This window comes from Oreochromis niloticus, linkage group LG5, assembly GCF_001858045.2.
Source record: "Oreochromis niloticus isolate F11D_XX linkage group LG5, O_niloticus_UMD_NMBU, whole genome shotgun sequence".
Lineage (NCBI taxonomy): Eukaryota > Metazoa > Chordata > Actinopteri > Cichliformes > Cichlidae > Oreochromis > Oreochromis niloticus.
Window position 1 is genome coordinate 37,639,836 of NC_031970.2, and position 566,694 is coordinate 38,206,529.

A 566,694-nucleotide genomic window follows, 5' to 3' on the forward strand; every position below is an offset into this window, starting at 1 on the left:
ACAATGAACAACTGTCGGGCTAACTTGGTTTTCTGTGACATACAGTAGAGGAGGTGTAAGTGGAATACTATAAGACTAAAGGAACACAAATGATGGAGGAAGAATATATTTTCTGTTCATAAGTTTACACTTTCTTTATCTATTTTCAAGAAAGCGTTTATTTTATACACACACACACACACACACACACACACACACACACACACACATATATATATATGATAATCCCAGACATGTACTGATAATCACCTTTGCTCTTCACAGACTTCTCCTCCATCCTGATGGACAGATAATTGACCTCAGGCCGAATGGCCATCTGGGGTAAAAAGTCGTCAGGGTAAATAAGACAGTGAAAATCACCACTGCAATCATCCATCACTTTTGCTTTCAGTGTACACCCAGGACTGTAAATGCTATTGAGGTCCACAGTGTCATTTTTTCCCTTAGAATGCACAAACTGTTGGACCACATTAGTGTCCCTGCTATCACTCAGGACAGCGATCATTAAGGACAGCGTGTTTCACTTACTTGTGAAGTGTCTTTTAGCCAAATGTTGTCAGATGACAGCAGCACTTCTTACCTGCTTAATCGATGATGAATTTCAAGAGGAATTGCACACAGCTTTCTATGAAACTATTTTTGAATTAATTGTCCATTTGATAGAATCGTATCCTTGATAAAAACCTTTGTCTTTTTGTAATATTAAACCTATTAACAGTTTATGATGGAATATTTTTGGGCCTGAGGCCATACCTGTGGTACATAACTTTAGAGATGTAAAAGCTGGAGAATATTTTTCAGGTAAACAAGATGTGACAGAAAATGGCAAGTTCTGTAACTTTGATCATCAGGGAATGATAGTATCTTTAATTTGGATCTTAGAATCCCTTTCCATTATTGATGGTTATAGAAATTAACAACAACAACAACAACATAATAATAATAATAATAATAATAATAATAATAATAACAATAATAATAATAACAACAATAATAATAATAATAATAATAATAATAATAATAATAACAATAATAATAATAATAATAGAATGAACGATAATTGGGTGAATGAGAAAAGGACACCACATATCATCAGCTGCTTCAAGGCTCATGAGAGATGACATATGGAGAAACTAAAATAAATAAAATAAAATGTTGGTTAGATTGTATGTTCTCAGGTTCCTCTTATTCAGAGGAATGAGAGGTTTATAATGTAGAAGTTTATAAACCCAGTTTTCACTAGGCCTGCTCCCTGGAATACACCACAGCAGTTCACAAAAGCATTGTGGATAAGGTTCAATAAAGAAATATTGGTTCTAAACAAATGTAACACATGTTGTGTCCAAGTCATTGTGGACCTTTTTCTGTGTGAAATTGAACCATAATCTTTCCATTACAGTAAGAGAAGATCTGACGGTGTAACTTAAACCCTAAATGGGTGAAAAATGCTGTAGTCATTACAAGTAAATACTACACAGACAGATTATAAAAATCACCTGTCACTGAACTTCTTTAATTAGTATCAACACATTTGTTGTGATACAGTAATTAAAAACTGACTAATTACAGATGTAATCAGACACAGCTGTGTTTCCTTCTTCACATCATATTTGTTGTTAAAGTTTAGCTGACTAACAGTGTAAGCAGGTAATGTGGAAGAACAGACTGATTGTTGATGGTTTTTAGCTCGGAGAGTCAACAGCAGAAGGCTTCGTCTGCTTTGTGCTGTGTTGTCTGCAAGAATAGAGTTTTATGACAACAGTTAAGGGTCAGTGAAATTTTGAGCCTGAGTGATTACAAATCATTTCAAAGTTGACTTTACTAATCAACCTTTGTACACTTGCATGACAACTATTTAACCATGAATGCAAAAACAATAATCACAGCCTTCCCACAGATGTATCATCACAGTAGGTAACCACAGTGCTAACCTCAATAATTACTTCCTCCAAATCGTCAGCATGTTTATTCCTACAAGACAGTTCAAAGATGTCTTACCATTAATTAAACCCCCACTATTAAACATGATCAATTTATCTTTATTAATGGGCTAAATTCTAAAGTCTTTTAATGTTGCTATAATAAAGTATTATTTAAAAAGCCTTCATTCGAGTAGCTGTCTTTGCCAATTATACACCAATTTGCAATCTAACCATCATTTCAAGAAGCAATGTTGTAAATCAGCTGTGTGGTAAGTTGCAGAGGAATGGTAATATATATGTGTAGCTAAAGAGTTCATCATAGCACAGACAGCACTGGCCTATGGCAGTGGATTGGCTTCTGTGTTTGTCCTGCAAGACCTCAGTGTTCAATACTGTTGATTGGAACATTTTAATAGAATAGATAACTGTAAGTAAAGGAACTGAGCAGTGCTGACTTAAGTTGTACTTTGTGATAGATTGCATTTGGTTAATATGAACAATGAGTCTTCTTCATACAAAAAAGTTAGCATTGGAGTTCCACAGGGTTCTGTGTTAGGCCCAGTAGTATTTTGATTATCCATACTTCGAATTTTTAAATAAAAAATAATTAGACCCCTTTCATCAAACTTTGTTGAACTAGTTGGGGTTTTCTGAGGTCAGGTTATGTTGAGAACAGTGGTTAAGTTTTTTTTGTTTACAATACATCAGGTTTTAAATGAAAAAGCAAAAAAACAAACAAACAAAAAACTGTGGACCACCTGTGTTGAGTATAACTTTACCATGTAAGACATCCTCTCTCCCTGAAAAACATCCTTTCCTGCTTACCAATCACAGAGCAGTGTTTAACCACAAGCCCTGTCTATTTAGCGGAATATAAAATATGATCTGTGAGAGCAGCAAGGTTTAAATAAAAACTTAGATCACCATGTCTGAGACAAATAAAACCACATACATTACTCTGTCACAGGCCTAATGCAATGTATGTGCGAGCACAGCTAGAGGCAGCATTCGACAGGAGCAAAGCCTCTGTAGGAGTACCAGCTGTTCAGAAAGAGTATACTGGGATACAAGCTGAGAGATGATTGCACCTGCACAATGCAATGTTTGTAACCTTACTCTTAATCACAGTTTAGATACTTTTCTCAATGAATGAACATCTTAGTAAAATGATGAACAATATTAGAACACATTACCAATACATGTCTAGCAGGTATGTACAAGATATTCTACCAAAGTATCGTAAAATTAGAATGCAACACAAGTAGAAATTCAATCTTTTATGTGATCACAATTTAGAGGACTGCATGCTGATTTACCCATTAGCTGTTTGTACATTGTACCAAGGCTCAGTTCAACACCATTAAACAACACAACACTATTGCAAATGCAGCCTGAGACTCTGCTCTATGTTGAGGCTCTAGTAATGAATTAAATGAGCCTCTGTGTGTGGTGCATGTGTATTTATGTGTTGCTATCAGCTGGGGATGTAATGGCAAATCAGACCCATTTTCATTTCTGCTCTCCCCTGGAGGCCCTTTGTTGACTGCCTTTATTGGATTACACCGACTCTAATGGTGTCCCCTATTGTGTATCTGAGAATGCTAATTGATCCACACCAGCAGAGAATATCTTCCTTGCATTTAATATGTGTGGACACTGAGAGTAAAAACACCTTCCACCTTTCTCAGCAGCCATTAACAAATGCTTGCATTCAGTGCGCCCAATCTTCAGTTGGTATAAGAGCTGATCTTTAGTACATCGTGGGAAACACTGAATACGTTGGGCAACCCACATGAATGGTTTTACGTTACATTAACTATTTACACTGTTAACATTAACACGTTTAATAGTGACTTACAAAATCTAGAACATTTAATTGTGACAAATATAAATCAGAAAGAAGGCAAACAGTTTTCATGGCACTGCACAGACAAATACACATATGTAAAAATACATACATCCATACATAGGCACACAAAAATATGAAATGTTTGAATTATTTCCTACTTTCTAATAGTAAGCATCTATTTCATACTTAACACAATACATTATTACTATTAAGACATCATAATTATTACTATTTGTTTTGCAGCAATAACAATAACAACAGATTTGATGTAGATGTTGCTCTTCTAGGTGTGGTGGTATACCAGAATACTATACTCTGATATTCTTCCTCAACGTCATCGTCATTTTGTCGCTTTTCACGTTTTTATTATTAAAATGGATCTGATGTTGGTTATCAAGGATTACTGTGTGTTCTGAGTACATGGAACATGTAGTGTTTTTCTTGTCATTTAATTAGGTGAGATTACCCCCCTGATATTATTCATGATCATTCACTGTATCATAACTGTATCATACTATATTCATATTACAAGATTATTTCTTTCATAAGTTGTAATATACACAGTTATTTGTTTAATGCAGTACATTTACAGAGTACTGACACATTAATATATAATAAGTAATTATAAACCAACACTCCTTAAAAGGGGGCAAAATGAGGGCTGGAGAAAGAATAAAAACTAAACAACAAATTGTTTTTGCATTTTTTCAGCGCTAAATTTCATACAGGAAGGTTGCTAAGTATTTATTTACTCTGATTTTGATCATTGTTTAGTAAAATCTGGCTATTTAGCAGTTAGACACTCAGTGTAGGAGGCTTAAGCCACAGGTGACATACAGAATATCCAAGAGTGAACACATACATAAATACTAACAGTGGTTCTGAATACTAATGGTGTAGCCTACACACAGTTTGTGAGCCTTCTAGAAACTGGTTACATTGTATAATCTCTTCTGACCTCAACCACTAAAAAAGTACAGAGAAGTCTAACCCTGCATTTCATCAGAACTTCATATATATATAAATGTATAAAATATTCAACACTTTGAAACTTGAAGTTTTATTATTACTGTGAGTCACTTTATGCATTACTTAAAATAATAGTAAATTTAAACTAATCCCCCTCGGTGAATTCCTACTTGGTATCTCCCAGAAACTTAAAATAGTGTTGGGAGGTTTTGGGGAAACTTTTAGCCAGAAGACCTTGGAGAAGGAGACAGAACAGAAGAGGTGAGAAGTGAGCAAAGATAATCCACTTTTATCTTAATTACTTCAAAAACTAGTGACTCTAGTTAAATTAAACAAAGGCATTTAATTTAAGTGTTTTGGAATGGAAACAGCAATAGAAACCAGTGATCAGTGTTGCTGCAAGCATTTTGAAACAGGTGGGCGGTGAATTGAAAAGAGTTGTACAATTTAGTCTTTTAATGATTGATCCTATAAACTTGCAGTCTTTTCATATAAACTGCTTTTGTTGGTTTAATCGTGTCACCTCACTTAATGCCTGACTTAAAGACTGACAATAATGTGCTTTTAATTCAAAGGTAAACAAACAGGCCACATGAAGAAAATCAACAATAAATGTATTTTCAGTTCAACATACAAGGAAGGAATATCCAGATTCTGGCCTGCTGTCTCCTTCAACCAGCTTTGGGTGAGAGTAGAAATATCAGATGAACACTGGAAAAACTGGGCCCATAAATCAGTGGAGTGCCCTTTTAAACTGGAGTGCATAATATTTGTTTTAAAATGTCTATTTTATAGTCTAGCAACACGGATGTGATTTCACTTTTTTTATTAATGGCCAAAACTATGCAGAACTTGTCCTTTTTTTACTACTTGACATCCGTATTAGCTCAAAACATAATTCTTTTATTTGGCACTTAAGTTGAGATTTATGTGTCAAGCATCAAAGAAGCCCATGGCTCATTTCTCTCGTTGTTCTCATCATCTTAAAGCTCAGATTTGAGTTATTTTACAAGCTAAATCAGTACTTATGCTGTATCTAACAAAGAAGCATTTGGAAAGAAAAAGTGATTTTAGCCTCCACAAAATGTATTCCACAAGCTGTGGCTGCTGACAGCTCCATATGGTAATGTTTCCACGCTGCTTCAGCCCTGAGGCAGTGATTCCAACATATTAAGGTAGTCTGTTATTTTAGATCTTAAATCAGAAGGCCTATGAATTTTTTATCACATGCCTCATAGGATCAGTTGACTGCAGGAAATGGACCCTGTCAATGAACAAACCCTGTAAGAGCTTATCTTACACAAGGTTACTGCTGATAGGCACTTTCCCTGATAGTATGTAGAGATGTTGGCAAAAATGAGGGGATATATAAAAAGTATATGATATAAATGTGATCCACCTCCTTAACCCTTTTTCCTCTTAGTGTTATCTTTCACTTTGTCTGGCTATGTAATTCAATTCTATTGTGTTCTGCAGAGAACTGTGAGATTTCCTCCTATAAGCATCATCTAATCCTGTGCCTCTCCCGAGCCTGACAGGGTGTTAAAAAATTCTTTACAATGGGATTAATTAGCCCTGATTTAAGCTTTTAGTGTTTTAGTGAAAGATTTAATAGTGCTGTATGACACTCCCTGCACCCCCTCAATGCTGGATGGGAACCATCCAGTCTAGATCTCAATTAATATCTGCAACTGCATGCATGGTTCATGGTTCATGGAGCAGAACACTGTGACATTGGTATCACAGTTGATCACTGAAGAGCTTTGTTGCTTAAAACTACACATCTACACAATGTTGCTCAAATGTGGCAAGGTGAAAATGAATGTTGAAACAAGTAGTCGCCTTTACACCGGTGTTCTTGTCATCCCAAATATTATTTTCGGCTATGGTGAGTCCAGCATGTCAAGCAGCATCGTCCTGGAAAATGACATGCCAAAAACTGGGGCATACCGGGGCAAAAGGTATGGTTACCCACCAGGGACATTCCTCTAGGGTTGCCTTCTGCAAGTTGGTCCATATGAGACTGACACCGTCATCAGTCCAGTGGCAGTTGGGCTAAAGCTTCCTGCATCCTGGAGAATTCCTCCAAGGTTCCACGTTTTCCAATTTAAGCCAGATGGGGGAGGCAGTATTTGGTGGACTGGGACGGTTATGGCCCGGAGGAGCGTTCCTGGGTTCCATGGTCGTTTATTCTGGATCCCTGTCTGATCACCGATTTTCACGCTTCTCTCCGCAGGCTCCGATCTGGACGGCCACCAGGAAGCAACCCTTGAGGAGAGGGGGGGTTGCTGTCATGGTCCGTGGGAGCAGCTGAGGGTTTTTTTGCGTTTTGTTATCAGGATGGTTCCCTAGCTACTCTCCTTGATGGAGCCACCAGTGTCGCACCCGACCCCCACCCACTGTCAGTTACAGGAGGACTCATCCCTAGTTTGTTTACTCACCTACTGTGGTAACTAGGCGTTGTCTACGCTCTGCTCTTCATGTTTAACTTGTGCACAGGTCTCTGCACTATCCCGCCCTGGACTCACCACCTGTTGTTCATTTCCTCCAGCACTGGCTTCCTTGTTCCACCTCCATTGTCAGTTCTTATTAAGGAAATCATCCTCCAGTCACTTCATCTGCCTGTCCTCCTGCCAGCCCAGATGCTCTTGGCAACTCAGGGAACCATTCCTCCCCTCTCTGGATTGTCCCAAGGAAATCCTCCCCAAAGCTCTTCAGCCTGGCCCTCCATATAAGCCAATAGCACCTTTGTCAGATTCTCCTTACTCATCTGCTCCCTTACCTGCCAGTATCTTCTCCCTCTGTTACAGAGCTCCCGTGGTCCCGATCACGGCCTCTCAGGACAGCCTTCCAAATGAGCTGTGCCTGTCCCTCTGGCTCCTGCTTCACTCTTGTTATCCTTGTTTTGCTCCCGTTCCCTCTGTAAATAAAATCTTGTACATAGTTCTCAGTGAGTGTATTGAGTCTGCTTTTGGGTCCAGCTTTCATGTGATCCTCGGTTCATGGCAGTGTAACAGACAGAGGGAAAAAAATAGACATAAAATAATAGTAGTTGTATCAGCTAGAGAGAAGTTAGAGAAAATGATAAGCAAAGTGTAAGAATTAGTAAATATATATATATATATATATATATATATACGGATACCTAGAATCCCTAAAAGCCTTGGCAAAACAATGTTGATTCTATCAAAAAGAGTGGTAAATGGACTGGTTCTTATATAGCACTTTTCTACTGTACTTGAGCACTCAAAGCTCTTTATACCATTTGATACTTGCTGCGATACTTGATCGCAGCAACTTGGGGTTCAGTATCTTGCCCAAGGATACTTTGGCAAGCAGACTGGAGCACTCAAGGATTGAACCACCAAATTTCAGATTGGTAGATGACCTGCTGTGTTCCCTCAGCTACAGCCACCCTACTTTTGTCTTTTACAGCAAAATGCTAACTCTGATGCTTCAAAATGCAGGATGCAAAAACCTGTAAATAGTTCGTTGCACCCTCTGGATGCCTTTTTTAGTTAAAGGAGAAAAGCAGCACCTGCATCAGCCACATGGTTGAAACAGAAACACACTAGCAATAGTGTAATTCCTGATGCCAAGCAAGTGCAGTCTTAAATTGATGATATAGTCACCTCCTCTGCTTTATGCCATCAGATTATTGCTGCTGTCATTTATTTTCCTCTATGCCATCTTTATCTTGTCAGCGATTAATGACACAATAAACTTCAAATGCTCTGACGGGTCCTTTTCCCCTCCATTTATGCCCCTTCCTCGCTACTCATCATCACTTCTTGTCAGCTTTTTTCCCTAGCCCCGGGAAAAGGAGTGAACCTACTGTGATAACCACTTGTTTCCGTGGATATACATGATCACCAACTGCTGCTTTTTGTCAAACAGCTTGAAGCCTCATCTGGGGCAATGCAAAGCTCCAAACTCAAACTAAACTAAAATCCATATTCCAACAGTCAGTTGCACAGGTGCAATGTTCAATCAAAAGACATGACTAAAAAGACAGAATCCCCTTATAGCATCATATGTAGAGCAATTATTTTTACCCATTGCCATTCCTCCTTCAGACTTCACAGCAGCCTGTAAAGTCCAAGAAAAATAACGACTGTTGTCATTTGTTTAAATGTTAGGATGCAAATGGTCTTGAGGGTCAGCATAAAGCTGTTAAACATTAACATGTCAGACTGCTTGCAAGTTGGGAAGCTAATGTTATTCTATCCAAAGTTGTTCTAAATACTGGATCTTAGTGGTTGTTTAGTGAAGCAACACTGGTTAAAAATTGTGCCAATGAGTGTAGAATATGTAGCACAAGACCAGAGCTATTTCTACTGCAATCTGTTATGCACCTTTAATGTTGTGTTTACAGTGTATTGTGTCTATCTAGAATGTTTCATTAAAAAAAAGAGTGATGCATTTGATTCGTTAGCTACAGCTAATAGCTTTGTAACTTTTATAGAAACAGTTATGGTGCAATGGGAAACAAACTCTTACTGTTTTGTCATTTTTGTTTGGTTGTTGTTTTTATTCATAAATGTATAGTACTTGGTGAGGAGGTGATAAAAGTAGCTGATGACAAATCATCACATCAGCTTTTGTAATTACAGGCTTTCATCATATTTGCATTTCTCATCCTCCTGAAATATGATGCAATAAGTAGTACAGTAGCTTATCCTCTTGAAGTATGATGCAGTGGGGTTACATCAGTATTTCTGCCTGAGCTTTTCACTTTATGATCATAAGTTCTTCGCCTCATCTGCTTGGCATAAATGTGATCGCTCTCATGACCTCTGTGACTGAGTGTTGGCAGACTCATCAAAAGCTGAGTAAAACATTTGGAAATTCAGTTTACATTTAAGTGACAGTGATTTAATTGTGACTCTAGTTTACAAACGTCAATACAACTGAGTCTTATAAGAACCACATGGCTCAAAAAGAGATGTGGAGATCTATGGATGGATCCCTACTGAAACATTAGGAATAACTGACAAAATAACATCTAAAATAGCTGATATAACAGGGGAAAAATACACCAGTGGAGATTATTGCATAAGATTGAAAAATCATGTTTTTGTCTGAATTAGTTTGTTCAATAGAACACTTGAAAAATCATATTACTATACAGGAACACTTGAGCTTTTAAAACAACAAGTACTGATTCAGACTCTATTTTGTTCACTTAGGTTGTCATGATCCCCCGGTTCTCGCTGGCATGACCTGCCATTTTGTGGTTGTTGTTTTCCCTCTGTCCGGAGCCCCTATCTCTCCGTTTTCTGTGTTGTGTGAGTGTGTGTATTCTCACCTTTGTGCTACATCAGGACCTTGGCACTTCCCACTTCAAGCCACTCACACCTCGTTGGAGAAAACTCTCAAACCTTAGTAAATATTTCTGTGGGGACTGAGGAGATCATGTATCCAAAGACGGATTATTGCACCAGGAGCTGAGCTTCTTCACTACGGAGGAAATCACATCTTTGTTGTAACTGTTTTGTACATTGTTAATCACTTTAAATAAACACACTGTCACTGTCTAACTTCCCTCACCCCAACGGGTGGCGGCAGATGACCACCCCTCCCTAAGCCTGGTTCTGCTGGAGGTTTCTTCCTGTTAAAAGGGAGTTTTTCCTTCCCACTGTTGCCAAAGTGCTTGCTCACAGGGGGTCTGTAACAGGAATGATGGACCCGACCACATAGTTCATACATTCAATACTTTATATTTCCGGTTGCTGTTCTCACAACACTCGGCTGCAGCTTTCCAGCTACAGCCACACAACAACAACAACAACCTCAGGTCCCGGCATGCTCTTTTATCCAGGGGAGGCAGGATGAGCTAATGGAGCTCCGGCGTGTCTCAACCTCCCCTGCAGCTACGCCCAAGCCACACCCCGCCACAAGATCATATGATTGTTGAGGTTTTCTCTGTTGTATTATTGTAAGGTCTACCTTACAATATAAAGAGCCTTGAGGTGACTGCTGTGATTTGGCGCTGTATAAATAAAACTGAACTGAAATGAATTAAATGTGGTGGCTAAAAACATGTGGCGCCTAAAGCTACATCCAGATTGGGAGCAATTAGCCCATCGCACATCAGCTTGAAGCTGATGGCCAGTTTCAGGCTTCACTTGCCTAGGTAACCCTCTAATATATTTATTACTAGGTCATATGTCATATTCTTCACTCTCTTTGGTATTCACTTCAGTCTCTCGCCTGGAAATTGAGACATGTTTATCTTTGGTCCCACACACCTCCTGTTGCCAGCAGTTATACATACTGCAGCACTGGTTACCTAACAATGATGTCTTAGCAAGAAATACAACATAAAACAAAATAAAATTAGTTTATTCATCAAAAACATCAACATATGGGATGAAAATGACTAAAAAGAACATAAATAAATACAATGAAGAAAACTCACATTTTCACTAATTTCTGCCAAGCCTACTAACGTGTCATGAAAAGGAATGTTAATGAGGTGCTAGAGCCAGAGTTTATGTAATCAATTTACACAAGAAGCATAAATTTTGATTCAGACTGAAACATTTCAACAAGTTTTTGCTGTATAGCCATGGAGTTTTGTACAGACATTTATGGTCCTCAGAAGATGAATGCGAGGGATATATTTAAGAAACTGGTTGCACCATGACATTTACAATCTTTTATATTCCTATCAGCTAATGCTCTGTTTGTTTGAGTGCTAGCTGACAAATGTTGTTCAGTAACATAGTGAACAAGATCAAATTAGATCCATGGCTGACATTAGTATGATGGTGCATGTAGCTCATAATAAGTTTGCCCAGTTTAACCCAACTGCTAGCATGCTTGTTCTATGAGCAATGAAACAGCATTAACCAAGATCCCGTAATATTTGTGATAATTAAAACCTATAAATCTATTACCTGTAGTTCTCTCTAAACAGAGGTGTCAGTTGGACATGTAGATCATAAGCAATGACTCTATGTGCATGCTAAATATGTCTCCTGGTTTCATCAGTACTTATGTTAAAATAATTAAAGCCGGCTTGTTGTTGTTGCTGTACTGACGTGGTTTATCACTCGAGTGTACTTTTTGGCGTTCACTCTCAACAAACAGGCAACCATTTAAACACATCTCCACCTTGGCTTTTAAAACCAAAGTGTCAGCAGATGAAGGAGGTGCTTGAGGTTAAGGGTAGTTGCCAGGATGCCTTCTGTTCAGCCTAACTTTCAAAGCTCCTCTTCATATGGTGTCTTAACAAGTTAGGATGTCTCCCTAAAGACAATACAGGTCAAAAAAGATCATAACTAAGTTGAATCAGGTCACATTTCACTGCGTGTTATACCTGTATAACCATGCACGTGACAAATAAAGAATCTTGAATCTTGAATGGCAAACAGCACTTACCACGATGAGGAGTGAACCACCAAGCTTTATAACCTCTTTTTGCAATTGCTGCTTCCTGTCAGATTTTCCCTTAGTTAAGGCTCACTAGGCTCATATGTTAATATCATGGAATAATTGTTGAATGGTTAAATTAAAGAAGAGACTTGTACCACTACATTTTAAAGCATACCTTTTCAGTGACATGAAAGCCTGGACAAGAGTATGCCCATCTTCCTCCAACAGGGGCAAAATATAGTGATACAAATAAATTCACTGTGCTAGAGGTTCTTGTTCAGTCTTAATGTTGTTTAGAAATATTGCTGGTGGTACTTAAAAAAATCTGAATATTTTATTAAACATGCATCCCTGTATTAAGGTGAGTCGACAGGTTTGAGTTGGATAACAGGAAAAAGTACATGTAAACTGTTTCGCTGTGACTAAAATTTACATTCTGTTTGGATTTCATTGATTCCTGAAGCTTGCAGTATGGTCTTATGCACTCTGTACCTGTTGTTATTGACCCCTTCATATTCCCTTTGTGTCCTGCTGTTTTTGGTTAGTTTCAGCCCCTGTTTATCAGACATAGTCATATTAACTACATTAATAATTTTAAACTTGTGCACCCAATTCTTGTGTTTTCATGAATGATGTATGCTTTACAATCAAACAATACAATGTAAACCATCAATATGATTCTGAGAGTGTGATCCAGACAATTTACTCTATAGCCATGGTGGAGAATGTCTCCTTGTCATGATCTGGTTCAGCCCCTGTTTATCAGACATAGTCCGGTAACTATATCCTGGTAATTGCTCTGTTGACTTTATCCCTGCTCCCTTATTATTAGATCATCATTTGATTGATTCATTCATTAGCAATACTAAGGTGAAAAGACTTGTCTTAAGGACTTTGAACACAATTACATAAACATGCATTTTCTGTATGTGTATCAATGCTAATACATCACCATATATGAAGAAAGTAGCTCAGATCAATTATCCACTCATCATTTTAATTGTAATTAAAAAAGTAGTCAGTGATGCAAGCAATGCTCAAAGCCAGCGTGCACTTGCACGCACACACACACACACACACACGTGTGCACACATCCTTTTTTTGTAATAATGACTGCTCCTGCTTTATGTTCAGCTGCTCGGTATGTGTAAGCTGTGAGAAATGGACCTCAGAGAAGGAATGCTTCAATATAGGTTTAGTATGGGAAGTGGCTTTCATTGACTTCTACAAAGAAGTTTAGATTGAGGAGTTTTGACAGCTTTTTATGCCATCACATTTCTTATAGGACATGCTAGGCTACTTTTTAAGACCCCCAACATTATTTATAGTATTATAGTGTCCCTTGTCCATCTGAATACTGTTTTGTTTTTGTTTTGACTGCAGTACAAAGGATACATTTTAGTAAGAGTAAATTTTTTTTTATCATAGTGTCAAAGCAGTAAAGCTGATTTGATAATTAGATAAAACAACATGATACTTTGTCTTCTTCTGCAATGGCAGAAAAATGGCAGCTGACAGAACTGACACAATCATCATCTGTTTATTTTTACTAGTTAGTGGGAGTATTAAGTAACAGCCTGGCAGTAATAACTTTTAAACAATAATTTTTGAGAAAACAAGCTTCATTGTGGTAATTTAGGTTAACTACCCCATTAAACAGCCTGCCATGCTTTTAGAAGGAGTAGGGGAAAGTGCTTCCCTTTACTGTAAAGCTTGAACTTGGACTTGAAACATGATAAGCCTTATCTGCTTCCTTTGTCAACATCATTTAATTAGTTTGATTAGCTAAAGAAATCTTTGTTCATAAATAATTTATAGAAATATGGCTTATAACCAGAAAAATCAGAAATCCAGTATTCCAAATACTGACTTCAGCAGAGATACAGACAAAGCATAAAAACTTGACATTAGTTGGTAAAGCAGGTTCTCCTTAGTGAAGACAGATAGCAGCAATCTTTTCCTACACATTGTGCTTTTATTACACATTACACTAATTGGATCAGACTTTTACTCATAGTAAATAAAAAGCTCCTGACATTTCCATATTCAATTTCAATTCAATTCAATTTTATTTATACAGCGCCAAATCACAAAAACAGTCGCCTCAAGGCGCTTTATATTGTAAGGTAGACCCTACAATAATACATACAGAGAAAAAAAACCCAACAATCATATGACCCCCTATGAGCAAGAAGAAACCTCCAGCAGAACAGGGCTCAGGGAGGGGAGGGGCTATCTGCTGCGACCGGTTGGGGTGAGAGAAGGAAGACAGGATAGAAGACATGCTGTGGAAGAGAGACAGAGATTAATAACAAGTACGATTCAATGCAGAGAGGTCTATTAACACATGTTGAGTGTGTTCAGGTGACTGAAAAGGAAATACTCAATGCATCATGGGAATCCCCCAGCAGCCTACTCCTATTGCAGCATAACTAAGGGAGGATTCAGGGTCACCTGGTCCAGCCCTAACTATATGATTTGGCAAAAAGGAAAGTTTGAAGCCTAATCTTGAAAGTAGAGATAGTGTCTGTCTCCCGAATCCAAACTGGAAGCTGGTTCCACAGAAGAGGGGCCTGAAAACTGAAGTCTCTGCCTCCCATTCTACTTTTAAATACTCTAGGAACAACAAGTAAGTCTGCAGTGCAAGAGCGACGTACTCTAATGGGGTGATATGGTACTACAAGGTCATTAAAATAAGATTGCTCAAGGAGGACTGTCCATGACAACTCACCTGCCTTATGTTTAATAAAAGTACAGCTAAGTTGTTTAGAAAACTCCCAAGAAAATTTACACTATATATTTTGTGATGACCATCATTTTCTGTCTGGCTTTAACTGGGACTTCCCATGTGACTATTAGCATTATAATCTCCTAATTGCCCTCTATTGTATTTTCAATTTATGGTGGCAGCATGAAGACAGCAACTCAGCAGGAGTGTATACACTGTATGTGGCTGTTGTTGTGAATTTATTAAACACCTACATCTCTTAACACAGCCACAGGCATTATACCTTGAATGCAGTGAATTACAGGCTTTAGTCAATACACCTGAATAAGTCCATTACAGAGAAGTCATCCATCGAATAATGTTTATTGGAGAGTAAACAAAGCACAGAGTGCAAAGCATTAGGGGGCTCCAAAGAAGCGATTTTGTTATTTTCCCACTGAACAAACTGAGCAATAGGAAATGTTCAAAACAAATTGAATTTTGATTCAAAGTTCAGATAGAGATTGAAAGTACAATGTAGTCAGAAAAGACAACCCTAGTAAAGATAAGATTTAATTTTTAAATGATGACTTGATTTATTAAGTGATAAAACAAAACTTTCCATACCTACCTTGCCCTATGTGAAACAATATTTCTTCATCTTGTTAAATCATGAATTAACTATGATTAACCATCTCTGATGATCTCTCCTGGACTGCAAATACCACGGCGGTGGTAAAAAAGGCCCAGCAGCGTCTCCACTTTCTGAGAGTGCTCAGGAGGAACAACCTGGAGGAGAGGCTGCTGGTGACATTCTACAGAGCCACCATAGAGAGCATCCTAACGTACGGCATAACAACATGGTATGCAGGGTGCTCAGCTGCAGACAGGAAAGCACTGCAGAGGGTCATCAACACAGCCCAGAAGATCACTGGCTGCTCTCTGCCCAGCCTGGAGGTCATTGCAAACTCTCGGTACCTCAGCAGAGCTGGCAATATCATCAAGGACCATTCTCACCCCAGCAATCAAGTGTTTGAACTATTACCATCAGGACGACGGTACAGGTCACATAAAACCAGGACAAACAGATTCAGGGATAGCTTCTTTCCCAGAGCTATCACCATAGTAAATAAGCACAAAAAATTGAAACTGCTTAGCTACACCATACTGTCACTGTCAATTATTATGCTGCTATTCTTACTGTCATTATATTAATGCTGCTATCCTGTATATATTGTACTTACTATTGTTTGTTTTATTGCACCTTTTATATTTTACATTTATATTTATTATTGTATTTTTGCACCAAGGGAGTGGCACTCCAATTTCGTTGTACCCTGTACAATGACAATAAAGGCTATTCTATTCTAAAGGCTATTCTATTCTATTTCACTAGCTCCACCCATGCCTGATTAGTGCTAAACCTATTAAATCAAGAAATCACTGTTAAAATGAAATAGACTAAAAGAAAAAAAAGCAATGCATCGTGCTACGATCTAAAGAAACTCAAGAATAGATGACATACTTAGTCACTGACATCTATCAGCATGGACAGTGTTACAGAATCATTTCTATGGTTTGGGACTCCAGTGAACCACAGTGAGAGCCATTATCCACAAACAGAGAAAACTTGGATCAGTGAACCTTTCCAGGAATGGCTGGCCTACCAAAATTACTCCAAGACCACATCAATGTCTTATCCAGAGGATCACAACAAAAAAAGAACTGAAGGCCTCACTTGCATTAGTTAAGTTCAGGGTTCATCATTTAGCAATAAACAAGTGACTGAGCAAAAATGGCATCTATGGGACAGTTCCAAGGCAAAATGATGACTTGAACACAATATCTGGACGTAGTGGTGTTGTTGTGATTGTTGTTGTGCCAAGGTCAGCTGTTACTACCAATAACCTCCCAATGATAGGAGTGTCCTCTCTTTTGAGGGACATCGCTGTTGAACTGGATGAGCTGCTGTCACGTATCTGGGCTAGCAATTTTTGTTTCTATCCTGTGTGACTCCAATATTTTGGTTTGTTTGCCGAGGACCTGGCCAGGTCGCCATCTGTATTTAGCCCTGCCTCAGTGCTGCCTTTCAAACAGCGAGGATGTGTATCAGGGTCGGATAGGTGGAGTCCAGTCCAGGGACTTGGAAGCGTATGAAATGTGACTCTGATCAGGAAACTCTTTGCCTGAGGCATCTTCTAGATATCAGCCCATGTTATGACCCTGTTGGTCACAGCTTTCCAAGTAAACCATCTCCCTTGCCAGTGTTGGTTGAGAGCTAGCATCTTTTAGTTTTCCTCTTCCATCTTAATTTGTTAAAGCTTTGTTGTGTGAACCTGACAATCTCCTGTGATTTAAGTCCATTTGTTGGTCTACTGTTTGGGTCATGTTCCACATATGTCCTGTACAGACTTTACTGTCAGCATTTTGAATTGCTAGATATGGTAATCCTCTCAACTCTATTCCAGACTGATGGACTGTAGTGAAAGTTGCAAGATGTCTCTCCCAGACCATGCTGCAATAGTAAGACAGTGAGAGTGTGGTAGGGCATGGTCTGCGGTGCTGCTGCAGGGGAGGTGGACGCACCTGCACAGCATCTGCAATCACACCTTGCCAGCTTAAAGTCTGTGCTGACTGAATGTTTGTTGTTGTTGGTATGTGTCCGGCAGTGAGCTGCAGAGCTATAGCCAAGTTGTGTGTACAAGCAACCGTAGTTAATAAAAGTATGCTGAAGAGCTTGAACGAGTGGTTGGGTCTGTCACAGTGGTGCCGAAACCCAGGATGGGGGCATGGCAGACCCAGTACCGGGCGAGCCAGGGGAGGAGCTGGCCCAAATGGTGGCCGAGATGGTGGTCACGTGGAGGGAGCAGGTGGCGGCACTGACAGCAGGAAGAACTGCAGAACTGGATCGAGCGCCGCATGCAGACAATCTAGAGGCTTCGGACATACATCTCTGTTCGACCCTTGCACTAACATTCTCCACATCAAAGAATAGTTTGACACTCCAGTGCATCAGCTTCATTTTCCAGGCACTAACACATGGGAAAACCTGTTTGATGGGAAAGACAGCCTTAGTAAAGGGGTCTTCCAGTAAACACCACATGACAGCAAGCCTGCTATGTCTGTGAAAGACAAAGTCTTTCTGGAAATAATGGACAAGGAGGCTTTCATGGATGACTCACATACTTGGGTGGCACCACTACCCTTCAGGCAACCAAGGCGCAAACTCACCAGCAATTGAGCCCAAGCAGTCAACCATCTTTTGATGTTACAGTACATGCTGAAAAAGAGGGCAGACATGAAATAACATATGATTGCCTTTATGAAGAAGATCTTTGAGGCAGGTCATGCTGAACCAGTGCCACCACCCACTGGTGAACAAGAGTGCTGGTATTTGCCAATCTTTGGAGTGTATCATCCAAGTAAACCAGGTCAAGTATGGGCAGTGCTCAACTCCAGCCTTATGATGGTGTCTCCCTTAATGACATCCTGCTATGTGGCCCTAACTTAAATAATACACTTTTAGGTGTCCTCACTCACTTCCGTAAGGAAACTGTGGCGGTGGCAGCCGATGTAGAACAGTTGCTCTATTGTTTCATGGTCTTCCAGGATCACCAGGACTTCCCACGTTTCCCCTGGTTCAAGGACAATGACCCCACCAAAAAAATTGCGGAGTACAGGATGAATGTACATTTATTCCCCAATAGTCCCTCTCCCGCTGTTGCCATACACGGCTTGAGAAGGGCAGCTCTGCAAGGACAGGAAGAACATAGCACAGAGGCAAAACAATTCATTCTAAAGAACTGAATGAATTGTTCCTGAAAGAAAGCAAAGCAACGTTAGCTGACTCAAACATACGGCTACATAAGATGGTGCTGTGCCAAACATGGTGTTGTGCAGAAGAGGTCAAAGTAGAGAGTACTTTGGTCTCTTCTGTCCAAAAAACATTGTTCCAGAACATTGTTTCTTCTCATTTGTTCAGATGCAACTTTCCAAACCCAAGCCATGATATCATGTTCATGCTCTTTTCAGAGTGAACCTTTCTCTCTTTTTTTCTACAAATAAGTCATACTCAGTCTTTTTCCGATTGTACTGTCATGGATTTTAACATTTAACATGCTTAGTGAGGCCTGTGGAGTTTGAGATGTAGGTCTGACCTTAGTGTGAAATTACTCTTGCATCCACACCTGAGGATATTGCGATATTGTGTTTACACACAGCATTAAAGCAGTAAAGATGTACCTGGTTTTTATACATCCTGTTAAAACTTTTAAAAAGAGTAAAAATTCAAAAAGGACACAAACTGATGTTAAATTAATGCACTGAATTTGTACTATTTACTACAGCTTCTCCTATAGTTGTGATTTAATTTTCTTATTTTAGAGGTGCTCCTGAATGTGCTCTTAAAGACAGGAAACCACATTAAAGAATGTGTTTAATTTTGGCCAAATGACCTTTGGGCATTAAAACTATTTTAACAAGAGTAAATGTCATTTTCTGCTTCCAGACTTAACAGTAACCCTTCTGTAACAGCAAAGAAAATGCCTTATTCAGAACCTGATAGAAAGCTAAAGCACTTTGCATTGTAAGGAAATATAATAGGACGATATTATCACCAGAAGCCATCAGAAAAATGATTTAAGGGTGTGATGTATAGAGTAAATGCAGAAATGGACACATCGTTGGCATTTTCAGTTCTACTGGGTTACCTACTGCAACCACCACTCTTATTCTGATCAGCCCTGTGCTGACTGTCAGCTCAGGGGCTGATTTATTGCACCCATCAAGAAGAGCACATACTTCCTCCTCTGTGAGAGATAGCTAGCACACTAGTACTGACAATGAGGATACAGCAAGGCAGCAGTGGTTTTGGGTCTGTGCCGCTTTTCCAAGCTTTGATAGTTCTAATAATAAGAATGCATATGAACCTAATGAACAATGCTCAATCAGTACCTTTACTTAAATCAGATACCTGAGCAGGTGACTAAGCATCACACCAATATCAATCCCTGATGAGAGTGAAAGAAGCCAACATTCAGATACTGATGGACCTATTACTATTTTGAGTGGGCTGTGGTTATCTTTGGCATAACACGACAAAGTGTTTGACGCATAATCTTCCTTTTTTCTATTTGTTAGGGATGAATTGGTATACATATGACATCTGGCAGTTTCCTCCTTAAAGCTTTGTCTCCTCTTTCAGTGCTATTTTGATGAGAGACCCTTGTTTTGATTCATTTTTAATCACTGCCAGTGTTTACAAAACTCCAAAGTGGCATTTTGCTGAAATATGTTTGAATAGCTTTTAAGTCTTACATTTATTTCTCCTCTCTCATTATGTGGGTCTGCAAGCAGCAAAATATGTATTTAACTCTGCTGACAGTGAAGAAATTTTTTAAAGTGTCAATTTTATTCCCAGCAAAAGCATCAGTATTGGTATAAACAAATATTCTAGCTCAGGTAATAGCATCGGTCGGTATTTTATTAAAAGAAAAAAAATGCCAGTAATCTGCATGCATTTACCTTCGAGTTTGTATACATATGAAGATGGAATATAAAATTGCTTCCTTACACAACATGAAAAACCCCAACATGGTTGATTCCCACTACCAGATAAATACCATGACCTTTTTAACCCCTGGGTTAAAATCTGTTTATTGGACCCCTGCTGACTGCTGTAATATATGTCAGCTTCATTATTTCCCCAGGAACTGTGAAACCAAAGTGAAATGATTAGTTGATTAATCAGTGTAAAGATCAAATGTTACCTTTTTTTTTCTACTAGCAGTATTTAAAGAAAAAAGTTCTCATGTCGGCTTTTGGGCATTGTTATTTGCCTCTCTCTGAGACATTCCCACCTGATGGTGACCATTTTTTAAAATCTTTTTTTGTCTCACTTTGGACGCCAGAAAGTTAGTGACAAAATATTTGTCAAAATGATAGCTGGTGTCAGGCACACACAACACTTTTGTGGTTACATAACAGTTCCCTGAAACAGAAAAAAGGGAATCAATTTGATCAAATCTGCTTTAAAACAAATGTCAGTAAGCTCGGTGTGAATTCGAACTACCTGTCAGTATTTTACCTCCGTGGTACAGATTTCGAATATATTTTGTTTTGGCCTTTTTCAGCTTGTATTTGACAGATACAATGGCTAAAGAACAGGAAAGCAGGGCTTGAGAGAGAGAAGGGCCGCCAGTCGGACTCAAACGTGCGCCGCTCTCAGCCGTATGGCATGTGGTCGCCCTTTCAATGCACTGAGCTAAACCAGCACCCCATTCTAATACATTTCTGGCAATCTGAATGAAACTGAAAAAGCCTTCCGTAGGCTTAGAGAACGAACGAAGGAAAGAAAGTAGGAATCCATCAGAGACGCATTAATAACACTGTGAGTGTTCACATCAACAGTTTGTTGATTTCAGCATACTGTAATTCTGGGCAGTACATGTTTAGATATACGTTCATTTGTATGTCAAAGTAAGATTATATAGTTGGGTTCAGAAGATTGTGGAAATTGGCACATTTTATATATAATTTTGATCCTGTATACAACAACATTAGATCTGAAAAGAAATGAATTAAGATGCAATTAAAATACAGACTTTTAACTTAACAAAATATCATCTCACCCACAGGGGAATTACTGCTATGTGCTCTATTTTAGGAGCTCAAATGTAGCTGGACAAATCAAATATAATAGTATAGAATGGAATTTGTATTTGAAAGCTGTTGCTGTGCATCAACATGCAGTCACAAGTAAATCTGAATGCAACTGAAAAAGCCTTCTGTAGGCTTAGAGAACAAAGGAAGGAAAGAAGGTAGGAATCCATCAGAGACGCATTAATAACACTGTGAGTGTTCACATCAACAGTTTGTTGATTTCAGCATACTGTAATTCTGGGCAGTACATGTTTTTGTCTACATGTTTTTCTCAAAATGAATTGTGAGTGCTGCGAATAAATGATTTCTCAGTGTTATATCCTTCACGGATATGTCTGAACATGTTATACTGGTATAAAAGGGGTGGGATGCTTGTAAAATGAAAATAAATTAAGTGATTTCCTCCATTGAGCCATATATATATCTATATGTATAGATATATATATGCATATATATATATATATATATATATGTGTGTGTGTGTGTGTGTGACAAATAGTAGATCATAGAAAACATTTTAAATGTTTAAAGTACAATATTTTACTAATTTTATTCTTTACCTCAGGTACCAGTTTCCTTCTCAGAGCCGTGTCATTCCTAGGGTAAAAAATGGAGTCATCAGGCTAATGCCCAGGGATATTAAGTTCCATTATGATGAACACTTTCAGAACAACATGCCGTGGAGGAATCCATGGCATTGCTGGAATGCTAAAGACTATTAGAGCAATATTGTTGATCTTTTAAATTTTGCTCCTTCATGAAAAATATTAGCACATTTCCTCAACATAAAATTGCGAAGACTTTGAATGTCTCATCATCATCAAACATTCCAAGATTCTGGAGAAATCTCTGTGTGCAATGGACAAAACTGAAAATCAGTATTTGATGCCCATGATCCACCGGCCCTTAGGTAGCACTTCATTAAAAATAGGTATGATTGTGTCAGGGATTTCACCGCAGTAATCATTGTCTGTGAAAACAGTTCACCATGTCATCCACATTCAGGTTAAAGCTTCATCATGCAAGAAGTCAGATACAAACATGGTCCAGAAATAGTGATTTTTCAATATTTCCAGACCTGAATTTTTGCTCAAAGAATAAAATGACTATTAAATTCATGTATTTATACCCATGTACTCCCATTGAATTTTTATTCTAATTAAAATATTTAATCTACCTGAAGCCAATTTGTATAGGAAGTTTTTTTTTTGCATTTTTTTCTTCTTTTTTTTTCTTTTTTGTGATGTAGCCAATAATGACAGAACAACTTAAATTTCTGGTGCCACAGAATTCCACATATGTCATTAACATATGTAATAACCTGCTCTAAGTTATTACAACCTGTGCCTTCAAAAGACAGCTACTCTTCAGAGACCAATAGCTTGTCAGCTGTTTCCAACTACAAAGACAGTTTAATAAATTCCCTTATGATGACTAATTTCAGAGTAACATGCTATGGAGTATTGCAAGGCATTGCAGGAATACCAGACACCCCTGGAGCAATAGACTGAGCCCATCTACTAACTCCATTCAGTAAATGCATCATAAAAATATTCAGTGTATTAATGTTCTAGTAATATTTGATTCTGACTCCCAAATGCTCAACATTGTAGCCCATTATATATATGTATATACATATATATATATATTCATTTTTAAAACATTTTCAACTTTTTTTGTCATTTTGGGATGTTGTGTGCAGAATTCTGAAGTGAAAATGAATAGAATCCATTTTGGATTAAAGGTGTAATGTAAATGTGTAACAAGTGAAGAAGTGTGATTACTTTCTGGATGCACTGTAAAACTTTTGAAAAAAAACGCTCAAACTAAAGCTGAAATCTGCACTTCAGTCACATCTGATTGTGACTGAAGGCAAGATATAGTATAGTATAGTATAGTATAGTATAAATTGGCTAAATGTTTTATGTAATCTAGTTTTTAAACAACGGCTCCCACTCTGACTTTAAAATTCCTCACATTTTAGTTCCAGGTTTGCTTTCACGTTGTGCAACCATTGACCCATGCACACCAGTATTTCCTCCAATGGCTCCAGTCACATGTTACCACTTTATAGACTTTAAAATGAGATGATTTCATACAAATAAAACTGGCAACGTTTTACGATTAGAAACCTTACATGGACCAAAAATTCACAAATTCTCCTCAACGGTACTGACAATAAAGTTAGTTTTTAACCATCAATCAAGGGTTTATGATGTTTGTAAGTGAAACTAGCACAAAACAAATGCTGAAAGACCAATATTTATGAAATTTAAAATTTACCATCTAACCACAATATCAACATAACCTCGTGTTCCAAGTCTGTATGCTGTCAACATAGATGACAGAGAAGTTTTGGAATTCAGTTTTCTTACTGCTGCACTACATCCCAGACATTCTAGTTTCACTTGAGCTCTCTGTACACATCAGCTTTAGTATTTTTGCTTTGGGGACCAAATTGAATAGAAAAAGCGATGATACATATTATGTTTTGGTGCACAGTCTAAAGCTGCTTTCCTGTCGATCATTTTGACAAACCACCACAGATGTCAGATGCCAGATAGCATATCTGTGGTCACATTGTTGGCTCCAACTCGCTGCTCATCCTATCAGAGGCAGACGATGAAAAGTGCTGATATGGTTCTGGAAACAGAAAAATAAAACTCACTGGTTGGTGGCCACTGATGGATCTGAGTATTGAGCATCCAGGCAGGCTGTCGAAATTCCCTGCATTCAGCTGAGGATAGCTTTGTTTGCCAGACAAAGAGGCACAGAATGCATGCATTTTCAGTGGGCATTGTATTGTCCACACCATCATATATCTAAAGACATCCGATAGTTGTAGAAAAATCAATATCCCAGTCTTGTGTACTGTACTACTGTGGATCCTTTTCAACTATTACAGCATTTACATGGATATGTGTTGGGATATGCAATGCATGTGTGTCCAGCTGAAAAGAAATGCTGCATCTTCTTGGCAGCAGATGAAGAAATTCTCATTTATTCTTGCTTCAGCTGTGGGAAAGAAGCTTTTGAAATTCCTGTTCCAAGAAAAAAAAAATAGAAGACTGAAATGCCGTGCCTCTCATGTAATCAAAGGGTTACATTCAGATATTGCACAAGGACAAAACTCAGATGTTGCAAGGCCCAATCATTCCAAATAAAACACCCAAAACAGCAGGAGAGCTTGAAAGTAAGCTTTTCTCAACCTTCAGTCTACTGATCGTTCAAGCTGAATAACAAAGGAGAGGGAGATGGGAGAGAGTGTGCTGCATATTAACAGCTGCCCGTGTCTGTTTCTACATACTGTGATTTTTTTGTGTGTATTAACAAATCCCATGTGAGACACCTAACGCAGGGTCATCAACAAACAGTAACACAAAACAGCTAGGTGCATTAACAAAATGTCAAAATTCTGACAAAAAGACAGACTCTCATCATCTGTCAGCAGTTTTGTTAAAAGCTGCACCTTCTACACCCGAGTGCAAACAAGTCTGAGAGTCCACTCAAACTCTGTCATGGCATATGACCCATGAAGAAAAATGTTCATTTTGTGTTATAATAAATAAAATAAGAAATTTATTTTGACTAACTGTCCATCACATATCATTAGTTGCAGCAGTGAAAACACTCAGCTAAAGTCTGTGAAGGTTCTCAGTCATCCAGGTCATCGTAGTCTAAGGAGCTTGGAAAGAAAAGCGTCTGGACTTCTTTAAGTTGCTTGAAGACGTTTCACCTCTCATCCAAGAAGCTTCTTCAGTTCTAAGGGTCAATGGTGGAGAGTCCCAGATTTAAACCCAGTGGGAGTTTCCCCCCAAAGAGGGACAAAGGACCCCTGATGATCCTCTACCTAATCACATGAGCCAAGGTGTGAAAGTGGGTGTGGGTCCCAATCAGCCAGGGTTTCGGGTGAGCCCATTGTGAAACCTGGCCCCACCCTATCATGTGATTTCCTGAGGTCAGATGGCCCAGGATGTGAGTGGGCGTTAAGGCGTCTGGGAAGGGATCTCAAAACTGGATTATAGATGGCAGACAGTTGGTGTCGTAAACCACCGCCTCTGTTCAAAGATGGTCGCTCACAGTGGACATAGATGGCCTCTTTCACTCCTCTTTCAAACCATCTGTCCTCTCTGTCCAAAATGTGAACGTTGGCATCCTCAAAGAGTGACCTTTGTCCTTTAGATGCAGATGAACTGCTGAGTCTTGTCCCGTGGAGGTGGCTCTTCTATGTTGTGCCATGCGCTTGTGAAGTGGCTGTTTGGTCTCTCCGATGTAGAGGTCCGGGCATTCCTCACTGCACTGTACAGCATACACCACATTAGGTAGAGGATCACCAGGGGTCCTTTGTTCCTCTTTGGGGGGATACTCCCACTGGGTTTAAATCTGGGACTCTCCACCATTGACCCTTAGAACTGAAGAAGCTTCTCGGATGAGAGGTGAAACGTCTTCAAGCAACTCAAAGAAGTCCAGACGCTTTTCTTTCCAAGCTCCTTAAACCACTCAGCTAAACTGTTATAACAGGGCTTCACTATATAACAGGGAATGTCTCTATAGCTGCATCCATGTAGTATGTGCAGTTTATGTCTCCAGCTCTGTACCCTGCACTTCAACAAAGTATTTTATATTTATTTGGATTAAAAGAATTGAACAAGTCAATGAATTAAAACTAAACGGATTTTTGTCTGCATCTAAACGCCGATTGTACCAATGACTTTAATAGCTTGTTACCATAGACAACGAAATCTTGCTTTGGCCAGTGATTTGTTTTTTAATTGAATTAACACTATTAAACAATTAATCTTAAATGTCTTAACAGAAGTTTGTTGATTAGAAATGAAGATCATTTAAGGCCAGATAAACATGTGGAATCAGACTAACTCTGTTAAGATCACTGTATGACACATGCCTGCTCATTGAAGCTAAAATGCATTTAAAAGAAACACAACAGGATTTTACCTTAGGGATTTTTGTGTTCTGTATACATGCAGTTACACAATGAACAGTAATATTGTTGCAAAATATCCTAGTTCATATAAATTTATGAACAGTAGCAGGCAGATTTTTGTGTACCTTGGGATTTGGCCTTGTAGGAGCATTTATACTTTGCACAAGGTTTAAGAAGTTGCACAGGTCTTTAAAACAATCTGAGGTCCCTGAAAGTGAGTCCCAATTTAAATACAACCATAAGGATAAATTCAGATTAATTCAATTTATGTAAAATATCTGTTGGAAACAGAAGTATTTAAATTTAACCCGAACAGTCAGATCTACAGACCAGGAAGAACATTCTCTCCCTAAAAATGATTCATCCTCATAGTTTGCTACAAGGCCATGAGAACCAGAATTGAACAGAAACAGATGTAATCCACATCCATACAGTGCTGGTATTGCCCTTTTAGGGGCTACATGTAAACTCCAGTGGGCAGACTCCAATAGCTTCAGAGTTCAGAGGTAATCTGCAGATTCCAAACTAAGAGGACTTGTTGTTCTTTCAGGTGCTACTCACTCAGGTCTAAATGTCATAAATAGAAACATTCATTCCTAAACTTCAGGTGCAGATATACAAAGAATAGAGCTGGCATGGCTCCTATCTTGGAATGATCGTATATGTGTGTGTGGCTAAAGAAAAAAATATCCAAGAGGTCAAGTGAAATATAAATAACAGAGTTGATAAAATTCAGTTTTATGGCACCAAAGATTTTTTTAGTTCATTTCATTTTTATAGATTTCACCTGGGAATTTGTCAAACTTTCAATTTTATTTTTGTTATGATGCATCGGGTCATGATCTTGATGATTCCTTACAGAATTGCTTATACATAGACATTTATTTATGACTTTTTTATAACATTTGAGCAGATTTTCTCCAACATGCTGTGGTGGTCAGTTAAGGTAATTGAATCTTCACGGAGTGAAAGCTGAAAATTGACCAAATAAGCACAAAACTCTCACCAGTTGTTCATTGGTTAGGTGAACACTGTATGAATGTGTCTGTACATCAGTCCGTTTTTTCTCAGTTTTTTTTCCTGTGATTAACAAACCCACTCAGAAAATCTACAGTGATGTTTAAAGGACCGTAATGTTTGCTATAATCGAAGACATAATTAAGAGAACAAAAAAATGGTAACCAGAGTGCAATGCTGAAACCCTACGTAGCTTAGGGTTTCAGCATTGCACTCTGGTTACCATTTTTTTGTTTTCTCCAGAAAGCATAGTCAATTTATTTCCCCATACACTGAGAGTACAGCTAATGTTAATTTAAGACAAGAGCAAAAATATTACGTTTCACAGGGTTTTTTCAATGTCCATGTTTTGTGAGTTGTGAGTTTCATTTCTTGTTATGCTATTATTGATTGATTATATAGTGATTGGTTCCAGATTTTACTTTATAGTTATTCTAGTTATGAGTTTCGGTTTTGCAGTGTTTAGGTCCAAGTCATGGTACTTGTAGTTCTTCAGTGTTTCCTGTCTGTCACTGGTCCTTCAGTCAGCTGCAAAGAAAAACAAAGTTATACAAAAACAAGTGCTAAAAACTATTTTAAAAAATGTGCAAAGATATTTTCTGAGCTTTTTTAAAAATTTTCTTTTGTTTTTTTTTTGTTTGTTTTTTTTACTTTTCCCCTTTATGCTAAACTCCACTGTCAGCACTTTTCCCGTTCAGGCCTGCTTCTTAACCAATCAGCATTCAACCTACATATACCATCATCTCAATCAGGCAAATTGCACACAAGCACATTTTTGTAGGTTTCATACCCAAAATCCTTCACTCTGCACAGCTAAAGACCTACCACAAATCCTGCTTTAGTCCCCATTGCATAAATAGTCCTGTCTATCTGTGCTACCCTGTTGGTTTTTTCTGTTTGGATTTGGTCACCTTTATTAGCTTTTTAAATAAAGGTCACTTTTTTAAACTGTGTTTTTGGTCTACATTTGCATCCACCTTTAAACTGATCTCGAAATCTCCAGATCAGTTAAAACTACAAAAAGGCTTACGAGTGCCTCTTAGAATGGAGTGATTATTACAAGGTAGGCAGAAATAAAAGCTATTATAGAGCTGTTGGATAATTTCACTCGAATGCATAGAATATTTTACAGTTCCCACCAACTACACTTAATATTGTAATAAATTGCTTTAGGTGCTCATTTTGTTTATTTCCAATTAGGCTTTTTTTTGGTTTTCTGTTGTTCATTTATCTGAATTGCTGTTAATTTTCTTTTCATTAGGGAAGCACTTTGTGGACTGCCATAAACCAAAGCATTACTGATGATAGCTGGAATATCATTGCTGCTCGTTGTAAACATATGATGGATTGATGATATGGCTGTTTAAATATGCTTATATCCGATGTGTAATGGTGGTGGTGATGCTGGGGAGCATTTATTACAACTGTGCTTCTTCTTTGTTTTTTTTAATCAATGCAACTGAACACCGGTGGTTGTAATGACTTCATTAAGATGGTGGGTTAGTCAGTTACTTTCTTTTTTGCTCACTACAGATAAGCAAATGGCATTAATGTGTAAACAGTATTTATAATTTGCATCAAGCATTTATTAGTTCACTTTTTCTAAATTCTTTACACATTCAGCAAAGGAGCAGCCAGTGTGGACAAAACTGTAGATCGTTTTTTAAGAATAAATGTTCATTTTCAAAATTTCAAAGAATGGGGAAGGCCATCAGACCTGTTGCTGTTCCAGTTCTTGTTTAATGTGGCATACCTCAACCTTTCACCCACATTTTCTTTCTTGAGGAATGGCTTCTTAACAGCTAGCCTTCCACTGAGACCAGTGTTGATGAGGCTTTGGTGAACAGTAGATGGATCGACTGATCAGATACATCTCTTATGCATCCCTTGAGTCAGGTGCTACTTCTTCCTTTCCCTGCACTTGCCTTCAAATGTTTTAAAGATAAACTGCACACCGTGCTAAGACATGCTAAGTTTTCTGCTAATAGTTCTTTGGCAATTACTTTGTTGACATACTATTTCATGTCTGTCAAACTTTTTTTTATCTTTGGAATGTTTTCAGATTCTGCTAAAGAAATGAGAACAAACTGGCTATTTTATGAATTTAAATTTGGTTCATCCACTGAGTTAGGTGCCTTTTAAATGATAAGCGATTAATTTTAAAAAATCATCTATTACAATCCTGGTCAGATACAAGGACAGATACAACTGCTGAAGACAATTATTACATGTACTAGTTTATTTTAAAGAAGAGTGAGGGTGTCCCAATGCTCGTCGCCATATTTCTATCCTATCCTTACATTAAAGATCCATTCAGTGGCTTCAAATGACTCCACATGGAGTTAGACTCTTCACAAAGTGAGAGGGTGAAGGGGCCAGATCTGAATTGGGCAATGCAGGCTAAAAGGTCAGCGGCCATTTACATCTCTTCCATAAAAATTTATTTTATATTTGTATATTTCATCACAGATTTCACCATGCTCAATGCCTCAGCAATTTTTAAATGTAATTTTAAGCTAGGTGATTTAGCTAATCCATATTATTAGATAGTTCTTGAATGTGAACTTTCTTTTGCCGGAAAGCAGAAGGACATCAGCGAATGATCTACACCACGCAAGTCAACAGCAAATTCATATCTTGATGTTGGTACAACTACAACCATGACTAGTTTTTGAGAAAACTCTGCCTGCTGAGAGTTAGTCAGTGTTGAAATGTTTTCTGGGATACAGCTGGACTTGTATCTCACCCTACAATTAAATCTTTTTTTCTGGTAAATCCACAGTTTTGTATTCAGAATTTGGGAGAGAGACTTTTTTTTTCCCACAATCAATTGTTAATTTTCAACAAATACCTAATCTTTATTTATTGTTGTCTCAACAATCAGATTTAGAATATTCACTGACAAAATAGTAATTAACCTTGAAACCTCAATCCTTCACAAATTTTCCCGAGGGGTCAGTTTGTTTTTCATCAAAACTAGATGAAGCAGCTGATGGAGTGGATACAATACCCTAACTACCTGCTTGAAGTCATAAGAATTAATAAGAGGCTATAAAATCATATCTTCATCATCCATCACTGGAACAAAACCATCTCCTCTCTGTAGCAGCTACTGTGTAGCTGCAGTGAAGGAAGGAAAGGGTCCACGGAGGGTTTTGTAAAAAGGCCATCTCTCCGTCTTAAAGCAGAAAGAAGGATAGCATCTCTCCACAGCTGAACTGAATCGCAAGCTGTGAGCTTGACAAGAATAACACACACTCCCATGTGTGTTTTCCAATTTACCACCCAACACAGGTTCCTCCTTATCGGCGTCTGAGGAGGGGAATATGAGGCTCACGCTTCAGCCACTTCAGTCTGTATTTCAGTTTGTATATATCAAGAAAATATTCTCTTCGTGAACATGCACGGTGACCACAGAGCTCCGATACAAGACTGAACTTATTTCATCATCAGACAGCAAAGAATACCACGGGTGTCTAAATATAACTTGTGAAAAAGAGGAGGGAAAAAAATCTCCCTTTTTCTACAATGCACTCTGTCTCCACTCTCCTCCATGCTTTGAAGATTTCTACAAGCGAATGATCACAGGATCTTTTTTGGTGAATTATGCACATTATCATTCCACGCTTTCTCATCAGAGCTGTGGTGCAATGCATCAAAGTGGCTGGCAGGTGATGGCAGAGAGGATTTGACCTGCTGTACTGTGTTTGTGAGTCCTGCAAATCCAAGAATTTTATTTTGTTTGTATGTTTTAACTTTTTCGTGCATTACTGGCCATGCACAGAAGGAGCAAAGGTTGTCAAACGTCACTTACCCTGTCACTGGTGAATGTATGTGTCCTGACCCCAGCAAACCACTAGAGGGCAATCAGTGTGTGAAACAACCACTCAGCAGTTCCAGCATGTGAGTATCAGAGGTAATGACAAGCTTCACATCTCCAAAAGTTGAATCTGTTCATCTGGACGTAGCGTTTTGTGGGAGAAACGTTTCGTCACTCATCCAAGTGACTTCTTCAGTCTCAGCTGACTGCAGGTTTCCCCAAACCTTATAAACAGTACATTTGCATAATGACTGAAACCAGCCCACTGAAGGAACAATGGGCTGTGAGGTCAGTTCCTTAATCATAATTATGCAAATTCCCATGACCATTGATCAACAATCACTGACCAAAACCCACTGATCAAAGAACACTGATCAATGGCCATGAGTACCATTCACAGAGAGTTGGGGAATGGCTGCAATCAAGCTTCACATGTTTGTTTGTTTTGTTTTCTTCTATATTATATCCCAAAAGTGCAGAAACAAAACAATTAAGTTTGCAGTTTAAGATCTATATGATGCGCTACGGTGTGGTTTCACCACCAATGTGAGATGAAGGTTGCATCTGCTTATGTTGCTGCAATGGAGAGAAAAAAAAGATAAATGGCTATATTAACTCATAGGCTGTGATAATCTAAAAGATGTGCACACTGCAGCAGCCTGCACACATCTGAGAAAATACTGTTCTCGTATTGAGGAAAGAGGAGTTTCGCTTACCCTGGATTGTAAACCATTAATTATTGCTTTTGTTTGACATTTATTTGACAGGATTAATTTTAAAATGAATACTGGTTTAATTCATTTAGTTGGTTTGATTAGTAAGCATTATTTTTAATCAATCAGTACAAATAAAGCCACTTGAAAATTGCACCCCCCCCCCAAAAAAAAAACCAGTTAAAGTTCACTTTTAAAAGAGGTTGCTCATTTCCAGCTCCACATTTTTATTGTAGGAAGCTATAAAACAACTTTACGTGATTCACTGTTAAAAATAATAATTATCTTATACTGGGGCTCGGTGTCTGAATCATGTCTTAGTTCCCCTCCAACTGTCTTTTGATTGATTGCCCATGCAAAGTGGAGGTTTGAACAGCAGTTGGGTGGAGCATCTGCACTCACAACCAAAGCATTGTGTCTTAGACGACCATATTAGGGACATCCTCTCTCTAGTGTATTAAAAAAAATGTTTTGAGCAGCTTGAAGCTCAAGTTTTTGGTTCAGAGATATATAGTCATGTCTAATATGAGCAAACAAAGTAACGGCAGAATAACTACTTAACTCCAGGTGATGTAAAAATATAAATGTACTCTTTTGGTCATTTCTCACATACAGTGCAACAAGCAAAACTGAAAAAAACATATTTTACAATTAAAAACAAAGAAGTATGTCTACTAATAATTTTTGAATTTTTCAGATTTCCTTACTCTTTACAACTGCACTCAGCTGACCTTTTTTGCTATTACTGCTTGACCTTTTGATTGCATTTTCAATACATCCCTTAGGCCATAAAGTGCAATACTGACAAGCTGAAAAGTCACACTGTTACACAAGTTATCCATCCACTGTAACAGTGTGACCTGCTACAGTGAGCAGCAGTTGGTTCTACTAAAGCAGAGCTGGCTTGGCTGCTCTTGACATGACCGTTCTTTCACGTTCATATATGGTAATGCTTGGATGAGGAGGCCCAACCAAGTGGTGCATGGCATCCAGAATAGCAATTTACCAACCAAAGGTCAGGTGTGTGGAGTATTGAAGAAGATTAGGAAAAAATGCACCGGCAGCAGCTGCATGCGCATGTGATTGGCTGCAGAGCCTCAGGGGGGAGATGAGGGCTTTATATATAACAATGGTAATTTCATTGCTATTTGAGACACTGCAGTTACAGTACCAACAGCGTTCCCCTTTCATGCCCTTTCTCCAGAGAAGATAGTTCAGCATTTTGAAAAGATCTCTTTTCTTAACCCTTGGATGCACAACCTACCAATACCTACACTCTTCCACGAGTGGGGTCAAAAATGACCCCAAATAGAAACAATGCATTTTGCTATAAACTCGGTTGTTATTCTTCAAAATCTTTAAAACAAAGAGTTGTAATGTTTTCATGTTTGAGGTATTCCTCATAAAACATGTTTGTGACATGAGGCCCTTTGCATTTTTATTTATTTTTTATTAATTTTAAGAAATTGCAGTTTTTGTATCACTTGTATCACTTTTGTATGCTTGCTCTGCATATACTGCAGAAGCTGGGCCTTCCCTCTGAAAGGCACAAGTTGTTCATCCACTGTAACACAATCACTGAGGATGAATTTCTGCCTGCAGTTGACCAGGAACAGGCTCCATATGTAGCAGAAAGCTGCCATGTGGTTTGTTTTCAGTCGGTAGGCTCTGGTCCTCTTGTCATCAAAGTGCAAGAAACAGCAAATATCTTTAAATCTTTGAATTGACATAGTGGCCTTGTACAATGGGTTATGCAGAGGACTCCCAAAAAACACATCGACTGGTACATTCCAGTTCTTCTCACTTCCTGCAAGAATGGTCAATCAAATGAAGGCCAGGAGCTTATGTTTGATTACATTTTTCCACTCTTTCCCCCTGTCTGTGGCTACTCTTTGTGCCTCCATCTTTGTGCATGTCAGCACCTTTTCTATTATATTATCAGACATGAACATCTTCCATACATTTACTGGGGAGAAAGTACTAAACCCAGGTGCAACCCAGGCCTGGCCGACTAATTCAGAATATTGTGGCTAGAGCAGTGAGAGGGGCTCATTCTGTTAGACTCAATATCCATTTCCTCTTCAGAGGACTCATCAGAGGACTCCTCTGTATCTGACTGGCCTTGTTCAGTGGGGGGGACAATAGTCTGGGTCCTCTATATCTTAGATGTCAGATACTGAGTCAATGCCTCCGATGGACTCTTCATCCCATCCGTCCTGGATCATTTGTAGGGCAAGGTCCACATGGATCCTAGGTGGCCTCATAGCAGCCATGTTACTTTAAATATTAAAAAAAAACATCAGAAACGACTATGTTTGAAATGCACAGGAAACTATAAACAGGGCTGCACATAAATGGTCCGCAGGTGCGCATTTGCTGTCAAAATAAAAGACGCATACCAGATAAGAAGTTGGAACGCTCATTTGCGTACATTAGATGTTCTGGAGGAGGACAGACATTTGTTTAGAACTCTTAAAGATGTCAAAGAAGCAAGCTCCGTAAGCAATTACTTTGGTGTTCCTCCACCGCAAAAGAAGCGTGTATTCTCTGAATTTCTGAGAATACTTTTATTTTGACAGCGAATGCACATCTGCGGACCACTTATGTGCAGCCCTGACTATAAATCATGTATGTTATTGTGTAAAAATTAATTCTTGATCCATCAGAAGTGTAAGTGGGTCAGTCAGAGTTGCTAAGAATGAAAGTTTCATAGAAGATTCCATAGGAACTGCTTGGGGTCATTTTTGACCCCACTTGTGGAAGAGTGGGGTAGTGAAACAAAAACTGCATTTTTTTTAAATTAATGAAAAAATAAATAAAAATGCAAATGGCCTCATGTTACAAACATATTTTATGAGGAATACCTGGAATATGAATATATTACAACTTTGCATTTTAAAGATTTTGAAGGAAAACAACCCGTGGGGTCATTATGTGTGCATCTAAGGGTTAATAGATTCTGGTTTTCTTCTAATGAGCTCTCTTCCCTCTAACACCTGTTCTCGTGCTGGAAGATTCCTCTTAAAAGGAATATTCTAATGCTGAAGACAGCATAATGTCTATATTATAGCCCACCTTTAATAAAGTCTAATGTAGGATTAAAAAGCAAAGCAGCTGTGCACTAAAATGTGTAGCTCATAATACAAAGACCTGTGTTTTAACACAAGTTAACGCTGGCAACTCCCTTGCAGCTTGCCTCAGTTTAATGCTTGGCTTCTGGAGCAACGTTAGTTTTAAAGTTAGTGAATGTTACAAGATTGCTGCCATTTAAGAGTACTTTTATCATGAGTAAACACCCCCTTTACAATTATCTTGCACATATTACTTCTGTGTACATTTACTTCTGAGTGTACTCTGCATCATTAAGTAGTGAATGAGTTCATATTGGTAGCATTTTGATCACACAACCAGCGTCAAGCTCGCTAACTTCCCTCTTTTCGGGGTCTTGTAACTATCTGGCAAATAATATACCTTACTGTGTAATAAAACTAGCATATTGTCTAAGAAGGCTGTGTGACTTAAAAAAATATATAATTTTACTATAATACAATCAGCCATACAATCTATGGTGGATCTTGCTGGCAACGCTGATAAGTTAGCCAGGAAGTTATTTGATAATTTTTGGTAAAAACAAAACAAGATGATGACTATACCACACCATACATTTATTTTAATTGAATTCACTGTTTTATTGAAGCGAACAGCATATCTTGATTGTAGACTGCAATCAGACTAACCCTGGTACCCCACAGAGGTGGACTGATGTAGAAGCTGCCGCTTTTACCTGAATAAACATGCAGTTATGCAGTGACGTGAGTTTGCACCTGTGTGCAGGAGCAGCGACGCTCTACCTGTTGATTAGACCCACATGCAAAACCCAAACTTGGTGTGTGTGTGTGACTGTGTGAGAGTGAGTGTGAGCGAGACAGCTGATCGCAGGCGGAGCGCTTAGCCGCCGGCCGTGAAAGGGTTAAAGAGTTTTCCGTGTGCGGAGCGGCAGGCTGGAGGTTAGAGAGTGTTGCAGCGCAGAGCTCGTGGACGCGGCGGCAGTAGCAGCGTACAGCAGCGCACCGAACGCGGCCAACTTCGCCACAACGCCGCCACTACTGCACAACAAACACGCCATGTCGGAGCGAAGGAGACTGTGGCTCTGACTGCGCGCGGTCCTACTACTAGTGAGCGTGTGTGCGCGCGTGAGAGAGAGGGAGAGGGCTGCTCTTTTGCTTTCTGTGGATATCGCCTTCATGGACGGGCAACGGGGCTTTTACGAGATGGAGAACCCGACAGAGAACCCCAGCAAGGCGGCGGAGTATCTGAAGGAGCTGAATAAGATCATCGAGACCCAGCAGGGGCTGCTGGAGAAGCAGAGGGTCCGGATTGAGGAGCTGGAGCTCCAGGTGACGGATCTTTGCAAGGAAAACGTCTGTCTAAAAGATCAGCACCAACGGCACCTGGCCACCTGCAGGCTTCAACAGGGCAACCACTCCGCCCTGGGAGCCATCAAGGAGAATGTCATGCAGGAAAAGTAAGTTATCTGGCATTGGGTGGTGCTTGGTTTGGCTGAATAGGATGCTGTCAAAGTTTATTTTCCTCATCTTGTTATTCGCTCCGCGGCTTGAGAGATATGCTGTGTGTCTGTTTCATCTCAACAACCAAACCAAATTCCCAGTTCTCTGCCACTTTGTCACGGATCAGCTCTTTAATTGTCCGTGTAACGTGCACACTGTCAGGGATTATTTCAGGCTCACACAAGGCTGTGCGAGCTGTGCACGCGTATTGCGTAATGGATCCCGTCAGGCGCACCGCTCAATAGATATGCAACCCCATGAAAATGATATTGTGTGGAGCTCAAACTGTATCGGATCATGGTGGTCGAAGTCTGAATCAGTGGGTGTGACTTTCTTTGTATTTTCGCAGGAGAGAAAACCCGTCTGTAGTTGCGTTGTGAGGAAACAAGTTTACGCATCCTTCGCTTAGTTAAGAGTTCCACCTCAGGCGGGTGGTCAGATGCTGTGTGTCATACATTTCCTGTGCCAGGGGCTCTCAGTGAGATGAGGAATTAATGTGTGCAAACATCTTGAATTTGACTTGGACTCCTCACCACAGTGGAGGGCTTTTACAATTGGAAACGACGTAGTTGTGTTGGAGAGCAGCCGAGTGCCACTATCAGGAGAGAAATGTTCAATCAAAGCTGCCTAAACATGCCGGGTTAACTGCTTAGCAGATGGAAGTACAAAATCAGGCTGTGATGCTCTTATCGTATTGCATCTAAACAATGATTCCCCATGGATTTATTGTGCACTGTGTTATTGACAAAAGCAAGCAGCTTTACACATTCAGGTCAGTGCTTTCCGCTGATGAGATTCCTTATTTGGACTTTTTCATTATGTTTGAATATGATGGACATATAAATAAAATATATGTATTTATTAATTCTCACTCAGGAATATAAAACACTCACCAGACATTCTCTGGTTTCAGCTTCTTTAATGGACAATCCTGGTTTATTTCAACCTGCCTTATTTACTAAATGTCTCTGGTCACACTGGCTTTGCACCTACTACCTAAAGATCTGGAGAAATGAGGACTCACACAAATCAGGGTATACTGGGTGAAACCGCTTTCTTACATGACACAAATCATTTCACACACTTTGAGACACTTATCTCAAATTGGACACGGAAAGGAAATGTGTGAAAAAGCAGGTCCATCCAGGACTATTGCAGAGTGCTCAAGCTGCTCGCTTTCATAAATGTTGCACTGTTGATTAATTTTCCATGAATCTATGCAATCAATACATGAAATGCAAAGTTAACATGAGACATTGATCACCAATATAGCAATTTTACAGTCTACTTGTTCATGTACTTCATGGGCCATATACATTCTTATTTGATTTGACTGTTTGAGCAGTTACCCTACCCAGGTTCCTTATCAGTTGTCTTATCAATTCTCAATTCTTTAGTATTTAGGTATGAGCACAAAGCAACAGTACAAAATAAAAATAAAAAGCAGCATGCGCAGACTTCAAAGTGATCACCACAGAGATTGTGCTATAGACAGTTGAACAGGTGGAAACAGAGGATGCAGACTTACTGCTCATCAGTTTGTTACCTGTTGATGTTCAGGCTGCTGGGCTGGGGTCGGCACTCACTCAGCTTCATCATCAGTCTGGATTCTTGGTTAGCTTAGCCTTAGCATGCTGTCTGTGCAGACCCTTGCAAAGAGCTGAAGTTGTGTTATGAGGATAATGCGGTTGTTTCTGTTCTGTATGCAGTTTGCACTTTACCATTGCACTCTCATCCTTTTGTGCAAAAAAAATAAAAGTAATATCCATAACCACGCTGTAGACTGTGCCACTATTTTCCTCCTCCAGCAAACAAACTGAAATCGTGATTGTAGTGCAAGTGCAATTGGAACCAATAAGCGCAATTCATGGGCAAGCAGCTGTATTTGATCAACAATGAAAATATGGAGCCAAGGAGGTTCCTTCCTGTTAAAAGGGAGTTTTTCCTTCCCACCATCGCCAAACTGAAGTCACGTGGAATACAACACAGTTACACAAACATGTTTATTCAGACCTTGTGAAATAAAAGCTGGTAGCCTTCAACTGGGCAGTAACCACTTCATGGGCATTCTTTGCAAAAACCTTTAATGAAAAAGACGATTTGGATTTATTTTGTGATTCTTTCAAGTTGCTTGCACATTACTTGAAAGACTTGCTATCATCAAGTGAGTTAGCATTTTCAATATCCCTTCTGTCACAAACCCTCTTCGTTCTGTTATGAACGAAGCTTTGACTGAGACGTTTGACTTCCAGGAGATATAAGATACACAGCATACAGCCCCGCATTAAAGGATTTCTTTCCAGAGTCATCTGAAAATTTGTTTTGTGGTGAATTGCTTGGACTATAAAGTGTGAAAACATTAAACAGAGAATAGCAGAAAGTGATAAATGACTACAGCAATTATTTCATTATCAAAGCTGCTGGCAACTGACTAAATGCAGCTCTCATTTAAAAATATAATACTGTATGGAGGGTATGATCTCTGTTTAAAGCCTGTCCAATGAATGAAATACCTTGAAGGTATCTTTTGAAGTTTAAGGACTCAAAAGAGACAATGTTAAGAACAATTTGAAAGCAAAGCAGCTGAGGCTGCAATATTCTGACATTTTTTGTGATTGTCAGCCAAAATAGCTACCGGCTTTGTCAGATGCTGTCTACATCGATACATTAATCATTTTTACATTACATTTGCCTTTAATGCACAAGCCGCTGGACTGCTGACCACAAAGAGAAAATCAGACCTATGCATTAAAATGGGCTTTGTCATAGTTTCTATGGATAATTTCTTCTCCTTTCTTTCAGTGGTGGTTTGTAGATGTGGTCTGCTCCTTGCAAATTATGGAAATCTACTCACTGTTAATTTGCATTTGTGGTGTTAGTTTGAAATAACTTCTACCATCCAGCAACTGTGCAGCCTGACGTAGGAACATTTTGAAATGTTTTTAAGGGTATAAATTTAGACTAATTTTGCAAATACATTGTCCTGACTTTTTGGACTTTTATATTGCACATAGACAATATAAAAAACGAATGTTGCTACTGTGGCTTCACTCACTGGTTAGTGAAGGCTGGATTTGAAGCCTTGAGATGAGCCTTTCTGCTGCCGTGAAAGTATTGATAACGTTGCCTGAGGGGATATTAGATATGATATGATAAAATCTCTGATTACAGTGCTGTCATGGTTTCCTTCACGTCCTACATCCTCCTATGTGCCTTTAATGTAAATGTGAAACTACAGCATCTCCAGTGGTGAATGATCAGCTCTACACCCAGATAGCAAGACGACATTGAATCTATGTTGATTTTCCATCCGAACCGTCGTATATGGTCGGGGTTGAAATGCCAATGTTGTAACAACATTGAAATACTGTGGTAAACCGACGGTCTTACTATAGGGACGTTGTAACGATGTTGATTCACCGTTGTTTTTTTGTCATTGATATTTGATCTATTTATAGTCGACCAGGTGACAACAACAACGTCGAGAAAACGTCTATTTATAGTTGACGATCATTCGGCTCCGGTCACCATCAAAAACCATCGATTTGTAGTTGAGCATTAAATTGCATTGCAACTGATCGGGTATAAAGTACCAGAGAAAGTAGATTTATTGTTTATTTGTTATCAATGACTTGGTCTAGTTCACCAGCTTTAAAAAATCGTGTCTACGTGCAATTTATGTGTAGTTGACCGGGAAATTAAAGCAGCGATCACTTGGACTATTCCGCAGCACCCCTCTCACATTGGTACATCCCCCCAGGTATTCATTGTCTTCTACAGTAGAGCGGGACATTTGATTTACTCTCAGCAGAATTGACCGGAGAAGGCATCAGTTCATGCACTGCACTGGCCCGCACTACGATTAGTATAAGGTAAGAATGAATGATTTTTTCCCTACTCGTTATTTCCATGTTTGCATTTGAATAACAGTAAAAAAAACTCGTTAATGTACAACATTAACGAGTTTTTTTTACTGTTATTTACGTTGCTCCCACAAAATGTGGGAGCCCGAAATTGTGTCTACTTCTTACAATCCGGCAACAAATAAATTGCACTGCGAACAAAGTATATCAACAAAGAAAACATTTTCGTTTCATAATTTCTTCGTTATATTCCCTTACAAAGCTAGCTTTAACGCTTCGAGGTTTCCTTTGTTCTTGCCGTCGTCGCCTCAGCGCTTGACCCAGACTTTCGCTCTGTAGTTGCTTAGTACTACAAAAAATTCTAAATCTGTGATATATGATTGATAAACGTAAAGTTAACTGTATAAACGTGTTCAATGACTTTGTTACTTTTGATGATTGGAGAGCACTCGCTTCAATTCGCACACGAAAACTTTAGACTCAGTTTGAATGCTCACGCAGCATGCCCACGTGACTGTACGTTGCAAGCTGACCTAACTTTACGTTGCACGCGTACATGACTTTCCGTTTGTGCCTTGAATAATGAATAAGGCTACGTCCACACGTACCAGCGTATTTTTGAAACCGCTGATTTTTTCTATGCGTTTGCACCTTTTGTCCACACCTAATGTATGTCTGGCCGTACGTTGTGTTTGTATTTCCAGGCACATTTCACGAAGCAGAACGCAGTCGTCAGAGATATCCACGTGAACGCTGTGATACGTCTGACCTTCAGTCCGAAGAAGAAACCCAGACCAGGCTTAAAAGAAAGCACAAGTAAAACCTTTTTATTCACAAACATATCTTTGATTGTTAAGAATTTATGATCTTGTCTTTTATACATATCTGTGGTGCTTGCATACTGCAATATCACCACATAATATAGTCCAAAAACTGGAAGTTTGTAATTTACAATTACTTAAGACCGTTTTTAATTTCTTTTCTTTAGACCAAATCCCCTGTACACATATATGGACTCAGAGGATGAGCAGCCTACAAAAAAACGGTTTCCCCAGGCCCCTCGAGTGAAAATACCAGGTAATAAAATACTGTCTAGTGTCTGTGTACATATCTGTGTCTGACACGAGGAAACTTTTCTGACAAGTTGTCTGTATTCTTAAATACTTAAATTATCTTTTTCTAAACAGCCCTCATCACTCCACAGTCTGCCCCCCAGACCACTGATAGCAACCATCATAATGCCCCACCCAGCTTCCGGCACCTTTCGCCACTCCGGCACAAACCGACACAGCTTTGCGATCTCGCCAGCATGCAGAGTCTGATGTCTTCCCTATAGATGGTATGCTTTTAAAAAAGCTTTAAAGCTGCATCACAATGTCATTGTACTCTTATCTAAAAAAATCCCCAATTTATACTCCTGAATGTCGTCTTGTTGTGATTTTTTTTTTTCTGTAGATTCCAGAGACTCTGTGAGGCCACTATTACAAGGCAAGTTTGAAAATCTTGGAATTTCACAGTTTACATGGTATAACAAATATATGACAGGCAAAAACTAGTAAACACTTTTAGCAGTTACAAGAACTAACAAATGAATATCCAACAAAAGGGAATAGAAATACATTGTACTGCCAATACTTTGGTTTATTCTTTGTATGACTTGAAAATCAGGCTTTAGGGAAAACTAAATGACATGTTTCTATCATCAATTACATGAAGTAAACACACAAGCACTTGCATACACATTTAAGACATGAGACACGCTAATTCCATCTCATAAAATGTGTCTATAGGTGAGACGCTTTGCGTTGATTGGTGCTGCTGGACCACACTGGAGGTGCGAGTCCGCCGTGTAATGGTTTATGCCATTACAAAGGAGCTGGCCTCTGTACTCAACTGGGCAGGGGAAAAAAAAACCAAGGACCAGACAAAGCAAAAAAGGGCATTTAAAGAGACAGCGCTGTGCAGATGCGTATTTGGTAAGTTTTAACATTTATTGTAGTTTTATGAGCCTAAAGTGAACAATAAAGGGATCAATTGATGTGCTGGGTGCGTTTCACATTTCCTATGTCTGGTTTTTGCTATATTACTTTGTCTTTCTTAATAACAAGACTTTCATGTCCGGTTAATCTGGAGATAGTCTTTGGTCTTCGGCTTGTTTTGTCCTCGGGTTGTACACTTTGTACAGCCCGAGGACCCCATGTTTTCTTTCTTTTTTTTTTTTTAAAAGGATACACGTGTATCCTTTAAAAAAAACGGCACACCATGCTAAGACACATCACATTTTCAGCTTATAGCTCTTTGGGAATCAAATGCGGCAGTTTGCAGATTTCCGCCTGGTGACTTTCATGTTTATCAGCCTAGGAGTTTACATACTTTCTCCCTGCTGAAGACAATTAACAAGAGCTTATTCATGTGCTCTAATTCCCTTTTTTTTGTCTTTGTTTTTTTGTGTGTGTGTCTATTTTTGTCCTAGATGGCCTGGCGCAGCAGGTAGGGGCGAACTCTGTCTGAGTTGGTCTTTGCTCAAGCAGTCCAGAAATGGCTCAGATATGCTCCAGATCGTACGGGTGGCGCGCAGGACGCACATCATCCATCCCCATCCCAGAGTAAATGATAAAAAGTGACGTGAAACATAGAAATGTAAATAGGAAACTTTGTCTTTTAATAAAGTATTTTGCAAATGATACATGTCTATTGACCTTTTTTGTTTTTGTTTTTTTTTTCAGTAAAAAGCAACTGTGCGAAAGGGGTGGAAAATCAATACCATAGCTCAACAGTGTTTCAATATCAGAATCTGACATTGTTTCAATGTCAACAGTGTTAGAAAATATAACGTCGAATCAATGTCAGGTTTCAACATTGATTCAACATCAAAACCTGACGTTGTTTCAACGTTAAAAATGGGTGCAAGAGTGACGTTGGGTCAACGTCACACTTCAACGTTGCTTCAATGACGTCGCCTGATATTGACTCAACATTGTTTCAATGTTTCCTTGCTATCTGGGCAGTCTAACGGCTCGTTTAATGATCCCTGCACAAGTTCAGACACCAACAGTTACACTGCAGCTGCTGCTCAAAATGCTGCCTTCACAAAAAGTAGTTCTGCTCAGAAAAGCTGCTTCTGCTGCAATAACCTGGCTGTTTATGTGTGCAGTGTGTGATACAATAAAGCCTTTTTTCACCTATGACATCATTATCATATTTACTTGCTTATCACTTGTATGGGACTATAAATAGCTCTTGGTGCAACACAGATGATGGCAGCTCGTTTCACCTACTGGGATTTTCCGTCCTATTATGGCTTTTTAGTTTCCGAGTGGGAAAGATATGTCTCTGAATTCTCCTGAAATTGTGTAAAACTGTATTACATAAGAGTTTGGTTTGGTCAAAATCACTTCTTTTATGCACAAACACACACACACACACACACACACACACACACACACACAGCTGACAGGGAGTCCTGTCCCCTGTGTTCTGTCAACAGTTGGGCCACGTCAGCTGTTCTTTTTGTGCTGACCACAGTCAGCATATACTCCTGGCCTTGACTGGAGGACCAATGGGAGAGCTCTGTTCCTCGTGGGCCCTCTGACAGACGTCCACACACAAACACACAGACACAGAGTGCATAATGTTAGCCTGTCACCACACAGTCAGACGGGTCACCCTGTTACTCCGGGTAGTCAGTGAAGTAAGAGCTGCTTCAGAGTCTGTTTGTGTTTTGCTACAGTGGGATCTTCTTGTTCTAAACTTTACGCCCTATGAGCTAATCCTCTGTGGAAGGGCTGCTTTCCTCTGTTTACGCTTAAAGTTTACATATGACACAAGGTCACCCAGCTCTTATCAAGGTCACATGTGATGTGTTGTGGGATCTGAAACAGAAGTGTGTAAAAGATTCTTTTGACATTACAGTTTTCATGTTTTTAAGAAGGATCAGTGATATAAACAACAATATATAATGTTTCTAGGCAGGGTCATTTTTACCTTTTGAGGTGTTCAAGATACTTTTGTATGCTTTAATGGAAGGCTACACATACAGTTTTGGCTCATAGTTTTTGGATTGCAGTGAAAGTTGATAGAGGGATTTGAGGTTTTAAGGGTATTTAATAATCCACATTCATTAAGTGAATTCCAGCGTGTTTTGCATTTGCACACAGCTCATGCTCAAACATTATATACATCAGAGAAATCAGTGATTATACACAACACTAGCTGCACAATTGCATGTACTGTATGCCATTTATCTTTTACATCAACAGACAGAGCAATGCATATGCATATTTCAATAATAATAATACATTTCCTCTCTATTGCTGAAAGAGAGGATCTCAGCCTGTCCTTAGTTTACAAGGATCTGTCAAATTTGAATAGCTTTTATAAATTGGAAATATTTTGCGCACACAGATTTCTAATCCATTAAGCGACACTTCGGGCAATATCCCTTTCAATAAACCTGCATTCAAATAAATTGATTCGTAAATCTGACTAAACTGGCTAATCACTTGGAATTCTTCAAAGCAAAACACCAAAACATTTGCAGTTTTTTTGGCTTTGGCTGGTCTGGACAAAAAAAAGATATTTGAAGACATCATCTTGGGGTCTGTGAAGCTGCCTGGAACTGTCATTACTACAAGAAATCAGCAGATAAATGAATGCACACAGATCTCATGTGTGCAAATGTGAGTTTCCGTTTCATCACTTAGAAGTTCATAACAATGGCTAAATAAGGCCCACGTGAACAAGCTTGTTTCAAACAGAGAGAATTCTGTTAATATTCTGGGTGCCAGTTTCAGCTGTAAATTAATACACATTTGGATCTGCGCAGTAATGTGTTTTTAATAGTTTTTGGATGCGAGTACGTGAGCAGACTTAAAGGCCAAGAAGAATCAAGTGTATCAGACTTCGATGAACAGACGTGGTAGACAGTTCACATCACGCTCATTGTTCTTTTGCATTTGTTCACAAGAAGAATTTGAAGACGAATACTTTTTTTTGTCCTTCCTAAGTGGTGGATCGTTACCATCATTTGGTTTTTTTACAGGTCAGAACAAAGTGGTTGTAACTAATCTGGTGAGACTGTACGGGGTATTAAGTCGAACAGCTGTTGGGAATTATTTGCTTAGTTGCTTTTGCTTTAATGTCATCTCAGTTTGAGTATGGAAAAAGACATTTGATTACTTTAGCCTTGATCTGGGAAACTGGCAAAAAATATCCACACAATTAGGTAATCAGAAAATGAATTATTAACTAATTATTAATTATGAATTTCACAGTCCCTACAGCTGAAAGTTTGTCCTTCCTTACTCCCTATTTTGGTATTTCTGTGAGTTCAAATTACGACCCAAGTTTTAATATGACAATAATGAATGAATTAATTTAATATTTCCTTAAAAATATGATTTCTAGACCATTTATGAGCATGTCCTCTACAGCATATAGAGCAGTAGCTGCTGTATAACATGCTTTAAAGCCTTAATAGGGTTTATTCAGCCAGCTCTGTGTCACATTGCGTTCCCTCAAAGGGACCAGAGAATGAACAATCCCCTGGACGTCCTTCACCAAGAGCTGTTCTTTTGAAAGGGTGTTTATTTCAAAGTTGGACTCGAGGCTTTATCACTTCAGTGTGTTTACACGTGTGTGCGCAGCGCTGCAGGGGATAACATCTCGCTGGTCAGCAGCTCAGAATTCACAGCAAATCGCGAGTTAGAATTGTTCCCTGCCAGAAGACATATGAAAATTGGTCCGGAATACAACATCGTTTTGACTTTATGAGTAAGCACATATGCCACAGATGCTGTGGGAGAGCTGTGAAATATGAGCTGTTCTTTTAAACAAATATATATTTATTTATTTGATTTAAAGCCAAAGCTGAAATACATTTCACACAGAGAACAGTGTGGATTTTGAACCCCGAGGGTGGTCTTGACAGGCTGCCATTTGAATGCAGAAGATGAGAAGAATAAATAAAGTTTCAAAAGGAGAGAACACATTTTGCAGTGAAATATTCATGGAGACTGTTTTGGAGGTAGAAGAGACCTTCTGCTTTATATGATTCTGTTAATGTTTATTCTCAGTCTGTTACACCCTCTGTTGTTATGATGTGAGTAAACTTTCAAAAGAGTTAATAGAAAAACATTTAAAAAAACCCCTGCACATCAGAAGTGCAAAATGTGGTGATTTATCACACAATCAGGACAGGCATTAGAAGGCAGATGGTAATGAGAAATTGATAGATTGCCAGACCCAAAGGGGAGAAATAAACTTTTACTTGGTGAACACAAACTCCAGGACTGCATTCAATCAAAGTTGAGAGACTATTTCCTCTAATATACCAAATCTTTTCCTATGACGTTCCTCTTACCCTGTGGGGTCTGATCACTGTATGAGATGGAAAAGTTAATTAACCTTCTTTTTTATTCCTCCTTAAAAGGTCTTTATTGTCTGTGTTGGTGTCAATCAGATATAATTTCCAATTAAAACATATTTTTGTGGATACAAACAGTAACTAAACTGTGTCATGTCATGACTCCTCTTGTTGTGGAGGATCTGTGGTGTTCTGTAAGGGCAAGCACGGCAGCAGTGCTTGACAAGTGAAGTCTAAAAATAGATTAACACACGCTAAAGTGTCTGTGGCCCGTTAAGGTTGTCAAGAAGCCCAGTAGCTTATTTGGTTGCTTGCACATGCACATTGTGGATAAGCCCAAGGTCTTTTACAGGAGACTCAAGGGGGACCAACTTGCTAGATAAGCTGTGAGATCAATTGGCATCTATAAAAAAATCACTGTTTAGAATGAATGTGCAATCAGCTGTTTTTCTCTCCAAGACATGTCCAAGTCATGCACTTAGTGGGTAGGTTAATCAGTGATTCTAAATTGCCCATGAATGTGAGTGCGAATGGTTGTCTGTCTCTCTGTGTTAGCCCAGCAAAAGACTAGCAATCTGTCCAGGGTGTATGCTGCTTCTCGCACTATGGTAGGTGTGTTAGGCTGTTTACAAGTTTTACAAGTTTTACAAGTTTTGGTGTTGCAGATTCCTTTAGGGTTGGGTCGCCAAGGAAATCCTGCATCACAAATGTGCCAAATCAAACATGCAGATCCACCTGGAGTGATGACCCTCATGAATAAGGGAATAACTGAAAGTAGCCTCTTTGATTGTAACTATAGATAAAATGATATTTTACAATTTTTCTGATAGAAAGTGGTGCAGAAAGGTGAAAATGTCAGTGCAGAGTGCAAAATATCTAACATAAGATAAAATCGCCAGCATTAAATGATGAAACCTTAAACCTTAATGTGGTGCACTTCCAGTTTGTCTTGGTGTTGATGGTTAGTCAGATGGTTAGTATACCCATTTAAAATGTATTATTCTGCAGCTGTGACGTGAGCTGAAAGAGATGCTTATTAGGTATACACGCTTATGTAACCATAAGTAACAATACAATAAGGCTTGTTTTCAACTCTTGGAACAACAGAATACAGCACAAAGCTTATGTTGAGCTATATGAATAATTTGATAATAGACTGTAATGTTTTTCACCCTGGAGGCTCCTGTACTGGCACCAGACAGTATCTGTTAACATAGTAGAGGGCTCTGATAGCCAAAGGCTCTCCCTCCTAGGAACCACAAGTAAGCCTGCAGTCTGAAAACTCTATTGGCATAATAATAGGTCCGTGAGACTCAGAGCCTGTAGCTGCTCTGCCCCAAGACTGTGGAATGCACTTCTACCAGATCTCTGGTTTATAAATTCTCTTTCTACTTTTAAATCATGTCTCAAAACCCATCTGTTCAGAACTGCACAGCCATCATTATAACTTGGCCTGGATTGTTACCTTGATTAGTTTTATAGTTATGGTTTTATTTGTTTACTTTTTGTGTATATGTTTTTATTTTGCTTTTCTAATGTAAGGTGACCTTGAGGGTCTTTAAAGATTATTATTGTTATTATCATTATTATTATTATTATTATTATAACTGTGAGGATTTTGACATTAGAGGCACCAGAATTCCAAAAAAATGGCCAGACTGAGCAGTAATGACAAATAAGCTGTTTCTTGAAGAAGTTAGTACTTAGGTTTCTTCTAAAATTTGAATTTTAAATAGAATTTGATAAAAACACGTATTTAAGATTCATTTTGTGGGGCTTTTATTAGTTTTACAAAGTTCAAATTAATTTTGGATAACATTGGATTGCCCAAAAAAAAGAAAAGGTGTTAAAAAAGGAGTGTCATTGTGAAGAACTCATTGCCTGCATTTTAAAACTGATCTCACAGTTGGCTCCAACAGCATCGGAAGCACATTTTAATGAATTCATTTTTGTAAAAGTACGTTTGTGCTTCACATGCAGCCTTTCTCTTACTGCTGCGCCTCAGTCCACAGCCCTTCACCTCCTCAGCTCTTCTCCTCAAGCCCAAAACCCATCCGATTCTGCTGCTCCGCACCAGATTTTCACTTTACTATTCTTGTATTAGTTCTCCACACTCTGTGACTCTGTGTTCAGTTCAGCTACGGTTCCCTGCTGCTCTACACCGCCAGCAACCTGCCCGTTTTTTTGCACGTTCCATTACACACTGCTCTGACCTGGCTCAGCACCCTGTTTGTGTCTCTTTCAGCCCTGCAGTAATCCTTCATCTTTCATCTAACTTCATTTCCCTATATATTAATCAATTACAGCTAGCTACCTCATGTTAGAGCAGCCCCTTTGGTGGAGTTACTATACTCATGTACTTAAATTGTTCTTTGCTGGTTATTGGTTTTTGATTTGGTGGTCTGTGAGCACACACACTCTCTCCGGGGTGGACTTTTGGGGAGAAGACAGGAGGAGAAAAACTGAAGAGCGGTATATCAGACTGTAATTCTGCTTCCTGGTCCCAGCTTTGGATAGTCGTGTTTCAGGGTGTTTAATACATTTGTTCACATTTCTAGAAATGAGAGCTCCATCTAAAGTATGATGGATGCCATCTCTCCTGATAAGATCAGGTTTTGCCAGAAGGTTTTCTAATTATGTATGAAGCCAATGTCCTTTTCTGGACACCGTCAGTGGTTTCAGGAGCATGTGTGGCAAAACATATCACTACTGGTAGTATCAGAGTGCTACATTGTTTTAGCAAAAGTACACACTGACTGGTTATTCATTTTAGTCACCTCTGATGGATGTAGATTACCAAATCTGTACTTATCCACAGTTGTATGTAGTTGATTATGTTCATTTTTGTACCAGCTGATTATTTATGGTCATTTTGACACAGGAGACTGTGGGGATTGAGTCGTGTGGCTATTCAGTTTGTCTTTGTTTTTCACCCCTGCAGGTATCTGCCTGATAAAGAGGCCACCTTATGGTATGATCATTAACAAAGTTAGCTGAATTGCTGTTGCGTATATTTGGAACTGATTCAATAACACTGACCCGTGACTCATTGTTAAAAGGATAAATGATTGGACAGAAGTAAAGATGCAAATTATTTTGCATATAATATCATATCATGGCTTGGTGATGGGGATGAGGAATTTTAATGATAGAAGCCTTCGATTGTTCTGTTTGGGTTTAGTTGGGCTGATCCTGGTTGAACCAAGTTCATGTGAAAAACTTAAGGAAAATTACTGCAAACACAAAAGAAAAAAATGATGTTATTTATGCTCAGTTATGCTTTGTGCTGTCTCAAAGGTAATGATCTGACCTTAGATTCAGTTTTTAAAATGAGTTTTAGTAATATATAAGAGATAATAAGAATAAAAGAATAAAATATTTTAAAAATATTGTAATACCTCAAAAAGCTCCAGTACGACCGCCGAGGTTGAACAGTTGAATTTGCAGATTTTTCAGCTTCTTTCTGTTCTCGTTCAGGCTCCTCCAGTGTTATTACTTATTACTTGTTACTTTTTAAAACGGTAATGTCTTATTGCTTGGAGCGTGGGATTCATTATCATAGTACCGTAATGAATTACATTCTCATTTAATCCTGGATGACTACTAGTCAGCTCTTCTAGTGCCAATGTATGAAATGCATAATGCATATGATAGCAGATATGAGAGTTATGAGGTTGATCATTCATTGCATCACCTTTGCATCAACTTTTTTAGTAGCAATTAGCATAAAGATGGTGCTTTGAATGCAGTTGAACTGTCACGAAAGACTCTTTTAAGAATTCGTATTAAGATTCAAATCAGCTGTGACTGTTTCCTTGAAATAAATCGGATCCCTCTGCGAGCTCTGTGTTGAGTCATGCTTATCGATAATCTCATGGCAGTGCAGGAGCACATAATGTTTACTGGAACAGAACGGTACAAATTAGATTTTTTTTTCCTGAGTTTTTGCCAAGAAATGTTTGATGTATGAGGTACCAGTGTAAAGATGCCCAGAGTGTTAAGAGACAGTTTTATTTGCATTTGTCATTAATCATGGCAATTGGTTTAAGACCAAACAAACCTAGCAGAATAAATTCACTCATAAAACACGTGTAAAGTTGCTTTTGAAGGTTTAGAAAGCTCTGTTGTTTCAGCGGTCCTTTCTGTTAGCGCCTGTCTGCCTTTGACAGCACTTTAGCCCCAATAACTGTCATCTCAGTCAGCAGATTTCCCATGTGACTGTTGTCAGAGAACTGTTGTGAACCTGCTCTAATATTTTATGGGCTGTATTCTTTATGATGTGACTCTCTTTACTCACACTGCGCTACAATTAAAAGAACTTAATTGCAAAACAGATATGCACTTTTTTTTTTTTAAGTATTTCAGTGAAGTGCTCAAAATTTCTGCCATTTAATGGTCATTGAATATGGTAATGATCATATATTGTGCAGGTTGTGTGAACAGGAAAGGAAAAAGTCTGGAACCAAAGGCATGGAATCTGCAAGGCTTGTTGGAGGATGGGGAAAATTGTCCAAAAATGAACCTTTTATGATTGATGTCACCAGTTTCTACCTATTTACTCATTGATTGCACTCCATTAAACAACAGGCACCTACTTTCCTGCATTGTGGTGAATTTATTTACGCCAATTTTGTGGATTTTAATAGCTCACACATGTTTATGCTCATGTTCTAAACTTACTGCACATTCCAAATGTATTCCAAGCGGTGCTTAATAAATCTACAACTACACCTAATCCAAGGTTTATGGCACAGATGCCCTAAATTAACAACACTGATCGTTTTTTCTGTGATGTTTAATCCATCAATATGCACAATATGCAAGTTCTTTAATCAAAATGATATATTTCAGTGCTAAAATAGAACTGTTGTTATAAATGAATTTTCAAATTTATTGTTAAGAATAAAGAAAAAATTATAAAGTACATTATTATCATTTGATTAAGATGCCAAATTACAGTTACTTACTTGCATTCCTGAAAAAGTAGTTTCAGTTTGGTTAACAAATGTGTGCAGCACACAAAGACACATACCTGCTACTGCAAAGTAAGAAATTCATGAAATACTAGAATTACATTCAGCAAAGCAGAAGCAGAAATCAGAAGCCACAAACAACAGCATTTCTCCACTTAGTGAACGTGAGGCTTATTCACACAAACTCGCTACAGCTGTAACTGGTCATGTCCTTAACTCAAGTATCCAAAAAGATGACTTATAAAAAAATTGACCCATAGTACCGTTCAAGGAGGGAAGCTATCCATAGAGGGTTAACCCGTTTTAGTAACAGGCTGTAAACGTACCTAATGTTAAAAAGATGGCGATTTTAACAAAGGAGGCAGTCTCCAAGTGGCCATTGGAAGCACTGCCATTTTTGATTAGCAAGACATATTTCAGGAGTCTGAGACATTCCTCACTCAGTAATGTCCTCATGCTTTTCCATCTTCTTTTCTGTTTTTATTGGAAATCTATGTACAGCAGTCCTGGAATTTAGTCAAAGAGATGACATTAAATTGATCTACCCTGGCACCATCCACTTCAGAGGAGATGATAACATTTTACAGTAGGATTTTATCAGGTGTGCAAATGGAGGCCATCTATCATTGAGGTGAATCCATTTCTCTGCCAGCTGAAGGACCTATCATGTAGACTGCTCATCTATTGCATCATTGTGCACCCAAAGTGCAAAAATGACCTGGAAATGTAAATTTAAGTCACTACCCTTGTCAGTTATTAGGCAGGAAGTTGCGTGCTAGCATACATGTAGGTTATGTTAAAGTTTAGCATGGTATGAGGAATGGATTTGTCAGCTTGATTCCACTCTCCTCTACTGTTACGTATTCAGTCACTAGTTTAACAATAGCTGCAGGGGATGCTTTCTGGAGAACATATGATGAACACATGTAATATGAAACAGCGCCCCTCCTCTTCTACCCCCAGCCTTGCACCCTTTCTAAATACTTTATATCCAGGTGTGCCGGCCTCAGATGGATAGTTGTTTTACAGAATTCTTAGGACAAACTCAATATATCTAAATTGAAATTTACAAGTACATGTTTCATTTATTTAGTCTCGGGAACAAAGGAACATTTTCTACTGCCCTAAAAGACCTTTGGGTTTAATACAGAGGTCCCGTATATTTATTAACCATTTGATTTATTATTTTTATTAACTGATCTTTGTTCAGTATTTTTATGACATATTGGTTGGCTGACGTACTAAAAGAGTGATTTTGGATAACACTCCTGGGTTCCATTCATTTCAATGCTTGTTGAACATAAGGCATACGAGTTGTGTTTTCTGGATATGTTGGCGAACTTATCTACATGAAATATTTGTATGACAACTGGCTTATTGCTAGCTTCTGAGGATTTTTACAGTTCTGGCTGGTTACACCAGCTGTGGATGAACTCCTATTCCCCGTGCCAACACACCTTTCAGCAGCCACCCACACTCCATCTGTTATTACAGGTAGTTCAAAGACTTGTCCATCTGGTAACAAATCCATGTGTCTGTTTCTCCCAGACAACAATTAAAAAAATTAGAACGGGAACATGAGCTGACTGTTTTGATTTCATGGCTTATTATCAGGAACGCAGAAGGCAGAATGACTCTTCCGTGGTTTGGATTTGTTGTCCACAAGGACCAAGATGATGGAAAGATGGACATAGGAATCTCTATATCAAAGGCCAATATTAAATAAGACAAATGCATTCAAGTATAGCCCACTGTTTGATTGCATCTGTCAGTGTTAGTGTAACGCTTCCGTTCTTCATGAATCACAGATGCTCAGAAAGGTTGGCTTTTCACGGTTTATTCTGCAATTGTAGCTCCTACAATGTAAAACAACATCACAAAAAGCACAGAAAAACAGCAAGTCCAAACACATTTCCTGCTATGCGCAGCAACCACTAGGGGGCCGACAAAAGCTTACTGCCAAAGAGCATAAATACGGCAGAAACACTGTTTAACAGCAACCAGCCTTTGTTTCGGTTACACAGTAACATGCGACACCAGAAACCATAAAAAATGCCAGAGCCTTTCATTACAGAACTTACTCTCACAGTGCAAACGCGCGCTGTGAGGAGCGGAAGCTTTAGCAGCTTCTAAACGCTAGAGTGAGATCCGGTTTCTGGGTTTTCAAAATAAAATACAACAAAAATGATAAAATTCACACTTAAAATAATAATTAAGACCAGGTAAGTGCATGTTTTTCAGATATATTTTTAACTCCGTTACATTAGCAGTGGTCGGTCAATACAACTGAGAACACTGGCAACTCATTTTAAAAAATTTTAATTTTTATATCCAACTCAATTGACTATGTGCACGAGAAAATGCTAACTTCCTGGTCTGAGGCCGGATGTGGGGTTGTACATTTCCGGTAGCTTTACTTTGCGGTAAATCGCTACTGCGAAGATATACTCCAAAATCATGTCCAAAACTCGAAAACGGAAAGATTGCGTTAAGTTCCAAAGAGCAGAAGGTGGGAACACTCACCACTGTTGTGTCACAAAAAATCTAATGATAGATTTTGACGTTTAACCACTTAAGCCCCACGCCCCTGATACCGGGGGCAAAAAGGAGGAGATCACGTTTAATCGGTTATAACGCGGGTTGAGAAATATAAGTCCAGACATGTGTGGTATCCACAGAAACCTCAGAATCTCAGCTAAAATGTCATATAAACCATTTCTACAACCACCAAACACACCCAAAATAAGCCGCGATTAAACGAGCAGTTACGTAAATGCGCAGAAGTCCGAACCAGAAATTCTTCAGACTTCATGTAACCGGTTAAAGATAGGCTGGTTAGCTCCCAGAGCTATCACTGACTCCACACACAAAGTTTCACCACGATCAGACCAAAATTCACTGAATTAGCCGCAAAAGAAGACCACAAAAACACACAGCGGCGCAAATGCGCTAAGACAGAAATTGGCTTACCGTCCCGATTTCTTCCATTATTTTCGCCGGTAGCGAAACCACGTGATTGACGTTTAAAGAGTTTAGATCGATCGGTTGTTTGCATCACTCAACACAAGCAGAACTGCATCACTGCAGCATAAGACACATCGTCCACATTCAGAAGCACATCTCTGTATAGTGACTGGTCTTATTCTTTAAACAGGCAAATGTTCAGCATTCAAACTACAGGTGAACAACAGTCACAGATGTTTCCCGTTGTGTCCACACCTACACAGCATGTTAACAAACCGTGAAAAAAGCCACACAAAAAATGAACGATTGCTGGTGAGGGTTTCTATACATTAGTATGTATGAAGGGTATGTTGTGACTTACCTTCAAAATTACAGTGGTCCCTCGTTATAACGTGGTTCACCTTTCACCTCGCTGTTTTGCGGATTTTTTAGTGCAAGTTTTCATGCTTATTTTTACGTCACATTGTGTCCTGCGTCCTGATCGCTGCAGACGATCTCCTCCGTGACGTCTCTCCTGTACAGTACAGAATTGCTGCATCGATCGCTAGCAGTGTGACTCTGAAGTGCAGTACTGGATGTCCACGATGTCCACGCATCAAAAAATAAAATTGGCTACTTGATTTCACCTATCGCTGGTTATTTTTAGAACATAACACCCGCAATAAACGAGGGACAGCTGAGAAATATAACATTTGAATCCCTTTTCTCTTTTGCTCTGAGGCGTGGGGGAAAAATATCGACAAGTCCATGAACATCATTTACAGATATATTGCGTAAATGCCCAAGACATCTATAGAAATGTAAATCGACGCTTGATTCATTCATTTGCTTAACTTGTTTTGGACCGTAAACAAGGCGCGAATAGGACACCGGAAACAAAGCTCCACACAGGAGTTTTTGCACCGGAAGTAGCATATGCTAACGTGCACATAGTCAATCCATGTGAACCATGTCCTTGCTCTTGATTAGAAGACAGACAGAAAGTCACATGGTAAAACAAGTACTGTTAGATTATTTCAAGAACTGAGTGGGACTATAATGACATGTTGAAAAAAAGTTGTTTTTAGAGAAAATGTTATGCTTTTAAGATTGTATCCAGTCAGTCATTGTCAGTGTTGGGAAGTTACTTTGAAAAAGTAATTCAATTATAGTTACTAGTTACTTCTTCAAAAAAGTAACTGAGTTACAGTATTCTAAAAGTAATTAATTACTTGAAAAGTAACTATTGCGTTACTTTAAAAAAAAACAAAAAACGTTTAACCCTCTGGGGTCCAGGGTATAATTGGCCATTTTTTACTACTTTTGATTTTCCCTCCACATTTCACCTTTAAAAACGATTTACTTTGCCTTGTTTGGTATCATTCTTTTCAGCACAACCTCACGTGTCTGAATTTACAGTTATGTTTTCATGTTGACATACTGTATTAACACAATTGATCTAAAATCAGACAAAAACCATAAAATCAGAGTAGAAAAAGTTATATTTTTACTGTAACAACCATAAACATCTTTAATGAATCATATTTCATAACTTCAAATGCAAATATAAATTGTCAATTTTAAAATCCTATGTACAAGTTTTGCAAACAACAAAGTTATTTGCATCCATTTACCTTTTACCCTTTTTTAAAATAACCATTTCAAACTATTTACAGAACAATCAGCTGTTAAGATGCCACAAATTATTTGTGCCACTCCAAAACAATAATTTCTGTCCACTATAAAGGAGAACATCACAGCCTGATACCTGCAGGTCTGACAGCAGCAGGTGTATCAACACAACACTATCCACAACACTACACACTAACTACACAAGACAACACATTAACTACACACTCTAAACACGCTAAACGTCACAAATCTCTCACATCTCAAAACTCGCTCTCTCTCTTTCTGCTGTCTTTCTCTCCCTCTCTCTCTCTCTCGCCGTCACTCCTAAAACTTCCCCTGTTTTGTTTTGTTTTTTTGCTCATAAGCAGAGAGTGCTTGCTAGCGCTAACGTGGCGAAACTATTGAGGAAAAAACGCCGCGTATATATTGTTTATCATGACTCTGGTTTTACGTGGCCTATCAACACAATTTATAAACTGGTATATATCACCTTGTTGCTTTGTCTTTAAGTGATCGTGTGATTGGCTTACCACGACTACTTTATTCTTCCTCAGTCAAACAGCAGCACTCATGCGATTGTTTTGCCCCCTGAGCTCCAGCTGTTGTGCTAGACAGTGATCGTGATTACCGTCCGCGGGAGCGCGCAGCTGCTTAAAGCTGTAGCGTCCAGATTACTTACAGCTACTTCCGTGCAACTGATATAAGATGCGGTAAGCTGAACACAGCTTCAACCATCAGTTTGTTGAAAAATAGTAACGGACCGCATTTTCTTGTTAGTAACTGTAACGGCGTTGTAACGATAGGAAGAGTAATTAGTTAGATTACTCATTACTGAAAAAAGTAACGCCGTTAGTAACGCCGTTACTTGTAACACCGTTATTCCCATCACTGGTCATTGTGCTGTAAGGTACTTGCGCATTGGCTTTAGCCTGTAGGTATAGTTATTGTTTGATTTGTACTGGCAAATTAGTTCAGTGGCACTGATCACTGTCTGTTAGTAACACTAGTCTAATTAGACATCCCCAGCTGGTCTCTGTGTATGGCTGCCCCTCCCGTTAAACTGGTTCTGCTGGAGGCTTATTCCTGTTAAAAGGGAGTTTTTCTTTCCCACTGTTGCCAAGTGTTTGTTCATCGAGGGCCATCTGGTCATTGGGTTTTTTCTATATTACCCCATGCTCTAATATAAGCCCCTAGACTATTGTGACACTACTGTGACTGTTGTTGTGTATGTTGTGCATATTGCTCTTGCCTTCTCATGCATCTTTTATGTCCATGGACTATCGCTTATTAATGTTTTACAGCATCACAGAAGTAAGGAAACTTCAACTGGCACAATCTAGCAAGCTGCATGCTTTTTGGAAATATCCGGAGGTATCAGTGATACAACAAACTACACTAGTCATTGTTTCTGTAGTGGTCTAAAATTGGGATCACAACATAAAGAACGCAGAGATTTAGAGATTTTTACATAAGGCAAACTTTAACTAAAAATAAAGTATGACACGAGAGGCAGGATAACCTTGAAGTGGGGCATTGTCACATTAATTTATTGCTAATCTACATATTGTTCCTGTCCATCAAACATAAAATGTGTATTTTTCAGTCCATGATCAAATATTTGTTATCCTCCTCTGAGGGCAGAATATCTAAAGGTCAGGTGTGAGTATAAATGAGCTCTGTGAAAGATCCACTCACAGAGCTACTTTGTTAAATTCCTATGTGAGATGTCATCTTGACATTTTCAGTCAGAACAGTTTAGAGGTTCAGTCTGATGTCGGTTTGAAAGTCTTTTGTCGAATATTGTTCAGAACTTAAATAAAGGGACATGAAAACATAAAGTCGTCGAGTTTCATAAATGGTATTCTTTTATGTTCCATCTAAACAGTGATGTGTTCAGCTGTTTCTTGCCACCTTTGTTTATTCAGATAATCATATATATGTGTGCTGGAATGAGTGGTGTTGGTCATGATAATGCGTGGCTTCAGTAATCTTCATGAAATACAACAACCCAAGACAGCTGTTATCTCATGAAACCACATGGTGAGATTTTAAGTGAAAAAACTCTCCAAATATATTTGCCTTTTTCTTTTCAGCTGAAATGTTGACTCTGCAGTCTTGACCTGTATTGGTTTTTAAGCCACTCTCTACCTGTTCATGACAAAGTAAAAGCTTCACAGATGTTGACTGTAGCTAAAATGTATTTATGATATTACTGCGGTATCTACCCAGTTTGTGCTTGGGGTCAGACATGTCCTTCAGGGCCAGGCAGCCGATATGGATCTGTTGACAGCACTGAGGTGAGTTCTATTTGATTTCACATCCCCCAGAAGACTGAATACTTGAGCTGCTCTGGAAGCACAGATTTTCCACTCAGCTTATTATTGAATGCTGCAGGTTTTCTCAGCAGTTATAAGAGGTTCAGTGTAGAGTTGACTAACGGTTAGTGTTAATGACAACTTTAACTTTCAGAGCCATGCACATAGTTAAATGATAACATATCCATGCCAGTTCTCAACTGTAATGACCAAACTATCAATCCCTAAATGTTAAATTGCTCAGATTCCCAATGGTTGTTTTAAGTATTTATTAATGAAATATAGAATACAAAAATATTAGAAATACTTAGATCTGGAATTTGTTTTGCTCTCTCCTTCCTGTTTTTATGGACAGAAACCAAACTAATACCAGTGCTTCATCACGCATATCAGTATGTTTTATTAGAACAGTATCAAATGTGACATCCATAGGCTCGAGCCAAGCCCCGCTACCATAGGCAAGAGGCAGGGACCACCCTGGACAGGTCGCCTATCTGGGCTAACGCAGAAAGAGACAACCATTCACACTCACTTTCAAACCTATGGACAATTTAGAATCACCAGTTAACCTAGCATAACATGTCTTTGGACTATGGGAGGAAGCTGGATTACCCGGAGAGAACCCACGCAAAAACAGTTGTGTTTTGAAATTATTTACATTTTTATATGATTTTAAGGCAGTTAAGAGGTAATCCAAAAACACTATAAAAGTAAAGTGTAATTTTGTAGTGGTGGTGTGAAACTAATATGAGATACCAAATATATAGAAAACTCTTTAGTATCAGTGAAAGAACATGCTTGTCTGGGGTGTACATTGCCTCTTGCCCACTGTCAGCTCGGACAATCTCAAATGCCAGTGTGACCCAGAGTTAAATAAGCATTTACAAAATGCATAGAGGGATGATTGGATGACTGAGAATAGCACTGGATGGAATCAGGTGGAACTGGTTTTGGAAAAACATAAAATTAAGTGATTAGACATCCTCAAAAACAGGAGCAGAGTCTAAAGTCGTGCCAGTAACTCTCTGAAAGAGCATTCTCACCTAGCATCTAATGGTTCTGTATGAGAAAAAGTCTTGACCTGGTGATGGCAGTAGATAAAAACCCCATTTACACCTTGTTATTAATAGAAAATTTATGTTCATACAAACAGAACAGGGATCTCAATCAGGTGTTAATGCAGTTCTGCACAGCATGAATATAGTGTGAAAATAAAATCAGCTCCAGAAGTTCAAAGGCTATCTTGTTCTCGTTACCCATTCCTGTTAACTTAGAAAGCCTGATAGAAGCAACATGTAGCTGCAGTGATGATATCTCAACAGTAGCACATAATTACCACACAGCAGTGTTACCTCTTATGAGCTGCACTCTGTGATATTTTGGTATGTGCATACCAAAGTAAAATCAGATTGTATCTCGAGTTTAAATGCAAGCCCTTCTCATCCATTTGGAAACATTAAGGTTTAAAGAGGCTTGACTGCTTGGATTGACAGGTGTGCCAACACAGACAGTGGTATTGTTAGGTGTCTGCTATGGTTGTGCCGTTGGGACTTTTTGGATCATTTTTATTTGAGTTATCTGATAAATTATAGGCTTCTCTGTGATGCAGTTTTTCAGTTTTAGTGAGTGAAATTCTGCCATTTCTTTAGCTTGTTACTTCACACTGTGTCTGTCTGTATGTGTTTTAGTGATGTAGCTACCTGATCACTTTACTCTCATCAACTTCAAAATGTCGAGAAGTGAATAGGTGACTGCATCCATCTTTTATATACAGTCTATGGATTTCTCTGAGGATTTGTCTCCTGGAATTTGAGTAATTTCAGTCGACACCAATGTGGCTGGTGGCGACCCAGCAGCGTCACCTCTAGCCTTGCCACAAACGTGTTTTCATTAACCCTGTGCATCATAAAGAAAATGAAACCCTGACAGGTATTTTCAAAGTGGTAAGATGAGATATTCCAAACATGTGTGACAGTTTTTTCAGGAACTATGATGGGAACCCACACTGCCCATACTATTTATTTCACTAAACTGTAGCACAACACTGATGATGTTCCAGATTGCTGCAATCTTCACCCTGAGCCTGGCTATGCCAACCTCATCTCCAGTTCTTGTGACATAATTTTTGTTGTTGTCTTGAACAGTCCAAAGGTCACGTTCACAGGTGAGGATTGGAGCCACGGTTGAATGCTAAATAAAGAGCTCTTCTTGGTTTGTCAACCCTTACTTCACAGCTACATTCCAGTCCCTGTGGTTACATAATTACATATCCGTGATTCTGGTGCACTGGTAAAATCTGGTTGTATGGTCCAGTTACTTGTGTGATTTGAAACTGTAAGTTGTGCACCAAGGAAGAATTTCCAGAGAGTAAACAAACACTGAGTTTAAAATGCAGAAAAGTATAGTGGGTTGTCTGTATAATATACTTATGTAGTTGTTAGTTTACCTAGTATGGAGATGTTAAGTTGTTATGTATAATTTCAGAAATATGCTTCCTTAAACCTTTGTTTTATTTTGAATGTTGTAATGCTCAGACAGACGATTTCAGCAATACTGAATATCTGATAGTGTTGACGTAAGTAATTTTAGTTAATTTAAAATAAAAAATCAATCAAAGATACAAGAAATACTTTAAATATGCTTGGATTTTAATCTGACACATTAAAATGTTTTGTAGATCACTTGATAGTTTAAAAAATATAACTGACATTAGCACATGGCATCTGTCATATTTCATTTATGAGATAAAACCTAATATGTAATAAATAATAAAAAGTATGAAATGCCAATAAATGAGTCTTGGGAATTCAGATCTACCTTTTAAGTACATGAGCAGCAATGTTTCTAAAGGTGTTCTGGTTTTCTACTGAGGAATTCAAAATAAAGATGTGACAATCAGTTGGTTTAAAAAAAGAACAAAAGCATAGGAAGATAAAAATGGCCCATGCAACTTGATGGCAGCAGTAAAAAAAAAAAAAAAAAAAAATCAGTACCAATGCATGCAAACCTGCAGGGTTTGTAATGTCACATTGTGACATCTTTACTGCAAATGTCATAGAAAATAGATCAAAAACAATCTGCAAACCTTTGGACTCGTCTACAGTGAAGCCATGCTGCTGTGATAGATGCAGTTTGGAGTTTAGTCTTAGTGAAATTTGCAGGGCCTTCCCTGAAAAAGACATATTCTGGATGGAAGCACATGTTGCTTTTTAACCTGTATATACCTTGATGGGGCCTGTAACTGGGACGTATAGGCTCCCAATTACATAAGCACTAATGGACACCTAAATACCTAAAATACCTGTTTTTCACCGAATCATATAATTTAGTTTGCACAATCCAGCCAACATGTATAAAGTTGTGATAACTGCTGCTCTTATTTCACTTAAATCTGGGTAAAACTGATCAGAATATCTCTGTGCATTGTTCACAAAGCTGGTTTGAAGGGGAACGTTATTATAAATGTTGTTGGAGCTGGTGACAGTTTTGTGATTTTGCAGGATGGTGCTGCAAACTGCTCACATGCTTGTTCTGTACTGGGTCAGTAAACAAAGGCCCTGGGGGTTTCTAACTGCTGTTCTGGCAGAGGAGTCGAAGAAATGCCCACTGGCCAAAAGAGTATTGAGATCCAAACTCAGCTCTGTTCCATCTGACAAGTGTTTGTATGTCCTACCCTCCTGCCAGTTTGTCCCATTTTCTGGCATAAGGACACTGCTTGATATGGCTGAAAGGTGTATTTTTAATAGTATTAAGCAGTGAATGACTTTTGTTAGAAATAACAACCTGTGAAGATGCATACAATAAGCAAAAATAAAAAATGGCAAGATATAATCTGATAAATTGCTACATAGGAAGTTTTTACCACAATGTTAAATACTCCTCATGTGTCATTGTGGACTGAGGGATCATTGATGGTTGGTGGTTTATAAGCCACCCCACACAGATCTGTGCTGTGTAGCAACACAACTCTGAGGAAATCCTGCTACATGGCTTTAGGCTAAATCACATGGCTTTTTAAAATTGGTTGTATTAAAGTGTTGCCCCAGTTCTCTACCCATGTGCAATACACTTTGCAAGATAACAAGGTTAAAGCAATATTTTGTTCAGGTCAGGTCCAAATTACATTTGATGAAAGCATGTTTACCTGGGTAATTGCTGAATGCTTTTGGGCTTCGATATCAATCACTAATGTGTTTTTTTTTTTTGAGGATGAGGTTTTCTGTTTGGGATTATGAACTGATTTGTAAGGACAGAAATATTGTTACTTGGCTGCTGAATCAGATCAACTGGGACTGGACATTGAAGCTGTGATCCAGCCATAGCTGAATGTTCGACCATGGAATCAAGTACTGAAATCATGATTTCTTTTTCTTAACAACCACATTCATAGCATATTTAGGCTTTAATTCAAAGATCTCTTAAGTTCTCTTCAGTTCTGTTTTCAGCCAGCATAGCTGAAAGACAACTGATATTTCAATAAAACTAAACTCGAGTCAATGGCAAAAGATAAGACACTGATTATGTCAGATACTGTCATGGTTCTGGGTCATGTTAAGTTTATGGTTGGTTTTTTTGTGTGTTGGAATATTTGGGTTTTCTATTTTTTGAGTTTTGAATTCTCGTTATTGTTCAGTTATATTTCCAAATTTGCTGTTTTCTTGTCAAGATGTCTCGTCTCCCCTTCCTGTGTGTCATTCCATGTTTCCCCAGCCCGCCATGTCGCTCTCTCTCCTGTGCTCTCTCGCTCCCTCTCTCATCTGCCTTTCCTCCTGTGTCAAAGCTCATGTGTCAGTCTACGTCTCAGTATTTCCTGTTTTATTTTGATAGTCGGGTGGTCAATGCCAGTGTGTTTGTTTTTGCTTCCCCTGTGGCGTCACATTCATTTGTCTCAGCTGTGTTCCCCATGTGTTTCCACTTCCCTCATTGCCCTTCTGTGTTTTTAAATCCTCTGTCTTCCTTTGCTCATTGTCAAGTCTCTCCATGTTTGTTTTCTATAGTTTTCCCACGTTCCTTGTGTTTAGAGCTTGCTTAGTTTTTTCCCAGTTTAGGTTTTTAGTTTATCTCCGAGCTATTTTGCCTTCGTTCCTCTTAAATAAATACAGGGTCTGCCACCACAGACCTGTAACAGATACAGCATGATTTCATTGCAGTTCCATTTCTCTTGAGAGGCACCCAAACCTATTCAGGAACACTTTACTTCACCTTATGTATGAAAATATACAGTTAAGTATGCCAAGTTCATCAAACTCAGTTGGACAATGGGAGGTTTATACAGTTTATACAGCTGGTGCTATATAAGGTAGAATAAACCCATTAAAACGTGATTTAGACAAAGTAGACAAGGTTGCATTTTTATTTTGACTATAAATAGCACACATACGGAGACCTTGGACCATCAACACTAGATGTTCAGTAGACTCCTCTGCCAGACGTCACCTGGGGTTACAAAACAGCCCCTTCAGTGGACCAAAATTGGACATCCAACTTATTGAAGACATCACTCCGACGTCACCTTGTGAAGACACTTTACTGCTGTTTAGTCTAAGTGTTAAGATCTCTAATGAGTAGGTGACTGTGGAATTTGTTTTTCTAAATCTGCATCTACAGTGGTTACAATATGGATACGGAGGTGCTTTTTCAAATTTGCATCCTTTTCAGACCTTAAACATGTGATTGGAGTTCCACTGTGCTCTGTTGCTCTGCTACTTCCCTAAACTCATGATTAGGACACATGGTGCAGTATGTGGCAGTTGGGCTAATAAGAAAAGCTTCTCTGCAAACTAATTTGGTATAAATGTGACCTGGCATTACCCTGCCTAAAGGTAAGATCCAACATGCCTCCTAAACATGCAGGCAGCTGACTGACCATTTCACACACTCGTCAAGTCCAAGGACTCTGTTATTGATTAAAGATTCCAAGATTGTCTTTTTCTCTTTAAGGCTGTCCAATCTGCCTCTTAACAACCAGCTTTGCCTTAGAATGATCTGAAATAGATCAAGTAGTATCTTTTTTTCTCAACAAAGTTGTGCCGTGAGCAAAGGCACTCATAGCCTTTTCCAAAAATTCTTCACTCGAATGCTAAATAGCAACTGTCAGCAGAATGGTTGTTTTCATCCTTTAAAGAGTTATAATTGGCATATTCTAAAGCAGCCGATGATGAAGACTTTATTATAGCAAGCATCTGCATCTACACCTATTTGCTCACTTCCGTAGTCCTGTATTTGCCAGCTGCTCCCCCACCTCCCCCAGCATCAAGAGAGCACATTTCTTTTCCAGTTTCTTTGTAGGTGAAGAGGTCTTGAATGTGATCTCAGAATAATGAATGCCATGTATTGGCAGCAGTCTTCTCACAGTTTTCTGTGACAGATGAACCCCTATTGAATATTTTTTTTCACTGGATGCCAGATCGCTATGACTCATCTCCACTTTGCTGTGCGACTGCCTCACTTCCAATTAAATCTCAGTGATGAAAAGCTGCGGTTAATACCTGTACCTATAATAGGCGCACTTTACTTTCTAATGATCCAGGAAAATTATGAATATTCGAAAGAGAAGCTTTTGAGCAAGATTCAAAAAACTCCTCTGTATTTGTACATATAGCAAAATGAAGCTTATGGAGCAGTTTTTATTTGAATTTGTTGATCTTTTAATTGAGTGTGAGTACATACAAAACAGCGATTTTAAATTTTGCACTTTATCTATTCATGTTGCTGGGTAAGATTTCATTATGTGACCTACTGTAGATTTGGAAATCTGATCACAGTACATGGTCGTATATAGCAGTCATATGTTCTGAGGATGTATTACTTAGCAGGAAATGATGGTTTAGGCAGGGGAGCTGCTGGAATAGAGGATACAGGAGGCAAGACATGTGACAACCACACCAAGACTTAACTAGCAAAAACCAGTAAATGTCCAATTTGACACATTTTCTTTTTCTCATTGTCTTAGAGCTGTGTGTGAGAATTTCTAATAGAGGCTCACCAGAAGGATTAAATGACAGAGACACATCAGGAATATGATGTGACAGCCACGGGACAGAAACAGAGACATTTTTATTGCTGTAGCTATTTAATGGACAATACTATTATATTTTGATTCAGAGCCTGTTTCGTGTTGGTGTAAACAGCATGTGTGAAAATATGGATCAAGTAATAGCAGCTGAGAACTGGCTTGGTAATGTGCATTAACTGCAGATATACTAATTGCATGCTTTTATTTGTCAGGCTTAGATTTTCCACAAATGATTGCTAGCTTTTATTCATATATGCACAGGCACTACAGATGAAAATGAGTTTATACCTGTATCTGTATATCTGTGAATTGTCTCTGCTAAATAAAGTAGCTAAATAAATAAAATATAATCAAATAAAATAGAATTTAAGTATTATAATATAGCTTATGCTAACTAACTATGTAGAGCTGTTAATGGCAGACTAATAGCATGTTAGTCTGATGAAGGCTGGTCATGAATCAGATAACAGGGTTTATTTGTTTACTTCTTTTATTTCTTTATTTTTTATTCATGATCCAGTCTTAACTGAGCTATCAGTCGTTTTGGCATGTTTAGCTCCTGAGTAGCAAAAAATAATTGAAGTGTCACTTTAGCCCCAAAACTTTTTTTTTTTATTTGTAGACAGTTTCATTTTATTTACTCACCTGTCACCAGGTAATGTTTAATACAATACCTTTTTTTTCTTTTTTTCTTTTCTAGTATAGAGTTATTTCCTGCTTTTTTAAGGTTCCCAAGTTCCCGTTGTGGGATACACTTAAGTCGAGTTTAATGTGGAATCCTTAATTTGGATACCCATCTAACCTAATTAAGTAGACTGGGCATCAGTGTAACAGACCCACATGAAAAACTGTTTCTTTGTCTTTTAACCTCTAAAATCTCTTACTTCTGCAATCAGTTACACTGTGAATGTAAGTCAGCTGCACTCACAGAAAAACAGATATGTTAAATAAAAAAGGCAAATTAAATAATAAATGAACCATTTTACATCAAGTATTTACTCCCTGATTCATTTTTGAATCAGTTGCGGATGACACCATTTGCAATTGAGTTGCATCAACTAACCTTAACTTAAAAGTCAAACACAGAAAAATGATGGGCAAACGATGCAGGACTTTGGTTGTGTAGTAAGGATTGCATTCATCAACTTTTAATGCTTTCTACAATATAAACAGAGTGTAAACGAAAGGGTAGATACAGGGCTTACCCACAAGGCCAGGAACTGAATTTTCTTTAGTTTTATCTTGTCTCGGGTTCCCACCTCGGATGATTAACTTTAGCTTGCAGGGATGAACTAAACCAGTGGTATCCTCATAAAGCCAAATGTCAAGGAGCGAGGACATCAAAGTTTGTCCCAGGAGTCTTTCCAACAACGGGCCTGAGCTGAGAATAGTGGAAACCAGTTAGGCGTCAGCCTCCCAATATCCTGGCCATTTCCCACGCCGGAGGGTTTTTGCCAGTGAGTAATTAGCCTTTGATTAATGAGTATAATTTGGATAGAACAGTTTAGAATGATGAAGATCTCCATGGGCAATTTATTCACCGGTGATTGGGGGAGATGTGATGTGATGGGCTGGGATTGCATATAAGTCACATTTTGTTTGTTCATTATTTATTTGTTACAAACATGGGTACAGACTGATGATAATATGACAGCATAATCTCCGTCCAGTATTTGAAACTGAGTCAGTTCATTTAATCAATTCAATTCAATTTTATTCAATTTTATTTATTCAGCACACATCCTTTTTGTGTCCTGCAATAACAATGGCAGAAATTTCAAGCTTTAAAACAGCAGTGAAACAAGCCGTTACCCCCGTCCCACACTTTAACATTCTGTTCACATGACCTCATTTACTACCCACACCATCCTCAGGCTCTTCTTAAAGGATTCACTCTGGAATTGTTACTGTGTTACAGGAGGCAGTCAGATCCCATGCCTGGTCCCCTTTGAGTGTTGCAGTTCTGGAAACATGTTGGAGTGGAACTTTAAGTGCAGTATTTTTTATTTTATGTACATTTACCTGAATTTATGTGCATACACTATCTTCAAACTAGGCTTAAGACATATAACTTGTGTATAACCTGCTTTTAGGTAAAGGACATCATGGACACCGCCATCTGGCAAACATTATTGTCACTCATTTGCATATGAGTCGATATAGTTACATAACAATTTAGCCACTATTTAACTGTTTTCACAGTTCTTTTATTTATAGGGCAGTTCATCAGAAAAGTAGAGACTTAAAAATTACACAACAGGATGGACAGCTGTTTAAAATTCTCAGTAAAACATCTGGTCAACCATTTAAAAAAATGCACATTTCTTTGGTCTCATTAATCGCTAATGCAATTACAAATGTGTTGCAGGGAGGACTATGTGACGGCAGTGTTTTAATTCATTTTCTATGTCTGCTTGTAACACTGAGGACAAACTGCATAGCCTTGATATTACTGCTGAGCTGCAGAAGGATGTCCATGTGCTTCACCCTGCAGAGGAAATGAAAGAACACAGAGGTATTTCCTATAATCTCTTGATATGTCCTGACGTCAGGATGAAGAGGGGTATTATTCAATCTCTGGCCGCTCTGCTGATGCCTGGTCACAGATGTGCAGTCACTGTAGCTGGCGTTATTTCTGCTTTGGCTTTAATCGCGCAGGTTCTCGCACCGCACCCCAGGCCGGCTGCTTTTGCCAATCTGAACTGCAATGAACTTATAAATCCGGGCTACTGCTCTAGATTTAGGCACTTGTTGTCAGAAGGAGGAGATTATAGCAGCTCCTACAGCTACAGTTGCATAATACGGAATGGTTGTTGTTGTTATAATGCCATGACCAGCTCAAAAATGACATATTGAATTTTTGGTGGTCACTTACTAGGTTGCTGTTCTGTTTTTATTCATATAGCTAAGTCATTAAAGCAAATCAAAATAAAGTATAAAGCATTAAAGCAGCACTAATCACTGTTTTTGAAGCATAATAGTATAGTATATAGTATATATAAATAGTAATAACTGATGTGAAAGGCACTGTATATAGGGAATGACCCCACAGATATTTATCAGCCCCATCTTGATGTTTTAGGAACTTTTAAATTTACAAGCTAGCTAGTGACTTTGACAAGTGTTTGGAAGCATACAATTGCCGTGGTTCACTACATAAGATGATAGTTTTTTGTTTATAGGCTGTATGCCCAAAAAAGTGTGAAAAGGGCCTTAATCAAAGAATTAAAATTTGATACTAAGAGTCCTGCGTAGGTGAGGAGGTGATGTAACTGAAACTGATAGTTCTCTGGGATTCTGGCCTTGACTGATGGGTGTGTGACAGGAAAATGGTGCCTCGGTTGGGGAAAATCTTTAGCCAACTGTTCAAATATTGAAACAATACAGACAGTCAGGCTGTCTTATGTAAACACAAAGACAATCAGGACTTTTCTTAAGATTGGTTTGGATCGGTATAAAGCTGTTGCAAGAGAAAAAAGGAAGGAAAGAGATTTCTTTGAGTTGCCACATTTTGCACAACTACAAAAAACAATTTTTGTAGTTGTTGCTGTTTTCATTGCATTTTGACCCGACTCAGCTACGATGGGGGGCAGAAACCTGTATTTATTCATGTGACATTTACCTTTACATGCTTCTTTCTCTGCTGGCTGTACACCATATGGTTACAATTTCCAGTCTGCCAAAGCGGCTATGAACTGAATAGAACTGCTGCTCTGGAGATGATCTCCAGGCTCAGCTACTGTGCCTTTTGTCTGCTCCACTCTCTTTGCCACAGGCTCTGTGTGTGAATGTAAGTCAGTGGTAGGGAAGGATGAAGTGTATGTGTAGTGAACCAGCTGCCCCTACCTGTGATTGATAATGTGCCTCATTATTTGTGCCATTTCATCTGAGGCTTCTAGGGAAAGCATCAAGCTGGGACTGTCTGTCTGCTTGGAATATTTGCTAATGATGGTGCTGTGACCTCCAGCCCTCCCCCATCTTCCCGATGCGGGGCACCCAGAGAGCAGTCAGGTCTTGCCAGCAAGCACAACCTTGGCTTGAGAGGCAGAACATAAAGACACACACTCATCTGGACACATGATCCCTCCCAGCACAAAAGCGAGAACATCCATTGAAGCTGCTTTAAGCTGTGTCCCAAATGACCCAAGCATAAGACTGAATTCTTCCACCCTAAAAACAATGGATTACTTTTAAGTCAAAACTTAAAAGACTTCTCTGCCAGTATTTTATTGCACAAATTGTCTGTTTAAAAAAAGTGGGCTTCTTTCTATCATCGTGCATCGCTCAGGGTTTGGGGGCAAGCTGTGATCGTTAATTTATTGGTTGATCTACGTCCGTACCTTCACCTGTGGCCACAAACTGAGGGAAGTGACAGAAGGAAGAAGATAAAGGATGCAAATGGCAGGTTTCTCCAAAGGGTGCCTAAAGTCATCCTTGAAGGGAGGATGAGGAGCTCAGTCATTCAGAAGTGGCGTCTGACTCCTAGAGTAGGTTTTTCTGCAATATTGAGCCAGAAGGAGACCCTGGAGCTGACCCGGGACAGGCTGGAGAGATTATGTCTTTGTTGGCTTGAGAACTCCTCTGTGTCCTCCCAGAAGAGTTGGAGGCTGTATTTAGGGAGAAAGACGTCTGAACATCTTTGCTTAGGCCGCTATATTGTAATTGATAATTTCCCTTATAGGTAATAGTGGATTTTCGATACTTCTTATAACTATTCACTATACAAATAAAATACACTCAATCCCTCTCAGCTTTTACGGCCTGGACTGGACTCATGTCACAGCAAAGTGTTGAAAAATGTCTAATCAATACTTTTCTACTCATTCTACAAATTAAATGACAGAATACATTACTACCCTGACACATAGATGCATTTCCTGATTTAGCACTCAGAAAATCTTATACATCTATTTGATATGATGCGTCTAAGGATAAGGCTTGTAAGTTGTAAGAAAACATTTGGGTGACTACTATTAAAATTATACACTAAACTTGTTCAGATTTTCACTGTAATTATTACAGTTTTGAGAGGATTTGTCCCTTCAACAAAAATCCACGTGTTTAAAGCTTAATAAAATGGCTGATAGAGTCAAATTTCCCAGTGCAGGCTTAGGAGATCTGAAATGTAACCTGGAGCCAAGCCTTGGAGGGCTTTCAAAGCAAATAATAGAACCTTGAAATGGATTTAACTGGCAGCTGATGTAAAGATGCAAGTATTGGAGTAATACTCTCTGTTTTTGTTACCTGTCAGGAGCCTCACACCTGCAATTTGAACAAGTTGCAAGTAGGACAGGCTTGACTGACAGATGTCTAAATAGAGAGAGTTTCAGTAATCAAGACGTGATGAAATGAAAGCATGGATAACGGCTTCCAGATCCTTATATGACAAGCTAGTTCTGAGTTTAGAAATGTTACTGAGCTGGAAAAAACTGCCACGAAAACCTGAGTTTATTTGTTTGTCCAGCTTGAGAGTAGAATCAAAAATGAAACCAAGGGTTTTTAATGTGGTGATGTACATCAGCCGATAGTGGGCCCAAGTAATTTCTTATAAGACTAACATAATGTCAGTTTTGTCGTGGTTTAGTTTGAGAAAGTTCAAAGACATCCAGCCGTTTATTCGCTAAGACAATCTGAAACTTTCTGCAATGTACTATCAATGCCTGGCTTTAGACAGAGATAGAACTGTGTCATCTGCATAACAGTGATAAGAAATTTGGTATTTCTGAAAAATGGAGCCTAATGGGAGCATGTATAGGGAGAAAAAAAGAGGGCCCAGAATAGAGCCTTGAGGTATTCCACAGGTAGGCGTAGCAGAGGAAGAGTATTTGTTACACAACATCACAGAGAATGTTCTGCTCTCTAAGTGAGGCTAACCATTTTAGAGCAGAACCTTGAATGCCAACTCATCTCTTCAAACGTTTTAATATGTTTGTGTGATCAACAGTGTCAAATGCTGCACTCCGTACTTTTTCCAGAGTCAGCAGCTAAAAGCACATCATTGAGCACCTTCAGTAGAGCAGACTGTGTGCTGTGGAAAGCTTTGAAACCAGACTGATATTTATCCAGAATCCAGAAAAATGAGGGCAATTGGTGGAAGACAACTTTCTCCAGAACCTTAGACAAAAATGGCAGCTCAGAGATGGCGTAGGTAACACATCCAGATAGCAAGTAGTTGGTTTTGTGTGCATGATTATATCAGTAAGAGAAAATAACAAGACTGATTTGAAATGGGTGAGAAAAGATGGACATATTAGTGGTTCAGAAGGGTCTTGGGATGGGAGCAGAATATGTGCTCTGATATTATCGATTTTTTCAGTAAAGAACCTTTGAAAATCCTCACATGTGTGTGAGGTAGTCTCAGATATGGCTGTAGTGGTGGGATACAGGACAGAATTGACTGTGTTAAATAGGAATTTAGGATCACCAGAATTCTTTGTAATAATCTTGGAGAAATATTTTGCTCTTTCTGCCTTGATGGTGCACTGATAGTTATTCAAAGAATCTCTAAACACTTGGTAAGAGACATGGAGCTTATCTTTCTTCCATTTTCGCTCTGCTTTCTTACATTCCTGTCTGACGGCATGAGTGACTTTATTTAACCAAGGCTGTGTTTTAATTTATGGCGTCTACATTTGAGAGGAGTCCATAATGTTGGTGCAAGCTGAGCTAAAGCATGCAAGGAGCTCATCTGGGTTATTGCGATGAGGAGAACTTTCATTAAAGGTGGCTAAAGGAGATGTAGCAAAGCAGCTGAAAATTGGGGAGCAGTTTGAGCCATTATGGGGCGTATAAAAGAGGTGGTCAGGGTTTGTTTAGAAAGTGAGTGAGAAATATTGAACAAAATAAGTTAATGATCAGATGGAGAAGCAATCTCATGCTTGTCTAATTATAGTCATGCACAACATGAGCAAGACAGTCTTTCCACTGGCTCTGTTTGTCCTCTTCCAAGGTGTGCAGCATCTGGAGGAGGCCATGGTTACATTTCTTCACTGGATTATTTTGCAGATGATATTACATTGTTCGTGAATGACCAATACCAGACAGCTGCTGTAGCCTGTTGAACAAACTATTCACAGGCTATCCAAAGTGAGTGATAAAGTCATGGAATATTTTGTCAGCTGCTGTTTTCCTGAATTTATTCCTTGTTTGGGTATGCTTAGGCAAAGCGTGTTAAACATTATGCAAGGACAAGAAATAACCCATAGTCTTGACTGTGCTCAAGGTTCAGGCAATTAATACAAAGAAACTTGAAAGCACTACTGTTGGTGATGTGTTCCATAGGAGCCTTCTGTGGGAGATCAAGAGATGTGTTAGAAGAGGATTTCATACAGGCAGATCTTTTGTTAACATAGTCGTCTAATGTTGTGCTGCACATTGGGCCAATAAACCTTTGTCGGGTAAGAGGTGCTACTTTATCAGTACTAACATGTTAGTGCCCATGTCACCAGGGACATTAACTTATCAGGGAGGACGAGCTGTCTGTGCTGATCAGTCTGTCAATAGAATAGCTCCATTTCCAGCTGTTTTGTTTCTTTCATTAGGAAATTCTTCACAACTGGTGAAGCATTAGAGAGACAATATTTATAGATGGTCATCTTGCTATGCTGTATGAATATTTCAAGTTGCACTACTGGAAATATTCTCAGGTGGCAAATAGGGCTGGGCTATATCATACCATTCACGGTAATACCGGTGTAATTTTGGGCAACGATAGAAAAATGAAATATCGCGATAGAATATGGGTAAAACGCGCATGCGCAGTGCCTATGTCTACATACGCACATGGCGGCGACGCAGAATGAGAAGGGGGAAAGCGGATCGTTGAATGAAACGGATGAACCAGAATTGGTTTGTAAAAATGCTGCAACTTCAGTGGTGTGGAACTGGTTTAGCTTTCGTCCGTCAGATACACAACAAAGCACTATTTTTGGTAGAGCATGCTAGTGGCCGTCGTTATTACCGTTTTTTGGGGAAAATACGGCACACTTAAAATCAATCCTTTGATTTTTCTGAAAATCAACAGTGTCCCTTATAATCCCGTGTGCCTTATGTATGAATTCTGGTTGTGTTTACTGACCTCGAAACGATTGTGTGGTACACGGAGCTCGAAAATCTGTCAAATGTTTTTGTGCGACTTTACTAAGCTACGAAACCGCACCGCTTGATGGATTGTCGGAGCATTACGGCTATCGTAGGTTATGCTGAGGATATGTCGGCCAGTTTCCACTGGAAATACCTTTTGGTTAAACTGTCAGCGAGGAATTTGCACTGTTACATTTTTATATAACTTTAATGCACATAAAAAACAGCTGCTTGTTTAAGTGAAAATACATTGATGGGGTTTTTTGCACTAATAAAGTTGTGGAGTTGTAAAGTATTTTGTCTAGTGTCAATTATATCGTCAGTTATATCGTTATCGCAAATTTTCAAATGTATATCGTGATAAATATTTGTGGTCATATCGCCCTGCTCTAGTGGCAAATCCTCTGCATTTCCACTATTCACCTCCAAAGTTCCCACCCATTTTCTTGCACTGCTTTGCTTCCTTGCCATACTGAAGATATAACTTCTGGTGACATGGTGTCTGTATGTTCTGTCATTCTCTCCTGAAGTTTTAATAGGTGCCTTAACAGTGTTTGCATCTGTATTCATGTTTTGTGCTGTGTACTTAATATTAAATATTATTTAATATTAAAATAGAAGTCACCAACCCGCCTGTGCTCAACAACACTTAGTCTAGCAGTCCTAGGGACATATATTAAAGGCTTGAAATTAGTGTACACTGTGAATGTTGGGCCATGATACAAATAGTCTTGAAAAGTATCACAGATGCCCCACTTGAGTTCCAAGAACTTAAGATTACCAGAGAGAAGGTGGTAATTTCTCTCAGCAGGTATCAGAGTTCTTGAGCCATATTTGATGACGTGTAGCTTGTTGTCCTGATGTGTCAGTGTGTAATATGAATGGAAGGTTGAAGTTTGGGTATGCAAGGATGAGTGGATTACACAGCATATCCACAAGTGGAGCTACAACAGTCTTGTGCTCTACTATCCAAGTATTGGGTATTTATTCCTTTAGCGTTGTGCTTTGCTCTGCTTTTATTTCCATTTAAGTATTGATTGTTAACTTTTTAAGACTTCCCTTTGTGGGTCAGTCTTAACTCCATCTCCTGATACCAAATGCCGAAGATAGTGAGCGTCTCTTTTGAACAACTTACACTTTGTGGGTTTCAGTTTAATTTCATGTTCTCTTATATGGCTAAGGGTTTGTCTACGGTGGTTTACATGGTCTTCAAAGGATGTGGAATAACACCGCTGTGGGGTGCAGCACTTACGTCTAATACCTTCCAGCACTTCCTCAATACACCTCTGAAATGCCGCAGGTGCATTTGTCAAGTCAAAGGGAATCCAAGTGAATTCATAAATAGCCCACAGTGTGCTAAAGGCTGTGAGATGTCTGGATTCCTCACTGACAAACCCTTGGTGGTTCACTCTTCCTTGATATAATATGGAGCACCATTTATTGCCGCCCAAGTTGTCAAGCAAGTCTTGAATTTGTGGCAAGATGGTGATTTGTGATGTTTTTTAATGTTCTCTCTTGAATCAGTCCACAAATGTTAAGCTTCAGATCCCCTGAGGATGTTGAACGTAGTCTTTAACCTCCTTGTACAATGGCTAAGGGATGGAGTTACAGCACTTTAATCTACCCCATTAATCTTCAGCTGAAGTTCGGTATGAAATCTAAGTCTCCTTCCCCTCTTGCCGAAGAAAAACTATAGGGTTTACCTGCAGCAGTTCAGGTACTAAAGATATTGCAACTCGGTTTCATCCATTTTCATTAAACTCACCCAGCTCTCTTCCAATGTCATTTTTCAATTTGTTCTTATCCCTTAAATCTAATATTTTCTACAGCATCTGCTTGTCTCTCTTCTTCTGTTATAAATGGTGTGTCTGAGCTAGCTGTGACCCATTGACTCTTTCATGAACTAGTCTTTTCATCCAGGCCTGATGTTTATCCTGTGAATCCTCAGGACTTATGGGTATGCTAGCTATGTGCTTGAGTTCTGTCTTTAGTTTCTTTCGTTCGACTCCCACAGCTTATTGGCTATCACAGTCAAGGTGTCTTCATATTTTCCCCTCATTTTAAAGTAACTTGCTAAAAACATTCATACCAAATCTGCTTAGCATTAAACTGCAGACAATGTAAGGGTATCTGCTTTTTCTATGTGGCTACCATCTTTTCCAATTTTTGTTTTATTAATTTGCTAACACCATTTTATTACCATTTTACTAACACCTACTGTAATAACACTGAGTGGTTATAGACAGTCAATTGTTTATGGTTGTGCACAGCCTGACACATTTATTCAGCTGCACATTATATGCTGTCTTTCTCCCACATAATGTGTAAAGTTATTGAGTTTACAAAAACCAAGTCCAATTAAATTGAGCTTTCTGACCCTTTTTCATGTCTGTTTGTGATTGTGTGGCATGAATATGACATCAGATTCACAGTCTGTCCAACAGATGGACAGAGGCAGTAAACATATTTGTCAGAAGCTGAAAGAAGGCCAATTAGTATTATCTCTGGCACATTCTGGTCTCAGTGACATTTTTTACCTCAGCCCCTCACTGACTCAACTTCAAGGAGAAAATGAAATACAGTACTATAGAACATATGGGCTAAGTGAAATGAAGCTTCTGCACAATGATATTGTACAAGCGTGTCATTTGTGCTGGTGTAGAAACAGCAGGGTTCAAGCAAAAGGCAGGAAATGGTTGAGGAAGTGAGGTCAGAACTGCAGCATGGTTTTGAAAGAGGGTCTGAATGGCAGGAACACAGAGGAGGTGGAGATAAGGGAACCGGAAGACAGTGCTTTGAAAATCCTGCCTCAACTCTGACTTGTGTCATCCACACTGGGAGCCAAGGGAAAAAGACAAAGGTCTTTGAATGACATTCTCCAAAGGAGTCACACCCTTCATACATTATTAAACAGTCCTCTGGTTTCTAGTATCAAGACTATGTTTACTGAAGGACTCATACAGTGCCAATTGTATGGGATTATAATAAGGAGCTGTAGCTGTAAATGACAAGTCATGTTTGGGAAATTGTTTTGTGCATATTCGTCATGCAACATTTTACAATGCTGTCATATGTGCTTTGCCCCCCCCCCCCCCCCCCCCCCCCACACACACACACACACACACACACACACACACACAAGTGAGAGTAAAGAGGTCAGCGTAAAATTCACGTCTTGAAAATCTCATATTAAACATGTTGACTTGCTTAATTAAATCAACAGCTGGGTTCAGTTATGTTGAATGATATAGTCCATTCAAGTTCTGGAGCTACATTCCTTCCATGCAGACAAAATCCAAGATCTAGTCCACATTTGGTGCATTCTTACATTAAAAATAGAATGGAGGCCTTGAACTGTTGAGCAACTAAAAATCTACATCAAGCAAAAGTGACAAACCATTTCACTTTCAAATTGTTGGTATTGGTTTCGTAAGTTCCTGAACATTTACAGAATGTTGTTAATAGAAGACATGATGCAATATAGTGGTTAACATACCTGTGGCTCGACTTATTGCTGCCTCAAATTCACAGTGAGCATATATAACAAGTATGTAAGATTCCCTGTCAACTATGGAGATTACTGTTCATGAGCAGAACTTCAGAAGATTCAGCATAAAGTATATAAAAGCCATGGAAAGAGTCAGAAACAGAAAGCCGAGGCTGCAGTTAAAAGACCTACAAAAAGAAACTAGGGACACTGTGAAACAACTTTCTGTGGACTGATGAAACAAGAATCAACCACTCAAAACAAAATGATGGGAAGAAGAAAGTGTGGAGAAAAAAGGATTGGCTCATGACCCAAAGCACCTCATCTGTCAAACTTGGCAGTGCTTGTGTAATGGTTTGGGCATTCGTGGCTGCCTTTTCAACCCTGGGCACTGTGTGTTAAAACAACTATGCCTCCTGCACATTCTTTTCTATTGAGATTACAGTTGCCCCCCCCCCCCCCCCCCCCAAAAAAAAATGTGTGTACGTATGTATATGTATGTGTATATGTATATCTGCATATATATATATATATATATATATATATATATATATATATATATATATATATATATATATGTATATATATATATATATATATATATATATATATATATATATATATATGTATATATATATATATATATATGTGTATGTATGTATGTATGTATGTATGTATGTATGTATGTATGTATACATACATACATACATACATACATATGTATACATACATACATATGTATACATACATATGTATACATACATATGTATGTATGTATACATATGTATGTATACATATGTATGTATGTATGTATACATACGTACATATGTATGTATACATATGTATGTATGTATGTATGTATACATACGTACATATGTATGTATACATATGTATGTATGTATGTATACATACGTACATATGTATGTATACATATGTATGTATGTATACATACGTATGTATGTATACATACGTATGTTTGTATACATACATACGTATGTATGTATGTATACATATGTATATATATTTTTTTAAAACACGAGAAGCTTGAGAAATACCAAGGGCTCATAGAAGACATTGAGAAAATGTGGAGGGTGAAGTGGTCCCAGTGGTAATCAGAGCACTAGGTGCGGTGACTCCCAAAGTAGGCGAGTGGCACCAGCAGATCCCGGGAACAACATCGGAGATCTCTGTCCAGAAGAGCGCAGTCCTGGGAACAGCTAAGATACTACGCAGGACCCTCAAGCTCCCAGGCCTCTGGTAGAGGACCCGCGCTTGAAGGATAGCAGGGGCAAGCTGGGAATTTTTTTAAATTTTTTTTTAATAGCTGTATATCGATAGATAGATAGATAGAGATATCTCTCTCTCTCTCTCTCTCTCTCTCTCTCTCTCTCTCTCTCTCTCTCTCTCTCTCTCTCTCTATGTGTGTATAATTTTTTAATATATATTTCAAAGGTGCTATTGACATTATATTCTCACCAGATGTTGATATAAGCCATCCAATCCACACATGCAAAAGACATCAGTCAGGGAAAATGAAGAGAAATTCCTTCAGTTTAATAACCATAATTTTGTGAGTACAAGGTAAAAACTGCAGGTCAATAAAAAGCATCAGTGTTGCTTGTATGTTATAGCGTTTCGGGAACCACATTGAGCCCAGCAACATTTTTTATTTGAACACAGGATTACAGAGTTGGAATGGAATACAGAGCTGACAAGATGAAAGGGTGTCGGCATCACATCTCTTTGGATCAGTTTCGGATTTGGCAGTGTTACTTTCCCACTCATGGCCGTAATAACTCTCGTCTGAAAACAGGAGGACAGTAAACAGGACACTGTTTCTGTTTCATCCAGCGTTGTTAGATATTAAAGTTTTTTGTTGTTATATTATCTTTCAAATATCCAACTACTACAAATACATACATAAATTTGTATCAAAACTTTCTAACACTATAGGGTAAAAAATTACCTAACAGCATTTTATTGATGCTTTCAGGCAGCAGCATATATGCATCAATGAAGCATAAAATATATTTTACCATATATTTTAATATCCTAATATTAGGATATTAGCCATCATGGAATACCAGGGTGTACAAGGGTGTACAATAGCACTTACCTACCTGTTATAGAGTATGTGTCAAACTAACATCCACGTAGATAGCAGTACCCAAGGTTTCCTAGCAGAACATTGCCTCTGCATCGCACTGCCTCTGCTGACTTGCCTTCTTCACATAGTGCCTCCTGGTCCCGAATGTTGCTGCTGTCGCTGGTGGACAGGGGTCACTGTTAGGCAGGTTCTGATAGACCCAGTTACTGGTTCAGCACTGTTCCTTCCTTGGACTTTTGATAGATACTGACCACTGCATCCATCATTTGTGCTTTCTGTCATATTGTGTGTAACTAGTGAGTGCTCCAGCAGCGCTTGGTAGCATCATTTGTGTACATTTGGTTCTCACATCACTAGCTGTTAACATCCCCTCCTTCGCAGGACGGTTGTACTTGATGGTGTGTTTTGCATCGACTGGCAAAACAAGTGTGTAAAAGATGCATGAAAATTGTTCCGGCTAAAGGTTGAAATAACAAAGTACCACACTTTGTTGGAAGTTGTTACAATAGCTCCATTTGAAGATACTAAATTGCTTTTTTTAAGTAGTATGCAACATGAATTATTTGGTTTGTACCTAAAAGAGTAAATAATGAATGAAAAATGCATTTGCTGTTGGTGTCATATAAGGATATGCTTTCCTGGTTGGGTACTCAAGCTGTAATGATACAGTAGGCAGAACCTTGTGAACATAATTCATCAACTGTTGTCAAACAGCAGATGGAAAATTTCCCTATTTTCACAATTTGTCTCATATTTTCAGGTAGCAGGTGCAATTTCAGGACATGATAGTGCTGTCTAAGCAACCTAGACTTTAGTATCCTACTTCAACATATTATTTAACATTTAAAGGCTTTGGCCTATATTCTAAGGAGCTTGGAAAGAAAAGGGTCTCATATTCTTCAGTTCTAACACCAAATGGTGGAGAGTCCCAGATTTTAAGCTTAGTGGGAGTTGTCCTTTAAGAGGGTCGTTGACTCACTATTGATCGTGTGCCTTATCACATGAACCAAGGTGTGAAAAAGAGTGTGGATCATTATCAGAGGGTTTGGGTGAAACTATTGTGAGACCTCGCCCCACCCTATCATGTGACTTATTGAGATCCACTGATACAGAATGTGAGTGGGCGTTAAGACGTCTGGGAATGGATGTCAACTCTGGATTATAGGTGGCAGAAAGATGGTGTTGCAAGCCACCGCCTCTGTTCAAAGATGGTTGCTTACAGTGGACATAAATGGCTTCTTTCACTCCTCTTTCAAACCCAAAACTTTTTTGTCAAAAACGTGAACATTGGCATCCTCGAAAGAGTGACCTTTATCCTTTAGCTACAGATGTATGGCTGAGTCTTGTCCTGTCGAGGTGGCTCTTCTATTATTATGCCAATCTGGGACTCGCCACCAATTGGTCTTATAATTGAAGAATCTTCTCGTATGAGAGATGAAACGTCTTCAAGAAACTTAAAGAAGCCCAGTCGCTTTTTTTTTTTTTTTTCTTGCTATACTTTATTATCCATCCATCCATCCATCCGCTTCCGCTCATCCTTTTCAGGGTCGCGGGGGGCACTGGAGCCTATCCCAGCTGTCATAGGGCGAGAGGCGGGGTACACCCTGGACAGGTAGCCAGTCTGTCGGAGGGCCAACACACAGGGACAGACGACCATTCACACTCACACCTAGTGGCAATTTAGATTATCCAATTAACCTATCCCCACAAGTTGCATGTCTTTGGACGGTGGGAGGAAGCCGGAGTACCCGGAGGGAACCCACGCAAACACAGGGAGAACATGCAAACTCCACACAGAAAGACCCCGGCCTGATGGTGGAATTGAACTCAGGACCTTCTTGCTGTGCGGCAACAGTGCTAACCACCGTGCCACCGTGCTGCCCTATACTTTATTATGTTTTTATTTATTTCTGCAGAGCTTGGCTAGCTTGTTCTGATGGAACACCACTGATATTGTCTAAGACTACCAAAGTCTTGAGTGACCCTTCATTTCTTAGTGTTTTTCTAGGAAAATGGGAAATGGGTACAGCGATTTATTGAAACATTTGCAAGCATTCATGGAAATATATTATATATAGCAAAAACAGAATTTGTACAATTTGTATTGTTTGTACTGTATTACTGGAGGATGAGGGGGATGACTCACCTATCAATGTGAGGGAGGTCACAGATGATACATTACTGGTTGGTAGAAGGGCCTCTGGAATAGGCGAGGTTCACCCCAAGTTTCTTAAGGTTCTGGATGTTGTAAGGTTGTTGTAGTTGACACGTCACTGCAGTGTTGGGTGGACATCTGGGGTGGTCCCTCTGGATTGGCAAACTGAGGTGGCAGCTCCCCTGTTCAAGAAGGAACGTATACGGGAATCGCACTTCTCAGCCTCCCAAAGTGTATGCCAGGGTACTGGAGAGAAGAGTCAGTCTCGTACTTTAACTTTGGATTCAGGAGGAACAATGCAGTTTTCAACCATGTTCCTTGAAGTGTTTCAGGCATCTGTCTATGATGCCTCCTGGACATCTCCTGAATGAGACGTTGTCTCCTACTGGAGGACATATGGAGGAGCATCCAGGGCAGACTCAGGACTTCCTAGAGAGCTTATATTTTTTTGACTGTCTTCCGAATGACTCTGTGTCTCCCTGGTTAAGCTGGAAATGTTGGCCAGTTTAAAAGAAGCTTAAGGAGAGGTGAGGGAAATCTGGGCTTCTCTACTTACACTGCTGGATGGATGGATGGCACTTCGTCTTTTGTCATCTATATGTTCCGTTCCTTCACAATTTTTAATGACATGCTGCACAGCATTTCAAGATATACCAAATAGCACTTTGTTGATAACCTTGTTGGTACAAAAATATTATTTCATCTCTGTCAAACAGAGTTTTCTTTGACATTTTTCATCGAGTCAACTAAAGAAATGGGAACAAATGCTTTTGCAACAAGTCACAAAGTGCCTAAAGATACAATTTAAGATTGGTTCTTTGCCAAGTTTTCTCCTATGTATTGATACAATGCTGGTTCATCACGTGAGTTGGCTGCCGTTTTATGCTTAAATGTTTCATACATCCGTGTTAAGTGCTTCAGCAAACAAGAAAACATTCCTCTGAAACCCAGTCAGGTACAATTCCTGGACAAAAATGAATGAAAAAGCAGACAATGTCCACTTTAAAAAATTAAAAGTCTGAGTTTCTGGAAGCAAAAGATAAAGAAATGAGGGGTTACTCGTGACATTTGCACATTACTATACTTATCCCAAAGATTTTTATTAGATCAAAAATGCTTTTGTAACCACAGGTATCTTCCCCTGCCAGATATTAAAAATAATCCAGGTTTAAGTCATTCCCCAATGGATTTTCACACCCAGAATCTATATCCATCAGTGGATGTTCTATTTTTTTTTGCTCTCCAGTGTATGCAAGTTGCTCTTTAATTATGTACCTCACATAATCTACAGCTTTCTTTCCAACACTTTCTTTTTATGAACTTGATGAAACAACATTCAATTCAGTCCGTGTTGCTTCCTTGTACACAGGATGTTACTTCTAGAGTCACAGGTTTTTCTCTTTGGCTTTACAGAAAGGGATAAACATGTTGGAAGTCACTTTTCAGTTTGCCTCTCACTCCTTACCCCATCTGCCACTGGCAGAAAACTTTGACAGCTTCTTTTCCATCTGCACTGGCACAACAGCAATTCCTTGAACTCTTTTTGTGCTCTAAAGCAAACCAGCAGATTTCTAGCCAAATGGGATGTGGTGGCACACAAAAGTGAAAAGGCAGGGAGTCTGCCAGACCCTCTCGCAGCGGTGGCCTCATTTGTTTCTGCTAATTATACTAATTTATCCAAATTACTTATTGATGTGAAAATGCTCCGCATTGCCCCCTTTAAGTTTGTCTAAACTATTGTTCTTCTTAACTAGATTGAATTGATTGCGTACTGCTGTTAAACTTTTCACTGATGTATTGAATTGGCTTTTGCCATGTAGCACAAGCATATTCCATATCAAGACATTAGATAAATCCATTATCCTACTGTTGGGTGCTCCAATTACTTAATGGAATATTCCCAGATGTATAGGAATTGTGTATTGATTTCACTCTCTGTTTCTGCTGGAAAGAATGTTGTAATAAACTCTCATTTCATATAAAGTACACTGCAGTGTGTGTTATGGCTGTTTTTGACTTCAGTTAAGTGATCCTTGCAGGAATGGCATGTGTATGATGGCTACTAAATATTCCCTCAGATGTGTCTCCTCTCAGATGAACATGTCTGCTGGGAATAATTGCCACTGACTCAAGGGATGGAGAGAGGAAGCATGTGCAAAGTGATTCATAGCTAAAATTGTCCAAAAAAAGGACTGCAAACATCATTGCTCTCTGGCCTCTTTTTACAAAGCACTTTAAAATAGACCCAGAAGGTAAATGATGTGTCGTGTGCCTTCTGCTCTGTAAAGCTGCTGCCGTTGCTGGCAAGTTGACGTTGATACGTCTGACTCTATCATCTCTGGCCACGGAGATGATAGATTTAGATTAGCCGCCCTTTTTATAATCCATGTTCTTTAATGTAGAAGCTATTAGCCGCACACTTCTTTTTTTCTGTCATGTAGTTATGACTTCCCTGTGGTCATAGATGTAATAAGGAATAATATCTTTGCAGCATGTTGGCACGTATTTAATAATCTCCAGAGGACTTAAAGGCATTAGTGCTCACACCTCAAACCATAGTCACAATGTGCTGTGGAAATTTTGCCTGTGGCACTTATTATACCACAGAGAATTAAAACACAACAGCCATTAATATCAGGCACTAAGTGACTCATCACCTCTGTGTGCTCACAGTGCAGTATTATAGCTGGTACTCAATCATCCGGAGGAACGTGGAAGTGCAGCTACACTGTATACGGCATGTGCAATCAGCATTTATGTGTTTGCCCATTAACAACCTCTTTGATTTGCCTCCACTGCGTGTTCAGTGTTAGTGCATTGCTGCATTCATATTACATTTTATAACATTTTAAATCAACTCCGTAGAACCAAAAATAATCTCATCATCGTAATCATGTGGAGTTCCCTCTTCATAGGCAGACACTTAGATTATCCAACATACAATTTCACCAGATCACCCTTTTGATGAGATATCACATTTCCTGTCCCAGTCTCCCACTTTCACATCGCCCAAACACATCTTTCACAAATAAGAGGAGTCCTCAAATCCTTACTTCATTTTCTGCACAAATGACAAACTGTAAGCTAGGCTCTTTTTTATATATATATATTCCAGTGTTTTGTCCATGTAGGATGCAATCTCACATTGCTATCAGAATATTGCATTGGGTGGTCTGGTAAGACTGAAAAGAGTCAGTTATAGTGCCAAATTATTATTTAATAATTTTTCAACAGAGACTGTTGATGAGTACAATCCAGTAGTGACCGTAGCTATTATTAATCAATGATTTTTGGTCTTTGCATAAAGTGAATAGAACAGGGCCAAGTAGTGAGCCCTGTGGAACACCTTGTGTGACTTCAAGAAAATCATGTTGATGATCATCTGCAACTATTCCTTAAGTTCTACCATTGCACATTCATGTTAAGGCCAATTATTCCAAGTAGATTAAAAAAAATAATGGTTCAGAGCATCGGATGCGTTAGGCAAGTCAATGAACAGTGAAATACAGTATTCCTTGTTGTTTCTATGACCAGTGCTTATTGCACTGCTCAGAAAAAAGTGATGCTACTGAAAGGTTATGTGCTGTTCTGAAATTTTAACTGGTATGACAGTTTGGCTATATACCCATAGATATTTGGATGGCTTGTGTCACAATCTTTTATGAAGATGTGGCACATATGTTACTTTCTAAACAACAGTAATACTCCTGGTAAATACTTTCATATGTTCACCAGATAATCCCTACAATGTATTTGTAACTCCTCATATTGCGATTGTGGTGATGTTACTTCCACTACACTGTGACCTTGCTGTGTGCTGGAACAGACTATGTGTGATAAAAGTGGCACCAGGCACTGTGAAGTTTGGGTTTGCACAGACATTATCAGCATGTCGTCCTTTGATTGTGGGAGAAGAAAAGAGGTTAAAAATAAAGAAAAGCTGCGCTATGGGGTCTGAAATCGCTGATTTGCTCGGATGAGCAGCCAGACAGCTCAGTCTCACAGACTTCCTCCAATGCAGATTCTCTGTCAACATGCTGAGAGTCATCTGGCTAATGTGCCACAGAAAAAGCACAGATGGTGGTCAAAGCAGTCTGACTAGCCACCAGTCAGTTTGTGTTGTGGCCTGGTATGTCAGGAATCTGACTTTAAATGACAGTGTGTGCATACCTGGGCACAAGCCAAAGATTTTTGCATCATTGTCCGTACTTTCAGTTTGTCTGATCTCCCCAAGTTACATATTTCTGCTAGAACTGGGGTGTTATTGGAATATAGACCTTTTTCAACTCACTGGTACAGTAAATGTAATGAATAAAGTCAATTAACTCCAAACAGCTCTCTGATAAGATACAACAGAAAGTACATTCAAATCAGTGTGGCTGTGAAAGTAACAGTAGGTTTCACTTGATTACCCCAATAAATGCAAGCAATTAAGTGCTTAGTCACTTCTGCTCCACTGTTAACGTGAATGAATGTTGACAATTTCAATAATCATTCTGGCTTTTATTTAAAAAACAACAAAAAACTGACTCAAAGATTTCTGACTACACATGGCTGCCTTGTTGTCTTTTCCTCTGCCTCGCCTGCTGTTTCTGAATATATTCATATTTATGCAGCAAGATAAATTGGTGGGTCTTTTCATCAACTCAGTTCAATTCAGTTTTTTATATAGTGCCAAACAATAGTCAGCTCAAGCTGCTTAATATTGTAAAGTAATGACCGTACAATATTAGAGCGAAAACCCCAACAGTGACAGAGCAAGTCTTTAATGACTGTGGGGAGGATGGTAGTAGACTTGAAATTCAGTGAATTTGCAAATTTATGTATCTATTTTTTGGGCAATCCCTTCAACCTATTACATTGCACAGATCCTCATCTGTACTCCAACGCCACAGGCTCAACTGACCCGATTGCAAATGCTTCGTAATGCAGCTGTTCACTTCTGGAGCAAAGAAAAGACAGCAACTCCCGTTTTGTCTCAGTTTACCCGGCTACCAGGAGGTAAAGCAGGTCATATACTAATCAGAAGGTTGACCGTTTGATGGCTGGCTGCTCCAGTCTGTGAGCCAAAGTATTCTACCAGTGCATCTAAGCTGATTTTAAAAAATCAGTCCCACGGCAAGAAGATTCTGAGCTCTAACCTCACATTTGGCTGGATTCACTTTCTGTGTTCATGTGCTCTCCCTGTGCCTCATGGGTTTCCTCTGGGTCCAGTCCGTCCACATTTTAGAGACCTGGCGACTTGTCCAGGTTCTATCCCACTTCTGTTTTCTGGAATGTGGGATATTTTCCAGCATTCCTGCAACCCTGAGCTGGATAAGCAGTCAAGAAAATGGATAGATTATTTGTTTTTAAAGCCTTCTGTGATTCACCTCCACAGTATATTAGGAGCGTCTGTGGCTCAGGACGAAGAGCAGGTCATATACTAATCGGAAGGTTGATGATTGCATGCCAAAGTATGCTTGGGCAAGATACTAACCTCAGAGTTGCTCCCGTTGCATTAATTGAAGTGTGAATATGAGTGTTAGACTTAGACACAGTAAAAATGCTTGTATGAACGTGTATGCAATGAGATGTGTTGTATAAAAGAAGAACCAGTTCACTGATCCTTTATTACAGCTCTATTTTATATACAGGTCTCTTACGTTGGCCTCATGTCAGCTCTTCTCACCTGCAAATGAAAGATGGACACTTTCATCTGTTGTTTCCTACATAAGTCTTGTCCAAAATAAGTGACAATTTTTTAATCACCCACCTATTTTTCCTAATGTTTCTATTAAATTTGTTATTTATTCTCCTATTATGTTTTTTAGATGATTTATTTAATTAAAATTTGAAGGAGTGCTTTCCAGCACTCAGAGTAAATGAGGACAGCCACTGTATTGCTGAAATGGCATGTCATGTGTAGTAGTAATACTCTTATTCTCTAGACATTAGCATAACTGTGGTGACAAAACATGTGACTTTGGTTTAAAAGAGAGCTCCTCATAACTAGAAGATTACAGTTTCATTTAAATTGCAATGAAATGCAAGACTAAGGTTTCTAGGATGTTATTTATTTTGATCTCTATGTTCAGAGTGAGGAAGGGTCTTTAAGTGAAACTTACTCAAATACACAAGTTAAGTGGGAGTTTAGTGGTTGTCACCTCACAGCCAAAAGTCTCTCTGTTTGTGGACCTTACATGGTTTTGACTCTTCTGTTTCCATCAGGTGTTCTTTTTTTTTTTTTCCAAAGTTTAGATACCTGAAAGTTGGATGAACTGGTCATTGTGCACAGCTACTAGTCATTTGTTCAGGTATAATGATATTATCAGTTAAGTTAATTTCTCTGGCTACCTTGTAAAATCCTACAAATCATATTTTGTCATTATAAATTAATATTTAGTTATCACTGCAAACAAGTACATTCTCATTTCACCATTCTCTTTGCCTACTTGGTGCAAGATGCACATTTGAAACACTGAGATGCAGGAGTTATTGATCAGCTTATCTGATTAGAATGAAGTCAATGCTGTGACAAGCTGAAGTTGCATTGTGTCTTTGTGGTAGAGCCAGCATTCAAATTGGTGCAAATCATACGCTGAACTCTAGAAAAGAAAAAAGACAGAATGCTTTTCATGGCTTACAAGTCCTCCAATGATCTAGAGAAAACAAAAGACAGCTTTGCGTGATAAAGAAGCAATTTCTCTGAGAAATAAGCCATTAGCTTTTCAGGTAATGAGATAATTTAACCTGTTATCACGAGAAAATGAGCTTTGTTATCTCCAGATTACAGCTTTTAATAGCAATTGTGAGAGGAGACATTGTGGGCTTCTGTACATCCTGGTATATCCTTTTTTTGGTGACTTTGCCTCCACTTGATTCTCATCCAGCAACATACATCTACTGTAAGAAGATTAGTGTGCTAGCTATTGAGAGATTGGACCAAGAGGGCGAGCCAGGTCTGCAGAAGAGCACCTGAAGTGGTCTCCACTTTACTCAGGAGGACCAGGGTGCATAAGTCATCCACTCTAAAAACATATTTGCCTGGCCCAAGCTGACCCACGGAGTTCAGCTTGAGTACACCTCTGTGTAACTGTCTCCAGATCTCCGCTTTCCCCCATCTTCTCTTCTGACCTCTCTCTTTCTGTCTCTCTCTGGGATGCAAACACACACACACACACACACACACACACACACACACACACAGACACAATTACACACACACCTCCTCTACCTGCTGGCAGACTCCCAATATTGCTGTTTAGTACTCTACTCACAGAGGGAATGATACTATCTTCCAATAACACTGAGGGTTCATTTTTATTCCATCATGTAGATACCAAATTGAGGCCAGTGCGGGGCTAATATTGATGGCATTACCTGCCATCAAATGCTCTATTTACTTCTTCTATATCAATCTTATTCCTCCACCGCTCATTGTCTCTCACAAGTAATTTCATTTCAGGTTAATTTCATGACTCGATTTGGAAATGTACAAAAGAACTAATCAATTTTCTTGTACTTAAGAATCTGCCATGTCTCTTATCCCTCAAATAAATATTGCTGAATGTCAGTGAAGGATTCACGTTATTGTTAGAGAAGGCCTGTTGTTTCTATTAATATCCTGGGAAGAAAAAGCACTATGGTGAGAGAATATGCGCTTGTGTAGGGACTGCTCTTTTTGTCAAGTCTCTGTTTGTGGGCTCCCCTGTGCACTGACAAGCTAGAAAAGTACCATTTTCATTCCCTCACAGTATAAAATACAATGAAGGTCACATTCAGAGTGAGTCTTAAAAAATAAAAGGCAAAAACACTTGTAAGGACACAGAGTTTGTATGAATACTCATACATTTCAAGCCAAGTTCACTAAATCCACTCACAGTGCATCAACCTCATCACAATTGTGAGCCTGATACAGAGAAGTATCATACAGAGACTATACAGACTGTAGAGGTAGCATAAGTAAATTCCCCATTGGGTTTAAGCGTCTGTGCTTATAGCACCACTAAAATCCCATTTGCAGTCTCCTCCAACTTGACTAAGTGCTCCATCAAGAGCAATTACCAGCTGTTTATGAGCGGGAAGTCAGTGAGGTTTCAAAGCAGGCAGTTGGGACATTGCATGTATAAAAAGAGACACATGACAGTCTGAACTGACACCATGTCAATCTCCAATAAGAAAAAAAACATGAAATACACTCAGCAAAACTATCATTACGGTATAACACAAAGTCAGGAGGTGGCTGTAACATGAGTCGAACCGGGCAGGGCTGTAGAAATACATCAACCCAGCAGCAGGACTGGGATCTGCTCCTTTGTGTGAAGAGGAAAAGGAGGAGCACTGCCATAGCCCTACAAATCACCTCCAGCTGGCTACTCATCTATGTCAGAATCAGACTCAATAAGGGTGACATGAGGTCCTGGCATCCTTTAGTGGGACGTGTGCTCACAGGTCAGCATTTATTTGTGGTCATGCTAGTCTGCGGGAGAAACTTGGAATTACTCTTTACGTGTAAGGCAAATATCAAGCTCTTCTTGCTTTAATAATGTTAGAAATAAATACACTCAACAAGATTCATTCATTTAATAAATTACAACAGAAGATAAACAAAATAAATAAATGAAATATTTACACTAGTTTGATTTCATCTCAGTCTGAGATTCTTTCCTGCTGTCACTTATGGTCATGTTAGTTTGTGCTTTCTCTGCTCTCACTGTGAGTGCAGGGCACGTGGAGGAGAGCTGATGAGAAATAAGTAAAAAGCAATAAAATAATGGAGTTCACAGGGATACATTATGTTACTGTAATTGCAGTATAAAAAATAGTCCCAACAAGTGCTGGGAGAGAGATCAAGAGAAAGCATCATTATCATCATCATCAGAGCTCTACCACTATTTGCCAACAGTTTGGAGTTAAGTAAAAAAACTTTTTGCAAGCATCCAAAGACAATCTGTTGTTACCAATTACAATGAAAGCAAAGCCAGACACCAATATCATGTCTGGTTTTTTTGAGAAAAGTCAAGAAACACGGTAGTCTGGCATTGAATAAGCTAAAGACCATTAGCTTTGCTGTCCAGTTTTATATAGTTTTTATCCCTCATTTGCATTAGTGTAAACTGCTCTTAATGTAAAAAGCTTCTTTGCATACAGCTATGCTTTAATAGTTTATGTCATAATTACATCATTTGACTATTTGAACTTATTGCTCCATTAGTCATCAAGCTAATAGCTATCTCAGATAGCTTTCATTTCTCCGCTTCTTTTCGGTCTTTTTAAGGAAATGAATTAAGAAGTGTGGGAATAAACCATAAAAAATAGGAAAAAATAGATTTAACTAATATTACAATCATAATTTTAAAATATATAGCCCTGCAAATAACCTATACCACTAATTATTTTCTTTTATTTCACAATGATGATGGACACATTTTGTTGTACAGCTAACTCAAATGACAAACACCAGTGTTCTCTGCAGTTCCTTGAAGCCATCTTAGCTTTAGAAGAGGTTGGACAGCTTAGCCAAACTAGCATCACAGTTTCCAAACTGACATTGTAAAGTTGCTAATTAGAGGCCAGTTCTGACATCTTTGTAAGGAAGTAATATCCCACTGTCTGCAACAATTGAATAATAACCCTGCTTTATCGCTGGCACAGGGGCGTCTCAGCCTTTATTTCCTATCTCTTGAAAAGCTGGCTGCAGTTAAATTAGCTTCAAAACACCAGCTAGTGTTTGTTCCAAAACACAAGTACATGTTTGGTAGCCCAGAACTCCACGTGCCAAGAATATGAATAATTACTATTTGCTGGCACAAACATTTTATGAAACTTTTGGAGGCACAGCTAGATTTCATGCAAGATTTTAGAAGTACTTAAAGTACTTTATTTTGGAAAGCTTGTTTTTTCTTTCAATTCAATTCAATTCAATTCAAGTATTTATTGTCATTGTCAAGAACAATGAAATTGTGTTTAGAGCTTCTACAACAGATAATAATAATAAATACCAAAATTCCCCTTAGACCCAAGTGTGACTATTTAACCCAGTGTGACTTAAGTGCAATGAGACGATCCTTAGCAAAAACATGAGAATATGACAGGTAATGTTCATGGGACATTCAGACAAAGACCTGAGAAATATGACAAAGTGCAACAGTGCAACCCGTTCAATTATTGTACTGTGAGATATGATAATTGTCTATTTTTCAGACCAGTTCACTGCTATTAATAAGTTGGATATGGTTATTGTCCGTGAGAGGGGGGCAGAGAGGGGGGGGCAGAGTTCAGGAGCCTCACAGCCTGTGGATACAGGCTGTTGGCCAATCTGGACGTTCTGGCCTGTATGGACCTGTACCTTCTCCCTGAGGGCAGCAGGTGGAAAAGGTGGTGCGCAGGGTGGTGTTGGTCCCGCAGGATACTGTGCACCCTCCTCAGACAGCGAGTGGGGAAGATGTTGCTAATCTCTGGCAGAATCGTTCCAATAATTCTGCCAGCTTCTTTCACCACCCGCTGGAGTGCTTGCTGGTCGGCCTTGGTGCAGCTGGGGAACCACACTAGAAATCCATACGTCAGAACACTACTGATGGCACAGTTGTAGAAGTTCAACATCAGAGGTCTGGGAATGTGTGCGCTCCGCAGTCTCCTCAGGTAGTAGAGGCGCTGTTGGGCCTTCCGTACAGCTGAGGTGATGTGGTTGCCCCAGGACAAGTCCTCAGTCACAGTTACCCCCAAGAATTTAAAACTGCTCACCCTCTCCACCGCCTCACTGCCAATGAAGAGAGGCAGGTGGTTGTTGTGACCTTTCCTCCGGAAATCTACAATAATCTCCTTAGTCTTTTTGGTGTTTAAGACCAAGTTATTGTCACGGCACCATGACTCTAGTTGTTGCACCTCTGTCCTGTAGTTTGTCTCATCGTTGTTGGATATGAGTCCGAGCACTGTGGTGTCGTCGGCAAACTTAACAATGAGATTGGACGCGCAGGAGGAAATACAGTCATGAGTGAAGAGAGTGTATAGCAGAGGGCTCAGAACACACCCCTGAGGGGCACCGGTGTTGACCACAAGGGTGGAAGAGGTGTTCTTACCCACTCTGACGCTCTGTCTACGGTTAGTGAGGAAGTCCACAATCCAGTTGCACAGGGAGGAGTTGAGTCCCAGTTGATGGAGTTTGGGACGGAGTTTGTATGGCCGGATGGTATTAAAAGCCGAGCTGTAGTCTATAAAGAGGAGCCGTGCATAGGTGTTCTTGTGCTCCAGGTGCTCCAGTAGTGTGTGCAGCACTGTGGCGATCGCGTCCTCAGTTGACCGGTTCTCCCTGTATGCAAACTGGTGCGGGTCCAGAGATGGTGGAAGGGCAGCTCTGATGTGTTTAATGACCAGTCTCTCCAGGCATTTGGCGGGAATGGGGGTGAGTGCCACAGGTCTGAAATCGTTCAGACATGTGACATTTGACTGTTTGGGGATGGGAACGATGGTTGCTGCTTTGAAACAGGATGGTACCAGTGAACAGGACAGCGAGGTGTTATATATAGAGGTGAAGACGTCCGCCAGGTCCGCAGCACAGTCTTTTAGCACCCGGCCCAGCACTCCATCTGGTCCGGCCGCCTTCCTGGTGTTAATGCTGCGGAACACACGCCTCAGCTCATGAGTGCTCAGGACTGGAGCAGGGTCGGTTGAGGGGAGTGGGGACAGGACAGGGTCGGTGTTATCCCTATCAAAACGGGCATAGAAGAGGTTTAGGTCCTCAGCCAGAGTAGGACTGTCGGCTGAGGGTGGTGGTGTTCTCCTCTTGTAGTCCGTGATAGCCCTGATGCCCTCCCAGACCTGTCTTGGGTTTGTGATGTTCTCAAACCTGGCCTCGATGCGCCTCCTGTGCTGCTGCTTGGCAGTCTTGATGCCTCTTCTCAGGTTAGCCCTGGCAGCACTGTATGCCTCCAGGTCCCCGGAATGGAAAGCGTTGTTCCTCGTTCGGATAAGTTGTTGAACTCCGTGTGTCATCCAGGGTGGATTATTAGGGAACACACGGAGTCGTTTCCAGGTTGTTACATTGTCCACACAGAAACAGATGTAGTCCAAGACAGTGGAGGTGTAACTGTCCAATGCGACACGATTGTCAGTGTCCTGCTCCTTGAATACCTCCCAGTCTGTGCGGTGGAAACAGTCCTGGAGCATCGGAATAGCATCCTGCGGCCATGTTCTCACGGTTTTGGTTGTAATCCCAGTGCTCTTGATCTTTGGTGTGTATATTGGGTGTAGCAGAAGAGAGAGATGGTCTGACAGACCCAGGTGGGGATAGGCCTGGGCTCTGTATGCGTTCGCCATGTTGGTGTACACCTGGTCCAAAGTTCTATCTCCTCTGGTAGCACACTTCACATTTCGGTGGAAATTGTGAAGTACAGATTTCAGGTCCGCGTGGTTAAAATCCCCAGCCGCAATAAAGACACTGTCCGGGTGTGCTACCAGGCTGTTATTGATGCTGCTGCTCAGTTGTGCTAACGCTAGCTTAGCATTAGCATCTGGTGGAATGTAAACAGCGCAGATGTAAACGGCAGAAAATTCCCGAGGGAGATAGAATGGACGGCACTTTAACACCAACAGTTCTGCCTCTGTACTGCACAGTCTGTCCGTTACCGTGACGTTCGTGCACCAAAAGTTGTTGATATAGATGCACAGCCCCCCGCCGGTCTTCTTACCAGAGTCTGCAGACCTGTCGGCTCGGTAGGCGGTGCGGCCTGCTAGCTCAATAGCCGCGTCGGGAATGGCGCTGTCCAGCCAGGTTTCAGTGAAAATCATGCACGAACAGTTGTTGAAAGTCCGTCGAGTGGCGATCTGCAGTCGTATTTCATCCAGTTTGAAACGGATTGAACGAGCATTGGAGAGGAATATGGTCGGGAGTGGTGGTTTGAACGGACTAGCCTTTAGCCGTGCCCACAGGCCTCCCCGCCTGCCTCTCTTCTGCCTCCGCTCGCAGCGTCTCCTCCTGCGGCTCGCTGTTGCGGGTAGCCCCGGGGGTTGCTTGACGATCTCCGGGGGGATGAGATACTCGGATGTTAGTTGAAGATCTCCACGTCTTAGTTGTAATAGTTGTAGTAGATCATCTCTGTTGTACTGAAGTAAACCCAGACTGTGTGAAATGATACACAGTGCCACCAAAAGTGCAAAAATGTAGGAGCTCCGGGCCGCTGCGTCTGTGCGCGCCGCCATCACAGTGTTATAGCCTACCTTATAGCCTTATTTAATTTTTAGCATGATGACTATTTGGATCAAGTCATTACAAAACCTCATATTAATAAATAATAATAATAATAATCAAATTTCATCATATTTTCTTTAAAACTGTTATCAAATGCATTTCAGATTTAAATCTACTCCAAGTTGACTTCATGCTTTTAGAAATGCAGTATGCTGTGGGTCTGTAGCTTAACTTTGGGGTCATCCACCCTGGTTTCCCAGGGCTGATGCTTGTCGTGTTATTCAATTATACGCGGGTCCACTGTACGATTCATAACCACTCATTATTTTTCCATTCTTGCTCTGCTCCCCACATAACATAACATTCTATTCAAAACACACTGGTCTCGCCCTCTAGCTGCCATCAGCCTAACTACACTGACCAGCTGCATTAACATCTACTGTACAATGCAATTACACCACATCTCCCCTTTCTAGAATCAATGGGTAGACTACCATTGATTCACCAGACCTTAGAGGGTTATTCTGCCTCTGTGGCTGGAAGGTCTGGTCCTGCGCTTACCTGTAAGGAATACTATATAACGAAAATCTTGACTCTAATTAACCCGTTAAGTAACACAAATTCTTACATGCTAACTCGTCACACCCCCTGTATTTCCCAACTTCTGAACATGCATATTTGAAAATGACAACCTTTTAGCTTTTACACTTTTACCCTTACTGTGCAAAGAATACTACGAAAGAGGGGTATTCTTGTGTAAAACTGTCCTTTCCAACTGATCCGTCACAAGTCCAATCTGGTTGGTCTCACAACCACTCTTCCAGATCTGGTTCTGGGTGTAGATGGAAGCTCTGGAGAAACTGTCTCTGGCATGTCCGTGGAGCACTGCTCCCCGGCTTCTGCAGATTCTGGCTCCCCATTATCGCTCTCAGTTTGGTCTGGAGAGCATTTCATGGGAACAAGATGTCGACAATTCCGCCTAATTGTCCCACGAGGTCCCTCCACGAGATATGATCGTGGTGTGGAGTGGCTGCCAATAACGGCGCCGCTGGCTCTCTGGTCTGTTATCCACACTTCTTGGCCTGGAGTGAGCCTGTCGAGGCTGCGTGCGCGATGACAAAGGTTGTATGACTGTGCCTCTTTAGTCCTCCTCTCCTTTTCCCTCTGGGCGACAACCACACTGTCAGGAAGTGCGGGGTCAAGCAGAGATGGCAGTATTGGCACTGTGGTGCGAAGCCGTCTCCCCATCAAGAGTTGGGCTGGACTATAGCCATTCTGCAGTGGGGTGGCTCTGTAAGCGGGCAGAGCCAAGTGTGGATTCGTAGCTTTCTGCAATAGATTCTTGACAGTCTTAACTGCTCGTTCAGCTTCGCCATTGCTTTGGGGATATTTCGGGCTGCTTGTGATGTGACGGAAGCCATACACCTTTGCAAATGTCTCAAAAGCTGCCCCTGAAAACTGTGGCCCATTCTCTGTTACCAGGTGATCCCATGACGTGCAAAAATCCCTTTGAGATGATGGATCGCATCCTCTGACCTTGAAGGTGTGAGAGGGGCAATCTCAACAAATCTTGAGGCATAATCCACAACAAGAAGGTAGATTTTCCCTCTCAGCATAAACAGATCGGCTCCTAGCTTTTGCCACGGCCACCCCGGATACTGTGATGGCATCAGCGGTTCTTTGCGGTTTTCTCTCTCTTGGCAACATGTCCAACAGTTAAGGACAAGCTCATTTATCTGCTGGCTTAGCCCTGGCCACCAAACCGACTGTCATGCCCGCTCTCTGCACTTAACCACTCCCTGGTGACCTTCGTGTAGCCTGGTGAGCACATCATTTCTCATTGTTGCAGGTATAACCAACCTGTCCCCTTTGATTAGCAGACCATCATGTACGGTGAGAAACGCCCGTTCTGCCCAGGACAGTCTTAGCGCTGGTTCGCTTTTGAAATGTGTGGGCCATCCTTCCTCACACAGCTGCATCACGCGAGCACATACGCTGTCTCTCTTCAGCTCTTCCCTCACCTGCTCCAAGAAATTGTTGCTAGCTGGCAGATTGTCCATTAACATGTCCACATAAATATTTGTGCTCTCCAACAAATCCTTGTCTTGAAGTGTTTCTTTTGCTTTCACTGGAGATCGTGAGAGTGTGTCAGCTGTCCACAGGTGCTTGCCTGGTACATGCGAAATCGAGTAGGACTATCACATGAGGCGCATCCTAAAGCGTTGAATTCTGGGAGGGAGCGCATCCAGAGTTTGTGCCCCCAGCAGACTCAGCAGGGGCTTATGGTCTGTCTCCATTTGAAAGTGTTTGCCAATGAGAAAGTTGCAGAACCACTCACAAGCCCAGGTCAGACCTAAAGCCTCCTTTTCAGCCTGAGCGTATCTCTGTTCTGTTGCAGTGAGGGAGCGTGACGCGTAGGCAACGGGTCTCCACTCCTCGTCCCATCTTTGAAGCAACACACCTCCTAAGCCATATGATGATGCGTCCGCTGACACCTTGCAGTCACGGCTTGGGTCATACATGACCAACACTGGCGGCGATGTGAGCGCATCTTTCAGGTCCTGAAATGCTCTAGCCTGGTCAATGTCCCATCTCCAGCAGTTTTTCTTAGACAGTAAGTCTCTTAGAGGTTTGTCTCTCTCTGCGAGCTGTGGGATAAACTTCCCAAGCTGGTTAACCATTCCCAGAAAGCTCCTTAACTCACTCACACTTTGTGGCTCCTTCATCTCCCTCACAGCCTGGGTCTTGCTCGAGTCAGGGCTGATACCGCTGGCTGAAAGAACATGCCCTAAAAACGTCACCCGCTGTTTCGCGATGTCACACTTGTCAATGTTTAGGGTGATGCCAGCTTTTTGCATCCTGCCCAGCACAGCGTGTAGGCGAGAGTCATGCTCCTCCTGCGTTCTGCCCCAGACCAGCATGTCGTCCATGTGGCAAACCACCCCTTCCATACCATCTGTGACCTCTGTGACCATCCTGTTCTGGAAATGCTCCGGTGCTGAAGCAATCCCGAAGGGCAGTCTCTTGAAGTAATAACGCCCAAACGGTGTGATGAAAGTGGTGTATTTGGCTGAGTTTTCCGTCAGAGGTATCTGCCAAAACCCCATGTTAGCGTCCAGCTTGCTGAATATGCTGGCACCAGCCAATCTGCCCAATGTTTCCTCCACCGATGGCAGTATGTACTTCTCTCGGCACACAGACTCATTGAGGTGTGTAAGGTCGACACATATGCGTACATCTTCTGTCTTCTTCGGTACCACCACCATGCCTGAGCACCAATCAGTTGGCTCCTCAATCCTGCTGATCACCCCTAGTTCTTCCATATGGGCCAGCTCCTGCTTAACTTTGTCCATCAGAGGCAACGGAATTCTCCGTGGCGTCTTCAAGGAAAAAGGTTGAGCTCCAGGTTTCAGTTTGATGTCGTACGGCTGACGTACTTCACCGAGACCACTGCATAGCTTTGGGTAGCACTTTTTAAGCGTCTCTATAGTTATGCTCTCCAGACGGGCCACAAGCTCCAGCTTGCTAATGGCAGGTCTCCCCAGCAAAGCAGTGTGCAGATGTCTGATGACAAAGACATCCTCTAGTATTTCTTTGTCTCCCTTCCTCAGTGCAAGCTCACTGACACCAACGACATCCAAACGACTCCTCCCGGGACCCAGCAGAGCCTTGGTTGGTTTGTGGAGACTGGGGGGGTGGTTGTGTCTGTAGAGCTCCTTAAACACCTTAAGGGGTAGGACTGTCACATCGGCACCCGTATCAATTTTAAATGACACGTTTTTGTTGTTTATGCTTAAGTCGACAGTCCACGGCTCACCCTCACACTTAACACTACATAGGAACAAACCATGTTCATCCTCTTCAACCTCATGCACGGTCTTGGGTGCCCTGCATACGCGCCTGTAATGTCCTTTTTTCCCACATGCATGGCATTTCACTTCATTCGCTGGACAATCCTGCTTTGAATGGGATGGAGCGCCACCACATTTCTGACAGGTTGGCCCTTTTTTGCCGTCCTCTCGGAACCCACGTGTTTTAGCTTGACGACTATCAGTCTGGAGAGGTTTGGTTCTAACAGGCTTACGACTGATTTTGTGCACTCTATCTACGGACTTAGCATCGCTAGCCTCGGCTCTAGAGTCACCTCGCAAGGAGGATTGTTGTCGCTTTACCTCTTCACTTTGCCTCGCCATGTTGATAGCCCTCTGCAAAGTCAAATCTGGGTCAAGCTGCATGCGTTCTGACAGCCGTTTGTCCGTGAGACCGACAATGAGCCTGTCACGTATCAGCTCATCATGTGGCACTCCATAGTTGCAATGTTCTGCTAGCGCATACAGTGCTGTCACAAAACCATCCACTGTCTCATTTTCTCCCTGTCGACGCATATTGAATTTGGCACGCTCAATAGATCACATTTTTCTTCACAATGAAAAAAGCCTGGAAACCATCACGTACCCCCTCATATGTTGTCCTTTGCTCAGCTGTTAACCTCAGACCGCGAAGCACATCGTCCGCCTCGTCTCCCATGCAGTAAATCGACGTGTTGACTTGGTTGTCCTCCGAACTGACGTTCAAATTACTGGCAAGACGGAATCTCTCGAACCTCCGTATCCATTTGGACCACTCCTGTGGTTTTGAAAAGTCGAAGGACTCCGGTGACTGGATGCTGAATGTCGCGCTCGGCCCCACCGGTGCTCTCTGTGCAGTTTCATCCGCCATATTCTCCCCTCGTTTTTCCGCGAGCTCGCCAGACACAGGTTCGTTCAGTCGAGGTTATATGGATCAGTACAGGACTTCTGACACCATGTCGTGTTATTCAATTATACGCAGGTCCACTGTACGATTCATAACCACTCTTTATTTTTCCATTCTTGCTCTGCTCCCCACATAACATAACATTCTATTCAAAACACACCGGTCTCGCCCTCTAGCTGCCATCAGCCTAACTACACTGACCGGCTGCATTAACATCTACTGTACAATGCAATTACACCACAATGCTGACAGTCTGCCTGTGCTCCCCTCCCTGCGCTGCTTGTCTTTCTTGGCCGTGATGTAGTGCCCGGCATGTAGAAAGGTTAATTCCATTAGCCTGTTTGCTTATACAAGGATACAACTGACACAACAGAAAAAAAATGAAAACTTGGCATGAGGCTTTGTCAACACAAGGGGACTTCCAGCAAGAAGGCTGCAGCACTGTAAAAGAAATGAAATATGGGAGAAATCACATTTATTAGCTTTTCACACTTTTCAAAGCTAAATTGTATTATCCCAGTTCCAGCTTTGACGGCACAGGAAACTGAGATAGCAATTGAAATTTGGAAAGGCACTTCAGTTCTTACACCTTAGCCTGTACAAAATCTTTGAAAGTGCCAGTTGAAAGTTGTAATGACAAGAGTAATCTATTTTTGTGGTGTGAAGGCTTGAAGGTTTCCTAAAACTAGTGCACTGTGAGATGATGAAATTTGGTTGCAGCGGGTTTCTTGGGGTCATGAAATAAAACGCACTTATTGCCAGGCTCATATCATTTAATTGGCTTGGCTGTAGCCCCCTGCCAGTTCATTACAAGATGCCTGGATTACATTTGCCCACATTACAATATAGGATTCCTGCCATTCCCTTAGCAAATATGGGAAATCTCCACATTTGAGTGTGACTTTGCTAGCTTGGCTCAGAATCAGGTCTTGATTATTTTATTTTATTTTTTATTTTTTTAGATTTTGCTCGAAATCAGCAGTAAACTGAATATAGGTAATTTTCACCCAGATGAAATATATTTCCAGATGGAAGGTGAAGGTGCTGTGGGGAAGCTTGAACAAGTGTGACACACAATTCTCTGCAGCACCATTCGTCTGTGACTATTAAAACTTATACTTATATTTGATTAGAAAACTCTGTGGGTAGAAAATGTTAATTATCCTAATCCTTGCTGTGATTGGACTGACAGCTGCTGGAGCAAAGTTGATTGTTGGGGAGGAACAGTTCCCATAATATACTGGTGCAGCAGCTTTTTTATTTAGACAGTTATTCCTCATCAGGATGTTTTTTTTCTCACCTCATTAGGACTGGATGTATTGATTTGTGTGCGCCAGTGGAAGAGGGAAATGTATTCAACAATGACCTTAGCAATATTTTTGTTGCTCTGGGTGAATGTTTTTTAATGGACATTAGTCAAATCGAGGTGGAACATTTATTTCTTGTGGTGGCCAGTTCTTGGTCGTAACTATGTTATAATCATAATTAAAAAGAAATTGTAACTTGTCTTATTTTGCCAGGTCTTTATGAATAATGCAGTTTTTCCAACATCAGTGATTTGCTTAGTAAAAGTACTGATATTACCAAACCAGTGTTAACATTTGGTTTGCTAATGCTGGTAAACCTACCTGTTTTTAGGGCTGTTTAAATTATTTATTGACATAATCGATGATGTCGACTATAAAAATTGGTCGACGCAATGTATACTAATAACATGTATATGTGTTGTTGGAACTGCAATACACTACATCAAACTATGGGGGCAGTATTGCCTATATCGTCTGCCAAGACTGCTCTCAATACAAACGAAGAAGAACGTAGCGCAAACGGTAAAACAGGAGGAGGGAAGAAAATGTAAGCTGAGATTTTAAAAAGTGTGAAAGCATTTCACAGAAAAAGTTTAATGCACATCACTATTGCAGTGCATGGGCATTTAAAACGCCGGCACCGCGGATCTGTGACGTCAGCACTGAATCGATCGGTTTTAGTGAGTTAAGTTAGTGCGTCGCATTGATACCTGGGAACATCTAACAGATAAGGGCAAGCCTCACTCCAGATCATGTCTACTGCAATCGTGAATTCTTGAACTGAATCATCTGTAAACTTAAGAAACTTTTTATTTTGGATTGTAAAATAAATCTGTCTTGATTTCATTTGAAGCGATATTTATAGACAGAAGACAATTTTAGTTTCCTATTTGCACATTATTTCTTTGTTTAAATACTGCTAGCACTTTTTGCTGTGGTGTGGAATGAGACAACGGGGTGGGCAGACTTGAGCACGAGAGGTACTTGAGCCTAGTGCAGGAGGTTTGCCTACAGCAGGGGTGTCCAAACTTTTTTCACTGAGGGCCACATACATAAAACTATAGGAGGGGCTGGGCCACTTACTAGAAATTAGGTATATAACCTTAACTGTAGTGTATTAAAGTTAGAAAAATCATTTAAAAGTGGTCAAATGTGTTATATTGTTGAATATAATTAAAGACAAAACTGCCTTCATCACAGCTTTCCATAAATGGATCTTTATTGATTTATTCAGAAAAAGCTTTGGTAGCTCATTCTCAGAACAGCAGCCTCAGATTTCTTCTTGGACAGAAGATTTACAGCACAGAGAAAAAACAATAAAGGGGAAAATGGGACGGGGACATTTCAAGCTTGTTATTTAAGTTATTAGGCTTAGCAACACACCTATTAACGTTCGTTTGAAACGGTTATCAACATTAACAGACTGAACTGGACTTAATAACAGGAGTGCATATAATTTTAGTAAATTATTCTGGTGAGTATCAGCTGTGCTGGGTATGTAAATCGGGCCATCCAGCCGCGGTGCTCTCGTACGCCACTCGTGCCAAAAATCCGGACAAATGTCACTTGATCAAGGAGCAAATCTGCATCAGATGAGATCAGCTGACTTTGCGTGTGCGTGCGCTGTGCACAGCGGCGTGTACTCTGTGTGTTAACAAGAAAAACGCATATAAGAAAGTGGTGCGCAAAAGCAGGGTAGTGACAGAATTGATGCGCATTATTGATATTTGAAGCATGTGTACCTGCACATTAACACACCGGTACTGTGGAATATATTTTTACTCACCTAAAGTGCTCGTGCTCTCGTCCACTCCCCGCAAAAAAAAAATTAGCAGCTGTGCGGTGTCTGTGGCATCAGTGCTCGGATCGCATGCGATGGAGTAAAAATCAAAAGCACAGCTTTATCAGACAGTTGCAGTTTAATGTTGGCCGACAGTCTTCAGTGCGTGGCACAACTGGATTTCTGGACATGCTGACGTTGTTGAAGTCCTGCACTTTTTTCGGGCACATTATTTCGGTGACTTTAACGAGGCAGTGTTTTATGAGGTCTCCATCTGAAAAAGGCTTGCCATGTCTTGCGATGAGTTGGGCGACCTCATAGCTGCTATTGGAGCCTTTTCCTGGACAATTTGAGCACGAAAAAAATACTGTTGCTGACCCCGCAGGATAGCTACCCTTTGCTTTAATTTCTGCTCTCGCTCAGCACCGGTGTAGGATGCATAGGCCTGATGTTTGGTTTCATAATGACGTTGTACATTATACTCTTTCATAACTGCCACAGTTTCAGTGCAGATCAAACAGACACACTTCCCCTTTAATTCTTTGAAGAAATATTCACTCTCCCACCGTGTCTGAAATTTTCTGCACTCACTTTCTACCTTTCGCTTCTTTGGTTCTGCCATGTTTGGTAACGTGGAGTAAATTTCTTCTGTGATTGTCCTTTTTGGTGGAGCAACTGCCTTGATCAACAGTAGCTCCCCCTGGTGTTAAAACTAAGAAGTGCAATACACTCAAGCAAAAGTTGAAGTGCGGACCATTTTCTATTCTATTTATAAAATTACTTGAGGGCCAATTAAAAATGGACCGCGGGCCAACTGACTTTGGACACCCCTGGTCTACAGGAACAGACGTAAGAGTTATCGTTGACTAATCGACTAATCAAATAAAAATTGGCAGATTAGTTTTCTACCAAAATAATCTTTAGTTGCAGTCCTAACTGTTATACATTTCCATGCCTACATAATTTGAGTTTTTATGGTTACCACAAAATTATTAGGGTTTTTTTAAAGCTTTTTTTATTGTAATCACTGAAACTGAGGGATTATTATCAACATTTTGAGTGGCTTTATCATCAGATAGCTAATAGCTAAAGTCTTTGCTCATTTAATTGGAGATTATGTATCGGAATTTCAGGAGCACGACCACCCCTCCAAACACGCTCCTTCCAGTTGTCATCTATATAGGTTCCCCCAGTTCTGCAAGCTGATCATTCTAGTTTACGTGCCCCACCCTCCCTCCGTCTTCAACTTCTTCATTTTTATTTAGTACTAGAGATGGACCGATCCGATATTACGTATCGGTATCGGTCCGATACTGACCTAAATTACTGGATCGGATATCGGTGAAAAATAAAAAATGTAATCCGATCCATTAAATATAAAAAAAAAAGCATCTCACAAAACTTGCAACACGGCGTAACTCGGCTCATAACCGTAGCACGTTGCAGCAGTATGCCTCACATGATAGAGCGGCTGTGTGTATTTGTAGCCTCACTACCAAAACAGCATTTCATCTCCGAGGAAGTTATCCCAGAGAGAAGTAAAGCAAGTGTGTAAGTTCATCTCTGAATGTTTGTAAAGCATTCCCATGTTAAGCTTAACAACCGATATATGGAGCGACTGCCTCTCTCTCTCTCCCTCACCTTCCTGCCGCTACTTCAATCGTGAAACTGATCAATGATCAGCTGATCGGCTTTTCTGTCGCGAGTCCGTCTCTCTTCTTTGTTTTTGGCCCACTTCGCGCCAGAAAGAGGAAACCAGCGGCTGAACAACAGCAGCACGTTTAAGCTTGATAAGCTGTTGTTAGAATTTATTTAATATTACTTTCTACACCAGGATCCTTTTCTACGTAGCCTGGTAACTGTGCAGGGGCGGATCTAGCAAAGTGCAGCCAGGGGGGCCGATAGGGCATGAACAGGGAAAAGGGGGAACAAAGACATACTTTTCTTTCTTATTCTCATTTAAAATATGTAGCTTTTAATAAATAATTATCTGAATCTTACACCCAAAGTTTTAATCTGATGTAAAATGTATAGAAGTCCATTACTATATATAGTAACTCTTAAGTCTATATACCCTAGTAAGCTATAGTACTTTTTCCTTTGGGAAGGTACCATCTGTGAATTCTGCAATTCTGTAGAAGAAAGATTTTGAATCTATTTAATTATTCTTGAAAAATAATTTGTTTCTGTGCATTTTTTTTCACCCTGCATCAAATTAAAGTTGATTACATCGATTAAGCATCATGAGGTGGAGGGTGGGGGGTGGTTCCCTATTTTTTTTGTTTTTTTTTTGCTGGGAGTTTGCAACCCTATTAGTTAGGTTGCTTAATATTTCTGCTAAGTACTCTTTAAAATACCAGAATAGGGAGGATGGAGCAGGTTTAAGTTAGGTTTTAAGTTAGGTAAGGTTTATTAGATTGATCAGTGTTGCTGAACTATGAAATATTTTGGGTGCAGTGTATTTTTTACACACAGGTATAACAGAATAGCTTTAGTGTTGTTGTTTATTTAAACTTGAGTATGAACTTATACAAAATGCAGCAAGATATTAAAAAAAACAGTTTTATTGATTAAAAAACACAATATCGGATTCATATCGGTATCGGCAGATATCCAAATTTATGATATCGGTATCGGTATCGGACATAAAAAAGTGGTATCGTGCCATCTCTATTTAGTACGTGGGGATCTGCCAGGCCCGGGAGCCATCGCCAGTCCCCTTCGAGGCCTTCCCCAAACCGCAGCTCAATTCATGTCAAAGCATTCACTTTTACCTTCTAAAACGCTGTCAAACCTAAAATGAGGACGTGGGCACAGCTAGTGAAAACCTGTTTTTTTGCGGAGCCATTAACGTTTTGTAAAACTCATAAATATGAAACATTGTGAGCTGGCCAAAAGCTCTGATGACTCCTGATGAGTAAAAGAAAGGCTACCTGTTTATACACTCATTGGATAGTTCCTGTTTTTAATAAGCAAACAGGTAAACATTTAATACAAATTCACTGAATGAGTTGTATTTCCATGGTGGTTCAGTGCTACACTGATCTTAACTTTTTGTTTCTTGTATGCTGCTCAGCCACATCATACAATTCAAACAGCTAGACCCAAGTTAAAAAGAGATGATTAGCAGGTACCATAAACTCAGTGTGTTAATACTCCTTATCAGACTTCTTAATTTGCTTCTATTAAAAACCATCTGCTTTGGCACCATGCCTCTCTTTCCTTTCAATTAGTCAGGCGTTGTGCATGTTTTCTGTCACATCCTGTGCTTTTATGCAGTCTACCAGCTGCCCTTTTTATGCTCCTTTTATTTTGTTTGAACAAAGAGGGTCATGCAATTAGGACCCATCAATCTAGAAGGAGGATACAGCAGGAATGCTGGTGTTTGTGACACAGTGTTGATTACAGGAGAAGCAGGCTCAGTATATTTTGAGGTTATAAACATAGAAAGTGAGAAAAGCTGAGATTGATCAGTTGTGGATTTCACTGTGGTCAAAAATGGGCAAATGAACCATAAGACATGGAACTGAGCCTATTTCCACTTATCATCTGGTTGATTTTTAAATAGCTGGTGCTAGATTGGATAAAACAGAAGAACTCCTGTCACTTCTTATTTCACCTAGTGGCTATGATTGGATTTATTGCTCATATTTTACTTGTGTATGTGGCTAAATTGCATGTTTAATGTTTTTTTTTTTTTTTCAAAGTCACTTTCTGCTGATGGGGAACCGAAGCTTAACAATCTCTGAAAGTGACAATATCCTAGTGCTTGCTTTGTCAACGTGGATATCAGAGCCAACAGCCCGAAACTCTAAATTACTGTAATTACTGAAGAGGAAAGTAGCTTTTCCACATTTAAAAAGTTGTAACCATGAAGCATTGTTTTACAAGGATTTCAGCTCAGCAACACATGCTTTCAAGGCTCTTGTCCTTGTCTTCATTTTGTTACCTTTAATATAAGGCCAGGCGAGGGTTTTGTTAATATAGACATAACAATAATCAATCACAGCAAAGTGTCCCCATGGTTGATTAAATCTACCACCATATGTCATATATAAAATATGGAAGTAGTGGAAGTGTGGCACTACCTGTGGTATCTTCACCGCTGTGAAGACTGCAGCTTAGTATTTTGCTCATAGGTTAGTGACTTGTTAATTTTACAGTATAGCAAAAACTGCTTTATTTTATTTGACTCAAACGAGGCCATAAGGTGAACCATAACTTACAAAATATACATCATCTGTAAAATAAGTTAATCATACCTGACTGGACCATTAGCATTATGTTATTGACATTATCTGATATATTTTATGAGTATGCATTTTTTTTTTCCCTTGTGAGTATCAACTGTGTTTGAGGAATAAACTGATAACTTTGTCTGTCTCAACTAAACTGGCTCTCTAAGGCTGGTCTGCTGTGGATGTTTGTTAGAACTTTAAATATCAAGCACAGTTACCTCAACAATAGAGTAGTATGCTGTTTGTTCATAATAGCAGTTATTATGTTAATAAAGTAGCAAATGCTGTCAATCATTATCAGGGTGCGTGGGTCGTTGACATTGGGTTTTGAGATTTGGTCGGTTCACATCTTATTTTGGATTTGTGAAGCAGTCCTTTAGTATTTGGTCTTTTTAAATTTGGTTTTATTTCATAGTGTCTCTTCAGTTTTTGTTATTTATGTTTCTAATTCTTAGTTCTTCATGTAATGGTGTTAGTTCCCTTTTATGTCACCTCTCTCCTAGTTTCTAAGTGTAGTTCGCCTTGTCATTGTGTTTATTTACTTTTGGTCCATGCCTGGTTTATAGTGTTGTGTCAAATTCATGGGTCCTGGTTTCCTGTTTTGTTTTCTAACCTTGTGTGTGTTGTGTTCAGCAGTGCTTGTCCCTGTCTCAGCACTTAGATTTTCGTCACCTGTGTCTTGTTTTGTTCCCAGATGTTTCCTCTCTGTTCCGATCTCCCCTCTGTGTATTTATAGTGCTGTCTTCCTTTCTGCTGTTGTCAGAGCATACTGTTAACTTCACACTGTTCAGTTACTGTTTCCATCCCTGTTTGAGTTCCTGTTCTCCGTCTCCTAGTGTATCCTAGCCACAGTTTTTAGTTGCTCTTCACTTGGACTTTTTTTCCGTTTGACTTTGTATATCGGACAAAAATCAAATGAAGGGCTCGCCTTTTGATCAACTCCACCGGCCTCTCTGTTTGCATTCTGGGTCCTTACTTACTTCCAAGTCATTCACATGAACCTAACTATATGTGTTTTGAATCTGGCTAATGATGTTACATTTAACAGCTATGTGCCGTTTGTGAATGAGCCAAATCGGAGAGCTGATTCTTTGTAGTGAATGAGATGGAAGAGCAGAATCTTCAGTCACTCGTTCTCAGCATTGCCGCAAGTCCATGCAGGCAGGGCCAGGACTATTTTGATGGGCACAACATGTGGCTAATCACAAGCAAAGACAGACTACGGTCATGCAATTATGTGAAAGAAAGAAGAGGGTTGTAAGTGCAATGGTACAGGCCAGGTCCACAGAGAGGCAGAGAGTTGGGGAACTGGATTTAAATGTAATTGCATTGAGAAAAAGTGAAGAAACAAACAAAGAGAGAAAAGGCTACAATTATGAAAATGTAAAGCTATAAACTGTAAAATGAAGATTTGGCTAAAATAAAACCTATTTATAAACTCCGTGTATGTTGTTCCTAGTATTAGTAAATGCATAAAAATTAAGGCTTTTATGAGAACACTGAATACGAAATTGTTTCTCTGCACACCAACAATTCATAATTATTAAATTAGGCTAAGATAAAAGCCTCTGAACGAAGAGCAGTTTGGAAGACATGAAAGCCTGCTCTTCTGTCTGGTATTGGATGCAAATTCTAAGGAAAGCTTGGCTATCTGGCATCCTTAGATGAGATCATTAAGTGGGTTTTATCTGCCTTCTTCTATCTCATCCTTGCCAGTTACCAGTTAGTTTAAGGGGGAGTGTCACGTTCCCCCACAGCAAACAGGGGACCCACACTTGCAGTCGGAGGTGTCCCTGCTGCAGTTGCCTTGTTTACAATTCACCGTTGATTTTGCTTTTGAGAGAGGACAGGTGAATCTTTTTGTTGGTCTCACACTGACAGATCATGATTTCCTTTGGGCACATCATCAGTTCTCACTTACTTTGTTCGTTCTTTTCCCCTCCTATCGTCCCCACTCCCAGCCTCCTTCCGACACTCACCTTGCTGCACTCACTCTCCATGTCATCTGAAAACAGTAGTGACAAAGTAGAACATCTGAAGTTCAGAAGTGTCTCATCAAAGCAGCTTTGTACAGGCGGCGTACCATTATGCCATTAGTAAAGGATTTGCTACGCTTCAGTGACTTTGTCTCGGGGAAAAACATGGCATGGATGAAGGTGTCAAAGCACTACCACCTCTGCCAACATTTGTTTCACCTATCTCTATGGAGTGGAATTCACTACAGTGGAATTCAATACAGATCACACTCATTAGCTGAGTATTGAGCACCAGGAGCCAAAAAGGCTGACAGTTTTTCTACTGGAGGGAGAGTGAAGAAGACAAGAGCCCTATTAGCAGGATGTGCTGAGTTAAGAAAGACAACCTGCGTATAATGAAGGAGTCCTTCAAACTAGTGCTGGGCGATATGGAAAAAATATTTATCACGATATGAATTATTATATATCATGATAACGATATATATCATGATATACCACCTGACCTGTGGTCATCTGGAAAGTATGCAGTCTGTAAACAGCGAGTGGAGAGGGTGCAGTCTTTGTTTTGAGTTACCGTAAAGCATGTCGCAAATCCGGGTGCACGTAAAGCAGCACCATGTCGCAAAACCACAAGACAGAGTTTCTTTGCGAAAAATATGTTTTTATACTTTATTTTCTCTTGCATAAAGTTAAGAGTATGTATAGTGAGAAGACAACACTAATATATTTGCCACAGGCTATTTAACCCTTTAAGACCTACAATAGAACCAAGTCCGCCAGAGCTTATCTTTACATTTTACATGCTGTAGTGCCATTTGTGGGAGCATTTCAAGTTGCTATACATCAATACAACCGTTATAGCCCAAATTTTAATAATATGTATGCGTTAAGTCCATAGTAACTACATAAATTGCAAAAAAGTGCAATAAACTACAAAAAAATGGAAAATTGTTTTTGTTTTGTTTTTTTACATATATTTCTAGTTAGAGAAATTTAAGAGGCTTATCCCTCAAAACTGTAAATACAAAAAGGTTGCACAAAATAGTTTCCAACCACGAGAAATTTATTTTGAGTGTCTTCATAGTTTTATTTTTGAGATACACTAATTTTTATATACTACAGGAAAAATGAAAATAAATATTATAATGTAAATTTGCAAAAAAACAGCTTGTGCATCAAAATAAACTATTTCCAACAGTGTAATTTGACTTCTAAGCCTCCCAGAAACGATACAGAAAAGCATAAAGTCAAACATGACTTTTAAAAACACCAACATAAGCTTTCAAGGTAAAAAACTACATTTTCCGCGAAATGACGTCACTTCCGGTTTCGGGCAGGTAATGGCGGACATGCAATAGTTCGCCCTGACTTGACAGGCTGTGTCCCAATTCAGGGGCCGTTTATCAATGCCCAAGTACGCGAGTACGTACTCGCGTTCTCGGTGAGTACGTACTCGCCGAGAACGCACGGGAGTACGTACCCGCCGAGAACGCACGGGAGTACGTACCCGCCGAGAACGCGAGCACGGACTCGTGGGCCGTTTCTCAATTCTCAAGTACGCGAGCACGGACTCGTGATTTGTACAGTCGGAACACCAGCGTACGTGATGATGTCACAGGTCCGGAGTTTTTACTGCCGTCCCCTCCTAATTTAACTGTGAGTAACATGTTATGAAGCTTAACTTTAATCACAGCCAAACCGGTTTACTCAGGAACAAATAAAACACTGAAATGAACCAAACATTAACATTTAGAAGTGATCTACGTGACTTATATATCATTTTTAACCTCAGTAGTGAAACCTCTATTAATAAAAATAGTGTACATGTACATACGTGTACATACCTTAATAAAAACAAGCAGGTGAGATGTTAGAACACTTTTATTTCTATTCTAGTGGACACTCAATACTATAGACAGCTGCTGGGGTTTCTTTAACCTCAGTAGTGAGAAGACCGCGAGCGGGGGGGGGGCGATGTGCCGGGAGTCCGCTGTTGAGTTTTGGACGAAATGCATTCTGGGATATTTAGCTGTCCCAAGTCTACACCGATGCATGCTCGATAAAATGGGCGGATCGAGAACACATCCGGGACTTTTTCGCGTTCTCGGCGTGATGCGTACTTCGAATTGGAACAGTACTTGGTCTCCGACTGATGACGTATCACGAGTACACGAGAACGCAAGTACGCACAAGTACGCATATTGATAAACGCCCAGGGTCTGCACGCTTGAAGTACGCACACTACGCGTACTACGTACGGTGCGTACTACAAGTACGGGAAGTGCGGAAGTGAGAGGCTTGTGAAATGGGACGGTCTAGCCTGCTGTTCAGGTTGCCTAGCAACCATGATACGCGAGAAACGTTTCATACAGCATTGTTTGACAGAAATGAACGAGAAAAAATGTTTTGTTGGTCATTCATTTTTGTCATGACATCACTTTGATTAGTTGAGACCACAGGACTGTAAAACATGATTGTTGGGCTTCATTCCTGTACTGAACAGTCATTTCAAGATTAGTTAGTAAATAATAATTAGCTAATGTTATTCATGAGACTAAAGTCATCTCACTGTGGTAATGTAAATACAATATGGCCAATATTATATGTATTTGTAACGGAGCGAAGGTGATTTTTGCACAGTGTTATTAACGGAGGGAAACCTTCCTCAAAACGGACAGAGCAGTGGAGCAGCCAAGGGAATGCACACGAATTAAAAACTGTATGTCTAAAATATAATTTATTATATTTAAACAGTTAAAAATGTAAAATGAATTAAAACAACCCTGGCCAGGGAACAACACAATAGAAATCAATAAAACACAACATTAAAAATCCAGTGGCGTCCGCCACAGTATAAAAGTCACTAAAAATTAAAAATCCAGGCAAGCGGTGCAGAAGGGGGAAACCCGGCGGCGTCCTCGCCTTCCTGTCCGTGTTCTCCGCTCCGGCGCGCTAAACACACACACACACACACACACACACACACACACACACACACACAAAAGGGCAGCAACAGTAACTACTCTTTTAGCGGCTACCGTTCATTAAAGTGGGATAAGTCAGAAGACTTACCCCTGGTGGGTAGAGCTCTCAACTCTCTCTCTCTCTCTCTCTCTCTCTCTCTCTACATATATATATATATATATATATATATATATGTATATGTATATTTAACATCACTAATGTCACATAACTTTGCCGACATGTGGCCAACAGTAATGTTTTAATGTTCTTCGTTATTAAACATTCGCACATAAATAAGTGACATAATATTCAGTACTTACTTTTGACAGTTCACTCTTCGGCCGCTCCCTTCTGCCGTATTTTGCGGCAAAATTATCCACACCCACCGCCGCGCGATGAATTGTGGGATATATGGGACCACGAAGCGTACACCGGACCACGCTTGATATTTGGGGAAATCGACGGCGCATTTGGAGTACGCATTTGAAGTACACTTCGAATTGGGACAGCCGTCGTCGCGTGGCGGTGACGTAATCGCACTTAAAATGCGTACTTCAAGCGTGCAGACCCTGAATTGGGACACAGCCTTATATTCCAACATAGGAAGTGTTATGAACAGCTGATCGGATCGGCAAAGCCTGTTTCTGGAATATTATGTTTTTGTTGCTGGAAGTGCTTTTTATGCAATTTTTGCAAAGCTATATGTGGAAGGAAACCGTGACCTAGGGCAAGCTAATGGAATAAGATGTAAGTACAACTCCTACGTTTCATATGCAAAAAAAAATTATTGCGCTACCTTACCTGGTTCCAGTTCTACAGGGATTTAAAAATAGCTAGGCAAAACAGAGCGTGCCTGCTCCGACCGGTTGTAAAGGGTTAATGATATATTTTTTGTAATAATTTATAAAATTAGGGTTAGAAACGATAGAAACGATAGAAGACAAATGGCACGATAGACACTTTTCTATCGTCCACACAATATATATCGCCATATCGCCCAGCACTACTTCAAACCAATTACGGCTGGCTGGTCTTATGCTCCCTCAACTGGTCCAAAAGCGGTGAAATAGAAGAGTCCCTATCATTTTCCAGAGTGAGGTTGATGGATGTTAAAGACACCCTCATCCTTTCAGAGCCTTTTTAACGATGGAATTTTCCTCCGTCTTTGAAAGGATCTGTCCCTTTTTGTGACCACCGGCCTCTGACATGACATCCTTTGGAATCTGTGGGGAGCAAAAGTCATGCTGGCATCTGTCATTACACACATGCCTACCTGCACATCTGGCCAAGGTCAAAAAACCAAATATGTCATGTTCCTTTATAATTTAGCTTATTTTGCTTGTAATTTCCTGCGTGCTTTAAGCTTTAGTTTACGTGCCCGTTTCTGACCATCAGCTGCACTGAGACAAAAATGCAGAAAAAGGCATCTGCCAGCTCTTGTTAGTTTCACATAAAAAATCCTCTGAGCCAGACTATGATTAGAGTAAAATGTTGAACCAAGGAAAAACAAGTTCCCTGCAATGTTTGTGGTTTGATCTAGGCTAAAGCAGCTCTGAGGTATCAGAAGAATATTTTGACAGTGCTGAGGTACAGCTAAAGTAAACCTCATGCATAATTTACACTGCTTGTAAATGAGTATTAAGCAGAGCTACAAAATCAGACTGGATGTAGAAGATATGGTTGGTTTTCTTGTTTTTCTGGCCCGAGGGATTTAACTGTCCTAGACCTGCTGGTCTGGAAAAAGCAAAGAAGGCAGTTTTACTTCTTAATTGACACCATAATGTTTCACTGAACTGCCTTCAGATATGTATGATACAGAAATCCAGCCAAATATGGCTGCTTTCCCTTAATGAACTTTCATTGCACATTTTGACCTGGTCAGAAGTGCATTATCGTGGTTTTTGGCTTCAGATGAAGTTGCTATTATCAGTCTTTGCAACCTGCAAAACAAATGCAACCATTTTTCTTTTTTCTTTTTTTTTTTTTTGAGTATGTCGCTATTCCACTTTTAGTTCCTTGTTTTTCCTGATTGATGTTTTTGTCATTTGCAGATCTGAAAGTGAAAGTCCGAGACACATCAGGTATGTGGTGCCCGGCTCGCTGTACATACGCTGTCATTCTTTTCTTACACCCTTCTAGACTTCTGCTGCTGTGCACTCTCACTTATCAGCACTACTCTACCCATATAACTATACTGCTATCCTCAGGGAGGCAGTGATATCATAGTGCTTCCTGCTGTGTTTTCTCTCTGATTCTTCTTTTCCATCGATAGATTTATTCCTCCAGGACTGTTTTGTTTTGTACTTACAAAAAAACACATTTAAGTTTTATATCAAGGACTTTGCAAACTCGATGACTAGTTTAAGAGGATAATTGTATAAACTAGATAGATAAACATATTAACTCAAGTTAAGCTAGTACTAACAGATTCACTGATTTTAATGCCAGTCCACTTCACCTGATTCCCTTCATGCTCTTTAGGCTGCTTTAGCATGGCTGCAGTTACTGCATATCTGCAAAATGCTTTCTAAACCACCTCCACCCCAGCTCCTTCTTTCATGCTGTTTCTTTGGCCATTTGAGTGTTCCTTTGACTACAGCTGTCCTGGCTGGAATATATTAGGTTCGCACACACGAACAGCTATGTATGACTGACCACCTCATTCTAAAATCCTAGCTAATAATATGCTGGTAAGACTTTCATCATTGTTAGGATGTGCCAAGCTATAAAAATGTCAATGACAAGGCTCGGCTTTCAGCTGATGTTAGATGTTGATTTGGATAACGTAGTTTCCACATCAACAGTACAATGAACGTAACTTCTTAGCATCCACAAGGTAACCCTAGCCCAGGGGTCTGCAAGCTTTTACACCCAAAGAGCCACTTGGACCCGGTTTCCACGCAAAAGAAAACACTGGGAGCCGCAAATACTTTTTGACATCTAAAATGAAGATAACACTGTATATATTGTTTTTTACCTTTATGCTTTGTGTGAACAACTAAGGTGTGTTGCTTATAAAATCCATGAAGTGCTACAGAGAAAATTACATTTTATTTATGTAATTAACACATTTTGAACTCTTAAAGAAATATAACAAAGGAAAGACACCCAGCTGAACTAAAATGATACATGTAGCAAACAAAAACTGTTGTGAGCCGCCACCCTTATATCGCCTTTGGGCTGTTGGAGCCTTGACCTGACTTTTAAAAAGTAATTGGAGAAAAGCACCATGCTGCTGAAAAATGAAAAATAGATATTTGCAAAATTCTGCCTAAATATGTATTTTACCAGGTTAACGTGTGCGGCGGGGCGTGGTCTGCAGCGCCGCTGCAGGGGAGGCGGACGCACCTGAGCGACACCCGCAATCACGCCTCACCGCCTTAAAGTCTGTGCTCTCTCTGCTGTTGTGTTGTCGGGCTGTGAGCTGAAAAGCTACAGCCGGCTGTATGCGTACAGCAACCGTGTGTGAAAAGTGCTCAATAAAGAGATGCTGAAAAGCATGTTCATGGAAACATCGTCGGGTCTGCTGTGATATGTTTACAATGGGACTTCTGGTCCCGAACCAATGCGCACAGCGTCTACAAATCGGGGCTATACGAAGTCAGTTTCATCTTTACGCAGGACTGTAAGCTGTCATCTGTGAGGCGTGAGCAGTGTTTGTTTTTAACATAGTTCACGGTGGAGAACAGCTGCTGACATAATGTGGATCCGAAGATCCATAATTGGCCTACCTGGGGTTGAAAGTCTCGATAAATGCACGGCGTTTCTACGGGTACACCATCTTCCGCGAGTGTGGCGCTTATTTTGAGGGATGAAAAAACTAATATAATAATATAAAATAATAATTAAAAAAAGAACTAACATAATCAAAATACACTTCAGCTAAATACTTCTAATTTATTTTCCCAAACCAGGCGGAGCCGCAGTATAAGGATTAAAGAGCCGCATGCGGCTCCGGAGCCACAGGTTGCCGACCCCTGCCCTAGCCCATGGTTATGTTTTTTAAATAATCTGTTAAGGTTTTACATATAGGTGTTCTAGATAGGCCAAAATGGACTGGGGTGTGATGGACTGGGGTATGTCATTAGTAAGATCATCTGTCATTCTCAGCTCATCTATGTGCTTGTGCCAAATGCAAAGTCTTTACAATGAACATGGACACTGAGAACTGCATGTCCAAGTCCCTTTCAGCCTGCAAAAACACCAATGATTTTTCCCCAAGTATCAGACAACTCATTATCAACTAACATAATGCCAGTGATGGTAATGGCTCTCAGTGCTTCTGGAACTCCACAGTGTCCTGAAACAAAGTGACGTGTCTGTGTGGGGATGAATTGAAGGCCTGTCCCTAAGAGATGGAGGAATCAGACAACGTGGACAACTTGTTCTTTCCAAGTTAATCACAGGGCAACACAACACTTTCATCACAGCTATAGATGCTCTGGCTGGATGGGGCTGTGACTGTGTAATATGTGCCTGTAGTTCTGATGGCAGATAGAACTGGACTTACCTGGGATATAAATGGAAAGTTGTAGATGCACCAGTTTGTCAACACATCAGCCAGTTACTATTGTACTGTAGTACCACTGAAATCTTTAATTGCATATAGTTTGTTTTCATTCTTAACATTTTTTTTTGTAAATCCTATCCCTATTATTGTGTGTACATATATACATATACATACCATTTTTGTAATTTAATGGTGCTACTGTGACTACAATGGATGTAAGCAGCAGCGTTTACTGGCTCACTGTTACAGTATGAGCACTGCGGGGGAAAAAAAGAAAGAAAGAAGGAAAACAGTGTGAAAAAACTCAAAAATTTCCTGATAATTTTCTGGCACTGCAAACTGTTGAAACGTGAGGCCAGAGTGAAGAGAAGCATAGGGAAACAATGACCAACAAACAGGAGAAAACAGAAACTACAGCATGACATGCACTATGTAAATATGTACACGATGAGTGAAAAGTACTCTGTTACTCTGTTGCCATTGAAGTATGCTGTTTATTTTTAACAAAAAAACTCAAAAAAGAACAAATATTTATCCTATAGGGATAAACTCATCACAGATGATGACTTAGATCCCTCAAAGTTAAAAGACTTGACCATACATGCATGTATTCATATCTTTGTGGGGACCAAAAATTGATAGATTAGTACACGTGTGGGGACCAATATCATGGTCCCCACAAGTTTGAAGGCATTTTTGAGACTCAAAATGTGGTTTTAGTGACAGGGTTACAATTAGGTTATGGTTAGATTTAGGGTTAGGGTTAGGCATTCATTTTTCATGGTTAGGGTAAGGGGCTAGGGAAAGCATTATGTCAATTAGATGTCCCCACAAGATATGTGTGTGTGTGTGTGTGTGTGTGGGCGTGTGTGTGTGTGTGTGTGTGGGCGTGAGGGCCCTTCACCCTACACACTGAGCCAACCAGCCAGCAGTCACTGTAGGGGAAACACTGGTAAAACCTTTAACTGAAATATGAGAACCACTCATTTAAATTACATCAAATTGAACACTACACTTATTTGGCTGTCCTGCAATACACATGCCAAGTTTGAAGCAAAGCAGATGTAATAGTTTCTGAGACAGGAGAAGAAACCTGACATAGCAGTAGGTTTGCTCCAAACAGCACCTTGGACAAACAGTGCAGCAGGCAACACGGGACTCACTGCATCCAATTATCAATTGCATTCTAGGAACCACTGCAAAAGAATCACTTGGACAGTTTGGACATTTCCTGACCTTGAAATTGGTTTTGTGTGTTTGTGTTCTATTTTGGGTTTTGTGGTAATGTGGTGGAAAATGAGAATAGTGATCTCAGAATCACATCCTCTTCAGAAGCACCATCAGTTTGCTGCATCAGCAAGAGCAAAATATTTTAGAAAATATACGAATGATTCTTAAAGTCTATATTCAACATCAGCCCTCAGCCCTTAGCTCAAAAAGCTAAGAAAGAATTTTGTTTAATGTGGTTGTTGCAGGACCATCTGTAAATCGCTCTGCATTAACGTAGAAATTAACGAATTTATAGGTAAATGCATCAAAGGGATGACACTAGATTTGGCTTAGACAGGCTTAGAGTTTGTCTTTGCACTTAGACTGCTTAGAGAATACAAGGCTCGCAAAATTTCAAAATCTCTGGTAGCCCTTCGGGCAGGCACTCTTCAGTTTTTGGTAGCCCAAAATAAATTTAAGTAGCCCGAATAAAAAAGAGAGCAATTTTTTAATGTTTTGTTTCCTTTACAATATTATACATTAAAGTATAATATTGTAACAGAAACAAAAATTAATCAGAAGGTTGTTAAAATACAAATCACAACAACTGTATAAAAATCACAGTCATCAACTCAAATACTTGGTTCTAATTAAACAGAAATTTCTATGAACTTGTAAGAACTGTGTAGAACATGAATCAGTCTGTGTCAGATCCTGAATCTGAAATTTCCACTGAAGTCAAGGGTAAGGGGTGAGTGGAACCAAGATCGAGGCCATTTGCTTTTTGAAGTTTGCAAAGACTGCTAAATTTTGACAATGGTAGTTCAGAGTACGCTTTTGAAAGATTTTTCAGGACTTCTTCTTGTGCTTGGTTTATTTTTAGTATGTTTTTTGCAATTGCTGTTTGTTCTGGGAAAGATATTGCAGACTGAGCAATAATGCATTTCTTGCATTTCTCATGGGTTCTGATGGGGTCTTTCTTAAAATTACTGGTCCCAGTTACAAAGGCGCTTGTCGACTCAAATGAAATGAAACTTGCAACACACCTGGCAGAACATCATGTTATTTAGCTTGTCATATTCCAGCCACCAAAAGAGCTGAGCTTTCTTTTTGCCTCATAGTCTGATTTGTCATAACTTTTCCGTTTTGTGGTCGGCTTTTATTTGGCTGCCCCTTCTTCACCCTGACCTGTCTTATTTGGCTCAGCAGAACTAAAATACCGGCGTAAATCCTGCTGCTTTTACACACGTACTTGCATAACGGTCAGCGATTCTCTGCGCAATCAACCTCTCACATGTTTAAGCTTGCTGTGGGAGATTTCACTTGTCACGTTTGAATAGTAAGCTAATGAGTGATAAGATGATGTCAGAGGAATTGGTGCGCAATTAATCGTCACTCACCAATCAGTGCTGCCGCTCTCTACACACCGTTCGCGCAATTGCAAAGTGAAAGTGAAAGCAAAAAACAAGCACAAATTCAAACGTGATTTCAATATGTCACATATTGGCAGTGGCTCATCGATGCCAATGACATAATTACTCAGCTACATCTTCGAAAGAATGCAAAAGCATTGACATATATTTTCCCTTCCTATGATAGCCCGACGGGCAGGGCTGAGATAGATTTTGGTAGCCCGACTGGAAAAATCGCTAGCCCCGGGACATCGGGCTAGCGATTTTGCGAGCCCTGGTATAAAATGGGTTATGGGCGTTATTAGACTTCTAATTTAGGTCATGCTTCATGACATTTGAGGCCAACGCAAATAACACACTACTTGATGTAAGTGCCTATTTTCTGTGGTTATAGACTGACAACATCACATTGATTAAAAATTAGAGGACTTGTGATTGTCTTTCACCAGCTGCTGAGTGCTTGTTTATCCTCTTGAAGTAAAGTTTCTGTGATGAAACACAGCTATATGGACTGTACCAACTTCAGCTAATTAGGGAGGTTTTTTCCTTATGTCTATCTGATTTATTATCATTCAATTGATGACCTCTGCTGAAAAAGCCGTAAGTGTTAAAATCTGCAGTTGCACTTGAGACTGGCTCCAATAGCAATGTTAAAATTTTTAAATTAACAACATTAAAAATCATGTTTATAACCTGCTACAGAAGACTGGGTATAGTTTTTTTTTCCCCTTCTTAATAACAGCTGTGTAGGATTATTCTTAAATAACTCAATTTGGAAACTCGTGAGGCTTAAAATTATGAGCATGGCTACTTTGACAAGTGTGTTGTGTGACTCCACTGGACCTCTAGTGACATAGATGTAACTGAAGCTGGATTTAAGAAATAAGTGCTTAAATTTAAGGTTTTAAAAACATGTTTAATGTCATCTTCTGTCAGTAGGGAATGTTTTGTCACCGGGTTGGTTGGATGGTTGTCATCAATAGACTTACATTAGTTTACATCAGGAGAATCAGTCTCAGCGGGTCACCTTTGTGCTGTGCCTGGCTGATATACCATGAGTTTTATGTGAAAACCGAGGATATGCTGTGCACTTTCACTAAGTGGTTTGGCTGGCTGCACTGACATAGAAAAATCCTCATGTTAGCTGTGATGTTGGGGTTTGTAAAGCACTTTCTAAATGAGGACTGTGTGGAGGAGAGCCTGTTAGAGCCTCTAATACTGTACATGAGAGTTATGATGAAAATCTTTAAATTTATAGTATTAGATATTGTGCCGGAGCAGGGAAGCATTCTCACTTCTGTTGGAAAGGATTGCCGATTAGCAGATTAACACCTGATGAAGCATACAGTCACAGCTCATGGGTTATTTTTTTATGGTACTGCCCCCATTCTGAATACATTAAAGCAGCGGTCCCCAACCCCCGGGCCTCGGACCGGTACCGGTCCGTGTGTCGTTTGGTACCGGGCCGCGAGAGTTGAGGCTCAGATGTGAAATGTGTGTTTTTCAGGGTTTTTATCGGTTTTCAGCGTTATTTTGTTATCGTTTTTATCGTTAACTCGGTTTTCCTGGGTCTTTTCACGTGTGTTATGAATAAATCTTCTTTTTTTCGGTACCGGTACTAGTTTTATTGTGTTGTATTTATCCGCGACACCTTAAAGGCCGGTCCGTGAAAATATTGTTGGGCATAAACCGGTCCGTGGCGCAAAAAAGGTTGGGGACCGCTGCATTAAAGTTTGGAATTGACTTGATACTGTCAAGTTTTGTGTGGAGGCGAGGAAGAAGGAACCCAAACGCAGGACTCGCAGGTAGGTGAAGACTGGTGAAGGTTTATTATAAGGAGTGGATGAACAAAGGGTGAACGGATACTGACTGGCTGGATAACTGAATGGCTGACTGAACTGGGAGAACACTAACGGGAATGACAACATAACCTCACGAGAACATCAATGACACGACAAAGAACTGGTGAAACCGAGGAGCTTAAATACACAGGTTGAATGATGACAATGATTGGAAACGGGTGAGTACAGGGCTGAACATAATCTGACTAGTGACACAAGCTGACATGGGAAAAATAGGAAGTGAGAACAGGCAGGAGATAAACAGTGAACATGAACTAAAAATACTGGGTCAACGACCCAGAAACCCCGACAGATACATTATGCAGTTGGCCATCCAGACATGTTTCTGATATCACAGCTCTGTGAAACTGCAGGTATGGTGAAAGTGGAAAAGGATTTCATCAGCCTATGAAAAGGCAAAGACTTACAGGACTGAATTGTTGACAGAGCAAAGCCTCTCTCTTTATCGGGTCAAGGATAAACTCTCATGAGCTTATGCTTGGGAAGGATATTGAAGCTTTGTAACAGCCTTCAGTGCAATAACAGAACCTCATAGTGCTGGAAAAATGGAATTACCTCAGCTCTAAGCAGTAGCCCCACTTTAGCAGAAGACAGTGTGGGATATTGAGGGGAACAGGGGGTCTTTGTGTGTGGTGGCTTACAGAAATCATCACCAGCTCCTGAGAGATGACTGTCAGCTGTACTGTTCCACTTCACATCTCCACTGTGTGACTTAAAAACTGTCAACAGTGTCTTATTGCAAGATCCTGCATGTGGCTGCGTTAGCTGCAGTGGTGTTTTGATGAAACGGTAGGACACCATACTGATGACTCCAAAGTGGTGGTTCAGATTCACTCCGCTGACAGGAAAATTACTTTTTGTCCACTGACCACAGAAGTTAGCAAATTACCAATAGACCTGCCACTCCACTCTTGGAAGCTATATGAGCTAGTTTTTAACTATGCAGCAGAGTGGAACAGAGGTGAGAGTGAAGGTGTTCAGGGTGTACATTCAAATTTTTAACAGCAGATGGATGATAGTAAAGCTCCACAGTGTCTGTTGTCTCTGTTAATAAATTAGCTGTGGAGTGAAAGCAATGAATATATTTGATGATTATTTTTCAGATCTAGCAGCTGGAATGCAAATATTTACTCCCCAAACAAGGGCTTTTCAGTCTTTTCTTTTATTCTGAGCTTTGTATTTTATATTAGTCTCAAAGGAGTCGGACATGAGAAAATGTTTTGTTTTTTTTGTTTTTTACTAGATTTGGAGAGAAGGGTCTGGCTGCAGCCACTGTGGCGCTCCATAATAAGCAGAAACTCGTGACCTCCACAGTAGGTGGAAACACGTGATAGATTAAGTGGAAACTGTGCAAGTGGATCGTAAAGGCTGGGACAGAGTCATTCATATAGACGCCGCATAGATGCTCAATATGCTGCATGGCTGAGAGCGGCCAGTTCGAATCCGACCCATGGCCCTTTGCCGCATTTGTTCACTGTACCCTTTCAAATAAGGCCGTAAAAAGGCCAAAAAACCCAACATGAAACCCTAACAGTGCTGTGGAGTTGACGTGTTTTCGACTTCAGTGGCTGCAGCCAGGTCCTCTTGGATTTGGAGGGAAAGATCTTTTTTTCAGGAAGTGTCACACAAGTGTCGCACATTTCCACTGGGTCATCCTTGGTGACAACCCCAAGCCTAGCTCCAAACTCAAATCTTAAACCTATGTTATGGAGTCTGTCTTTGTTTCCAGATTGTTGAAACTTTTGAGAATAGAGTTGTTGGGGGTTTTTTTTGTTTTTTTTGCTACAGTGCTAATCACTGCGCCACCAAAAATAAATTTTTTATGTACTTATGTAGTATTTTAATAGCAAAGTGTTAGAGTCATGTACTGATTCTTACATAATGCTTTTCTACTCTATTTGAGCACTCAAAGCACTTTATACAACATGCCTCATTCACCCGCTTTCTATCTGAACTGCAACTGTGAGCAACTTCGGGTTCAGTAGCTTGCCCAAGCATACTTTGGCACAGAGACTGGAGCACCCAGTTATCACAAATCTTCCAACCTTCCAGTTAGTGGATGATTTTCAATATTGATATTTTTTTTTTATTTTTGGGAGTTATCCAATTACTAGCACTGTGTTAATCTCTTAACATCCATCATGTCACTGGCAACCCATGTGAGGTAACGACTGGAAAACTAGGGTATGTTACGGTTTCAGTGAAATTTCCTAAATGCATTTTGACAAACTATTTTATTTTTACATTTTTTGCATTTGGATATACCGAATTCTCCAAAATGACCTAAAACAAACCCTACCCACAACCCTAGACAGCGTGTCAGTGGCCTGATAGATGCCAAGTTTAATTTCATCAAAGCATTTTGCCGATGCTCATTTTTATGTATCTAATTGGCTAGTTTTGTTGGCAAATGATTTCACATTTTATTTCTCCCAGCACAGCTCTATCCACTCACCAACTGTCAGAGATTAAGAAGTTGCCATCAAACAGTCCAAAGAGAGATCAGTTTGAATTGATTAAGAAATCTGAGATGCAGATCGAGAGGTCCAGAACTAATTATAACTGATACCAGCTCATGTGGTGCCACATCAAGGGGATCAAAAATACACAGGTCAATAAACAATTAAAGACATGTTCTTCTAATTTGCCTGATGGCAGTCCAAGAAAGTTAAAGGTCATTAGCATACCCCATGTATTCCAATGTCACCTTAGAAAATTGAAGGGTCAGAATTGCTGCAGAAGGTTAACTGTTAATCGTGTCATTTATTTATTTTTTTACGAGTGTGCCATTGATGTTCCTTTTAATAGCAGGCTTCAGGATAGCTATGACAATAGCTAAACCAAGACATTGGACAGAGTGAGAGAAAATATGGTGTGTATCCAGAACTCAAGGTCGGATTTGGCAGCGGGGAGAACCCTAACTTCTGGCAGAGGAGAGCAGCTTGTGGAAAATACTCATAAAACCCACATAATGAATTCTTTGTGAGTCCCATGGACTTTCTTTCAGAAAGAAACCAAAGAAATACACCTCTGCACTTATTCGAGTAGTCATTTTTAAGCATTATCTAACAGAGAAGAAAAATCTCTTTTTTTTAGGAAGTTTGCTAAATTGCCCACAGATACAGTTGGGGGAGATAATTATTTGATCCTCTGCTGAATTACAAATTCACTTCCAAAGAAAAGAGTCTTAATTTTTGTAGTAGTGTCATTTTATTGGAGAGAGACAGAATATTAACCAAAAGTCCAGGGAAAAACAAACACATGGCATAAAAGTTATAAATCGATTTGCAAGTGACGTTAAGTATTTGCATACCTACAACCCAGTCAGAATCTTGGCTCCCACAGATTGCTTGTGTTTCCATAGGTTTCTTTACTGCTTAAACTTGAGTTTTAAGTAGTTATGGTATACTTTTACTTTACATTAACATCTCCTGGCAAAGCACAAACATCTATTCTGCTCCTGTGCTTATATTTGACTTATGCATTGTATGTAAAGCTGTGTTACTACTATTGTACTGTAATGCTGCTATAAGTACTGGCAACTGGTTTCGATGGATTCACACTTTTTTTCAATTTTTTGAAAAGAAGCAAAATGCCCTCCGTGTACTTAGCCAGCAGCATGTATAAGTCTAACCTTCCTTCTAAGTGATCTTAAGAAGAGACTGTCTTAACATGAAATTAAGGTATCGAGGAGTAATGTTAGAAAAAAGGCTGAAGATTTTGATCAAAGTAAAATCTATATGAATATTTAAAAATATGTATATATGTATGTATGTGTGACATGTATCACTGAAATGATCAAACTGTAAATTCATTGAAACTATGCAGTCATCCAGTCAGCTGTTACAGCAGAATTCCATGTCAGCCACCAGCAGCATTTTCTAACCACTTCTGATATGATTTTTTATTTTATTTAATATGTAACAAACCAGACTGCTGTGGGGCCACAGCAGTGGGTGGACAGGTGCCCAGTCTGTCGCAGGGCCAACACATGGACACAGACAACCATTCACACTCACATTTTACACCTTCGGGGAATTTAAAAGACCAATTAGCCTGTTTACTTATTTATTAGGACAGTCATTGTGCCTCAGTGGAACTTCCTGTGCATGGCTCCTGACCATGCCATTGTAGCGCTGCTATGTTGTTCTCATTGCTCTGCTATAGTACTTGGCAACTCTTTTGAATGTACTATGCTAGAATTTCCCTTTCCTTGCTCAGTTTCTGGTCTATGACTTTTTTGCCATGATAGAGAAGTGATATAAATAGTAATGGTTTCACATCACCTCATTTCTGTAATGCAGTATATGGAAATGAGACTGCTTCATATTCCTTCATTTTACTGTTGATACCAATCTTCCTTTCTTATTGCTTTCATGAAGGACTCTTCAAACCCCCTGCTGCCTCTACATGACAATTTAATGAGCGCCCCGAGTAACAAACTCAAATTTTGTTTGTTGCCTTTGTTGGGAAGGTCACTAGTGACGCTCACTAATAATGTGAGTATAACCTGAAGTGGAATCCACGAGTGTTCTAACACCCTCAGTGTTTTGACATGCTGAGGTTAAGAAATGGATTCGTAGTCAGAGTTATCCCGGAGATTATTTTGTAACAATAATATATGGCACACCAGCTTTTCAGCCTCAGCTTCCTTTCGTCTAATTGCCGTACCACACTGCCTTTTGTCTGCAACAGATGGTAATATCCATGAAATTAAAGCTACCCAGATAGTGTGATGGATTCCATTTCTTGTGCTTTTTAACTTTTTTGTCCTTTATCTGATTTCAAACTGCTAATAGGAAGGATGTGGGCCCTTCATTTAAAGCCCCGTATTTCCAGTTTTTACTAGATGTGAAAGCATGTTATTTTTTTTACCTTGTGACTCAGCGTATGTGTGTGTGTGTGTTGCCATGTAAATGGTTTTACGATCCTAGAGATGTCTGTTGTTGCATGAACTACCAAAGGGGATATTTTGGTAGGTAAGCAGTCACCAGCATTTTTTTTTAAATAAATTGTCTCCAAGGAAAAACTCTCTACCTGGATTATTCCAGATGTGGATTCCAGAGGTTTGTTTTTCATAGTTTCATGTCATTCAGCTTTAAATTACAAATAGGTTGAATTTATTTATTTATTCATGTTTAATTTACATATATCTCTCCATTATATTGCATTGCTCTATTTGCTTTTCTCTTTTGTCTTTATATAATCTTAACCTTCAATATTCACTGCTTTTCTCGCTCTCACTTGCCTGTCACCTACTCTCTCTGCCCTGTCAGCAGCTTCATGGTTTTCTCTCTCCCTCTCTCATTACTCAAGCACTCCACCACACTGAGCATAAAAGAATATCAGTAAACAAGTGGTGTTTTTCTTCATGATGTTCAGGAATGGATTACTCTCTATTTCTGACCTGAATGACAATGATTATTAAATCAGGAAACACTGACTCATCTCTTTCACTACTATATAGCCTACTTCTCTCGTCTGACAGCTTCTCGTTCCTTGGTGCTCTCAGATTCTTTTTCTTTTCTACAGCTGTCCAGGAAACTGATGAATGTCAATGCCACCCATCCTCTCACTCACTCTGAATGGCTGTGAATGACAACTGACTGAAATAACACTGCGCACAATCTATCAAAAACTACTTCTTTCAATAATAAGCAAGTATACGATCGGAACACTCGATATATTCATCTTTCTGGTGTCTACTTAAATTACAGCACAGCATAAATCACTGACATTGTACTCAGACTTCAAGTGAGCTTTCTGACAAATACGACTTAATACATATCTTGTGATTAGTTGGAAATGTTTATGAAAAACCTTGTTAGAGTTAATTACCTTTCAAGCTAACTTGGCTAAGATGGTTAATGTTACTGATGATTTTTACACACACAGGCTCCTCCACCTTCCTCAGATGGAAGGTGGAGGAGCGTAAGGTCTCTAACATCTACCAGCTCCATGATGTCATCATGGAGGAGTGGAAGAGGATTCCAGTGGCACCCTATGAAGCTCTAGTGAACTCCATGACCAACAGAGTTAAGGCAGTGTTGGAAAATAATAGTTGCCACACAAAAAATTGACACTTCGAGCACAGTTTGGACATTTTCACTTAGGGGTGTACTCACTTTTGTTGTCAGCAGTTTAGACGTTAATAGATGTATATTGAGTTATTTAGAGGGGACAGCAAATTTACACTGTTGTACAAGCTGTACACTGACTACTTTACATTGTATCAAAGTGTCATAACTGCAGTGTTGTCCCATGAAAAGATAGAACAAAATATTTACAAAAATGTGAGGGGTGTACTCACTTTTGTGAGATACTATATATCAGGAACTGTGTTGGCACAGTATTGTAGTTCTCAATAGCCTGAGTACAACAGGACCCTCTGGTGTTCCAAGGGTGTCAATTAGCAGAAGTCAGGTCTGTCAGCAGGTCTACTTTTAACCTTCTCTTCTTCCTTTGACCTCCTGCTGTCTCCTTCGTCCCTGGGGTGAGCGCAGGATGAGCCATTTTTAACTTCTTTGACACACCGGGTCACACGGGGTTGATGCATTACATATTATTCCAGCTGAAAAGTTGCTCTGCTGGGAGAAATCCACTGTTTTGTATGCTGACATTGCATTGTATAAGAAGAAGCACCCCAAGGGTGACTTGGCTGTAGAAGTGGTTATGGACTATCACGTGGCATCAACACACCTGTGTGAAGAAATTTCCCACGGCCATGACTGTGTTCAGCTCTGCTTTGTCTAACTTCTCTAAAACAGCCCTCTTACACTAAAGGCACTCACTGTTAACACCAAAGTCTTGACATCCATACTGTCATGAGAAATGTCAACTTTTGTAAAGCTACCATAACAAGTTACTTTTTAAACAGTGTTTTTAGGCTTCTTGCCTTTGTTAGATTGCTTAAAATTTGAATCGTCATCATGGAACTAAACATGCAGAGACATACAACGACTTGGTTCAGGGCAGGAATGGACTTCTGAAGCAACTCGGACTGTTTTCCTCAGAGAAACTGTGGATGCAAGTTCTAACGTCACTGCAACAGTCCACAGGAACAGCAACGTACAGCTCTGCTAATGTGTTTGACAGAGAATGATTAATTGTAAAGGGCTGACTCTTTGACACATTCCGTTTTGTTCAGCGTTCCCCTGAAAGTTGTATGTTATCCTTCATGAACTGCGCTGCCTGACGGGTCGGCATTCCTAATTGTGCTTATGTGTTACGAGGTCTCTGTTTATTTTTCCGTTCCTTGATCTCCTTCTGGGGGATAAGGAGATATAGGCAGTGAATGCACTATGAAGCGATTCTTTGAGCCTGTGGTGGTGACGAACAACACAGCTGAGTGGCCCAGTTGTAAACAAAGATTCCCCAGTAACACAGATTCCAGACGCTCATGCTCGAAAGTGCCATAAACTACAATAATTAATTGAGAGGTTTTCCTCCTTTTTTTCCCCTTCCTCCTTACATGGTAATAACTGGGTAGTAGGCTCCATGAATAATTAAATCTTTGTATTTACTACTGAAGCTTATAAATGTCTCTCCCTCTAGACTCCAGTGATGCAAAGCTGATGAGAGAAAAGAGATGGCGAGAACGATAGTGGGAGGCACACCACAGCAAAGCTGATTTCCAAAAGCCTCACGCTGAATCAGGAAAGGTTAATTGGATTCTTTCAATATTTCACTCTGTCAGATTAATCACCATTTTTACAAATTTCACTTCTAGTGAAAACAATAATCTGATCTTGTCATAATCAGCACACGTCAATATTTTAAATCTATCAGGACATGAGTTCCCTGTTGTGTAAGAGCATTTGCCTTAGAAAACACAAACCCATAGACTAAAAGAACATCAGGATATCCGACATTAGAGAGCTGTGGCCCTCTTGTTTGAGTAATACCATTAGTAAGCATGCTTACGGCTCATCTAGAGGGAAGAAAAAGATTTGGATTTTGTTATTATGTAAAGGAAAACCGCTTAAACCTGTTGTTTGAGTAGCACAGCAAACAGCAGACTCTGTGTTACATAACTAGCGGATGTTACTCATCCAACAGGAACAAGTTAAGAAGTCACAGTGGGGTTTTTTTTGTTATTGTTGTTGTTTTTTCCCCCGAAGACTGTGCCATCACACGCCCATGATAAAGTTCTTGTGTCCCGTGTGCTGCAGCAGGGCTCGGACACCACCACCACCACAGATGGTGCTGGATCTGCCACGGTGCAGCAGTGTTTCCAGAGGAGCTGACCTTGTTGTACTGTGCTGATTAAGAGAGGGAGCGTACAGTATTGACTCCTCACCGACACCATTACCAGTGGAACCTGACCCCCAACCTCCCACACCCTCCTCCTCTCCCTGCTCTCTTCTCCCTCAGGAAACCAAATGTAGATGATTGGGGGGTTTTTTTGTACAGTCAGTGTGGCTGCAGAGATGCATGACCCTGAAAGTAAATAACTCACTGACACCAGTGCTCGTTGCCTCTGCAGTGGGGGATGGGACAGGTCACTTTCAAAATATGCAACTGCTGTAACATGCTCCACCCGTGTTTGGAGACCTTAGACTGTATAAAAACACAGTGGGCTCACAAAATATCGTGGTTGTAGCTGTATAGTGATTAGTAACAATAATACATTGCATTTACAGACAAATGTAATGATGCAGTGTGCCTGTTTTATAGTACAGACACACTGCATGTGGTCAGTGGGAGAAGTCAATGAGAGAATCTAATCATCATCATCAACTTATATTTTAATAGATGTCTGCTACACTGTAACCTAAGCCTGACCATAAAAACCATGTCTGGTGTGTAGCAGTCCAACATACGGTGTGTCATTGTAAACACCACAGTACTGCAAACTAACCAGAGTGGTTTGGACTACACTGTACTATAAAGGTTTGATGCAGTTTGAATAACATTAATTTACTTTATTTATTTTTTGCAAGATGTTTTACAAAACATAATTCAGCAGAAAGTATCAGTTTTTGATTTAAAACCTTTAAAATAAATTAGGACGGTAAGATTTTAATTTCGCATTTGCTAAATTTCACCGGCTGAGCAGTGCTTATCTTTGCAATAGCCTATCCCACTTTTACAACTTTCTCCATCTCTCAGTGTTACACATTCATCTTTTTTTTCTCTCCCTGGGTAACACAGCAACTGCACGTTAGCTAGTGAAAAACTGCACAGAAACAGTTTTTGTGTTTAGTAATATTTCTTCAGCTGCTTGAAAAGCTGTGTTTGAAATTACCTGCAACTTAAGATGCTACTCCTCTTTACTAGCATTAGCTTGTTGCTGAAACACCAGCTGTAGCTTTAAATCTGTACCATGAACACATCACAGGGATAAAAAGAAAAAAAGGATCTGTTGAGAGTGTAAGTGGGTCATGAGATGCTTTTATTTATTTATTTATTTATTTTTTATCTCTGAGTAAAGTATCTCCATACCATCATGAAAAAAAGATCATTAGACAGTAATATACATTAAATGTCTATCAGTTTTATTGCTCATTGACGGAAGGTGGCAGAACACTGTTCCAGATCATTTCAGGCAACTTTAACCTCTCCATTATATATTGTTATTATTAGATTCACCAATATCATAGAGATTTTATTGACCATTTGATTCATTGGTTTTTTTCCCAGTTATGTCTTTATTTGCCTGATGTTAAACATTTTAGAGGTCCACAGAATTTAGATAACTGACTTTTAGGCAGTTTAACTTTTACAAAAAACATTATTTCATTATTTTACAGTCTATTCACTATTATATGCTACGACAGTGAGTAGCCTTTAATAAAACATCTGATTATCTCATTGTACTACTTTATGACAGATGACAGCAGCCAGCAACCAACCCTTACATAGTAGGCAGTGATGTTCAACCTGACTTTGTACTTATATAATTTATGAAACAATAAATGAATATTCTGCCACAGTAGACATCTACATGTCAGATTTAGACTGACTTCCAGTTTGAGTTAATAAATGTGTGAAAGCATCTCTGTAAGCTCTGTAAATTTGTTCTACAAATTCTTGGACTGTAAGCTCTCATTTCTGAATGATCCAGTGAATAATTGGTGTGGTTAGGGTTGATATTTTCACATTGGAGCGTGCTTACTCCGCTATATGGACCCAGCACAGCAGCGGCACTACTGCCTGTAAAGCCAACAACCCGTGTTTATAGTTTCTCCAGAGGTACTTCTTATAACTGCAGGATGCTGCAGGGAGCAGCCCAGTGCATAGCTGCAATTTAATAAGCTGAAAGAATAAGCTGAAGATTTTACATTTGCAGGGAATTCTGATGTCAAGGATCAGGCATGTGGTTGGCACAGTAGGAATATTTCTAGAAGTTCGGGGATTTTTTTCACTCTAAAACAGTGACATTCACATTAAGTTGTGGCTTAATGTGAATTTGAAATCATAGTTGAATGAAACTGACAGTCATTCTTTGCCTTTTAGACTGTTCAATATTGTCAATAAGTTTGTGGTATTTTGGGAAATTTTATTCCTACTGAGGATAAATAATAAACTAGCACTGATTGGAACAGGAGGAAGGAATCCCCCCACCATTTTCATCTAAAGTGAAGTACATGTATAATCCAGTCATCTAAATAATGGGTAGTTTTGATTATATATTTCAGTGCTTTTAACTTGGATAAGCTTGTCGTTTTGTATATTTGATGATAGCTGTATAGCAAAATAGTGTAATGAAAAACTCTCAGGAAAAAACCATTCCTGGCAGAACCATTCGTACTGTAACACAATATCTGGCTTATTTAGTGTCTGGTAAGTAGTGTGAAAAAATGACCTATCACTTTAACAGTACTTCTATATTATTTTGCAATTCTAAACTTAGACTTGTGGTATTTTGAGGAGGTGTTCATAGCAGTGGGTCTTTCCTCAAATCTGAACCAGTGTGTATGTATGTATTGATTGTGATTGTGTGGGTCTGTAAATGATTATCTAGCATATCCCCCAATTACTGCGCTCAATTAGTCCTTGAAACCACTTTGTAAGACTTTTGGTAGTTTACAGGTTTTGGGAGGAAGTGTTTAGCGATTGCAGAACCTGCATTCCTGTGATAACAGAAGGCTTATGTGGGAGGCAGTGGGAAATCTTCCTCCAGGACTTAACCTCCACGGAGGAGAGATTATTACTGGCAGCTCCAGGTCACAGAAGACCACAACCCATTTGTCCTGTAGGGCATGTTTATCCACACAGTACACTACTGTGCTGCTTTACATTTTACACAGGGTCTTCCAATCACAAGTGCAGTGCCTTCAGAGGATGTACATTTACTTTTACTTTTTTCACCAAGGTGAAGAGGACACATCAGACTGAACACTGTCAAACCAAAAATGATCTTCTTATTAGAATAATGAGAATGTTTTGAATTTGGACTATTAAAAATATTAGCTTTAGTGTTTGAATACTGTCCTTGATTCATTTCTGAGTTCTCAGAGGATTCTGATGTGCCAGCTCAAATTTAAGTCTAAAAAATTAATATAAAATTTTATTTCCAAACAAGTTTTTGACACATTTCTATGTGGTTTCTCCGTTTTTCATGGCAGAGGGTCTGATAAAGTTGTTAAGCACTGTGTATATGTACACTGAAGTAAGGAAGCACGTGATTTCTTAGTTTTTCAGATATCTGTTATACTTAAGTGTTTCAAATCATTAAACAAATAATTTTCAGCCCTGTATCTTGAAACAATCTACACCACAAACATCAGTCAAATCACAAACTTTCATTTTCAGTGCTGTGTGTGTATGGATGTTCCAGCTTTGCATTAAGCTAAAGCACTAACGTTTCAGATTGACACCTAAATAAAAAACAAACCAGATTCAGAACGTTGGAATACTGCGTAATTGACCTCAGAATTCCCAACAATGGTGACATGTGCAGCTGGGTATTTCATCTTATTCAATTGAAGCTTTGCACCAGGGTCTCTGTCTGAGACATCATGCAGAAACTCTTGCTGCGAAGCAAAGCTTTGAAGAAATTATGTGCACTGTTTGATGCCTTTGTGTGACGGTGCAGCTGCATTTAAAAAAAAAAAAAAGATCAACCTCCTGCATCATTCACAAGTTAGAACTTGCAGTTCATGATACTGTAAAACATTACAGAGTCATTTTTTAACTCTCCAACTGGAAAGTGTGCTGCTGATCTCAGTAAATGAACAAGGTCGCCTCCTTCCCTGTAGGGAGATTTGCAAAAGAATGTAAAACACATCCGCAGAAAAAGTCGGTCGTCAAAGCTGACTGTTTTCTAAGTTAGATGTGTAGGAATCTACCACAGTGGAATATCTGTTTATGATCACATTAATGATCAAGGAACTGACCTTCCAACCCATTGTTCATTCAGTAGTGTTAGTTTCAGTCATTGTGCAAATGTACTGTTTATAAGGTTGGGGAAACCTGCAGTCCGCTGAGACTGAAGAAGTCACCTGGATGATGATGAAACGCTATGTCCAGATGAACAAAATCAACTTTGGGGGATTTGCTTACCTGGATGATTGAACATGCATCAAGACAAATATTTATTTAGCTTTATTTAGGAATCCTATTGAACCTATCCTATATCCTATTAAACCATTATTGGTATTCCTCACATACAGTCTTGTGCTAATATCAAGCTGATCAAAGCAAATTTTTTATGCTTCTTTATGTATCAGCCTTATAAAAATAGCTCTTGAAGTTAATTCTGCCTAAGCTCAAAGGTTTACAAGTTCATCAAGCCCAACCTAATTTGCTGCATTCCATTTAAGCATCAGTTCTGCGTTTGCACTGCTGCTTACAGAGCTCTTTTGACACCAGAAAATGTTCTGTTTCTGCGTGATTGATGCATGTGGGAGTATCAGACAGTGTAAAGAGATAGGAAAATATCAGTCCCCAAAGAATGACTTTGCAAGGACTTAAAAAAAAAGAACATAGCACATTTTATTCTCAGAACTTGGGAAAGTCTTTAAAATCCCTCTGTGAGGTAAACCTCCCTTGAAAGTACATTTGCTACGTTTGGAGGTCGGGACTTGTGAGTGTACAGTGTGAACAGGCTCAGTACTGTCAGCAGACCAGGCATGTCCTCAGCATCCGATAGCAGCACATTATCTAGAGGACCAGTTGGCATCAGTCCTCACTGTAAGGGATTCAATGACAAGTGTCTGCTGGTTCCATTTCTCAGCTAGGTGCAGCAATTAGACACCGAGGGGAGATGTATAGCTGGTTTATTTATGGGCAGTATACTATTCGCCCCGATGGCTGGCTCCTGATCCCACCTTGCCTCCTCACTCCTCATTGTTTAGCAAAGCCTTGACTTGACTCTCTGGGATCCTGCAAGGTTATTTGCACAAAAACATTTTGTGAAAAACATGCTCTATGAACAAGTTTATGCTCTTTGAAATGAAAGACATATAAATAACACTTTTCTAGTGTTACTGGCCATTCAGAGTGCTCTATACTTCAGGCCACATTATACAATCAAACAACACTTTATCGATTTTGCATCCACACCTACGAATAATTTAGAATCCCCAGTTAATCTAACATGCACACCAGAGCTGCATGTAAAAGAAACAAGCACAGAGAGAACACTGTTGTTAAGATGATTGTGCTAATCAGCACAACACCATGCCGCCCAAAGTGTCCTTGCTCTATGATGTCATTGTTGCTTGGTGGATTTCAGAATTTTTTTTTATTTCAACCCACCAATTCCAAAATCCTATTTCAGTTATAAGAACATGATCTCAATCTGCCCAGTTCAACTGAGTTGTTACATGTACCTCAGAGAAATATCAGACTTTTGACTTATTAGACCTGTCCTTTCATAAATGCATCCCAGCTAATATATTGTAATGTAATATAAATTAGGCAAAGTATTGCCACATCAATTTCAGTCATATCAGTACCATCCTGCATTTGTCCCTTGCTAACATTTTTTGTAAACCAGGTTAAACAGTTCAGGTACTGGGTAGTTTGCTTGCTATGATGATTTAAAGACACACTTTATGCAGTCACATCAGTTAGCATTAACACCCACATGGGGAGGAAAACATAACAGACAAATGGGCCAAAGAGAAGACTGGTGTTCATGTCTTGTGTAAAACGTGAGCTTGTCATGATTTATTATATTTAGATTTTGCTGGTGAGTTGTTGTTTTTTTGTTCATTTTATTTTTCAGACACATTTTGGTTTAGTTTAGGAATCAAAACCTGCCTGGTTAGATTTAGGAAGAGATAAGTAATCTAAGCAAACACTTTCTTGATGATTTTATAGTCTCAGTTGCTAGTTTTAAGTCTCCCATCAGAGTTTCCCTGTCTGATCCAAACCTTGCTTGTCATGTTTGGTGTGAAAACTCCAAGATGGTGACGGCCAAAAAAGCCACTCAGCTCGTGGCTTAACGACAGGATTTCACTGAGCAATGTATGATGCAGTGGATACGTTCATCTTTTCTATTTACAGCGAAATTCGACCTTTTTCACAATGTTAACCACGCGTTAGAAATCCTGAAGGTGAACTTCCTCCTCTGTACTTTAGGCACAGACTCCTGGAAAGAACTGAAACAATCATCATTTATTTATAAAATGAGCAGCTCGGTGTGTGTGTGTGTGTGTGTGCATGAGATACAGCGGGTTTATACAAGATGTACAAAGATGTTCTTGGTGAAAATAGCCACAGATGATGACTTTGTAAAATGGATATGAAAGTGATTCTAATTTAAATATGACACTTCACAACTCCTCAGGTTTCCGTACGTAGAGCACCTTTAAATCATTTTCTTAAAATATGACTAAATTGGTAATAACTACAGACAGTAACTGACACTTCAGATTGGAGCTATGAAGGTCATTGATGCTAACAGTGTAGATAATACAGAGTAATTGAACCCGCTTCCTCTTGTCTTCGTCTTCCTTCCTGTCCTCTGGTATCGTCTCACGTTACTCTCAGCCTGGTACATTTCGATCACGCCTCAGCTCCTGCCTCCCTCCTCCTCCTCCTCTTCTTCCTCTCTCTGCTCTCTACCTGGCTCAGAGCTCTGTGTGCTGATTCAGCCCACTGTGCATATATGCGAGTTCTCAGCTCTGATTCGAAGGAATTAAAATGCTGCAGGCAGTGGACTGAAGTAATCTCTCTTTCTGCCAAGCACAACATTCAGCTCGGCGGGAGTGAGCGGGCTGCCCTTCTTGCTATACAGTACGCCACAGTTCATGCTGCAACATGTCATCGCCCATGCATCACTTGCTGTCTGGTTCTGAGTGAAAATGTGCTGCTATAATTTCTTGAACTTCACAAAATGTGCATTATGAACCACTTCAACATGCCTCTCTCTTTTTATGTTGCAGGCGGCACGCCTCATTGCCCGTAGAAGTCTCTGAGATCCCTCTAAACCTTTTTGCCCCTCCAAGTAGAAGGAGTTACCCCTGTCGCAAATGGAAGTCTGCATCTTTTGGGTAAATTGAAGGGTTTTGCTGTTGTTTTTTTAACTATTTATCAGCCCAAGAATTTCTAAGCCCATTTTCTGACAGTCTGTCTCCATTACAGCTGTTTCTGTCCTGGTGGTAGTCCATACAGTTTTTATCAGCCTGATAAAACATCTCATTTCTGATCTTCCCATTCCCCATTCTGCTTTTCAGTGTTTGTCAGTCATTTCCGTTTGCTGGTGAAAGCTTCCATCGCCTACTGCGAGCTAGCTTATGGGTGGCCTCCTCAAATCCGCTCAGATAAAAAATGAACAACACCCATTACGACCAGAGCTGCGAAGCTGAAGCTTAGTGGGGTAGTGCACTCCTTTGCAGGATAAAGAGGGAACGCATCTCCCCCTTCCGATGCCTCTCCCCTTCAGTATTGAACAATATGTTCGTAAATGAGTAACAAGCCCTGCTGTTCTAAAACAGATTAGTAGATTATTACAAGCAGCTTGTTTGCATAAAGCAACCTCCAGCATATACAGTGCATGACTGACTGGCTGTCCATTACAGTCCTCCCCACTGTGGATTCTTTTCATTTTTTTTTTCCTTGGAGTTCATTACAGCTGCTCAGTGAGGCCCTGAGAGCTCCTCTGCAAATGAGGAGAGATGGGGAGAGATGAAAACCCTCAGCGAGCTGAGCAGTGGGACACGGGCTTCAAAAGCTTCATGGCAATTTCAAAGGGTTTTTATTCCTGACAGCACCCTAGCTATATCTATGGAATATCCAGCACTGTGCTCGAGAGCGGTTCTAAAGGCAGGTTTGTGGGACAGTGGCAAAGATGAGGTTAAGACACCTCACCTTCTGGGCTTTGGTCTGGAAAAGGAAATAGCGAAAGCCCTGATGATTAATGTTTGCTCACCATGTTTATTGATTCTAATTAGGCATGGTGATGAAGTGAGTACAAAGAATGAGCTCTAAACACTTGTGATTACAGCGAGGTCTTGAGCTGTCCTGCTCTATTAACAAGTGTTTGCCGAGGAACATGAAGAGCAAGTGCACATCAATTACAATTGCCCAGGGAGTTGTGCTCCAAATGAAGTTTGGGTCAAGCTGGAGCTTACAATAAGACGTAGGTGTGCAGACTGGGTAATGAATGCAATTATGTTAAAATTACAGAGAGACATGGTGTCACACTCCTGCAGGTAGAAATCACACTGTGAAGCAATATGCAGCCATATAGCGGATCAGCTTTAGAGACAGATTATTGGCTTTTATATTTGTTGGAAATAAGATTAAGGGTGTCAGCGGCAGGAAAAGGTAACAGCTAGAGATAAGATTACTCCCTTCTTTTGGACTTTGGTAGTCTTGCAGAATCGCTGTGATCCTGCTCTTTCCTCCCCATTATTGCATCTTAAAGCAAATAATAATAAAACTGAAATTGTTTAATAAAAGATTATTACGATTCAAACTGTGAAATCACACAGAGAACTGCTTTCATACTGTGTAGTGCAGAACAGACGGTACTGAATTTTAACAAAGATGGCCAAAGCTGTGTTATGCTTAAAATACAAGTCTAAGACAGACCTGCTCTTCTCAGTGTACCTGATATTCTTACCTCAGCCCTCGAACCGGTCTCGCTCCGCAATTCAGATCAGCAACACATCCTGCAAAGTCTGCTCCTATTGGTCAGCTCCAAACACCTGAGCGCACACAGCCCACTACTACATTTATCTAGCCAAGGAAGAAATTTAAAGAAGGAAAATGAAAAGGAAAATGATTTCATTGAATCCAAAACTGGTACATGCCCCAAAGTACAGGATAAATCATCAAAATGTTCCCAATCTTTGTTCCTGAATTTATTTCTTTGTAGAATAGCATTTTTTTTAATCATTTCTGATATAAAAATTATTTTTGGGAAATTTGATGTACAACCTGTATGAACTGTATCATGTAGGAGAAGCTTAGCATAGGGGAGCTGAAGAGTCCATGGGTCAGCACAGCTTCAGTTTGCTCTTTTATTTGAGACCTTGCAGCTGTAAATGTGTTGGATTGTGTTCGTTAGTGTAAATGGCTGCCTAGAATTGCATTTGTTTGTGGGTGTTCTGTTCAGACTCACTAATGTGCAGGTGTCCCCCTCCTTGGTAATGTTTAACCAGGCTTTATCTCAGCATATTGCCAATTCTGAAAAAAAACCCATAGTAATTTTGCATTTGGGAAAAAGCCCAAATCCACAGAGCCACATACTGAAAGACAATGTGTTCGTCTCTCACCACGGTCTGCTTTGTCTTGCTTATTTTTCTCCAGCTCCTTTTGGATGCTTTATGCTTTTTAATGAAAGCTCAGTGAGTGTAACTCCAGGCTTGCAAAGCTGGATGTTACTTGAGTTTTAGGCAACTGTTATGTTTGTTGATACGGTCACTGCCAGTGGAGTTGGGTCCAGATTACTTCCAGTTTGAGCTCAATCAGATGGTGTGAATCTGACAGCAGGTAGTGATCTGTGTAAATGGTTTTCTGTAAACCTCAATATCCACTTCATCTTTTCCTTCTCTACTATCTGCACTCTCCAGAAAGCACAGTTGGAACCTGATGTCCCTCTGTAGGGTTTTATCAACGTAAAACCCGTTTACATTGAGAACTGGTGATGGCGTCATGTTTTTATTATGTATGGCCTTCAACCAGAGATCCAACAAAAGACTATGCCTGGTCTAGGTTAAGATTCATTTTCTCACTTTGTGCTCTGCTCTTATCATCGCAACATATGCCCGAGTCAGCAACCATTTTGATTCATTGAAGCCTGATGTTTTTTTTATTTATTTGTGTGTGTGTCAGGGTCCTGGGTCTGAGCGACCCAGGGACCCTGTGCTCTGTGTATCAGCAGTGCATTTATTTACAGTGAGTGGAACAATAACAGTAAATCCCCGTACTCTCCCGTGTCGTGTCCTCTTCCCAGTGCTCGTGTTCCTGTCTCCGGTTCTCCGTGACGAGCACCCCGTGCTCGCTGTCCTCTCGTCTCCCTGCTACTCCTGGGAACATAAGAGAAAGGCAGCTATCAGATACACTATAATGCAGTAGACTTAAACTAGGAGCTGGTTGAGACACTAACGTGAAGCCACGCAATGATCCAGTGTCGGAGAGAGCTCCACCACACTCTCAAGTAGCTCCTCCGACGAGGCCTGATCAGCTGCAGGTGTGTCACGGTCTTCAGGTGTGGCCAATCACCTGCCAGGGCCACACACACACACACACCTACATACACACATATATCTACAAGCAGGGAGAACGAGGGACAGCAATACCAAAATACATATATTATAATACTAGTCCATAACTGCTCAGGGTCCCTGGGTCGCTCAGACCCAGGGACCCTGACAGTGTGTGTGTGTGTGTGTGAGCGCTATACACTGTGAACATGGTGTGCTGATTGCATTGAAAGTGTTCCAATATTTCCATTAGCTATTAAAGAAACTAAGGTCTTTGCATCAAAAAACTGGATAATTGTGAAAAACAATGAGAATCATAGGAAGTTGTTCCTGTTCTAAAAAAGACAGACTATTTACAAGCTAATCCAAACTGTAAATTAGTGCCTCTAGAGTCTGTGATTTTCAAGTAGGGCCTTTTGCTATGTAACACCAAGCCAAATTTTGTTGGTGGTTTAGTCTCAACCCTAGTATTATGTAGTGTGGGGTGGGAATCACAGAATACTGTAACAAACAATACCAAACCATCAAAATGTGTTGTTGGTGATAGTGATGGTTGTGCACTATTTGTTAATTGCTCACCAGAGAAAGTAATTTCTTACACTACTCAGCATTACTTTCTCGTTACTCTGAACATGTCTTACCGGAAGTGCACCGTCACCTAATTACCAGTTACCAAAATAAACTACAGTTCCACACACCAACACACATCCCTGTCCCAATATGGACACACATACAAGCTTTCTTTTACTATTCATGTATGAACACACGGCCAGCGACACAAAGCTAAGCTTATAATCTACCCAAAGGAACTTCAAAGTGATCATCACTGCAGAAACATGAACAGATAGAAGTGGAGGCTACAAACCTGACCTGTCACTGATTTTGTTGCAATTCAATTTCAATTCAGTTTTATTTATACAGCACCAAATCACAACAACAGTTGCCTCAAGGTGCTTTACATTGTAAGGTAGACCCTACAATAATACATACAGAGAAAAACCCAACAATCATATTTCCCCCTATCAGCAAGCACTTTGGCGACAGTTGGAAGGAAAAACTCCCTTTAACAGGAAGAAACCTCCGGCAGAACCAGGCTCAGGGAGGGGCGGGGCCATCTGCTGTGACCGGTTGGACATATTTCTGCTGTAGATCGCTCCACTATTTTCCTCCTCCCGCACATGAACTCAAATCAGCTGATTGTAGCTCGAGTGCGCAGGAAGATAAATACACATTTGTTTGATTTTTTTTTTTCCTTTCGTTCCGCCTGACACACAGATAACTGAAGAACCTTTGTAACACAAGTAACATCATAATTGTTGTTACTTGCTGAAACATAACCGTTCTGATCAACGATGACCCCAACCCTGAACCCTGACCCTATGGTTTGAAGACAAACAAGAAATATTTTTGTTTTTTCAAAACATGTTAAGAATTTTTCATGTAAAATTGCCAAGAGAGTGAGATTGATTTCCAGAGTGTTAAGCAGGTATATCACCACCACCCCACTAACATCTCTCTCTGCACTTCAAGCAACATTCTTATCTTTGACTTTAAATGTTAATTTGTTCCCATGCCTCTTTTTGCTGTTGAGTGGAGGATTAATCAGAGCGAATGTTGACCAGGTCTGTGTTGCTCTGGGTCGTAACAATACTGAGTTTGAATGGGATGAACAGATACTGATACCAACGTTTAGAACAACATTTCCACGTTTTTTTTTTCATAAATATTTTTCATGCATTAAGCAACACAAAATTGATGTGACACTGAGGATACACATCAGTGACTGTTATTATATTAATCATCTAATTTGCTGATAAGTAGGCTCCTTGTTAGTTAGGCTGATAAATTGTTGCATTAAATGCAGTTGTCTTATAATAGTCAGTAATTGCTAGTGAAATTAGATTATATTTTAGCATCTTTACAATCTGCCCTGGTGTAAGCTTTTTCCATTTTATATTTAACTTAATGTAGTAAATTTTTAATCTCAACTGGAGGTCATTTGAATAGCAAAAAAATCAAGTTTGCAATGCATGCTATGTTTTTATGTCTTTAGCTTGGTGAGATAAGAAATAGTCTTGTCTTTTTTGTGCTTTTGTTTCTGTTATAAGACAACAATCCTCCCATCAGATGCTAAGTTGCCTAATTCATGACAGACTGCCTGATGCTACAAAATATTAATTTGCTGTGCTGAGATGTTAAGTGAGCGGCTGGTTTAGTTAAGCCACGATACCCTTGACAAATGGCCATGCTCCTCAGTGCCTCTGAAGTTGCGGTGGGAGTGGCTGCGTGTGTGTGTGATCGGCATGCAGGCAAAGTTAGCCTCACCCCACTCAGTCAGCTGTGTCTTCATTTCATCCAGGCTCACTTTGATGTCGACTTTCATACTGATGCGTCCGTCCCCTCCTAAATTGCTGCCCTAAATCGTTAAACCTGTTGCTTACTCATGTTTCCATTCTGCTTTATCTCTGTTGCGCCACACGTTGTCGCACATATACTTGAATAAATGTTTTTGTTTTTTTTATTTCCAGCTAGCTGTGTTGAAGTCACTCACAATAGCGCTTGGGGATTTAGTTGTCTCTGCAACTACGCTGCCTGATTGTTGAGCCGCCGTCTCCGCTCTGTCTTGGAAACATCTATTGTTTTGTTTGTAATTAAAAATGTGTTCAGTTTTCTGCATGGCGCTGATGCTTGGGGTGGGGAGTTGCAGATCACTCTTTGCATCTGTGTGATTGTTTGGGATTTGTGACGCAGCGTTCGGCACATTCAGCTGAATGGGATTTATAAATAACCACAATGCCTGTCACTGGAGCTGTGGGGATATTTATAGATTTCTGTGAATGTTCTGTCCCAGTTACATTCATCTGAACGCAAGCGGGCGCTGGTAGAAATACATTCTCTGGTGTTTGCTGAACACACATTTAGTGCTGTTAAATTACCTCGTGTCTGTTTTGCTGTTAGTCCCTGAGTCCCTGAGTTTTAACACTATTTTCTATTCTAAGCAATGTGAGAATAACACTTAGATAACTTTAAATGGCCAGAAGTACTATTCTGCCTGTAATACCCTTCCATTAGTGAACTGCATTTTTAAAAATAAAAAAATTGAGTTTGAAGGACTCGCCTATATAACATATTATTTTTAGAGTACTATGAGACATTAATGTTTCAGTGAACGCTTGACTTTTATTTACCTTAATAAACTGGGTTTCTCCTTTTTGCCTTACCTGGAGTTAAGTGAGCTTTGATATCACTTTTGACTGAATGCAAGTTTTTAAAGTTAGTATTTGCCAAATCAACTGTTTGAATCTCTACCTGCAGCTTGTGGCCATAGGTGAGGATGGGAACATAGACCGACCAGTAGGGCTGCACGATTAATCGTTAGAAAATCGTGATCTCAATTCATACTTATGTGCGATCTCATTTCCAAATGACAACGATTTAAAAAAAAAAAAAAAAAAAAAAAAAAAAGACGACGACGATTGTACCGCATTTTGATCCGGGACGTAATCTGCATGAAAACAAGCGCTCACTCTTCCTGCTCAACAAATGACAAGGGCGGAGCCTTATACCACGTGATACAGAAGCTGTGCCGTGTGATGCTCAAATGGCAGGGGAAAAACAACGGAGAACACGTCAGTGATGACGAGAAAGTAACAGGAGAAAATCCGTCCCGGTCAACCACCCAAACATCAATAACGGGAACCTTATACAGCGCTTCCCCATACACGTCGAACTCCCGCAGGCACAAAGAAATTACGGAGGCTATCACTTATCACCTGACCAAAGATATGGCTCCCATCAACACTGTGCAAAACGAGGGATTTAGGAAAATGATCAACACCCTAGACAAACGCTACACAGTGCCATCCCGCAACTATTTTTCTATTGTTGCACGACCTGCTCTATACACGCAGTGTCGAGCAACGGTGGAGACGGAATTACAAGCAGTACAACATTTTGCCGCAACCACAAAATGTGAGGCATTTATTGTTTTTATGTTTATTTATTGTTTTTATGTTCAGTCTCAACTGTTACGAAGTTGATGTGCAGTTAATAAGTGCAATAAATATTTATACTGGAAAAGAAAATCGTGAGAGAATCGTGATCTCAATTCTAAGCAAAAAAATCGTGATTCTCATTTTATGCAAAATCGTGCAGCCCTACCGACCAGTATACAACAGCTTTACCATCTAACTCAGCTCTCACATTACCCCAACAGTCTGTACGTCATCTGTTCAGTCCACTCTGTCAATTCCTTCTCTTCTCTTCTCTTCTCCCACTTCCAAACAACAGATATATGAACTTCTTCACTTGAAGCAATAACTGATTCCCAACCTAGAGTGGGCCATCCATCTTTCTCCAGCTGAGAAAGCAGCTTCATTGTTGGACATGTTAATCATCATAAGTTCCTCAGTTGTTTCCCTGTTGTGCTACACAATGAGTGATATGTAATAAGTGACTTATCGCACTGCTCACAATGTGAGTTATATCATGTTATGGGAATTGCAGTGTTTCTGGGCTGAAGTTATTTTGGAGATTGAGAGAATAACTCTTCATCGGCTGCTTTGATTTTAACTATTCTTTTAAACTCTGTCTCTTGCAAGTCTCTCAGCTTTGTCCCAGCGTAATACTAAATTCCTTTAGTTCCCCTCAAAGTTGTGTGTAGTGTGGTGATATTGTACAACGTGTTCATCCCCAAAGAATACTGCAGCTTAGTGCAAATCGAATGCACCTTCAGCACAAGCAGCACCCCATTCTTTAAGCATTCTTCCTTCAACAGCACGAGAGAGTTTCATGTTTTCCAGCCTATAAAGGTTTCAGTGTCCACTAAAGAAAGAATTCTTCCCACTAAGACACAGAGAGATAGCAAGCATGAGATGGTCCAGGCCTACATCAATCAATTCTTCACAAATTTCGAGTTGCTGATTTTTTTACAAATAATATCCATTAGAGTATCCATAATGTCACATCAAGTTTTTCACAAACAGCATTTGATCCGGATGTTTTTTGCTATATCTACAGATGCTTCGCTACACACAAACAGCAACAACACATAACAGATTTTGTGAAAGAGGTATACTTTGCTTATTGGGTATTAAACCGAGTGACTAACACGAGCCACAACCCAGCCTCATCCAGTTCTGTCGAAAACCTCCCAGCATGGACGAAGGGAAAAGGAAGGAACTTGGGTTTTGGTATTCCAGCAGTATGCAAAGAGCCACAGAATCACTTTGATGACTGCTTCTTCTCTTTAGTTAATATTTCTGGATCCAGGGGTGGCTATAGCTTAGGAGTTAGAGTAGGTCATCTGCTAATGGGAAAGTTAGTGGTTTGATCCCTGGCTGCTCAGTCTGCATGCCAAAGTTGCTCTCTGATGCATTTATCAGTGAACAACTTGAGATGTGTGTAAATGTTTAATAGAAACCACTTCAGTGTAGTAAAAAGTGCTGCTGTGGACCAGGCATGTTGTAGGAAGCACTTTGAGAATAATTTTTTTCTACCGGTTTTATCTACCGGTTTCCCTAACCTGCCCTCAGTAATGAGACCTATATACCACCTCTCATTTTCACTGGCTAACTTAATGAGAGAGAAGAGTCTGATGATAATACTGTTGGTCTCTAGATACATAAGATTCTAGTGATGAGGACTTTGAAGCTCCATCTTCTAGCTGCCCATCTGTCCACGAGTTATTCACTCAGCCAGAGTTAAATGACTTGGTACGAGATCTGGATCTGCCAAAGGAACCAGCTGAGTTGCTTGGGTCTAGGCTCAGTGAGGAAAAACCTCCTGGCTCCAGAAACCAATTTTTTCTTTTTATAGGCACGGTCTTACTCCATTGTATGAAATAGATGACAACTTTGTCTATTATGGGTTCAAGGTTTTTTGAGTAAATAGCTTCTTAAATAGCACTTTTCCACCCAAAGCATTTTATACAACATTCTCCCATGTTTTCTACACCTAAGATCTTGTAATGAAACATTCACACTCTAATGTCTGTGAAGGTTCTCAGTCATCCAGGTCATCGTAGTCAAAGGAGTTTGCAAAGAAAAGCGTCTGGACTTCTTTAAGTTGCTTGAAGACGTTTCACCTCTCATCCGAGAAGCTTCTTCAGTTCTAAGGTCAAATGGCCGAGAGTCCCAGATTTAAACCCAGTGGGAGTACAAAATATAACAAAAATATAACTCTTGCAGTATCCAAAGCTGGTTTGCAGGAGACTGCAGGAGACTGTTCTTGAACATTTAATCAGTGTTGGGGAGTAACGGAATACATGTACCGGCGTTATGTATTTAAAATACAAAATATGAGTAACTGTATTCCGTTACAGTTACCATTTAAAAAGGTGGTATTCAGAATACAGTTACTTTGTTGAAATAAAGGGATTACACGGCGGTCTTTTCCTGTTTCATATGGTAGGTTATGCCCTCTCTATTTATGGTAATTCCTTCAGTAAAAGTAATAAATCACACAGCAATAGTACATTCATGTAGTTCTAAAAAGCATGATAATATATTAAGTAATCCAAAGTATTCAGAATACGTTACTCTCATTGAGTTACGTAATGGAAAACGTTACAAAATACATTTTGGGGCATGTATTCTGTAATCTGTAGTGGAATACATTTTAAAAGTAACCTTCCCAACACTGCATTTAATTAGGTATTATCAAAGATCTTCTGGAAAACAACAGAAAGTTGACACCTTGACTTTCTTTGCAATTTCTCTGTAAGAAAGACCTACATTTTTAAGTATTATGATGGTCTGTGTCTCTTCTATTGTTAATTCCCTCTTTCTCGCCATTTTTGTAGCAACACACTACTTTCTGCAGTACAGTACTGTTCAACTGATGCTCAACAGGGTATGGTACCACAGTGTGTTCCAACACTGCTTTTATGCAGACAGAGGGGGCTGTAAGTAATCCAGAAACGTTGGAACACTTGTAGGAATTAATGCATCAGGTGCAGAACAGCTTCAAATTTTTAACCCATTTTGTGTTTCCTGAAAAAGGCCCTTTTATATAATTCTGAAATGTACATTATTTTTCAGTTTCGGGTAACCTCACCTTTTTTTTTAACCACTTACGTTTGTACCATTAAAGCTATTCATTGGACTTAAATGACTTCAGTTGCAATCAATAACTGGAAAAATTGGGGCGTTCTAAAACTTTTGACCGGTAGTGTAATAGTGTACAATATATTATTGTGAGGTTAGCATATTGCTATAATTGATCTCTGGCAGAATAAAACAGGAGCTATATGTGTTACAGCTATACCATCATTATCTGCTCAGAAACAATGGGAAAGCAGGGAAAAGGCTGCTTACTTCCTCTCTCAAGGTAAATGAACATAATAAACATCTTCAATTTCCATTAATGGATTTTTTAGTATAATTATTGTTTTGGCTTATTGTCTGTACCTTTCCCTTTCCTCCTCTTCTACAAGAACTGCAATCTGCCACCTCTGTCAGCTCTACCTGGTGTACAACATACTAGAGTGAACTACAGCAATCTTTCCCCTGGGCTCAAGTCACCACTTATATGGGGGGTAGGCAGGAGAGAAGGAGCAATAATTCATCACTGCTAAAGGCTGTGTAATGGGGCCGCATCAGTGGCTGGGCTATCACAGGCCTGCCGCCTCAAAAAGGCAGTTAATTAACTTTCCATCAGCTATGAGAGGATGCATGAGTGTGTGTGAGCGCTGGTGAGAGGCCTGGATGCAGCTTGTGGAGTGTGAATATGTGAGGTCCAATCCTCAGCCCTGCTCAGAGGTTGCACTCACTTGCAGGAACCACCCAAGTTTCTTTAGGACATGCTGCCGCTCTTTTAGTTTGGAGGTCGATTCTTGCTGATAAATACTTTAAATAATAGTTGTTTCATTGAGTCATATTTTGAGATCCTTCTTTATAGTACAGCATTTAAGTGCTTCTATTAAAAACCCTCAGACATGTGCTGCTCAATTTTATTTGGTACTTAGATGGAAGATTTACAGTTTATGAAGCTGATGTACGAGACCAAGCTGAAGCTGTTTATAATGCTTGCTTTGAGCTGATCTCACAACCTTTCAAAGAAAGCCAGTGGACAGTGGTTGCTGTTGGATCTATTTTTTCTCTCCCATGTGTTGAACTTACTTACAATACATTAGCTTCAAATAACACCTTTGCATTTTGCACTTTGTCATGTTTCAGACAATATTTTAAAAGGTTTAGGTTTTTCATTGTAATTTTATTAGCTGTTTTAAAGCTGCTGTTTCAGGTGTTCAAAGTGCATAGTTTAAAAACTAAAGACTTTGCACATCTGGATTTCTCCTATTTTTCCTGGGGAGCAGCTGTTGGTTCATGATGACCTCTTTGGTGACTCAGTTTACCCAAACCAAATAAAAAAAAAAACACAGGGAAGGTTCTGATGGTTCAAAACTTCTTACATTTTTCGATATTGAGGCGACTGTACTTGCAAGAACTCTCAAAACGACTCAGAAAAAAGATAGCAGTTGCATCGTTGAAACGTTAATAAGTAACAATCACACCTTTCTATAATGATTTAACATGGTGTATGTATTTAATGTATGGGATGTAATTAAAAGTTCCATTAAAAGTAAATAAAATAAAAAATCTAATAAAATCAACACCTTACACTTTATGTCAAAAATGCTGACTTCAAGTAATCTGACTACATGTAATTTTTCTATCTAATTTTGTCACATAACTGACATGTGAAACCTTAAATTTAATGGAATCTGGTCAAATTTACTTGATTCAGTTTATAACATTTTCCTTAATGAGCAACCTTTGATTTTATATATTCCTGTTACATTTTACTCAAAATTATTGCCTCATTTTTAAAGAATCATATGTTGAGTGTATACGACTCAAACTTGGCTGATCTCGCATTCAAGATTATCGTCTTAGCATGTCTAGAGACTTTCCAGGACATCTGCTATTCTTAATCACTCCCATTCTGACCACTTACTGTGCAATCTGTGATTTTACCACATACCTCATCGTGGGCTGATGACTACTGATGGATGGGGAAACCACCAGTTGTGTCCATGTGAATGAAGTCAAATAAACAATACAATCAATATTTTAGTCTTTTGCAATAACCTTCACACAGCTGAATGTCTGTTTAATAAATACTCCTATGTATCCTATGTTTCCTTTTCTTTTTTTAATTTATGTTTTTTTGCATGCACCACAGCAGTGTAGTAATGCATAATATCACTACAGACCCTCACTGAAGTGTTCCATAGTTCAGAGATTCACACACTCCAAATGAAGAGCTCATTCGATGATAGCCATCACTCCACCTTCACAAGCGCGTTCAGAGGAGATGAAAGTGTGTGGAGAGATTACGCTTTACTTTACACTGAAATGACCCTCCTGTCTGTATAGATATGTGCAGTATAGATTCAGTCCCTTTCACTTCATCACTGTGATCATCTTTTTCGGTCAGGCCCAATAACTACCTCCCGCCTCTACTTCTTTTTCCCCTCTCTCTCGCTCTCTAAAAGCAATCAATTGTGAATTGGGCTCTGCCGGATAGTTTTTCGGCTCTCCTCTCGGGAGTTCGTACCATTGAAATAGACTCTTTGGACCGAGGCTCGGCACTGCTGAGAGGGTGTTTTCAGAGTGAGCTGTGCTTCTGGCCAGCAGTAACAGCGACATTGATCCCTCTGCTTTCTCTTCGTTAGCCTCAACCAGATGACATAAAAACTTCTCCACATCAAAAGAGCTGCATGAAATCAGACACCACAATGTGGCACTTGCTGGACTTTTAACAAACAGCCAACTGGTGTCACAGACACAATATTTTCACCTCCCACGCAGTTGTTTCCCAGAGAAACGAATTGGTAGTTTTCTCCTGTTGAATTCATCAGTGTGCACATTTTAGTTCAAAAACTGTTAGCCTGGTGAGAAGGTAATGTATCAGAAAACTTTACCTTTTCCTCCTTTTTTATTATTTTGTTGTTGTTTTTTTCTTATTTAGTTAAATTTGAGCCTTTCTAAAAAAAACTCATACTGATTAATGGCGTGCAGAAGCGATGACAATATGAGATTTTACATATTTCTATATTTTCTGACTGTTTTCCTTTTTTTCTCTTTCCGTGCTCACAGCAGGAGAGGCGGTGCCTGCATGACTGCACTGATTGTTTTTCTGTTGTAATTGATCTGCTGTTAGTTATGCATTATTGTGTTTTTATTGGCAAATATTTTTCATGAAGCACCTCTACGTGTGTGTCTGTGTTTTTGTGGAGAACAATCCACAACGATACCCCACGGTCCAGGATTTTTCCATTTCTCCGGCTTTCCTGAAATTGTTTGTAATTTGAGATTAGGGGCCATCTGGGAGGGAAGAGGGTGAAATGTAATCCGAGCGTATTCACTTACTCAGTTTCAGCCCAGCTTTTGGAACAGAGCAGCATATTGGATTTTTCTGCAGGCGTGTTGGTGTGTTATTTTCTGTGGTGCTGGGGAACGGGCAGAGAGTGAGTGAGAGAGCGAGTGCGGTCAGCATCGACAACGGCCGTATCATGTAAAATTTATAATGTCCAGCAGCGCTCAATGAGCCAGTGGTCAGCTTGATGTACTTGCACAAGTCCCGTCTAATGTCTCCTTTCTTCACTCTGACTCCATTGAACCACAAAGCAATACAGTTGCACTGATTAGAAGCTTTGTTCTCCTTTATGGTGGTCATTAGCTGCATCCCTGCCAGCTCTTCCTATGAGAGGTATTGGCTGCGCTTCAAGTGATGCCAAAGTTTTGAAATTAATGAATGTGAATGAGGGTGTTACTGTAAAATCTGTCAGCTCTTCTACAAACATAAATAACAAAGTGAGGATAATTACTTCCATGGTGGCACCTACATTGTAAGTGACAACAGGTGCCAGCATCAGCTTCAATTTAAGACGTTCATTACAGTGTGACATGTCACGTTTCAGCATCAACAAATCATTACTGTGTTACTGGGACTCATTAGTTCAATTATTGTAAACAAGAAAGCTTTCGTGTCTCTGTAAAGCTAGGTTTTACTTGGTTTTTCCTACTGTCAAAGTGTCAAACCTTTTTTTTATCTCTTCATTAGCTCATCCACCCAGTTATTAGTAATGATTGAATCATAATAATTAACTTTACCAATGGCCAAAGAGGAAAATGGTTTGAGTACCCAAACACAGGGATTCCACAGTATACAACTGGACGTCAGGTTAGCACCGTAAAGGGACTGTTGATGTGATTTGACACTATAACATTAAAGTCAATTGAACTGAAATAGCTAAGACTAATCATTAAACATTTTCAATGTTTAATGATTGTAGACCCTACAGCCATGCTAGCAGCCCTGGTAAGCATTAGCATTCGCCTTGTGGCTCTTTATGTGTGTTTGCTTTGGTTTTGTTCCACATATACAGGAAGGACCTCACATAACAAAGCTTTACACTCTTGAAATTAACTTACACAGTTCATGTTTGTTTCAGTTAACTCTGATAAATATGTTAAGTTGGCAGTGTGACTCCATTCAGTCATAGCATAGTGCAGACATAATATTAACACATTTCTTGAACTGCCCTCTGACAGGCCCGGCTGGGCGATGGTGGGGCTCAAAGGCTGGGTAGCAGAGGCCATAAGCCCTAGAGTGAAGTCTAGCAGGGCTGAAGCCAGATGGCCAGAGGTGACTGAAGTTACTGGCTGACACCCCGATCGTGCCCTCAGTGGCCTTACGTCTTAACGTGGGAGGCAGACGAGGAGACTTGGGTGCTGGGCTGGCTAGACAGGAAAATTATGGTAAACTTCTCATTGGTAATTATGGAAAATACAAGATCTATCAACAACCTTTTTAGACTTTAGATAATTCACATGAAACCAGCTGCTCCCTTATTTGCAAGGGGTCACCACAGCCAATGGATTTTATACTTGAATTGGCACTGGATTTTCCGCAAGATGTCCTTCTTGGTGTATAATTCTCTGGAATTTATGCCTCCTCCTGGTCTTGGAATGGGAATGTTTTTGGTATTTTAGGTGAATGTTTTAAAACTGCACTGTGGAGCCACTACACTGGGTTCTGTAAGAACTGAAGTAAAGGGGTGACATGACCACCTCTTGGAGTGTCATGTGTGAGTGTGTGGTTTGCAGTTAGTGGACCCAGATTGCAGACTCAGAGGTAGATTCAAAACTCACACCCTCCAGTATTGCTGGAGCTCAGGAAACAAAACACAAAACAAGAAAAACAAACAGCCTAAACTGGAATCTAGACCTTACATGACTGAGTAAACAGGGTAGACACACGAGGGGGGAATGACAGCGACATGACGAGGAACAGAGACAAACTGAGGATCCAACCAACGAAACGGGAAGCAAAAACTAAACAACACACACGAGACTGTCACAATAAAACAGGAAACAGACAGAGACCAGGCACAGGAAAACATGGGAAACACACACTGAACTCAATGACTAAATACAGGGAATGAAGGAAGGAGACAGAGACAAGACTAGAAAGACACAGACTGAGGGACAGAGAGAGAGAGCGAGGGACACCGAGAGAACAGAGGAATCAGACAGACATACTAAGACATGACAAATAAACATGGAGACAAGACAGAGTTCACAGGGAGACACAGATAACTAACACAGGAAGTTAGACACTAGAGGACGGAGAACACTGAGGGAAGACTAGACACAAAAGGGAACTAAGTTAACTATACAAGGAGCGGAGAACTAAGCAAACTCAGAAACATAAGAAAATCATCCTCGGGAAAGCACAAACTGGGACAAAAACCTGGGACCATGACACGTGGAGCTCCTGTTTTGGAAAATACAGATCCCTTATCCCATCAGTTGTGAAGGCTAACATTCACTGTAACAAGGTTTAACTGCCCTATTGTAGATGCACTTGGAAAAAGTTAAATAAAATGACAAGAATTTGGAGCATGCTCAGTGGAAAAAGTGTCCAAAGCTGGGAATAAAGCTGGTGTCTTAATTTAGAAGTGAAATGTCTCTTAAGCAGCAACGTCCCTTGTGTAAGTGGTTTTAATTTGAAGAAAAACAGCACGTATCCTCTTTAGCAAATGAAAGTGTGGCCTAATTCAGGTAGTTTATATATGAGAGTCACTAATGAACACAGAAGGTGGATGTAATTTTAATAGTATCTTAAAGTACTGCATAAAAGAGTACTTTGATATACTCATCTTTGACAGAGTCCAAATGCTTGATTGTTTGTCACAAAAGAAAACTCAAGACCATAGCAATTAGCTATTGAATGCCTTAATGGTGTTTTCAAGTGATTTTTGAGTGTGTGGGTGTGTGTGTGTGTGTGTGTGTGTGTGTGCACATGCACTTCTCTGTGTGTGTCTGTGCCGTGGACAAGGCAATATGTGTTTCAAGATACTTTGATCACAAAGACCACAGGGCATTTCAGTCTGTACTGAACACACACATTATTTGATTGAGAAAGTTGCTGGGTATTTGTCTTGTGTGTAATCATGCACTCAGGCACCACAAAGGGATTGAGCTTTCGGATGTTTTCACTTGCTATTTTCACAATCACCTGTTATATTATATTTAGCTTGTGTGTTCCTTCATAATAGAATTAATATTGCCTTTCATTAAGATGTCACAAAGTGAAATCTTGCTATCTATAATAGCGTTTAGAAATACTTAAGGGTTATACTGGAATATGTCTGAGTACACTATCCTCTCATGTATTAATCATTGCTTTCAACCTGAGGCAGAGGAGAGCTGTGTTTATCAGCGGCTATGATAAACTGCACCCTTTCTCCTCAGCGATGAAAATGTTCCTCAGTCATCCAGATGTGTAATCTGACAAAATGCAAACTTGCAACTCAGTTATGAACTACTTTTTGTTTAGTTTATGGTTATCAGTGCATTTTGTTCAGTGTTTGTCAAACACAGCTGTTGTAGACACTGCTGCTATCATAGAGATACACCCAAGATGTCCTCTGGCATCACTGCACTGGCATCACTGGAGAACACCAAAGTTCAATTCAGTTTTATTTATATAGCACAAAAGTAAAAAAACAGTCACCTTGGGACACTTTATATTGTAGGGTAAGGACCCTAAAAAATAGAGAGAACCCTCCAACAATCAGACAGCCCTCTATGAGCAAGCGTTTTGGCAACAGTGGGAAGGAAAAACTCCCTTTTAACAGGAAGAAACCTCCAGCAGAACCAGGCTCAGGGAGGGGCGGGGCCATTTGTCACGACTGGTTGGGGATGAGGGGTGGAAGACAGGACAAAAGACATGCTGTGGAAGAGAGCCAGAGATTAATGATAACTACATAGAGAGTGACCAGAGCTGACTAAAGAAGAAACACTCAGTGCGTCATGGGAAGCCCCCAGCAGCCTAGGCCTATTGCAGCCTATCTATGGGAGGATTTCCGGTCACCTGATCCAGCCCTAACTATAATCTTTTTTAAAATAGCAAAGTTTTAAACATATTCTTAAAGGTAGAGAGGGTGTCTGTCTCCCAAATCCAAACTGGGAGCTGGTTCCACAGAATATGGGCCTGAAAGCTGAAGGCTCTGCCTCCCATTCTACTCTTAAATATCTTAGGAGCCACAAGTAAACCAGCAGTCTGAGACCAAAGTGTTCTGTTGGAGGGAAACGGTACTATGAGGTCTGAGTTAAGATGGAGAATGTTTTTAATTTTGATTCTGGATTTAACAGTGAGCCAATGAAGAGAAGCCGGGAGAAATATGCTCTCTCTTTCTAGTCCCTGTCAGGACTCTCGCTGCAGCATTTTGGATCAAGTGAAGGCTTTTGAGGAATTTTAAGGAGAGCCTGATGATAACAAATTACAGTTAGCCCAGTCTCAAATTTGGATGGGGTGGCTGTAGTTCAGGACTTAGTGCAAGGCATTTATTAATCGAAAGGTTGGTGGTTCAATTCCTAACTGCTCACGTTTCCAGTTTCCATGCCTTGGGAAAGATTTTGAACCACAAGTTTCTCTTGTTCCTGGAGTATGAATAAGTGTAGAAAAAAGTGATTGTATAAATCGGTGATTGAGGGGTTTTTCATAGAGTGCGTGAGAGTAGAGTGAAAAATCACTATCTAGGTTTTTCAGCATCACTCTGTGACAAGAGGTTTCTAAATTTAGAAATATTGTGTAAATGCAAGAAAACACTCCAACATGTTTGTTTAATATTCACATTGAAGGAAATATCCTGGTCAAAATTCCTCACAGTGTTACTGTAGACCAAAGTAATACCATCCAGAGTAAGTATCTGGTTGGACATCATGTTTCTGAAGTCCTGTAAAAGTGAGTGAAATGCCTGCACCTCAGTTTGGTGTCCATATAAAACACAGAACAGAGTCAATCCTGGCAGTGTCCAAAAATATGTTTGTTAGGTTAACTGTCAATTCCAAATCAATGTTGATAAGGTGTTGTGTGGTGGCCTGTTTTCTAGTGTTAGCCTTCTGACAGAAGCTGACTGACATCAGGGGTTTCTTCTTGTTTTTCTTGTCTTACTAAACTTCAATCAGTGTTTTCATGTCATAATAAATACTTATTATTAGCATTATTGGAAGTTTATTGCGTTTTACTTTATAGTAGCATATTCCGTTAATAGCATGACCTGTTGAATTCCCCTTTTTTTTTCTTAATAAATGAAGAATAAAACCACTCAAGTTACATTTGTAGCCACAACTGCCCTGTAGATACAACCTGATAACATTAAAGAACCGCTGCCCTTCAGCAGCCCTGCAAAAACCCAGAAACTTCTTACACGGTGCTTTTCTACTTGAGCAGTCAAAGCACTTTATACTACAACCTTCATTCACACACAAGCATTTTTTATGCCTAATTGCTTTCAAAACTAGCATTCATACTCTGGTCAGTATCTTGCTTTGGCATGCAGACTAGAATTGAATCACCAGTCTTCCAATTAGCAGATGACCTGCTCTATCCCCTGAGCTACAGCCACCATTTATAGCCTTTAAACTAAAAATGAACATTGGACATTAAATAAAGGCTGTCTCATGTTGAAAAAATAAATAAAATATTTTGCATTCATATAAGTTGAATTATTCTGCTTGCAGATAACCGCTTGTATCTCCAAGAGTTAGGTTTTGATAGATTTTTGTTGTACCACTGAAGTCCATCACAGCACATACTGCCTTGATTTACTGCCAGGATCTATGGCCAAAGTCCAGCTAAATAGAACTCTGGCCCTAAAGTGAATGACCACCTCAGAGCATGTACAGTGGGAGTCAGGAACTTTAAGAGTACTTAAGACAGGAAAAAAAAATTGCTGTAGTAAAAATGTTAGTTTCAATCCAACTAGGGCTAAAATGTATTTATCATTGCTGTGAAAGTCAGAAGATGAGGTACCAGATTACAGTACGGTTATTGTTTGCATTCTGGAAGAATGAAATAATCTATAAAGCTTGTTTATTTTTTTAATCAAATGGTTGGCATATCATCACCAATTAAAACTTGCACACCATCCATCCATCACAGTTCAGCCCAGCCCCCAAACCATCTTTTTTCTGCTGCTAATCCAGGCCTAGGTCACAGTATGAGCAGAGATTCCCAGATCTCCCTCTCCACATCACCTTCTGCAGCACATCTGGGCGAGCCTATTGTCCCCTTAAAGAAAAGTCATGTCTTTCATTTCCATCCAAGATCTTATTTTTTTGGTCACTACCCACTGTCATTGCCATATATAGATATATAGATTGACAAGTAAATCAATAGCTTCACCTTCACACCTTCAACAGTATCCTCAGATACTTCAATTCCTTCACTTGAGACAGCGATACGTTTCCAACCCAGAGTGGGCATTCCCTTTTCCCAATGAGAAATATAGTCTCATACTTTGAGGTACTAATTCTCATCCTGGCCACTTCACATTCTTCTGCAAACCACAACAGTGTGAGTCGGGAGTTATCCCAAAGCCAAGAAACTGAATTAATTTGACACCAGCGTTGCTACGTGATGCATTCAAGCGACACAAAGCTACATACTATGGTTTGATGCCTGAGGTGCCAGCAGGTGTTATGCAGGACTAGTACTTAGCAAAAAAAAGCTTGATTGGTTTCCTTAGAGAAGCCTGAAGGAAGCAGCTGGGATGAAGGTAAAATCAATGTGGATATGTTCATTAGATGATCTGAGGTTAATAGCATTACTGATGCTGCTCTGCTGTCTGGCCTTTGTGACAAAAGGTCAGCCTCCACCTATTAATACACTTGCAGGTCATACTTGGCTGCATGCAGGGAGTACTCTACTGAAACCACAGTAATACAAACCTCCTCTGCACAGCTCGATCACATCCCCACCATGGCTGTCGCCGGCTTTGTGTCGAAAGTAATTAGTGATGGGTTTCTAAAACAGCTCAGCGTGAATTGTGACCCCACCCACTAACACTCCCACTCACCTAAACACGCAGCCACACATCCCCTCCGCTGCCGGGTGCAGCACGAGCCTCCCCCCTAATGACAAGGGCGTGTGTTGCAGTGTGAAGGGCTGTTATTTTCTGACATGGGAGCAATTTAACACATCGCGGCACATTGTGAATTAAAGTGAAATTCTTTTTCTCACTCCGAACAAGATTCAGAATATGAAATGTGACATCAGACTCAGCCACTGACAAAAATGACCTTTTCCCCACGGCCGAACAACTCAATCCACCTCTCACTTGTCTTTTGGGCGTTCTAAGAAGTTTTCAAAAATTAAAAAGTTTTTTCTTTTTATGAAACCTGAGAAATTCTTTTCTTTCTTCAGACGGGGAGAAACGGGGGTGAATAAGAACCATGTGGCATTTGTTCAACAGTTTTTATTACCCCTTGATTTGAACCTTTGTGGCTTTCTTGTACGAGGTACAGCCTCACACCAGCTGATGAAAGAAGCAATTTCCCTGCAAATCTAAACTGGTAGTCCTGCTCTGCTTCATTAAAAGGAAAGAGATTACCATGAGCAGGGATTTACCCATGATGTTGTACAATAGCAAATCTATTTCTCTCCATGTTATGTAACTTTCTGGGCCTGGAAGAATGCCACTTGCCCTCTCTCTCTTGCTTACTCACCCTAAAACTGCAATTTCCCTCTGGGATTAATAAAGTACTCTGTCTATCTGCAGCCACTTAACTTGATGGCTGGATTTTACTCACATTCCTTCACAAGTCGAAGACTCAAAGGGCAGCCCACTGGCTCTTCATCCTCAAGAAAGCCAGTAGGTGAAGCCGCAGTGCCTCTTCCTTTAGCCATGTGCATTTGATGGATGATGGGGTATGAGGTATAAGCTGGAGAGTTGACTAGGAGGCAGGCATGCCACAGTATTGGTCACATGGAGAGTCATGCCTAGCTAGCCTTCAGGAGAGAGGATGCCATGACCCGGTGCCCACAGGAAACATTTCTACAGATTGAAAAAATATAAGCACTCAGCTGAGAGTTACCGCTCATGTGCTTCTTTCTGATGGCCTCTGATGGACTGAAACTAGTAATGGATCACAAGAATATTACAGAGCCATATGCACTATGCAGCTTTCATTTTTGTTGTTGTAGGCTATTAGATGATTTTCATTGCCAGTGTCTGAAAGCTACCCTTACTTTCTTGTTTGTCTTTAACAGCTGTGGACTGATAATAAAGGATGCTGGACGAATTTTCTGTGTGATGCTTATTCTCACTCTGCTTTGACATCAGTGTCTTCTTTTGCACTTGATAATGGTAACCCTGACATGTCCATTAATAAGTCCACTAATGCCTAGTGTCTGTGGCACATACTTCAACAAAAACTCCACACTGGGCTGAAACACTTCAGCTATTATTTTGCTAGAGACAACTCCAGCAAGCAAGCCGATTAAGGTTGGTCAGCTAGTTGTGAAATTAGGTTATTTTTGAATTCACTGGACAAGCACTGCTGGCCTTCCTTGCCACAACAACACTCACCTGCTATATACAGTGATCTCATACGGACATGCAGTATGTACAAGTCACTGTTTTAACTGATGATAGCTACATGCAAGATTGCATTCAGTTACAACACCATTCATTCAATGGTTTACAAGTCAGTTATCATTAATAAATGCAGCTATAAGGTTAAGTGGCTGCAGATAGAGTAAGCAGTGGTCGTTTAAGGCAATGCTTTGTTCAAATGAAAGCTTCATATATATATATTTTTCATGTATTTCAGAAGGTGTGTTCTACATTTCACTTTTTGTTTTGCCTTGAAGGCCAATATCATTGGTGTTAAGCAGCCATGTTGCCCTTCTTTATTGATGTGCCTATTGCAGCAGTAGTGGGCTCTCCACCCGTCTCATGTTTGCAGGAGGCATTTTAAACCAGCAGCCCTGCGTGGAGCCTCCATGTCAGATCTCCGGGAGAGGGACGTTGATCTCGTTAAAGTGTGCTTCATTGTGCCCTCTGGAAAGAGCGAAAGGGTTGTGCTGAACTGTAATTGATAGATTGATAGTTCACCCTCTAGTGACTAAGTGGAAGCAATACCCACCCTTTTCTTGCACTTTCAATAATCATACACAGCTATGCACACATGCAGCAAGATGTTGGGACTGCCGGATGGACCCTAGAGATGGGCTCTGAAACAGATTCACAATGCTTGTAGTATTCCTTGTAATCAGAGTGATTGTGTGCAGCTGCATATTGATCTGGTCCTCTGGCCACCAATCTAGAGGTTAATTCATGCCAAAGGGGGTAGTGGCCCAGCATGGCATCAGTCAGATTATCTGGTGCAGTTGTAATCAGCTAATCACTGACCGTCAACATGCAGGGTCACATGTTTGCTGCACCCATGATCCACAGGACTAACTAGTCCGATTTTTTCTACAGGAAACTGAAGCTGATTTAGTTTGTTGAATTTAGAAATGTTCTTAAAAAGTGTGCATGTGCTTACAATTATATACATACATTAGCTTTGGTTATTTAATCCTAATATTCCAGTTGGCTCATAGTTTACCAACTCTTTTGTTAAAGCATATTTGTAAACATAATGGTTTATCTGGTTCTTGGCTAAAGAACCAGATAAAGACAGCATTGTTCTGATTGGTTACTCTTGCAAAAAAAATATTCAATTAGCAGGCGACTTGGGGCTCAATGGGCATATTAATAATTATCTCTCTTTGTGACATTATGAAGAGCTAGGAGTAGAAAAAACTGTCCGAAATCAAGTGTTTAGAGAAATCTGAACTCTATTTCAAACTTTCGTGATTATGAAGGAAACGGACATTTGATTGTAAACAAGCAAACGCGTAATATGACAGCACTATTGACTCCTGATATATATGAGTGTCTTTTGTCATGCAGATCAAAATTAGATGGAAGGAAGAACTGCCAGGTTCAGTGGGACACACAATGCAGAAAAACTTTGACTAGAAAATATTTTTGCATCCTGTGCCAGGCATGCATATTTAATGCTTCACAGATGGCTAAAGTTTGCGTTTTGAGAAATTGTTCCGTGAGCTTCGTTGTATTTGTATGTAACGAGATCACAACTGGGCTAGCTAGGTCTAATAGGAAGTGAAGATAGTTTAATGCTTTAATGTTTGGTTTCAGAAATCTTGCATGGAACCAATAAATAATCCTTCTAACTGATACACATTATGTAGCACCAAATCACAACACAACTGTCACAAGTCACTTTTTATTGTAAGGTAACCCCCCTAGAATAATAGAGAGAAAACCCCAACAATCATCCAACCACCTATAAGAGAGCGGGAAGGAAGAGCTCTCGTTTAACAGGAAGAAGCCTCTGGCAGAACCAGGCCCAGGATACAGTAGCAGCCATCTGCCATGACTGGTTGTGACATGTCATGAGTCTACTACAAATATTCATCATCATTTAATGGGTGATAGGAGAACAGGGTGCATTCATCTAAGAATACTTGCCAGTGATTACGGTATCAAAGCATGCCTATCTCTAGGATTGTCCGCTGATGTTACTCAGCTTGCATTATTCCTGGTTGTAACAACTGTTTGCACTGGCCGGTGAAGCAACAACAGATGTTCGGAGACAGAACAACCAGAGTTGTAGTAGAAAAACATCATTCTGTGATTTTTAAGATGCATGGCTTGAATCACATAGGAGCAAATCTCATTTGTCGTGTGAACATTCGGCCCAACAGTAAGGTCTAGTCTCAACTGTACTGTCTCTGGAAGTTGGTGTGTAAACATTTTCAGTTTCCTTCCAGTCAAAGTCAGACTTCAGCAATTATTCTGCCACAGTAGACTTTACAGTATACAATAGACACATCTTATTTTCTTCTTTGTCAATATGTGAGGTTTACTCATGCACAGCAAGTTATGAGGCTGCAGGACGCGGCAAGGCCACAGTGAGTCATGGTAAATGGATGCTTCTTGGTTTGCTTTCCGTCTCTTAGCATTGTTTCATTTATTCATCTAGACATATTCATATATTTCCAGCCACTGTTTAACTGATCGTTCTGTTTGTGCATACAATCAACAATTTGCTTTTGATTAAAAAGAAAAATTGTGCCAATTCATATTATACTCATTTGGCTGAGCAAAGCACATAATTACATTTCGGAGATGCATGTTTTTTTTTGTGTGTGTGTTTTTTTTAAATGAATGTTATTATTTGATAATTACCTCCGTTTTGGAATGTCACAAAGCTCCGTATTTTTGCATCAGCTGGTGCAAGACTGATGTTCTTTTTCTGTTGTAAGCATAATTCGTAGAAGCCTGACTTATTTCAGTTTATTTAGAGTAGAAGCTCATCTCTTCAACTCAGTGCTCTATATTTCATATGGCAGTTAACCAATCTGTCCTTCACATCATATTATCTCATAGCAGTCTTATTAAATTAAGCAGTCTAAATTAAAATGTAATTAAAATGTAATTGTAATGTTTTAGTAAGGACTGTACATAAAAGATAGACTATCATGGTCTTAAGGTTGGATTATGTTTCTGAGTTGTAAATTCTTATTTTATTCTTGTTCTTTATTCTTGTTTTATTTTTAGTTTTCGTTTGCTTTTAGTGATTATTCACCAATGATTTGTTGTAGCGAGTTTTTGGTATATGGCTAGATTTTGGTTTCTATTTTGATTCTGTTTTTTATTCTGGCCTCCTGAATGTTTCCCTGTCTGTGTTCTACAGGCTTAGGATCATGTTTAGTGCGAGTCTTCTTGAGTCCATGTTTAACATTTGACTTTTGGGTTATTTCCTGTTTTACACTGAAAGCATTCTCCCCCTTATTGTTTTGACTTCCTGTCAGACAGCTGTAATTCAAACAAATGAGGCAAGATCTTGAAATAAAAAAGATGATGGCCTTGTGGTTTTCATCCTCATTTGTATTTTTCTGAACCGCTTTGTGGAATTCCTATTTTCCTATATTTCGGTTTAAATCTGGAACCTCTGAAGAAGAGAGATTAGGCATAAAACTTTCCTATTTGTTAAAGTTTATAGTTAGGGCTCAAATAGGCCTAGGCTACTGGGGGCCTCCCACGATGCACTTCTTCACTCACCTCTTTTCACTCTGTGTTTATATGCCATTCTGCTTCTATTCATTAATTATTAACCTGGCTCTCTTTCACAGTGTGTCCTTTGTCCTGTCTCACTCTCCTCACCATCTAATCAGTCGTGGGAGATAGCTGCTCCTTCCTGGGCTGGAGGTTTATTCCCGTTAAAAGGACAGGCCAAATCCTTGTTCTTAAGCGTGCGTCTAATTTTGCGGGGTTTCTCTGTATTGTTTTAGGGTCTTTTCCTTACAGTATAAACCGCATTTAGGTGACTGTTGTGATTTGGTGCTATATAAATAAAACTGCATTAAACAAGTAATAAAGACTAATAGAATAAACCATATTTCTGTGGTCTGACAGTGAATGACTTCTGTAATGGTAAATGGTAAATGGCCTGTATTTATATAGCGCTTTTACTAGTCCCTAAGGACCCCAAAGCGCTTTACATATCCAGTCATTCACCCATTCACACACACATTCACACACTGGTGATGGCAAGCTACGTTGTAGCCACAGACACCCTGGGGCGCACTGACAGAGGTGTTGTAATCAAGTGCAACATGGCATATCCACATGGGCTTTATTGGATGTTGCCAGAAATCTTTTGAAACATTTTCCTTGGTTACCCTCTAGTAAGTACATGTGAGAGACAGAAGATGCATTGGCGTGTAAATTCGATAACACAAACACAATCTGAAGCTTTTCCATTGCAAATGTGGAGCTACTTTAGGCTATAAAATTAAATGGGGTCTTCTCAGTCTTCCAAATTCATGCAAAGCCTCCACCGAATGCCTTGAGCACTGCTGCTGAGAGTGATTTAAACTCCATCACCGCCCGTTTGGGATATTTGATCAGTTGTAGCCATGGTTACAGAAGAGGAGTGTTTAAGGCAGTTTGAGCTCAAGGATAGAGAAGGAAAATAAAGCTGAGGAAAAACAGTGAGATAATGATAGAAGTCCTTCAGTAAAGCATCAAAAAATGAAAGAAAGAGACTATATGATTGAGCAAAAGTGAAAAATGTGAGTGAGACTGAGCTTTTCAGCTAAATAATTATTTTCACAGCTTCCATTGCTGTGGATCATTCCCACTTGGAGCCCGAGGTCAGCTCAGACCAGGCAAGCGAAGCTTGAGGAGCTGCCTCTGCTCTTTTGTTTTCAGTGTGCCATCCACACTAAAGTTATGGGTGTTCATCTCTATTTCACTTTTTTTTTCTTGAGACCAGGATAATAGGCACATTAAGTCTTGTGTCATGCCTGCAGCTGTAATTCTCTTAGACTTGTTCTTCTTTCTGTGCACATGGCTCACTTCCTTTCTTCTTTAATCATTGCTATCATCCACAAGCTCTAGATTACCTTACTTGTCTCTTCTTTCCCCTCTTATATCCTGGTTTAGGTCTGAACAGTGCCAATACAACGTTATAGATATACTGGATTGTTACTACACTTTAAAACACATGATATGACAACACTGTGGGGTAAATGATCCATATGGTCTGAGTGACTAGTGTTACTAAATAAGAGCTGAGTTAATGTAACCCAGATGAAACCAATTTAAATGTGATACTTACACGTTAAGATTTACATTTGCAGCCAGAATCTTACCTGGTCCAACATAAGGAATGCAGGGTGTGACTTTTTGCACACATGCCCCATTAACTCAAACTTAGGATTATATAAGCTTTGTTTTCTGAATCTTGTCATAGTGTTCATGTTCCAAGAGGTGAAGGCTGTTCCAGAGCAGTTTGTACAGAGTATACAGAACAGTGCTAAATGGCTCTAAAAGAAGTGCTCAACAGAGCAAAAACACAAGTACATTAGAATTTCTAGTTTTAGAAAATGATACCTCACATCCCCAACAGGCAATTTTATTGAATGGCCCCCACTAAATGCTAGCATTGAGCACTTTAAAAATACTACACTGGCTTCAGCTTCAAGCTGTGCTGGTTTCTTATTGGACAATAATAGCACCAGCAGCTGCCCAGCCAACTCAAACTTTCAGATATCTCAGGTGGTCTCTGCTGTCGTGAGACTACTGTAAGTTCATATACCATAACTGCTAACAAGTGTCAGCATTAAAGCCACAGCTCTATTTTCAAACTGCCAAACATACTGTAGTCTTTCACTGTCTCTGGGCAACAAGATCTAACATTTGGATCTTTCCCATGTCCTGTTTCACAAAGGTCTCATCTATAGGTTAAAGGTGTCTCAGCTTTGTGACAAAAAAAAAAAAATCCCACTTGTTGGCAGTTTGACAGCTTTTTTCCTTGTTCGCTTTATATTTAAAGGAAGGAGGAAAGTGATCACTTCAGCTCTGTTGCTGGGGTGCTGCTGCCACTGCTGCAAGAAGAAAAACGTGCTGCGTGCTCTCTTTATCTCCCTCCCTCTTCTTTCTTTTCCAACATCTAAGCTCTCATTTGCTCCACTTTTCTGCACTGAATGCAGAGGATGTGATGATAGATTTGTGTAGTGCACTGAGTCATCTGCACAGCAAGGGCATAAAGTGGATCCATTCATTGTGAGGACCAAAAACTGAATTGCCACGTCACTGTAATTCAATAACATGTATAATCCTGCCTTAGCTTTCCAAATGAAAGATGTTGTCAGCCACTGTGAAATTAAATAGAAATGTAGGATTTGAACATGTGAGATTTGGATCATCTCCTTTTTAAAAGAGAAACACAGTCTAAGTTCTCTTAAAGTAGTCTGACAGGATGTAAGCTTGAGTGCAGCAGACTTAGTTAAGCAGCTTTAAGTGAGATGCGTCCACCAGGCAGAGACTGAGGAGCTGTGTGTGTGCGTGTGTGTGTGTGTGTGTGTGTGTGTGTGTGTGTGAACATTACCATCATATTGTGGACACTTATATTAATCACACACAGTCAATAGGTCTCTGAGCCACAAGCTGCACTCTTGGGCACAACTGGCCTGTGCTCTGTTGCAAGACAGAGATATGCAAACGTCACCATTGTCATTCAGATCATATCCTTGCTAGACCTGAAAAACAATAAATATTTTAGTTTGCTTCCAAGACCTCTGGATCATCACACAAAACTCTGATTTGAAGAGTTCTGGTGTTGTGTTCACTAACCACTGGAAAACTCATCAGAAATCTGGAGGGTGAAGAGTACCTTAGTAAGTCATCATCGCACCTTTGTAACCTTTGTAGACTCAGAGTTTTACTAGTCATCCTGCTTATCAACTTGGAGTATGTATTACACACAATACAGACAGTAGTATAGTATACACTGTATACACTGTGATATAGTTTACCATGCTGCTGGGGAACCTGTTGGAGTTTGGCTAGGGTTAGAGTTCCAGTTTAGAAACATGCTAAACAAGCACTGTTACACAAATTGGAACATGTTACCTTTTAAATGAAGTCTCTTACATGCATTTTGGCTTCACAGTTTTACTCTGCCACTATGTGAAAATGCAAGATAAAGGAGTCGATGTGGATCAGATTTGTTTATTCACATGTGAAAATCTGAAAACTCCACAAAATCAGTGGTGCAAATTCATCCTGCAAAATTACGTGAGTCAGAAAAATATTTTTAACTACCAAAATGTTCACAGATTTTACATGTCCAGTGTGTAAAACATCCATCCATCCATCCATCTTCATCCGCTTTATCCGAGGCCGGGTCGCGGGGGCAGCAGCCTAAGCAGAGAAGCCCAGACCTCCCTCTCCCCAGCCACCTCCTCCAGCTTATCCGGGGGAACACCAAGGCGTTCCCAGGCCAGCCGAGAGATATAATCTCTCCAGCGTGTCCTGGGAACACCAAGGCGTTCCCAGGCCAGCCGAGAGATATAATCTCTCCAGCGTGTCCTGGGTCTGCCCCGGGGCCTCCTCCCGGTGGGACATGCCCGGAACACCTCACCCAGGAGGCGCCCAGGAGGCATCCTTGTCAGATGCCCGAACCACCTCAACTGGCTCCTTTCGATGTGGAGGAGCAGCGGCTCTACTCTGAGCCCCTCCCGGATGGCCAAACTTCTCACCCTATCTCTAAGGGAGAGGCCAGCCACCCTTCGGAGGAAGCTCATTTCTGCCGCTTGTATCCGCGATCTCGTTCTTTCGGTCACTACCCAAAGCTCGTGGCCATAGGTGAGGGTAGGGACGTAGATCGACCGGTAAATTGAGAGCTTCGCTTTTACACTCAGCTCCCTCTTCACCACGACGGACCGTTCCAGTGCGAGCTGGAGGCCTTCACCTGATGAAGCCAACAGAACCACATCATCCGCAAAAAGCAGAGATGAGATTCTGAGGCCACCGAAGCGAAAGCCCTCCGCCACTTGGCTGCGCCTAGAAATCCTGTCCATAAAAATTATGAACAGAACCGGTGACAAAGGGCAGCCCTGGCGGAGCCCATCACCCACCAGGAACGAGTCCGACTTATTGCCGGCAATGCGAACCAAACTCTTGCAACGGTTGTATAGGGATCGAATGGCCCGTAGCAATGGGCCAGACACCCCATACTCCCGCAACACCTCCCACAGGACACCCCGAGGGACACGGTCGAATGCCTTCTCCAAGTCCACAAAACACATGTAGACTGGTTGGGCAAACTCCCATGCACCCTCAAGTATCCTTGAGAGGATAAAGAGCTGGTCCAGTGTTCCGCGACCAGGACGAAAACCGCATTGTTCCTCCTGTATCTGAGGTTCGACTAGCGGACGAACTCTCCTTTCCAGCACCCTGGCATAGACTTTCCCAGGGAGGCTGAGGAGTGTGATCCCCCTGTAGTTGGAACACACCCTCCGGTCTCCCCTCTTAAAGATGGGGACCACCACCCCGGTCTGCCAATCCAGGGGTACTGCCCCTGATCTCCACGCAACATTGTAGAGGCGTGTCAACCAGGACAGCCCTACAATGTCCAGAGCCTTCAGGAACTCGGGGCGGACCTCATCAACACCAGGGGCTCTGCCACCAAGGAGTTGTTTAACTGCCTCAGTGACCTCGCCCCCGGAAATTGGCGGGTCATTCCCCTCATCCCCAGACTCTGCTTCCTCCTCGGAAGACGTGTCAGTGGGATTAAGGAGGTCCTCGAAGTATTCCTTCCACCGCCTGACAATTTTCTCAGTCGACGTCAGCAGCGCTCCGCCAGCACTATACACAGTGCAGGTAGAGCACCGCTTTCCCCTCCTGAGACGTCTGACGGTTTGCCAGAATCTCTTCGAGGCAGTCCGAAAGTCTTTTTCCATGGCCTCTCCGAACTCCTCCCACACCCGAGTTTTTGCTTCAGCCATTGCCCGAGCCGCATTCCACTTGGCCTGTCGATACCTGTCGGCTGCCTCCGGAGTCCCACAGGCTAACCAAGCCCGATAGGACTCCTTCTTCAGCCTGGTGGCTCCCTTCACCTCTGGTGTCCACCATTTGGTTCGGGGATTACCTCCACGGCAGGCACCAACCACCTTGCGGCCGCAGCTCAATGCAGCAGCTTCGGCGATGGAGACGCTGAACATGGTCCATTCAGACTCAATGTCCCCAGTCTCCCTCGGAATGCTGTTGAAGCTCTGCCGGAGGTGTGCGTTGAAGATCTTGCGGACTGGGGCCTCTGCTAGACGTTCCCAGCACACCCTCACTACGCGTTTAGGTGCACCGGGTCTGTCCAGCGTCCTCCCCCGCCACCTGATCCAACTCACCACCAGGTGGTGATCAGTTGACAGCTCAGCCCCTCTCTTTACCCGAGTGTCCAGAACATATGGTCGCAGGTCTGGTGATACGATTACAAAATCGATCATCGACCTGCAGCCTAGAGCGTCCTGGTGCCATGTGCACTTATGGACACTCTTATGTTCGAACAAGGTGTTCGTTATGGCCAAACTGTGATTTGCACAGAAGTCCAATAACAAAACACCGCTCGGATTCAGATCAGGGAGGCCGTTCCTCCCAATCACGCCCCTCCAGGTCTCGCTGTTGTTACCCACATGAGTATTGAAGTCTCCCAGCAGGACAACAGAGTCTCCAGATGGGGCACCTTCCAGCACCCCCCCCCAGGGACTCTAAGAAGGCTGGGTACTCTGAACTGCCACTCGGCGCATAAGCGCAGATGACAGTCAGGACCCGTTCCCCGACCCTAAGGCGCAGGGAACAAACCCTCTCATCCACCGGGAAAAACCCCAACGTACCGGCAGCAAGCCGAGGGGATATTAGAATACCCACCCCAGCCCGCCGCCTCTCACCAGGGGCAACTCCAGACTGAGACAGAGTCCAGCCCCTCTCCAGGAGACTGGTTCCAGAGCCCAAGCCATGCGTAGAGGTGAGCCCGACTATATCTAGCCGGTACCTCTCAACCTCACGCACTAACTCAGGCTCCTTCCCCACCAGAGAGGTGACATTCCATGTCCCTATTGCCAGTCTTGGCAGCCGGGGATCAGTCCGCCAGGGCCTCCGCTCCTGGCCGCCGCCCAGCACACAATGCACCCGACCCCTATGGCGCCTCCTGCGGGTGGTGGGCCTGCGGGAGGATGGGCCCATGTCTCCTCTTCGGGCTGTGCCCGGCCGGGCCCCATGGACTAAGGCCCGGCCACCAGACGCTCGCCCTCGGGCACCCTCCCCGGGCCTGGCTCCAGGGCGGGGCCCCGGTAACCCTATCCCGGGCAGGGTAAACTGTTCCCTCGATATTCTCTTCATAAGGGTCTTCTGAATCGCTCTTTGTCTGGTCCCTCACCCAAGACCAATTTGCCATGGGAGACCCTACCAGGGGGCAAAAGCCCCCAGACAACATAGCCCCTGGGATCCCTGGGACACACAAACCCCTCCACCACGATAAGGTAGCGATTCACGGAGAGTGTAAAACACTGAATACTTAATGGTTTCTTGGCAAGTACAGCTGGCATGAGGCTCTGGGGTGGACACAAAACACGCTGTTCAACTAATATGTTTGTGTTAGCTCAAGGATCATTAAGGAAATGGACATCAGGAACACATTGTTTACCTTATGCGCTGACCAGTGGATAGACGTATAGTCTGGCTAACTGTCAGAAGGAGTATTACTTTGACTAGAACCAGAAAAACACAGCCATATGAAGCTTTAACATCTTGTGGTGATGGTAATGAGGTTACTAAGCTGATTGTAATGATAAAATTCATGGTGGTCTTCACTGACTTGATCCAGCGGTGGGCGTCACTGGTTTCACTGGCACTGACTGGTTTCTCCCAGATAGCTGATATTAATACATTTATTAATCCCCTGACAAAAGACTTTTTTTAGAGCATTATGTTAGGGACGTATCACTCTCTTACATATGTTTAGACTCATGATGTGACCATTGTAGTTGATAGGTCTGTAGATTAACCCTATTCGCTGGAACGTTAAAGACAATGTAATTACACAGCAAAGCAAGACACAAGTAGGCAACGTTCTTTATGTTTCTCGTGCACGGGAGAGAACCGGACAAGCACCATTCCTTCGGTTGACCCCAGTTGCTCTCGTCCGCTCTCCCGTAACACTGCTCTTTTATTGAGGTTACATGAATATGCATAGGGTCACTAACATATGACGTATACATACACACAAAGAGTACCTTGCCTGTGCGTTGTGTAAGTATGTGTGTGTGTGTGTGTGAACCTGTGAAGACTCCCCAAAGCTGGTGCCAGGAGTCTAACGGTCCATCTAAACAAAAGGCTCTTATACTTAACCAGATATACGTGTGTTTGCTATACCATATATCAGCAAGAGAAGATACGACCTCTCCTAGGAGACGTGTGATCTATGTCAGAACACTCTGAAGAGGAGTGAACGCACTCCCCTCTTCATGCTACACAGAGTTGTTACAGACCTCCTAGGATGAGACATTCTTTCAATCTACAAATGATTATATACTTCTAAGCATATATGAGTAAATATTTCTAAGCATAAATGACAATAAACAATACAAATCTAACAATAGTTGATGTTTTTTTGCTCACTTTAAGTTTAGTAATCTTGTTTTATTTTAAGAAGTGTCTATCCTTAATTTAAACTGCTATGTGTTAGAGAGTCATGGATGGATACATTACATTTTACATCAGCTACTTTGTATGATTACTTAGACCTGGGTAAGAAGGCAAACATTAAAATTACCCAAAGATATATGACTGTTCATTGCTGTGTTTAGCAGTGCATAAAATTAATAATGATTCAGAGCAGATTAATCAATTGGTGTGTTTCTGTTTGCGCAGCAAGGAAGAAACAAAATGATTTTGTGTGTGTTTCACTCAGCACTCCTCTAACATCTATAGTAATGCTGAGAGGAACAGAGGAAACTGTTTCTAATGTTCTGCATTCACTTGTTTTGATCAGCAGTATAGCTGAGATGTTGTGTGTTGTGTGTGACCTCGTTTTGCTTGATTAAAGATTCAGCCCATGTGGAAAGAAGTTTGTGTTTTCTGTAGATTTTGTCTTTGTAAGACCTTTAAAAAAATCCACAGACATTAAACACTCACCGGCCACTTTGTTAGGTAAATCTGCTTCTCAACGTGGATATCTAACCAGCCAATCACTTGGCAGCAACTCAGTGTAGACCATCATTATCTCAGACTGGTTTCATGAAAATGACAATGACTTTACTGTACTTATATTGCTTTTACAGTCACCTGATCTCAATCCAATAGAGTAGGATGTGTGGGCTTGGAGATTTGCTTCATCGATGTGCAGATGACAAGTCTCTATTAACTGTATGATGCTGTCACTATGAACCAAAATCTCTGAGAAATGTTTCCAGCACAGTCAGCACCTTGTTAAATCTATTTGTAAATAACCCTAAATACTGTTATTTAGTTCCTTGCACCTTATTTTGGCGCTTATCGCCTTTATCTACTATCAGCTTCCTGTTTGAGTTTTGAAGCTATTATTTTGAAGGGACGACTTCCTGTAAAACTGTGGTTTAACGGAGCCCATGGAGATTTATTTTGTCATTAGCAGCCCCCTTGATAGAGGCGCAAGGTATGTTTATGACGTAGATAAGGGCATGTTTTCTGTGACAGAGGCTACATTTGTTCAATTTTATGTAGAAGGTTACTTTATGTTGTAAAGGTTTAAGATTGTAGGAGTTTGGATTTTTTACTTGCACGCTGTTTTTGTGTATACATCGCCAGCTCTTACGGTGAGATTGAGGGTTTATTGCCATTAAACCTGAAAACTTCATCAGTAAAGTGTCATCCTTCATTGGATGCCCTCAAGACTTATGGGACTTCCGAAGGCAAAAGCAGGTTCAACCAGTACTATCAAGGTGTACTTAATGAGATGACTTGTGAGAGTATATCTGTATAATTTTGTATATATCTGTATATCTGCTGTAAAACAGGATGTAGATTAGCCTAACCCAATCCTACCCATAATCCTAGATAGATTGCTCAGGACAGTGTGTCATGGGCAGTGTGGAGAAATGGAAAGCTTGACAGACCAGCGATGCCTAATTATTTATGAGCAATTATTGGAGAACTTCTGATTTCTGTGTTTTAGGGAAGCAGTTTATTGGTGCAGGCAATCATACTGATACTTTGTCGTATTTTGTATAGTCTCATTTGTTTACTTACCCCGGGGCTTGTCTCAGTGTAGAGGGATTAGGCTACATTCATGGATGGATGACAGCAGGGAAAGAGATCACTGTTTATTCTCAGAGTCTGCCCTCAATCTGTTATTGAAGGACACAAATGGGTAAGACGCAGGTCCAAGGCCAGATTGATAGTTTGACTGGGTTACTGGGGGAGTAATGACGCTTGCCTTCACTCACTAAGATTTTACAAGTGCCAAAGGGTAGAAGTCAAGGCAAATTGGATTACATCCTTTGAAGATGAAGTTGTTCTTGGTGTTGACCTTGGAAATTGTTCAATTGTGATTCAATTTGAAACCCATACAATCAGTTGACTGATCACTGTAAACACAATGACAAACGCATCCCTCGTCTGCCTCTATCACACTAGTAATGGATCTTCCCTGCAACACTGGCTTACATTGTGAATATTACCCTGCTCCTAATCTGATTGTCAGATAAAGCCGTTTTCATATTGCAAAATCTTAAACAACCAAATCTCATTACGGCTGTGAATGTCTCTGCCTCAAATTATTCCCGCACATTAAAGGATCCCAGAAATGTTGAGTCCGATTTCTGCAAACCCCCAACTGTGAGAATCACAGGGAAATATTCACATACACCTCCCGTGGAGTCGTAGTCTCTGTTGTTCTGACTCAGGTGATTGCTCTACTCTTTGTTCGCTTGGATGAAACAGCTCCCTGTCACACTTTGCGTGCACTGGAATGGGAGATAATTAACTGTAATGATAATGGTCGCCTTTTGCTGTTTCGATTAGTATCATTTTAATCATCATTACATTGTTGTCTGGCTGTGACATGATGTTAATAGGATGTGGTGATAGTGTGTGTATATAGGGAGGGTGATGGTATTGGCTCAACAGGCCGGAGACTACCAGCTTTCAGCTCTGCGTGCTTCAGAGCAGCTCTGCTCATCACTATCAAATCATTACCATTATGGATCATTGCTTTTTGCAGGTTAAAATATAATGTTTCTGGTTTCAGGCATGCTAGATTTTTGTTGTGCCTTTGAAAAGAGTTTTGTAATTGAGCGAGTGCACTGCTTGAGGGTATCTAACCCTGGCATACACAACTCAGCACCTTCTTTCACACTTCAGTGAAAGTGTTTGTCTTCAATGGCTGCACTGATTTAATAAATTAGCTGTGGAATTTCTCTACATGCATTTTAAAAAGCACTGGATGCAGTTATATACATTAAGGCCTTATCTGCCTGGTAATTAGCAGCCAACAGTTTAGATATCACCAGCATTACATGAGAAGCCACGCACATTTTTTTAGAGAAATCTTTACCGCGTTAACGAGAAACTTGTCTCTTTTCTTTTACTCTATTAAACTGTGACACCTCTGTATATAAAAGATGTTTTTGGACATGCATTGTGAAGCCTTATGTTCTGGTGCCAAAAATGACCATAGTTTGACAAGAAGGAGAAGTGCTAGCAAGCTAGGCTAGCAGGCTTAGTTAGCAAACTGCATCCACAGAATGCACAGGATAGTGCTTGCTCACAGGGATTTGCTCACAGGATGGGCTATACAGTAGCTGATAGCATGTCTTTTTTTTTTTTTAGATAATTTCTATAAAAATACCTTAAAAGACATCAATACTACAATCATGGTGTAGTTCAATGATTCCATTTACTGGAGGTAAAGCCTAGCAGATAACAAAAGGATTTATGTCCCTGTTTTGGCAGACCTGAATATCCAAAAGGCCAAGCCCCTAATTTTCAAACAGTAGTATAACGGAGTTGTAAAAAATGACCCACTGTGCAGTTGTTGGGAAGAGGGAACCTGCTTCTGTACCAGACTCGGAGCATGCTTACTGCTGCTGTAGAGTTAAGAATTTCAACATGATAGTCTATGGCAGTGGTTCCCAAACTTTTTTTTTGCTAGGTATAGTTGTTGTTGTTGTTTCTGTTTTTGTTTTTTTTACTGTGTAATAATATTCAACATTGCTATCAATACATTCTTCGAAAAATGTGCAAAATGGGTTTAAAAACATAAACAACTGTGGGATACAGTTTGTCCGTGATTGGAACCGGGGGAACAAATTGTGGCAGGATCATGAGTGTTGTGCCAAGGTAGGCATACCCGACAAAACCTGCTCCTCCCACGTCGCGAGCATTGCGGATCCATTTTACTCCACCTCCATTACAGACAATTGGGCGTGGAAGTAGTGATGTTTTAGTTTTGTGAAAAATGAGTGTTGTTACATTACCATTCAGTTTGAGGGTTACAACAAAAAATTATATATTTATTGTTCTCATGTGGTATTGGACGGGATTATTTTAACAAACGAAGGACATTTTACCTGACAATTATTTTTATCCTCATGTAACTTTCCTGTATAAAGTGGTAAAACCGCCGAAGTTTCAGAAGTAGTTAGTCGTTATAAGAAATGTTTTTGAACTAAAAATCAAGAATGTGGGATACTGTTTGTCCGTGATTTGGAGATCCCAGCGTGTGCTCCCGATGTAGGGGAAACGAATTCTGTCAGGGATCCCTACCTTGGCACGACAGCTGTCGTGGAGGTGAAGCCAGAGGCAAGATATGCTTCATCATATGTTCTAGTCTTTGGCTTGGAAGCATATTTGGCGATGCTTCAACCTCTGCTTTCCTTTGCTTTTCCATTATGCTAGCAGTGTCCAAGCATTCTTCTTTTTTTTTTCCGTTCCGCGCCCCCCCTGCAATGGCTCTGCACCCCCCCTAGGGGCCACACCCCCCACTTTGGGAACCACTGGCCTATGCGATTGACTAGCTTTTGTCACAAGCCTCCAGTGGCTATTAGCGGAACTGCTGTTTTTAGCACTTCCACATTGCCTTAACTTTTTAGTCCCACAAGTTGCTGCTTAATTATTGGCAGCTGAAGTTTCTGATATGGGTCAATGTCTACAATCACTTTTATTTTTAATGGTTACACTCCATCAACAAATATAAGGAATACATATAGTACTAATGTTTCTGGACTTATATTGGCTCACACACAGTCTTTGAGTTGCTTCCAATCAGACAACTAAACCAGTCTGCTGTAGCTAAATCAGAGTTGATGGTATCTTGAGGTAAGAGCACTGTGAAGACAGTTCCATTTCCATGGCTAGAGATAGAAAATAAATTATTCAGGTGTGCCTTTGGCCTAATGTGAGGCATGATGAAAGTAGATTTTAGATTAACAATGTGCCGACACTACCCTTTTGCTCTGAAGCAGAGGTCCAGTGGGACATGTGGGACAAGCTTCAATCAGTGAAAACACACTGCCATCTGTTGGGCCAGTCAGTTTTAGTGACTCCACACACACTCAGCAAGACACAAAGACACACACACACACACACACACACACACACACACACACACAGTGACGCCTCACAACTCTGACTTAGTCATACCATTATTAAAACCTTGTAGCCATTTTCTCAGATGATATCAGTGACAACGGAGGGTCACCATGGTGAAATTAATCATCTTTGTAACAAGAAACAGGGCACTTGTGCTCCTTGTCATTTGTTTTTGCGGACATGCTCGCTGCACTATATGTTGAAAACTGCTTTCGGTTTGGCTGTCTCATGAAGTTAATAAAACATGTGCAACTGTGTGATCTCGCACAGCCCCAAAGTGTCAGCAAAGAGGAGGGAGCAACATCATTTTAGGGACTTTACTTGCCAAAAATCTGGCAACGGGCCTGACTGGCACCATGTCTTTTGAGTCAGGGCTGTTAGAATTTAGGATTTCATTCTAAACACAAACTCTTCATCAACTTTTAATTAAGCCTTAAAAGCATCAGTAATGTTCTTGTTACAGACAAAACAGACAAAACGTTAAAGTTGCCTAACATAATTTTGGTGCTTGTTTGGATGCTCCCAAAAACACCCCTCACCAACAAAGCCCTCAGCTGTAAAGATGGCCGGTAAATATCTGGTCAAAAGGTTTTATCAGCAGATCCTTTAAGTCCTTCAAGTTGTGAGTTTCAGCCAGCACATATAAGGATATATGTGACAGGCTTTCTACTAAAAGCCTATCGGAAACTTCGGTGTCCACACTGCGCCCACACTCAGACACCAGCCCAGCAGGGTGACAGCAATATTCAGCCTTTTACGACTGAGGGGCAAAAAACTGTGGTTGACTGCTTACTAACAGGTCCAACAGATTTATTTCACGCCATCTCTTCCATCTTCTTACTTGATGTTACACAACACATACTGGACATGTTGTATTGGCAGCTTCTTTAAGGGAAATGTGTGTGAAGCTGTAGCAACAGGACTAAAGGCATTAATATATTAACTAGAAAGCGAAAATTTCAGAAGAAATTTTAAGTGTGCCTATGCCGCTGCTAATCAGTGTAGTTTGCCATTCATACGGCTACAGAGAGCAAAACTCAGCAGAGCAGCCATTCTCCACCATGAACTATGGTAAAAACAAACACCGCTCACGCCTCACAGATGACAGCTTACAGTTTTGGGTAAAGATGAGGTGACTTCGTACAGCCCCGATTTGCAGACGCTGTGCACAGAGGTTCATGAGCAGAAGTCCCATTGTACCACAGCGGACCCGACAATGTTTGCATGAACACGCTTTGTAGCATTACTTTATTGACCACTTTTCACACATGGTTGCTGTACCCACACAGCCGGCTGTAGCTTTTCAACTCACAGCCCAACACACACCAAAACAACAGCCGAGAGAGCACAGACTTTACGCCTGAGAGGCGTGATTGCAGATGCTGCTCAGGTGGGTCCACCTCCCCTGCAGCGGCACTGCAGACCACGCCCCGCCACACACATCAAACACATAAAACAAATATTTATGCACTTTCGCATTCACTTTTTGTTTTTTGTTATTTTTACACAGTGTTCTGAATGATTAATAATGGCCTACAGCCAATCTTGTGTATTATTATACAAACTTTGGTTGTAAGATTCAGATAACTATTTAATAAAAGCTAAATATTTTATATGAGAGTAAGAAAGAAAAGTATATCCTTGTGTCCACCTTTGTCTGTTAATGCCCTACCTGACCCCCTGGCAAAAGCTTTGCTAGATCCGCCCCTGCATAGTTACCAGCTGTCAGCTACACAAAAAAAAGGAGCTTGGTGTTTATTTGTCTCTCAGAAACAGTTCATAACTTCCCTTCAACTCATTCATGTCACCTAAAGGGTAAACCTGTTTCTCCATCACCAGTTCAGCTCTGATTCAGTAAGGACATCTCCTGGTTTGGACCAGCCCTTTTTTTTAGCTGTGGCTCCAGCAAACATCAGCTGATACTAGAAATTAAAATCAAATGAATTCTAACAACAGCTGATCAAGCTTAAACGTGCTGCTGTTGTTTAGCGCGATAAACAAGAGCGAAAAGCCGATCATTGATCAGTTTCATGATTGAATTTTCAACAGGCGAGAGAATGACAGGGGAGGCTTCGTAACGGCAGAATAAATCGTAATATTTTCTCTGAATGTGGGACGATTCCTTTTGTACGGCAACTCTACGAACTAACCCTTATGAATAAAATGAGGTTCAACGTCAGTAACTTAGCACGCACACAGCTGTATAGAAACTCCCGTCGTGCTAGCTAGCACGCAGTACGATTGTAAAAGGTCAGCACAACGAAAATGTCACAGTCCTGGGTCGGTTCGACCCAGCATTTTGAGTTTCTTATGTTTTGGTTTATTTTTGCATTATGGATTAGTTCTTATTCTCGGGTGATGCTGTTTTGATTGTGATTATATCCTGATTCTTTAGCCGTCCAATGATGATGATGATTATTATTTCTGGTTTAGGTTTTGTTATCTTGTCCTCATGTTTAGTTTAGGTTGCCTCTGCTTAGTCTCCTCTGTCCGTATGTCCCTCTGTCTGTCCATGATGTCATTATGCTTGCTTATAAGTCTGCGTCTGTGTCTCTGTCTGTCGTGTGCTTCCTGTTTTATTTTGTAGGTCCGTGTCCTATGTCAGTGCGTTCTGCTTTGTGCTCTCCCTGTCTCGTCAGTGTAACCAGCGTCAGCCGTGTCTCCCAGCTGTTTCCTCTTCGTTCCGTTCACCTCTTGTATTTAGTGTCTGTGTCTTCCCCTACTCGGTGTCGCGTCGTTAACGTCTGTTCACCCTCGCTTCCTCTGTGTGTTCTGTTCGCCAGCCTGTCAACCTCCCTAGTTATTCTGTTTCCCCAGTTTAGTTAGTGTTTTCCTGTTCTGCTTCTTACCAGCAATAAAGCTGTGTATTTTGAGTTACTTCTGCCTCCGTGAGTCCTGCATTTTGGGTCCTCTCTTCCTGCCTGCCTACAGCCGAGACATGACAGAAAATAAACTACACCTAAACTCGGTTTATATCTAACCCAAATAGAGTGCAGTTCATAACTTCTTACCTGAAATTCAGTTCACCTCACGCTCCTGCCTTCGGTTTCCCTGATCCACGATTGAGCTCCGCGTTAGCCACCACCGGTCGATCGGCGGTCGCCTCGCCGCCTCATATATCTCTTTCCCCGCATGTCCTTTCTGTCACACACCGGTGGATAGCTGCCCTCTGTTGTAGCTCCGCGTTAGCCACCACCAAACAACTCAGTTATTTTTTCCACATCGACCAGCATCATCAGCCCATATAAACGAAAAATAAGTCCAGCTGAGACAGAGACTCTTGGTGAGCGATCGGGTGATGAAACGAGTGTCAGCCGCCTCCCTGTAAGCCAAGCCCGGGTGCTTTTTAACGAAGAGCCGCTAGCCGCGCTAGCTAGCTACGCTAGCGGCGCTAGCTAGCTAGCCGGCTATCAGCAACACATAAGAGAACTGTTGCTAATATGGGATGTCTTGATAAAACGAGCAGATATTTGAAGTTTACACACCTACATTCTTGCCTGAAAATATCTTAAAAGTTTATTTTGTGACCTAGAAACACTAATAAAAGACATTTAAAACGAAGTGGTGTCTGAAGTGGTGTCCGCCATTGTTTGAGGTGTGCTATGAATTGTGGGATATGGAGTTTTCCACCAAGCAATACACCTTTTCGGCCGTACTACTCCCGGTATACCACTAGAGAGAGCCAACACACCACAAATGAAGTCTGTTTCTATGGCGCCAAAAGAAGAATCTTTCTAAATTTGCACTAAAATCTAAATATTTCAAAAACTATAAAAGTCATAAACACCAAAAGTCATACCATACTAGTCCAGCTCCAGCTGCACAAAATGATCTAACATATGTAACCCTTGTGTCAAAACTCTCCGGCAGATAAGCGCGGGAAAATTTTCACTAAAATATTAATATTTAAAAAACTATAAAAGTCATAAACACCAAAAGTCATAGCACACCATTCCAGATCCAGCCGCACAAAATGAGGTAACATATATGAAGCTTGTCTCAAAACTGCGGGGCGAGTTACGCTGTAAAATTTCAGGCGGAAACTGAGGAATAATAATAATAAATCCGACGAATAGTAATAAGTGTGCCTCTTGGCATAGGCACACTTAATAACAATAATAATAATAAATCCAACGAATAGTAATAAGTGTGCCTCTTGGCATAGGCACACTTAATAATAAATCCGACGAATAGCAATAAGTGTGCCTCTTGGCATAGGCACACTTAATAATAAATCTGACGAATAGTAATAAACTGAACAATAATAATAATAATAATAATAATAAATCTGACGAATAGTAATAAGTGTGCCTCTTGGCATAGGCACACTTAATAAGAATAATAAATCCGACGAATAGTAATAAGTGTGCCTCTTGGCATAGGCACACTTAAAAAATCCGACGAATAGTAATAAGTGTGCCAATAAGTGTGCCTCTTGGCATAGGCACACTTAATAAATCCGACGAACAGAGATGGGCAGTAACGCGTTACAAGTGACGCGTTACTGTAATCTGATTACTTTTTTCAAGTAACGAGTAATGTAAGGGATTACTATTGCAAAAACGGTAATTAGATTACCGTTACTTTCACGTAGGAACGCTGCGTTACTGCGTTACTAAAACCGTGATTTTTTGCGAGAACGTCTCATGACAGTGACGTAAGTGAGTGCGATGTTCGTGACAACAGCTGTGTGCAGATCATAATATATCGAGTGCGGGACAGAGTGTAGCATGCAGCGTTTAAAGCGTGGAAGTACTGACCTTATTTTGAGTTTGATTCCATAAAAAGTGACAAAAACATTAGTGTCCGTTGTGCGTGGGAAGAAAACTTCTTTTTACAGCGAAAAAACCCCTAAACTTCCAAGCAAGCACCGAGTGTACTACGACGTAATGTGAAATTCACAGAGAAACTCGCGGATTCTTCCACTGACCGCTGCGGCACACCTCCCAGATAGCAAGGAAACATTGAAACAATGTTGAGTCAATATCAGGCGACGTCATTGAAGCAACGTTGAAGTGTGACGTTGACCCAACATCACTCTTGCACCCATTTTTAACGTTGAAACAACGTCAGGTTTTGATGTTGAATCAATGTTGAAACCTGACATTGATTCTACGTTATATTTTCTAACACTGTTGACATTGAAACAATGTCAGATTCTGATATTGAAACACTGTTGAGCTATGGTATTGATTTTCCACCTCTTTCGTACAGTTGCTTTTTATTGAAAAAAAAACAAAAAACCAAAAAAGGTCAATAGACATGTATCATTTGCAAAATACTTTATTAAAAGACAAAGTTTCCTATTTACATTTTTATGTTTCACGTCACTTTTTATTATTTACTCCGGGATGGGGATGGATGATGTGCGTCCTGCGCGCCACCCGTACGATCTGGAGCATATCTGAGCCATTTCTGGACTGCTTGAGCAAAGACCAACTCAGACATAGAGTTCGCCCCTACCTGCTGCGCCAGGCCATCTAGGACAAAAATAGACACACACACAAAAAAACAAAGACAAAAAAAGGGAATTAGAGCACATGAATAAGCTCTTGTTAATTGTCTTCAGCAGGGAGAAAGTATGTAAACTCCTAGGCTGATAAACATGAAAGTCACCAGGCGGAAATCAGCAAACTGCCGCATTTGATTCCCAAAGAGCTATAAGCTGAAAATGTGATATGTTTTAGCATGGTGTGCCGTGTATCCTTTAAAAAAAAAAAAAAAAAGAAAACATGGGGTCCTCGGGCTGTACAAAGTGTACAACCCGAGGACAAAACAAGCCGAAGACCAAAGACTCCATCTCCAGATTAACCGGACATGAAAGTCTTGTTATTAAGAAAGACAAAGTAATATAGCAAAAAACAGACATAGGAAATGTGAAACGCACCCAGCACATCAATTGATCCCTTTATTGTTCACTTTAGGCTCATAAAACTACAATAAATGTTAAAACTTACCAAATATGCATCTGCACAGCGCTGTCTCTTTAAATGCCCTTTTTTGCTTTGTCTGGTCCTTGGTTTTTTCCCCTGCCCAGTTGAGTACAGAGGCCAGCTCCTTTGTAATGGCATAAACCATTACACGGCGGACTCGCACCTCCAGTGTGGTCCAGCAGCACCAATCAACGCAAAGCGTCTCACCTATAGACACATTTTATGAGATAGAATTAGCGTGTCTCATGTCTTAAATGTGTATGCAAGTGCTTGTGTGTTTACTTCATGTAATTGATGATAGAAACATGTCATTTAGTTTTCCCTAAAGCCTGATTTTCAAGTCATACAAAGAATAAACCAAAGTATTGGCAGTACAATGTATTTCTATTCCCTTTTGTTGGATATTCATTTGTTAGTTCTTGTAACTGCTAAAAGTGTTTACTAGTTTTTGCCTGTCACATATATTTGTTATACCATGTAAACTGTGAAATTCCAAGATTTTCAAACTTGCCTTGTAATAGTGGCCTCACAGAGTCTCTGGAATCTACAGGAAAAAAAAAAATCACAACAAGATGACATTCAGGAGTATAAATTGTTTTTTTTTTTTAGATATGAGTACAATGACATTGTGATGCAGCTTTAAAGCTTTTTTAAAAGCATACCATCTATAGGGAAGACATCAGACTCTGCATGCTGGCGAGATCGCAAAGCTGTGTCGGCTTGTGCCGGAGTGGCGAAAGGTGCCGGAAGCTGGGTGGGGCATTATGATGGTTGCTATCAGTGGGCTGGGGGGCAGACTGCGGAGTGGTGAGGGCTGTTTAGAAAAAGATAATTTTTTAAGTATTTAAGAATACAGACAACTTGTCAAAAAAGTTTCCTCGTGTCAGACACAGATATGTACACAGACACTAGACAGTATTTTATTACCTGGTATTTTCACTCGAGGGGCCTGGGGAAACCGTTTTTTTGTAGGCTGCTCATCCTCTGAGTCCGTATATGTGTACAGGGGATTTGGTCTAAAGAAAAGAAATTAAAAACGGTCTTAAGTAATTGTAAATATGCTTTTGGCATATTGTTTCCTAAAGTTAGTTTGGTTTCTAACAACACACACAGGAAACAGAGACGTGCAAGAAGGTACAGTATACAATGAATTTTTGAAGTGCACAAGTGTACACGGCTTTGCATTTTTAAAAAGTTTACAAACTTCCACTTTTTGGACTATATTATGTGGTGATTGCAGTATGCAAGCACCACAGATATGTATAAAAGACAAGATCATAAATTCTTAACAATCAAAGATATGTTTGTGAATAAAAAGGTTTTACTTGTGCTTTCTTTTAAGACTGGTCCGGGTTTTCTTTTTCGGACTGAAGGTCAGACGTATCACAGCGTTCACGTGGATATCTCTGACGACTGCGTTCTGCTTCGTGAAATGTGCCTGGAAATACAAACACAATGTACGGCCAGACATACATTACGTGTGGACAAAAGGTGCAAACGCATAGAAAAATCAGCGGTTTCAAAAATACGCTGGTACGTGTGGACGTAGCCTTATTCATTATTCAAGGCACAAACGGAAAGTCATGTACGCGTGCAACGTAAAGTTAGGTGACCGTACAACGTACAGTCACGTGGGCATGCCGCGTGAGCATTCAAACTGAGTCTAAAGTTTTCGTTTGCGAATGGAAGCGGGTGCTCTCCAATCATCAAAAGTAACAAAGTCATTGAACACGTTTATACAGTTAACTTTACGTTTATCAATCATATATCACAGATTTAGAATTTTTTGTAGTACTAAGCAACTACAGAGCGAAAGTCTGGGTCAAGCGCCGACGCCACGGCAAGAACAAAGGAAAACTCGAAGCGTTAAAGCTAGCTTTGTAAGGGAATATAACGAAGAAATTATGAAACGAAAATGTTTTCTTTGTTGATATACTTTGTTCGCAGTGCAGTTTATTTGTTGCCGGATTGTAAGAAGTAGACACAATTTCGGGCTCGTAAATAACAGTAAAAAACTTGTTAATGTACAACATTAACGAGTTTTTTTACTGTTATTCAAATGCAAACATGGAAATAACGAGTAGGAAAAAAAAAAAATCATTCATTCTTACCTTATACTAATCGTGGTGCAGGCCAGTGCAGTGCATGACCTGATGCCTCCTCCGGTCAATTCCACTGAGAGTAAATCAAATGTCCCGCTCTACTGTAGAAGACAATGAATACCTGGGGGATGTACCAATGTGAGAGGGGTGCTGCGGAATAGTCCAAGTGATCGCTGCTTTAATTTCGGTCAACTATACATAAATTGCACGTAGACACGATTTTTTAAAGCTGGTGAACTAGACCAAGTCATTGATAACAAATGAACAATAAATCTACTTTCTCTGGTACTTTATACCTGATCAGTTGCAATGCAATTTAATGCTCAACTACAAATCGATGGTTTTTGATGGTGACCGGGGCCGAATGATCGTCAACTATAAATAGACGTTTTCTCGACGTTGTTGTTGTCACCTGGTCGACTATAAATAGATCAAATATCAATGACAAAAAAACAATGGTGAATCAACATCGTTACAACGTCTCTATAGTAAGACCGTCGGTTTACCACAGTATTTCAATGTTGTTACAACATTGGCATTTCAACCCCGACCATATACGACGGTTTGGATGAAAAATCAACATAGATTCAATGTCGTCTTGCTATCTGGGCTGCACCAGGGTAAACCTCCGCCTACCCCAGTCCTGCTTTACAGGTGAAAATAGAGCAACAGGACCGCTGAGTCTTTGATTTTATTTATTTTCTGCTGTGTTTCACTTGCATCTATTTAAAAGAGTGAGTGTAAACACAAAAAAATATTTTATTTTATGTGCTGGAATGTGCAGAAAATAGGTTTAAATGTTAAACAAATTTCTTCCAGTCAGAGAATGTTGCATATAATTAAGTTTTTGCTTGATGCATAAAGTTAAAAGATTAAAACTAATAAAACAAGTTTTAAAAAGAGACTTTTCCATTTGATTACATTTTGTATGATGAATTATGCAGAAAAAGTAGAATTGGGCTGAAAGATCTATCGCTTTATCACCTATTCAGGTTGTAAATCGTGTTTTTAAAAAGTAACTAAGTAACTAAGTAATTAATTACTTTTGAAAATAAGTAATCAGTAAAGTAACGGGATTACTTTTTGGGGGAAGTAATCAGTAATTAGTAACTGATTACTTTTTTCAAGTAACTTGACCAACACTGCCGACGAATAGTAATAAGTGTGCCTCTTGGCATAGGCACACTTAATAAATCCGACGAATAGTAATAAGTGTGCCTCTTGGCATAGGCACACTTAATTACAGATTTTATGAAACTAATGCAAAGTTCAAACTTTTAATTTTAGGAAATGCATTTAAAAAACACTATGTCACCAGGCTTTGCCAACTATTCTATATTGTGTTTTATTTATTGTGTCATTGTGTTTTCTAAACTGTTTCTGCACGTTTTATTGTGGTGCTTTCTAGAAGGTGTTCGTTTTAGTCGTTTTTATAGTATAGGGCTTTGGAGTTGACGTCAAGCCGCGGAGCGCGGTGCCATTTTCGGGGTCTACGAAAGAGACAAAAGAGACACTGTGTTGGAACGACGTCGACAAGAATCATGCTTAAAAGCAGCTCCAAAGAAAACGGACGGTATAGAGACCGATTGCGTCCAGAGGCGAAGCAGCGGTACTTAAAAAAAATAGAGTGCATCGCAAATTTGAACCCATATGAAATACGGCAGTGGAGTAAAGACCCAGACGACTTTGGAGAATGGACTGTATAGAGACCGATTGCGTCCAGAGGCGAAGCAGCGGTACTTGCAGAAAATAGCATGCTTTGGAAATGTGGACCCGTATGAAACATGGCTGTGGAGTAGAAACCCTGAAGACCAACCGCTACTGACATAGCCTGACATATTTTCGTACCTTATCTGTGCAGTCAGCGAGTACAAGTCGTCATTCAAACAAAGGTAAGTCAGCTCGAGTACTGCGTGTGAAATGCGTTTGATTTTCCCCCAAACATTCAGATTAGTGCAGCATAAATTCATTCATGAGGGGAAATTACAGTGAGAACATGTGGAGGCTGTTAGGTGGATAACATAGTGAGTTCAGTGCATTGATGAGACATTGTCCTGAAGGATTTAGTTATTCTTTATGGTTAAAGAAATTGCAATGATTTATTCATATTTATTATAAATAATTCTAATTATACATCTTGCTTCAATATTTGTATCTTGTGTCACTAAAAATACATTTTATTTTAGTTTTATACATTGATTAATGACCTGCAGAATCTCCTTATCATATTAAGTGATTCATAATTGTCACTTTATGCTTTCTCCATCTCTAAAGTGATTACATCCTTACATTACATACTTTAGGTTCATTTTCTGCAGGCAGGTTTCTGACAGAAAACATGCAGATTTACCCTATAAAATGCAGCGTTTTATAGATGGACACATAAAGAAATGAAAAATTACATGTATGTGCTAACTTTCTAAACACTGTTACATTTATGATAAAGTAGATAAAACACATTTATGTCGGCCTTGGCTCATAGTTCTTGTCTTTAAATTAACTTTGTCTGTGTGTGTTTCAGGTGCTGCACTCTCAGAGACTGAACCAGCATTGCAGCCATGGGTCACTGTGAGCATCACAGGGAAGGTTGAAGCCGCCCACTGCACCTGTATGGCTGGAGTCTCGGAGACCTGCAGCCATGTCGCTGCTCTTCTGTTTAATGTAGAAGCAACAGTGCGGATCTGTGGCACAAGGACTGTTACAGATGAACCTGCATACTGGGTTTTGCTGGGTAATATGACCAAGATACAGCCAGAGGTTGGCCATAAGATAGACTTCTCCTCTTCAGCTGCCCAAAAACAGGCTCTTGATCAAAACATAAACAGACCATCCGTATTGAAGGTAAAAGGAGCCGTCCTCAAAAAAGAAAAATCCCACCTGCTACCGTGGAGGAGTTGTCACTGCTATAATGCCATAATGTTTTATATAGGGGTCCAGATTTATGCCTGAAGTGCACTGCCATGTAAATAATTTGCATTTACTGAATATGTACTGAGTACTACTGTTCAAAAATTTAATAAAGAAACAAACTAAGTTTTGCCTCTTTTTTTTATTATTAAAACCACTTTATAGAAAATCACATCAGTTACAATGTAGAATCCATGTCATTTATAGTTTACAAAAGACAAAATGTTTACACAAAATCATGACAGTGTTTACATGATATCACCCACTACTAACATTATTTACTGTATCTTTTGAAAAATAAATACCACTATTTATACAGCAAAAGACTTAAGAATATTTAACAGGAGCAAGTTTCATTTTCCCTGGTTTTACTACCACACTGTTCAACAAACGCAGCAAACCTTCACCATCTTATCCTGAAGGATCACCTCTTCACCCTCACATGGAAGAAGTAATCTGATTGGCATGGTGGTAAGTTTGAAGCAGGTCCCTTATGTAGCGCTGGAACCCAGTCACGATGTGTTTCATCCATTTCATAGGCTGGTTTGCTGCAATAATGCCAAATAATTAGAAACTCTATAAAGAGAAGGTAGTTCTGCAGAATCACTCAGTAGGATGTTTGTTCTACTTTGCTATGACCTCAGAGCGCATCAAAAATAAAACTAATAGGCTATAAAGAGTGATATGAACATATTTAGAACTTATCGGAATGAAAATGTCTGGAGCACCAACAGATATTTGGAGATGGAAGAGAGCTGGATATCAGCTCGTCTCACAGCTGCTATCCAGGCTACACGCCTTCGTTTGGTAACATCGATACACGAGCTGCCTCATGTTGCTTCCAGGTTGGGAAAGAATGAAAAGATAAACCCTTTTCAAGCTTATTCTCTTGCCGGTCGTGCGATCGAACATTACAGCCGACCAGACAGCAAATACGAACCATGGCTGTTGTGTGTGCCTTCGCTCCCTTTTCACTTGCGCTAGACCCCCAAAATGGCGGATGGGGCCAAAATCCTTTCCACGCCCACCCCCGTGACATCACGCTCCAAAGCCCTATTGCTTGGCAAGCTATTTTTCATGTTGTGTTACATTTACTTTTGTACGGTGTTGTATTTTGTATGCTGGGTCATGACACAAAAAATGACTTTGTCTGATGATATTAAAGTCACAGTAAAGGGTCATGTGATCCTGTGTAGAGAAGCTTTGATCGGGCTCTGATCTAGATGTGAGGCAAGACAGCCGGAGGAGGGAGACAGTGACCGCAGAGATGGGACTGGCTCTTAACTCCTAACTTTCCTTCACACCCAGAATATGCTCGTGCACACGTGCTCATACACAAACACAGAGTTCATTATTGCCATGCATTCACTCCCATCCTTCCTGCTAGTGCCTTGAAGTGATTAGCAAAACAATGACACAATCTGCAAAATGTTTTTCCCACAGAAAAGCTTGTGCTCAGTAAACTGCCATATCATCTACTGCACTAAAGAACCTCATGATTGAGCTACCTCTTCACAGCCTCTTTCCCATTCTGCTTCTTGTGTTCTCCTGACTTCCAGCAGGGTACTGCAGTAACTGGAATTATGTGTTTGTGTGATGTTGTTGCTGTTGTGAGCCCCAGGCTTTTTTCTCTGACCTGGAAGGGGCCTCATGTCTGGCCCTATGCCTGCCTAGCAATATGACTCTAATGCACCGTGTCCCTAGTACCAACCATATGTAATTTAGATAAAGTGGACTGAGAGTTCCTTCTGATAAGACTAGTGTAAAAATAAACTGTAGAAATAAGAATAGAAAAAAATAAGACATTAAGATTCTATGTCACGTTTTCTGTGCAGCTCTTGAATTGATATTGCAATCTTCTTTTGATGTTTGTTATTGTTTACTCTATCAACTGACCAGAAGAAGACCTAGCCGTATCCCAGAAGGCATATTAATCATAAATGTCTCTTCCTGCTATATAATGGTAGGTTATTTCTGCACAGAGTAACCTTATTTCTGATTAGAATCAGTTGAGGAATCTCGGCACAAGACAGAAGGCCAAACAGGCCTTCTGTCTTGTGCCTGGTTTGATTGTTCTCCTGTCATCCTGAATCACTTTGGAATGCTTCACAGCCACATATCTATGTTTGCTGCTCTCAGTATCAGAACCAAATGATTGTGTCATCCCCTGACACAATTCTGCCTTAAAGGAAATACGCTTTTCTACTCGAGCTGAGCACTCAAAGCCCTTTTTACTACAAGTATCGTTCAACTATAAGCACTTTTTCTGTTTTTCCTAGACCCAAGCAGCCTGTCTAACATTTGTGCACACACAGTGATCAGCACATCAGGGTTCAGTGTCTTGACCAAGGATATTTTGTAATGCTGGAGCAGCTAGGAAGTGAACCACTGACCTGTGCTACCACCTGAGTCACAGCCACCTCCAATGCATTTATGTATTGTTTGAATCTTTTATATTGTCATTAATTAATTTTTCATTTAGACTAGACTAAATCAAACATGCAGATTCATCTGCTGTGGTGACCCCTTGGTAAGCTGAAAGTAAGTGTAGGAAGACAGCCCTCGACTCCCTCAATGCATGATGTCCATAAACGCTTTGCTAATGAGACGTGATCTCAATTGCTAGTTTCAAACCTGAAATACAATATAGGGTTAATTTTATTAAATAATAGTCCCTAATGGAGCCAAAAAGCACAATAAAGGAGGGTATGCTTTAAGACAATCCTAACTTGTGAGTGAATAGTTGCTTTCTTTAAGCATGCAAGTTTCTCTGTTCGTCAGCCAGATCCCCTGTTTGCTCGTGGCGTAAACTCAAATCTTCACAAAGTGATTCACTAAGCATTAAGTGACATCACTGTGGCTATGTCCGTTTTTTGTACAGTCTGTGAATGCACTGAGTGGTGGACAAAGTACTCAATTTTCAAACTCAAGATCAGCGTTCATATCCAAAGACTCGTCTGTAGTTAGGTTTGCAGTTTCGCTGTATATATTCAAGACAAGATTGTATCTCCAAAGGCACCGAGTGCACACATCAGAACAAAAGCCCCGAAAATTGCTTGATTGCCTGCTTACCTTCACTACTTGGTTGAGTTTAAACACAGTGCTTACATTGTCAGGATGCAGGAGATTTTGACTTTAGTGTACCGCTTTTTCACACTGGACTTGGATAAAACTGGCTTTAAATATTTTGTTGCCTATAACTGAAGTGAGCTACAAAAAACAATGAAGCTGAATTCTTTTGATTTTTTAAAGACTTGTATTTCTCTGTCTGAAACAGTCTTGTTTTCTTAATTGGTGATCAAGTATAATGTGTCATTTATTATGTAGCTGTCTGTCTCAATTGTTGTGTATGCTTTTTTGCACACAGGTCTCAATCTCGGTGAGACTGAGATCTGTTTAAATAAAGAATTTAATAACAATAATAACCCTTCCAGTTCTGCAGTTGTTGTTTCCTGATGATAAACAAAAGCAGTGATGTGGCCCTATGAGAATGCTGTGGACTGTCCGTGCCTGTGGGTTTTAGTTGTGAATCAGATGTACACCAATGAAAACATGCTGTGACTGATCTGTCGCAATCCATCAAAGTGACAAACACACCCCCACCTATACCCACACCTTTCTGAACGAGCAGACTGAAAACACTTCCAACCTGAATGGGACACATTTGCTAAAACTACACAGTTCACCAAGCGAGGCGTGGCTGCTGGACTTGCAGCAATGTCTGCTATTTGAATGTCACTAAGTCTCCAGAGAGGGAAAGAAAAGGATCTTCGTTTTGAGCCATTGCTATTGTCATGACAACTGCTTTAAATGTCTCATCTGTGATTGATGTTTCACTGCTTCTTTCTACCTTGCCTCTTGTCATGTCAGAGAGGTTCAGTCATTCCTGCACATTGTGTATTCCTGTGAGAAATGTGCAGCCGAGCACAGCGGCATGTGATACATGCAAAGCGTATTCAGCAGTCGTGTTATCAGCTGAGTGATAGTACAGCTTTTTATTTTGTTGTTAAGCAATTTACCTGCCTCCCCCTGCCTATTTCCAGCCTTCTGTGACTGGCTTCACTCCCCCCTTTCCCACTCTGTGATTGGGGCATATATCTTCCACAATGCTACATAACTTCACTCTTGCTCTACTGTTTAATGGAAGGTGTTGCTGAGAAGCAGTCACCTCATTCCTGCTAAAACCAACATTTCCTCACCTGCTGTCTTGAAAGCTTTTAACTCGACTCGACGAGAAAAGGGGCAGCACACAAGAAAGGTGTGGAACCATTTCTCCCCAGGCTTACTCTGTTGTGTCATTCCAATTCCTTTGCCTTGATAATCTTTTGTTTAGCAGGTTACAAGATGTAACCAGGTGGTTGGATGGATTATACATAGGTAACTCTTTTTTTTCCAACCACTGCAGTCAGGGTTCAATCTCAAATTAAAGCATACCTTGCTCAGTTATGCATTTGTCAGAAATGCAACTTAAAACAGATGCATTTCAACTGGGAAGTAAAACTTTGCTGTAGTCATCGGTGCTGGTTGCCTATGGCACTTGTGAAAAGTCAGTGGAAACACACATCTTTTGCATTTTTCGGAACACTTTTCCTTGACCTAGAGTTTCAAAATGCCATGTCAAGAAAACAAGTTCATAAAACTTTGGAAAAGACAAAAACATTGCCAAGACAGTCCAAATGCATTACACAGCCAGAAGGGAAAAACTCAGTGTCTTCTGTAATGAATACTCCTGTGCATTCTATATTCAGTAAGATACCTATAAGAAAAAAAATGGGACTGCAAACATAGTGTTAATCACCTACATCACTTCAATTTTATTTATATAGCGCAATCACATGACCCAATATGAACAAGTACTTGGCAAAAGTGAGAATAAAAAACTCCCTATTAACAGGAAGAATCCTCCAGCAGAGCCAGGCTCAGGGAGAGGCAGGCGTTCTTTAGGACCTGTTGGGAGTGAGTGGAAAGAGTAGAGCAAAGAGAGAAAAGAAGGCAACCTATAGTAGCGAGAGGCATGTACTGCAATGAAAAAGTATTTTTTAGTATTTTTTTGCGTAATTATTCTAACATTTTATTTTCAAAAATGATCAGGCAAAAGAGGATTTTTATAGAATACTGTTAAATCTTTCTATATCATTAGAATCAGACTACTTTAATAATCCCTTAGGAAATTATGTTCATATGTTCGGACAAGATCGAGTGGGATCAAAACAATGAGTGGGTCATTTACATTTGAGAGAAGTAAATTGAGTCTACTAATAAATGAAATGCTATATTTAAGTTTTGTGAAATCTACAGAAGGTTTTCTAGTTTTTCCTTGATGCAGCGCTCTCTCACTGTAGCCACATTAACTGAGATTAAGGTCTGTACTTGCACAGTCATTTCACTGTAACGGGACTCATCAGCTCTGGATCAGAAGTGTGGACCAACCCTCATATTGACCAGCAGGCCAATCCTCTGTCATCAGTGACCTGATGTTGACTACATAGACAGGATCTAGTTCTTTAAACATTTCTAGTCTATTTGCATGAATATAAATCAAGTGGAGAATTTGTGGTGCGATGTGTAACAGCAGTTATATCACCAGTCAGCTGTACGTGAGCCATCATCTCAACTGCTGCTGAGCTTGAATGAGTGGCACACTAATTCTGTGTGTGTGTGTGTGTGTGTGTGTGGGTGTGTGTGTGTGTGTGTGTGTGTTTGTATGTGTGTGAGAGGAGTAGGTAGGAGATTTAACTGTGTGGTAGTCGCTGTGTACCTAAGCTTTCTGCTTTCCTGTTCCCCCCAGACCAGACACAGAGGTCCCCAGCTCCGTCATGATTCACAGACGCCACCATCACTCGTGAGTAATTGTTTAAATGTTGTACATATGGGAATTTTATGTTCATGTGCTGAAGTGTTAAAGCTGTGAAGCAAAAAACATCCAATCAAGAGAAGGGAAAATCCGTGCCTGGAATCCTAATTGAAATCAGCAATTGGTCTAGTTTCTTATTTCTTCATATGAAGGAAGAAATAAGGAGGAAACACACAGTGCACTTTTTACTGTATGTATGCTGGTCTGTGCATATGTTGTGTGTGTATGTTGTCAGCCCCAAAAACAACCAGCTCTGCTCCTGGAGGCTAAAAAGTGAGAACAGAAGTAAAGGTGGACTGTATTTACGTAGCGCTGATGATGTCACACCAGAAGAGCTATTTTTAGAAAATGGTCTGAGGAAAACTGGTTGGTTTTTTTCTTCCTCTCCTTCTTCTTTCCTTCACATTTCCTGGAACATTATTACTATTCAGAGCCCTTCACATGTGCATGCTCTTCCCTCAGCGTGTTTAATCTCATTGTTTTGGTCAATTTAGAGAATCTATGAGCCGCTGATTGCTTTCACAAAGCAAAGTTTGTGAGGCAACACACACACACACTCAACTTACTGTACGGAAGAATTTCCAGTGTGGTTTCATAATTACATGATACGTGTTGTTTATCATTTAAGTCACCGACTGCATATTAGTCTCAGTGCTAGCAGCCAGCAGGCATGATGGGAGTTGCGGTGGGGTGGTGTTGACCTCCTGTTATTCCCACTACCCATCTGGCTACAAACCTCATCTGTTAGTCCCATGATCTTCATTAGGCGTTTTGTTTTCTCTGACATCCAGGGAGTCACATAAAAGTCATCGTTTCTGCCTCACTAGTGCTGGATTGCATAAGAAAGAAGCAGCTTCCATCTGTTCCACCCAGGGCTGGCTTGCCTGCACTAAGCAGACTTTTCATCTTATTATCACACCAAAGCTGCCTCCTCCCTCCCACTAGATCAAGGCACAGCAGCAAAGCTGTTCGTCTGTGATGGATGATCATGTGACCTGACCGAGCTCAAGGTCACTGGATTTCCCGAAGTTCCCCAGCTAAACATACCTTTCACATGTCCAGCTGAGAAACATGGGCTTTCTTGTCTGCTTTAGTGTTAGAAAATAAGGAAACCTACTTCCATGACTTTACACGCACTAAGTAGATGCAGGTGTTGAAAAAGCTGATGGCTCTATTATAATGAAGTCCATCTGTGTAATACACTGCTGCCCTGAATTACCTTAAAAATGGAAGGCCACACTGAGTGCTCAGTATATTCAATTTGAAGTATAATGATGAATGGGACATTAGAGTGCCAAGTGGAAAGCACCAGGTTGCTGAAAAATGAAGCTCATGGAGAAGTGCCAGAAATTGCAGTACTACTCCTGGCCACTTGAGGTTGACTCCAGTGAGCCACTCCTTATACTCTCCCAATGACCAACAACTATCAAATTTAAATGATAAACAAAGAATAGATTAGATTACCTAACTTAATCCATTATAGTCAATAAATGGTGTGAATTTTGTGAATATTTTTGACTGGTAGATGGTCTGACATAGGCTGCTGTAGTCCTTGTTAGTCAAAGATACACAGTACTGTTGTGAAGCATTGAACTGAGTGTGATTTTACTTGGTGTTTTGAAGCTGGATGTGAAAACCGATGATTGGACTTGACTTTGAAACGGCAGACATCTCATCCTCATTGGCTATCGATTTGTGAAGGATAATTAATATAATAGAGTAAGAAAGTGGATAATTGCCGACTTTCTTACTTTATCAGTGACTATAGTTTATGCACTTTGTTTTACTCTCAGGATTAAATTTGAGATTAAAATAGGAATTTAGCCAATGAAGTCATCATCAGTCATAGAGCAAAGGAAAAAAAGAATTTTAATTAGATTTATTGTATTTTCAAGATAATCCTTCATGGTCAGGTGTGTTTCTGGGATTTTTTCAATGGGATGGTACAGGCAGTGCCATTGCAACTGCTGATGTTGCACTTACATTCAAATAATGTATTAAAAATTAGCATAAAAGACCTAGTTTAAAGAGTTACTAAGAATCCCATTTGCAATTTGCACCTGTGATTTATAAATTTCAAATCAGCTTAAGTTTTTCAAGCAGAAAGAGGCTTTAGTAGGGGATCCTAGAAAACTGATTCTGTTCATCTGGACGTAGCATTTTCAGAGTTCCTTCTGAAAATGCTACGTTGAAAAGTCACTTTTTCAATCTCAATTGACTGCAGGTTTGCCTAACCTTATAAATGGCACAGTTTCATAATGATCAAAACTAGCACGTGTCATTTAATGGTCACTTTGATGATCATTAATGTACAAGTTGTCACCAACAGTGATCCACAGCCATGAGTACCATTCACGAAGAGTTAGAGAACAAGACCATTTAAGGAGACACTTGGTGTCATTTTGAACAGAAAACCTTTTTTACAGGAAGAATCCGCGAGCAGAACCAAGGCCAGGGAGGGGCATCTGCCGCAACCAGTTGGGGCTGAGGGGAAAGAGAAGAGAACAGAAGTCATCCGGGCCTTTATGTCTTTAAGATTGGTGTGTGTCATCTGTCCTCTTGGATAGATAAACCATGATATCATCTACATAGCAATGACAATGTAAGTTAATATTGCCTTAGGAAAGCATACGCAATGTAAAAAGAACTGGTCCCAGCACAGAATCTTTTGGAATTCTGTCACTAATTTTGTGAAAAAGACTCCCCATTTACATGAACAAATTGGATGGGAATTGATAAGAATTTAGCGATTCCGATTCCATTATTGATGGCACTTATTGAGTCGATTCCTTATCAATTCTCGTTGGTTTCTCATTGGGTCCACTTTGAGAGTCACCATCATCTCTAAGCAGTGTATCAAAGACATTAAATTAGTGCAAATTAATTACAGGCTATGTGGTCAAAAGTTTGTGCATGCTGGATGCATCTCCCCTTGCCTATGATCAGCGTTGGGATCACTACGCATTAATTATTGCGCATATTACACAGAACACTTTTCTTAAAAGTAATGCATTACATTACTTAATTATTCCCAGGGGAAAATAACTTATTATAATACATTACTTTCATGTTACTCTTCAAAATGACTTAAAAGGCACTGTCTCATAATTACCATTTAACAGTATAAACCTATAGGATACAGTCCTACACACCAACACAAATCCCTACCCTAAGGAGGACGCACATATGATCTTTCTATTAGTAGTACACAGAGCAGGCAAAGATTAAAAAAATAGCACAAAGGGGCTTTAAAGGGATCGCTGCAGTGATTCTACGTAAGAAACACAAACAGCTAGAAACAGAGGCCGCAGCCTTACTGCTCATCAGTTTGTTACCTGTTGAAGTTCAGAGTCTGGCTGATGGGCTGGGTTCAGCATTCACTTAGCTTTAATATCACTCTAAGTTCTTGGCTGGGTTCTTGCTGTCTGTGCAGATGCTTGCAAAGAGCCAAAGTTGCATGATGCGCATTGCATTCTCATTGTTTTGCGCAGTAAAAAAGTAATGTCCGTTTCGACAGTGTAGACTGTTTTCCTTCTCTGACACAAAAACTGAAATTAGCAGTCCAATTCCTTGCCCTACAGCTCAGATTCCCATCCCTACTGGAGTCTATGAGATAGATATGATTCAAACTACAGTGGCAAAATTCATTTAATACCAATGGTACGTTCTAATCTCTCTAGTAAAATCTTGTGGTTAATGGTACTAAATGCGGCACTGAGGTCTAACAAGACAAGCACAGAAAGGTACACAATCATTAATAAAAATTGATCATATTTAAGTATTAAATACTATTTGAGCAGTCTGACAGAAATAGGGTCTAAAAGGTACATATATAAATGTTTTTTGTTTTTGTTTTTTTGTTACAATTTTATTGTGAAGCAATTCATGAAGTCATTACTAGCTAAAGTTAGGGGAATCCTCAAATCAACAGACCTCTGACTTTTGTTTGCCTGGCTAGAGTGCTGAAAAGAAATCTGGGATTATTCTTGCTGTCGTCTTTCAGTGACGAATTCTAAGATCTTCTTGCTTTAGGGAAGGATTGTTTTTATAGAGCAAAAACCTATTTTCTAGGCCAATCAACAGCCTTCTAAATCAGTGAATTGCCCTTTCATCTCCATTTTATGGGTTTAAAGTTTTCTTTTTAGAGAGCTGTTGGATGGGTTTCCGCAAGGTATGATCCACAACAATACAATATTATACTATTACTCTGTTTGTTCTAAGGAAAACCTATGGACATTTGATCCTTAGGTTGGACCAATTTTTGAAATGGAGTGTGCTAACCACATTTACTCAAAGCCTTTTTGAGATGATGTTGTCCTGCTTCCCTGACCATTGTGTCTGCAGGCATAGTGGTTGCTCTGTGTTGTAGAATCCTGATGACACCCAGTTTGTTCGCCACTGGATGATGAGAGTCAAATCTTAAATACTGATTGCTTTCCTGTACAATGCTACCATTGTGGTGAGGAAGACACTGACATCGCTCAGTGAGGACAACATAATCATGCTTCCAGCAGAAGAGGGTAGGTGCATGCTGTTACTAGACCAGACATACTGTCGTGAGAAAATTTTCCCTTTTTAGTGACAAAATTTCTTATGAGCCCCCGAAATGAGAACCTGGTGGCGATTACAGGAAAAAGGTAATAGATTAGATTAGTTTGTAAGAGATTGTAAGGTGACCCCACCCACGGCAATAGGACCACGCTCAACACTGACCAAGTGTGTCTGTTCTTAGAACTCTTCAATAACATATTTCATACACAAAGACCAGTACTACAGGCAGAAATGTGTGTGTCCCATGGCTTCCCCAGCTTCATCTGTTGTGGCTGACTTTGATATGGAGGACATGGCTCTGTTGTCCTCTCTTGGAATATCACTGAGTCGTACATTCAGGTATGTGATGACACCTGTATGAAAATTACATTCACCACAATTCACAGATCAAATTAACTCAGTGGACAAACATATCAAGTTCACCAAGGAGGATGTGAAAAATGACAGACTAGCGTTCTTGAAATTGCCATTAGGAATGGGGGACATTTAAAAGTCAATGTATACCGTACCAACACAGATGAGTCAAGCCAGGAGCTCAGGGTGGCTGTAGCTCAGGAAGTAGAGCAGTCAGGTCATCTGCTAATCGGACAGTTAGTGGTTCTAGCCCTGGCTGCTCCAGTCAGCATGCCAAATATCCTTGAGGAAGATACTAACCCCAAGTTGCTCCTTGATGCATCCATCAGAGTATTAAAGTGTGTGAATGTTAGATAGAAAGCACTTAGATAGAAAAACCCTAGAAAAAGGTGCTTGTGTGAATGAGGCAAGCATGTCTTACTGAAAACTGATTGCAAGTCAGTTTTTTCAGTTATGCCACATCACCATAGAAGTGGATCACCTAAACTGGCTGCTGTTTTCTTTACTGTTGTGCTTGTGTTTTTATGGCTCTGCAAAGCCAAAATATCAGTTGTGAAAAGAGTTCTTTCTTTTGGGGTTTCGTACTATGAGTGATGCTTTTTACAGGATACTTTTTAATCTATTCTTAATGTAAAAGATTAATTACTACATTATAGAAATGACACTTGTCTGCCTTACCCATCTATGTACTGTAGCATACTTAGGTCATGTATATTATTTTTCTTTACAATAATCAAATCAAGCAGGTAGAGCTGCAACACAGGGTTTTAAATTAATTTGTCTTTACTGGAATGTTCAGCATTTCTCCACAGAGCTTTCAACAGGATCTTTGGGTATCAGTATTGTTCCCCATTTCCATTTATTGCAAAGGTAAATCTATCCACAGGTCTATAATGATGGACCACTGAAATATTTAAGGAGCCAGTGGTTAAACTTTAATATGTGTCTCAGTGTTGCAGCTTTACATCTTGAAAGTTAGCTGTAGCTGTGTCGCATGGCCTTTTTGCATTACTTTAAACAGTTTAGGAATATGGCTAAATGATAAGGTAGTAAAGTAATCCTAAGCAGTACTGTCTTCCAGGTCCCTTTCTGGCTGTTGTTTTAGGCAATGAGCATTTATGAATTGGTTTTGACTCCCTCACTGAATTGTAGAGGGAAAGCTGTGTGTATCTATGGTAATGTGCAGCAGTGTTGCAGTTGCTGTTGGCCATAGTGATATAAAAATTAAAATCAATTGCTGACATCTGGAGAAACTCATAGGAGGTAAAAACAGGAGGGTATACATCAAAAGGAGCAAAACATCGACGGCAGAAAAGTTTAGGAACGGGAGCGAGAGCGGCTGGGGCGACCGTGGCTCAGGGGGTTGGGAAGCGCACCTGTAACCGGAAGGTCGCCGGTTCGATCCCCGGCCTTTCTGTCCCGGCCTTTCTGTCCTGGTCGTTGTGTCCTTGGGCAAGACACTTTACCCTACCGCCTACTGGTGTTGGCCAGAGGGGCCGATGGCGCAATATGGCAGCCTCGCCTCTGTCAGTCTGCCCCAGGGCAGCTGTGGCTACAACCGTAGCTTGCCTCCACCAGTGTATGAATGTGAGCGTGAATGAATAATGGCATTGTAAAGCGCTTTGGGTGCCTTGAAAAGCGCTATATAAATCCAATCCATTATTAATCCATTATAAGAGCTCTACACAATGAGCCATGCCTGTTTTTAGTAGGGAATATTAATTAAAAATGGAAATTGTCCAATGGTGCATCAAACCAGACACTTCAGCTAATTAAGCATAACTTCATATATGTATTGTCATCATGCATAGAGAAGCCATAAATGGATTGGGTATTTTATTGGTTCTCTTGTCACAGGTGTGTGTGCCAAACTGATGTAATTGTAAAGTCTCTTTCATGGCAGTGCGGTGGAGCACTGCTGAGAGTATTAGAGATCAAAGACTTACTCTGTCATAAATCTGCATTGAGTAAATTTAACCCACTAAATACACTGCACTGTAAGAGTTGTTTATACTTTAAAAAAAATGCAAAATTAGGTAACCTTAACTCAAGAGTGCCAAGTTGTGCTAACCTATTTTGAGTCTGTCAAAGTTACGTTGCATGAACTGACCTGTAGGAGGTTGTCATGGTTATGTGATTGCGAACCAAGCTGATAATTTCTTAAACATGGAATTCAGTGAGAAACCTGTGTATCATGGCAAAGATGGTTCTTATTTACAGTATATGCTAAATGCATTACTACAGTCAGGTTCTGCAGTCAGGCTGTAGCTGTCATTTTTATGTCATTTAAAATGACGGGTAGAGTTGTTTATCTCAGTTCACTGTCATACACAGATCAGGCTTCTATAACATAACTGTTATACAGGCAGCCTTTAAGTATTGTAACTGTGTGTGTGTGAGTATGTGTGTCTGTAATAAATTTTTTAAAAGTTATTACTATTCAGCCAGGTAACTTCTTCTTTTTTGACGGGGCACCTACACAAACGCAAAGCAGAAGATGAAGCATCGGCAGATATGTTTCCAAACCAACTTCCTTCCAAGCAAAAGGACTAGAAAATATGATGAAGCATATCTTGCCTCTGGCTTTACCTGCACAACGGGGGTGCTAAGGTCGGTCTCCCCGACAGAATGTGTTTCTCCTGCGTCAGGAGCACACACTGGGCTGTCCAAATCACGGACAAACAGTATCTAACAGTTGTTCATGTTTTTAAACCCATTTTGGACAGAGAGGCATTTTTTGAAAAATGTATTGATAGCAATGTTGAATATTCTTACAGTAAAAAAAAAAAAAAAAAAAAAAAAAAACTACATGTAAAATAATTACACAAAGAGTTTCTTGCAAAACAAATGGGGGCCTAGCCCCACTGTGTTAGACAGTTAGACTGCAAAGACAGCATTCATTGTCTACAGTGAAACACTGAAACTTTTTCTTTCAGATGAATTAAACAAACCAGTCCTCTAATATGAAAGCAACACACAGGCAGGAGATCTATGCCTTTTATGCCTTGCTGATCATTTTGTTATGATAGCTTTAGGCTCAAAAACAGCCCTTTCAGCTCGAGGGAATCATTTGTATTTAGTTTTAAATAGAGGACCTTTGTCGTTATTACAGATTACAGTAATAAATTGGTGGTGAAGGTCAATTTAATTCAGTTCAATCCCAATTTAGCTTTTAAAGCAAACCATTACATGAGTCATTTTGGGGCACTTTACATTTTGGGGTCAAGACTTTGTAGTGTTGCAGAGAGAACTCCAACAGCACTTGGCACAGTAGAGAGGATAAAGTCTCCATTAGCACTAAAAGAAGCAGAATTAGTTGTGGAGGTTGGCCATCTGCCTCAAAAGATGGGCTGAAAGAAGAAAGAAATTTTAGAAATAACAGATATTTAACATTAAGCAAGCAGAGCATCAGTAACTACAGATCCACAGAAAGAGATATTTGCAGAAAGACAACGGAAGAGAGGACAGGAGCCACAAAAAGCCACCCAATGACTAATATTTAACAGCAAAAAAATTGAAAACGTAAACTGATAGAAGAGAGGAACTGAACGCATACATCTTCCTCAGCATACATCCATTTTCTTAATAGTTTATCCAAATTAGGGGCAGGGGTGCTGGAGCGCGGGGGCACAGGGGAAATGAGATACAGTGGCTTGCAAAAGTATTCGTGAACTTTTCTACATTTTGTCACATTACAGCCATAAACATGAATCAATTTTATTGGAATTCCAGGTGAAAGACCAATACAAAGTGGTGTACACGTGAGAAGTGGAACGAAAATCATACATGATTCCAAACATTTTTTACAAATAAATAACTGCAAAGTGGGGTGTGCGTAATTATTCAGCCCCCTTTGGTCTGAGTGCAGTCAGTTGCCCATAGACATTGCCTGATGAGTGCTAATGACTAAATAGAGTGCACCTGTGTGTAATCTAATGTCAGTACAAATACAGCTGCTCTGTGACGGCCTCAGAGGTTGTCTAAGAGAATATTGGGAGCAACAACACCATGAAGTCCAAAGAACACACCAGACAGGTCAGGGATAAAGTTATTGAGAAATTTAAAGCAGGCTTAGGCTACAAAAAGATTTCCCAAGCCTTGAACATCCCACGGAGCACTGTTCAAGCCATCATTCAGAAGGGGAAGGAGTATGGCACAACTGTAAACCTACCAAGACAAGGCCGTCCACCTAAACTCACAGGCCGAACAAGGAGAGCGCTGATCAGAAATGCAGCCAAGAGGCCCATGGTGGCTCTGGACGAGCTGCAGAGATCTACAGCTCAGGTGGGGGAATCTGTCCATAGGACAACTATTAGCCGTGCACTGCACAAAGTTGGCCTTTATGGAAGAGTGGCAAGAAGAAAGCCATTGTTAACAGAAAACCATAAGAAGTCCCGTTTGCAGTTTGCCACAAGCCATGTGGGGGACACAGCAAACATGTGGAAGAAGGTGCTCTGGTCAGATGAGACCAAAATGGAACTTTTTGGCCAAAATGCAAAACACTATGTGTGGCGGAAAACTAACACTGCACATCACTCTGAACACATCATCCCCACTGTCAAATATGGTGGTGGCAGCATCATGCTCTGGGGGTGCTTCTCTTCAGCAGGGACAGGGAAGCTGGTCAGAGTTGATGGGAAGATGGATGGAGCCAAATACAGGGCAATCTTGGAAGAAAACCTCTTGGAGTCTGCAAAAGACTTGAGACTGGGGCGGAGGTTCACCTTCCAGCAGGACAACGACCCTAAACATAAAGCCAGGGCAACAATGGAATGGTTTAAAACAAAACACATCCATGTGTTAGAATGGCCCAGTCAAAGTCCAGATCCAAATCCAATCGAGAATCTGTGGCAAGATCTGAAAACTGCTGTTCAAACGCTGTCCATCTAATCTGACTGAGCTGGAGCTGTTTTGCAAAGAAGAATGGGCAAGAATCAGTCTGTAGATGTGCAAAGCTGGTAGAGACATACCCTAAAAGACTGGCAGCTGGAATTGCAGCAAAAAGTGGTTCTACAAAGTATTGACTCAGGGGGCTGAATAATTACGCACACCCCACTTTTCAGTTATTTATTTGTAAAAAATGTTTGGAATCATGTATGAGTTTCGTTCCACTTCTCACGTGTACACCACTTTGTATTGGTCTTTCACGTGGAATTCCAATAAATTGATTCATGTTTGTGGCTGTAATGTGACAAAATGTGGAAAAGTTCAAGGGGGCCGAATACTTTTGCAAGCCACTGTAGCTGCGAGTCTCACCCTGAGCAGGTTTGCAGTCCAGTGCAGAGGTCCTCCAGCAGTCTTGGCATAGAGTTATATAACTACAGGACTCTTTAAGGCCACCTAATCAAACTGCAGCCTTATACGTTTCTTGGGACAGATTCTTAACACAATTTTGTGGAGGAGAGTGTCTGCATCCTCAACTCAAACTGAGAGCTGGTTCCACAGGAGAGGGCTCTGAGAGGTAAAGACTCTAGCTGCTGTTTTTATACTGTGGAACACTTAGTATTAAGATAAATCGTTCTATTATCAATGTGACTGCTGGCATGGCCTATGTCTTCTAACCTGCAGGAACCAGTCTACTAACCGGTAGATATCCTTTCATTGACCTGTGTGATCTATGTAGACTTGCAATGAACTTTCACACATGCTGAACCAATGTGTAGAGGTCTTTGGGCAGACTTTGTGTTTATACAGCATTTTACCTCATCGCTTACTCCTGTCCAAATAGCTCTAATATACAAATATCCCAACATATTACACAAAACTGCATATAGATAAAGTTGAAATTGAGGTACCTTCTTATCAAACTGGCTTTGCTCTTTTTTCTGATGTGCCAATATTAAGGGTGTGCAACTACTGCAGTGTGTACTTGCGCTCTCGATGGAGCATTTGGAAAGAGAGATGGCCACAGGCAGGAATGATCATTCAGTGGTGCATTTGTGTAATCTCAGTCTTTCACTGTAAACGCTCCTGTGACTGCCCAGTACGTCATGGAGTGGATGGGGTATTGTCTAGCTTTGCCTTAACTAAGATAACATCTGCCTGTCCAGCACCAGCTTTAGAGTCCATCAGATCAGTTTATTGAGTCTGTTGCAAGAGCATAAAATATGGCAGTGGTCAGTAATTCGTTTTACCCTTTTTTCCTGCACCTTTGTATAATGTTACACACTGAAGGACGACAGGGTTCATTCAGGTGCACATGAAGATTTATTGTGCTGAAACACAGTAAAACAGTTCGGTGTTACTGGCGGCTTCCATTGTAATAACTGGCCTGCGTTACTTTGTAGCGTTACATGTAATGGCCATGTACTAATCAGCCCTTAACACACAGAGAAAATGACCAGTAAACAACAGACAACATAACATGTACTGGCTGATCTATTTCCTATAACTTTAACTGAAACCAGCTAACAGTTTCCCTTTCACATTACTGATGTAACAACACGGTTACAGAGATTGATACAGGAGGCTAACATCGCTTAGCTAGCGCACAAACGTTACTAGGATTACCCACAGATAACGTGAAACAACTCCCTTATTCCCTCACATTAAACACCATATAAACACGAATTACACTCCAACATGTTAAATAAGCATCAACTCTACATAAACGTATGTAGTGCTTGTATATCGCTCTCACCTGAAACACAGTAAAACAGTTCGGTGTTACTGGCGGCTTCCATTGTAATAACTGGCCTGCGTTACTTTGTGAGAGATTATTTTGCCAGTTACCTGTTTGGCTGAGCCGCCACTGCCACCTACTGGCGAAACTAAATATCGCCCTAACATCACATCAGGTGGGAGCAAATGAGCTTTTCGCTCTGTGTTATGATGCAAACTATTGTCACAACAAATAGCAAAAAAAGATGATGGGGGGGCACGAACACATAAGGAACACATCTGAGACTTGTTCTTAATGCTCAAAATACTCAGGGTGCCACAATAACACTGTTTAAAATCAATGTGAAAAGTACCCATGAACTTGACTTGCAGACATAAATGATTGCATAACATAATTGCGCCAAATAACAACCATTGCTGTGCTTTTATGGCGAACAGCTGCCATCGTTTAATCACGAAGTCTTTTACAACATCAATGCTGTGCCCATCATTTTTTCCATTATTTCCCTTTTAAAAATAAATGTACCACCACTGAAAAATGGTTAGTGTGTCAGTTTAAAGTCATCCTTATATGCATCATAACATTAAACAAAGCTATTGTATCTATTTATAGCATTGGTGATCCCAAGTTCTTAAATAATAAACACTAATAAAAGGTCTAAAAATCCTATTTTTTAAATTTATTGAGTACAGCTCTCAAGTGCAACTTCATTTCATTGTATATTTCTTTTACAATGACAATAAACATTCTTCAGTCTTGAATGACTAAAGTAACAGAAAAGATGTTAAGAGGACTTCATGCTAGTCTTCATGATGTGTAATCCTGAGCAATCAGGATGTTTGGAAGTTTGAAACCAATTCTAGTTTTTATCCATTTCCAAAATCTCAAAGAAGTACATTTATTTTGTCAGTGTATGAGAATCACACTTGTTTGTTCAAATAATTTAACACAAAACTTGGATATATTAAAGAACACAGAAAAGCTCAGGAGATAGAGCAAGTTTTCTGTGGCTCTGAAATACACTACACTGGCAAAAGTGTTCACTCATCCATCCAAATCATTGAATTCAGGTGTTCCAGTCACTTTCATGGCCACAGGTGGATAAAATCAAGCGCAGTGCAGACTGCTTCTACAAACATTAATGAAAAAATAGATCGCTCTCAGGAGCTCAGTGACTTCCAGTGTGGCACAGTGATAGGATGCCACCTGTGCAACAGGTCCAGTCGTAAAATTTCCTACTAAATATTCCACAGTCAACTGTATTATAACAAAGTGGAAGTGATTGGGAACAACAGTCACTCATTCAGGGCTGACCCTGCTCTGATGTCTCGTTGGCACTTTCCAGGAGAACGTCACTCATCTGACTGCATTGCCCCAAGTGTAAAGGTGGGGGATTATTATGGTGTGGCATTGTTTTTCAGGAGTTGGGCTTCAACCCTCAGTTCCAGTGAAATGAGCTCTTAATGCTTTAGCACACCAAGACATGGAAGAATTCATGCTCCCAACTTTTGTGGGAACAATTTTGGGATGGGCCCTTTCTGTTCCAACATCTCTGCCCACCAGTGCACAAAGTAAGGTCCATAAAGACATGGATGATGTCTTTAGTGTTGAAGAACTTGACAACTAAATAGAAAACCTTTGGAATGAATGAGAGCAGAGACAGCAAGACTTCTAAACCTCGTGGAAAGCTTTCCCAGAAGAGCTGAAGCCATTATAGCTGCAAAGTGTGGGCCAGAATCATGTTAAACCCTATGGATTAAGCATGGGAGGCCACTCAGGTTCATATTAATGTGAAGGCAGATGAGCTAATATTTTGACAATATTAGTGTACACTCAGATGGAATATCACTGAATAACATGTTGAAATAGAAATCTTAATGTTGGCCTTAGTACCTTTACCTTTCAAATAAGGAAGACAGCATACCTTTGCACTCTGGACAACCAGCTGTCTTTTATGCTTATTCTAATGCAGTGGTTCTTAACCTTGTTGGAGGTACCGAACCCCACCAGCTTCATATGCGCATTCACTGAATCCCTCTTTAGTGAAAAATAAAATATGATTTTTTTCAAATTCAAGACATATGTTTTTTACTGGTGAACAAAATGAGCTGTGCATGTCACAGCAGAGCCTCTGCTGAACCCCTGAGACCGACTCACCGAACCCCTAGGGTTCGATCGAACCCAGGTTAAGAACCACTGTTCTAATGACAAAACACTCAACGACAAAGCCGGTCATCACTCTCAAAGGCTTCATCAGATCTGACCATTTGTGCTCCTCTTGAAAATGTAGAAAAGTCCATTAGAAGTTCCACCACACAAGGCTTGATTCTCACAGATTTCTAGCAGCTGACATGTATGTTCTATCTGAACTCTATGTAACATCAATATTACATAGGGAAGGCAATGTTATCAGAGCATTTGTTGGTTTCTGAAAGAGGACTTATAAAAAACTTGAAATTTTCTGGACTAGACTGATGACATCTGATAACTGCCAAGTGGTTCTTGGCACAATATAGATTATTAAAACAATTGCTGACAATGCTGAGAAGAAATTTGTGAGAAAAGTAACCACTCAAAGGTTATTCTGAGCAGTCTTTAAAAAGCAATAATTAAATAGTACAAATTGATAAGTTTTTCCATATAAATTTAACTGGTGCTGTTAAAGGAGCAAAAAACCTCTTAGCATTAATCTTACTGTAATAAACCTGATCTAATCCATAATATGTACATTTTTTAAAAGTGTCACGCTTTTAAGACTTAACAAGTACAGTGCAGTATTAAACTAATGACAGTGTGAACACTGGCTCTGCTGACATTTTGCTTCACCTTTCATCTTGTTTGTGGCAATGCACTGACACACTTGCCACACACAAATACTTCAAAGACTACCGAGGCCTCAGTTCTACCTGCCTGAGGCAACAAAAACGCAGCGAGTCACGCCAGATGGTTAGTTTATCTCTGCTAGGAACACAATTTCATAGCTCATTTTCATCCAAATCGATAAAAATGATGTGATCTGCAGCCTGATATAGCAGCCTTAGCAGTGAATCTCAAATGACATGCTGAGACACCCGGGAATGCCTGTAGAGAATTCCAGGTCTAATTTAGCACTTTATGGCAAACATACATTAATATTGTAATATAAATCTGTAGATAATGAATTAATTGTTAATTTCCTATATCACATTTTTACACCCTCATTTTCCATTTAAAATAGAAACAAACAAACAAAATCTAAACTTTTCTTTTAAAAAGAAGCCCCAAGTCCTCAAAGCTGTCAACATGACATGACAACGACCTTAATTAACAGAAAAGAGTATTTAAAAATATCAACTCCCCTTAGCCACATTTAGTACTTAGTTCTATGTACTTTAAGCAACTGTGTGGCACGGGAAGCCGTAAAAACTCTAAAGAGAAAGGTCTCATTCAGCTCAAAACCAGAAACCTCTTGCTGTAAGGCAGCAGTGTGAACCACTGCATCACTGTGCTCGACTTGGCTGATGCTTTGTGCCAAAGGCTTAGGAGGCACTTGCAACCTTAAATTGAGATACCACAAAAGGTCTGCAAAAATGTACTAAAAAAAGAGCTAATGATCACTAGTGATCACTCACTGTAAAGAGGACAAGCTGAAGAACAACAAAGAGACTCTTTGTTCTCCAGCTTTATAGATGTGCCACATGGACAGTCCAAAAAGTTAGCATCGCTCAGTGCAGCCCTCCAGGAACAGAGTGTGGGACCCTTCCATCTGTCTTTGGCTGTCGTCCTGCTTGGCACCTACTCATCAGGCTTCCTGGGCTGAAATGGTAATGTGTGGTTGCAAGACAGATTTGAATGACTCCAAGATTCTTCACAGTGTTACTGGAAGTCAAAGTAATGTCATCCACAGTAAGTTAGACTGTTAGACACCATGTTTCAAAGATTTTTAGGGCAGAATGAAAGAATATCATTTTTGGTTCAATTTAAAAGTAGGAAATTAGAGCTCATGCTGGCCTTTATGTCTCTGAGACATGCCTGTAGTTTAACTAGTTGATTTGCATCATCTGGCTTTGTGGGTAAATAAACCTGGGTATCATCTGCGTAGCACTGAAAATGTATGAAGTATTTTTTAAAAATATTTTACTTGGTAAATTGTAAATGAAGTGGTTCTTATATAGAGCTTTTCCATTCTACTTGAGCTACTTGTCAAAGTAGTTATTACAACGTTTAACCCACCGGGGGTGGCTGTAGCTCAGGAGAAAGAGCGGTTCATCCACTAACTGGAAGGATGGTGGTTTGATCCCTGGAAGCTACAGTCTGCCTTGGATTGGATACTGAACCCCGTTACTCTCTGATGTATCAAACAGAGTGTGAATGTTAGATAGGAAGCACTTTGGGAAAAAAGTTCTTGTGAAAGAAGCATATATTGTAAATGCTAGTGGTCTTTCATGTGTGATGAAGACTCCCCATTGTCTTCATCACCAACTGTGTCTCAATCTCTGAGTTAAAATGTTGTGGTCAGCAGTATGGAATGCTGCACTAAAGTCGACCAAGACAAGCACAAAGATAATCTGCTGTCAAAGGCCATAAGAAGATCATTCGTAACCTTCACCAGTGCTGTTTCTGCACTTTTTTTTACTACCATCCTCTATAAAGCTGTATAATAACTCTTTATTTTGAGATCCCAAACATATTTTGTATTATACCTTCATGCATAGTGTACATACTATTTATTAATGCAGTTTGCACTCCTTTCTTACACAATGTCACGTATTACTTTGACTGTTTTTTAGTAACTTCATTTTTACTTTTCTTTGGTTTTTTATTACTAATGTAAATACATAAATTCCTGTATTATGGGTGTAGGGCAGGTGGGTACGTACGGGGATACGTAGAGGGTTGGTGTGACAGAGGAGGATGCTAGGGATAGGTGACATGGAGGTAGGTAATGCACCCCTGCAACCCCTAAAGAGAGCAGCTGAAATAAGGAGCTAACTTATGGTTACTTACTTACTGCCACCTTTAAAGCCTGTGGTACATAGTCTTTTATTATATTTAAAATTGAAGGATTAATTAATAGAGATCCTTCTGTGAGCAGTGTGGTAGGAACAGGTTCTAAAAACATTTCGAGGGTTTAGAGGGAGAAAATTTAGAAGTTAATTCATAAAGATTGATAGGAGAGAAACAGTTGATGTACATAGTGATACTTCTGTGGGAATGCTGTGAATGTTTTTTCTCTAATTTCTGAAGAAATTCATGCAGTCATTAGTGTTTGAAGCTAAAGCTCAACAGGGCTTTGACTCTGTCAGCCTGGCTGCAGTCCTGAAAAGAAAGCTGGGGTGGCTCCTACTTTCTTTGTTTACAGAGGGTTTCTTTTTTAATAGAGAAACAAACTGTTTTTTCCAGGCCAAATGAAAGTCTTCTAAATAAGCAAAACACCATTTCCTCTGAAGCTTACAATGTATCCATTCTAAACTGACTGTACTGAGTTGTATCAACGAATCAACTGTGTCTGATTTGTTGCTTTGTTTTTCAGAAGAACCACAGGATCCACAGTTGTTTGCAGCAGATCTAACTGGGTGTCATTACTGCCCATATAAATTACAGTCTTACCAAAACTACAATTATCGTTAGCCAGGTGTTTCAAATTTGCTACAGTGGCAGCTGCTCTAGCCACTGGACTATCCCTGATAACTGCGGTCTCTATGTTTGTTAGAACAGTCGCCGATAACCTTGGCAAGTATGTTGCAGTGGGGAAAATCGAATTGAATTGAACAGGTTGGTGGGGTACTGGGGCTTCTTGCCTTCCTCACTGCTGAAGGATAGTTAACTGGGGCTAGCTAGCTTAAGGACTATTTTATTGATTTATTTTTTTACCCAGGTCTTTAAATCAGAAATCAAGCTACATTTATTACAAGCATCATTAACACTTAAAGAGGCCCTGAAATAACTAAACATTTGATACACTGAGCAGGAAAGTACTGGTCAATCAGCTGGAGGACAGCAAACCATTTAAAAATAGCCATTTACAATAACTGAATGTTATAAATACAATTTGCAGGTGATTCAAAAGAAAGTGTGCTTTGATAAGATATATGTAGACCACAACAGGAAGTGATATGATACAGCAGTGATACCAAGTGTTGTTATAATCCAGTGTTACAGTCTGAGTTTTCGTCCTTGTGCATGAAGTGCAATAGCAAGTTCAGCCACAACATCACTTTTTTGTACAAGTTGTTCGGTCACTTCCCAGACCATGAGCACTTTCCTGAGCTACATCGTCTTTTTAAGGCATCCTGCTGTCTTCTTACCTCTGTCTCCAAATAAACACAGTCATCCATTAAACTGAAATGACCTGTGACCGGCCTCAAAATGCTCCACATGGTAATCCACCATTACCTTCAGCCATTAATTCTCCAGAAAGTCGGTCTCACATGTAAACAAACTGTCATGCATGGATGGATATGTGGGGTGATTAGGTCAGGCGGCAAATATCCCCAGATGGAGATCCCTAATGCAGTGAGCAAATGGCTCAACAAGGTGTCTAATTCCTGTGTTTACTTTTAGTTAGACTCAAAAACATTTTTTTAAACCACCGGGGCTTTGTCCTTGTTGTCCCAATATACTGTGTTGGGGTTTTTTCTATGTTTGTTTTGTGCAACTCCTAATTTTCCCAAATATCTAAGAGAGGTGAAGAGTGAAAAGTTAGCACAGGGACAAATCAACCCAAGAAATAACAGAATTCCTTTAATCCTTTAATATGTTGAAGCATGGAAATGTTTTATTTATTTTTTACTTTGCTCTGCAGCACGGTGGCATGGTGGTTAGCACTGTTGCCACACCGCACACAGGTCCTGAGTTCAATTCCACCATCAGGCCGGGGTCTTTCTGTGTGGAGTTTGCATTTTCTCCCCGTGTTTTTGCGTGGGTTCCCTCTGGGTACTCTGGCTTCCTCCCACCATCCAAAGACATGCAGTTTGTGGGGATAGGTTAATTGATTAATCCAAAATTGCCCAAACTGCCAATGTGTTAGCCCTGCGACAGACTGGCGACCTGTCCAGGGTGTACCCAGCCTCTCGCCCTATGACAGATGGGATAGGCTCCAGCACCCCCCGCAACCCTGAAAAGAATAAGCGGAAGCGAATGGATGATTGTAAAAAAAGCAGTAAAATTGTGAGTTTTCTAAGCAAAATCTACACATCTTGAGATCTTCATCATCATGTTTAGATCATCTTTTTTACTTTTTTGATATTGAATAATATGAACATTGTGCTCTGCTGGACAAGACTTTTCTTAACAGTTTATTCAGTTCAGGGTTTCAGGAGAATGAAGCATATCCCTGCTGCCACAGGGCGAGAGGCAGGGGACACACTGGACCACTGGTCGCTCACCAGTCCATCACAGGGCTACAGACAAGTATTCATGCTCTCTGTCACACCTGGCCAGTTTAGCGTTGCGCATTAACCAAACGTTCATGTGTTTGCACTGTAGGAGGAAGTCTACCAGAATTCATGCAATAAGAACCTTCTTGTTGTGAGGCGACTGTACTGACTACTTAACTACTGCACTGCTGTATACAAACAAAAGATACACACTTTTAATTAATAGAAACAGAAACAAGGGCTATAACATGTAAGGACATCTAAGCTCTGACCCAAAAAAACGCAATAACACTGTATATTTAACCACCCTGTATCCAATGATTGTACTGTTGATGTGTCACTTACTCTTAATTACAGTATAATTATGAGTTAATGCCATCATTCAAGCAAGGCGCATTCTTATGAGGAAACAGTCTGTCTGTGATTTTTAGCAGTCACATCTCAGTGAAGTGAGCTCACATGAGGTGAAACACACTAGCATGTGTGAGGACACCTCTGTTGATGTTTACCCACCAGTGTAAGTCTTTAGGGCAGGAATCCACTAGATGGAGCACAGCTCTAAGGCTTTGCTAATGTTCACCCGAGAGCATATTAATCCCCAGTCCAGAGGACTGGGAAGCTGCAGCAGTCGATGGAGATAAGGAGCGTCTGGGAGAGAGCCACAGATGCTCCCTAATGCTGACTGAGGACTGCCTCAGGCATTAACAGTGTTATCTGCTCCACTTACTGATTAAAAAGAGTCTTGAGGAGTGCAGAGTTAGATCTTTAAAGGTTGCATCTTCCCAGTATATTTATTTGTGGTGCTAAACCAAAGTCATGTAATCCCAGAGCTAGATACCCAAAGGCATAAAAGGTAGCAAACACACAGAGCTTCAGGACACAGTTGGCTAATCAACATGATCATGTTGACGTGGCCTGAACAAATCAGTGAAAGTGAGATTAGCCAGCTTCCTCCTGAAGTGTTTGGAAAAACGCTTCAGGAAAAATCTTAGTCACATTTCCAGTTTTCAAACAAGTAGCATAATTTATGTTTTTCTATATTTGTATTATTTGTGCCTGAAAGATGGGTGTGAAAACAGTCTGATCATTTAATTATGGCAAACTGGCCCTAATATAGACTAGGAGCTGTATATCTTAATTATACTTATTTGGCCAGTAAACATTCACCGTCAAACATCAGACTCTGCTCTTCAGTAAATTAATTTAGCATTTAGTTGTCGCTTGATAACCATGTTGATATTGAATACAAAAGATAATGAAGCATTGATAAGAAGCTAATTTGAAAAGGCTTTTATCAAAGCAGACATTTTGGCTTTCAGTAGTAAAAGCTGGTGTATTTCTGCTGTAATTAACACGTCCTCTGTTCTGTTCGAGTGTAACAGTAATTATTTTCATTATTTACATCCTTTTTCTACTCTTATAAAATGTCTGCTGTCACTTTTTAGGAACCGTGACCTGTTTGGGGTAAAAAAAAATATGAAGTGCCATTTCTTTTGAAACATTCAATTCAATTTTATTTATCCAGTCAAAACAACAGTCGCCTCAAGGCGCTTTATATTGTAAGGTAGACCCTACAATAATACATGCAGAGAAAAACCCAACACTCACATGACGCCCTATGAGCAATGTTCCCTCTAATTTTTCATGTGTCTGAGCGAACACACAAACTCCCTGAGCGTCCCTTGGACCACTGTGAGCGACATCAGACGTGTGCACTGTGGTCACGCCAGCATCTAATCCATCCAAGTTACATGGTTTATTAAAATAATCAAATTACAGCATTTACATTTATGTTAGACTACTTTTAATTAAGTGATTTAGCCCACTTACACTGAAAATTAAAAAAAAATCTTGTTCATGACCTGTGTAGTATGTTAACACTATTAAAGTAAAAATAACTTGAACTCCAATTTTGAAACCACAACTTTCTTTCTTTTCTTTTTTTTATAAAGCTCTGACTTGTATTATGAGGATGAGTCTGTGGTCTGGGAGAGAGTCTGTAACTCTGTCTGCCAAATACAGTATTTAATGACCAATGTTGGGCAATTAATTATATAGTTACTACTTCAAAAAAAGTAACTGAGTTTTGCAAACAACAACGTTTTTTGCAGCTATTTACCTAAAAATGCAGCCAAGGCGTTTTTAAATAAACATTTCAAACTATTTACAGAACAATCAGCTGTTCTGCATCAAATCTGATGCCACACAAATTATTTGTGCCACTCCAAAAAATATTTTCTGTCCACTATGAGATAAAGGAGAACAACAGCCTGATACCTGCAGGCCTGACAACAGGAGATGTATCACTGCTGTAACACCTGTAGCATTCAGCAGCCGCCTCATTGTTCTGACACACCAACAAAACTATTGACTACACTACACACTAACTACACACTAACTACACACTAACTACACAAGATTTGCACTAAACGTCTCAAATCTCTCACATTTCAGAACACCGCCGTCACTCCTAAAACTTCCCCCCTTCCTAAACAACTAAATGCCACGTTGCCATATCATTTTTTGATTGGTCGACACGGTACTTTTTTCGACCAATAGGAAAGGGTGGGGGTTTTTTGGTTTTGTTTTTGCTCACAGGCGGAGAGTGCTTTCGAGCGCTTTCCTTATAAAACGCCGTTTTTACTGTTTCTTCCCGCAGTAAATATAAACAACGATAGTATTCAGGAAAAAAAACAAACATTGCAGATATTTTTTATCATAACTCTGGTTTTAAGTGGCCTATCAACACAAATTAATTTGGTTCAATGGTTGTACACGTTGTCATTAACGTGGCTTCACTGCACATCAGCCACGCTGCTTTGCCAGCTAAACACCGGTGTCAGCACATAAGGACGCTGTCATAGCCTGTCAACGACGTTGATTAGCTGCGTATATACGAATATGAATCGCATCATTGGCTGGAGCAGCCAGTCACCGGTCACTTACTTACTCACACTGCAAAACAGAATGACTTGTTAACGTATTTATTTTAATTGCAATTCAGGTTTTGTTTTTGTTTGTTTTTTTGGTGCGCAACGCAGATTTTCTGTGCGCGGAGACCGTGCCAGCAGTGCGCGTGCGCAGCTTAGAGGGAACATTGCCTATAAGCAAGCACTTTGGCAACAGTGGGAAGAAAAAACTCCCTTTTAACAGGAAGAAACCTCCAGCAGAACCAGGCTCAGGGAGGGGCGGGAGCTGCGAGAGAGAAGGAAGACAGGAGATTCAAAGACATTTGTACAGTTCCATCTTCTCCACTACATCAGATGAAGAGCTGTTTTTTGGTGTTGGTCTTTCTGTTGGAGGAGCCAGGGTGAGGGTTAGGATGAGTTTTCAAGAAGGTGTCTTGGACTCTGGGACATGACAGCAAATCATTTCCATACAGTTATATGTTACATTAACTGACTGGATAATCTAAACCAGCAATTCATGAGGAACCAAGTTTTGTTTTCTTTCCCAACAAGCCCATCATGTGTAATGTAAGCATTGTTTCTGAGATTTTTCACTTGTTGAAGACATGAACTACTACTACATTGATGCCAGGTCCACATGCCCTGTGGCATTTTAGTTTCACAAACAATATTTTCCTAATTAATAGCTCTGAAATCCTGAAGCACCACTATACAAACATCCTTTGAGTGTTATGTATAACCTGGAGTGGTAACTAAGCTGCTCAGGAGGGGGGGGTCCCACACACCAGGAACACACTACTCTGACTTCACAGAGGCACTCTTAGAATTTTTGTCAGGCTTCCAGCTTTAGATATTGCTCATAGCCATTTCCCTTGCTCTTGTCTCTGTGGGATTTCTCCCTTTTTCTTCACCCAAAAAAGAAACTGCCATACAATAGCTAAAAAATACAGATAGTGCAGTCTGCCTTTGGGTAATCCTCTGCAGTATCTAAAATAAATACCTTAAAAAGTTCTGCTTTCCTCAAGTTTATTATTTAGAGCTCGTAGAAGTCAAGATTTTGTCAGTCCTGGTACTTTTAACTCTTATATGTTCACTTTCATATTTGATGTTGTAGCTACTGAGATTTTCTAAGCTTATCCTTCAGCAGCTGTTTACAGGTTCTCCATTATAAAATGTTGGAGATGGTCATATATTACCAATAGTGAATAAAATTCAAATACATAAAAAATTATATACTATGTCCATCCATCTTATTCTGCTTCTCCAGTTGAGGCTCTTGGGGTGCTGGAGTCTATCTCAGTTGGCATGGGGTGGGAGGCAGGATACACCCTGGACAGGTAGAACCATTAACGTTCATACCTACGAGCCATTTAGACTGACTAATTAACCTAACATGCAAACTTAGTAAGACCTTCATGTTGTGAGGCAACAGTGCTAACCACGGTACTACACAGTATCCAATATCAATCAATATGATTTAGAATAATAAGCTGGAAATGTAATTACCAGAAGTTGCGTTAAAGCAGAAATAAAAACATGTAACCCCATCTTTACTGCAATCAGTTGGAGTGAACACAGGGTTAACCCTGGTGTCAGGATGGAAATGGGATAAAATGAGTCAGCCTTTTCTACTGAGCTTGAAATGTCAAACAACATCAAGCGAAAGCGACAGCTACAGGGTTTACTTGCTAGCTACGACTTTTATTTGATATAACCTCTTAATATTTGGCCTAGCCATTATTGATAAAGGCAAACAAGAGGTAAAATATTCATCATACACTGCAAATTCATGCATGTATGTGAAAAAGATAGCACAAAGATTAAATGTCATAATTTTGGCTGACAGCATGGGCAGACTTTCTGTGTTAGATAGAATCTGAATGTTTTCTATTCCAGAGATGTTGTAGTGTCGCAGTTCGGACAGTAATTCTGAACTTTGCTTTCTTCGTTGCATGTAATATATAATGGATAGCTCCTTGTGTCAGGATTTCAGGCCATACTCAAGAAAGAGTGTCATCCAAAGCTTTGTTCAGTCAGTCCTAGAGGTCATAAGGAAAAGAGCTTCATCCTGTGGGCAGATCCTGAACTAAAGCTGAGGCAAATAGCCATCAATCAGTGCCTAGTGAGAGCCACGCGTGAAGGTAATCTGCCTTCACAACATAACCTTCTCATCTTTCTGCTCATCACTCCTTCTCAGACCTCAGCTGGCCTCACAATAGCTGCAATTACACAGGCAGCGGTCCCCTGGGTACCGACAGGCTCACGGGGGCTGTTATGGCCGAGCAGGGACACTGTGGGCCATCTTTGTTGGTATCACACCGTAGAGGTAATGATAATGCCAGCGTTGACTGTTTATCACTCTGTAGAGAGAGCTGCGTGCTCTTACTGAGGAATTATCACAGCATTCAGGCACAGCAGGTGAACGGAGAGGAAACCTCGTATCAGACAAGGAATCACATTATGGCAGCAAATGACTTCTTTAATGAACTCCGAGGAGAGCAGGTCAGAGTTGAGGTGCTGCCCTGAGATAATGGCACAAATGTGGCTTTTCCCCCTCATGCTTCCTCAGTCATGCCTGTAAAGATTTTTCCTCTCATGCAGGGGGAACAAGGCATCAAGGCATCATATCATGCAAATTTCAGACTCCCTCTAAACTCACCAGCAGCACTTCTCACTGGCTGTCTCAGACCTGCATTTGCTGAAAAAATGTACACCATGTGGTAAACCGTTAAATTTCCATGAGGATAAACAAGATAATAGGATCTGTTCTGCCAAATGAATGAGCAGAATAGTATGACAGCTGGGAGAGGGTTTTTGCCAGAGGTTTTTTTTGTTTGTTTTTTTTGTTTTTTTAAAGAAATAAAAACTACTGTATTTTTCCAATACCCAGCTTTTGCTGGAGTGGCAGGAAAACAGATTCGACAAACTGTGACTTTGCCTTTCTTCGTTGCCTTTCTCTGCCTTCTTCTTCTGTGTAATATTGACAGAACTTCAATAGTGATATTTCTTGGGTAAGAGCTCAAAACACTCATCAAGCAGCAGCCTAACAAGCTTTTCTTTGGCCGGGGAGGTGCTGAATAAAACGTCTTACTCCTTTTATGTTTCGTTTTTCTGTAGGCATCATATGGTTGCCACTTTGAACTAATGCTTTAGAGTTTTGTTGCCATGACGTTCTATCTAGCACGGATTGCAGTTTGAAATAAAAATACTTTTATTCATATGGAAAGAGCACCTAGAGGACAAACCCTCAATCTTTCTAATATTGTCAGATTCAATTAGAAATCAGCTTTGCAGAACAGCGAGTAGAGCTGCATTGCTATGCACGTTGGTAAAAGACAAAAAGTGATTTTTATTTTCGGTTTGGATGAATCTTCAAAACATGATTTCCAATCTTTAAGCAATTCGAGAAATACTACGTAGTATTTTTTCAATTCAATTCAATTTTATTTATATAGCGCCAAATCACAACAAAAGTCGCCTCAAGGCGCTTTATTATTTAGTCCAACAATGTTTCACTAATGCCTGTTAACAGCAGCTAACAGTGGCAAAAACAGCAGCATGTACCGACAGAAAAGTTCAAGCTATCCTCAACAACTCACCTCAGTATCACTTTACTTGGTCTGAAATGAGCTTCACTGGGTCATTGACTCATATCAAACTTCAGTTTTTCACAAATAAATGTGGGCGCTCTGCATATTGCCACCGCAGCCACATTAAACTGAACGGTAAACAGTGGACAGCCTACACTCACTACAGATGGATGGCAGCCACAGTTGTTTGTCCTATAGTGGCCACTGTAGCTAGGATTATGAACTTAAATTGAGAGGGGTATGAAAATGAGATTTTACATACTGTACAAACTGGGGGGATGCTATTTTATGGTACATCTGAGCTCAGAAGTGGGTAGATGTGTTCCAAAGAGTCACTCTTTAAGCTGGGATGAAAAGCCTTCTGTCAGTAAAAGGGGAAAACACCTCACACCTGTCTTTTCTTGGAGGTAGTTATGATATTGGATTTGGTTGTGAACACAAAATAAAAAAGAAACTGCTTTGGTGTGTAATTTCAAAGCTCTCAGACCAAATTAGTCATAGTATGCTTTTGAAATCATGAATTTGGTGGACAACTACCAGAATTTCTTTTTTAAAAATGTGACATTAGCCACTGTGTATTTTACTCTGTGGTTTCCATAAATTTTAAGTGTATTGTGGCAGTCTTTATGTATATTACACAGTGAATAGGACACCCATATTGCTTGTTGTTCATGGCCTGCTGGAGGTACTCCTGGTGTTGTAGCATTGGGTTTGTTGTTCCCGAGACAGCTAAAGCCTGTGAACTAAAGAAGCTCAGCTGAAGTGAAGGGCTTGTCCTTCCCCAGGTGCCAAATGGAATCTGCAGTTATTACCATAATGCTTTCCTCCAGTTCATTTTACTCCAGCTTACTGCTGGGTTCAGGAACCAGTTAAGCTAATGCAGCAGAATCTACTTTCTATCCTTTACTACTGAAACATATTCACTGATAGAAGATATCAGGCTGTGAGATTAGCATCGCATATCCAAAAACACGAGTTATACAGAAGTCTGTATTTTTACATGCTATGTATGAATAATTAGGAACGCTGGTGTGGGATTTCTTTTGTCTTCACCTTGTGAGAGGTGAATGGGCATTATGACATCTCACTTTGTCTGTTTACACACTTCAGGCTCTAGAGAACCACTTGATAGATGAGTTCCCATCTGACTGCATCACACCTCTCAATAATGTGCTGCTCCCATACCCCCACCCCCACGCCAACCCCCTCACTGATCCTTAATAAGCTGAGAGGAACATGTATGGCCCAGTCCATAACCTGACCTCTGGTGGCATTGAATAAAACAGTGACATTTACTGCAGTGTTGTTAGCGCCTGAATTCAAACAAGCATTTCAGATAGAACATTGCAGTTTGACTGTAGACTTACCGTTTTGTAAAGCTATTTTATATCTGTCACTATGGTGATGGAAGATAGTATCTTAATATTCCAATTCCTATACGTTTTGGCTAGTACTGAAACAAAGACGAAGCTGCAAGGGGCTTTAAAAATGAACTTTTAATGGAGTTGATCATGTGTAGGCCACTGACGATTTAACCAGATTCATGAAAGCCCATAGGGGCTCTCGTGTGGATTTTGTGTGGGCAAGTCTAATAAGGGCAAGTGTGGTGTGCCCACAGATTAGCACTGGGGATCAAAATGGCAAAACTGCTGTGGGCCCCTTATGGGGTTGCCTTCATTGGCGCCACATGTTTTTTCTATGAAATCCTACTTTGAGGTGCCAACAAAATTCCCACTTCATGACCCAAACGGGCAAAACTGCTATAGGCTCCACATGAGGTAGCCTGCATTGTCCCCACATGGGTTTTCTGTGAGGTTCTGTGAAGAACCTTGGTGTAGGGCCCACAGAATCACCTCTTTAGGCCCCAAAAGGGCAAAACTTCATTGGCTCATGAGCTTCACATGGACCCAAAATCGGTGCCACATTCTGTTGGCAAGCCAATTATGGACTTGCCCATAGGAGCTGTGCTCCACACAGCCTCACACACCTGCCCACTTTGGGCTCACACAGAAATGCTTGCTGGTTAATAATATGCTGGCCGCAGTAACACAAAACATTCAACAGTAAGGTAACAAAGTTAACAAAATGCAAAGTGAACAAGTCAGTGAATGGTAGGCAGTGGGCCAAATTACTGGTAGCCATATGAAGGGGAGTCCATTTTTTAAAAAGCTTTCAGTGCATGTTATTTTATTAATTAGCATGTAAAATTATGTTTACAGTAGTGCAATGAAAACAGTCAAAATTCAGGAGGGTGATGACACCATAGAGTTAAATTTGTCCAAAGCCTGGATGTCATGAAGTTCTTATTTAATCACTTGTAAATCTCTCAGTTTTATTAAAAAGAGGAAGAAACTCACTGGAGAGCCCCTTTAACATTTCTGTCAAGCTTAGCTGGCCGGTTTGTTCACTTGGTGGTTCGATGCTAGTATAATGCTGTATAATTACCAAAAACTGCATATAAGTCATTAATGTTATTAGTGTAGGCCTTTTAACAACTGGCTCATCCACATAACACACAGAATAGGATTGGATTTTGAGTTTGCAGCATCATACTTCTGTGTACTGTTCATTACTGTAAACTTTTCTCTGCTCTTTTCATGACTCACAGCCTTTTACAAAATGCTGTCTGTTCTCACTTCAAGGCTGAATAATTGCTGTATCGTTCCGTTTGGCTCCCCACCCAGCCCACTCTGTGGCTCTGTGAGCCGATGGAGCTGGAGCTGAAAGCTGTAGCAGTGATTGTCTTAAACCTGGCTGACAGGATGCTACTGACAGCTGAATCATCATGGCAGAGAGCAACACCGCCCATCCAACAGGGGATATCTGTATTAAACAGAGAGTGATCATGGGACTTGTTTACACTGGTTACAATAAAATCGATTCACTTATCGTCTCTTTGATTATTATGAAAATATTCTTTCTTGGTGAAGTATTGACAAGAATCAAAGACATGTTGTAACATGTTTTTCCATGATCTGTTGCAGGTTGTAGATTTGTACTTGGAAGAACACATTATAATAAGCTATTGATGATGTTCCTGTATTCGTCATTAATTCATTCATGCACGTCTGTTCTACTCCTTTTTATGGCATCATTTTAATAATTTGTACGTAAGAAGTTTTTGATGATGGAGCATGTTTTGTTTGGTTGGGGATTTTTGTTCTTGGAAGGCTTCTGAGAACTTTTGAAATTGACCCTCACCTCTCATCTTCAGTCAGTGAGAAAGAGTCACATCAAGGGTCCATTACCTTCTCTAAATCCTGTGTTTGGAGTTGTCTTGGCAACCAGCTCAGGCTTTATATGCACAAAACGTGATTGAGGTTGGCCCTCATGGGTACTTGCCTCGCCCCTCTGCGCACCATGTGCTGCTGCTGATTAGCCTGTCCCTGAGCAGGCTGGGCTCATGCAGGCTGTGCAGCATCTGATAAAGCCTAATTGATACGGCCGCCGAGGGAGGCCTTTGTGTGCTTTGTTGGCCCAGCGAGGCGCAGCAGAGTCAGACCTTGTCAGTGTGTCTGCTTAGACAATAGGAGCAGCTGTAACTCAACTCTGAGGAGCAGCAATGATGGAAACAGAGACCATCTCTGCTATCGATTAACTTGAAAAGATTGAGCATGGTGGGAAGGAGTAGGTTGAATCCACCATAAGATTGCCAAGGTAAACCTTTTGCTCAGGAACTCCAGATAGTGTCTGGTGGTTGACATCTCTATCAGACCAAAAGGAGCTTATAACTGGACATACAGGCAGCACAGGACTGTAGACGACCGCTCGGCGTTAACAAAGGCAGCAGCAGAGGGATGCGGGTTCAACCCCCTCCATGTGGCCCAGATACACACAGGCAGACGCTGAGATGGGACTGTAGCATGTGGGGTGTCAGTGTTTTTGTCATGCAGTCTAAACTGTGCATGATTTGTTTTGTTCCTCTAAATGTAAGCCATTCTTTTTAAGCAAGTTATTTTTTATTTCTGAGGATTCCATACAGAATGACATTTTTAATCTAAGCCTTTTTAACTGGCTGACAAAATGTTGAAGTTCAAAGCTTTTTGTTTGGATTACTGGCAGTTTTTGTGTCTACAGCCTCTGCATGGGTTCTATAAAAGGTAAGATGCTCGCTGTGTTCATTATGAGACTTCAGAATTTCACATTTTCCATGACTAGGGGAAAAGCCAGCTTGCTAAAAGAAAGAATGTTTTGTCACATCACGTCAGTTCCTCTTGCGGAAATGCAATCATATATGTAGTCTTTTAGTTCCCATTTTAATTCCCACATGAATATAAAGTGTCATGTTTGACCCTGTCGTGGCTGACAGACAGCGGCCACTTTTCACCCTCTCTGCTTTTTTTATGTTGAGAGAGGATGAAACGGGGACGAAGGACCCACGTGTCAGCGAGGTCAGCTGGTCTGAATGGAAGAGCTATTGTTGTGGTTTGCCTCGGACAAGCTCCAGCGCAGTATTCAGTCCATTGTGTGTGTGGTCCCACTCATAGTTATCGGCTCAGGCAGCATGAGGAGGCACGTGCTCTGTGGTCCTTTGTCCAGCCCCAGTATTGCATCCAGCTGGGGGTCTTTTGTTGTTGTTTGTTTTTGTTTATATTTTTTCTGAGTTTGTACAACAATATCCATGTTTACGTTCATGTACTCTATATTAACACATTTTAAACAGTTTGTACAAAAACACACTTATTCATTCCTGCTGGTTGAAGTAGAATTTTAGAGAATTCACACATCCGCGGCTGTACAGTCAATCTGGGAAGCTGTAGTACTCAGCTGGAAATCCCATATCACACCCTGGAGGCTACAGTGTGGAAAACATGGGCAACTTTATAGAGATGCAATATTGAATTAAAAGAATACCTTAAGATTATTTTGATCAGTATTTTTGCTTTAGTTTAATGTCTACATTATGAAGAAAAAACAATTTCTTTATGCCAATTATTTGTTTCCATGATGGCTTTAAGGCCCGTTGGACCTCTCTCTCTATTACTATAAATAAATATATAAAACATCTGCGTGTAGAGAGAGAGAGAGAGAGAGAGTTAGGTTCTTTTAATTAGCAACATCATTGTTGAAATACACGTCTTGTAACTGCTTCTGACAGTTACAACGAGTATAGACATGAAACCATTTCTTTGTTCAGTCTGTCTCTGCCGTGTGCTTGTCAGCTCCAATACAATACAAACTCAAGCTCTTCTGAAAAGTTTGTTGTCAGTGGTGTTTTGTTTCTTTGTTTTTATCCATGTTCCAGGGTCCTATGTCGCAGTTTACACACATTAGCTAAATAGCTAAACCATAACCATGTCCTATAGCTCTTTGTGTTTTTCAACTTTTGTTTGGGAACCTGAACACGTAATGTGTTTCCATTATGTTCGTATAAATCATCACAATATGAGACCTTGCAGATAACATATTAACATTAACAACTTGTTTAAATCATTGGTCCAAAGCATATTTGTTACAATGTTATCTTCTGTGAGAGGGTTGCTATTTACCCCAAAATTACTTACAGCAGGTTAAAGATGTGTATGTTTAAGCTAATACAAAATTAAATGCAGAAATAACTGAAGAATGATGACTTTTCTGTCAAAAACGTAGCTGTTGGCTTTTAGTATGGCTACTAATGGTCTGTTACACCAGCAGGATACTATTTAATGCAAGAAATGAAATGAATTTTACACTGTGTGATAATACAGCCAAAATCAATGACATGTTTGCTGCAAAGCTAATTTTGCTGTTTTTTTTTTCTCTGGCTTCTGTTTTATTTCATTTTGTCAAAGTAATGAGAAAGACTGCCATGGGGGTCAGGTCAAGTGAAAAGAAAAAAGGGGAATATGTGATGTGGAGTTGAGCATCTAAAAGGATGAACTGTCACACACCCCAAGGCCATCTGTATATATATAATTTTTTTTTTTGAGTCCACAAAAAAAATAACATGACTTGATACTCTAGTGTTTTCCATTGAAGTACAAGTCAGTGATTGGCTGGTGGAGACACACTTCATTATGCTTGAGGATGAGCCAAACTCAACAGCAGTGTTGTTTTGGAGTGTGGTGTAAATGGAAAATCTTCATTTGCTGTAGGCTTCTGAGCTCTGCTTTGGGAGCCAGACAGTAATGAGTTGCAGTTCTTTGCTTGGGTCAGTAAGAGGTTGTATACAAAGAACACTGTTCAGTCTGTTCAAATGGAACAATCAGCAATATGCTGTATCTGCTGCTCCTCAGAGTTTTCACTTATGTGTAGAAAATTCAATGCATCTCTTTAATCTGAAAAAATGCACATCAGAAAGTGAAACAGAGCCTTAAGGAGCCTTTAAATGAAAACTTAACCTCTGATTTCAGTTTTAAAGGTTGTGTGTTTTAGCCTCTGTGCTTTGCCTCTGATTCCAGTAGATCGGTGACCTTACTGATAATATTTCAACTCTTGCCCAGTGTCTGCTAATGGATTTATGTGTGTTTTAATAGCTGTGGATGGACGACAATAACGGGCGTTGTGTTGATGGAACAGGAAACCCTGTGATTGTGCCGTACTGAGAAATAGATATAAAACAGCGAGGTGAAAAACTCTTCAATCGAGCTCTACCCTGTCTGCTGCTGTGGGTCACTGGTCCACATGAAATTGTCCAAACATGGCAGTTCATCAGCGCTGAAGCCCCCTCCAACACACACACACACAAGCCTTCCCCCACCTCTTTCGTCATTCACATTGACTGACTTTATTTTACCTCCTCATCCACTTTTCCTCATGTGGATGTGACCTGAGCCCCAACATGTACAGCTGCCAAGTCCTAACAGAATAATTGCTCACATAAGTCGTTCCTTTATGCATCTCAATTCGCCCGTACAAAGACTGAGACTTTGGCTTTTTCCTAAAGGATTCATCCGATTACAGTGTTTCTATCTGAAGTTAGCAGGCAGAACAGTGGCTTTTTAATATTGCACATTCACTGTGGCCTGGATTGAGAGGGTTTCACTAAATGCATGACATCAAAAGCCATCCTAAAGGCATCAGGCAAGTCTGTGGTCCTTCTAAGACCGATCCCAGTGGAGTTTGCCCAAAGTCTTCGCAAACACAGATGAATCCTGATAAATCTAAATCTAAAGCAAACTGTTTAACACTCACTGTAATATAGGTTACATTAAAAAGATTGTTAATATAACTTAAAGTTGCATTAATGTTAGAGTTTTAAAATATATGCTCATTTCAATTTGATGTCAGCCTCACTTTTCAAAAATGTGTTTCCCACTGTGTTGCATCACCTTTTTTAATCACAATCAGCAAAAACTGACCAATTGCTGTCGTTTTAAAAGCAAAACACGTTTGTTTGATACAAGATTTCGGCTGCTTGGCAGTTCAGCGCCTCATTTGTCATGTTTCGTTTCAAAATGAGCCTGCAGACAGGCCAGTTTAGCACCCAGACGTTTTAGTGAGCCATGTTGGTAGAACAAATGCAGAATGTGGTTTGACGTTATCTTGCTGAAAAAAGCAAGACCTTTCACTGGATAGCAGTATACTGCATATTCCACCCAAATATGTAAATATCATTCAAGATTAATGAGTTAGTTGAGCCATGTGCAGTAAAGTACTGCCATGTAATTACAGGTTACATAATATTACATCCAATGACGGGTTTCTGTAAGTGTCCTCAGCCCACTCTGGAATTTTCACTACAGAATTGTTTCTGTTTATAATGCTGCACCGACCGTTATTGTTTTTAGCTCTGTGCCTTGTATACAGAGATCTGTCTAGATTCTGGATTTCGCAGATCATTTGCACTTTGGCATTAAGAACTGTTGAGGCTCTCTGTGTTTAGTCTCTCACAGAGTGGTAAACCTCTACAAACAAACTGATTGCTCAGAGGTTACACCTTGGACTTCAAGTGGTCCTAGTCCTGGTCCCCGTTTCCAAAGCCACCATTTCAAAGGTAACAGGACTGCAAGCAAATGGTCATAATAATTTTGGTCACTCTATAGTCACTAAAAACTGTTTTCCTACTGTGACAGACTGTAGCTAAGAAAATAGCTACTTTATTTGTGAGCTTCTCAAGGATACACGTCTGACAGTGTGTCTGTACTGACTGACCATGCAACTTTGTTAAAGAAATTAGAGTGTGGACATTCTGGTGTTGTCTGGCCTGCGAGTAAACATTTTTTAGCTGATACACTAGCAGCTTGTTCGCCCAGACTGCACCACCCAGTAGCAGATATGGCTCGTAGCGGTCAGTTTGATATCAGTCACTCTTTCTGTGATTTTCTTCATGGCATGAAACGGAAACATCAAAGTACGAATCCCCTGTCAAATCAATCTGCTGTGTGAATGTGTACAGAGTGTGGCAGTGCAGTCACTGTGGTTCACAGCTCTGTTGCCTGTGGCCACTGATTCTCCCTTTTGTTGATTAGCTTGCATTACATGTTAATTATATCTGCCATTTTTCATCTGTTTCTGCTCTTGTTTCTTCATTGAATTGAAATATTGTGAAAATATTGTGAGTCTTTATCAAGCAGATAATTCACATCTTCCACTGACGTTTTTATACTGTAGCATTAGTATCAGCATTCATTCTAACTCTTAATAGCCGACCCAACCATGAGAGTGGAGGTCAAAGATAGACAGAGAAATGTTCGGCAGCTGCTCATATAGGAAGACCACAGAGACCAGCAGGGAATGGAAATACTTGGTTATTCTTAAACATCTAAAATAACAAAGGCAAAGGTCTCAGATGGTCACTCTAAGGATTTCCTTTACTATGTGTCAGCATATCGTTTACATGCAGCTGAAGCTTGTTTGGAGCAGTTGATATGCCTAGCTGTTATGGTTATTTAGGTCACTACACTATAATACTGTAGTGTAGATGCTACTAGCAAAAAGTAAATTCTAATCACTTCTTTACCCTTTATGAATCAAACTCAAATACACTGTATGTACAAACATAAGAAACCAAGGTATCTTGTTTAATTTTCCAATACATTTCAAAAATTTGTACCTGTAACAAAGGATAGATTATAGATATACAAGTACTGAATGAGAACTTCTTCAGTGAGTTATTGATATTTAAAATAAAATGATTTTTAATCCATTATATTCTGATAAACAAACAGGTAGCAATGATGATTAATGTCCAAGGGTGGTTTTATGTTTTCAAGTCTAGGATAAAAACAACATGCATGTATGCCAGATTGTACATACACCTGAAAATGTCACTACGGTTCATACTGTGTGAAAAAGATCCATTCAACAGTCCTCAGTCCTCACTCAGTGCAAAAATAAGAAATAAATTCCAAGTAATCCGTAGTAGAAAGTTCAGCTAATAACCAGTGTCAACATTTAAACATGTACTGATGTAGGCTAGTTTTTTTCTAACTCTCCCCATGAGTTCAGTTGAGCTTCTTTCAAGTCTTTGTCTGCATCACGAGTTATCCTGCATTCAAAGTTCAAGTTTCCTTTGCTGGAACACAGAGCACCTCTCCTCCTTTCTGTCATTCTTTGTAGCTGTAGGATTTTCAGACTGCACAGCTGTTCGCAGCTAAAGCCCCTTCCAGACACGCAACTGCAATTGAAGGTGTCAGTGTCATGTGTGGAAAAGCTGCTGACTTTTCTACAGAAGAAAGATCTTAGACCTCAGACCTGGTGATATTTATGCATTGGTATCATTACGGTAGAAGTGTGCATGAGTGCATTAACACTTCTTATTTAATAGCACCATTACATGACATTTTTCATTCTCTCCATCTAGCCTGTCCTTATCTTGCTTCTTAAATGCTCTTGAAGCATGAACAAGATTACTGCCAGACATGGCAGTTTAAGAAGTGATGCTTAAAAAGCTGCAACCTAATCCTAGACTGCACTCAAAGCAACAGTCTTTACAAAAAATCAGCTATTAAAAATATAAAAATAGGAGAGTAAATACTTGGTCCAGTTAACTCAGTTGCTTAACTGAACCGTAAACCCTCACGCATTACACACTGGGTGCATTGTCTCTACACAGCAAAGAGTTTTTTTACTTTTTCTTTACATTCCACTTCACTGACTCAGCATGTTGACTTGGATGTTTTATTTTCCTCTTACTGCTGTTTAAAGATGGCTGACAAATGATGCATCTCACCCACTGTAGCATGACCAAAATAATCTTATGCCCTCATTCAGCAGCAGCGTGTTTCACGACCCTTAGGTCAGATACCATCTATTGAGAGTTTGTGAAAAACAGTGAGACTTGACACCACAGGAGAAAACAATACCTGAACCTTTGCACATCCCGTACTGAGCCAGTGGGATGATTTAGAGGAGGAATGGCGTGGCAGCAGTAAAAGATAAGCTACTGAGGAAAGGGGCCGCAGCCAGCTAGTGGAATGTGAACACTCGCTAGTGTTACACACTAAAGCAAGAAGGGATTTTCCTCCCTGTCTGGTCCACTTAGAAGCTGGCCTTACTTGGTAATGCTGGATAAGTCTCTGCTCTGCTCTCCTCAGACAAGAACAGCTTGTGTCTACTTTTGCAAATGTAGAATAAAGAAATGAAAAAAGGGGAACTCAGAAAGGAGCAGTGACTGAGAAAACCCAGCCTACAGGACAGAGAATTAGTCATTTTTTCTCAGGAGTGAGTAAAGACTAGTACATGTTTTGTGGTCAAGAGAAGAGAGAGAGAAGGAGTGGCATGGGTGGATGCTGCTTCTCCTGAGGCAGGCTTTTTCTAGCTCTGAGTTGCCTAAAAACATTTGGGTCTCTCATTCAAGAACTTAAACAAGCCAAATCTGTCCTGACGATGTCAGGGGCATGTGGAATCTAATGTGGAAATACTGCATTTCAGTGCGGACGATAAGGTAGGGGGATCTTCTTACTCCAGAGCTCAACAGTGTGGTGTTGGTGTGTGGCTGGGAAAGCATTCGGGCTCATGCTGGTTGCTTCCCCGGGGTAACGCTTTTTAATAAAATTGGACACCTGTAGATCAGGGGTGGTAAATTAGCCTTTTCTTTTTTAAATAGATTATTGCAACATGAGTTAGGCTGCAATATGAGACTGTATGGTTTACCACAAGTTTAAAAACAAACTTTTAAAGCTGTGGTATGCAAAAGATCATCAGATGACTTAAGATCAAAAGTTGTTTAGTTGATTTCTGGGTTTTTTTCTCTATTTTAAATCATTGAAATCCATTGTTTTCACCATTTAGTCTATCAAATGTTACAGAATAGTGAAAACATCCATCTTGAAACAACTCATTTTTATACAAGAGCCCAAACATCCAAATGTATGGTTCTTCAGATTGAAAGTACCAGTTTAATTAGCTTAGTGTTGATCCAGTAAATACTTGGCATTTTTCTTTGAAAAATGGCTGCTGAGCATCTGAGTGGTCCCTGTGACCTTTTTGTGACCTTTCTGTGACCACATGTCACTGATTGAGTACCTACCAGTTTCTTAACAGCTATGATTTTTTAATCATGTTCATCTTCCCAAATAAACAGAATTATAATATCCACGCTGTGACCCTCCAGTGCTGTCTGGGATTTAGAACTAGAGGTCTTTCAACTACGCCCAGAGTTTTGGACTTTTTAATCTGAGATGTGTCCAAAGGGGTGATCCAAGCTCAGCAAGACACAACTCTAATACAAGGATAATTAGATCTGTGTCAGGAAAATGAAACCCTACCCAACTTTATTAGACCAGAGCAGTTAATGTAGAATATGGTCCCAGTACGATGCAGGTACCATCAGGTCAGGTCTCGTTTCCTCTGAACCAGCTGGACCCATAATGACCTCTATCAGGAACCACTTACTGAAAGTATTTATTATTAAATTAGTCGTATAATTTGATGACTTAATCGGCAAAGTGTTTCAGCAGTAGTTTAGAAAAACAGTGTTGTTTCTTTGGAGATGACTGGAAGAAGACTTACTATGCTTCGTTCCATGCAGTGCCCTCCATCTGTGTTGTTGTATTAAACATACTAAAGATGCTGCAGGGGATGGGCTGAAGCATTAATGGTTCCTCACAGTGGTTTCACCACAGCAAGGCTAAAATTAGTGGCCACTGTGGCTAGAGCAGCCTGACTCAGCAGTAGACAATCACCATTCATAAACTGCTACGGCCTGTAATTCCAGTCTCCTTGGGTCTGCCGGCCACAACACAAATGTTCCTCCTGGGATTCTTAGCAAGTCCAGGCGTTATATTGAATTTCTGATCTCTGTCTGGTTCTGCGCACGCAAACAGCCTTGTGTAACTTGGCCATCAGACATTTTCCGTCCGTGCTGATTTCTCATGAATGCCACAGTTACATGCTTTTTCCTCTTGGCTTGGAGTCCCTTCTGTCTGCTCTGCTAAAATTGACCGCACATTTACTCACACATATACACATGATCTGGAGGCAAATGTGTGGTGTTTTTAAATAGCTGACTTTAATTAGCCTGGTCTATATTTACATTAGTCTCTTTTTTTTGCCACTTTTTGATAGTAACAGTGGCAGCAGAAGAAAATTCTAACACAACATTTAAGAAGATCGACATTTTCTGCTTTCCAGCATTGTCGTGGTGCTTCGTCTTCTTTTACCCACATCCACATCTCTGTACGGGGAATGAGGTGGACTTTCAGTTTAATAAATTTGTGAAAATTACAAGTAGTTGACACAGGATTTTTTGGACTTGTAACCTCAGTTCTTGGGTTGTTTTGCATAATTAAAACCTTTTGCAGTGTTATTGCTGTCTCTGACAGAGTGACCTTTTGTAGCCCTCCTCTCTCTAAGCTGATGGTAGAGCAGCATGTCTGCAGAACATTCCTGAGGACAGAAGTCATAGCTCAATAACTCACGTGCTCACATGCAGGTCCTCCTTTTCTCTCACCCTGTTTCTCTGATTCTTCTCCAGAATGTCTGTCTGCATACCAACCCCATCTGTGAGTGTGAGGTATTCACTCTCTGTAGGGAATTTTAACCTGCTTTTGTATTAAATTCCCTGTAAAGAGCCTGGCTGCACAGCAGAGGCTGTCCCAATCTTTGTTTGAACTCTTAGCAGAATGTGTTTAGTTCAAAGACTGTGTTCATGCAGCCCATTTAAAAAGGTTTGCCAGTGAAATAGTAGAAGCTAGCAAACCTGATCTGCTAGGAGTGCAGACATTATTTATTTAACTTGGGGACTCAGACTGGAGTTGCAGCCTGTTCGAGGTGACCTACAGTGGAGTACGTGTCTGTGTGTCTGCTTGTCTGCTTCCTGTGCTCCTAGTCTCCCCGACGAGAGGAAATACAGTTTCCCTCCTGAACTGGACAACAAACCCTCAGATGTCTGGACAATTACTGTAGCTCTGCGCAGCTTCCTGGCATCCGTTTAAACACGGCAGTTGAGAGTTGTCTACAAGCAGATGTTCGCCTGTGTTGTGAATCGATACCCACCTGGTCTTCCATAAAGGCTGCACTTTAATGGTAAAGTCATTTCTGCCTTAAGCGGGGAGTGGTGGTGTAGAGGGCCTTGTGTAAAGAGTACGGAGCGGAGTCAGTGAGCTGTTGGCCATTCACTGTCTGACAGAACCTCCCTCTGCCCTGTCACTGGTGAAGAGCAGCTGCAGTATCTCAGAAGCTTTCTGCCGTCGAACACCTGAGGCAGGCAGGCGGGAGGCAGACGAGCTTTTAACACAACCAAGAGACAGACAGAGCACCTAGGAGGAGGCGTATGGTGAGTGTGGGTCTAATTCACGGGTGGTCTGCTGAAAGAATTGTTTAAGGAAATGCAGATGTTAATAGATGTTTGCTGGTCTGCACTCTAGAATAATGTCACATGATGAGAAAATTGCATTTTATGTTCTTGTGCTCTGTGTGTGCTGGGATGTCAGTCGGTATAACTGACGTGTGTGTTCACTGCATTACTGTGTCACTGTACTTCTGCCATTCCTCAGCAATTTCACACTTTTTGTCCTTAACGTGGAAGGAATTCTTTTCATCCTGATTAGGCTTGTTTGACTCACTGTGGTGTCACTGACGACTGGTGTCACGAAACTATAGCTATAGCCTATATCTCTGCAACTAGACATAGTGTTGTGTTTAGCTGTTTCTGTCGTTACTTTTGGAAAAAGTCGAACGTCAGGATAATGCATAAGTGCTATAGACTTTTGTCCCTTAATAAGCTGCTTGTTGTTGGACTGCATGCCAATATTGTGTTATAAATAATTTAACACCACAGTGTCTTATTGCCGCCTGTAATTTGATCCAGGTCTTCTTTCCTGGACTCCTATTTGGACTCTGTGTTTGTTTAATGTTTTTTTCTGTCTCGTGTGTTTAAACTTTTAATCATATTTAATCCAAATGTGTTCACCTGGATCCTGATTGATAAAGTGAACTACAGGGCTCAGCCCAAGACATTATCAGAGGCAAAAAATGACAAGTCAGTACTACTTTACCTTTTAAATATTTCATAGTTTATGTAATTCATTTATTTTAAATGAACCAGCTTAAGGGTATTGGCAGTGCTAACTCAACATTAGCTCTAGTTCCCTGTACTCCTATGCCTATACCTAGTCTATATAAAACAAAAAGTGGTTAAACGCTCCAGCTGGTGAGGTATAGGCTAACCCCAAATATCATCATTTAATAAAGTTTAGAAATCAGTTTCACTGGTGAGAAATCTGAGCAAAGAACCATATTATAATACAATAAGTACTTCAAGAGCTCAAACTTTCCTTTATTCTTTTGAAAAGTATTTCCAGAGGTTTGTAGTGAAATAAAAAATTTTGAAACACTTTTTGATATAATTTACACAATATTTTGATTTATGATGATATATACACATGTAGCATTCATTTCATAGTTTACTTAAATATGTTTAAATGATTAGTAATAAAGATCAAGTGAAAAAGGTTTTTCTCAGGAACATTGTATGTGTATTCAGATTGTACAGTTACTGTAATGTACATGAAAAAGCGTTATAAAATGAGTCTACTTCATTTACATGAGTGAGTGCTGTCCCAGTTAAATGAATATAGAAGTTAAACATGGACACATTCTGTTGGTAGATGTCACATGTTCCCGCCTCTACTGAAACAGAGAGCATCTGAATGTTTAGCTTACAGTTCTACAGGAAAAAAGGGAGAAAACTGGGCAATAATGTTAATGTTGCATTTGAAACCTTCTTTTCACCATGTCTGCATATACACAGCAGGTGAGGAGATAAACCATAATATTTCAGTTAGACAAGAACTCTAATAATTCAGTTCAGTTCAGTTCAGTTCATTTTTATTTCAAACATGTGCCTTCACAATCATTTCCAAATATCATTTCATTATTTGTCTGAAAAGGAGTAGGCAGAAGTAGTTACTTATTTGTCCCTACCCCCTCAAGTTTTACCTCTCATTCTTTTAATTTTCTTTTAGTCTTAAATTAAACAAACAACATATGAAACAAAAGTACAGCAAAACAAAACAAAACATACATAAATCAAAAAAAAGAAATTAGCAAGCCCCACCACAGTATAGTTTCTTTTATATGAAAAATACAGAATGTGTATATTTGCATATTCATAAGTTATGGAAAAACAAACAAACCCAAAAAAAAAAACCAACAACCAATCAACAATAATGATCTCAGTACATGCTTGGATGAAATTATAATGGATTTAAATTGCCATAATCAAGAATAAATGTCTCAAAAATAATGGTGTGTCACTGTAGCTCAGAAAACTGCTGCGCTCTGAGTCCCTTTTTAATCACTATCAGGTGCCACTAGCGGTGACCGATGGCCCCGTCAATAATGATCGGATAGTTGCTCTTGGGGGGAGGGGGACGCCACTGCCACCTGGGGTCCTCCTCCATCTTTTATACATGCCAGTGAGGCCAAGCTCATCAAACATTAATGGCCAAAGCTTGGATCGCTCTACCTCCGTCAGCTAGGCTATGACCCTGAGCTGTCAGTGGTCCAGGAGAGGTACTCCCGACCCGGCCCTAGCTGCCCCGTGAAGCCTGAATTCACTCTGACTCTGGTAACAGCAATGTGCCAGTTGGTCACGGCCCTCTGATGGATTAGAAGCCCGGCAGTGCTCTCATAGTACCCCATAACCAATTAAAATCTAAACTAACCATATTCACCAGGACCTTTCCCTTCCAAAGTGCTTTTCCCAGTATGGTGTGAGCCAGGCCATTATCCTCAGGAAAGGCTCCGCCTCCATCTTTGTAAACTCAGAAAGGATTGCTAGGTTCCAGCTGGAAGTGGCACTCACCTGCATTTACCAGTGTGAACACCCTGCTAACATCAGGCTGGTCACATATTATGCATTTGCAATTGTTTGAGTCGAGTTATCGCCCCAAACCTCTGGGTAGTCAAGTAGAAGGTTTTGAGAAGTAAACACAAGCGGCTATTTTTCTAATTAAACACAATTTCGAATATTGCTCTCTCGTTTAAAAAGTCTGAATACATCTTCACCTGGAACGTGCGATTGAACTTTTTGTTTCAGTTTTCATCTCATAAAAACAAAGGAGCAAAGCATGAATGAATAAAAGAGAGAGGTTAAGCTCTCGGCTATTCACTTCATGAACCGCTTAGTTAATATGACTGCAGCATAGTTTATAATGTTCAGCCACGTAGCTAATCAATAGGGGGCTAATGGTTCCTGGAACACCTCCTGCTTCGTGCCCACGCCCTTCAGCTTGTATTATGGGAGCGTATCGTTCACTGGCAGCTTGGGGTTTTTGTTTTCACTGTTGTGTAGCATATGCCAGGAGCGGCAGTGTGTCGACAGAGGATGGACATTAGTGCTGTTACTGCTTGAGGAAATGCATGTTGTTAATGGTGTTGTGCATTTGCAAAGGCTGCAGGCAAGTGTTTTATTATATGTTTGGACTGCATGTTGTCACCCCATGTGTTTTGCATCACACTGATTAATTGTGCAAATCTGAGAAATGCACTTTTACAATAGAATAATAACAGTAATTAGAGACACACTTTCCTTATTGTAAGCTGCTGCATCAATTGTGTTGACTCTTTCTGACCTCTTTACGCCTGTTCTCCTCCCACTTCTACCTCCTGCTGGCCACCCACCCTTTAACTAAACCCCCCATCCCCTAACTCACCCCACCCAGCTTTCATTCTCTTTCCCTCATCTCCTCCTCTTCATCCGCTTTTATTATTTCTGGTTGAAGTCTGCAATCAATTAGTATGAGAGAAGGCCCAATCAATTCCCGCTCATTTGCAATTCCTGCCCGTTAAACACTTTCCTTTATTACCAATGTCATAATTAATGCGGAGGAGATTGAAGGGTGGGGGATGGGGGATTCTGGGGGTGGGGAGTAGAAGGGGGTGGGAGAGTCTTTGCCTTATCGCCTGCTGCTCATCCAGACATCACTAATCATGAATGTAGTGGGCCATGCTTGCTTTGTACAGTAGGCCCAACAGTAAAGAAGTGAAGCTGGACTTGGCGACAGACGCTTTACAGTTCTGTTCATATGACAGTCAGTGAATGCACTGCTATGGAGAAGCAAATATATATTGCGTATGTTCTGAACGTCGTCACAAGAGTAAACTCGGGCAGCCTGTGTTGGTAACTGTCCCCCAAGGACAAACTGTCCACAATGTCAGAATTTGCTCAAGGCCATCCTTCTTTTTTTTTAATTAATTTATTTATTTTGCATGACTGCTTTCTTCAGTGGAGTGTGATGCAGAAAACAGTTTGGGCCTTTTGTGCCAAACCTCTTGCAACAAAGATAAGCACATTTTCTGCAGTGCTGCAAACACAAATGACTGCAAATTATGCTCTTGCATTTTTGGCTCATTTAAAATCAAGCCAGAAAAAGAAAAAAGAAAATGTTGAAAGGTGATTACAGCTAAAATCATTATCACTTATAAATGCCTGAAATGTTCCTACACTTGTCTGTGGACTCAGTGGTTTTGGTTTGGATTATTATCTTATGTTTAAAGTTAATTCATGTTAAGATTTTCTTGTTCTTAGGTTTGGTTTCTGTTTTGTATTTTGAGCTCCTTTTGTTCTGTGTCTCTGTGTTCCCTCCCTGTTGCCATGACTTATGTCCAGGGTTGCACATAAGTGGTCCGCAGGTGCGCATTCACTGTCTGTTCATGTAAATAAAGCTCACACATTGCAACGTCGGTGCCTTCAACCTCACACAGCTGCCGCTGCAGCCGTGACAACACTATCTACAAAACAAGTCTACAAGCAAAATTAGATTAATGAAACCCGTGCATTGGCTACTTACTATTAACCAGCATATGTTAATGAATCAGAATCATTTTAAATCAGACTCTCAATCTGCTATCGCAAACACCCCCAATCCCCAGCTTTCATAGAGCATTGGTGTTACAGGATTCAAATGTGTGACTTGTGTGACTATAGAAACTGACATAATAGGGTCCAAGAAGGAAGTCACAAAAGACAAAGTTTCATTGGGAGTGGTGATGGTTTAATAATATTTTTAATGAGATTTCAGATAATAAAAGAAATCCTGTATTTGTGCATGCACTGTTTGAATGTAGTCATACACTCTCCAGTGTATATGACCAAGTTTATTGTACAATGAGTTTTCCAGCAATGCTACACAAAATAATAAAAGCACAGAGTAAGGGCTATAAACAAGTACAACATTTCCACAGAAACACAAAAAAAATCACAAATGAACAAAACACGAAAACAGCTGTGAAACCACCACTCAGAGATTCAAAGTGACTGCAAATGGCCCTCGCCTCCTCAATGTGACGTTTCCAGGGGTCCATTGTCTTAGAAAGGGTCTATGGCTAGTAGATGTGCACAGGTGTGTGGAAGCATGTTTTATGAGCAGCAGGATGAGATGGTAGTGTGACTGGGGAGGGGGGGTGCAGGTGGTGGACCAGTGGTAATTACTGGGAAGCCCTGCTGCTCAGTTAGTGGTCCCAACTCACCAGTCTGTCTTCTTCTCGACCCTAATGAAAAGCCTTTTAATATCTGATTAGCTTTTAATGTCACTCTGCGGGAGTGGGTGTGGTCTGGAGACCTTTATTAGAGACTAGGAAAATGGGCCTGTGTGCCCTGGCAGTTTGTCATTTTTGATTGAAGAGCTGAGGGATGCAGGTGGAGATATAATTACACCGGAGGTCAGTAATGTTTTCATAAGTGTGTGGTTGCATGTTTATATGCAGCCTTTTATGGTTTCTTCCTAGTCTCCATTTCAGCCCGCCGAGGTGTCCCTTTGATGGATTGTACAGATAAAGTATTTGATGACACAGGAGAGCTCGGGCCCATTAGAAATTCATAGCAGATTATCCACACAGCTCAAATGAAAATGGACATCAGCGACATAATGGCTGTCGTTGGCATTTTCCACCACTTTCTGTGATATTGTTTCCTTTTCATGACTTTACCACTCTCATTTTTGAAAACAACAATTCTTCAAAGAGTCGCTAACAATCGTATTGTTCTGCGTGTGCTTCGCGCCGGCAGCTTTCATCCGATCGCCTCTATCGAGTCACGGTGACAAGAGCTCTCTTGCAGAAATGAGCTCTCATGCTGCATCAATACGAGTTCTCTTTGAAGGAAGTCCATGCAAACAATTTGTGGACTTTTTGTTGTATTCTTTTCCTATTTGTTCTTTTTTCAAAGTTTTGTTTTCACTGTTTGACTAAAACCTCATCACAGATGTCGCTGAATCATCATTTTTCACCAGAGACAGCACTTTGGAAAGATGCTTTGTAGTGACAGTCCAGAAGCATGCCACACATGTATTTAATATCTGGCTGTGCAAAGCAGCCAGGACTTAAAGGTAGTGGGTTTTTGTCGGGCTGTTTGATTGCCGCTCGGCTGTAGCTGTGTGTGTGTGCTGTGTGAAATGTGTTCAGCTGTTATGGTGCATATGGTGCATACTTGTTAAATATAAATGGCCGCCGAATAGATTGTGGCAGGTGAATGCTAAAGCTCAAAGGAAATTCCTGTCCAAGTCTTTAGTCTTACAAGTTTAGCTTTAATAGATTTGCACATGATTCAGTAGCCGTTTGCTGGCCTGTTTAAACCTGAAACATGGGGTCAAAGAGGTTTTTTTAAACACCTACATACCTTGATTTGTGAGCAAATCAATTCTAACGTAAGACAGATTAAGCCAGCGATGTCAAAGTCATTTTACATTGCAGGCCACGTACAGCCCACTTTGATCTTATGCGGGTTAGGGTTAGAGATAACTTGATATGAGAAAAAGAAGTGAAGTTTCAACATTGAGTCTCAGTTTTTCTACATGATAAAAAAAAATGCTGCTGTGGTAAATGAAAGAAATCTGTCAGCACCACTCTTTGGGCTTAAATTGTAAGAAGTAAATGTGTAAAATTAAGAAATCTATAATTACACAATTTGATGTAGTATGAATGGCCATGGAGGACGTCTTTGTCATTAGGAAAAGCTATAAAACTTGTAAAAAATAGAGTGAAAAGTCCAGAATTTATGTCTTACTTCACATTTTTCAAAGCCATCCAATGAGCCAGATTGACTAGGGCTGACTCTGGCCCCTGGGCCTTATGTTTGACATCCCTGGAGTAGGCCAATGTATCAGAATCCTGTAGCCTGTGAACTTTCCAAAGTGTACCATTCAAAATAATAAAGAAACAGAAACATATTTCCTTTAAAACTATAAATTTGTCCATGTATCCTCCACGGACTTGTCTTTCAAACAGCCTGCTCTGACTTTTCACAGAGGCACAGCAACCACAGCGATCATTAATTAGTCACTTGCTTGGTTGATGCTGTTTATGATGCAATCCATGGCTGTCTCCAAGGGGCATCAATTAAGTGAAAGTCACTGGCATGTCTGTTTTGCACAAGGTATCCTTTAGCAGTAGTGCATGATGCACCAGTTTATGTTATTAGTGAGACATATCTGTCACTCTCAGCTCACCTTTTTTCTGCATGCAGGACCGCTATTGTGATGAGGCATATTTTACCCCAAACTAAGATCTTGTCCTAAATCTACTCTGTCAGAGTAGTTTTGAGTGCTTTAATCTCGCCACAGAGGTTTTTTTTGTATATGGGGAAATCTTTTAAATGTTTAAATTTATGGAATGAATGCACACATGCATGGCACATGTTTGATTGCAGACTTTATCTCAGGATTAAAATCTTTCAATAACCGACATCAAGGCACCAATGCTAAAGAATGCCTTCTTCATGATGAAAAGAAGCAGGTAGCATCTGATTAAACTGCACTTCATGAAAACCTGCCATAAGAATGTGTCGTATTAGCCCACTGGGCAATCCACTGATCCCTAAGGTTCATGTGGCTTGCGTGTCTTTAGCATACCCTAGTGTGTCAGAACACGCTTGCTCAGACACGGACCAGTTGGAATGGACACAGTGCACGTCTGTTGTGGTCGCTAATATGCAAGGAACACTCAAGCACTGCTTCTATGCAGCAGCATTAAAAATTGCCACATGAACACACTGATTAATTTATAAGTCATGCGAGAGGGATAGGCAGTGCACCCAAAAACAATCCCAGATAAGCTGCACAGTGTGAGAGTTCTTTTCTTCTACACAGACAGATTGTGATTTGCGTGTCTGTGCGTGTAAATGGGTATGAGAGAGAGAGAGAGCATAAAACTGAGATGCTCCTTTCAGTTCAGGATGAAGAGAAATAAAAAGACGCCTGAGATATTCGGAGAAGTGGGGATTGGTGGGGGTGGGGATTGGCTTCAAGTCTTCTCAAATTTTTTAGAAAGACTTGGAGACTCTTTCCAAAGAATGCTTCTGCCATTGTCCCACTCTGGCTCTGCTTTTAAATGATCAGATCATCTCATGAAAACTCCTCCCTACAATCAGTAGCAGTGCATCTGCATTTATGGTTTGTTAGCATCCAAACTGTTATATCGAAGACGTTTCTGTCACAAATCCAGCAACAGTACGCTTCTTATTGAACTCTCGTACTACATCAGATTCATCTTTAAAGTGATGCATGGCGTCGGGCCATGAGGTGGCACTCAGCTGCCTGACGGTAAACACTCATTAATTTCAGCTCTGCCAGAGCACACAAACATCTGCCGTCTGTTGCCGCGGTGACTCAATGGACCCCATCCAGCAGTCACCGTAGCATGCCTTTCTGCGCACTGTATTTCAGTGCACACAATGCCAGCCGGTCCTGGTACCAAAACAAAGTGGACGCCTCCTCCTGGCTTGAAGCAGGGCCGCTGTGTGTTAGAGGGAATCCCGGATCCTGCGCAGAGCCTGCTGCTTGCTCACATGTGCGTGGACGGATGTTTAAATGCTCTGACAGAAGCCCTCACGCAGCACAACCCAGGCCCTCGCTGCCTTTCTGCAAAGCCCGTCTGTGCTGACATCGCAGGCTTTGGGGCAAGGCCTGGTTTCATTTTTGAGGATTCTCCTCAGATTCTGTTTCCTGCACAGAGATGCTTTTCTGAGGAAGTGACTAATCATTTCTATCAGAGTGATAACATCAACCTGGTCTGTGTGAAGTGTCTGCTTAGATTTGTGCAGCCATTATCAGCTTGAGCTACTTTATTCATCGTACAACAAAAAAAAAAGCCACGATTCAATTAGTAGATCCAGGAGGCCGCTGTGAGAAAGCGGACGTGCTGTGAGCGCTGTCTTTAGTAGCGTGTTACATCTGGACACATCTGGAATGTTGTGACAGGCTGTCAGGAGATGGTGTCTTGCTTTCTTACGCCGACTCGTTTCTCTTCGTGGCGTTGAAGCCGACAGTACTGATGTGGTGTCAGAAATAGTGCCAGCACAACACCAAGCCGCTGGGCTCTGGGCGCCTCTAATGAGCTCCCCTGAGTGGTTAGCAGGCCGATGAAGATGGCCCGTCCTCTCTCCTCCCCCTCGCTCAGCGTGCTCGCCTCTAATTGGTGGGAGAAGAAAGAGAGACTTCACACTAACAGGAGACAAAGCTTTGGTCAAAGTGAGTGAGACAAAAAGTAAAAGAAAAATCTATTTCTGCCTCGTGTGAAAGCAGGTTCTCTCACCCCAATTATAATTTCTGGCAAAGGCCCGAGGTTTACATCGTCCAGTATGTCCTGAGCCCGAGGAGAAAGACATGCGTGACGCGAGCAGAGTCAGGTGTTCATTTTGGAAGATGGGAGACTCTGATGTGCCAAATGAATGCTGCTTTTTCACCTAGTTTTAATCACACTGTTGGCTCTTAGTATCAAAGTGCTCTTCCGGAAGTACTAAAGGGTGCAATGACTGGAATAATGACGCCCTCTACTGCTCAGTTAGCAACACAGCCAACAGAGGGAAACTAAATCAACAGGGGATCGTGGTACATGTTAGCTCAGCTCAACCACCAAAGGATCCAGAGGGAAACACAGGGAAATGTTTTTATTTTTTTATTAATTCTAATAAAGGCATGGCTGTAGTTTAAGAGGTGGAGCAAACCATCTACTAATCAAGTAATATTCCACTATAACTGAGCATATTGTTGCTATGAGACACGTTTGGACAGTGTTCAGTGTGTGTGTGAATGCAGCTCAAAGCAGAGGCTTGATAACTGCTCAGGGCGTAAAGCTCAGGCAATTATGACATGAAATCTTTATGTTTCGGTTCTTTTTATCAAAGCAAGCTTGTAGCAACATTATTCAAGGACATATTTTGGATTTTAAAAATGTATTTAAGCATTCTGGTGTCACAGTAGCACACCCACATGTGCCAAGAGCCAGTTTTTCCAGGAAGAACAGTGTACCAGTGTCATTTGGCTCACCTGTAACAGGATTTAATGTTGTGTGCACACATCGCATTACGTGGAGACAAAATGTGCAGAAACAAACTAAATTCTTGTGCAAAGTGTGCTAAAGTATTAGCAAGAAGAAAAATGGATGCTTAAATAAATTAAAAGGCTTGATGTGTTGATTCTGTTGATCATCCATATTTATTAGTCATTTAGTCCATCAGTTGCACAGCCAAATTAAATTGCTGCTTGGGGGCCAAAAATGAGCTGCTGGGTTCTTTTGCTCTCTGTTATCTTTAGAAACTGATTTTTAAGACACCAGTGATGCACAAGCAGTAAGTTAGCGTCCAATAGAATTCCTTTCTTAGGTTAGTGGTTCATATATGGATTTCTCCACAAAAACCTATGAATCTACAAACATTTTAAATTTACTGTGGTTGTAGTTGATTATCATACACATTCAGAGTCAGAGAATATTTATTTTTTCATATATTGATCTCTGAGTGTATCGGAGCCTCGTGAAAGACTGGTGACCTGGCCCCTGCCTTTCACCATATCGATAGATGGATGGAAGGCAGAAAATGGTAAAAGTTGTTCTACTTCAGCCTTCATCAGGATGAAATTGAAGCTCCTTTTGCTCTGGATTGTTTGCCCGGTGTGAAAATATTAATTGAAAACCACAGAAAAGTACTTACAGTGTACGGCTTCAATTCAATTCAATTTCAATTCAATTTTATTTATATAGCGCCAAATCACAACAAAAGTCGCCTCAAGGCGCTTTATATTGTACAGTAGATAGCACAATAATAAATACAGAGAAAAACCCAACAATCATATGACCCCCTATGAGCAAGCACTTTGGCGACAGTGGGAAGGAAAAACTCCCTTTTAACAGGAAGAAACCTCCGGCAGAACCAGGCTCAGGGAGGGGCGGCCATCTGCTGCGACCGGTTGGGGTGAAAGAAGGAAAACAGGATGAAAGACATGCTGTGGAAGAGAGACAGAGATTAATAACAGATATGATTCGATGCAGAGAGGTCTATTAGCACATGGTGAGTGAGAAAGGTGACTGGAAGGGAAAAACTCAATGCATCATGGGAATCCCCGGCAGCCTACGTCTATTGCAGCATAACTAAGGGAGGATTCAGGGTCACCTGGTCCAGCCCTAACTATATGCTTTAGCAAAAAGGAAAGTTTTAAGCCTAATCTTGAAAGTAGAGATAGTGTCTGTCTCCCGAATCCAAACTGGAAGTTGGTTCCACAGAAGAGGGGCCTGAAAACTGAAGGCTCTGCCTCCCATTCTACTTTTAAATACTCTAGGAACAACAAGTAGGCCTGCAGTGTGAGAGCGAAGTGCTCTAATAGGGTGATATGGTACTACAAGGTCATTAAGATAAGATGGGGCCTGATTATTTAAGACCTTGTATGTGAGGAGCAGGATTTTGAATTCAATTCTGGATTTAACAGGAAGCCAATGAAGGGAAGCCAAAACAGGAGAAATATGCTCTCTCTTTCTAGTCCCTGTCAGTACTCTTGCTGCAGCATTTTGGATTAGCTGAAGGCTTTTCAGCGAGTTTTTAGGACATCCTGATAATAGTGGACTACACTGTGCTACTATGTTCCGAAACACTGTTACCATAGTGTAAACCCGGAGCTTCAGACAAACCAGTCTTGATCATTTAAAACGCTCTATTACATCAACTATTTCTCAAGGCTGTACCTCTGTTATGTAACTCCTACATCTGCCCAGCTCTAATTACAAACCCCGTCTGAGCTGTCTCAAGGATGTCACGCCTAAAACTTTTCCTTGATCTTCTTCTGTATGGCACTGTCTTTGCTTCTATTCCATTCTCTCTCGCATTTCTGAGATCACTCTGTGTCCACACATTAGTTGTCATGCATTCAAGGACGTTTTTCAGAAGTTGGCTGGTCACAATAAATTCTCATTTTCTGTGTAAATGCCTTCCATTTAAACGCATTCACACTAAGCTTAAAAATGGTCGGCCAACACAAACTGTAACCTGCCTATTTGTGTCTGGATTAATCTTTGTGTTCAATGAATGCCTGCAATAATTCTGTTCTCAACTCTGAGATGATGCATTCACATTTCTTTTCTTTAATTCAAACCAAAGTTTAGAAATCCAAAAATATTACAAAAAATATATGAAATAAAATGTAAAAAATTAGCGCGTTGCTAATCGGCTAATTTTTTTATTCATCAGAAACCTGTGATCATGAGTCTTTCTGTGCAAAAATGATGATTGGCTAATTTCATATGAAGCGTAGTGCTGGCTGCTTCAGGCCAGTATAGCACGGTGGCTGCTGTCACTCCAAGGTGCTTTGCAACTCGCCTCAACCCTTTATTATGTGTGCCTATGTCAAGAGGCACACATATTACTATTCCTCGGATTTATTATGTGTGCCTATGCCAAGAGGCACACATATTACTATTCGTCGGATTTATTATTATTATTATGTGTGCCTATGACAAGAGGCACACATATTACTATTCGTCGGATTTATTATTATTATTATTATTATTATTATTATTATTCTCCAGTTTCCGCCTGAAATTTTGCAGCGAATATGACAAGAGGCACACATATTACTATTCGTCGGATTTATTATTATTATTATTATTATTATTATTATTATTCTCCAGTTTCCGCCTGAAATTTTGCAGCGAATCTCGCCTCGCAGTTTTGAGACAAGCTTCATATATGTTACCTCATTTTGTGCGGCCGGATCTGGAATGGTGTGCTATGACTTTTGGTGTTTATGAATTTTATAGTTTTTTAAATATTAATATTTTAGTGAAAATTTTCCCGCGCTCCTCTGCCAAACAGTTTTGACATTAGGGTTACATATGTTAGATCATTTTGTGCGGCTGGAGCTGGACTATTATGTTATGACTTTTGGTGTTTATAACTTTTATAGTTTTTTAAATATTAATATTTTAGTGCAAATTTAGGCCAATTCATCTTTTGGCGCCAAATAAACAGACTTCATTTGTGGTGTCTTGGCTCTCTCTAGTGGTATGCCGGGAGTGGTACAGCCTGTGTACCCTTATTTGGATTACCGTAATGATGACAATTTCAACGGTGCGCACAGCGTCGCTGCTTTCAGGAGCCCTTGGAATTTTTAAGGTTGCGCAAATCATTCAAAAGTTACGGTAATGCTTGGTGGAAAACTCAATATCCCACAATTCATAGCACGCCTCTACAGAGTGAACAATGGCGGCCACCACTTCGTTTTATATGTCTTTTATTCGTGTTTCTAGGTCACAAAATAAGCTTTTAAGATATTTTCAGGCGAGAATGTAGGTGTGTAAACTTCAAATATCTGCTTGTTTTATCAAGACATCCCATATTTAGCGACAGTGCTCTGACTACGTCGGTCCTGCCTGACAGCTAGCCGGCTACCTAGCTGGCTACCTAGCTAGCTGCCGCGCTTGGCTGCAAATGGATAGCGAGGGGACTCTCTCTGTCGTTTCACCTCCCTGGTCTCTCGCAAATGCTCGCATAGAATCGCAGTTACAGCTGGATGTGGAAAAAATAACTGAGTTGTTTGGTGGTGGAGCTACAACAGAGGGCAGCTACCCACCGGTGTGTGACAGAAAGGACATGCCGCCAACGAGACATATGAGGCCGGGCAGGCGATTGCTAACGCGGTGGTCAATCATGGATCAGGGAAAGCAAAGGCAGGAGCGTGAGGTGAACTGAATTTCAGGTAAGAAGTTATGAACTGCACTCTATTTGGGTCAGATATAAACCGAGTTTAGGTGTAGTTTATTTAGCAGCAGTTCTCTTATGTGTTGCTGATAGCCGGCTAGCTAGCTAGCGCCGCTAGCATAGTTAGCTCGCGCCGCTAGCAACCCTTCGTGAAAAAGCACCCAGGCTTGGCTTATATTGAGGCGGGTGAAACTCGTGTCAGCACCCGGTCGCTCTCTATTTGGGTCAGATATAAACCGAGTTTAGGTGTAGTTTATTTAGCAGCAGTTCTCTTATGTGTTGCTGATAGCCGGCTAGCTAGCTAGCGCCGCTAGCATAGTTAGCTCGCGCCGCTAGCAACCCTTCGTGAAAAAGCACCCAGGCTTGGCTTATATTGAGGCGGGTGAAACTCGTGTCAGCACCCGGTCGCTCTCTATTTGGGTCAGATATAAACCGAGTTTAGGTGTAATTTATTTTCGTTGACCTTTTACAATCGTAATGCCACGGGAGTTTATATACAGCTGTGTGCGTAATAAGTTACTGACGTTGGACTTTATTTTATTCATTAGGGTTAGTTCATAGAGTTGCCGTGCCGTACAAACGGAATCGTCCCACATTCAGAGAAAACATTATGATTTATTCTGTCGTTACGAAGCCTCCCCTGTCATTCTCTCGCGTGTTGAAACGTCAATCATGAAACTGATCAATGATCGGCTGTTCGCTCTTATTTATCGCGCTAAACAACAGCAGCACGTTTAAGCTTGATCAGCTGTTGTTAGAATTCTTTTGATTTTAATTTCTAGTATCAGCTGATGTTTGCTGGAGCATGAAGATGAAATCAGGAGATGTCCTTACTGAATCATCAGAGCTGAACTGGTGATGGAGAAACAGGTTTACACTTTAGGTGACATGAATGAGTTGAAGGGAAGTTATGAGTTGTTTCTGAGAGACAAAGACCAAGCTCCTTTTTTGTGTAGCTGACAGCTGGTAACTGTGCAGGGGCGGATCTAGCAAAGCTTTTAGGGGGGGGGGAGCTAGGGCATTAACAGAGAAAGGTGGACACAAAGATATACTTTTCTTTCTTACTCTCATATAAAATATTTAGCTTTTATTAAATAGTTATCTGAATCTCACAACCAAAGTTTGTATAATAATACACAGGATTGGCTGTAGACCATTGTTCATAATTCAGAACACTGTGTAAAAATAACAAAAAACAAAAAGTGAATGCATGTGTGAAAAGTGGTCTATAATGTAATGCTTCAAAGTGTGTTCATGCAAACATTGTCGGGTCTGCCGTGGTACAATGGGACTTCTGCTCATGAACCTGTGTGCACAGCGTCTGCAAATCGGCGCTGTACAAAGTAACTTCATCTTTACACAAAACTGTAAGCTGTCATCTGTGAAGCGTGAGCGGTGTTTGTTTTTACCATAGTTCATGGTGGAGAATGGCTGCTCTTCTGAGTTTTGCTCTCTGTAGCCGTATGAATGGCAAACTACAGTGATTAGCAGCGGCATAGGCACACATAAAATTTCTTCTGAAATTTTCGCTTTCTAGTTATTATTATTATTCTCCAGTTTCCGCCTGAAATTTTGCAGCGAATCTCGCCTCGCAGTTTTGAGACAAGCTTCATATATGTTACCTCATTTTGTGCGGCCGGATCTGGAATGGTGTGCTATGACTTTTGGTGTTTATGAATTTTATAGTTTTTTAAATATTAATATTTTAGTGAAAATTTTCCCGCGCTCCTCTGCCAAACAGTTTTGACATTAGGGTTACATATGTTAGATCATTTTGTGCGGCTGGAGCTGGACTATTATGTTATGACTTTTGGTGTTTATAACTTTTATAGTTTTTTAAATATTAATATTTTAGTGCAAATTTAGGCCAATTCATCTTTTGGCGCCAAATAAACAGACTTCATTTGTGGTGTCTTGGCTCTCTCTAGTGGTATACCGGGAGTAGTACAGCCGAAAAGATTTATCCTTGTGTTGAAAACTCCATATCCCACAATTCATAGCACGCCTCTACAGAGTGAACAATGGCGGCCACCACTTCGTTTTATATGTCTTTTATTCGTGTTTCTAGGTCACAAAATAAGCTTTTAAGATATTTTCAGGCGAGAATGTAGGTGTGTAAACTTCAAATATCTGCTTGTTTTATCAAGACATCCCATATTTAGCGACAGTGCTCTGACTACGTGGGTCCTGCCTGACAGCTAGCCGGCTACCTAGCTAGCTGCCGCACTTGGCTGCAAATGGATAGCGAGGGGACTCTCTCTCTCTCCTTTCACCTCCCCGGTCTCTCGCAAATGCTCGCATAGAATCGGAGTTACAGCTGGATGTGGAAAAAATAACTGAGTTGTTTGGTGGTGGAGCTACAACAGAGGGCAGCTACCCACCGGTGTGTGACAGAAAGGACATGCCGCCAACGAGACATATGAGGCCGGGCAGGCGATTGCTAACGCGGTGGTCAATCATGGATCAGGGAAAGCGAAGGCAGGAGCGTGAGGTGAACTGAATTTCAGGTAAGAAGTTATGAACTGCACTCTATTTGGGTCAGATATAAACAGAGTTTAGGTGTAGTTTATTTAGCAGCAGTTCTCTTATGTGTTGCTGATAGCCGGCTAGCTAGCTAGCGCCGCTAGCATAGTTAGCTCGCGCCGCTAGCAACCCTTCGTGAAAAAGCACCCAGTCTTGGCTTATATTGAAGCGGGTGAAACTCATGTCAGCACCCGGTCGCTCTCTATTTGGGTCAGATATAAACCGAGTTTAGGTGTAGTTTATTTAGCAGCAGTTCTCTTATGTGTTGCTGATAGCCGGCTAGCTAGCTAGCGCCGCTAGCATAGTTAGCTCGCGCGGCTAGCAACCCTTCGTGAAAAAGCACCCAGGCTTGGCTTATATTGAGGCGGGTGAAACTCGTGTCAGCACCCGGTCGCTCTCTATTTGGGTCAGATATAAACCGAGTTTAGGTGTAATTTATTTTCGTTGACCTTTTACAATCGTACTGCCACGGGAGTTTATATACAGCTGTGTGCGCACTAAGTTACTGACGTTGGACTTTATTTTATTCATTAGGGTTAGTTCATAGAGTTGCCGTGCCGTAAAAACGGAATCGTCCCACATTCAGAGAAAACATTATGATTTATTCTGTCGTTACGAAGCCTCCCCTGTCATTCTCTCGCGTGTTGAAACGTCAATCATGAAACTGATCAATGATCGGCTGTTCGCTCTTATTTATCGTGCTAAACAACAGCAGCACGTTTAAGCTTGATCAGCTGTTGTTAGAATTCTTTTGATTTTAATTTCTAGTATCAGCTGATGTTTGCTGGAGCATGAAGATGAAATCAGGAGATGTCCTTACTGAATCATCAGAGCTGAACTGGTGATGGAGAAACAGGTTTACACTTTAGGTGACATGAATGAGTTGAAGGGAAGTTATGAGTTGTTTCTGAGAGACAAAGATCAAGCTCCTTTTTTTGTGTAGCTGACAGCTGGTAACTGTGCAGGGGCGGATCTAGCAAAGCTTTTACGGGGGGGGGGGGCAGCTAGGGCATAAACAGAGAAAGGTGGACACAAAGATATACTTTTCTTTCTTACTCTCATATAAAATATTTAGCTTTTATTAAATAGTTATCTGAATCTTACAACCAAAGTTTGTATAATAATACACAAGATTGGCTGTAGACCATTGTTCATAATTCAGAACACTGTGTAAAAATAACAAAAAACAAAAAGTGAATGCATGTGTGAAAAGTGGTCCATAATGTAATGCTTCAAAGTGTGTTCATGCAAACATTGTCGGGTCTGCCGTGGTACAATGGGACTTCTGCTCATGAACCTGTGTGCACAGCGTCTGCAAATCGGCGCTGTACTAAGTAACTTCATCTTTACACAAAACTGTAAGCTGTCATCTGTGAAGCGTGAGCGGTGTTTGTTTTTACCATAGTTCATGGTGGAGAATGGGTGCTCTTCTGAGTTTTGCTCTCTGTAGCTGTATGAATGGCAACTACAGTGATTAGCAGCGGCATAGGCACACATAAAATTTCTTCTGAAATTTTCGCTTTCTAGTTATTATTATTCTTCAGTTTCCGCCTGAAATTTTGCAGCGAATCTCGCCCCGCAGTTTTCAGACAAGCTTCATATATGTTACCTCATTTTGTGCGGCTGGATCTGGAATGGTGTGCTATGACTTTTGGTGTTTATGACTATTATAGTTTTTGAAATATTAATATTTTAGTGAAAATTTTCCCGCGCTCCTCTGCCAAACAGTTTTGACAATAGGGTTACATATGTTAGATCATTTTGTGCGGCTGGAGCTGGACTACTATGGTACGACTTTTGGTGTTCATGACTTTTATAGTTTTTTAAATATTAATATTTTAGTGCAAATTTAGAAAGATTCTACTTTTGGCGCCATAGAAACAGACTTCATTTGTGGTGTCTTGGCTCTCTCTAGTGGTATACCCGGAGTAGTACAGGCGAAAAGATCTATCCTTGGCCCAAAACTCCATATCCCACAATTCATAGCACGCCTCTACAGAGGCCTCTACCGAGTCAAACAATGGCGGCCACCACTTCGTTTTCTATGTCTTTTATTCGTGTTTCTAGGTCACAAACTAAACTTTTAAGACATTTTCAGGCGAGAATATAGGTGTGTAAACTTCAAATATCTGCTCGTTTTATCAAGACATCCCATATTAGCAAGAGTTGTCTTATGTGTTGCTGATAGCCAGCCGGCTAGCATAGCGCCGCTAGCATAACGCCGCTAGCATAGCTAGCTAGCGCTGCTAGCGACCCTCAAAGCACCCAGGCTGGGCTTATAGTGACGCGGCTAAAATTTGTTGCAACACCCGATCGCTCGCCAAGTCTGTGTTTTAGCTGGACTCATTTTTCGCTTATATGGGCCGATGATGGTGGTCGATGTGGAAAAAATAACTGAGTTGTTTGGTGGTGGAGCTAGCCGGAGCTACAACAGAGGGCAGCTATCCACCGGTGTGTGACAGAAAGGACATGCCGCGAACCACACATAGGAGGTGGGGCAGGCCACCGCCGATCGACCGGTGGTTGCTAACCTGGAGGTCAATCGTGGATCAGGGAAAGCGAAGGTGGTTGCTAACCTGGAGGTCAATCGTGGATCAGGGAAAGCGAAGGCAGGAGCTGAGGGGTGAACTGAATTTCAGGTAAGAAGTTATGAACTGCACTCTATTTGGGTCAGATATAAACCGAGTTTAGGTGTAGTTTGTTTTCATTGTGCTGACTTTTTACAATGTACTGCATGCTAGCTAGCACGACAGCTGTGTGCGCGGTAAGTTACTGATGTTGAACTTTATTATATTCATAAGGGTTGGTTCGTCAGAGTTGCCGTACAAACGGAATCGTCCCACATTCAGAGAAAACATTACGATTTATTCTGTCGTTACGAAGCCTCCCCTGTCATTCTCTCGCCAGTTGCAACTTCACTCATGAAACTGATCAACGATCGGCTTTTCGCTCTTGTTTATCGCGCTAAAGAACAGCAGCACGTTTAAGCTTGATCAGCTGTTGTTAGAATTCATTTGATTTTAATTTCTAGCAGCTCCTTCAGTGGGAGACTGCGGCACCCACGGTGTGGGATGGAGAGATTTCGCAGGTCTTTCCTCCCCACTGCTGTCAGACTCCACAACAAAGACTTTAACTGATCAAACACACACATGTGCAATAACACTAAGTGCAATAATCTTCCTGGCATCGTTGTATTTTTTACTCAGTTGTATATAGCATTTGTATTCTATTTTTATCTTATTGTATATTTTATTCTATTTTATTCTACTGTATATAGTATTTTATTTTATTCTATTCTGTACAGTTGTGTACTGTATTTATTCTTATTTTATTTTATTCTAATTTTTGCTTCATAACTTTTGCACTGTCCACTTCCTGCTGTGACAAAACAAATTTCCCACATGTGGGACTAATAAAGGTTATCTTATCTTATCTTAGTATCAGCTGATGTTTGCTGGGGCACAGCTGTAGAAGCGGCTGGTCCAAACCAGGAGATGTCCTTACTGAATCATCAGAGCTGAACTGGTGATGGAGAAACAGGTTTACCCTTTAGGTGACATGAATGAGTTGAAGGGAAGTTATGAACTGTTTCTGACAGACAAATATACACCAAGCTCCTGTTTTTGTGTAGCTGACAGCTGGTAACTGTGCAGGGGCGGATCTAGCAAAGCTTTTGCCAGGGGGCCAGGTAGGGCATTAACAGGGAAAGGGGGACACAAAGATATACTTTTCTTTCTTACTCTCATATAAAATATTTAGCTTTTTATTAAATAGTTATCTGCATCTTACAACCACAGTTTGTATAATAATACACAAGATTGGCTGTAGACCATTGTTAATCATTCAGAACACTGTGTAAAAATAACAAAAAACAAAAAGTGAATGCACAGCCGGCTGTGTGGGTAAACCAACCATGTGTGAAAAGTGGTCCATAATGTAATGCTTCAAAGCGTGTTCATGCAAAAATTGTCGGGTCTGCCATGGTACAATGGGACTTCTGCTCATGAACCTGTGTGCACAGCGTCTGCAAATCGGCGCTGTACGAAGTAACTTCATCTTTACACAAAACTGTAAGCTGTCATCTGTGAAGCGTGAGCGGTGTTTGTTTTTACCATAGTTCATGGTGGAGAATGGCTGCTCTTCTGAGTTTTGCTCTCTGTAGCTGTATGAATGGCAAACTACAGTGATTAGCAGCGGCATAGGCACACATAAAATTTCTTCTGAAATTTTCGCTTTCTAGTATTATTCATGCTATGTCATGTCATGGTTGTTAATATCTGCTCTACTTTTTAAAGTGAGTTTTGTTGCTTCTCTCCCTGCGTTTTGGCCTTCAGTGTATGAAATTGGATAAGTGTGGAAGTCTTTGAACAGAGCTGTAAAACCAAATATGTATAACTGCCATATGGTTAATTTCCATGTAACTAGTCTTACAGCCCAGACCCAGAACTTAGCCATTGAGCACTTGCTGCTGCATATAGTGACTTGACACTCTGGGGGCACTGTTTGTTGAGATTTATAAACTGTAAGTCAAGCTGAAATGTGAGTGAGGAGGGGTCAGTGTGTTGTTGGCTCAACCTGTGAATGATCTAAGAACCAGCTAGCCAACTAGCCAGAGAGCTTCATAATTACGTCACCACCTCTACACACTTTCCTAGCAATGCTAACATCAAACACAGCAGTAACAAGCAATCTCCTCCCCCTAGGATCCTGCTGCTTCAAGTTCATGTCAACACTGAAGTTCTGTTTTGTTACAAAGTAACATAGTTTGGCGGTCATCCTGATATAATCTGTTCTTGTTTCTAAGAACTGCTGTTTTAGCAAAGTGAATATGCTGCTCTAAAATTATGCAGTATTTAATCAAGACTTGGTGAAGTGGCTTCAGATCAGGTTTCTTATTCCTCCTTTCTTCTTCTACTCTTGCTTCTACTTCTTTCACCTGCTCCCTTCACGGGTCACCACAGGGGATCATCTGGCTCCATTCACCCCAACCCCAGCATCCTCCTTCATAACATCAACTCTATGCATGTCACTACATCCAAGAACCCCCTTTGTGGTCTTCCTCTTTTCCTCTTGCCTGGCAGTTCCGTCTTCAACATCCTTTGTCCAATATATCCACTATCCCTGCTCTGCACATGTCCAGACCTTTTCAATCATTCCTCCTCCAAACTGCTCAACCTGAGCTGTCCCTGTGATGTACTCCTTTCAAATCCACTCCATCTTGGTCATTCTGATTGGAAACCTGAACATCTTAACCTCTTCAGCTCTGCCACCTCCAACTCAGCCTCATGACTTTTTGCTAGTTCCACCATCTCTGAACCACACACCATAGCAGGTCTCACTACCATCTTGTGGTCCCAGATCAGGCACTGGCTCTGAATTTTTCCTCAAACTGCCAAATAGGACAAGGCACAATAGCGACTCATCCAAGAATCTCTTCTATCTGAAGTCAAAGCTACATTATTTTTTTTTTTATACATAAAAGAGATAAATAGGAGCCTCTTTCTTGCACATAGAAACTTAAACTGGATTCAAACTGGAAAGTGTTACCATATACTAAAAAAATATACTTTTCAAAAATTGCACTTTTTTTGAATTATCAGCCTTTTCCAGCTAGATTTAAAAGGCTGAAAGATCTCTGTGACTTTCTTCGTGCTCGTCCTCTGGTTTGTTCTGCAACATTTAAAACGCTGCCGCTGATGCCTGTGATGTCACAGGCTGTCCTGCTTTCAGAGGCTTATGGAGAAACGATAACAAGCTCCTTTATCCTCATTAGCGCCATTACATTATGACGTAGCCTCCAGCTATTGTTGTCTTTCTCCGTCTCCCCTTTGTTTTCCTTCCCTCTCCTTCCCTTCCCTTCCTGAGACACAACCAGCCAGACAATGTGTATCTTAGTTAACTTTGTCTCCAGAAGAGACAGGTGAGAAAAGGTGAAGAAAGCATAACGTTGTCGAGGAAATCTCAGGGCTGCCTGCTACAACTCTGTCCCACTAGAAATGGTGGAAACACAAAAACTACATTTGCTCACAAGAAAGGTGCTAAAAACAACTCGTGAGTGTCTCTTTCAAACAGATATTCTGATATACATTAGATGCACATGTATAATCAAATCAATGTTTCTGACCCAGAGCTTATTCCATATCTTTTTATTATTCCATATCTATTTATGCAGTCTGTGCTTGTGACTGGTGGAATTCACATCAGTTAGTGTTGTTAAAGCTAATATGGGAGCACATATGTAAAACAGTTTTTCCCTAACTGAGCAGCAACTTCTAAGAAGAAATGAAGCTAGTGTGGAAGTTGAAATAGCTGCTGTGAGGCTGACTGCATCATTCCCCACAGAAAGCTCATAGGGGACATAGGGGTTATTCTTAAACTTGTTCAGGCTCGAATTTTTGCATTATTAGATATCGGGCTCCATTGAGTGTCAGATGGGATCCTGCTAGGCTGCTGGCTTTTTGTTTGCTCTCATCTCAGCTAATACCACTCTGAACTCAACGTCTCCCTTGTGTGATGCTGTTTGTGGCTTTTGGAGCATTTTAGTGGAAATAATTTGACCTGCTGTGGGGTTAAACTCATCCAAGAAGTTTATGCTTCAGGTTTTCTGACTAAAATCCTAGTATTGTATTAGCCTGTTAGCACTACATAGGTAGGTATATGTACTCCAAATCCACCCTTTTGCCCTGTCTTTCTGTTTTTGCTGTCTTAACTTGAGTTTTATCTTTTAGAAACAGCAAACTAAAAACATGACTTGATTCAGTAATCTGGCTTTCTTCGAGGTGCTGTCATGTCGGTGTCACTTGTTTGCAGAATGAATTATTTGAAGCTACTAGTAGTTATTTTTATTCTCGCTGCAGGGAACGCGCTGGTGTAAACAGCTAAGGCAGATTTTTTTTTTGGCAGCACATGGAAGAGAAATATTTAAACCTAGGTGATGTGATCTAAACTGGGACGCCACCTGTCAGGAGGAGCCATTAATGGGAAATCCCATTACCAGTAATCCTATAGGCCCAGTGATAGGAGCACAGTAAGTAGTCTCCACTCTCTCCTTCTGTCTGTTTCCCGTGGCCTCGCTGTATAAACAGTAGTGGCCACAAGCCTGTGAGTGCCAGTCTTGGAAGAGGGCATGACCCCTGGCAAACTTCCTGCAAGTGGACAGAGAAACGAGCTGAGGATATTAATGCCGTTCCATGCCAGCTGCAGTTCATTGTCGAAACAGTGAGTCGTACCCTCTTAGAAGCTCCTTCATTTTAAAAAAGGACGCTTCTCTCTGTTAGTCTGTTTAATTGACTTCCATCGTCTGTCAGATACAGGACTGCGTGCTTCATCACCACCTTTCAGCCAGCTTTGTCAGCTTCAGCAATGCTTATCACCTCACAGTTTTTAGCTAAATTTAGACCACTGGCTTAATACCATGCTGCTGTGTTATTGTTGTTGATGGTGGTGGTGTTGTAGTAATGGGTGTCAGCTAAGCATAGAAACCAAGTAGAGCTCAAAGTCAGTACTAATGGTAGTACTTAACTTTAGTACTGATTTGGAGGTATTTTCAATTCAGATACTTTGGGTTATTATCCAAAAAGTAGCATTATCTCACAGCTAGAAGGCAGCTGGTTCAAACCTTGTGGTAGGTAAGGGCCTTTCTGTGTGTTTCTCTGTGAGTTTCCACAGTTAAGTTGTTACGATATCTGGTAATTCAAAATTTAATATGAGTGTAATACAAGGTAGATAAATTGCTCAAGTGCGTGGATTCACATATGCATATGAAAAAGGTAATATGGCTTTTTAAGTACCACTTCATTCCAATCCATAAATAGTCAAAGTTCTTAAATAAAAGCATTTAAAATTGGTCAAATCACAAAAGGTTACCAATGTGCCAAAGCATCCTGACCACCTAAGTAGCTAATATGCTGTCAGTCTTTGCATGCAGCCAAATTAGCTCTAACCGATCAGAGGTCTTCTAGAGTCCAGGCCTCGAAGATTCCTCTATCTATCTGGTGCCAAGACATTAGCAGCACATCCTATAGGTCATGTAAGCTGTGACTTAGAATGGGATCAGACTTATTCCAACACTTCCTCCAAAGTCCTGCTGCTGTTGATGGTAAGTCACACCACCGTCAGAATGTGGTCTCTCTACTGTCAAGTTACCATCATGTGAACTTTGCAGTTTGGGTCCTGCCTTTTTCAATCATATCTTTATACCTGCTGATTGATCCCACATACAACATGCAGGTAATATTTTTTTGTTTTGGCTCAGTGGAGTAAATATGCACTTTTTTTTCTCCAAGCAAGCTATCAGTTATCACTGTCAGTCTAAAATCTTCACAATATCAAACTCAGAGGCTTACTCAGTGAAAACAGATAATTTCTTGTTCAGACATAGGGGTAAAATTCAACATTTTCCCAGAAGAATCATTGATGTTTACGCCTCTATTTCCCACTTTGCTGTCTGCATGTTTCCCTGCTATCAAACTCGGAGCAGTTCATCTCATTAATTACCGCACATTCGCCCAGAGAGGAGAATAAGCCGGTGCATGAAAAGGCTGCACGCACTCAGGTCTCAGTGCTGCCTCCCTCTCTCTCGCTCTTTGTCAGTGTGAAGGACTAGGTGCAGAGAAAAACCTTGACCTTGCTGTGCTGCCAGCGAGCAGCAAGGACTTGCCGGGCTGCGTCAGGCTGGACACACAACTCCACTGAGAGGGAGGGAGTGAGTGGGGGTTAGAGAGAGAGAAACAGAGAGTTAGAGAAAGGGAATAGAGGAGGGGCTATGCTGAGAGAGTGACAGAGAGTGGTGGTGGTGGTGGTGTTGAGGGGACTCAGAGTACAGCAGGGCCCGAGCTGTCTCTCTCTCTCCCTGAAGCTGGAGGTGAATGTGGAAGGATGGTCCCTCGCCTTCACGCTGCCAGTGTCGACCATATGCCGGGCTGCTCGCTGTCTCTCGCTGCCGGTAGGGCTGCTTCTCCTCGTGCTTCTGTTATTTTCATTTTCTGTCATGTCATACCTGCATATTGGCTTAGCTGGGACTACTTTTTCTTTTTTTTTTTAATCTTTGGAGTGTGTGTGAGGTGAGAGCAGAGACGGAGAAAAAGAGTGCTTGCGGGCTACGTATGATCTTGTTTACACCCGCTGCCTGAGCAGGTGTCTGGCAGAGATGACTGCAGCAGCTGCAAATGCACTGTGCCCACCCCCCACCCCACATCCCACCACTTCCACCCTCGCTCATCACTCCCTCTTCCCCATCTCTCTCCTATAGTCTGATGTCATGGCAGCTGATGTTTGCTGCCTGCTGCTCGCTGTAGCAAACTGGGGTTGAAGGGACAGTCCAACTTCTCAGACAGCGCCTGGACTGTTGTTGTCCTTTATCTCTGACCCCCCTATCCCCCCCAGCCCCCATCTCCTCTCCCTCTATGCAGAGGCAGATGTGTCCTCCGAGCAGCCTTGCAAACCAGGGGTTGTGCACTTGTTGTTGATGTTTTTTCTCTTTGGTGTTGTCTTTAACTCTGCTGCATCCTGGTTCTACTTTTGCTGAGCGCAGGCGTCCGTGTGATGAATTCCTATTGATCCTTTAAACAGACCCAGGAATAGTTCATTACATCAGGCTTCTCTCTGCTGACCTAGACAGCATTCAGCGTACAAAGTGGACAGGCTCCTGTGCCATACTAACCATTACTGTGAATGAGATGGAGGGTCCTCAGCAGTCACTCCCCTCTGCCTTGTACCAGTACTCATTGGCTTGCATATCTTAATACGGTTTAATAATATTAATTCAATATTAATTCATCCTGCTTTGGCCCGCAGCACAGGATTACGTGTAACTTGTGTGATTTTTTTTTTTTTTTTTCCTGTATGTAGCCTGACAGCCCACACCCAGGGCTTCAGGCTCTGAGGCCAGAACTGTTTTTTCGGTTCTTGGTTTCTGTCCTCAGGGGCAGGATTTTCAGGTTGGGTAGATTATGCAGCATTAAGCTGCCTGGTATCAGATAATTCTACAATGATGAAATCCTCTAGGGTTATAAATTAAAATGGGTTGAGCTCTGCCGTTGTGTTGCACTCATGAGAATGTTTGTGACTCTACGCTTTTTTAGGGTTTAGATTCAGTGCATCACAGCTGTTGCTAAACAGGAAATTTGTTGCCTTGTCCAACGTTTAGGAAGACATTTCCTGCCTGCTTTGAATCTGCAGCTCCAAATCACTCCAAGAGTGAAGTACGCAGAAGGATTTAGGCTGTTTTTTTTTTTAATGCAAGCTACATCAGCGAGTGCTCGATAAATCACAGGCTCATCAGAAGAGTTTTCAGGAGGACGAATCAAAGGAGGTGAAAAGGAGCCAGGAAGCTTTGACAAGCTCCTGATGACTCATCTTGCATATGATTTGAAAGGCATTAGGTATGGGCCCAGCCAGCCGGACAGAGGCTCACTCTGCTGGCCCATCATTCATTATCACTCCAAGGAGACTCCACTCTAGGATAATGATTCTGATTGGAGTCTGCTGAGGTTGAATGGATTCCAAAATCTGATGCACAGAGTCATCAGAGCCACAGTTGTTCTCATCTTCAAAATTTGAGTTGCCCTCTTTGTGTTTGGACAAGTGAATTATATGCAGCAAGAATGCTAGAGTGATATACTCAAAGAATCCTAATTAGAAATGTTGAGAAATTTTTTAGATTATAGTCACTCTTTACATTTTTGCATATGCACAGTCCAACCTTTCTCATTCCCAGAGTGTCATTGACCATTTGGTCAAAGCATGTGGTCTGCCAGTTTATGCACACAAGATGTCCTTCAGTGGTGGAGAGTGATGCACAGGGTGAGACAGGCCTTTCACTCCAAACTGGTGCAGGCTCACTGTGAAGGGAACATTTCAGCCCAAACTTGTTCAAGTCCAAGCCGTCATGTTTTGGAACCACCACGATTTCCCATTCTTGTTGTCTTTTTTATTGCCGTGCTTGACGACCACTCGTGACTTTTGACCCCTGCATGGTTCTAGAGAACAGGCAAACAAATGGCTTTATGGTGGCCGTGCACTTCTGATTGTTGTGTTACTAATTGATTGGCTCTACGTTATACCTGAGGATGTGGGCATTACTGTTTAGATGAGAAAGTACAAGTCTTTGTACACACACAATTCTCTGCCTCTCAAATGCCCAGTGATAAGACGTATGGTTCCAGCCAGTCTGCAATAGAGATTACAGCCTGTTTATGCCTGCCCAGCATTGGTCCACTGGGTCTCTAGGATTGGTGTCAACAGGTTGCCATAAAGCCCAATAACATGTGGCAGGGAAAGGCTGCAGGGGATTATTATGCTGGTGCTCACCTCGTCTCTTCCTATTATTACCACAATTACTGTCAGCAGATATAACAGGGGTTCTTGAGATGCTCTAAACTGTGAACGATTGTGTGTCATAGTGATTTAGTTTCACTACTACAACAAGTAGTGCCGTTAGTCACAACGCATAGTTGATGCAGAATGGCAAACCCAGTACATGAATGAGTATTCTGCATGCTGTAACAGGCTGACAGTTTCCTGTGGGATGAAATCAGGCCTTTATATAAAGGGCGGTTTAAGGGGGGGAGGGAAGTGTTTTTCAAGTGACAATCAAGTGAAAAAGAAAGTTTTTACCCTACTCTGTGTCGTCCTGTGAAAAATATAGTATATCCCATTATTCTGTATGTTGTAAAACCAGTTTTAGCAGCACTAACTTGAAGTAATCATTTTCTCTACCTCACTATGGAGCAATCATTGGCCCACTTGTTTTTGCCATGTTGCTTCAGTTCATTGACATTTGCAGGGATTTGTACATGCACAGCTCTCTTAAGGTCCTGATACAGCATTTCAGTCATGTTGAGAAATGAAAGCAGTAACAGTATGCTTAGGTTTCTGCGGACCATGCAGACTCCTGTGTAAACTTTCCTCTTCATATGACTGTATTTTTCTTGTTGGGTGTGTAACCTTGCAAAGGAGATTCCTCCATTTGATCTGTTTTTGATATGCTCACGGTCTAAGCCCCCCTTAATCCCTAACCCTAGTTCTAATCCTAACCCTACATGAAAGTGTAAATTGTCTTAGGAAAACCGTTCATCAAAGTCTAGAAAAGCAGGGGAAAAACAAAATAGCAAATATTAAAAATAAAACTTGGGTGTTTGTTTACCCAAACCTAAATGAACCTAAACTCATATATGGCAAAAAAAACAAAAAAACAAAAGACATTCATAAACTTTTTCTGTCCGTGGGTGTCAAAATGTGCACAATGTGCACAAACACAATGTAAAGACATACAAATGAAGCTTGTTTTTGTGACTGTTTATGGTTCAAATAAATCCACACTATACCTCTGTGTTGTTACAAACATAAAGTGAATGGAGCTTTCATAGCGGGCATACTTTTCCTGTACTCTTGCTAAGGAAAATGGGAATACGATTGTGTATTTGCATGTAGGATCAGTGGAAGATCTCCTCACACAAAGCTTTGTGTGCTGCTTAAGATTATCTATCCCTGTGTCAGTGTGAAACATGTGGTTCTACCCTGGTTCATTTGTCCACATAAACAAAAACCAAACATTCAATAAACAGATGCTTACGCTGAAGTAACTTACTGGCCCTCAGGGAATTAATGCACTGATCATGAATTGTAGTATCTCCTGTTCTCTGTCCCCTTGCACCCTGTCATTTCTCTGAGTTAGTTGAAATATTATTGTTGAGTTATAAAGTACAGTGTATCCTGAGTCTGTAGCATGTGGTGTCAAAAGTTGGAACTGTTTTTTTCCACTTGTACTCTAGGTCTGCATTTGTAGCCAGATTGGCCATGGTGACTGTGGCTTGGCAGCTGAGTTTTCCACATTTCTACTCAAGGAAAACACTTCCAGAGGTGCAGCTAGTCAGCTTCCAATTGCTGGAATGTGAAGAGAGAGGATGTACCGCTGGATGTAATGCTTAAAAGAAAGACTTATTAGAGCTGTTGGAATTTCATGATAAGCAAATAGCAGCTCATTTGCAGACTAATTTTTGTTATTTCTCAAATGAGTCTTGGTGTGATTCTTAAGGCAGACTGAGGTCAGATAGGCAAATAATTTCTCTGCTTTTTCCACCGAACACTTCGGAACACTAGTTGACAAATAGTTTCTAGGGACACGTGATGCTCACTTCACTAAAAAGCTTTTGACAATTCTTGAGATTGAGGCCCACAACAGTGTAGGAAATGATGAGTGGAAAAGAATACAAAAAATTGTTCCTTTCTCTTCTTTTTGATATATTGTGCTGTTCACCTTCTCATTCTTAAAAACAATTGCATCTCCTTCCTTTTCATGACATCCATATTTTTTAGCTTAGGGAAATAACTTCTGCTGACTGTCCAAATCATATTTCACTGAAATGAAAAGTTGCTGAGGTTCTGATGTTCTTCTCCATCATAAATGAAATTAATCTTTACAGCCATGCTGAGATTGTATATTAGAGGTATTTAACTGGACATAGAGGAGTCTGGTTATGGACCTCATCATCTAAAGATAGAAAGATAATAATAAGGCACATGCTGTCATACTTATTTTGTCATCAGTTTATTTGAAATTACTGTCAGATGAATGAAGTTGACTTCAAGTCTTTCACACCCTTTAGCTCATTTACGGTTATTCCACAGTGATGCATGTTTTAACACCACCCAATCTGCCTGCTCAGATTTGTCATGTTTTGAAGTGTTTCAGGTTTCCTTTTCAGACATGCTAGAGTAAGAGCGAACTGTGGAAAAGGGGCCCCTTGGCGTGTAGATTTGTAGAGGAAGTGCTGGTTCAAAAGGTTAGCAGCGTTCCCATTTGAAGAGGAAGCGTTCAAGGTGAGGAGAATGGATCTCTAGAGGAGAAGGACTGAACCAAAAATCCTTTCATCAGTCTAAGGATCTATTTGGGAAAGAGTAAGCATTTTCAGTGGCCCCTGGTTGACCTCTGCTTGGCTGAGTCTTTTCAGCATGTGCTGTCTTGAATGGCATTAAAATTAATTTGCTTTTGCCTCTGTTACCTAACTGGCAGTGTATATGTTGGTATGCATGTTGGACCTGTTTGTCCTGCTCATTAAAACTAATATTGACAGCTTGGCCAGCTGGCCAATTACTTATGCTACACAAATGTACAGGATAAAATGCGCCTGGCAACATAGATCATGAATGCAAATGAAATGTTTAAAGGCTTAACAAGAAATACATGCCGCAGAGCATGATTGAAAGTGGCCATTTCAAAGCCTGTATCTGCAAATTAATGGGAAATAAATTATACTGATTGACTTTAACATATGGTAGAGATTGCTTTTTGAACTATTAAGGATTAGGCTATAGCTGAGGCAGTGAATGGGAGTTATATGATTGAACTGCAGCAATATTTTTAAATGAGTGGGTAGAGTGGGTGATGGCGTATAAGCTCAGTTTCTGTCTGGAGAACAGAAAAAAAGAATGAGGTTCTTTAACTGCACTGTATATTTCTTGTTGCTGTTTTGTCTGAGGATTTATTACGCTTGTTTTGACTGAACATGGCTGCTGACTGTTGGTGGAACTGATGTTTATACTTTTAGCTGGCTAGCTAACATTTTAACAGGTCTGAGTACCTTGAGAATTCAGCTGGTTGGTGTGTACATGTTTTCAATGGCACTCTCAGAAAATTCAAAAAATACACATATATTTGGGACAGTGCAATAAGACAGTGCTATTTCTCCCACTTAGATGCTTCAGATCATCAAACAGATTTTAATATTAGACATACAGACGATTAATGCTATTTTCAGTGAACATAGCTGTTGATGCTAGTTGGAATTGCTACTGATGTTGTAGCTGCATCCTTAAATCTGGAGTTGTCTTATGTAAACATTGTTATGTTCTTCGCTGGCTTGCTAACCATAGCTCTGTGAACATTCAGAAGTCACTTAGCTTTATTTGAACTTGAATGGTGGTCACTCATCCAAACTGGATAACTGCCTGTCTGTTAATCTAGAATCTTGTTTTCTGTTTCTACACGTGTTAAATGCAAGATACAAGGTGTGTGTGGAGGATTTAGGGTTGGTTAGTCTACCTGACAGAGGTGGGGTCAGTTGTAAAAGTAAAGCAATAAGTAAAGGACATAGGTTTTATTACTGCCTACCAATAAAAGTAAACTCATTCTGCATTCTTTGGACCTCATTCAATGTAACAGGCTAACTAAATCACATGCTAGCTCACCAGCATTCAGCTAAAAAAAACAACAACAACACAATATCGTGAAACATCTTCTAAAGGGGTCACAGTCGGATATAGACAATGGTTGCAAAACAAAACATTGTATCTTAAAGTCACTGCATATATCCGTGTCATAAACTCCATATAAAAGATGAAAATAGCATTTGGTTTCTGGACTCAATGCTAGCAAGCTTAGTTAGTTAGCTACATCACATAGAAGTAAATAGTACTAAGTAACAGACCAATAATATTCTAGCATTTCACACTGCACCATACAGGAAATTCTCAAGCTTATCCCATTAAAAGAACAACTAAAGGTACCAACATGACAAATGCAGTCAAGAGGTCCCAGTGAGAAAGAGACCTAGTTATCAACTTATCTGTCTGATTAATCTTTAACAAAATCAAAAAGTTAAGAAATCCCTTAACATTGCATTTTTATGAATTTGTAAAGTTGGGCATTTGGGTACTCGAATGGGGTTGGCTTTTTTTAGTGCCAGCCTCAAGTGGCCAAAAAAGTAACTGCAGTTTTAGGAACTTTTAGGAACTTGTGCATTGGTTTTCTTTGTTTTCTTCAGGTTGCACTTGGCAGATTCTTCTGTCTATTCAATTCAAACTGGACATGAACGCACATATCGCTTCCAAGAATCAAAAATACAGTATAGTACAAGGACGCCTATAAAACCCATTTACCTCTACTGATAACAGCATACAGTACACAACTCAATTTTATTTTATTCTATCTACATAATGTTCACAAGACTTCTAGCTGTGCCTACTGAAGTAACAGGAAGTATGTACAATTTCATCCCATTGCAGTGCAGCTTGTAATGTCTTAATGTCTTAATCTTTGTGTTAAACCATCTTTACGTGGGACTTTCTTCATTCTAAAAGAAAAGGCCATCCCAGCTTTTTCAAGCCTAATCTTAAAAAAAAATGAAAAGTCTACTCAGGTCAGTAAAATGCTAGAAGGAACTTTTCGGTAGTTAGTGTGGCTTTAGGATTTTGTTGTCTTCTGGCAAAATATGGTAGTAATCAGACGTGTTTTTTTTCTGTCCAAGTACTTTTAGGGCATTCCAGATGGATAAACCGTGAAGCTATTTTGTGGCTCGCCCCACTGATTATCAATACTTAATTATCTGCAATTAGATTAAGAATGGAAACTCCATTATTACTCCCAAACCATGCAAGTTACCATGTGCTGTTCCAGAAATGCTGATAACTCTAACTTACTGCCACTCCTACTGAACTACTTCCCTATTTCTTGAAGTTCGCACAGGGTGTCAGCTGACAGGAGGAAAAGGGGACTCTGGGTGTCATATGTTGCACTTTAAAAAGATTGGTTATGTGATAGCATGTTTTCCTCTAAATAAAACAGGGTAATTTGATGTCAGATGAATGATGGTCAGCTAATGCAACGAGTGGAAGAGGTAATTACAGGAGAAAACGCAGCATAGTGTTTCGCTTTTATTAGGGTGCCAGTGGAAGCCAAAAATAATCCCCAATCAGCCAGTGTAATCGAGTGTGTCACACCAGGCTGCCACTCCCTTCCCCTGACAGGCAGGCACACACAGGCGGCACAATGCCGTCATATAACCTTTCTTCCATTTCAGCCTTGCAGCTCTCCTTGGCAGAGGTGAAAACTCCAGCGGGAAGGCAGGAGTGCACAGCAAAAAGAAAGGCGGTCTTTATTGCAGATGCCAACATCAGCAGCGCCCAAAGCCAGCGTGTATAGACAGAGGTGCTGCCTGTCCTTCAACAGCCTCACTGTGTATATGTGTGTGTATGTTCTACATCACAGAAAAAGGGGCGGGAAAGGAGCCGTCTACCACTCACACTAACCAGAACTAGAGCCGTGCTTCTCTGGAAGTCTGTCGGTGTAGAGTAGTAGTAGAGTCAGCCGGTGCCCTGCTGCCACAGGCTGTCTGGACTTGTCAGTGAACAGTCTAGCTGGGTCACCCTAGGTCGAGACAGGCCTCTGTCCTTACTTGAGCTTCTCTACAATGAAGGTAGGTTCATGTCCTCACCGTAATCTTGCTGTGGCTGGAGTTTGTCTTTAAACCTCTGGTGTCTTTGGTTTTCTTCGTGTCAACAGTCGTACAGCATGCGTGCTTCACAGACAATGTATTTTCTCTTCGGTTTTCATTTTCTGTCTTTAACACGGAATGACATTTCATTTTCTTTGTTAGTTTAAGGTCCTGATTATTTCCATTTCTTGTCCTGTATCATCTGTGCTGTATCATCATTTTGGGAACTATCCTGTTAGGCCTGAACCAGATGGGTTTCGTCTCTTCTCCTGGTTGATAATAGAGCACCCACACACCCCCACTCCACCGCTATCATTTGTGCCTTGCAGCAGATGATGTACAGGTGCTTCTCCTGAGCCTCTGAATCGTTTCCCTCGTCTGGATAAAATGCCCTTGAAACCAGCAGGGGCAGCAGGCGAATCCATAACCTGTCATGACCACTCAGCCAGGATCTCAGACTGCATAATTTTGGCCTGATGGTCCTGTTCAGAGCGGACAGCGGAGGGTGCTGCCCATCAGTCACTTTGGCAGCAGTGCTGCCCACTCGGTGCCAGCGATGAGCAATGGATAGTAGAGAAGGGACATAAAGAGAAAGGGGAGGTGATCCGGGGGACCCGTGAAGGGCATTCAGCCGTCATCAGTTTCTCTCGTTTCCTGTGGCCTGGCAGAAGGCAAAGAAGTTTGTCTTCAGTTTGTAAAATCTAAACCATAACCTTTTACTAAACTTGACTTTGTAGGTCTATTGCCTAAAACTAACCAAAGAATGACTGAAAATGGAAAAAGACTTGAAAGTCAGTCTTCTATGCGACGTCCTGTGTTTTAGCCATCCATCCATGTTTGTTGCCCTTTAAGCCCTTTATCCCAACAGCATTCGCACCAACCAGTCAAATTCTGCAGACACTACAATGCAGTTTTTCAGAAACACTTATCAGTGTTTATTACCTGTATGCAAACTGAGATTTAATTTGCCTGTAAAGGGTGTAAATGTGCAGTTTATAAAACCTAAGTTAAAAGTTGTAACAGAAGGACGCAGCTTCTTCGTAAGTGTGTGGAAGCTTCAGGGAAAAGGAAACTTGGCAGCACTGTGCGTCTCTGCTCCACCTAGAATTAAATCCCATTTCACTAGTTTGACGCACCTGGTGCCAGGAAGCAACCTTCACATTCAGAGGTACTGAATACCAAAGCTCAGTCTACTGAATCACTTCTAGGTTGTTTGCTTAGCCGTTGTTGCTTTAGATTTTATACAGTCTGAAGCCATTTGATAGTTATTGTTCGCTCCTTTAATGTGGGTAATACCAAACCACAGTGGGTTGAAACTTTGACTTTCCCTTTTCTCTCTTCTTCCAAGACTAGTTCATTTAAAAGCAACATTATCATAACATACAAAAAATGCAAGGGTTTAGTGGAACAAGGTAGCAGATGTTAAAGTTTCATATGCAGCAACTTTTTATAGGTTGAAACTTGTGTGAGTATGCCACCTGACATCAGAACTTTAGATAAGAATTTCAAAAAGGAGCACACTTAATAATGATGATAGGCACACCACTGATTGTTGGTAGTTACACGCTGATTTGCTGTGAACTGACCAATGGACAATAACTGGATTGGGTAAAAATTTTGGAAGAAATAAAAATTGCTTTTATGCACAAGGCAAATGAGGAAAGATCTGGAAAGTCAAAAGTGCCCCAGTAAAGTGCGGACGCAGTGTTTTCAGCGTCCTTGTTGTGAACCGTGTTCCTATCCTGTTTCAGTTTATCTGAAGTCAGCGCGCCTTGTTTTTTTATTCCCCTTGGTACTTTTGCATTTTCCCATCACGCATAGCCAGTGTCCAGCCATTCTCAGACTCAGACTGAGCACACTCAGCCAGCCGCTCTGCCTGGAATAGAAAAATGTTTATGAATACTAATGAAGCAGCAGCAGCTTTACAGAGAGCGCCTCAGGTTTACGCCACTGCAAGATGCTCATCTGTTTTTACTGCAAACTAAACGTGTCAGGATCTGCCATGTGTTCTGTGTGAGACACCGACACGTCTCGGCAGCACACGATGAGCTTCAGTAAATGTTATCTACTATTATTTGGTTGGATGAAATCTGATTGTTTTTTTCTTTTGTTTTTCTTAATGGAAAACAAATCTGTAAAATAAAGAACGACGAGACAGCATCACCATCTGTGGGGGACATCTGAAAAATGCTTCCTGTCTTGAATCACCTGATAGCATCATGGTTTGGGTGGATTGAATGCACAGACGTTACAACAACAAATACTGAAGATAGGATGCGGTTCTAAAAGCTCAGCCCTGTTTTGGAACACACATACATAAAGTAGAACTTAACATCATGTACGGACTTATACCCGAGTGTGACACTGATTGATTTTAGGATCCGAGGCAGCGATAAATCTTGTTTACTAGAGCTGGGATTAAATCTGTCTGGCTTGATTAACAGATATGTGTGGTTTATTAAAACTTTGGTTTTATTTAAGTAATACTGGAAACCTTTAGCAGATTTGAAAAGATTTTAAAATATAGTTGGATTGGTAACTTAGTCAAACCTCTACTAATGAGAAAATAAAAATAAATCACCCAGGGTCAAATCATCTTGACTTTTACTATAAACACTTTAGCTGAACAGATTAAACCTTTACAGTGCCCTTAAATGTCATATTATATTAAAAAATATTATTTGTATTTGTTAATGTAGAAAGTAACATCAGCAAGTTGTTGCAAGTGCAAGCATATCACTGTGAATTTATGTGGTCGGCAGTCTGCTGCGACTGGGCAGTCTCCCTGAGCCTGGTTCTGCGAAGGGAGAAAAGGGATATTTTCCTTCCCACTGTCGCCAAAGTGCTTGCTCATAGGAGATCATGATTGTTGGGTTTCTCTCTGTATGTATTATTGTAGAGTCTACCTTACAATATAAAGCACCTTGAGGTGACTGTTGTTGTGATTTGGCGCTGTATAAATAAAATTGAATTGAATCGAATTGAATTATGTGACCTCTGCAAGGAAGATCCCAAACTGAGTAAAACTGACATCGACTGTTTTTGAGAAATATATTAATTTGTTTTCTAGATATGAGCAAAGTAAGAGAATATTTCTTTTATTCTCTGAGACCTACATTGTATCCTGGTGATTGCTGCAGAACCACTGATCCAGTGTCCGTCACTGTGTTCATAGCTCTTAAAAGTGAAACGATACATGATAAGACTCGGGTTGTAATAACGTCATTCTGTGTGTGATGCTGCTCAATATTTACTTCTCCCCACACTGCTGTGGGTTAATGGTTTGGCATTAGAGCTCATGGGCAGCTCAGATACAGGATGGAGGAAGAGTTATGGCTTGAGGATTAGGAGAGATAAGCTGAATAACTGCGTGGTGGTCGGAGGAGCTACAACAGCAGAGCATAAACGTGAACAGATATTATTCCATATGGACACAACAAACCATCAAGTATGTTTTCATCTGCCAGCTCTTGTATCTGCAGTATGTGTGTTTCATTGCTTTTAATGGGTGATGCTTGCCATTAAAGTAATTTGTTTTAAGTAATGTGGGCTGTGCGCTGCATGTGCTCTGTTGCTGGCTAGGAGCAACATGACCAGCACAGAGCATGAGAACCAGTGGTTAGTTAAGTTAATCCTCCCTCTCTCGCTCTCTGCCTCACTCTCATGAAGAGGCTTGAGGCTGAGAGGGCAGGGCCACCACCTCCCTATGAAGGCCACACGTGGGTGGGTTCTGTGCTCAGGGATTACAGGGCTGAAGTGGAGCCAAACAGCTTTAGAACGGGCAGCCAGACGCCCTGTCTGCTTTCTGGGCTGGGCCTGAGGAGCACTCAGTTTGGGTTGTGGGTGGTGTGACCAGCTCCACCAGAGCACAAGGGCCTGGATCTTTGTTTTCACTTCTAAATGAACGTATTCCCTAGCGTCTGTAAACAGGAGATAATTAGAAATGAGCTGGTACTTGTGAAAATATGCTACAGCTTCTGCTCCAAGTCGGTGTAGGTTAATGGAAAAACAGCTTTTATAGCTCCACTGAATTTTTGAAATGGTGCCTGTTTGTGTACGTTTAGTTCTGACCCATAATTAAAGTGAAGTGGCTTGTAAAAAAGAATCAGTTCAAATATAATCTCATATTTCTAACTATAACAAAGACATTCTCAACTCTGGAAATATTTTTACTTCCTGAGTCACATCAGTGTTTCCCATAGAATTAGACTTTGTTGTGGTGGTAACAGGGGGGGAGGGAGTTCACCGCAGACCATTACTCTTTGTGAAATCTTCCAAGCACCTTGAAAAGTGACTTTTCCCTTCTTTATCTCTCACCCTGCAGCGCTGAAACACCACGATTTGATTTTAGCTTATTCTCTTCAAACATTTTTACATGTTTGAAAACAGCTTGGTAGAAAAAACTGGGGGAAAAAGGTGATTCATTGCTGTAACTGAATGAGGTCAGCTGCTGATAAAGTGAAAAGAAATTTTTTTTTTTAGAAGATCTCTTATTCAGTATGATCTTATTCAAGATCATATTCTCACGAATGACATTCAATGGAAGAGCTGTTATTTCTACCATACCTTTATGGTTCCTGCTGAATCACCTCGAGTGTGTCAAAACAATGCTTCAACTTTCAGGCACTCAAGTGTGGTAAGTGATCTGGTGATTAGCCGGGATTGTGTTGGTTTGGCTAAAAATCTCCTGAAAAGCTCTAAGCCAGCACACAAGTGCACTGTGGCACTGCTCTGTGTTCTCAGAAATTACAGTAGAGCTCAACATTGACAGTCTCACCCTAGAAGATGAATTCTTGGTGAATGTCAGGCAAAAAGAAGATGCACTCTCTGAACATTCAGCCACTATCCGGCCTGGAAACCTTGGGCCCTTCAACCCAATCGTAGCTGGAGGCCCAGCTCTCATAACCAGTGAAGCAACATTTGAGTCTGTTTGAAACAGAAGCTGATATTTGGTCTCTGTGCAAGAGCGCAACTCATCAGAATAGAACTTACAGGAAGTAAACTGAAACTAAAAATAGCAGCTCCATGGCCGTGACCAAGCTTCCTTAAGTTTTTCAGATGTGTTCGTAAAAATGTTTCCCTGTTATGGGGGTTATCTAACTGTCAGGTTATTTAACCAGCAATGATCTAACACAGAGAAAAGCATCAGGCCCCCAGATCTTTAAAGCTGATGATCTGATTATTTGATGCCACTTATTCATCACCACTCCCTGTGAAAAATGGCTCTCCTCTGAGACTCTTCCTGTGCTTCTAATCAGTGCTGCTGTTGTTTTAAACCACAGATCAGAGCATCTGGGGAAGGTGGACATGCAGACACATTTGTCTCCAGGTACCCGACTCACACAGACTGCTCAAGTTACTTACCAAGTGAAGCAGAAAATGTAGTGTCTGTCAATGACTCTATTTTTGCCCCCGCTGGATAAGTATGTGCAGTATGTGAAATGTGTCGCCGCTGTGGGTGTGGCATGTTGTCATCCTGGCTGTAGAAGGAGGTGTCGGTAGTGAGAAGAGCTAAGGTTTGCCTGCCGTGGACGGAGACTGAAGTGTGTGTAAGACGAGAGTAAGATCTGGTCGTTATAGTTGGACCAGAGCTGTCACACCCTCCGTCCTCAGCGCTGAGCAACTGGAAGTGATAGGGATTAATACAAGGACAAGGAGCACTGCTGTTCCCACTTTGGGGTCTAGACAGAGTGTGACAGGTGTGTCTGTAACTCAAGCCCTTAAAAGAGCCATCCTGTGATGAGTTGTCACTCTTTAAACTCGCTTTGAATGCACTCAATTGAAACTGTTCAGCTGTTCGAAAAAGACCAGCTGCTTTGTGAATTCCTCCGTGTGCTTTTGTGTTGGATCAATAAAGGGTAAACACACGGGGACGCACATACCAGTGCAGTGAAAAATGGGAGTTAACTGTAAGCACAGAAAAGCTGGCTTACCTTTAAAAAAATGACATGTCTGTAAATCAACACATTTGTAATAATAATGTTTCGAGTTATTCCTGTCACATACAGACATTCAGATGATGTGATTCTGCTCACGTAGCTCAAAGGTCACAGGGGGAACCTGATGTAAGGTGGTGTGGGGGAGAAGTAGATAGCATAGTTAGCACTGGATGAATAATAAGATCTGTTGTGTCATACGTATTTTAATGGCTCACACAGTGAGTACTAAATTTTGAATTTTATTTTATTTCACCAACTATTGATTGTCTCTTACTTGTGCTGAAATTTTAATATAAAAATTATATGTATGTCCTTGTTACTAAATTTAGAGAATATGTGAAAACTATATCAAGACGTAAATTGGTTAGCTTAAAGTGAACAATGGTTCAACCTTTGAAATTGCTTGAAGGTCCAGCAATGCTACAGTCACACCAGCTAAAATATTGTCTGCAACCTCTCACGGTCACTTGCCATCTTCAAACCGTTTTTGTTGCTTCGAGACGGCAATAAAACAAAAGTTATACCAATCCACCTGCGATAATACGGTGATTAGCTGTGAATATCTTTTGCCATTGATTGCAAATTTGTTGCTGTCTCCATACACAGAAATTCACATTAGTTAACTTCTTATATTAGGGGTCCAGCTGGAACCCCAATTCCATAACTGAAAAATGACGGGCAATCAGCAACTTTGCTTTTATATGGAGCAGGCAAGTGCCCAACACTTAAGATTATTTTAAAGTTTTTACCGAGCTGCAGTGTGTTTACGAGTCCTTCCATGTCAGCTTATCGCACTGTCTCAAACTCATCTGGGAGGTAAGAATACATCCCATCTCTGCTAACTACTGTACTGTAATCGCTGTCACGATGGAGATGAGAGAGACCAAAATAACCCAAGGTCTGATCAAAGGCATCTGGCTCCAACTGTCCCTCTCTGCATTCAAGCAGAGTGAGTGTTAAATGCTGCTGCTCTACCTTAAGCTGCGCAGTCATGATTAAAGCTAAAGGAGAACCAGGTTCCCCTGGTGATGTTCAGTGGGGGTGAATACTTTAATTAATAAATAATGACCCAGCCAGTGACGGGGACTTTGCGGGATTTTCAGATCTTATCCAGGTTTTTGCATCACTTGAGCTCAGTTCAGACCCGTTTTATTTCAATATTCTTCTGCTGTGAAAACATTTCTGCTACTAGCTGAGATATCCTTGTGTACCACAGCTAGCAGTAATGAATGCTAAACTCTTATCACTGCACTCTGCTGCACTATATATAAAACCTCCATACGGGAGACGTTTTGCCCTCTTTTCTAAGTTCTGTAATGGCTTATTCACCTCTTACTCTATCTTTATTTTACCTTTGATTTATTGTATTCAGGATTATTTCCCACTATTCTTTGTTTTCGTGAGGGGAAATAGGAGCAGAAGATGTATAAGCTTAACCACAGAGGCCTTACAGTCCCAGCTACCACTGTTAGCTGTCTTATCACACTGCTTTACTATGTGTGGTTGATATAATCTTTGGTCCACACCCATCTTTTTTGGGGGGGAGAGGTAATGATGTCATGAACCGGAAGTGGAGGGGCCCTCCTCAGGGCTTTGGTTTATGTGGTTGAGGTGGGAACATCATCAGCACAAAGATGCAAAGAATTGTGAGTCAAACATTCCCTCTAAACTCGGATTGTTTGTTTAAAGGATGGTTGAGCCAGTCAGCTGGCTGAGCAGCTGTTCCTTGGGTAATGTTGGCTGGAAAGCTGTGGCTGTGATACTATCTTCTAATGCACACTTTCAAGGCCTTTGATCAGCAGTCCTACAGAGCTGATTATCAGGTGCTGATTAAAGCTGAACGTTGGGCAGATCTACTGAGGTGAACTGACATTAATGCAGTCCTAACTCCAGCTAAAACGGTACATCCAGGGGGTTTTCCCGGGCCTCATTCTTACTGCAGTTCTCTTGCCATCACCACCAGAGTTTTCTCTCTCTCTCCAGTTTTAACTTCTTGCCCCTTCCTGCTTAAGACCCTCCAGATCCATGGGACACCAGTGCCCCCGCTGCCACACGACCCAGTTTTCCTCTGGAGGAATTCCCTCCCTCTTCCTGCGAACGCCCCTCCTCACAAGCCGAGAAGGGAGGCCAGAGCTATAGTGGCGAAGAGTTGAAGGAGAGGGGAGCCGTCCTCTGTCAGAACACAGCACAGTCAGCCAGCAAATGAACATTTAGCCCAGGGATGGAGTAAGTGAGGTCAGGGCGGTGATGGATCTAGAGTAGGGGCTCGCAGGGTAACATGTGGTGTCTGCAGTGTGCCTCTGACAGGACTCAGTCCTTACTGGAGCTGGAGTCATACAGCTGGTAAGTGTGTGCGTGCTTGCTCTGAGTCTTTTAATAGTTGCTGGACACGTACTTAGCTTCTGATTTGGCTCTCAACGGGTCTCGTGATGCAGCTTGTACATTTCACTAATGGCAGCTGCTGTATTTAGGGGCCACTGCCAGCTCAATTGAGAAAGCATTAATAAATGTCCAACAAAACTGCTGGTACTGCTTATTAGATGAATTGCATTTAATGAAGTAGATTTTTGTGCCAGGGTGTAGCTGCTGATGAAGAAGCCCGCTTTGCATGAAAGCCGTTGATTTTCCCACTGAGTGCCAAGCAAGTGAATGCAGCTGAGTCATATTTTACTGTTCCTAACTCAGTGCCCTCTAACTCAGGTTTAATCAAGTTAGGCTTAATCAGCTCACGATGAAACGTACAAGTCAGCGTGGATGCACAGCAAACGTCTGAGTGACAGGTCGGAGTAATTAATTCATCACTGCAGAGTGACACAGTGAGAAGAGACTCGGGTTTTTGAAGAAGTCACACAGCAGCACAGGGAGGATGTCTCCAGGGGAGGTGGTGACACCAGCACTGTCCTCGCATCACCTGCCCTCCCTCCTCCTCCCTCCCTCTCCACTGGCTCTGACACACCAGCGCCCGCTACCAACACATCATTAAAATTCTATCAGGCGGCAATTTATGCACTGTCATGGGACTCTGAGGCACTCTGTGGGTTTCTGATTCGAAACGGCAGCTGTAATGAAACAAGAGGGAAGGTGCACCCTGGAGGAAATGTGGGTGTGATTGTTTGTGTTAAGACTTCAAGTTTTAACACCACATCTGGCACCTCTGCTGGATGGCAGGACCTCTAAACGTCAGGAAGAGGTTAATATTTTGAAATGGTGAAAAGAGTTGTGTAATGTCTTCAGTGGCTCCAGTGGAGTTTTCTGAAACCTGAGATTTGCGACGTCACTGGAGTAATGTTAGCTTGAACCAGGAGACTGAAGTTTTGTCATGGAAAGCGGAAGAAGCGGCTGTTTATAAAACAGGGCGGGTCTAATGTGCAGAGCGTCTCACTGCTTCAGCCACTCTGTAAATAAATAGTTTGCTTTGGACCATTTCTCAAATGGACTTTCCAGACAGGGAAGACAACAACTCCGAGGCCCTTACATGATTTTCTGGGGTTGTCACGAAATTATTGGTTTAGATTTGTGTTATACAGACATGGGTAGCTGTTATGTTAATGCTTCCTTACAGCTTGTTACAGACATGCTGAGGATTTCAGAGAACTTTGGCATCTAATTTAGACCAGGCGGTGCAGGAAGTTGGGTATTACGTGTAAGACCTTTGCAGTCCTGTTAAACACTCGTTATCTTATCCTTGACATGAAGGGAGAGCAGTTCTCTGATCTCGGCATCAGACCAATTTTTGCATGTATTTGCAGTCAAACTGACTGTTTCCAAGTGAAAACTGGCAGTAAGGCCCAGTATTATATATCTGACTCCCTGACATAAGAGGAAGTTACACTTTCTTTACATTTCTTTCCACAGAAATGTAAATACTGTGATGTGCAATGTTATGTCTTGTCTCAGAGTGATGCTGAAAAACTGCTTCATGCATGTATTATTTCTAGGCTGGATTATTGTAAATAATTATTATCAGGCTGTCCTAAAACCTCCCTTAAAAGCCTTCAGTTGAGAGTGACAGGGAAAGAGACAGCACATTTCTCCCATAGTGGATTCTCTGTATTGGCTCCCTGTTAAATTCAAAATTAAATGGTAAATGGCCTGTATTTGTATAGCGCTTTACTAGTCCCTAAGGACCCCAAAGCGCTTTACACAACCAGTCATCCACCCATTCACACACTGGTGATGGCAAGCTACATTGTAACCACAGCCACCCTGGGGCGCACTGACAGAGGTGAGGCTGCCGGACACTGGCGCCACCGGGCCCTCTGACCACCACCAGTAGGCAGCGGGTGAAGTGTCTTACCCAAGGACACAACGACCGAGACTGAATTAAGTTTGAAATTCTTCTCATCACATACAAGGTCTTGAGTAATCAGCCCCAACTAATCTTAAAGACCTCATGATGCAATTGTTAGTTATCAATAATTAGTGTGTCTTTTGCCCTGTCTCATGTTTCTTCCTGTTAAAAGGGAGTTTTTGCTCCCCACAGTCGCCAAGTTTGATTGTTGGGGTTTTCTCTGCATTATTGTAGGCTCTTTACCTTACAATAGAAAGTGCCTTGACTGCTGCTGTGATTTGCCATTATATAAAGAAAATTGAATGGAACTGAATTATGCATGTCTGTCATAGTAACAGTGAAATATCTGCACTCAGATGCAGCTGTTTGTCGAATTAGATTTATTATGAACACATAGTAGAAAAGAGGTTGGATGGATATATAATTCAAAGTAAGTACTCTTAAACTAATTTCTGAAATAATCAATGTAAATAAACAAATGCCTGCCATACAAAGAGTCCCCCTGGGGGGAATTCTGCTAAGGATTAGGCTCTAGGATTATGTCGTTTGTCAGTTGTCAACTGCATTCGTGTTTGCTCTGCACTGAAACTCATTCAGAAATGTTACTTGGTCTAATGTAGTAATAAGATGGCTGTCAATCACTGAAGTATGACCGGGATGTTTAGATGTAAGGCTGAAATGTTCCACTGCTAACAGGATAAGTGAAATAGAAAAAGCTACTCTTATGAAAGCGGTTCAAGTATTCAACTGGCTGACATTTTGGAAGCTGTAGCAGTGTGTTAGGTTGAAGCCAGATTATAGTTAACACAAGAGGAGTCCCAACACGGTAACACTGATACACTTAACTTAAACAAATATCAGTGATCCGGGTACTTCCTGCTTCAGCCATGCTCCCCACAGTCGCTGCTGCACCTCAGTTTCTGGTCCAGCACTGATCCAAACACGTACCAAACTGAGGTAGTGGAATTACCTCCATCAGCATCTCAAACATTGGAGGTGCCAATCCCAGTTCTTCCAGCATCTTTATGATATCTCTGTAGCAACAATATGAAGTTACATTCTTTTTAGAAATTAGCTAGTTAATTGGCTACATGCATAACCTCTAATTAATATGCACCTATACAGTACTACAGTATGAAAACTGGAGCTATCTAGGAAGGAGATCCTTTAGCGTTTTCTAAAACCTGTCACACTAATTCTTCCTGCTCTGAACAAATCTCTCTCTCCCTCTCTGACTGCTGGGGTACTACTTCATATATGTTGAAATATAAGCAACATACTCTTCAGTCATTCTCATGCAACATAACCAGCTAACTGAAGACATCAGCATGCTGTAAGTGGTTTGAGTTTGGTGCCACGTTTCGAGCATGCCAAGCTCTTCTTCCGTCTAACGGAATTGATATTTCCAATTAAACTTCCTCTGCTGAAGCAGATGTATTATGGCCCACCCTTCAGTCTAATTAAAGGGCTCTCTCTGTCTGATTAGATTAGTTCCTTTTAAAATTAAAAATGTGTTGAGGGTGCACAGGGAAGGGAATGAAAATGCCGAAAGTGGTTTTAAAATGAGTATGAGTGTCCAGCTTGAGAGCGGGGACGTTTCCCTAATAGGAGATGTTATCACGTGACAGAGAAACTGTCGTTTATTACAGTGACTTGGCAAAATAAACATTATTGCAAATATATATATATTTGGCCTTCCAAATTTGTTCTAAATGCCACTACTGTGGCTAAGCTATTGTTAATTTTAGGCACATTTTTTTTTCCCCAGGACAAACTTGAGCTTAAAGATTCGAAGAAGGGAGAAATGGTTAACTTAGCTCCTCTCAGTGTTTAAATATCTATCGACTCATTCATCTCAAAGTTCACAAACTAACACAACCCTTCTTTTTTTGTTTAAATGTTTTACACAGAGCAAAACAGGAACACAGTAGTTTAAAGAACAGCTGTGGTGTAACTTCTCCTGAAACCACAGAGTTGTTTAAACTCCATACTAACCATGCAAGGATAGGAGTAGAAAGGTTTCCATGTCAGCGAAGCATAATTGGAACCAAATTGGAACTTGTCCAAAGACTGGACTGAAAGAAAAAGATAGAAATGGACTTCTCAGATTGTGTGGGTCAGAGTAGAGCGGACACCTCTGGACACCTCCCAAGTGAGGTGATGAACACAGCATTTGGTTATTTTGAGCATTTGAACAAATGAATCATTTTTCAGATTTATCTCAGAACACCACCAATATAAAATGTAGCTGTTTTTGCTTTGATATGTTATATTTCTCAGTAGAAGTCTAACTTATGTGATTGGTATAGAGTGAATGTAGGCCCATTTAAATATCACCCTCTTCAGAACGATGACAGGAATCATTAGTCTACCGCTTTGCCCCTATCCTGGATATCAAATCTCTTTCCTGTTCAAACTTTTACTTCACCCTTTATTATCTAATTTTGACACATTCTCCCATAGAGATGCGCCTTTCTACCTCACCCATCACACTGATGGCAAAAGGAACATTTTTAAGAGAAAGCTGCTGAAATCTGGAAAAAGTGATTATGCATTGTTTTTAAAGTCAGACCCCATCACGCCCTGGCTTGATGAAGTACTGACACATTTCTCTCTCTGACTGACTGTTCAGGTCAAATGGTACGCAGCCAACAATAGGCCAACATCCTGCAACATGGATGTCTTGTTTTTTCTGACAGTGCCGTTGTGTACTTCTGTGTGAAATGAATTGATAATGAAAAGCATATCTGCTAAGTGTTTCTGGATGTCTAACTCCTCATGCCAGTGCAGTAGTCGGTGTGATCTTTTACAAATCATGATTGCACATGAAGCTATCGGCAACTTTCTGATTTGTGTGATGTCTCAGCCTGGTTGGTGGTAGCTGGTGGACTTGTCAATTTGCTTCCTGAGGGCCGACAAAGAGAGTCTCTCATGCAGAAATAATTGTTTAGGAGATGCAGATGAAGAGTAACAAACATGGATGCATGTTACAAAATATCAAATGTTACATCCAGTTCTACTGCACTGATACCACATAGTTTCTTAAACAGCAGTTCTCCACATACAGAAATATGCCTACACACTATTTATAAGCAGCTGGGCTGTCCTTTAAGGACAGCCCAGCTGCTTATAAATAGCCAAAACACATCAATGGTCAGAGGCCACGCTCTAGGCTAATCTATTTTTCAGGCCTCCCCAAAGTGAGACCTCACCAAATAAACCAAAAAAAAGTCATGATACATACCACATGTGGTGGTTTTACCCATTCTTAGATGGTGGTGGTGAACAGAGGGGTTTGCAGCCAGCCTTAATGATAGGCTTGTCTTTTTTTTATTTTTTTTATTAGCAATTTAATGTAGTGTTCTGCCTAATTTAGAAGTGAGCTCGACTGCAGTTGACAGCATGCACTAATAGAAAGTGGCAATTAGAGTTGTACTATATTATGCCTGTTCTTGTAGTGTTGATTGATATCTTTCACGAAACAACGTAGACACAAAAATTCAGTTAAGCTATCTCCAGTGGTTGCTGACTAAATGATTAGTACTGAAGAGCAAATCAAACTCATATGTGAGAACTACAGCAAAAGATACAAGTGTAGTTGTGCACTATGATTATTATCCCCACCTCACTGCACATTAAGAGGCCACCAACCTGACGTGTTCACCAATTGCTTCAGTGTGATCTCCTTCTTGTTGTTTTTGCAACAAATAATTCCATGACTACATTCACGGAAAAACGGCATGTGCAGAAAGCAAACTCTTCAGTCCTGCCAACTGCGTGCATGACAAACATTCCACTGTGAACATATCAGCAATCACCTTTTGTTGGACTATATTTGCAGTTTAATCAAAACCACTGCATTTAAAAAGAGGCAGCTATTTCATCTGCTGTCATTTATATTTGGCTGCATAGCTCTGTTCTGGGACCTCCACCATAGAGTAAGAGCATCAGCAAGACCCAGTGCAGAACAGAGCAGGAATCAGTAACATGATGGCATGAAAGGAGGAGCTGGGGTGGAGGTGGATCGCAAAGGGGCGTGTAAGCTAATGAACCCTTAGTAGTTGCAATAATGCTTAAGTAGTAATGCTTGTTTAAAGGATGTAGAGGTGCTCATGTTGTAATAGAAGCACAGGTTGGTCTCTTAGGGTTTGATTCATGCCGTGGACCTAAAGTCATGTCTCCCAGCTGTAAGTCATTAGAATACCCATCTCAGCTAGCCAAACTTCTTTTTTAAACACCTGTATTAGGCTAACAGGCTTCCTTTAATTGTGGCTCTGCCATTAGTATTTCAGCTCCTTATGGTAAGTTCCCAGTAGATATGCTCTTCCTGTTTTGGTAGCCATCATCATCATACAAGGTGATAAACAGAATTGCATAGTAAATGTGTGACTGATAGGGAACACACATGTTCTCATTATTATAGCCACTACATTGTGAAATGAACATTTATTTCAAAATTAAGAAGTAAATAGAGAAGTAAAAAGAAGCCTGCCGATAGCAACTTTAAAGTGAGCCACACAGCTGTATGACCGATACGCTGCTGTCACCTGCAACCCTATACTTTGTGTTTTAAGTGTGTAGATAGCAGTGGATATTAGTATAAGCAGTAAATGAGCAAAAAATCATTTGCAACTAGTGGGAGGGAGGAAGTGCATATTCACTTTGATTTATGATAGATTCAGTTGCCATCTTTTTTTTTTTTTTCTATCGTCAGCAATCCTCATTTCAGAGCTTCCTTCCTTTTTCATGGAATTTCACACTTTTGACTAAAATGTTTATCTGCAGTCTAATAAGCATTTAATGTCCTTACATTGACATCCAGTTCTGTACAAAGAAAAACTTTCTTAAATCAAACATTCGTCAGTGGAGAGGGAGATCTCATTACGTCAAACATTCAGAAAGCAGTCAGATCAGTCCTGTAAGGAAGAATCTTTGATTGTTTACAGGAATACTTATGGAGCTGTCTTTGAGAACCAAATATATGGTAGGAAATCACAACAGTGTAAGATGTGTGGCGAACAGCCGTATGCTGGGAGAACAGATCTATAGCAGTTTACAGTCTGGAGCGAGCCGGTCGGTCATTGCCAGTTTATCCAAACTGATGTTTGAACTTCTGTGAGAGAACAAAGGTCTGTATTGATCTCAATATTCAAGGCACTACTTCACATGCTTTAATCAGTTCTGACATGGTGCTCCTTTGTTTATAGTAAGAAATTGGGTTTCTGATAATGTTGTGGTAATTTCAGCATTAGTGGAGTTAAAGTGTGTCTTTAACAGTCAGCTTTTATTCACAGTCATTTCATTTGTTTTAATTAAGACATAGTGCCTCACTCGTACGGCTGCTTGGGATAGCCTGAGGTTGTTCCTGCTCTGCAAAGAGAATGTGTAAAGACGGCAGGCTGCGCAATGACTGCTGCTATAAATTCACTCGCTTGCATTTATACCCTGCCAGCAGTATCAAAGTTCACTTTTTCCATCTGTCACGTGCTCTGTGCTGACACACACAAGGGAGTGTGTGCACTCAGGAAAATGACTAAGCAGACTAACTTGGCGTGCTCTCTGTGTGTTTGTGTGCCGCAGTGTGGAAGGTGATGCTCCAGGCACTGAAGTGGGAGCTTCTTTGGACCCTAGTGGTGGCTACAGTTGTGTCCCAGTGACCCACAGCGGCGGGCTCGGCCCCGACCACCTGGACAGCCAGCTCTACGGGCACATCTTGCTGCCAGGCCACTCACGGCCCCGACGGCCCAAGCTTCAGCACTCTCAGTCCATCCTCCGCAAGCAAGCAGAAGAGGAGGCCATCAAGCGCTCCCGCTCGCTGTCAGAGAGCTATGAGCTCTCATCTGACCTACAGGACAAGCAGGTGAGACAGGAAAGGGCCACACTAACTTCCATTTGTTAAAACTTAGAGTAATGAGTAGCTTGAACACAGAGGCATTATGAGCAGATGTGTAGTAGATCCTAGTTTTTCGTGGCACATCAAAGGAGAATTATTAGCCAAAACTTCAGTGCCTTTCAACACTGCCAAGGTTTTTCCATTTTTCACTTTCTGACTGATTTATTCTGAAAGTATAAAAACAAAACTTCTGTCAACATTAAAAAAAAAAAAATGCAACCTGTTGTATTGTATTCTTATAATGTTTTCATTAGTTTGCTGCCCACCATTATCTATTAGCTTTACACCCCATGGTAGGTGATGTGGTGCATCAAGTCCTTCTAGTTTGGAAGTCCAGTTAGTTTGTAATGTGTATTTAGGGCCATGCAGACTGTTACAGACTTTCAACACATAAAAAATTCATAATCAGAGCAAGTCATTTCTTTTTCCAGCAGTAGTAGGCATGGATGGTTTGCTTGGTCTTCAGCCAAGTACTAAGGGTCTACATGACAGTGAATTCCACCATTTTTCCAGAGAACACCAATAACTTAAGTAGCAGCAAACTTAGGCATCAACACACTCAAAGGGTCCTGTTCAGTGACTTGAATAGGAGTAAGTTGAGCGAATATTGAGATTTGCTACCATCCTCAAGTAGCCATTAAAGGGAAATGAAGTTTTTGGCATTTTAGGATTGACTTCATTGTTCAGCCTCAGAGGTTGTGGTTTGACCACAACATGGAGAGGACTATGGGTAGTGGAAACCATACAGCGTCTTATCTGTGAGCAAGTCCAAAGAAAAAACAGACAACTAGGCATTAAAGTGTGTTGCTGAGTAGAATTTGAGACTCTTGTATAAGGATATCTCAGGAAAATATGTGCCTTTATATGGCCTTTAGAAGAACTGCATAAAAGATCATCTAGTGACTTTGGTGACCCCAGTAGAGAGCATCATTCCCTCCTTAGCTCTGTTTGTGTGCCAACCAAACAGACTCACAGCATAGTTTGTTTATATAGACTATCTAGAGTCTGTTTGCATTTATTTATTACTTCTATAGTTTCACATCGCTGAAGCCCACAGGAAAGCACTAAGAACTTAGAATGAACCAGAAAGACGAGAGTTACTAAGCATACTTTCAAATGTAGCTAAATGCTCTTCTGAATTATTTATCACATGACATATCAAACTGTCATTGTTTCAAAATAATAGTGTTTCAATAATAAATAGCATCTGTATGACAACTATATTAGTAATACATTATCGATAGGAAATGATATCACCGCTTAATCCTTTTGTCACCGCTTAACCTCTTGCATTGAAACTTCTTGTCATGTTCCATTTGTGGAGAGTATAAATCCACTCGCCTCCTTGGCCATCCCATAAAGAAGTGGTATAGATTTAGTGTCATTTTTTACCCCTATGAGTCCATAGGTGGAAACCAGGTCAGTGTAAGCGGTACAGGAATGAGAGGGGGGCAATGCAATTCAGCCCCGACATTATTCTAACTATAGGTATATAGTTTGAGACTTTTCAGTATAGTAGTATACAGAATACAAGACAGGATACTGTTTCTCTCAAGCACTGCAATGATTCAGTAAGATTTGTTCTTTTCAGTTTCACAGAAAAAAGCAGTTTCTGGTTATCTTACATTTATATTAATGAACTAAAGTGGTCATACAGTTAGAAAATGTACTCTTTCTCATAAAACAAGCCACCTGTACCCATTGTGCTTACAGGCTGTGGTGAATGATTAGAATCCTTGCTAGTTTTTTCAGAGCTTTCAGCTGTTACTCCCAAGGCTTCATTCAGTGAACAAAGCTTGTTTAGTTATTGATGTCACCATGTCTTAAAAATAATGTGGTCAAGTCTCTTTAATTAGACTGTGTGATCATAGATGAACCATCTTTATCATAGCGGTGTCATTTGTGTGTCAGACAAATATCTTTTGCCAGAGAGCTCAGGAATTTAGCTTTCTGGGTTTTCTTATTTTTGTTTAGTGTTTTGTTTTTTGCTTCGGTTGTACCATTGCAGGATGCCTTTGCAAGCCTCGAGTCTCGTAAGAACACGTCTAAAGGGACTATTGAGAAAAGTGTTCCCGTGTTCCCATGTTCCCATACGTTTTCATTTCTCTCAAATTTCCCTCCTTTCCCTACAGGTGGAGATGCTAGAGCGCAAATATGGTGGGCGTTTCATAACCCGGCATGCTGCCCGCACCATACAGACAGCTTTCCGCCAATACCAGATGAACAAAAACTTTGAGCGTCTTCGAAGCTCTATGTCTGAGAACCGTATGTCCAGACGGATCGTCCTATCCAATATGAGAATGCAGTTTTCCTTTGAAGGACCTGAAAAAGTCCATAGCTCCTACTTCGAGGGAAAGCAGGTCTCTCTAACAGATGATGGCACTAAAATTGGCGCACTAAGGCAGTCAGACCATGGCGGGGAGATGGGTGTGCAGGCCAAGACCCCCACCACACAGAGCGACTTCACAGATGCCATCACAGAACTAGAAGATGCCTTTTCAAGGCAGGTGAAATCTCTAGCCGAGTCCATAGATGATGCTCTGAACTGCCGCAGCCTACATGGTGAAGACAGTCAGTCAGAGCCAGGGAGAGGCCTCCAGGATATGGACAGAGAGGTCACCTGTCAGGTGAAACCCTCCCACAGCGCCTCAGAACACCGTAAACTCGATGAGATGACGGCGTCTTACAGCGATGTCACCCTGTACATCGACGAAGAGGAGTTATCACCACCCCTCCCTCTTTCTCAGTCTGTAGACCGGCCCTCAAGCACAGAATCAGATTTGCGCCAGCGTTCGCTCAACTCCTCACAAGATTATTGGTCTCTTGCTCATAAGGATGAAAAAGGAGACACTGATACCAGCTGCCGCAGTACACCTTCCTTGGAATGCCAAGAGCAACGTCTACGGGTAGATCACCTGCCCTTATTGACCATAGAGCCTCCCAGTGATAGCTCAGTGGAGCTGAGTGATCGTTCTGACCGCAGCTCTTTAAAGAGACAGAATGCCTACGAACGAAGCATCAGCAACCAGCAGAGTAGCCCTAAACAAGTCAGCCACAGCCTGCCACCTCGAGGGCCTTCCAGAGAAGAAGACACTTCCCGACATCGATCGCGACAGCTGGAGGCCCATCTGGCAATCAATGGTACAGCAAACCGGCAGAGCAAGTCAGAGTCGGATTTCTCAGATGGCGACAATGACAGCATCAACAGCACATCAAACTCCAACGATACCATCAATTGTAGTTCTGAATCCTCGTCCAGAGACAGCCTGCGTGAACAGACGCTCAGCAAGCAGACGTACCACAAAGAAACTCGAAACAGCTGGGACTCACCTGCATTCAGCAATGACATCATTCGCAAGAGGCATTACCGCATTGGCCTAAATCTCTTCAACAAGTATGTCCACGCCACGATAGAACATCACTTAACACATGATACATTCACACACTTTGGCGTGTTCAAATTAGATGCAGTTCATTTCACATGACTTACAAAATGGGGGGGGGGTGTTGTTTTTTTTGTCTTAGAAACTCGAAATGAACCTCACATTAAAATGCAGTGATGTTGATTGGAACAAGAACTGTCTCTGCCTGTTCTGCTTAAAGTGCAAAACAAGCTTCAAACTCATTCTGCTCCACTTCATCCCGAGCAGTTCGTTTGAGCCCGGCTGATTCTGTTTAATCATTGCTGATTGTGGATTTGGTTTCTTTCTGAGCCCGCTATAAATTGCCTTTTAATCATTTGCGATAAACACTGTAGAGAGTTGTAACTCTCTCCTGGCTTCCCTACGTCCTGTCCCTCATGCCACACACATTTGGCCGTGGTTAGGAGCGCAACGAGATAATCACAGATTTGGAATGTGTCCTCACCCACTCTCATTTTGCCTCTCTCTTTTTTGGTCTCTCTTTCTGTACTCTTTCCTGTGTCTCTAGGAAACCAGAAAAAGGCATTCAGTATCTGATAGAGCGAAACTTTGTTCCAGACACTCCGGTGGGTGTGGCCCACTTCCTGCTCCAGAGGAAAGGCTTGAGTAGGCAGATGATTGGCGAGTTCCTGGGTAATCGGCAGAAACAGTTCAACCGGGATGTCCTCGAGTGAGTCTGCAGCAGATCATGCCGGTGTACTCTTTTGGAATATTTGTATTTGCAGATGAATCATTTCAGGCTTTTGATTTAAGTTGCCAACTATGCCAGTGCACAGAATGTTAGTTTATTTGCCTCCTGGGAACATAAATATAAATCATCATTTAGTTGCAAATAAGGTTGGCAGTTTGTAATTTACCCTCATTCACACTGTCTAAGGACTATATAATGACTCAAGTTACATGCAGGAAATAAGCAGAAATGGAATCCACTCAGGAAATTGCCATGATGCTCAGATAAACATACAGATCCTCTTTATAGTTCCTGGGTTTTTTGATACGAGAGAGCAGTCGTATAGATTGTCTACTCTCCACTCCTTTGTATCATTCAAATAGTGCCTCGTGCTTTAGACTGCACAGACTTATCTTAGACCCACTTGAAATACACCAGCTCTGTCAGAGCCTATTGAGATTCAGTGGAGGATAAGGCCAGAAAAGGTCCGCTGGTGTCAGTTTGACAGGCATAACTAAAGGGCTCCTTGAGAAAATGTCTATAAATCCAGACATGCAAGGTATCACTGCTCCGGAGTGCTGAGTCACAATCCTCTTCTCAGCAGAGGAAGAACTAAACATTTCCTTTACTTAAGTAAGTGTCAAGTGAGCACAAAAACTCTTGCTCCCTTTCATGTCCTGCAAATAATCTGAAAAATCAACAGCAGATCAACTTACTCACTGGCAACAACCAATTTTGTAGTCATCCTTAATCTTAAACTTCTCCAACTGTTCTTCACCTACGTGGCCAAACCCCCCCCCCAAGAGCTTCTAAAATATTCTAAGTTGAATTGGCAGGTGCTTGTTACACTCCCAAACTTCCTGCTCACTGTTAACTCGTGTGTTTTTCACCAGCTGCGTAGTGGATGAAATGGACTTTTCAGCTATGGAGCTGGATGAAGCGCTCAGGAAATTCCAGGCACACATCAGAGTCCAAGGGGAAGCACAGAAGGTAGAGCGACTGATAGAGGCCTTCAGGTAAGGCATGCTTTTAAAAGCTGGGTGCATAAACATGGCTTTAGTTCCCAAACCAATGTAGGTAGCTTAAATCTAAACCATTACATGTGCCTTTCTATAGAAAGGAGGTGTAAAATGATGTTTTTGCAAATAGGGTCATATATCAATTTAGACTAACTGATTATGTGACAGGATGGTCATTATGGGGTTCATTGCCGTGTCTAGTATTTACCACCAACATAGCGTGTATGATTAATGGATAGCACAAACCAACTTTGCTCAATTTCAACAACACCATTATCCTCTAAAACAAAGGTGACACCAAAAAGTCTAAATGTAACGGTTGCGAGCAGAAAGCAATAGAGCGGTGCAAAGCTATTTCAAATCCAGACTTTTGTTCGACCAAGGCATTGTAGAAAATGATTTAGAGAAAATTAGTTCAAAGAGTGAAGGAATACCTCCCTCAGGGCTGCTGATAGATGTTGTTTGTGCCTCATTTACTTTTCCAAAACCTCCAGCAGAAAAGGTGCTCTCATGTGCATAGAGAATTTGCTTCGATCAGCAGTGAGCAAGGACATTTCGGCCTCAGTAAACAGCATAGTTACAGGGGAGATAGTGATGACTGATCATCTGGTGCTCACCTGCAGCCATATCCAGATATGAGTACAAACTCCCTTTGTGGTGGTTCAGAAATTGCCCGTGTAATACCTGGAGGCTGTATTGGCAGATGTTACATTATTTCTTTGACTGCAGAACAGATAGCAGAGAGCTCAATATTAATATCAGGTGAAGCATTGATACCTATGCCCCGAATTAATCGCTTACAGGGAAGCTTGCACCTTTAATTTGCCTTGAAGTGAAGTTGTCTTACTGATGCCTTCTTATCAACTAGCTCCCATGTTCAACCAAAGCATTGCATTGTAACTTTCCGGAATTCATCTAACATAAGTCAAAGTGAAATTGATGTAATATTAGTTGTGTTATTTAAGTAGTATTAAAGTCATTTTTAGAAACTGGCTCAGGTCTCAAGTCTTTGGGTAGTCTAAATGAGCTAATTAGTCTAACGTGCTAAGGCTAGCATATTGTCACCTACTGTGTGTACCTACTGTATTGTCACCTACTGTATGTTAGTCAGTACTAATGCATTTAATGTAATGCTTATATTTAGATGTAGAATATGTAAGGACATCATAGTAAATTCTTATAATACATGCAATAGCTCTGTTAATATATTAGTTTATCTAGCTAAAGTTAGCATTGGCTATACTTTGATAGCACAGTTGTTCTATTAAAGTAAATAGTTCTGCTTTTGTCTGTTAGGGGTAAATATAGGTGGATTAATGACTCAAAAATATTAATTTACACACATATTGTTTCACAGAACGATTATTTTTGCATTCAGTTTGACTTGAAAGTTTCTGCTCCTTACATATTCTTCCCAGCCAGCGTTACTGCATCTGCAACCCCGGTGTGGTGCGACAATTCAGGAACCCCGACACCATCTTCATCCTTGCCTTTGCAATCATCCTCCTCAACACTGACATGTACAGCCCCAACGTCAAGCCTGAGAGGAAGATGAAGCTGGAGGACTTTGTTAAGAACCTTAGAGGTACTTTGTTCTCCCTCACTGCACCACATCCAACTTTCTGTCACAAAACCAATATTCCCCTTACACATTACTGTGTTTCTCTGAGGATAAATATTCATCTTAAAATTGAGTTTTGTGCATGCACATTGCCTTGATTAATGGCCATGTCAATAAGGTATTTATTTTTTTGGAAGTCATGGCCAAGAAAGCTTTCCTGTCGAAGCAAAATACTTTTTAGTTGTCCTCAACAGATTTTGAGGGTATTAGGAAATGGCTGAATAATTTTTCTGCCTATTGAAGTGTCTGTAATTAAAGTACAGTATTGAATGGAGGAGAAAATACTTGTCCACAGAGAGCTGTGAAGGACGTTTCTGTATGTATTTTGAGATACATAAGCAATGCAGCAAGTAAGTAAATTTAGAGGTTTGGCTTGCATAAATCTGCAATTTAATCATTAATCCCTCTTTTTTTCTCTATTTCTCTTTTCCTCTTATCCCTCGGCAGGAGTTGATGACGGGGAGGACATCCCCCGAGAGATGCTCGTAGGGATATATGAACGGATTCGCAAGCGGGAGCTCAAGACTAATGAAGACCACGTTTCCCAGGTTCAGAAAGTGGAAAAGCTAATCGTTGGAAAAAAGCCAGTAAGTTGGAGTTTGACCTTGGACAGCGACATGTGAAGTGTAACTACTTTTCTTTTACAAAACCTCCATTCAAGAGCTGAATCCAAGCAGGAGCATTAACACTAAATTACCCAGTGTACCTCTGAGCTGCTACAGTGTGCTGGTTAATTCATGGCCAACTTTCTTCACTGTGTGACTCTTCAGGGCCACTATACCATTGTGAATTACTGCAGTATGTTGTTTGCCCTGAGTACCAACCACAAAAAAGTCTCAGCTGACAAGCTCTGTAAAAATGAGATAAACATAATGATCTTGAAGGCGTTTATTTGAAAACTACTCCTTCTGTGATTCGATACCTGAGAAATGATCCTTATGATGTCATGACCATTATGGGGGACGGAATCAGAAAAGAGGAAAGTGAAGGATGCTTGCAGCGTGGTTCTGTCATCCATAAAACTATTTTGGTTTTCAATTTGGTCTTAAACATTGCTTGAAACTTCTTTTCATTGTTATTGCATACATTTCTTACATGTGTCCCTCAAGCTCTGAAATGTGTCTTGTTTGATTTCTTACTCCTTAGATTGGCTCTTTACATCATGGTCTTGGTTGTGTAAGTATTTCCTTTCAGTTATTTTCATATTAGCGCTGAGTGGGATTTTTCTATTATTCCTCAAGGCTGTATGAGGCATAAAGTTTGAAGCAGCATGTTTGAAAGCTCTCTGTGAAGCACCAAGAGACAGAATAAGAAATTATACTGTATTGTATTGTGCAGGTACTATCCCTACCCCACCGGAGACTGGTCTGTTACTGCAGACTTTTTGAAGTGCCCGACCCCAACAAACCTCAAAAGTTGGGCCTGCACCAAAGGGAGATCTTCCTTTTCAATGACTTGCTAGTGGTACGGCAGATGTTACTTTCAGTAAACAAAGAACAAACTCTGTTTTAGAGTGAAAGAGTCTTAAAACGAGTGTGTGCTTTCCTTTTTCTTACAGGTTACAAAAATCTTCCAGAAGAAAAAGAATTCTGTGACATACAGCTTTCGACAGTCCTTCTCTCTTTATGGCATGCAAGTCCTCCTCTTTGAGAATCAGTGTAAGTGGTATTTGCATGAAGCACTCACTGTGTTATAGATGTGTGTCCACTGAGAGTCCCCAGACCTCTTAGTTCTAGGAACTAATGTTAGGGAACTAGAGAACCACAAGTTTCTTCAGTCCTGTTTTTGGTCTGATCTCATAACGCAAATTGGTTAGCAGACATTTTAAGAAACTATTACTTTTAAACTGCATCTTTATTACAAATTATTATTACAAAGGTTAGCACCAACAAAAGTCATGCTTGAAAATCCAGTTTGATGTCTTTATATGCAAAAAATTCCTAAACAGTTCGGGACTTCCTCTGTAGCTCCATGACTTTTCAAAAAATTGCCACAAAAAATAACTGTTTACAGTTGCAGGTTCTTATAAATGGCTAATGGACACTAGTGGGAAGATACAAGAATACCAATCAACAAAGTCAAAGATCCCAAATGTTCCATCAACACAACCTCCTAAACAAGGACTGTTTGAAGGTTAAACTCTCGCACTTAAACTTAAGTCAGAACATGGTTCCTTTAACAGAAATCCCAATGGGAAAGTCTATTGGAAAGTTCCTTTTTGATGGATAACAGCCAACCTCAGAGCAAAAAGCTTGCCATCATGGAGACTTTGAACTTTGAATTATATATATATAATGCAAAGAATTATATATTTGAATTATATATATATAATTCAAAGTCACATACTCCACATACACATACTTTAATATCCTAAATCTGTTGTTTCTGATGGTAGTTCTGATATCCCGCAGCTGGTTTCGGATCCTATTATGTCCTACTGGTAACATCAGTCCTAACTCTCATAGACTTCAATAGTATAATAGTATAATGTCTGAAATGTCATTTTCATCATTCTTTAGACTATCCCAATGGCGTTCGCCTGACTTCAGCCATTCCTGGAGCTGATATCAAAGTCCTCATCAACTTCAATGCACCCAATCCTCAGGACCGCAAAAAGTTCACTGATGATTTGCGAGAATCTATTGCAGAAGTCCAAGAGATGGAGAAGTACCGGATAGAATGTGAGTAAATTGTTCCCATGTTTTTATAGACGATATCAACAGCTGTCTCGCATGAGTATAAAATATGTGGAAGCCAGGAGTATATGGCACATATGTATTTTCTCCTTGCACAGCTGAACTGGAAAAACAGAAGGGCGTGGTGAGGCCTAGCATGTCCCAGAGCTCCGGGTTAAAGAAGGATGCAGGAAACGGAAACCTGAGCCGAGCGAGCCTTGACGACAGCTATGCCATCGGTGAAGGTCTGAAGAGAAGCGCCCTCAGCAGCTCCCTACGCGATCTCTCAGATGCAGGTAAAGTTAGGGGTTGCCATAGTAACATGCTGTCTCATCCCTCATCTAGGCTGAGTAGATTGTGTACTTGTGCTAGATGCTGGCATGACACTGTTTACTCCTTCTGGATGTTAATCGATTTAGAAACTTGGAATACGGCATGGCGGCCATCCTGCTGGTACAGAGTGTCTGAGCCAGTGAAGCAAGGAGATAGAGATGGGTGTGTTTGCTAATGGGCCTACGTATAATTTACTGGAGGCTATCAACTAATAATCCTGCATCACAAGGGGGAGGAGGCAGTGCTATGTAGGTCACTGCGATCAATTTGAGAGTCTTAGCAGTAAGAGGAATTAATGTTACCATTCAGGCGGGGTGTAGACAGGCGGCTCTGCACAGGCACACTCAATGACCTCAAAGTGAGGAAGCAACCTCGAAGACTGAAGTGAGCTGTCGTTTTTTATCAGTGTGTCTTTTTGAATGAGGGGAGAGCCTTTAAAAGCCTGATCAGATCTGGATTTCGGAAGCCTAGATGTTCTCGGGGAACTTTCTCTATCTTTAAAGGGGAGCTCTACACATCTACAAGTACCAGTTATGAGGAGAGCCACAGTTTTGTGGGTGGCATGGTTACTTTGCGAATTTTGACCATCAGCCTGAGTCAGTAACATTCATTGACATTCCTTAGTTAATGACATTGAGTTTAAAACATTGAATATTGCTTATATTTGCATATTTTAGCCCCTGATGCTTTGATTTCACCCAATGTTTTTTACAACTGTCCCTTGGGAGTCTTTCATCTTAATGGACATGAGCATCATTTTATTGCAGTCAGATCAGTTCTTTTGCTGATGGGAAGGTTTCCTGCCAGCAGTGACTCAAGTTGACTGCACAGATTTATCTCTGACCTTGTCTCGGAGCAGTGTCTTGTTCCTTCTCCATTTCCTTTAGTTCTTATTCGCCTCCCTCTGCCACGCTATTCTGCCACTAGCTAGCCGTGTACCACTTTAGTGTGTTAGCATCCTGCCGTCGCAGACAGAAGAAATATGTGCACCTCCATATTTTAACCAGGCATGTCTTATCTGTCATGTTACATGTTCTGGGCAGGCAAGCGTGGGAGACGCAGCAGTGCAGGATCACTAGACAGCAATATGGAAGTAAGTTTGGATCAACTGATGCCGAGCTGTCCTCCGACTTTACGTTGCTCACTATGATCACAAGTTTCTGTTTCATTGTTTCTTTGTAGTGTTTTTCTCTCTTTTTTTGAGTGTCTGTGTTTTAGTCTTGAGCATATTGGCTGCTGTGCATGTTTTGAGTAGAACGGGAATGATGCTGCATCTAGCATGTTAACCCTTCACGTACACAGCATGGCACGACTAATAAAGACCTGACAGCTCCGTTGATGATAGGCTCTTACGTTTGAGTTATCTTGCCTTTTGTAGGGGGTAACAGTTTTTAGCCATTACCCGAATGTTGTCCTTTTTTGATCACTCAGGATGAACCTGACAGTTCTACTGCATGCTGACACAGTTTGAAGTTTCTTTTACAGACCTCTGACATCAACAAGGAAGTCCTGTCCGTTCCTTTTTCACTGTTGCACTTATCCAACATAGAGTATGACATGTTCTACCTTCTCAGACTGGGACTGTTCTGAACTTTCTCCAGTTTGTGCTCCAGTTACTAAGTGTTCTACATTATCTTTGTATTACAGGATAATATGGAAGCCTTTACCCTATTGTTTGTATTGATAACTTATGTTAGCAGATTCAGATGAGTAATTCAAAAATAAACAAATGATAGTGTAAATTATAAAGTAATGAGAACATAACCTGCTCTGTTTTATATATGGCTGACAGAGTTAATTTGATTTAATGATTTGAGACTAGCATACTTTTTTAGTTAACTTCAATGCTAGCTTAAATCGAACTAATCTAACTATTGTCAGACTATTTTTATTATTATACACAGGGGTGCACATAAGTGGTCCGCAGTTGCGCATTCGCTGTCAAAATAAAAGACTCGCACCAGATAAGAAGTTTCAACGCGCGTTTGCGTACATATAAAAGGCGCTGTTTTTGTCCGCTAGAGTGGGATTTTCTCGGCATATTCTGCACCACATCTCTGTGCGTTCATCATTTATTTGAAGCCAGCTCACCTCCTGCAACCACTTTTCCGAGAATACGCGCTTCTTTTGCGGTTCGGACTCCTTCTGACATTTCTTTGGAGGTGGAGGAACAGCAAAGTAATTGCTTAAAGGAGCTTGCTTCTTCGACATCTTTAAGAGTTCTAAACAAATGTCTGTCCTCCTCCAGAAAATCTTATGTACGCGAATGCGCGTTGCAACTTCTTATCTGGTGCGCCTTTTATTTTGACAGCGAATGCGCACCTGCGGACCACTTATGTGCACCCCTGATTATACACAAGTCCCATGAAGAGATAGCACAACTTACTATTTCTCCATCTCTGAAAAACTTCAGACTAGATTCAGAATCACTGGGACTGAAGCATAATCTGTTTGGTCCAAAAATGTTACCATTTTTTAAATGTATTTTATGTTGTAGAACAGAACAAGGAAATATTAAAGGCTTTAAAACACATTTACTTTTAGTTTACTCCGTCCCTTCTCCCCCAAGCTGTGTCTGCTGGAGGTTTCTTCCTGTTAAAAGGGAGTTTTTCCTTCCCATTGTCGCCAAGGGCTTCCTCATAGGGGCTCATCTGATTATTGGAGTTTTCTCTGTATTATTGCAGTCTTTACCCTACATTATATAGTACTTTGAGGTGACTGTTGTTGTGATTTGACACCATATAAATAGATTGATTTCAAATCCTTCAGCACTATAAACCAACATCACAAGTCAGTTAGTTCCAGCTCAAGGTGTTTAACTTTTAAAAACAGTTCACAACTACCTTTCCTTGTCTCTTAAATAAAATGCACTACCTTCAAAGCACGCAGACACCATCGCAAATCATTCTGAATATTATGTAACTCTGTTAATTTAGCAGTATTCATGTATAAAAACACACGTGTACATCATAATTAAATAGGCTGGATTTTTTGGATTTTGCATATCATCTATTATTAGTTCATTGTGCACTTTATGCATGGCTTTATTCATTTTGGTTAGACTGTGTTGTATTTATCTTATGTTATATTTATTGTTTATTGTGTGTTTTGTGCTATGTAAATGTAAATGTAAAGAAAATGAACAAATTACTTCTTCACCAGGCTCGGGGGAAATTTCTGGTTTAAGTTAAAGACAGTAAATCTAAAAGTATGAGCTGCATGCAAATGGCAAAATACCTTATTCAGGTCTGCAGTGTCAGATTGTTGTCCACAGATCTATAAGTGATTTTACATGAATTTAGAGAGCTCAGAAACCAGAGGTTGGAGTGATGAAAACTCACAAAAGCATCTGCTCTCAGAGCTGAAGACGTACAAGCTGTGTGTCTACTCATGACAGCGCAGACACTGCAGGTTCTGACAGGCTCGGCAAGCTGAGCCTCCAGACCATTTAGGGAGAGTGGAGCGTGAGATGTTAGCATGGATAGACAAACAAAGGCAGTGAACCGGAAAAGGAAATGGAGATGCTTTTCCACAAGGCAGCACAAGCAATCATGGGAGATTTGAGATCAGCTGTAGCTGGTCATGCGGTCGGTGCCGCTGTGAAAAGAATTGAGCGAGGCTGTGCACGCTGCAGAGCATACGAAAGTGCAGGTGTGCGTTTGTCTGCTGTGGATCTCGTGATTGTCTGTGTGATCTGACAGCCTTCTCTCTTGCAGGGGTCCATCATTAGCAGTCCTCACATGCGGCGGAGAGCCCCCTCCACCCGAGACTGCCCATCCCGTCACAGTGCCCAGTCCCTGCCCAACTCTTCCTCGTTGCTTGGATCGTTGTTCGGCACCAGGCGTGTGAAGTCGCCCAGCCCCACCCCTCAGCCCCAGCTGCACCCTACTCTCATCTCCCACACCCCGCACCCAGCCAACCTGCACCACACAGCCCGCGTGGAGACGGAAGGACCAGTGCCCATGCACCCGCATCACGCCCAGTTCTGCCACATGACCCAGAACCCACCCCCTTATCACCACCATCACCACTACCACCCGCCGGCCCACTTGCAGCACCCACCGCACCAGTACCACCCTCCCCCGTCTCACAGCCAGCAGCAGCCGTACCCGGCTCATCCTCACGGGCCCCATGGGCACGGGAGCCACCCACCGCACTCCTCCACCCACCCCACTCACGGCCCTCCCCACCACCACGGCGCGCCGCCACCATCCTCCCAGGGACCCAGCAGCACCAAGCCCAAGCACAGCGGCATCAGCACAGTGGTGTGAGGGGCAGGGCGTCCTCTCTGGACCCTGCAGCTGAACTTTTTCCTCCTGGGCTGACGCGACGGTGGCACTGTGCATCGCCGGTCTGGGGCTACGAAGCCAGACGAGATCCCGTTGTGCCTCCTTCAGATTTTTTTTTCCTTTCTTTTAGAGCCGTTTCTGTCATTTCGTTTCAGGACATAAGACATGTCTACCCGCTTCAGGAGCAACAGACAAGAGCATGCACAAAGACCACAACTACTGTTTGTTTCTCAGTAAACTACGGGAACTCGCTTACTAGTATTTTACACAAGAAGTACATGTTAATCTTCACACAGTAACTTTAAACGTTGTCAGGACGGTTTGGCTGAACAGACACGAAGACGACAGCTCAGCCTCAGCCGTGGCTGTGCGAGTATTTAATGTAGCAGTAGCTCACAGTGCACTGTGATATCTCTGTTAGCAGTGATAAATGTGCCAATTATTAAAGCATTTACTAATTTAGTCACACAGATTGCTTTATGTATATTGTGCATAGTATTTTGTAAAATAATAATATCAAATGTTATTATTATAGTTATTACTACAGAACAAACAGCATCGATGAAAACTGTCAGTATTATACTTGCACATAGGTGGCGTAGTTTCACTGTTAAGAAACCAATCAAAGCTTTTCTTAGTTAGGCAGTCGGACGCAAGAGTACTGCTGTGAACGGTTGCCTTTGAGCTAGAAGTTAGATTGTTGAGGGCTGCTGCACTCCAGCCTGCCTACAGTCTCATTCACTGCACGTGTCTCCGGGGTGGAGCTCTCTCTCTCCTGCTCTGGAAAGCAAAGGAAACCAGCGGCACTCGCTGCTTGCCTGCCCTCCTTTTATTTTTTTAACTATTTTTTTAGAATCCAATGAACAATACGAATATATAAAGGCTGTCCTGCAGCCTGGTGGGACTCTGCAAGTCTGTCCTGCAGGAGGAGGAGGAGGACGCTGGATGTTTTTCATGTGGAAACTGAGGGAGAAACTGTGCAGCAGGAAAACATGTCCCACTGTGGAAGCTCTCAGCTGGCTGAGCGTGCCCTCTCCCTCTTCGGTTTCCCCGTGTGTCTGTTGGAGCGGCGAACGTGCCGTAACTGAGTGTTTTGTTTTGAGGTTTTTTCCCTCGGATGGATGCCACGGAGCAAAAATCAATAATTATCATTCTGTGATGGTGACAGCGCCCTTATGCTTGACTCATTACGGAGAGCGGTTTTATATCAATCATCTTTCTGACATATTATGGGATGGCTGGTTCTACCTCCCGGTCATCCCGTGCACAGTATCTGTGGTGTGTGTGTGGAGCGGAGGCTGGGGGGCTGCTGTCCTGGAGCATATTTTCTGTTTTTGAAAACGACAGATGCAGCGTGCATTCTACATAGCTGATATCAATGGCAGGAGTTAGTCTGTATCTGCTTAAAGACTGTGAGATGCATTTTTTAAACTAGTGCAATATGTATTTACTGTTTTTTTTTGTTGTTGTTGTTTGTTTTTGTCTAAGAACAAGTTCAATCTGTTGGTCGTTCTGTTAGTTTCGCCCTTTACTTTCTCCCTCTGGCGTCCTCTGGCATTTCTTTCTCAGTGTTTCAGTGAAGTGCAAGTATCCACATGGATTTGGAGGGACTGGACCTTTCACACTGATACAGAGTGTCACAGAAAAGAACTGCATGTAACGTTATATCTTGAGGCTATTTTCAAACTGTGTACTCCCAAACTATATCAGTGTTACAGTTGACAGTTGTTTAAAAAAAAAAAGAATGGTAGAATAGTTTTGACTTCTTCAAATACAGCTAACCGAAGTCAGCGATGTGTTCATGTCACTCCAGACGATAAGTAACCAAATCTGTATTTTAACCCGATCCACATGCAGTACAGTAGTTAAACTGGATCGTTAGTGTTCAACTGTAGTTAAAGCAGGACCTGATCAAAGCTGTAACGGGGAAGCTCTGTGGATTCTGTCATTTGAAAATCAGAGTGATAAAAAGGAAACTTTTATCTTCACATTTTCTCTATGTCTGTCAGCGGCGCACACGTTACCATTTTCAAGTGGTGTCCAGTAGATCAGTATTCTTAAATATATATGCCCTCAAATAAAGCCACGCTTTATACTTGCTTCATAACATTTGATTGATTAATACGCTTAGAAATGCTCTTTATATTCATTATAAGACAACTTTTGGGTTGCCAAGTTCTGGAAAGTGTCTTCTGGCCTAATGTTTACCCAGTTATACAGGAAATTACACATTTTATGACATACGATAAATTAGACGTTTTTAAGGTTTCTCTCTAACAGTCTAGTAGTTTACACATTCACCTAACAAGCCAAACGTCCCCAATTCAATCCAGAGAAGAGACACAGATTCTTTTGGTGTTTATGTAAGGACGGGCATCAAACATGAGGCGCTACCTGCTTTGGCAAAGAGCAGCCAAAAGTAGTTTTTTTTCCAGGAATCCATAGTCTGCAGCTGACCGATTATTATAAATGGTATTTGTTACACTATTTTTTAGCTCTCTGCTTTTATTGGAGTAGCTTTGCATGCTTTTCACTGTTCAGAATAATCCATGTTTACATACTCAGTTCATCTGCTGTCTGAAACAAGCAGTTACAGCTCTGTTCCCCTTCTTTTTAAGCCATTTAGTTTCTGATTGGCTACACAATGTTATCAGTATATAGATTTTCAAATGTAATTTTCAAAGCTTTTCCACAGGCTAAAGGTACTCTGTTGAGTTTCCAAACATTAGTAGGTTTAATAAGCAATTTTATATGGTTCCACTCTGGTTTGAAAAGCATATATAAACAAGTAAAACCTCCCACGTGTGCAAGCAGAGTTTAGAGTTTGTGTACAAGTCCATAGGGCAGTTTCAAGTGATATTTGTGGATTTACAAAGCAGGTTCCATACTTGGCACAGTTTCCCCTCTACATGTGCTAACTCTCACATCAAACAGTACAACCTGCCTCTTATTGAGGTGATACTCTAAGCAAATAAGATGCAAAAACTATGAGAACTGCTTCAATATTTCCTGGAAAGGTTGAGTGAGGATGTAGATTTGCCAAGACCTTACAACCTGGCAACCCAGAGCTTGTGCTTCTTAAAGTTTTATTACTGATTTTGTAAAGCATTTAATAATGTTAAAAAAAAACTATCTAATTAGATTCTTTATCTTTTTTTTTTAGAAAAAGAACAATTTTATTTAAAGGTACGTATTTAAAATTGATGGTTAAAAACCTTCTGAAATGAACTGAAGCCATCAAATAATGTGGAAAAAAAATACTATGACTTCATGGACATCATCTCTGTATGGTATTAACCCTGAAAAGCCTGAACCAAGAAATAACTGCCAGGAAATTCACACTCTCAGAACACTCTTTTTGAGAGTGTTTATTCAACCTTACTTTTAATTTTTTACAAAAAAGAAGTGAAATATCAATTTGCATATATGAGTTTTAATTTATTGCTACAACCGGCATTTTTGTGCAATTTATTGCTTAAAAGTTTATTGTGCAGTTTATTCAGGTTTTTCAGGAAAAAAGAAATCACATTGATAATGTAAGGGTCTAAAAAACTCATGTATCAATTATGATATACTTGGCATTACAGGGTTAAGTTAAAATAGGACCCAACTGTACTTTCATGCAATGCACATTTGTTCCACAAGATGGTGCTGAAATAAATGTAACATTATAACTTGTAAATCAGGTAAATCATTAGGAAAACATTCCTATTTGCAATGGTGGCCTGCAAAAGGCAACACGTTAAAAAACATAAAAAATGAAAAGAACGACACCGCCGAAAACATTTCAACACACCTGCTGAGAAAACCACTGCCTCCTGGTGGTGAAAGTTTTATTAACGCATGCGTACAATTTGCAGTGTGTGTTTACAAAAAGTACCTTTAAAATAGATTTTGTTGTGTCCGTGCACTGTAGGCTCCTGTAACTTTCACACCTTATAGTTGGCTGCAGTTTCTGTGCTACAGAGTCAGGAAAGTGCCAATATTGCATTGTTGAAATCAGTTTAACGTGAAATCTACTGGGGCTATATTTAAACCCCAATGCTGTACATGACCAATCACAAAGTTTGTCTTCAGTCCAGGGTTCGAACACTAACAGGCTGTTAGAGAGTAATGGTACAGGCAGACACCAAGAAAGGAGCCCGAGTTACTTTTATTACGCTACAACCTTCCAGTTCCTTCAGAGCACTGATCTATTGTGAAACCTGTCCAGATTCCATGTGAGGTGCTTTGTTGCATGCCATTGATGCCTACTGTTTCTTTCTTCTGCTCTCCTTTTTTGGTTTTGTTTGTTTTTGTTTTTTCAACTGTTGCTCTGTCAAGCGGCGTGCTTGACTAGAACTTAACCTTCCAGCATAGCTGTGACTTCTCTGACTTGTGCTTGTTTACATCTAGACGAGTTTTGGACTGCTAGTGTGTCTTTTCATTTGTGCATCATTCTCCTCCGGCATGCATTTCACCCATATTTCCACTGTAGAGTATAAAGACCTGGCAGCGTACTGCTGAGTGTAAATATGAAATCTAATGTAACTTGAAGTAAAAGTAAAGAGGGCTGGACATGGAGGAAATATTTTAATGGCAAGTTGGTAATAAAGAATGAGTAACATATGTAAATAGTCTGTAAATTATTGTTATTAATTATTCTTATTATTACTATTCAGTGTCTACAGTTACATTGAAGGTGCATTCCTGCTCCCTTGTGATCTTTACATAATCAAACTGCTTCTCTCTGCCTCCGACAGGACTGAATTATCATAGGATCTAGAGATGAACAGCCAATTGTTACACGGTTAACACCGCTTCTGTCGTCTTTCCTGAGATGCTTCTGTTTTCTCACACTCACAGCCAGACTTCTGAAGTCAAAGGGAAGAGAGGAGTGCTCTTATTTTATTATGCATTCTGTTTCTAAGTAGAAAAATACCCATTGATGTAAAACTAGTACTGTGACAATGTTGAGAACGCAAAATAAAATGATATACAGTCAAATCGGAGCAGTTGTCTGCCTGTTTGCATCCTGCTTGGTATTTCTTGGTGTCAGATGAACGACTGGGAAGATCAAGGAGCTACACTTCTTGTAGGCTGAATTCTAAGATCCCTAAATGAGTGAATGCATGAAAGCAGATGGAGAGGAGGAAGTAAATATGGCTGTGCTGTAGGCTCCTCTGTACCCTGACCTGAAGGCCGCATTCCTACTTTGCTGTACAGCTTTATTGTCCTTTTTTTTTTTTTAATGCAAAAGTATGTGCATCCCAGAACTGAACTGGCATAGTCTTCCAGATCAGTCTCACCTGCAAACATTTCCCAGTCCGTATTGTCAGGTCAGTCTTGCAGTATTGCAGGTTGCTGTTTTGACTTCAAGTCTTTCTCTGCAGATCTGTGGTGTATACCAGAGTAAGGCAGAAATGATCTAATAGCCTCAGCTGTGCAGATAGATGTGTCTTATGAGCTCTCTGTATATTTGTTTTACCACTCCCTTTAATGTCCATGCTCATTTAATGTCCATGCTCATAATAAAATATGAATTCTCACCTGTTACTGTGTCTTAAGTTGGTTTGAACAACCAACAAAGAGCAGATGCTGGCAGGTTTAGATGTTTATTGAAGTGCAGCAAGACGGATACTGGTAAGATTGAGAGTTTTCAAGTGTCTTACTCAGAACTCAGGAGGTGTACTTGGTCAGCTAGTTGCTGAGAGGGGATGGGTGGAGAGCTGGCAAGCAGGTGGAGAGGAGGTTAGTCCTTTGAGGGTAAATGCACTGGCATGCCAGAGCTGAGAAAAGCGGCTGATGGTGCTCACAGTCTTCAGGCATGTGTGACTTGGAGGCAGCAGGTTTCTCTTGTTCACAGAGAAAGAGCGTTACACAGGCACAGGAGATTACAGACAACCACAGCAAGGACAATCACCACCCATCAACAAAAAAATAATTAATTACACCATTAGGAATAGGCGTGGGAAGAACTGTCCAGACAGGAAAACCCGAGACTTAATGCCAGTCCAGCAACTCCACCTGAGACTGAGAGCAAAAGGGTACCAAAAAAGGAGGAAAATATAAGAAACTAAAGCCCATCCGGACAAAACATGTCAAAGTGGCCATTTTGGCCTCTATCAGGTGCCAACAATTGAAAATAAATGCATTGCACCATTTGGTAAATATTGTAGAGATAATTTTGAACATAGCTCTAATGGGTTAGGTTGTTCTAGACCTGCATGCACTATAGAAGGAATATTTATACATCCTATAGAGGCTTTTCTACTTCAAAGGGTTTTGTGCCAGCACTTGAGCAGGTTTTTCCTAACCCCAAACATGGTGTGGTGGCTGAAAATCGGGGAACTATATAGGAGTCCAAAACATCTTAGGACAGCATCTCTGTGATACAGTCATCCTAGTCATATGACCAGACTATAACAGATATTTTCCAAGAACCCGGTGGCTGTATACATTTCTTCCTTGGCACCTTTGGAGACCCAACCTTGTTTTAGAGTTTTATGAATCAAACACTGTCATGGAAGCTGCGGTGACTCCAATGGGAAAGGAAATCTTAGCACAGTGGATCAGCAATTACCCATGAATTTCTTGTGATAGCCACTGATCTTTGGGGTACAAATTTAAGACCAGCATGTGGTGCTTTTTTGTAGCAGTATGGTCTTTAAAGAGTGTAAAGAGTTCTATTTTAGCCACTGGCACTGCATCAGTGGAAAAGATGTACTAGAGCTCCAGAACCTCTGCCTGCTTCTTCATTCTTCCTAAAGGTGTCAATATTACATTTCAAAAGGTCCTGCTGAGAGTAGTCATAGAATATTCTCAAGAGTGCTTTAAAGGCTTCTCTACCCAATGATGGTCCTATAGCTGAAGAAACTAGGGCCTTTAAAGAACTGGGGTTTTTTTATATGTATATGTGATATATTCAGTCTTTATACCCTATTCTTCTTAAAAGTTGCCTAGTGTCCCTTATGTAGATTTTTACTGAATTGAAATAGACTGCATAGTTGTGGAACCAGACTCTTTTTTTTTTTTTTGGCTTTTGTATACTCAGCCTACAGCCAGTCTGACAGTACACAGTCTACTCTAGCAGGATAAAGTGCTTTGAAATATCTAGCATTGCAAATGTTTACACTTTAAGGATCAACGTCTTGCTCAAGAGCAGGGTGGGCAGGGGTTAAAACTATCAACCCTGTTAGTTAACCACTGGCTCCTGAAACAGAGTGTGCAAGGACAGGACTATCTACAGTAACTGAGACTAGATTAGCTCAGAATTGGTCTTCTTAGAGTGTTTCCATTATTAGATTTAGTGCACACTATGCATGTATTCGTGCATTTATGTATTATCTTGTATTGGTCGGGAACTTTCATGCAAACTTGAAACTCCACATCCTCAGTTTGACCTGACAACATCATCTTGATTTTATTCTCAGCTTTAAATTCAGCAGCACATAAGACATTGTACAAGTACTCCAACAGGGCGAGTACTACCTTGTGATGAATAAAATGACCTTTATGTGTGAATTTAGTGGAATTCCTAAAATCCCTACATTCCATGAAACAATAGTGAGGATATGATACCCACTGTCCTCGGCTGCAGCTATACTGTCCTGCCCATGAGTGATACATATGTGCTTCTATTTTCCTCCCCTTCACGTAGCTCCAACAATACAGAGGTCACCAGGGACACTGAGATATTTCTATCAACCTAAACAAAATTCTCAGGAAGTTGAAGCCTCTGATGAAGGTCACAACTGCAGTACTCTTATTCTTTTTTCAGTCTCGCACAGCCAGCATGCCTTGGCTGCTTGCCTAACTGTGGCAGGTGGTCTGAGTGACAGTTTGCCCTGTTTGTCTGTCTGGCCCTTGAGGCTGGATCTAAAAATAGATTCCAGCAATGAGGGCCACATCCGTAGTGTCAGCAGGACAACGTCATCATGCGGCCGGGAGGGACCAAGTACAGGGCTTCATTTCCTCTGCCAGCAAAGAACAGCATGTATTAGACAAGTACACATTCAATGATACGGAAGCAAACCAGCTCCAGGTTTTTATTTCTGTCAGTAGGGTGTGTGCATATTTTTCTTTTATTTATACAGCTTTTAAATATCTTAGTTGGTGGTGAAAATTATTCTACACACATGACAGTGGATAAAGAAAAGAAAAAAGTTATTGTCCATCATTTAGGTCCAGTTTCCAGTACAAGTCAGAAGCAGAGCCCTCTCTACTCTAGGGCTGAGTGGTGTCTTTGCATAATACGTCATCTAGTGGAGTCCTGCAGATATTACTATGATATGTTCAAGTACCGTCGGAGATTTCGAAAAACCAATAGCACTAGTATTCATGACATACACGAAATTTAATTTCTTTAAAGGTCTTGTGTTTTCCAACTTTAAATTCGAGGGCTCATAGTCAGCGAGACGGAGGATCATGGAGTCACGTATGGGTTTGTTTTTTTGTTTTTTTCCTGGGATTGCTCTACCTGAAAGCTACAAATATGAATTGCATATTTTAGTAATGAAACATGAGTGAAACATATACATTATATACGGATAACTTGGTGAATAAAATAAAATATAATTCAACAAACACTTTAAAAGTCACAATCTTTATGACCACGGTCTTCTGTAAAGAACACGTGAAAAATAAAAATCAAAGTTGGTGAAAGAGTTATTTTTTACAACGATATTGATTTAGATTTTTTTGTAAAACACACAAACAAACAAAACAAAACATAATTTGTTATTCAAAGTTACATACCGAGCTTACTGGCAGTGTAATGTGTTAGAAGACCGTTCGCATTTGTCTATAGTTTACATGGGTCAGAGAACGCCTCTCGAACATATCTGTTACGTCATCAGCATGGGACAGAAACGGGTGAAAGGTACTTTGCTGCTTTGGTTCGGGAGCAGACCGATGGCTCTATGAAGTAGGGAGGTTTCTGCTAATAGAATGATGAACATGAACAGATTAATCGTCTTCTCTCGAACCTTTCGCATTGGACAGCGGTTGCTTGGCTGTCACGCGAGGCATGCTGGGAAAGAAGAGCTGAGACTACAGCAGCGGAGGAGCATTAAAACTCACTCCAGACACCTGGCGTATGCGAAGGATCTGTTCCTCGGTCAAGTGAACAAGGTAAAGGAAAAGAGCTGCCAGAACGCCTTACCAAGATAGTGATGGGCGGAGGAAGTCGTTTCAGAAAAGACTTTGTACTTTAGATGATAACTATATTCAACGCTAACAATCACCACCGTTCTAGCTTCGAATGAAGTATCGTTTGTCGTTTAGGAAACAAAGGGCTTTAGACGCAACACCAGAAAAATAAGACAAATAAAATGCAGGGAAGCTTGAAAAAACTGAGGCTGAGGCACTGTAACACCTGTTTGGAGTAAATGGTGATAGAGACTTTAAATATCTACCCAAAGTAAAACCAGTTATCGTGTAGGAAGGTCTGTTTATCTCACACAGTTATCACACAGTGATAACGTCTTCCTTTAGATTCCTCCATGTTGACATGAATCAGAATCAGAATCGTGTTTATTGGCCAAGTATATGTGCAGACAAATACAAGGAATTTGGTTCCGGTAGATGGTGGCTCTCAAGCACAGCAATGTAAATCACACACACGCACACACACACACACACACGTGTCTATATATACATTACACATGCATACACATACATACACAAAGCTGTGTAAACTAACTATAAATAACTAATCTAAACTTATATACATAAAATACAGAAATGAAATGAGGTGGAATGAATTCTTCAGAATGTACATAAGGTGCAGTTGCAGTCTGGCAGTGGGAGCAGTGTGACAGGTCAACTGTTTAGAAGGGAGATGGCGAGGGGAAAGAAACTGTTCCTGTGTCGGGTGGTCCTGGTCTGCAGGCTTCTGTACCGTCTGCCAGAGGGCAGCAGATCAAAAAGTCTGTGTCCAGGGTGTGGGGGGTATGTGATGATTTTCCCTGCCCGTTTCCTGGTTCTTGAGAGGTACAGGTCCTGGATGGAGGGCAGGGGGGCGCCGATGATCCTTTCTGCTGCCCGTACAGTCCGCTGCAGTCTGCTCCTGTCCTGTTTAGTGGCTGCACCATACCAGACTGTGATGGAGGAGCACAGGACAAACTCAATGACCGCAGTGTAGAACTGGATCAGCAGCTCCTGTGGAAGACTGTACTTCCCCAGTTGTCTCAGGAAGTACATCCTCTGCTGGGTCTTTTTGAGGATGGAGTTGATGTTGGTCTCCCACTTCAGGTCCTGGGAGATGGTGGTACCCAGGAACTTGAAGATCTTCACAGTCGACACAGGGCTGTCTGATCTGGTAAGGGGGGGCAGAGTTGAGGGATGTCTCCTGAAGTCCACTGTCATCTCTACAGTCTTAAGCATGTTCAGCTCCAGATTGTGCTGACTGCACCAGAGTACCAGCCGCTCAACTTCCTGCCGGTATGCAGACTCATCACCATCCTGAATGAGGCCAATGACAGTGGTGTCATCTGCAAACTTTAGGAGTTTAACAGCCGAGTTCTTGGAGGTGCAGTCATTAGTGTAGAGGGAGAACAGTAGTGGTGAGAGGACACATCCTTGAGGGGCACCAATACTGAGGGACCGAGTTTCAGAGGTGATCTCCCCCAGCCTCACTTGTTGCTTTCTGTCTGTCAGGAAGCTGGTGATCCACTGACAGGTAGCTGGAGACACGCTGAGCTGGGAGAGTTTGGAGGAGAGAAGTTCAGGCACGATGGTGTTAAAAGCTGAACTAAAGTCCACAAACAGGATCCTGGCATAAGTTCCCGAATCATCACACATTCAGTCTCCCTCTGTAACACATCCCAAGGCTGCTCTGCAGGATTTGTTTCTAAAGTCTGGAAGAGGCCATTAAAAGATGGTAAATCATGGCGATAAAGGGATGCACATGGTTACCAACAACCCTTACAGTGCTGTGATTGCTTCAAGGATCTCAGAGTGTGGAGAGAAAAGATTCCCTACACAGCAACAGCAATCTTTACTTTTGGCACAAGGCAGGTCAGCACAGTGGAATCATGCTCTTGATTCTCCCATCAGGACAGAACAGGGATTCACCAGCTTTTACTTTTCAGTCAAGTTTCTGCTCCCTGCAGTCTTACAGTTCTGTACCTGCCACTCACTGCGTGGTTTCTGCAACATTCTGAGTAAACTCTGGAGACTGATGGGCAGGTGAGCTGGTTCAGAATCATTTAAAACCAGCCCAGGCCACAGTCAGATTCAGGGACATGACCTTTTTCTCCTTTCTCGTATTTAATATGAACATCAGCTTTATCTGCAGGATTTAATGCTTCACACTATCACCACATGTTGGGTTAGAAGTATATAACTATATAACACAAAAATATGACTTGGACATTAACATAGATGCATAACCCTGTTACGATCTCTAAAAAGGCCTGTTTTGTTCTCCAGGCTGAGGTCTTTCCTTATCCGGAAATTGGAAATGATGAGTTGGAGGAGATAAAGCAGCTCGTTGCACCAGTAGAGAAATTCTTCAGTGATGATGGTGAGGTGGGACTTGAGTACATGCATGTGATCAATGACTTTCAGATATGATTTTTCAGAGGAATTAAATGACTGACATTGGAATTGGTGGATTTTGTTTGTTTTTGTTTCGGGGTTTCTTTGTCAGTTGACTCAGCAAAAATTGACCGAGAGGCCACAATCCCCCCGGAGACTCTGCAGGGGTTGAAGGATCTTGGGCTGTTTGGAATCATGATTCCTGAAGAATACGGTGAGATGATTTTAACAAAGCCCTTCTAAAAGCTAGTCTTGTCTCTCGGGATCCATCTTAAAAAATCAGTGAAAATTGATTTCAAAGCATTTTTGAGATGATCTTTAACTCCACCCAACTTTGCCCCAAAGTGAAGTTAGAAGTTAAGAGCAATGGTCTGTACGTTATACTAATACTTTGATCTGTGTTGTTACTTATTTTTACATTCTTTTATTTAGGGTATTTTTTTAAGGACAACTCCTCCCTCATATAATTTGTGTGACTATTTAGCTTGTATACACAACTCTTCTAAGGCTACTAGTTAGTTTCAACATTGCACTATACATAACAGAAGGATGCAGCTCCTGTTTCTGAAAAGTCAAGCCGGTGCAGCAGTGCCTGAAACTTGCATTCTTTTCATTGGCCAGCAGAGGGCAACTTCCTCCTGTGTAGGGCTGCCACAAACGATTATTTTGATAGTCGACTAGTCACCGATTATTTTTGCGATTAGTCGACTAATCAGATCATGCATCGATTGGACGTAAAACTTACAGCTTGAAAATATGTTAAACGTTTATTTTGTGACCCAGAAAGAATAATAAGAGTAATATTAAAACTAACTAGCTGCCGCCATTGTTGACAACTGCGCTGGGCCGCACTATGAATTCTGGGACACAGCTTCTTCTTCTTCGGGGTTTAACGGCAGCTGGCATCCTTTACATGCACTGCTGCCATCTTCTGTTTCAGTCCGTTATTACACTTTTAAATCCTACTACTTATTCCTGCGTCTTTTGGGATCTTACAAAGCTTCAAACGACGCGTCGACTATTAAATCAGTCGTCGACGATTTTGATAGTCGACGTAATCGTGACTAGTCGACTAATCGTGGCAGCTCTACTCCTGTGGTTGCAGAAAAGACATCTGATTGTGTGGACACCCTTAGTGGCATTTATTTCAATTCACTTTTATTTATTTATATATTTATACAGCACCAAATCACAAGAACAGTCACCTCAAGGTGTTTTATATTGTAAGGTAGACCCTACAATAATACATACAGAGAAAAACCCAACAATCATATGATCCCCTATGAGCAAGCACTTTGGCGACAGTGGGAAGGAAAAACTCCCTTTTAACAGGAAGAAACCTCCAAGAGAACCAGGCTCAGGGAGGGGCGGCCATCTGCTGTGACCGGATGGGGTGAGAGAAGGAGAACAGGATAAAAGACATGCTGTGGACGAGAGCCAGAGGTTGAAAACAAGTATGATTCAATGCAGAGAGGTGTTTAAACACATAGTGAGTGAGAAAGGTGACTGAAGAAAAAAATACTCAATGCATCACGGGAATCCCCCAGCAGGTTATGCCTATTGCAGCATAACGAAGGGAGGATTCAGGGTCACCTGGTCCAGCCCTAACTATAAAAAGGAAAGTTTTAAGCCTAATCTTAAAAGTAGAGATAGTGTCTGTCTCCCGAATCCAAACTGGAAGCTGGTTCCATAGAAGAGGAGCCTGAAAACTGAAGGCTCTGCCTCCCATTCTACTTTTAAATACTCTAGGAACAACAAGTAGGCCTGCAGTGTGAGAGCGAAGTGCTCTAATAGGGTGATATGGTACTACAAGGTCATTAAGATAAGATGGGGCCTGATTATTTAAGACCTTGTATGTGAGGAGCAGGATTTTGAATTCAATTCTGGATTTAACAGGAAGCCAATGAAGGGAAGCCAATACAGGAGAAATCTGCTCTCTCTTTCTAGTCCCTGTCAGGACTCTTGCTGCAGCATTTTGGATTAATTGAAGGCTTTTCAGGGAGTTTTTAGGACATCCTGATAATAAAGAATTACAGTAGTCCAGCCTGGAAGTAATAAATGCATGAACTAGTTTTTCAGCGTCACTCTGAGACAGGATATTTCTAATTTTAGAGATGTTGCGCAAATGGAAGAAAGCAGTCTTACATATTTGTTTAATATGTGCATTGAAGGACATGTCCTGGTCAAAAATGACTCCAAGGTTCCTCACAGTGTTACTGGAGGCCAAGGTAATGCCATCCAGAGTAAGAATCTGCTTAGATACCATATTTCTAAGATTTTCAGGGCAGAGTACAATAACCTTGGTTTTATCTGACTTAAGAAGCAGAAAATCAGAGGTTATCCAGGTCTTTATGTCTTTAAGACATCCCTGCAGTTTAACTAATTGGTGTGTGTTACCTGGCTTCATGGATAGATAGAGCTGCGTGTCATCTGCATAGCAGTGAAAATGTATACGGTCTTCTAATGATACTGCCTAATGGAAGCATGTATAATGTAAACAGAATTGGTCCTAGCACTGAACCCTGTGGAACTTCATAATTAAACTTGGTGTGTAAAGAGGACTCTCCATTTACATGAACAAATTGGAGTCTATTAGATAGATATGATGCAAACCACAACCACCAACAGTATCGAACTGCACTGAGGTCTAGCAGGACAAGCACAGAGATGAGTCCACTGTCAGAGGACACAAGAAGATCATTTGTAACCTTCACTAAAGCTGCTTCTGTGCTGTGATGAGCTCTGAAACCTGACTGAAGCTCTTCAAATAAGCCATTCCTCTGCAGATGATCTGTTAACTGTTTGACAACTACTCTTTCAAGGATTTTTGAGAAGAAAGGAAGGTCTCTGATTATGTTCATGCCCTGTTGTTATTTGATCTTAGCAAATCTCCTGATGATAGTATTTAATGTTAGTTCTAGTCTTATTGAACACAGCAAAAAAAAAAAGAAGAAACAATTATGCTCTCCTTCCAGTCAAAATGGTTGGTATAATCCATGGTAGCCAGCCTACCGGTTGATTGACAGGTCATTATGCATGAGCGTGCAGTGACCTTCGTTTTCTCAGTCAGACCCACATTTAGCTCATAACAGCTGGTTTCAGAAAACCAAGATGGCAACATTCAAAGTGCTGGGCATGACGTCACAGTGGCTGTATGCATATTTTATATATAATCTATATATATATCAAGCTAGTGATTTATACTAATGTGCTGGAGCTGTCCTTCATTTCTTTACGTTTTGCTCGGAAAATGGGAAATACACGGAGAGATTTATTGAAATGTGTAAACATAACAAGCACAGTTTGTACAATTCCAATAATGTTGAAACTCCATATTCGTATGAGCATCTTTATTCTTGAACACAGTCTAAATTATCTCAGGCAGCTTTGTTTAAGTATTCTTTAGGAATATCTCTCCAGGCTGTTCGGATGATATTCAAAGCTCTTGTTTGGATGTTGGCTGCCTTTTGTTCTGTTCTGTGTTGATGATCTCGATAATGTTGGGCTCTGGGGAGGCCAATGCATCAGCAATAGTGTGCACTGGGTGTTTGTCTATCCAGGTATGGCTTTACTGCGCTGCTAGTGTGTTTGGATTATCATGCTAAAAAATGAGGCAGTTGTCAATCAGATGCTTTCCAGGTGGTATTACATCTGGTCATAAGCCCAGCCTCAGGAAGTTGCAAGCTAGTGTACACTTAGTGCCAGCCAAGACTGCATAATAGAAGGGTTGCATCAGGAACTACATCTGGCATCATATCTGTGCCAAATCAAATATGTAGCTGCACCCACTGTGGGGATTTAACTTCCCAGAACATTTTTTTTATGTATGTCGGTTTAAAACAAAGCATTCATCTTGTGGCACTTCTGATGACAACTGTATGGTATTTGAGAGAAGCCCAGCAATCCCCTGTAATCAAGCACTTTGCAACTGTGGGGAGGAAGAACTCCATTTTAATTGGCATATTTAGGCTCAGTGATGGCAGCCATCTGCTATGGCAGGTCTGGTGTTGAGGATAAACAGAAGAAGAAGATCACAGAATCTACAAACAGCTTTGTTTTACACATGGAGACATGAATCCCAGAGCGCAGTTTAAAATGCTGAAATACTGTTTGAATGGAGTTTAAACATTTAACGCCATTACTTTATGAGTATATTAGTATGTTATCTGATGTTAATAAGCAGCGTTTCAAGTATCAGGTCAGTATATTTGGGTGTATTTTATGGCACAAGAGGTTCAATTAAGCTCTCACACTTGACATCCAAATGGTACTCTGTCTGAGCTCAGTGCATAAATGCTTTAATGAACAGGTGGCTTGCTGTTAGATTTAGATATGGTTCCTGCCTCAGTGTGGCGTCTACACGTACAGATTTTTTAACTACAAGTGACCGATAGTTAAGTGTCTGGGGTATCAGCAAACAGTCTTCATGTAGTATTTATTTGTCCCAAATAAGTTTGTAGAAAGTCAAAGCTATATATATCGACCATAGTGGGGTTTCCCTGAAACATCACTATGATCCTGACTTCATCATGGCTGCACAGCTGACACTCTGACACATCCATGCTAGATGGAAATGCAGAAACTGCCCCACTGTGTCTTGCTGCACAAGTTAAAGGCAGCGTCTGTTTTTATTGTTTATCATTTGTTTTTCAATCCCAGGGGGTCTTGGATTATCCAACACCATTTATGCACGACTGAATGAGATCATCGCCTTAGACGGCTCCATCGCCGTCACACTGGCTGCTCATCAAGCCATTGGACTGAAGGTGAAAATACTATACTCTTACAGAGTTGTCTGCAATGTGGACAATCTGGAGCAATTTGCTAACACATTTGTGGGCTCTCAGGGGATCCTGATAGCAGGCAATGAAGCCCAGAAGCAAAAGTATCTGCCCAAGCTGGCCTCAGGGGAGCACATTGCAGCTTTCTGTCTGACAGAGCCTGGAAGGTAAAGAACACCATGCACATGTCATCCACAGCGTTCTCCCCTGTGGCTCCAACTCTGCTCATACAGCAGTGAAGCACAGTCTGATGAACACAAATAACAGATTATCTCTACACTCACTGGCCACTTCATTAGGTACACCTGTTGAACTGCTTATTAGAACAAATATCTGATCATCCAGTCACAAGCCAGCAACTCAATATCAGTCATTTAGGTATATAAACATGTTCAAATCCAGCATCAGAGTGGGGAAGAAGGGTGGTTTTAGTGGCTTTGAATGTGGCCTGGTTCTTATATCTCAGAAACTACTGGGATTGTCTCATACAACCATCTGTAGGGTTTAGTCAGAAAAAGATAAACTATCCAGTGAGTGACAGCTGTCTGGGAGAAAATGTCAGAGGAGAGTCGCCAAACTGCTGTGAGCTGAAAGGAAGGCAACAGTAACTCAAACAAACACTCACTATGCAGAAGAACATAGCTCTATGAACCCTCTATGAACACACAACATTTTAACCTTGAAGCCGATGTGGTACAACAGCAGAAAACCACAGTGTGTCCCTCCTGTGAGCTAAGAAACAGAAAGCTGAAGCTACATTTCACACAGGTTTAAAAAAGCTGGACAGGACAAGACTGGTAAAACATCTGAGGTAGGCAGTGTGCCCCCCCTAATTTTTGAATAAGATAACCTGAGAACAAGGTGACGTAGCAGGGCTCTAGAGTGCGACCAATTTGGTCACAAATGCGACCAAATTTTTCAATGGTGCGACTAAAAAAAATATTTGGTCGCACCGGTTCGACCAACTGTTCGGGTAACAAAAAAAAAAAAAATCTCTGCAACTCTCCGTGTGGTCAACAACAGACACACATTATGCCCTTATCGTGGACTAAACCAATCAGAGATAGTCAGGGGCGGGACCTCTGATTGGCCGTGGTCCAGTTGGATAGAGGTGAGTAGCTTGAATAAAGCGATATCGATTCATTAAATCCTGAATCGACTTTTAAATATAACTGTATTTTTCCAGAAACGCCAGATTCTCAGATTAAAGCTCACAAAACTATTTCAACAAACAGCAAATGAGAGCAGGTACACCGATTCCACACAAAGACGTAAACACAGAGCGACCCGATGCATCAGAATCAGCTTCCTCTTTCTTGGCTTTCTCACCCGGCGGCCCGTACACGGACACGCTGTCGGAGCTCTGTGTTTACGTCTTTTTGCGCTGATTCTGAGCTGCAGGTTTTGTCTCTCTCCAACCAAAATTTGCCGAGCCAGCAGCAAAAGAAGCAGCAAACTACGCTTCACATTTGATCAATGTCGTCATGAATTCCCTCTGACTTTTGCTGTTTTGCTTCCACCACGATAAAAATCACACTTCATGCACAGCTCTCTCTCTCTCTCTCTCTCTCTCTCTGTACTTCAAGAACAGTTTCCCGTCTCAAATCTCTGTTTTCTGCATTATTCATTCGCTTATTACCCATCAGTCTACCGTTGTTTACAGCGCTGTCGGTCGCTGTCTTTTTCTTTTCTTTTTCTTTTTTTCACTTAAATCACCTCAGACAAGAAAGCCTAATTTCTGCTGTTCAGTACTGAAGAAATTTAAACTTTTTAAAATTATGCAAAATTACAGAATATTGCAGAATATTTTAAGGTTATCTGCTATAAAAAGCCAGACCAGAAAAATCTCCTTCATGTTTTTCTGTTTTATTCTCAGTTACTTTCACACAAAGGCATCTGCTGTGATGTTCACAATTCTGATGAAGTCTCACATGTATCAGTACTGATAAATGATCAGAATAATAGAATAATATTCTGACTGTCTGAGGCTAAATTGAATCGAATCAGGACTTTGAGAACCGGAATCACATCGATTATAGAAATCAGTGATGATACCCAGCACTAGTGAGCAGCCTAGGCCCCACAGAAGTGGATGTAGCTGTGGGTAATAAGAAAAGATGAAAAGAACTATTGCTAACGTTTTGTTAAGTTAAGGCCTGATCCGTCTGAAATTCATAGCCAGCTCTGACACGGTGCCATCAATCTTTGAATGCTGAAAAAGCACAGTGTATCCAGAAAACACATTATATGCTGCAATAAATGCACTGCCCAAGTGTCCCCTCTCCCCACTGGCTTTCAGCATCAGGCAGCAGCAAACAGGTCGTCAGAGGAGGCCGAGATAATGATTAAGTTTAACATTTTCTACAATATTGACAAAGCACTTTAAGCACAAGATTGTTAGTTAATAATTTAGAAATGAATATTGTCTGTACAGACTGCAATTTCCCCCCCCCCAAAAAAGTGCACATGTAAAACTGCCGGTGCCGTAGCAAAAAGTTAGTCTAGAGCCCTGCGTAGGATTTTGAAATTCATACCATAGGTACAGCTACTGAAAATCTCAGACAAGCTGTGATCCTGGTGATCTTGACCTCAAAATCAGATGTCAGCTTTCCTAAAAATCACATTTATTCTACAGTTGCATCTACTAGGGGGCTGTCGGGTAGCCTGGCAAGTGCCAGTAGTTTCCCAATATGAAAACAATCAGTGTGCGTCAGGCTCCATCTAGGTAACTGACTGCAGTTTACATTTTAAACCCAGCAACCTGAAAATAAGCGTCTCAGCTGATTGTATCTGCAGGTTCATTCTCAGTCACTGCTCAGCGTTAACGCCCACAGGGCACCAAACGGTGGTTAAAGATGGCAGTTACAGGATTTAGGACACCCTACAGAGCACTATGATTACAGCCTAAATCTTTATCAGGATATTATTTAATCAAGATAAAAACTGATGTCACAGATATTGAATCACTTCCCAATGACTTTAGAAATACTATGTGTTTATAGAGACCATTAACTTTTTGGATTGGACTCCACAGAAACACCCACAGAACCCGTGTTCCCACTTTTCCTTCCTCTGGTTAGCACTTGGTGATAAAGGCTCATTGTGTTGTGTTTGCTTGAGCTGAACTAAACAGTGAGTTTGTTTTCAAATCACTGCGTGCCAAAGTCATCATTGAAAACCCAATTTGATGCATCAGCCAGCCTTAACACAGTGATGATGGCATCTACGCCATGTGCCTGAGCATGTAGCTGTCTTTGCTCCACTGACACTCAGCCTGACCGTTACAGTGGCAGTGACGCAGCCTCCATTCAGACCCGTGCAACCCTCTCTGAAGATGGAAAACATTACCTGATCAACGGCTCCAAGGTGAGAGGAACCGTTTCCACCAAGTTTTAATCCAGTCTTCGCCTCAGCCTCTGACTAAAGCTCCTGACTTGAATCATGTCGTCAGATCTGGATTTCAAACGGAGGCATGGCGGACATCATGACCGTGTTCGCCAGGACTGAGGTGGAAGTAGATGGTGTGAAGAAAGACAAGATATCTGCATTCATCGTGGAGAGAGCTTTTGGAGGGATCACCAGCGGCAAGCCTGAGGACAAACTGGGCATCAGGGGATCCAACAGTAAGCCTTTCATCAACACTTAAAGGCAGTTTGATAGACGCTGGGCCATTTTCATGTCATTTATGTTTCAACGCTGCAACCTTTTCAGCCTGTGAGCTGTCCTTCGATAATGTCCCAGTACCAGTAGAGAACGTGATCGGAGAAATTGGAGGTGGATTTAAGGTAAGCTCTAAAGCCAGCTTCATCTGTCTACACAACGGAGGTTCTGTAATATTTGTAAACATGTGCTTCGTGTCGGACAGATCGCCATGAACATCCTGAACTCGGGGAGGTTCAGTATGGGCAGTTCCTGTGCTGGAATGATTAAAAAGCTGATCGGTAAGCACTCAGCTGTTGTTTTAACTGGGTAGCAGTTGTGAGTGTTTTAAGTTTATTAAGTCTGGCTTCTCTGTCTGGCCTTCTGTAGAGCTGACATCTGAGTATGCCACTACCAGGAAGCAGTTTAACAAAAGCCTGAGTGAGTTTGGTATGATCCAGGTATGCTCTACTCTCCCCTCACTTGGAAGCTTGTGACACCTTCCAGTCTGATCAGAAGTGACTAAATATTGTGATTTCTATGCTTTCTGTAGGAGAAGTTTGCAATGATGGCCCTCAATGCCTTCGTGATGGAGAGCATGGCATACCTGACATCAGGGATGATGGACAGACCGGGCATTCCAGACTGTTCTCTGGAGGCAGCCATGGTCAAGGTACCACTTGCTCTGTCGTCTGTGTTCAGGTGAAACTTTCATGAAACTACTCACGGTGTGTGTTCCTCATCTTCGGTACAGGTGTTCAGCTCGGAGGGAGGCTGGATTTGTGTGAGCGAGGCTCTTCAGGTGCTCGGAGGTCTGGGTTATACTAAGAACTATCCCTTTGAGCGCTTCGTCAGGGACTGCCGCATCCTGCCCATCTTTGAGGTACTCATACATGAGTGTTTAAACTCTGAGGGCTAGATATAGTCTTGGCTTGTGCTAGAGTAAAACCGTATGTATTTGTTTCCTTTTCAAAAAACGACTCTTGCCTGCCCTTCATCTTTTTGCCCAGCCATAGTTAAGATGAACTCTGCGCTCCCCTCTCCTCTCCATGACACACATCAAAAAACTGTTAACAGTTCATTTGTTAAACCTTGTCTTCCAAACTGTAATGCTGCTGCTACACTGTAACAAATTCCAGTATTTTTCTGGTCATTGGGAATTTGAATCTTCTGCTTATCCTTGTCAGGGTCGCTGTAGCCGATCCCAGCTGTCTTAGGGCAAGGGGCAGAGTACACCCTGGACAGGTCACCAGTCTGTTACAGGGCTAACAACACATAGAGACAGACAAACATTCGCACTCACATTCACACCTATTATCCTAACCCCACTAACTGCATGCCTTTGGACTGTGGGAGGAAGCCGGAGTACCTGGAGAGAACCCATACAAATATGGGAAGAACATGCAAACTCTACAAAGAAAGGCCCCAGAACTGGAACTTGAATCGAACACTGTTGCCTTCTTGTTGTGAGGCAACAGTGCTAACCACCAAATTTTAAAATCCTTGTGTGAAAGATGCTGGACTGTTGAGATGGTTCATTCTGATAGCAACCACCAGGTGGCATATTTTACTGTTGAAATAAAGCTCTTAATAGATGAAATTGAAGTAAACAGTTCATTTTGAGGTGAAACACATCATCTTCAGGCACTTTACATAGAAAGCTCCAGACCCATCATTATCAAAACCCCTCACTGTGTCAATAAGTCACACTCACTGTTACTGATAGAAAGTTTCAAATTTGAAAATACAATGTAGCAAAATCCCCTGCTTTCCTACAACAGACAACTCCACACACTCATACACGCACACCTGAGGGGTACAGTGCGAGGGAAGTTCAATGCACCCATCCGTTCTTCGTTAGTCAGAGATAACAGGTTTCACTATGGCGGTTATCGACTGTGCAGCTGAGGTCGGCTTGGTTTGTGTGTTCTGTGATTAGAATCAAGTGTATAAACATTTTCTGCATTACCAAATCAGTACATGTAACTTTACAGCTGGCCTTCATTTGTGATGTGAGTACGGTACGGCCTAACAGCCTGCGCGTATAAAACATGCTCCCACATCAGAGAATCAGCATTTCACTTAAGACATGCAGTAAATAAAAGAAATCGTTAAACCGTCACGTTTCCAGCTGATTGTTAAAGCAAAACATTGCCTGCTTATAACAGAGTTCTCTGTTCAACCATCAGAGAGCCACTTCCCGTGACACAGAAAACTCTGATTTGATCTCGACTAATCTGACACCCCTCTGCTCTTGTGCCACAACATTTTGTGTGTTAAGTCCAATTCCACTGTTTGCTCACAGGGTACCAATGAAATCCTGAGGATGTACATCGCTCTCACTGGAATGCAGTATGCTGGCAAAATCCTCACAGGGAAAATAAAGTAAGAATCTGAAGGTGGTGTTGAGGTTTGAAGGGTTTTGCTTTTAAGTCCTACATCACCCCTTAGGTTAGTTGTGTTGTGTTCACACTTCCTAAGAAAAATATGGAGCTGTTTGCTTAAAGGCACGTGGTTGTTTGTGCCCTCAGGGAAATGAAGAAAGGAAATATAGGTCTTGCGATAGGCATGGTCAGCAAGAAACTGAGGGCCTCGCTTGGAGCTTCTGTAGACCTGGGCCTGACGGGGAAAGATGGAGTGGTGCATCCCAGCTTGGAAGTAAGAGAATTGTGGTGTTAGATGAGTAAAGTGTTTTTTGTCGAGGCTCTTCAATCTTCTGTTTCCGTTTGCAGGACAGTGCAAAGAAGCTGGAGCAGAACGTCAGCCTGTTTGGGTCGACTGTGGAGAGCCTGCTCTACAGATATGGAAAGGTAACGTTTGATTGATTCTGGAAAAGCAGCTGTGGGATTTTCCAGCTTAAAGCTTTCCAGTTTCTATGAGCAAATTTCCCATTCGTCATGTAAATATAAAAGTTGTTTCATAATGAGCGGTGGTGTTTGTCTGTTACACAGCTGCTTCAAGTTGTGTTTTGCGACTGTGCTTTTGTAATCACAGCTTTACCCAAAGAAGCTATAAACCTTTTGGTAGCCGGATAGTTTTCCAGATTCTCAGTTCCTGTATCATTTGACTGGTTTAGATCCAGCACGCACAATCTTTCCTCAGAGGACTTAAATGTTTGCCAAGAGTTTGAATATCGAGGTTCAGGCTGCTTACATGTAAGAAAATAAGCAGTGAAAAGTTTAACAGCTAGCAACACATGCAAATCATTTCTTCTTCTCTTTAATGATATTTTCAGGAAATTGGGACAAAGCTATTAAAGAAGATGGTCTCATTGGAGGCAGGGTGGAGGAACTGATGCATTTAAGTAGAAAATTGTTGCTATGGATCAAAGCCTTGGCTAAATGAAAGGAGTGATTGACTAACAAACCGTGCTCTAACAGCTCATGCTGTAATTGTACAGTAATGCTGAGTCAGTGTCATTACAGGACTGATTATCTGTAGTGTTACAATGCAGGGAAAGCTCATTCCTTAGCACTACGTGTTAACGGGCCCGTCAGCCCCAAGCTGCTATTTCACTCTGAAATCTAGATGGAAATGGAAACTATGTCAGTTTATTCATTTCATTAGTTTTATTCACATATGTTTTACCCATGGCAACAGGACAACAATAAAGCTCCATGCTAGTAAACCGTGTGCTTCTTCAGTACTTGCACAGTGACTTGACTAGGTTTTCCTCACTAAAATACAAACGCTAAAGTTGAGGTAACTGTCCCTGACATGTCCCTCCTCCTCTCCCCTGATGATCTCAGACCATAGTGGATGAACAGCTCGTCCTGAAGAGGGTGGCAGACGTGCTGATCCACATATACGCTATGACAGCCGTCCTGTCCAGAGCGAGCCGCTCCATTAGCATCGGCCTCAGGAATCACGACCACGAGGTTTGTACGCTCTGTGCACACTCATACAGTTTAGAGGTCTTGCACACGCAGAATAAATATTCATATTGAGCTTGTTTGTTTGCCACAACGAGAGCAGTTTTCCATCGATCTCATAGGATTTCTGTACACATCACTTCCTCTGTGTTTACGCTGTTTAAGGCTGACAGTAAACAGCTGCCTCACTTAGCCCACACTATAAGCATCGGTATGTTCACTGCAGGGCCTGCAGCAGCCCAGCTCACACCTACAGCAGCTGAGTTAATGTTTTCACATGTGTGAGGAGTCGGTAAAGAATTGGAGTTGTACACAACTGTAATTTCAGCTTGTGTCTTAGTGTTGGAAGAAAATGCAGCAGGTGAAATTTTGAGCCATGCCCACCACTTCTGGACAACATTTTAACATGAATGCTAGAGAACTGCTCATCCACATTTATCGTAAGAAACTAAAGACAAAAAGATTCAGATCAAATCGCGTTCACTTGTCCAGCTGTCTCTGTAGGACCCACTTTGAGTTTTTGACCGTCAGCATGAGGACACTTTGGTTACAAGTTGTTTCTTTTGGCAGTGTTTCCCTTGAACGGCTCATTGAAGGGGCCTAACCGGACAAACTTTCTCAATGTATGACGAATCACATTCAGCAAAGCACTTACTCGGGTCCCCAGTAACACATGCCACGTACACATGAAGTGGACCGGATGTAGAGATTACTGATTTATGAGTGAGATGCAGAACCTCCCAAACATGCACTGCAGTCACACTCTGCTGTTGGCCAAACACTCAAGACTTTCACATTAACTGCAGCATAAAGCAGGATATGTCTCTGCTCTTTGAGGTTAATTACAAATTCAGTTTTAAGCCTTGAAGCAAGCCGACAAGCTACGAGTTGAATCGTGACCATAAAAAGCTTTGATTTTGAATGAGAGAACTACTAATCACATATTGCGTCACACAGCCAATCTTATCAGATTTAATCCTTTTTCCTTATCGTATTGTGTTATTGTTTTGAACACTGTGTGTGTGTGTGTGTGTGTGTGTACACAAAAGGTTAGCCTAGTTATCGATATGGTACAGTGCTTTATTTGTGAGTTCGATGGTTACCACCCAAACTGATGTTTGTGGGTAGACTAGTTCTTTGAATTCACACAGATGAGGTTTCTACAGGAGCACATGTCATCATTCACACATTTCATAGTCTAGCAGCTCGTGGGAAGTTTACTTTGGATGGTTCCAGCATTACGGCTCATAATCAAAGTCCCTGCGGAGAATATGAATCAGATTTTTATTCCTCACTATTAGGCTCTATTAAATTGTATAATCTTATCTGGTGTGGTTTGTTTTGGCTGTTTTCACTTACTGCAGCACGGCGGTTCCTTCTGAAAACAATTAAAACAGCTCCACGTCTCCGTTATTCTCTATTTGTGTTTTTTTTTTTCTTTAACTTGCTGACGTGTTTAATTAGGCTTTTGATCAGCTTGTGTTTAGACTTGTTAAATGAAACCCGCCGTCACTTTTATTACTTTCACTTTACTATTTGATCGAGGTAAAAGCTGTGGCACACTACCTTCATTTGAACAGCAGTTGTTCCTGGAGCAGATTTAGGTGAAGGGCAGGACGACAGAGTGTAAACACGACTGTAGGAGAGTCCTGTGCGTAATGAGAAACAGCGATGCAAAACAAAACCTCAACACAAAGACTTTAAGAAAGAAAGCCTTTAAAGAGGGCAGCGAATGCTTCATATTATCCTCTGTGTTTCAGATGAGCAGCGCTGTGCTGTCTCTGCACTGTAGTTAAAAGCCATAAATGTGAGGGTGCACATAATCCACCTTTGGTTTTCAGTAATTATGTGTACAATATTTGCAGATAGAGGTGCCAAATGTTTACAGTTCTCCTGTCAAAACCGGATTCTTTGTTTACTGGTGTTGCTTTTTTAGGTGCTGCTTGCAAACACATTCTGCAACGATGCCTTCTTTAAGAACAATTACTGGATGGTTCAGCTGCAAAAACGTAAGTACAACACAAAACGGTAATTGAGAACAGCACCGTGATCTGTGTGGGACTTTTTTTCTTCTTTCAGCAGCATCTTAGTACAAAAGACTTGCATGTGTTGTGGAATTTCCCCACCAAACAGCACATACCAACACTGGAACCACCCGCTGCTTTTCATTTTCACACCGTGCACTTTTTTTAATGACCTCTAAGTAATGCAGAGCTAACCAGCGCCATGATCAAGTGCTGTGTTTACGTCTGATCGGAACGTGTGGCTTGGTTTGTGATTCTTGTCTCAATTCGTTTCAGACTCTCCTGAGAACAACGATGCCAACATCAAGAAGATTGCCAAACAGGTCCTGGAGAACAGAGCATACATCTGCTCTCACCCTCTCGAAAGAACTTACTGAGCTTTCCGCTGTGACATAATACTCTTTCCTGTATTCTGATTGGACTATTTGGACCAGTCCCAATGATGCGTCTCCACTCTTGTATTAGTTTTTACATTCAATTAAAACATGAAGAGATTAATATTTAGCTGTTTTATATTAATAATAACTTCAGTGGATCAGACTTCTACTCTGATGGCATTACATGAAACTCAATCCTAAGTGCTCTTTAACTTTAATGCTATAATGAATAATTTTGCAGTATACTAGTTTAAATGAGCCTGTTTGGTACATCAGGTTTTCCTGAATGGCTGACCTTTACTGTTGTTTGCTACTTTTGAAACCTGAAGATGCTCCTCTCCCTGTCTGTCAGAGGCAGGGCAGTCCGCTTGTACAGAAATGAATGCTGCTCACAGAATCCACTGTAAGAGGCAACAGAACAAAGCATATATTACTTCAGAAATCTTTCTTTCATTTCTCCAGCATCTGCCTTCTCAAACTGCACTTGAGCTCACTTGTAGTGGTACTTGCTGTACTGAGAGTTGTGTCTGGGAAAGGCGTTTCTTCCCAGGCTGCAGGCCATGCATGGGCCTGGAGCCAGAGGCACTCTCTCCCGTTCCTCTGCTTTGTCGTCAGCAGCGTTCATCACGGACAGTTGAGGAAAAGGCTGTGACGCAAAATGCAGCTGTTGGCTCAAAGGTTACCTCAGTTAGGTGCAAGCAGAGCAGAGCCACGACGATAAAAGAAAAACAAATACAAGATGTAAACTAAAGCATGTGTGGGGTAAAAGGCCTTTAAGGTTGCATTTTTGTTAACACTTTTGTGAACTTAATAAAGCTGTAGCTGGAAAAAAAATGCATGGGAAACTGTTATTTTACATGAGATTGCACCAACTACGCATGCTCCGCAAGTGGTGGATTTCAAGTGGACATAAAAGTAGCGGGACAGGACCTGGCCATCAGATCCCCAGCTGTCTGCGTCCCCAATGAATTTTAATCTAGGCTTAATGTGGCTAGTTTCTTCCTCCATAGCAACTTCCTAAACAAGAAGCGCTAGCTTCTGGACTTCTCTGAGGTACCACCTTTGCTAATTTAAGGGACTGAACCAGACCTCTAATCCATATTTGTTTACCTAGCACGTTTGTGCTCCAAATTTGGAGAGTGAAATTATTCAATTTTATTTATAAAGCGCGAAATCACAACAAAAGCTGCCTCAAGGTATTGCAAGGTAGACCCTAAAATAATACATACAGAGAAAAACCCAACAATCATATGACCCCTTATGAGCAAGCACTTTGGCGACAGTGGGAAGGAAAAACTCCCTTTTAACAGGAAGAGACTCGCTATGTGTCTTTTAACACATAGTGAGTGAGACAGGTGACTGAAGAAGAAATACTCAATGCATCATGGGAATCCCCCAGCAAGATACACCTATAGGGTCACCTGATCCAGCCCAAGCTATATGCTTTAGCAAAAAGGAAAGTTTTAAGCCTAATCTTAAAAGTTAAAAAATACCTTAATTACAAACTGGAAGCTGGTTCCATAGAAGAGGGGCCTGAAAACTGAAGGCTCTGCCTCTCATTCTACTTTTAAATACTCTAGGAAGTAGTATTTTATTACTATTAGATTCATTGAGTGTTCATGCATTACACCTGTACAGTTTATGGATGTGTGTTGCTGAAATATAAAAGATTTATCCAATAATAATATAAAAATCTTGATTATCAATCCGTTTGTCATTAAGAGTATTATTGTAGACCTTGAATAAACACACAAATGCAGGTCTGTGAAATAAATAAATAAACATTTTATAGTCATGAATACACACACCTAGCTGCTCGTTTGTTAAGTGCTTCTAGCTTAAGCTAATCTAGTCACATACAAGAGTTCTGACCTTAACTTTCCCTTAATGATCAGTTTTAGTTGTCTGCATGTTTATTCTGAAGGCTTTTCATGTTGTTGAGCTGTACTCCTTTGTACTGAATTCTGAGTGCCACTTGGAATGAGTGGAAATGCTGTACCTTAAGCATCATGCCTGGTTTCCTCAGTGAATATTTCTTTGGCAGATCTTTCAGTATATCCTGAGTTCTCTCCAGGTTTCCTTTCATGTGACACTTGAATTGTTGGACGGGGCTGTTGTCTGCTGAGTTAACGTTGCTGCCGTCAGGAAGTAGCTGCTTCTTCCAGCGGCTGTACTGAGCTCTGGCTGCTTGGAGCTGCTCCTGCTGTAGACGATCTCCTGAGGATCAACAGCGCACACACTTAACTCTGTGGATCAACAACTCCAAAGAGTTCATCCTGTAAACTTCATACAGCTGATAAACTTAACAGGCGTGGTGTGGTTTTAGCTTACAACAGAGTTGGAAAAATATAACATGGCACACATTAACGAGTAACTCTGTACACTGCTGAGATCAATTAAGCTTCTGCCTGACCAAATTTATTCTCCAGCTCAGTGTGGGAGTGTGTTACTCAGCAGCAAAGACTTCTACTGGCTTAAATATCTGCCATCTGGAGCTTCAATCAAAATGGATCAATACTGGCCTTTAGTACAGTGAAAAAGCTTGCAGCGTAGACAGACATAGGAAAATCCACTCTTAGATATTCTGTGCTTTGCTAGATGTTGGCTTTGAGACTATAAGCTGTAACTGTCACATGATGTATGCTCCCATGTTTTTGTCCAGTTTTGTCTACTTTTAAAAATGAAGCTGAGCCTAGTTTTCTCATGAGAATAAAGTTGCAGACAAACAGTTTGTGAGTGGAGAAAAGTAAAAGTGCATCACAGCTCCACTGAAGTCTTGACAGACTGAAAAAGACAACATTTCAACCCCATCAGAATTACAACAAGAGGCCCAAACTGTGACATTATTACATGCACTTTTGTGAATTCAACTAAACTTCATATGGTCTTCTGAAAATGTATTTCTCTGTCTCACTTAATATTAAGACATTTTTGGACATATGTATTTGAGGGAAGTAGGAGAGCTATCCCTGATCTGCACTTACATATCTAATTCACAGTGTCCCTGAACAAAACACATACATGAAATGTAAGCACACCGTATGTCTCATTAAATGTTACCAAACATGTTAATAGCTCCGTGGTTCACATCACACTTCAATAACTCACTCGAGATCATAACTCATCTCATAGTGCTGAAATCTAAGAAATATGTTTTTTGTTAGTTGGACAGATCACAGATCTGCCTTTGTGCCACAGGAAAATAGTTCCATGGTGGAGTTACATCTGAAAGGAAAACTGTCTATTGAAAATGCATTAAAGATGTTGCCCTCTGTTGTGAATGTTTAAAACCTTATTGGAGTGCTGTGTTGTGGTTTTTGTTAACCGCTTCCATTTGGCGTTTGTTTATTTCTGTCTGACAACCTGCTGGCATGCCGGGATACATCATCCACTGGAACCACTGTGTCTAATTTCCAACTAATATTAAAAAATATAATAATTTAATGATTATTATGTTCATATAAATAGGTCACTTACTACATACTTTTTTCCTTAAACTAATTCTTGGGTGCTTTGTTTTCATCAGAATCAGGAAAATCAATGTAGCACTTTGTCAGCTGGACGGCTGTAAATGAAACCTTGTGGTTTCATGACATGCTTATATACTGAGTTAGTGTCTGCATCACTTGTGAACTAAAGCATTGTTGGATTTTTCACCTTTCTGAAAGGTCAAAAAGGACCCTCTTACACAAATAAAATAGATAAACTACTCTTGGTCAGATACAGTGAGGCATAACATTATGAGCACCTGCCTAATATTGTGTTGGTCCCCCCTTTTGCTGACCCATCATCAAATCCATTACACACCTGAAGGTGTGCTGTGGTATCTGAGCCAAGGTGTTCACAAAAGGTGAAGGAGGACCCAAGGTTTCCCAGCAGAACATTGTCCAAAGCATCACACTGCCTCCATTGACTTGCTTTCTTCCTATCATGCATCCTTGTGCCAGGTGTTACCCAAGTAACCAACGCACATGCACCCAGCCATCTACGCGATACGAAAGAAAACACAATTCATCAGACCAGGACACCTTCTTCCATTGCTCTGTGGCCCAGTTCTGATCCTCACATGCCCATTGTTACAAGATTCAGCGTGGGCACCCTGACTGCTCTGCGGCCCCATGCACAACAAACTAATGTGTTGTGGGGAGGCTGTAGCTCAGGAGGTAGAACAGGTCATCTGCTAATCGGAGACATGGTGGTTCAACCTTTTGCTGCTCCAGTCTGCCAAATATTCTTGGGCAAGATGCTGAATCCAAAGTTACTCTCTGTTCTGTTCAGTTGAGTAAGAATGTGATAAAAAGAATTTAGGTGTCTGTCAGCAGATGAGACTAAAAAATAGCGGTGTAAGTGTTGCTGTTATTGATGGAGCAGTTCATTGCGAATTATTCTGATTGTAAATTGTAAAGAAACATATTAGGACATGTGTCTGTGAACTGAATCTCAAGAGAAGAAATAACTGCTAGAATAAAATGATTAAATAAAGCTATTTTTTGTGATTTTTATACACACTTTGCAGTTGTGCTCATTAAGAGTTGGCACTCTTTGTAATAAAGGTCAAAAGCATCAATTCAGCGCTATGATTGAAGTGAATTATTCAGACTGCCATGATGTATTGCAGAAGGATTTGCAAACATGCTTACACATCGTAACTACATCATAACCACCCCCTATTACACCAGTGAACATCCAGGGTTTGGACATTGAAACGGTGGTGGAGTACAAATACCTGGGTGTTCACCTCAATAACAAACTGGACTGGTCCACGAACACAAATGCACTCCACAAAAAGGGTCTAAGTCGTCTCCACCTGCTATGGCGGCTGAGATCCTTCGGGGTGAACAGGACATTCCTAAGGACGTTTTACGACACTGTGGTGGCGTCTGCTATCTTTTATGCTGTGGTCTGCTGGAGTAGTGGAATGGCAGAGAGGGACAGGGGGAAACTCAACAAACTGGTCAGGAAGGCCAGCTCTGTCCTGGACTGTCCGCTGAAGTCCATCGAGCAGGTTGGGGAGGAGAGGATTTTGTGTAAGCTAACATCCATCATGGACAACACCTCCCACCCCTGCATGAGACTATACGAGCCCTGAGCAGCTCGTTCAGCAGTAGACTTTTACACCCACAGTGTAGGAAGGAGCGCTACCGCAGGTCATTCTTACCAGCAGCTGTCAGACTCTATAACACAGTTTAACATCCTTTATTCATCCTACTCACCAGCTGTTTGTTCACTGTACATTTTATACATATTGCCGCACAATTTTTCTATACATATTTCTGTACATTGTTACCTGTTTATACGAACTTCAGTTGCTTATGTATATAGGACCACTTTGTGTCTGCCAAATCAAAGGTGATTTGTGCCAAATCTTTGTGCCAAATCAAAGGTGTGACCTTAATCAAAGAGAAGTGTTGAGAAATAACAGGAATGATGAATGGACTAGTTCTTATATAGTGCTCTACCCGTCCCATTCGCCCATTCTTTTTATACTTAAGCCCTGTCTCTCTAAAGCTGCCACATCACAGAGCAACTTGGGGGTCAGTATCATGTCCAATGATATTTAGCACTCAGACTGAAGTACTTCCAGGGATTGAACTAGAGCTGGGCGATAGAACGATAACGATATGTAGTGCGAAATAACTTTTTCTCGATAGAAAAATTAAGCTATTGCGATAGGCCTCATCTGTCTTGTCCTCTTAAAAAAAAAAAAAGAACAGCCAATCAAAATTAAGTAGCGCAGAGCCGAACCAATCACAGCCGCAGCGTCACGTCACGTGACTTGTTACGTACAGCACAAGTGCCAAGGCGCACATGTGTATTTGTTTGGGAAGCAGCCAGCCGGGCTGCCCAGATAATGGAGGAAATGAGTTTGCTGACTAGAGAAAAATCAACCGAGAGCGTGAGCGAAGGTTACCGAAGAAAAAAAAACAGATGATGGTTCCAGTTCCGGAGAGCTTGTCGAACGGAAGGGCCATAGAAGTTCCGTAGTGTGAAGGTATTTCGGCTATTTCAAGTCTGACAAAAAACAGAGTAGCGCGCACTGTAAATTGTGCCGAAAGCAAGTCTGGAAATACAATAAAGCGGTGCATGCTCAATCTCTGACTGAAAGCGCTAATTCGTCATTCGGCTTTTGTCAGACTAAAGTAACTGTTAAAACTGTTTGAAAAGCTAAGCTATACAACAAGGAGAGATTGAGAATTTCCTTTTAGTTCTCAGTTTATTTGATATTGACAAAAGTTAGTCAATTTTGTCTGTTCTTCTGTAAAACGACCTAAGATTTATTTTTAGAATTAATATTTTGTTTCTAAGTGGAATTGACAATTTAGTCTGTTTTGTTTGTTCTATTTTGAAACTTAAACGCTTTAGCGGCTGCCTTTTGTGTAGTTTGCAATATTTGCCTTTATTTATCTGAAACTGAAGCCTCATGTTCCTTAAGTACATCTGCCCTGTTGAACTTATTATGGGAAATAAATATTTAAATCAAAACAAGCTGCTGATTATTTCACATTTTACTTGTGAGCAACGGCACATTTAAATCTTACAAATATAGTTATTTGGCTTATATCGTGATATATATCGTTATCGCCTGAAATGAAAAAAACATATCGTGATATGAAAAAATCTTATATCACCCAGCTCTAGATTGAACCATCAACCGCTCAATTAATAGATGACCTGCTGCTACAGCTATCCCAGTTATACTTGAAAAAATTAACAAGTATAATTATCTGTCTCTACTTGGAAATTGTATATTTACAGAATTATTGAGGGGTTTGTGAGCTTTTTCTTGCAACTGTAACTACTTTAGTGCAGATAGAATAGAATAGAATAGAATAGCCTTTATTGTCATTGTACAGGGTACAACGAAATTGGAGTGCCACTCCCTTGGTGCAAAAATACAATAATAAATATAAATGTAAAATATAAAAGGTGCAATAAAACAAACAATAGTAAGTACAATATATACAGGATAGCAGCATTAATATAATGACAGTAAGAATAGCAGCATAATAATTGACGGTGACAGTATGGTGTAGCTAAGCAGTTTCAATTGTTTTTGTGCTTATTTACTATGGTGATAGCTCTGGGAAAGAAGCTATCCCTGAATCTGTTTGTCCTGGTTTTATGTGACCTGTACCGTCGTCCTGATGGTAATAGTTCAAACAGTTGATTGCTGGGGTGAGAATGGTCCTTGATGATATTGCCAGCTCTGCTGAGGTACCGAGAGTCTGCAATGACCTCCAGGCTGGGCAGAGAGCAGTCAGTGATCTTCTGGGCTGTGTTGATGACCCTCTGCAGTGCTTTCCTGTCTGCAGCTGAGCACCCTGCATACCATGTTGTTATGCTGTACGTTAGGATGCTCTCTATGGTGGCTCTGTAGAATGTCACCAGCAGCCTCTCCTCCAGGTTGCTCCTCCTGAGCACTCTCAGAAAGTGGAGACGCTGCTGGGCCTTTTTTACCACCGCCGTGGTATTTGCAGTCCAGGAGAGATCATCAGAGATCTGCACGCCCAGAAACCTCATGGAGTGCACCCTCTCCACACAGCTCCCGTGAATGTACAGTGGGGCCGGGTCTGCTCTGCCCTTCCTGAAGTCGAAGATAAGTTCTTTAGTTTTCGTGGTGTTCAGTTGGAGGTTATTAACTGAACACCACTCAGTCAGTCTGTTGACCTCATCTCTGTAGTCCGACTCATCCCCCCTTGAGATGAGTCCAACCACGGTGGTGTCATCCGCAAACTTTATGATGGTGTTTGAGAGATGGGTAGGGGAGCAGTCAGATGTGTAGAGTGTAAACAGGAGGGGACTCAGAACACATCCTTGTGGAGACCCGGTGCTGAGTGTGATGGTGCTGGACAGGTGGGGGCCGAGTCTGACAGACTGTGGTCTGTTTGTCAGGAAGTCCTTGATCCAGAGGCAGATGGGGGTGGAGAGTCCCAGGCGAGACAGTTTCTGGACCAGGATCTCTGGGATGATATGATTAAATGCTGAGCTGAAGTCCAGGAAGAGCATTCTCACATAGCTTCCTCGGTGCTCCAGGTGACTCAGCGCAGTGTGGAGCGCTATGGTGATAGCGTCCTCGGTGGATTGATTTGTCCTGTAGGCAAATTGGTGGGGGTCCAAAGTGGGAGGCAGACTGGCCCTGATGTGCTGACAGACCAGTCTCTCAAAGCACTTCATCACTACAGGCGTAAGTGCAACAGGCCTGTAGTCATTTGGGCTGACCACAGCTGTCTTTTTGGCGATGGGGATGATGGTGGAGGTTTTGAGGCAGGGCGGGACGGTGTTTAATGACAAAGAAAGGTTGAAGACTTTAGTGAAGACTCCGGTCAGTTCGTCAGCACATGCTCTGAGAACCTTTCCATGTATTCCATCAGGACCTGCCGCCTTCCTGGGATTCACTGACCTTAGAGCACACCTCACTTGATGCTCCCTAAGTGTTAGTGTGCCGGTGCTGGGGGCGGGTGGAAGTGGTGTGACAGCTGAGGGTCTGGTCGTCTCAAAGCGGGCGAAGAAACGATTTAGATCCTCAGCCAGCGAGGCATCAATCCTAGATGTCGCCTGGTTATTGCTTCTGTAGTTGGTAATGTGATTAATCCCCTGCCACATTTTTCTGGGGTCGTTGTCAGCAAAGTGATCTTCAATCCTCCTCCTATAGGCAGCCTTAGCTTTCCTGATGCCTCTGCTCATGGATTTTGTCTGTTTCTCGATGAATTCCACAATACTAGTAAGATGAATGTAATAAAAATCCTCAGGTACAAACACTAAGTTCCAGATGATGCTGCAGTCATCGAATGTAACCACATCGTTTCAATTATGACCATTCATTCATTTCTACCATCCTGCAGCAAAGCATTTCATAACAGTGCGAGCTTCTTACTCTGGATGGCATTACCTTGGCCTCCAGTAATGCTGTGAGAAACCTTGGAGTCATTTTTGACCAGGACATGTCCTTCAACGCACATATTAAACAAATATGTAAGACTGCTTTCTTCCATTTGCGCAACATCTCTAAAATTAGAAATATCCTGTCTCAGAGTGATGCTGAAAAACTAGTTCATGCATTTATTACTTCCAGGCTGGACTACTGTAATTCTTTATTATCAGGATGTCCTAAAAACTCGCTGAAAAGCCTTCAGCTAATCCAAAATGCTGCAGCAAGAGTCCTGACAGGGACTAGAAAGAGAGAGCATATTTCTCCTGTTTTGGCTTCCCTTCATTGGCTTCCTGTTAAATCCAGAATTGAATTCAAAATCCTGCTCCTCACATACAAGGTCTTAAATAATCAGGCCCCATCTTATCTTAATGACCTTGTAGTACCATATCACCCTATTAGAGCACTTCGCTCTTGCACTGCAGGCCTACTTGTTGTTCCTAGAGTATTTAAAAGTAGAATGGGAGGCAGAGCCTTCAGTTTTCAGGCCCCTCTTCTGTGGAACCAACTTCCAGTTTGGATTCGGGAGACAGACACTATCTCTACTTTCAAGATTAGGCTTAAAACTTTCCTTTTTGCTAAAGCATATAGTTAGGGCTGGACCAGGTGACCCTGAATCCTCCCTTAGTTATGCTGCAATAGACGTAGGCTGCCGGGGATTCCCATGATGCATTGAGTTTTTCCCTTCCAGTCACCTTTCTCACTCACTATGTGCTAATAGACCTCTCTGCATCGAATCATATCTGTTATTAATCTCTGTCTCTCTTCCACAGCATGTCTTTCATCCTGTTTTCCTTCTTTCACCCCAACCGGTCGCAGCAGATGGCCGCCCCTCCCTGAGCCTGGTTCTGCCGGAGGTTTCTTCCTGTTAAAAGGGAGTTTTTCCTTCCCACTGTCGCCAAAGTGCTTGCTCATTGGGGGTCATATGATTGTTGGGTTTTTCTCTGTATTTATTATTGTGCTATCTACTGTACAATATAAAGCGCCTTGAGGCGACTTTTGTTGTGATTTGGCGCTATATAAATAAAATTGAATTGAATTGAATTAAAGGACAATTTGTGTTTTCATATAAAGATAAACTCTTTCATTTGAAATATCAGCAACTGTATATGGTCTTAGAGGGTTGGGGGAGCTTTTTACTTTTTTGAATGTTGTTTGTCTGGCATGACATGTGAGGCTGCATATTACATTTTTAGTACGATTCAGTCATTAATCTACACACTTCAGATCTGTCCTATTAATTGCTAAATTTTACATACATCTTAATATTGTCTACGATATCTTGCCTCACAGCATTCAGGCTGTGCTGAAGAATAAACGTGGTCACACAAAATACTGACTTCCAAGTGGATGAGAAATGTCTGTTTTTGCCTCATGTAAAGTATTTCCATGTATATTTGAACATGTTTTGCTTCTCAAGCAGCTCAAGACTTTTGCACAGTACTGTGTAACAGATCTAGTACTACAGAAAAGAGTAAGAAATTACTTCTCTGAAGACACATCTGCAATAAAGACAGTGAGGCCAGCCACAAACACACCTCTGTCCATGCTTTTCATTTACAAACTTGACACGGCACCTCTTTAGTAAATCCTGACAAGAAATGTTCAACCCTAAACGTGGGTTTTACACTTTAGTAAATCTGGATTTCCATTTGAGGAACCAGAGTCTAAACAAAAAGATTCACATAGACTTACCACACACAAAAGTGTGTACAGTGGGGTTGTGCTTTCTAAGAGTTCAGGAACTCTGAAGATGTACTGAATCCACAGTGATTGGTCAAACATAATAGATTTTATTCTCCTGTCATTTTTTAATAATAATAATAATAAATAATAATAATAATAATAATAATAATAATAATAATAATGCATTGGATTTATATAGCGCTTTTCAAGGCACCCAAAGCGCTTTACAATGACATTATTCATTCACGCTCACATTCACACACTGGTGGAGGCAAGCTACGGTTGTAGCCACAGCTGCCCTGGGGCAGACTGACAGAAGCGAGGCTGCCATATCGCGCCATCGGCCCCTCTAGCCAACACCAGTAGGCGGTAGGGTAACGTGTCTTGCCCAAGGACACAACGACCAGGACAGAGGCCGGGGATCGAACCGGCGACCTTCCGGTTACAGGTGCCCTTCCCAACCCCCTGAGCCACGGTCGCCCACATCTGCAAACTACATTTAATACTACATCTGCAAACACATTTAGTTTGTTTGTGGATGGTCTTAATGATGGAGAAAGATTTAATGATACTGGGACTGCAGGCAAACTTCAGACATTCAGAGGAACCTTGTTGTGCTTTTGACTCTTCAGAGGGTAAGTGAGCATTTAAAGGCACTTAAAGATCCTGCACTTCAGCTATTAAGTAATTTAAGTTCCTTAATCAGGTCCATACCAGCCAGGTAGATGGTCACGGGAGAGGTGCTGAAGAATCGGGGAGGTTTCCTGTAGAGCTCAAAGTCCTCCGAGCGTTGAGTCCAGGGCCATGTGTCCCGTGAAAGTGTGGGTTTCAGTGTGTTGGCATGTAGGATGTTCTCCCTCCACGGCTGGAAGAACACTGGATTATCAACTACAAACACACTATCACCACATAACTTTTGAAGATTAGGCAGATGTTTCAAAGAGCTTAAACATGTTTTCTTACTGCCATTGGATAATAAATAATTGTGTGCTCACGACAACTGAAGCAACAGAAGGGCTAATATTTTTAGTCATGTCATATTACATGCTATTCTATACCTAACCTAAACATACTGGCTCATGGTCATGGTCATCCTTGTCCCATGTGTATTCATAGTAATACCAATAAACCTAGTATTTCTCTTCTGTTGCACAGTACTTGCAAATGAACTTTACCTTTCTCAGCTCTTCCACACGAGCTTCATCTGGGTGGTTAGGGTGCACTTTGGACTTGCTCGTGCTAATATTCCAAAATGTAGATGTAGAAGATCTAGCATTGGTTTTCCATGGAATGTCTCCCGGTTCCACTGTTGCACTGTTATACCATTGACTGTAGGTAAACCTGCGCCCAGGTACCTGAGGCAGTCAGAAAAATTACTTAGCTTCATTATTGTCATGGCTGTGTGCAGGCAGGCACGGAGAAAGGACCCAAAATGCAGGACTCGGGGGCAGACGTGGACTCAAAAACACACAGCTTTATTGCTGGATAGCAACAGAACAGAACTAACCTAAACTGAGAAAACACACCTGGGAGAAATCAGAGCTGACAAGACAGGGGAAACGTAAACTGAACACACTCACATGAGACGGGGACCTTCAGAATAAAACAGGAAGCACACGACAGACAGAGACACAGACGCAGACTCATAAGCAACCACAATAACATCACGGACAAACAGAAGACCAAACACAGGCCACCTAAACTAAACATGAGGGCAAGCTAACAAAACCCAAACCAGAAATACTCATCGGCAAAGGAACAGAACACAATTACAATCAAAACAGCATCACCAGAGGATAAGAAATGATCCATAAAGGAAAAACAAACCAAAGCATAAGAAACCCAAAATGCTGGGTCGAACCAACCCAGGACCGTGACAGTACCCCCCCCTCAAGGGCTGGCTCCAGACAGCCCAACAGAAACACAAAAACTGGCCAAAAAACAGAAAACAACCCAACCAGGGCGGGCGGCAGGGGTCCAGGACGGAGGGACAGAGTCCAAACACAAACCAAAAACCCAGACGGTCAAGAAACACAGACCTAACAAACAGTTCGGGGGCCGACCCGGAGGCCGACAGTGCAGCAGGCCAAAACAGTTCAGTTCCGGAGGCCGACCGTGCGAAAGGTAGCGGCAGCGGGGCAGGTCCGGAGGCCGGCCGCATGGACGGCAATGGCGGCGACGGACAAACAGTTCCGGGGGCGGCCGTGCGGACGGCGGCGGTGTAGAAATAGTTCCGGGGGCCGACCGCGCGCATGGCAGCGACGGCGGCAGAGCAAGTCCGGAGGCCGGCCACACGGAAGGCAGTGGCGGCGTTCAGGCGGAAGGCGGGGGCAGCCACGGAAGTCCGGAGGCCGGCCACTGTGGTGATGATGCCAAACAAGCAGCCTGACAAATGACCGATGACGTCGAGGCGGCAGTTTGGGACCTGAAGGTGGCGTGATCCCTGCAGCACCAGACGAGGCCGAGGCAGAGGCTGGACCAGACGAGGCAGAGGCTGGACCAGACGAGGCTGAAGACGAAGCGGACGAGGCTGCTGCAGGCGACGCTGAAGCGGATGAGGAGGCTGGACCAGGCGACGGCGTGGGTGATGCAGCTGATGAGGAGGCCGCTGCAGGCGGCGCTGAAGCAGCTGATGAGGAGGCCGCTGCAGGCGGCGCTGAAGCAGCTGATGAGGAGGCCGCTGCAGGCGGCGCTGAAGCAGCTGATGAGGAGGCTGCTGCAGGCGGCGTGAATGAAGCTGCTGCTGCTGCAGGCGGCGTGGATGTAGCTGATGAGGAGGCTGCTGCAGGCGGCGCTGAAGCAGCTGATGAGGAGGCTGCTGCAGGCGGCGCTGAAGCAGCTGATGAGGAAGCTGCTGCAGGCGGCGCTGAAGCAGCTGATGAGGAAGCTGCTGCAGGCGGCGCTGAAGCAGCTGATGAGGAAGCTGCTGCAGGCGGCGCTGAAGCAGATGAGGAGGCCGCTGCAGGCGGCGTGAATGAAGCTGCTGCTGCTGCTGCAGGCGGCGTGGATGTAGCTGATGAGGAGGCTGTTGCAGCTGGCGAGGATGATGAAGCAGGAAGCTGGCTAGGTTCTCCAGAACCTCCAGCTGACGAGGCAGAAGGCCGGACGGGCTCCTCGGGCCCTCCAGCTGACGAGGCAGAAGGCTGGACGGGCTCCTCGGGCCCCCCAGCGAAAACAGTCTCAGAACCAGTGGGCACCGGGGCCCCTGGCACACACAGGGCTGAACCAGCAGGCACGTGGGCCTCTGGCAGGAACGGATCAGGACCAGCAGGCACACTGGCCTCTGGCAGGGACGGAACAGAACCAGCAGGCACACTGGCCTCTGGCAGGGACGGAACAGAACCAGCAGGCACACTGGCCTCTGGCAAACACATAGCAGACTGCAGCTGCACAGAGCATTGACTCAGCTCAGGCAGCGACAGCCGGGTGCAGTCCTCAGCTGACTTCTTTATATCCAGGGGGCCAGAGTTAACTGAATGCTGATATTTAACCTCTGGGGAGGCCCCGGAAAGAGTAAAAGTCTCAGAGGTAGCCAGGTCTGGAGGAGCAACAACAGTCGGTGTGGGGCTATTCTCCTCCTGAAAACGAGTAGGTGGAGATGGTGGCTGAGGAGCTGGCAATACAAGAGAGTGCACTGAACTCGACTGAACAGGAGGAGACTGAACTGACTGGAGAACAGGTTGTAGTGGTGGTTGTGGTAAAGGTGGAACTAGTGATTGAGTGACTGACTGAGCAGCAGAGGACTGAACTGGGGACCGCTGGGCAGCTAAGCGAGCTTCTGGCTGGGCAGCTAAGCGAGCTTCTGGCTGGGCAGCTAAGCGAGCTTCTGGCTGGGCAGCTAAGCGAGCTTCTGGCTGGGCAGCTAAGCGAGCTTCTGGCTGGGCAGCTAAGCGAGCTTCTGGCTGGGCAGCTAAGCGAGCTTCTGGCTGGAGAGTTGGTTGCAATGAAAGAGAAGTGGGTGGTGGCATAGGTTCTCCTGAGCCTCCAGAGCACAGTTTACCCTGCTGGATGAGCTCAGAGGAAACAGTTTTCCTTAGATTCTTCTGCTCTAAGTGAACGGGTGAAAGACAGTCTGGACTCAAGGAAGAAACAGGAGGCAGAGATGGCTCAGCTGAGCTGTCAGTGGTGGGAAGAGGAGGCTGCACTAGCTCAAAAGTCTCAGGAAATGCAAGTTTAGCAGCAACAAGCACTTTCCTGGAATTTTCAGTCTCACAGTTGGCCTTCAGTTTATTTGTTATGGTTCTGGGCTCCAAAGGAGCATGAACAAAGTCCTTTAAATTTCCTGAGATGGAACAGCCCCCCTCAGACGGAACAGGAAAAGTGTTTTTCTCACTCACCCCAGCTGACCGCTCAGGAGTTCCAGAATCCAGCTGAGTTAAGGGGGACTGGCGGCGTGAGCGGCGTTTCCTCCCAGATAAGGGAACAGAAGCGACGGAGGAAACTGGTGATGGTGGAGGGAGGAAAACTTGCTCCTCATCCTCGGACCACATCGCCGCCAAGAAGGAGGCCGGTGAATTGGGCTTGGAACAGCACGCGGAGGGATCCCGCGGCAGAGGTGTGGAAACGCCTCTCCCCCGTGACGGTCGCTGCTGCCTAGCGGGAAGCTCCGTGCCCGCGGCTGCTGCTGCGGTGGCTTCGGGTTAGCAAACTGGGAGCGGGCAAAAGCTGCGAGCTCCCGAGCTTGTAGCACCTCCTGGGCTTCGTGCAGCTGGTCCATATAGCCCATAAATCCTCTTAGCTGGCGCAGGTGAGGATTTCCCTCCAGGATCGCTTTGATAGCGTTAATCCCAACCGCCATAGCCTTGGTGTCTTTAGTGAGGGAAATCCGCTTCATCAAACCTTGGATGCGGGTGAGATCATACTCCCGGGACGAGTCCGCTGGGTCCTGGTTGTGGTCGCGTCGTTCTGTCATGGCTGTGTGCAGGCAGGCACGGAGAAAGGACCCAAAATGCAGGACTCGGGGGCAGACGTGGACTCAAAAACACACAGCTTTATTGCTGGATAGCAACAGAACAGAACTAACCTAAACTGAGAAAATAGAAAATAAACTAAGCAGGCTGGCAGACAGAACACACAGTTAACATGAGGGTTGAAGAGACATTAACGACGCGACAGAGAACAAAGGAAACACAGGGCTTATATACACATGGCAGTAATCAAGGGATGAGAGACAGGAGGGGAACACACCTGGGAGAAATCAGAGCTGACGAGACAGGGGAAACGTAAACTGAACACACTCACGTGAGACGGGGACCTTCAGAATAAAACAGGAAGCACACGACAGACAGAGACACAGACGCAGACTCATAAGCAACCACAATAACATCACGGACAAACAGAAGACCAAACACAGGCCACCTAAACTAAACATGAGGGCAAGCTAACAAAACCCAAACCAGAAATACTCATCGGCAAAGGAACAGAACACAATTACAATCAAAACAGCATCACCAGAGGATAAGAAATGATCCATAAAGGAAAAACAAACCAAAGCATAAGAAACCCAAAATGCTGGGTCGAACCAACCCAGGACCGTGACAATTATGTTCATTATGTATAGACTAATCTACAAGCTAGGATGACACCGTGCGTCAGAAAAGGTTGAAAAATACATTTAAAGATACACTAAGTCATTCTTGAGGTTATTTAATAGAAAAAATGTTGTACTCATAAATATACATTGATTAGGTTTGTGTGTAATTACATCTATTCCATTAAAATACACAGGCGCATGTGCCGGTTGGATCCCCGCCATCTGGAATACAGTGGCTGAGATGGATAGCACCATTCCGCCTAATCACATTTTGTATATAAGGCTAATAATCGGCCACATGTGCAGCACACCTCATAAGTTATTTTTAAATTACTCTATCAAAGAGAGAGCAGTGGTGGAAGAAGAGAAAAACCCGATATTAATGACAATATTTTATGTCTTCGTGATGTGATTGGAAAAGCTGGTCAAATCCATGAGATTGTACAGACAGAGGACTTTCTTACAGTGGCAGTGGTACTTTCTTGGTACCATACTATACCCTGATATGTTAGAGACAGCATGCTACACACACCTTGGCCATCTCTTTGCAGAGCAGTTCCCTAGCTCGCTCATTTGAGTTGAAGGTCTGGATGCTGTAGTTGTGTGCTGCTCTTCCTGCAGCCACGTCTATCCTTAACACTGCAGCCTCTGGCTTCTGCAACTGCTCTCTCTGCTCTTGCACCTTTTTAATATTTTCCTGGAATATAATGATACACATGACTGGATCTGTTAATAAAACGCTTCAAGTCAGTGTATAGTACTATAGGATATCACAAACCTGAACAAAGTCTTTCAGCTGTTGGAGAGGCCTGTTCTGTTTCCATGTGATGTACTCTGTGTTATGTGTGCTGATGGGCCCATGTCTTTTCATCCTGATAGGCAGAGTGGGAATGCTCCCTTCAGTGTTTGCCCAAACCTTTTGCTCCCTCTTCTCAGCATATAAACCAAATACACTGCTCAAGCTGAGAATCATGTCAGCTGAGGGGAACAGGTTGTACTCCACCACCTCTTTAAGCTGCTTCACTTGACAAAGCTGGCTTAACCTAAGAAAAAGGATAAATTACACAATTTGTACATTTTATACCGTCAGATTTAAAATTGTTAGTGTTATATTTGACATATTCATTTTGATCCAAGGATCCTTTACTAGCCAGCTAACCAAAGACAGTGTACACACAGTCACTGTATACATAAAATTACAAAAAAAAAACCCACTTATAAATGCCAAAACATCCAGTATAAGGTGGAAGCAGTCAGTCAATGTGAACCTCTCAATAAGCCATATGCTAATTTTTGCTAGCTTTCAGCTTATTGTTCTAGTTTAACAGCTTTAAGCACCTTTCTTTGTTCTTTTTCTGTTTACTCCCATTAACTCTGATTTTCAGGTACAGCAGTTATCTTTACTGGCGACTCTTTACTATATCAAATGTAGGCTCCAGATTGTAGAACAAAACAGTTGGGGACTCTGCCCCTCCCACTCACAAACAGTTATATGACCTCATGGCGTGTCTAAAACTGGAAAAAATAAGACAATCACTCCAGAACTCTACTGGGAAATTTCAAAGCATGTGGGGTCCTTTCCTTGATGCATTTCAAAATCTATAAGAATTTTTCAGCAAACTCTCTTATGTCAGGTGTGGAAATACAGTGTACAGGTCTAGGGAAGTGACCTGGGTGGGAATGAATGGGATTATTTTGCAGGAATTATGTTCCTTTGGGAAATATCATACATATATTTATATTTCTCTTTTTTTTTCTCTTTGTTTCCCTTTTTGCTTTTTCTTTCTTTTTTTCCCCTTTTATTTCACAGCCTAAATGTACGGACTGAATGTACAGATCATCTGTAATCCTTTTCTTTCTGTTTATATGTATAAAAGGAAAAACTCTTAATAAAAAGACATTGTTTAAAAAACAGTTGGGGACTAGCTGATGAATAGAGAACAGCAGTTAACTTTAACTTAAGGGCTGGATACAAATAGAAGCTGCTGAAGACCAAATCATATTTAAAAAGGGACTGAGCTTTGGAGTTACACACACCAAGTAACAATGTGGTTTCCAAAAAACACGTCAAATCGAAAGCTAAGGTTGTTCTGGCTCATCCTCCTGCCACCATTACTCACTGAAAATAAATATGTCTAATTCAGCTACCTTGACAAAGCCTGAAAGCAGGGTTGGGGGATCGTGCCTATAATGTAGATCTGAGACTTTTTCATGATGGTCTCCAGTGACTGACTCAGATGGATAGGACTCAGGCTCATTTCTAGTGAGTCATAGATGCGTCTGAAGAAAGCCAGGTTTGAATTATATAGCACTGTCACCTGCTCCTCCTCACTCCCACTTAGCCTGCAAAACATCACACAAACTACAGCACCCTCATTGGAATCTCAACACTTTATCCAGCAGGCAGCACAGGTGAAAATTGTTAACACGGGCTGTTGGGACAAGACAGCACGGGTTGGCTTACTTCATAGGAATGGCTTCCCAGAGTCTCTTCACTGCTTTTTGTTTGAGCCCTTCAAGGACAAAGATTTGGGTCTTCTTATCTATCACATGAAACCCTGAAACAAAATCCAGATCCTTGGTCTCACTGTGCTTGAAATTCATTTGGCAATTTGACAGGGCTGTCTCTATGTTTTCCACTGAGCGTGAGCCCAGATGGAAAGCTGCCGCATTGATTCGCAGTATCTCGGACCTCAGCTTGGTCATCGCAGAGGAGTTGCTGTATTCAAAGAGGTAGACAATGCGGCCAAACGGACCCTTACAGGAGTCTTCATCACAGCTGTCATTCTGAACACTGAGTGGGCAAGTTATCTCGACTTTGACTTTAAGTTGAGAATTGGCAGCATAATAATGGCCTTGTGGCATTGGCTTCTCTGACATCTTCCTCTTGTGTGGGCTTCGCTCCCTGTCCAGTAGCAAAGGGCTGCATTTAATTGGCAAGCGCACCTTTAGACTTTTCTTCCCCAGCAGTAGCTCAGAGAGGTTTAGTTTTGCAATACCATGAGGATTAATGGCTGAAGACTTCTGCTGTAATACCGATCCACCGAACTGGATGTCATGCTCTGACGCAGTCCCAAGTGTCTGCGTTTTCAGCGCTTCCGATTTTTGGTCACGATCATGAACCTCTATCTCTAGAGGTGGACCAGATAGGAACTCATACAGCTCTTTACGACTCATCAGACCAGTCAAGATTACATTCACATCTCTGAAGTAGATGTTGGTGTCCTGCTTGTGATAGTTTGTCCTGTGTTCATTTAAATTATGGAACTTATACTGGCAATAAACGGGCATACAATTCTCCTGAAAAAGAAATCATCCAGAAAATGAATCAGAGCTGAAAGTTGAAACCACTGCCCACTATCAGAAAGGGCAGACTGAGTAAGAAATGAATTGAACACATAGAAAGGTGTCAAACCTAAAACAATGTGTACATCCCACCTGCAGGACGTGAAAAGGCACTGACGATGAAGGCAGTGAAGTGGCTGACAAAATTGTAATAACCAGTGGATTGAGTTCAGCCTTCAGTTGGTCTGACATCAGTGATTGATCCAGAGAAATGTTGAAGATGATCTCAAAAACCCCCGAAGAACAGACTGGGATGTTCTCAGTCAGTGAGTTCTCACCTGACAGTCAGAAAATACAAGCTTACATAAGAAAATAGGAACAGTGCTTTGTTTTCAGCTGACCAGCACTGGTCCAAGCTGTTCCCCTGATTATGAGATTGACTCACCTGCCAACAAACAAACAGGGGTGATTTCAAACGATGCAGTGCCACTGTTTCTGATGGCCTCGAGGTCATGAGAATCACTTGTGGTTTTTTCAAAACCTGTTTTAAGTTTGAAAAAATGTATTCATTAAGAAGTATAAAAGTATGACACACTGATATACATAAAATATTCATTGTTGTAATGCACATACCTGTTTCTGATCCCACATCTGGACTGAGATCAACACAAAAATTGCTTCTATGACTTTTAGATGTGTTTGTCTTCTTTTCATACAGGCTCCTCAGGTTGTTCACCATCGTCTCAATACAACCTGAGTAAAAATATAAGGTTCATAATTCCATAACACAATAGGAGGGTTTTTCCTGGCTCACAGCGGGTTTCCGGGCTTTGGATGGTGACTAATCACAGAGACTGTGTTTCCTTACTTAACAGACGTCTCTGTAGTCCCCTGTAATTTCTGGCCATTTGATTCTTGAGTCAACTGAAGCCCTTGTAAATCTAACTGGTTAAAGCATTTGTATCCCTCTAAAGAAAAGTGTGTCATATTTGATACACGACTTTTTGTGATTATAAATTGCCAGTGGGTGTGAATGGTTGCCAGTCTCTTTGTGTTAGAGACAGCAAATCTGTCCGGGGTGTACCCTGCCTCTCGATCTATGATAGCTGGGGTAGGCTCCAGCCCCCTGCGACCCTGATAAGGAGAAGCGGTAAAAAATGGATGGATATAATTCTCTGGCGATTACTTCATGGTTCAGACAGAAAGCTGAAACCTCTTTTTATGCTGAATAGGTGTAATATTTTGGTCATTTTTAAGAAAATTGAAAATGCATGCTCACCGCGCTCTGTGTCATCCTCAGACAGCTCCTGTGACAGTCTGAAGGCTCTGACTCTTTCGTAGCGGGCTTGGCTGCACAGTTTATCTTTAGTGTTCCAAATCTGAAGCCTGATCTTATGAGGAAGCAGACTGATGAGCACATCCCTGCTGACTCCGATGTTAAACCTCTGGGCCCAGCCAACCCAAATCTGATCTCCCTCAAGCCACGTTCTTAGAATCTGTTCACATTTATTTTTGCATTAGACAAACTCAAAGTTGTATTCAACAGCAGCATATTTCAAAGTCATCATCAACCCCTGAGCAGTCAACTATTTACCTTAACTCTACACCACGAGGATAGTCCCATCCACTTAGGATGTTCATAAATTGTTCATTAATGTCACACACGCACGCACACATACACAAACAAAGAGGATCCTATTTACCTTGCACTCGTCGTCTCTGTATATTTTTGCTGCCGGCCCAAATACTAGTATGTCCACTTTAACCGTCTCAGTATCACCTGGCAACAATTTGTATTCAATATGATAGCAGCTCTGAGCTTTGTGGACCGACACATTCTTTGTTTTCATTGCTTTCTCAGAATCTTCAGGAGCACTGACTTCCCCTGCAAAGAGGCCAAATGTGCAGGAATGAGATTTAGAGTCAAAACACTGCTACATTACAGCAGATATGTAGAGCCTGTCAAACTCAACCGTCTCACTCTGACCATCTAAATGGAGCTAATAATAATTGTTTATATGTTCTGTGGACCATCTTACCCTGTGGAACAGCTAGAGCTATGTAAACTGTCCATGTGACGTAGTAGGCACTGTCATCTGTTTGCACTTTAATATCCTCATATGAATCGGTGCTGGACAACAGTTCAGTCTCAAAGACGAGGACTTCTTCCTGTTCTTTCTCTGAAATGTTTTCGTCATCACAGGTTGGGTTACAAACACTCTTTTCTGACATGTTGCCTTTTGGGTCAGACTTTGCTGGAATAGTTTCCCTGGAAAACACTGAAAGAAAACAGCAAATGAAGCTACCCCAAAACCTTTTGGGATTTTCTTACCTGGATGACTGAGCATGCATCAAGACAAATGAAGCTACATTTTACATCTAGATGGAAATGTGTAATTGTGAGGAAGCAGCTTATCACAATCCTAGCCCAATCCCTTGCTCGGCCACTATGCTGAGTGGATCAGGCAGTTCTTTTATGCTATGCAGGGGGTTTGACACCAAGGTATGGCTCCACTTGTCTCTTTGAACGAAAGAGTTGCTGCAAATCCAAACTGTTCTGTGTAATCAACTTTACCCTGCTATGTAACATTTCTATCCTGATGAAAATGCCTCATCCACAGGGCACAGAGGCTCACTGAATGGTTTGACGAGGACAATATGATTCACAGATCTAAAGCAAGATGGAAGGTTTTAGATAGAGCTCTCCACTACCCTCATCAGACAACCAAATGAGAGAATATCCTTTGTTAGAATGGTTTTCAGCCTTCCAGTAGCACAGAAGAAAAGCAGAGAATCAATACAAAGGCCTGATGTGTTCATGGAAAGATGGCCCAACACTTTAATGATACACTGTCCTTTGACACATGTTTATGAAACAGGTATACAACTAAAACTATTCTTACTTATTTATTCCCTGAAAAAAAATGCCAAGCAAACAATCTAGAGCAAGATGCTTGGCTACATCTTAATGACACTAATTTTAAGTAACAGAAACAAAACCTGACCAATACCTTGACTTCAATAACCTTTAATAAGCAGATTTGAAACACTAATACGAGTGTAACAATTTCCAAAGAAAACATGTTTTGGTTCGCACTGAAGTAGATGAATTAATGAATGAATGAAACTTTTTCTTACAAGCTTGATCCCTTGATCATGACTGGATCATGAACAAAAAAATAGACTCCTTAATTGTTACTATTATGTACCTATTTTCAGTTCACGAAATACCTAAATCATTTTTGAGAAAACTATTCACCTGACCAGTACACCCTGACACAGATATCAGTGTGGTATGTGCAGTTGGAATTGGGAGATGATATAACTGATGTTTTTCTTGCAGTTTGTGGTGTTGGTTTCAGAATTGTCACAGCCCCACAAACAAATCAGAGATAACTGAGAGATATCCTTATTAAACAAAAGCACAGTAAGTAAGCAACTGAGTTGCATTGTCAAATGTCAAGATATACAAGGGATTAATTACTTATCTAATTGTTCTTGAAGGAAATCTAACTGGAGAGAGGTGGTCCAACCTGTACGTGTGCCATCACCCTGCCATGTGGCTGTTTCAGCAGGACAATGCCCACCCCCACCCCGCCTCCACACTGCCAGAGTACCATAGGTCTTTCTGGCTCAGGTTCGTACCCAGAAACAGCCAGCATTTAGTCCCAATTATTCATGAGAGGCAGCCGGCTCAAACTTGAGTACAAAAATGTGATTTCAGTTTTGCACGGCAATTTCCCCATAATGTGTAACAGGCCTATAAATGTTACAAATTAATTATTAGCATACTTTACCGCCTTCGCTCTGTCTCTTTCGTCCCAGATGAAGGTTAGCTTACAGCTTTCTGCAGCCTTTATAGTCCATTAACTTCAGAGTCACTCACTGTAAACCCGTGACCATGACAAGAGTTTACATTCTATCTCAGTTTAAATAAATTACACAACGAAACGACAGAAAAAGTTCAACCTACGTGATTTTCAGGAGTGCAACGCATAGTGACAACGCAGCGGTTGTCCATGGCAACGGCTTTAGTGAAGGAAGTCAGATGTACCCCTGCCCTCAGGCGCCGTTCAGATAAGGAGGCAGCGTATTTTCCTTCGCTCTCTTTCTTTCCTTTTTTTGGTTTCTTTTCCCAGTTTAATGACAAGTCCAAAATAACCGAGGCAGGCGCGATTCTAGGTTCAAAGTTTTAGGGGGGCTCAGCGCCCAATAATAATATCATGCATGCAGTGCCTTGTAATTAATATTTAGGGAATATGCTGTTTGCAATTGTAATCAACCCTTTTCATATTTACAAACCTCAATTCAATTGGATAAGCATTACAATGATACCTTCAAAAGCAACTGAGTTAGTTGGATGACCTGTGTCTAAGACTATGTCTGAGTGAATAATCAGAGATTTCAATCTAATCCACCCGTTTTAGGGCGGAGCCTTTAGTTATCGAACCCAAGGCAAAAAGGCTCAGTCATTAAAGAAGTTATAGAACTATTTGTGGCACAGCAGGTAAGATGAGAAACATGCACAGCATTATTTCAGTCTCTTAATCACAGACACTGGAAAATCACCCCACCCACCCAAAGACCTATTTCCTGAGCAAACTAGCAATAGAGGGGTTTTTTTATATAAAAGTTTTTGAATTCATACACTACAAACCCTCCCTTTATTATGCAGAGTAAGCATTATGTACCCCAGTTTCAGGAGTGGAGAACAACTTTGTAGTCTGTCACATGAATGTAGTGGCAGCCATTCTGTTCAGCCATGTTTACAGTGGTGTGGATCGTGTAATATGCTGCCATCCATATTCATTTTCTTTATAGAATGTTCAGTATTTTAAGTATGCTACTGGAAAACATGCAAAGCACCCATGAAAAACATGAAAAATGTTATAGCATAACATCCTGAGCTTGATCAGTATGTTTTTTCTAATAGTTTATCAAGCCCTCTTTCACATTAAATGATAAAATCGTGGAAAGTTTGCTAAATTTTGCTCGGCCTTTCAAATGGAGTCTCACACATTTTGCCATTGCAGTATTTTATTTATTATTATTATTGTTTTATTTTATTTTGTTATAAGCTTTTAAATTTGGGATTAGAAGAAGAGGCAGGTGTTTACCGAACCTCAAGTCCCGTCCCTAGCTCTAATCTTTGATGCTGGGTGACTTGGTGGACGTTAAATATATTAATAGCTCACTTATTGGGAGGATCAACAGGCTTACATGTAAGTAGATGAGATTTTTCAGGGTACCAGCACTTGAAATAAAATGAAAATCAACAGGGAAAACTCCACAGACCGAGCTCACGCATTACATCATGCACAAAGCAAGGTGCAAAAAGTACAAACCCCCCATAGAAGAGTGTGTTTTTCCCTTCACACAGACCATGCAGTGAAATTTTCTTCAGCTTAAAATAAAAGACATTATGCTGCACGGGCTGCAAGTCTCTGGGGCGCCTTACATCTTAACAAAGTCTAACCCAAGGGAATGAGCAAAGTTTACACACCTGGTGCCAATTACAGTCAGACGCACGGCAGTTGGAGGCCGTTATAGTACGCGGAGTGTTGGAGCTCCGTTGCTGAGCGCTGGTTGGGACCCCTGGTTGTGGATTTTGGGGGCAGTGCTAAATTCAAATCTGCTCGGGCTCAACACACGCCTCGTTTCGAGCTGCGCCACTGTGCTCCAGGTTTTCGCGCAGAGCGAGAAACGAAACGCACACGAGATGCTGCGAGGAGAAACACAGCAACTCCAGTTTAGTTCGAGGAAATATGACTTTGCTCAGTAGAAATGATGGATGCTATAGACTCCGGTGATCCATACAGCCGACCAGCGCGCAGGACACAATGGATAGTCAGCACCCTGGCTTACCATTACGGACTGGACCGGGGAGTGGAGAACGAGATTATTGTTTTGGCCACCGGGTTGGATCAGTATCTGCAGGAGATTTTCCACCACATGGACTATCAAGGTGCAGGCAAAATCCCCGTGGAGGAGTTTAACATCCTGTGTGAAGTTTTGGGACTGGACAAAGACTCGGAGGACACAGAATGCGTCGACGTTTTGGACAATTTGCCCAGCGAGCTCACCTTCAGACAATTCCACGCCAAACTGTGCGGGTACTTCAGCACTAAGGCTGGCTGCCAGTATGAGAACGGCCGGCTGCTGGTCGGGATGGACAGCGAACACATAGAGACTCAGATCCGCTTGAGGAGCCCGCTGAAGCGCCGAGAGAAACTGCTGTCTGTGGGAGCGAGCAGCGGCCCCTCTCCTCTCGCGGAGGGGCGGCACGCCTCCGGCTGCAGGCTTGGCTCCTGCACCCGAGAGTGCTACGAGGAGATCGTGGCCCTGGAGGAAGCGGAGGATCGAATAGCCAAACTGGAGGATGAGAATGCGAGTTTGAGGGAGTTGATCGAGGACATGCGAGCCGCACTTCAGAGCAGTGACGCCCGCTGTTTGGCTCTGCAGGTGAGAAGCGGGATTTTAAATACTCTGTCTGTCCATATAGTGTAATTTTTAGGATGGAATATCTTTCACTTGGATCTTCCGAGCCCATGAAAATATGCAATATGCGTCCATAGGCCTTATGTAAAGGAGCAGGAGTGCTGCTGGGGCCCAAGCTTTACTGAGGGGATGGGGGCCACCCAACAAAGCCGTCACCAACGCTAGAAAGAAGTTATTCATGACTTTTAAATGGTTAATACATAATTTCTAACCACTAATTACTGACAAGAAAGCAGAGCCCATTTTTCTGGTTTCTCCTGCAGGAAATATGGACATGTATCCTGTGGTCTCACTCCACAGAACCCCCCCCAAAAAGCCACAGACTCAGCCCCCTTCGTTAATTTGGACAATTTCATTCATTAGGAACAGTAAGCAGTAAATGTCAACTGAGTCCTAAATTGTGAGTTTGTTTCCTGGCCCGTGTTGTGGATGGGTCCATTGTCAGACTTTATGAATTAGCACCAGCTAAGACACATGTTGTTTCAGCTTTACAGGCTTGTTTGCACAGGGCTTATGAGGACTTGGCAGGGCTGGAGATAGGGTTCATATTCAGATGGTCATAGGAGGGGTTCAGTGGGGACCTCCTAACAGGTTAAAGCAGCTCCTCTACAGTTGTAAGCATTCATAAGGTTTTAATGAAAAGCAAATCTCTTAGACTTTTAGGCATTAAACTAAAATGTTTGCTAGATGAAGTTAAAAAGCTCGTCAAGTTTAAAATAAATTCATTTATATTTATAGGGTACCACTTCACAGCAACAGTTGTCACTGTTTATATTGTAAAGACCCTACAACATTAGAGAGAGAACTGCAATGATCAGACAATCCCTAACCAGAGGTTAAACACCCGTTTAACAGGAAGAGACCTTCAAAAAAATCAATCAGGGATGCGGAACACTCTGCCACGGGGGAAAAGAGACCAACTTGGCAACCTATAGCTTATACAATTTCATATCTCATTTATTCATTAAGAAGTACATTCAAGCTTAGCAACCCTTTATAAAGGGTGAGACACTCATAACCGGCTGTCAACAAATCATGATGAGATGTGATCCTAATACTAGTTTCAAGAGAAACATTACATTCCTGGTTTTTATTTTGATATGTGCCAGTTTGTTTGTTTGTTTATTGGTACAGGGATTGGGGAGACTTGGAAGAACAATTTCCAAAACCCAAATATTTCATATTCTGATAGCATATACAGCATAATGATAGGAATGGGAAGTTGTTTTTAGATATATGATTGCTGATTTGATATCTTAACTGACACCTTAACACCAAGAGATGTTTTTGACAGCCTCGCAGACCAAAGGAGTTATTCATTTTCGTAATCTATTAAAACAACACTTCTTTACGGTTTCCAAATGCAAGACCTGCTTAGTCATATTTTAGTAAGTTAAGGGAATATCTCAGTTATTTCACTTGTTTCTCTTCAGGTCGGACTGTGGAAAAGCCACTCCAAACACAAAGCAGATGAAGGCTGTTTTGTCGCTCGCCAGAAGCAAGCCATGCAGAAGAAAATGGCCAACACCAACCTGAAAAGCTTACAGAACATAATCCACGAAATAGAGCTGCTGCGTAGCTCGCGAGATCGGCAGGTGGAGGAAGCCACGCGTTGTAATCAGAGACTGGAGCAGGAACTGTGGAGCTCTAAAGAGACTGTGGCTGCATTGGAGGACTGCAACAGGGCTCTGAAGAGGGAGCAGGTGGCCATGAGAAGGAAGGTGGAGGAGGCCCGGCAGGCGCTGCTCAGCGGACTGGGTAAAGTGAAGGAACTGGAGGCAAAGGCAAATCATGTATCAGCACTGCAGCGACACATCCTTCAGCTGGAATCAGAGCTCCTCTACTACAGGTGAAAACTCTCAGCTTCACATGTAGCATTTAAGTCTGAGCAAACAGCAGTATTTTAATGTTTGGGTTGGAGTGTAGAATTTTGTCAAGACTGGATCCTGCACCATGTTGACTGAACTGCCATTGTTTTCATATTAACTACTTATTGTAGTGATAGCAGTTGCTTGGAACAGTTAACTTACTTTCTGACGTACTGTTAATCACAAACACTAGTTCTATTTCTTACCAGAACACAGTCTCGAGTCTGTAACAAACATCTTAATGACATTTATTCCTTTATAAAACATTTGCCGCATCTTTAATTTCTCATATCCTGCATTTTCTGCATTTACATTTTCTTGGTGGCCTTCTTCTTTGTCATTTCTTCATTTCTTGGCAATCATTAGAACAGGGGGAGCAAAAACATAAGGTCTGAGTTTGCTTCTACAATGGCTAACTGCATTCATGCATACCCCTCATTAGATTTACCTGCACAATGCAGTTTTGCCCATTGTGGTTCCATCACATACAAAACCTTCACAGATTCTTAATAGATGGAAAGAAAAAAACCTCAGCCGTGTTTGTAGTCTGTGTCATTTATTTGGAAGAGTTCTCTTTAATGGCAGTCCACTGTTAAAGACAAAAAAAACACACAATGTAATTGGGTCACAGAAGATTTTTTTTCCATCTTTTTGAAATGCCATTAGTGATGAAGAAAATTAGTAGCATAGCTCACAAACTGGCAAGCACATCCACCAGGAGATTGAAAAAGCAGTTTCACCATGGTGCGTGTCACCAGTTGGCACAAGTTTATTAGATTTATTGTAGAGGGTAAACTGATGATTATCATACAAACATAAATATATTTCCAGAAAATCTGCTGGTCAAATTCTCTTTTTTTTTTTTTTTACTAGAAATGACTCAATGTATCTTTGTACCTTTACATAAAGATGTGGGTTGATACACTAGATGAAATACTGCCCCATGTTTATAGAGAGAGTGCGTAGACTAGACATAAGCCTCTCTGCTAGGTTCAACCAGCTGTTAAACCCCCAGCATAGCAAGTGTCATGAGAAACAAGGGCTTGTTTTGGCACGTTATTGCGTTAGAAAGGCCTTTGTGGCGAGAATCAACCATAACGAATTATAATTCCTCCTACAGTAGGTTGAAATGACTCTATTTACCTCTGGCTTCGTGCCTGGAAAGCTCTCCCATGCTATTTATAAAGGCTTGATGTGGCTTACTATTACAATTTTCAGTCTTGTTGTGTTTGAGTTTATTGAATGAGGCTTCGTGTGTGGCAGGTCAGTCTTGCCTGAGCTCCGCTACTGTTGGGAACTATTCATTTTGGTGGAAGTAAGGGTGTAATTGCACTTTTAAAGTACAAAGCCTTTGGTTTAATGTTTATCTCTGGGTCTGTTGTCCCCACTGCAACCATGTAATCAAGTCTGCAGGTCTGGCAGATGTCTCTAAATGCTTGTAATGTCTACATAATGCTGCTATTATAGCATCATGGACAACCAGAGCTGTATGATTAAAGTCTTCACTCCTACCTGCATATATAGGTAAAAACATTTTTAGCAGCCACGGTGCCCTTCCTTTTTTTTAACACTAAACACTGCTAATATATGCACACTGTGTTCCAAAGGCTTTTCACTGCCCCTCCATTGACGCCCTAATGGCAAATAATTCAATAACACAAAGGCGAGAGAGAGCTCCATTGAATAAGAACCTCAACAGACTGACCGTTCTCATCAATCTTTGTTCACTTCTTTCACTCTGCTCCCACATGAGCAATACCACATAGGCACCCCCAACCTATGGAACTTAGCAACCAAGCCCCATAGATATTCCCACCGAAAGCCTCAAAACTTGCTCGCTCACAATATATCCAAGGACACAGTAAGAAGTAAACATGTGAGAACTTTCTGGTCCTCTTTTATGTCTTTCATCAAAATGATGTTTCTTTAAAATAAAATCGTGATTCTTTCAATTCGCTGTCTGAAATATCACAGATGATACGTTTTGACAGGCAAAAAAGGTCGTTGAAATGATTGACTATAACTTTATCCCCACGGCTTATTTCTAAAATGCTGTGACAAGTAATAAGATTAGCTCTGACACAGCTGGAGTTTCAGAGATTCTGCTACATAGCCGTAGGTACAGCAGAAGCAATTTAGAACCAGATAATCACACATCCTTATGATGATGAATCCTTATAGTGTTCACCTTAACTTGACAGGGCAACAACTGATTTTTTTAGACTGCTTTGAGTTTGAAGAAAGCTGAGAAGATTGATACTGTTCTCCAGCTTATAGAGATGAGGAAGTTCCACTTCTCATAGTAAGATGGGTTTACAGTCTGATCAGCTGAAAGGGTAGATCAGCCATATATTGTAAGATTCACAAAAAGCAGGAAATTTAACTGAGAAAATGTAAAATATTATATAGAACACATCGTTCTAAGCATTAATCCACCAATTTTTCTAAATGTTTGACCAACTAAGACTACCAGCTTTCCATGGTCAAAGATAGTAATAATAAATTGTTTCACCAATTCATCAGTTCTTCATCCTTGATTGACTCTGCACATTCTTTTTAAATACTAATTACACCTGTAGAGTACGTGTTCATTTACTTTTATCAGAATTTGCTGCCACTCTTCTCTTGACTCGCAGCGTTCTGGAGAAAGTCCTTAATAGAGAATTGAGCTAAAATAAATACACTTTTTCAGTAGTTTAACAATTTGACATGACAATTTTTTGTCATGTCAGTTTTGTTTTTTGGGGGGCGGGGGGTGGTGGTGTTGGGTTTTACAATGAATCTGATTGGGTTTTTTTTCCTAGAAAATGGTAGAAATATACTAATGAATAGTCACTGGCCAGTTATAGATTTAAAAACCAACAGGGCATGCTTGATGGCATCTCTTTCAAAACCACTACGTTTATAATGGACCTTATTATAAATGTGGTAAATTCAAACCAGAAATAGCTGCTTGTTATTATCAGTGATGACAATTACCAAAGAAATCTATTTTCTTTAAGTTCTCTACCAAAAGCCATTAAAAAATTGCTGCTCTCAAAAATACTTGTGATTATATTAAAGTTACTGTCTAGGTTTAGAACAATGGCATGAAACCTAGTGCAAGTTAGCTTAGCACAGGGTAACCAGTGTACACAGAGGGAAATATCTAAAAAAAAAAAAATATTATTTTGTTTTAATATTATAATATAGATACTATTTTAATACGATAAACATATTAGTACAAATAACATCAACAATGTCGTAAGCTTACTGCTAGCTGTTTAATACTAACAATCTGTGGGAAACACAGCAAAACATTAGCCAACACGTTACATTTTGTTTTGCATGCTATGCTGAGCTTAGTTATCTCTAAGGTACTTTATGCAGTGTATGGTGATGAGAGCGAATACCAGTCTTTAATATTATCTATGGTAACGAAGCCAATTCGCATTTCAGAAAAAACAGCCTTTTCCTTTGTTAGGCTTTCTTATAATTTTTCCTTCATGTGTTCTTTTTTTAGCATTCAGTAATGTACAAGTTTCTTTTCTAGAAAAATCCCCTCTCAACTTTCCATCAGTATCCCAGCAGAGGTCCAATGTGCTCATCGTTACGTGGGTGTTGTTGCGTAACATGTCTGCCATCGCTTTGGATTGAATACGAGAACAGAGCAGAGGCTGAGATTGAAGTGGGAGCCACACCCTCAGCAGGAGTTGATCAAGCACATCTCTGGAGAAGTCTTGGTGCAGCTGCAATGATATAAATTTGTTACTTTTGGTTCAGTTTGTGCTCTTTAGTTCCAGGAGTCAAAGCGAGCTTAAATCAGTCACTGCAGTGTGTAGAGCTCTGTGGGCCACACATACTAGACAATGGGAAGCACAGCGAGAGGAACAAAATGAGATGAGGGGGGGAGGAAAGCCTACCATCTGGAGGAAGAAGCAAACACTCAGCTGTTTGTTCAAAATGACGGACATCTTTTGCAAGGGACGAAAGCGAGAGGGACAGATGTGTTCATTAGTTTCAAGTCCCAGAGAAAAGACATGAAGCAAAGAGTCCAAATAAGTCATTAATAGTGAACTTTGGCTGCTTTTTATTCAAAAATTCTTGATTTTTAATATTCCTGTAGATCCAGGTGTCTCACTTTATAAAGTCCAGGGATTTCTAGTGAGCATACTCAAGCACATGCGTACTACATGTGCAAGTTTAAAACTCACTCACTTTCATTTGCTGGCTTCTTCTAACCTCAGGCCCTCTGAAGCCAGGCCCCAAGGGAGGCATAATCTCCTGGCCCTTTCATGCTCTCTGTATGGTGCCTGAGAGCAGAGAGAAGAGGAGGGTCTAGCTGCAACATTGTGGGGAGCAGGTGCTGTCATGGCTCTCCTACCCTTTAAATAATGTGGAAAACACACTTGGGGATGTCTGGGACCGGTGGCATTTTGCTGCTGCTATCTCACTGTAGTTCTTGAGCAGCCTTCAAAGCCCCACGCTGCCAAGTGGACTTATTTTCACGCTGCCGCCCTGTTCTCTCTGGTTTGGAGGTATGCTGACATCAGCAGAAAAACATGGCACACAAAATATCTTATAGGGGCGCGCCACCCACCCTCACTGGACTGGACTCTCCCTTTAAAACTTCCCTCTGCTTTTAATACCGTCATTTGTTTGACTTTAGAGGTTTCTTTGCACTTTGCTTGCTAAGGAAAGTTTAACCACCCTCTGTAAATGTTACAGACATTAGTTTTTGGATTAAGTTCTCAGCTAGAGCAAAACAATAATCCGAAGTGCTTTATTTGTATCCCAGAAACCAGCACATTGTTGGGCAGCCCAAGAGGACTTGATTAATAACCGTCAGCTATGTAAACAAAGCCCCCTCGCCTGTCCCTGTCAAGCTGCAGGGCATCGACAACTGGCAAACTTCAAATGCAAGCTCAGGTTTACAGTGTGCCCTCAGTTTTAACCTGCAGGGAAAGCGGACTGTCATTGACTGATGACACCTGAAAGAGGAAACTGCTCTCATGGGAGTGGAGGCAGGTTGACGATGATGGGGGAGGGGAGGTTATGTTCACTTCAGCACCACGCTGTAATAAACACAGGGAGGACTCCGGGTGTCCTGGCTCTAACAACAAACAGCTGGACTACCTCCCACCAGCCGAAAGAATGGCTTTAAACTTTTGCTAATACAATGCAGGATGCTATTAATTAGAAAAGTCCTGACATAGCACAGTGAAACTCTTCATATGTATATTTAGTCGTGTGTGTGTCTTTAGGGATCAATGATAATTAGGGTATATTATATTCCAACAAAATTCATACAGCTAGAGCATTTTTCACTGTCAATATCAAATCAATAATACATGTAGCTCTATAAATGCATTTGTTGCTCCTGGCACATACATGTACTGTATTGTATGTATTGAATTTCCCACATTAACATTATGAGCTCGTTCCAGGTCTAAATTTCATTTTGGCTAGAGATCAACAGAAAGTGCTTTTTGATACATGAATCTGGTCAAAGAGAGTGAGAAGGAGATGTGAAATTGATCAACCTCTCTATCGGGCCCACTTGTAGAGTACTTCCTCAAAAATGATAAAGTCTGTTTTAAGTTTCCAGCAGATGTACATGACTAAATTCTGCCTTGATTCTCCAGCTGATTTATACCATACCCACGACCTCAGTTTGTTTCTGTTTTCTCTTTTTTTCTGATGAAGTGACAAAAAAGCTATTCTTAAATGGGACATGTGCCCCAGATTTTTGTTCTTCTAGAGCAGTTTTGTGTGATTGATAGTTCAAATTAATCCTTATTATGTTTTACTGGGCCTTGGTACAGGACCTCAATTCATCCTCTGTCTGCAACACACCACTTTCCACTCCATTTAAGCCAACTTTCATTTGACTCGCTGTCTCTTATAAACCTACGTTTTGAACAGCAAGTGGGAGAGGTGTCTTGGCTGAAAGCTGTGTGCCTGAGATTACCATATTAGTTTTAGCAGCCTTTAATCAGTCCAACACAGAGCTCTGGCCTTTGGTTTGAGATGAATGTAGGTGCCATGCACTGTTAGTTTGCACGTTTGCTTCCTGCTGTTGGGTACCGGTGCTGTAGTAAACCAGTCAGCCTTTTCACTGCCAAGAACATAGATTAGTTTAGTTATAGTAAACCACAGTAATGCTTTTTGAAATTGTTACTGACCATCATTGTAAATGACTGCCAACCCAATAATATTTCTTAAGATGAAATAAATATATGGGGTGAAATTATTTTTTCAAACACTGGAATTTCTCCACACGCAATATTGTTCACAAGTCTTGAGCACGTTAGCACTTATTGTTTTATATTTTAGTAGGGAAATTTTACTAGGAAAATACATCAGTATTTGGTATGACCACCTTTATTCATCAACACAGCCCGAACTCTGTTTGCAAGCTTTCTTCTAGGCCGATCCATCACCATGATGTTCCGTTGTGTGCTCTTCTAAACAGATAGGCTGATACTGTGATACTACATTGGTAGTGTGTTGGGGATCACTGTCAGAGGGTATTTTAAGGTGGATCAAAATCTGACGGTCTGCTTCTGCATTGATGATTCCATCAATTTTGACAAGGTTCCCAACACCACTGGCTCAACCTCAGCTCCAAACCATGACAGTCAAGCTTTACAGATACCTGTAGACACTCTCTCCTGACCTCCTCCAGACATATTCATGACGATGGTTTGAACCAAAAATTTCAAATATGAATTCATCACGCTATAAAATTGGTTGCAGCTGATTTTCAGTCCAGTCCTTGTGCAGTTTTGTATACCTCAGCTCTTCTCCTTGTTTCTTAACTGTCACTGAGACCACAGTGAAGCTTCGGTGAACAGTAGATGGATCAACCAATGGGCCAAATGTGTCTCTCGGTTCCTGTGTCAGGTATTTGTTGCTACTTCTTACAGACAAGACTTTTGGATATTGTTCATCTACTGTAGATAGTTTTTTAGTGCTGATGCTTCTTCTTGGCCTTCTACTGTTATCCACACTGAATTCTTATAAGGACAGTGCACACCATATTGAGAGATTCCAAATTTTCAACTAATAGCTCTTTGAGAATCACCCTGTTGGTCCAAACCATGTTATTCCTGTCTAACTGTGTTATCTTTGGCATGTTTTATTGATTCAACTAAAGAAATAGAAACAAATGATGTGTTTTGTGACAGGCTGCTAGTAACAAATTACCTTCCATTCCATTAACAGTTTTCTGTTATGAGTAGATTCAACACTGATTCATCCTTTGACTTTGTTACCTCTTTATGTTTTAATGATGGACAGATCAGTGTTAAGTGTCTTAACAAAAAAGAAGTAAAAAAAAAACATTGCTCTGAAAATGGTGAGGTACAATTGACTGAAATGAGTGAAAAACAGTGTCAAAAGAAAAACTCTGAAAGAGCTTCAGGAAGTCTGGAGAAGTACTGCTTAAGAAAAAAAATCCCAATAAAGTCTGGCTCCTTGGAAGCAAAATATGAAGAAGTAAAAAATGCCTCAAAACTTTTGCACAGTGCTGTATAATAAAATCTGCAGCATCTTTTTTCCTTCTCTGCCTCTCAACAAAACACATTAATAGTTATTTTTCATTTTGGCAGGTCAGACACATCCATGCTGGCAGATTGACAAGAATAATTGCTGATCAAATTTTGACTATGTCTGCTGCATCCCACAGACTAACCGCTATCCGGGATGTCTGCCTGGACTCCTTTCAGGTGTCTCTACTCATCCATTTGGAATTCCCACATTCAGCACTGCCACCACCAAACACTGTCAAAACATGTGATGGGAAACTTTCTTTAAACAGGATAAATCGCCTGAAAAGGAGCACGCAGATGCAGATGCAAACTAAGTGAAGTAAACAAAAGTTGGGGGAACAGACACGAGGGACAGACCAACAGTCAGGACACAGCAGACAAACTCACTGTTGAGAAACAAGGCAGTAACCTCCAGGGTTGAAAAATGAAGCCAGCGTGGTAGTACTATAGTATTTTTTTTTTTTAATAACTCCATTCAGATAGTGTAGGGTGTCTCCTTTTATTGACAAATATCCTCACAAGCAGTTGCAGCTAGCTGCCTGGTAAGCCTTACCTCCTCTAGTATCAGCCTGTTACTCTGTTACGCAGTTACTTAAATAGGAGATATTGATGTCTGTGCATCGTATATGGGTAGTTTGTGGATGCAGCCTGCTAGCTGACTTTGCTGGGATTGTTAACAACCTAACAACCTTTCTTCAAAATATAACTCCAAAAAATATATATATGTTGTGTTGAAACCAATGTGTGGCATCCATTTTTATACAGTCTGTGAAGGAAATAGACAAAAAGAGGAAGTGACACCAGAAAAGGAACGCAAGGGAAAAAGAATTTAACAAAATAAAACAGGAAACAGTAATGGACAATGAAAGTAAGATATAGACAAACAGACTTAAACACATCAAAAACATGGGAAACCACAACTATAACAGAACCTGAAGTTCAAAACTTTTCTTTTGTAAAAAAAAGTCATTTTATTAACATCAAAGTCCTGATCCTGTGGCTGTGGCCTACTGTTAGCCCCCCTTTAACCGTTCCCAATTAAAGTGCAATCAGTCACACCGAAGCCTGTATTTGAAAAAGCCTTCCACCGTTTCGCTCAAGTCTGAGTGTCTCCACAGCAACCAGTTGAATTTTGTGTGTGTTCTTGTCTGTGCTGGTCTGACTACAGCTGCTCCTTCTTTCTTCCAACGTGGCGCCCTCTATAACTTAAACACGACGCTCTGATTGATTGCCTGAAATCTTGCTAAAGTTAACAAGTGACTTCAGTGGTTTCTCTCCAGTGTTGCACAAAGCTGGAGTAATCCACAGATGCAGAGCATAATGTCATCTTACAGCAGGGTTTGCCTTGTGCCAACAGGATATAAGCATGAGTTCTCTGTGACTCTTAAAAAAAAAAAAATTAATTGTTTTTTCAGAGAGTTAGGCTGCTGAAACTCTTTCCGAGATTTTCTCTCTGCTTTTTTTTTTTCTTGGGCAAGACATCATCATCTGGAAACACTTATTCTGTGATTTATGAAGGCCCCCTATCGGATTTCCCCCAACACAAAAGAGCAGACAGCAGAAGAAACCTAGAAAATTCAAACCATTACAGAACGATTGATCCGCCCAAACTCAGCCTCAGTCTTTTTTTTTCAGGAGGGAATGTTTGAATGTGATCATGACATGAGGAAATATGTGAAATATACACTAAAGGTCTTACACATCTTCTCCTCTGCAGATCAAAAGAAATGTTGCACTTAAAAGTCTTGCATGCTTTAATTCACATCTTGCAAACTCCTGCTAACTCCTGCACACTTAGAGTGGCTCTCTACCACTGACCCACTTTACTGTAAAAATGCCTTAAAGATACAATGTCTGGCTTCAATTACCCCACCCAGATTTGGCGTACAGCATCACAGGCCTCTATAAAATTATCATGGCGGTTGTAGATGTGGCGTAATACACACTCCCTTGTGTTACATGATATGTTCTCTTTGATGTTGGCAATTGGTTTGGACGGAACTTTTCTCATCTGTGCAAATGTGACGAGTGATTTTAGCCCCTTTGGCCATTGTCAGCGTACATGCAGCAGCACATATGGCTATATTTGCAAAAAAATGCTGAACTCGCAGCACTTTCTTTCAGGTCAGAAGTGTCGAAACTACAACTCCCGGGCAGCACCAGTGCAGAGCAGCAGCTGAGTGTCGGCAGCAGGCCAGGACAGAGATGCTGCCTGGATACCCAGCACGACCGCTGTTCCCCGACAGGATGTGCTGTAACGACTCCAGACAAGAGTAAGACAATATTAAATATTAAAGTACGGAATGAGCTTCAATGCAAGTCTAAGCAAAATAAATACTGAGCTTGCAGGTAAGGTAATACTTATCCCATTTTGAAGTGGTCGTCATATTCATTTAACATGCTTATACACGCCTATGTTGTTTTGAGGCAACAAACTACACCACACTTTAATTCACTTGTACTTGTATAGCACCAATTAACATCAACACCCATCTCAAAGTGCTTTATACTGGTAGCTTAACTCTACAATATTAGAGAGAGAACCTTCACAGTCTACTGCTGGCAAATACTTGCCAAGAGTGGGGAGAAAGAACTCTCTTTTAACCACAAGGAGGAGGGGGGGGGGGGCACTGTACAATTAATTTTTGTTAATGAAGACCTCTGGCTAATACCCTTTGCAATGATCGCAATAACAGTTGGTGATGATGATGATGATGATAACAATTATGTACTGAATGATTTGTCCAGTGGAGGAACAGCTGTTTCGGTCAGTGGAGGGCCAGGCAGCCTCGGACGAAGAGGATGACAAGTGGACTGGAGATCAACAGAGACAAGTGGATGAGGTGAAGAGGATCTTAGCCAGGCTATCCTGCTGTGGGGAAAGGTATCGCATGTTCATGTTGTCATATATCATATATCTGATTGCAGGAATAAGTTAGATTATGCGAAGTCTTAATCTATTACCTCAGTAAACTTTGCTAGTCACTACTTTCTATTCATCGTGAATGAATGATTTTCTGTTTGGTCCTATTTAAATTAAACAGACAGTTAAAACAACATCATAGTTATATTGTAATTGACAGTAAATGCTCTCCTGGAGTTTTCAGGAAAATCCAACCTTATTCAATCATGTTAATGCTAAGAAAAAGGTCCACAATCCAAAAGGTGATGTCACAGTGTCCATGTCTGTCTCTTATATACAGTTTGTGGGTCAGTCTGACTGACTTTCCATCTTCTATTATTCTATTATGTGTTCCTTAATAAGGTGCGAGGACAAGGCATTCAAGAAGTTAATGTCTAATTTTGGGAGCTCGAGAAGCGAAGAGAGCTGCAGTGCTGTGTTGGAGCTCCTTGAGAAAGTGACCAGGTTGCATAAGCAGCTGGAGCTGAAGGAGAGCCAGGCTGAGATAAACATGGACCAGGTACAAGCCAACTCTGTCATTCCTCACACTAGGGTGGGTTTCTGTGGTGCCACCTGCCCTCTGTTGGATCCATTTCTATGAAAGGTTCTGTTACGATATTGTTCTGCTTGCCTTCCATCCCAAGCCTTTTTGTGGCTCTGTACGGTGTGAAACTAGATTAGAGATGACTGCTAAAGGTTGTTCTGAAAGTGGAGGTCTTCGTAGGCTAAACCACAGCTAATGCTACAATCCTTCAACTTCTACCTAACCAAACCACCAGGCCCCCCCACACACAGACACGCCTCCCTCTTTCTGGGTGTGGGTGTGTTTGCAGCTGTTTGCCACTGGAGCCGACCACAGAAACACTCCCCTCTTTGTTGCTCCGTGACACTTAAAAAAATATAATGAATTTAAAGCCCTCTCGTCACAGTCGAGTGGTATTTTCACAACACAGGAAGACAGGCAGAAGGGGAACCGTGATGTAATGTGTTCCCAGAACATCTCAGCACTCGGAGAGGAAAAGTTCAAACCAAACAAAGTCCTGACAGCGAGGCTTTGTTTATGAGCAGGATGTGTGGGGTGAGACCTTTGTCCTTCAATACACCATGACGTAAAGGTGCACTGCAGGGACTAACATTTCTTACAGAAACCTTCCAAAAATGGGTTGAATTTTAATGTATTTACAGTTACAGTTGTAGGACACAAGACATGCTGTGGAAGAGAGCCAGAGATTAATAACAAGTATGATTCAATGCAGAGAAGTGTATTAACACATAGTGAGTGAGAAAGGTGACTGAAGAAGAAATACTAAAGCCTAATCTTGAAAGTAGAGATAGTGTCTGTCTCCTGAATCCAAACTGAAAGCTGGTTCCATAGAAAACTGAATGCTCTGCCTCCCATTCTACTTTTAAATAGTGTAAAGTGCTGTAATGGAGTGATATGATACTTTAAGGTCATTATTGGGCCTGATTATTCAAGACCTTGTATGTGAGCAAGAGTTTGAATTCAATTCTGGATTTAACAGGAAGCCAATGAAGGGAAGCCAATATAAGAGAAATCTGCTCTCTCTTTCTAGTCCCTGTCAGTACTCTTGCAGCATTTTGGATTAACTGAAGGCTTTTCAGGGAGTTCTTAGGACATCCTGATAATAATGAATTACAGTAGTCCAGCCTAGAAGTAATAAATGCATGAATGGGGCGACCGTGGTTCAGGGGGTTGGGAATCTCTGTCTGTCCTGGTCGTTGTGTCCTTGACAAGACACCTTCACCCTACCGCTTATGGCCAGAGGGGCCGATGGCGCGATATGGCAGCCTCACTTCTGTCAGTCTGCCCCAGGGCAGCTGTGGCTACAACTGTGGTTTGCCTCCACCAGTGTGTGAATGTGAGAGTGAATGAATAGTGGAATTGTAAAGCGCTTTGAGTGTCTAGAAAAGCACTATATAAATGCAATCCATTATTAACTAGTTTTTCAGCATCACTCTGAGACAGGATATTTCTAATTTTAGAGATGTTGCGCAAATGGAAGAAAGAAGTCTTTGTATTTGTTTAATATGTGCATTGAAGGACATGTCCTGGTCAAAAATGACTCCAAGGTTCCTCACAGTGTTACTGGAGGCCAAGGTAATGCCATCCAGAGTAAGAATCTGGTTAGATACCATATTTCTAAGATTTTCAGGGCCGAGTACAATAACTTCAGTTTTATCTGAATTTAGAAGCAGAAAGTTAGAGGCAATCCAGGTCTTTACGTCTTTAAGACATTCCTGCAGTTTAACTAATTGGTGTGTGTTATCTGGCTTCATGCATAGATAAAGTTGGGTGTCATCTGCATAGCAGTGAAATGAATGCTATGTCTTCTGATGATACTGCCTAATGGAATCATGTATAATGTAAACAGAATTGGTCCTAGCACTGAACCCTGTGGAACTCCAAAATTAACCTTAGTGTGTGAAGAGGGAGAGAAGGAGAAAGATGTGATATAAACCACTGCAACGCAGTACCCGTAATACCTACAGCATGCTCTAATCGCTCTAATAGGATATTATGGTCAACAGTGTTTAACGCTGATCAAGGTCTAGCAGGATAATTTTGTTTCTGAAGGTGACATGCAAAGGTTCTATGTTTGTAAAACTAGCAACAACAACAACAATAATAGATTTACAGCTGCACAGATTTACAGTAATCAATTAGATTTACAGCCTATTTTAACAGCTGTAGATTTCAAGATTATCAATTCAAACAACCTCACAATCAAAGTAAGCGGGAGATGTAGCTACTTTCCCAGGGTTTGAGGTAGGAACCAAATGTCACTTTCAGATGACAAGAATGCACTGAGACCAAACCTCCAATAAATTAGACTCTATTGGAGTCCAAGTATCACTGTTAACTTTCAAGCAAATTGTACATTGCTATGAACTGTAAAGGTTTTATTGTAAGGTGACACAGAGATTGGGTGGTTTGGCTGCAACAGTTACCTGACGAATGTTGTGCAGCTATTAAGCATGGTGGTGGTACTGTCATGCTCTGAGTCTGCTTTGGTGCTATTGGCAAACTGAAGACTGGATGAAATAATGAAAGAAGAAGAGTAGGCAAGAATTCTTCAGCCTAATCTCAAACCATCAGGAAGGTGCCTGAAACTTTGACACAGCCGGCATCTCTACAGTACCACAGACACACTGGTTTTGAAATGAACTAAACAGGCTGAGCTAATAGTAAGGTTTTTAAAGACCTGCTTAGGAAAATTTCAAATAAAATAAAACTTGTGCAGCAAATTCCTCTTTACCTTTTTAGTAGAAATTAGTGTAGTATAGCAATTTTCTATATAAAGAATTATTCAAAGAAATTGTTGATAGCCAAACATGGCTACGATAATTTTGATAATAGTAAGTGTCTGCAAACTTTTGACAGGCACTTTAAAGGTTCCTAACTTGTTTTTTCTCGTGGTTAGGTTGGTATCTTTTCTTTCAAGCATCTTGTGGATGAAAAGCACTGGAGGTCTACAGACCTAAAATAAAAAGTCGTTAGTTAGCCACATTGTTGTACTGGGTGACCTGTTCATTCATTACTTGTATATAATATATAATCATTTTAACTGCAATTTTTCCATTCGTTGTCTTGCCATTGAAAATTCTTTAATACCAAATCTATGTTAATAAAGTCCTTTATACTTAAGGATGTCGTCAAAGACCAGACATTCTTCTAAGATGAATTCACAATATGATTCTTGATTCTGATGCCAGGAGTAACTGGTTCTTATGCCATGTCTTCCAGATGAAGGACTCCCTGATGCAGGAGCTGCAGCAGAAGGCTGAGGAGACTGAGCTGCTTCAGATGGAGCTGCAGATGCTGGAGACTGAGAGGGTCCGTCTGTCTCTGGTGGAGGAGAAGCTCGTGGACATCCTGCATCTTCTCCAGCAGCTGAGAGACCTGGTTAGTCACAAGGTTTTGGTTTTTTAATTGTTGAGATAAATTTAGAAAGGACGTTTTGACTTTGTAAGGATATTCAAATATTTTAAAATCATTTTAAGGCAAAAAATCTTGCAAACAAGCATTCAATCCATCATGTGAACTGAATTTCAGAGTAATGAAAATCATTTGCAAGGTTGATAGTTGAGAGACATCCACTGATGGCGCACTGGAATTACTTTTTTCTGGTCAGATATCAAATAGGAAAACAAACAGAAAGCATTTTCCTTGCTACAGGCAAATTCTCCACATGGACATTAACTTGGGAATGTTTTCAAAATAAAAGGCAGCTTTGTGCCGTTGAGGTTTTTATACATTCTTTTGTGTTTGCACTATCCCTTGTCAAACATATGTGGAAGCTTTGCAGTTACAAGATGCAGTTTTCTTATGAAAGTGGCTGTTAAGCACCTGAATGTCATCTGGCTCTCTGCTGATTTCAGAACGTCTCACGGAGGTCTCTCGGGAAAATCTTGCTCAGCACTCTGGAGTCTTGCAGCGACCCGCAGCACGGTTAGTAGACCTCACACACCCAATGAAATCAATACAACTCTTGTGAAATGAAACCATGAAAATTTACAGTTACTTGTGGGAGGGAGTTAAATGGAAATAAACTGAATGGTCTGTCATGTGACTTCCTCAGAAATATCACATCTGTTCTGTTTTTAACACAGGCAAGGCCCATATTCTGGAGGTGCTCAATGCTCTCTATCATGAACTTACTGCTTGTGAGATTCTGTCTTCTGGTAGACCTTTGGAAAAGACACACAGTCAGCAGTCTCTTGATGCCCTCATCATCTCCTGCTAAACAAGACTGCCTCCTGCTGGCCTCGGAAAACGCAAGCGCCTTTTTGGAGGACACTGAAAGCTCAATAGTGGTGAAAAATGAAGCTGATTGATGTATATAGTGTATTATATTATGGCGATTATAAGCCTCTTGCCCTGTATCTATAAAGGGATGTTAATCTAGAATTATTGTAGCAAAGAGCTTTATTACATATAACTGAAATACATGCTCACAGATTTCTTCAAAAGCTATTATTGCACATAAACTTTCAGGATGCAAAAAAAATTTGTTTCATTTGAACTTTTCCACAAAAGATACTTCTGAATTTTCACATTTACATAAGTTCAACTTTAACAGGACATAGTGCTCAACCTCTGCTGGTCAACAGGTGAACAACCTCTGACATAACCATTCCAAATAAGCTGAAAAGATGATAGGCTACACAAACTGTAGAGAAATATGCAATCTACAGTGTGTTTTACATCTCAGGAGACCACACATGCTTTTATTTTGCAGCCCTTAGGATGCCTCCGCGTTGGGAGATAATGTGGGATCATTAGCCACTTTGTATCTAACTGTGTTGACATGGTCATCTGTGACTATTAAGCGATAAATAAAAAAGCCTCTGCAAGTTTGTTTGTCCGGATAGAAAATGTATTTCTGCTCACTTACTCAAGGTCCTCTTACTCACTTTTTGAACACAACACAGTCTTCATCAGCATTACTAATCACCTGACAAATTGCACAGAGCTAGATTTTTCATTCAGGCTCATATTTATTGTGCTCTCAAGTAACAGTGATGAGTAATGCACAAGTTAACTGTTGAGTATGAGAACAAAATTTGGTGAATAAAATGCACTTTGCTACATTTTTTTACATTTCACTATTTAAAGAATTTTGTAGCCTACTCTGAAACTAACCAACAACCCGGTCAGTGACATAATTTTTAATGCAGTTTAAAACAATAACTGGAAGGTCAACAGAAACGAACTGTATTTGAATGAAACAACTAGAGGTGGGCGGATCAATCCAAATATCGATAATATGGATAACAACTCTAGCATTGGTATCGGATCGATACCAGCACGATTGGATTAATACTTTGCTTTTTAAGTTCAGTATGCAGCCCGCTGAACTGTTAATTATTTCTTTAGAAAAAATAATCCTCAAACATGCACTATGAAAAAGGTCCGAACATTTTTGCGTGCTTTAGAGACAGAAAATTTTACATTTGAGGTCTCCAAAAACCCAGTTTCAAAACACATGAAAAGCTGTTGAAATTTCCAGGCAAGTATATACATGTTGAATGACAAGATACAGTGTTTAAATAGCAATTAACAACTTCAGGGTTTTTATTTCTATATGACAATTTTTCGTAATTAAACAATAAGAACAACTAGTCTGATGTCCTGTAATCATTACATTGTAATCACAGTCCCTTCTGTGCATCCTCCGACATGCCAACAAGGGAGGCTGTAAAAAGAACAAAACCAATAAATATGAGTAAAGTAACAAAATAACTCACCTTATAAACACAAGGATTTAGGATCCTTTAATTAAACATTTAAAAAAGGGAGAAGGCAGTGTTAGCTAGTAACCTAGATAAAGCTTAAAGATCGAGTGAAACTTTAGCATCTGCTGTTATTTTCAATCAATTCATCCAAAAAAAATAAATACATAAATAAATAATAGATGTGCTTACAGTCTGAGGAGATTGTCCCCAACACCACAGATCGCACTCACAACACTGTCCAGTGATGCCACATTTCCCTGCAAAGGATCATCTCCTCCTCTCTCAGGCACCTCACAGCCATCACCTTCTCGAAGACCTTTCTCTTTGTCTGGAGGTCTGCAGCAGCTACAGTTTATCAACATCTGAAAGGAAAACATAGGAGCATATGATTAGGGCTGGGTATCGTCACTGATTTCTAGAATCGATTCAATTCCGATTCACAAGGTCCCGAATCAATTCGATCCACGATTCAATTCGATTCCATTTGATTCGATTGGATCTTGAATCTGCCTCAGACAGTCAGAAATATTATAATTCAGATCATGCATCAGTACATTTCCATATTTTTATATCTATAAAAAGAAAGCTGACACTTGCGAGACTTTATCAAAGGTGTAAGCATCACAGGAGATGCCTTTGTGTCAAAGTAACTGAGGATAAAACACTTAAAAACATGAAGGCGATTTCCCAGGCCTGGGATTTTATAAAAATATTCTGCAGTAGATCAAAAACAAAAGAAAACCGTTAATCAACATATGAACATTACCTGATGTTGCTGAAGTGAAGCAGAGCAAAGTTACAGAGGGTTTATTGGAGACACAACTAAGCGGTTTGCAATTTTGCATAAATTTAAAAAGATTGAATTTGTTCAGTAGCCTATTGAACAGCAGAAATTAGGCTTTTTTTTTTCCCAGAAGTAAGTAAAAGGAAAAAAACAGCGGCGGACAGCGCTGTAAACAATGGTAGACTTGTGCGTAACAAGCAAGCGAATAATGCAGAAAACAGAGATTTTGAGATGGGAAACTGTTCTTGAAGTACACTGAGAGAAAGAGAGAGAGCTCTGCATGAAGTGTGATTTTATCGTGGTGGAAGCAAAACAGCAAAAGTAAGAGGGAATTCATGACGATGTTTATATGAAGCGAAATGTGAAGCGTAGTTTGGATCTTCTTTTGCTGCTGGTTCAGTCAATATTGTTTGGAGACAGAGAAAACCTGCAGCTTCAGAATCAGCGCAAAAAGGACGTAAACATAAAGCGCGGACCCACCGAAACATCAGAATCAGTGAGCTGTCGGCTTTCAGCCCAGACCGTGTTGTGCCGTCGGGTGAGAAAGGCGACATCTCACTGTTTCTGATCCGTCGGCGGGTGCGCGCTTTGTGTTTGTCTTTGTGCAGAATCCATGTACCTGCGCTCATTTACTGTTTTAGCTGTTTGGTGGTTGTTGAAATTTTGTGAGGTTTAACCTGAGATTCTGGCGTTTTGGGCAAAATAAATTTATATAAAAAAATCTATTCAGGATTTTAATGAATCGATATCACGTTATCCAAGCTAGAATCGATTTTAATCGATAAATTGATAATCAAAACCCACCCCTCTATATGCTCATTCAAGAACAGAACATCCAACTACTGCTCAGATACTGGGAAATTGTTTAAACAGGATACATTTGAAATATTTATAAATGAAGAGCTTACATTCACTTGTGCTCTGCCAGGGGCCAAATGTCGGTCTGGATGAAGGCATCACTGGACACAATTTGCTTTGTTGGTTGAGCAATCTTGTTTCTTCTAATCTAAGATGACCTTGTGAATTCTTTGTCGCCTCTTGCTGCTATCTTTATTTAGATTAGAATCCACGCTCTTCAATTTGTTTGCTAGAACATGCATCACATCCAGCTAAAACAAACCTGGATAACATTTTATTCTGTTTACAAAGTAGCAGCTCCAAGGCTGCCATCGGTTTGATCAGTTTCTAAGTGAGAGGAATATTAATAAGAATACAGGATGAGTATAATACATAAAACTGATCACTCATATTCAGCAATCAGTCTTTAAAGCAGAATTTCCAGAGCTAGGCTTTCCCTTTAAGGGGGACAGTAATTTTCACACAAATGCCATAAGTGTATTGTTTCATTTAAGTGGCTATGACATAACTCCATGTGCCTTTCCAAGAACACTGTAGAAAAGCTGTACTATGTGTGTTATATAGGGTTTGAAATTATCACCAACCAAATGCAGGAAATCTAAACTACTATAACGCACACAAAGTTAACAATGTAGTGTATGCTGTACAGTGTAGCAAGCAATGCTCAGACCTCTACATTGGAGAGACCAAACAGCCACTTCATAAACGCATGGCACAACATAGAAGAGCCAAATCCAGGGGCGAAGACTCGGCTGTCCATCTGCATCTAAAGGACAAAGATCACTCTTTCGAGGATGCCAACATTCACATTTTTGGACAGAGAAGAAAGATGGTTTTAAAGAGGAGTGAAAGAAGCCATCTCCACTGTGAACGACCATCTTTGAACAGAGGCAGTGGCTTACGACACCAACTGTCTGCCATATATAATCCAGTTTTGAGACCCTTCCCAGAAGCCTTAACGCCCACTCACATCCTGGGCAATTTTGACTCCAATAAATAACATGATAGGATGGGGTTAGGTTTCACAACACCCCAAACCTTAGCTGATTGGGACCTACACCCGTTTTCACACCTTGGCTCGTATGATTAGGTAGAGGTGTGCATTATATTGAGAGTCACCTTCAGCCCAGTTCTGATCTCGCAGTGAGTAGCAGCCAACTCAGAAGTCACTGCTGCGTCCTTCTCCATCCTCCAAGAACTGAAGGAGCTGCTGACTAAGCAACTCAGTTCCAGGCACGAACAGAAAAAAACATTAAGAAATAAAGAAACTGCCACAAAGTGAACTAAATACTCTACGCAGTATGGTTTAGGTTGGAACAATGACCTTTTCCAGCTATGCCGTGGCTGTGTTGAGAGAAGCTTTGGTGCAGAAACTGATGACGACTCGGTAAGATAACCAAATCAATACCTAAGACTGAAGCTCCTTGAATGAGTTACTTCAATATGATATATATATGTCACTTTGATGCACAAACAGAAAACATGGTTCAGGTAACCTGCATACCTGCGCTTTAAAGAAACTGGAGAACCTGAAGGACACATGAACACATCGAGCGATCCACAGCTATGACATGTGCACAGAAATCTGCAGTAACTGCACATTTAAACATGTTCAGTTGCTTCATTCAGCAACCTGTCTTTAGATGAGTGACTGTGACAACATAAAACTTTTCTCTCACCTTCCTTTTTATCCTAAACCCAGAAGCTGGATTAGGCCATCCACATTTCAAAATGGCATGTGTTGCTGGCTGATACCATCCACATTACACCAGGGCCTGTGCTGCTGGCTAATGCCATCTTCACCACAGAAGGTCCTGTGCTGCTGGCTGAGGCCTTCCACATTACACCAAGGCCAGTGCTTCTTGTGAGGCAATCTTCACAGCACCAGGGACTGTGCTGCTACCTGATACCATCCACATTAAACATAGGCCACTGCTTACTGTGAGGCCGTCTTCACCACACCAGGTGTTGTTGTGCTGGCTGATTCCATCCACATTTCACCAGGACCTCTCCTTCAGGCTGAGGCCATCCGATATTAAGCCAGGGCCAGTGCATCCTTTGAGGCCATATTCACCATCCCAGGGCCTGTGTTCTGGCAGAGGCCATCCACATTACACCAGGGCCTGTGGTGCTGGCTGATGCCATTCACATTTCACCAGGGCCTGTGCTGCTGACTGAAGCCATCCACATTAAACCAAGGCCAGTGCTTCTGGCTTAGGCCGTCCACATTACAACAGGGCCAGTGCATCCTGTGAAGCCACCTACACCACATCAGGGCCTGTGCTGCTACCTGATACCATCCACATTACAACAGCGCCATTGCTTACTGTGAGGCCATCTTCACCACACCAGGGCTTTTTCTTCTGGCTGAGGCTAACTTCACCACACCAGGGCTTTTTCTTCTGGCTGAGGCTAACTTCACCACACCAGGGCCTGTGCTTCCGGCTGAGGCTATCTTCACCACACCAGGGCCCGTGCTTCCGGGTGAGGCTATCTTCACCACACCAGGGCCCGTGCTTCCGGGTGAGGCTATCTTCACCACACCAGGGCCCGTGCTTCCGGGTGAGGCTATCTTCACCACACCAGGGCCCGTGCTTCCGGGTGAGGCTATCTTCACCACACCAGGGCCCGTGCTTCCGGGTGAGGCTATCTTCACCACACCAGGGCCTGTGCTTCCGGGTGAGGCTATCTTCACCACACCAGGGCCTGTGCTTCCGGGTGAGGCTATCTTCACCACACCAGAGCCTGTGTTGCTGGATGAGTCCAACTAACTTTCACAGGGGCCTGTGTTCCTAGCTGATGCCGTCCACATTACACCAGGGCCTTTGCTTCTGGCTGAGGCCATCTTCTCCACACCAGGGCTTCTGCTTCTGGGTGAGGCCATCTTCACCACACCAGGAGCTGTGCTGCTGCCAAGGCCATCCACATTTAGCCATGGCATGTGATTCTGGCTTAGGCCAACTACATGTCACCAAGGCCTGTGATGCTGACTGAGGCCAACTAGATTTCAGCAGGGCCTGTGCTGCTGGCTGAGGCCAACAACATTACACCAGCGCCTGTGTATTTGGCGTATGAAATCTTCACCACACCATGGCCTGTGCTGCTGGCTGAGGCCAACTACATTTCATCAGGGCATTTTCTGCTTGCTGAGGCGCACCACATTACACCAGGGCCTGTGTTGCTTGCTGATGCCACCCACATTTACCCATGGCATGTGATTCCGGGTGAGACCATCTTCACCACACCAGGGCCTGTGGTGCTGGCTGATGCCAACTACTTTTCACCAGGGCCTGTACTGCTGGCTGATGCCATCCACATTTCAGCAGGCCATGAGTTGCTGGCTTATACCATCCACATTACACCAGGGCCTCTGTTGCTGAGTGAGTCCATCAACATTACACCCGGGCCAGTACTTCCTGTGAGGCGATCTTCACCACACCAGAGCCTCTGCTTCTGGCTGAGGCCATCGTCACCACGCCAGGGACTGTGTTGCTGGCTGATACCATCCACATTTCACACTGGCATGTGTTGTTTGCTGAGGCCAACTATATTTCACGAGGCCCTGTGCTGCTGGCTGAGGCACACCACATTACACCAGGACTGTGTTGCTGGCTGAAGCCAACCACATTACACCAGGGCCAGTTCTTTCTGTGTGGCCATCTTCACCAAAACAGGAGCTGTGCTGCTTCCTGATGCCATCCACATTTACCCATGGCGTGTGATGCTGACTTAGTCCAACCACATTACACCTGGACCTGTGATGCTGGCTGATACCATCGACATTTCACAAGGGCCTGTGTTGCTGGCTGATGCCAACCACATTACACCAGGGCCTTTGCTGCCTTTGACGCCATATTCGCCACTCCAGCGTCTGTGCTTCTTGCTGAGACCAACTACATTACACCAGGGCTTGTGGTTCTGGCTGAGTCCATATTCACCAAGCGAGGGCCTGTGCTGCTGAGTCAGGCCATCCACATTTACCCATGGCTTGTGATGCTGGCTTAAGCCAACTACATGTCACCAGGGCCTGTGCTACTGACTGAGGCCAACTACATTTCACCAGGGCCCTGTGTTCCTAGCTAATGCCATCCACATTGCACCAGGGCCTTTGTGTCTTGCTGAGGCCATCTTCACCACACCAGGGCCTGTGCTGCTGCGTGATGCCATCCACATTTACCCAAGGCATGTGATTCTGGCTTTTGCCAACTCAATGTCACCAGGGCCTGTGCTGCTTGCTGAGGCCAACTACATTTCACCAGGGCCTGTGGCACTGGCTGAGGCCAAACATATTATACCAGGGGCTGTGTTGCTTGCTGGGGCCAACTATATTTCACCAGGGCCTGTGCTGCTGGCTGAGGCACACCACATTACACCAGGGCCAGTTCTTTCTGTGAGGCCATCTTCACCACAACAGGAGCTGTGCTGCTTCCTGATGCCATCCACATTTACCCATGGCGTGTGATGCTGGCTTAGGCCAACTACATGTCACCAGGGCCTGTGCTTCTGACTTAGGCCAAATAGATTTCACCAGGGCCAGTGTTGCTGGCTGAAGCCATCCATATTACACCAACGCCTGTGCTTTCGGCGTAGGAAATCTTCACCACACCAGGGACTGTGGTGCTGACTGATGCCATCCAAATTACACCAGGTCCAGTGCTTCCTCTTAGGCCATCTGCACGATACCAGGGTCAGTGCTTCTGGCTCAGGCCAACCACATTACACCTGGACCTGTGATGCTGGCTGATACCATCCACTTTTAACAAGGGCTTGTGTTGCTGGCTGATGCCAACCACATTACACCACTGCCTTTGCTGCCTTTGACGCCATATTCGCCACTCCAGCGTCTGTGCTGCTAGCTGAGGCAAAGTACATTACACCAGGGCTTGTGGTTCTGGCTGAGGCCATATTCACCAAGCGAGGGCCTGTGCTGCTGAGTCAGGCCATCCACATTTACCCATGGCGTGTGTTTCTGGCTTAAGCCAACTACATGTCACCAGGGCCTGTGCTACTGACTGAGTCCAGCTACATTTCACCAGGGCCCTGTGTTCCTAGCTAATGCCATCCACATTGCACCAGGGCCTTTGCGTCTTGCTGAGGCCATCTTCACCACACCAGGGCTTGTGCTGCTGCCTGATGCCATCCACATTTACCCATGACATGTGATTCTGGCTTTTGCCAACTCACTGTCACCAGGGACTGTGCTGCTTGCTGAGGCCAACTACATTTCACCAGGGCCTGTGGCGCTGGCTGAGGCCAAACATATTATACCAGGGGCTGTGTTGCTTGCTGGGGCCAACTATATTTCACGAGGCCCTGTGCTGCTGGCTGAGGCACACCACATTACACCAGGACTGTGTTGCTGGCTGAAGCCAACCACATTACACCAGGGCCAGTTCTTTCTGTGAGGCCATCTTCAACACACCGGGAGCTGTGGTGCTTCCTGATGCCATCCACATTTACCCATGGCGTGTGATGCTCTCTTAGGCCAAATAGATTTCACCAGGGCCAGTGTTGCTGGCTGAGGCCAAATACATTTCACCAGGGCCTGTGATGCTGGCTGATTCCATCCACATTACACCAGGGCTTTTGTGTCTGCCTGAGGCTATCGTCACCACACAAAGGACTGTGGTGCTGGCTGATGCCATCCACATTTCAGCAGGGCATGAGTTGCTGGCTTATACCATTCACATTACACCAGGGCCTCTGTTGCTGGGTGAGGCCATCAACATTACACCCGGGCCAGTACTTCCTGTGAGGCCATCTTCACCACACCAGAGTCTCTGCTTCTGGCTGAGGCCATCTTCACCACACCAGGGCCTGTGCTTCTGGGTGAGGCCATCTTCACCACACCAGTGCCTCTGCTTCTGGGTGAGGCCATCTTCACCACATCAGGGCCTGTGTTGCTGGCTGAGGCCAACTACATGTCACCTTGGCCTGTGTTGCTGTCTGAGGCCAACTACATTTCACCAGGGCCTGTGTTGCCAGCTGAGGCCAACTACATGTCACCAGGGCCTGTGTTGCTGGCTGAGGCCAACTACATGTCACCAGAGCCTGTGTTGTTAACTGAGGCCAAGTAGATTTCACCAGGGCCTGTGCTGATCCACATTACAGGAAATCTTCAAGCCTGTGCTTCCTGTGATGCCATCTTCACCACACCAGGGCCTGTGTTGCTGGATGAGTCCAACTACATTTCACCAGGGCCCTGTGTTCCTAGCTGATGCCAACCACATTACACCAGGGCCTTTGCGTCTGGCTGAGGCCATCTTCACCACACCAGGGCTTCTGCGTCTGGCTGAGGCCATCTTCACCACACCATGGCCTGTGCTGCTGCCTGATGCCATCCACATTTACCCATGGCATGTGATTCTGGATTAGGCCAACTACATGTCACCAGGGCCTGTGATGCTGACTGAGGTCAACTAGATTTCACCAGGGCCTGTGCTGCTGGCTGAAGCCATCCACATTATACCAGTGCCTGTGCTTCTGGCGTAGGAAATGTTCACCACACCAAGGCCTGTGGTGCTGGCTGATTCCATCCACATTACCCAAGGTCCAGTGCTTCCTGTGAGGCCATCTTCACCACACCAGGGCCTTTGCTTCTGGGTTAGGCCATCTTCACCACACCAGGGCCTGTGTTGCTGGCTGATGCCAACCACTTTACACGAGGGCCAGTGCTTCCTCTTAGGCCATCTGCACGATAACAGGGTCAGTGCTTTTGGCTAAGGCCAACCACATTACACCAGGGGTTGTGGTGCTGGCTGAGGCCGTCTTCACCAAACCAGGACCTGTGGTGCTGGCTGATGCCATCCACATTACACCAGAGCCTGTGCTTAAGGCTGAGGCCTTCAAATTCTACACCAGGGTCACATTTACCCATGGCATGTGATTCTGGATTAGGCCAACTACATGTCATCAGGGCCTGTGCTGCTGACTGAGGCCAAATAGATTTCACCAGGGCCTGTGTTGCTAGCTGAGGCCAACTACATTTCACCAGGGCCTGTGCTGCTGGCTGAAGCCATCCACATTAGACCAGTGCCTGTGCTTCTGGTGTAGGAAATGTTCACCACACCAAGGCCTGTGGTGCTGGCTGTTTCCATCCACATTACGCCAGGGCCAGTGCTTCCTGTGAGGCCATCTTCACCACACCAGGGCCTTTGCTTCGGGGTGAGGCCATCTTCACCACACCAGGGCCTGTGTTGCTGGCTGATGCCATACACATTTCACACTGGCCTGTGTTGCTGGCTGATGCCATCCAAATTACACAAGGGTCAGTGCTTCCTGTGACGCCATCTTCACCATACCAGGACCTGTGATGCTGACTGATGCCATCAACATAACACCAGGGCCTGTGATGCTGGCTGAAGCCATCCACAATATACCAAGGCCAGAGATTCCTGTGAGGCAATCTTCACCACACAATGGCATGTGCTGCTTGCTAAGGCCAACTACATTTCACCAGGACTGTGTTGCTGGCTGAAGCCATCCACAATACACCAGCGCCTGTGCTTCTGGCAGAGGCTATCTTTACCACACCAGGGCCTGTGCTGCTGGCTGATTCCATCGACATTAGATCATGAAGTTGTAGCAAAACGCTTTATTTCACCAAGTTAATGCGTTTCTTGCTATTACATGCATTTAAATGGAGTTCTCGCCCAAAACAGAGTATAGGTTTTCATTTTGTGAATAACTTGAAAAGCTTTGCTCAAACAGCTGCAAAACCTATTTCCCCAGCACGGGGATGCTGAATTCTACAAGGCAAAGCCATAATTGCATGTGTCTGAGTCTTCTATCAAAAGTTAGAGCTATCTTCATGAAGTTGTAGCAAAACGCTTTATTTCACCAAGTTAATGCGTTTCTCGCTGCTAACTGGGTTTGTTAGGGCAACCTGAATAACAGTTTTCAGTGTGGGGAAGATCTGATTATCCAGAAGATTGTACAATGTTAACATATCTGGAATGGCACCAGCCTCACTCTTGAGCCTCAAGAAGTTTTTGGCAACCGTGACTTCCTCTGACTGAATTTCAATATGGTAATGCAGTGCCAGGGCTGACAACCCAGTTTGTTTTGCAGATTCTGTATAGCAGCTTTAATATAGGGAGAAAACAACTTCCAGATTGTATGAGTAAAATTAGTTTTTTTTTTCTTTGCCAGTTTAACAGTTTCTGTTTTGCCTGTTAGTATTCCCTGTCTGTTTTCTTACCTGGTTCTTCCTGACCTTGTACTTTCTCCTCAGGTTCCCCTCTTTCCTCTCTCTTTCTTTGGACTGACAATCATACACAAATAGATTGTATTCAATTAGATTAAAAAAAATACTATTAAGATCACTAATAAAAAAAGTCGTCTCTCAGTGTACTTTCAACCAAAAGGCAAATAACCAAACGTCATGTACATCTAATAAAAGATATAAATATTGAAACACTTATCCAACATTATCCTTTATTGGGGGATCATTTGATCTTACACTTATACCTAAATGTGGCTCCTTTTTTTGAAAAAACTTCCTCATATCCATTATGAACCTGGCTGTCTCTCTGTACACACACAAGGAGTTATAAGGTTAATGGGCATCCAGCCAGTTAGTACCTTGGGTTCAATATCGGCACATACACATAGGACAAAATAACCAGTTTCTCTCATTACATTTCAAACAGGACGGTGGTAACAACAGCAGGCTACGGACAATGTTAAGTTTTAGATTTTAAATAGGCTATATACATTTAAATGGGAGCAACAGGATGGTCAAATGTCGCTGATGTTACTACAGAGCAGGACGGATTGTAGGGTAGCAAACATAGTCGGGAAACACGTTTTCAACACAGCAGGTTACCTGGTGTAATGTTTTTCAGCTAAAAAGAAACATGGCCTGACTGCTACCTAACTATATAAAGAGTAACTGAAGGTTAAATGCAGCTAATATGTCCTGTTTTAAGGCAGGTGCTTCCACCTCCGCTCCGCTGCGTCTCAGCCACCATCGCTCTGGCAGCAACGGAGCTAGAGCCAGAGCAGGGGAGAGGTGAGCTGGAACAAACCACTTTGGGAGGGGGGAGGGGTTATCTATACTTTTGTTGTTAAAATGTTCCATCTCAATTACGTACTGTATGCTTTTTATATTTTTAGTAGCGTGTCCCACAAACAGCAAATATTGAAAAAAAGGGTAAGAAATCTTTGGGGGTGCTTTGATTAATGGGCTAAAATCGCCCCTGTTTAAGACATTCCTGCAGTTTAACTAATTGGTGTGTGTTACCTGGCTTCATGGATAGATAGAGTTAGGTCTCATCTGCATAGCAGTGAAAATGTATACTATGTCTTCTAATGATACTGCCTAATGGAAGCATGTATAATGTAACAACACGTTCTCACTCCCAAAGCGTAACATTTTACGCTAGGCGACAAATCATCAACATATTACGTTTTCGGGCACCCAACGCGTTCCTACGTGACGACATTGGAAAACTGCGGACACATGAGAACCGTTTGGACTCAATCTACACATCTTCGCTTTTTCCCTTAAAATCGCTTGGGAAAACACTATTTCACGTCATTAAAGTGCTGGTTAAGGTAAGGAATAAGGTCATGGTTAGGTTTAGGCATAAGGTTAGGTTTAGGCTTAGGGATACGGTTATGGTTAGGTTTAGGGATAAGGTTAGGTTTAGGCGTAGGGACACGGTTATGGTTAAGGTTAGGAATAAGGTTATGGTTAGGCATAAGGTTATGGTTAAGGTTACAAATAAGGTTATGGTTAGGCTTAGGGATAAGGTTAGGTTTAGGGCTGCAATACAGGGCTGGAACCCGCCGCGTACCATAACAATGTGGAAGGTCACCTTTCGCGTTCCTCAGGAACGCCGCAGGACGTGACAAAACGTCAGGATGTTACGCCTCGGGAGTGAGAACGGGCTGAATGTAAACAGAATTGGTCCTAGCACTGAACCCTGTGGAACACCATAATTGACCTTAGTGTGTGAAGAGGACTCTCCATTTACAAACAAATTGAACAAATTGGAGAATTTATCAAATTAGATAAATATGATACAAACCACTGCAGTACAGTACCTGTAATACCTACAGCATGTTCTAATCGCTCTAATAGAATATTATGGTCAACGGTATTGAACGCTGCACTGAGGTCTAGCAGGACAAGCACAGAGATGAGTCCACTGTCAGAGGCCATAAGAAGATCATTTGTAACCTTCACTAAAGCTGTTTCTGTGCTGTGATGAGCTCTGAAACCTGACTGAAACTCTTCAAATAAGCCATTCCTCTGCAGATGATCTGTTAGCTGTTTGACAACTACTCTTTCAAGGATTTTTGATATGAAAGGAAGGTTGGAGATTGGCCTATAATTAGCTAAGACTGCTGGGTCTAGAGATGGCTTTTTAAATAAAGGTTTAACTACAGCCAGCTGGAAGGCCTGTGGTACATAGCCGATTATTAGAGATAGGTTGATCATATTTAAGATTGGAGCATTAATTATTGGCAGGACTTCTTTGAGCAGTTTTGTAGGAATGGGGTCTAAAAGACACGTTGATGGTTTGGACGAAGTAATTATTGAAGTTAACTCAGAAAGATCAATTGGAGAAAAAGAGTCTAAATGAATATCAATGGTACTAAAAGTAGCTGTAGATAATATTACATCTGTGGGATGATTATTAGTAATTTTTTCTCTAATGATTAAAATTTTATTTGTGAAGAAGTTCATGAAGTCATTACTAGTTAGCGTTAAAGGGATGGTTGGCTCAATAGAGCTCTGACTGTTTGTCAGCCTGGCTACAGTGCTGAAGAGAAACCTGGGGTTGTTCTTATTTTCTTCAATCAGTGACGAATAGTAAGATGTTCTGGCTTTGCGGAGGGCTTTCTTATAAAGCAACAAACTATTTCTCCAGGCTAAATGATGATCCTCTAAATTTGTGACACGCCATTTCCTCTCCAGCTTACGAGTTATCTGCTTTAGGCTACGTGTTTGAGAATTATACCACGGAGTCAGGTACTTCGGATTTGAGGCCTTAGTTTTCACAGGAGCTACAGTATCCAGAGTCGTACGTAGTGAGGAGGTAAAATTATTAACAAGATAATCGACCTCTGTTGGAGTAGCGTTCAGGTAGCTGCTCTGCTCTATGTTGGTTCAGGGCATTGAAGATGATAACAGTGGGTGGATTATATTCTTAAACTTAGTTACAGCACTTTCAGAAAGACATCTACTGTGATAAAGTCTACTCTCCACTGCTGTGTAATCAATTATTGTAAATGTAAATGTTATCAGGAAATGATCAGACAGCAGAGGGTTTTCAGGAAACACTGTTAAATGTTCAGTTTCTATGCCATATGTTAAAACAAGATCTAGAGTGTGATTAAAGTGGTGGGTGGGTTCTTTTACATTTTGAGAGAAGCCAATTGAGTCTAATAACAGATTAAATGCCATGTTGATGCTGTCATTTTTAGCATCTACATGGATGTTAAAATCACCCACAATAATTATTTTATCTGAGCTGAGCACTAAATCAGATAAAAAGTCTGAGAAATCAGAGAGAAACTCTGTGTAAGGCCCAGGTGGACGATAGATGATAACAAGTAAGACTGGTTTCTGAGTTTTACAGCTGGGGTGGACGAGGCTAAGCATCAGGCTTTCAAATGAATTAAAAGTCTGTCTTGAGTCTCCTGTAGAGAGACAATGTCTCCACGAAAGTCATTTAATCAGTTAGTAATTTTAAGTCTCTTTTCCCTGGAACCAATTCCATGTACATCCCATGTGACAAACCTCAGTTTGGTCGTGTTTGGAGTGTTGAATGTTTGCTAAAGTTGTGCGTTTGTGGGCGTGTGTGTGTGTGTATGTATGTCCATATGTTTGTGTTGTATGGCAGTGTATTTGTCTGTGCCGTATATAGGAGTGTGTGTGTTTGGTATGGTTGTGTTGAGTGTTCTGTATGTTTATGTGGTAAATGGCTTCATAGGGAACGCCTCATCAGCCACAATCACATATAGCACTGGTGCCAATCTGGTGCAGAAGGTAGAGGAGAGGCTGGTGGGACATGGAATGGGATGGGAATTGGCAAAGATGCCTCCATCGCTGTTGGTGCAAAAACTTCTGACTTCAACTGCAAGAAATCTATAGTGGCATCCACAAGTACCAACAGGACTATTGAAAATGTTCCTTTATAACTGGAATACAAAGAGCCGGAGTTCAGCGATGCTTGTATAATCATGTGCTTCCTGTCCAGTACACCTATACAATTGGGAATTTCACTGTTCCTCAAAGCTCCTGGCAGTTTTCTGTCATGTCTCCTCTGTATTGCATGGCATATGACTGCCTTTCATGGTTTCCCTGATGAGGTCGCAAGTTCCTTTGATCATTTGGGCCACAGTGGAAATCCCAGGTGTAAACTGCTAACCATGGTGGTGAAAGGATCACGAGCAGTATTGGTCAAGTTACTTGAAAAAAGTAATCAGTAACTAATTACTGGAAGAAGGAGAGTAAACTATTTCCCTTTAAATCATACTAAAATCTGTAAGGTCACCTAAGTTAAGTATTAGCATAGCTGCTAACGCTCATTAGAGCCATGATAACAGTGAAAAAAAAAATTCTATCGCAGGCAGAGGCATAGAGCTAATGATAGTTTCTGGGTCAATTAAAAACAAATATTTTTTAAAACAAACGTAAGAAAATGTAAAGTAATTTCAGGTGTAGAACAGTAGGCTGTGTTTTAGAAAAATATTTCAGAGTCAAATGTATGTGTCCACAGATCCCCCGACATGTCTGTGCTGCAAGTGTTGACTACATGTGCAGGTGTGACATTTGCAGATTAAATTTAGTATGAATTTCAGCATAATGATGGTATTAGTTTAATGCAGCAGTGGGGTTATTATAAAACTGGATTTCAGTGGCTAGCCATCACCATTAACTTTGATGATCCAACACTTGTAGCAACTGATCCTTCTCTCCACATCACCTCTGTTGGCAAGAAAATGCATTTTTTTTCCCCATTTACACTTTCTGGCTGATCCTTTGCATCAGTCCCTTAATTAAAATTAATGAATTATTAATTAGCAATTAAAATTTGGTTATCTTTATTATTATATTATATTATATTATATATATACATATATTATTGTATTTATTATATTATTATTATATTTATTATTTTTTTGTGTTAAAGGGACCTTTTCATTACAGGTGTGTATGGAGTATTAATAAATAATGTACTACTGCACTACTACAGGGCTACTTCATACTAGTGAAGGATGCAAAGGTTGGCAATATTCCAAGATTCTATAATTTTAGGATTTTTGCAGAGCAGTTCCTTAAATTTATCTTGTGATCATTAGCCACAGGGCATCTCACAGATTATATCCGATGCAGCTGATGCAGTTTCACATTGTAGGACACAAAATAAATATTAATTACATTTCATTCATTATACCTTAGGACAAAATAATGATATGAAAATATCAATGTTTTGTCATTATTTTAAATATCTTACACGGTAGGCTATTTTCTTTGCCATCAGAATCAGAATGAGAATACTTAATCATGCAACCACACTTGAATTAAACATGCACAGTTCATTATCCAAACACTTGTAATATAATCTTAGTAATGAAAATAATAAAACAATGCACCTTTGGGTCATATAGTCTGGAAAGGAAAGTGATACCAACCCATTTCTACAGTTTCTACATAACTTTAAAGAGAACTTTAATTCAAAAACACCTCATTTACATTCAGATATTTGATGTAGGGATTATGTCAGTCTTGGCCTATTGGCATTAGCAGTGTTACAGAGTTGTTGCCATGGTCCTTGGTCTTGGTATTAATCACTTGAATTCAGATGTCTAAATTCTGACAACAACTAAATGACATTTCTGTCAAAAGATATGACTAATACTAAATTAAAATTTGCTCTCAAAACTAACACTTTTTACCCTCAGCCATACAAGGCTGGTGGGGTTTTGTCAGGACCCTGCCGGGCGGGCAGGCCAGCGACACCTGGGTTTCAAACTGTATCTACTAAAAATCTTGGATGACATCACATCTCAGTGACCTCGGCCTCAAGATCCAGGTCAAAGTTGAAGTGTTTCTGAAAATCTTGTGAATGCAATAACTTGAAGAATAAGGTGATGTAGGATTTTGAAATTCATACCATTGCAGCATCTATCTATTTTTAAAGATATCTTGCTGCATTCACATTCAAAATGAGCTCATAATTTTTAATGCAATAATAAAATGACTCTCTTTAAACATTTTATATATTTTCTGTATTATACAGTGAATAAAATACAGGTTTATGAGACTCTGGTTTGGATGTGATTATTCTGCAGCTAAATTTAAAATACCACAACCACACTGAGAACATTATTTTTATCATTATTATATTAGGAGTAATAATTTGTACTAAATGTAAGACTAAAGAATGCATGTTAGACTGACATATCAAAAACAGAACAGGGTGAACAACACAGTAAAAAATACATTAAATAAGTTCTATAAAGTGTAACTACATAAATGTGAAATATAAAAGCAGCCATGTATGAAAATCACACAAAAATGTAATTTTGTTGCTGTAAAAATACAATATTCTTGTTAAATGTCCAGATAAGTCCAACAAAGTTGTTTAAAATGTATGCATAATAGTTTTTAAGTAACAAATCATTATCACTCAGTTACGTTTTCAAATCTACTTGTGCCTTACAAAACATGCAGAACTCTCAGATCAGCAGTGATAGGTGTTCTCTGTGTACCCAGAATTAGAGCAAACCAAAGTGAAAGGTACTTTTATTTTACTATATAAACATGGACATCTGTGAGCACGAGAAACAGCTTGTCACTTCTTATGTCTGTGTTTATATTTCTATTATCTGTTTTAAATCGCTCCTTCTATCTCTCTGTAAAACATTGTGAATTTCCTTGTGTCTGAGTTGTACTGTACAATTTGACTGAATAAATGCACAAACATCGTCCCACCAAAATGAAGAGAGCACACAAGCCTCCACTCGGACACTGCCATTTCTCAGCCACATGGTGGCAGTATAGTAATAAATATAAGCAGGGGAAACAGTATCCAAAGAATGAAAACTTTGATCTCCTGGGTACACTGCTGCATCAGAAGAGTTTCCAAAGCCCTTCACAAGGAGTGCAGATCCACTTCAGACCAAAGATCCTCTTATTTGATGCATTACAGGTCTACAGGTCTCAGTCTCCCTCTGTTACAAGCTTCGCTGTCAGGTAACATTGATCTTATGGTGAGACTTCTAGTCTAAACAACTCTCTTATGCATTCCTGTGTGCTTACAGCAAAATAAAAAGAACTAAAAAAAAGCTTCCCGAGTGAAGACCACGACTTGTAATTTTGGAATTACAGAATTTCATCATTCTTTTTCTTAGTATGTAGTTAGTATGTCAAGTCTTTAGTACTCAGTATACCCCAGACTTACTGTATGCAGATCTCATTAACGTCCATATGCATCCAGTTTCATAAACTGCCAACAAGAGCCACAGCACAGTGAGATAAACAGCCAAGATTAAATTTGCCCAGACTTGTTACATGTATAGCTGAAGTTGGCCTCTTAGTGTTTTTAACCAGAAAGCATAAACAAGTCCACAGGAAGTTTGGGGATTCTCATTTGTATTATTTGCTGTTTCGAGGCAGAATATGGACCAAGACTAAACAAAAGCTTTTATTTACTTCACTAACCTTCAAGGCATTCATCGAGGTTTTTTGTGTGTCTGAGGCAAAGATGCAAATGTAAGTTCTGTTTATTTTATGTTGATATTTGCTATATAAAATTGTCCTGCCTAAGGAACTATTTAATGTGCGTTTTCCCCTTAAGTCTACTATTGTTTTTATCTAGCTCTTTAGTGTCAAAGGTTCCTCAATAAAGAAGCTGTTATGGGTTGTTTGAGATGTTTAAAGTTAACGTTACATCACACGAGTATTAGGGATTAACAGATATAGTGCAGCGATGGGAACCTTAACAGAGAGTCACACTCCCGCTAAATGAAGCTAATACTGAAGAGCCAATGCAGTGCACTTCCTCTTTGCCACAATCCCATCAAATGGACCGAATCCAACGTGTATCAAACTTTTAATCCTTTTTGCTCCTACCTTGTGTTTCTGCCTAATAGAAACACCATTCAAACTCCCCAATAACTGACTCAGTTTTTTTTGCTGTGGTCTATGTGCCGGTCATAACAAAACTGAATTTTATAAATCATTGTGGAAACTTTTATCATTTCAACCAGTCTCATAAATATTTTAAATATTATTTTACTTTAAATATTTTACAGTAAGAAACTGTAAACTTGATGATTCTATTCAAGGATTCAAGGAAGCTTTATTGTCATTTGCATCACCTGTTTACATGAGGTGGAACACAATACGTACACATGGTCCGGGAGTGCAAAGAACCAGAATAAAAATCAAAACCAAAAAACCCAGAAAAACAGAATAACAAGTAATAAAGTAATACAAATAAATAGAGTGCAACAACCTGAGTACCAGAAAGGAGTGTAGATATAGAAATATAAGTATAAATACTTTAGTAACAAAAGTGCATGATGACCAGCATTGATAAAGTGACGGTGTCAGTAAGTGTCAGTGGTGATTAAGGTGCTACAATAACAGTTCATGTCCATTATGCATTGAGAAGTCTCACAGCTTCTGGAATGAAGCTGTTTCTCAGCTGGGGTGAGATATCGGGGTGACTGGTGATTAAAAAGGAAAGCATCTGACAGTAGTACTGTAAATCTTTTATTTTGTGGAGTACAGCCTTTTTTGCACTGTCGAACACCATTTTGAAGAAGAATTATGGTGATCAGTTTGATGGTTGGTTCTGATGAAAACTGTGAAGTGAATGAGGTGGAGGAGGAGTACACTGAAGTGACAGCTAACAGCCACACAGGAAACTACACTTCTATTATTTGATTTGCTCACAGTGGTAATTTTAACTCCAGTCCTGCTGTCCACAGTTTTCTGGTTTGATCTTGGGTTTTAGAAACTGATTTTGACAAGATCAAATTCTCAAGCTAAGGACTGACCTAGTTGACATCTCTGTCAAAAGCACTTTCTTAAATTTCATATACCTAAGTAATGGTGAGTAAACCTGACTTAATTGGGCATTTCAGATCAAGCAAGAATGTGCAATCGAAAAGGAACGCATGTAAAAATGTGTTAACACCCACAATTATGAGCAAACTTAATGCTTACAAATGACTAAGCCTTAGAGTTGTACAAGACAGTGGGATGATTTGCAGTCACACCCAAACACTGTCCTTTCAGTGGGAATGTAGCAGCTCAGAGCAGCAGCTCTACCTGTAGCCACATGCCTTATCTGCTCCCTCTAAACTTCACCCAGACTCATCACGGGCACTTAGGAATGTGGTTGGTAAAGTGTGTGTCTGTGTGTGTGTTTTCTATATCTGCCATGACCTTGCACACAGGTGGGGCAGCTTAAAGGTATAGACCGCCACTCCTCTGATATCTCAAGAATGTTGAAATGTTTGCACACTGCTGTTTACAAAGTAACACAGAGACACAAGATAAATCCCATCACTGCTGAGAGAGTAAACTCCAGGCCTGCTTCTTGTCGAACCCAATTTCTCATGTTGAGGCTCTTGTTGACATTGTCCTCATCTATCACCAGTGTTGGGTAAGTTACTTTAAATTAGTAACTTAGTTACATTACTAGTTACTTCTCTAAAAAAGTAACTCAGTTACTTCAAGTTACTCGTTACTTTCAGAGTAACTAGTTACTAGGGAAAGTAACTTTGGTTTTACTCAGAATTCTCTTGTTAATGTGTTGCTTCCGTAACTGGATACCCAGCAAGACTGCCAGTCTTCTAGCTTGCTTACTTGCCACACGTGCACTGTGCCACCTACCAATAGAAAGGAAAAAATAATGTGCACATTTCCACGAGAGAAATCCCACGCCTGGACCGTCGTTGACCGCCGCCATGATTCTAGCCTGCTTTTTACATCCAACACAAAAACTGCAGTCGTGGTGCTTTTGATTGTACTCAGAACTTGGAAATTCTGCCTTCTGAATAGGAAGATGTAGGTAACACCAGACTGCAGATGAGCTGCATACAGAGCTGGACTGAGACAAAAAAATCGTCCCGGGCATTTTGACTAGAGACCGGCCCACCATTATAGGAAAAATCATAAAGCCTTTGAATGACAATAAACACTGTTGTGACAGTGATGTACACTGTTCTGATGGTATATATGTATCAATCTATCAATCGTTTGTTGTAAGACTCAGATAATTATTTTTTTAAAAGCGAGACATTTTAAATGAGAATAATAAAGAAAAGTATTTCCTTGTCCCCCCCTTTCCCTGTTAATGCCCTACCTGGCCCCCTGGCAACACTTTGCTAGACCCGCCCCTGCACAGTTACCAGCTGTCAGCTACGTAGAAAAGGATCCTGGTGTTATTTGTCTCTCAGAAACAGTTCATAACTTCCCTTCAACTCATTCATGTGACCTAAAAGGTAAACCTGTTTCTCCATCACCTGTTCAGCTCTGATGATTCAGTAAGGACATCTCCTGGTTTCATCTGCATGTTTCCCTCTCACCAGATAACCAAACCGATATCATGACCAGCAGCTTTACAGCTGTGGCTCCAGCAAACATCAGCTGATACTAGAAATTAATATTAAATAAATTCTAACAACAGCTGATCAAGCTTAAACGTGCTGCTGTTGTTTAACGTGACATCCGCTGGTTTCCTCTTTCTGGCGCAAAGTGGGCGATAAATAAACAAGAGAGAAAAGCCGATCAGCTGATCATTGATCAGTTTCGTGATTGAAGTAGAAACAGGAGAGAATGAGAGGAGAAGAGGCAGCTGTGCAGCTTCAGCTTTGTGTCTTTTTCATTGTAGCTGAAGTCCGGGACAAACTGTGTTCCTTTTCACCTCAGTACGAAACGCGTAATATTTTCTCTGAATACCAGACGATTCTGTTTTTTACGGGACGGTTGGCAACTCTAATAATTAACCGTATGAACAAAATAAAGTTCAACATCAGTAACATAGCACCCACACAGCTGTATAGAAACTCCGTCATGCTAGCTAGCACGCAGTACGAAAATGTCAGCATACCGAAAATAAACTCCACCTAAACTTGGTTTATATCTGACCCAGATAGACTGCAGGTCATAACTTCTTACCTGAAGTTCAGTTCACCTGACACGCGGACCGGCGGCTGCTTCGGGTCTCTCCTCTTGCCTCCCTTTTCCTTCATCCACCTGCTGGCCTCCACCACTTGCTAATGTTATTGAATCTGTGGAAGCTCCGCGATATCCACCACACGAAGTAACGAGTAACGAGCCTATCTAAATCCCAGTAACGAGTAACGCGTTCCTGGTTTTGGCATAATAACTAGTTACCGTGCTCGTTACCACAATAATAACGTAGTTACTGTAACGCGTTACTTAATAACGCGTTAGTCCCAACACTGTCTATCACACACTGCATGGTCACAATGAAAGGGGGCTGTTTGGGAAGAGGGGCTAGTCCGCATGAGGGGTGTTTTAAAGCTAATCCACATCCTTCTACAATCAACTTCATAACCTTTGTTCACACCCACAAAGGAAGTGGATTGGCTTAAAAACTGACAGATGTCTTTGAATAGAAGAAAAATGCCAGCACTTTATGATCTGTAACAAATTATGTGCAAAGTCGTTCAAGGATGTCTGACCATCTGGACAGTTTGACAGTTACTGCACTGAAAAAAAGGATTTGTTTGTATCTCTCGATGTTCATTGTAAATGTTTATATGAACAGTGACACTTTGGTGATTATTGTGCTCATTTTAACTGTTAAAATAGCTTGTTTGCTTAAGGTTTAAAAACACTGTACACATGTAAACACAACCGACTGCATTTCAAGCATGAATTTTATTAATAACTGTTTATTACGCTTCCCACAGTTGGCTCTATATTCTAGAAATGATGCTTTCTAGCTCAAAGGCAGAAAAATTACAACAATTCCAGGACATGTTGCAACATTTAAAGTTGCCAAGTGTTGGGTGTAACGCATAACATGTTACTGTAATCACATTTCATTTTTCAGTGATGCAGTAATGTAACAGCATACTTGACTAAATTCAGTAATTACATTACAGTTACAATAATGTCATTACTTGCATTACAAATGGTCTTCAGTTATTTGTATGCTAGGCGGATAGGAAAGAGGGAAAAAAAAAACATCAAACGTGCTTTTTTCCTTCCTGTTCCACTTGTGCTGCAACCAGCTGATTTCACTTTGTGTGATGTTGGAGAAATGGTGGCGTGGTCTTCAGCTTTTGAGGACACTAAATTTATTCTAATTACACAAAAGCACAAGTGCATGATGATAAACTGCAGACTGCTTCCAGGACAGAAAGAACTGCATTATCCCGCTAACACAACTTTAGTTCTTTGCAAGCATCTGCACAGACAGTATGCTAACACAAAGCTAGCCAAGAACCCAGAGTGACGTTAAAATCGAATGGACATCAACCCCAGCCTGATCTTCAACAGAGTCAGTGATGAGTAGTCAGGATTGCAGCCTCCACTTCTACCTGTTGATGTTTCCACAGTACATAGAGTCACTGTAGTAATCTCTTTGAAGTCTCTTTGGGCTGCTTTTGAACTTTGTGTTCACGTGCAAACACTAAAAAAGATCATGCGTGTCCTCATTAGGATGTGGATCTGTGTCATTGTGTGGGACCGTAGCCTCAGGTTTATATTGTTAACTGGTAATTATGTGAAAATGTGTTTCAGGCCATTTATGGAGTAATGCAAAAGTAATGAATAGTGTAACAAATTACTTTTCTTAGTAATTTTCTTGTATTTGTTGCTGTATAGATAGTATAGGGTATGTTCCATGTGCTTTAATACAAAACCAGCTAGCTTAAATAAGATAGGAAGCTCACATGTTTGTCTCTGTGAAAGACACTTCTTGCATTATTCCCACCTATTTATTTTAGTAAAAATCTGAAACTATTTTAAAATTTAGTTTAAAAAAACATCTTTTGTTGTCAGAGATTGAAGCTGTACAGCTGTTTGAATCAGTTCTTTGTGCGTCTCTTGTATTGATACACTGTAAACTTTTCGCCCGTTCTGTCTTTAGCCATTTTGTCCTTTTCTGTCTATACTTTTACCCATTTTGCTCATTCCTCCCTTTTTTATCTCTCTGCTCTCTAAAAATCATGTCAGCTGCCTCATATAAAGTCTCCATGACTCTCTAGAGTTGATTATTTTGTCAAATTTAGGTCAGCAATTGTCCCACTCTGCATCCTTTAGATGGCCACACCTGAGCACACACAGTCGAGATCATCAAAGCGTTCTGAGCTGACAAAAGCTCGTTTGTTCTGTCATAAATTAAAGTTACCTGTTCTGTCTCACACAATATGGCTGTTCAAGTGCACATGTACAAAGATCATTGATCATATACAAGCAGTGAGACTGCATAAGCCGTATTTTTTTTTAAAGCATGTGGCTCTCAAAATGACACCCACAGAGACATTGTGTGGCTTTGCATACTGCAGAGAATACGAAAAAACTGCTGACAAATCAAGCAGCTCATTTGTCAAAGTGAACTGAGTGAGTTCTGATTCTTCGGCTCGACTCGACATTTGGTCGTTTTCCATTACAGTTGAGTATCACCTCAATGTGCGTGGGCGTGTTATAGCAAAGCGTCTCAAAGTCTGCGACATCGTATGCATGTGACACAAACACAACACAACACAACAATGGAGGACGACGAGGCGACGGTACACCTGCTGCTCGGTCTACAGCAGATTTGGGTGGTAGTTTTGATTTTTGTGAAGGAGTCGTTCTCATGACTCATCGATTGACATCTTTAACTGGTCGACTTGTGTCATGTAGTCTGTTGACGTCACATTTTTTGATGTACTCAGCTCCTTTGGAACCTTGGCTGAGTATGTACTAAAAAAGTACTCCAGGTAGTACCATCTAGTGAAAACTGTAGACCACTGGAAGCACCAAAAAACTGGAGACCAAACACCCAACTTCCATGAAAAATGTTACAGAATGGTTGAATTCTAATGAAGAACTCAAAATGTTTGCATAATCCATTTGAGCAACCACGAGACAACCCTGATCCAGGTGGGCCTTGCTCTCTAAACCACAGGACGAAAGTCAGCTTTCAGAGGGGCGGGAATGCCAACACAATATTAGGCACGTCATTTTTATGTTGCTGATATCTTTTTCATGCATCTGTCAGGTTGCTATTCTTTTATTATAAAAATGCCCGACAATGAAATCAGGAAGTTCAAACAACAGGAAAGCAAAATCACAGATTCTTCTCAAAGGTTTGTTTGGGGGTTTTTTTTGCATTTTTCACTTACAAACTGAGAAAGGGATTTTCCCTTAAGTGTAGAGGTTTTGCTACAGGAGGTCTGCTTTGGATGGGTTAGGATTTAGTCAGTTTTATGGTTGAAGTCTTTACTTGCTTTGCCACATTATCTATTTCCTTTATCCAGCATCTGAACCTGGACATTTTACAGCCGCAGGTGACACTGTGGTAACATTGTGCGACCCACATTTTAGTCCCTGACATGTGTCACAGTCCTGAAACACGGAAACTGTGCACCATCAGTAAAAAAGTGAGTGGACAAACAATAGCTCCCCCCGCATTCAGAGACCTCAGCACAACTTCAGGGCAAAACCAGGGCGAGTCCCTCAGTGAGTCTGGCATAAAATATCTGTCAGTGTCACTACTTCAAAAAGGTGGTGTGTGTGTGTGAGTGTTAGGAGTCTGTGGTTCTATTTGGCTTTTAGTTGACCCTTGGAGGAACATATGGGAGTGCAACACTAGTGCCTCACTCCTCCTCTCCAAGGTGAACAACAGGACCCTTGGGTTTGTATGCATGAGCGCATGAACACACACACACACACACACACACACCTACACCTACACACACACACACACACACACACACACACACACACACAAGCGATTTTAGATCTCCACCTCCCCTTTATTTATAGCCTCCTGTTGTTTCTTCTCATCCTTTCATTTTCAGATCAGGTCCTTTCACCCCGAGCAGGCAGCAGCTGGAGGACTGTCTGTCAGAGGGGGGCAGGATGACAGCAGGACTCAAGGGGGGGTCCTGCTGTCTCATATTAACTACTAATTACCCCACACAAACATACACATGCGGCATTTAGCTCTATCCAAACACCTATTATGCAATTTATTTAAGCTCCTTCTCTTATTTTTCTTTTTGAAGCATCTTTGATGGAGAAACATGAGATTTAATTAAACAAAAAAATGCGTGAGTTTCTCACACAACACAACTTGAGTTGTCTCTGTGAAAATCCTCATGACAAGTTGTCTTTTTTTTTTCTCGCTGGATGCGTGGCCACAGGTTTGAGCTGACAGCTAACAATTAAATGTAATACTAGCACCAAAGGACACTTTCACACTCTGTGTGTGGGCTTTTTGTTTGTAGCATAGTGCAATATGAACTCACTTTAACATATACTTTTCATGAGAGAAGAGCATTCATGCATTTACATTTAAATAGTGTTTACTCAGGGTTAAGCCCCACCCTTAAAAGCCCCCCTTTTATGGTCCCCTTTAAGCTGATTATTAAACACCCATAAAAAGTAATTTCTGCATATAGTGTTCTTTTTTCCTTTCAGTTTAACTAAGTAGTGTAACTAATTAATACTGACCATGTTGCTAATAACCCATTCTGGTTATAGCAGGAGTCTCCAACTCCAGGCCTCGAGGGCCGGTGTCCTGCAAGTTTTAGACGTGTCCTTTATCCAGCACAGCTGATTCAAATGGCTAAATTACCTCCTCGACGTGTCTTGAAGTTCTCCAGAGGCCTGTTAATGAACTAATCATTTGATTCAGGTGTGGTGACCCAGGGTGAGATCTAAAACCTGCAGGACACCGGCCCTCGAGGCCTGGAGTTGGAGACCCCTGGGTTATAGGGATTACATAATATCCACCCTTTTTATAACATTTGCCTGTCAGAAAAAAAAAATGGACACTTTAAAAAAACATTTAAAAAAATGATACCAAGATCTGAGACATTTGAAATACCAGTCAAAATCAACTGTATCTCATTATTAACTATTATAATGTGAAAAAAATTGATTTATTTCTATTCCGTAAATAAATCAGCGCTATTTAACGTTTGCCTCAGTTGGTTACCATTATGTATCACACGTGCATCACTGTGCAAAATGAATTATAGTGTGTTTGAAGTTTTGTGAAAAACAGGTTGACTGAGATCTGCAAAGTTTGTTTAATTTACTGAAAACTTTAAAAACTGCCAACAACGAAGTTTTTGGCCCACAGATCTGGAGCTTGGTGGATATACTTTTTCTTTTTTATACAATTCGTAGCAAGCCCTACAAAAGCACATGTGGATAAAATGCCAGCCTGCCTGGTATCAACAACCACTTCATGTTTAAAGTCCCTTTCTTTCCCATCCTGATGCTCGGATTTAATTCCAGCAAGTTACTCTATCTTGACTATATCTACATCACTAAATGCAGTGAGCTGCCATTTGATTAGCTGATATTTGTTTTAATGAGCACTTGAAGACATGTTCCTAATAAAGTATCCTCTAAATCTGTGACACACAGTCTAGTTTCTGAAAATCTGCTTATTTAGAGTTATTATAACCGACAGTTAGGTTATCAGAAAACAACAACTTTAGTTGTATTATTATTTATTGTTTCTAGCTTTTGATTAAATGTATGACAAACTGTTACTATTTAGCAACAGCAATAAAATACATTATTTACAATCTAATAAATTAAACTCAGTGATGGAGGTCTGCCTGCCAGCAAAGAGATTATAGCTACTGGTCTGCTAAACCAGCTAAGGGCCTTTAGCTTGTTGTGAAAATTTCATAAACTTCACATTTTAGGTTTATAGGTATAAAACTAGTGAAAAATAAGAAGATGAAGTTTTTTATTTAATTTTTAATTTTTTTATTTTGTCTCTGGTATCTTGCTCCAGTGCTAACTTTAGTGACTAGTTGTTTTCTGTATCTGAAGCTGTGCTGTTAGTTACTATCTACGGCAAAGCTTTGCATCTATAGTTCAGCCTTGGCGTTAGAATTTGGGGTTTACCTAACGAGATATGGTATATAGTACCTTTACTGACATTGCTTTTTCCACTGTAAAAGTACGTGTCTGGTGTGTAAAAGTAATGTGCATTAAACTTGACATTCTTCTTTCAGCTGTTTTAGGGGTCACCACAGCAGATCATCTACCTCCAACTCACCTGTCACACCAACCCTCTTCATGTTTTCCTTCAGTCCTCTTACCCTTCAGTTTCTACCTGGCAACTCCATGTTCAGCATCCTTTGTCTAATATCACCATCTGTCATCTGTACGTGCCCAAACCATCTCAGCCTTGTTTCTCCAACTTTGTCTCCCAAATAAAAGTAATATGTGTCTGTTTCCATATCAGTAGTGCATGCCCCAACCTTGACTGCCTTGGAAGGAAAAACAATGTTTCGTAGACACAATCAAAGGACTTAAACTGGCTTCTTTTATCCTGCATGCCTCCACATGTTTGTGCCTGTGGCCTCAGGGGATAATTGTCTTTTATATTTTCTGGACACTTTTTATTTGTGCCTTTAAGTAGCACTGACTGAAACAGAACACCTTTCCAGGGTAAAAGCCTCCGATGAGTCACTGCCGAGCGCTTCAGTCAAGCATTTTCAGATTACAGCTGGAAACCAAAACAAAGACCAAACAATATCTGGGGTTTCCTTGTGTGAGCTTTTGTAAGTTCTATTAACACACAAACTAGCCTGTATGTTAGTGTGTGATTTGCAAATGAGAAAAAGTACTGGTCTTTATCTTAAATGGTCTAGGCGTGATGATTCATTTAGAAATATCCTTCTTTAAGTATCCGAGTATTCTTAGTTCCTGTTATGCATAAAAGGTATTTGCTTTCACGAGTCTCAATCCTCTCCTGCAAAGTCAACAAAACTCATTTTTGTTGGCTTTCACTTTAGCAGTATACTTATTTACTTTCTTGTTGAGAGTTAGAGAATAGATTAAAATCACTGTTACGTCTGAAAGCCAAAGGTAGAGATGAGGTGATAGCCAAAATGAAGGACGGATTTGCATTGCATTGCTAAGCGGGTGAAAAAAGTTTCAGTTAAAAGTGGCTCATAATGTTCTCGTTTGGTCACATTGCCAGATTGTGTGTGAAACATGAAATGCACTCCAGTACAGCCCAACCTTTAGTGTTAAACCATAAGCAAAAATTTCTGTTATAAAATTACCACAACTTGGCATTATGAGTTTCCTAATGACAGATGCTATGGCAGGCCTGTTATGTTAGATTGCATAACATGGCAAATGTGTGCCTACACCAGTGACTCCTGAATATCTATGTAAGGATTAAATGTACTGAGAACATGACAACAGCTTCCATCCTGAATGGATCATATTGTAGTTTGAAGAAGTAAAAGGGGAAGGGCTTTTGTTGAGTCAATAAAATGTTCACAAACACAAAGTCGGCTCCTTTGGAAGTCTTTTAACACAGCTTTATCGGTGTCTGTGTCGAACAGCAAAGAGTACTGAGTACAACGTATGTTGCAATAATGTCTGTCCGACTGTGCTTGCATGTAAACGCACTGCTTTTGTCTTTGCTTTAATTGCTGCATTTGTGTAAACAAAGGGCAACATTTATTGGGAAAAGCCTTCAGAGCCAAAGAGGACATCTTTAGATGAGTCTTTGTGAGTAACTAACCAAACACAGAACTCAGTGACCACAGCTGAGAAGCCTTTTTGCTTTTCTGACTGATAAACTTTCTAAATGTCAAATGCATTAATGTTGGTTTACAAATTGTTTTGGCACTAGTTCTGAAGAACTGATTTCTTCTCTGTGTGCCATGTAAGTGCAGCAGAGGAGTGTGATTAATGTGGAATCTGCGCTTTGTGGTCTAGTCATGCCCAGGTAAGTAAACTCAAGAAGCCCTCTTTGTTTTGGCTGTCAGATGGGTGATAAGTGGTGAGGTCAGGGTGTGGGAAGATATTTCGGGTTGAAGTTGCTCAGCTTCCTAGAAACAAATTCACATTTGACTTCTAAAGGAAGGTATGTTTGTGAGATCAGTGGGCAGAAGATCCAAAAGGAGTCAGGTTACTCTTCTTTAACTGTTTCCATACAGGCAGCCCAGTGAGAGGGATGCAGAAGAGAAACCCGCCATGACTCATTGTGGACGCGTTTTTGTCACAAAATACCCTGCAGATCACAATTTAACTGAAAAACGTGCAACAGATTCATATATGGAAATCTTTTGCTCTTTGATGAGATTTCTTCTAACTGACATTTGATCCACTTTCATGACAGTCATCAAACATCCGGAATGCTTCGCCGTAAGCGGTTAAAAGCACGTATTAATGCGCTCACACGCACTCTCATGCGGTCACAGGGAAGGGTGGAGCCCTCCCTTAGTACTTTTTTCCCCTTACCGGCGGGGATCAGATCTTGACTTGATACGCCGCTGTGAGGAATGTAAAGTGAGGGTTTTCAGGGAAATGCGCAGGGGCACACCAACCCGTAAATCGTCTTAGCTTCACTCGTTTTTAGATCTCATCCAGTGCTCATTTTTCCAGTCTGCTTCCGTTTGATAATATCTTTTAATTTATGTGCACTTCACCGGCCATGCAGCGCGTACAGCCCTCACCGCGTGCAGCGCGTAAAAGCGAGTGGCTCCGGAGCGCCCTGGCACACCACCACTGCTCTGATCCTGGTGTGGAGAACGAAATCGTTGTCTTGGCCACTGGAATAGACCAATATCTGCAAGAAGTCTTCCACCACCTGGCCTTCCCCAGCCGGGACGATACTGTGTCGGCGAAAGATTTCACTGCGCTCTGTGCCGTGCTGGGACTGAACAGAGCTGAGGTAGGAAAGAGGACTGCGAACGTAAAGGAAACAGCGGGAGCTGGAGAACGAGAAGAGGAGGATGAAGAGTTTAAAGATATATGCTCTGGGCTCCCCAGCCAGCTGTCTTTTAAAGAATTTCACTCACGGCTCTGTGGGTATTTCCGTGTGCGCAGTGCGCGTAGAGGTACCGGGGAGTGTGCCTTGCGTCTGCCCGTTAGCGAGGATACAGAGCTGGTAGAGAGACAGATCCGGCTTCGGTGGCCGCGGGTTAGGCGGAGAAAGTGTGTCAGTTTTGATCTGACAAAGGACCAGAATGGACCCATCAACACATCTGTGAAAGGTCGGACCTCAGAGCACCGTGAACCAGGTACTGGAGAAAGAGGCCTATTATATGTGGATTTTAATACCCCCGTTGATCGATGAGGGAAGCCAGAACATTTAAAATCCCTGTTTAGAATGTGCGCTGCTCTCTCACCTTTATTAAATTGTGCAGGATGACCTTATAATTATATACAACCAGACACTATAATATCACTACTTCATCTACCAATTGTGAGTGCTGGATAATCCCAGGCTAATACAAAATGTATTATTACACTATCAAAGACACTTATTTAGAATTGACATCTAGAACAGCCCAATATACAGTGGGGCAAACTGGCTTTTGGGCACCAGCGTTTTAAAATTGTTATCTTTTTTATATGTTTTTCTTAAGAAAGTTTAATTTGTAACTTCATTCAGGGTTTCCTTCACTGATCCTAAATGTCACCTTGCACACAAAAACTCTGTAACATTATCACAATGTTCATATTATAAATCAGGCTTTAGTTAGCAGTGGCTTAAGGAGACATCCTTAAGTATTTATCCATTGGGATGTTTTGTTTTTTTTCTTTTTTCATTTTTCTCTCCATGTTTTTGGTAAAGTTTTGGAGCATTCAGCTTCTTTGCATCTCAAACTGTTATAAAAATGAAATAATAAGAGAAGTTTGGTGGAACTGTCCTCCATTTATTGGCATATAAAACATGACAAAAAGCTCAAACTAGATGCTGAGTATCAAAAAGGATGAAGAGAATCTGTCTTAATAGTTATCATGTTTATGTCTTTATTTAAAATCTTCTACATATTTAGCGTTTTTGCCAGACAGGTATAGTGGAGTAAAAAGTAAAATCATTTCCACTGAAATATAATGTAAAGAAATATGCAGCAGAATAAAATGAAAATACACTAATTTCACTTTTAAAGTTCACCTATAAAGGTTATTAAGGTAAAAATATGGACATATTATTATGCACATATTAGTAAAAATGTTGCACTACATTAGCACTACATCATATTATATTATGTGTTACCTCAGTGTAAAAGATTCCCACTTAGATTATCAGTAAAATCCTGGTAACAAGGATATTAGTATGTTACTGTTTTTACAGTTCTCTTTTTGTTCCTACTTCACATTGTGTTACTGTCACACTACACTGTTGTATTGTCTTACAGTAGACTACTGGCAGAACAGTAAGGCTGCAGACTCTCATTTAATCTTTTCCTTTCTGTCTTCTTTTTTAAATCAACAGTTTTCTATAGTTTTACATAAACAAAAAACTAAATATAACATTAAGTAAGTACATTAGGTTCATTTTATGGAATCAGTGAGAAAATCAGTGATTGCACACTTAAGATGAGCAATGATCTGGCTTCACTTCACATGTTCCTCTTTCTTCCTCTCCAGATGAGGTGGCAGCTCTAAGGGAGCTGGTGGAGGACCTCCGCTCAGCGCTGCAGGGGAGCGATGCCCGCTGCCTGGCCCTGGAGGTGGCGCTCCGACAGGAGAGAAGCAGCACCCTCCCTTCTGCATCCTGCTACAACCCTGCGATTTCAAAGCCTAAGACTTCCATCACATTCATCCAGGGAAAACTAGTTCCAACTCAAAGAATTAAAGGACAGCTAAGCAGTGCTGCAGGAGACTCAGCAAGGAGAGTGGCAAGGAAACGAGATATCAGAGACCCACTTCTAAGGGAACTGAAGCTGATCCGCTCCTCACGTGATGGGCAGCTGGAGGAGGCCATCAGATTCAATAAGCATCTGGAGGAGGAGCTGCAGTGGGCGTACCAGGAGGTGCGCAAGTTGCAGGGGGTGGAGGCTGCACTGAGGAAGGAGAACACTCAGATCAGGTTGGAGTTACTATTTATCAGTGGATGGTTTTCAAAAGCTTGCTGGATGATATTTGAGTGGATGTAGGAGACTAGTGAGATGATCTTTGGTGATCTCCATCAGGAAGCGGGCAGAGGAGGCCAGGGAGGCTCTGAGCTCGGGGCTGCAGCAGGTTCGGCTGATCCAGGAGCAGGCCCGGTCTGTGCCCCAACTCCAGTCCAGGATCACCCAGCTTGAGACTGAGCTGCACAGATACAGGTACCATGTGTGGTCATGAGCAGGTGAAGGAATTCAGTACATGGGTGTGTTTGTGCATCTATTTACACATCATTTGCTTGTGTACTCTGCTGATTTGAAACTTGATGCCACAGGGTGCCCAGGTTAAGCTGCACACAAGTTTGTGTCTAGGAGACCTTACGCAACCCCTAGAAAATAACATTTAGTAAGCAACTTACTTAGTTAAGCCTCAATTATTTTTTCTGTTGTGTTAATGTCTTTGGTAACTTGCAAGTATGCAAAACCTGATCATAGAAATAAAATGTACATTTCTGATTATTATGGTACATGCATCACTTAGTTAAGGTTTGGAGGAAGAGGATGCTATTAAATTTGAAATGTAATTGGTAAAAAAAACAGATACATTTACCTTAAAAATACATTTAAGGTATCGCCTCTGCCTTTTACCACCCTCAGAACCAGCTGCACGTGTGTCCCCAGCCCTGCAGGTCAACAGAACCATCCCGAAGACACTTGCAGCAAAACAGGTGACTAACTGAAAAAAACAAATCAGTATGGGAGTGTTAGTGTGTTCTTATTGAGGCTTCAGTTACACAGGCCTAGAGACTGCTCAGTAACTCTATGGAAATCACTGGTTGCTAAGGAAAAGTATGTATTCTGTAATTGTGGGACGTTGTCTGCTGTCACTAGGTGAAACTGGTCACAAAGAAACCAAAACCGTATTCCTTTAACAGTTGCCACAGAAGAGAAATCTTCGGTATTCTGGAGTCTTGGGCCCTAAGATTTCTTTGATGACTGAAATATGCAGTTGCTCTGTCCACAGATGCTGAGTGTCTACAGAGGGCAGTGGAGGGAAGAGCTGCATCTGATGAAGAGGAGGAGGACAGTAGGATGAGAGAGGAAGAACAGCGCTGCCTGATGGAGGTGAAGAGGCACATTGGACGAATGCATGGCTGTAGCAAAGGGTTAGCTTACATCTTGTGTTCATACATGGCATTTTCTCTAATGTTAATCTGACAATTTGATAGCAAAAACAAAATACAGCTGGCTTTCTCACATCTGTTCTACTACTGAAGAATTCAAAAAACAGTTTTCACGACACAAAAATGATTGGTTTATGTTTAGGGTTAGGCGACCTAAGTCACCAAAGATGTTTGCTGCGCTCCAATAAGCTCAAACACATATCTTAACATTCATCTCTACACAGACAACACTAATGGTAAATGGACTGGTTCACACAAGCACTTTTTTCTTTGCAAGTGCTTTTTATCTAACATTCACACACATTCATACTCTGATGACTTGGGGGTAGTAACTTGCCAAAAGATAGTTAACATGCAGACTGGAGCAGATGGGGACTGAACCACAAACATTCCCATAAGTAGGTGAGCTGCTCCTTCACAGTCTGTTTCTTTGGCTGGATTAAACTTTGGGTATCTCAGTGTGGCGTGCATTGGGTCCTTAAAAAACTGAGAAAACTGGAGAAGTAGAAGGCAAAAGAAGAGGTGGGAAGCCTACAAACCTACAGCAGATGAACAGTATCTGGAAGCCATATTCTTGAGGAATAGGGTAAAATCCATCCACATATGCATCTGGTCCTTCAGCTCATCCATCTGCTTTTTGCTGAAGCATCTTCAGTGGTCTAAGTGGGTGTCAAGAAGCCATTCTTAAGGAAGAGAAAGAGGGAGAAGAGGCTCAAGTATGCCAGGTTACAAAAGAACTGGACTGAAAATCATTGTAAACAAGTCTTATTAAATGATGAATCAAAATTTGAAATTGTTTGGTGCAAATTTTAATAACATCATTCAGAGGAGGTCTGGAGAGAAGTCCAATAGTGAGTGTTGATAGGCATCTGTAAAACATACTGGAAGCTCTGCTCTACAGGGGATCTTTTTAAAAATCATGGATAAATGAAAAATGAATGCAAAAAAGTACAGTCAGCTTCTGATTCACCACACAACACCATCTGGAAAGAGTTTGATTGACAACAGATTCATTCTTCAGCATGATGGTGAGCCCAAACTCACTGCCAATGCAGTAGACGCACACCTGAATATCCAAACAAAAGAATTGCACAATACAAATACAAAAATTGTACAAATACACATGATTGTATTTCCACCAGTGTTCGCATATTCCAATAAATCACCTCACCTTTTTCCCATTTTCTATGACAACTAGCCCCACCAAGTCGCAGACACAAAAACCACCACATGTAAAGAAACATTAACTCTGCCGTTGTGTCGTGTGTCTTCCTTCAGATGTCAGGACCATGTGGTCCATCACCTTCTCTCTCAGAGTCAAATGTATGACAGAAACCTCAGCAGCACTTCTAAAGGCAACAGGGGGCACTTCTGTTGGAAAGGACCAAACCAAGAGCAGCCGCAGGGAGGCTTTAAACAAGCGGTGAGGAAAAGATGCTCTTGCTTTTTGTCAGTTTGACATATAAAGTGTCAGAAATGTATTAACAAAAGATTGTCTTTTCTATCATTTTTTCTTATAAATAATAATTTTTTACATTTTCATTTCTAGAAAAAAAAGTTGTTTTTTTTTGGGTTTTTTTGCCATAAATACACTTTAATGTTGGAGAATATCTTCCTGTCAATATAAGTCTTGAATCTTCAGACATCCTTTCAGCTGGCTCATACTTATCTAGCTCCTCGAGCCTGGATGTCTCTTCCTGTTAAAAGGGAGTTTTTAATTCCCACTGTCGCCAAGTGCCGCTCATAGAGGATCCTCTGACTTTGAGGTCTTTATCTTATTAAAAAAAAATGCATCTGGAAGCACTGAGCTTTTTTCGTTTTTTTAAAACCCACCCATTTTGAACAGGATTGTAATGGGGGCTTCTATTTCGTGTTCACTAGAGTCCTGAGGAAGAGGAGGAAAGGACACAAGAGGAAAATGAGAAAACACGTCTGTCTTTGTTGGAGGGCAAACTTACTGATTCACTCGCATTGCTGCTGCAGCTACGTAACAAGGTATTCATGCATAGTTACACCTCATCAGCGCCATCTAGTGGTTCCTCCATTTCATTTTCTGTTGCCCTGGTCATTTATATGTGTAGTTTTGAGGTGTTAAAAAGACTCTGCTGACAGAGGTGCTGCTCATAAAATATATATAGTAGTTTATATATAAATATTATATTCACTGTATAATTAAGTTCATTTGAAATAGGATTTTGGACCTCAAATATAACATTAATACGCTTCTACCCCAACAAAATGAGCCTTCCATTAAGTTTTTCCAAATAACTCGTGTATTATTCTGTTTAAAATTACACTAAAAATATCATGAATCTATGATTACTTAACATTTAAGTGATTCAGACCAGGGTGTAATCAGTGTCCCAGTATACTGTGCTAAGCACTGGTATGACACCATGCTGTTTTGGCTTAGCAGTAGTCTTAGTGAAAACGTCTGTTTTTTCTTCTAGAACATGTCCGGCAGGGGGCTGGGGAAGATGGTGATGGATACTTTGGATGTGTGCAGCAGGGGTGGAGCTGGTGCGTCTGCTCTGAGCTATCCAGTTTTATCCAAATGCTCTTATTTCATCATTTTTGTTCATTCCTTTACTTTTTCAATAGCTTTTATTCCCCTTTCTCCGGGACCGTCCCAGATCCTGCAGGTCGCTGATTCTCTCTCCGTCCGCTGATCCTCAACTGCTCAAAGATGGAGGAGAAAGGATGACTGAGGAGGAGGAGGAGGAGAGAGCAGAGAGAAACTCCTGCTTCTACCCTCAGGATATCAAACTAGCAGTGTCAACCTACTGCTCATCTCCTGCTGAGATGTGTGCTGTATTGCATGATTAGCTTGTTTGCACCATGTAATTTTTAAAGTATTTAATAATGAAATAATTTATGTAATTTAGTCTGCTAGTGTTTTATTTTGCATCTGTTTAGGTTGAATGATTATTTGTTTTTACTGGACTTTTCTTCCATTTCTGTGAAGATAGAAATTCCACAGCCATCTAATCTGAAACACACTCAAGCTGAATAAGCAAAGCACATCCAAGGGACTCATGTATTCCCTGAAATGTCTTCAAAGAGACCAATTCATCCAGCTTTCATTTACTAGTATAGCAGACTTCTACTAGACACATTTGGTGGAATATACTGTACTTCAGTGATTCTTGTGTAATTATTGTTTTACTGAGACTCATTAAGTTGTGTTAAAATATATCCAAATGCCTTTATTTTTTGAAAAGCTAATGTTTTCCAGGTTTCATTCTAATCAGATAACACTGAAAATCCCCATTAAACTGCACTGCTATCCTTGTGTCTCTTCTAATGTATCCGCTTTGAGTCTAAGCTTTATTTGGATGATTTGAGGATAATCAGAGAGTATCAGGTCATGTCTCAGGTCGTGTCAGCACACACAAGGTGTTATTCAAAGAACATCCCTCTATTTGGCAGCATTCATTCACCGTTTAACTCTGATCAGCCTCCTTGTATGTGCTGCTAGGAAGTACCATCATCACGCGATGCCATGCTTCATTGTTCAGATGTTTTTAGGCAGCGGCTGGACAGAAATAATGCTTGGAGTTATGGCTAAATATTTTATGCACCAACAGACTTTCAGATGTTTTAAACGCATCTTGCCAAACTACCAGTGAGCTGTCAGGCAGCCTCTTACCTTACAGTAAAGGTCAAAGCAATGTAATGCAGCTGAGATGGCATGTTCTCCGGACACTGCAGAGAACTTGTTAGAGTCTGTTAGAGTCATCTTAACTCTGTGGTCACTACCCTACTTGCTTAGTTACGTTTCAGGCAAAGAGCGAGTACTGTTGGTTTAAACACAACTACTGCTCACAGTTATTGATGAACTGTGCTTCCTGGGACACTGAAAGCTTTAGAAACATTTTAGAGCCTGGTCTGATGTGTGATTTGTCACAGTTTTATGGATAGTACCTGCAGACATCATTGGCCTTTATGGCTTAGGTTTTGTAAATTCTTCTTCTTCTATGTAGAAGAGCTTTCTACACTCTCCAATCCGTCCAGTTCTAATAACAGATCAAGAGTAATTATAGCAGCACAATTTAGAACACTGCAGCAAAGAGTCTAAATGTTTTTGTTAAGGAGAAACGTGTAACATTATCACTGTAGGTAATGCAGTTTGGATTAATGTGGAAAAATGTCAGTTCAAATCAAATGTGTGCAAAAGGTGGAGAGATGTAGGGGGTCTGAATACCTCCTGAAGCAAGTATAAAATAAATGCATGTTCCTTGATGGCTAATTAACTGTAGTAAATGATATGCTGTAATATTAATAGCTGCTAAAAATGTAAAGATACACATCAGCATGTAAAACAAAATTATGCAATTTAAATAGATCTTTGGCCAGTTTAGCAACCATTATATTTACAATGAATCGGGCAAAAACACGTGCACACACACACACACACACACACACACACACACACACACACACACACACAAGACATAGGGATGGTATGAAATAATATAGTTTATTTATTTCCAGCAATTTACAAAGTCCTGCAGGAAGAAAGCTCTCCTCCTGCCTCACAGAGGGAGGCTTTTACAAAAGGAACACACAGAGAACACAAAGACCTCAGACCCAGTAAGACTGTACATGTGTTTAAAATTATTTTGACATTAAGAGTCAAAAGCTGATATTTAAAGTCAGTGATGGCAGTCTGGGGGTCAGCGTGGTTCCCTGTGAGTTCAGGGGTTCAACGATTCGAAGCACTGAGGTTAACAAGGCAGCAGGTGGGTGGTGGGTTTTAAAGGCTGGATATGTAAGATAGAGGGAAGGATACATCTGGATTCATAAGAAGAAAAAGAACCAGAGAACTCTGTGTTTTCTTTAGGTGTTGTCGGTGTGTTGGACTCTTTATTTCTAATCCCAGACTTCCCAGATGCCGTGTAAAGCAACTTGCTGGGGGGTCTACCAGCTTCCGAACTGAACAAGAACTGATCTCCACTGCAGTGTCATATAAAGTCATTATTACATTACACATAATCAACATATTGTACAGCTGTTTTTTTGTTTTGTTTTTTTAAATCAGAGCTAGATAAACAGACACTACTCTGTGGCGAACCTAGTTCCTGATTAGTTATTCTGAATAGAGCTTGGCTCGGATAGGTTAAGGCCATTCTATGTCTCATAAGTATGCTTTCCCTGTGCGAGATAGGGCGCGCAAGCGTGTGTGTGAGGTGTGTAAGGACAGATATTAGGCACTGTGCTAGTCATTAGCCTCACTGCAATTCTATCGCAGAGAGTACAAAAAAGCTCTACTGGCCTTCAGCAAAGAATAGAACGAAGACATGGTGACCATGATACTGAGCCAAAATTAAAAATAAACAACCTTATATATAGAATAAATATAGTATGTACAATTTGCTTTGTGTGCTTCTAAAAATAAATAAAGCATTACATGCCCCATTTTTGAAGTATTCACAACTTTCCATTGACGTAGAGGCAGAATGCTGGCACCTGGTCAGTAAGAGAGTGGAGGGTACAGACTGAGAGTGGAGGGGTGCAACTCTTACAAGTTAAACACTGTAGAAAAGCAGACAAAACCAATGATGTCACTCCAGCTGTGGATGTCAATCCAGAGGACACACACAGAAGATGTACAGTTAAGAGAATCCCTGCAGTGCCCTCTGGAGGCGGTTTTGCAGATTACAGTACAATGTTGCATTTGACCAGCCTGGAGACAGTGTTTACAGTGGTTGTTTGATCAAATTCATGACAAAAAACAATAATCATGAAGCGTTAAGAAGAAAGGAGGCAAAGAATTAAAGGAAAACAAAGAAAAAAAATCACAATTTTAACATAATTGACACTTTAAAAAAATCACGAGATCAAAGATTTTAAACAGATAAAATAATCAAGTTTTGCACATTCACACCATGTTCCCTGCACATGCATTCTGCTGGCCCCCTTTGGAAACAGTTAAGTCAAGCATCACATGCAGGTTTCTCCTGGACTGACATCGGCACTCGATCCAGTCTGTCGAAATGGCTCACCACTTCCCGTTTCATTCTCCTCCTCGCCTGCGAGCCCTTGAATACAGAGTTAGCTGATGGCAGATCAGTTGTGTGGATGTGGGGCATACGCTAAAGTTATCTTATTATGTCAACGACGATTAAAATTTTGGTTAAATAGTATTCACTATTATGAAAACACTTTCCTCCCTTATTATCAGACATCATTTCAATAACAAAAGGGAAAATACACACTTTGGCATAACTGGGGAAAAGTAACAACTAATAATGAATTCTGCCTCAATGCTCAATCACACCAAGCAGTAGAATGGCAACATTAGTGAGTACTCGAGAAAAAAAAGGTGGAAAAGTTTGGCAGCTTGCAGACCAATGCAGTCAAATCAAAAGAAACAGAGCTACTATGTTACAAAGGAGTTAGTCAGTGCAAATATACTGTTTACAAGGCTGGAGAAACCTGCAGTCAGCTGAGGCTGAAGAAGTCACTGTTGATCTGAAAACATTATGTCCAGATCAACAGAATCAACGTTCTGGGATTTGTCAAAAAGCAGTTTCCTATCGGCAATGTGATTTTACATCTAAATAATATATGTGTAAGAAAGCTACAAGCAATATTTACTTTCATAAAATAGCTATCTGCTTTGTGATTCTGTCCTATAAACTGTGCCTTGTACTGAGTATTAAACATAATTTCTGACAGTAAACAGGTTCTTGGAAAGGGGTAAAAGTTCTCAAAGATGGGGTTAAGGTTAGTGTACATACATGCAGCCTTATGACCTCACATGTCATCCCACGGTCTCTTTCCATCATTTCATGTCACATATTACTGTCATAGAAAGCTTTTGAGAGTCTGAAAGAATCTGAACTTCCTCTCTTTTAAATTGCTAACTGACAGCTTAGATAGCTTAGTGAACTGTTAGCATCATGACAATAAGTTAATTATTTAACTTATTGTAGTGTTAAACTCTGTTTTTGTCTTGAATTACTCATTTTTTTCTCGGGGGGTATTAACCTAACTTAGCATGTATTTCAATGGAAGGACAAAACCGGATCTCCTGGTGAAATCTGCCCAAGAACAAGGAGCACAGGAAACTCCACAATGGCCGTATCCGTGTACAAAACCAGTTCTACTTTTACTATTCTATACTACAGAAATCTCCAAACCACATTTTTATTCAGCAATTTATAGTAGCAGAGGGCTTATTGCTGGTTAGTGGGCTATGACTCTATCTGGGTCAAGGGTTAGAACTAAAATTTGCTGCACCTGATTATTGCAATTCTGCAGGAGATTTAACTGCTACATGTGGGACTTCATTGTGCTAGTCTCACCGGGTTTTCAGGCAGAAGAATTTAGAATTATGAAGAATTTGGAAAATTATGTGGACATTTGCATGAATCTGAATTGACTAAAATTCTTCCCCATATCCTCCTATGACCTGATGCAGTTCCTTGAGCTGTCCCTTAATTCACTGCTCTGTGGGAACCAAACATTTAGTACGACCAAATATCCACACAAAATATCTGCCATCATTACCTTTCATCTGGTGCCAGACTGAATACGAGTCAGCATAACCTGGCGGCCTGGCTAAGACAACTTAACACACTTTCAGACTCTGTCCTATGTGTGAACAACATTGGTGCTCAGTTTGCTAAACTCTGCAGGCTTGTTCCAGTGCACTACAGCGTGATGAGCCTCTTGTCACTTACTGAAAGCCTGGCTTGGGAAACACAGCAACAAACGTTTTGTTTGTTCAGTAGAAAGTTGGCAGATGCTTACATACAGGGGCACTGGTGCTGTTCTCACCTGGAACCGCTCAGGGTACAGTTCGACATTTGCTGACTTCTTGGAGCTCCAGCTCAGAGGGAGTTGAGTTTTGATACACTCCTGACTGACAGTCACACAGCCATTACATACATATTTCTTTTTTTTCTAAAGTGTATTTGCTTGTTTTTTCTGTGAATAAGGATGTTTTATGAGCACAGTTGGCCAACAATGGAAGCAGTGTAACTTGTGAGGACAACACGGCTAAATAAACTAATTATGTGATTCCCAACTCATCATGTTAAGACTAAGAGATGAGTCCATGGTTATAGTGACTGTCTGAAGTACTGGACTTCCCTCAGGTCTGGTAGTCCTTATTCTAAATGCCAGAAGTGGGTGTGAACAGCTATGGAAAACAAAGCCTCACTTCTTCATTTTCACACCCTGACTCAAATGAAGCCATCCACCCATGGAAACAATGTTAAAAAGGGATTTAGCTAGTTGGTGGTCCAGTCTCCTATAGTGAAACCCCCTAAAACAGTTCCCTACTATCACGAGGACAGTCCTATAGGTTGTAGTAAATCAGATTTTCCATTAGATCTCATATAATTATCATTCTATATACGTGAAGTAGCACTTGGTGATTATGCATTCTAGGCTTGTTTGGATGTTTTTTCTTTTTGCTGTCTTTTTCTGTCAAGGTTTCAAGTGTTAAACGTTTTTAAAAACAAGACGGCAAATGTTCCCATTGAAAATAATGAGGACTGGCCGTGCACATAGAACAAATATCCATTCATATATCAGCTATCAAATGCATCTTTTTGAACAATAACAATCATTGTCAATGGTATGATAACAAAAGTGGCAGGACTCATTTATTAAGTAAAATAACGGTGGAGTAATGAATCCATCACAGGTGGGGTTTTGTTGCGTGGTTGAGGTGAAGACATTCCATTCTCTCTAAGGTGGATTTCTGGGCTGCTGCTGAGCAACAGTGTCCTGATATCCTGAAGATCAAATGCTACGTGCACTATGTGCACCGTCAGTCAGAGCCTGACAGGAGTTTAGCCCTTTCGCTGTAGATGTCCAGTTTCAGTGTTCAAGCAATGCAGGTGATGTTCGTCACTGCTCGAGCGTGCAAGGATACAGTATGTGTAAGGATTTAAGTTGTTTTTATGTGTGTGTGTGTGTGTGTGTGTGTGTGTGTGTGTGTGTGTGTGTGTGTGTGTGAGAGAGAGCACGTGTATCTGTGCATGCATTCAGTTGCCCACATTAGTGTCTCTGTCTCCGATGAACCAGCGCAAGTGGAAGCACAGGGCTAGGAAGCCAGTCCCCAGCAGGTCACCCAGCGCGGTCAGGTACGGGATGGAAAAGTTGTCAGGGTCCATGCCCCGACCCCACATCCAGTGGACCATCCAGTCTGCCAGGTAGAGGAGGATCATGACCTGAAGAAAGCATAGCCAACTTTAGTGAACAATGATTTTTACACAATTGTCATAATCAAGACGCGAGTATCACAATATTTTGGAATCCTCAACTTCTCAACGACACCCATACAATGTTGTAAAAATGATGTACAAACATATCTGTACCTGGAGTAGTGCAGCAAACAGATAGAAGGTAATGAAGATGGGTGTGAGGGTGGTGTGCCCCCCCCTCAGGGAGTTGATGGTGTAGAGGAAGACGAGGTGCCCTGGGGCAACCAGGAGGAAAAGTACACGGGCTGAACGAGAGTTCACAGCTGGAATGGAGAGAGACGAACATGAGTTACATACGAGGAGACAGCATTATGGAAAACGCTGGACAACACTGGAAAAGACTCGCCCATTCCTGTGAAGCGGGAGCAGGACATGCCAACAAGGCTGTGTCATTAAGGTTATTTTTGTATTTGTTTTCTTTGAAATTCTTTAAAATAGTTTTGTTTTTCATAGTTGGTTTGTCTTTTAATAGTTACTTGATATGCTGTTGTGGCTGTTTTGTCTCTGTTGTTGTTTTCTGTCTCTGTTGTCAATGTGTGACTTCGTGGTTGTTTTCCTTTTGTTGAGGCTTTGCCGTTTTCTTTGTTTGTTATATGTTTGTAGTTATTTTGTCTCACTGTCCGTGCTTTTTCACTTTGTCTGTGTTGTCCGTTGTTGCTTTGTGGGTTTTTTCGACGTTTCCTCTGTTTTGCATCTTTGTCGTTGTCATTATTTTGACTTTAAGTTACTTACAATTTTTTGGGTGGTCATTTTATGTCTGTAGTATTTTTGAATTCACTGTTGTTTAATTGCAGTCATGATGCACCTCATTATAATTATCTAATGGATTTCCTGATATCAAATAGTAACATCAAACCGGGCCCTGCACCAGCTGACTTGAAGGATAAACTATGAAGAAGTCCGACACAGCTAGGATTTCTTTGCATTTGCTGGCTTGATAAAACCTCAAGCCCAAGTTGTAGATAACGGGCATCACAACAGTAGTAATCACCTGTCTCTGTTAAGCCGGGGTTTCTGCTTCAAGCTCTGTGTGTGTCCATATGAAAACATGCATTTTACAGGTTTTACTCTTGTAAAATGCATGCTCTTGCAAAAATGTCCCCATGAGTGCCACCTACTCTAGTACGATCTAGTAAAATCTATGAATAATATAAAAAATATAACTCGGTGTCAAATAAGACAGGAAGTCATTGCTGCAGATAAATGTTAAACTGATGATTTAGTGCAAGTTAATTGTTTTATGGCTGACTGCACTGTCTGTGCTGCTGTTTATTTCTGAGCGGATAGACCTGTGAAACTTTAAACTGGCTCCATTTAAAAATGAAAGATTACTGTCCCACAGCCGAACAAAGGAGATTGCTTTAGTGTGTGGGCAGATGAAAGTGAAATAACGTTATTGATTGAGCAGGTATTGTTGGTGTGTGTTTTCTATTTTAGTAGCTGCTATCCCAGCGGTGTAAATAAGACTTAACCGCACATTAGAATAAAGTATAAAAACATTTTATATATTTTCTCTATAACCAAATGAATACATGCACATTCATTTGGTTCATTTGGATTCAATGCATCACAGGGTTTGCACTTCATTCAGTGATTTTTACTAAGGTAGGCCTTAACAACTTCTACACTTCCCCAACAAAGAATCAGTATTGCTCTTAACATACGCTGCAAATAAAAGAATCAGTGAAATCGCAGCACTTCCACCTGACTTTAAACTAAACTCTGCGTATAGCCTGCTCCTGCCCAGGTTACATTTTCAGCATAATGTAAAAAAACAGCGACTTTTATCACACAGAAAACACTTTAAGCTCAATATAGCCAATAATCTCACTTGTAATTCACCCTACGTATGGAAAAAACTGTTTGTATGAGATAAAGAGTGGATGGGGACAGTGGAACATTTATTCCACTGCTGCCTGATAACTTACTGGAACCAAAGAAGGAGGTGCAGGGTGTGGGACACTTCCTGGGGGCTGGGTTGGGATCCCCCATGGGTATACCGTTCATGTGGAGATAGGTGGAGATTCGACTTGCCTGAACTGCTACCAGGTTACCTCCCACACCTGGCACGTGAAAACATAACAAATCAACCTCAGTATTAACAAAAACATATTTCTCCAATCGAGTATTGTGGAGCTGGCCTTTAGCCATGAAAGAGCGCCATGCCAGCTCCATCGGTTAGTATTATCACAGTGCACAAATGCTTCCTCTGGCAGGCATTAGTCAGTGTGTCACTGTTACATGACACAGACGGGTGAGCACAGCAACAGCTCTAAACACACATTTTAATTGGTTTTAATTTGTTGTTTTACTAATTGGCATATTGAGGGTTGTTATTTCCACCTCTTTTGTACACTTTTGTTCTATGACTGCTCACCGTTGATGACTGGAGTGAAGACAGCCATGCCAGCAAAGTTTGGGTTGGTGACAGTTTTGTCAAGGATCAGACCACCGACACTGAAAGACACACACAAGCAAAAAAGTGAACAAAAAGTGAACATACTACTATTTACCATACAAAAACATGGGTAAACTGAGAAGAGAGAACTACAATCAGACATGCATTTAAAACACTTAAGGACCCATCTGTAATCTCGTATACATTATAATCCGTTATCCTGTGGAACACATTGGAGGGTCTTTACCTTACAATATAAAGCATCTTGAGGAAATTCTTGTTGTGATTTAGCACTGTATAAATAAAATAAATGAATTGAATTATATAGACTGTAAATGTACTCAAAAACATATTTAAAGTTTTATTTATTAATTTAATATATTCTGCCCGAGGATGGATCCAGCCCTGAGCCTGAAAAGAAAACCTAAGCATCCTAACCCTAGATTCTTCCTCATGGCCAGCAGGGGGAGACTCCTGCATGTGCAAAAAGATGCCTCATGGGGTTTTCTCCTGTTCTGAGGATCGGGGTCTGGGATGGTGTGGAGCCTAGGTTGTTGGTGGACTCTGTGACATCATCAGCGAATACAGCAATAGTAACCAAGAAAAACAAAGGCAGTACTGTGAGTTAAAAATCCACATAAGCAAGCACATCCACATGAGCCCTACCTGCTGATGGCCATGGCGATGATGACTGGCTCCCAGCCGGAGTAAAGGACCTCTCTGGTGGATGGGATCTTCCTGGCTATCAGCACCCATAGTGGGCACATCGCCACAAATACTGCACACACTAGAGGGTTGGCATAATCATTGTACTCTGAATGGGGGGGGGAAAAAAGATATTGATGCTTTAGCAGAAGCATCTTTGTCATATTTTGACATAATAAATTTTTCATTTTTTTAATTTTCTGAGAATTGTCTAAAAAAACCACCTTGGACATGACTGAAATGCAACATAAATCACACATTGGCAAATTATAATAGTAACTGCACATAATGATAATAAAGAAGAAGGGCATATATATATGGCTGAACAGGACTGTTTTCATTTGGATTGGCATTAAATCATGGCCTTTCCCGCAGAAGGCACTACTGGAGCTTGACTAACAGTGCAGGAGATTACAAAGCACCACAAACACCACATTTAAGTACACACATTGCTTACAACACCCAGACACCAGCCGCGTTTGTGAGTGTCTGAGCCAAAATGTCCCAAATAAGCTCAACAAGCAGCAGTGAGGAAGACTATAAAGTCTGTAGATTCTCTGAGAGACGAAAGAGCTACAGGATTACTCCACACTCTGCGTGTCAGTGTTTGTCACTGTCTGTGGTGTGCAAATGATGGAACAGCAGGGAGCTCGATGGAGCTGGGTGTGCTGCCGGTGAAGATGCTATCACAGCGCTAACAATACAGCCACACAGCTGTGGAGTTTCTTGCCCCGAAACACAGCGAGAGTAGGTGTGGGCGGCTTTCATCCTTATTTACCAAAAGCAGAGCAACATTTCATACATTCTACTCATGCCGCTCCCTTTTTTTTAATAACTTCAAAGGTAAAGAAGACTCTGGAAGCTGTTTGATGGATCTACCAACTATCATAATAATGTTGAAATGATTCTGTCTGAATTTGGGAGTTACCTTCAGTTGCGAATCAGAGGCTCAGTTTAAGACTGACGCACAGGCGAGAACTTGAGGCGGCAAATATCCACTATTCAAACCACCTAATTCAGCGCATTCAGGTAAAATAATGGACTGCAAACCTGTTTCCAAATGGAAAAAGGGTATGTTCGTCATTTCCGTTACCTAGCTCTTTGTAGAGTCCTGTTGAGATGCCTGCCAGCAGGGACAGCGTGATCAGATCTCCTAGGCTAGCAGCAATAGGTGTGGCCACATTGTCAGGGTTGATGCCGACTTTTCTGGATGCAACAATGACGCCGATCATGATGAGACCTGTGAGATTTTAGATCAGAGGCATCACAACACAGAAGGCAAGCAATGCTCCTAACTGTCCAACAGTACTCACTTAAAAAAAACAAAAAGAGTTATTTTGATTCTTGATTGCTCAATTGGGGTTCTTTTATTTTCCCTTAAAAGAACTGACTTTGGTAAATACGAAGCCTGGTTACAAACAGCATGTGGGAGTAAGAGCCAGCATAATGTTTCCGCATATCTAAAATGTTTAAGGTTCTTTCCTACAGCAACCACAGACAGCTCATGTTGGTTTATAGCAAAAACAAAACAGCAACAACAAAAAAATGGTTTTGTCTGAAGAACAGTTTCAAAAACAGTTTCACTCACAACGTAGTTGTTGAGCTGATGAAAGCCAGTAAAAACATGACGACTCTGACTGCACCTATAAAGCAATCTGATGTTGTCAGCGTGGTTCCAGGAATGTGTCATCAGTCCACCACTGTGGTCCAGACTGAAAGTTCTCAACAACAACAACAACTGACAGAATGAACCCTGATGACTTCTGAGGTTGGACATATTAACGGATTTTGTTCAGATATAACAAATAAGCACCTGGACATGACTTCCATGTACCTGGGTATAGATACCTCAGGATGAACTGTCATGTTAGTCACTTAAATGTTGATCTGGCCAAAATGTTCAAATATTTGCCATTTCACACTTTGTGTTTAGTACTAATCTGCATATAGCATGCTAACACACTGAGCTAGGATAGCATGTTGGGACTATTACAGCAGCTACATCCAAATATTACACATTTAACACTACATACTACAAAGGCCAGCAAAACAGTGACCAGTTCAATCTACTACAATCAATCAGATAACTAATCCTTTTACTTTAGTTTAAGCCATTTCATTGATAAGAGATAAGAGGTTCTTACTTCTTCTGTGGATGCTGGCATGTTTATTTACACACAATTTATTTGCAAAGCATGTTTTCATTGCACTTTACTAATGCATGTACCAAATTATACACCTTAGCCAAAGGCAATATTTTTTGTGAACTTTTGGCACATCATATTAAAGAAAATAACATAAAAAGTACCATAAACTACTACATTTGGGGCTACCTTTAAAGACGTTTCATCTAACTGATAGCAAAATGAGGTTAACTTATTTGTCAGCTCTTTTTTGTGTAATTTAACTAGCTGGATGACTATAGATTGGTTTACACATTTGCCTATCAAAGAAAGAGCTGAGGTTCTAGAAGGAGGCACATGTGCCTTACGGTGGTACCACGAAGGGCATCTGGTACTAAAGAAATCTGTCAAATCAAACTCGTGGAGCTACCTGCTGTGGTGACCACTTGTGAACAAAGAGGCCGCTAAACGTAGCTTCTTCTTCTAGTTGTAACTATCAAGAGCTTAAAAAACACTGGGCTGAGAAAGACTCGCTAATGATGGCAAATTAGCACTGAGAGTTACATAAAAACCTGACGTGACTGATGAGTAGCACTGTGAACACCCCTCGCTTCCCAACTGGTGACCATACCTAGAAGCAAAGAAGCGATGAAGGCAGTGGCCACACTAGAGGCACACAACAGCACTGCATGGCCCAGCTTGAAGTGTCCCTCTGGGATCCAGCCAAAGATCACAGCAGCTATGGAGGCCAGGAACCCCACCACTGTGGCTTGGACCTGGGTGAAAACGCACATATACAGATTTACCATAAGATAGTTCTTGTTGCTATGACTTACAGCTAACATGTAAACTCCTTCTCAAAGTCAAGGAGGGATTCTTAACATCATCATCATCAAATCCTGTTTAAGGGCTGGTCCATTATCTACCATCTTTCTAATTCTACCAAGGACTGAGTGGAAAGGAAGGCGTGTATTATTACTATTCTTACAGAATAATAAGTACAGTCGTGAAAAAAAGAACGTTTTCACAGAATTTTGTGTAGTCCTGTGAAAATCTAAGATCACTCTTCCATAGGAATTAAGAGAGTAACTAGCAGCCAAATACTGCCAATAGAATGGACTTGATTAACTGACCATCAGCAAATGTGAAATGCACCTCCATATAAACAGAATCTCTGGCTGTTTGCTGGTCTGGGGCATTCACATGTATGTTAACACAATGTTACAACCTTCCCAGGAGTTGACGTTCCTGCAAATTCATCCCAAGGTCAGACCGTGCAGGGCTCAAAGAAACTGCAAGAAGCTCTAGAAGGCCTCAGTTTGCATGTTAAATGTTATAGTTCATGATGGTACAATTGAAAAAAGACTAAATAAGTATGGCTTGTCTGGGAAAGTTGCCAGGACAAAGCATCTTCTCTGTAAAAAGAAAATGGCAGCGTGGCTTAGCATTGCAAAGTTGCGTCCAAACAAACCACACAACTTCTGGAGCAATGTGCTTTGGACTGAGCAGACAAAAGTGGACATGTTTAGCAACAATGCACATCGCTATATCTGGCAAATCTATCTGTCCACCAGATAAAACTTGGTCAAAAACTGGGTCTTGCAACAGGAAAATCATCCCAAGCAAGCCAACATATCTCCAAGAGAACGGCTGAAAAGAACCCAGTCAGAGCTCAAACTGACTGGATTGCTGTGGTGGGACCTTAAGAAAGCTGTGCCTAATTGAAAGGAGACAAAGACTGTAAGGAAGAATGGTTTAAAATTACTCCACAACAATGTGACAGACTGTTAAATTCTCACAGAAAACAGTTACCTGAAGTTATTGCTGCTAAAGGTGGTATCTTCATTAATGTTAACTTAGCATGCCTCCCTCTTTTCTAAATATGGTCGCTTCTGGCTCCAAAAAAAAAAAAAAAGATAGTGACTGCCATAAAGGTAAAGTGGAGGCTTGAGTGTGGAGTTCACAAATCAATGAGTAATGTCACCGCGGCTATGGTGCACACTCGTTTCAGTGTGAGTTCTCAGAATCATATGAAGCAGTTTCCAGTGTAAACGCCTTCGGAGAGCACCACTGTGACCCAATGTGAGTGCAAGATAACCCTAGATAGAAAGTTGTGACAGCACCGGCCAACACTGGCTTAGTGTTCCAGGAACTATGGACTCACCAGGTATTATATAACCACAAGCTCACATCACTGCAAACTACTAGGGTCGGGGTCCGTTTCACGAGAGACCAAACAAAGACTTTAAGCAATAAAGAGAGTTTCATGCCTTTGTTTGTGTACAATAAATAAAACACACTGCAAACTACTATAAAGAACCGAGTACATGCAGCTTGGCTGCAGTGAGAGCAAGTAAATCAATCACAAATTAGACCATACTCGACTGACATGTCTGTTCTGTCTCGATCCTTTTGAACGTGAGGTCAACCCCTAACTGTTTTACAAATGTTATTGTGCTCTGTAGTTACTGGTCAGTGTGTTTACTGTGTGCAATAACTCGTGCAACAACCTTTTCCAGACATGGTGGTAACTGGCTTCCTGAAATGTGACATAAATGTGAAACACTGTACATTCAGGTTAAAGGACAGACTGTATAATGGGGACCACAATTTACAAAACAATCATCTTGCTTTATACTGTAAGGCTTTAAATCAGTAATAGGGAACCATAAACACATCAGAAAAGGGTTTACTGGGGTAGCAGAGCAAAGTACCCAGGAGCCTTTTTCCTCTGAACTCCCAAATAATTTGACTTTCAAGCAGAGAAATCTACCCCCTGTTGGCCATCAGAAACACTGCAAACTTAACCTGTTAACATCTACCAGTCACCTGTGACCTGTTCTCATTTAGCTGCTTAGCCGGTAATCCTACAACCTAGTTTAGATGCATGCAAGAGGATTGATTTGAAAAGTTACAGCTAGTTTTGGTGCAAGTTTTAGCATGTAGCCAAAATGCAAGCTAATCCTAGTCCTACCGCGAAATGGTTCAGCGGTGAACTGATGAATGTTAAGCTGTTAAGGCATTGCACTGACCTCATTTTAAACCCATCTTTTATATTCAGTGTCAAAATATTTTGATTTCAGTTTGAGATTTTTTAAAACTGGGCTGCTGCTTTGAGTAGAGTATTACTACATAAATCCACTAGTACTATAATGCATTTCAGTGGTCTCATTATGTGACTGCTCTGTTTAATGGATGTAAACATAGTTGAAGATGCTCCGTGACAGCAGACTTCTTTGTGTTTCCTGTACCTGGATGAGGGCCAAGTTCCCCATGATCATCTTCCACATGTCCTTGGCTGTGTCCATGTGCCCAATATTAGCCTGAAAAACACATAAGAATGAAAATGTTATCATGACCGTGTGTAAGTAGCTGTGTGTGTGTGTGTTTGTGGGTGCATGGGGGGATACAGCGTGTTCACAGTCTGTTGTCTCTTGGTCCCATCAGAACAATAGGACGTCAGTTCTCTGGACAAAGACACTCTGATCTGATCCCCCACCCTGCGGCCGACTCCACTTATCTCATCTCTCCTCTTTCACATACACACCCTTAAACACACACACACACACACACACTGATGGTCTTGAGCATCAAGTGGCTACAGTGGGTACAGTGGGCTACTGTGAACCCAGATCAATGATCCTAATGCCCATCCACAGTGAGAGGACACAAACAGACAATCTCCTCTTCCTTTTTGTCCTCGCTCATTTGCATATGCAGAAGGAAGGGAGACAGCTGGATACATGAAAATCGCTCGTGAGAATATCACTTCATCCTTGGGTCTTCATTGAGAAGTGCATGAACTGCATGATCCCACTGCATGACTCAAGATACCTTCCAGAGCTTTAAATATTTTGTGTTACCTAATCTGTGAATTCAATGTAATGCCACATGAGATGTAGCTTTCACCGTTCATTTTGTCTCTAACATTTATCCTCTGCCAGAGTGTTTGTCAATCACTCGTGAAGCTATTTTCACTGAACTTATAGTAAAGTTTCTACATAAATAAAGTTTGAATGATTGGTGAAGATCCATAGCCAAACCCATAGAGATGCTTTCACCAGTAGGCGTGTGTGGTTGGTGTTTTGGTGGTTTGAGTCAGACAACATAGCTTCACAAAGTGCCTGTGTATCCTCTTCTAACTGACTGACTGATTAACTTTTAGGGTTGTTAGAGTTGTCAGGTATTTTCTTTATAAGTGCAATCTGTTCTACTTTCGTTGTGTCCTGAGTGCCAAGACTTGTGGGAACAAACCAGAGCTCAGAGATTTAAATAGACGGTAGCTGTAATAAATCTAAAAAAAGAACATTTGCGAAGAGCTACTCAAAATGGTTTAACAGAAAATAGCTTTGTCCAGTGGCCAGTGGTGTTATTCTGTTGTTGCAGACAACAAAGCACTGTTTTATCAAAAGCATTTGCATGATTGGTGTATGTCTTTGGCTAATGATCCACAAAATCCTAAAGAACAGATACACCTCACGAGTTCTGGTTGAGATCAGACAACTAAAAGTTCCAAACACCGGAACAACTCATGTCTTTGTGGCTGCTAGCTTATTTGAGCCAACAATATACAGACTGGAATTCACCTACTCTTCCTATTAAAGGCAAACCCACATACCAAAGTATTTAAATGAAAAAAACAGCATTGAGAAAGAGCAGGATGGTCTCTATGACTCAGTGTGTACGTGTGAAGCATTACTCATCCTCTCACATTTCACGCAGTCTAGCAGCATCCAGTTCAATTCAATTCAATTCAATTTTATTTATATAGCGCCAAATCACAACAGAAGTCGCCTCAAGGCGCTTTATAATATAAAGCGCCTTGAGGCCAGATTAACTGTCACATTGCCAGTTAATCTGGCAATGTGACAACTGGACTTACATGACAATCAAGTGTGCAGCCATGTGCGTCAATATAACTCGTGCATCTGCCAGATACACAGTATTAGTGTCACAAACACATGCACCACGCCCATCAGTGCCATGTAAGTATGTGCGTGCACGCCTGCTGCTACGACAGTCGTGCTGTCACTCAGAGTGGGAAGATGGCCACAAATGCTAATAAGAAGGTTTAAGGCGAACAGATAAAACTGAGCCAAACAGCTGTGCAACTCCACATATGACTTTCCTTAAAACCTTAGGGCATAATATAAGAGCCTCAGTTTCAAACAGTATATCCTGATGCACGAAGGCTGCGAGGCTTTTGAATTGCCCAACAACATTTCCCTTTAGAACAACATGTAAACTGACAGAGTACACAGACGACACGCAGAAATTCTCAGCACATAGCCTGGCGTTATGTGAAAATGATGCCAAATCCTTAGCTTTGTGTGTGTGTGTGTGTGTGTGTGTAGGAGGCTGGATTAATGGTGTTGGGATCATCAGAGAGATGTTGTTAAAGTGATTCATAGATGACATAACATGGATATCCTAAAATTCAAAAGCAGCACCATGTTTTTCAGCTGCTGGCTTTCACTCTTATTTAATAAATACAGTGCAAGTCTGCAGTTTCCAGCTCTGAGTCCTGAACATACATGAGTTGAGTATACAGGGAAACAGCGACTGTTGTTGCCATTGTAATCTCTGATAACACTTTGCAATTTTTCCCAACTTTCTTTGCAATGCAGGTGGTGCTGGCAATCCATCAACGATCATAAATAATCAATTAGGCCCAATTATATTCAACAGAACTGAGAAAACAGCTGCTTATTTCCTCATTCCTTAATCGCCTCAGTAAATAGGTTAAAAAAGTCCAAAGGGAAAAAAAATCAAAAAGGAAACACAGTCATGTGAACTGAAAACTCCGACAGCCAGCCAGTACTGGGGATTACATGATTTTTTTCAGTTATAAGCGCATTAGGAAACTTACAGTGGTCTTAATCTGCTCATAATTAGCGGCGGCGTGGAAAGAAACGTGGTCCTGCTGAGGCCAGCCAGCAGAGAGCTAACAGTAATGTCTCAGGACAAGCACCAGGGTCGGGCCTACTTTGTGAAGATGGATGTGAGAAAAGTGAAAACTTTGCAGACTAAAGAAAGAATCGATGCAAAAGTCTGTTTTATTTATTTCCATATTTCCACGTAGATGCATGTAACGTTATTATGACTAATGCATTTTGTGTTTTCATTACTTTGAATAGAGCCAATCGAACTACACAACGTTGGTTCAATCAGTGCTGAAGCTCTGACAAATCATTACTACTTGCACTTCCCAATCTGACAGTTATTAACCATTATACACTGGGCTCTGAATTAAAACAGAAATAAAATAGAAAGTAAAGCAAATCATTACAAATCTGTTGAAGCTTAAACCTTAAATCACCATCAACGGTGTTTCCTCAAATATTCAACTTTTCCTGTTTGTTTTCCTCTATCGTTGGGCTCTTACTGAGAAAATATGAAAGTCTTTGGGTGTAGATGAGAAAAGCTCAAAGTTTGCAATGTCCAACTGCTTCACTTGAATAGGCTCACAGAGTTCTATCACAAACCAAATTTTGTTGCTGCATGGATTTAACATGTATAAGTCCATATTCTCCATGAGAATAGCAGACGTGCTCTTGGCCTCACTGTTGGCAGAGAGTATCTTGGCTCCACACTCTACAGAAGCGTAGTTATTCTTGAAGTTTTTCTGGACCTTCTTTGTTGGATGAGGGCTGCTGCTGGTTGAGGTATGGAGAGACTGACTTTTCTCCTTTTCCACCTCCATGACTTGCTTCTTCCATTCATCAAAGGTAGGGATGTCCTCTTTGCTGGGCACAGAGGGATCAGTCTCCCTGGCAATGTTTGTTTCCCCCTGTCTGCTGTTCTTTGTCTTGGTGGTGTGAGGTGTTGCCCACTTGGTCCAAAACAGACAGCCCATCTTCCAGCACCTCATGCTGCTCTTGTTCCTGGTCCACTAGGCCTGGAGTGGACTGAATTTCTGTTTCAGGACCAGAGCTGTGCCTCTGATCTGTCTGCTGGTCCTCTGTGACAGCCTCATCCATGCCTGTGTGGGTCAGCCCAGCACTCTGTGAGGTAGGTTTGTTTTCAGCTTCATCGGGGGATGTGTCTGGGTTTGAGTCTAGACTGGGAATTGGTTCACTTGAAGTCTCTGCTGGGGTATCTGTGGTCACTTGGCCCTGTGCTGGAACTGGTTCTGGAGTGGCGAGCACTGGGGCATCATGGTCGTGGTCCTGTGTGTGAATCTGCAGGCCCAACTCAGCCTGGGGATCTGGGGTAGGTTCTGGCTCAGGGGCAACAGGTACAGTATCTGACTCTGGGTCTAGCTTTGTCTCCTCCTCTCCAGCTTCTTGTGGCTTCACAGTCTCTTCATGGTGTATGCTCTGTTTTTGTAGTTTCTCTCGTGCTGCTCTCTCTGTCTCTAGCCCCATATCGTATGATGTGTGTGTCTTCCATTCTTCCACCACCATTCCACCATATGGAAATTATAAATATATAAAAACCTCCGCAAAGTGCAGTTTTAAGAAGTGTGCCTGCAAATCATATTCAACATTCAATTCTGCATCTGAAACCTTTGCTGTAGCCACCAATTCACAGGTTAAACCAACTGGTGTATTCAGGAGGTGAAGACATCAACAAGATTTAAAGATTTAGCTTTAGCTTGGAGCAGAATGAATTAGTACACTGTAGCAATTTTCCAGGTCAAATTTGCAAACATATGCCTTTTTTTGCAGCGTGGATAAGGAGTCACTGGTTTCACACAGGCTAGTGGAAAGAACGTGAGGATTGGTGCGGTTAAGAGCACTACTGGACTAATTTAAAAAATGTAGGTTTTGTTGCTAACCCCTGGTTACCTGTGCTGTCAGGTCATCCACCCTGCTAGCTATGTACAATGTGAAATGGTATTGTTAGCTCACAGATAGCCATTATAGCAAAGCAGTAAGAATTTCCTTTAGTATCAAACTGCAGTCATAGAATCACTGCACCTTTACAAACAAAAGCATGTAACTGTATACATTTGGCTATGAATGGCTAGATGGGTAACTAGCTGAAATTAGAGCTACTAAGAACTTTGGTATCTGTGAAACACTATAAGTGAAAAAGCAGCTAATAGTTAACCAAATGTTATATGACAATATATGTTATTAAGGTTTTGTGTTATGTGACTCCTAACCATGTGACGTTAACTTATTTTTATTGTGGGTGTGTGACAACGTAGGGACGAGCAAATAAAGTAGCAGTCACACAGGCCTAGAGAGCAGCCCATCACCCTCCGGCAACTGCTGGTTACAAGGAGCAAATAAGTGTTCTGCAACCAGTTGGAAAGTGGTTCTTAAAGTCAGTGTGATGCTAAAGCCCCATTCATGCAGGCTGAGACCAGTCAGTTTAACACACCCACCCCCCGGCAATCAATGTGTATTCCTGACCAGTTGGTGAAAACTTCCTTGCAGTTGCAAGGACTCTGTGAAAATTGCGACACAAACAGGAAATGAAGACCATTTGCCTTCAGCTTAATTTCACCTAGCGAAAGGCAGCAACCTCCAGCAATAACTCCTCAGACAATTGGAAATACTCATTTTTCCCTCACAACTGGTGGTTGTATGAAGTCCAATATGACAGAAAGTTCATGTCGCATCATGCAAGAAAGCTCTTAAATTATCTCCCAGCTCCAACAGTGATGTGACACTGGGTTGAGCCATACCAGCATATTCTGAGAATCCAATCAATTTTTAGCTACTAGATCAAAGGAAAACACTTTTAGTTCAAATTACTTGATATTTGGAGATCACGTCTTCAGGCAGACGTTAAAAACTTCCATTCACCTTTAAACAACCTGCTAACCCAGGTGAACAAGCTAGGTGGGGTCAGTGGAAATGTTTAGTGAGGAATGCGGCTATCGGTTTGTCTGAAACCCATGTCACATAAGCAATATGACCTCTGAACCTACGCACAATCAGCTTTGAGGGGTCTGACAGTGACCATAGGTCTGGCAATAGATTGAACAACTTTTAAAGAAAAATCAATGCAACTTAAAGTAAACAAATCCAAAATTTATACCTCAGTTACTCATCACTGCTAGGACAGCCTTTTAATATAAGATAAAAGGTCATGGAAGACGTGCAACCTGTGACAGGCTACTAGTCTGAGGTGGAAACAAACAAACAAGTTTCTTACCGCTGTAGAAAGTCTAGAGGCCAGCGTCATCTCCAAGTTGCCTTTAAGCCCCAGCAGTGCAGGAACAAGGATGAACACCTCAGACACATCGGTGAACACCGTCCAGTGCTGCAATGACATGGCAAAACATTATTATCAGCACCACAGCATTAACATAGTGCACACTCTGCCATACTGAAACAGGTTCACAGCCACACAGAATGCTGTCACCTGCATAGACAGAGGTTAGCTGCAGTTCGGGGCAGACTGTCTCTGGGTCTGTGCAACCTTTAATATTGATTCAGAAGTGAAACAAATCCTGCATTAAAGAGCAGAGAGTCTGCCTCTATAGACCTTTCGCACTATTTATCATGCCAGCTCCCTCTTAACAAGAACAAGGGCAGTAGAACATAAAGCTGAAATGATTGCTCACTCTCCTATTTTAGCTGGCATTCTGTTTTCCTTACAGTTCCTCTCTATCACCTTTACCCACCATCTCCTGTAGCGTAAACACAGGGACTGTCTCATGTCTCTGTGTAATCATAATACTATACAAATTTATATTTATATCAAAATCTGTACTGTACAAGATATTCGCGAATAAAAGCAGACTGCAATCTCTGTATTTTTTGATGGGTGGAACCAGATCTTGTTCTCCAGACGGCCGTTTCCCCATCCAGTGCCACACAAATGGATACACGGCGCAGCTAAACAGCATCAGTAAGATAGATGGGACTGAATATTTAGAAGCCAAGTGAACTCAGACGATTAGCAACTCTTAAAGGCAAAGCATTATGGGAATTTCCAGTTCAATCAATGTCTGAAACAAGTCGTTTTAGCTCCCTCACACCTAAGCCAACTCTCTTCTCATTGGTTAAAGATACCCAATCTCATTGATATCATCAAGGAAACAAAATAGCATATGCTAAACCTGAACACTGTTATGGCTTATAGGATTACTTGTACATATGGTACTCTGAAACTTTGCCCATGTTTAATTTGAGCATCCACCACTGTAATCTATTATATAGTATGCATAAGATAGAAAAATATTTTGCTTCTCCTTATTTTCTATGCTCTGTCCTCCTCATGGGGACCCTCTGTGACACATAACACAGCATGAGTGTACAAAACATCCGACTGAATTAATAGAGTAAAACCAAAGCCCAGTTCATCATGTACCATAGTAAAAATAGTTTGATATTACTCATGCCTACTTTAGTGCTTCAGCATCTGGTCATTCATTGCCAGGGGTGCGCTTGCTTGCTCAGCTCTTACCGCAGCATAAAAAAAGCTACATTTTGCTGTACACACTACTCCGAGAAAGTCAGCCAGCAGCTCATCCAGCTAAATCAGCTTTGAAGGTAGTGGACTAGTTGGACAGAGCCACAAATAAGGGAACGAGTAAGGGAACGAGACTGCTCAGCTGTGTATCCAGTAGATGGTCTGAAATTACATTTACAGCTAGTATTATTAGGCTTGACCTTTGATAACCTGCTCCCTGGCTGCTGGCCAGTCCTCGAGAGGTGGGTTCCCTGTAACTCCCTCTGTGAACTTCTCCCTCCATTAGACTTCATGCAGTGATAGCAGATTTGCAGTCTACTGTGGCCAGAAACAAAGCTATTGCTGAAGCTAAGGCCATCGATTTATCTCCAGTCAAAGTGCTTATCATAGGTGCCGGTCCCACTGGCCCCCAGCACTTACAGTCCAGTCTAACCCGAGCGGAATCAATATTCACTGAGGCTGACACCGAGCAGAAAAGAAAGAGAGAGGGGAAAACAGATGCTGATGCTGAAGCTACAAGACAACACTGCTGGCCTGCATTTCTCACACAGAGGTCTAATGTGTGTGTTCGCTGGGCTGCTCCCACCAGATGTACAGCACTGATAAGGAGTGTCGCCTACACTCGTACGGTCGTGTTGTCTTTTGAGGTGGTGGTTGAACTCCTTCTGCCTATCCCTTTAGTTGTCGTTAAGCCAAGCAGAGCTCGTTTCCAACAGCCAGCCTCTCAGCTTGGCTCACTGCCCTCTGCCAACCCGACAGCCTTGTAAGCACTTCTCTCTTCTTCCATAGCTGTATGTTTTCAAGCTTTCCTTCTGTCTCACTGGCCTATCTTCCTCTTTGCCTCCCCTGTGGTGATATATGTTGTTGTCTCCATGGAACGCTGGCTCGGAGCCAAACAAACCCTCCCTCCTCGCTTCTAAGAACTCGACTGGAGAACTGCAGTACCTCTGTGTACAGACCTATAGGAGCTCTGGTATGCAAGCCCCGCAAGGGTCAGGATGCCCAGTTGAGAAACGTGACCTTTTATTTTATTTGTGATAATTGTACTTGCTGTGTTGAGCAGGACGCCGAACCCCGATGGCATGCAATGTCAATGAAACTCCAGCAGCGTCACAGACACTACAGCAGGTGGTGTCTGTTTCATTTTTCTGTTGCTGCAGCATGGATGGTACAGTCAGGGTCTAGTTTATCTGTATAAACTAATATCTGCATTTAGATAACAAGAATATGTAGGGCAAGCTACCAGAAGAATTTGTAGTCTATTTGTAGTTTTACCGAGCAGGTTTTGGCTGCATGAATAGAAAGAGTCCAAGTGGGGAGCAAAAGAAAGTCAAAACTCCATCTCAAAACTATCAGCTATTATCACATGGTAATTTACCTCTTTTTAGATTTCTGAATGAATTTTGAAAGGAAAATCAAACACTGTCCCAACAGTTAAAGTCGGCAACCTAGCTAATGCTTTTGGACTTTTGTGCAAACGCATAGCATTCAGGGTCAAGTAGCACGCCTCGCCTGTGGTTTAAACTAAGGTGTGCACTGAAGATAAATGGTAGCAGAAAACCGTATTTCTTCAGATAAAAGACACAGCATTAACATAAAAAACACTTGTGTACATAAAAATAGTGACCAAGCTTTAAGAAACCAGGCCTAGGCTTCCCATGGTGCACTTCATGTTTCTTTATGACTCATCTCTTTATACAACACTCTGCATTTAATCATTAGTTAATATTAATCTCTGGCTTTCTTCCACTGCATGCCTTTATCCGGTCTTTCTCCCCTCACCCCCAACCTGTCTCAGCAGATGGCTGCCCCTTCACCTCCAGCAGAACCAGGTTTCTCCCTGTTATGAAGGGAGTTTGCTGCTCATACAGGCTTGTATGATTGCTGGGGTTTTCTCTCTATTATTGTGGAGTCCTTGCCTTACAATACAAAGGCTGCTAATGTTGGGATATGGTGCCATATCAATAAAACTGAACTGAACTAAATTGTTTGGGACCAGATAAGAAGGGCTGGGGTGGAAAGCCTGAACTCTGTGATGAGGGGGAGAGCAAATAAGCAGCCTAGGATCAAAGGTTCCTCAGGAGCTTTCACACTGTGAAAGATTAATCAGAGCATGGGGCAACACAAAAGCACTCTAACCCACTAATCCTCTCCATCCCTATCACTCACATCCTAACCAAGCAGCTGTCTGGGATATGGTCAGGTTTTAAGAGCTGCGAGGTGATAACATTGTTAATGACCATCATGGCATCAACGTGACAAGCAGAAGCTGACCAAAATAAAACAACCACTCATAACAAGCAGTCAGTCACTGCAATAGGGAGGGCAGAAGTTTAGAAACATATGCTTACATGGGGTTATTAAATTGTGATTTTTAAGATTTTGGTGATTTTGTTCAGACAAATTCTGGAAAAAATAGAAAAATAGCATACTGTGGTGTGAATTTAAGTAGTGTCTGATTAAGCTATGTAAACCAAAGTCTGGGAATGAAGCTAGAAGCTGAAGAGATGATTCAGTTTGAGGGAATTAAGCCCACGTTCTGGTTTGAAAGTGACTGCTGTGTGAAAACCAAGCAAGTGGATGTGGTTGGACCAAAATGGTATCTGGTGGGTAGCGAAGGCTTGGCCAGAGTTAAACCTTTGTGTGGACTATGATTTCCTGTTTACTGGTTACTGTATTTTTAGACCATGTGTCTTTGAGGCTGAAGCTGTGTTCTATTCTTTTTCCTTTTTTTGGTGTTTCAGTCTACAGACACCGCACAACAGGCCAGACGGCTAACTCTGAGGCAGACAAACACACGCGGATGATTATCATAACATACAACACTGGACACGCATATTTGCTTTTGTCTTTTTTCAGCTTTTTGTTTGTAGATTGATTGCTCAAATGATGAAATCTTATGTGAGTATGTGTGCGTGTGTTTAAAAATAACAAAAATCACCCATTTGGCCTTGGACTCCAACATCCCCAAGAAAACTAGCACTGCGTGACCTTTACAAACCACACGTAACCTTCAGTCCAACTGAGCAGGTCAGTCCTGGGTTCCCGGCCCTGCCAATGAGAGACTGACAGTTTTAGGTCATTTGCCTGCCAAGTCACTAAGCACAACTATGCAGACGTCTCACTCCTCTATACCAGTTGGACAGTCCTTTCTGGGCCAACCTTGTGAGGGAAAAAGACCAGAAAACTCTGTGCGTGTGTGGTAGATGGTCAAAGTGACCAGGATTTAAGAGGTCAAAGAGCCAATATAGAAAGTGATGCAGAAAGTCGAGTATACAAGTGTCCAAACCACAGCTTTTAAACTCAGGCCAGGCAGACACATTAACTAAAGGTTCAGGCATCCCAGAAGAAAAGCTTGCTACTGGCTATAGTGTTTTCTTTGTCCCATAACCAATATATCATCTTTGGAACTGGAGATTACTGAGTCCTGACCTTTTTATTCTAACCTCCAGGAGAAATAAGGGGTAAACAAATGAACCGAAAGAAGAAACAAATAATTCTCTCCAGTTTGAGAACAATCCAAGAAACACAAGAACAGCAAGACCCAAATGATGTGAATTTGATCCATAGAGAGAAACTAATGAACTCATGCGAGCTAGTTAAGTTCTCCTCTGGATCACTTTCTCTCATCTGATAACTAAATAAAGATCTGATCTTTACTTGTGTGCATAAATTAGCTCCTTATTTAGCAAGACAAATAAAGATCAGTGCAGCAAGAAAATGTGTTTTAGCATCAAGTTAAAACTTGTTCTCCTCACGTTTTGGCAATCAGGAGACAAAAAAAAGTTTTCTAACACGAGAAACTACATCTAATTTTTCATCAGCTTCATATACATTAGGGATCGGGGCTTAACCTAACCCTAAGCACGTGATCTCAGAAAGTTATGCTCACAATGAGAGAGACTGAGATAGAGTTAGACAACTACCTTCCTGCAAGGACAGCAGGGATTAGCTGAGTTAGCATTTCATGGTGTCATGGGGGGAATTAGGCAGCCAGACGACCTGCTGGATGCTCAGCCGACCTCACTGGAACTTTCAGACAAGCCTCGCATCTTACTGCGGCCATTTCTTTCAGCTATTTACTCTCAGGTACAAGAGTGCTAGACCAGCAGGGAGGGATACGGCCCTCTACCTTCTGTGTGAGCTTGTTTCCAGTCACACCTCTGAAAGAACGGTGCACTGAGTGTTTTGGAAATTAAAGAGAACACAGCAGCATGGTGCCTAAGTTGAGGCAGCATGAAAACTTTTTTGACCTCAAACCTCTGCATTCCTGGTTTAGTGAGGATACCTAACCACATGGTAATAGAGGCCTTGGCGGTGAATTGTATTTTGTTTTTACTCCGACTCTAGCTCAGCTGTAGTACGCTGCCATTTCAGGTGCTCAAAGAAAGTAAACTTATTCCCCTGCCTCCCCCCCTCCTGTCTGTTCTGAGTTTCTGGGCGTCCACCATGTTGGCATCAGCGTGTGTGCACACAGTGTGCCCAGACCTGGCGGACCGACACAGCCAGCTTTATCTGCATTAAAAGCTGACTTCAAATAAATATATGGCCTGTCAAAATGACTTGCATTTCTACAGAGCGCACTTGGATCCTCTCAGAGCAAAGGCAGTGACTCATCAGGAAATAAAGTCCTATTCTCCTGTAAAGGCCAAGTGGATCATATAGCTCCCTGGCTATGCACTGCTAAGCAAATGCCATCTATTGTTTCTTGTACTTTATGTGACATTTTGAAAAGAGGTGTGTGTGTGTGTGTGTGTGTGTGTGTGTGTGTGATGACTCGTTAGAAGACACACCAGTGTGTACCAGTATGCGCCAGCCACAGGGACAGTCAGCCCAGCTGCTGAGGAGAAAATGTTATGTAAATACCCCCATGGTGTCTGATAACTGCCCCGTACACACATCCCCAAAGGCAGGCAACCAGATAGGCCACCAGCACGATGACTGACACACGCCAAGGCAAACCGGCCTCAGTGCACTAATTCATTCAAATGTTTCACGGGCGAGCCTATCCCATAAGTGTGACTACACATGGCCTGCCTGGTGCAGTGGATCTGCTTAGAAAAACAGCTGTGAAATGAAATGTAAATGCCTGCGAGGAAAACGAGTTGGGGTTGTGTATTGACACCAGACTTTTTGCAAGTTCCAACAGCCAAACCCCTGTCAATGCAAAAAACAAACAAAAAAAAAACTTTTTAAAGCGCACACAACACAGGATTAACCAGCCTGGGTCCTTTATTCTGAGTTGCCAAGTACTTTGTGTAAGAAATCTCACTCACCTGGACGATGTCTAGCACCATCCCTGCTGCCACCGTCCCGAACCCGGCCAGCAAGAAGGGGAAGACCACCTGCAGTCCGATGGAAAAGGAGGTCTCCTTGAGGGGTGCTGTTGGTTCGGGGCTCTGATCGGTGCTGGTGTCATCACTCTCGTTGCTCTGGCTTGCATTCTCCAGGAGAGCATCCTCCTCTCGCTGACCTTTGGCATTGGCCCGACAGTCCATGGCCACCACAATCTCCGACCTCTCGTCGTTCTCCCCAGTCTCATTCACTCGCTCGGGGAAAGATGTGACCTCGGTGAGCTCAAACTCATCCCCGGTCACCGGGCTCACTTCTTCAGGGCCCTTGGTCAGGATCACCGGGTGGACGGTGCAGTTGGAGTTGAGGAAGGCCGAAGTGAGGGGGCCTCCCTCCTTCTTCATCTCAATGGCCCCAGAGGACATGTCGATGTCGGGGAGCTTTTCTTGTTCTTTCGACCAAAGTACCATGCGGAAGCCTTTGAAGACAGTGGGCTTGATAAGAAAAGGTCAGCGTGCCTCAGCCTAACAGTTTTGTGGAAAAGTCAGAATTGACCACCGGATCTGGTTTTGAACCTGATCAGTCCAACTGATTTATCCCATTAAAGAGGCCGACAAGGTGTGGAGGTCGGTCATAAAGACTGAGAGAAAAACACTCTGCCGGAAAAAACCTGCAGCGAGGCACATGCAGCCGTGCGTCTGCAAAGCCTGTGTTCCTGTCGGTGCTTCGGGAGCAGAACCAGTATGTTCTCCATTCACTGCAAGGTGCTCAGGTTAGGCCGGCAAAAAACAGAAGGCATACTGGTTCAACACAGAAAAGGATAGAAAACAACAGGGAGGGGACTCACCACAGAATTCCCCTGCATTCAGCTGCAAACAGTCCTTAGCAGTTCAGTACAAGCTGGAAAAATATGTAAATCAGAGACCCGCAGTGGCACCGGTCATGCTGTCAGTCTGCTGTCCATGTGAGACTGGTCGCTGCACAGGGCTTCAAACGTCTCACTTTACACCACGTGGCCGCTGGACGGTTTTCAAATGAGATATTTAAAGGTCTCAGTATGAGGATTGAATTACCAACTGTGGAAAAGTATCTCTCCAACCAGAGTGGACAGTCACCTGGGGAAAGAGTGAATATCATTAATTATTCAGTCTTAAATAAAATCATTTTCCAGCAGTACTCCACGTCTATTTCCAAAAATGTCTAAGCAGCAGGGCAGCTTTTACTGCTCTGATCAAAATATTCATAAATCAAAAATTCCAAAAAGTTACAAACCAACATTCAGATCTAACTGGTGAGAGGACAGAGACACTGTGCCGTGGTGTTTAGGCTTGGACGTTGCAGCTCGTCATATTCAGATGTTAAAATAAATAAAAAGGACAGAAAATCACTGTTAGGCACTAACTTCACCGTGGGTACCACAAATGCCCCGTCAACCCTACTAATAGATTAGTATAGCCCCAAACAATTGTTTGCTCTCCCCTCCATTACAGCAGTGCTGAGCAGAGCCCAACAGTGAGTTTAAAAACAGTTTCATCCAGCGCCAAATTTCCTCCCGGTGGCTAAAAATATTCCACCATTAACAGAGGCGCTGCGCACATCCTCTGCAAGCACAGCTTCCAACCACAGCAGCGCAACAACAACCACTGTCACGATTTTCAAAGTAAAAAACACCCCTCACTTTACCGGTGAGCCCAGAGTGCTGTCAGCTTAAACCCCCCAACCCTTAAATTCAATGCAGCAGACAGAGTGTAACAAAGGGTAACACAACAGAGATCCCCTTCACACATCAGAAACACAACCTCACTGCAGTCAAGTACCGAGCGTGGACGCACATGGTAAGTCATTCAGACCGACATAAACTACTTGTATCAACAGAAGTTGATACAAGTAGAAGCAGCGGGTAATGTAAAGCATTCAGTGCTGCTTTAATTAAAACAATAATGTCAGCTACTGACATAAACTGCTGTATTATTCAGCTCAGTGTGGTTATGAAGGCTGACGCGATCCTTGCTGCGATCAGGTCACGGTCCACCAGTTTTTAGTTCATATAATAAAGCAGCTTTTACTCTGAAGGCCGTTCTTTTACCTTCCAGTATTGCTGCTGCTGACTTGAAGCAGCTTTCCTCTGACTGCAAGTTGCGACATCCGCACGGACTTTCCCGGTTCAAACAATCCTCTGCTTAGTAGTCAGGACCAACACCACCCGAACCCAACATGGCAAAGGCGTAAATTAGTGCTCCCCTGGTCAGGGCTGAATAGACGAGCCCTGCTATTCTGTTCTACTGCTCATTTAAACGAGGGCAGAGGGCTCTCTGTTCCATCGCCGGGCTGGAGCCCATGTCACTGCCACTGTGACCACGAGTATTAAACTCGTGAAAAATTGTGCCCCCCCACCGTACCCCACCCCCCTCCAAAAAAGAGAAAAAAAGTCATTCTTCACCATCACCATAGCTGAGGTGCGGGTTTGCAGTTTGAGTCTCGAATGACACATTCCGGAACATAACCTTCTTTTATGAAATGTGCACATTAAAATAAGTCATGTAAAAATAAATACATACATAAAAAAGCTCACGGGTGCTTACCTCTGAGTGTCAGCGGTCCTCGGTGTGAGGGGCGGACAGACCGAAGTGATGATCTGTATGAGTACCGGGACTCCGTGTGCCCGGCTGAATTTATCCTCCACCTCTTGTTAACGCGCTCAGGCTTGTGAGGCGTGGAAGCCGGTACGCACGCCTTATGTGCGGTACCGGCTCTGCACAGCTGATTTAATGGTTAATGTTAGTTAATGGTTAAGCCCTGCCCTCTGTGAGGCTCCAGTCTGCCCGTTACATTGTACCCATGCAGTGCCCCACGCCGCCCGGCTGCCTGGATGCGCATCTATAATACACCCGCACGGTGCAGGGGCCAGGAAGCCACTAGGCGGGCCCTCCCTCCACAATCTGGATAGTCGATATAGACCCCCGCCCCACCTTTACCTCCCCTCCATTACCGACCTTCCACCCCTCTGGTTTCCATTGCGCACAAGCCCCCCCACAACCTCTACCCCGTGTGTGTCCATGCGGTGCCAGTCTCTTCCACAAGCCACTAATTTACTACCACCGTGCGGAGACTGCAGTTTTAGTTTAACAGTAGAGCTTGATTTCTCAATGAATGGGCTGGCAGGGATATGAGTACGGTCTGTATGTGTCTGACCAATCTGGGGCAAATTTAGTCACTGATCCACCACTATGGAAAGGACAGCTTGCATAAGTGAAAGTTTTGAAATGTCACCAATGTGACCTAAAGCAGGAACGGTTAGAAGTGATATGGTTGTAAAATGTGTAAAGACGACACAAAAACCCACATTATTTTAAAATATATAGAGTACTATCATTATTATGATACTACTACAATATTTATTTTAAAACCTGTAATGAGTTTTTAAAAAAAAAGCAGACAACTCATTTTATTTGTGGGCCAATTTCATTTCAAGTGGGCTTCGGTTCAGTTATATCTATAATGTATCATTTCACAACAACAGTGTAACATTAGAGAGAGAACCCCAACAGTTTCACTGTTATCAGCAAGCACTTGGTGGTGGTGGGGAGGACGAATGTACATTCTGAAAACATTCATATGTAATAAACTATCTACATACATGACTGATAGCCTAATAAAAAAAAAAAAATCAAGATCTTAGGTCTCAAGAAAAATAAGTGACCTTTAAAGATTTATGCCTTTGGTCCACAGCCCTGAAACAGAGATGTGTTGAACAAAGTTTCTAGGCTCACCTGTGGAGTTCCGCAAGGCTCCATCTTTGGGCCTATTTTATGTAACACTAATATCCCTATTAGAAGAAGCCAACCTGCTCTAATAGGGTATTATAAGTGATCTGAAATGTAAAGTTTTATCAGATAACCTTTTTGGTCACTTGTCAGTACACAGACTTGCCAGTTCAACAAAGTTAACATGTTAACAAAGAATGTTTAATGGTTCTGCTTTCCTCCTGTGATTCAGCAGGTAGTGTACAGCAGGCTTGTTGTTGAAGGCAGCAGCTGCTGCTGTTTATAAGTGTTGCAACACTGAAAGGGAACATAAAGCTGTAGCTCCTCAACACCAAAACAATAAACTGAAAGCTGCTATTGTACTAACAGGATTACACTAGTTTACAAGTTTAAACTGCACTCACTTTGGAGGCATTTTTTCTACTTACAAGGGTTAATTGCACTGTTTTGCTACTGTTATTAGTTTTTGTTAGTTTTTGAAATTCTATGTACTACAGAAATACCAATACTCTTTGAGAAAAAAACAAAAACAAAACAAGTGCTTGCACAGTATGTGTGCATGTGTGTTTATGTTATTTGCCTCCTCCTGATGTTCTTGTAGAACAACATCTCTAATAATGTCCCCGGAGAAGCAGCAGCTTTGTTGTGCTGTTTGCCTGTTGCTTTACAGCAGGAGTTCAGCTCAGCAGCCCCAGGATCACCCAGCAGGCAAAAGCTGCAATCCATCCACACCCTGCCCCTCTGAGCTGAGCCTGTTTGCACACAGCAGAAACATCCAGTGAAGGCAGGGGAGTCACAGTCACTCTCTGCTGCACATTGTGGTCTTTGAGTGGATGTGTACTTATGCAGGCTTGCAGGTGAACAGGAAGCTGCACTTACACTCTGCAGTCAGATTACTCATGCTACAATTTGGCATTTACAATTTTATTCATTCATGCGTACTGAATGCATATTGTTTTCCATGAGCGTCAGGATGTGTGAATAGTTTTGGACTTAGTGCACAAATACATGAGCGACATTAGTCTTGCAGCTCTTGCAGGAATTCTTTCTTAAACTTAAAGATTTTATTAAGTCATTCGTTGTTGCTTTGTTTTGCTTTTGTCTGTAAAAGGCCAGATGTTGTCACCTTTCATGGCTCAAAGCTGACTTTAACCTTGTTTACATGAATGAGTATTTGCTTTTGTTCTGGATATGAAAGATAAAAAACTGACTGAAATTACTGAGCATTTTTTATCTTTAGATGTCTACAGGCGGCGGCGGTGGAGGGGTTTTTCCAGGAAGCAAGTCAGTGGAACCAGGAACAGCTCTGTGATCTAGATATGAGGGGTTTTCAGATAACTTGGCAGAGCGGCTTCCTGGAACAGATCACTTTTTACAGTTTGCACCACAATATTGTGCCAGTGTAAACAAGGCAGCTGCAGAAACTGCATTTAAGCACAATTCACTTTACTATTTTCTGCATTTTCCATCTATTCATTGCTAGTGCTTTCATATGTACATGCAACATACACACTGACATTTTTTGATGTCTCTTCTATGAATAGAGCACATGTTGCAGTCTGTGTTGTAGGTGGATCCACTCCTCTGTTGCTGTTACTGAGTTTTTCCACCATTTATGTTTTTATCTGAAATTAACCTAAACTGAAAGGTGTTAGTTTCAGTTTACATGAATTCCATGGAGAATACAGCTCATTTTAGAGAAGCGCATTAATGCAGATTCCACGGGTAACCTGCATTTCTGTGTAGGCACCATTAATGCTGACTGGTTTCGGAGCGATATACGCTGCCATCCTGAGGAGGTTGGTTTTTTTTAGAGAAGGACAATCCATGCAGTAACTGTTTCTAGATTTCATAAAACCGGAAGGTCCTTCATGATCATTTCCTTCTATTACCAATATTATACACCATCACCATTGTTCACAATCTGGTGATGAAAACAGGATGACACGATGATGAAAATTAGTATATCAAGGAATTCTTTTGACATACAGGACCTTTCGTATGCTTCTGGTCATGGTTTCACCAAAATGCTGCTTTTTTTCTCCTCAGAATCATCAGAAAACAGATAAGACAACCAATGTCCCGGTTCTTGTTTCTGTTAGATTAACCTGGTGCAGTTTTACTGAGGCTGATGCTCAGTGTTTGTCATACCAAAAAAAATCCTTCTAAATAAAAACAGCATTTTAGGTTAAATGTGATTCTGTTGCACTTTTTACCAGAGTTCAATTTCATCTTTCAGCCCTGAAAACCTCCTGTGGAGTTGTCCTGTTCTTAAGAACTTATGAAAGATGCTGCAAAGAACAAATAAGGTGAATTAAAAGGTGCCAAAATTCTGACCCACAACTATGTAGGCTACATAGAAGGCCTATAACAGAAAAAAAAACAACAGCTGATTCTGAAGGCACCTGAACCTTTTTGTTCAGATTCAACTGATCTTGTATGGAATGACCCAGCAGGATGGGCCAGTAGTACAAAAGTCCAGATGTTAAACTGGCCTGCCTGCAGTCAAAAACATTTGGCATCGATTCATCCTCTTATCCAGTTCAGGGTTGCAGGGGTGCTGCAACGTGTTCCAAGAGGCAGGATATAGCTCAGAACAGGTCACCAGACTAACACAGACAACCACCCATAGTTACATTCATACCTACGGGCAATTTAGAATCACCTGGTTCTGCCGGAGGTTTCTTCCTCTTAAAAGGGAGTTTTTCATTCCCACTGTCGCCAAAGTGCTTGCTCATAGGGGGTCATATGATTGTTGGGTTTTTCTCTGTATGTATTATTGTAGGGTCTACCTTACAATAAATTTGTGTGTGACTGTTGTTGTGACTTGACGCTGTATAAATTGAGTTGAATTGAACCTAATCCCAGTACCCAGGGAGAACATCCAAACTCCAGACAGATTCAAACCCAGGACCTTCTTTCTGTGAGGCAACAGTGCTAACCATGACATAACCATGCCGACCATGATTTGGAACAAACTAACAATGCAACAAAAGACAGTTCAAAAAAGCAAACAAGAATGTGGAAATGTCTGATTTCTAAAATACAGAAATTGGTCTCTGTAAGCCCCAAACAGAAGATACTGTTGAGAGAAGTCATAGCTTCTATATTGAAAGAAGCTCTAAACCTCTTATCACTAATTGAACTGCTTAGTAGAAATTCTGCTGTTATATACATACATGTAGTTTATATGCATATAGTATACTATACAATCTATCACAAAAAGGTAGCTAAACGATGATTTTTGTACTTAATTAATTTGAAAAGGCGCCAAACATCAACATAATGAAGTTGCCGCTGAACAGATGATAAGTATTAAAAGCATTAATACATTAATAATACATATAATACTTAATACATGCATATATATATATATATATACATATAGATAGATAGATAGATAGATAGATAGATAGATAGATAGATAGATAGATAGATAGATAGATAAGTCCATGTCTTCATACTGCTGCATCATCATCATCTCTGTTGCAGTGAAATTTATCTGTCCCTGCTTAAAAGCTGAATGATAATAGGTACTAAAGAGTCCTTGACCATCAGTAGTGATTCATACACAGTTAATGGGATACAGCAGAAACAGCTGCACCCATAATGATACAGAGATGCTAAGGAAGGCTCTGCAGAAAATGCTTATTCACTGCTTACTCCACATGCACACACACAGATACACACAATTTAGACATGATCCAGTCTAAAATTGGCACATTGTACTAAAATGAGACTTGCTGCTTGTTTAGAACAGTCATTCCTCTCTGTGCTTTTTCCACATTAGCTCAGTCAAAGTGATTGCTTTGGCAAAGCAGCAGAGACACAGCGATTGGTAGTTATCAGGCTGAAGTAGTGCCTCAGGTACAGGGAGGAATAACAGTACACTCTCACCCAAACAGCATAGATTAAAAGAAGAATCACTCCAATGTGAAGCAGTGTCAGCAGAGAAAGGTGAACATAGACTATTTTAATAAATCTGTGCTTACAGTCAGTTTCTGTCATTAGCACTTTTATTTGAACTGATACACGTGAATGAAAACATTTCATTCTATTTAATAAAAACCACCATCACTAGCTAGTAAGTATTATTCCTTGCTATGTTTGTACTAGTCCGGCCACCAGTTGATGGCTTTGTGTCTATTTTTTGGATTTTCTGATTCTGCAGATCCTCTTCAGTCACCCCGACCATGTTAACATTTCTATACTGCAGCAATAAATTGCAACAGCTCTGTGGGGTCACCCTCTAGCCTGTGGGTCATATTTGATGTGAGCACAAGGTTTCCAGACCTGTTGCATAATTTATGGAAACAACTTTATTTGCGCAGTACAGAAAAGTCCCTGTTGTGGGTATGTGTGTGTGTGTGTGTGTGCGTGTGTGTGTGTGTGTGTGTGTGTGTGTGTGTGTGAGAGAGAGTTTCTCAGAAGATGGTAGTGGGCATGAGAGCAGTGAAGTCAAAGTGCAAGCTGAATGAGGTTATGTTAATTGTCATTACTGTCACATAACTTCATACATCTACTGCTATTAGAATACAGACCTTAGCTACACATGTTTTGTACTTCGGCACTTTAACTATGACACACATTAAGTGTGAAGACTGAGCTTTAATTTCCAACAGTGTAAAGAGAACTACATGGAAGCTGTAACTCTCTTACCACACAGTGTACAAAAAACCAAACAGATGCATTTGCCATCCTGTATAACGCTACATTCTTCCTTTTATCAGCAGTGAAATCTTTATTAATTTCCACCATGTCATTTCCAGTGCTGTTATTTTTGGGACTTCAGCGGCAGCTTCGTTTGCCACGTGGTATTCTGGTCCTGCGAACCATACATCACCTTATCAGCTGGCAAGTGATAATTAGTTTGGTTAGCAAGCTTCTTGGTTAGCAAGTGCATGTGTCAATCAGTCTAATGTCATTAGGAATGTAAAATCCCCCCCTCAAAACAAAATTTAAAAACAGGAACAATCATCCAGAGCAGGTACAAACATGGCAATGACTAATTCTGTCCTTTGCATTGCAGAAGCTCTGCAATGCGATGAAAAAACTGGCATGGTCATTTAAGAACAGGAAGACTCGTGTTCCACAGATCTTTTGACCTGACATGAACTATTTTTGTCAGCAATTTCCAGTTTTCTGTCTCTCCATGATGTGATTTCTGTTTTCTTTAATGGGCGAACCATGTGCTGACTGCAGGAGGTTACTCTTTACACGCCCATAAGTTCACACATGTTCACAGGACAAGACAGTTAATGCGTATGGCTGTTTGTTACTGTTTGCTCTTCCACTTATAGCAAGTCTTGTTGTTGTTCAGATTTTGTCTGTCTAACTTTTTAATCATTACACTGCTTCTTTTAACACTGGTTTTATCCTGCACTTCTCTGTTGGATCAATCATTTGAATGGTCGGAACTCATTTAGTACAAGAGTTGGTGATCATACATCAGGACACACGCTTTCCCTTTACACTTTAAATTAATCCAAGAAAAGTCAAATCAAGCCTTTACATTCAGCTAAATGACAACAGCTTTCTTGATCCTATTAAATTTGTGTGTGATGTTCCAGTGGGCCATACCTTTTTTCAGTTTTACCATTATGTTGATAAGTTTTCTCTCATGTGATGAACAGGATCACATAGCTAAACATCAGTCCTTATCCAGAGGAAGGTTCAAAGATGAACCTGCTATAGTTCACCTGAGTGATATACCATGAAGCAAGTTCAGCATAGCCAGGCTTTCTTTGCATTAATTTCCCTGACAAACCCTAAAACCCCAGTTGGAGATACTGATTTATTACTGATTTATTACTTATTATGACAGTCGTTATAGACTTTCCTAACTCAAGATTTCTGCTCCAGGCTCTGCGTGCATATGCATAAAAGGGGTTATTTGCCTTTTGCCTCTTCTTCTACACAAAATGGATTAACTGAGTACTGCCTACTCCAGTCAGAGACATTATTAGTGGAAGAGGTGACAGAGATCCATAAAGGATACAAAAAATATATAACCATAAATTGCAAAACTCTTGCTGCAAATATAAGTCAGTATTTCTCCACATGATCGCTAATTTGGTAACTTCATCACCACAAGCACACAGAGCAGTAAAAAAAAAAAAAAAATTTATTTTACTGCTCAGCCACTCTCGATTCTTCTGTTTATATCCAAAGTGAAAACTGCGTCTAAGAGTTCTGACTTTAACTATTTTAAGCTGGTCTCCTCCCCAATCGGACCAGTAGTGACACACTTAGCTATGTTCTCCTTAAACTGCTGTCTTTCCGAGAGTCCAATAATGGGCTCGACCAGATGTTATAAGGACAGATGGCATCCATCTTACTTTAAGTAGAACATCTTAGAACATCTCATATTTCCAAAAATCTGCCCATATTTATTAAAAACTGCAAAGTGGTGGCCTCAGAATCACATCTCTCCCTTTTGCAGATGATTTGATTTTGTTGGCTTCATCAGGTGGTGGCTTCCAGCACGCACTGGAGAGGTTTGCAGCTGACTGTGAAGCTGTGGAAATGAGAATTAGCTCCAAATCTGAGGCCATGGTCCTCATCCAGAAAAGGCTGGATCAGGGATGAATTGCTGCCCCTACAGGAGGAGTTTAAGCATCTCGGGTTCTTGTCCATGAGTAAGGGGAGAAGGGTGGGGAGACTGACAGACAGTTTGGGATGGCATCTGCAGTGATTCGGGGACTATATTGGTCTGTCATGGTGAAAAGAGAGCTGATCACAAAAGTGAAGCTCTCGATTTACTGATTGATCTACGTCCCTACCCTCACCTATCTCATAGGCTCGGGGTGTGACCAAAAAGGGACAGAGCAACTAAGCGACTATGGGAGGTCTGGGAGTCTGTTCTTAGGCTGCTGCGAGACCTAGACCCAGATAAGCAAAAGAAAATCAATGGAAGGATGGGTCTTACTTGGGTTGGCTGTAACTCAGGAGGTAGCGTAGCTCATCTATTAGGCGGAAGGTTCGTGTTTAAATTCCTGGTTGTTCCGGTCTGTGTGCCAAGCTTCCTTGGGCAAAATATTAACTCCAAGTTGCTCTGATGCATCCATTGGATGGATTGTGTGTGAATGTTAGATAGAAAGTACGCAAGCCCACTAATCCTGTGAAGTAATTTGTATTGGCAATATTTATCTTACAAATATAAGTGATCAGTTTTATAACTGATCCAGATTTGTGTGATGATAATCTAAATATGCGCATTTCTTACACGTTCTGTCATCTTTTAGGGCATCTAGTTTTACTCAAGATGCCAGAAATGAACTTTCTGAGTGCAGTGTTACTATTACGAAGGGGAATAATGATGAAAACCTAAAAATGAGGCACAAGTAGTGACTGTGTCCTTCAGGAGAAATACTTTGATGGAATGAAATGATTGGATGATGGTAGTGATAGAGCCCTCACCATTGGATGTAGTGAGGAGACGAAGGCACTCCAACTGAAGCCTGCCACAGTTTTCTGCTTCTCCCCTCAGAGTAGAGGAGGAAGGTTGAAGGGGATGGGAGAGAGTGCGGGGGACAGCCATTCATCCTGAACTGAGGGAAGCTTTCCAAATCTCCCCCCTGACATTCTTCTGGGCTCAAAGAAGCCCAGGGACAGAAGTGGGCTAAAACTGGCACAGACCGCCTTGGTGTTGCCAAGGGCAGCCACTTTGCCGAGACGTTGCTGGGGCCCAGTGCTGTTTTGTCTTCCCTTCTCACCTCACTTCCTGGTTTGGAAGTAGGCTGGAGGATCATTAACCGCCAGAGGAACCACATACTATACTGTATGTCCAGACCAACACAACTTCATTCTGTTAGCTCTTTTATTCTTCACTGGCAGACAGCAGTGTGGCTTTTCTTATTTCACTACAGACACAATATCTATTCAGGGTTGTTCTCAGGTTGTAACCTGAAGCAAAGAGTGTTCATAGCTGACGTAGTTACACACACCCATCAGTTAATAAACAGGGTAACACTGTTCCATGTGTGTGCTCCATCGCTACAGTTTACAGAATACCTTTGCGATTAAAATTGTAACATTCTAGTCACTGAATCAGTGGTGTGTTTTTAGGTATGAAAGGTGCAAAGTGCAAAAACTGTTACCCAGCAGATTTTATATACAGTTACTGGGAGACCTGTGTAAAAATCAAAAAATCAATTACCGTAGAATCAAAGTTTTACCATAATCCTCGGTCTATCTCAGCATCATGCTTCCAAGATCAAGTAAACCAACACCTTTTGAGACTTTTTGACTTTTTTAGTTATCGTCAACTGTCTATACCATGAGTAGGCATTTGCAGAATGAATTATTTAATTATACTGATATCTGAAACTTTTTAGAGTGCAGGGTATGAAGGATCAACAGAGCTGGAAGAAAAGAATCAGACACTATCAGAGCCAACTGTCTAACATACCACTGGGATCAGTTTGTCCAAGACGATTGGCTCAAATGTGCTGCTATTTGAGTCTGAGATTATAAAGATAGTGTCTGCGTGGCTGTTTAAAATGTGAGCCTAGATCTTATTCATTCATATGCACCATTCATTTTACACTTACACATTACACAAAGACATCTTATTCATAGTATAGCTCTAAGTTATATATTTACACTGTTCTTACACAGCATTTAAACACTTGCCAGATATTGTGTAGGTCTGCCTTACAGTTTCAGTTGGTTTCCTGAGGACATGGATATAGCACATCTGGGTCCTCTCTTCAGGTTCCTGTCACAGTAGTGAGGTCTGGTACCAAAACTACAGGCTATGGTTTAACAAAAGTGTATCCTCCATTCTACAACATTATCCATATTTCAGTACATGTCTTTGATTGACTGAGAGATAGATAAATAAAGTCATCTACAACTAAACTAAGAACTAGAGGCAAAATGAAAAGAAGGCAGTAACAAGCGTCAGAAAATAACAAAACTCACAAGCACAAAGAAAAACAGAATAACACCCCAAAGAAAACTATAAAATAATACAGAACATGAATCTTAATCACTTCTCAAAACCCAAAAAGAAATGATGAGCTAACAGAAAACCAAGGGCCCCAGACTCAGGGACCATGACAGTTGCTCTGTGTAAATATTTTAGGTGGACATAAACAGTGATGGTCAACACAAGCTCCTGAAATCTGCTTTTCCCTCCCAGAAACATCTGAAGCTGCTGCACCAACACAAATGAACTTTAATGCCTTTCATCATTTTGTTCTTAAAGACTGTCCTATGGCAACACTGACAATATAAAGTACACAGTTTAACAGATAAACATAGCACGTTCTATTAGGGCACATATATGTTTGGTTTTGTTTTTTCAGATTTGTAGACATTTGTTCTCACAAATCTCTGTCTGAGCAGTTTCAGGTGTTGAATAACTGTTGACCATGACTCAATGTGTTGGCCTATCTCATACGGTTATCATATCACTGTAATCTCATAAACATACAGTGTGAATTCTTCAGAACACATCTTTAGAGTCACTGTATGAACTCCATGCACTGAATTCATAAGGGTTTTTTTTTTGCAATGTTACTGATGAATGCAATAAGATTCACGTCTAGTGAATACAGCATCATGTGAACTAAATCTAAGAATGAATCCTCTTAGCTCTCGAATCCTCTTAAGAAGTTTCCACTCTCTCTGCCTGCCTGGGCAGCACCAGACCATTGCAGTGTCAACTCCACTATAAGCGGTAAAAGTTCAGTATCAATTTCAAGAACCTTCAGGAGGTTAATAGGAAAGGAATTAAGGAATCAACTTCATTTAACAGCAAACCGATTTGGTCAGGACTTTTTGACTTTTTAGTTGATCCAAATTTACAAAGAAGAAACATTTCCCAATACCACAGTGTGAACTGACCAGCATAGTGTAATTCCTACAAGAATAACTGGCTTCTGTATGGATCGACGTGTAACTTGAATTGCTTTGTTTCTAATATGAAATTATTTTTCAGATTGTTGCTGTCTTAAAATGCCTGTGATAATTCATCCTGAAGTCTCCTATAATTCAGTTCTATTTTATTTATATAGTGCCAAATCATAAGAACAGTTCCCTCGAGGTGTTTTATATTGTAAGGTAATAATACAGAGAAAACCTTAACATTAAAATGACACCCTGTGAGCAAGCTCTTGGTGAAGTGAAGGGATTTAAACAGGAAGAAATGTCTACAAGTCATCAGAGCATTTTGTAAAAGGAAACAAACGAAGGCTAAGCTCTGATTATCAACACTCACAAGTTTTCTGCTTTGGAGAAAATTTCTACTGTTTCTCTGGGAGTTTGACGTGCTGAACAAAAACTGAATTAATAAGATAGCTGATTTTCTACTTTTTGTTGGGCACCAAACACAAAGCTTACATGTATTTCACTAGTGTCACTTCAATGAGACACATTCTTTCAACAACTTACTGTGTCAGAAAAGAAAAAATATAACTTTCTTTAATCACTAATTGGAATATTTTAATATGCTTCTTTAAAATAAATAAAAACCTGTCATGCATCAGTATAGGGTTTCAAAAGGTAAAATGGAGATAATATATTAAATATGTGCTGGGATAGGCTCCAGCCCGCCTGTGACCCTGATAAGAATAATTGGGAAAATGACTGGATGGAGTGATAGAATTTAAAACACAGCAATGAAGCATAACATTGAACCAATAAAGGTAAAATTTCTGTAATGACTAAAATAACTGTAATTTATTTAAAAAAAAAAAAAAAAAAAAAAAAAGCTTAATGAAAAAGGTAAAATGTGACTGGGCGTTTATAAATGTGAAAATTCTTGGTTAACAACTATAATTACATTTTAGCATTAGAAATTTTAAACTGCAGTGCTGAGTGATAATTCTGTGAGGTCTGATTATTGTTAAATAAAAAAAATTATGCAAGAAATGTGTCAGACAGTAGTTAGACAGAGCCTGTCTGATTTAGTGTTATATTAATTTAACAGTGTGTTAAAGAAAAGGGAAATGTGGTTAAACTTTAAATCACCTTTTTGTAAAACAACAAGTTTTCATTGGTAGCCTGCCACCACAACATCCTGTTTGATCAATGACTAGATAGAGGTTCAGCAAAAACTTGGCTCGACAGGGAGAACATGTGTGTGTGTGTGTGTGTGTGTGTGTGTGTGTGTGTCCAGTCTTGAAATGGTAAATCTGGTGATTTGTATTGTTTTCACTATAAATAACATAGTTGCCAGAATCAGATACAGATTACTTTATAGAGCGCTGCTGTTGTCCGACTATTTAAAGCACACTAGTGAGTTACACAGTTGTACAGAGTAACATGCAAATTAATTAAAAGTGTAGGTGCATTCCCAGGCCTGAGCCTGATTCCACCCACTGCAAAGTCCTGTGAAACGAGCACTGTGGTGGTGGGCCATGGTGGAGGACTGGTAGAAGTATGGATTTCAGCTGTTTGCTCCATTTTATTGGCTAAAAAGGCTGGGAACATTAAAGCAGCATTAGTTAAAAGGTTCATGTTAGCAAGTGTTCAAACTACCTTTCTTTTATTAAAGTATTAGATATTAAATTCATGACATAGTTCCAGTAAATCCCAAGGAGACCAGGTGAACCGATAGTAGGAAGTATCTTAGGCTTCATGGTGTAAACTGCTAAATAGCTGTAGCTTAGAAGGTGGAGCAAGTCATCTACTGATGGGAAGGTTGGTGATTCAATTCCTGGGTGCTCCAGTCTGCATTCAAGATACTAACCACATATTGGTCTGAGATGCATCTGTTGCAATGTGAATGTTACATAAAAAATACTCATGTACAAAAAGTATAGAAAAACTAGAATAGAAAAGTCCTATTTACTGTTATTTTATTATATTTTATTGGAAAACCACAAAGGCAACTGTTCAAGAACATCTTGGACGCACAACAAAGAAGCTAAGGCACTATCCTGACATTCAGACTTGTAATATTCTGCTGTGACTTTGCATCTGCTGGATGAATAGGAACATGTCTGATTCACAGAGGCCTGGCCCCAAACCTAAACAAACAAAAGGTTCCACAAAGTCATGGTGTCGAATAACACCGGATACCTATCAAATCTTTTTCCATGCCCCTATGGGTTTGAGCTGCTGACATGCATATAAAGCAAGGGGTGTGATTTAATAGTGCGGCTAAATGGTGTGTCTTTATACTGCATACCTATACTATAAGCAGTGTTGGGTAAGTTACTTTAAATTAGTAACTTAGTTACATTACTAGTTACTTCTCTAAAAAAGTAACTCAGTTACTTCAAGTTACTCGTTACTTTCAAAGTAACTAGTTACTAGGGAAAGTAACTTTGGTTTTACTCAGAATTCTCTTGTTAATGTGTTGCTTCCCTAACTGGATACCCAGCAAGACTGCCAGTCTTCTAGCTTGCTTACTTGCCACAAGTGCACTGTGCCACCTACCAATAGAAAGGAAAAAATAATGTGCACATTTCCACGAGAGAAATCCCACGCCTGGACCGTCGTTGACCGCCGCCATGATTCTAGCCTGCTTTTTACATCCAACACAAAAACTGCAGTCGTGGTGCTTTTGATTGCACTCAGAACTTGGAAATTCTGCCTTCTGAATAGGAAGATGTAGGTAACACCAGACTGCAGATGAGCTGCATACAGGGCTGGACTGGAACAAAAAAAATCGTCCCGGGGAATTTGACTAGAGACCGGCCCACCATTATAGGAAAAATCATAAAGCCTTTGAATGAAAACAAACACTGTTGTGACAGTGATGTACACTGTTCTGATGGTATATATGTATCAATCTATCAATCGTTTGTTGTAAGACTCAGATAATAATTTTTTTAAAAGCTAGACATTTTAAATGAGAATAATAAAGAAAAGTATTTCCTTGTGCCCCCCTTTCCCTGTTAATGCCCTACCTGGCCCCCTGGCAAAACTTTGCTAGACCCGCCCCTGCACAGTTACCAGCTGTCAGCTACGTAGAAAAGGATGCTGGTGTTATTTGTCACTCAGAAACAGTTCATAACTTCCCTTCAACTCATTCATGTCACCTAAAAGGTAAACCTGTTTCTCCATCACCTGTTCAGCTCTGATGATTCAGTAAGGACATCTCCTGGTTTCATCTTCATGTTTCCCTCTCACCAGATAACCAAACCGATATCATGACCAGCAGCTTTACAGCTGTGGCTCCAGCAAACATCAGCTGATACTAGAAATTAATATTAAATAAATTCTAACAACAGCTGATCAAGCTTAAACGTGCTGCTGTTGTTTAGCGCGACATCCGCTGGTTTCCTCTTTCTGGCGCAAAGTGGGCGATAAATAAACAAGAGAGAAAAGCCGATCAGCTGATCATTGATCAGTTTCGTGATTGAAGTAGAAACAGGAGAGAATGAGAGAAGAAGAGGCAGCTGTGCAGCTTCAGCTTTGTGTCTTTTTCATTGTAGCTGAAGTCCGGGACAAACTGTGTTCCTTTTCACCTCAGTACGAAACGCGTAATATTTTCTCTGAATACGAGACGATTCTGTTTTTTACGGGACGGTTGGAAACTCTAATAATTAACCGTATGAACAAAATAAAGTTCAACATCAGTAACATAGCACCCACCCAGCTGTATAGAAACTCCGTCATGCTAGCTAGCACGCAGTACGAAAAAGTCAGCATACTGAAAATAAACTCCACCTAAACTTGGTTTATATCTGACCCAGATAGACTGCAGGTCATAACTTCTTACCTGAAGTTCAGTTCACCTGACACGCGGACCGGCGGCCGCTTCGGGTCTCTCCTCTTGCCTCCCTTTTCCTTCATCCACCTGCTGGCTTCCACCACTTGCTAATGTTATTGAATCTGTGGAAGCTCCGCGATAGCACCACACGAAGTAACGAGTAACGAGCCTATCTAAATCCCAGTAACGAGTAACGCGTTCCTGGTTTTGGCATAATAACTAGTTACCGTGCTCGTTACCACAATAATAACGTAGTTACTGTAACGCGTTACTTAATAACGCGTTAGTCCCAACACTGACTATAAGTAATATATCATTTGTTAAACAGCTGTCTGCAACATGTGTAAATCAGTACAATGACTCTTTGGAACTATTAGTCTGCATCCTTAATAGTTACTCATCCTCACTCGGGCTTCTATTATGACATCATATTGTTTTTAACACAAATTCAACTCAACCAAGTGATGTGTGAGCATTTGAAGGCTACAATAAAAAAATTGTGTCCTTCATGGGTTAAATGCTATAAACCAACAGCTGAAAATGGAAATTAAATGTATGCGTCATTGCTGACAGAGGGACTAACACAGGGCTGTGTTTACCACTGTGTATTATCTTCTTTTTTTAGCATCTGAAAAATTAAATCAGATCTCAGTTCTGGACTTTTGGGAGAGGAAAGTTGTCCCAGTTTTGTTTTGATTCAGGCTACAGTTTAACACAGTCTTGTTTGTCATATTTTTCTTTTCATGATGCTCCAAATGTTTTCAGTTGGTGAAAGGCGTGGACTACAGGCAGGCCAGTTCAGAACCTCATCTCTTTTACTTACAAAGCCATACTGCTGTAACAGATGCACTATGCAGTTTTGTCTTGCTGAAATATACAAGGCCTTACCTGAAAAAGACATCATCTGGATGGATCATATGTTGCTCTAAAATCCTGTCAGCAGTGATGCTGTCAATTCCATAGACATTAATGGATTCTTATACCATCAGAGATAGAAGATTTAGAACTGAGCGCTGACAACAAGCCGGATGATCTCTCTGGTCTCTATCATAATGAGACTATCTCTGCAGTCTGTTACATTTTCATATGTATGGGGAATGACCCCACCAGGTCATGGCGCGTGGACACTTCTCCTAGGACCAGTACTTTCTGATGAGACTGCCTGTCGACTCTGCATTCATGTTTGGCCCAGGGACAGCCCAACTCCTGCAACAGGCTCGAGACAGCCACCGTGTTGCACAAGAGATAACAAGTGGCCTGCTCAGGCGCTCTGCAATTAGAAGGGAGCCCAGGTCTTCCACGCACCAGGTGGCTTCTAAGGTTCCAGCATGGGGCCCTGGGGACCTCAAAGGCGGAGACCTTTTACAGACATAGCACCTGCATGCACCAGAAATGGGGGAGGCACGTGCAGCTGAGGCTCAGCTTTCCTCTGGCCATCCCCTCCAGCCGCCTTCCCTCTCAGCTGGGCAGCACAGGGGGGCTTGGTCTGCTCTGGGGGTGTACCTCGGGTCGTGTGCCATGACCCAGGGCATCCACCTGCAGTTTCCCTCTGCTGGGAGGCCAGGCCTATCCTCCAGCAGCCCCTACCTTGCCCCTGTCCTTGGGCAGGAGCCAGTAGGGCGGCTATCAGGAGGAGGATGCTGACTCTAGTCTCCACTTCCCCGACATGCCTAGGGCAGAGATGGGAAAAGTGATTGCCTCACAGGCAATGGTGGATCAGCAGGACGGCTGTAGGACCCTATCTATCCAGTGGCCCCCCCCTCTGGCTCCACATACTGCGTTCGGCGTTCTGCTGCTTTTGGCCGGGACATAGTTGGAGCTCCCAGTTCGGAAGGACATATTTGTCCCAGGCGAGCGGATCTCTGTCCCATCCCTTCCCAACAGGGCTCTGGCAGCTGCCTAGCCCCTGAGAGGGTGAAATTCCATACCCAGGGCTGTGCTGGGCTGTGTGCTACCGCTGCAGGAGCCCCGTGCAGATCCACCAGGGCCTACTCCCTCGCTCAGGATTGTTACATTCAGGTGCGCGGTCCACAAGTGGACCCCCAAGAGACTACAGCGGATTCCATCCTGCAGTTCCTGCAGTCCCAGCCAGAGGCGGGTCGTGGCCTCGGTTTCCCTGTGGGACCTAGGCTAGGTCCTTGACGCCCTTCAGCACCCTCCTTTGAGCTGCTGGAGGGCACTGACCTCAAGTTGTTGTCCCTGGTAACAACCTTCTGTTGGCCATACTGTCTACCAGATGGATTAGGATTGCTGCAGGTGGTTTCCAGGCAGTCCTCTGGCGCATCCCTGTCTCCCTGCTCATATTCCACCCATCCCAGTTGGTGAGCTTTGCTTGGCTCCCTTCACCAGGGGACAGCTTATGTCAGGTGTCATACAATGTTTTTTTAGTCACATTGTCCCCACATTAAGATAAGGGGTTTTTCTTGTTCTTTTGTTTCCTGTGAAAACAGTCAAGATATAAGGTTTACCTTTTACTTTAACCTGAGCTCTAAATCTAAAACCTAACTGTATTTGAAGACAGGCAAAACAGACTTAATCAGACTTAATCTTGTTTGTCTGTGAGTGTTTAATTAGACTGATTATTTCCTTTGTTCCCTGATTGCCAAGACTTGGGAGAAGTATTGGCAATCAACCAAAATGACATCCTCTGATTGGTCGGGGATAAAGCTAGGGTCGACACCTTATACTTCATATGCTAAAGATCTTCTTTACCCTGAATCACTGTATCACACTGTCTAGTTCTTGACTGCTGCTGTCATTGTTAGTCCAATGGTGCAAAAAACTTGACCTAAGTCTTATTAAATATAGTAAACAATATAATATATAACTGTATTTCATTATTTTAGTTACATAATCACAATTACCTATTTTATTACTTTTCACACAAACACACGTGGAAATATTCAAAGAGGCTCAACAGTAATAGGAATCATTATACAATTTAAAAAAAAAGAAGAAAAATGCAGCTCCACCAAAACACAATGAATTTCAAAGCATTTCTATGGGTGTTAAGGATATCTGCACTGTGGCTGTGCAGCAAACATATGCATGCTCACGTTATCAACAGTGTTTCTGGTCATTTTAACTGAACAAAAGTGAAATAGATTTCTTAACAGCAAATAAATATTTTTTTAAATGTCAAGAGGCTATTAACGTGTCTCTATGAACAAATGGACCTCGACCACCTGTGATGCAGCTGTAATGTGTTGTAGGCAGAGTGAAAGTGCGTAACGACTCAGAATGATGTGTCACCTCTGCCATCTTGTGGGGAAAAAAGTGTAATACAAACTTTTATTTCACTGAATATAACAATATGACATGTTTACAGTATGGTGTAGGAACGAGGACTGATGATGATCACGGTGTAGACTGAAATAACATTTTGCAAAGGCTGAACTGTCATCACAATGAATATAAAAACTCCCAAATTAATCACCTGTCACAGAACCAAAGAAATTATTTAGTTGTTAGCTACAAGAACAGACGAACAAAAGTCAACCTAGAACATAACCTGAGTGAGACGACTACAATATTACTGCACAGCACGTTATACATTATAAAACGCAGGGAAAGTGTATTGCTGCAGGAATAAAACGTCTACAATCAGCCTGTAAGTCCCACAGGATTCCTTCCTTTGCTTATAACAGCAATTCAGTAATTAGTTTAACCACAAAAAACACGGTTATTTAACACAAGTCTCATTTCATGGATGCAAAGTGTTACATCTGGTCACAAATGTGCACTATTACAGCACAGAGGAGTTTTATTACAGCATTCTAAGTGTAATTACTACAACACATTACACTAGAAATAATTGAAGGCAAAGCTCCCACTCAGTGTTGACTGATTCAGTGCAAATGTTGTTACTGAATATTTTATTAACCAAACACTCAACTGTTTCTAGATCATATTAAATCAGAGATAAGGATTGCAGTTGTGTCATTTAGCTAAATTAAAATCTACCCTTGCTCAATAGTCGGCAAGCTACACGTAAATAAAATGAATGCAGATATGACAGCACTATATATGCAATATAAATACATTTTCCACATATCTTCTGTCCACAGGAATAGACACGATAGCTACAAAATAGTTCCATCCTCAAGTATGCACTACAGTGTACAATGCAGAAGTGTTGCATACATAAAGGTATCAAGGATCAGCTCGGTAAAAAGAAAGAGCCAGCTCCTCCATTGTGCATCTGTGTGCTGACATGTGGGGCTCAGTGCCAGTTACGCCCAGCAGGGGGCAGTGTTATCCGATACATTACATCAGGCAGCCAGACTTGCACTCATTTCTCAGTGTTTGTGATGCTTCCTAAATATTGCACTACAGTCACGACGGGTGTTCGGGAAGGAGGACGTGGAATCACGGCTCATCTGCGATCATTTGGGCGTCAGTTACTACAGGCTACAGATACTCTTCTTCTTTAACGTAGAGGATCTCGTGCGCCGAACTGGGAACCTGAAAGAAAAGACTGGCCGTCAAAGGCTGAAGAGATGTCTCCATAGACACTGAATTCAGATGTATGAAATAAATTAAAATACACATATGGCCCCTGACTTAAATGTAATAATTTACTCTGCTTTTCTTCCCATTCTCAGTAAATATTTTTGGAGGTGTCACAATTTCTAAAATGTCCAATATTGTCTGTCACATGGATGAACCATTTGCACTTTCAGGTAATTGGTAACTAAACAGAAACACTGTTTAGCTAAGGCTCAGCTTGCACTTACAAAACTGGGTAAGAGACATTTTAGAGACAAAACCCCTCCTACAGTTTTACACAGTGCTCCATTTTCCTATGTACAGGCTGACTTTCTTAAATCACTCGAATCTGTCAATCAACGACTGACAGCGTCTGGAAATGTGTGAATGAATTCATCTCTAGACTGGTCCACAATTTCAACACAGCAATAAAACCCTCAGTTTTTAGTGCTAGTAGCTAAAAACAAACACTAAAAATGAAGAAAAATAAACAAAAACTAACTAAGATGATTTTATGTGCTGCTGCTTTAGTTTTAGTGAGTTGAGTGAGCTGGTCTGAGGAGTATTTAGTGCTTATTTCTGTGGCTGTGTATGAAGCACTTGTGCTGTTGTGTTGTTTCATTGTCATTCTCTTCATCTATTAACTGAATCGGAAGCATACATTTAAATCTAAACTTTCAGTACGTAGAAGAGGACAGGACTTTACATAGAGCTGCAGCTCCTCATCAGATCTGGTGATGCATGGACTGTTGAAACAGTTGAAAGCATATATGATGCTGGCTTGAACTTTGTGTATGTGCTGCTACTGAAGCACCGCTTGTTCTTGCCAGCAGATGGTGCAGCTTGGACTGCAGGTATGAAACTGCTGATGATGTGGCTCTGCTGTTGTTGGCCTGCCTTCACTGACATAATGTGCCCCTTCTTCCATTTAGTGATATGCTATGTTTATTAAATATACTCTTTCCAGATCCTATCTCCTCCATCCAGGATTTAATCAAATGGTCAAAACTGATCAATGTCTTTAACTACCATGCCATTTTGAGTTTAACCTTTTCCAAGCGTAACCTGGAAACTGGGCATACTTGTCATCATAGAAATAGATACGACTGTGTTGACTATAAATTTGTTATTGACTGCTACCTGACCCTCCTCCTCCCTCACCTGAAATAAACTTAATACCTTCAGCAGACATGTCCGCTCCTCTTAGCCTGCTGGTAGCACGGTCCACTTCAGTGTTGACAGGCTATCACTCGTGAATTGGAGCTGCTTTTACAGAGCAGGTTACTACTCAGGACCACAAACTGGTGACAAAGCAAGAGATGCATTTATTTCAAAGGTAAATAGTTAGAAGTAATACTCTGGCCTTTTTCCAGATCGGACTTGGCCTTCCAATGGGGGGGGACAGGAGCGTGACTGCACATGCAAATCAGTCATTTTGTGTCGATCAGTGAGTGTATTACTTTTAACAGTTATCCATGTGTCTTGCTGTCTTTTATACTTGAATACATCAAAAATACAATAAAAAAAACTAGTTATCAAAAAAGACAGTGTTGGTGGTTTTTGGTTCTGCTAAAACATCTTTTAGGTCTTTCTCTACGCAGGAAAAACACTGCACTGCTGTTTAACTGGAAATAATTGGAAAAATGCTGAATACTGAATCTCACAATCTGCTCCACTGACAAATGGTTCCCATTAATGTGCAGTGTACATTTGCTTATTATCAACTAATACTGTTTTCTTATTCATATTAACAGAGGTTGACTGATTTGGAGTCTACATATATTCTCAGAGAGATTATTTAAAAGTCAAATAAATACTAGTGGAGGATGTGATGTAATATAACACCGCTAAACTAAAACTACATTTAAATGCATGCTGTGCTCTGTACTCCATATTAATAGATTCGTGGTGTTTGAAAACTAAACCTTTTCCTTGTTAAATACAGAGTTAGGCCCCGGTCACACAGGCCTAGAGGTGGGTCAGCCTTTTCACTACCGAGGATCCCAACCCCAAATGTGGATGACAGATCCTGCAATACCTCTGAGACGGTGACATCAGAGAAAAAGGGGAGGGAGGATGGAGCAGTGAAACAAAAATAAATGGACGTTAATTAATAGATGCATCATTCGAAGTAGAGTGTGTGGGGTGCAGCCCAACTTATGAAATTCAGATAAATTTCACAAGTGAAGTATGTCGGTTTTACTTTTACAGTGAAGTTCTACATGCTCTGTTTCCGTCGTGTGTCAAATGTCTTCAAGTTCCAATACAGCTTGAAGAGTAAAAGGTGAGTCCGGTCTGCATCTTTCATGCAAACTACAAGTTAACACTGCAGTCCTATAACAACCAAAGCAATCAGATGGAGGTTTTTATTTCACCTTGTCACAGACAGCAACCACTTAACAAAAGGTTGCCAGGGGGATGCTGACTGGTCTCTAGGCCTCTAAGGCAGTGAGCTCATTCACTATGAACCTGATATTAAATAGTGAAATTCTGCTTTCACTATTTAAGCAGTGGAGTTCCTGCCAGGGGAGCTTTTGCTGCTGTTTGTGGATTTGAATTCAGAACCTACACACAACAGAGATCTGCTTGTTTTTCTTTTCACATTACTTCAAAAAAGGCTTTTTATAAAGCTCGAAGGGAAACTCCAGAGCTTTTACACATCAAAGTCTGTTTACAGGTAACAAGGAGTACTACTGCATGTGTGGAAAAACTTTGTAAAAAGTAATTTGAGGCCCCAGAGGGAGCTGCGTGAAGTGTGACAAATGTCCTCAGGTGATGCCACCGGAGAAGGAAAAGCAAAAAAAATGGCTGCATTGTGGGTAATGTAGTCACCAAGTTTTGACAAGAAGAAGAATGCATGGAAATGCAAATAAAGATCTTTTTAACTGGATAGGGAATCTGCTAATAATACCAGTGTGAGTGGGGATGTTATTTTCAGCCCACTTACAGCTATTGTGTGTAAAGCAGGCTCAGATCAGCAGAGGCTCGATCTCAATGGGACAGATGTGCAGTGAGCAGGTAGTCAGACTGTTAAGGTCCTTTTCAGAACGTATCACTCCTCACTAGTCCTTCACCACAGTGCCACTCAGCATGAAATCACAGCTGCTTGCTGAGGTTTAGAAACAAATAAACAGGTGAACTGTGGGTTGCTTATGAGAGACAGCATCTGTCACCATGGATACCAACAGCTGTCCTGATTGTTCAGCGGTGAGGTAATGCAATTATTCTCTGGTTTACTCTTCAGACTATACATAACCCTTCCACTTATACTAAGTCCATGTGTACCTGGTTGACTCCTCCCACTACCAGGAGGCGGTCTCTGATGACGATAGAAGAGGCAGAACATCTGGGGTGGTTCATTGGAGCCAACCTTTCCCACTTCTTCTTCTGAGGATGAAAGGCCTCCACAGTGTCTAGTGCTGAAGGCTCATGACCTAAAGAATGGATAAGAACAGCTCAGCTAATCATCTCTATGCTTTATTCTAGTCCTCTATACACCCAGTTTACAAACCGAAGACTAAAATGTATTTAGTCTGCAAGCCACTCTACAACCCACGTCCATCCCAGCATCTCCTTTCATTCTGTTTCTGACTAAATGTCATATCTGTGTCACTGATGGCTGCTCTGTACTGTGTTGGGATCTTCTTACTGCTGTCCTGGTATTTGGCTTTCCATTTATGCATGTGGAAGGGCATGGAGGTCCCATAAGAGAACCATGCCAGTATAAATTACAGTATACATTACTGCAAATGGAGATAATAATCTTCTCTTGATTGTTACAGTGAAATGTATCAAATGTTTGAACTTGCTTGTGAGGCCTTGTTATACTTGCTGGTATGCAGGAGATTTCTCAGGGGGAAGCTCATGTTTACAGAGAAGTTTCAGGATTTTGCTTAGTTTACAAAACTGCCACTGATAATTTATTCAGATTATCTAAAAGCCCAGCAATCCAAAGTGTTCAGGCAGTAAAAAGTGATTACAAATCATCAAATCCTTGTGTGTAGGTTTTTCCATCAAGCTGATCAGCAGAAATTAGTTTGCAGTTCATCTTTCTTACCAAGTCCTCCTGCGACCACCATCCGTCCACGCAGGAAGGCAGCAGCAAAGTCAGCTCTCTTTGTTTTCATCGCCACTGTCTCCTCTGACTTCAGCCAGGTGCCTGGAAAAAGGGAAAGGATAACAAGCGACAGCTGGGGTGAGCATGTTTGTGTGTGTGCACAAGTTCATAAAGTAGATGAGGTGAAGTCTGGTGGCACCGTAGTCCACCTTCAGCGAGATAGGATGCTGCTGAGTCTTCAGAGGATGACCTACCCAAACAGGTCACCCACAAGGCAGCTGCAGCCAGGACAAGGATCGCACACACACAGGTAGCAAGGACAGAAAAAGGTTATAACGAATTCAAAGTACAGGAAGGGAAAAAAGGAGGGTCAAAATAATGTTGGGAGGGACTCTAGTTGAATGTGTGTTAGGACACTGAAAAAGTCAAAAAGAAAAAACATTTATCATTTGGGCTGACGCTGCTGGAAACATGGTCGCAAATTTTGGGAATACTCCTTTAGGGAACCACATGCAGTGATTCACAGCTCCAACATCCACTCGACAGCAACCTGGCAAACCATCAGATAGCCGTCATATCATCATATTTCACTGCAGAGTTGGTAAGGTACGTTGCCTAGCTTTCAAGTTGCTGGGAGACTTTGTTCTGCTTCAGTCCTCAGTGCATCTAGGAGGCCTTATCGGGCTGTAGCTCAGGAGGTTGGTAGAGCAGGTCATCTGCTGATCGGAACATTGGTGGGTCCATCCCTAGCTCCCCGCCTGCATGCCAAATATCCTTGGGCAAGATACTAACCCCAAGTTGCTCTCCGATGCATCCATTGGAGTAATAATGTTAGTTAGAAAGCACTGAAAACACTGAATATGGCATGTAGTATAAAACGCTTTGAGTGCTCCAGGAGAGTAGAAAAGCGCTATATAAGAATCAGTCCATTTACCATCTACACATATATTTATAATTGTGGTTGGTATGGTCTGAATGTATACTAATCATTCAGACTATTTAACCAGATCCTTTTTAAATTTAACATTTATTACTTATGTAACAAAATTACATGTAATCAAATGACTTAGAGTCAGCATTTTGGACGTACACATTTTTTTTGATTGTGTCAATAACACCACTGCATCCAAAACTGAAGCCTCACTGCTGGGAATTGAACGCAGGTGCAGGGTTAATTGAGCGCTAATTCTTATCCACCATCAAACAGCTATTGGCAGCTTTAATCCTAAAATATTGGTAACAACATTAAAAATCATCAGACAGGCCACAGGTGGGAAAGACTTTACAATTTAATCTCCTTAATCACCAAAACCTAAGACTGACAGTGTTGTCTTCAGTGCTGTCTGATGTGGTTGGAATGTGGAAGTGACATCTGAGGCACTCACGATGATAAAATGTGTACTTGATAGTAACAGGAAATGGAAATTCAGCCATGAAAACAATGTTTCTCTTTCCCCAACAGATTCTGCAAAAACTTCTCATTTTACTTTCAGGCTTTGTTTCTGCCAAGCTTTGTTTATCTGAAGAAAACCCAGACAGGAGAAAACAGTGACAGAGGAAGACAGATAACTTCATTAGGGAGTGAAGGAAAGCGAGGGAGAATTAAAGATAGAGACAGAACAGGAGAGAAAAGGAATGTCTTACACTTTATCTTTGTCTATCTCACCTTTCTTCTCTCTCTGCTTTTTCTTTGCACTTGTTTTTTCCCCATTCTCTTTCTTTACCTTCTCTTCCACATTGCCTTGTTCTTACCATTTTTCTTTCTCCTTCTTTCTCTCTCTCTCCCTTTCTTCCTACTCAATCTTTTTAAGAGGTAGAGACAAGGTCGAGAGCGACAAACAGAGGTAGAGAATGAAAATGAGATAAGAAGCCAGATGGTGAGTCTTCCTGTGTGTTGCAGCAGTGTGTAATGAAGAGCCGTGCTTCTCTTTCCAGCCTGGTTAAGTTAAACTAAAGGGAACAGAGCAGAGATCACAGCTGGCCGTCCACTCTGTTCTGTTTTCTCCACAGCAAAAAATCCTGTCTTGGTGTTGAACATCATCTGTGCAATTCAAAAAATCCCAGAAGTTATTTATAGTCAGGAATCAGGTTAAAACCACCAAAACGTGGTTGTAATGTTGAATAATGTGATGCATAATAAGCAGACATACAATGTTACTTTAGCTTCTTTATGTCGCTTATTATCAAATTGCTTGTTAAGAAATGTTCACACACAATCACAGCTTTTAGGCTGTATGTGAGTCATTTCATAACACAAATGTCCAACAGACTTGGATCAGATGTTAATGGAGCTTTAGTGTTCCAGCTCCCCAGTACAAAGTCAGTGCAAATTTCAATAGCCTAACTGAGCTTTCTTCCTGAAACCATTGATACTCAGGTACTAATCAAGACTAGAAACAGCTACTGGATTAAATACTTATTTGCAACAGTATTGATATCAAGAGTGGCGCCTCTGCCTCCTCCAGCTGACATACAATAACAGTAGCCAGCAATTACTGACAGTCACACTAGCAATCTATTATTATTAAAGTAGTACGATTAATAGCCAGTGTTCATTTAACAGGATAATACAGTTGTATGTGTCTACAGTGTTATGTTTCTCTTTAAGTACCAGGCAGAAAAAACTCTCCCAGCCACCAGACAGAAACGACAGCCTTACCAACTCTATTTGATCAGCAATGAGACATGACGAGCACGGGACAACCTCTGACAACCTCACAATATTGTTTTTTCAGGTTGTTGTTATTTTATTTTATTCTTTTGGGCTGTACTTATGTTATTGTTTTTTTGACACTATGTCAGACAACTTAAGTACAGTCCTGTGACTGACATTCTTGTTATTGGTGGTTTGGCTGTATTCAGGAGGTCGAGCAGGTCATCCAGTGATTGGAAAGTTGGTGGTTTGATTCCTGGCTGCTCCGTGGCAGCATGCCAGACAATCCTCAGGCAAGAAAGTTGCTCTTCGATCATTGAAGTCTGAACGTTAGATAGACAACACTTAGGCAAAGAAAAAAGTGATTGTATGAATGGGTGAACGAGGCATGTTGTAAAAAGTGCTTTGAGTTCTCCACGAAAGTAGAAAAATGCCATATAATATCCAGACCAGTTACCATTTTTATCTATGTATTAAGAAAAAAACATTTTTTCCCCTGTGGTGTCAAAATGGCATCAAGTAGTCTTATAAGCGTTGGTACTGGGTTTGATATTCTAGTATTGTACCAACCCTACCAGTGCAAAGACATCTGAAGCAGATTATTTCCTGCTGTTTGCTGCATGTGAGAGAGGACAGTTGTGGAAAATATGCTGACTTGATTCACCAGAAATTGTCCAAAGCAATATCTAAAAACTGCTTGATTTTTGCATTGTGAAAGATTCTGCATGTATGCTCCGTATCATCGACATTTAAGCTGCAGCAACAGAGTCTTTTGATTAAACTAAACCTTAAGAAGATTAGTTATTTTGGTAATTGGTGGTAATTTAGTCCAGTTATACTGGGTCATTTTTGTAGGATGTATTTTGAAGTATTATATAACAAAAGCGCTGTATGACAGCAAAACAATCTCATGTAGTGATATGTAAATCTTCTTTACAAAACTTGGGCTAATTTCAATTAATGGCCAAATGAAAAGAAAATGAGCCACTACAGAGCACAGTGCATTTCCTGTGTCTGCTTTTTATTTTTAGCGGTTGGATTAAAATATCTCTCGTCACTGCACTAGATCTGCTGTTAAAGACTTCATTACAAAAGGGCAGTTCTATAACCTCGTCTTTGATGTTTTCTTCTATATTTGTATTCATAAAAACATGCATCAATCTAGAAAGAATTCAGACAGTAATAGCTGATTTTCAAAGAGTGCTTACAGTGTTGCAGGCTGGATTTTTGTCTTTAAATTACAGCTGTGTCAACACATCCGTCTACAGACTTGTGGTTCGATCCTTTGAGACTGAGCTGCAACTGCAGGCCTCGTTCCTATTTGCTTTGGAGGGATTACACAAGTCTTCACGCCAAGATTTTCTTTGTAGGATGCAGGGAAAACACCAGCATGCATTATTCTCCTCTGGTGGGAGACTGCAGAGGAGAATAAAGAGGCGAGAACGAGAAAGAAAACACAGAGAGAGGATTTCAGATAGAGAGAGAGCGAGACAATGGAATGAAGGAGATGAAGCGATTCTCTGAAGACTGGGCTTTGTAGTCTGTGTGGTGGTAATTTCGTCTGTGGCTCTCCTCTATAATTGTCCCTCATGATTAAAACTAGAAAGGGATGGTGATTGGTTCTCACTCTTTGATAGATTGCGTGTGTCACGTGTGAAATCTTACAGACTTACAGACAATCTTACAGAGATGATCCTTTTGGACAGAATGTATCTCACTATGATGTTCTGTCATTTCTAATAATTACAAGCTGGTCTAAGAAGGCAGTCCACTTTTGCTCTATTCTCATTTCTGCTTCATTCCATCTGCTTTGTTATGTTTTAGTCCCTTTTTAAAAAAAAATATCTCAAGCGGGACATAAATCAAATTCACAACATGGGAGTTCGTTTGTTATAAGTAGGTCTCGGGGGGACTGCATCATTTGTGGTTATTGTTCATGTTGCCTGAGCTGTACGAGCTTTAGCAGAACAAAGGAAAGTGCTGCTTTTCTTAGATGCAGTAAAAGCAGCAGAATTCATTATTCCAGCTGAAGGTTTGTAACAGAAAAGCAACTCAATTTGAAATTTTCAATCACACTGAAACACCAGCTGAGGTTTATCTGTAGCTCACAGCTTTTGTGCTTACTGAAGATTTAAACTTCTACCGTTTGTGAAGACTCACGCACAAATCTTGACTTATTATTTGGTTAATTTAGGAAGAATCAAGAGTTTTATTGTCATGTATGCCGCACAGCAGTGGTGCTTAGCAATGAAATTTTAACTTTTTGAGTTCCCCACACACAAATAAATAAATAACTAAACTAAACTAAACAAAAAATAAAATAAAATTCAATAAAAAGTACTATACACACAAGGGTAGAGTGTAGTCAGAATATAAATTGCAATTAGTATCCAAACTACTTTAAATCAAAGACATTCAGAATGTTTTAGTGTGCGTTATATAAACTGTATTATTTAATAACATTTTATAAGTGACAGTAGGAATCAAACAAACATAGAAAAAGGTGTAGGCCACACTTACTACTACTAGAAATATTAATAAATCTCATTTCAGTGCTCTTTTTATGTCCTCTTTTCTATCTCCTTCCACCGTCTCTCCTCACCGTTCTAACTGGCCCATGGCAGATGGCTGAGCCTCCCTGACCTTGGTTCAGTTCCTTTTAAATGAGAGTTCTTCCTCCCCACCATCGCCAAGTGAACAGGCACCTTACAAAGTTGTTGTCAACGGATGTGATATAAATAAAGCTGAAGCTGAAAAGCTGATTGGATGGTTCATATGCAGGCTGAGAAGCCCACAGATGTTGTTTTTCCACCCAAAGTAACTTTTTCCCTTCAGGTTTTTGTATGTCTGCATTTGTACTGTAGTGAAGATCCGTAAAGATTAGGCAAATTAGTCAACTGACGTAGTGACAGCTGTGTTTACTAGCAGGATTAAAAAACACAAAGCAACGACATTAAATCTCGGCTGTCTGCATCTCTCTTTCTGTTCTCCGATTTCATCACTTTGTTTTTGTTAACATCACTCTCTCTCTCTGTTCACTTTCTAGCTTCCTCAACCACCACCACTCACTCTCTCTCTTTTAGTCTCACTCACTCTCTTTCTCCAAAGCTAAATCTCTCGGGATTTCACCAAAGTCATATTAAGCAAAAAATAGAAAAGACTGTTTTCTTTTCTATTTGTTCTGCTGTTCTTCATCTTGAACATGGACTTTGTGTTTTATTTTTATTTTTTTGAGTCATCCAGCACAACAACACTATTGATTTACCACTGAGCAACATACTGTTTTGAAACCTCAGTCACTGCTAACCAGCTAGTTCCACATTGTCCCATCTCATGTCTCCCTACTTGGAGACATGCACAGCAGGAGAAGGACTACCACAACCTGCTGCAGTTCTAGATTGTAACACTGGGGTCCATCTATAGTATAAAGAACGTATTGGAGAGGCATCTGCTCATAATTCTGTTACATACTGTAAAAATGTATTGCTTATTAATAGGTTTTTTAAAGCATGTTAGCCTCACTGGGTTGCACAGTGGTTAAAACTGTTGCCTCATAGCAAGAGAGCCCTAAAGGCAAAATGGGGTCCAGGTGCGTATTAGCAGTTGATTCCAGGAGGGTGACTGGAATTCTTTTGGAAATTGTCTTGTTTCTGTAAGGTATCTGGATTTTTAATTTGGGTGAAAAATTACTCAGGCAGCATGGTTGCCTCACAGCAAGAAGGTCCTGAGTTCAATTCCACCATCAGGGCGGGGTCTTTCTGTGTGGAGTTTGCATGTTCTCCCCATATTTGCATGGATTCTCTCCGGGTGCTCCGGCTTCCTCCCACAGTCCAAAGACATGCAGTTAGTGGGGATAGGTTAATTGGAAACTCTAAATTGCTCATAGGTGTGAATGTGAGTGCGAATAGTCGTCTGTGTCTATGTGTCAGACTGGCAACCTGTCCAGGGTGTACCCTCCCTCTCGCCCCAAGACAGCTGGGATAGGCTCCAGCCCCTGAAAAGGATAAGCGGAAGAGAATGCATGGGTGGAATTTGGGTGAACTGACGCCTTAAATATTTTTTCTAAAACCAAAATGTGTCATTTTCAAGCAATTTTCTTGCCACAGCTTCATTCTTTGCATTTCCTTTGTACTTGTTGCGTCTTGCCCACATTGCGACATCCGCTAACAGGCGTGTCTTAATACTGGCAATATGAAATGGAACAGTAATACAATATCACTGTGTGACAGCAGATTGCATGGTGTGTGTGTATGTGTGGAGAGATACTGCTGCAGATGGATAATAAAGCAATCTGTTTCTGGATCTTGTAATTTAAAGTGCTTCTCATCCCCAACCCTCCCTCAGCAGCTCATCTCCCATCTCATCTCCACCAAAATTAGATTGGAGAAACGGGGTATGGCTGTGTGTGTGTCTGTGTGTGTGTTTGTGTGTGTGCGCGTGCGTGCGTGTCTGGCTGTATCAGTATCAAGCGTTTGTGTGTTGGAAGTTATTTTATTTTCATCTTTCCTCCTCTATCTGTCACACATAAGGCAAACTTTCTCCCCATTATCATACATTAACATTATCACGCCCATGTTCTGCTTTATTTGGCTTTCATTCGACCAATCCCAAAGTGTGAGCACTTTTCCAGCTGTCTAAAATGACTTATTGATTTTTCTTCTCCCTTTTCTCCTTCCGGTCTCTTCTCAATTTGTTCACCTGTTACTCTGGGGTGCCTTTGCTGGATAGAGGGATAAGTCATGTCACTGTGTTTGGGGACATGGAGTGTGCACAGAATTAAGCAAGGAAAGAAACCAGCTATCTGCTCGGTGAGGTTGATGTTAATCACTGCTTTGTAAGAGAGCAGGGTCTAATTGAAGAGGGACGCAATTGCAAAAACGAGATAATGATTTTTATTTTTGGGTAGAAGACTTGATGAAACCTCTGAGTGCTATGAAAACATCCCTCATGTATATGTATCAAGCTGAAGTCAAGCGATGCTCAGTCCTCCAGTCTTCATTCTGCTCTGTACGAATTAGCATTTCTTTTTTATTTGGCACTGTTAGTGTCGAGATGAACAGTAAAATAAAGACAGGAAATGAGAGTAGAAGGACGGATGGAAGGTAATGTTTGAATGCATTACTTTAATCCCATTACATTTTTCAATAACGCAGTAATGTAACAAGTTATTGTATTGAAGTAACTGAATTACATTACAGCTACCATTATTTTAATTGTGACATAGAGGTCCTCCAGAAATCAGCTGCAATCAGCTGATTTCAGTTTGTGTGCAGGGAGGACAAACAGCATGATAACACAAAGCTAACAAAGATCCCAGAAGAATGTCAAAGCTGAGAGTATAGTTGAGCCCAGGAACCGGGGCCTTCAAAGTCTGTGTGTTCTGCTTTCAACAGGTTTTTGTTGTTGGTTTTGTGGTTTTCTGTAGACACTAAAAAAATATCCTATGTGTCCTCATTAGGATAGGGATTTCTGTTAGCTTTTAGTACTGTAGCGCCGGGTTTATATTATTAACTCTTCATTATGTGAGAGTGCATTGCAGAGCATGTTATGGAGTAATGTGGAAATATACTTTAATGGACAGATACAGCCAATCAAAATTGCTGCTTTCAGAGGTCAGCCGCCTGACTGTTAGTTGTCAGCTAGCAGTCAGCCACTGGGAGTCTGTCCTCTTATCTACTTTCCACTTTAAATACGTCGTTTCACTCAGTTGCAGAGTGTCACCAAGAGATGGTGCTTTCTTCTTCAAAAAAAATTTGACTAGAATAGTTAGCTGTAGATGTCTTTACCTAACATATATATATATATAAAGCGCATTGAGGCAACTGTTTTGATTTGGAGCAATATAAATAAAACTGAATTGAATTTCATATTCTTTTGATAGGTTTTGTTGTATACCTCTTCACCTATTAAACTATAAAAACTTTGATTCAAGTTTTGAAAATGTAAAATAAATGGATAAAACTTTACAGTCAATTTGGGCATCAGACATTTCATGCTGCAGATCATCAAAACTATTTCCAGTAAACAGTTCTTCATTCATCCATTTCAATCTAATCTAATAAATAGATACAATTTAAAAGAAAATTAAATACAGAGATGTGGAGGTTAATTATCTCTGAGACGGGCTTTATGAAGGTGTTTCTTTGGACATTGGCTGCTTTGTAAAGGATTTTCAGTCCTGTCCTTGTATCTTAGAGGGGAATGTTTTTTTCAAGCTCTGTTTTAACCAGCCATACAAATTAAAGTGTATTCAACCAGTGTTATCTTGATAGATATACGTAGGTCAGCTTTTTGGGCAGAGTTTGATTGACTTGAGATTGAGCAAATAGAAACAACCTCATGGTGCCTTTGCGAAAACAGGACATTAGAAGACTACCAAAAAATACCATCAATACTACTATGTGAATTCCATAAATTTAAGGTTTTCCTACTTGATATTCAGTTTTTGTTGTTTCAGCTGAAACCGTCAATTTCTTTCAAGGAGGAGATTACATGCTCTCACAGTTACAACAAGATAAAAGAAAAAGAATAATATTCTTTTCAGCTGTGCGCTGAAAAAGGCTTCTCTGACTGAGCGACCTAAATAAACTAACCAGGCATGTTCTGGTTTGTCAGATCATTGCACCAAGTAAAAATTACTTCTATATATTTTTAAGTTACACTCTGTTAGAAATTCAACATGATGTCACAAAGTAGATGTATTTCAGATGTATTTCCACAGTTTTAGTACATACTTCGGACTGTATACTTTTAAAAACAGGATTTTAACAATAATGTAAAAATCCAAAATCTTTTGTGATTAACGTCTTGATGCATTCTCAATCATCCAGGAAAGTAAATCTCCAAAAGTTGAATCTGTTCATCTGGACGTAGCGTTTTGTGGGAGAAACGTTTCGTCACTCATCCAAGTGACTTCTTCAGTCTCAGCTGACTGCAGGTTTCCCCAAACCTTATAAACAGTACATTTGCATAATGACTGAAAGCAGCCCACTGAGGGAACAATGGGCTGTGAGGTCAGTTCCTTAATCATAATTATGCAAATTCCCATGACCATTGATCAACAATCACTGACCAAAACCCACTGATCAAAGAACACTGATCAATGGCCATGAGTACCATTCACAGAGAGTTGGGGAATGGCTGCAATCACAGCATTGTAAGATGGCGAAAGATGTACCCTTAGGCCCCCTCCTCGATTCAGAGATGGTCTTTCCCTTTTCACGTAAATGGCCTCCTTGACTCCGCGCTCAAACCAGCGTTCCTCCCTGTCCAGGATGTGTACATCCTCATCGTTGAAAGAATGTCCACTGGCCTGTAGGTGTAAATAAACTGCAGAGTCCTGGCCTGATGAGGTTGCTCTTCTGTGTTGTGCCATCCGCTTCGCTAGAGGTTGTTTGGTTTCCCCGATGTATAAATCCTGGCAATCCTCCTGGCACTTAACAGCGTACACTATGTTACTCTGTTTGTGTCGGGGGACCCGATCCTTGGGGTGGACCAGTTTTTGGCGCAGCGTATTTTGGGGTTTAAAAGCCACAGAGACCCGGTGTTTAGAAAAAATGCGTCTCAACTGTTCCGATACTCCTGACACATATGGGATCACTACAGGTTTTCGCCTGGGCAGCGGTTGTCCTTCTCTCCTGGATCGGCTGGAGCTTTCTTTAGGTGCCTTCCCAGCTTTGACAAAAGTCCAGCTGGGATAACCACATTTACTCAGGGCCTTCTTGATGTGCTGTTCTTCTGCCTCCCTGGCCGCTGTGTCAGTGGGGATGGTGTTCGCTCTGTGTTGTAGCGTCCTGATGACACCCAGTTTGTGCTCCAGTGGATGATGAGAGTCAAACCTTAGATACTGATCCGTATGCGTAGGTTTACGGTACACGTCAGCTTTTAGATGTCCCCCATTACTGATGGAAATCTCACAGTCTAAGAAGGCTAACCTGCCACTTTTCATATCCTCCCTGGTGAATTTGATGTGTTGGTCCACCGAGTTAATGTGATCCGTGAAATGTAGTACGTCCTGAGATTTGATTTTCACCCAGGTGTCATCCACATATCTGAACCAATGACTTGGCGGTGTTCCAGGGTAGGATAGCAACGCCCTCTTTTCCACTACAAATTGGCCACGATGGGTGAAACTGGGGAGCCCATGGCACACCCATGTTTCTGCCTGTAGAACTGACCCTTGTATGTGAAGTAGGTGGAATGAAGACACAGTTCCAAAAGCAAACACACTTGGTCGATGCTGAGAGTGGTCCTGTTGCTGAGGTTGGTGTCATCCTGTAATCTCTTATGGACTACCTCCAACGCTTCCGTGACTGGGATGCAAGTGAAGAGAGATGTAACATCGTACGAGACCATGGTTTCATCTGCCTCCATAATGACATCTCTCACCTTCTCAACAAAATGCAGGGTGTTCTGGATGTGGTGTTCAGAGCTGCCCACCAGCGGGTTGAGGATCGAAGCCAGAAACTTGGAGATGTTATAGGTGACCGAGTTGATCATGCAGACAATCGGTCTTAAAGGTGCACCCTGCTTATGTATTTTCGGTAAACCATACAGACTTGGTGTAGACTCCCCTGGGGACAGCCTGTGGTATGAGGTCCGGTCGATAGCCTTGTCTTGTTCTAACTGCTTCAGACAGTCTATGACCCTCTTCCTGTAGCCACTTCCTGGGTCTCGTTTCAGGGACTCATAAGTATTTTCATCACTGAGTAGTGACAAAATCTTCTCATGATAGTCTTTCTGGTTAAGCAATACTGTGCACCTACCCTTGTCTGCCGGAAGGATGATAATGTTGTTGTCATCACTAAGTGATGTGAGTGCCTTCCTCTCCTCCATGGTGATGTTGGATGCTGGGGGCTTGGATGAGTGACGAAACGTTTCTCCCACAAAACGCTACGTCCAGATGAACAGATTCAACTTTTGGAGACTTTTGTGATTAATTTTATTAAAGGACAAAACACATCAATGGCATTCACTAAGAAAGTTTCATAGACAGGCAGAGATGGGGCTTGCTGCTTGTCTGTAGAAGGCTATTTGATCATTAAGAGGTGCCAATAATTCCAGTACAAATGAAGAGCGGCAGCTGAACAACAAGCAGTATAATAAGAAAAGCAACAATCCCTCATTTAAAGTTTGTATAAAAAGTTTGTGAACGTACATTGAAAATGATGTAACTTTCTGTCAGTGATTCCTGGAGTACCGCTTACATGTGTTAAAATCACGGCTGGCATAGAGAGGGTTATTTGGTCTGGAGGTCATTGTCCTTCTGTGGGGAGAGCTGTTGAACGATCACCTAACGTGTGACAAAGGAATCCACTGTGACGCTAATGACGGTCTGAAGTGTCCCTTTCACAGCGCAGTATTTTTGAACCAGAGCATGCAGGCATGACTGCATGCGTTTAAATTTTGATTTGCATTTTATATAAGTACATTAGCAGTGCAATGGAATCATTGTTTTATGCTTTCATGTTCAAAAACACAAGCCATCAATAATCACAGAATGCAAGAAACGACAGTGTCAAGATGAGAGTGCATGCAGGAATATGTAAATGGAGAAGAGTGTGGTCAAAAATGTGAATTATGATACGTTCATATTTTCCAAGAGGAGAGGGACCGTCCAGCTTTTCCGGCTCAGTTCAAAAGTCCAGCAGATACTCTCCTCAGGTCGCCGACATTCACAGACTGATGTTAAAAGAAGTGGGAATGCTACACAGAGGTAAACACAGCCCTGTCCTGATTTTTCAAATTTCAAGCTAGTCTTCACTGATGCATTACATTAATGTTATCATTATTATGAAATTCAAAGTAGCGTAATAATAAAAATAATAATAATAATAATGATAATGTACGCTTTTTAATCCTGTAAGAAATTGCTTAGTCCTCTGCATTTAACCCATTCACTCGGTGAAGCAGTGGGCAGCTACCAATCCAGCGGTCAGAGAGCAGTGTTTAGAGAAGGGTACCTCACAGTAGCTGTTCAGTGGATTTGAACCAGCAACCTTCCAGTCTGACAGTTTGGCAGTCAGAGTAACTGACTGAATAATTTATAGCATTGTCCAAGGGATAAAACAAAGCAAAAATGCCTGATTGACAGAACTTTATTTCTATACTTTGTGTTTTAATAGAACCACCACAATTTGTTAAGTTAAAAAAAGAAACTAATCAAAACCTAAATGGATTTGCAGATTTCATGGAGTAATCTTGTGTGTGTGTGTGTGTGTACATATGATCTATATCCTGCATGTTATTAAAGTGCATGCAGCTGACTTTGTGTAGGTTCACCATTAAAAACAGTTGTGTTTTAGAGCTGTCCATGGTGCTGAAATTCAAATAGTTTGAGTGCAATAAAAGTTTATGAAGGAAAAATGTGTTATTTCACACTCCTGCCTGGACTTTTACATACCTTGAAATTGATGTAAGTCTGTGTGTGTGTGTGTGTGTGTGTGTGTGTGTGTGTGTGTGTGTGGCTGTGTGTTTGGGTCTTTTTTAGAACCAGAAATTGGAATGGCACTATACTTAGGGGGCCCACTTGTGGGGATCAAATGCCAGTTCTCACGAATTAAAGGCATTTTTGAGGCCTAAAATATGATTTTAGGGTTAGGTTACAAATAGGTTAGGGTTAGGGTTAGGCATTCATTTTTGATGGTTAGGGTTAGGCTATGGAGCTGAGGAAAGCATTATGTCAATTCCTTGTCCTCACTAAGACATAAAATCGAGTGTGTGTGTCATTAAATAATAGAATGATGTAAACATTTTCTATCATCAAGTGCTAGAAAAGAGGAGGTTATTTAAATTACAGCATTATGTGATGATCTTGTTCATTTCTTCTTCACTTTTTTCTGCTGGGTGTCTTTGACAGCGAAAATCTCTGCTGTATGTGGGGAGGACAGTAAAGAGTGGAGCAGATAAAGAGGAGATATTTTAAACACACACAAAAAGACTGGATGAGTGAGTAGAACTGTAGGTGTGAGCTAAAAGGGTAAAGACCGAAACAAATGTGTGACTTAACACTGTTTTAGCTGTTCAGCTGATATCCATCCACTTATGCTAACTAATTACAGTTAAGCTAAATCATTCATTTTTTTGTGTGTTGCTCCTTCACCTGCACACCACTGAGTCTTTTAGCTTTTGAGCCCAATTATGTGCAGTATGGAGGGTTGACAGCACTACCCCGATGGGCGTACATTAACCTCTGGAGCCGTGGTGGCAATTCTATCAGTCAGTCAAAACAGCAGGATGACTGGACTATAGCGCAAATCGCCCAATCCTATTGTGTGTGTGTGTGTGTGTGTCTGAGACGCCAGATGCAGCTGACAGAACAGTAGTAAATGATGCCCTGGGATGACAACATATTGGTTTAAACATGACTATAGGAAGTAGCATGCTGGAAGTATTCCTTGGCGAACATTAGCGTGACACAGTGACTGCATGCAGGAGTCTTGCTGTCAAGCTGGAGTTAACAGATTTCTGATATAATGTTGTTCATTAAGAAATATTTCCCCCAGTCATAGTCATTTTGACATTATGTTCAATCAAAGGTGAGATTTCACACATTCAGCTGTCAAATGTTTTTAGGTTAGAATATTCTTTTTTCCTTTCTATGCACGCATAAGGGAAATGATAACGGAGGGAATGAAGGGACCTGAGGACAGATTGGAATTGCTATTTCAACATTGAACTTTTCATCAGGCTCTCAGAAGGAAAGCAAATATGTATAAATTGCAGAATGTTGAATTATTCTTTCACGACCTGATAAGTTTTGGATACAGAGCTGCATGTAAAAGAGTATGACGCATACTTGCCTTTGAACCCCTCAGATCTGTTTCATGTTTTGCTCTCTGTTCAGCTCCTAACTGAAGTTGAGCCCCGCTTAAGTTAAGTGAAAGATTCAAACTTCAGCTGGTGTGTTCTGGATGTGCAGTTCTAACAGGATTATCTGTCCTGATATGCAATGAATCCTGACATGCATATGGCAAGAATTCTTTCTGCTTTTACTACTTGTGAAAAACCAAATTAAAAACTAGCATACTGGTTAAAATCAATCAAGCGCTGTACCTTGGTTGGTGTCAAAAATATTGACGTTCTTGGTGAACTTGGAGCTTTGGTGTCCCCCGCCCTGCCGCAGTCCTCCTAACAGGCACAGCCTGCCAGCTGGGTCCCATATCACACCCCCATAGGAACGTTTGCATGGCATCATGGGTAGCGTAGTCCAAGATCGCGTCTCTGTGTCGTACACCTCAAAGGCCTTTAACGGTCGCTTACACTGACGGCCACCTTAAGAGTAAAGAAAAAGATGCCTACTAGAGTGACAAATAAAGTGCAGACATAATAGCTATGCTCGTCTGTTAGTACCTGCCACAAAGAGCTTATTGCCAAGCAGATGTGTGTTAGCATCGTAGCGTGGGGTCGGCATGGGAGGAAGTAGCGCCCACACGTCTTTTCGAAGGTCATACTGCTGCAGGATACTACGGGGAAGCAGGTCCGCACACATTCCCCCTACAGCCAGAGCACGGCCATCTAGACACATGTAAAGAGACAGGACATTTCAGACATTATATCACGATGATTACAAAAGTGAAGCTACACTTCTCCACCGCATCCTAGCTGATGGAAACAACTTGTGGGCACTTCATGAAGTGCTAAAAAATCTGCTCATCCACAGGCAGACACGGATGAGAAGTTAGCTTGTGACAAGGCAAGAAAATCTGACAGACGAAGGACAGAAAGTACAGCAGTAGAATAAAAATGCAAGAGTCCACGTCTGGCACTTTGGCATGACACCCCGAGCATAAGAATCGAAAGCGAAGGCGAGTGTCGAAGCGTGAGAGAAAGCAGCATTAATCGTCAAAATGAAGAGGAAAAGAGCTGCAGGGAAGCAATCTGCATTTTTATTGTGTGTTTACTTTAGTCAAGTGTTTCTATGCAAAGCCACTTGACTTCAGATTCTAACCTCAATGCATCTGCATTAGTGACAAGAGGGGAAGAAAGTTTGTAAAAACACTTCATATTCATTTGGGGAAAAGAATGTCTCATTACCACAAGTTCATTATTAAATATCCAGAAAATAACGATCCCACAAACGTCAATAAAAATGGCATCATTTAGTCAATGTGGTGGCTGACGCTCCATTCAGAAATACCAGATTTGTTTTAATTTGCTATTATTGATTATTTTGTCAGACGATCTGTCTCTTTTTCAACTGCTCGGGATGAGCTGGGGGATGAAAGTGCGAGCAAAGGGCAGAGGATCGAAAAGTGGTCAGGGAGATGGAGGGAGCAGCACAATGGAGCCCATACACAGCCAATAAGTCTATGTGTATACAGCATCTATCTGTGTTCCCTCAGACACTGACAGATGCAGCGGAGAACACAAAGTCATAGAGAAGCTCCCTGAGAAGACCGCTCATACTAGCTGCAAAATGTAGGAATAAATCAGAGCCCCCAAATATCGCTCCAATGACTTCAGACAGCAAAACAGAGTCGACTTTTTGGTAAAAATTAAAGTGTACTCAAGTGTTGATCTGAAGTTCACAGTAGAGAGCAGCTACTCTGATTATCTTCTTCACACTTTGCACACAGTTAATTCTTGATGGATGCATCTTGTTTGTTTTCATTGCACTCATTTTTAGGCACATAAAATTAGCCAAAGCTCTTTTATAGCCTATGAAATTTCAGAGTTTGAACTACACAGGGGCACAGAAAATGTTTGGTTTTAATTTTAATTAAAGTTATTCTCCACTGATGACAATAGATAACGTGACAACTGGGAGATTAACAAGGTGACAGATTGCTATCGTTTAACTAAATTCAGGGTAGCAATCATACATATGGACCTGGCATATGTGTGACTCACTCAACACCAGAAATAAAACCCAAGCAGGCACCACACATTGATGGAAAGTTTTTCTGTCCTTTATTTACCCCAAATTACTCATTGAAAACTGGGTTGTTTAGTCTGAATAACGCTTTAAATAACGGCCTACATTAGACATCTATTTAGACCATACATAACCCAAATACAGCCACAAAACAATCACCTTCAGCCAAAACCTATTCAAAAGATAACTTCACCTTTCCCTTGATTAGAGGCTGATGATGACCAGTGCACATTACAAACGCTAAAATCGGGTTTCACTAGCTGGGCCCATGTCCTCATTTTAGGTTTGACAGGGTTTTAGTAGATAAAAGATGAATGCTTTGACATGAATTGAGCAGCGGTTTGGGGAAGGCCTTGAAGGGGACTGGCAACGGCTCCCCGGCTGGGCAGATCCCCATGCACTAAATAGAAATGAAGTTAAAGAATTGAGAACAAGTAGGGAGGGAGGGTGGGGCACGTAAATGAGAATGAACAGCTTGCAGAACTGGGGGAACCTATATAGATGACAACCGGAAGGAGCGTGTTTGGAGGCGTGGTCCTGCTCCTGAAATTCCGATACATAATCTCCAATAAATCTGTCTTAAATGGAATGTTGAGTGGTTATCTTAGCCACTGTTTCAAAAATATAACTGTATCTTTCTTTATTTTATTTAACATGAGATTTTGTGCCAACATGCTAATGCATTCATATTTTCTGTGACTGTGAAACAGCTGTGATCAGACAGCCACATGTGAGTGATGTTTCTCACCGGTTTGTGTTTCATTGTATGTTTCAGGGAGAGCGTATTTGTACTGAGCTGAGCCTCTGGACATCCATCATCCAAACACTGATGATTTTCATTCAGACCTGCAGTCGACTTAAGATTACCAGTTAACCTAACATGCATATCTTTGGACATGCATGTGTGAGAAAGCCAGAGTACCCGCAGAGAACTCATGCAAACTGTGAAGCCCCAGCCGGCTTTGCTGTTAAGCAAAAGTTCTAATTACTGTGGTGTCCAGCCTGTGGGTAATAAAACTGTACCCACGTGCTACCGGAGTCAGATTTGAGTAGTCTGCAGAGTTTCTGGAGGTGTCAATGTGAGTGCGAATGGTTATCTGTCTCCCTCTGTGTACACTCTGAAGGCACAGTCTCATGTCCCCTGGGATTAGCTGGGCTGAAACCCTCCAGCTATCACGAACGTCTTAAACAAACACAGCTGAAAGCAAGACAAATGAGCAGCCCGCTGATCAATGAGGGCCATCAGCAATTTGACCTATTAATGTATATTTATATACAAGCTGTCAGAAAAAGTTTTAAATTGCTCTATGGCACACACACACTTATATACCCCAAATAAGGATGAGGAGTACGTCTATGTCTGTAACAGATCTTATTAATGTTCCCTACTTCACTGTTAATGCTCACTACTTTTTTTTTTCTTTATTTCTTTTACAGTGTAGGGATATACTAAGAAGATCAAAACAGAATACAGAACAGTGAAAGCAGAGAGAAGAGTAAACAAACCTAAAAGCTCTTTTCTATATTTCTGATTCTTCAAAGCAGCCGGCTGTTGCTTTGAAAACATCTTTGCACGCTCTTCAGTCTCATGAGGTCGTCATGTGGAGCCTTTCCAACAGTCTCCAAGTTCTCTACATATGCTGAGCACTTATTGGTTGCTTTTCCTTCACTCTGGACTCAATAAACTCATTCTGAAATGTGTCGTTAGGGTTTTGAACACTTGCTTGTGGCAGCCAGGTGAGCTAAAGCTGCTGTTCATCACTATCCTACCTGTCCAAATGGCCCTGAGAGTATTTTGGTGACGTGTTTTGGTTATTGTAATGTTAAACCACATTGCTGCCTGGAATGCTGAATAAATCACCAGATGTGTCACCAGTAAAGGGCTGTTTGCTGTACAATAACACTACCTAAGCAGAACACAACACATGAACACAGAAACATTAAGAAGCCAAAAGCTTCCAGGAGTTACTGTTACACAGCGTATCTGTCTAATGGTAGATCTGTAAGATAGCTTACCTGTTAACTGAAAACTATTAGGTGATAACCTGATGAAACTGGTAAACATAAGGCCAGCTAGGGCTAAACTGTCATCAAAGCTAACAGTGGCCACTTTGAAAAACAGCAACTAATCAAAAATATAATGCACGTTTTTGTTTTCAGTATTTGGTTTGACTCTTTGTGCAGCAAAAGTTACAGATAATTTTTCCAAGAACGCAGTGTGGCCTGGCAGCTTGGAGAAAATTTAAATGTGTTAAATGTGTTCTGAATTCTGTGTTCAGAACACATTTAACTCCAGGATGGTGTTTGGTGGTATTCTTCACATGTCTGCTCTGCAGCTGAAATCAACAACACTTACAGATTTTCTGAGTGGGATGGTTTAGTATTCAAATGGCATCATTGTGTTATTACAGTTCTACAATATCAACAATTTCCATGGAGTGTACATATTCTCACAAAGAGCCATAACAGTACAATCCCGACTTATGAATCTTGATTTTTTTTAATTGTTTGTCGTTTTTCCCTTGAAACTGCTGATTTCATTTCATTTCACAATCAGTCCTGATCAATAATACAACCTCTACTGCCAGTATGTAGTCACAACGTAGCTATGAGATGTTTACCAGCCACCATTAAACAGAATACACAGAAGAACATGTTAGGTACTACAACACAAAATGACAAACAAGCAAAGCCAAAGACCTTTACAGAAGTCAAAAGCTCTTAAAAGTATATGAAACTGAGGCCAAGTGCAAACTCTGTAGTAAAAGCTAGCATGTTGCAAGTCTTACATAACAATGAATAGTTGTTTGGAAGGGGGCAATTAAGGAGGAATATTCTAATCATTTTCAGTAACCATTACAAAGTAATTTTGCTTAAAATGCTTAATAATAATAATGTTTTGATTAGTCACCTATTTTTAGTCTCATTATTGCCCCCTTGCATATTTGTAATAGTATTAGTGGTGCATACAGTTTATGTATAATCCATACCTTTCACTGTAATGGATACACCCATCAGTGCCTCCCGTAGAGCACTTCTCTTCCTCCACCTCCCCTCCTCTGTGTTATACATCTCCACCACCTTCAGAGGGCTCTGGTCCTCTCCCACCCCTCCCACCACCAGGATCTGCTTTCCCATAACTGCCACAGCTGCCCCAGCACGAGGAGTGGGCATAGGGGGCAAGCTTATCCACCGGTCCCCCTGAAAATTGCGAGGAGGAAGACATGTCAGCTGTCAAAGAACTGGGTTGTATTTAACTATTTTAATGAGTTTAGAGTTCTGTGTTCAGATGAAGTCCATGGCTCCTGTAGTTCAGGATACATACCCAACAAACAGTTTTGTACTTACTGCACTTCTTCAATGCTTGCGTGTTTCTTATAAATTCATATCTGTTTTATTTCTAGCTTAAAAAAGTGTATTTGTGTCTCTAACGGACTGAAAGATTTTTTATGTTTATTAATTCCTGCTCAGAAAACAGTAAACTATCAGCTCCGGTGTCCACATTGTTTACCTCTGGGGAGTAGAGCTCCAGGGATGGACATGGCCTTCCTGCAGCGTCACAGCCCCCCAGCATGTACATCTGCCCCCCCACTTCAGACAGAGTGTGATAGACACGGCCGCTGGGCAGTCGAGCCAGGCTCTGCCAGTGAAACTCTTGGGCACTGGGCACCGCCATGACATCGGCACCCCGTCGGAGACTCTCTGGGGAGCTGGGGAACAGGTAGGCGGAGGCCCAGATCCAGAGAAGAGTTAAGGGCAGGATTATTCAGGGAACGCTGAGAAGATGAAAGGTGTGTTTCCTCACCTCTGGATGGTCTTCCACCTCACACTGGGCCCTGGAGCGGAGACAGCATCAGGCAAAAACGGATTTAGTAATGCAACATAGCACAGCATAAAGATGGGAATCAGTGGCAGTGTTTAATGGTAGTGTACATGTAGCTTTCAGTTGAGTTACCAGAATGGATGTTTACAACAACATAGGGCTGTGCGATATGACCAAAATCTCATATCCCGATATTAAGACATCTATCGTCCGATAACGATATAAATCACAAAAATGTAACATTTTCTGTAAATTCTGTGAATGTCAGGCAGCTCGACTTGCGTGAAGTGTTTCCAGCTGGGCGTCGCGTACCTGGAGTCCAGTGTTTTAACTGATGCATGAAACGATACATTTTTAGACATAAGTTGTAACAGCCGCCGTTTTCTTTGTAAGTATTTATTACACAGCGTGCTGCGGGGAAAAGCCTGTTCTAACGTTTGAGTCTAAGGTTTATTTTTTAGCACCTGACGGCTCTTTTTTGCTTCTCATCCGTAAATACTCTGCATCTTTCACGTGATTCAGTTTATTTTGAAAAGTCTCAACAGGATCTTGAGCTTTATTGTGAAAGGTTTATGTGGAAAATAAACAAGCGGACACGAGGTGGTTTTACCGTCGTTGTTGCTAACGACAACGCATAAAAACAAGCGCTTGTCCGTCTGTAGTGTGGTTATATTAAATATAAGAGAAAGAGAGAACTTTAGGAAATTAATATAGCCACTACAGTGACCATCAAAATAATGAAAAAATATTGCCGTAAACAGTTTATTTTGCGACAAACGATAGCGTAAAATGAAACGATAGACGTTTTTATATCGTCATCCGATATATATCGTTATATCGAACAGCCCTACAACAACATGTTAATTTTAGCATGTAACATGTTAGAGGCTATCTAAAATAAGTTAAGGCTTTCATGCAGATTCTCACCATATCAAAGTCAGATCTGTTGTCAATGATGAACTGTACTTATCGTGTTTTCATTTTTCTATCCTTTACAGAGGATAGAAAGATGGCGGCGCGCATAGACGCAGCGGCCCGGAGCTCCTACATTTTTGCACTTTTGGTGGCACTGTGTATCATTTCACACAGTCTGGGTTTACTTCAGTACAACAGAGATGATCTACTACAACTATTACAACTAAGTCGTGGAGATCTTCAACTAACATCCGAGTATCTCATCCCCCCGGAGATCGTCAAGCAACCCCCGGGGCTACCCGCAACAGCGAGCCGCAGGAGGAGACGCTGCGAGCGGAGGCAGAAGAGAGGCAGGCGGGGAGGCCTGTGGGCACGGCTAAAGGCTAGTCCGTTCAAACCACCACTCCCGACCATATTCCTCTCCAATGCTCGTTCAATCCGTTACAAACTGGATGAAATACGGCTGCAGATCGCCACTCGACGGACTTTCAACAACTGTTCGTGCATGATCTTCACTGAAACCTGGCTGGACAGCGCCATTCCCGACGCGGCTATTGAGCTAGCAGGCCGCACCGCCTACCGAGCTGACAGGTCTGCGGACTCTGGTAAGAAGACCGGCGGGGGCTGTGCATCTATATCAACAACTTTTGGTGCACGAACGTCACGGTAACGGACAGACTGTGCAGTACAGAGGCAGAACTGTTGGTGTTAAAGTGCCGTCCATTCTATCTCCCTCGGGAATTTTCTGCCGTTTACATCTGCGCTGTTTACGTTCCACCAGATGCTAATGCTAAGCTAGCGTTAGCTCAACTGAGCAGCAGCATCAATAACAGCCTGGTAGCACACCCGGACAGTGTCTTTATTGCGGCTGGGGATTTTAACCACACGGACCTGAAATCTGTACTTCACAATTTCCACCGAAATGTGAAGTGTGCTACCAGAGGAGATAGAACTTTGGACCAGGTGTACACCAACATGGCGAACGCATACAGAGCCCAGGCCTATCCCCACCTGGGTCTGTCAGACCATCTCTCTCTTCTGCTACACCCAATATACACACCAAAGATCAAGAGCACTGGGATTACAACCAAAACCGTGAGAACATGGCCGCAGGATGCTATTCCGATGCTCCAGGACTGTTTCCACCGCACAGACTGGGAAGTATTCAAGGAGCAGGACACTGACAATCGTGTCGCATTGGACAGTTACACCTCCACTGTCTTGGACTACATCTGTTTCTGTGTGGACAATGTAACAACCTGGAAATGACTCCGTGTGTTCCCTAATAATCCACTCTGGATGACACACGGAGTTCAACAACTTATCCGAACAAGGAACAACGCTTTCCATTCCGGGGACCTGGAGGCATATAGTGCTGCCAGGGCTAACCTGAGAAGAGGCATCAAGACTGCCAAGCAGCAGCACAGGAGGCGCATCGAGGCCAGGTTTGAGAACATCACAAACCCAAGACAGGTCTGGGAGGGCATCAGGGCTATCACGGACTACAAGAGGAGAACACCACCACCCTCAGCCGACAGTCCTACTCTGGCTGAGGACCTAAACCTCTTTTATGCCCGTTTTGATAGGGATAACACCGACCCTGTCCTGTCCCCACTCCCCTCAACCGACCCTGCTCCAGTCCTGAGCACTCATGAGCTGAGGTGTGTGTTCCGCAGCATTAACACCAGGAAGGCGGCCGGACCAGATGGAGTGCTGGGCCGGGTGCTAAAAGACTGTGCTGCGGACCTGGCGGACGTCTTCACCTCTATATATAACACCTCGCTGTCCTGTTCACTGGTACCATCCTGTTTTAAAGCAGCAACCATCGTTCCCATCCCCAAACAGTCAAATGTCACATGTCTGAACGATTTCAGACCTGTGGCACTCACCCCCATTCCCACCAAATGCCTGGAGAGATTGGTCATTAAACACATCAGAGCTGCCCTTCCACCATCTCTGGACCCGCACCAGTTTGCATACAGGGAGAACCGGTCAACTGAGGACGCGATCGCCACAGTGCTGCATACACTACTGGAGCACCTGGAGCACGAGAACACCTATGCACGGCTCCTCTTTGTAGACTACAGCTCGGCTTTTAATACCATCTGGCCATACAAACTCCGTCCCAAACTCCATCAACTGGGACTCAACTCCTCCCTGTGCAACTGGATTGTGGACTTCCTCACTAACCGTAGACAGAGCGTCAGAGTGGGTAAGAACACCTCTTCCACCCTTGTGGTCAACACCGGTGCCCCTCAGGGGTGTGTTCTGAGCCCTCTGCTATACACTCTCTTCACTCATGACTGTATTTCCTCCTGCGCGTCCAATCTCATTGTTAAGTTTGCCGACGACACCACAGTGCTCGGACTCATATCCAACAACGATGAGACAAACTACAGGACAGAGGTGCAACAACTAGAGTCATGGTGCCGCGACAATAACTTGGTCTTAAACACCAAAAAGACCAAGGAGATTATTGTAGATTTCCGGAGGAAAGGTCACAACAACCACCTGCCTCTCTTCATTGGCAGTGAGGCGGTGGAGAGGGTGAGCAGTTTTAAATTCTTGGGGGTAACTGTGACTGAGGACTTGTCCTGGGGCAACCACATCACCTCAGCTGTACGGAAGGCCCAACAGCGCCTCTGCTACCTGAGGAGACTGCGGAGCGCACACATTCCCAGACCTCTGATGTTGAACTTCTACAACTGTGCCATCAGCAGCGTTCTGACGTACGGATTTCTAGTGTGGTTCCCCAGCTGCACCAAGGCCGACCAGCAAGCACTCCAGCGGGTGGTGAAAGAAGCTGGCAGAATTATTGGAACGATTCTGCCAGAGATTAGCAACATCTTCCCCACTCGCTGTCTGAGGAGGGTGCACAGTATCCTGCGGGACCAACATCACCCTGCGCACCACCTTTTTCACTTGCTGCCCTCAGGGAGAAGGTACAGGTCCATACAGGCCAGAACGTCCAGATTGGCCAACAGCCTGTATCCACAGGCTGTGAGGCTCCTGAACTCGCCCCCCCCCCCTCACGGACAATAACCATATCCAACTTATTAATAGCTGTGAACTGGTATGAAATATAGACATTTATCATATCTCACAGTACAATAATTGAACGGGTTGCACTGTTGCACTTTGTCATATTTCTCAGGTCTTTGTTTGAATGTCCCATGAACATTACCTGTCATATTCTCATGTTTTTGCTAAGGATCGTCTCATTGCACTGAAGTCACACTGGGTCAAATAGTCACACTTGGGTCTAAGGGGAATTTAGTATTTATTATTATTTGTTGTAGAAGCTCCAAACACAATTTCATTGTTCTTGACAATGACAATAAATACTTGAATTTTCTCACCCCAGTGAGGGAGTATGTAATCGATTCAGTTTGTTTGTCTCTCTGTCTCTGTTAGTGTCAGCAGTGCAGTAGTCCACAGTTTTCAAGATTAAATTTTTAAATTTTGTGAGAAAATAGATACCAATAACAGCTTGAGTTTATTTAATTTTGCTAAAAATCTGGTCAGGTTCAAGGTCACACCAACTGTGAAAATCAGTGAAAACTATATTACCCACAGTTCCTTATGGACCGTCATCAAATGTCACAGCAATATACAAGACCTTGGGGGGCATGAATACCTATGTTGGCTAAGCATCTGATCTTGTAATATATTATATGAAAGAGCATTAACAAAGCTGTACAAACTCAATATTTTTAAAATGACAACCTATGATGTCATATGATGTCACAACGACATCATAAAGTTTTTTTATTTGATAAAACAAAGTTTAGTGAATGGAAAAAGAAAAAGATTGTTGTTTACATTAGATTAGTGACAAGAAGTTAAAGTCAAGACAATTTAAGCTAATGTCATGAGATAAATTCATTCAGGGATATTTCTTGCAATAAAATTTTGACATTTTTCAAAGATTTATTCGTCCTTCTGCGCCTCGGTTTGTGTGCACTGTGTTATACTTAGGCTGCAACAAAGAATAAAGTCACACTGCCAAATGAATAAAGATTTACAAAGATTTATTAAACGTTAATTATGATGTGAGGAAAAATGGATCACTTGTGCAAAGAAGTCCATGGATGAATTGGCAAATGTATTGCATGTGATATAAGTGCAAAAATCAAATTAAGATAATTAAATCAGGAAGAAAAAAACAGTGGTGCTATCATGTAGAGACGGTGCAAGCACCTTCACGGGGAGGAGTAAAGTTGCAGCAGGAGAGGAGATGGGGCCACGGCCTTAAAAGGAAGAATTTAAATAGCCATGCATCACCTGCATCACACATGAAACTCTTGTAAGACAAAGTGCACACACATAGCAAACCTTGCATTAAGGTCTGAAACCATAATAATAAACATAGTTTAGAGCAGGGGTGTCAAACTCAAGTCCTCGAGGGCCAGTGTCCTGAAACTTTTCCATGTGTCCCTGCTGCAAGACACCTGAATAAAAGTAGGTCAATACCAAGTCTCTACAGAACTTGACTGCATGCTGAGGTGGCAACCCCTAACCCTGCTCAAGTACATTTAAATAAATGTAAGTGTTTGAAAAATGGTGCAATTACTTTTATTGCACCATGTTCATTCACTCATGAGCTGCTGTAACATGAATCAAATGGCTGAATCTTGCTAATGACCTAATAATTTTATTCAGCTGTGTTGCAGCAGGAACTCACGTAAAAGTTTCAGGACACCGACTCTTGAGGAGTGGAGTTTGACACCCATGCACTAGAGCAGAGTGTGGGGCCCGCCCCCTAGGGGGGGCGCAGAGCCATTGCAGGGGGGGCGCGGTATGAAAAGAAAAAAAAAAAGAGCGCTTGGACACTGTGGACAGGTTTTTAACGGGGCTCCCACACAAACGCAAAGCAGGAGATGAAGCATCGCCAAATATGTTTCCAAACCAACTTCCTTCCAAGCCAAAGACAGGAAAATATGGTGAAGCATATCTTCCCTTTGGCTTCACCTGCACAAGTGCCAAGGTAGGTCTCCCCTGCAAAATTAGTTTCCCTGCGTCGGGAGCAGCGCTGGGCTCTTCAAATCACGGACAAACAGTATCCCACATTCTTGATTTTTAGTTCACAAACACTTCTTGTACATTTTGGACATGTTAGCTCTTTATGCAGTAAAGTTACAGCAGGATACAAATAATATCAGGCTGATCCTGCCGTAATTTGTTCCCCCTGTTCAAATCACGGACAAACAGTATCCCACAGCTGTTTATGTGTTTAAACCCATTTTGCACAGAGAGACATTTTTTGAAAAATGTATTGACAGCAATGTTGAACATTATTACACAGGAAAAAAAAAAACTATATGTAAAATAATTACACCGTGATGCCTCTGCCTTTCTAAATGGAGGGACAGTAACTGCGTATGTATATGTAAGCGTGTAAAACCTGAAGATAGTCAGATTAACAGTAACAGTATTTTGTCTCTATCTGCCATTCTGCAATTCATCTCATGTAAACAATAACGTGGCGCACAGCGTGACGTGAAAAGAGGCAAATACCTTTGACGTTGCGTGACAAACTCTGTATTCCTCGTCCACACATAAACGCAAAAAAGGAGTTTTAAATAATCTCCGTTTTCGGTGAATCGCAACGCCGTTTACGTGTTGACGAAAAGCCCAAATGCATAGAAACAGCTGAGTTTTCAAAAATACCCGTGTAGGTGTGGACGTAGCGTAAAAGAGTTAGTAGTTTATTTTATTACTACCTGTAATTTATTGCCGTTTACTTGTATTTGCTTAATTGTTTACTAAATGTTTGAGGTGTGAAATAAACTGCAATGGAGTTTGTAAACAAAATATGGGTGTGTGTGTTTGGAGGATGTGTTTGTGCGGGGGGGGGCGCGAACATTTTTCTTGTAAAAAAGGGGGGCCTGGCAAAAAAAGTTTGGGAACCACTGCACTAGAGAAAGTCCGTTGATGGGAAGCAGAATTTGTGACCTGGAGTCACTTTAATGTGTCCGGCACTCAATTGTTTTTGTTTCAGTGTACTTTTGTCATTTGCCTTTCAATTATCCTTTCCACTGAGATGGACCCAGCAGTAGGTGGAAGAGTTTGGTTCACCTCAGATGGACTCTAATGGATATAGGCGGTATGCCACTGCCCTGCCAGCTGGACTACATAATGTATAGTTTTGTCAATTATGGGAATCCCTCCGTTTAATGTTGTGGTCAGTATTCAAATAGGAACCTTCATTTAACTTTCTTTTTTTAATCTATTAATGCTTTTTAAGGTTTTGCTGTTTTCACTGATACTTCCAAGTGCTTCCAAACACGTTATGATAAATTCCTAAAAAGCACACTTTGCTGATAATATGCTCATCATATGCTATTGTGAATAGAGTTTTGAGTTGAAAAAATATTTTAATCCATTTTGCAACAAGGCTTAGCATAACAAAATGTGGAACAAGTTGTAAATACCTTCCATATGCACTATAACAAGGTGTTGATAATCAACTTAACTTGATTAATTAATGATGACCTCTGAGAGCCTATATAAAAGCACAATTTATAATAGTTTGCTGATGTCTTTCCTTCTTGGCACTGTGCTCACATAGGCCTGAATGCTATAGACTAACAATGAGAAGCAATTGCTGCTGCTCATTAATCTAGGAAGGGTTACAGGGCCATTACCAAACTATCTGAAGTCCATGATTGTATAGTGAAAAGGATTATTATCTGAGGAAAACAACATTCCAAATAGTTGCCAGTCTACCCTGGAGCCGATGTCCCAACAAATTCACCCTAAGGTCAGACCACTGAATGCTCAGAGAAACTGTCAAAAACTGAAACACTGTCAGGTAGTGGTCAGGTGACCACAGGTTTGCGTTTAAAAGGGAGACTGACTCACCTGTTCTCCGCTCCGACATTGGTTCCCTCATGTCAGGAGCCCTAGAACCCTTGCCACTGTCAGCCAGCACGCGCCTCAGGTGCCATAAGTGTTATCCAGCTTTGTTCATTCTTTCATCCTGGTTCTACCGTTTCCAAAGCCACGATCAGCACACCAGGAGTTAGCCTTTGCGGCGGTTGGGTATAGCCACTATGCTACACGGGCGCGCCGCTTTATTAAGAATAATCCGTGCGCGTCCTCCTGATTGTGACAGGTGTCACAATCGAACAATTAAAGGCTAAAGTGTCGTATCTTTGCGATGTGAAAGATCGGCAGAGCACTAAGCTGGAATCCCTCACTGCGGTGATCTTCCAGCTTTCTCCTTCTGTCACTACGTTGCAGGATCAGTCCACAGCGGTGAACAAGGAACCCTGGATCGGACTTCCAGATAAGTAGTATGGAGGCAACGGCCGGCCCGAAGTGTGATTTGCCACTCTGGATATGCTGTTCGAATGTCAGCCTTTTAAATATGCCACCTCCCGCACTAAGGTCGCACTATGCCACCTCCCGCACTAAGGTCGCAATGTTAACTTCCCTCTTGTCTGCCTGTGCCCAGTCGCAACTACTTCATTTACGTCAGGGTAAGCAATCCATGTGTCATCCATGTGTCACTTTCTCTCAGAGTTCCATATTCTGGCCACTACGTTAAACTGGGGCAATGCTGGGGCAATGTTGCTCTCCTTTCAATATTTATGGAGAGTTTGACCGATTACATCTGAGATAAGATGGCAGGACATGAGGCTTCCAAGACTCTTGATGAGACTGTAGATCTCGCTTTGAAGATAGACCAACGAGTTATGTCACGACCTCGTACCTCTCTGGAACTGGAAGAGTTCCAGAGAGGTACAGCTCAGCCACTTCACACCTGGTTGACCATTTCATTCTGGTCACTTCAGTAGACGGCCACCTTCTCCAGCCCTACCCTATCCAGTTCCAGACCCAGCCGATTCGCATGTCCATCAGGGACCACCAGAAGGAGTCAGATCCTGGGCTGGGGTACTCAGTGTCTACAGCAGAATAGATTCCACAGAACCCCCGCCTTCGGAGTCCATTGATTTTTCTACCACAATCTCTCTGAGGTCGGATGTAAAAAGGGACCCTCTAATCTACCCCCACATCGCTCCTACAACATGCCCATCGAGCTCCTCCCTGAATCTCCGCATCTCTCTGCTCTTCATTTTCCGTGTCATCTCCACTCATCATCCCTTGTGTAGCCCCCTTATGTTTTTCTCTGCGTGTCATTCTGTCAGTTTTGGTTTCGGGTTTTGTTTGTTACTAGTTTTCCCAGTTTAGGTCTATGTTTATTCTGTCCTTGCCACTCTCGCATTTGTTTGTTGTCCATCCATCCATCCATCCATCCATCTTCATCCGCTTTATCCGAGGCCAGGTCGCGGGGGCAGTAGCCTAAGCAGGGAAGCCCAGACCTCCCTCTCCCCAGCCACCTCCTCCAGCTTATCCGGGGGAACACCAAGGCGCTCCCAGGCCAGCCGAGAGATGTAATCTCTCCAGCGTGTCCTGGATCTGCCCCGGGGCCTCCTCCCGGTGGGACATGCCCGGAACACCTCACCCAGGAGGCGCCCAGGAGACCGTTGCCTACTGGTGGTGGTCAGAGGGCCCGGTGGCGCCAGTGTCCGGCAGCCTCGCCTCTGTCAGTGCGCCCCAGGGTGGCTGTGGCTACAATGTAGCTTGCCATCACCAGTGTATGAATGTGTGTGTGAATGGGTGGATGACTGGATATGTAAAGCGCTTTGGGGTCCTCAGGGACTATTAAAAGCGCTATATAAATACAGGCCATTTACCATCCTTGTCAGATGCCCGAACCACCTCAACTGGCTCCTTTCGATGTGGAGGAGCAGCGGCTCTACTCTGAGCCCCTCCCGGATGGCTGAACTTCTCACCCTATCTCTAAGGGAGAGGCCAGCCACCCTTCGGAGGAAGCTCATTTCTGCCGCTTGTATCCGCGATCTCGTTCTTTCGGTCACTACCCACAGCTCGTGGCCATAGTTGAGGGTACGGACGTAGATCGACCGGTAAATTGAGAGCTTCGCTTTTACACTTAGCTCCCTCTTCACCATGACGGACCGGTGCAGCGTCCGCATCACTGCAGCCGCAGCACCAATCCGTCTGTCGATCTCCGACTCCCTTCTCCCATCACTCGCGAACAAGACCCCGAGATACTTGAACTCCTCCACTTGGGGCAGGAACTCATCCCCGACCCGGAGTGGGCACTCCACCCTTTTCCGGCTGAGAACCATGGCCTCAGATTTGGAGGTGCTGATCCTCATTCCTGCTGCTTCACACTCGGCTGTGAACCGTTCCAGTGCGAGCTGGAGGCCTTCACCCGATGAAGCCAACAGAACCACATCATCCGCAAAAAGCAGAGATGAGATTCTGAGGCCACCGAAGTGAAAGCCCTCCACCACTTGGCTGCGCCTAGAAATCCTGTCCATAAAAATTATGAACAGAACCGGTGACAAAGGGCAGCCCTGGCGGAGCCCATCACCCACCGGAAACGAGTCCGACTTATTGCCGGCAATGCGAACCAAGCTCTTGCAACGGTTGTATAGGGATCGAATGGCCCGTAGCAATGGGCCAGACACCCCATACTCCTGCAACACCTCCCACAGGACACCCCGAGGGACACGGTCGAATGCCTTCTCCAAGTCCACAAAACACATGTAGACTGGTTGGGCAAACTCCCATGCACCCTCAAGTATCCTTGAGAGGCTAAAGAGCTGGTCCAGTGTTCCGCGACCAGGACGAAAACCGCATTGTTCCTCCTGTATCCGAGGTTCGACTAGCGAACGAACTCTCCTTTCCAGCACCCTGGCATAGACTTTCCCAGGGAGGCTGAGGAGTGTGATCCCCCTGTAGTTGGAACACACCCTCCGGTCTCCCTTCTTAAAGATGGGGACCACCACCCCGGTCTGCCAGTCCAGGGGTACTGCCCCTGATCTCCACGCAACATTGCAGAGGCGTGTCAACCAAGACAGCCCCACAACGTCCAGAGCCTTCAGGAACTTGGGGCGGACCTCATCAACACCAGGGGCTCTGCCACCAAGCAGTTGTTTAACTGCCTCAGTGACCTCGCCCCTGGAAATTGGCGGGTCATTCCCCTCATCCCCAGACTCTGCTTCCTCCTCGGAAGACGTGTCAGTGGGATTAAGGAGGTCCTCGAAGTATTCCTTCCACCATCTGACAATTTTCTCAGTCGACGTCAGCAGCGCTCCGCCAGCACTATACACAGTGCAGGTAGAGCACCGCTTTCCCCTCCTGAGACGCCTGACGGTTTGCCAGAATCTCTTCAAGGCAGTCCGAAAGTCTTTTTCCATGGCTTCTCCGAACTCCTGCCACACCCGAATTTTTGCTTCAGCCACTGCCCGAGCCGCATTCCGCTTGGCCTGTCGATACCTGTCGGCTGCCTCCGGAGTCCCACAGGCTAACCAAGCCCGATAGGACTCCTTCTTCAGCCTGGTGGCTCCCTTCACCTCTGGTGTCCACCATTTGGTTCGGGGATTACCACCACGGCAGGCACCAACCACCTTGCGACCGCAGCTCAATGCAGCAGCTTCGGCGATGGAGACGCTGAACGTGGTCCATTCGGACTCAATGTCCCCAGTCTCTCTCGGAATGCTGTTGAAGCTCTGCCGGAGGTGTGCGTTGAAGATCTCGCGGACTGGGGCCTCTGCTAGACGTTCCCAGCACACCCTCACTACACGTTTAGGTGCACCGGGTCTGTCCAGCGTCCTCCCCCGCCACCTGATCCAACTCACCACCAGGTGGTGATCAGTTGACAGCTCAGCCTAGAGCATCCTGGTGCCACGTGCACTTATGGACACTCTTATGTTCGAACAAGGTGTTCGTTATGGCCAAACTGTGATTTGCACAGAAGTCCAATAACAAAACACCACTCGGGTTCAGATCAGGGAGGCCGTTCCTCCCGATCACGCCCTTCCAGGTCTCGCTGTCGTTACCCACGTGAGCATTGAAGTCTCCCAGCAGGTTTGTTGTCCTCCACTGCAAATAAATGCTCACTCATACCATCAGCCTTTGTCTGCATTTTGGGTCCTCCTTCACTAACACAACACGGCTTGCCCCGCAAACCGTGACACACACTGGACCAGGAACTAATCCTACGCGCCCCCATTGGTTTTCAGCACCCTTTCGCTGGCCCCTGGTGGAATCCATTTGTGCTGCCCTGTCCACCGAACCAGCACCTCCACACACCTCTGCAGGTTGGCTTTACATTCTCTCCAAGTGTCATCAGGAGGGCATGGTCTGGGCACACTCCTCCCCCCTTTGGGCCATCTGGAACCCAACACGACCCTCCAACTTCTTTGATATGCCTTCTGGTGGATCTCTATGGGTTGGGCCGTCCGTGAGTTTGTTTCTGCTTGTGACATCTGCGCCCGGGTCAGATCCTCCACCTGCCATTCTGCTGGTGACCTTCAGCCCCTCCCTGTTCCCAGACATCCTTGGTCCCATGTTGGTAATTTTGTCACTGGTCTTCTGTCTGTTAACCATCTCAACACTATCCTTGTGGATTGATTCTCCAAGGCGGTACATCTGGTCGCGTTATTCGCCCTCCCTTCTACGAAATGGACGATCAAACTCTTTCTAGAACACGTCGTCTGGCTACATGGGTTCCCCAAGGACATCATCTCCGATACGGGGCCCCAATTTACTGCCAGGTTCTGAAAGGCCTCTTCCAGTCTCACATTTGGCAACCACCCTCAGAATAACGGACAGGCAGAATGGGCCAACCAACAATTGGGACGCTTTTGTGATGCTTCGTCTCCACCTAATTGTCTCTTTGGCCCTGTTATATACTTTCAATGCTCAATATACCAAACAACATCGCTGTCAACATCTCCTGGACCATTCATTTCAACCTCTGGCTCTGGCTCTCCAGACCAGGTCTGGGACACCTGAATAGACATACCGAATCCAAGAAGCTCAATCCAATGTTTATTGGCCCATACAAGATCGCAGCCAGAATCAGTCCAGTCATTTATCGGTTACATTTTTTATGAAGGTCCACCCTGTCACAGCTTAAACAACACATTACCTCCCCACTGGCACTACGGTCTCCAGCCCCCACCCATCCAGAATCATCAATTAGGGTTCCCACTTAAACTGTCCGTGGAATTCTGGACTCTTGTCGCCGGGGCTGGGTGGTTCAGTACTTAGTGGATTGGGCTGGCTATGGCCAGGAGAAATCCTTGTCAGATGCCTGAACCCTCAACTGGCTCCTTTTGATGTGAAGGAGCAGCAGCTATACTCTGAGTCTCTCCCGGATGGCTGAACTCCTCACCCTATCTAAGGGAAAAGCCAGCCACCCTTCGGAGGAAGCCCATTTCCACCGCTTGTATCCACGATCTCGTTCTTTTGGTCACTACACACAGCTTGTGACCATAGGTGTGGGTAAGGATGTAAATTGAGCGCTTCGCTTTTACACTCAGCTGTCTCTTCACCACAACGGACCGGTACAGCGTCCACATCACTGCAGCCACAGCGCCAATCCGTCTGTCAATCTCCTGTCACTCGTGAACAAGACTCCAAGATACTTAAACTCCTCTACTTCTTCCTGACCCAGAGTGGCCACTCCACCCTTTTCATCTTAAGTTGTATTTATTAAAAAGAACCATCCACCTGTTCTTATCTTCTTACATAGTAAAAAATATTAATTGCTTGCTTGAGTCATCTTGTCATATAATGTACAAGCCAATGACACAAAATACCTTGCTTCCCATGACAGACTTTTGCAGAATGGGGATAACTGACTACAAGTCACACACCTTTCCCTGCATCACTTTGCTCATGTGTAACTGTGAATTTAAATATCCGCCTCTTACAGGTATCCTCAGATGAGCAGCAGCTGTAGTCTGGACTGAAGTGAGTCAGCATCTCTCATGTTTAACTTTCCTTCCTTGTCGTTGTGAAGCCAGGCGCTGCTGTTGTTTTTTCCTGTGTCAGCCCTCAGGAGCTTTCTCTTTCCTGCGTGTAACCCACTTCTCTTGCCTACACATGGTTTCCAGCAAGGAAAGGGGGAGGAAGTCTGTGATAGACGTGGGAGGAAGCTTTCCAGAATAAGCCCACGATGCACTGCAAGGCTAATTTTGACTACATCACAGAGTACATCACCTTAAATGCACTCTGTCTCACAGACCACAGATGGTTATTGCTCCCAAACTCAGGTGTTTTGAGGTCACACAAAGGCAACTTGAGTTGTGACTGCTGCTAAATTATCCAGCTGTGATTAAACACACTCTCTCAGCAGTTTATCCTTTAAGGCTTTACATCTCCTTTTAAACACATGCCCCCTTACCTTGAAAAGGTGCACCCTCCCCCTCTCTGCCCCTCTCTGTCCATTTACTGGCAAGCTTTATCTACCTGTCACGCCTTTGATCACCTCACAGACAGAGACGATAAAGGACAAAGGGTGAAAATAAAGAGGACCATCCTTCAAAATAAAATCTCCCACATTTTATTGTGCAGGGATATGTTGCCATAGCAACAGTTAGGCTTTTCTCAAGAGGTGCTGCTTTTGTTTTTTTGGTTTTGTGTTTTTTTAACGTCTTTTGCCTGTGATTGCTTATCGCTTGGTTTGCTGTTAATAATAGCTTATGAAAACGGATGAAAAACAAATAAAAGCGGCTGCGTTCCTATAGTCTGACCCCAGTGGGGGGGGGAATTTGCTAACAAGGCTGCGTAGTTCTCATCCAGCCCAGCTCACAGAGTGCATTAATTGCAATCTGTAACCAATTTGGTTTGCCATATCGGTTTTTTTTTTTTTTTCAATTAACTGCTTGAACAGCTTGAGATCAACAGTAAGCCTACCAGCATCATCTGAAGTCATTTACAATCAGCATGCCTCCAACTTGAAACTTTTAATTAGGTTGCCTTGCTACTCTCCCTCTGCTGTCACTGTGCAGGGACTCTGTTCTGAATGTAAAGGTAGTGAAACCTTCATTCGTTAAATGAAACATACTGAAATGCATTTTAATGAAAAATTGTGTCTTACGAGTCATTATTGTCTTATCAACCTTCCATCCAAGTCTGAATGACAATAAGCATAATTTGTGGCAAACAGGTTGTCATGAAGGAGAAACATCTGAAGTCTCTCCGCTGGTCGTTCTGCTCATAGACCTCAGAAAAATGAATATGCAAATACTGAGATTGCAAAAGCTAACCTGAAGCCAAGGCATGGATCCAACCGCTAATAACATTTGATACAACAAATTAGAATACTTGAGATGACTAAACTGGATCCAACTTTGCCGCCATGCGAGTTAATCCCTTCTTAATCAAACTTGCAAGGAAGAAATCCAGCATTACTTTTCCTCAGGGACTCTACTCACTTTACTTACACATTTATTCTCACATTATTTATTTATTTCATTTTTGCTTTAAAAGATTATGTAAATCATTTATTTAATTATGTCCTGTCATTGAACACTGGGGCGAGCTCTTTATTCTCGAGGACAACCAAGGCTACGTGGGATCCTGCCCGAACATGTTCACATGTGTTTTGTATACTTGGAGAGAGCATTCATGTCCTGTGGGGTAGAGTTATCCTATGAGGGGTATTTACAGGATATGGGGTATCAGGCCTGTTCATGAAGGCTATATTGTCACTGTAAAACTGTAGCAAGAGCTTGGTTTGTATTGCAGGCAGTAAGTTAGAGTCATTCAGTATCCAGGGCTTCCCTTTTTGACAGATGATGTTTTAACTTTTATGGACAGCTGGTGTCCGTTTTGGTGGTCTCAGGATATTTGCAGATGATGTGGTTCTGTTAGCTTCATCAAATGTTGACCTCCAGCCTTCACTGGGGTAGACTGCAGCTGAGTTTGAAATGGCTGGAGTGAGAATCAGCACCTCTGATTCCAGACTGGCAGCTCAGAGTTGCTGGACCTCAGATACAAGTGGCAGAAATGAACTTCCTCTGAAAGGTAACACAGTATCATGAAATTGTAGTATATAGTATGTCTTGAAATTGCCTTGTAAATTCCCCGTGCAGAGTGTCTAGGATGGATGAGAACCTGTGGAGGTGGTCCAAGCTGTACATTTCAAGCACAAAAAGGCTCCTGCACTTCAGTTGATTCATTAGACCAGTCAAATCAACAGAAAAACTAACATGGTTAACTTTTTGCACTGACTTCCACACTTTCGGATGTATAATACAATGCAAGAATACCAGTTTCTGTTCAGGACCCATTTTATAACTATATCCTACATTTTCTTCAAAAGTTAATATTTTTCCCCATTAGATTTGGACTGGATTTGGTGTGATCTGTTGTCACACCTGCAAGCTTGTCCCAGTTCCAACTTGGCCAAACATGCATGGCAAGGCTGTGATTTCCCCCATAATTCTGAAGTCACATACAAAACGCATACAAACATAAGTAGCTGAGTGGTGTCACAGCTCAGTGACAGCTCTCACCCAAAACTAAGAAAAAAAAGTTGACCACTTTGGTGCAGCTGAAGTTTCCCGCAATGTCCTCAGTTCTTGTTATAGTGAGGTGGGAGAGAGGAACGTTCTCACGTGAGTGACTGAATGCATGTGGTCCGCGGGCCGTAAAATGCCCAAGTCTGATGTAGAAGGTGATTTAGCAGGAGGCTATCCACTGTCAGGGGTGTGCAACACTAATGTGATCCCTTACATCTCTGAATAGCAATCTAATTTGGAAGACAACAGAGAAGATTCACATATGTAATAAAGGAAGGGATGTGTAGGGCAGCGGTCCCCAACCCCTGGGCCACAGACCGGTCCATGAGTCGTTTGGCACCGCGCCGCGAGAGTTGAGGCTCGGGTGTGAAATCTATTGTTTTCAGGCTTTTCATCGTTAACTCGGTCTTTTCCCGTTTTGTAGTTGTGTGTCTTATTTCGAAAGAAATATTTACGTGTTACCGTAGCAACCAGAGAGCATTAAGAGTCAGAGAGGAGGATGTTATGCTCAATGCTGTTGGTGCATTTCAGGAGGACGGTGCTAATAAAGTTACACAGTGAATTCAGGTTTATTATTATATTTGCAGAATAGCACAGTTTTTGTCTTGGTCGTATCATTTTATTTTGTTGGATTTATCCGCGACACCTTAAAGGCTGGTCTGTGAAAATATTGTCTGACATTAAACCGGTCCGTGGCGCAAAAAAGGCTGGGGACCGCTGGTGTAGAGGGGTGCTGCAACCGATGAAGATTCTAGTAGTAAGGTGAGATGAAAACACAGGATCTGCCGTTTTCATTATTTTCAAAACTAAATAAAAAAACTAACTAAAATCTAAATTCTACCTAAAACACTTTAGTTAAAGTTAATTAAAATGTTTTATCACTCTTAATTCTAGTTTTCAGCTTGGTTTCAGTTAATTGTAATAACCTTGGGTGTTAGCCAAGCAGATATTCTTCTATACCACAGTAACAGTTGACCACTGACCCTAGCAAGCAGTTTCTTCCTGTCTCTTTCTCCATCGCTGTCCCTCTCTCTAAACTCTCACAGTTTTCAGCTATTTTAGGGCCAATACATCAGGACAGTCATTGGGAGTTTATAGAAGTGTACCTACTTATGTAACGCTCTCATTTTAACATTTATGCAGACTGTTCAGAGCTTACACTTCACAAACCATTTTTCCTTTATAGCTTTTAATATTCAGTTCTCATGAATCTCCACAGTAAAGAGTTCATGCAGAACTGATAGAGGGAGTGAAAGAACAGGGTATATGAATGAATGTCAAAAAATAAGGTTTAAATATGTTACAAGCACAACTCTTAGTTGGAAGTAGTCAGTTGTAGAAGTAGCAATAAAGCAGACAAGTTTCAAAGATGAAAGTGCCTACTGAGCAGCAAATGTTTCCTACGGGAATTTTACTTTCATGTTTTCGGATTACAGTAACTACTGCATTAATATGTGTACTGTGTTTGACTGCTGCAGATGTTAAAGGTTCAGTTCATTTTTTTATTCCTCTCACATATCTGTTACGTAGAGCTGGGCGATAGAACGATAACGATATGTATTGCGAAATAACTTTTTCTCGATAGAAAAATGAAACTATTGCGATAGACCTCATCCCTCTCTCTCTTCCTGTCTTTAAAAAAAAAGAACAGCCAATCCAAATTAAGTAGCGCATAGCCGAACCAATCACAGCCGCAGCGTCACGTCACTTGTTATGTACAGCACAAGTGCCAAGCCGCACATGTGTATTTGTTTGGGAAGCAGCGAGCCGCCGTGCCGGCCGGGTAATGGAGAAAATGAGTGTGCCCGCTAGAGAAAAATCAACCGAGAGCTTGGGTGACCAGGTTACCGAAGAGAACACAGATGACGGTTCCAATGCCGGAGAGATTGTCGAAAGGAAAGGCCAGAGAAGTTCCGTAGACTGAAAGCGCTAATTTGTCATCGAAAACAACCAGGAGAATCCCTGCGAAGCAGCAACAGTCAATTGAGTCGGCTTTCTCCAGCGTCTTACCATATGACAAAAAAGCTAAGAGACATAACGACATAACGAATGCCATAGCCTACCGTCTTGCTAAAGACATGCTACCAATAAACACGGTCGAAAATGAAGGATTCAAGCAGCTAATTGAGGTAATAGCTAAGCTATACAAAAAGGAGAGATTGAGAATTTCCTTTTAGTTCTCAGTTTATTTGATATTGACAAAAGTTAGTCAATTTTGTCTGTTCTTCTGTAAAACAAACTAAGATTTATTTTTAGAATTAATATTTTGTTTCTAAGTGGAATTGACAATTTAGTCTGTTTTGTTTGTTCTATTTTGAAACTTAAATGCTTTAGCGGCTGCCTTTTGTGTAGTTTGCAATATTTGCCTTTATTTATCTGAAACTGAAGTCTCATGTTCCTTAAGTACATCTACCCTGTTGAACTTATTATGGGAAATAAATATTTAAATCAAAACAAGCTGCTAATTATTTCACATTTTACTTGTGAGCAACGGCACATTTAAATCTTACAAATATAGTTATTTGGCTTATATCGTGATATATATCGTTATCGCCTGAAATGAAAAAAACATCGTGATATGAAAAAATCTTATATCGCCCAGCTCTACTGTTACGTAACATTTTTAAATATGTCTTATCTGTCAAATTACACCTATTAGTATGACTTAGGCAGATGTGAAACATCTGGGTCTAAATCTTACAATGACACGTTTCAGGTATCAGTAAAGTTTTTTTAGGATTACGCATTAGATGGACTGAATTCCTCTTATTACTTATGGTGAGTAGTGTGTCAGCTTCTTTCTTTAGACTAGATATTTGCAGCAGCATCCAGCAAGCAGAAAAAGTGACAGTGGAACAGCAGAAGTAACTACATAAATGTTGGATTTGTCAGGATGGAAAATAATGTTCAAGGTTCTTTTACACATTTGACACAGGCTTCATATTTATATGGTGGAATTGCATGTAGTAAAGCAGCCCTCCTTTGGATAAATCCTGTGCTCCATCTTAGCTGTCAGGATTCATCCACGCTGCCCTCACACACTGAGGGGAAACAGGTAGGGTACAAATTTCATCTCAGTGTCTGACTGAAGTTTTTGCTCGTGTATCAGAACATATCAGTTCTTTTTGGCTGCCCTCTTCGTCTGAGTGGGAAAAAAAATACCCTTAGTCTGTTTGATGTTTGCCAGATTAAGTAACAAGCTCTGTCTGTGTTTGTCGATTATTCGCACTCTACTTGTTTGCAGCCCACATATTTTTACTGTCTTGGTGGACATGTTGGTGATTTCTGATCTAGTTCTGTTCATATACTGGTGACCACACACAAAGTATTTCACACACATTAGTGCTTGGTCTTTTTCTTAGGCTAAACCAACCACATGAGTTTCAAGCTTTGACGGTCTCACTTCTCATTCACTTGATTGGGTGTGACACTTGCTGCCAACCTGAAATCTGCATGCAAAAGGCTTAACCTTTCAATCACTACCACAGGCACCAGCTGATACAGCCCACATCAGATCATTTAAATACCCCAGCTCGGTCGCTTGCTGAACAAAACATTCTCTAAGAGAGAGGGCAGCTTCTGCTGTCATTTGACATCAAAATAAATGACAAGTTGATCAAAAGAGTGATCAGCCTGTTTCATACGGTCAAGGACAGCCACGCTAATGTTAGCCGCTAATTCAAGCTTTGTTAGCTTACCTCTGACTCTCCACATGTTGCTGCCATTGTCCGTATCTCCAGCACCTGTCACCGTTAAAAAAAACAAGCGCTGCCACACTTTCAGAACTTCGTCATTAGCTTGGTACCAATGAAGCAGTTCCCTTATCTCTTATCTGTGTTATCAAAAAATCCTGTGTTGGACCATATGTCTTTTACCCAACAATCAAACCACACATTTTAACTGAACCTAATGGCTGTAAACACACCCATGGATACGCTGGCATCCAGAATCCAATAAGCTCAGAATAACAACTGCCTAAACACAGCTGAATTCAACACGTCTGTCACAGAGACACTCCTTCAGCGTGACAAGGTGCCGCTAGGACAGACTGACAGGACACATTATCACTATAGACAGTGGCATGTTGTTTCATGCTGTGCTGGGAAATCACAGCAGTTAGCATGCACACATACTATCTAGGTTGTTACCACAGTAACCACTGAAAATAGTTACACGATGCCTGAACAATTGAATCTGATGTGATCGCACGCTGTAATGTGGCACGGCAGCTCCTTTACGTCACCACCACTTGATCAAACTATGTTTATGCGCAATCACATACAGTACATTCACAGCTACATGTATGTGGGTGTGACATGCAAATTAGATTAGAAACTGGTGTTGGGGAGTTTGTGTTTACCAGGGAGAAAGGGTGTAATAAAAGAAATGCATTGAAGGAAATAAAGGATGCAACAATCTGGTGTCTAAAAGTAAGGATAAAGCAACCTGTGCTGGTTCATTTTCTTTTTTTTTCTATTGTGGATCCTGACGTTACATAAATGCCATGGTGAATTACTGTAGTACCATGTTAAATGTATGTGAAAATGTATGTGAAAAACAGAATATGTGAAAAGCCAGTTGGATGCCAAAACAAATGCCAACATCAAGCAGCTCCTGTGCCTGATCTGCATCAATATGTTTGCTTCAGCTTGTTTTTACAGGATAATCTGCTGGGGAGAAATCCTGCAAATAGACTAAAATATCTATATTCATCACCATCATGGTCCTGCAGATTACAAATGGGTTGTACATTTAGAATGAAACAGACTGTCATCTTGGCTACTGCACCAACAACATTACAAGTGAAATGCAGCAGCAATCTTTGAATGTTCTGAAAAAACACATCATGTGATTTCTGCTTTAATCCTCCTTTCAAGTCTGTCTTAGAGGTTGGGCTATAATCTGGGAAAAGGCTTCAGTAACCTCCTACACCAGGTTGTTTTTCAGTGGAGTAACCTAGTTTTCATTATTTAGAGGTGAGATCAAACACATGGTGTGTTTATTCTGCTCTACTACTGACCCCGTGTGTACCCTCCCCTTCTCTCTGTAGGTGCACATAGGCATTTAAGCAAGGCATTGTTTATTGGCCAACAGCTCTCCCAGCACAATCTGAGTCAATCAGTATCAGGGTTTGGCTCAAATGAGCCTTATCTGGTAAAATCCTCTTCTATTGATATGCATGTTTGAGTTCAGGAGAAGAAAAGACAAAGAAAAAAGAGACCTTCTCAGGAGAGCACCAGCTATTAGCAGGAGAGCTAACTTAACATGGAGGAAGCTAACAGCAAATAGTCAGTATTTTATAAGTATTTCACCCGCAACACAAACAGCTTTTTCTTCTATCCTCTCAATAGTTTTCGAAGGATGCACAAACTGGACTCAGTGCAGCTGAAAAGGGTGGATTCAGTCGCTGCTCTCTGGAATGCCCTCGTGCTAATGTTAAGTCTAATACTTTCATTACACTTATAGTGCCTTAATTTGCTGTCAGTCAACTCAATTAATATTATTTCATTTCATCTCTCTTATTAACTCTGCTGCTTATGAGGACTGCACTCACAGTGAGACTGAGAACAGGGAAATAGTGTGGCTATGCTCTGAAACCCATTCTTCTATATAACTCGCGCCACGCAATAACAGTTTAGTGCATTGTTGAGCGCAATGCAGTGCAAGCATGCTTTTGAGGAGCACTCATACATACTGTGAACTTAATGACACCAGTTCACATGCTTATAGGGAAAGCAGTACTGGCAAAACATTTTCCAGTAAATTGGGCAGGTTTGTTTAAACAGAGAAGTAGCTTGTTGTATCATAGGCTAGTATGTGTAGTTTAGGTTTGTGAACTCAACTGACACTTAAATACTTTGGTTGTTATTTGAAATAATATAAATGTTACAATGTTATAATGAACACACTTTTTTCAGCTATAATAATATGATTTTAACATACAACATTTTATTATTACAAAAGACGCTTATTTAGAGTATGAGCATAAAAGACAATGGGAAATCTCAGGGACAGCTACATTAAGGAGAAAGAAGGTAGAAGAAGAGTGGTGCAGAAGACAGCATGGAGATGTAGTAGTTCTTCAAAGCCTCCCACACAGCAATGTTCTCTTGAGTGGAGTTGTTGGTTCCCACTCTACTTGCATGCTGAAGCAGTGGTTTGTCCTCAGGAGGTTCTACTGAAGAGTTCCATCTCTGAAAGTTGAGCAGAGCTACTGCTGCCTGAACAACAGCATCAGTGTGTTCAGGGCTGGCTCACAGCATTCCCAGCATCTCTCCTGGCACTGGGTGAGGCCTTTTCCATGACAAGGTCTCGGCATGTTCTTTGTTGTAATGAAATGATAAGAAAAAGGACATATACAGATTAAAACTGCAATAACACAATATAGTAAATGAAAAGAAAAAGTTTTGTGAAAGTGCTGTGAAAAATATTACAGAAAATATTTGCATTTTTTATGTGGTGCAGGAAAAAAGAAAAAAATACTATGGCGTATTCTTATTTACAGTAAAAGTTTGAGAACTAATTCTAACACTTACCTCAGAGGAAAAGCCTCATCCCGCAAAAAGACATGCCTAGAAGGCCCCAGACATTCAGCATCATTCAGTGGCTCCAAATTCCACAACCAGAAAAAGGTAGCTTGAATTCATGACAGCCAGAAGCACTATCGAGTATACTGCCTTGTAATTAAAATACTGGGAAACCTGGGTTATGCGGTGCTTGGATCACTGCATGTTTCATATCTATTGCCCCATCACAGTTGGGGAGATTCCACTTCTCTCAAAGCCCCGAGCAATCTCCTTCCAATCAGGAGCTTTTGGCACAGGCAGACATTCGTCCGCCAGGCTTTCCCATATAGCCTTGGTGACATCTGGCACAATGTATATCACAGTGGCGATGCCCACCCCGTAATCATGTTGAAGGAGTCACCAGATTAACAACATCATTCAAGTTCAAGTTTAAAAGCTTAGAAAATTGTTACTTTGTTATATCTGGAATCACCAGTATTATTACCTTAATAGTATCAATGAAACTGACTGCTACTAACCAAAGTCATTTAGTAGTGTTTTTATATGGGCTATTTTATTTTGGTCAATAAAAAAAACAAACAAACACACAAACAAGTGTAACTGCTATTAAAACAGATCCAGTAAGTCTTGGTAAACAATTTCAATTCATGAATAGCTTCTCAGTCGGCTAATGCTAAATGCTAAATGCATTGCTTTATGCTAAACAGACTTAACAGGAGTGTTTGCTTGTCACATTTTATTTTAACATAAATTACCCACCTCAGACAAATTGTTGAACGTTTCTTTGGAGAACTTGCCTCTCAGAAATTTGACCGATCCCGACAAATTCCAGTCCAATTCTCACCAGCAGAGTGTTTATTGAATTGCTCATTGCTAAGTCAAAAGTACACTCGGAACCTGTCGGAGCTCCTTCACAAACCTGAGTGGCTCATGCAGGAGCTACAAACTCTTTCTTGTAATTCACTTTCTTCTTTATAGATGACAGGTTCGTGTTGAAAGTAGTGGAGCAGGTGCATGCACTACATCTAAGTCTGTGAGGAGTAGAGATGGACCGATCCGATATTAGGTATCGGTATCGGTCCGATACTGACGTAAATTGCTGGATCGGATATCGGTGAGAAATAAAAAATGTAATCCGATCCATTAAATATCAAAAAAGCACCTCACAAAACTTGCGACACGGCGTAACTCGGCTCATAACCGCAGCACGTCAGAGCAGTGTGCTCAGTGATAGAGCGGCTGTGTGTATTTGTAGCCTCACTAGCAAACCAGCATTTCATCTCCGAGGAAGTTATCCCAGAGAGAGGTAAAGCAAGTGTGTAAGTTCATCTCTGAATGTTTGTAAAGCGTACCTACGTTAAGCTTAACAACCGATATATGGAGCGACTGCCTCAATCTCTCTCTCTCCTGCCGCTACTTCATGAAACTGCTTAATGATCAGCTGATCGGCTTTTCTGTCGCCAGTCCGTCTCTCTTCTTTGTTTTTGGCCCACTTTGCACCAGAAAGAGGAAACCAGCGGCTGAACAACAGCAGCACGTTTAACCTTGATAAGCTGTCGTTAGAATTTATTTAATATTACTTTCTACACCAGGATCCTTTTCTATGTAGCTGACGGCTGGTAACTGTGCAGGGGCGGATCCAGCAAAGTTTGGCCAGGGGGGCCGATAGGGCATTAACAGGGAAAGGGGGGCACAAAGACATACTTTTCTTTCTTATTCTCATTTAAAATGTCTAGCTTTTAATAAATAATTATCTGAATCTTACACCCAAAGTTTTAATCTGATGTAAAATGTATAGAAGTCCATTACTGTATATAGTAACTGTTAAGTCTAATATACCCTAGTAAGCTATAGTACTTTTTCCTTTGGGAAGATACCATCTGTGCAGTCTGCAATTTTGTAGAAGAAAGATGTTGAATCTATTTAATTATTCTTGAAAAATAATTTATTTCTGTGCATTTTTTTTCACACTGCATCAAATTAAAGTTGATTACGTTGATTAAGCATCATGAGGTGGAGGGTGGGGGGTGGTTCCCTATTGTTTTTGCTGGGAGTTTGCAACCCTATTAGTTAGGTTGCTTAATATTTCTGCTAAGTACTCTTTAAAATACCAGAATAGGAAGGATGGAGTAGGTTTAAGTTTATTAGATTGATCAGTTTTGCTGAACTATGAAATATTTTGGGTGCAGTGTATTTTTTACATACAGGTATAACAGAATAGCTTTAGTGTTGTTGTTTATTTAAACTTGAGTATGAACTTATACAAAATGCAGCAAGATATTAAAAAAACAGTTTTATTGATTAAAAAACACACTATATCGGATTAATATCGGTATCGGCAGATATTCAAATTTATGATATCGGTATCGGTATCGGACATAAAAAAGTGGTATCGTGCCATCTCTAGTGAGGAGGTGAAAAAAACACAGTCAAAGTGTTAGGAGGTCCTGCTGCTGAACTTAGTGGCTCACTGGAACACCTTGCTTAATGCAACTGAGCCATTGCTCAGGTCATTAATTCTACTCTCCTCATTCTTTATACAAACATCAGCCAAAATTGCACTTCACAAATAAAAAAAAGTTCTCTTCAATACTTCAAACTTCCACTTTATGTCCTGGTAACAGATGCTTTGTTGACTGTACTTAAAAACCATCAATTTATTGCTTTAAGCTTCAAACTGTCGTCACTCACCGTGAGTGTCAGCATCACAGCTGCTCTCTGTTTCTTTTACCTGATGTTGTCATGACTATTATTTCACATTTAGCTCAGCAGCTTGGTATGCCTGCTGATCAACATGCCAGGTATAAGTAACAATCAAACTTCCATTTTTCGTCTATAGTCTGACAACCGCAACGGTAAAATATGTTATGAGAGCAACATCACCATGAATTGAACTCCATTAAATGATTGTGTAAATGATCACAGAGCTGTGGGGCGTCTTTCTCCTTTACTTTTCTATTCTTTCTTATTTATTCTGCTCTGTATGTACAAAGACATAGTCCCACACTAATGAGTAGAATCATTAAGATCCAAATACTTCCTCAACCATGCTTTAATTTTAAGTCCAATGCCTACAAATGCTGCTGGTGAGACAGTAGTCATGGCCCAGGTTGGCACACACTGGCTAGAATGGCAGTGTTTATTTCCTGTAGTGCTGATTGAGTCTGCAGATATCTACAGTATTCAAGATGTAAATACAAAGCAGCTGAGCATTTTGCCATATCCATCTTGGTGTTTTGAAACTGGATATCAACAGAGAAGGTCTGACAAACACACAGACACTGCACACTCAAATGCTAGTAGGTAGGTAGAGTCACCCCAAAGCACAGCCTGCTTTAGCCTCCTTTTTGACTCTAATGGGACCATCAAAAACATTCCGCTGTAATAAATAAGACTTGCGATTGTGACCATTAACTCATCAGAAAAGGCTTCACTTACATAAGGGTTGTGCTCTCATACACTTCTTGACAAAGACTAAAAATAAATAAATACATTCAATGTTTAATTCAATATCCAGCTAATATTCATTCACTGTTCTTTGATTATGCTAGGCTAATCATTAACCACTCTCCCTCTCTACATGCAGTAAGAGCTGCACAGGTGGATACAGGTGGATGGTGCTACGCTAGCCTCACAGCAGTGCTGGCTACTACAACTTTTCTGGTGGGAATCCAGCTGATTACAGCTGAACAGTTTTTAAAATATTCAACTTTACAATTGAATTTTGAGTATCAGTTGACAGCACTATTCACCACACCTAAAGAATAATCTGTGCATAAATTATTTGCTGCTGTAGTTTATACATAAGATTCCTTCTTTTCTTGCATTGTACAAATATCACCTTCCCTAAAATTTCACTAAAATAGTTGTATCAGTAAAGTAAAAGTCAAATATCTCATATACAATTTCTGAATCATAAAGAGTTAACTAAAATTGTAGTTAGTCTCTGCTGCCTTTACAAAGCAAGCAGCATAAACTGTGACAAGATGGATAACTAACCTGTGATTGGGTTTGAAAAGCAAGAAGTGTACCTAATAATGGTTAACAAACTCTTTCTATCCATTCATGATGCAGCTGGTGACATCCTTCATGTCTTCTTACACCTATCGTCTAACTCAAAAGCACTCCGTGTGCTCCCTGGATGAAGCTGAACATTTAAACGCAGCAACACACAGTTCTCACTGTGACATTTTAATCAAACCAGCACTGTTCCATATTCAACTGCTAAACCTGAGCAGCACACTACCTAAAAGCCACTGCATTTTAAGTAAAATTCTGAGGATCTAGTTTCAGAAACTGATAATGGGTTTTATGTTTGTGGCTCCTTGTGGGATGATTAGAAGGACTGGCAGTAAGAACTGCCATAGCTGAACTGACACTGACAGAGAAAGCTAAAGAAGCTCAGACTTCACGTGAAGAAAAATAACACAAAGTGTGAAACACACTGACAGGTAATGTCTGGGGAGAGCCGTGCAAAACCACCATAATGAAGAGAGGTGCACACTTTAGAAGGAGTTAGCTAAAGAAAGTTAAAGAGGAACTTCCTTTGGATAGGAATTTCCAGACAGCAGGGCCTTTGTCTGCTTTACTTCAAGACAGCCACAGTATACTCTTTCTGACATTTACACAGCCTCTTAGCTGTAATAGCTTGAGGTGCAATAGCTCTTCTCAAGAGAACATGTGGCAAATTCCAGTCTTACCATATTCAGCCTCTCCGGCTGACAGATCCACAGCTCAGCTCCTCGCAGCCGGCTGAATCACCTTGTTGTTCCCAGCCGACACCCCGCCACTGATGAGCCTGAAGATTAGATGAGGCTCTGGCGTACCTGGCTGCCCAGCTCCATCTGATTTAGTGCTCCAGACAATAATAGGCAAATGTGCTTCTGAACAAAGCAGGGAAAAATGATCAAGTCTGACGGTTTATGGGTTGCAGTCTTTTGTGTGAATCTGAGCTGACCTCTAGATCAATAGGCCAGGAGGAGGAGAGACTACATCACTCAGCCTCCAGAGATGCAAAGGCTGCTCTCTTCACTAATCTTATCTCTGCTGTATGCAAACAAACACACCATGAGCTATCATTATTAAAATGCTTTCAACAGACAGAGACTCTGTGGTAGGAAATCACAATGAGGTGTAATTATCTTGGTGCTGTCACCAGAGCTTCTTTAAACTATGCTGCTGCTTGCCATCATGCTATGAATATTAGCATTTACATATTTTACACAAGACTGAAATGACAAAATGCTCCAGCCCAGCTGTTCCTGTGTCTGTGCTAGTACCCATGAAGTCAACTGGCAGCCTAAATCTGCCAGCACAGGGTCCAGGTCCTGTAATGAGCGAGCAGAGACTAAATCAGTTGTGGCTGATTGTTGGCCGAGGCTGTTGCGGAGCAGTTGGCGTCTCTCTTATCTGTATTTAAAAGGCAAACAGATCGCTGTGTTCCCCTCCCTCTGGCTGTCCTTATGGTTTTTGTGTGTCATTTATTTGAGTGTGTTTGGGCGTGTCTGTGTGTTCAGCTGGCAGATGCAGTAAAAGTGAGAACACTGCCGCTTTTAAGGAGGAGAAAATAGAGCACCTATTTCTTTCTCCTGCTCTGGCTTTCACAACACTCCACCGCTCCATTAAAACCCAAACACACTGACCACCTATCAAGCTGGAAAAAGCTGCTCCATTGTGATGAAGGGAGAAGGCACCTAACATCAGGTTGCCTGCGAATTTAACCTGTTTAACGACAAAACTAATCCTTAGTGTCAAAGCTGACATAAATCCTTATGTGTTGTCGACAACATGGCAAGTTGCTCTTACATCAGGATGCAGCCATTCACAGCATTTTCCAGTATAGTATAACAGCTGGTTATAGCCAATATAGTCACAGGATTGCGCGAGTTTGTCATTTCTTCTTATTTTGTGGTCTGCTTCCTTAAGAATTGGACTGGGTGGTGGTCACCAAAAGGTGGTGGATTTTCTGTTTTGCTGTGTTGAGCTACAGTCAGAGCTGCACAAAACCATCTGGACACTGCTCTGACACAGAGCATCACGTATGACTAGCAAGTGTAGCGTCATGTAGATCTAGTATCACAGAAAAAGGACAAGAGTGGAAGTCTTCATTCCTGTGTTGGACAAAAGTTTGAGCTAAGCTAGCTGACTGTGTTTGCTAGCTCTTCACCAACACCAATTCCATCACTAGGGATGGGTATCGTTTAGGTTTTATCCGATACCGGTGCCAAACCGGTACTTTTGAAACGGTGCCGGTGCTTAAACGGTGCTCAAACCGGTGCTTAAAGAATGGAGAACACAAAATTGGTCCAAAAACCTCTCATGTTCAGCTGGTTTTTTTGTAAAAAGATAACAATGTTAGCCTTTTCTGCAGCTATAGGGCATATATGGTCTCACTCTTGGCTGGAAGCAGTGCTTAAACAATGGAAAAAACACAAAATTGGTCCAAAAACCTCTCATGTTTAGCTGTTTTTTTGTAAAAAGATAACAATGTTAGCCTTTTCTGCAGCTATAGGGGATTTATGGTATCACTCTTGGCTGGAAGCAGTGCTTAAACAATGGAAAAAACACAAAATTGGTCCAAAAACCTCTCATGTTTAACTGTTTTTTTTGTAAAAAGATAACAATGTTAGCCTTTTCTGCAGCTATAGGACATATATGGTATCACTCTTGGCTGGAAGCAGTGCTTAAACAATGGAAAAAACACAAACTTTGTCCAAAAACCTCTCATGTTTAACTGTTTTCCACTTTTTCTTTGGTCATTTTAGTCTTTTTGGCCAGGGTGAAGGGAGTATCTGCCATCAAACAAGAAGACAGCCGCATGTAACTACGACGGTGTTTGCTAGTTCACCTTACATGCATTAATGTAATAATGTGGTTAGCCTACTCAACATTAATTACACACGAACAACATGAAGCTACTCACGCAGAGGAGAACGGCTGCTGCTGCCATCATCATCCGTCATCATTTCTGCTACGCTGACAGGGCTAGGGGCCAGGACTCTACTCTTTTGGGGGATGTTGCTAACTCCAGGTCCGCTAACAGGCACCACACCCGCAGTAGATATGCACGGTGTGAGGTCTTGCAGCAAGCTATCAAACACGGCAAATTTCTCGGCTTTAAAAAAAAACGCTATGCGTCGCCAGGTGTTTCATCAGATTTGAGGTGTTACCTCCTTTGACAGTATCACAGTATCACCTTAAAGCACTTGTGGCTGCTGAGTTTGCACCTTTTGCTGTGAAGTACAGCCAGACTTTTGATCTCTTCGCCTTGGGCATTTTTAATCTGTAGCTCTGCTCTAAAAGAACGTACGTACCTGGCCCCGCCTACTATCCTCGGAAACGTAAAATGATTGGCTAGAATTGGCTCAGGAAAAAAAAAGCACCGAAATAAAGCACCGAAATGTGCACTGCTTTTCGGTCTGGTTACTACCGTTTATGTCAGAACCGGTGCCATCATGGCACCGGACACCGGTACCCATCCCTATCCATCACTTAAACTGACACATGACAGACTGGAAATCGTGCTTATTACCATATTTGCCCTCACTTTTTGTTCAGTTTAAAACAAAACTGACTGTTGGACAGACAGTGGCTGGTTCAAAACTATTAACATAGTCTCCAGTTTCCAGTCTCATTGCTACAGGTATATAAAATTAAGCACCTAGTCATGCAACAGGTTCTCATCCCAATGCGTAAAATAGCGACGTTTGTGACAAATCGTTGCTATTTTACGTGTTGGGAATGAGAGTAGGTGGGAATGAGTCTATGTATATAAAATAAAAATAATAATAATAACAAAGCTCTATGTACCTTTAATCTGTTCACACAGATCCTGAATCCGTTTAGAATACTTTGTGATAACATGAAGTTATTGTATTTTTGATTGAGTGATGCTTTCTTGTGTTTGTGTTGGGATGAACGACTTGAGCCTCTGTCATATTGGAGTATATTGAGAACCCAGAGTGCTATATAAGGACGTTTTTTAAGGACGTGGAAGGATACCTTTTGCGTTACAATGAGACGCCTTGGGTGTGACAAATTGTGGGTATGTTACGCATTGGGAATGATAATGCTCTGAGTCATGCAGTCTAAAAACTGTTTAAAATCTGTGAAAGAATAAAACTGCTTATGAAATGATTGAGGGTGAAAGACTACTGAATATCAGTAAGTTGCAGTGAAGTAGAAATTCAGACAAGGAAAATGTTGGCCAAAGCAAAGTGGAGAGCAAATGAAAAGAATGAAGGGATTATTATAAATAAAAAAACAAACTAAAACAAAAAAAAAACAAATTACAACAAACATGTTTCCTGCGCTTTCCATTTTTAGGGTGTTTTTTTTCTAGTTACAGAGATACAGCTACACAGTCCTGAGAAAAAAATACTCTCATCATCATCATCATCATAGGTCAAATAATAATGGTGTTTGTTTTTAACCGAGCTATCAAGACTCAAATACAACAAGGATATGTTCAAAAGCCAATAAAAGCCAAACCAATAAGGAAAGAGCGGACTATGGAGTGAACAAAGAACAGGGCACAGATCCCAGGGGACGTTCATCTGACACAAACAACACACACAGTTGTGCCTTGATGCTCAGATGCACAAACGTCTTAATGTGTTTTCAGCTGTGAGTTGGAGTCCGCTGAAGCTGTGGATCAGCTCATCTGAAGATGCGGCTGCATTTTGTATGTGGCTGCGACAGGAGCCATGGAGACAAGACGGAAATAGACGCAGGCACTTAGGAAACAGCAAACATGATCAGAGCTGAGAAAATGAAGCATGATGTATGCTTGGACATGATGTGCCTGCACTGAGAAACGTGACTGATTACGTAAGGCCAATGCATATTGAATTATCTCTGTACTGTATTGTGTCAGTGAAGACGCGCCCCCACCCCGCACCCCCACCCCGCACCCCCACTCCCCCAGCTCAAACACGGGTATATTCAGGGCATTGTGGTTCTGTTTCCTTTCACTGCTGTGTAGGAGTAGAATTAGACCAAGCTGATCCAGTGTGGCAGTGGTGTGAAGGCTTGAGTGAAGAAAAGAGCACAAAAGCAAGACAGGAAAGCTGAAGGAGAAACGAGAGGGGGAGGGGTTAGTAATGGTGAGGAGTGGGTGAAGTGGGCTAAGTTAATGGTTGGAGGATATTACATACAGCGATAATGAGAGGGAGGGACAGCTTAATTAGGGGGATGATAGACACTGGGAAGCAAAGCTAAAGGGTTATATGGAGCAAGAGCTCTATTACAGAGGGGAGTTGGGGACATCATAATCCCTGTGGCCTTATAAGTAATTACTATGTGATAGTGAGAGAGAATGGTAAAACCTATCTACTGTCAGCAGAATTGGAATTAACTCCCTAACGGTTCCTTTACTGCAGCATGGTTTAATATGTGTGTGAGTGTGTGTATGTGCGTGTGTGTCCGTGTGCGTGTGTTAGCTGCACTTCTAGCCTTTAAAGATTTAAGTGGGTGACTTTCAGAGTGAGCGCATTTGTGCATATTGAGGGCATTTTTTTTCAGGCTGCACTTCTATAAAGAGTGAAACGGTTTAGGTGTAGGAGATGCGTTTAAGGGTACAGGACTGTGTAACGCCCCTCCTCTGGGCGCATGGATATAAAATCAGCAGGAGGTAAGGTTAGTGTACTTGAAAATTTTAACCCAGCAAGCAGGCTGGCTTGTTTTTTTTCCTCCTGTCCCACAGACAGATGTGCAGTAACACGCCGCTCGCCTGCTGTGGTACAGCAACATTCACCTTGTTAGGCAGAAGAAGACTTAGACTAACATTACAGGTCCCTAAGGATCACTAGCTCCAGTGCTGCACACAGTAATTTAGCAAGCTGTGTACTGTGAGTTCAAGCAGACCATTTTTACTCACGAAAGTAAGTCTCTGACCTGACCTGAAGAAATTCAAATTTCTTCCAGTTCGTGTTGCTGTGGCTGAACCAGGTCAGACGTAATTACAGACCTGCTGAGTGGCAAAAGATCAGCCACCGACTAAGTGCAACACCCTCCACTGAAACACTCGGAAAGGAAGTGAGCAACACATAAATAATGTGAGACTGTGTGTATGTAACTGCTTTATCAGGTGTGTTGGGTGTGCCACCTTACAAAGTACTGCATTTAGAGTACTATATCCTTTCTCTGTTGAGCTGTCACGCCGAGAGTATGGGTTTCACGCCATAGGGTAAAAGACTCTTAACAAACTACACTACAAAGTACTCTAACAAGTTACCTGTGGTAAAGTAACTACCACTGCTGTGGTTGAATAACTATCAATTTTTGAAAGCAGTAACACAAGCTGAGCACACCAAGCTTACACAGAACTACTGGCATCAGCTGCAGTCCACAACTGCTGATTATTGCTCTGTAAGTAATCCAAATATCTGTTATTTTACTTCATAATTCATTAAAGAAAGTACGCTGTGTACTTCCTGGGTTAGATCATACACAAACTGATCAAACACAGGAAGCTGCGGTACAACTTTGGTAATAATAAAAAAGCATCATTGTCTGTCGAATAAACAGCTTTCAAAATGTATTTATGACTAAAACAGTTACATTTTAGAGTTTTGAACACACTTGTGTCTTTATACTGTATATGGCTGCAGGACCTTCGTTCAGCCTCTGTCTGAAACTCTCCATTTTAAACTGTTACTCAGACAGTTCATGACCGATGTAGAAACCTAAAGAACTGTTGACTACAAATCATCAGTACAGCTGCTAACAAGACGTTTTATCCTGATAGGACTTCACACTGTGTCTCTGAGTGAAGATTCAACATGTGAATACTGCTAAAATCACAGACTCACCAAGACTTTAAAGTGTGGCCGGAGATTTTGTCAGTGAACCTCTTTTTGTTATAACATCAGGATTTAGCAGTGAAAAGAAGAAGCCTGGAAAACGGTGTGAAACTAGAGTCTGGTTTACATTAGTCTTCAGTTCAACTTTTACGATGTTACGCTGATTCTGAAACATGGCGTTTGACATGAGTAAGTGTTGGCCACCTTGTAATATAATACTGCTAAACCCACTGGGAGAGACTGGGCTCTAGTGTTTCTAATGAAGCACTCAGACCACTATCAGTGTAAAAGTGGGACCCTGTCAAAACCAAATCACTACATCTGTGCTTGCTGATCCACCAGCTGTGGGATAAAGAAGAAGACCAACACTTTACAAGTTTATGTGCTGCTTGTTGAATGATGTAATTAAACACATCCACACACCGCTTGATTTTTTTCTTCATTCTAAAACGTTATCACTTTGCTGCTTGTGAGTTTTCTTTGGTGCTGGATGAAATGCCTTTGGCAGGCAAAATTATTTCTCTACAAAGAAAAAACCTTGAACTCTTTTTTGGGCACACACACTCCACACTCCACACATGGACATGCACCACAACTAAAACCACCAACAGAACCTAACTGTGGGAAATATAGACTCAACTGTGACCCCAAGACTTTATTTTAAGTGAATACAATACTGTTTCCAGCCATGTATTCAACAAACTAGATAACTACCATAGGTGGAGACACCACTTGTTTCCATATCACAGCTAACTCAGCTGCCATGCTACTCAGTATGAAGACAGTGCTGAGAGTACAGTAATCAGATATACTGATTTGTATACTGGCTGCCGGGTATACAGTTGGGCTTGAAATGTACTCGGGCACAGATAATGAGGACAGCAACAATGAGCCAAAAACAGAAGCAGCGCAGGTGCATGTGAGGCTGCAACAGAAAAACAGTCATGTAAGCCAGGCTACACTCTGGTTTCAGTAAACTGCATACATAACAGAGCAGAACGAGGCTATGGGCCAATATTACAAAAAGAAAAAACAAAAACACAAAAAGCACAACCAATTTGTGTCATCAGCAGGAAAGATCTAACCTGGGGACTTTGCTGCAAACACACACACACACACACACGCACAGTTCATTACACAGTGTTTGCTAATCCTGCTCCCGATGCTTCAACTGTTTAGTTAAGATAAGAACCTTTTGTTAAAACATGTGCAGCCCTGCAGTTTTTCCCCTGCTTACTTTCTGATTTACTAAAGAGATGTGAAAGAATCCTGCAGTTTCACTTTATATTTCAGAAAATCATTCACAAGATGAGTGAACTCGACATGAAAATGTTTCTCCCAGACACAGTTTATGAGGCATTCAAGGCACTACAGGACTACAGTGTCCTTACTGTTACTATCATGTTAAAGAAATGTTACCTGCAAATGAATGTTTGTTTACTTCACAGCAAAAATGACAAAAAAGACTGACTCTGTGCTGAAGTGCATAAAATAATAAACTAATGTGACTATTCACTGTTATATTGATTTTAGGCAAAATGTTATTATCTGTTATTCATTTGGTGAATTTCTTCATACAGCTGGTGAACAATGTAAAACAGTTCACTCTGCATAGACATACACTTTTTTTGTTTACTGTGTTTTGTAACACAACCATATCACCCAAAGCATGTGCTACCAGCCGTCAAACAAAACTGTGACTTTGGAGACCTACTGCCAGATTGATATGTTTAAGTGCCATTTGCCTTGTCAGGAGATGGCTCATCATCCCAACAGCACACACACTGACGCACACATGTGTGCACACACAGCATTATCAGTTGTAAATTTCTTGCTAACATCAAACAGAAAGAGCTCTGTCCTTAGTTTGTCTTACGAATAATGGGTGTGCTGGTGTTACAGCGAGGCCAGCATTGATTTAACATAATGCACTACTGCACGCTATGCACAACAATTGGCTGAAATGCTATTTATGTGTGTGTCTGAGCATGTGGGTGTGTGCACACAAGGAACCAATCAATGCATGTGTAGACAGAAAAAGATGCGAGCAGGAAGAAGAGCTGTAGTGAAAGAAAAGCAGAGGTGTTGGAGGTGAGGCCTTCCAACTAGAAGAAAAATAATGGCACTACCTTCAGTTTGGAATCCCACGGAGGAAGCTCTGGGTAATTTCTCGACCTCACCTGTGAAGTCAAGAAGTTGGCACTTTAAAACTCTGCACCTCACTGTCTTATACATGCGTAGAATCCTCAGATTTCATGACCTGTTCAAAGCTTGCACCAACTCAAACTCATTTGTCTGTTTAGTAGTGACCATGGGACCATTAAAATAGCATGTTAGGCAAGTGGACATTTGCAGGCCATTTGGGCATGTGATGGGGTTCCATTGACTAAGTTCACTGGCCCCTGGCTGGCTACAATGGACACTTACAAATGAGTTGTCAAAAAAAATCGATGCTCAATTGTGAATCAATGCTAAAATTAATATCAAATTACTATTTTCATTTGCAACAATATTGATGCTAACAGTGCCGTCTTTGCCTCCTCCAGCTGACACATAACTTTACAGCACTGCTGCACACAGACAGGCACAGAGTAGTTAACATTCATAACACTGAACAACACGGTAGGATTAATTTAAAGAGGTCAGTAAAGCTCCGGTTTCAACAACATTGAAGTATTAAACAGTAATCAGAAATGTTAACCTGGCTGATGCACACATTTAAGTTAGTTGTTTAACTATTAGCAATTATCCGATAGCAAAATTAGCCATCAGTTATCACTAACATAGTAGCTAGTGGACTGCAGGTCACAGATGGAACACTGAGCCGTGACAGAGCAGATTAAAGACACACGAAGGACTGGGTGTGTTTCTGGCTCTGTGGAGCAGCAAGGAAAACGTAGCTGAGTGTGGAGAATTGATCTGAGCAAATAAAGAGTAAAATGCAGAGCAGAACAGTGAAATCAGATGGGCTTCAGGCCTGAAGAGCAGAGCTGAGGAAGTGAAGAGCTGCAGATTCAGGGAGAAGCATGACAGGTGGATAAGAAAGAGGCTGCAGGCAGATGTTAATAAGATGATAAACCTTAAATCTTCAGTTTTACAATGCAGTAAACTTGCTTATTTTAGTGTAACTAAAACTCAATTTTAGTCAAGTTTTTCCATAATGTTCTTCTTCGACAGTATCTTGATGCATGCTCAATCATCCAGGTGAGTTAATCCCAAAAGGTTGATTCTGTTCATCTGGACGTAGCGTTTTCAGTGGGAGAAACGTTTCGTCACTCATCCAAGTGACTTCTTCAGTCTCAGCTGACTGCAGGTTTCCCCAACCTTATATACAGTACATTTGCACAATGACTAAAACCAGCCCACTGAATGAACAATGGGTTGTCATGACCATTGACCAACAAACACTGATCAAAGATCACTGATCATGGCCATTGGCCAAACTGTTTATAAGGTTAAGGAAACCTGCAGTCAGCTGAGACTGAAGAAGTCACTTGGATGAGTGACGAAATGTTTCTCCCACTATAAATACTACGTCCAGATGAACAGAATCAACATTTTGGGGTTCTTCTACAATAATTAAATATTAAGATGTATTGTGTTGTTTGCTGTACCCTTTGTTTATTAGTAGATTCTAAAATATATTTTACCTTAAGGATGTGTAGTGAAACATTCTATTTTCTTTCTTATTTTTTTAAATTTAACTTATAATTGGGAAAATTAGTTGAAAATTATGTTAAATTTGCAAGAAATGATCTCTTTACTATAGTTTCTCTTGTTACAGGATGGGGTCAAAGTCTTCCTGTGGGATTGAAAATGGTATTGTAACAAAATAATGGCCTGACCTTTAATAAGCTGTAGTTAAGTGAAGGGCAACTGGTTGGCAAGTGGTTGCAGGATGTTGCTGGCAGTACGTAGCTGAAATTGGTCACGAAAAGGTACAAGGTCCTGCAACAAAACCCACCTTGCAATTGCTTTGGTCATTGGCAGACTGGAGCGGCTGCGCATGGTTTACATGGAAGATGCCAACTTGTCTGCAAACTGCTAACAGAGTGGCAGGGAAACTGTGAAGAGTGTGATGCAAACCGGAACCTGAGAATGCTTTCCTTCAAACTAAAAGTTGTAAGTTGAAATGTGCTGATTTCTTTAGTAAGGCATATTTGTACTTTGACGAGGAACAGTCTCTGTTTCAGGTTTGCAATACACTTTTTTCAAGATTCACTACACCTCTGTGGTTAGTTTTTGAGTGTTTGCAGACAAGCTGGCATTTTCCACACAAACTATGGGCAACTACTGTAATCTGCTCGCAACCAAAGCAATGACAAGACGGTCTTTGGTGCAGCACCTTTCTTGCAACAGATTTTACCTGGCAGCAACCAGTAACCTCCAGCAACTACTTCCCAACCAGTCGAGGAACACACATTTTCCCCTAGTGTCTGGGTTGGCAGGGTTCGTCAGCTAGTCTCTGGGCCAATGTGACATGCGTGACCAAGCCTAAACTTGCAGTCTCTTCAATGGCCACCAAGGGGTGATCACTCTTTAAATAAATTGTCTTCCACCAATTGATATGGTAGCTGTTAGACTTGAAACAGTAGTTAACACTGAGCAAAGGGACCGGTGTTTCTCCTGGGGTTTTTCGACATATTTTATGTAAGTGTAAGCTGAGCTGAGAATTTCCAACTTTGGAGCAAAGAGTGAAAGCAGAAGAGTGACAATCTCCCTAGGGGAGAAGGGAAGAGAAAGAAATGTCATTCTTCCTCCTTTACATCTGTGCTGAGCCTGAACCTAGACAGACTGAAGACAGACAAGCGTGGTGAATATTGAGTAAGTGACCTTTTGAGATAAGGCCTGGAAGGTCTTTATATTCACTGTCATCACTGTCACGAGGACTGTAACAATGGATCCATCATCATCAATCATTATTGCACAGACTGTGGAAAAAGTTTTGGAAAAAAGAACTAGTGAACTTTGAAAAAAGAGGTAAACGGTCCAAGTCAGTTACAACTTTATGGGAACCTAATAATACCTCAACATTAACCATACCTTGATGGAGGTTTGAGTGTATAGTTTTAGGTTAAAACTAATTAGAGAAGTGCAAGAGAAGTGTGCTACTAGTATAGTAACATTTCATCCACTAGTTATAGCGATCTATAAGAATCCCCAGTCCATACCTTCATAACCCTTAGCTTGGCAGGCCTGTAGCTGTGTACGGCAACTCTGTCTGAGTAGGTATTTGTCTATGGAGAGGGGTTTTCAAATGATGCAAACCTGCTCCTGTACAGTTCTTCAAAATCCCAAAATAATTCCCAGTTTTTTTATCTGGCATGTTTATCTTCCACTTGATGCTACTTCGTGCATTATGCATATTATTATGTGTCATATGAGAACTGTTTGTTATGTTTACATGTGTTTATTTATTTTACTCCAGCAAATAGGAGCAGAAGTTCACATTTCATTGTATTCCTAAATACAGGGACAGTAAGGGCTTTCTGATTTTTGCACTTTGCTAAACATGGATGATGCTGTGCAGCTGTCGAATGCTGACTGGTTGACAAGTGGGCCGTAACAGGGAAGGGAACAGCAGAGTTCACCAGGAATGGGAGAAGCACACAAAACAACACATCAAAGATTTAAAAAATACTGTTCGAACACACTGTGACTGCACTGGACACTTTTCATTGTTTTTAACACTTTGTTTCTCTTCACCCCTTTGGAGGTTATAACTTTGCTCTTCTCTCCAACTGGCTGGTGGGTCAACAGCAGCACAAGCAACAGTAGCCCACAGACTGCTTGCACCACATATTTTTGACATTGGCCCTATTTGACAACAAGTAAACAGGCTGTTCATAAATGCTAAAGGAATCCCAACAGACTGCCCAGGCACCACCACCTCTGAACCACCGCTTCCTCTTTAGCCTGCATCAGTTCTACCCAAGTTTATCCAATAAACTAGCAACTTAGTGTATAATTTTTCATGAATGTGCAGTGACCGTACAGCACAGGTTTTCACTCTGCTGCCCATGGCTTCACTACATTACTTTTTAAATAATATTGGACCCTCATTCATTGTTACTCTGTGCTATTCTTTAGTGCTATATTAGCAATATCTCCCCTTTCTTTAAGTCTCTGAACAACCATTAGACAAGTGCTGTTGTTTTTTAGCTTAAGGATGTAAAGGAAACTACATTTCAATGTGTAAAGTCAGGGTTTGGAAGAAGTAATAAGTTTGGTATAAGACATAAAAGCACTTCAGTTAACACAACAGTTCCCAAGGGACAATGAATGTGTAAGGTTCTCTTAAAATAGTTTTTATGTTAGCCTACCGAACACTATGGAGCCACTAGCCTACTTATATCCAAGTCACAGCCACTAGCTGAAGTTAAGAGCAGGTAACTTTCTCGAGGTTTCCATCGTGTCGCCTGAATAATGGAACGAGTCCTGAAACGGCGCTAGCTAAAGTACCAGCATTACTTCCCAACTGAGCCGGGAGTCGCGTCTATCAGGGAGAGCGATAACGTTTCCATTCATTTCCCCCTCCGGAGCTACTTACTTTTCCCGTTTCCGTCGCCCTTTTTCCCGGCGTGTGTCGCCTCAGTTTTTCCCTCCTCTCCTCCCTCCGATACCGAGATGGAAAGAGGGAGAGAGGATGGAAGAGGAGAGTCGGGTCCAGGCGGAGGAAGATGAGAGACGAGGCGCGCCGCTAAAAGCTCCCACCGCACCGGGAGCTCACAGCGGAGGAGCAGGCGGTAACACGGCTCAGATCCGTTTACCGAGCCTGATATATCGCCATTATGTGGGTCAGAGATGAAGTATTCATCTCCAGTTTTCATCGCACAAGTTCATATTCATTCCGTGTGACGGTATAATCCGAAAGGGGGGGCATGTGTGTTAACCTATATTTGGTACAGGAGAGCCCACTGACACACTTGAAGTGTTTGAAGTGAAAGAGATATTCTGTCTCTTATAGACAGGAGCAGAAGATTACTGGTCTTTGAGCTGAGATGAGGAGATGGTCTGAATACTTTATGGACGTGGCGCTGTTATGAATTAGGTAATGCAGTTTCCAGTTTCACTGATATCTATTTGATCTCCTTAAAATATACTCAGATCTTATTTTGGCGCTCTAGAGCAGACATAGCCCTGCACAGACGGACTAACATTAGCTGATCTTTTTTCCTATGATATTTTGACAAAAGTGTAGCGCGTTGCTTCTAAGCCCATCTGAGTTGAGCAGAAGCCCAGTACACCTAAACAGAATGCAGCCATCATTCATTATTTTGATTCCAGCTCTGCATTTCCTACTTTAATGTGCTGCTTATTGATGTTATAATAAAAGAAATGCAACACAAGATTGTAGGTTAGGTCACAATATCTTATTGCACCAGATGTATTGAAATTGATCACACTAGTACTTAGCTCATACTAAGTTAGTACTTGAGGCGTTTTCACACCTAGAGTTCGTTTAGTCTGGTCTGATTTGGTTTTCCCTGTGATTTGGTTTCTTTTCACAGCAAGAACTCCGAGCAAACCAAAATGCATCACTTAAAACTACATTAGAAATTCAGTCTGTTTTTTGGGGTCAGATGTGTCTGGGGCAGGAGCAGTAAAAGTAAAAACAGGAAAAAGGTGTTGTGTTCTGAACTATCAGAGAACATGGAGAGTTTAAGTTCATATCACGGCTTTTTGCTAGCCCAACAGATCTTTTCATGTATATAGTACCTTGCTGCATCCCAGAATACAAAGCATGCACAGCATATGGGAGGTTTAGGTCTGCAACTGTTTGACTCAGTTGCCAACCTCAAAGTAACCTTGCTGCATCGAGATGGCGAAAGAACAGCAATACGAATGACTCAGCCGCCTTTCGGTCTGCGATCAATTTGTGATTGAATGGGGTCAAGTTGGCAGTTACATGAAATCTGTTTGTGATATTACAGTAATTAACCGATAAATATACCAGAATCACAAATCTGTTACATTCACATTAACTGCTTACATTCAGAGTCCAGCCAGAACCTCAGAGATCTGAAATATAAATTCCTTTTTACAAACAATACAAACAGTCAAAGACTTGATGCTGTGACAAACACTGTGGTTGCAAAAGCTTTTTTTTTCCTATAGTCGAATGGAAAAACCGGTTTCTGTCTCTACCTCTATAAGAACTCTTTCCTGATGAATTTATGGGCTCCATAATTTGTTTTGGGTCAAGTTGAATAAAAAATAAATAAATGTTTAAATATTGGTCATATTATGTTTCAAAATGGAAAATCGTCTGTGGTATGAAACCACATACACTTTGGCTTATGACTTACCAATCACAATAAATATGCAGCTTCACAGTTAGACCCACCCCTCATCGTCACTTCTGTGCTGCCCCATCTTAGTAGATGTCCCTATCTACTAAGATGGGGACAACTACTAAGATGGGGACAGCACATCCAGAGAATTTAATACTGTCTATGGTTGCCTCCCACCAGAGGGTTGACGGTGTTGCATGCTCAACATCTGGTCTCTGTAAATGCTTGCAATTAGTGAAAAAATCAAAGCAGTCACCAGGCAACCACCAATTTTTCCTAGTCACAAGCAGGTTACCATTCTATTTTTACTCTAGTGTCACAGGAACTAGTGAAGCCCTGTTGAGAAGCCTTGAGCTGAGAGTTTTCACTGTTGCCATCTTGCATCTTGGTTAAACGGATATTACAGGTGACGTGTTTAGCTGGATGTCCAGGATGTGGTGCAGGGGTTGGTCAGCATCAGTTAGCTATCCACAGATTTCACTTAGAGCCACAGACAAAAAGCCTTTTCATCAGATGATGGAGGAATCTGAGAGAGTGCCAAAATGAGTTTGTAATTTTTTTAAATTAAAAACTGTGATTCTCCAGTCGCCATCCCATGATTTAGCCTTCTCCTTGACTATAAACAAGATTTTATATAAAAGAACATCATATTATGCTTAATAAGACTTAAAACTACTGACTGAGATCCATAAGAAAAGTGTTTCTTCAGATTAACTATCCAGGGTGTCGAGGATCATGTTTGCATAAATTTCTGTACACCCGCAGGTCTTTTATAAAATGAAGAAGTCGTGTATTGCTGGTGTAATCCGATTACTTTTTTCAAGTAACGAGTAAAGTAAGGTATTACTATTGCAAAACAAGTAATTATATTACTGTTACTTTCCCATAAGCACGCTGCGTTACTGTGTTACTAAACTGTAATTTTGTTTGTGAGAGTGTCTCATGACAATGATGTACGAGCGTCATTGTCACGATCAGATCAACAATGGATAATATGGAGTGCAGTAGAGAGTACGACCATGCAGCGTTTAAAGCTTGGAAGTACTGACATTACTTTAAGTTTGACTCTGTAAAAAATTACAAAAACATTAGCGTCCACTGTACACTCTGCAGTGGACGAAAACTTTTTCTACAGCGAAAAATTAAACTTCATATCTGAGCAAGTACCGAACATGCTGCCATGGGAATGTGACATTCACAGAGAAACCCCCACTGACATGACCGCTGTGGCACCTTGCAAACCTCTACCGACCCTACTCCTGCTAAACAGGTGACAATAGATTTAAGAGACAGGACTCAGTGCTGCTGAATCTTTGATTTTACTTATTTTTTGCTGTGTTTTACTTGCATCTATTTGAAAGAGTGAGTGTAAACATAAAACATTATTTTATTTTATAAGCTGGAATCTGCAGAAAATAAGTTTAAATGTTCAACAATTTCTTCAAATCAGAGAATGTTTTTTGCTTAATGCAATGTGCATGAAGTTAAAAGATTAAAACTAATAAAAACAATTTCATATGATGGATTATGCAGAAAAATAGAATTGGGCTGAAAGGTCTATTGCTTTATTATGTATTCAGGTTGTGTATCATGTTTTTAAAAAGTAACTAAGTAATAAAGTAACTAATTACTTTTGAAAATAAGAAATCAGTAAAGTAATGGGATTACTTTCTTTGAGAGTTAATCAGTAATTAGTAACTAATTATCTTTTTCAAGTAATTTGACCAACACTGGTCATCACACAGAATGAAAGTTTAAGGCCCTGTGGCTTTGTGGCTTCACTCTCTGGACCCGGATGCTACATGCATCTTTTATATACAGTCTATGCTGTGAGAGTGTGTTTGTACAGTTGGGGCCAGTGCACACATACCTGCTGATGCTCCCAGGAAGATAAATTATTAAAGTTGTTTGTTTTGATCTGTTGTACAAATTTGTACAGTAGCCCTGACCAAACTCATTTCCCTGTAGACATGTGCCAATTTTTGTGACTTTCAACAATATACCTTTTTAAGGTATGTTACAGGAAATCAAATTTAAAATAAGATGAATTACGAATGTTTGAACTTCCTGTTTTTTCTATAATTAATACAGTGTCTTCAAAAATTATGTTATCACTAAAAATTGCAGGCATGTAACTAGAAAACATTTGGAAAAAGCAGTGAGCATGCAGCTGTGTTATCCTTTGTAAACAGACCTCCTGTCCTGATGCATTATGATCAGCAGCTTCACCAGAACAATATGGAGGCTATGTACATGTGGGCTCACTAAAAATACTTTCACGGAAGAGCGCCATTGTTAATGCTTTATTTATGCTGTGGTACAGCCAAATGTCTAATAAAAAAGGTCTTTTTCTAACTTTTCCTTCTATTTCTTGCTTTTCCTGTTTTTCATGCTCCTGTTTTAATTTATGTTTGTTTTATTCATATCCATGTGACATAGAAACCTGCTTAGTCCCTTTGATTCATGCCCAGCTGCGTGAGCAAATGAACCAAGACCACAATGGATCAAAAGATAGGTGAGCAGCCAGCAGTTTTATTTATATGACAATGAGGAGTAGCCCTTAGTACAGAGTGGCCTCACGGGGCCTGTCAGGGGGACTCCTCACAGCATCAGCTGCACTGTCCAGTACAAGCTGCGGATTTGAAATTGGTCCACACTGTGAAAGACATTTCAAGTAGACAGGAGACTTAAAACTGATTACAAGAACCATCACCGTTTGCTGCTCCTCCACCTGGTGGCCTCTTAAAGGCAGCTGCATATCTTTCATGGGCTAAAACTCTAAACAACACCAAGAGCACGATCAGAGCATGGAGAAAAAGTTTGAAATGTGCTTTTAACAAGCAGTTTTATCTAAAACACGATAAGTACACAGCATGCATTCACAACAGCCAGAGGAATTAAAGATTACTGTCTACACTGCTAGAAGTCAAACTAATTATGTGATGGCAGTATACCTTTTTGAAAGCTAAAAAGTGTGTATGCATTCCCAAGTGGTAAAAGGGAGATAAATGGACACATTTCTTGTAGTCCGTGTTCAAAGAAATGAGTCTGTAATGAAAATAAATAGCTTTTAATGTATTTTATCTTGTGTGAGCCACAGTGGTGCAAAGGTTAGCACTGACAGACAAAGATGGTACGAACAAAAAGGAGACAAGGAAGGAGGGAAAAAGATAAGACAAAGACAAAAAACTTCACAGTTTATATGAAACAGCTTTTCTGTCTGATTTTAAAATAGAGCCACATCCACCACAGTGTTTAAAAAGGATTCTGAAACCTTTTCAAACAACCTTGTTTGTCCTTCAAAACATGTTGTTCTTTGTTTGACATCATGTGCTCTATGCAGTGGTTTATTCAGTGCAAAAACCTAAAAAAATTACTGCTGCTTGTTCTTTACAAACCACACCGAGCAGAAGCAGCTCTGGTTCTGTCTTTTATACATAATCTTCTCACATAGTGTTTGAATGTTTCTAGGCTATAATTCAATTCAATTCAATTCAATTCAATTCAATTCAATTCAATTTTATTTATATAGCACCAAATCACAACAACAATCGCCTCAAGGCGCTTTATATTGTAAGGTAGACCCTACAATAATAGAATAGAATAGAATAGAATAGAATAGAATAGAATAGCTTTTTATTGTCACTGTTACAAGAACAGTGAAAGGCAGTTTGGCATCTCTCCATGTGTGTGGAGTACACAATAGCATAAGTATTTACACAATAACAGACAAATTTACATTTACACAAGAAAGATATGTACAAGTTATACATACACCTGCAAACATACACGCACATACATACATATATGTATATATACATATTTGCATCCGTACATGCATACACACACATATTTCCACATACACGCTTACATCTATATACATACGCATACATGTCATCTAACTAGCAGGTGCATTGAGAGGTGCATACATATAGAGAGAAAAAAACAACAATCATATGACCCCCTATGAGCAAGCAATTTGGCGACAGTGGGAAGGAAAAACTCCCTTTTAACAGGAAGAAACCTCCGGCAGAACCAGGCTCAGGGAGGGGCGGGGCCATCTGCTGGGACCGGTTGGGGTGAGAGAAGGAAGACAGGATAAAGACATACTGTGGAAGAGAGACAGATTAATAACAGGTATGATTCAGCAGAGAGGTCTATTAACACATGTTGAATGAGAAAGTTGACTGAAAAGGAAAAACTCAATGCATCATGGGAATCCCCCAGCAGCCTACACCTATTGCAGCTTAACTAAAGGAGGATTCAGGGTCACCTGGTCCAGCCCTAACTATATGCTTTAGCAAAAAGGAAAGCTTTAAACCTAATCTTGAAAGTAGAGATAGTGTCTGTCTCCCGAATCCAAACTGGAAGCTGGTTCCACAGAAGAGGAGCCTGAAAACTGAAGGCTCTGCCTCCCATTCTACTTTTAAATACTCTAAGAACAACAAGTAGGCCTGCAGTGTGAGAGCGAAGTGCTCTAATAGGGTGATATGGTACTACAAGGTCATTAAGATAAGATGGGGCCTGATTATTTAAGACCTTGTATGTGAGGAGCAGGATTTTGAATTCAATTCTGGATTTAACAGGAAGCCAATGAAGAGAAGCCAATACAGGAGAAATCTGCTCTCTCTTTCTAGTCCCTGTCAGGACTCTTGCTGCAGCATTTTGGATTAACTGAAAGCTTTTCAGGGAGTTTTTAGGACATCCTGATAATAACGCATTACAGTAGTCCAGCCTGGAAGTAATAAATGCATGAACTAGTTTTTCAGTGTCACTCTGAGACAGGATATTTCTAACTTTAGAGATGTTGCGCAAATGGAAGAAAGCAGTCTTACATATTTGTTTAATATGTGCGTTGAAGGACATGTCCTGGTCAAAAATGACTCCAAGGTTCCTCACAGTGTTACTGGAGGCCAAGGTAATGCCATCCAGAGTAAGAATCTGCTTAGATACCATATTTCTAAGATTTTCAGGGCCGAGTACAATAACCTCAGTTTGATCTGAATTAAGAAGCAGAAAGTTAGCGGCCATCCAGGGCTTTATGTCTTTAAGACATTCCTGCAGTTTAACTAATTGGTGTGTGTTATCTGGCTTCATAGATAGATAGAGTTGGGTGTCATCTGCATAGCAGTGAAAATATATACTGTCTTCTAAAGATACTGCCTAATGGAAGCATGTATAATGTAAACAGAATTGGTCCTAGCACTGAACCCTGTGGAACTCCATAATTAACCTCAGCATGTGAAGAAGACTCTCCATTTACATGAACAAATTGGAGTCTATTAGATAGATATGATACAAACCACTGCAGTGCAGTACCTGTAATACCTACAGCATGTTGTAATCGCTCTAATAGAATATTATGGTCAACAGTATCGAACGTTGCACTGAGGTCTAGCAGGACAAGCACAGAGATGAGTCCACTGTCAGAGGACACAAGAAGATCATTTGTAACCTTCACTAAAGCTGTTTCTGTGCTGTGATGAGCTCTGAAACCTGACTGAAACTCTTCAAATAAGCCATTCCTCTGCAGATGATCTGTTAGCTGTTTGACAACTACTCTTTCAAGGATGTTTGATATGAAAGGAAGGTTGGAGATTGGCCTATAATTAGCTAAGACTGCTGGGTCTAGAGATGGCTTTTTAAGTAAAGGTTTAACTACAGCCAGCTTGTAGGCCTGTGGTACATAGCCGATTATTAGAGATAAGTTGATCATATTTAAGGTTTAAGCATTAATTAATGGAAGGACTTCTTTGAGCACTAACCCTATAGCACAATTAAACAGTATTCCTTTAGCCTCTGTGCATTTAGCAGATTCCCTATATGTACTAAAATACTGGGCTGCACACACAGCACAGCTACAGGAGTTGCCATGAAGTCTGTGAAGGTTCTCAGTCATCCAGGTCATCGTAGTCAAAGGAGTTTGCAAAGAAAAGCGTCTGGACTTCTTTGAGTTGCTTGAAGACGTTTCACCTCTCATCCGAGAAGCTTCTTCAGTTCACTTCAGTTCACTTCTCTCGGCCATTTGACCTTAGAACTGAAGAAGCTTCTCGGATGAGAGGTGAAACGTCTTCAAGCAACTCAAAGAAGTCCAGACGCTTTTCTTTGCAAACTCCTTTGACGAGTTGCCATGAAGCTCCTGGTGTACAGTTTTTCTGCTGATGTTAATCCCAGAGGATGATTGAAACAGTGCATTTACTGCATTTACAACTTATATCTGACACTATATGTTATCTCAAATTGTTACCTCACCTGCCATAACCATGTTACTACAAATATGTCCAAGAGTTGACAGATGTTATAAAAGCCTTTAATGTGTCCAGAGGCAGAGCTGTCCAAACCCTCTGGTCTAAGTCATCATACTGTAGGTGGTAACACTAAAAGTCACCCTATATTTTGGGAAGCACTAAAATAGATTTTAGGTTTAGGGTTGGTGGTATTCACTAATCATGTATCACTAATGATTCACTAATGATGACTTAAAACTTGGAGAGTTAAATGAAAGCTCCCACGAGATGATGATGAGTTGGAGAGGCCTCGTCTGTCTGCCCACACGTGACTACAGAAGCGTGTGTGACTGGTGATTACTATTTGGTTTATGGTTTTGTAGTTGCAGCGTGACAGGGTTGCAACTTGATGTGCATATTAGTCTGCGCTGAGTTATTAATAAATGTAATTAAAACTTGTGTTTGCATTTTTTTATATCCATGTGTGACCACTGTCTTAAATACTGTGCTCTAAAAAGGCAACAGGCAGCATGCTTGTAGTATGTGTGGCATAATCAGCTGGGATATAATCGATTCAGATAAACTGCCCATGCGTTGATAATTAACTTAAAAGGTACGACTCTTCCAACTCTTTTTGTGTTACAGTATTTCTTTAGTGGCTGCTTTCTGGGCAGTGAAGGCCACAATTATCTTCATTCATCAGTCTACAATCTACATTCTGTCCTTCAGGCTGTGACAGAAAGATGGACAGTCCAGCTTTTGTTACTGTCAGTGCCTCTTGAAAATGAAGCACCCCTTATTTTATCTCCTTGGCCTTTTTTTTCTTTCCTCCCATCTGTGCTTGCAAGCCCCCCCCCCCCCCTTTTTTTTTAAAGCCAGACAGAAAGACCATGCCCCAGAAATTCAGCACTGAAGATGGGTACCAATTCGCTGTCAGCACTGCTGCCTGTCCTCCAGGGACCTAGCCTGAATACAGCACCATCATTTTCTTTCTTTTAGGTCTGGACACACACACACACTATGCATACATACACACACAGTTGCGGCTGTGTAGTTTGCAGCTCATTTACCATGCCTTTTCAACTGCATTATTATTGTCTAAGAGCCTTGGATTTGTGTGGTCCTCTGTCAGTGCGCTGCATTTTCAAGCTCTCTGAAGCCTCAGTGAGTGAGACAGAGATGACTTTGGAGATACTGTTGCTGATGACAGCTGGCCAGTCACATAATTGGCTTGTCGACATGTCACTCCCCATCACTGATGTTTCCATTGGAGCAGAACACTGGTCTTGGGGAAAGGAATCCGGTGCTACATCTATAATTCAACTGGGAGTCAAACTGTCTACAGCCAGCAGTTTTTACTTGGCAAAACTTGCAGCTTATAGTATTTGGCACATGTATGAGTTTTACTGTTGCTGCGGGGTTTGTTTCATACCAGGTCAGCAGGAGCAGTAATTGGGGGGCTAAATTGCTTTTTTTTTTCAGACTGTGAAAAACAATTGTGTACTTATAAAAGAAAACTCTGTTTTGTAGCAGAATCTCTACTGCACAGTGTAGTGCTCAACTTACTGCTCAGAAGATGAAGCCTCAGTCAGCAAAATGATCCATCTGTCCATTACTGTCAGTGCCTGTCTGCATCACAATTTTCCAGTTTCATCCTATTACTGGATTAAATCTCTTCCCATGAACAAACTGATGGGTTCACCTGGAGAGGAGAAAAAGAATTCAAATGATACGTTTAGAATAACTTGCTAACACAGGATCCACCAGTGTACCTATAGGTAAAAGCTCAGTCAGAAGTGACGTATGCACATGCAACACCATGTGCAGCTGTGGTCATTCATCATGGCAATGAATATCATGATAATTTTGGGCTAAGTGATTTCTTTGAACTGTTCCTTTTTCCAGAGTGGAATGATTGTACAGCATGCATTGTTAACAAAAAAAAGTATACATACAAGCTCAAATATAACCATTTATTCACTTAAGTTGTTTAAATAATTGCTGCTCAAAGTTCTACAGTGTCTTTTAACTTGACAGCACCTGTTTCACTTGGTGACCATGACCGAATACAACTGGCATCATTCCTTGGATTGACCAGTGCTCAAATAATAGGAAAATCTAAGGAACTCAGTGAAGATCTAAGAAGTAGAACTATAGATTTACACAAGATCGGGGTTGATTAGAGAAGATCAACACACACTTTGGGCAACACACTCCTCTGAACACCTCGGTGCCAGATACCACAACACATCTTCAGGGATCGAGTGGAGTAAGTGGTTCATTGGGTCAGGGCTGTTTTGATCTCAGCACAGGCAGGTGGTCATAATGTTATACCTGATTGGTGTATATTGAGATGTAGATGATATGTCTAGAACCTACCCCATATGGAAAAGATATATATAAATCTTATAAAGTTTGTATCTGTCTTGTGTGAAACTTGTATGAAAAGCATACAAGAGTGAAAACAGATATAAGATCCCTAGAAAAATTATATAAATTAAACTTGTATGTTTTGGATACTTACTAAAACAATATATGAAAGTGGCCACTTTCATGAGTAAATCATATAAGCCTTATATGATTCACTATATGAAGTAGGCCACATCTGATGCAAGTCTTTCATAAGTTTTTTCTATTTCTTTTCCATATGGGACCACAGCATGTTAACATGTCAAAATAATGGATTAAAGATCTAGATTATAAGCTTTTCTGTGTTATTTTGTGTTTCTTATCTTTCGTATTGTTTTTGTTTTGTTTTGTTTCTTTAATTTAGTGCTTTATATGTTTATGCAAGTGAAAGATCTGTAGTTTGATTCAGGAGGAGACCTACATCTCTTTGGGATTGTATCAGGAAGGGGATCAGGAAAAAAAAGAATCCTGCCAAATCAAACATAATAAGGAAGCAGCTGACAGTAGCTGCTTCATCTTCATGTGATTGGACAATTCCTCACATTCAAAGCCACAGTTTTCTCGGAGATGCTGACCTTCATACTGATGCAAACATCAAACTACAAGAGACTATGATTTCATCACTGGTCAAATAAACACACGCTACCAAAGTCACTGATCCACAGCACAGTGTTTCACCAGAAATCCCATTTGTTAATTCTCACAGTGGTTAAGCACACCCTGCTGGTAATACATTGTTATACCACCTGTTGAACGTGCAAATCATTTTGAAATAAATTTTTGACAAAATGAAAACATCTTAGTAATGAATTTAAAAAGAGACCATGTGCCAAAAGCTCAGGCTTAGACTGTTCAGCAAGGACCGTTGCCATAAAAATATGGATTATTTGGAATTTTGAGTGTAGGCCACTCTGTCAGAAAACCGAACAGAAAAAGAAACAGAGACCTGGAAGTGAGAGATATTACAAATGTGTGCTGTGAGCTTTACAATATGATGTAGTTAACATCATATTGCTGTGAATGCTCCTGATTAGAAGCACATGTTGGTGTGCAGAGTGTGCAAAACCAACTGATGGAGTCTGGATAATTAGGCTGATGCTGCAACAAGAGTGCAGACCACTGGTTGCTTAGAACCAGTTTTATCATCTGTCAGGTCCACATTTCTAAAATTGACCAGGTCAAACACATGAGGTACAAGGTGTTGTTGATTACTGTAGCACAACTTTGAAGAGGGCAAAACTGCTTTCTGTTTTTATACTTACAAAGGCTTATCAGTACAGACATGAGTAATGCTTATGAGAATAAGTTAACAGGTGTATTTTGTAATACTAGCAAAACCCCCTTGCTTTGTTTGAGAGATAGGGACCATACAAACATACTCTACCATCATTATGATATGCTATCATTTGTTGTATTGTGCACACCATTCTAATCTGACATTGCATTCTATCCTGTGTCATTGCATTCAGTGCTCAATTGAACTGCCAAATGTACAATTATATATAGATGTGGCATTTATATAAAATATTTGTATATGCCATATAGATGTTGGCCCTTGACCGTGTTTGTGCAAAGTTGGTCAGATGAAGATTGGTCCACAGCGAACATACATACATACATACATACATACATAATTGTCTCTTATGTCCCAATTCAAGTACTTTAGCATGCAAATTATAGAAATGTGATGAACTGTGTGTCAGAAGTTTTGGGAAAGTCTCCCTCCTAATTCAACATGATGTTACACACATATACAACACCAGGTCATACTCGTGTAGAAGAAGACGCCTGGTTGGCTCAGAGACTTTGGGTCAACTCTATCCAAACCCTGTGTGAGAAAGTAACACCAAAAGCAAGCCAGGCCTTACTGTACAACACCAGCATTGAACATTAAGACTTAAGTCCCGACAGCCCGGTTCCAAAAGGTAACAGGCTTTTTGCATGCCTTTTACAGTAATACAGCTACATTGCTTAGTTGGAGTCTAGTGGAGTGTAGTGTAAGAAAGAAAAGTTTGTAAAGGTCTTGCACTGCTTTAAATAAAAGGCTAAAATGATGTAAAACGTTACAGAAGCCTTTATCAGGCTATAAAATGCTAAAAGACATTACAGTTATATTTTATGTTTCAGATGGGATCACAGTTGAACTCTTACGACTACTACTTCCTACATTATTCATTGACATTTATTAAATTTATAGAAACATACACCACATAAGATTAAAATGCTAATAAAAGTTTGGCTGTGCTTAAAACTCCAACTAGTAAAAGTAAGTGGAGAATCCTAAGCCCTGCATGAGCTAGACAATGCTTATTCTGCAGAGCAGACGGTACGACGCAGAGAAGTGTTTCTCCATGCAAAGACCAGAGTGAGCCCCAGGCAGAGCTTCACTTCTGGGGCCGTCTTGCTAACCGCCTGCCTTCATCCACTTTGATCACGGACGCGAGCTGAGGAAATTCAGGGGAGCTCGACTTCAATCATCCAGCGGAGCTCTGTCTGTGAAGAGAGTCAGTGTAGTGTAGCATCATGTGCTGGGAGACTTTTGTATGGTAATTTGTTATGGAGGTGGTTGTGGAGGAAGAGGAAGAGTGTTTTTCAAAGAAACCCTTTGAAGTTTGCCAGAAGTGTACATGGATGCATAGCGAGATTAGAATATACAGGAGTAATTGCTCTGGCCCAGGCAGAGATGAAACAATGAATAAATTCCTCAGTTATGACCTTCAAGTTTGAGTCAAACCGCTTTTGTTCCAATCTGACTTGAAAAAGTAATTTGACAGTTGAGACTCCTTTGCCTTTCCCTGTGAGGACTGATAGACAGCAGCCTGGGATCTGACGTCCTCCATTACACAGCAGCTGCCTGATTGTAGTCACTTATTCCTGACTTTGTGTGGAAAGATTCCTTACAAAGCCACATGAGACCCTGACAGCAACTGTAGAATTACATATAAACACGTAGTTTGTAGTGTATGTTCAAATACTAAACGCTGCAACCGATTTTTGTGGCCACTTGTGGAAATTTTGTTAGCTCACATAAGCTTACTTACAGATCCAGTGGACACTGAGCCAAGCCACCATTCATGTCAGTTGTGCTTATAAGGCGATAAGTCGTGTTTTTTTATCTTTATAGAAATTCCTGAGTGATGCATACACGTCTTTAGCAGAAAAACGTTTCACTCTGCACAACAGTTTGCTGCTAACTTTGAACACATGATCATGATGGTTTTTGATTAACAGAGTATATCATAACTGGGTAATAGTAAAACAAAATGGGCTACATCCTGAACTGGTCAGAACCAGTGAGCTAGAGCAAATGCAGAGACCGACATTCACTCGGTTATGACTAGCTTGGTTGTATCGTAGCACATCCAGCTCAGCAGCACACATGTATTCTCTTGGATGTAGAGTGAGCCAAACATCAAAAAGCTGAGCGCTTACTTCCTCCCTTTTGCATTTCCTCTTAGTAGTAGCTCTTAATCATATGGTTACACAATATATCAATCATGTGAATGATGTGGTGACCACATGAATGTAGCGGATGACTTACAACAGAAAGGGACATACATCAGAACACAGTCAACATAAAATATTAAAGGCACTGTTTGTTCTTCCACTTTTTTTCAGTAAGCGTTATGTTTTTTGAGCCACTTGATCTACACCTAATGGAAAAAGAAATCATTTAGAAGCTCAAAAGCTAATAGTGACAATAACTTTGTTGGCTGTGCACGAGAACGATTTAGCATGCCATAGAGAAAACACTTGTGAGTGTGGGGAGAACACCCCAACTCCTCAGAGAAAAGCCCGGCCAGCTGCTGGATTCAAACCCAGAAGCTTCTGTGTACCTCCTTATCCACTAAAATTAGAACAGCAACAAAATAGCAAAAGAAGTGGAATGATCTGTTATATAATGGCTATATCGTTTATTCTGAATTGTACTAGTTTTATTCCTTATCATATTGCTGTAACACATCTATCTATCTTATAGGATATGCATTTTCTAGCAAGTTATGGTATTGTATTATGTATTATGTATGTAACTTTACTGTAATTTGACAGTACAGTTACACAGCCTGTGTAATTCATGTCTCTCTATTGGCGGCTCTGGTATTATTGTCTATTGTCATTATAAAATTCAATTCAATTTGATTTTATATTGCAGCATAACTAAAGGAGGACTTAGAGTCACCTGAGCCAACCATATCAAAAAGAAGAGTTACGTTTCGCGAGAGTTTGTCTCCAAAATCCAAACTGGGAGCTGGTTCCATAGAAGAGGGACCTGAAAGCTGAAGGCTCTGCCTCCCATTCTTATTTTACATACCCTGAGAACCAGTAGTAGTAAAGACGTAAACCAGCAGTCTGAGAGTCAAGTGTTCTATTAAAGTGACATGGTACTATGAGGTCTTTAAGATAAGATGGGGGCTGATTACTCAAGACCTTCAAGACCAAAGCCAAGCTTTTTCATATTTTCTGGGTCTTTAGACTTTGGTGGTAACATAGAGTCATAGTCATAGTTGAGTATTTAAAAGCTGAACAGCCACATGTCTCCTTATCTATCCTGGATGTGACTTGAAATAAAAGCCTGATAATCGAATCCGTACAACTTTCATAACGTGAATACTTTAGTGCTGTGTCACAGCTTATTTCTGCTGACCCAAGTGGCTAAAAAACAGGTATTTTACTTATTCAAAAAAACACTCTTGCCCTAAATGGACAATTGAGTCCATTCAGCAGATTATACACAGCAATAATCTCACTTGGCGTGTATACCAGTGTCAATCAGAAGTATCTCTGAAAAGCTCACATATGTTCCCAGCATGCAGAAATGATCAAGGGTACCTTAAAATAACCAAGATGCTTCATCAGGCATGCTAATCAGCCCTGCAGCCATCTTTAAGGACACTCCACACTGAAATAGCTTGATGATGTGTTGTGTTGATGATTGCTTAGCATCTCTTGTTGTGTCCTGGTCTCTGTTTCCTAGAAATTGACAGCGGTAGTCAATATTCTACATTTCATGGTTTCATTTAATATGCATGGTGTAATCACATTCTTTGCTAATGCTGGGAAAGACAGGATAATTATGTAAAATATATTGGCCCGCTTCTGAAAGAGGTCCTCCAGCAGAGAAGAGTACCTCACTGCAGCTGAATGAGATGCTATAAATTCACTGTGGTTGCCCAATTCAAATTTTAGGTCCCCTATCTGCCCACAAGAAGCGATGAATCACAAGTAAATCACAAAATAGAAAGTGAACAGTGAAGTATCAGTGAGTGCTCTGCAGACTGGACACGGTGTACAGCTTGTCAACACTTTCTAGCCTGAAAACATTTTTTAACTGACATGTTTTTGTGGCAAGAGCTCTGAAGTGAAGTATGCTGAAAGTTTGGTGCTTTGTCTCGATTCTAGCAAGAGCAGATCTTAAACATTTCTGAAAAACTGTGAAATTAAATAAGAATAAATGATTTGTTGTATTGAATACCAACAAAAAACACAATTATCCCATAGCCTGAAGTATAACAGACCTTTTTCACATCAAATAGTTTCACATGAGGTGGCATTAAAGGCACAGCCATCATTACTGATGTCAGTATTGAAGGCAGCATTCCAGTTAGATGAGCCCTATCCAGTCTTCTGTTGTATACTGTGCATGCTCGGTGACTGACACAGATTAATGGGACACTTAATGGAAGCCAGTCACTGTTAAGGTGATCCATTACACCTGAGCCTTTCCTGCTGTGACAAGTTCTATTGAGTGGAACTTGAGTCAGGATTATGCTGTCAGACTGTATTTCTGTTGTTTCAGTACAAATTTGCCCTGTAGCTTTCACAATTGAAACTGCTACGTTCTCTGTTCTTGCATTTAATAAAACTAGGGCTAAATTCGTCAGAGTAGAAATCCTTAAACATGCTCTAATACTAACCTGAGGATAAAGTAATTTCTTGCCTGATTATGATCCATGTCTATCGACAGGGTAGTGCAAGAAGCTTTGCTTCATGGTTCAGTTACTGGAACAAAAATAGGTAGTGACAGTGACCTTGCAGCAAGGAAAAAAATCACTGGTCGTCAGGTGAAGGCATTGCATTTTTTTGCATTCAGCAAACAACTGCAAATAGTTAAGGTCTAAATGATTACCCAGAAGTTGAGCATGGAACAATCGTGCGAGGCGATTGCAGAAGTTGTCTAGCATGGCTGTTTGGAGGTAACCTGTCCCCCAAACAGTTACGGTCTGACTTGGACTGACTGTAATCACTCTCAGACAGACTGGTGAAGTTTTGCAAGTTGGCTCCCAAGCGCCAATGTCATTTTGCAATTAAATTGCTGACATGCAGCAACTACATCACTGTTGTGGAGGAATTCATAACTGTATAAAACAACATGTATCTGTTTCAGATTCATGAGATTCTGGTTGGATTGTGAATGTAAATACTTAATATGAATTTGTGTAACAAACAACAGATGGCAACATGTTTGCAATTTTCATTAAGTTGTCACAGTTAATTGTTGCATTATCACTAGCAGATTGCATTTAATTGCCAACCTGACCCCATTCAATCATAGTCTGATAGCAGACTGATAGCAGGTTGAATCTGCCCTATTGCCTTTTTACCTCTGTGTCAATGCACCAAAATTGCTTTGAACACAACTATTGACTGTAGGATCTCCAGGCAGTCCTTCATTTCTGTCATGGAGTTTTTCCTTAGTAATATTGGTAGTCCTGCTAATATTCTTTGTTACCTCTTGTAACAAAGAATATTAGCCCTTGTATATATTTAAGTTTGTCACTTGTACTTTGCTTTTTTGGCATCTTTTGTATTGAGTTAGTCCTTAGTTTTCTATTGGTGGAGTTGTTGCTTTAATTTAAAAGTACAGAAACTTTGTTTATTTTCTTATGGTTTATTTTCTAGTTTTGTTTGTCAGATTTCCTTCTGTATTAATTTTTATCCAGTCCGTAGTTTTCTGATGACTTTGAGGTTTTATCATATTAGTTCCCTTTGCATTTTCATTTTATTCCTTCAGTCTCGTCTCTGTGTTTATCTCTCGTCTTTGCTGACCTCTGTCCTCCCCGGGTTTAAGCCAGTTTTGTTTATTCCTTCTTATTTCCTGTTTTGTTTTGTTTGTTTGTTCTTGTGTATCTTGACTTCCCCCTGCTCCTTATCTAGATTGTTTTTAGCTGTGTGCAGTCCCCCAACTGTATCTTTTCTCTCATTAACTCATATGCACATATATTGTCTCAGTCTTCTGTTCCCTAGTTCTGTTTTCCCTGTGATTTCTGGACATGTATTCCTAGTATTCTCTGGATATTTGCATTCCCTAATTTTCCTGGACTTCTCAGCAATAAATGCTCCCCTTAAGTTTGACTTTGTTCTTCTGTGTCCTGCACTTGGGTATGCAAAATAAAACTCTCCACATTTCTCCAGCCGTTTTTGAATCAACCGTTTCTAAGACAATGAGACTGCATGTTGTATGTGGTTGCAATAATTTTGATTGTGCCATGGTCTTCGAGCTACATTTTTCCTAGCGTGATTGTAGCATAAATGATGTCAACATAAAACTGCCCTGGTGGTTTCATTTGATTACCAACATTCTTTTGAAATACCATATCCCTGAGACACATCAAAGACTACAAGCTAGCCTTTGTTAAAACAGCCAGATTAGTATAGCCTAGCTACTGAGCCAGAATGATTGAGCAAAAACCAATTGAGGCCATGAAGAAGCTAAGCAAATGGTCACCCCTCTCAAATTTAACCATGATCTCTATAATTAGGAAAAAAAATACCAAATTAATCTGCTTAACATGAGAGGAAGAAGAGACGTCTGAATGGGTTAAAGTGATCGGGACCTTCAGTTAAGGAGTAGTTTAAACTGACTGACGATTATTACATAATAGGGCATGAGTAAATTCTCCGTGAGCTGCAACCTGACATCACTTCTAGCAATAGCATGGAGATACCTCATTAGTAATAATAAAAATTACACCCCATACCTCACTCACACGCTCAACTCATTTATTTTTGTCTTCTCATTTCTTGATCCATTCATGGTTCATGTGTTGCATTCATTGTACTTCAGCACTGAGCTAGCAGTACTAAAGAGGACAAAGCATAAACAGTGTAAAACAGAGATGTGGGCCGTAATTTCAAATGCAGCTTTTCAATCAGTTCATCAAATATCACCAGATACAAAGAGTTACTGTGGTTTGTGTCTTAGTAGCTAAATGTACAGCTGCTGTGTTTCTCAGAGACAAAAAAACTGTTAGAGTGTGATACCCTTGGAGATGCAGACAGATGTCGAGATTACAGGAGAGGAAGATGAGATATTGTTTTCAAAGGTAAGAATTTTGCGGAAAGTGAAATTTTCTGAACTGGATACTGCATATTTTTCTTTTAAATCAGATACTGGATGCTGATTACATTCACTCGCTGAGTGTTAGATTAGAAATTAGCCGAATAAGTCATGTAACATTTGTTTATATCTTGTTGACTTTAGTTGACTCAGTCTACAAATATCAGTGAATCTAAGAGCAGAGCTCAAGTCAGAGGATTATAGCTTGTATAGAAAAATCTACTGGATTTATTTCTGAGTGGAGATCCCCCCCCACTTCCCAAATCCTAGTTTAACTTATTTTAACCAGGCTACATGTATCTATAAATGCATGAGTGAAACAACTGATGACTTTGCTTGGTACTTTTTTGTATTTCTTTTGAAATTTCCTCCATCGTGGAGCTAATAAAGGATTATCTTTTCTCTTGTTAGTTTGCAGTGTTAGAGTAGTTGTGATAATAATGGATTGGATTTATATAGCGCTTTTCAAGGCACCCAAAGCGCTTTACAATGCCATTATTCATTCACGCTCACATTCATACACTGGTGGAGTGTACACTGTGGCTACGGTTGTAGCCACAGCTGCCCTGGGGCAGACTGACAGAGGTGAGGCTGCCATATCACGCCATCGGCCCCTCTGGCCAACACCAGTAGGCGGTAGGGTAAAGTGTCTTGCCCAAGGACACAACGACCAGGACAGAAAGGCTGGGGATCGAACCGGCGACCTTCCGGTTACAGGTGCGCTTCCCAACCCCCCTGAGCCACGGTCGCCCCTCAATGAGTGATGAGGTGGACTGCTTGCCAATCCACGTTTTGATCAACAAAGATACATGGGGTCATGGATACAAAAAAAAATACATTAAATTGAAAAACAAAAAATGGCATGCCTAGCTAAATGGCATGCTGTCTATCATTCACACGTGTCCATAATCAGGATGAACAGATGCTTTGGAGAGCAACTTGGGGTTACTATCTTGCTGAAGGATTTTTGGCAACGATTGAATCACCAACCTTCCTGTTTAGCAGATGACCTGCTCTACCTCCTGAGCCACATCCACCCCCCAGACCCAGTCACATACCTGACAAACCACTACATAATCAATGGCATGTGTTCAAAAGCAGAAGTGTACCACAACTGAATCAGCCATGTCAATGAAGTGTAAACCTTCTTCAATCAATTATTAAGCAGGACAGTGATTAATTCATCTAAACTTATAGTAACACCACAAAAAGGTTCTCATGTAATTGAAAGAAATGCTGGGTAAAGTTCCAAATGAAGGTAGTTTGGCACTAAGCTATGACTGGACAATTTCTTTTTTTAGAGGTTTTCTTTAGGGGCATCAAGTCAATGCATATTGGCTACCATAATGTTTTAATTATTTATTTTGTTCTGGTGGAAGTGTCTGAATACGACATTAGCCATGACCTGTAAATCAGGAGAAGAAGCTGTCAGAGGAAATCAGTGTAACACCCATGCTGCCATGGCTGCTTCATTCTTTCAAACTTGATGCAAAAACAGAAGTGACTGAAGCTATAGAAGTTTTAACAAGAGCTAACCTTGGCTGTGTTTGCAAATGCTTCTCAGATTGTCCCCTTTGAGAAATTTGAAGTCAGTCTTTCAACTCTGTTGTGTTCATGCACTGTTGAGTTAAAATTGTAAACGGATGGATGGTAGCTTTTCTACTCTACTTAAGCATTCAGACTGCTTTGATGTGGAAATGTGGAAACAAAAAGGATTCTGCAGAGAAGATGTATCCTAATTTATTGCTCAGAGGCTTTAAATTGTTGGGAGCAGAATGCATTAAAGATTGGCATCACCGGGGGTTTATCAGGGTTACCTTTCTGGTTGTCTCTGTAGACAACAATGAACAGTTTCAACCCAATACCAATACAACTTATAGGCTAGCAAAACTTTATATCAGTGTTCATTTGCATCGTTAATCAACAATAAAGCATTTTTTTTGGTACAGTGTGTTCTTATGTCCACAACATGGCAAGTTTGACAGACTTTCTTAGATTTTTTTCTAATCCACTGTTAATGTTTGTGTTTCTCGTGACAGAATTTGACACTGTTTTATTGGATTTAACTACACAAGCTGTGAAAATCCAAATTACATTAAAAATGGCAGCTTTTTGCAAAACAGATGTTAAACATCTAGAGGGAGGTTTTAACTCGCTGATTTCTTTAGTTAGTTAGTAGAAGAAATCGCTTTTTTTTAGGTTTTACAATAAGAATGACGGGCATCCCTGCTCACAACTCTCAATTTAAAATCAATGTAAAAAAAAAACCTTCTAAAACATTCAAAATGTCAGATTAAGATGCATCACATTAGCAAAGTTATGGCCTGACACAGTCAATGTGGGATATCACTTCGAGTCAAAAACGACGGGCATACAGCACAACTTATTTTTTTTTTAGCTGTGTCTTCTGTGTTGGCACGTTCACCTCATCCCCAATCAATGCAGATGGCTGCTCTTCCTTGAGCCTGGACCTGCATCCTGTTAAAAAAGGAGTTTTTCCTTCCCACTGTCACCAAATGCTTGCTAATCGGGTTTTGTGTCATTATAGGGGTTTTCTCTCTATTATTGTAGGGTCTTTAGTTTACAATATAAAGTGCCTTGAGGTAACTGTTGTTGTGGTGCTATATAAATAGAAATCGAATTGAGCTGAATTACCTTGCATAGTGGACAAAAACCAACCAATGCCTCAACATATCTCGACAGAAAAACTAAAATGTTAGATTTTTGTAGGGAATTCTACTTCACTCACTTCTGTGAAGTTGACCGATGTGAGGACAGGTCACTTTACTGACTGCTTGGCTTCATATAACTGAGGGAGCAAAATTAATATGAATTATATATGAAATACGTACTGACTGTTTAATGTCTTTTTGTTAAAATCGCTAAATCGTGCTCACCCTTGTCTTCAAAAAACAGCAAATATGACTGATCAGAGAATTTGTCATGTCTCTAAATCATGAAAAGGCAAGACACAGTGACTATCACAACAGACAAAAGTAATGGGATGTCTAAACCCAGCATAAAATATGCAATGATTATGCTATTTTCTATCATTTTGGCACCATTTGTCACTCTTATATCTTTTTTCATTTGATCTCTTTTGTGAAATAAATCCAACATAACCTTTGTTTACTTTCATGCCATAATCATCTTATAAAAAGAACTTCTGTTTTCTTTCCACTGCTGGATATTTCATTTTGAAAGATCCGGTGTGTAGATCAGGAATGCTGCCACTGGTGGATGCTGCTGTAATCCTCAGGATGCTGAGCAGAGCCCATCATGGGATTTCACGCCTCCTTCCCTCAGCTCCTCATTTCCTCACCTTCTCCTTCACTCACCCCCTCTCTCTATTCACGACTCCCCCGACCTTCCTACCCAGAGTGCTTCTTCCTCCCCATTTCCATTGGAAAGTAGCTGTGATGAGCTTTAGCTCGTTGAGGGTCAGGCTAATCACTAAAACAAGTAAACAAGTGGAAAGGTGAACAGAGAGCAGCGCAATCAATAGTGGGTCCTTGGTTGATTGGTGTGGTCATAGCGAGTGCACGCACACACCAACACACGTACACAAGGAGGTGATAGAGGTCAATGTGAACAAGACAATGAGGAGGTGGGATCAGCGTTAAATGGCGGTTGCTTGACACTAACAAACGAACCAGAATCTCTCAAAGTAGGTCTGCACCTCCTGTGACCTCAATTTTTCATTTCCCCAGCCGGCACACACATGCATGAGCACCATGACTGCACACAGATGAGCATTTGTTACTCTTGCTGTTTTCCAGACACCCAACTTGAGCACACCTACACACACGCACAGTTATTAGCAGTTTCTCTCCATTAGGGAATATAGATGCTACTGCAGTGCATTTTGGCTACTTTACTTGATCAGTTAATGGCATTAATTTCCCAGAAAGAGTCTCCACCTGGCTTCCATGCCACTCCATCAGCGTCTGATTAAAAGCTGAGCGTCAACACCAGCGCTTTGATGATCTGCAGCTCTCGTGTGTAAAACTCTGAATATTTGAAGAAGCATCTGACACAGAAGGTTTGCCTCATTGCAGCAGGTTTTTAACACCAGACAACTGGCAACCATCTACAGTTATAGTTGGGGTACAAGTAATGCTGCCCTACAGCCAAATGGATGGATGGTTGGATGAAAACAAGTGAGCAAGAAAGTCTGACTCATTGTTCTTGGCCATTCATCAGCAACCTGTCATGGGCTAGGTTTAGGATTTGGCCACATGCTAAGTAAAGATTGAAGATATTACTTTCAAAATAAAGTGATGCTGCCACCTGCTGCCCTCCATTCAAATGGATGGATGGATGGATGGATGGAGGAAAGCATCTAAAAGGGAAAATGATTTCAAGAGGTTTTTAACACCAGACCACTGCCAACCCGTCTACAGTTAGGGTTGGGGTACAACCCTAACCCTAACCCTGATGCTGCCACCTGCTGCCCTCCATCCAAACCGATGGGTGGATTGACAGATGGATGGATCATCCGTTCATTCAACAGCAACCTGTCAAGTGTTAGGGATGGGTTTTGGTTTACAGTTTGTTAAATTAAAAACCATACCCCTAGCCCTAGATGGGTTATTGAGAGATTCAACAAGTTCAGAGATGTAAAACGGCTGAAAGGACGACCGTGAGAGATTCTTGTCACAGAGCGTTGCAGAGATGGGTGGGGATGGCTCAGAGCCATAACTTCACCCTTTTTAAAATAAAGCCTCTGGTGTGTCTCACCTGCAGACGAGGCTGCTTTTTCAAGGTCACCTCGCAACAAATCGGAGCATCATCATTACTTTTGTCGGCCCTCTGCCGTTCCCATAGCAACCCTGCTGAGCTGACAGATGAGAGGCGCGGGAGTGGGCCTCCCACATAGTTGGAAAAAGACACACAAACATGCACATGAAGGCATTAAGACAAATGCACATACGCAAGCCCACATGCCCGCATAATTACGTCTGGGGAAACATACGCTGCATTGTTTAAAATAAACCAGGCATCAGAGGCGAGGTGTTGGAGTGAGATTGTCGTACACAAATAGGCCATTACGGCAAAAGTGGAACACAAGGAGTCTCCTATGAAAAACAGAACGTTCTCTCTCTGCTCCACTCTCTCCACCGCTCTCTCTGTGGGCAGGCCGTGTGCGCCTCGATGCTCGTTATCAGAACAAACAGAGATGAGGGTGGAAGAATGGGGGACACGCCATGTACCAGAGAGGGAGGATGAAAGAGTGAAAAACGAGCCAAAGTCAACACCAGGCATGAGGGAAACGCCGGGGAATAGTTTCTATTGGCATCCACCTACTTCCAGAGGGAGCTTTACCATTTTAACTCATGAAAGGCATTGCCACAACACGCCAAACAGTCGGCCTATGAGAAATAAAATTAATTTCACTTGATATCAGATGTACATTACCCTGAGGGGACTAAGAAATAAAAAGGAATGAGAGACCATCCGACAGCTGCAATAGGCTTGTAATGAATAAGGCATTGCATCAGAACTGGAAAGAGGGTGAAATCTCCTTCTTGTCAGCTTGCTGCAAGACAAGGGATGTATCATTACCAACTCTGTCTTTTTATGTCCTTGGAAGTGTGAATCCACAGTGTAACGAGTGGTGAAACATCCCAATAAATCTAGCAGGCACAGAGCTGAGAGAATCAGCACAATAAAATCCAAATATCAGCTTTGTCCCCAGGCTGAGGGCTTAGGGAGGTTTTGGTGTTTAGAAAAGGCAATCACGATCGGATTTCTGCACATATGTATGTGTATTCAAAAGAAATGTGTCTTTAAAGAATCAGAGTTTGGGCTTGCAACAAAGCAGAACAATGAATGCCATTTTTAATGCAAAACAGATATTATTTTAAATTCTGAATCTGACACCATTGCAGAAGCTTCTTAAAGCTGTGCTCAGAATTAAATAGACCCCTAAAATGCTAGTGTTTAGTAGGTTAGTTTCCTACTTCACCATTTTAGCTTAGTGTTCAATGCCCTGTTAAACAGCACTAGTATAATGAAGCTTCTGACTAAGTTCAATAAGGAGGATCTATAATCACTCCTCAGCCCCCTTTCCTGGTTGTTTAGCTGCTAGTCTGTCCCTTGCAATCACTTCCACTTTCCCACGCTGTCGACCTCAGTGCTGACATCATTGCTCTACTCCAATCATCATCTTGCTTATCTTCTTTGAGCCAATCAGCCTCCATCCTGTGTACTTTAAATCTCACTGGTCTTCTCTCATTCTGCCTTTCAGACTCACATTCATGCAACCCCCCTCCTCACCATCTCTGCCTCACCCTGGTCACTTGGAGCTCCATCCAAGCCTCTATCTTCATCAGCACCATCACCAGCGTCTAGACTCCCAGGGGTTCCATCCCAAATCCTGTCACTGTTGAGATTTTGTTCTGCCATTATGGGTCATTGGAGTCTAATCACCAAACAGTTCAGCTGCATTCTGTGTGTTAATAAGTCCTGCTCATTTCTTCCAAGAAGTGTCTCACATCATTATTTATGTCAACTGTATTTGGTTATAGAGTCTTATAAAGTTTGGCAATTGCGCTAGATAAAAGTGTTCACCAATATTATGTATTCTGAAAGCAACATGAGAACAGGAAACAGGAGATCCTGACTCTGATGACACCCTGACTTTGTCTAAGGACCAGGAGTGTTGGCTAAATCATGTTCAGTTGCTGCTAAAGTATTTTAGTCTGGATCACCAGCTGGCAATGTTGGTCCTGCTAGAAATAGATGGAATTAAGTGCAACGTTTTCCAATTAATTCTCTGCTTTATGAAGCTCATATTACTCCTCACATTCAAAACTTTGCATCATGCAAATGAGAAAAGCAATCACCAAGTAATTTTATGCTGTGCTAATTCAATTCAATTCAGTTCAATTTTCTTTATATAGCGCCAAATCACAACAGTCGCCTCAATGAGGTAGTATTCTAATAAATATCTATGTAAATATATACAGAATGTGCTATATATGTTAAGATATAATATGAACACAAATACAATCAGTGTGTCTTTGTTTTGTCAAAGAAGAGGCTGTGGAGCAGTGCGCACCAACAGCTTTCAATTTGTGCATTTCAGTCACGTTTTGATTAAATCTCCCTCCATGACTCTAGACAACTTTAGTTTTTGACCTTCAGCTTTACAGATGAAGAACGATTTGCAGCCCAACGTCTTATCCTTGGCTGGAAACGGGCCCCTGCCATGCTGTGATACAGTCACCCATCGAGCTCCCTTATCTCCCAGGGGAAACACCCTCTGCCCTGATGTCTGGATATCTACGTAGCAACACTGTCTGCTCCAAATCCCAAGTGGCTGACAAAGCCTGTGGAGAACTGAGACAGCGGGACTGGAATCAAAATTCTGATAACGATCAAAGAGCCTCAGGATTTGATAGACACACACAAACACGTACAGTTGATCAGAGGCTGGATAAAAGCAAGTTAATTACATCAATACAGAAGAGACATGGTTGTTTTCGTATTTGTTTACCTGAGTCACCACAACTTCAACTTCAACCCAGCGGATCTGTGTCAAAGTGACGAGCTGATGTCTGAGGCAGTCGCAGTACTGCAAGCTGCCATTGGGTGTCTCTGCTCCACCAGTAACACCATCACAATGTCAGCGCTGCTGAGGTTTTCCACTCCCCGCTCCTAATATGCCTGAGGAACAGGTGAATGGACTGCAAGTCCAAATTAGAACGAACAGCTCTTGCTTTGATTTATTCTTCTTTTCTGTTTGTGTCTAGTCAGGTGCAAAAGTGTAAAAAGCAAAAGATCCCCAGTTTGATCGTAGGAGGAGATGTAAATCCCTTGGTGGTCGTGTCAGGAAGGGCATCTGCTGCAAAAAATCTGCCAAATCAAACGGAGCTACCTGCTGTGGTGACCCCTTGTGACAAGGCAGCATGCTTCCCTATCTTCAAGGCTCCTGATTGGTCCTTAATTCTTTTCTCTATAAGCCCCAAACACTTTTGCAACCTACTGTATGTGTTTTTGTACTTCTGCGTTCATCTTACTTGGCTTATCTATTGCTAGGATGATGATATATGTTAGTAGATGTGGTTACTTTAAGTGAACGATGTTGCATGTCATAGCAAAAGCTACATAGAACTGTTACATGATGGTACGGTAATTCTTTAAGCATCTTACAGCTAACTGCTCCACTTTTTTTGCCCTACATCAGTGTCTTGGTTCACGCACAGTGCTCACGAAAGATGCTCCAGGTTTTATAGAAAAACATCGTGCCCTTTACCAACCAACGACCGCCAGCCAGGGTATAGGTAGCTACCGGCTGGGCTGGTACTGGAGGATGTAGCAGCTAAGGTGCCGAATATTTTCTTTAAGGTTAGTGATGACTGAAACACATCTATGGACTTCATTGACTACCACACTGCAGGGCTACAAGATGAAGAAAACACAGAAGCGCCAATGATCTGCAGTTCCTCTAATGGCCACTTGAGGCTGGCCGTACATGTGAGTCAGTTCTCTCAGATGCTCATGTCAAAATACCCAAATAAACAGCAGTTATAATGCATTGGATTTAAAAAAAACGTTTCCGGGCATAAATTTAGCTGACCTGGTTGAGGAGGCAATCATATGCTGCAAGGCTTAATATAGCAACCTGGGTTTGATTCAGACCCAGGGGCCTTTGCTGTGTGTCTTCCATCACTTTCCTGTCTGAAAAATCTTTACTGTCCATCAAATAAAAGTAAAAACTCATTCATGTGCATGCTGGTTTCACAGCCTAGGGGAAACTAGAGCGCGACACAAAAGTGACTCCCCTGCTCCAAGCTTCAGGTTTTCAGTTCCAAACAGAATAGTTTATTTCTCTTTGGAGGTAGAAAACATCAGAGTGGGCACAGCCAAACAACAAACAAAAGACTGTAGAAGGGAAACACAACTTACCTTAACTACCCTACCTTACCAAACCTATCCAAGGCTAAAAGTTAGAAATATGGATGTGTAAAATGACAACTGTGCCCACACGGCAGCCATAGCCTTCCCTTTACTAATTCACCAAACTGAACATCTATAATTGAGAATGTCTAGAGTCCAGAAGACAACAACCCATCTTTCAGTTACAGCCTTCCCAGTGACTTTTACTTTTGCACCAACCTGTGTGGTCAAAATAAATAACCAGAGTGAGGAAAACTTGGCATTTTTGCTTCTGCCCCATTAAAACTGTAAACAGTAAAAAAAAACAAAAAAACAAAAAAAACAAAACCCCAAAGCCTCTCACTGTACCGTACTTCATGTTTTCACCAGTGTCAGTTATTCAACCACCTGCTACTGTAAATTCCTGCACTATATGGCAGATTCTTTCACATTTGTAAAAGTTCCCGAATGTGCTGTTTTTCTTGTGAGGACAGTCATAAAAAATAAAGAACAAAGATATCATCTGTAAGTGAGCATTGTCAGTTCCACATTTTGTTAAGCAGCAGAGATCATCAGGTTCTTTATGGAGGTCCATTAAAGACAGTTGGTGAATAAAATACCCAAATACTTTGAAGCCAAACACTCTGCAGCCAAATGACTGCGCTGTGGGTCCATAACGCCAATATTTACCTCATTATCCTCTATGCAGTCCTCATTTGTGATTCTCATGTTGCCTTAAAGTGATTTAGAGGAAGAATTTTGTAGCACCCCAGTGTGTAAGTTCTGTGTGCAACAATTCACGTATATTTGGGTTAAAAATATCTCTGCAGTTCATGAACTTTATTTGTTAGTTATTTGGAAAGTGAGAGAAGACAAATGGAAAAGAGAACAGATTTGGTCATAAGCAGCTTCAGAGTAGTTTTACTAAAACACGATCCAGTCCTTGATCTGTACTCAGAAATGGACCTGGGGCTACAGCATTTACTATCAGGATGTGATTTTAAATTAAAGTTTGTGGGGGGTGTTGCTGTGTAGGTTAAAAAAAGAAACACCTAGGTCAAATATACCTATTTGGCCTAGCTTATGGTGTCTGACTACTTATACGTGGACTAGCTCTGTGTTCTGTTTAACTGTGTGAGATTATTCTGTTATCATATGTTACCTTATATCTGTAATCAAAGTAGTTGAATTATGATATTGCTGTAGGTCATATTATACCCCTTAATATAGAGTGTGTGATCAGTATGTAGTTTTAGTTTGCATTATACTTCTGACTTAAAAGAGTGTGAAAATCATTAGATCTATTTGATTGACCTGTATTACTCGACACTGTTGAATGTGTTACACTGTTTCTTGACATTTCATACTGCTGAATCATGAAGAGAATGTTGTGTGCAGGAGACCTTGTGTCTAGAATAGAAGAAGAGAAGACCACATTCCATACCCCCACCTTTACAGAGAGCAGAAAGACAAGGAGTCGAGGTCATAACTTAGGCGCCGTAAGAGAGAAAACATGTGAATGTTTAGGCTTTTTATGACTAGGTGGGGGCTACTAGAGGCTATAAAAGGCTGAGTAACCCGTCACCATTTTGAGACTTGCTGTGACCCTCTGCAGGCAGGTCTCCCCATCATGATGGTTCTTATGCTCTTAAGTGTTGAATTATATGGAAATAAAATATTGTTGATTGAGCATATATACACCGAGTATTGTCCTTCCTTCAGCCCAAAGATTAAAAGAATTGGGAGATTCTAACAACTTGGTGCCTGGTGACCCGGATCTTTGGCGTGCTGAGGAGGGGCAGATTTGGCCTGTGGTGAGATCGTGGGGCGAGGCGAACAGAGGGCCGGCCTAAACAGAAAGGTAAGCACAGCCTGTTGTATTATAAATACCAAATGTGCATATTGGGCTTTCCAAATTAATCTGTTCGCTGAGTTACACGTATTTTCACATTAAATTTGTCGGTGTCTGGTTTTTGGCACGAGATACTAACAACATAAGTTGAGGCTGAATTCCAGTGTGTTAAATGAACTGCTTCTAGCAAGATACTAATTACATACTACGTTGAGTCTAGTTGCAGCCCACTTTACCTTCCACATTTAACTTTGTCTAAGACTGGCTTCTGTAGCAATAATACATTAGAATCTTTGGAGACGCGGCCATAAGTCCAGTACATTGAATAGAGGTTTTGAAGTTGGTTTATGGTGTCGGATATAAGCCCTCGTTGATGCGGTCATAAAATTAGTATAAAGGTTAAAGCAGCAAAAATTAACATACTTCTGTTGTTAAATGATGAAGTTTATCCATTACTAACAAGTAAACTCTCTGGGTTGCAGGACAACAATTTAGCTTCAAAGAAAAAAGAAAATAAAGAGACTGGTATGACCAACCAGTGATGAAATAACAAATTTAGTGGTTAAGAGTCAAACTATGAGATGTTTTCTGCTGATTGAACAACACAAGTGATTAAAGAAAATTTCTCTTTTGTGAGTTTAAAAATTTGAACATGTGCATGTTGTCCTGTCAACTTGGTGGGTTATTAGTTGATTATAGTATGGGGAAAAGAAAAAAAAAAAAAAAAAAGGGGAGAGAAGGCTGACACAGGGCCTGGCCTGGTGTTTCTCCCCTCGTTGTAACACAGCCAACACAACATCATTTTCCTGTTCGTACACTTCTGTTTGTTTTTGTTTTGTTTTGTTTTTGTTTTTTTGTTTTTTTTTTGTTTTTTTTCTCTTTATGTTTAATTACAGGCTGCTTTGCCGGCCCTGAAAGCCGAGGCTGACCTGGACTCCTGCTCTCCCCTCTACGTGATCCTGACCAAATGCTGCAACAGCTGGACCTGAAAATGTCAGTGCTGCAGGAATGCGATCTCATGCAGCAGAGACAGAGAGCATTAAAACCAAGGCCCATTTCACTACACGGGGGAAAATTCCCAGACTGCGTCAGCTGACAGAGCTGTGACGAGACGCCCGCCAAGCCCGAATGAAAAGTAAGGCCGAGCAAAAGGATGCTGATCTTAACAATTCTGCATTAACACTGTGCAGGACAGTGATGGACCAACACGGCAGCAAAATGGGCGTGACAGAGACAGGAGGAGCAACTGAGGTCAAAAGGCACCTCAGAATGGACAAAAACACAGAGGAAGATGCAGGTTTCACCTACGGTGAGCATGGACTGGAGAAAGGACTGCCCCAATTGGTGTCAGAACCAGGACGGACTGAACTTCGAGCAGCAGCAGCAGCAATGGTCGCAAACAGACTGAAAAGGAGGAGGGCAGGACCCCAGGGGATGCTTCAGGCTGTGGTTTACCCAAGACACCAGAACAGGAAAGTGATGAGCACAAACACACACAAACACACACATCTACATACACTGATGAAAAGAAACACACACATGAACAGATGTGCACTTGTTTTTTGAGTGAGAAATGACACACACACACACACACACACACGCACACAAATTGAAATGCTGATTCACTGAGAAGTGATCCACACACATACACATACACATGCACACGCTTGTGCAACGAAGAGTGATGCGCACACACATACACGCTGATGCAATGAAGAATGCTTTGCTAACAAATGCTTATGCTGATATGCAAAATGCTGCACACAAATATCCCAATACATAATTTTTATGAGGAGCCATTGATTACCATTGATTACTTAAAATGTGTTTTATGTCACCCAGAGTACATTTATGTAGATTTAAGGGGTAAGGTCTGAAACAGTTTGGTTATGAAAACACTGTCTGTGCGTGATGTCTGTTTATGGCTCAAGGCCTTCACTGAATTCTTTGCTGTGCTTCACACAGCCTGGTGAGGAACAGAGGCACAGAGTGAAAATGATGAAGTTTTAGGTTGGAGTGCTGCATTTTCTGTGATTGAAATTTAATTCAAGGAGGAACAAAGGTGCTATGGTACCTGAGGTTCTCATTCCTACACAATATTGTCCCGGCAGGAAGCAAAACGTTCCTGTGAATTTCTGGTTGATTTTTTGGTTTTGCTTAGCGCTAGCTTGATTTTATCAGTGAGCTTTGGCTTGTGTTCTTTCTCGTGAGCGAGAGAGGGATAGTTTTATGTTTGGACATGTCTGCAACGGGCCCTAGTTTGTGTTATTTTTATTAGTATTTTGTTGGTTACGTCTGTTTTCGTTTTTGTTACAGTGCACTGAGATAAGAAAATCTGAGAGGTGTGATCCACCGATGGTGATATTTTGTGAGTTCATGATTTAACAATCAGCTCTTTAAACCAGGCCTGAAAGATTGAGATTTAAAGCGCTATAAAATATTATTACTGTAAACAGTTGCAAAGTGTGCTTCTCCATGATTGTAATTGGCTTGAGAGAAATTCACTTATAGGGGACACTGATCACGTGAGAAGTCCTGAGTCTAAAAGGATTGCACCGAGTCAATCCACTCCAAAAAACAAGGAATTGTTTTCCTTTAAAATGATGACGTCATCTTGCTGGTGATGGATGCTCGAATAGGTCGCGCGTGAGACTCCATTATCAGCAACATCTGGTATGAATGGGTGTGAATGAATGCATGTGACTGGACTGTGATGGACGGACTAAAAGTTTTGACTGACTTGATACTGAGACAATGACTGCACCAACTTTAGGATTAGTAAATGCCAACAAACAATTCACCTAGCCGGCAAGAGGAGGGTGGATGCTTCGCTTTGTTTTGTCTTGTTTTTGCAGGAGCAGGAGGATAAGAGAGACTGAAGAGGAGACGGTAGCTTCACATGAGAGTGTGGAACTGCAGATTTAACCCTTTGGTTGCTAATTTTGAGTTCTGAGATATGATGTCACTAACCTTCTCTTTTAATTTTCTAGCTCCGATGAATTGACACATGGGAGTGTGTCAAAAAGGGGGAAGTTGAGTCTGAACATCAAACAATGGTTTTATGAACAGTTTATGACCTTATTTGTGTGTTTAATAATTTAGGTATGGTAAAACTTAAGCTTAGGGTATGTTAGACTTAGAAATGGTTCATTAATTTTTGATTTCTTTTACACACACATAGATTATGATTAGAATAAGTCCCTGGGTCAGAGAGTCCTGAACATAATATATAATAGATTATCAAGGCTAGGGAGAGAGGTGTTTTGGTTTTCTGTCTCTTGCAGAGAAAGGAACAGACACCAGACGAGGACACGGAGATATGAGGACCCTTCACAGCAGAGACAGACGTAGGGACTCCCGAGACAACAACTGGGGTCAAGTGTCATGGCGTTTGGGCTCCTTGAGAAGATGGATCCCATAAACACAGCAATAACCCTGAAGGGGTTGGCAAAAATCTAGGAACACCAGACCAACGAGGTTCGAGAGGATCTTGGTAAAAAGGGGGACACGGCGGTGACCCCAAAATACACAGATCTTTGTTTGAAATCGGGGCAGAATAATCCCCTGATCTGTGCAACGACTGAAGGGTGGTCTAACCCCGGAGGTCGAAGAAAGAAGAGAAGCTGAGAATCACCCAACTGGAAGATACTGGTAGCTGCAGCAATAAAAATAAAGGTTAAAAGCTCCTTAGACAGAGGTTCTAGTCTAAGTACATTTGAAAGGTATAAGGTGGCATCAAAATGGGGGTGGGAAACTGTAGCACCAAAATAAAGCTGTGGGAGAACTGGGAGTGATGGGAGTGTCATCTGTAACTGCTGTTATTGTTGTAAATCTAATTTTTCTTGCATCTGAACTGCGTAAACACAGAGGGCATCCCACATATGGTCCACCCGTTAAAGGGGGACAGAGGGCCTCAGGACCAAGAACTGAACCTTGTAATGCTGGAGTGTATGTTATAAGTGATCTCTTTTTTAAGAGATCAAAAGGGGGAATTGTGAGATTATTCTGTTATCATATGTTACCTTATATCTGTAATCAAAGTAGTTGAATTATGATATTGCTGTAGGTCATATTATACCCCTTAATATAGAGTGTGTGATCAGTATGTAGTTTTAGTTTGCATTATACTTCTGACTTAAAAGAGTGTGAAAATCATTAGATCTATTTGATTGACCTGTATTACTCGACACTGTTGAATGTGTTACACTGTTTCTTGACATTTCATACTGCTGAATCATGAAGAGAATGTTGTGTGCAGGAGACCTTGTGTCTAGAATAGAAGAAGAGAAGACCACATTCCATACCCCCACCTTTACAGAGAGCAGAAAGACAAGGAGTCGAGGTCATAACTTAGGCGCCGTAAGAGAGAAAACATGTGAATGTTTAGGCTTTTTATGACTAGGTGGGGGCTACTAGAGGCTATAAAAGGCTGAGTAACCCGTCACCATTTTGAGACTTGCTGTGACCCTCTGCAGGCAGGTCTCCCCATCATGATGGTTCTTATGCTCTTAAGTGTTGAATTATATGGAAATAAAATATTGTTGATTGAGCATATATACACCGAGTATTGTCCTTCCTTCAGCCCAAAGATTAAAAGAATTGGGAGATTCTAACAACTGACAAATCACTCAGATTTGTAGGAGGTGATGATACCTGAAGAGATGAAAACATCACTATTCTGTACAATTTACAATATTTTTTGTGTGGTTGTATTATGTTATCATGTCATAGTATTCCATGATTATTAGGAGGTGGTGGCATTAAGACAAATATCTAATGGTGCTCCTACTAATGAATCAGTCACATTAGGACATCAACCTCCTTGTAATTAACAGAAATACGTGGTTGCCCAGTGATAGCACTGAATTTTTTTAGCTGTCAGAGACTGACTGCAAGTAGTTGCAGTGAGCAGCTGATTGGCCAGTGGTTGAGCGTGCAGCACCCTCCACCTCCACCAGTGTTGCAAAAAAACACTGCAATCAGATCAATCTGTGCTGATCAACGCATCTTTTCTTAGACACATCTCTTTATCGCAGGGAATCAACTCATCTTGATGCACCAAAGTCACTTTGACAACAACTAACTGCGAGTGGTTGCAGACCTGGTCCACATCTTTGGAGGAACTACTTTAACCACTGTAAGGTTGCAAGGTTACTGCACACAGACACAAAATCCTTGATCATGCCAGGACCTTCCATCATTGATTTCCCCAGTGCGATGGTAATATAAGGTGTCAGTAAATTACTGGAGAAGGTGAGAAGATTGAAAGTAAAAGAGCAGTTGTCTGAAACAAAGGAACCCCAGTGGGAAAGGCTGATTGATCCACTGGGGTTAGATATGTTATGTTAGATATGTTATCTATTTGGTTCATGCATTGATTGGAGGAAGTTACTGCATACACATCTGTGGCCATTATTCTCTTTGGTGACTAATGCCATTTAAGTCATGTAACTTGTACAGCATCATTTATTTGGTCATTTCAGTGTTGGGGAGTAACGGAATACATGTACCGCCGTTACGTATTCAGAATACAAAATATGAGTAACTGTATTTCGTTACAGTTACCGTTTAAAAAGGTGGTATTCAGAATACAGTTACTTTGTTGAAATAAATGGATTACACGGCGGTACTTTCCTGTTTCATATTGTCGCGGGTCAGGATTATTTGGGTTAGTTTGACAGCTATGTTCTGTTGTTCCAGGCAGCAGCGTTACGGTTGCCATGGTTACAGGGTGAAGCGCTCTCTCTGCGTGTTTCCTGGGTGAGAGAGCGCTTTTTTGTTGTTGTTGTTGTGCTAAGCTAAAAGGCAGAATGCTACAGGCATGGCCCTAAAGAATGTAGCCTCATGGGCAGTGTAGTCCGTGCTGCAGGGAGAATGGACTACCATACCCGTTATGTGTCTGTGAGCGAGGGAGGGAGAGAAAGGAAAAGTCCGAGCTGTCACGGAGCAAAAACGGGAGCTGGAAGCATGTAAATATAATAATAACCACCGCAGCCAAGAAGAGTGCCTGACGAGCCCATTTGTAAGTAAATGGTAAATGGCCTGTATTTATATAGCACTTTACTAGTCCCTAAGGACCCCAAAGCGCTTTACATATCCAGACATCCACCCATTCACACACACATTCACACACTGGTGATGGCAAGCTACATAGTAGCCACAGCCGGACGATCTGATTTCCTCGTGTTGGCGTTGTTCCCACATCATCATAATAAATGTTGTTCCAGGTTCAACATTGCAAGTGACCAATCACCTTCTTGTGACGTCATACTTCTGCGACTTATAATATAAAACAAACAGGGGCTAAAAGAGGCTAAACTTTCATATGGTATGTCTCTGGCAACATTAACACGATGTCCCAGGGACAACATTTACACGATGTCCCAGGGACAACTTTAACACGATGTCCCAGGGACAACATTTACACGATGTCCCAGGGACAACTTTAACACGATGTCCCAGGGACAACATTTACACGATGGCCCAGGACAAATTTGTAAATTTCTGGATTACTGTTAATCTCCATAGAATCAAGAACTCATGTCCAGTTTCACGGCTATGGACCAGTTAATTATGTTTCCAGGTGATAGTTTGATTCATAGATTCAGCACACAACCATTAGTCTAGGCCTTTTAGTTCAAATTCTCTTCACTTATGTTTGTAAAATGATCAGGGAAGCTACTGCAATTTTGCCTGACATTGTTATGACAGCTATATTCACCTGTACATTTATTATATATCATAATATATTGACGGGAGAGCTATATTCACCTGTACTTTCATAATAAATCATAATACATTGACACGCAATTCTCTGTCTGGAGAACACTGGTTCGCAAGTAGCCTATCACTAGCAAACAAACAGCTATCCATTTCAAGGAAAACATATGTATTATGCTTACCGTTTATTAAAGAAAAGTATCTTGAGAGGAATTGAAATTGCTGGATCGGCGGACAAAAGGCGGTTTCCCGAAGAACATTTGTTTTTTTAAGGCGGGTATTTTTCGAAGTCGCAAAAGTATGACGTCACAAGAAGGTGATTGGTTACTTGTAATGTGGACCCTGGAACAACATTAATTATGATGATGTGGGAACAACGCCAACACGAGGATATCAGATCGTCCAGCCACAGCCACCCTGGGGCGCACTGACAGAGGCGAGGCTGCCGAACACTGGTGCCACCGGGCCCTCTGACCACCACCAGTAGGCAACGGGTGAAGTGTCTTGCCCAAGGACACAACAACCGAGACTGTCCAAGCTGGGGCTCGAACCGGCAACCTTCCGATTACAAGGCGAACTCCCAACTCTTGAGCCACGATCGCCCCACAGTAAGTAAGCTGTGGGGCGTAAGCTAGTAAGCTATTAAGTAAGCTATTAAGTAAGCTATTAAGACTCAATTGTACACTGTCTTCGTGTTTTCCTCCGGAAAAAATAAGTTCCGTTGGAGCAGCCTTTCAACGCCTCTCTCTGTCTCTGGCAAGCAAAGTTGACCCAGACAACAAAGTAAAGCTATTTTTCGGCTACCAGCCCAACACGGAACCCACTGTATTAGCCAGAGGTCCCTTTACTACTGTTCGGAGCCGCGGACCTTCAGTAGCAGTAATAAATCACAGCAATAGTACATTCACGTAGTTGTAAACAGCATGATAATATATTAAGTAATCCAAAGTATTCAGAATACGTTACTCTCATTGAGTAACGTAACGGAATACGTTACAGAATACATTTTGGGCCATGTATTCAGTATTCTGTAATGGAATACATTTTAAAAGTAACCTTCCCAACACTGGGTCATTTTGTTTTATTACACCCGAGTGGTCCGAGTGTCCTAAGTGTCACAACATCAGCACTGAAGCAGCTTGGCCTGCAAAGTATAGAGCATCTATACCAAAGAAGAACACGGGGGACAATAACTGACCATTTCTTATTGATCATCTTCTCCTCTATAGTGAGGCATAGTTTCCGACTGACTCGATATGTTTTAAAAGCAATTCTGTAAAATATAAAAGGGATATACTGAGGTTTATACAGGACTTCATAAAAAAAGTAGAGCAAAATCACAATGAATTATCAAAAAGTAAACTTAATTTAAAAAGCCATTCAATACATTCCAAAAGAGTAATACAACAAAAAGGTGAAATGCCTGCAGAGAGGTAGGCATTCGAGAAAAAGGTCAGAAACACAATGCAGTAAATCCAACTAAGACAGAGACGAGACAGGACTCGATGTACACTGAGGTGGAAACAGTGAGGACAAGATAGGCAAGTCATCTCAGAAGGTAACCACGAGAGATTTAACTAACACTGGAAACTGGAAAACAAACACTGATCCATTACCCTGCTGAACGCAGCCATCAGAAGGTGTGTGCACCAAATGGACCTGGTCAGCAACAATACTCTGGTCGGCTGTGGCATTTAAATAATGCTCAGCTGGAACTAACAAGTGTACCAACAACAAAAAAAACCCCACATTATTACACTGACACCACCAGTCTGAACAGTTGATACAAGTCAGGATGCAACACGTTCTCATCCCAGAATGTAACGTACCGACGCTATGTGACAAATCGTTGGTATGTTATGCTTTCGGCCACCCAACACGTCTGTATGTTATGCCTTTGGAAACATGAGAACCATTTGGAATGGTTAGGGCTGGAATACACGGCTGGAGCGTGTGTTACCGCCCGGAGCGTCATTCTATTGGATTCCTTTCACAATACGGAGCGTATCATAGGGACACGGAAGGTTACCTTTCGCCGTCAATGAGACGCCTCGGGACATGGCTAATTGTTGGCATGTTACGCGTTGGGAATGAGAATGCTCTGTTTCATGTTGTTTACAGCAAATTCTGACCGTACCATCTGAATAATGGGTAACACTTTATAATATGACCCATGACTAAGGGCATAATACCCTCTAATTAAATGGAATTTCAATGTTTTTTATTTGAAATTATAATGTAATTATACTTACAAGTACTTAAAGGTAGGTACACCAGAATTACAGGGTAACAAGTCAGGTTTTTACAGGAAACAAAGGAATAATTAAACTGTAAGTACAGTTAAGTATTGTGTAATATTACAGCAATTTTTACAGGAAAACAAAGAATATTTCCATATTTTACATCCTAAAAGTGCTGCACTTTTCAGGGCCTTATTATCAAGTTGCTTAAACTTGACTTTTAACATCTTTATTTAATATTAAATATATTAAATTTAACTTAAGTATTTATCTGTAAAGATAATTACATTACAATTGTAAATATAACACATTGCAAATTATGCACTTCGTCATGGGTTGTATTATAAAGTGTTACTGCAGAAATCAACACTAATCAGAACAGGCCACTTTTTTCCACTTTATTGAGCCTGTGTGAGCTCTAGCCCCAGTTTCCTGTTCTTTGCTGACACCATGAGTGTCTTCTGCTGCTGTGTTCATGGCTCAAGGTGTTGGGCATAATAAGTACACCACTGATGTAAAAAAAAAAAACCCAACCCAAACTGAAATACATAAACATAAAGTTAAGCTTTTACCTTCACATACAATAAAAATTATTGTCATAGATGCATTATTCAAATGTGTTTAACTGAACATGTGTGAATTATTTAATATGGTTAAACTTTAGGCAATAAATATAAATACGGGGAGTTACTGCATGCATACAACAGCAAAGCAAACAAATAGAGATAATATGTGTGCGACAGACATGTAGACCTACAGAGAGAGACGCAGACTGACAGACAAAGAGGGAATAAATTCCCCACCGCTCTTGTATCTCCCTTTCAACTCTGACGTTTGCTCTGTTGACGAAGAAAGCTACTTTTTTTGTTGCTCCGTTTTCGGGCTTCTGAAATGTCAAAGCATTTGCTGTGGCTGGTGCAGAGCTGCACAGTGTCTTTACTACTGGAGAAAGAGGGGGAGTGTCACTGTAATTGTTCTATGAAGACAACAGTTTCTCTCGCTCTCTTCATCCCTGACTTTGCAGAGACTTCGGGTTGCCGAGGAGAGAATTTTCCTCCTCATTAAAAACTCTGTAAGAAGTGTGGAGTGTGGCAGGTGCACATAAACACACAGATATGGACTCACATGAACACACAAACATAAACCAGGAGCTACACTGAAGGTTCAATCATGCTAACAGAACCTGACAGAGCAATCACAGTCACATACAAGCTCTCTCTCTCGCTCTCTCTCTCATCGCTGCTTCATCTTCTTCACACCTACGTCCTCACATTTCTTCTACACCACTCTCTCTTCTTGCTTCTTTCCTGCACTTTTCCTGTTTAGTTTAATTTACTTATTGAGTTTTCTCCATGTTTTTTTTTCTTTGACCAAACTGGACAAAAAAAAAAAAGAAATTATTGAAAAGTTTTCGGTTTTCATTCAGAAACAAAGAAACTACAGTTATGTTGTTTTGGCTAAATCACTACAAAGTAACTCATTAGAATGATGTTACCTCATTGTTGTAACAAGTAATACAAATACTTATACAATGCAAGCAGTTATTTTGTTACTTATTTCATGCTTTTCCTTATTTTTTTTCTGTCACATACATTCTGTTACAGTAGTGGACACCCACCCATCCATCCATCCATCCATTTTCTGCTGTTTGTCCAGTCTGGGTTTAAGGGGCAGCAGTGTAAGGAGAGGTGCCCAGGACTCTCCTTCCCTCTTCCCTCATTCCCAAGTCATCCAAGAGACACATTCTCTCTGTCCTCAGACTCCTCCCAGTTGAACGTGTCTGAAACACCTGGGACATGTCCAAGAGGCATCTAGGACAAATGCCTGAGTAACTTCAACAGGCTTCTTCTGATGTGGAAGAACAGCAGCTCTACTCTGTCTCTAAGGGTGAACCCAAACTTCTTTTCTGGGGAGGTTCATTTCTACCATGTCGTTAGCTTCATAGCATAAGTGCCTAAGTCATTTTCTGGTCAAAGTGACTTAGGCACTTATGCTATGAAGCTAACGATGTGTATTTTTTTTGGTCACTACCCACAGCTTGTGGTAAGGGTAGGAACCCTTTATATTCCTCACCCTAGTCAACACCTCCCTTCGTTTTTCCTCACAAGAGCCCAAGATTCTTGAACTCCTCCACTTGAGCCAACAACCCATTCCCAGTCCGGAGTGGGCACAGCAGCCTTTTGCGCCCAAGAACTGGGGCCTCGTATTTGGAGGTTCTCATTCTCGTCATCTGCAGCTTCACACTCAACTGTAAAATGGCACTGTTGATTGAAGAATGAAATAAAGTAGAGCACATAGATCAAAGGTGGATGTGCAGAATGATACCTCTCCCCCGGACAATATAAGAAACATGCACAAGCTAATTGCAAAGATTTGTTGTAGTAATTTTAGTAATCACTTTAGTAATCATCATCATTGAGTCTTATTTCTCCTTGGTCTTTTTCTATGAGTGGTGCTGATTGATTCTGGTGATTCACATGACTCACAAAGAACCAAATCTAAATCTCGTGATGAGATAGTTGCACATGACATGTAAAGAAAACCTTATTCATCCACACACATTAGACGTATGCTGTTTTGCGTGCCTCCCAGAATCTCTGGAAGGTGGTGGAGATAGTGGATAACTTCTTCATTGCGCGTTATCTGGTAGTTTTTCTGAACACAGCAAACTAACACAGAATAATGGAGTTACCCTGCAAGTTCAGGCTTAAATAGAGGGCAGTAATAATCACTGTGTGGACCAGTGCAACAACGTTATGGTTATTGCTAAAGTATGTCTGTCATATGGCCATCGTCGTCATCGTCTCTAAAAGCCAATATGCAATTCCTGTGGAAAGCTGTGGACCTTGCAAACTCAGAACAGCAGACCTGCATGCTGCCGGTGTGGGTAAGGAGACACATTCCACACTGGAAGAAAGAGGGCTGGTTTCGGCTCATACAAAGATGTGGCACAAAATACAAACATCACATAAACACAATAAAAATAAGCACTGCAGTTGAACATGCATGTTTGTTTTTTCTGTCTAGATCAGGGGTCGGCAACCTGCGGCTGGGCTCTTTAGTCCTTATACTGCGGCTCCGCGTGGTTTGGGCAAATAAATTAGAAGTATTTAGCTGAAGTGTATTTTATTTATGTTAGTTCTTTTTAACTGGTAGTTCTAAATTGGAAGATTATTGTGATATTGAAATATAAAAATAAAATTATATTTATTATTTTTTCATCGCTCAAAATAAGAGTCACACTTGCGGAAGCCGGTGTACCCGCCGAAACGCCGTGCATTTATCGAGACTTTCAACCCCAGGTAGGCCAATTATGGATCTTCGGATCCACATTATGTCGGCAGCTGTTCTCCAGCGTGAACTATGTTAAAGACAAACACCGTTCACGCCTGACAGATGACAGCTTACAGTCCTGCGTAAACTGACTTCGTATAGCCCCGATTTGCGGACTCTGTGAGCAGAGGTTCAGGAGCAGAAGTCCCATTGTAAACACATCACGGCAGACCCGACGATGTTTCCATGAACATGCTTTTCAGCATCTCTTTATTGACCACTTTTCACACACGGTTGCTGTACGCATACAGCCGGCTGTAGCTTTTCAGCTCACAGCCCGACATACACCACCAACAACACAACAGCACAGATAGCGCAGACGTAAAGGCAGCGAGGCGTGATTGCGGGTGTCGCTCAGGTGCGTCCGCCTCCCCTGCAGCGGCGCTGCAAACCACGCCCCGCCGCACGCATTAACCAGGTAAAATACATATTTAGGCAGAATTTTGCAAATATCTATTTTTCATCTTTTAGCAGCATAGTGCTTTTTTCCAATTATTTTTTAAGAGTCAGGTCAAGGCTCCAACAGCCCAAAGGCGATATAAGGGTGGCGGCTGACAACAGTTTTTGTTTGCTACATGGATCATTTTAGTTCAGGTTGGTGTCTTTCCTTTTGTTATATTTCTTTAAGAGTTCAAAATGTGTTGATTACATAAATATAATTTAATTTTCTCTGTAGCACTTCATGGCTTTCATAAGCAGCACACCTTAGTTGTTCACACAAAGCATAAAGGTAAAAAAACAATATTTACAGTGTTATCTTCATTTTAGATGTCAAAAAGTATTTGCAGCTCCCAGTGTTTTTCTTTTAAGATAAGATAAGATAAGATAAGATAAGATAACCTTTATTAGTCCCACACGTGGGAAATTTGTTTTGTCACAGCAGGAAGTGGACAGTGCAAAAGTTGTGAAGGAAAAATTAGAATAAAATAAGATAAGAATAAATACAGTACACAACTGTACAGAATAGAATAAAATAAAATACTATATACAGTAGAATAAAATAGAATAAAATATACAATAAGATAAAAATAGAATACAAATGCTATATACAACTGAGTAAAAATACAATAATGCCAGAAAGGATTATTGCACATTAGTGTTATTGCACATGTGTGGATGTGTGTGTTTGATCAGTTAAAGTCTTTATTGTGGAGTCTGACAGCAGTGGGGAGGAAAGACCTGCGAAATCTCTCCGTCCCACACCGTGGGTGCCGCAGTCTCCCACTGAAGGAGCTGCTCAGTGCTGTCACAGTCTCATGCATGGGGTGGGAGATGTTGTCCAACAGGGATGACAGCTTAGCCACAATTCTCCTGTCACTCACCACCTCCACTGGGTCCAGAGGGCATCCTAGAACAGAGCTGGCCCTTCGGATCAGCCTGTTCAGTCTCTTCCTGTCCCCAGCAGAGATGCTGCCGCCCCAGCAGACCACACCATAAAAGATGGCTAAGGCCACCACAGAGTCATAGAAGGTCTTCAGGAGTGGGCCCTCCACTCCAAACGACCTGAGTCTCCGCAGCAGGTACAGCCTGCTCTGCCCTTTCCTGTAGAGGGCGTCTGAGTTATGAGTCCAGTTCAGTTTGCTGTTCAGATGAACACCAAGGTACCTGTAGCTGTCCACAGCCTCGATGTCCATACCTTGGATGTTCAGTGGTTGCAGTGGAGGATGTTTGTGCCTGCGGAAGTCTACCACCAGCTCCTTGGTTTTACTGGCATTGATCTGGAGGTAGTTCAGCTGGCACCAGTCCACAAAGTCCTGAGTCAGTCCTCTGTACTGCTTGTCGTCCCCATCAGTGATGAGGCCGACTATTGTAGAGTCATCAGAGAACTTCTGCAGGAAGCACTGGGTGGAGTTGTGGGAGAAGTCTGCAGTGTAGATGGTGAAGAGGAACGGAGCCAGAACCGTTCCCTGTGGGGCCCCCATACTGCAGACGACCCTGTCCGACACACAGCCCTGAGTCCTCACATACTGTAGTCGGTCGGTGAGGTAGTCCAAAATCCAGGTAGTGAGGTGATGGTCCACTCCAGAGTTCTCCAGCTTGTCCTTCAGAACCGAGGGAAGAATAGTGTTGAAGGCACTGGAGAAATCAAAGAACACGATTCTCACAGTGCTCCCAGCGGTCTCCAGGTGAGAGAGGGAGCGATGTAGGAGGTGAATGATGGCATCATCCGCTCCAATGCCAGGCTGGTAGGCAAACTGAAGTGGGTCCAGTGATGAGCTCACAAGGCGCCGAAGCTGAGCCAGGACCAACCGCTCCAGGGTCTTCATCAGGTGGGATGTCAGAGCCACCGGCCTGTAGCTGTTGAGGTCCTTGGGGCGTGAAGTCTTTGGCACTGGTACAACACAGGAGGTTTTCCAGAGCTGTGGGACTCTCCCCAGCCTCAGGCTCAGGTTGAAGAGGTGCTCCATCACACCACACAGTTGGTCTGTGCAGGACCTGACGACCCTCGAGCTGATGCCATCTGGACCCGCTGCCTTCTTGGCTTTAATCCTCCTCAGTTCCCTCCTAACCTGGGTGGTTGAGAGAGACAGGCTGGAGCCTTGTGTTGAGTGTGTATTGGATGCTGTTGTTGGGGGTGGGGAGGAGTGAGCAGGGTGAATAGAGGAGGTGTGAAGTGTCTGAGGTGTCAGAGGTGCAACAGCAGCATTGGGGGTGGGTGAGTCTGCAGCCGATGTTGGAGACTGCCTCATGGCTGAATCAAATCTGTTGAAGAAATGATTCAGTTCATTTGCCCACCTCACATCCCTCCCAGGCAGAGAGTTCTGATGTTTGTGGCCTGAGATGGTTCTGAGGCCTCTCCAGACTTCACCAACGTTATTTTGCTGAAGCTGGTTCTCCATCTTCTGCCTGTAGCTGTCCTTCCCATTCCTTATCAGTCCCCTCAACTCTCTCTGCACCCTTTTCAACTCCTCTTTGTCTTTGGATTTGAAGGCCCTCTTCTTCTGCTTGAGGACAGCTTTGATTTCTGGGGTAATCCAGGGTTTGTTGTTGGAGAAACACCGTACAGTCCTGGTAGGTACGGTGTTATCCACACAGAAATTAATATAGTCAGTAATGCATGTAGTAAGGCTGTCGATGTCCTCTCCGTGGTCGTCACAGATCACCTCCCACACAGTGGACTCAAAACAATCCTTAAGAGCCTCCTCGCTCTCCTCCGACCATCTCTGCACTGTGCGGGTGGCTGGTGGCTCCCTGCGCACTAAGGGCTCATACACAGGGACAAGGTGCACCAGGTTATGATCAGATCTGCCCAGGGGAGGGAGAGGTGATGAACTGTATGCCTCTTCAGCATTGGCATACAGTAAGTCCAGTGTTTTATTGTCTCTGGTTGGGCAGGTCACATACTGGGTGAAGGTGGGCAGTGTGGAGTCCAGTGAGGCATGATTAAAGTCCCCTGATATTACGAGAAGGGCTCTCGGAGATTGTGTTTGCAGTCTGCTGACCACAGAGTGGAGAGAGTCACAGGCTGCATTTTGCGTGGAAACCGGGTCCAAATGGCTCTTTGGGTGTAAAAGGTTGCAGACCCCTGGTCTAGATAATGTGAAAAATTGCTTTCTATGGCAACATTGTCAGTTAACCAGCCCTGTAAGATTTTAGGGTTGTGCATATGCTCTGTAACATCAGCGCTACAGAGCATATGCACTCAATATCTACTAAACATTATCTACAAGTGTTCCTTGTCCTATCTTGTCACTAATTTTACTAGCAGAGTTACCAGTGCAAACAAGCATGTAATCTTCAGATGTTTTCTGCGGCCAAGCAAGCTGTCTGGCTGGCTGAGAGGAATTGATTTTGTGAGGAAATGTCACTGCAGAGCGTCACTTGAAAGAACTCGGGTCGCATACAAAGTGGAACCGGATGTTCCGCTGACATAGCATATTATTATCACTTACATAGTGTTTGTTAAAGTGCAGCCCCACACCCAGGAGACACAGGGATGGATGTTAACAACAGAGCCACCTCCCCCAAACTGCACAGTATTGACTGTTCTCCCTCGAGTCAACAAAGAACTCATATCCCAGCAATTTAAGTTGCTCTCACAGGCTGTCTTTGATGTTTTTTTTCTTCTTACTTTTGTTTGTAATGTTTTTCCTTCCCTCCCGTTCTCTCTGTGCTGCTGGGTGGGTGGAGGTGGAGAAGTAATGTGATGCAGAGAAGCGACCGGAGCGAGACGGCGCTCCGAGAGAAAGCCCAGGTTCACACCAGGGTGGCTTACACTGCTGCTTTGCTCACACACATGAACACACAAACACCTGCACATGTGCACACACACACACGCATGCATATTCACTGATGCACATGCAATCCGAGGAGCATACACACACACACACATTCAGAGCAGTTTATGAGTTGTGCACCTCAATACCAGCTGCAGTACAGCCCATCTGTGAAAATTGAATTTTACAGGCACAAAGCTGACTCCCCTGCGGTCTTTAGAAAAAAAGCCCCACTTTGTGAGTCTAAAGCTTTTCTAAAGCTTTCGTCTCTTCATCGCTTTCTCCTCCCCCCTTCCCCCTCCCCTTGTATCCTTTTCTCCTCCTTCCTCTCTCTGTGGGGAAAATGAAGGTGTGAGAAACACTGATCAATATGCTCATTAAAGAGTTGTGTCTTTGGGAGGCCTGCGAAGGGTCTGCACACAAAGAGCAAGGAGGCAAATGTGACACTGGAAAGTCTTGTATACCACCACAGCGGCGTCCAGAAACTGAACAGCATTGCTTTTTCATGATCACAAAGAATGAACAGAGAGTGGAAAACAAACCCTTCTTCTCCCTCGTCTTCGTTTTTCTCAACTTTTCCCTCCTCCTCCTGCTCTCCTCCCGCTGCCTCTTTGCTTACTCTGAGATGTAGTTAAAGCACTTTTCTTCTTCCTGGGCAGAGGATTTTCCAATCTGTCCATGTCTCTATTATTAGATACTCCCATACATAGCCTGTGTTTCTGTGTTGAATTAACACAAACAGCTATGCAGCTAGTCACTCTGCCCACACAATTAACCCCCCCACACACACAGAGGTACTGAGAAAATGCAGTTTGATATGTTACATTCTAATTAACTACAGCACTACCACCTCCGCTGTTCTCCCACGTGTGCGTGACTGTGCGCCTGTACATGTCAGGCATGAGGAATAGACACTGACAGGTGGAATGAAATTGCCAGCGTGAGGTATCCATCTGTGCAGGTTCCACCATATGCATTAAAAAAAACCTCTGTAAGGTTTTCATGCCAAATGATAGTGAGAGATTGACACAGTTCCACCTGGCAGCACGGTCTACAATTGAGGTGGGAAAGGTACGAACAGGGGTGGAGAGCTTGTTACAATGTCTCACTCAATGTGAAGAGCTGTTTGGCTGAAATGTCTCCTGAGAACAGAGTAAAAATAGCACATGAGTCAAATGTTTGTTAGAGAGAAGTAGCTCATCCCAAATAGAAACATTAAAAAAAACAGTTTAAAACAAAAATCGTGCACTGCAGGGGACTTTGAATGAATAGTTTGGCTCATTCATATTTGTGCAAGGAGTAAAACCAGACTGCCTTTATATTTTCTGTTAGTGTGTTTATGTTCGGTGCTACTGCCTGAAAGAAACCAGTTTAGCTTAGCCTAGCATAAACAATGCTAGCCGAGCCTAGTCGCCAAAAAACACCGCAAAACTACCACAAAACTGCTCAGCAGTAGGGCTGGACCATATTATACCGTTCACGGTAATACCGGTACAATGTTAGGCAACCATAAGAAAATGAAATATCGCGATAGAATACGGGTAAAACACGCATGTGCAGTGCCTTTGTTTTCATACACACATGGCCGAAAAAGTACGGTGGCAACGGAGAATGAACCAGAATTGGTTTGTAAAAATGGTGCAACTTCAGTGATGTGGAACTGGTTTGATGTTTGTCCGTCAGATACACAACAAAGCATATTTTTTTTTGTAGAACATGCAAGCGGGCCATCATTATTGTCGTATTTGTCGGACTAAGGTGCTCATAAATCTGGGAGTAATCTGGGTCCTAAACTCCGTCCGCTTCAGGTCCCAAAGTCAAACGAACACTGCGGCACACTGAGAGTTAAAAACTATCTAAATTCTTTCATCTTTAATAAAACGATCAGCATTGCTGCTTTACCAGGTGTAACTATGAAGTTTAACATCCAGACATCAATGAAAACAGAATTTAATACATTTAAGGGAGTTAGAAGTTAGCAAGAAGTTAGCAGAAGTTAGCTCGCTAGTTTCGCTAGTTACCTAAACATGATATAGCATGTTCTGACTGAGAGATTTCTGAAAAAATTCAAACGTACAGCTCTGCTATCACTTCCAACATAAATGAAGACAGGAAACTAAACAGCACGTTTGTAAGGTTACTGAAATTGGGCTAGGTGGTATATAATGATGTGCTACGTGATCGCTAGCAACACAGCTATGTTAGCATAAGATATGATAAGATAAGATAAGATAACCTTTATTAGTCCCACACGTGGGAAATTTGTTTTGTCACAGCAGGAAGTGGACAGTGCAAAAGTTATATAGCAAAATTAGAATACAATAAGAATAGAATAGAATAGAAATAAGAATACTGTACACAACTGTAAAGAATAGAATAAAATAAAATAAAATAAAATACTATATACAGTAAACAGTGAAGCTGCAGGAATCAATGCTAACACTTTCCCACTCGATAAAAGTTAACGTGTAGGTTCCTGTTGCTTAGAGACAAATGCAATCGCATGGCAGGATGCTGTAAACGGACCAAACTTCAGTCAGGAGAACAACTGAGATAATCCATCCACAATACGGGGTTAGTCATTAATATACTGCAACAACATGGGAATAGAGCAGCTATGATAGAATATAGCATTAATGAATCAATGGTACAGAAGTGGAGGAAGCAAGAAGAATGAGTTGAATAAAGTTTGATTTATCTGACTGCTTTGCTTCGCTTAATGTGCCTTATAATCCCGTGCACCTTATGGTCCTAAAATAAACATTTGCCTTTTTTATTTGGCACACTGCAGTTTAATGTTGCAAAGCACCTCTTTTTAACTTCAGTGGATATTATACATGGTTATGCTCAGGATATGTCAGCCCATTTCTACTGGAAATGCCTTTTGGTTAAACTTTCAGCAAGGAATTTGCATTTGCACTGTTAAATTTTTACATAGCTTTAATGCACATAAAAAAACAGCTGCTTGTTTAAGTGAAAATAAATGGATGGGGTTTTTTTGTGCTAGTAAAGTTGCGGAGTTGTATTTTGTCTCTCATCAATTATATCGTCAGTTATATTGTTATCGCAAATTTTCAAATATATATCGTGATAAATATTTTTGGCCATATCGCCCTGCTCTACTCAGCAGCACCTCCAGATATCACATGGCAAATGGCCTTTAACCCTTAAAAATAACAAAAGAAGATGGAGCCACATCAGGTTATACATTTGCAGTCTGAACAACTTTTTGGCTAAGCGTGATGGTGGAAATCACTGCTCTCGTCTGAGACACTGTGCACATAGCAAAAAAAATCTAGCTGTTTTGATTCATTAGTTGAAAGTAAAGTTGCTGTTAACATCATACTTGCCAACCTTGAGACCTCAGAATTAGGGAGACATTCAAAAGGGGGGGGGGATACATATACATACACATATACAAAAAACTTGAATTTTACAGTGTTTATTTATTTAAAATTATTTATTTAAAGTAAGTTAAATGTCACCGTTATTACAGCCGGGACTGTCCAAATTCAGAGGCTGCATCCACCTGAGGACCCAGCCTTTGTGGTCTAAGTGGGCCGGGTCCTCCGAAAGCCGGGTAGGCCAGAAGTGAGCAACTGTGACGGTCTCGCCTTCAGAATTACATCACGGGCCCTCTCGGTGGAGTGAAACTCAACCGTCTGCTCCTTGCTATCTAAATATAACCGGACACTAGCGTAAATTCTCGACCATCTCATACTTCTATTTAATCAGTTTTCTGTTTGACGTTTATTCAGCTGTGTCAAAACCCCCGGAGGAACCCTCCCGAGGGATTAATAAAGTTTTATTTAATCTAATCTAATCTAATAACTTTAATCTCAGCCAAACCGATTTACTCAGGAACAAATAAAACACTGAAAAAGGCCAAACAATAAAATTTTTAGGTTATCTAAGTGACTTAAAGTGACAGGGGTTTGAAATTGATGCGCCGGGAGTTCGCTGTTGTCGGCGGCTCAGATATCTGAAGTTTACACAGCTACCTTTTCGCCTGAAAATATGGTAAAAGTTTATTTTGCAACCCAGAAACAGTAATATTAAAACTAAGTAGCTGCCACCATTGTTGGAAACTGGAACTAGCTGGGCCGCGCAATGAATTCTGGGATATGGTTTTTCAATTTTGTTGTCCGGATGGAAAATCAGGAGAAATTCGGGAGGGGTACTGGAAATCGGGATTCTCACGGAAAAATCGGGAGAGTTGGCATGTATGGTTAATCTCCACAAGTTGATTCTGTTCATCTGGACGTAGCGTTTTCAGTGGGAGAAACGTTTCGTCACTCATCCAAATGACTTCTTCTGTCTCACATGACTGCAGGTTTCCCCAATCTTTTAAATAGTACATTTGCATAATGACTGAAACCAGCCCACTGAAGGAACAATGGGCTGGGAGGTCAGTTCCTTAATCTTAATTATGCAAATTCTCATGACCACTGATCAACAACCACTGATCAGAGCCCACTGATCAATGGCCATGAGTACCATTCACAGAGAGTTGGGGAATGGCTGCAATCACAGCATTGTAAGAGGGTGAAAGATGTACCCTTAGGCCCCCTCCTCGATTCAGAGATGGTCTTTCCCTTTTTACGTAAATGGCCTCCTTGACTCCCAACTCAAACCAGCATGTATGGTTAACATTCAGTTGAGATAACACATTCGTTGAAGTTGTGGGACTTCAGGTCACCACAGTCTATGAATCTGCATATTTAATTTTGCAAATTTTTTATGCTAGTCACCCTTTCTGACAGCCCTCCACATTATTGGTCTCCTGCCTCTTAGTTCCAGGGATCTTTTATGTGAATATATCTAAAATAATCAGTTTTTACTTTATGTTTCCTAAATTCCAAACCTGCTAGATGGGGGGAAAAAACCATATTCTTAAGTGATTAAACTTTTGATAAAAAACAGTCCAATTTCTTTACAAGAAGCCATCAACTGATCTAAACAGGATTATCTCCACAGGCTAAAGACAAAAAAGTTGCCAGCACCGTGAGATGGGTAGTAACAACGTAAAAATACATTATTACTGTGCTTTAAGGAGATTTTTCAGGTGTCAATACTTCATTTGAGTATTTATTTTTCTGACAACTTTTTACTATATTTTAACATGAATATATGAATGTTCTAATCCTTATATTTTTAAAACACACCTGTCATTTTAAGTTTAACACATTTGCTCGATGTTTTTACTTCACATCGCTGTGCTCCTTCAAACATCAGATTGATTTCAGCAACATGGAGCAAAGGTTACACATAAAAGTTGGTCCTATCAGCGTATTCGTCACCCAGCTTATTGCATAAAAAGAGATGAAAGAGGCATCATTATGCATCATTTATAGCCCTATACACAAGGGTTAAAGTAGGCTGGAATGATCCGGAATGGCATTTTTGTCGTGTTGTGGTTGTGGTTGTGATACTTTAGCATTTAGCTAGTGTCTCAGAAGAGGAGCTAACCTAAAGGGAGTAACGTTTTTTGTGTGTCAGGTAATTTAAATGCAACATTTCTAACTGCCCAACAAATAACCTCAAACATTCAATCTGTTTGCAGATTGGTGCACAGTGCTAGATGGAGAAAGATGTAAGAAAGAGATACAATAGGCACATCCTGATAAAGCAGCAACAGAGTGTGACAGGAACTAGACCTGAAATTAGAAATGAGTTAGCATTTTGCTCTTTGGTTTCTCTCTTCTAAAAATCTCAAAATATGTGGGTTGAATTGGGTTTTTTATTTTTTTTAATTTATTTATTTTTTAAGATACCAGGATATCTTTTGGGTTGACCTGCAAAAAATCATCATCCCAAAACATTAAGCCTGGACACCATCCATTAAGTTGTTCTGAATGATTGTTTTTAATGTGTTTCAATGTGATTTTATTGTTTTAGCTTCTAACAAGGGTTTTAGACTTTAAAACAGGAAAGCGTTATTTCTAGCCTGATGCCACTGGTATCTTTCAGAAGAACCACTTCTTACAAACCACCATGTGCTTTCATCCAAGTTAAACACATGGAAAGTTTTGGAATGATGTGTTTGACGGTGCTCTATACAGCTGCCATCATCAAAACAAGAAAAAAAATATATCTTGAAGAAGAAGGTTCCATTGGTCCTGTAGTGTTGCAGAGACTTAATGTCAGGGGTGACTGAAGATGCCCTGGCTGCATGTGATGGTTAAAATCTTTATTACTTACCTTGTGAGCATGCAGTGTCCCTCGCTATCTCAGTCAGATCTGCCACCCTCTGGGACAGCACAGTCTAACAGGTGATGTCACAGCGCTCTGTCTTTTACATACAGTTCATGCCAGCATGTACCTTGGTAGACTCTGTAGGTGTCGGGGAACTGAAGAAGTATCATTCACTCCATGCCACAATTAAAAATCGTGTTTTATTAACCATAACCCCAGTCTTCATGTGCTCTTAGTCACTTGGGGCTCAGCAAGCTTAAGAGAAAACAGGAACTCAAAAAAAGATTGGCACGGGTCGTGAGAAAGGCGGCTGATGGAAATTCAGGGTTTTGCAGAATTGTGCAATATGGTGATAAGGTTGCATTAGCATAAGACATTTTTGTGGCTTTTAAGGACAAAGGGTTATGTGCAAA

General features: G+C 41.2%; 7 protein-coding genes and 5 long non-coding RNA genes across 27 annotated transcripts; 5 read left to right on the plus strand and 7 right to left on the minus strand.

The window, feature by feature from the left end:
- The first annotated feature begins 4,968 nt into the window (after positions 1-4,968).
- Positions 4,969-7,656, plus strand: LOC109202166 (uncharacterized). The gene is made up of 3 exons (XR_002062094.2): positions 4,969-5,001; positions 6,977-7,189; positions 7,292-7,656. It is a non-coding gene; the product is annotated as an uncharacterized LOC109202166 (long non-coding RNA).
- A 28,274-nt stretch (positions 7,657-35,930) lies between these two features.
- On the plus strand, positions 35,931-298,724 carry iqsec1b (IQ motif and Sec7 domain ArfGEF 1b). 9 transcript variants are annotated; one of them, XM_005452240.4, is made up of 17 exons: positions 35,931-36,507; positions 113,726-113,755; positions 136,006-136,113; positions 191,290-191,343; positions 279,617-279,896; positions 282,062-283,323; positions 283,860-284,021; positions 284,915-285,037; positions 286,459-286,625; positions 287,109-287,248; positions 287,808-287,837; positions 288,000-288,125; positions 288,220-288,319; positions 289,181-289,342; positions 289,456-289,632; positions 290,713-290,762; positions 293,386-298,724. In XM_005452240.4, the coding sequence occupies exons 1-17, from the start codon at positions 36,227-36,229 to the stop codon at positions 293,938-293,940; spliced, it is 3,807 nt and encodes a 1,268-aa protein (XP_005452297.1). In that variant the 5' UTR covers positions 35,931-36,226; the 3' UTR covers positions 293,941-298,724. The 9 variants fall into 9 exon arrangements, with proteins under 9 accessions (XP_005452297.1, XP_019214104.1, XP_019214103.1 ...); XM_019358559.2 differs by lacking the exon at positions 136,006-136,113; XM_019358558.2 differs by lacking the exon at positions 113,726-113,755.
- LOC109202170 (uncharacterized) lies at positions 133,207-139,466 on the minus strand. Its single transcript, XR_002062109.2, has 3 exons — positions 139,176-139,466; positions 137,688-139,095; positions 133,207-133,996 (listed from the first exon to the last, which is right to left on the minus strand). It is a non-coding gene; the product is annotated as an uncharacterized LOC109202170 (long non-coding RNA).
- Positions 298,725-301,330: 2,606 nt separating the features above from the next.
- Positions 301,331-302,811, minus strand: LOC106098335 (uncharacterized). The gene is made up of 2 exons (XR_003220256.1): positions 302,695-302,811; positions 301,331-301,913 (listed from the first exon to the last, which is right to left on the minus strand). It is a non-coding gene; the product is annotated as an uncharacterized LOC106098335 (long non-coding RNA).
- Positions 302,778-320,986, plus strand: acad9 (acyl-CoA dehydrogenase family, member 9). The gene is made up of 18 exons (XM_003446491.5): positions 302,778-303,069; positions 305,371-305,464; positions 305,591-305,692; positions 310,138-310,244; positions 310,326-310,426; positions 313,547-313,625; positions 313,711-313,882; positions 313,971-314,044; positions 314,125-314,200; positions 314,289-314,359; positions 314,452-314,571; positions 314,653-314,781; positions 316,204-316,283; positions 316,430-316,556; positions 316,631-316,708; positions 317,648-317,776; positions 319,707-319,779; positions 320,071-320,986. Exons 1-18 carry the CDS (start codon positions 302,887-302,889, stop codon positions 320,169-320,171), a joined length of 1,896 nt encoding a protein of 631 aa, XP_003446539.1. The 5' UTR covers positions 302,778-302,886; the 3' UTR covers positions 320,172-320,986.
- On the minus strand, positions 318,830-319,721 carry LOC112846994 (uncharacterized). The gene is made up of 2 exons (XR_003220255.1): positions 319,337-319,721; positions 318,830-319,030 (listed from the first exon to the last, which is right to left on the minus strand). It is a non-coding gene; the product is annotated as an uncharacterized LOC112846994 (long non-coding RNA).
- Positions 320,987-321,649: 663 nt separating the features above from the next.
- On the minus strand, positions 321,650-344,624 carry cfap92 (cilia and flagella associated protein 92 (putative)). 3 transcript variants are annotated; one of them, XM_013272135.3, is made up of 15 exons: positions 343,578-344,623; positions 343,402-343,489; positions 341,644-341,883; positions 341,308-341,489; positions 340,884-341,100; positions 340,238-340,357; positions 340,050-340,145; positions 339,758-339,942; positions 338,784-339,619; positions 338,468-338,662; positions 337,098-337,362; positions 336,852-337,016; positions 331,962-332,141; positions 331,501-331,651; positions 321,650-322,388 (listed from the first exon to the last, which is right to left on the minus strand). In XM_013272135.3, exons 3-15 carry the CDS (start codon positions 341,834-341,836, stop codon positions 322,069-322,071), a joined length of 3,105 nt encoding a protein of 1,034 aa, XP_013127589.1. In that variant the 5' UTR covers positions 341,837-341,883; positions 343,402-343,489; positions 343,578-344,623; the 3' UTR covers positions 321,650-322,068. The 3 variants fall into 3 exon arrangements, with proteins under 3 accessions (XP_013127589.1, XP_019214100.1, XP_025763342.1); XM_019358555.2 differs by having other exon boundaries at positions 343,397-343,489; XM_025907557.1 differs by lacking the exon at positions 343,402-343,489 and having other exon boundaries at positions 343,578-344,624.
- Positions 344,625-345,150: 526 nt separating this feature from the next.
- Positions 345,151-363,793, plus strand: efcc1 (EF-hand and coiled-coil domain containing 1). The gene is made up of 8 exons (XM_005452243.4): positions 345,151-346,066; positions 347,536-347,951; positions 357,627-357,775; positions 358,251-358,386; positions 358,768-358,924; positions 362,171-362,329; positions 362,806-362,875; positions 363,037-363,793. The coding sequence occupies exons 1-8, from the start codon at positions 345,389-345,391 to the stop codon at positions 363,168-363,170; spliced, it is 1,899 nt and encodes a 632-aa protein (XP_005452300.1). The 5' UTR covers positions 345,151-345,388; the 3' UTR covers positions 363,171-363,793.
- On the minus strand, positions 363,145-365,166 carry LOC112846995 (uncharacterized). The gene is made up of 2 exons (XR_003220257.1): positions 364,852-365,166; positions 363,145-364,622 (listed from the first exon to the last, which is right to left on the minus strand). It is a non-coding gene; the product is annotated as an uncharacterized LOC112846995 (long non-coding RNA).
- A 28,230-nt stretch (positions 365,167-393,396) lies between these two features.
- si:ch211-112f3.4 (EF-hand and coiled-coil domain-containing protein 1) lies at positions 393,397-400,821 on the plus strand. Of its 3 annotated transcripts, none has more exons than XM_005452246.4 (9): positions 393,397-394,534; positions 395,892-396,333; positions 396,437-396,571; positions 397,007-397,077; positions 397,359-397,515; positions 398,812-398,956; positions 399,415-399,528; positions 399,984-400,053; positions 400,135-400,821. In XM_005452246.4, the coding sequence occupies exons 1-9, from the start codon at positions 393,928-393,930 to the stop codon at positions 400,200-400,202; spliced, it is 1,809 nt and encodes a 602-aa protein (XP_005452303.1). In that variant the 5' UTR covers positions 393,397-393,927; the 3' UTR covers positions 400,203-400,821. The 3 variants fall into 3 exon arrangements, with proteins under 3 accessions (XP_005452303.1, XP_005452304.1, XP_013127587.1); XM_005452247.4 differs by having other exon boundaries at positions 393,449-394,534; positions 400,167-400,821; XM_013272133.3 differs by having other exon boundaries at positions 393,449-394,534; positions 397,374-397,515.
- A 5,651-nt stretch (positions 400,822-406,472) lies between these two features.
- slc41a1 (solute carrier family 41 member 1) lies at positions 406,473-430,592 on the minus strand. Of its 3 annotated transcripts, none has more exons than XM_005452248.4 (11): positions 430,229-430,592; positions 427,631-428,761; positions 421,092-421,199; positions 415,232-415,303; positions 412,612-412,756; positions 410,951-411,097; positions 409,819-409,966; positions 409,132-409,211; positions 408,683-408,817; positions 406,869-407,017; positions 406,473-406,721 (listed from the first exon to the last, which is right to left on the minus strand). In XM_005452248.4, the coding sequence occupies exons 2-11, from the start codon at positions 428,114-428,116 to the stop codon at positions 406,536-406,538; spliced, it is 1,656 nt and encodes a 551-aa protein (XP_005452305.1). In that variant the 5' UTR covers positions 428,117-428,761; positions 430,229-430,592; the 3' UTR covers positions 406,473-406,535. The 3 variants fall into 3 exon arrangements, with proteins under 3 accessions (XP_005452305.1, XP_003446540.2, XP_005452306.1); XM_003446492.5 differs by lacking the exon at positions 430,229-430,592 and adding an exon at positions 429,733-429,975; XM_005452249.4 differs by lacking the exon at positions 430,229-430,592 and adding an exon at positions 428,919-429,236.
- A 17,327-nt stretch (positions 430,593-447,919) lies between these two features.
- Positions 447,920-514,504, minus strand: klhdc8a (kelch domain containing 8A). Of its 2 annotated transcripts, XR_266207.4 has the most exons (11): positions 514,124-514,504; positions 509,703-509,753; positions 473,959-473,989; positions 473,665-473,863; positions 473,144-473,354; positions 468,629-468,793; positions 468,332-468,550; positions 453,625-453,726; positions 452,853-453,001; positions 450,747-450,868; positions 447,920-449,543 (listed from the first exon to the last, which is right to left on the minus strand). XR_266207.4 is itself a non-coding variant. In XM_003446493.5 (10 exons), exons 1-10 carry the CDS (start codon positions 514,401-514,403, stop codon positions 449,490-449,492), a joined length of 1,461 nt encoding a protein of 486 aa, XP_003446541.2. In that variant the 5' UTR covers positions 514,404-514,503; the 3' UTR covers positions 447,920-449,489. The 2 variants fall into 2 exon arrangements, 1 of the variants encoding a protein (XP_003446541.2); XM_003446493.5 differs by lacking the exon at positions 450,747-450,868 and having other exon boundaries at positions 514,124-514,503.
- Between the last annotated feature and the right edge of the window lie 52,190 nt (positions 514,505-566,694).

What these genes read in the sequence shown, in the direction of transcription:
- si:ch211-112f3.4 (XM_005452246.4), top strand. Translation starts at nt 393,928, where the DNA reads ATGTGCACTTCACCGGCCATGCAGCGCGTACAGCCCTCACCGCGTGCA. An exon ending in AAGGAGAACACTCAGATCAG is followed by an intron (nt 396,334 to 396,436) that starts GTTGGAGTTACT and finishes GATCTCCATCAG; the next exon opens with GAAGCGGGCAGAGGAGGCCA. An exon ending in AGGGAGGCTTTAAACAAGCG is followed by an intron (nt 398,957 to 399,414) that starts GTGAGGAAAAGA and finishes CGTGTTCACTAG; the next exon opens with AGTCCTGAGGAAGAGGAGGA.
- efcc1 (XM_005452243.4), top strand. Translation starts at nt 345,389, where the DNA reads ATGATGGATGCTATAGACTCCGGTGATCCATACAGCCGACCAGCGCGC. An exon ending in TCAGAGCTCCTCTACTACAG is followed by an intron (nt 347,952 to 357,626) that starts GTGAAAACTCTC and finishes ACTTTCTTTCAG; the next exon opens with GTCAGAAGTGTCGAAACTAC. An exon ending in TCCAGCAGCTGAGAGACCTG is followed by an intron (nt 362,330 to 362,805) that starts GTTAGTCACAAG and finishes TGCTGATTTCAG; the next exon opens with AACGTCTCACGGAGGTCTCT.
- iqsec1b (XM_005452240.4), top strand. Translation starts at nt 36,227, where the DNA reads ATGGACGGGCAACGGGGCTTTTACGAGATGGAGAACCCGACAGAGAAC. An exon ending in CACAGACGCCACCATCACTC is followed by an intron (nt 191,344 to 279,616) that starts GTGAGTAATTGT and finishes TGTGTGCCGCAG; the next exon opens with TGTGGAAGGTGATGCTCCAG. An exon ending in CGACTGATAGAGGCCTTCAG is followed by an intron (nt 285,038 to 286,458) that starts GTAAGGCATGCT and finishes TATTCTTCCCAG; the next exon opens with CCAGCGTTACTGCATCTGCA.
- acad9 (XM_003446491.5), top strand. Translation starts at nt 302,887, where the DNA reads ATGATGAACATGAACAGATTAATCGTCTTCTCTCGAACCTTTCGCATT. An exon ending in AATGATTAAAAAGCTGATCG is followed by an intron (nt 314,201 to 314,288) that starts GTAAGCACTCAG and finishes GGCCTTCTGTAG; the next exon opens with AGCTGACATCTGAGTATGCC. An exon ending in TGGTGCATCCCAGCTTGGAA is followed by an intron (nt 316,557 to 316,630) that starts GTAAGAGAATTG and finishes TTCCGTTTGCAG; the next exon opens with GACAGTGCAAAGAAGCTGGA.
- cfap92 (XM_019358555.2), bottom strand. An exon ending in AGATGTGGGATCAGAAACAG is followed by an intron (nt 340,146 to 340,237) that starts GTATGTGCATTA and finishes AACTTAAAACAG; the next exon opens with GTTTTGAAAAAACCACAAGT. An exon ending in TGCTTTCAGGCTTTGTCAAG is followed by an intron (nt 337,363 to 338,467) that starts GTAGCTGAATTA and finishes CCTTTTTCTTAG; the next exon opens with GTTAAGCCAGCTTTGTCAAG.
- slc41a1 (XM_005452248.4), bottom strand. Translation starts at nt 428,116, where the DNA reads ATGGTACTTTGGTCGAAAGAACAAGAAAAGCTCCCCGACATCGACATG. An exon ending in TGGTGCTAGACATCGTCCAG is followed by an intron (nt 421,200 to 427,630) that starts GTGAGTGAGATT and finishes ATGTCATTGCAG; the next exon opens with CACTGGACGGTGTTCACCGA. An exon ending in TGTTTGCTGCACTACTCCAG is followed by an intron (nt 406,722 to 406,868) that starts GTACAGATATGT and finishes TGCTTTCTTCAG; the next exon opens with GTCATGATCCTCCTCTACCT.
- klhdc8a (XM_003446493.5), bottom strand. Translation starts at nt 514,403, where the DNA reads ATGAAAACTGGAGATGAATACTTCATCTCTGACCCACATAATGGCGAT. An exon ending in TGGAGCTCTACTCCCCAGAG is followed by an intron (nt 473,355 to 473,664) that starts GTAAACAATGTG and finishes CGCAATTTTCAG; the next exon opens with GGGGACCGGTGGATAAGCTT. An exon ending in CAATAAGCTCTTTGTGGCAG is followed by an intron (nt 468,551 to 468,628) that starts GTACTAACAGAC and finishes TTTACTCTTAAG; the next exon opens with GTGGCCGTCAGTGTAAGCGA.